Below are 576,716 nucleotides of genomic sequence, written 5' to 3' on the forward strand. Positions count from 1 at the left end.
TCTTTTAGAAAAAGCAATATAACTTATCTCTCTAGGTTACTCTAGCTTTTGATCGATAGCACGCATCGATAGTTATTACCATGTTATTCATTGAGATATACATATGGAGATGACACCGCCTATATCACTTATGTTCCGCTCAACATACGCCATATGGCGTAGGTAACTGCACGCTCATTTTTTATTTGTTATAAATTGAAACGCATCAAATATGCCTTCGTGAGTGTATTGCACAAATAATACGGAAAAGTGCAAAGGAATAACTTTCATCGGTAAGTAACTACTTATAATAATTTTTAAAACTTAGAGCAAAAAAATGGAGCACAGATTTTGTTCGTGGTGTCTCCTCCATACGTAGTAATATTATCTCAATGATGTTATTACGTATTGTTACAATCGCTCTCATACGTTTTAAAAAATAGTCTGTGGTGTATTTCTATATTTAAACATATGCACGCTTAATAAAATATTAATTTTCAACTTAATTGACTTAAAAATGTTTATTATAGTGCCACAAACTTAACTGACCCGGTGGCAAAAACTGGAACTACGTGCCGCCATTTTGAAATGTCACATTTTCATAGACTTTTCCTTGGACTTTTCATACGGAATATTTTGTTTGTATAAAAAAAAATCGACATCAGTGACACCGTCACCGGGTCAGGTATGTTTGTGGCCTGTGTTTGTGGCACTATACAAAGGTCAAATAAAAAAGTTTATTAAAATAGTCAATAGTGAAAAGAGACAATTACTATCACCACAGTATACTTAATAGAGCTTCGTACCATGTTTCTTCCTTTCGAGGTTTATAATATTCACTATTAGGCACAGGAGGTGTTGAGTCAGTTGGATCTTCTTTGAACATGTCGGAGTATGCGTGCGAAAGTCCATACCTCCACATTACAACATATGGCAAATATTTGCCCATGAATATATAGAAATTAAATTGGAAGTTTAAAAGAGCTCTGCCTATGAAAGTCGAGTAAAAGCTCACGACTACGCTCATGAGGGCCAGTTTATATTTCGCCTTGAAGGAAAGTTGTTTGTAGGGTGGGGAATTTTCAACGGTCTCATAGTCCTGCAGGTACAATAGACGAGGGGGTCTTTTTGCCAGTTTTAAAGGACATTTTCCCATTAACTCTTCTGAATCGACACCTGAAAATAAAAAAAATAAAACAAATTTGGTATAATATCGATATGATTCTATGGTGATAGACGTAAATAATTTGCTATCGATTTGAGGTCGATCGGCAAGATTAAATGAAAAGTATCATATTTACCCGTATTAGATGGCTTTCCAGCAAGATGCTTCTTTATTTTTTCTCTGAGTGCAAAGAGGTCTTGCTCAGTATAAACATAGCCGGGAACATCAGAAACATATCGAGCCAAGAATATAAGGGATTCCGCTTCTATAGCTGGGTGCATAGCATACATTCCATCAAGCATGACCCGGGAGGAGTGCTCGAAATATTCTGGAACATTTTCCATGCAAGGTGTGTATACACGCTGCTGGATTATTTCGCACATCTTACGCGTTTCTTCAAAGGTTTTCCGGCAAATGTTGTACCTGTGAAATGATAAATTATGTTTATTAAGAACAAAACAATCTCACCATGCTGACTTTGTTAGATTATGACTTGATTTCATGATTTTGGAGTGGTTTTTAGACTGTTCATACAAAATGTAACTACACTAGTAATTAGTATATTGTCATTATTCAGTCGTACTTATCTTCCAAGCCAATCATCGCCCCAAGGACGCTCCAAAAATGATTAAATGCCTCCCAATCTCCCGGCTTCTGTTGCATTATTCCCAGCTTCTCAGGTTTCAGGATCGTGGCACCAACAAACCCAAATAGAGTTAAGGAGATATCCCGTTGGGATACAGTTCCCTGGCGCTTTAATTTTGCTACTCGGTCAGCGCGGGCATGTCGGCTGCGGACTGTGTGAAGTGATTTCCATGATCTGAAAATATTATAATTTGAGAATTTTTTAAAGAATGTAAATTATTTTCTCTATACAGAGTGTCCCACCGTCGGTATTCTAAGCTTAATGGAGTTTATAGTTTTGCATACGCTGAGTACGTAAAAAATACTTATAAAACTCCAGATGCATTTTTTTTCAAATTGATGAATTCTTAAAACTCTTTGTGTACGCCCCTAACAAGCAACCCGCAGGCCGCGAGAATTTGAATGCTAAAAAAATCAAAGACATGACAAGACATGGATTATTAGAATACCCTCTCAATGTTATTTTGTACTCAGGTAGAGCAAGTTAGCATTTATTTTAAGATATATTTTATTACTTAGGCACAAAAAATCAATAGTACGTATACTTTTTGTGATCAGCATTTTTCCCACCATTTTTGCTTACTACGAAAATAAATAAGTACTAAAATGTCTCCTTATTTGTGGTTCAAGTCTTAAGTTTGTTTTAAAATATTAAGATACTTTTTGCAATATGATGTTAAATTAGATTTATTGTATTTGTAAGGGTTTACTAACTTAGCATTATTGAACAATAAACACGTTCGAATATCTTTATTCCCTATACAAATTAGATATTAAGTAGCAGCAGAATACTCACTTGCTCCCTGGCTTCAGTTCATAATCGAACCAAGTCATAATGTGTAAAAATGTAGACCAATAGCGTCTGTAAGCTGTAACCTCTGAGTTGGATCGGTTTGTGCCCACCAATACTTCCAGAATTGTTGGAATCGAGAATACTGATATAAGTCCCAGAATCATAGATATAGACTGCCCGAACAAGAAGTTTTTGATGAATTGACGTCCTCTGAAAAGTAAATTACATTTTATTTTTGTTTGTTAATGTCGCAAGTGGTACTGGTAAGTGGTAACTGGTACTGTACTGTACTTATATAGTGTTTTATACTGTGGCAAACTCATAAATGTCTGAATGACAAAATATTCCTGTATACCTGGAAATCTATCTTCATCTATATATTTTTATTTTCATTTTGGCACTAATTGCAGTTACATTCCATCATAAATCATAATATTAGCTCAAATTTAAATTCGAGAGCAATAAATCCTTTGAACGCTACTCAGGGACACAAGTTATAAATAAGCTCTCGGCTTATATTTGAAGTTTTATCACACATTTTCATGAATTCAAAATTTGAATTTCAAATCGCACTTACAATGACTCGTGCTAGCTGACATCGAAGGTTTTTTTACGTGAAGTTCTTCGTTAAATTATTCTTTATCCCTCAGTTACATGTAGCCACCACATCTCAGCTCAAATTAAATGTAGTATGTATATAAGTTGATATTAATAGTAGTGTTGCCCAAATGCAAGAACAAGACGAGACTTAGCCAGTCTTGGTCTTGGTCTTGCGCCAGTACACCTGGTCTTGGTCTTGGTCTTGGTCTTGCGCTCCCAGTCTTGGTCTTGGTCTTGGTCTTGCAGCAAGAGTCTTGCAAGTCTTGCAATTACCTATTAGTCTATTACTATTTATTAAAGTTTACTTTAAATCTTAGAAAAACGTATTAGAATTGGAACATTGTGAGCTTGAATTAACATAGCCATAGTAAAGATCAAGCAGATTAATAAATAACTAAAGATTTGATAAGAAATTCGAAAAATCAACTGACCTATATGTCGTTTTCCATGGAATTAACTTTTTCTTAATAAACATTTATGATTTAAACATTTGATTTTTTTTCATTTAAGCTGACATTTGCTAAAACATGTAAAAAACAAATTAATTACAATAACTTGACTGTATTTTAAAGAACAATACTTATCTGTTTAGAAAGAGATTGAACCCTCAACTTATAAGAAATTTAATAAAAGAGTTTTACGATTTATCATTTATTTGAATAAAAACAAAAACATATAAGTAATCAATATTATAATATATACTTACTAGAATGAATTAATATGACATCTACTACCTATCCTTACCATTTTATCCTAATCATAATACTACTTGCGTGATCAGTATAATGTATTCATTTTCATTCTAAGCACTCTGAAACTTATTATTCTATGGAACACCTGTAGGTACTCTTAAAAAAAATCGTGCATGTTTATACCTACGCCCTATGGCGGCAATCAAATAGTGTCAAATGTTATGATTTCGGCGTGGCGGCCACGATTGTTTTAGATTTCAAAAGAAGCCGCCAAGTTTTTCGGAAGTACATGTATCATAACCATGTACTTCCGAAAAGCGGCAAATTTCTTTGAGAAGTAAGTACAAAACCTTTGATGTCGCATTATCAAAGTGCCGATGGTTAAAACATAACTATGCATGCACTCAGTTTGATTTTAATAGATATTTTTTTTATTCGCTATGTTTATGGTAGTAATGCGCATAGGTCCAGTTTTTCATATTCTTTGATACAGTTTTTTGCGTCTCATAGAATTCCTAAGCGTACCTACTAGTTATACACCGAACTGTTACACCTAACTACTCAGTGAAATAGCGCTAGGTCCTAGCTGCAAGACGCAAGAGTCTTGCAGGCTAAGTCTTGTTCTTGCTCAAGTCTTGCACGGTCAGTCTTGGTCTTGGTCTTGCTAAAATTACGCGGTCTTGTTCTTGGTCTTGGTCTTGCAAAAACGCAAGACGCAAGACCAAGACTGCAAGACCAAGACTGAATTTGGGCAACACTAATTAATAGCCATTCAAAATTTGTAAATTAGCTTTACAAAACGAACATCTGATATAACAATAATTATAGATATACGAATGTATAATAAATAATTACCAATGATATCATTTATGGGAAGTAACTGGATCGTATAATTAAAATTAATAAAAACACAATTTTCAAAATATGTATTAAGATAATATTGATGATAACTTTGTGATAGAAGGATTATAAATTATTGTAATTATAATCTTATAGATGTGAGAAGTATCATGAGTTTTTTATTTATTTTGATACCATTTTAAGATCTAATTAGATGAAGAAGGAAGGCTCCTGTCAAAGAGCCTCTGGAGTAGGAAAGATAAAGGAATATATTATTTTTTGCAGCCTTGGCACGAAATAACATCCGTCAAAATCCGAGACATAATCAAAATTTGTATTAAGATAATAATTAATAATAACAAGAAAATTATTATCGACAATGACTCATCAGTTTGTTAAATAAATAATACATATTATAAGTATAGGCGGTTAAATTATTATCTACTTACATGTAGGTATTAAAGAAATATTTTGCTAACGCAAAAAGTTTTAAAGTTAAATGTACATGTTAAGAAAGAATGTTTATGTATTCTTTGTTGATATGTACATTTAATTTTACCCATATTTTACCATTGTACGGTTAACGTAGTTATTAGATGGAGAGAGAGAGAGAGAGTTTTCATCTGTCCATAATTCCACATTATGAAGGATCCTTGCATTCCTTATTAAATTTTCATAGGTCCTAAATTTATACAAAACTAGATTTGAGCCCGCGGCTTCTCCCGCGTTTTCAATCTTCCTTAATTAATAGATTTCCGGGATTAAACCTATCCTTTGTGTTAATCCAAGTTACCCTCTATATGTGTGCTAAATTTCATTATAATCGGTTCAGTAAAATTTACGTGAAAGAGTAACAAACATCCTCACAAAGTTTCGCATTTATAATATTAGTAGGATCAATCTTGGATCAATAATATTAGTAGGTAGTAAAAGAACACTGGAGCAGTGGTGGCTCAGTGGTGAGACCTCGGACTTCGAATCGATAAGTCCGGGGTTCGAGACCAGGCAAGCGCGCACGAATTAAATTGATTTTTCAATAATTTATCTGCGCATGTTGTAACATCACCACTGCTCGAACGGTGAAGGAAAACATCGTGAGGAAACCGACATGTCGAAGAATTAAAAAGTTCGACGACATGTGTCATCCGCCAACACGCACTTGGCCAGCGCGGTGGATTATGGCCTGTACCCTCATAGGAGGCCCGTGTCCCAGCAGTGGGAACGTATATGGGCTGATGATGATGATGATGATTGATGAAAAGAACACTAAAAAAACTCACTGTTCATGTTTCTGTTTATCGAACCAGTCGGGCAGCTTCATCACCAGGTCTTCAGCTTTCACAGAATCCGACGGAGTCTCATACGCCTCGGCGCTGAAGAGATTCTCCGCGACCTCCTCCACTGAAAATAATTATATTAATTTTTAAGCAAGGCGTAATTTTGTAGATATTTATTTTAGGTTAGGTATTTATAACATTTGAAGAAAGGTAACAAAGGGCATTGAAACTTTCTGGCATATCAAACCCGCCGCCATTTTGATTTTTTTTCAAAATCGCGGCGCACGATTAAAGTGATATGTATGGATAGAGGATACATAGACAAACAAAAAATGTCTAATAACATAGTACCCTAAAGCGTCACATTACCGAGATATTTGGAGGTAAATAACGGCTTATTGGAAGAAAGTAGGTAGACTCATTACATAAAAACATACATACATTACATAAAAATGTAAGTAATGTAATGAATACCTATTTTCTTCCTGTAATAATAATAATCTACCTGGGAGTGATTATTTGGAGATAATATTATGCATATAGACACGTATTATGTCTATTTTTAGTGTTTGTCGTACTCATAAGTGAATATTTACCTCCAAATATCTCGGTAATGTGACGCTTTAGGGTACTATGTTATGAGACATTTTTTGTTCGTCTATGTGTCCTCTATCCATACATACCACTTTAATCGTGCGCCGCGATTTTGAAAAAAAATCAAAATGGCGGCGGGTCGATATGCCAACGTCCATACAAAAAGTTTCAAACCCCTTTATAAATCCCACACATCGTCTGTTTTATACAAGTTAATCCATACTAATATTATAAATGCGAAAGTAACTCTGTCTGTCTGTCTGTTACTCAATCACGCCTAAACGACTGAACCAATTTGCATGAAATTTGGTATGGAGATATTTTGATACAAGAGAAAGGACATAGGCTACCTTTTATTGCGAAATATGTACCACGGGCGAAGCCGGGGCGGACCACTAGTAGTACATATATAAATTATAAAACAAAGTCGCTTTTTCTGTCCCTATGTCCTTATGTATGCTTAAATCTACTAACTGTATAATTTGATTTTTTTTAAGGTTTTATATAAAGCAAGCGAAGCCACAGGCGGAAAGCTAGTAAGTAAGTTATCAATACTAAAAAGTATACAAGTTATGAGTGACTGTACTTTGTGTGAACTAACTATAATATTACTAGCGGTCCGCCCCGGCTTCGCCCGTGGTACCTACATGTTTAAACTATCCTATCTCTCAAGTTGGATCGAACTGCACATGGTGTGCGAATTTTATTATAATCGGTTAAGTGGTTTAGGAGTCCATTGAGGACAAACATTGTGACACGAGATTTATATATATTAAAGATAAAGTTTTTATCTGTTTGTGTCTTCCGTTTCAAGGATGTTCTTTCATAATTTTATATTTTCCGGTAAACATATGCAGTAAGTAAATATATATATATATTGTTTAATGATGTCTATCTTGACGTATCTTGATGATAAAGAGTAAAGAAAACGCATCTAGGTACATGCGTTTTCTTTAGTCTTTATTTTAAAAATGCATATAATTAAATTAATTTTAACATTTTTAACTCACATTTAACATACGATATAAAATTAAATTGATTCCCTTTAATTTGTTTAACTTTCAACAATTAAAACTTTGAAATTAATATGGTATTCATGTACATAATTTCCGCATTAAGTTTATTAAACTATTTTCTTATGCAAAAACTTGCAGAAATTGCTCAATTTAGCTATTATCGTTATAATGTCCATTTTACTCCCTTTTAAGTGAAATTAAAAAAAATATTATTACAATACTAAGTAATAGATTATAAATTATTGTAGAAATTATAAGATAGATATATTCAATAAATATACCTGTTATATCTATTATGTTCGCCTGACTTTCCATTTGAGAAAATAACAGGATGCTAACTAAGTAAAAAACAACTTTGAGGAAAATAAAGATTTATTTTCTTCCCTTGCAGAACAATGGTAGCTTTACTCATTGGTTACTTTTTATTAGTGAATTCTAAACATTATTTCAAACAATAACCATTACAAGACCTTCAATCAAAGAATTGATACGTTCGCATTTTGTACAAAAATTATAATTAATATGATTGTATTTCTCTTCATAGTGTTATTTCAACAGGCTCATAGTGATTGGGTAAGTAAATTATTGGGAGAAATCTGTATTATATGCCATCAATATATTTCTTTATTTCAAAGGAAAGGTTTTTTTTCATGTCTTAAAAAATTTAAAAGATATCTCACCTTTGAATATCCTAAGTCTCTACGGTTTGAAAATATTTGATACACATGCATGTTTTTCAGATTTCAGAATGGCTCACACCTATTCAATATTATAATCAAAAGTAAGTGTACCTATCAGTTAAAATTTATTTAATTTTATGCAGCACCACAAGCTTTTTATTTAGGTTTTTGTTTAGGTTTCTTTTCCTTGTATCTATACGTAATTCTTTAAAATTAGTGTTTTACCACTATTCCTCATATTCCTAGAATACTAAAGCGACAGTAATGCATAAACGACAAATATTGCTACTTATAACTAGTATCTAGGTATGGCAATCATAACCCGTACTTATTTAACAGTACAGAAAACCAAGCTATGAAAGCTAAAGAACAAGAACTAGTTGATGTTTTCGAAACAACTTTGAGACAAAGTTTTGAAGATACGCAGACGATAGCATCTCCTAGAAAAGAATTCGCTTTCCAAGAACCTGACTATTCAATGAATACTCTAAAGTTCAGACTGGAATCTACAATACAAAGTGCTAAAGAATTAGCCGATACTTTGAAGAGACAAATAAAGGAAATTGAAGCCAAGGAGAGATTACTAAAAGAAGCTATCGTCCATGGAAAGTTAGTATTTGATTATATATTTGTAAGGAAAATTTTATTGATAATTTTGTGTACACAAGTATTTATTAATAAATTCAATATTTTATGATATAAAAATACACTTATAAAATCAAAGTAGACGAGTTATGTACTCGTCTACTGTGATTTCATAAGAGCTATCTATGCTTATTAAATAACTGCATGACAAGCATTTTATTATATGCCTCCAAAAAATGTTTTTCCTGTATGTGTATAAAATCAAACATTAATTAACCAAGTAGTAAAACATTTATTAGCGCTGATGCTAACGCTAATCATTATGTTCATTCATTTAAATTCAATAAGAATAGAAAAACGTATCTTGAATAATCAGCTCTATCAAGTTATTAGAGTGATAGACATTGTTCAAAGTTTAACTTATGCATATCTATATCTGAATCTTTTGCCAAGCAAATACAATGTACGTGTTTAGATAATTTGAGCATATCAAAACAATTTCCGATAGAAAACCCCCTAACAAAATACATTCTAATTGAGAAATGAGAACCTTCTTCGTTTTTGGGACGTTCAACGTTCGCGTTGTTTAAAATATTCTAGGCACAAATATCATGCCACCATTTTCCTTCTTGTATAATTTATATAAATAGTGTTAGTAGTAGAAGGACACGACAGTAATTTGTAAAATTGTGTTATTATTACTTACGTATAACGTAGTTTTTATAGGGAATGACTTTGCTTAATAGCATAGTATAAACGAGGCTTTATAATTTAATTTCTAAACAAGAGCTTATTTTCTAAATTGTCATACAATTTTAGTAATAGCAGTATTTTTCAGAACGTATTTTTTTTTCAATTAACACTATATTTAAAGGTTACATGCAAAATTATAATAGGTACGCACAACCTATAAAATTTGTTGAAATTTACATGAAGGTACTTATTATCTTTTCTTGACTTTGTTTCCGTAGATCTGGTGTAACAACCCTTACAATAACGAGCTTAGACAAAATGCCCCGATCCTATATCATTCGGGATGGATTTTGGACAATCTGTAGTGGCATGATACAAAGCCCAATTTCGGCGCCTACACCAAACATTTTTAATGAGATTTTCTCAACACCACGCTGCATCGGACAAGAGGTAAACTTCTATATGTATTTTAATTAATTCTGGACATTTAGTTTTTGCTTCATATTCATACCAGTTTGATTTAATTTATGGACAAAAACCTGGGATGAAGAAAATCACTCACAAGATTAAAAACCACGTAAAGTAATACTTAGTATTCCAGTGTCTGTTTAGATAAAATAATAGATCGAGACTGCTGCAACATACAAAATATATTGTGACGATATAAGTAAAATAACGCATCATCCATCCATATCTATTATACTACAGATTCGGTCCATCAAAGATCCTTGTGCCTTCAACTCTATCATTAAATATGAAACAATACCCACGATGCGACGATCGACGTATGAAGAAGACGACTATTTGTGCTTAAAGACAAACTTTAATAGCACCTTGGAACATTACGCATCAGTGCCGAAACAAATGGTTAATGAGACATGCAAAAGAGGTACTTAAATAATTTATTCTTAATTTATTGTATCTTACTGGAATAACCTACCTTTCAATGAAATAAATGAGATGACTCGACAATCAGAAATTGTATCAAGAGTAAGCAAAATCCTGCAAAATCGCGAGCGCTCTTTTGAAAGTGAAAAGTGCTCTACGGTCTACGGCGCGGCCGCGGCGTAGCAAATCTGAAATTATTTCGGAATACCGAATAGACTCACCGTAGCAGGATATCATCAATCATGTGAGATTAGGGGTACATAATAATTACTCTGGTGCACCGTGCACCTTATTTTTTTAGCGTATTGTTATTTTTTATTTTATTTGTTTATATTAATATTCTGCTCCATATATAAATCTGTATCTGTATATTTTCTTGTCACATCATCTTATAAATTGTTCACTCGTTTTATATATGTAGTAAAAAAGAATAAAGGCGATACCATGGAATTATATATTAAAATAGCATAACACTTTTATATTTGTTACAGGATTGGTCAAAAGTTTAGCCGATAACATATCCAACTGTGGCGTACGAATTCTTCTAGAATATACATATTACCCAAATGGAAACTATTTGGGAAATTTACCTCTAGATTACTGCACAGAAGACGATGGATCCTGTAAACTGATAGTCGCATGGCACCTTTCAAATACAACTATAGAGAATTTCGATATTTTAAATAATGATAAACTATTTAAGAAAACTTTTATGAAGACTGGCTCATTTGCTGAATCTATTATTTAATAGACCGTATATAGATACCTATTTTGTACCTCAATTTTTTTTTAAAGTGAAACTTTTATTACATCGTCTCAAACTTTTTGGTCTGTGTAGCGCATGTCGCGTGACGCACGATACGTACGATAAAAAATACGATAATTTTTAGTTAAATGTCTATAATGTAAAAAAAAGTTTCACTTTTTCCGTGGTTTCATAAAACCACACAACATTTTTATTGTATACCTACTCATGGAAAAATAGAAGAATTACCGTAGCAATTGCTTTTATTTTTATTTTAATGGCCATCAACATACTGATGACCATTATGTATACAAACAACACGTATACGTGTTGAATATATTTATAGCATATAATTATTTAAACAAGTGATAACTGCGTTAAAAACAACCGACTTCAAACTTGCACTTGCAACATTTACAAATACAGACAAAAATGCTCATAAAATAAAAACTACCTATCCGAATAAAATTTTTATGGGACCAATTCGACACCATCCCGCATCGAACAAAAAAAAGAATCACGTAAATCGGTTGGGAAACCTCGGAGTAATCGGTGTACATACATATAAAAAAAAACATACCGGCCGAATTGATAATCTCCTCCTTTTTTTGAAGTCGGTTAATTAGTCCTTGATCAAAATATGAAACCCCGCACTCCACTAATAAAGAAGTTAAAGTTTGTATATCTGGTTGGTGAAAAAATACAAAATACAATCTATACAAGGAAATAAAAGCATTATTTAGAGAGCTTGATGGTCAGAAGGGTGCCGGGTCTGATGGAATACCTGCAATTTTTGTCAAAAAATGTCAGTCTAGTTTAGTTATACCCTTACGTTTACTCTTCCAGCGTTCCTTAAACGAAGGAGTCTTTCCTAAATGCTGGAAGGAAGCTTTAATCATACCTATACACAAAAAAGAATCTAAAAATGAAATAACGAATTATAGAGGTATATCTTTACTTAACATATTTGCGAAAATGTTAGAAAAAATTGTACATAAACACCTATATAGCTCAACGATTAATTGCATCCCTTCCAACCAACATGGTTTTGTTAAGTCACGTAATGTCACAACGAATTTATTAGAGTTAACACAATTTGTGAATCGTAGCATGAATGAAGGTGTGCAGGTGGACGTGCTTTATACGGATTTTGAGAAGGCGTTCGATAGAGTCAGTTATAATATATTAATTCGCAAGCTATACGCGGTTGGCATCAGAGGGAATCTCCTTAGGTGGTTAGAGTCGTACATTCGAAATCGTAGTCAGTCTGTTATCTTGGGAGGCTATAGATCTGACTTTGTTGATGTTACTTCCGGAGTCCCCCAAGGCTCGCACCTCGGTCCCTTATTGTACAATATTTATTTATTTGATATCGATACTTGTTTCAAAAATTCAAATTTTCTGCTTTATGCAGATGACAAGAAAATTTTTAGAAAAATCTCAACCCCTCAGGACTGCCTCTTGCTTCAGGACGATCTTAATAGGCTTACCAATTATTATAAATTAAACAAAATATCAGTAAACACAAATAAATGCCAAAAAATAACTTTTTCTCGAAATAAGGCCAATAAAATTATATGTTTTGACTATAAAATTAGCAACGAAATTATTCCATCCGTTACGTCAGTAAGGGACCTAGGTGTGATCCTCGATGACAAGCTTAGTTACCGCATGCACATTGAATTAATATCTCAAAAAGCCTATAAAAATTTAGGATTTGTTTTGAGGCAGGCGGAACCCTTTGATGATTCGGCATGTTTGAAAGTTTTGTACTACGCATATGTACGTAGTATTCTAGAGTTCGCCAGCGTCATTTGGCGTCCAAGTTATAAATGTCATTTAACTAAATTGGAAAAGCTTCAAAAATTATTTGTGAATAGAATGAAATATAAAAATAAACAATATGATTTAACCTATTCACAAGCTTGCTCTTACTATAAAATCAATACCTTGGAGGATCGTAGAGACGTAATCGACCTTATGTTATTGTATGATATTGTCAATAATAACTTTGATTTTCCTGTTGCTTTAGAATACTTACAATATCGTGTGCCATCACAACGTACTCGTCATACGCCTCTCTTTAGTGTGCCAGCAACCTCTACCAATTATCTCAAACATTCACCCTTTCTGAGAATTCCGAATAATTATAATAATAAATTCTCCTTTGCAGATCCCTTTCAATTATCTCGCTCTAAGTTTAAAAAAGTAATACTGCAGCTTATTTGACCAAAAATTGTAAAGAAAATAACAAACAACACGCACACACTCACGCACACTTGTACTCATATATTGTTACCAATTGTTACCTTTTTATTTAGCTATAATTATAGATATAATATAGGGTTTGTAATCGTTAATATATATTTCTTTACTTTGCTCACTCACAGTATTATGATTGTTATTGGTGTACCTTTTAATTGGCGTATTGAAATGTTAATGTTATATCTAGTGTAAGATTAGCTGTAAGGTACCTGTACATAAATAAATAAATAAATAAATAAATATACAAAATATAATATCGAAAAATTTTTAAACTATTTGTTATGGTAATGAACAGGAAAACACAATTATTTGAAAACAAATCGTATTCAAAGTTTCTGCACCCAAATTGATTGGTGAATGTGATTTTTAACCTATTTAAAAAAAAAGGAGGAGGTTATTCATATTATCATGTAGATACCTAATTTATGATTGAAGATAACATCACTCATTATTTGTTAAAATCTTGTTTATATACTATTCATATAAACTTATACATATTGATTAAAGTAATACTGGATTCGACCAGTGTTTTTTACACGCTTTATATTAGCTTCACCTGTATGTTTGTAACTGACTTCTTTGGGCGCGATTTTGACCCACTTTAAACGGCCAGATTTCGTTCAAACTTTGTAGATTTATTGAGGACCGATGACAATACACTAATTTGATAAAATTTTCTATTTTTTAGTTCGGTTTTCTATAAAAAGCGTGTTTTTTAGTTTTTTTTAAACTATTATTATTTTATAACCAAGCTCTACATTTTCTCTCTAGGCAATCATAGCAATGCTTTATTAATAATAGCGTAGTTATGTACAAAATTAAAATATCGAAAGACCATTATTATAACCATATATGTAATTATAACCATTATGTATTATGTAAGTATGAAGGATTTGCTTGGATATCATATTTTAGATACACCTTTCCGTGATCCTTGTTATGAATATTACTTATATAGAGTTGTGGATATAATCTTTTTTAATATTATAAAGCTGAAGAGTTTGTTTGTTTGTTTGTTTGACCGCGCTAATCTCGGAAACTACTGGTCCGATTTGTAAATTCTTTCGGTGTTAGATAGCCCATTTATCGAGGAAGGCTATAGGCTATATACCTATCATCACGCTAAGAACAACGGAGCGGAGCAATGCGGATGAAACCGCGGGGAACAGCTAGTCAAAGATAAAAGAACTCTTTGGGAATTTTGGTTCTACATTGATCCAATATCACATAGATAGTAGGTACCAATGCTTAAGTTTTTTAAGTGTCACAAAACGACATTAATGTATTCACGCGACTCTAAATATTCGACAAACACCATTAAGATTGTATCATACTTTACCTTATTTAACCCTGTGCAACATAGTTAATCTGCCATATTAAATATCGCAAGCAGTTATAGTGGCCTCAACAACTACTTACGTAAAACAGGATTTTAAAGAAAAGTAAAAAAACAAGTACATAAATAAATACCTATAACTATATATTCAAGGAGGATTCAGTTTTTTTAATAGTTCAAAAAACCGCATCAAAATTATTTGAGTAGTTTTAAAGATCTAACTAATTCTAAGCATACACAACGTGAAGCTTAAGGCCAAGAGACTATAAGGGACAATCCACGTCCCTTTAAACCACCTTAAACTGTTAAATATTAAACTATGAATGGTTTGGTTTTATAATATACTTCGTGTGTTGAAGCAAGAAGAGTTTATGAATTTTACGTCATAAAAACTTTAAATGTTAAAAAAGGTCACGTACAAAAATGTATACCTACAAATTTTTACACAGGTTTATTAGTGGAAGTTTATAGTATCAATAAATAAAAATAAAACCGGTTGGCTAACTTTGTGTTTAATAAATTCGTAGTTAACATAAAATTTGACACCAACATTAATTATTTTATTAGCAAACATTCCGAATTTTTTCAAACCTATTTTCATTTTGACTTTTCGACATTCCCGTATTTTCGTACTAAATATTGTAAAAATAAAATATGTGTGTTACAATTCCTTTTTTTAGACCCTAGAAGTCTAGAGTACCTAAGCCTTCCATTCTAAGAAAATATACGTACCTACTTCTCATTATTAATACTCTTTCAATGATTGTCAGGTTCACGTATAATTATGTATTAGAAACTAGGTTTCCGCCTGCGGCTTCGCCCGCGCAGTCAAAGAAAAACCCACATAGTTCCCGTTCCCGTGGGATTACCGGGTTTACATAATTTTCCCGGGATAAAAAGTGGCCTTTCTCGGGTATCAAAATATCTCCATACCAAATTTCATGAAAATTTAGTAGTTTAGGCGTGATTGAGTAACAAACAGACAGACAGAGTTACTTTCGCATTTATAATACCTATTATTAGTATATTAGTATGGATTATTACTAGTTTTTCATAGTCTAACATTATAATGTTATTATCAATAGAAACCGTAATTATACTATGTACTTACTAGAATATTACCTTTTTATGTGTTCATAAACATGCAATATAAAGTTACAAAGGTGATAGATATTTATTATTTATGTTCGAATATTACCTAAGAAACGAACGTAATTTATTTGGGAAATATAAGGTATATATGTATAAGTATAAATATATATATGTATAAGGTCATGTATTTTTATCTGTAGTCATATTGTGATTTTAGAGTTAATTTTTATGACCTAAAATTAATAAAACAAATGTGTACCTAGGTACTTATAGGCACCAGGGCACCAAACAAACCTTCTTTTGATTTTTAGTGTGATTTTGGTATTTAGTATTTATTGTAATGAATACAATTTATTTAAACTAAATATTAATAATAAATGTAGTTATGTAGAGATTAGTTAGGTTCATATATCAGACGAATAAACAATTTAACCTGGTGATGTAATATTTAGATAATGGACATAAGTACCATAATAGATAATATAATATACTAAAAAATATACAGGTATGGGTATTCACATTATTCCATCACATCAATCATCCATTAATCATCAATTCATTATTCAGCATAAGAAGAAAGCGCTCATTTTCTCGCAGTTTTTCCAATTAAATCCAATCCTTGGTGATCACGATTGAGTTTCGACTTGTATAATATTTTTAATTGAAAACCAGAATTTAACAATAGCGGTTTAATCCAGTAAAGTGAAAAATATCGATAAAATTTTAATTTTTAAAAATAAATACTTACCACTCAAATCCATTGTTGTAACCAACAAACTTTTTCACTTAGATTTTAAGGTCGGTTCTAAAGTACGTTCAGACACGTTTGCTTCCGTAAATAAATAAATACTGTATGGATTTGTCCTAATAGCAAGTATGTCAAGATTTGAACATTATCAAGGTGAACGCGTACCTAGGTACGACTCGCAGCTCGCACCGCCGCGATTCTGCACGATACAATGAGTTGTGCGATTACATTAAGATATTCTATTAATTATTGATAAAAAAACTGATAATAGTTTGATAGGCATTATATAATCCTATAATGAAAAGAAACTCACTAAGAGATCATTTTAAGAATACTTGTATCCTTACTGTACCATCACAGTATAATATATTTAATAATATTTTGCATGTACACAAAAGCTCCGACTTACACACAAGAGTAGGAGATAGACACGATTATGGCACAAGGAACAGGAATAGAATAATTGAAATGCCATTTTTCCGATTGGCTAAAGTTAAAAATTCATTTATGGGTCAAGGTGCTTTTACAGTAGAATTCCTCACAATATTAAAGAGTTTAGTAGGTAGTTCTAAATTTAAAACTTATATAAAAAATGTACTAGTTCAGAGAGCGTACTACAGTATTCAGGAATATATGGACGATAAAAACCCATGGAGGGTTATCGCGTAAAAACCACAAGACAGTTCATTGGCATATTATGATATATTATGTAGTTAGATATAAGTTTCATATATTGTAATATTTACATGATGTTAAAAGAGCAACTATGGAGTTTCTTGCCGATTCTTCTCCATAGATACTGCTTTCCGAATCGGTGGTAAATGTTAAAAATACTTACCTAAGTAATGACGATTCGAAAGTGCTACTAAATAGTAGTCTAATTGAATAAATGAATGTTTGAGTTGAGTTTGAGTTTGAGTTAATGCTCTATTATAACATTTATAGACATTATAGCAAATACGGCTTTAAAATGTAATTAATTGCATGCAATATAATAGATATTTGAAAACAGTGAAGTTTGTATCAATGTGAATCGTTGTTATTGTTTCATTATGTTATTATCATGTTATAATCAAAATTAATCGTTAAATCGATGCCCCCCGCGAATAATCCGGTAATCGTAAAAGTGTAAATGTCCAGGAAAAATAAAAAACCATTTTTCCTTAAGAGGCCTACACCACCGAAACTAGCGCCACCGAACATTTTATTTTTTTACTCCTTAACCAGATCAAATTTAAAAAATCTAGCTGGGTACTTTGCTAGTATATTACTTGTAGTATTTTTGGTATTACTTTTCACTATTCTAACTGTTCATTATTCTAGAGAACTTTTGATTACCGCCAAAAGTGGCCACTTTTGGCGGTAATCAAAAGTTCTCCTAATTTACCGAATGCAAAATAATGAAAAGTAATACCAAAAATACTACAAGTAATATACTAGCAAAGTACCGAGCTAGATTTTTTAAATTTGATCTGGTTTAGGAGTAAAAAAATAAAATGTTGGGGGGGCGCTAGTTTCGGTGGTGTAGTCGCCTTAAACCTAATTCCGCGATCTTGACCAGCATCCACTTGTTGTTTAATGGAGTTATGAATTGTTATATGTGTGTACTGTGTATGTTATTGTAATATGCCTCAACAGGGCGATGTTATCGCAAAGCGATAAAGCCCTTTAAAAAAAATTAAAAAAAAAAAAAAAAAAAAAAGTATCAGAGACTTTTAATATCGCATATGGAAGCTAATTTTTTCAGCTATCTGGTTATTTCAACAAAATTTAAGTAGTCCCAAGGGTTTCGTTATAATTTAGCTGGATGCATTTTACTATACTAGTGTAGGTCAAGCTCTGGTCAGTAATGTCACTTACGATATTGTTCGTGTAAATTTATATTTTCGACGGCAACAGTAAAATCTTGTTGCGCTAATATTCGTGTTATTTGTTTTGTATACTGAACATTTGTAAAAATCTATTATTAGGTTATTCGATTGTTTAACAGTAACGTACATTTTATTGTTATAACTATTACTGTTTATTCGAATAGTTTACTTAAGTATTATTTGATGATTATTATAGTATATTTTATGAAATACAGGACATTTTAGTAAATGAAACAACTTTGGATTGTTTCTCAAAACACGATAGTTATTATTATCATAAAAAATAGACACTGCACTGAAGACACGACTATTACACATGATTACACAATCATGAAAATTATACTATGGTCCTATTACAGTTAAAAATTTAATCAGAATCTCACAGAAGGCGAATCCGCCGTGACCAGTCAGTACTTGTGTGGTGTGGTGTGTGATGTCTATTTTCCCGACTACCTTGTATGCAGCAGCAGTGCTTGGAAAAAAGAGCTTCGTGACTCCGGCCGTTCCTCCTGCATCGTATCTCCTATCCCATTCGCTGATCGTATCCAGTCTCAAAATACGCTTGACGAATGAAATAGGACACAGATCGTAATCCGGTTTCCTCCTCAACCCCAGAGCGGCCTCCTTGGCTAACTCGTTTGCCCTTTTGTTCCTCTTAAGCCCTGCGTGCGCCTTAATCCAAAACAGGGAGACCTCCCGCCTCTGCAATGCAGCTTTTCGGAGGGCCGCCCGTGTTTGCATAGCCAGGGGATGAGGGGAACTCAGGATAACCGCCTGGAGCGCCGATCTGAGTCGCTGAGGACACTGACCTTTGCCGCTCTACTCTTGCAGGCTATGTCTACTGCTCTCCTGAGCGCTAGGAGCTCAGCCTGATAGACGGTACAATACGGAGGCAACGCAAGCTAAATGGCCTTTGTCTCGGCCTCACCTTTCCATACGGAAAGAGCGGCTCCGACTCGACCCTAAATCTTGCTGCCGTCCGTATAGAGTTAGAGTATAGACCCTGTGGACGTGGCTGTTAACCACGTTGGCATAGGTGTCCTCATCTATCAAGCCGAACCCCAGCTCTACCTGCTCTGCCGGATGTGGGTGCTCAATCGCGGGTGCCATTCGTTCCACCTCCCTGTCCCTCAACACCGCCGGGTGCGACACACCCCTCTTGATTTCATAAAGCCTCGAAGCTTCGAGTATCCTGAGATCAAGAGGGAGAATCCCAGCCAACAGCATCGCAGAGTTCAGGGAGACAGTCCGATATGCTCTGCAGATCTTCTGGGCAAAACCCCGTTGAACGGTGTTAAGCCTCTTTTGTACCCCCATCTTTTCCGCTGTGGGTGCCCACGCTGCTGATGCATATAATATAGTTGGTTCTATAACTGCGATATATAGAGTCTTAACTACTTGGGGGTTAAGCCCCCAACTTACTCTAGCTGCTCTTGCTAATAGCTTATAACGGGCGATTGCCTTTTTGCAAACGCTTCCGACATGGGTGTTGAATGTCAGGCCGCCATCAATAGTAAGGCCCAGTATCTTAATACTTTCGAAATATTGGATGTCCCCATTACAAGTCGTGGCCTGTCAAATTTTAATTTTCGTGTCGAGAACAGGTCTTGTGTGGCGCGAATTTTAGTTTATTTCTGACACCCTATTCGTCAATTTTCCTCAATGTGCAGTTTGCCTTCGTCTCTACTTCTAAAGCAGTATCTCCATCAAACACTAGCACAATGTCGTAGGCAAAAGCCTGACAAAACACATCCATCTCCTCTAACATCCATAGCAGAGGATCCAGCAAGAGGTCCCACAGGAGCAGCCCACCTATGGAACCCTGCACGCACCCCTTAAAAAACGTGGAAAGATTATTGGGTCCAGGAAACCCCACGTAGTGCAGGACGTAACTTTTATCCACGTGGTTCACGGAGGGTTAAACTGACCGGAACGTGGTGGTGATAGTGCAAAAAAATCAAACAAAATTGACTTTAAACCCATTAGGTAATTATTATTTTATGCAAAATAGATTTGTCACATTAAGTAGGTGCTTCCCGTTCGATGTTGGAATCAAGCAAGGAATCAAGATTCAAGTCTAACTTTTTTTCTGACTTCTCTATTCGAATCTCGCTTAGGAGTATCCTAAGTGAGATTCGAATAGCAATATGTAGATAATATAAATAATAACAATATTATGTATCTATGGAAATTTATAGGTAAAGGCATGGTAAAGGCAAGTTGGTTGTCAAATTATTTGTCTTCTTTGCAATTATTATTGATGAATAATTTTTAGGTAAAGTTTTTAGGATTTTGTCTAAAAAATCTTCGAAAATGTCGAAAAAGCCGCAGCGATCACAAGCAAGAGGTGTTGTTTATAATGTGTATAGAAATTAGAAAAACATTCGATGAAGAAGGGTCAAACACATCACAATTTTAAATTTTGAATATTATATTGGTAAATTGGATCTACCCGTTTTGATACTTAAAAGTTAAAACTAAAAATATTATAAGTAGGTAACTATAATATTGTTCGTTGATTACAATATAATTTTATGTAAACTTATTACAGAAGTTTCCAATACGGCTATTCGTCAAGTCCAAGCTGTCCAAGTCAATTTTATAATGTGTGTATCTGTTAATACTTACGAAAATAAACATAGTTTTGTTTTATTTTTATTTTATTTTATAAAAAATTATTAGCTATCTAGTTTTGATCTGCATTATCATTACATCCATATTTTTACATGGCATAATGATAAATTGATAATGAATATACAAATATAGGTATGTGTAAATAATAATATGTATTACATAGATAAAAGTTATAAGTATGTATGTATATTATACATGTAAATATGTACCTACATAATATAAAGTGGATATCTCATTATTAAGTACAGTATTGTTCACTTATGTAATGTGACTAATGATGTTGAGGACAAAATAAAAAATAAGCAGTATCAAGATCGTTCGATCCATTGCACATCCAGGTTGCACACTCAAAATTTTGATTTCCCTAATAGGCATGACGAAAGATTTTGAAATCCTCTTCCATAATGTGTGTATACGTTTACTATACAAGAAAAACCCTATATTTCGCTAATATACTTAAATTTAACGAAGATAAAAGCCATTTTTCAAAAAATATTTATAAACTGTGCCAAAACAGCTCGCAGGTGTCATGGCGTAGGTGTGACGTCACTCTATAATAAATACGTAATTATTTGTACGCATTGCGAAGAAAATTAAATAAATATTTATTTAATATGTGTTATAGAAACGAATTTCAAAGTTTATAAGTGGTGTGCAGTATTGCAGTGTGAATCCACATAAAAATAATGCTCAAAAATGTGTTAGTAATTATTTCAAGCGAGACAATAATAAGAAATGATTGTATAAAGTGGGCGCGGAGAACCCCGAAAGCACGTATTGTGAATTCGCAATTATATTTCTGTTCTGAGTCGATAAAGCATACGTGAAACAAAAGAAAATATATAAAAATGCGTATTCTCAACATATTCATAACAACAAAATACATCTGACGTGAGTTGTTTATTTAAACGTGACGTCACGCGTGTTTTAGTCAAAATGGCCAACTGCAGAATTTCAATGTTTTATTTTATTGATAATCTCATTAATCTTAATGTTTTTTAGATTTTTAAGTCACTATATTTAATTTATTTAGTATATATTTTCCCTTGAAAACACTAATATGATCATTTATGGATACTGTCGTCATGCCTCTACCTATACCACAGACTAATAATAATATACTACGTATACAACCTATACCTATTATTATATTCACATGTTCTAAATGACTGCTATTTTTTACCGCGTTTTGTTGTGATTGAAGCAATCAAATTCAAGCGGAAATGCAGTTTATGTCTCGTAAAATTGAAAAACGCGGATTGTTACAATAATGCTCAAAGTTAAACCATTCACACAACATTCTTTAATCGCAGTGTGTCTATCTAACGCGATTTTGCGATTTACCGCACTCAGGATAAAACAGTAGTGCGGCTACAGCCTTAAAACTTCGTGTGTGCATCTCAGGCGGTTGTGGTTTCGGTTTAGTGTTCAGCCATTTAGTTAATTCTCTCTCTACGGTTTTACTGGGTTTTACCCTCAGAGGTTTTACCCCATAGAAAGCTTGCAACTAAGGCTTGCAAGAATAAAATTAAAAAAAAATCGGAATAATTGTCAATGTCAATTATTGTCAGATGAAATCAAGATGAAATTGACACTTGACATATAAACAAATTTTATAGATTTGGAAATTGAAATTTGTGAATAATAATTATTGTGGTTTGCAGTTTGCACTTTGCTTATTGCTATAGTAATGTTTCAATTTCTAACCCTTTATTTTTCACTTTTAAGATAAATTTATGATTTATCAAAATAATTTATTACAGTTACAATGAAATGCCATATACCTGGACCGAATGTTAAAGGTAAATAAAAATTACATTGAATTTTATGGTGTTGTGAAACATTTTAGGTACTCAAATATTTTTATTTTTAAGTTTTAGGGAGAACAATTCACGCTTTAGCAAGATTTGGAGATGAATTATACTTGGAGTCATTATCAGATTCTATACTCCTAAGGACTCTAAACGCGGCAGAGTCCGCTTATGCGATGGTAAAATTTAACAAAACCTTTTTTTCATACTTCAATTATAATTATTATTCCACGGAGGACAAGGAAGGATTAAAATGTAAAATATCAATGAAGAGTGCTTTAAACACTTTTAAGTCTCCAACGCATATGGACAAACAAGTAGAAAATTTAGAAATAAAACTAGACCCGGAGTCTTGTAAATTAATATTCATAGTGAAATGCAAACATGGCATTGTAAAAACACATTTTGTATCTATATTAGACTGTAAGGCAATGCAAGCTGTTTATACTAAAGATCTGGTACCCAACAGGTAATAAAAGATTTCAGTTATACAATTTACTTGTTTATGTTGTATTATAATTATGATCTAATATGAATACATATTTTCCAGAATAACATCCTCTCATAAAATACTTTCAGAAGCTCTGAGTAATTTTCAGTCATCTGATGACCAAATGACTATAGAGGCGAACTCAAATTCAATGATTCTACGAAATTATGTGGATAGCAACATGGACTTAACTAAAATTATTAGAACTCAAATAAATATAAAATCTCAAGAATTTGAAAGTTATGTTATAGGCACGGATACTACTATAACATTTACAATGAAAGAATTCAAGGCACTACTGGCATTTGCAGAAGCATTAACTCTACCTTTACAACTGCATTTTGAAGTTACAGGAAAACCAGCTGTATTTATAGTTCACAATGGGTCTACATTTGAAGCAAATTTTGTTTTAGCTACATCCAAACCTGATATGCAAACGCAAACATCATCAACACAAAACACAACTACTGTTGAAAGAAAAAGAAAAGACATAAATGGTGATGTCCAAAATTCAGTTAGAAAGAAACCACATCTTGGTGTAGATACTTCAAGTCTTAATGAAGATTCTCATCTCTTTAACTATATAGAAATGCCAGAAGACAAAGATTTGGTAGATAATGGGAAAATTGATAGTCATATACATAATCAAATAAATATATCTCAAAATGTAAATATGTGTGAAAAAATGGACTATGACAACATTCCTCCCTCACCTACTTCAAAATTAAAAATCAAAACAATATTTAAAAGGTGTTTTGAAAGCACTTTTGATCCTAGAAGCATACAAGGTTCAGTATTAGCAGAAAACTCTGACAGTGAATAAAGAATAGACTGTACACCAGTGATTTGTCAAAAAGTGAATATGTTAATACATTTAATGACTTCATATTATAGTTTTTACATTTGTAAGAGAATTTAAAGTGTATTTCCCAAACTTTTAAATGTATACTATAAGCTTATTTTCTAAATGTACAATCCAAGGTATCTAACTTATTGATGAGACAATGTTTCATTAAAAAAACATCATAGCTATCAATTAACCCATTGAGCCCCAAGCGACCCGATCGGTCCACGATACAATAGATTTTCTATTGTGTCTATGATTCCGGGGCCTGAGTTATTAAATTACAATCTTAGAACTTTGAAACTTAATTCAAACAGTTTATGTGAAGTTCATTAAAAAAATGGTTTTCACAATATTTTTAATCTTACACTACTACTAATAGTCTAAAATAAAAATAATCTTCTGTAGTCTGTACTTTTCCTCATCAACAAAAAAAGCGAATTTTACGATAAAATAAAATAACATTTCACTGCATTATGATTTTATATTAAAAAAATATACATACAGATAAAATATTGTACACACCTTACAAATCAAAATTTCAGTGTGTTATAATATGATTTGTAGTCATACTAACATAAATTTACTAATAGTATTGCTATATATTTTGATCATTGTCACAGGAACCAGGATTAAAAAATTACATTCAAAATATTACCAATGCAAAAGAAATAAATATTTGCCACCGTACATGAAAAAAATAATACATTATTAGATTATTCTTACCATTTGCACTTACAATTTTGTTCTAAACTTTAAGAAGCAAGTGTTATGCCTGTAATACAATCTTAATTAAATTTATAAACAGTTTTTATATATATACTACATGAATTCCATTGTTCTATGAACAAGTGCAATATATGGGCAAGGTGCAAATCGATTAGATCTGAATTATTGAAATCATATTACAGTAACGATTTACTAAAAAATTAATACTAGGTTAAAAAACTAAACGAATCAGTTGTTAGCAATCAATATAAACCGATCACTTTAAGGTAACTCAAAATTAACAGATAAATGAATTATTTTATTCAGCATTTGCAATATTGTCAGTTTGGAGTCATTCATCACTATACATTCGCGACAAAAATAAATTATTTATTATTATTTTTGATTTGGTTTTAACTACAAAGAGATCACATTTGAATTTTAAATTTTAAGTGAAAGAACAAATGCAGAGTCGTTTTCTATAAAAAAAGTTATACACATTTTATTTATATAACAATAGCTAGCTATCATGCCTTAAAAAAGATGAAAAAGACCTTGATTTCTACTTTAAATTTATTATTACAATACGGCAGCGATACCATTTTATTACAATAAGTATTTGTTAAAATTCAATTTCAATATTGTCTCTGGCCCAGATGTTGGGGCATGCACTTTATAAGTGGCTGTTCGTGACTGCGAGTCACCGGACGCCCATTGCATCACCAAACACTCACTATCCAAACAAACCAATGAAAAAGGGCACTGTTATTTAGGAACAATCCTCTTGACTCTTTCTCACACACTGTGCTACTTTTCGTTTAAACTCCGAATATGACTCTCGCCATTCCTTCTGTAAAAAAAATCATAATAAGCACACATCAACAACTGATTGTAGTTTGTGTTGTGCCAGTTGGAGTGTGTGACCTAAAGTGATATTATTATGCTGTTTTGTTTGTTTTATTGTATGTCACGTGTCCCTTTTTCTGTGCCTTTTACAAAATTTCATTCTCTCCTAAAAGCAATCTTCTTGACTTTTCCTAACACATCTGGCAACTTTCTTTTTGAAATCCGAATATCTTTCTCTCCATTCTTTCTGTGAATACAAGAACATGAAACATATATAAGTTAATGATGCATGAATGTATTATTTACAATGCTACAAATATTATGAAATGTGTCATTGACAAGCAACAACACATTCTATACTAACAATAATAATTTAAACAATGACTATGAATCTACTATTAAATTAATGATTTTCATAGTACATATTAAATGTTAATAATTATTAACACCAACTAATTACCATGCAATTGACGTCACTAAATTCACAATCAATACAACAACTTTGAGCATAATTAAACAAGAACTACAATACTAATATCCATAATCTTATTTTCAGTTTATTATTATAGCTCAATATAATTCTTACCGCAGCATCTACATTAGCAGGGCTCTCATCATTAGGGTCCGCTAGCATTGATATAACGCTAATCAGGATTGTCTCCACTGTGTGTACGGGCAACCATCGCTCCGATGCTTTCTCATAGCCCCATTTGTCATCACCCGGTTCATGCAATATTGAAATGCAAACATCACCATTCTTTTCAACTGAAGATATAAATTAAAATGATTATATATCTAATATATTATTTTACTTATAGTGTAGAGATACAGTTGTAAAAGGATAGTTTTCCATAGAATCAGTTCTTTATTTTATATATTTAGATAAATATTATACAAAAGGTTGATATTACAGATTGTGTATTATTTTAATGTGTTTTACTTATTTTCAATTGATTACCCACTCAATATCTTTGAAAATAATAACATTATATGATTGAAACAAAAAAATCAACATTATTTACTTCAGAAAATAAATTTTATTTTATCCACTATTACAAAACTATGTATTTTATAAAGTATGAATGCAGATGCACTCACAGCTCACAAGGTGTGCTTTGAATAGTTTCTCTAAATGTTTAACCTTAGCCTATTTTAAATAATTTAAATTATAATTACCGTCAAATAAAACTTACTATTCGGATGCCAAATTTCAGTCACAAATTTCATCCGTGGTGGCCTCAAAGGATACTCTTTTGGAAAATATAAATGTGCCTTAAAAAATCCACCCTCACTGGAAAGAAAGGTTGTTGTTAACAAAACTTATTAATACTATATGTTACTTGTGTTGTTTTTTTTTAAGTAAATAACAATTTATTATCTAAAATACAAGGGTTTTTAAAAATGACTGGAAAATACAATGGAACTATAATGAGATCCCATAACTTGATTAAGATTACTGATGTCCATATAAGTTATAGTAAACTAGCGGTCCGCCTCGGCTTCGCCCGTGGTACATATTAACGTTTTCTCTACATAAGAACCATCCTCGTACTTCAAGGAATATAATAAAAAAAGAATTATCGAAATCGGTTCAGCCGTTCTCGAGTTATGGAATTACAACGAAAAGTGGCATTGATTTTTATATATTAGATAATAAGTGTTTTGATGATTCACAAGATAAATTACTAAATTTAACTCAACTTATAAATAGAATATATATTATGTCGTACTCACTATAATGTGTCCGGTGGCCCAATAATAAGAACTTCCCATCTGTATATGTCATTGTCGTCTATCAACCCAGCAGAAAACCCTTCTACTGGATTTTTGTTCAGTTCTGAAAATTGAAAATCAACTTACGACTAACCACAAAATTCACTACTTAGGTATACTCATGTCATATGAAACTGTGCCAAAAGAACACGAGAAATAATTTATTATCGTTTCTTCTTGTCTTGCGACAAACGATTGTCATTGCTTGGATATTGATTTTACGACAAACTTTATACCAAGTAATATTTAAAACATTATTCTCGTGCGACAAAATCATAAAAACAGATTAAGTCAACTTTTTCAAAACCTATCCCGAACCCTAAAATACCATCCGCTAAGGTCAATGATTGCACGAATACCTGTGTTCGCTTAACGCTTGTGCAGTAATTATTTACGATATTTATATAAATATGACAGTAATATGTTATTACCTGCTAATTGCTTTTTTAACAAAAGCGAAGACTGTGGCTCTGACATTAATTACAATTATGAAATTTACCCTGACGACACGAATAAAACTATTTTTCACAAAAGATGGCTGGCTGAGTTTTGGGCAGGTTGTGAAACATATGAGCTGTGCTTGTTTCCGGTACAGACAACAGAAAATGTCGCCATACTTATTGATACAGATAATTAATTTTGATTTAAAGAAGTTTTTCATTTTGCTAGTTTTTAAAAAACGTCTTGTAAAATATTTCCTATTTATATTATATTCTATCATATTTTTAATATTGTATATCGTTTAATAAATTAAATTAAATAAGAAACATTCGCCCACTGACCATATCCCTTTTTTATTAGTTTCCGGTAATTGATAAAAAAGGGATAAGATTTTCGGATCATTACAATATTATACCTACATGAAAAAAAAATACTCTCTATATATATATGCATTACACACATTGATAAAATTAGCAAAATTAATTAGCTTTGTATCCGCTGATTTCATAGATCTTTATCTAAGAAATTGTTAAAAATGCATATTTGGCATTTGCCTTGCCAATTTTAATGTCTTTTTTTTAAATAAACGATGTTTCTAATTAAAGCTATTTAAAATTTAATCAAATTAATAAACCTAAAAAGTATGGATGGACTTTTGTTGATAGCAAAAAAAATGTAAAATTTCATTAGCAGTTAGGAGGGTACTTTTAGATACCGTCTACCCTCTTTATTTGAAAGGTATAGAGTGGGATACTATTATATTGAAGAAAGGCAAAAGAAAAGATTGAATTTATCCTCTGAAACATAAACTAAAATGGTGGGTAAATGAAACATTTTTTGTAAAAATATTACTTTGTATTTCATAATCAAAGAAAATTACAATTCAGGTGTTGCATTCTGTACTTTCTTTTTTGATTTCTTCATTTCTGGTTCAATGTCGCCATTACTTTGCGAGTTCTTACGTTTTTTCTTTTTCTTCTTCTGAATCTTCTTACCGCTTTGTTGATTTTGTACATTGTTTTCATTTGATTTTGCCGCACACTTTATTCCAGACACGATGCTTTGTAAACTCTGGAAGTCCAACTTTGATTCAATGTGACAACTCTCATGTACAGATTTTATGACATTGATTAATTTTTTCAATAATGTAATAAAATTATTTTTTACAATATATTCACTGTCATCCTTAATTGCCATTAATTGATTCTCAAAATCCTTTTCTATGTCCATAATTTTACCGCTAACTTCATTAACTGAAGGTTTATTTCTGTTCAATGATCTATAAAACCCTATTAACAATTCAAGGCCCTCATTTCTGCGGAATTGTCTCACATTTTTATCAAATACATTCTTTGTTATAACTGGTACTATCTCGTAAATACCTTTCCAGTCTGTCTGTAATATGCTATGGAAAAATATGATAGGCAACATACAGCTACGATTAGTAAAGAAACTATTTACGGTCTCTTTAAGAATTCCTGTAAGTGGGCAAGGTTTTATTTTTTTAAGTGATTTTTTATTAGGGCTGCCAATTTTTTGAGAACAATGCACGATAAAGGTTGCAAAATTGGTGATAACGTCACCAAGTGCTTGATACAGAAAATGCGACCTTGCACCTTTGTCAATTGTTGCTTTGAAATAGTCACATAAAATGTCTAATGTTATGTCCTCAACTGATGCGAACTTCCTAACCTTCGAAAGTGTTTTGATGGTTTTTCTTAATCTATTTTCAAGTTCACTAAATTGATTATCTTGCATACAAAATTCAAGACATCTGGTAAGAGGGGCTATCATACTTAAGCATATATCCATTGAAGGATCTTTTTCTAGATAAATATCAATCAAATCTAGTACCCTGATTCTGAAATCAGATAAAGATTTCTTATTTTTACGTTCTTTTTTCGTTTTCTTGTTTTTCCCCTGATGGAATTGTTTAAATGCTTCTGCCAATGCTTCATCTAGCTTTTTACCTTCTTCTTCATCAATATCATCTGCATTGATACTTTCTGCATCATCATCTGCTGCTGCGGCAGTTCCGAGTGCTTTTTGCACTGCAATTCTAAGTTGATCAGGATTTTTCAAATCATTTTCGTCATCATCGTCACCTTCATCATTGTCGTCGTCATCTTCACTGTCATCACTGCCTTCACTATCACTATTGTTATCTCCATTTTCTTTCACTTCATCTGTTTCCATATTTTCAACCTCACTTTTCTCATCTTCATCCTTTTCATCCTCAGAATCGCTGTCTTGTGTTAGTGGATTTTCAGCACTGTCAGGGTCTAATACAGAGACAATTTGACCTATTGATGATGGTGTTAGATATTCCCATAAAAGACGAAAAACACATTGTACTACTGATCGTAGCACACTTGATTCAATAGACAGAATTGATAACAAGATTTCTACCATTACTTCAACCCATTCTGGTTCAGAATCTTCCAAATCACCATTTACTTTCTTAGATTCATTAACTTTACCCATTGTGTAATGGTTGAAACAATCTCTCAATTCTTTAATAGAGCTGCGAGCCACTTTTACGTGGGTAGGCTCTGAGAATAAGAACAAACCAAGTTGATAAAGCAAGATGAGGAAAACTTTATCAACTTTAGATTTTGATTCAATTTTTTCAATTTTCTCACAAGTTTCCATGAGCATTTCCCAACAGCCCATGTTTTCTTTAGTAAACTGTTTTTCAAGTTTCTCACGAACCTGATCTTTTTCCATAATTTTAGTTATGAAATGACATAATGATGTCAGTACCATTACGAGATTGTCGACATTAGTGAATCTTGACGTAAAACATCGGTAAAAGCATGTTTTAATTGACCCTGTAAAATAAAATATCATAGCATAAGTAATGTAAACTAAATCAATTGCAAAATATATTTTTAACTATTTTTAAGTAAGTCATAGTACCTGCTAAATCACTGCCTACTGCAACATTATCATCTCCACTGATTTTAAAGAATCCAAAACACATCAATATTTGCATATATGAAATTTTAAATTCAGTGTCATCTTTAACAGCTTCATGGCTGACTAGATAAGATATCATCTCAGCAGCCTTAACTCTTTCATTATTATACCAATTCCTTTCAACACCTTCCTTTACAAACTTCTTTGATGTATTGAGAAGAACTTTTTTAAACAATTTTGCCATTTTCTTTACGCCATCTGTATCTAAATCAGTGAATATTAGCTTAACAATGTTGGTTCCTGTTATTTCTGTTAAATTAATCTCACCAGGATTAAACAAAAGCTTCTTTAGTATTTCAACTCTTAAAGAACTTGTTACAGATTTTGATTTTAATGCCTTAATGAGAGAATTGAGTAATTCTTTTTCTTTCTTGATCATTATTCTGTGGTCATCTTCATCATCTTTTTTATTCCTTATTTTGCTAGCTGTCTGTAGTCCTTTGAACCAATCCAAGAATAATTTAAAGAATTTATTACTTATCAAATCTGGTATAACTTCTACATTGTCTTCTAAATTTTGTAATACATTGTTCAGTATATTAATGGCAACAAGTTCCCTGTTCCGATTATGTTTTACAAGCTGACTATCAATTTTATTCCAAAATGTTAAAAGGTGTGGTGTTTTAGCTATCTGTTTGCCAATTTCTTGATAAATTGGATGATTAACAGAATTGTAGTCTATTCCCTCCTAAAAAATACAAATTACATTGTTAACAATATTTCATTAATAACACACCAGTAAAAATTTAAAGAACTAAGACTTACCAAAAGCTTTTCACTAATATCCGCTATGTGATCTTCATGTAATATTTCTGGAACTCCAAATAACTTCCTTACTTTAACTTTATTTGGAAATTTCGAACTTACAACCAAGAGAAAGTGTAATGAATCCAAAGTGTGTTCTTTGATTGCTTTTTTATAATTTGCTTTTATGTTTGACCAAACAATGTTGGAAAATTTATCTTCATCTATCTGAAAATTAAGAAATAAACACTCAGATTTCTTTTGTAAGTACTTTATATTTGAAAAAAATGTTGATAAAAAGTTAAAGTCAATATAAGGTTTTTTTATTATTTTTCATAAATATTAATTGTATGAACCAATGGACATCTTAAACAATAATATGTAATTTATCTTTGATAAATAAATACATACTCTTGCATCATATTTTGTTTAATAACCAAGTAAATATGTTTTATATGGCCACTTTTTTTATCTTCTTACCTCTTTAACAAAATCCAAGAGAATCAGAGATGCTACTGTACCCAAGTATGATTTCTTGGTGCTTGCAGCTATTAACATTTGTATAGTCTGCTTTTGTTCTTCTTCTGTACATTTAAGCATCAATCCGGATCGGAATATTGCCCCGCACACCAAAATTTGTCCAAGAGAGACATCACCTACTTCCTGTCATATGAAATAAAAATTATTACCTATTTATAATACTAATATTCCCTCTGAAGTTAAATACCACATGTTGTATCTGCCAGTACACCAAAAATTATAATGAAATGGTAGAATTGAGCAACAATTCGCGATTTTATCTGAGGATTGTAAAGTTATTTGTGAATAGTTTGTCACACTTACACTCTTAGATGAGCCACTGGCATGTAATTCTTTTTTTATCAACTCCAGCAATTGGGACACAGTTATTTCTGGAAATTTCGTCAACAGGCTCACAAGTGTGGCAAAGTAGCCAGTTCGAGTTTCTGGGGTATTAGCACCCAGACTTCTTATTATCCTTTTCAAGGAATACTGTAAATCCTTGTCATTCTGTAATAATAATCAAGGTTGATTAAATGTATTATCAGAGACGCACATCATGTCTATTTACAAAAAACTAACCTCATTTGATTGTAACCGCGAAATTATTCTTGCTCCTCCAGTAATTTTCACATCGTGTTTATCTGATTTCAATGAATCAAAAGCTTCTAATAGCGAAGTAGTAACCTCCTTACGAGGTTTTTCAATAACTGTTTCGTCTTTCATTTTAATACATAGTTCTTCAATTTAAATTATAGCACTCTGAATATAAAATAAACCAAAAAATTGTGGCGAAACCCACATGGACATGGACAATGGACATATGAACAAGTGACACATGACAGTCCTTGACAGACAGTTCTTGTGCATAGACTACAAAAGTTTTTTTCAGATTAGAGGATCACAGATTAATTGTGCGCTTAATAATTCAAATACAATAAAATAAATTAAAATAGGCAATCGATTTAGATTTTCGTCGAAAATGAATGATTTATGTTTTTCTTTTTATTATATGTTCAGTAATATGAAACAAAATCAATACGTATTTGGATTACGTAGTGTTTAGAGCGTCTTCACATTATCCGATCCGATATCGGATATCGGGAGCCGATAGCCGATATCCGATATCGGGGTTAAGTAAAATGTTTGATTTATGTAGTACCTGACTTTCCCCCCAACGGTACCCCAACGTTCCTCCCCAACGGCCCAGGCCTTGTCGCGGCGGAGGGGCTCAGTAGCTCAGAGTTATGGCCCTCTGAGTGAAGCGAAATTGGACCAGCGAGGGGCTGAAGCTGTGATGGGGTCGGGGGTTCGGGGGAACACGGATGATGGAGTGGGGAAAGATCCATTGTCTGCGCGTTGGTGGCGTAAGCCTTCGTTCCAGCATCCGCCAGCGAGGGGGGGGTTCTACTGGTGGGCCTGGAAACGGGCATCTACTGGGCGGGACACGCGGTAGAGTCGTAACCGTTCCCGCAGTTCCGTCCAAAGCAGCGCGATGGAACAGAGTGGGGTTTTAGTCGGTAGAAATCCGACATAACCACGGCTCCATCCCCGGGAGCCGGGGGTATCTAAGAAGATTTCCCCACTATAAAAAAAAAGTACCTGACTTCCACATTGTCTGATCCGATATCGGATATCGGAGCCGACACCGATATGCCCGTGTGCACATGCTGTCCTTGTGCTGTCGGACGATAATGTTCAGTGTTACCAATTCAATTTTCGAAAAGGCATTATACCAACAGCAAAAAAACACTATAGGTAATATAGTTTGTATACACGGTTTGTGTATTTTCATTCATAAAGGGCGCTAAATGTAAAAAAAAATCCTTTAATTTACTTTAAACCTTTTTATTAAGAAAACATTCATTTAAGTCTGGATAGAGGCATTAAAAATACGATTTATACGGGAGCTATTTTAATACTGTCCTATATTATACCGCAATTGGCTGAACTGAAGTAAACATATTGCGAAAAATATATTGCGTTCTTATATTCAACCGTATATTCAAGACATAAGTGTCTATCATCTTTATTTACTCATTCTGCCTCACTCCTCCTCCTTCCCGGTTGTTGTGCTGTTTATTGTATTGTTGTCATTGATTCACTGATTTAGTGTTTTGTTTTCACCGACTTCAAAAAAAGGAGGAGGTTCGGTACCGATATCAAAATTGTGCAGTAATTAATAATATCAAATCTTTTTTATATTTTACTTTTCCGTTTTTGAATTCGTTTATGTAATAATGTAGTTATTTTCTACTATATGTACAATTACGATCTATCAGTTGAATTTTTTTAATCATACATTTTTATATAAAAAAATATACAATATGGCAATTTTGTTTAGTTTTCTCAAAATTTCTGGAAACACTCGATGATATCGTTCCGATATTCCGTAATGAGTGAGCCGATACGGCTATCAATAGAAAACCCCTTCCAGACGACACAATTTAATCAGCCGATTTGATTGCCGATTGAATCGGGCCCAATTTGATCCTCTATCCACACGTACACAATTAAATCGCCAATTTTAGTTCTGCTCCGTTGCCGTTACAGACTGGACTTTTATTTTGCAACATGCCTATTAGTAAAAAACAAAAATTGGGTCTGATTTTGGCTGTAACTACAAATTTAGAAGAAAGAAAAAGAAAAAGGATATGGAGCAAAGAATGGTTGCTTAAAAGAAATCGCCTAAGTCATATAAATATTGTTAGAGAACTGGACAGTGTCGATTTCATAAATTTTATGCGAATGGACCATGACACTTTTAATGAATTATTATCTCAAGTAAGCCCATACATTACTAAACAAGACACTGTTATGAGAGAAGCCGTTAGTCCTGAGGAGAGATTAATAGTAACGCTTAAATATCTAGCATCAGGAAGAGATTACAAGTAAAAATTGCCCAATTAGCATCCACACCACCCAATTTGATCGGGCAATCCCAAGGCAATCGCAAATCGGCCGATCCCGACCACCCAATGACCTTCAATTTCATATTTCCGTCTAGACGACCCAATTTGATTGCCAATCTAGTCAAATTGGACGAAAAATTGTGTCGTCTGGAAGGGGTTTAACGAAAAATATATTGATAGCCGCTGTGGATAGCCGTATCGGCGTCCGATATCCGATAACGGATCGGATAATGTGAATTGTGAAAACGCTCCAGATTATTAAAAAATAAAAACGTTCCTTTTCACAATTATAAGATGTGTAAAATGTGTAAATAATAATTAATTAATTAATAACACAATATAAATTGTTAAAGAAAGGACGACAAAAATGTCTCAAATAAAATAAATACAATTTATTTCCTCCTTACCCACTTTCTTTTGAGAAATTTTAATTTTGTACTATATTGTAGTAGTAAAATATTGTTTTTCTTAAACTAATTTAAATCCTCGAATAATAAATAGTAATTAGCACTTTAATAATAACTAAATATTTTTGAATTATTTTTAGAAAATAAGATTTTGTGCTGAAAGGGATCACTTCTAGAAAATGATGCGCGCGCATTTAGTATTCCGTGTTTCTAAACATGGCAGGTCGTAGTGGTTTTGACGATGGAAATCCGAGGTATTTATTATTTAAATCCGTAATTAGCTTAGTTTGATCCGAAAAGCAGTGTTAATTAAAAAATAATATGAAATAAAATCGATTTATTGTGTGACATCCATCGACATCCGCATGCATTTCTTTTTCTTGACGGCGCGATAACATTGAAAGAAAATGGTTTTTTTAACAAAAAGTGCGTCTACCTACGAATATATTAAATTTATCGGCTCCGCGAAAAATGTATTAACATAATCCTTGATGTGCAATGTGCGTGTATAAATATTATAGGTTATAATATACCACGGTTATCGTGATTGTGTGCAGGGATTATGGAGGCAGCAGGAGGACGGCGGGCGGTCGCCCGTTGCCGACGGAGCCTCCTTACAAAGCCTATGTTGGAAATCTACCCTCTGGAATCATACAAGGAGACATAAACAGAATCTTTCCAGTGAGTAAAATTAATTATTAATTTTTATGCAGTTTCAATGTTGGTTCCATATTTTTAATACTTATATTATTGTTTATATGTGGCACATAAGCGAAATTGATGTATAATGTGTTATAGTTTCAATTCGGAAAATAAACCAAATAGGTAAGAAAAAATAATATTTGCCGCTCATCATGCGTTAATTATTTCCTTATCTTGTATGTTTAGCTAACTTTCAATGTCTTGAACAGTGATTATGTCACTGTCTAGGTCAATTTACATCTTGTTAGTGCTACCGTTGCTTTTTCTGTTGCAATACAAAGATTATTGATATTGCTTTGATGAATTCAGTCTTGTCTTGTTGGAATATCTATATAGAATAGTCAATAGCTTATGATTAACTCTATGGTATCAAGTATGAAAATACTAAATATATGTATACTAAGCCATTTGTTACTTGATGAACTTCTGTTTTTTTTTTTGTTAGATTAACTTGTGTATGTCTCTTTTCATTTGTTATAGCATGTTCTAGGACTTAATGTGTGTAAAGGAGAGGTCTTCATAAATAGTAAATTCTTATAATATCTAAGTATTTGTTGAAAATAAGATCACTGTTTTTGATAATATTTTATAGGTTTCCTGTTAGAATCACGACATAATATGCGTAGATGTGTGTTGGATTTTTAATTATATATTTTATTAGAATGATTATCCTGATCCTGGTTAAAAGCTTTTGCTTGGTAGTGGAAGCGGAGCGCTTCCATGGCTGGAAGATAAAAATCTACGGATTGTATCCTAATTACTCATAAATTTACAAAAATTTGACAGATTAGCCGTAAAAATGTTGTAGTGACAGTTGATAAAAAATAGGTTTTATGTTTTAAATAGATGATATGATTAGCCTGTATACCAAGCTATTGCTTATGAATTATACACAGGATGTGATGACTAATATACATTGTACGAAACACTTTCGGGAACATTACATATATTGATTATTCTCTTTATCATTTTATGTAAAAAGTGACTGCAGAATGAGGATAAATTGTTCCGTATGAGCTAGAAGAAAATCTATTGAAATGAATGGTCAAATATTTCTCCTAAACAAGGCTTTTTTGTTGATCGATGAGAGGCCCTATTTTGTAAATTGAACTTAGTTACCTTGCTATGCCACTGGACTCAGAGCATGTTATGACAAAGATTATTGCCTAAAATATAAGTAATAATATAAGTTATCTAATAGATAAAAGTTAATTATGAATGTATTGCAGTGCCATCATATCATAAATATGTATAACATACCAATTCTAATGACTTCTCTTCTATAACAACATTTCAGGACCTAAACATAAAAAATGTGAGATTGGTTATGGATAAAGAAACTGATAGATTCAAAGGCTTCTGCTATGTGGAATTTGAATATTTAGAAGATTTGATCAAAGCAATCGAGATGAATGGTGCCCTAAATGTAGATGGTAACTATATCAAAATTGATGTGGCTGAAGAGAAAAGAAACGACAGGTGAGTTTAGTACTAGAATCCTACTATAATATTATGCAAAAGTTTGTGAAAATGTGGAGAATGGATATTTGTTACTCTTTCACGCAAATACTACTGAACCAATTACAATGAAATTTAGCTCACATATAGAGGGTAACTTGGATTAACACATAGGATAGGTCCCGAAATCATCCGAGATCCCGGAAATCACACGGAAATGGGAACTATGCAGGTTTTTCTTTGAAAATGTGAACGTTTATATCTAATAGAGAAAAGTTTCTAATTGGAATCATGGTACAGAATTTCTAATTGGAGTAGTTTGGGCTGGGATATAGTGCTATATCATTTGAAAAATATGGTTAGAAATCCTTTTTGTGTTTCAATAACTGTTTAATTTATTTTACCTTAGTCTTACATCAAGTTTATATGCAATTGATGATCCTGTTCTAAGTAATTATAATTCTTAGTACAGTTGACTGTTTACAACGGCTAATCTACAATGATTGTTGAAGAGTGATATCAGAATCAATTAGAATCATGCCAACTGAAGTCAGTTCTGAGTTCTGACTAATTAGCCACATATTAACATGAGCTCTTTTAGCTAGTCTACACTTTTCGACGTATATCATTACCAGTCTAGTGTAGATGGTTGATAGTCAATTTCTACTGGTATTTGAGCCGGTTAATTTCCGTGTGTGGAATTATTAAAAAAAAATATTTTTATTAAGAAGTGAAACTGTTGAGGTTAAAATTTCAAAATTGCGTCATGGCAAAACCATCACGTCATAGAGTAAGGCGATTATTTTGTATTATTTTAGTTTTACTTCTGACACGTCTGCTCGGCGCACAAGCTCCTTTTTTTCTTTACATAAGAGCAAATGAATGTTCCCACAGAGGAGGCGGTTTCGACCGCGGGCGGCGGGATGGCCGCGACGGCGGCGGCCGTGACGGCGGTCGCGACGGCGGCGGGCGCGGCGGGTTCCGGCGGGACGGCGGGCGTGGTACGTACGACCACTTCGAGGCCGCCGACCGACGCGGCCCGCCGCGCCACCAGGGTGGAGGGTTCACACATGGTAACATCACTAACGCGGGATGGGAGGACTTGTCTGTGATAGGTTTTTTTTTTTAAATTTGATATCTGTGCCAGGGATGTTTTTATGATGTTGGTAGTTAGAATGGAAACTTTTTTTATGTTGGTAATGGTTTTTATTTTTGAATTTTTGACATTTCGAATAATCGTGGTTTTAACATTGAGATAATATTAATATGGAGACGATACCGCCTACATCACTTATGTTCCACTCAACATACGTCATGTGGCGTAACTGCACTCAGTCGCTTGCTCGCTCATTGGCGCGAACGTCACGCTCATTTTTTATTTGTTTTAAAGTGAAACGCATCAAATATGCCTACGTGTGTGTTACGATATTGCACAAATAATACAAAGAATACGGAAAAGTGCAAAGGAATAACTTTTCATCAGTAAGTAACTAGATAATAATTTTTAAAACTTAGTTAGAGCAAAATTTTTGGCGGGCGACATTTTGTCATAGATTAAAAATTTAAGATATGACATTGGGCATGAAATAAGTGTTGTTAGTAATATTTGCTGGCGTATATTTTTATAGTATAAAATAATAATTTTACATATTTAGAAAAGCATAGACTGGTTGTTAATTGAAAAAAGGTGAAATCATGAAATATGAAAATCAATTACTCAATCACCAATTTTTTTTGTTAATTGATTTTAATCAAGTTTTTAATTGATATTGTATAAGCTACTGACTTGAACGTATACTTGAATTATTATTTATTTATCTGCACTAATATTATAAAGAGGAAAACTTTGTTTGTTTGTTTGATTGTAATTAATAGGCTCATAAACTACTGGACCGATTTTGATGAAAGGAGAATGCCCATTTTTGGTACTGGTTTTTCTCATGCATCAAGACAATAATACTATTAAAAAAAATCTCGGCAATTTAGAGACCTTCTTACCATCGGAAAATATATTTTGAACAGGGAATGTTTTGTAAAATCTAATAAGACATGTAATTGTTTAGATCCGTTATTATAGATTTAGTGTCCATTACCGGTTACCACGGTAACCAAGCGGTAACTTATTACATTTACTATGGTAAATAGCTAAATGTATTAATATCGATTATTGTTTTCATTGAATTACAAAAAAATCAATTAACATAAAATCACTCTTTTATACACTGTAGGTTGTTTTAACAAAGATAGTGAAGTAAAATAATATAAATATGTATATATAAAAAAAATATTATTATGACATAGCTTGGTAGGTAACCAGTTATTTCTTATTTGTTTCTTTCTTCGAATATGTAGTGAAAAAATGATTCAAACAACAACAACAACAACATGTAAACCGAATAAAAACTCAATTGGCATTTTTTAAGTATATATTTAGGTTTTCTTACCTACACTACCTACCTACCTACCTACCTACTTACCTACACTAGCCGATGAACAGATAGATTACCTAAATCACACATAAACCTAACTAAATCGGGGTTATTTAAGTTTTGAGGTTATTTCACATTTTTCTCAATAACTTGAAAACCCCTGTTTTTATCACAAAAAAATCAATTGGTAAAAATCTTTTGAATATCGAAGAACCCTCCAAAACCACTCTGGCATTGACGCAACACTGTACTGTGGTCCATACTTTCATGGGCATTCTCCTTTGGCACAGACAATCTTAAGACCCTGAGAAAGAACATAGGCTACTTTTTATTGCGAAATATGTGCCACGGGCGAAGCCGGGGCGGACCGCTAGTTCAGAGATAAGTAATTAATATTTTTTCTATTCAAGGTTTCCATGTCTGGGCCGTGAAGAAAGGGAAAAATTATTTTTTTTTCTAAAAAAGGCTCAATTTGTAAGGAATAAAACTTCCCATAGCCCTGACTGAACCTAAAACACGAAAAAAATTAAATTATTCCATATGACGTCACTATTTACATCATCCTATATTATATGCCAGATATTGTTAGCCCCGCGTAGTAAAGTCAGTTTATACCTAAAATAAATATTAAGTAAGTACAAAGAAAATTTCAAGTCAACGTGCATGTAGGAGTGGCACCCAATAAAATAGACAGAATGAAACAAAGTGTCGCCTCTATAGCGGTGAGTCAGTGACATCGCATAATCTATGACTGTCTAGCCGTCATTCGCGCGCCCCGCGCCGCCGCGCTTGGCGCACAGATTTTGTTCGTGGTGTCTGCTCCATATTAATATTATCTCAATGGGTTTTAATGGTTTTTTAACTTTTTAGGCGCCTATTACATTTATTTTTTAATTTAGGTTTTTGTTCATGTAATTTTTGTATAGTGTTGTACTAATTTGTGTATAGTAAACAAATGAAAATGATTTTGCAATATTACATAAATACCAACAAGTAACAACCATCCTGTTATTGATAAGGAGTTGTAATACTTTACAGGCATTTAAAAATATACTTATTTAATTTTACTTTTGCTTTACAAACACAAGAGAAAACTATAATAGTAGGTTATTTTTCTTAATGTGTTTTATTTTAATTTGTAGATAAGCAGACAAGTCTTCATTCATAATCATTGTTCATATTCAATGGTAGCTTTGATTGCATTAACAACTAACATACATGAGTGAATAATTATGTATATTGTTATATTATCAAATAAATGCTTAAGGTTTTATATCAAATCATCTGTCTGATATTACTCATATACTTTAAAACATTTTCATTTTTTTATTCATGAATTGCCATTGGTTTGAAAATTTGTTAAATTGTGTTTTTGTTTTTTCGTGTTCACTCACAAATAATAATTAATCATTCATCTGTAAACATTTTTTCCATTGAATTTACACTCTGGGTACATTTAATCATTTATTTAGTTATTTAGGGGTTAATTAGAAAAAATCTAATTACTTAACACTTTTAGTAAAATCATGTCATAGTGCTCTGTTGTGGCTTCATGAAAGTAATAAAATTATTTCATGTACATATACTATAAAAACAAAAGTACCTATTTCATATTTAAGAAAATATTAGCACAACAAAAATTCACTTCTCTAAATATGTAGAAGTTATATCAAAGTTAACACCACAACTTTTGCATTGTGCTTTGATTTTTGTGGCCTTAATACATTTGTTGGCTTAATTAGTTTTTATTTTGTTTCCTCCCCTTAAGTATTAAGGTAATTAAATTACGTTTTTATTATTTCTATAATTCTTTTAACAAAATACACAAGTACAGATCCAATACGCAAAACACTTTAGAAATACAACCAAGAAGCACACAAAATTTTAAAATTTTTCTCAATAACAAAAAACAAAAATATACTTAATTACTAAAAAAAAGAAAAACATAACCATAACGAACGTATAATTCAGACCGCGAACGCGCGCCGCCCGGCGGTGCGGGCGAGCGGTGGAGCGAGCGGGGGTCGCGCGGGTCGAGCGAGGAGCCGCGCGGGCCGGGCGAGTGGGGCCGCATGGGCCGCGCCGGCGGGGCCGCCAACCCGCCGCCCGCGCGCCCGCGCCGCAACTTTGATGACATGCCGCCCTCGCGACCAGGTCAGTGACACCGTTGGGTCGGTACATACTGTTGGAGCAAGCCGGAGAGCCGGAGGAGCAGTGGTGGCTCAGTGGTGAGACCTCGGACTTCGAATCGATAAGTCCGTGGTTCGAGGCCAGGCGAGCGCGCAGGAAATAAATTGATTTTTCAATTTATCTGCGCATGTTGTAACATCACCACTGCTCGAACGGTGAAGGAAAACATCGTGAGGAAACCGACATGTCGAAGAATTAAAAAGTTCGACGACATGTGTCATCCGCCAACACGCACTTGGCCAGCGTGGTGGATTATGGCCTGTACCTTCATAGGAGGCCCGTGTCCCAGCAGTGGGAACGTATATGGGCTGATGATGATGATGATGATACTGTTGGAGACAGTATGAGCATGCTATCCGCGCCGCAACTTTGATGAAATGCATCCTCGCGACCAGGTCAGTGACGCCGTTGGGTCGGTACGTGCTGTTGGAGACAGTATGAGCATGCCGTCCGCGCCGCAACTTCGACGATATGCCGCCCTCGCGATCAGGTTAGTGACGCCGTTGGGTCGGTACATACTGTGGAGCCAGCCGTCTGCGCAGTGACAGCGATTATTTGCCGCCTTCGCGATCAGGTTTGTGACGCCGTTGAGTAGCTTTATTGGTTTTATCATGAGGGACGTAACAAGTACGACGAATTCGAAATACAATTTCAATTTTTTTAGAATTTAGAAAAAATCGTTTTGCAAATTAAAGGTTTTGTAATTTGTTTATGCAGCATAAGTAACAATATATATTGAAATACAATATGTAAATCGGTTATGAGATCTATCAAATTTACATTTTAATTTTTTCAATCAATACACTATACAGTATTCATTTATAAAAAAAAGAGTGTTTCCAACTTTAATACGTGAAACTTAAAAATTGCAGACACATCCGGCAGGCCGAAGCTAGTGCTGGAGCCGCGGACGGTGAAGGAGCCGGTGAACTCGCTCGCGGCGACGAGCCAGGCGTCGTCGATATTCGGCGGCGCGCGGCCGCGGGAGGAGCGGCTCAAGGAGCTCAAGAGCGAGTAGGCCCCACACATCGTCTAATGTAAGCCGACTCACCGACTGCCCTCGCGCGTTAATAGTACAGAGATAAAGCTTCATACATCCCCACGAGTCAATAAGCTTCATACAAACATATGAGTGGATTAATAGTACAGATGCAAAGCTTCATACAACATGAGTGGATTAATAGTACAGAGACAAAGTTTCATACAAACTCGATACACGAGTCAATAGTAGCTTTATACAACATGAGTGGATAAATGTATGTACATTTTGTATGTACAAAGCTTTGTACAACCACATGACTGGATAAATAGTACTACAGTAGTAGTAGCAGTAGTATACAGAAGCATTATACATCCAGAGAATTGCCCCCCGCCCCCAAATGGTACTCTTCTAATAAAAAACATCATAAACTTTACAAAATAACAAAAAATCAACTTGTTGATGTTTCAGTTGCAAGCTTGTATATATTTACGGGAAAACGTGTTATTTTATTATCAACTAGCTTTTCGCCTGCTTTGTCTAAAACCTAATAAATTTTATACAAAAACCTTCCGCGGCAATTACACTGTCTATTAACCCATTGAGCCCCAAGCGGGGCCTGAGTTATTAAAAAAACCCTCCAAATCCCTTTTGTAGTTTTAAGAGACTAAGACACTAAGACATACTTCGGAAGTGACTTTGCTTCATACTATGTAGTGATAAGCATTGTTTATTGCACTGTTTATAATACTTTAAAAAATATATCATCATGCGATCATTAAAAGGATTAAAATAGTAAATAAAATTATATTTAATATGTAACAACCCTACCAAAATATGAAAAATAATTTAGCATGTTGTTTAGAAGCTTTGTCTCTGTACAGTTACTTATGTCCTCTCGGTGCGTGTGTACTACCCTCATATGTACTACACACATAATATGTCATTTTTCAACCCTCATATTGTGAACCATTAGGCTGGTTTCAGAGCTTGACCGACCATCAGTGCGTACGTCAGTCGCGCTTGTCATATGTATGGAAATTCATAAAACCGTTCATAGCTAGACCGACCATACGCACGCGTATTGTCATGCGTATTAGTGTCATAGTCATACAATTGTTGATGCGTATCGTCAGGACCGACGGTACGCACTGACGGTCGGTCAAGCTCTGCAACCAGCCTTAGTGTTGGTGTAATATGAATGTCTACCACTACCCTACCTAGGTACCCACTACCTTAGTAAGATGTGAGCTTACGAAATTCGAACCTTGTGATTTTAGGAATTTCAATTTCGGAAAATTAAAAAAAAAAATGAACAAATTTTAGTTTTTAATACGATATAATCTCTCTAGAGGTTGTAGTAATTTAAATTGATACCGTGATTGGCAAATTAAAAATTTTTCAATAACTTACTTTTCACCGTCTGTTACAAAGTAACAACGGCAGCTACTTATTATTGTGTATGATGTAATTATAGTGTAACGCTTCATCTACATTTCATTAAAATTCTTTTTCAATCGTGATCTATGTGAATCTATAAAACAACTCAAAAACATATTTTTTATGATTTTTTTTCCAAATAATACTTATTTTTATGGAATAATTTAGATGCATATAGTTTATTTTCGTACATGTTTACACGTCTTTTCCTCGTTTCCAAAGTTACTAGTAATCAAAATAGTCGAAATAGACACATGTAAGATTGAAGAAGAATTAATAGAAGATGCCAAAAAGGTAGTAATTTTTTAAGTAATCTAATGTAATGTTAAATAATCGAGGGCTTTTGTATAAATGGTCGCGTTACTCGGCTTAACTTAGATGTACTTTCATTCAGTGTACATGTATCGTCCTATCTCGCCCGCTATACTCTATGTATGTTCCATTATTTAATTAAAAATGTGCAGAAAAACATTGTAAATGTACTGGAAGGATTTTGTTAGGTTGTGAGGTTGTAAATCATTTTTATCATATATGTATTTTGTTAGCTTTGTTATAATATTATGTATTGATGCGTTTTATCGTGCGTCACTTTCGCTAATTTATGAGCGGAATCAACGGCGTTATTGGTAATGCTAGCTTTTGGCCTCGAAAATCCTCAGTTTGTGTGTAAGATGTTTTGTTTGCATAATATCGACTTATTTCCATAATTATTGTCTCAAATATATTGTGTCTTATTCTTATTTGCATATTGTTGTTTAATTTGTGAAAAAATCTTTTCATTTTCAATAGTGATAAACCATTGACACGGTTTTTTAATACTCTGTTGCGACGGTTTATAAATTTTTGTTCAATTGTTTAAGTTGTTAGATCTAAAAAAAATATGTAATTGTAAAACATAATTTAAGAAAACAATGTCATGGGTGATTTATGATTCATTAATAAACTTCCACGTACATGGATTTCTACTTTATCTAGGTATGTGTGTAATTTCATGAAAAATGTGGCAGAAAAAAAAATCGCAAAATTGTAACAGGTTATAGAAAAATAATAAAAAATAAATTCTTTGTATTCAGTGTTTTATTTCAAGTTATTTTCAACCTATCCTTTTTCTATAATCCCTACCAATAATATAATTATGTGAAAGTAACTCTGTCTGTTTGTCTCTACCACAGAACCAATTTGCCTTTACTTATGCCATTATCAATATATCAAAATTAATCAGTACATAATACATACATAACTATGAAATATAAATGTCTAAATATTCGAGTTACCATTTCAAGGTTATTAAAATTTTAGAGAAATATTTTCCTGTTTGGAGCATATTGCATACTAACATTGAATCGTATGTGCCGACAGCAGAGCACACGAGTCAAGTGAAACTTCTTTAGCAAGATTCAAAGATACAAAAATCATTGCTCTACTCCATGACGTGACGGTATTGCGATGACGCGACTTGAAATTTTACTCTAATTCACTTCAAAGTTATTAATGGTAAAAACTTAAGCGTACGGTATAATTTTATAAATTAATATCACCTTTATCATACATGACATAAACAAAATGATGAGAATAATAATTTTGGATATAATTTTATTATATAACAACAAGGGCTGGAATGAGTGGTATAAAGAAATGAAAAAAAAAAAACATATTAATATTATAAACAATTTATTAAATATCCAAATCATCGTCAGGATCCTCATCATCCCAGTCATCCACTGCATCTGGTTCATAGAATACTCTACCCTGACCTTCATTGATTTTACTCATGTATGGTAGTTGCAATTTATTCTTCTCCAACTGTGATATTTGATCCGTCTCTATCTTAAATGTTGTGAGACTTCCAGGTGTAACCTTCTCTACTTCATCTTTCTTACTTAATTTAACTATAGGTGATAATTTAAAGTAACAAGTCCTAGAATCATAAGACATAATTTCTTCGCTTCTCAACAGTTTGCCTGCCTTTTTTATTTGTATGTACAATTTGTCATTTTTCTTTCCATCAAAGGTAACTATTGCATGGGCTATGTGATTCAAGTGTATTTGCAATTTTGAATTTAGTAATATACAATCTTTGTGTAATATTATTATAACCTTTGAAACATTCGAATCATGCTGAAAATTTTTGATAATCTTTAAACAATTGTTCCATCCTAACAAGAGGCTCATTTGATTTACAGAATCAATGATTATTGTTGTTTTTTCTTTTGGTTTATCCAATGCTTCTCGACATATTTCATCAAAGAATTGGCATCGTTTTTCCTTAAATATACCTTGCCATAAGGCTACTGGCTGTTCAAGACAGAAAATATTCAACATGTAATCATCTTGGACAAGGTTTTGAAGAAGAGGTAAAGCATTTTTATTATAGTCTTCTTCGATAAGAATTGTTGTCGTCGCTTTAAGCTTAAACAGTGTCATTGCTTATGTGTATAGTAATAATTAAGGTTGCAGGTACACTTAAATACAGCAGTGATAGCTTTACGTAATGATTAAATCTAAATAAGCAATTTCAGTACTATTTACATTAATGTTTCCTGTGAAAAATAAATACCACACCGTAGACAGAGAAACTACTCTGTCTACGTACCACACATACATTCACAGAGTACTTTTGTATATTTTGACATTATCCAAAAACCAAAAACTCCAAAAAGCATGCTCAATAGTGCTCAGTGCTCAACAATGAATAAGGAATCACATGGAAGTGACATACCTACAAAAAAAGTGTGGCCGGCGCCATATTGCTTGTAACAATTACTAAAAAACATGGCGGTGTTTAGTGCCGAGAATATATCGATAAACATTATTATGTTTATCGATATAAAAATAATATTAATATATTTTTTTTGAAGTTATACTTCTTTTGGCGCGTAACTTGTAACGCGTGTACATAAACACAAACTCTTTTTTATTTATTTTAACTTTATTGTACAAAACATAGAAGTAAAATTACAAATGGAAAAAATGACAATGCCAATTAATAAAATTAAGTATGACGATGGCTGCTTGTGACGGTAACACCTATACAGGGTTACTTGTAAAACACCAGCAACCTCGCCGGACAAGATAGCTAACCCTGTATAATTTGATAAATCCAGTTCAATTTTGACTTCGATATAAGGATTACGGTAGACTTACAATTTGGTAATTTCAGTTTTGAGGAATGTAATATAATGAAACAACATAATATATACTAATATAGGTATATAATAGTATTTTATTACGATGAACAACACAATATACAGTAATTGTATTTATTTATTTATAAATAATAGACAAAAAAAACAATAATATATAATAATAGAGAAAATTATAGAGCTAAACTATTTTGTGTAGCCTGGAATGCACTCAGATACACTCTGTTCATTTTTGAGTTCGGGATTTGAGGCTCAACTGGTACCTGGAAATGAAATGTCACAGTTTACATTAACTAGCATTGTTCACTTTACATTTAAACTAAAATGCAATACATTTTAATTAAAAGGGCAATGCTGATGGTTTGAAATTAATATCAACATTAGGGCTTACAATAGCGGAACTTGAATTTATATTTTTGGTTTTATGGCATTGAAATGCTTTATAAATATAAATTTATAAAGAATAGAAAAATAACTTAAAACACCCCATGTATTTAAAGTAAATTGCACTTTCCCTCAGTCAATAACATTTCAACAACCAAATATCACCCAAGTTTGTACTCAAAAAAATCATATAAAACCATCTCAGTTTGTTCACAGGCCTCCTTCAAAATAGGAGAAACGTTAGATTATAAATGACAGCCCTAAATCTAAATAAAAAGACCAAAAGTAAATTGGAAGACATCACGTGTCTACAGATAAAAACCTCACCCTGTGTGAATGCAGCGGCAGACATACTGGTATAGCATCATCGTGCAGACTAATCACATCCATTGTTCTATTGAAAGCACTTTCGGGGAAATGTAGGGAACATACTATGATATTATATCCTTTACATTTGGCTTGATATTTTCAGTTTCAATTGCTTCTAACCATTCTCCTTTTCTATTTACACTTCTTGGTAACCTTCAAAAAATGAATTTTTAGGTTATTATAATTTTAGTCCTGACCTGACTTATTTATAAATACATTTTTAAAGTACCTACTATAAAAGCGATTAATCTTACTTAAGTTAAAATTCATATTAGGTAAATTTAAGTGTTTTATTTTTCCTTCTGCTGCTCTTGGCAAAATTAATTTGTTATTTTGGAAGTGTATTCACCAAAGCAACTATTCTTAAGATTAATGACACAGCCTTGGGAGACGCACGTCTTCATCGAACATTTTGCTGATGTCGATATTATAAGTCATCACTAGCACCCAAATTCATTATTTTACTAGAACGAAAATATACAAAATAAAGCTATATTTGGTAACAATTTTACACTGAACATAGTCTGTGAATACTCCTCAATTCAATATACATGAAAATAAGTAAATCAGCAAAGTAATAACTAATATTTCAGTCAAAACGTATACATACCGGTGCAAAGACAAACTTTTCTAGTTTTCATTCTTTCCGGAGCCACATCCCACAATACTGCGCTTTGGTATTATGCCACTATTTGTCCTTGACCACTCTATATGTTTTAGACACAAATGTTTGTCACAATCACAAAAATATTCAATATTTTTCAATGTTTACTACGGAGCAATGACAGAGCATGTACATGATACATCATAATAACGAGAACATAAAATGGCGCCCGGCCACAGTAGGTATTTGAGCTAACTTCAAATGTCAAACGGTATAGAATTAGCACTGACTGACGTATAGTCATATATTTTCACTTAGCAGAATATTCATTAGTTAGAAAGAGACAGTATTCGTTTTATTATTTCGGTATCGAAATGCATGATATTTGTATAATCAGTTGTTTGTATAGAACATTATGCCCTGTCCATAGGATTCCTTAGTCATTGGTGCTCAATAGTCAATATGTCTCTGTCAAGTGTCAATGATGTGTCAACTGTCAAATACCTAGACAAAACCAATGACTAAGGAATCCTATGGACAGGGCATAATGTTCTATAGAAACAACTGATTATACAAATATCATGCATTTCGATACCGAAATAATAAAACGAATACTGTCTCTTTCTAACTAATGAATATTCTGCTAAGTGAAAATATATGACTATACGTCAGTCAGTGCTAATTCTATACCGTTTGACATTTGAAGTTAGCTCAAATACCTACTGTGGCCGGGCGCCATTTTATGTTCTCGTTATTATGATGTATCATGTACATGCTCTGTCATTGCTCCGTAGTAAACATTGAAAAATATTGAATATTTTTGTGATTGTGACAAACATTTGTGTCTAAAACATATAGAGTGGTCAAGGACAAATAGTGGCATAATACCAAAGCGCATTATTGTGGGATGTGGCTCCGGAAAGAATGAAAACTAGCAAAGTTTGTCTTTGCACCGGTATGTATACGTTTTGACTGAAATATTAGTTATTACTTTGCTGATTTACTTATTTTCATGTATATTGAATTGAGAAGTATTCACAGACTATGTTCAGTGTAAAATTGTTACCAAATATAGCTTTATTTTGTATATTTTCATTCTAGTAAAATAATGAATTTGGGTGCTAGTGATGACTTATAATATCGACATCAGCAAAATGTTCGATGAAGACGTGCGTCTCCCAAGGCTGTGTCATTAATCTTAAGAATAGTTACTTTGGTGAATACACTTCCAAAATAACAAATTAATTTTGCCAAGAGCAGCAGAAGGAAAAATAAAACACTTAAATTTACCTAATATGAATTTTAACTTAAGTAAGATTAATCGCTTTTATAGTAGGTACTTTAAAAATGTATTTATAAATAAGTCAGGTCAGGACTAAAATTATAATAACCTAAAAATTCATTTTTTGAAGGTTACCAAGAAGTGTAAATAGAAAAGGAGAATGGTTAGAAGCAATTGAAACTGAAAATATCAAGCCAAATGTAAAGGATATAATATCATAGTATGTTCCCTACATTTCCCCGAAAGTGCTTTCAATAGAACAATGGATGTGATTAGTCTGCACGATGATGCTATACCAGTATGTCTGCCGCTGCATTCACACAGGGTGAGGTTTTTATCTGTAGACACGTGATGTCTTCCAATTTACTTTTGGTCTTTTTATTTAGATTTAGGGCTGTCATTTATAATTTAACGTTTCTCCTATTTTGAAGGAGGCCTGTGAACAAACTGAGATGGTTTTATATGATTTTTTGAGTACAAACTTGGGTGATATTTGGTTGTTGAAATGTTATTGACTGAGGGAAAGTGCAATTTACTTTAAATACATGGGGTGTTTTAAGTTATTTTTCTATTCTTTATAAATTTATATTTATAAAGCATTTCAATGCCATAAAACCAAAAATATAAATTCAAGTTCCGCTATTGTAAGCCCTAATGTTGATATTAATTTCAAACCATCAGCATTGCCCTTTTAATTAAAATGTATTGCATTTTAGTTTAAATGTAAAGTGAACAATGCTAGTTAATGTAAACTGTGACATTTCATTTCCAGGTACCAGTTGAGCCTCAAATCCCGTACTCAAAAATGAACAGAGTGTATCCGAGTGCATTCCAGGCTGCACAAAATAGTTTAGCTCTATAATTTTCTCTATTATTATATATTATTGTTTTTTTGTCTATTATTTATAAATAAATAAATACAATTACTGTATATTTTGTTGTTCATCGTAATAAAATACTATTATATACCTATATTAGTATATATTATGTTGTTTCATTATATTACATTCCTCAAAACTGAAATTACCAAATTGTAAGTCTACCGTAATCCTTATATCGAAGTCAAAATTGAACTGGATTTATCAAATTATACAGGGTTAGCTATCTTGTCCGGCGAGGTTGCTGGTGTTTTACAAGTAACCCTGTATAGGTGTTACCGTCACGAGCAGCCATCGTCATACTTAATTTTATTAATTGGCATTGTCATTTTTTCCATTTGTAATTTTACTACTATGTTTTGTACAATAAAGTTAAAATAAATAAAAAAGAGTGTGTGTTTATGTACACGCGTTAGAAGTTACGCGCCAAAAGAAGTATAACTTCAAAAAAAAATATTAATATTATTTTTATATCGATAAACATAATAATGTTTATCGATATATTCTCGGCACTAAACACCGCCATGTTTTGTTACAAGCAATATGGCGCCGGCCACACTTTTTTTGTAGGTATGTCACTTCCATGTCTAAGCTTCCATGTGATTCCTTATTCATTGGACAAAACCACAGATCTCCCAGCACCCAGACAATATAGTCACAGAGCAAATAATGTGTTAAGGGGCTGAGAAGCTGTGCTGAGAAGACACAATTTTGTTTGACCCAACAGTGATTGCGCTCTCGTTTACTCCCATACAATTGGACAGTGTGCGCAAACGAGAGCGCAATCACTGTTACTGGGCGGGGCCAGGTCGTAGAAGAAAATAATAAGAAAATATATAAAATGTTGTGTGGTTTTATGAAACTTTTTTTCACATTATAGACATTTAACTAAAAATTATCGTATTTGTACGATAATTATCGTACGTATCGTGCGTCACGCGACATGCGCTACACAGACCTAAAAGTTTGAGACGATGTAATAAAAGTTTCACTTTAATATGTGTTTTTAGGAAAAGTGTGAGTCATATGCAAAATAAGACTCGATAGAGGTTCAGGTATGAATATATTGACTTCGTGTTTTAAATTACAGACCCGTAGTCTGTAATTTAAAACAGACCCGTAGTCTGTAATTTAAAACACGAAGTCAATATATTCATACCTGAACCTCTATCGAGTCTTATTTTGCATATGACTCACACTTTTCCTAAAAACACATATTAAAGTGAAACTTTTATTACATCGTCTCAAACTTTTAGGTCTGTGTAGCGCATGTCGCGTGACGCACGATACGTACGATAATTATCGTACAAATACGATAATTTTTAGTTAAATGTCTATAATGTGAAAAAAAGTTTCATAAAACCACACAACATTTTATAACACATATAACACAAAAAAGTAAAAAAAAAAGAGTATAGAATCGCTTAATGATGATTAGGACCAATCTTTGCAACTATTTTCTATCGAGCCGATTTCGTCCAATTACGTATCGAGTCCGTCCACGGTCTTCAAAATGTGATGAATATATCTAAGGAATATATTAACATATTATATTATTTCTTTTATGGGCTAGATTATATATCTTTTCTTAAAAAACTGTTCAAATAACATTGAGATAATATTACTACGTATGGAGGAGACACCACGAACAAAATTTGTGCGCCATTTTTTTGCTCTAAGTTTTAAAAATTATTATCTAGTTAGGTGCTTACCGATGAAAGTTATTCCTTTACACTTTTCCGTATTATTTGTGCAATATCGTAACACACACGAAGGCATATTTGATGAGTTTCACTTTAAAACGAAAAACATTTATTTTAGTATTATTATTTTACAAAGTCAGTTAAACTTTAAGTAATACAAATACAATCAGTACCTAATCAAAGTTTACTATTGGTAGAGTTTTTTCAGAAAACAAAGTGCCCGCGCGCGGGCGACCTTCGGCATCGTTCATTGGGCGCGGTTTTTTGAATTGTTTGATTTCGATATCGATTGTTTTATAATCGGCGATACCGATATATCGGCTTGCCGATTATATCGACCGATATATCGGTATCGGTATCGTTACATCTCTAATCTATATACATATTATATAAAACTCAAAGGTGACTGATATTATATAGTGATCTATCAACGCACAGCCCAAACCACTGGACGTATCGGGCTGAAATTTGGCATGCAGGTAGATGTTAGGACGTAGGCATCCGCTAAGAAAAGATTTCCCGAAAGTCTTGCGGGAACGGGGAAAAACGGGGATGCACGTACAAAGTCGTGGGCGGAAGCTACTTTTAACTATAATCTACCACCAGATCGGCCCTCGTGAAGCCAGTGACCGTAAACGTTGGAAGAGCCGGTGCAGCATCACTGAACGTGCGCCAGGAGCTCGAGCTGGTGAAAGCCGAAGCCAGGACTGTTCACTTGCTGCACTGCCTTCAGAAGACCGCGCCACCTGTACTGGTCTTCGCGGAGAGGAAGCAGCACGTGGACGCTATACACGAGTATCTGCTGCTGAAGGGTGAGTGGTCTTCTCGGTGAAGGTGCGGTCTACTTGGTCTACTCGAAAATTGATGTAGTCTACTCGGAAATTGGTGTGGTCTACTTGGTCTACTCGGTGAAGGTGCGGTCTACTTGGTCTACTCGGTAATAGGTTTGGTCTACTCGAAGGTGCGGTCTACTTGGTCTACTCGGTAATAGGTATGGTCTACTCGAAGGTGCGGTCTAATTGGTCTACTCGGTAATAGGTTTGGTCTACTCGAAGGAGCGGTCTACTTGGTCTACTCGGTAATAGGTATGGTCTACTCAAAGGAGCGGTCTAATTGGTCTACTCGGTAATAGGTTTGGTCTATTCGAATGTGCGGTCTATTTGGTCTACTCGGAAATTGATGTAGTCTACTCGGAAATTGGTGTGGTCTACCTACTTGGCCTACTCGGTGAAGGTGAGGTCATGGCGACATATCCAAGGGTGTGGTTTTATGAAACCACGGTAAAAGTGAAACTGTTCAAACGGTTCCGAACACTGCTTTGTGTAGCGCATGTCGCGTGCCGAGTAGGTATACCTACTCGGCAGCTGCGATACACGTGACATGCGCTACACAGACCAAAAAGTTTGAGACGAAAGTTTCACTTTAAAATGAGCGTGCAGTTACGCCATATGGCGTATGTTGAGCGGAACATAAGTGATGTAGGCGGTGTCGTCTCCATATGTATATCAAATATGTCAATGTCAAATAACTTCATTTTTAACAAAATTGGGTCTTGTCAGCCCCATAAATACCACAGATTAAGTATTAGTTACTACGTAAATAAATACTCAAATATCAATGTCAGTCGTGACCACAGAGCAAGTATGTAATATAGTCGTGACATGGTCATAGGATAAAAGTTTCAATTCAATTTTAATTATTTTCAATATGAATTGATGTTTTGAAGGTGTTGTGGTTGACAAAAATAAAAACGACGTGTGGCACTCGGGGACTGCCGCGGTAAAGCTATTGCATGCTATGCCTTCAAGCCACACCTCCGCCCGTCAGAGTGCGGAGCGTGAGGTTTTTTCGTTACGGAATTTCTTGATTCGGTCCCCGCGCTCAAGGCCCGCGATAGAAGCTATGCAATAGCATAAAAAAAAAAATAATTCTTGACCAAAGGCCATGTCTTGTGTTTCAATTCAATTTTGTGGTTATAGCAAGGTTACAGCTGTGGTTACAGCATAGCCATAGAGGAAGGATGTTCTGAGACCGAGAACCAATGACTAAGGAATCCTATGGACAGGGCATAATGTTCTATACAAACAACTGATTATACAAATATCATGCATTTCGATACCGAAATAATAAAACGAATACTGTCTCTTTCTAACTAATGAATATTCTGCTAAGTGAAAATATATGACTATACGTCAGTCAGTGCTAATTCTATACCGTTTGACATTTGAAGTTAGCTCAAATACCTACTGTGGCCGGGCGCCATTTTATGTTCTCGTTATTATGATGTATCATGTACATGCTCTGTCATTGCTCCGTAGTAAACATTGAAAAATATTGAATATTTTTGTGATTGTGACAAACATTTGTGTCTAAAACATATAGAGTGGTCAAGGACAAATAGTGGCATAATACCAAAGCGCAGTATTGTGGGATGTGGCTCCGGAAAGAATGAAAACTAGAAAAGTTTGTCTTTGCACCGGTATGTATACGTTTTGACTGAAATATTAGTTATTACTTTGCTGATTTACTTATTTTCATGTATATTGAATTGAGGAGTATTCACAGACTATGTTCAGTGTAAAATTGTTACCAAATATAGCTTTATTTTGTATATTTTCGTTCTAGTAAAATAATGAATTTGGGTGCTAGTGATGACTTATAATATCGACATCAGCAAAATGTTCGATGAAGACGTGCGTCTCCCAAGGCTGTGTCATTAATCTTAAGAATAGTTGCTTTGGTGAATACACTTCCAAAATAACAAATTAATTTTGCCAAGAGCAGCAGAAGGAAAAATAAAACACTTAAATTTACCTAATATGAATTTTAACTTAAGTAAGATTAATCGCTTTTATAGTAGGTACTTTAAAAATGTATTTATAAATAAGTCAGGTCAGGACTAAAATTATAATAACCTAAAAATTCATTTTTTGAAGGTTACCAAGAAGTGAAAATAGAAAAGGAGAATGGTTAGAAGCAATTGAAAATGAAAATATCAAGCCAAATGTAAAGGATATAATATCATAGTATGTTCCCTACATTTCCCCGAAAGTGCTTTCAATAGAACAATGGATGTGATTAGTCTGCACGATGATGCTATACCAGTATGTCTGCCGCTGCATTCACACAGGGTGAGGTTTTTATCTGTAGACACGTGATGTCTTCCAATTTACTTTTGGTCTTTTTATTTAGATTTAGGGCTGTCATTTATAATCTAACGTTTCTCCTATTTTGAAGGAGGCCTGTGAACAAACTGAGATGGTTTTATATGATTTTTTTGAGTACAAACTTGGGTGATATTTGGTTGTTGAAATGTTATTGACTGAGGGAAAGTGCAATTTACTTTAAATACATGGGGTGTTTTAAGTTATTTTTCTATTCTTTATAAATTTATATTTATAAAGCATTTCAATGCCATAAAACCAAAAATATAAATTCAAGTTCCGCTATTGTAAGCCCTAATGTTGATATTAATTTCAAACCATCAGCATTGCCCTTTTAATTAAAATGTATTGCATTTTAGTTTAAATGTAAAGTGAACAATGCTAGTTAATGTAAACTGTGACATTTCATTTCCAGGTACCAGTTGAGCCTCAAATCCCGAACTCAAAAATGAACAGAGTGTATCTGAGTGCATTCCAGGCTACACAAAATAGTTTAGCTCTATAATTTTCTCTATTATTATATATTATTGTTTTTTTTGTCTATTATTTATAAATAAATAAATACAATTACTGTATATTGTGTTGTTCATCGTAATAAAATACTATTATATACCTATATTAGTATATATTATGTTGTTTCATTATATTACATTCCTCAAAACTGAAATTACCAAATTGTAAGTCTACCGTAATCCTTATATCGAAGTCAAAATTGAACTGGATTTATCAAATTATACAGGGTTAGCTATCTTGTCCGGCGAGGTTGCTGGTGTTTTACAAGTAACCCTGTATAGGTGTTACCGTCACGAGCAGCCATCGTCATACTTAATTTTATTAATTGGCATTGTCATTTTTTCCATTTGTAATTTTACTTCTATGTTTTGTACAATAAAGTTAAAATAAATAAAAAAGAGTGTGTGTTTATGTACACGCGTTACAAGTTACGCGCCAAAAGAAGTATAACTTCAAAAAAAATATATTAATATTATTTTTATATCGATAAACATAATAATGTTTATCGATATATTCTCGGCACTAAACACCGCCATGTTTTGTTACAAGCAATATGGCGCCGGCCACACTTTTTTTGTAGGTATGTCACTTCCATGTGATTCCTTATTCATTGCCGAGAACTGACAATAATAGACATTGTTCGGTTCTCAGACTCCATCATTGGACTCCATTCAGACTTGATTCAGACTGATTCAGACCAATGATTCAGACTCTCAGTTCTTTGGACTTTGACATTGACATTTGTCAAATGTAAGGATGGAATGTTATTGCGCTGCACTTAGATTTTAATAAAATTATTAATGATTGATTTTTGCAAATGTAAATATATTGTTATAAGATTCTCTAATTAAAGTACCAAAAATGCAATTGACTTACAGAAAATTATTTCAGAGCAGCTTAATTTTAAGGCAAATTGTTTATGTTCCTTCTTACAAACCACCAAATGAGAAAGATTTCAATAATCTTTTAAATTTTTTATACCAACATAATAAAATTTTAATTCTGACGGGAGCTGGTATATCCACAGAATCTGGTAAGATAGTATTTTATAATAATTCAGTGTTTACTTTGAAAAATCATGAAGAAATTTTTTAAATTTAATTATTTTTATTGGAAATATTAATCAAACGTTCAAAGGCATACCTGACTATAGATCTGAAGAGGTGGGCTTGTACGCGCGAACTAATCACAAACCAATACAATATCAGGAGTTTGTTAAATATCCAAAGGTGAGGCAGAGATACTGGGCTAGGAATTTTATTGGATGGCCAAGATTTAGTTCTATACAACCAAATTCTACACATTTTGCCATCAGGGATTTGCAAAAGGTAAATTTAGTAAACCTTATTTTATTAAATAGTATTCAACTTAAAAAGAGAAATTTATGTATGTTACTAAAGATGGTTTATATTTTAGGCAGACAAAGTAACATCAGTTGTAACACAAAATGTGGACCGGTTGCATCATAAAGCAGGCTCAGATAATGTAATAGAGCTGCATGGTACAGGGTATATTGTGAAATGTCTTAATTGCCCATATGAAATAGATAGATTTAAACTGCAAGAGGAATTGTTAAGGAACAACCCAGCTATGGAGAGCAACTTTGGCATGATTAGACCTGATGGAGATGTTGAACTTTCTAAGGTTTGTTAAAATTTTAATAGATAATTTATCAATTCTGGTTTATATGGGCTCTTGCTTGGTCTCAAAGCAAGAGCTCAGTAATTCTTGAGTAATGTGTAAAGTCCTATTGCTAATTATTGTAATATAAAAATATTTTGTGTCATGTCTTTACAAGTTTATGTTGAACTATCTATAGAGTACAATATACCACAATATCCATTTATTGTTATTAAACAAAATAAATGATCAGCATTTTCTTTCAGGATCAAGTAGATAACTTCCAGACACCTCTATGCCCTAAATGTGAAGGGCCACTAAAACCAGATATAGTGTTCTTTGGAGACAATGTGCCAAAAGCAAGAGTGGAAAAAGTTAAAAGTGAAGTAACAAACAGCGATGCTATATTTGTACTCGGTTCTAGTTTGACTGTGTACTCTAGTTATAGAATTATACTACAAGCCAAGGAGGAAGGAAAGAAGATAGCTGTTCTCAACATAGGACCTACACGTGCTGACGATATTGTTGATATCAAGGTCTCTACTAAGTGTGGAGAAATATTAACAGAGCTTTGTAATAATGTATGCACTTGACATCTATTATAATGGAATAATAGGATAATATTTATCAGGACATTGATGCAATATTACCTCTTATAGGATAAGAATATGTTGAATAAAAAAGTAATGGCATTTCTTTTTTTTATTTTTATAAAAAGAAGAAAGAATAGATTACAAAATTCTTATTTTAAATAAAAAAGTTACGAATTAAGGATCAACTAAAATTAATAATTTACAAAGTATGCAAGTTACAGATACAGAAATCAGAATAGCTTAAAAGATTAATCAAATAATTAGACTTCTCATAAAAAGCGAAATCAAATATTCAGGCTTTTGTATGAATCATTATAACACATTTTTATATTATATTGTACTTGTAAATTTAACTCTTTCTATGACTAAACTGATATTACTTTTGTCAATATCGCGCTTTTCTGAGAAGTTTCTTTTTTATAAAGAAAAATAATGTATTTTGGAGATCATATAAAAACATGATTCTAATGCAGTATTGTTATTTATACAAGGCTGCGTTCACAATATTATTAATTACATAGAATTAATGATTTTACAGTAGGTAGATATTAACTAAAACTTATGTAATTCCTTGTTGTAGGCCAAATTCAATGGATAATTAATTATGATTTTTTTCGACAATTAAAAGCATACTTTTACTAAGGCCTTATTGCCCACCCAATAATGCTTTCATCAATTGACTATTGCAAGACGAATGCTTGCAACTTGCATAGGAACAATCAAAAGTGTTACTGCTTGTGGAAATAATTACTACGTGGACAATAGGCCAGACGCCCTCATTCTCATATGAATTTATGAAATACTGCATCACCAATTCAATATTCAGAACTATATGATATTGAATCTTTGAAAATAGACCAAAAATTAAAATAGCCATGGCTGAGTGAGATAGCTAGATTTATATTCCTATTTCATTCATGAATCAAGTAAAACATAGTTATTCCAAATACTTTTCTAGTCACATCCCTTTCAAATAATATTAATTTATTGAGAAAGTCTTAAATATTATTAACGCTTATCCAAACAACTACTACGCTTCCTAAAAACAATGACACGACTTAATTCAGAAAAGTTTACTCTATCAAGTTTCGAGAGATAGAAAACTAATTGTTACATTTTAAATTAATGAAAAGGTAACCTTAACCTACAAAGTCATTTGAACTATATTTACTAGTGCTTAAATCTCAAATTTCAACAGCAATCGAAGTAACCTATATTTGGATTGATTGGTCTCGTAGTAGTTAAATTCTAATTAAGAGTTGCAAGTTGAAATGTAAATGTGGTATATTTAAAAATCTATTTCGCATATTATTATATGTGGGTTGCTAATAATAATTAGGCACAGTTTAATCGCCATGTCAAAAAATTCTTACAAAAAAATCATTTTTCAAATCAATGCAGTTAATTTAAAATTTACGATTATATTCACAAACTTGACAATCAAGTGATTTATTATTTATGTTAATGTCAGCGATTACTACATACATACATAGATATATGTATGATATTTTACATCAATGAATTTGTTCGATACAGTAAATAATGAAGAAAAATATATGAAATGAATAGCTTCAAGTTTTCTCGATTAAATCTAAATATTCACCCACAATACACAACATACACTAGGAACTAGACATTACCAACTATTTTAGTTTACGGAGCATCTGGCAGTGTTTTATCACATACTGCATTTTTATGCTAAATATTTGCAAGTTCAGTGTTAGTATGGTGTTAGTACGGAATTTTCGATTTGTATTAAACATATTTCACATTTCAATAAGTTAGAACTTGGTTATAATTAAATCGATTACAGTCAAGTTCTAACAGAATAAACAAATTAGTATTTTTTTTTCGTAAAATAATGAGATACCTAGCAAATTATTTATATAGTTGTAAGGTAATTGAAATAAATTAATACAATAATCAGAAAAGTTGAACGATAGAAGTGTTTTATGGTTATAAAAATTATACAGTAATCCTCTGTTCTTTTAAAAATGGTTTTTTATTCTATAAAATAACACATAAATCACAGCATAGAATAACATATTCGGAAAGAAATATGAATGATCAGATGTAATAATATAATGACTGAAGAAAACAAGGTTAATTAATTAGAAAGGGGATCCGAAAAGATTTTATGTAGCAAAATTATAAATATAGGAAGTTGTTATGACAGGATTAACGATAATTCTTACTAGTTAAGTACCATTATCCTACTTTTTATAGTGATTCCTCTTTCTAAATAACCTTGTTTCGTTTTACATTCAACAATTCAAAAACCTGCCAACATTTTCCCACTAATGCAAAAAACTGATTAGCTTGAACTACATATGAACAAAACCATACAATTTTCTATAAACCACATCATATTACTATAGCTTGACCGCAGTGGCTGTAGGGCTGTATAGATACTTGCGCGGCGAGGCGGGGGAGAATACCGGACATTCCGTTTCTTTCTAACTCATAACTCGTGCTCTTTCTTACCCCCTCCCCGCCTCACCGCACATACACACCCACCCTACAGCCACTGCGGTCAAGCTATAGTAAACTAATTTTAAGTTTCGTCACTTATTCTATCATTCAACTTTCGTCATTACGATACACACTGAATATATAAAACCTAGTACGATAACTCGCACACAAACAATTTGCTAACAAAAGGGTCACGCAATGTACTTTAGTCACTCATAGCTTAAACTGTTACACTTGGCAGTCTTAACATCACAAAACAATTCCACATTAAAATGTTTTGTCACTAACACAAAGACAATCAGAAAGTTAATACATACTTACAAATGTATAGCTGAAGATTGTAATAACAATTATTATTCTTCAATCACTTTAATAAGAAAGAGATGAGCTTCTAAATATAAAAAAATGAAGAATTACATAAATATAATAATAATTTGCCTGCAAAGTTATTAATACTATAAAGCTTCAACTAAACTCCTTCCTTTTATCATTTAAAAGTGTTCCTATATAATAAAACTGAAGAGTTTAATTTGCTTTGAGAATGTCAGGAACTATGGGCCCGATTTAAAAAATTATCTCACTGTTAGATAGTACATTTATCAAGGAATGCTATATTATATCATTGCTAATACAGAGGAACAGAGTAATGCGGGTAAAACCGCGGTACCCAGCTAGTAAAACATTAATCAACAACAATTACTTACATCTCCAGCTATACATTTGAAGTACCAGCATTACTTAAACGTTCACTATTACAATGTTACTGTAGGAGACATTATAAGAAGTAGTCCGGTTGCGGCTTCTTGGAGGGCACGCCTCGGGACTCTTGGGGTGCCGCTTCGAATATCGTGAACTCGCGTTGGAGATTCTCGTTCAGTTCTAAGATTGCTGCTACGTTACCACATCTGGAATACAAATTAAAAATATTTCAATAAATTAAAAATACATATTTACCTTGGCATCACGCGTGAACAGCTCAACCGATTTTACTTATTCATTTTTTTGTTGCGTTCTTTATTTTAAGGAGGAGAATTTTATGAGAGAAAACCTTTATAAAAATTGACCAAAAATTGGGATAATTAAGTAACTTAACAGTCAATAAACCATTTGCGAAAGCAACAGTGTTTATTTGTTGCAATTAAAAATATTTTTTCATAATAAATGAAAATTTACTTCCGTTTTTATAATAAATAATATACAATCGGCAATTACATTATTCAGATCAAAAAAATAAAATTCAGTTTCACTGTAAACTAACAACTTCTAGAGTTTAGAGCTAAACTTCTAGAGCTTTGGCAAACACAAACAAAAATATTATATGAAAATTCAGATAAAAAGTATCTCCAAACTGACCTATAACAATAATTAGGCGCAGACCACACGGTGAGCACCGTCTCGTTAAAGTGCCACTTATACCCCTCCATGACAAGTTGATGCGCGCGGCATATCATGTCGATGTCGTTGGATACGTTGAATTGGGCTACCACGTCTGAGCCGAAGAGGTAACCCGCGCCTCGTGGTGATACACCCCAGCCTTGGGTATCTGATGATAGATAAATCAATGGTATAGACTATAGAGTAATCTATAGACAAACATTTGTAAAAAAAAAATGGTAGAGATGTTTCTTAATTTTGGATTTTATCTTTATCTGTACAAATTCATAGATGTAAGAATTTCTAAAAAGAATGTTATGAAGAGGAAAGTTTTTATTAGCTACAATTATTAACAAAAATGAATTGATTTTTTGACGTGACAACGTCTTATAAATTGGTTTGCCGGGTAACACTTCAAGAAACTGCGTTACGCTCCGCTCACGTTATGCGCTCACAATGAGAGCGAGTGAGAGGCACGCGTCCCTTCCACTCGGGCATGGTTAGTCCGCCTAAGAGCGAGAGAGACAGACATAAAAAGTCGTTGTCACGTAAAACTTTCGCCCGTATACCGACTTTACAGGCAACCCAATTTTTTTAAAAATCAGAAAGCTACATTTGTACCAATAAACATACACAGTGCAGTAAGCAAACACAAATAATAGAGAAATACATCTGCCAACTGCCACATCACTACATAGTATAAAACAAAGTCGCTTTCTCTGTCTCTATGTCCCTTTGTACGCTTAAATCTTTAAAGCTACGCAACATATTTGATGCAGTTTTTTTTAATACATAGAGTGATTCATGAGGAAGGTTTTAGTATATAATTATTAGGTTTTTGACAAAGCGGGCGAAGCCGGGGGCGGTAAGCTAGTAATAAATAAGTGAGAAATACATCATCCCAATATAAAACTTAAAAAAACCTTACTTCAAAATTAATAACCTAACACTACAAGACAATAGTTAAAATACCTTCAGGGTCACTCCACAACAGATCGCACATAGGTCCATCATGTGGCACCTCCTGCTTGCGGTCGATAGTGCGAATCTGGTCCAACGTCTGTATGGATGGACTCAGACCGCCGTGCACGCAGAATATCCTGCCGTCTATTATAGCTGACAATGACAGGTAGTCGAATATTTCTGTGCAGTACCTGTGAATTGGTTTGAATGTAGAAAATATGTAGAAATCGCACAAATTGTAAGTGGAAGGTACTTAAAACAAATTGACAGCTGCATTGCTGCCGGTATTATCTGTATTAATTCAGGAAAAGTTGGACTGAAAAGTTCTGTGAAATCTGTAGATATGTATCAAATTGTGTTGTAAAGAGCTAATCAATAGTTCTTGGTTACTAATATTTGTGGGCCTAACAACATACACATGATGAGTTACATATACATAATTTTTTCACGAAAACGTTTTTAATATAAACCAAGCACCACTGTATAAAAATTATTATTATTTATTTTATTAGTTTGTCTGGAATTAAATATGTAAGAAAGCTCAGATAGAAAAATTGCTATGAATCTAATTAATAATTATTAATTAGACATGCATTTCAGATTTACTTACTAAAGAAAATATCCAATTAACAATATGTATCAATTTATAGAAATGATGAACAATTAGTAGATATCAAATATAAATGTTTTATTAATTAGGCATGTGGCAATATGTTGTTTTAATACATAAATAATACTTTCTTTGATAATCTATAAATACATTTAAGCTCACAATCAACAAGTGATTGGATTTTAATTTGTTGTCACTATTTAAAGTGAAGGTAAAACATTTGACCATCAATAAGGTTAAATAGCGGCATCATTATAATTTGAAGAGGTTGCCAAAACTATGATCAACTATTAATTATCCTACTATAATAATATTCATGCAAAAGTTTGTGAGGAATACTAGTGAACCAATTACAATGAAATTTAGCACACATACAGAGGGTAATTTGAATTAACATGGATCGGGGACTATGCAGGTTATTCTTTGAAAATGCGGCTGCAGGCAGAAAGCTAGTAACTAAATAATGCACCATACATTCTCTTTTCTATGGTTTTCTACGGTTTCTATGGTTTTCAAACCAGATAAATTTATTTTGTTTCTTTTTCCTACCTTATCATTTTATAAGAACAGTTTTTTTATGTTATAACATAATAAAAAATCTGTTACTGTACTGTAACTGTGTATGAATACATATAAGCTGACATGGCATTTATTCTTCTAGGTCGGACATAGTACAAAACATAATATAAAACTTGTCCTAAATATTCCTCGAACATATGCACAAAAATATTAGTAAAGATATTGGAAAGATTTGGTTACAAATATCATCACTTGAGAATGTAAGATATAGATATTATTATTATGCTGTTACTTGCAGTGTTCATGACCTTATTATAAAAATACAATTAGTATGAGTCATATATTCATATATCACTCACCTCCAAACAGTAATGGAACCATATTTTCTTAAGCATTCATCATAAAACCCATACACTTGTGTGATCTGTCTTGACTCATGGTTACCTCTAATTAATGTAATGCGATCTGGGTATCGAACCTGTAATATTGAACTTTGTAAAACAGTCTCAATAGATGTTAATATCAAGTATAATGTCTATGGAAGAACATCTTTTTTCATAAGTTATGAAAAAAGATGTCCTTATGAATCATAACAACTCTATCCAAAACATTATCACAAAAATACCTAAATAGATTCAAGAATTTTTATTTTTTGCATTATCTTCATTGAAAATACATAGTATTTATTTCTCATTTTTTTTCTCCACATATGATTGAAAAAATATAGATCCATTCATATTAATTCAGAAATGCAAATATATCTTTCATATTTCAATATAAATAAACAAATGATCCATACCTTCAATGCGAGAAGTAATAAAAATGTCTCTACAGAATAGAATCCTCTGTCAACAAAATCTCCCATAAATAAATAATTTGTCTCAGGTACATCACCGCCAACTTTGAATAATTCCTTCAGGTCATAGAATTGACCGTGAATATCACCACACACCTAAAAAATTTCAAATATTAAAGTGTTGACTTATTTTTGTTATGTATCAAGTAAATAATTAAATAATGTAGCAGTAAATAAACTATAAGTATATTTTTTTGATGTGTTATCATTTAGTATACAAATGTTACTTTACAAAATGAAAATGCCATGTTGTAGACGCAAAAAAGTTCCAAACAAAAACATTTCTCGATAGGTAAATACCTAGTGAAAGTGTATGTTATTTCATTAATCCACCTTTATAGTAATTATGTAATACGAATGAATTATAAAAATATAAATTGAGATACCGTGACTGGAGAATCTACTCGTTGAACATTGCTTTCTTCTACAAGTATTTCGCGGGCCTTCGCACACAGTGCTTTAACCTCGCCCTCCATTATTATTTCACATCTTTTCAATTGCTCAATTTGTCGATCGAGATCACTTGTATCAGACATTTTGTATTCTTGAATGCTTCTGAATCTAAAACCAAACAATGGGTAGAAAAAAAGAGGGTAAAGTATTGAAAAAAATGTTCTCTTCACTTCACAACGTTGTCATTATGCCAACGAACAATGTTATTCTAAATAAATTATAGTTGAGGTTATAGCATTTTACTTACAAAATAAAATAATTTTATAATATTAAAATCAAAACATCTAATGTCTTATGTAAAAATGTTTATTTTCTATGCTTAATTTAAACTTAGTCCAATACTATTATTTTAATTACAAAGTACAAACAATCACAATTCATATTCACGAAACGTCTATATTTTTGGGTATAGACTATAGAGTAGAGTGCCGATAGTTTTGTTACAAGCATCAAGCCAAAAATCAAGTTCCCAGATCGCTATTTTCTTTCTATTTATTTTAAGAATACCTACTAGAAAATATTTTTTTTTGTAAACTAACAACGACGTGGAATAACCTTTTTATTTTTATAATTTATAATACCTATTTATCTAAAGCTTTTTCTAGTCGGATTTGAAGAGTCCCATAAAGACGTCAATTATTACCACACACATTCTAACACTTTGACAGTGACACATGTCATATTTAGCGTTAAATTTTTATTAAATTTGTGTGAGTGTTGTTTTTGATGTGTTATTGTTAATTTTGTGTGAATGTGTGATACGACGCTTTTTCTGTTTTTTTAATTACAATTGAGTTAAAATACTAGTTTTTCCTGTGTAAGAAGCAAATAAGACAATGGGCAATATACACACCGTAGGACCTAACGAGGCGCTGATTGTATCAGGTATTGTAAAATTATATTTTCCTCCATAACAATTTTGGATGTCGCCGCATTTGAAATGCAAATGTATAGTTGATAATTTTCTGAATGACTGGTATTTGTAATTTAAAGATAAGTTTATATTTAGACCTATTAAATACACATACAAGTAGTAAAGGTTCTTATCACAGCAAACACGAAAGTATGTTGATGGAATGATAAGAGCTATTTTATAAAATATACATGACTACCGAATGCTGTCGGTATAAATAGAAGAAGTTTTAATGTAAATACCTATAATTTTTGGAAAAGACTCGCGTAAAGGGCTTCACATCACATTTGACAAGAATGATTGTGATTCATAGTTTCTATCAATGAATATCATGTTACGTACTCTAACATTTGCCTACTGGAATTTCGAAGGAAAATGATGGGAGTAATTTATTTTTAGTAATTTAATAGGTACATTACCTATTACAATATTACGAAAAATGAATATACAAAAAATGACGATTTATTATATTATATTTTAATTAGTTAGTTGTGTTGTGGATATGCACGACGCACGTGATTATTATTATTAATTTTACCATAGTCCTCAGTGACAGTGAAATACATAGGTAGGTAGGTAATAGGTTTTTGTCTGTGGTTCGTTACAGTCGTCATTTATTGTTTCAGGTATGGATGATATTTACAACGTGTGGTAACTTACACGTAACGTATGTAAATAGGTAACTAAGTAATTATAGGAAAAATGAGAATAAAACACTTTGAAACTTAAATTAAATCATTTATTTCCTTGTTGCCATCGCAATTCGCAATATTAGTACGTAGATAGAGATAAAAGACATTGTGCAGCAGAAACAGTAGGATTTAGGAATGACATTTCGTATACAATTTTGGTCTTATAACTTACTAGTGATCCGCCCCGGCTTCGCCCGTGGTACATACTTCGCAATAAAAAGTATCCTATGTCCTTTCTCGGGTATCAAAATATCTCCATACCAAATTTCATGCAAATTGGTTCAGTAGTTTAGGCGTGATTGAGTAACAGACAGACAAACAGAGTTACTTTCGCATTTATAATACCTATTAGTATGGATTGGCTATAAAATGCTCCATAGATCGCTAAATTCGAAATCAAAAACTGGTTGGCCATGACCAGAACTAGTAGGTAACATAAAGGTCCCAAAAAATCGTCTAACATACAAAAAACCTAATCGCTTTAATACATTTGTATCCTTACAATGTACATACATAATATTAACTAGGTATTAGGGTCATTGCGCCTGTTCGCGTCCACATGCCTATTCGCGTCCATTTTGCGGATATCTTTTAGAAAATTCACGAAAATAAGTATACTTTAAGTAAAATTGTACTAAAAAAAATTTCCGATAATACCTCAATGTATAAGAGACATGCACACATATTCAAAAAAAGCCTGCGCACCGCCTATCCTATTTAAAAAAATATTTAATTTTGGGCTATTAAACGAAAGAGCTAAAACGCGCGGGATTTAGAGAAAAAAATAGTGCGCAGCGTCGCGTTCGACGGTAAGTATCTTATTGTTAAATGTGAATTTTTGAATATGTAACTGTTTCTTTGCTTTGCTAACAAAACATGGAATAGTATGGATTATAAATCAGCTTATTTCTTTTACAATTAATAGGTAAAATAAGGTGGACGCGAATTACTACACCGAATTTGTACAACTTCCATTTTGCGTCCACGGTGGACGCAAACTACACCTATAGGGCATAACAATAGAACATATTGCGTCCACATTGCTTTTCATTACGTAGCAATGAATTGTTTGTTAAAATATGTAATTTAAAATAGATTGTAAATTTTTGACTAAGACTACAAGTTGATAATTTAAATTTTCATTCAAATTAGCAAATTTTTATGCTATTTTTTCATTTTAAAATGGGTATTCTAAGAATGAGACTAGTATCTTTGAGAATGAGAGTCAATAAGTCTGTGGTTAAGAAATTAAAAAAAGAGATTTAATTCATTAGAAACTAAAAAATAGGGTAGGTAGGTAAGCTTAATAGAACTGATTATTATTTATTTACATAACGTAACTTTGTTTTTTGTTAATTTTTAATTCTATTAATGATGAGAAGATAAATATAAATAAATGTTGATTTTAGGGTTCCGAACCTCAAAAGGAAAAACCGGAATCCTTGTAGGATCACTTTGATATCCGTCCGTCTGTATGTCCGTCTGCCGGTCTGTCTTTCTGTCAAGACCCTTTTTCTCAGTACCGCGTGGAGGTATAAAGCTGAAATTTATATTGAATACTTAAGTCTACGGTCCCTTGAAGCAGTGAAAAAATCAAACTTACAAGCCAAAGTAATCAAAAGATACAGCCGTTTATGCTGCAAATTTTCGCAAATTTCGACATTCGCAAGGGAATCAAAACCTACAGGGTACTTTACGTAAACACAGACACTTGAAGTTTGGTACGAAGCAATGTCTTATAGCACAAATAAGGGAAACAATGAAAAAATAATCATTTGCAGTTAAAACATGAAAAAAAAAACAGGTTAATACGGAACCCTCGGTGTGCGAGTCTCACTCACATTTGACCGGTTTTTATTAAATAACTATATTCGTAAATGGATAACTTATTAAAATCTAATTTTTATTTGCATTTATCTGATAAAAAATCACCCAATACACTCTTAATTCCTTTTCTAAGCTGGTGGACGCGAACTGGTCCACAGGTGGACGCAAACTGGAATTTTTGGACGCGAACTGGGTAAAACGCCTAATTCTGCTATTTGTCTAGATAAATAAAAACCACATGATATTTCCAAGACAATTGAAAGTAAATCTTAAAATAGACTATGTAATGAACACGTTACATAAATTTTGCGTTGAAATTGGTTCTGGAACATTTTTATTTTCTCCTTTAAACTTTCCAACTGCACTAAGTGGACGCGAACTGGCGCAATGACCCTATGTTAACGACGATTTCATGGTCAAGTATAAATACCTATATCGATTTTATCGGTCAATCGTTTTCATAAACGACCTACGATAACGTGAGAAAGTATGATTGAGCTCTTATCGATACATGATCGTAACAAATCGACGCGATGACGTCATAAAGATAGATACATTGTGAAAAAATTTAACAATTTTATGATAGACAAAGCATAGAAATTGTTTATCAGATAATATGTAGGCGTCCTTGCTGAATGCTTTTATTTGTTAATTGAATGAGATGACCTCATGCTCACAACTAGGATAATCAACCTAAATTGTAATACATTTTAGCTTACAACTACGATAAAATGTCGTAAATCTAGTCTCTAGCTACTCTACATAATTGTATGTAGAGTCGAATTTATAAATGCAAGATATCATTTATTTGAGCAATTATTATTTTAATATAAATAAGCTCCAAAGATTCATTCATAAATAACAATTAAATTAACATAACACTCTTAAAATGTAGGTATATTTAAAATTATATCAATACTAGGTTTCCGCCCGCGGCTTCGCCCGCGCAGTCAAATAAAAACCCGCATAGTTCCCGTTCCCGTGGGATTTCCGGGATTGCGTCATTTTCCCGGGATAAAAAGTAGCCTATGTCCTTTCTCGGGTATCAAAATATATCCATACCAAATTTCATGAAAATCGGTTCAGTAGTTTAGGCGTGATTGAGTAACAGACAGACAGACAGAGTTACTTTCGCATTTATAATATTAGTATGGATTGCTGCAATCGTATACTGAATACGTAGCTTCAATATTGTAGCATTACATTTAATATTAACTCTACAATTTAATATAAATGGAGGTGCTAAAGGATACATATTTGGTTATTTACACGAAAAAACATTTACACAAATCATATTATACACATTACACACACTTGTCTCGCATTCTTAAATATATACTGATCACATTAGCATCATCAATGCTTACAATAAAATTTAACGATCTATTTAACATAGTTATCTAATAAGCCCCATCGTGCTTTTATTAGGTCCGCTCCTTTTTCGCCAATCATAATAGCTGGTGCATTCGTATGGGCCGCTATTGTTTCTGGTATTATACTACTGTCTATTACTCGTAAATTTCCGATACCATACACCCTTAACTCTGGATCAACCACAGCCATGGGATCAGTAGATGGACCCATCTTACATGTTGCTATTTGATGATGGAGTGTAGCTGTTATCGTCCGAACTGCGCATTCCCAATACTGATCACTATCGTAATCAAACTGCACACAGGTTGGGTATTTCTTATTATATAAAGTTGATCCATATTTAAGGAACGGTGGTGTATCAACTAGTTTAATTATATATCTTATGGCAGCCACCATAGTCGCTACATCTTTCGGGTGGGTTAGATAATTTCCATAGAGCTTTGGTTGTTCAAACGGATTCTTAGATCCTAGCTTCAAATGGCCTACCGACTTAGGATGTAACAACATAAATAGAACTGTGAAAGATTCTAGATATTCGACGGGCTTGTAATAATTGTTGTAAAGCCTGTTAGAAAGACGCAATCCTTTGGCTACGATGTTACCCTCATCTGATGCGAGAGAAGCACACGTTCCAATTAGTTCTATATCAGGAACATCGCCGAATTCATTTGATTCCTGGGTCTTAATATATCCAATTGTTTCAACACCCGCTAGTGATGACATAGGTCCATCACCATACTGAGTATATTGTACTGTATTTTGTAATGTGGCTATTTTCCTTTCAGCTAAAGTTAACTGAGTAGCATTCAATAGAAACGTAAGACCAGGGAAAGAAATATGGTCGTATAACGTTTCACCTACCGGAAGATTTTGTATAACGTTAATTCCAAATGATTCTAAATGTTGTCGTGGACCCACACCGGACAGCATGAGCAAATGCGGGGATTCAATAGGTCCAGCTGATAATATAACTTCTTTTGCAGCGTGGATTGTATATTTTTGGCCAAGCCTTTGAAATTCGACTCCATAAGCGTTCTTTGTGAGCGGATCAATTAGGATTTTAGTGGCTCGACTGTTTGTCAATATGTGTAGGTTCTTTCGTTTTTTAATATCATGAAGGAAGGCTGTGGCACTGCTTGCTCGTTTCCCTTTGTTTGTCGTAGCTTGAATGAAACTGAAGCCGAATCCGTCAGGGCTATTGTAGTCTACTCTTCGATTACCAAATAGTTGACCAGCGTCTAAAAATGCTTTCGACAATTTGGACCTGCGAACAGAATGAATACATCAATAATAATGTTAAAGATAATTCGCATAACTACTTTATTGATTTTTATATTACCTAAATGGAATATCTTCTACGCTAAGTTCGCCATCTTTACCGTGATATGGAGAGTTTTTTAAGCCACGCAAATTCGCTCGTTCTGATTTAATGTAGTACGGCAACACTTCATCGTATGACCTGAAAATATGGAATTTGTTTTGTTATTATCTTCCTAACTTTTTGCTGAATGCATTTGCGTTGCATGCGTTGTAGAATGACGTCAGTCGCTCACCCCTGTTCTCTTCTATTCATCTCGTCCCCTAACTATAATTGGGAAGGGTGACGACACTCATAGAGTACAGGGTATATGGTGACTTATTTTAAAACTGTTCAAATCCATTCCATATAAACGTTAATATATTCTTCTTAAAAATAATATCTAAATTAATGTAATGCACCTATTAGTAAGAAAAATGTATTGTAAATTATACCGCATATCGCATTGGGTAAACTGTAATAGTTGGAATGCTTGAATATATATTAATAAGAAATTATCTCACTCTTTCGCATACACTATTTACTTACTACTACTACTACTTTGAGGATATTAAATTATTACACATGGCATGTTCTAACCACATTGACATATGAGAATATGGGATCGGATTACATCTAGCTAGTAACTACATTGCAGGACCGAACATCCCATTTGAGTATGCTTGTCCTTGTTGTAATAAAATTACTAGATTTCCACCTGCGGTTTTGCCCGCGTGATTAAAAGAAAATCCTATGTAATGACTAAACCGCGGTAAAGTAACCAATTATAAGTTTCCTAATTATCGAGACACAGAAACCATACTAAAAATCGCTCCTAGACTTAAAGAAAGACACACTAACAAAGTTAATTTCACATTAATATTATCCAGTAGTAACTGCCCCGGAACCACAGACACAATAGAAAATCTATTATGTCTGGGATCGATCGGGCCGCTTGGGGCTCAATGCGTTAATAAAGCTTAGGTAAAGAAGTATAATAACAAAATACATAATTTAAAAATTGTATTTTTGACAAAGTATTGACTGATATAATCTTGCGTATTAGGTACGTACCATCCGTAGTTTCCCTTAGCAGCTATCCTATTCCAATCTACAGGCATACCACGGGTGTAAATCATATAGTTGACAGCACTCGACCCTCCCACAGCTCTACCACGTGGCCAGAAACATCTTTCGTTTTCCATCCCTGAAGTAATTAAAAAAAAAATGTATTTTGATATAATCTATAGACATGAAGGTTGTCATCTTAATTTCGTAAGTCACACAATTTGCAAGAAAGATTTAAAAAGCTGAAATATTTTATTTAATTGTATACGACCTCAATGTGAGGTTCATTGTCAAAGCTCTGCGCATGTGCCTAGAAGCTTATATCCATACTAATATTATAAATGCGAAAGTAACTCTGTCTGTCTCTCAATCACGCCTAAACTACTGAACCAATTTTTATGAAATTCTGTATGGAGATATTTTAACACCCGAGAAAGAACATGGGCTACTTTTCATCCCGGGAAAATGAAGCAATCCCGGAAATCCCACGGGAATGGGAACGGGTTTTTCTTTGACTGCGCGGGCGAAGACGCGGGCGGACCTAGTATATTATATACGTATATATATGTATTAGATAGGTTTAAGCTTCTTGGCATGTACTATAATAAAAAAATCAGTGTCTCAAACTTCAGACACAAACGAGTTTGTTTTTATACAAGTTATTACCGGAATTATATCAGACCGGAAGCTACCTTGATTTAATAATTGTGTGAATAAAATAATTTTTTTGAACGTATTATGTATTAAAGATAAAATGCAACTATTCAGTGATTACATAATACATATTGTAGGTCTTCTATAAATAGCGAAAGGCTCATTGAAAAACGAAATTCAGTATTTGACATTTTTATTTTTACATGCATTGAATTGAAATAATACTACGCACAGTTTTTGTGGTTTTATGTAGCTAATAAAACGGTTTCGGCTTTGTTCGATAATCTCAATTCTAGAGCTTGCTAAAATGTCAAAGATTTTCACTTATAATACCACAAGAGCTGAAGCTCGATATTTGGGTCGGAAAAATAATCATTATAATTGGGTGTAACAAAATGTGTCAAATTTTTTAATATACAATTTTGATTTTAATAATTTGACGGTAAAAAAAATTATAGCGTAGCTGTAGGGGTCTATATTTTTTTTCGCGGTATAAAAAAATAACAAGAGTTTTGACGAATTTTAGCAGTAACATTCAAAAAGTGGTATCAAAGTATTTTTTTCGGATATCCTTGTATTTAATAAACACGTAGCTTTTGTTATTTTTGTATTCTGTAGAGATAACAATCAGGTTAGTCCAACTTTACAATTACATATTATAAATATGTATTTACAATGAAGGCTTAATTAATTATTATTTAATAAATGTTGTCTCTATAATTATGACGTTTGTGTTTTCTATATAGTATTTTATAGGGAAGTGACATGACATTATTTATTACAGTCATGCAAGTGCAACAGTCATGTAACCTGTTTATTTTTAAATGACTTTATAAGTACAAACCTAGTCAAATACAAACACCATAGCGCACATAATATGTTCGGAGCTGTGAACAAGCAGTGTGCATAATCTTTATGATAAATACAAGTACCATATATAAGGTGCTTTATTTATAAATAAAAGAAAGTGAGTTTTTTTAATGCTTTTTAGAAAAAAAGCATTTAAAAAGGCGCTGTACGTATAAAGATAAAATGTGCTAAAAAGTTAAATTGTAGTTAAGCTTAGAACAGTTATTATTTAAAATACTACAACAATTTGTACCTTTTCGTTCGATTTTAACACAAGATATACCTTTTTTTAAATAATAAAGGCGAAGGTAATTCTGTAGTCTTTATAACATTAAGTCTTAATAACTTTATTCGTGTTACTAACGTGTTCAGGAAGTATCTAGGTATTTGTAAGATTAATATTTCAATGTCGAATAATTTGTTCAACATTTGTTCCTCGTGTATGGTTAATGGTTCATAATTTGAATATTTTTTAATTAACATAAGAATAAATCGCCGGAAAGTTTCAGTTCGAGAGCTTTAAAAAAAGTACGTGTTAACTTAATAAGTACTTATAATACATTGTTAATTTGCGATTTGATGTTAGCTCCGCATAGATGCATTAGCCTTTTTATTTATTAGTCCAGAAAGTATATTTTTTGGTTACCTACGTTGGCTTACAAAGTATATAAAACTCACTCTCTCACTCCGCCCGCGGCTTCGTCCGCGTTTTCAAATGAAAACCCGTTCCCGTAGGATTTCCGGGATAAAACCTATCCTGTCCTTTCCCGGGTATCAAAATATCTCTATACCAAATTTCATGCAAATTAGTTCAGTAGTTAAGGCGTGATTGAGTAACAGACAGACAGACAGAGTTACTTTCGCATTTATAATATTAGTATGGATTAAGCTTTTCGGAAAGCATTTGGCAAAATTCGTATAGACGGACATAGACGCTGAATTCCTTGTGTACTATGCATATTGCATAGATTATATTTATTTACGCGAATGCTACAAAATATTTTAATTTCGTTTATCCTTATTAATCAATATTTCGTAAACAAATATAAATTAGCATTCGTCACCACATAAGCTTTTAACTGTAAAACTTTAAAAAGTGTTTCTTCGTTCCATATGACAAAGGCTTTTCCAAAATATTGATGGCTTTACATTTAATAAGATTTATCGATTTGTGATGTTAAATATAACATTTTATTTAAACAAAAAACTAAGCTACTTTATAACGCTTTTCGCCAATATTTGCCTTCGTCCCGCAATCCAGCGAATAGCAGTTATATGTTGTTAAGTGTAAACTAACTTGAAATCAGCATTTTGTGCTCACACAAAAGCAGTAAATTAAATTTTCCCAATACCAATTGAATATCTTACCCAAACAAACCCCGGGTTGAGGTTCCATAAGGTAAGGCCATACATAATCCGTTTGCTGCAGCAAAGGCGCGAGTATAGGAACACTTCCTATAATGGACTCGCCAACACCAGCCTCCAATAATAATACTGATGCCTTCTTCCCCTCGCTCAGTCTATTAGCCAGGACGCTACCAGCAGAACCAGCCCCGATAATGATAAAATCGTATGTCTTTAACGGTCCTTTGAAACCTGAAATGCAAGAGCTCTTTATATACCTATATAGGTATAGCTATATGTATGTATACCGTTTATAGCGGAATGGTTTTTTCTTTTTTGTAACTAATAAGCTTGAAGCAGTTATTTTGAATGGTTAAGTGAATGTGTGTTAATAGCACAGATATTTTCGGATTAATTTTTGCCGTTTTTTACCAATAAGACTATTAATAAAACGGAAGATAGATTTGAATAAACACGGTAAGAATCGAAATAGGGGTGTTTACTGTTTACATTATATAGGGTACTAGCTTACCGCCCGCGGCTTCGCCCGCTTTGTCTAAAACCTAATAAATTATATACTAAAACCTTCCTCTTGAATCACTCTATCTATTAAAAAAAACCGCATCAAAATCCGTTGCGTAGTTTTAAAGATTTAAGCATACAAAGGGACATAGGGACAGAGAAAGTGACTTTGTTTTATATTATGTAGTGATCAACAAAAATGAAGATTACAACAATGGGAAATGGCCCATCAAGACTTCATTAAGTCAGTATTTAGTAGTAGAGATGCATTGTTTGAAATATTACCTGCATTCAAACTACGTACGATGAATATATAAAGAGATTCAACCAAATGCAGCTCTTGTGAGCTTTATCTAACGTAACTTACAATAAAATTCTAAGTTTATAAGGAGGGTTAGATCGTGAAGATATTTATATGCATAAACATTTGTTAGATAAAGTAATGGGCACAGATATGTACTGAATATATAAAGGACATCAAAGTAATAGCAACAATGAAAATACCCTACATGGACTAGAAATTTTTTAAGCCATATAGTCAAAATGCATCACTTACCTTTCGGCAGTTCGTAGTGATCTCTAAACGCTGCAAATACATCATTTTCTGATGTATTCAAGTGGTACATAGGAGTTTTTAGCATAGCGTCCAGAACTCTGCTTTTGTAATAAGCAGACGTATGTCTCTTCTGTTTTTTACCAAATTCGTATCCATAGTAATCGCTTGGTTCTGGCACTGCATAGTCTTCGTCGGATACCGTCACTAAGTCCTCAAAATCATCATTACTCGATGTTGAAGTTAATGAAATAATTAATATAAAATATAATGTGTATATTTTCATGCTCATTTCTGCAATGCGTCAAGCCGCGTGCGACTATGCTTCGCGAATCGCGTACTGTTATTTTTCAAATCTTGACCATGCCTTTTACCATTGCCAAGTTTAGACGGAATGAACCGGTTTTTATATAAAACATTATATTTAATTATGTAGCTTTTTTTTGGATATTTTCATTGTTCGTCGTAACGGGGTTGCAAATTTTGGCTTAAATTAATGAGAAGATTTTTCTATCCTGATAACGGTTTGTACGTCTAAACGTTATAATATTATACTTATAAAAACTATAAATTAATAGTATTAACATACGTTTTTGATATCATCTAAAATGAAAAGCCATTCACAGGTTGATATTTTTCTTTATTTTGTTAATCCTATCTTATGAACTGAATATTAAGCTAATGAGTAAGACAAAGTGTAACTTAACCATTAATTGAAACTAAAATTACAATTAACTTCCTTACGTCATTGTTTATTTATTTACGTCATTGTATATCTGGGGGCACGGTAGTGCCCCCGCCAAGACGAGACAAGCGAACAACCGAAGCGCACGGGCACTACCTACCTTTTCTCGAAGCGCTTCGACGTTTTTTTGAATTATTTTTTATCAATATATTAAAAATGTGATGAATTTTATGTTTAATTATTAGGTACTTACTGTTATAATTTAGAGTATAATAGATAGATATATATATGTAATTATTTCATGACCATGCGAAAATAAATATTTACAGCCCCTATGCATTCAAAGTACAGATTGTAATAATCTTAATCTTATCTTAATCTTAATCTTAATCTTAATACATATATATAAATCTCGTGTCACAATGTTTGTCCTCAATAGACTCCTAAACCACTTAACCGATTATAATAAAATTCACACACCATGTGCAGTTCGATCCAACTTGAGAGATAGGATAGTTTAAATCTTAAATAGTTTTAGAGAAAGCGGGCGAAGCCGCGGGCGGTAAGCTAGTATTTATATAAATAGTGGATTTGTAAAATAAACTGGCACGTATATGTACAATTAATATATATATAGAGCCTTTACAAATTATCGATTAATTTTTTTACATGCATGAATACGTTTCTTTTCAACATTGCTTGTATGAACATTTAAGGCGTTTTTTTTTGTTCAACTTAATGCAATGAACCTAAAACAATCATTTAATATTAAACCATATTACATACATATTATATTTTATTTTTGAATTAAATACAGTATACAATTGATTCTTCAGCCTTTTATTGCTAAGAATACTAATTATTTTCTCTCCTTTCGATTAAACTTTAATATATATGTTACCGGAAATGTATGTAATCCGTCATTGTATACAATTCCTAGGAAATGTATACAATTCCTAAAATCGTACGGAAATGTGTGAAATAAATTATTTTATACACATTTCCTAGGAAATCTATACATTTCCTAAATATCTATCGGAAATGTAAAACATTTAAGATATTGATACGTCGTCGGCAAGTTGTATATAATATGGCCGTTTAGAAACGGTCGGCATTTTGTAGTAACTATGCCGATAATCCGTAATCAGAAATTTTTGGTTTGGATAAGGGGGTGGGTTAGGTTAGGTTCGTGTTTTTTAAAACTACACAGAAATAGGAGCCCCACGAAGTGGGGCCCGTCGGCTCGCGACCGTCTTTTTGTAGAATTTTGGAAAAAGACGAATTTTCGGCATATTAAAACAGCTAGCCGTAATGTAAAACGGCGGATTGTACAATCCGACTGCGCCAAATATACGCGAGGACAGCGGGACGAGGGGACTGATTACTTGCAAAATGAAAATTTGATTTTATAAGAATAAATATAAGTTGATTTTGTGATATTTACGTTTAAAGTTAGATAGTTGATTTTTAAAATGTTAATTAGTAAGATAATAATATGAACATAATATTATTACAATTTTACGGTATGACTGTTACCCGATTGTATCAATAAGAGCTATAATAAAAAAATAACAACGTGTTTTATTACAGAAAGCATTTACTTTACACATTTCCTAATACGATATAGGAATTGTATACAATTCCTAGGAAGATTATACATTTCCTAGGATATGCATGCATTAAATAGTTTTTTAAACAATATTTTATACATTTCCTAAATGGTATCGGAATTGTACACATTTCCTAGGAATTGTATACAATTCCTTGATTTCATACATTTCCGGTAACATATATACCACTTTGGCTTCAGCATAAAATATGAAATCTGCCTTAAATATTCCAATCTTTCTTTATCATATCGCCGGCTTTCAAACCAATCATCATACCAGGTCCGCTAGTGTGCGCTGAAATTGTTCTAGGAATAACGCTCGTATCAACTACACGTAAATTACTGATTCCTTTTACACGTAATTCTGGATCCGTTACTGCCAGAGGGTCACTGTCCGGGCCCATACGGCATGTTGATATCTGATGATGCAGGGTGGCCGTGAGAGTTCGCAAAGCACACTCCCAATATTCATCTGTGTCAAAAACAAAGTTCCTACACGTTCTGTAAGATGCAGGATGTATTTTTGCGCCAAACTTTTGAAACGGAGCCGTAGCTGCTATTTTTTGAATGTGTCGTATTGCAGCTACAAATGTGGCAACATCATTCGAATCTGTTAAATAGTTACCATACATTTTTGGATGGCTGAATGGGTTGGTGTCTCTTAATTCGACACGACCAACAGATTTGGGATGCAAAAGCATTGGGAATGCTGACCACGTATCGGTGCTGTCAATTGAACCAAATGCTTCGTCCATTACACTATCTACTATTCTCATTCCTCTACGAACTGCTTTACTTCCGCCTGGACCACCGTCTGATAGAATGGATCCGCCAATACTAATCAGTTCAATATCTGGCACCGTAGGTTCAGGGTCGGTAGAGACTGGGGTTTTAATGTAACCAATTCCCTCCACTGCACCAGGTGATGCAAATTCGTTATCGCCATTTTTAAACCATTGGGTTATTCCGTGAAGACTTATAGCTCGCCTTTCTAAGAATGATACATTGGTTTCGTTTAACGTAAATATAAGGCCGGGAAAACATATATGGTCGTAAAGAACTTTACCTACTGGAAGATCTTGAAGAACAGGTATACCAAGTGTACTTAAATGTTCGCGAGGGCCTATTCCAGATAACATAAGAAGTTGAGGTGACGCTATAGGTCCAGCAGACAAAATTACTTCTTTGCGAGCATAAACAGTATGCAGTAGTTTATTACGAACATACTCGATACCGTAAGCCTTTTTCGTGTTTGGGTCGATTAAGATTTTAGTGGCTCTAGTTTCCGGTAGTATATGAAGGTTACGCCTATTTTTGTGTTTATGAAGGAATGCTTTAGCGGAGCTCGTTCGATGACCGCCGCTTATTGTGACTTGGACGCGCCCGAATCCGAATTCGTGTGGGGCATTGTAATCGACAGTTGGATGACCGAGAATGGTGCCCGCCTCCAAAAATGCGTTGAGAAGCTTTGTTCTGAAATAACAGGATACAATCAAATTAATTGAGGTAAACGAACTTTAAGTAACTAGCACACAACATAGAAACGTAAACAATAATTACTGATTGAGATGGTAATGCTTGAAAATTATTTATTTTATTTGGAAAAATATCAATGGAATTAATCTTTAAATTATTATTAGTTATTTTAACAACAAATAAACTTACTTTATAGGAACAAATTCCACGGGAAGAGCACCATCTTGACCTCTATATGGATTTTTCTCAAATCCTTTTAAGGATGCCTTTTCAAGTTCGATGAAATATTTCAATACGTCATTGTACGCCCTAAAAAGGTGATGGTAATAAATATAGTAATTTTTCATATCGTTTTTAAGACTGCAATTAAAGCGTGGCTTTAATTTCAAGTTTCCGCTATAAATACAGATATCTTACAGCGTATTTTAAAGGACTGAGATTCTGCTCACATACTCTATCGATTTTTTGAGAGGTTATCTATCATTCAAGGTCTAATCGAATAAGGAATGGTGCCTAACTGATAATAAACAATGTCATGTCTTGAATTTCAATTATGTTAAGTTATATTTTTGAGGTGGTGGGACCTGTATGTCATTGATGAGCAGTTTCTTGAATGAAAACCTTAAATTCGTATAATTTAGGGCTTATGGCATTATTTTTCTTAATTGTAGCTACGAGGTGCAGTGACTATCTCTATAGAAAACATATCACATTAAAAACGTGATCATAATTAAAATGTTGGATAAGGGAAAAATGGATTTTATTCTCGTTATGAAAAAAAGTCCCTCCCTGATAGTGCATAGAAGAGTGCTCACATATTTGCTGCTAAAGATAATGATTTACATGGGAAAAGCACCTGCCTTATTCAGAGTTACAAGATTTAACATTTAAAATGAAAAAGTTTATACCATCCGTAATTCCCATCAGCTGCTATTCGATCCCAATCCTGTGGTCTGCCTCGGGTGAAGATCATATAATTGATGACAGACGTCCCTCCAACTGCTTTGCCTCGTGGCCAAAAGCACCGACCGTTTGACATGCCTGAAGAAATTAAACAAAACTGTTAACGAGAGTTCATACATGTGTGTTTATTGGGGAATATAACGAGTGTATTCTAAGGAGCTTAGATATTAAAGGAACATTTAATAAAAAAAAAGTCTGTTAGAAAAGTAAAATGGTTTAAAATGTATCAACATTTTTTAGTCACAGTAGAGACCTTACCCATACAGACGCCGGGTTGGTGCTCCATATAATATTGCCACGCGTAATCCGTCGATTGAAATACTGGTGCCAAAACTGGCATGTCAGTCAATATCATTTCTGGTTTGCCAGCCTCCAACAGCAGAACTGTGATGTTTCGGTTTTTAGACAGTTTATTAGCTAGAGCACACCCAGCTGATCCAGCTCCAATTATGATGAAGTCATATTCGGAGTATGGTTCGTTGAGACCTGGAAGAATGGTATTGCAATTATTATCGTTTCATCTTCATTATTAGCATACAGTTGTCCACTTATGGACATAGGCCTATGGGACGCCACTGAGCCCGGTGGTTCGCTCGTAGTCGCCAATTGTGACCAACCATTAATTATGAATATACCAGGATTGCGTCAACAGGTATTAAGAGACATCTTAACAAGTCATAGGTATTTATGCAAAATGGAATTTCGTATCAACATTAGAGTAGGTTAGGACCGCAGCTCTTTAATTCATAACGTGAAACACGATAAATAACTGTTAATTAATTAGTCTTTATCGATGAGATGACAGGAAACGTCGCTCCTCCTATGTGTTTCTATACTCAACAAGTAACTAATAAATTGAATTATAATATAAAAAGCTTAAAAACGAGAACATAGGCATATATATTATATTAATAGCGCGATAAGAAGTTCAAAACTAGGCTCACCATTATGTTGAATAGGTTTGTTTATCTTGTTATAAATCGTGAAGAATAATTACCATACAATTAATCCAAATTTTGTTTGAATACAGATCTAGAATGATCTCTAATTCTCTAATAAACGATACAACTGTTTTGCCCAAAACAAAATACTGTTACAAGTTTTTGCACGTAAATCTAACTGTATATTTAAATATGGCCTGTTTTGTATATAATTCCAGTTTCGATTTCATCTTGTTTATTTTTTTGTTGAAATATTCAAGTTTTTAACCGTTAATTTTATCTAGGGCTTTGTGTATCTTATGGGCTATAACCTAGTTTTTAAATTCGATACCACATCAATAGTATATAAAAATTAACTGGTTTACGGTCTTTTTTTAATATTTTTTTGTATTTGGGTGTAGTTCGGAGATCGCCAATATTTCAAGAAGCCTTTGTTATGAATAACGTTGATAATAATCGACAGAATTTTTAACTGCATTTTAAGTAGTTCACTACAACTAGATATTTTATCAACTCAATACTCTATACTTGACTCAAATACATCGTTCTCCTCAAGCTTTCCGCACATAGTATAGTAAATTTTTATTATTAATATAATATTAAGATTATACATCTTCATATTCATCATATTCATAGCTTACTCATTGAATAATTGTAGGAATTCGCAATTAATATGGAAATTATAAATACCTTGTTGTTGTAGCAAAGCTCGTATGGTATTTTTTCCTGACCTTATGGATTCTGATGTGAAGACGATGTTTCATTCTTCTTATAAAAGGTGTTAATTATTACTAGGTTAATGATAAAAGCCAGGATTCCATTCTAATTTGCAATGTCCGTATCAATGCATAGTTATAAATCCTCGGTTTCTATATCACTACATAGATAGTTTTTAATAGATAGAGTGATTCAGGAGGAAGATTTTGGTATATGATTTATTAGGTAGGATAAAGCGGGTGAACCCGCGGGCGGTAAGCTAGTGAAGTAATAAGAAAATGTTTGTTCATTACGGTTTTAAGACAAACCACAACTTCGGCTAAATTTGAATGAAAATAGTCTACTAGACCCCTGAGTCAAACATAGAATGCTTTTCTTTCAAGAAAACAATTTTCCTGTATAAGTAGGTAGGTACATAAAAATCTATCTCTACTGATATTATAAAAATGTAGAGTTTGTTCGAATGCGTTTATGTTAGGAACTGCTGGTTCGAATTGAAAAATTTTTTTGTGTTGGATAGTCCTAACTCCTAAATCGACGAGAACGGTTATAAGTGTAACACCATGACAAATAGAGAAAGAGCAGACCTAAAAAATGTTAGAAACAAGTGATAACTGCGTTAAAAACAACCGACTTCAAACTTGCACTTGCAAAATTTACAAATACCTACAGACAAAAATGCTCATAAAATAAAAACTACTGGGCCTATCCGAATAAAATTTTTATGGGACCAATTCGACACCATCCCGCATCGAACAAAAAAAGAATCACGTAAATCGGTTCAGAAACCTCGGAGTAATCGGTGTACATACATAAAAAAAAAAAAAAATATACCGGCCGAATTGATAACCTCCTCCTTTTTTTTGAAGTCGGTTAAAAAGGCTTTAAGAGTTGCGTGGGTCAGTTAATTTTTTTGACACATCGCCTAGATCATCAGAATGTTCCGAGGAGGTGACGATATTTTCATATAGTTTGTTGCCCAGAACTAAGGAATAACACGGAGTTTTTCTGCTTGCTATTGAAGGATTGAGCTTACCTCCAATAATTCAATTCTTGGAAATACTTAATTCAATAATTATGTAATTCCATTTAAAAATTACCGAATTAAAACTGAAAAATACCTTTGTTGAAAAAATATTCTAGTATATATTAATTATTTAATGAATATTTATTTTTATCTACACATTTTCTTATGTTTGACGAGCGTTAATTAATTATTTATACAGCAACTGCATACTGTTTAGATTCTTGAAATTGAATTACATGTACGAATATTTTTGATTAATATTAAATCGATTAAGTTTGTCCTTTTGCAATGATTATTGTACAACAAAATTTCACATTAAATAAAAAAATCAACTTACCTCCTGGCAAAGGAAAGGAGTCCCGTAGGAAATCAAAGAAATCTCCATCAGCATGGGCACCATACATCGACGAAGCAACTTCCGTGACCATATCATACAAGTGGCTTTGGGACCCCGGCCAGAATAACTTGCCACTCCTTGCACTAGCATTATGCACACTATCACCCTCTTCACCTATGGATGAAGAGCCGATGAACAAAATGAATAGAACTATGAAGCGGGTTAACATTTTATGGTAGAGTTTTTATTAAGTGTATGCTCGGTGCGTTTTGTGTCTGTTCTGAATGACAGGCGCGGATGGTCTGCGATGTGTGCAGGGATACAGCTTTACTCTGATTTTGTGATCTGATTTATTGTATGTGAAATTGGTGATACTTTCTCTATGGGAGATTTTTTAGCTATTCAATTTAATGACATATGTGAAGTCCTGCCAATGTTGAAAGGCTAGGTCGTTTGTTGAAAGTAGATGTAGGTTGTGGTAAATTGTGTCTCGAACTTTGTAGTGCAATTTATAAATATCTTTAAAAATAAAATTATAGAACTTGACCAAGTAATGCAACTTTAGTATTATTATTACAAGTTCAAAGCTTTCCATTATTCATATCAGTAGATATAGTATGGGAAGTCTTTATTATTAATTATAATATTATTAGCCTGTTGGACATAAGAGAACGTATTCATTTGGGAATTTACAGTATTAAATTTTTTTAACCTAGAACGGAAATCTTTTTGTTTATGCCGCTCACTATTAATTCCTTAATTTCAAGGACAATTCATATTTTCAGTGAATTCAACACGATAAATAAATTATAATACCTACTATATATCATTTTGTACCTACAGGTACTTACATTTGATTTTATGTATGATAAGGTGGTAAAATTAAACTTGGAACAAAATATATTCGCAGCTATTTTCTGATGAGATCGTAATGTGAGATATCTTTTAAAGTAATCGTTCGTCATTCTGTTCATATTTTGCTTGAAAGTGTTGTGTATTTTTAATTTCGACTATCGATAACTAACGTTCATTATGAATATAAATCATAGTTTAGTCTAGTCTATTAGCGGTCTAATCATATTTAGTTATTTGAGCTTTGACAAAAAAAAAACGAGACTATGCTGATTAACTCATATTATTTATTTGCAATGTATTTTTAGTTGGCGTTTGCTGGTCTAAATTTAGACATAGCCAATTTAAAATGTTAATCATGTGATATTTAAAATAGTAAAAGTATTGAATTTTTTACACAAAATGTATTGCGTGTGTATTCTTGGAACTTATAATTAAATTGATCGTTAACAAGAAATTGGTACAGGGTTAAGGTTAAGGTACTGAGTCAAGTTCTACGCATCGAGTTATGAGAAAATGTTACTAGGATATCCTTTCAAATATGATTGACCATTTATAAATCATTTTTTGCGTTTATTGTTTCCTGGTAAAAAAAGATATATTCATGAAGAAAATATATGATACATGTTTCCTTAATATTTGGGAAATAAAGGCAAGCGGATCGTTTCTTAACAACAATATGATCAAGAATATTTTGATTTTCATTGCCTTGCAAGTTCTTGTGATCGTACAAAGCATAATAAGGATATAATATAGAATACAAAATAGAACTTTAGTCTTCAATATTTTTAAAAGTATTTATCTGTATCATTACCGGGTTTTTCTTGTTATAGGGTTTTGCAAATGTCATATATGTACTAGTTTTGTCTCGTCATTTATTTTATAGCGGTTAATGACCTTTCAATTTATTTTTGTTATTTACACTTCACTGCACCATATAAAAAATATATTTATTGGTATTGTATTGGTTTGGTTGTCATGTAAAGTTATGTGATTGTGAATTGTGAGGAGAAAAAAATGATAATATATTTCAGTGTGAAATCGATATAACTGAACTTTTTCAAATGATTTAAAGAAATTAACGCAGAACTCTTTAAACCTAAATAAAAATCTTTGATAACTTTGTCATATATTATAATATTATTAAAAAAAATGAAAAATATAATATAAAATAAAAATATACATTATATTGCAAATTGTATGCCAAGGATTTAAAGAATTGATAATTTACACGTAACTTACATGACCGCTTTTTTTTTTTCCTGTGTGGCAAGACATTAAAATAAATGTATTTTCTTCTTTCTTCTTCTTCTAATATAGAAGGTAGTATTACTGTTTTTCCTCGAAATTATAAAATTATTATGATTTCAAAATTAGAAATTTGAGACCTCAGACCACTTTTCTACATATAGAAAATATGAGTATAAATCGAGTTATATCTATCCTAACATATTGTGATAGTTTTGGTTGTAGAGATTAAGCGAATCTCCTGAAAATTGCATGAAAATAGAACTTAAGTAAGCGTTTGCTTCCCATGGCTGTTGACCAATCACATACAACAAGTACCCATACATTTGCTTTAATTTAACAGTACAGGTGCTTAAAAGGCTTAAACACTTCGCAAAAAAATCTTAAATCACAAGAGTCAATGTCCGATGATAATGTATGGAAATAACCGTTGTAATACATTTATACAACGTGTTCTCTTAAAACTTGGAAATTTAATACTTTTTATTTAAATTACACACTTTATGACAATATTTGTTTCCTTGAATACATTACTAACTATGAATGACCCACCGAGTATACTTGTTTCTTATTATATTTCCTATGTTATTAGGATAAGGTATAATACTGGTAACAGTAGTTATTTATTAATTATATTTTCAAGTTCTAGTCAGTACAATGATTATTATAATATGTAAAAACTAGCTTCCCGCCCGCGGCTTCGCCCGCTTTATACTTCTTGTTAAATCACTCTATCTATTAAAAAAACACCGCATCAAAATCCGTTGCGTAGTTTTAAAGATTCAAGCATACAAAGGGACATAGGGGCAGAAAAAGTGACTTTGCTTTATACTATGTAGTGATAGTGATATCAATAGGTATCACTATCACTATACAAACATATAGATATAGGTGTCTAGTAGATGATCAAAGGATAAGTAAATAAAGTAGGCTGTGTTCTCATCGAACCTGTAATCTAGAGATACATTCTAATTCTTATTTAGATTTTATAAGTAAGATAGATTTAAAGAACACTATGTATAAAATTTCCTTATCAAAATTCCGTTAAGAGCATCGACCTGATGAAAACAGAAAACATAAACCTTTATATGCGTGTGTTTTTCATACTTTTTGTGCAAAGGTCAATGATGCGATTTATTTTATAAAAGAAACAGGGCTAACTTGTATTTTTCATATAAATATAAATGTGTGTTATTTACGTTTTATTTTCTTACTAGTTGTTGCCTGCGGTTTTGTATTTGTAATGCCCAGGTAATTTGATGTAAATAGGATTTGTCTAAACTTAATTGTAACTCAAAGTAAAAGGGTACCGTTAGGAGATTATTGGTGAAGTCTATAAAGTAACATCAGCTATCTTCTATTAAAAGTCCTTATAAAAACAGTCCGACCGTTAAAGAGATAAGCCGGAATAACTATGTAGATATTCAGAGAAGCTATACTACTTTAATATGTATAGATTAAACAAGCAATTATTTTGAATAACTTGTAGTATTTATCCCTATAAGCTAAAATGTAAATTTTATCTTAACATCGTATCTGCCTTTACCCGCGGGCGAATCAGCAAAGCATGTAGGCATAGTACATACTATAATTTGTGTTGTTCTGGTACATAAGCTACATCGCTGCTAACTATCATCAGAATAAGTTCAGTGGTTTTCACATGAAAGAGAAACATACATACAATTTTATTCGTAACAAGGGGTTAGTTTCCACAAATCCTATAAAAGAAAAAAGAAGAAACGTAAAGAAACACAGTTTTCTTTGAGTACCGATGTTAACCTATGAAATATAATTATTTATGCCTTTATGGGAGTGCATTTAATACCTTACTATTAAACTCTTTTAAACTTTTTATAAAATATTTTATTGGTACGTGTTCTAGTCGTAAAAACAAAACGAGAAATTAATAATATTAATTTCTCGTTTTGTTAATATTATTATTACAAAATGGTTGAGAGCAACGCGCGCGTTGAAGCTTTTTGTAGTACAATACTATATTTCTGGTTTATATAGGAAAACGTTTTGTTTTAAGTTTTATCAATAGAAATAAGCATAGACGATAAATTTAAAGTATAATATAGTATAAATATATGATTTCATAATTTGTACATTTTATATTTAATAAACAAAATATAATTGGGTTAAAAATATTTACCACAAATTTGCTCACTAAGATTTAGTAGGAGTTTTATTTTAGGATGCAAGGTGATTTATGAATTATTTTAATTTTTACTGTTGAACATAATAAAGAACGTACCTAAAAAGAGAGACAAAATGTATATAGATCTTAATATGCTTTCTCTTGCTGCACTTCCAGAAACTGACAAAGATATTATGAATTCACAAATTTATTTGATTTTTCCCCTTGCTTATTTAAGGGTCGACTCTAGCAATCGTTGTAAGATGTAGTTAGAGAATTTTAGTGTAGAATTTTAATACCTCGCTTAAGGTAAATGACGTGAAATATAAAAGTATGATAAATAGGTTATTCCGAAACAAGCTCAAGCGTGACAAAAAAAGTCGACGCCTTCATGTTTATGATGGCTAATGTTTTTGCACTTAATATTAAATATAATGTAGCGGACTAAACATATTTTACCTAAAAATATGTACATATTATATAATTTGAAGGACTCGCACTCCTCATTTTTCTTTCTTAATTTTCGGCATAAATTTTATTTTCAATCCCTGAATTTCGTCGATTATGACATAAAGCACTCAAAGCGAAAAAGTTGATCTAGTTTACAATTCAAGTAATTTTGGTGTTCCTGCTGCGATGTGAAAAAAAAATCTCCTACCATTTTTAAACTAACAAATTTTGTTATGTTATATTGGCTATTGTTTATTACTTTTTCCGTTTATTTTGGTACTTTATAAAATCATAATTCATAAACATAGCCCCGGACTGTTTTACTTACATTACTTTTAATCTAGGACGTTATTTGTTTTACATTATTTATCGTGTTTAAAAGTAAAATTTTGTAAAATACGTTCGTCAATGTTATATTAATGAAATATTTACTATATTTGAGATATTACATCATCTTTTTTGTGAAGAAAGAAAAGTAAAGAAATATTTTTTTTTAATCCTATTGTTTTCAACAAAATTATTAAAATGTTAATGTACAGGGGAAGAGCAAGATACTCTTGCCGAGTGCCCCGCGTGGGCCGAGCCTTGTGCTCGCTTGGTCGCGGTCGTTGGGTCGGATCTCTCTCTGCCCTCCATTGTTCGCGCAATGGTGGGTAGCGACAGATCCTGGCGCGCGGTGATCACGTTCTCTGAGGACGTGATCTCGCGGAAAGAGGAGGCGGAGCGGGTTCGCGAGAGGGATCCTCACGCGGACCCGATCCGGCGCCGACGTCCTATTGGGCGTCGTCGTCGCGCTGCGGCTGATTTACGCAGCCGCAACCAGCCTCCTTGACGATGGGAGCCGGGCAATGGAGCGGGGATTTAGTCCATTGTCCGGTGGGATGAGGCGGCGTGAGACGTGTTCCGCTCACGCCACTCCATGAGGGTAGAGCTGGCAGGCTCTTAGCTTGTTTGGGCCCGGCGACGGGCTGCCGCTGATGGGGTCACGGATGAATTCTACACATACCCGTGGCCCTGTCGCTGATGTGGCTTGACGGAACACAGTGGGGTTTTGGTCGGTAGGAATCCGACATAACCCACGGCCTCTTCCCCGGAGGCCGTGGGTATCTATGCAAGATTTCCCCACTAAAAAAAAAAAAAAAAAAAAAGTATGACGGAACATTAAAAGGTTAATTTATAAATAAACTTAAATAATTCATAATCAACGTAACGAATAAGCTTTTTCATTCTTAAAAACTATATTAGAAATTTAAATTCTATTAAAATAATACAATTATATTATTACTTGAATAATTCCCTTGTTATTTATATTTCAAGTTTATTGTTTTAAATATTCATTCACTAATGCGTATAGGTAATTTAAATTTTAATGAAGTCTATTCGTAATGAAGCGGATATTGTTTTAGAAAATACCGATTATTAATTAATAATAGATTTGTCCGAATGCGTATTTTTATAGGTTTATAATGTTATTGACAAAATAGATGCTGGTGTTAATTTTCCGTTACAAATTAATGTTTTGACAAATAAATCGTCGTATTTATGTTGTTTGACAGGTCGAATAATCCTATACTAGCTGCGCCCCGCGGCTCCACACCTGTTGGTCTTAGCGTGATGATATTATATAGCCTTCCTCGATGAATGGGCTATCTAACACCGAAATAATTTTTTATTAGTTCCTGAGATTAGCGCGTTCAAATAAACAAACTCTTAAATCGAATTAAAATCTGACAAGAAAAAAAGGAAACAAAAAATTTATATTTTAAAAATTTATTAAATCTAAATAAATTATCAAGAAACAGTCTTTACATAATATTTATACATGTTTTCACATAAAATAATCAAAATTTACATATTTAAAGTAGTAAGTACATTAGAAACAGCTTAGGTATTTAAAATTAAATAATTTTTAACAACGAAATCATTGGAAACATTGTTGAGGTGGATAATGGATATCCTACAATTTCGTTGTAGTAAAAAATGCTTATACACGTGATACAATTCCATATATAAAGAAAAATGGATTTGTCGTATTGCATGAGATTTTTAGAGGTTCCTTTCATTAAATATTTTTCAAATACATCTTCATACTAAGCAAACTTTGTTCTCCAAAGGTTCACTAATAATACATATAACATTAAACGAGATTAAAGCTATTTTTAATTACATTAAATGCCCAATAACAATTTCATTGTTATTGCTTGCTCTATTGCCATCGCCATCGTTCGTTTTTCTTTAAAAATAAGTTGACGAACGGTATCTACCTTGATAATTTATCACGAAGAATATACATAGTAATTATCAACTTATTGTACTACTACCTATTCCATCGATAATTCTACCATAATTTACTACTCATACAAAACCATAGGTACTAAAATTACATTAAAATCACAGTTTAAAAAGTAATCAAGTAAATAATAATAATCATAATTATTAAATTTATTTGTAGCGTCCCCAGTCCTGTTTGATAAAGTCTGAACCTCTTTCTGCTATCATGTATACTGGAGCATTCGTATGACTTGATACTATTTCAGGCATTACACTAGCATCTATAACTCTTAATCCCTCAATCCCATGTACCCGTAATCTGTTATCTACAACAGACGATGGATCACTCTCCACACCCATTTTGCATGTTCCACTTTGATGGTATATAGTAAATGTAAACATCTGAGCTTGACAAGCGAAGTAAGCATCACTACCAAAAGGACCGTACTTAAGACATTCTTCAATTGGAACGTCGTACATTTTTGTTCCAAGCTTACGCATAGCTGGCTGTCTAGAAATTTCTATAGCAACTTTTATTCCTTCAACTATTTTTTGCAAGTCCTCTGGATATTCAAAATAATTTGGTACTAATGTTGGATGGACTTTAGGATTTCTACTTTGCAACAGTACTCTTCCCTTCGATTTTGGTCGCATTAACATGGGAAATATCATGAAGATATCATCTTTTCCTAATGGGCTATATGTTTCTGCGTATATTTTTTCATCAAAATTAAAGTTTCTCGGTAGTAATGGATCAGAGTTCAGACCACCACCAATGAAAAGTAATTCAAGATCTGGCCACGAGGTTTTGTTGTACTTGTCTTTTAAGTCCATGAATATTAAAGCTTCACACCCACCAGGTATTGATAAAGGTCCTTTGTGTGTTTTCATCCATTTGAATACTAATTCTAAATGGTTTAGGATATATTCTGTGGATAAAGTAAAGTTTTGCTGGTTCACCATAAATTGTACTCCCCCGGCAGCAATATGGTCCATCAAGTTGTATCCAACAGGCAAGTCTTTCACGACTGGTATTTTAAGCGATTCCAAGTGATCTCTTGGCCCTATACCAGAAAGCATCAAAAGTTGGGGTGAATTAATAGCGCCTGCAGAAACGATAACTTCTCTCTTAGCTAGGATTTTAAATCGCTTTCCACGTTTTTCGAGTTCAACTCCGAAAACTCTCTTTTTATCTGAATCGAAAATAAGTTTTGTCACCATGCTACCTTTTGACAGGTAAAGATTATTTCTTTTATTAATTGGATGCAAGTATGCTCTACTTGAACTGTGACGGGTTCCATTTTTCATCGACAATTGCAAGAAAGACACTCCGCCTGGATTGGCGCCGTTGTAATCACTGTATTTGAACCCTAATTCTTGAGCGCCTTTTACCCATTGTTTAGCTTTCGTTGTTCGAAATGGCGCATGCTCGACATTGAGGAAGCCTTCGTGTCCGTGATATTTAGGATTGTCAAATGCTGGTATATTAAAGTTTTCAACTTTTTTAAAGTATGGTAATACCTCATCCCAATTCCATCCCTTATTACCCATTGCTTCCCAATTGTTATAGTCCTGTGGTGCGCCCCTTGTATAAATCATATAATTTATAACACTCGAACCTCCAACGACTTTTCCTCGAGGCCAATTACATTGTTGGTTTTCGAAACCGGCACAATATTTATCTGAAGGTTTCGTTTTATACTTCCAATTCGCTGCCGTAAATTGGAGATAGTTAGCTAGTATAGGGATGTCCATGAGGTAGTTCTCGTTGACTCCTGCTTCCACCAATAGAACTTTCCAGTCTGGTATTTCAGTTAAACGATTAGCGATAACACACCCTGCCGTTCCAGCGCCGACTATAATGAAATCGTACTCTGAAAGAAGATTGACTTGATCAGGCGGCTCGGTGTCGAGTTGATGTGAGCCTTCTTGGAGGAAGTTCATGAAAGATGAAACTGGATTCATATTTTGTGTTCTCGTTGGGTGTAATATTGTTAGCAGTATCCATAGCGCAGATAGCAGCGCTGGTTGCTGTTGCACCATCTGTATAAAAAATAATCCTTTAATACAATGTCTTATTTAAATTATTTTGTATTCTTACCAAGTTATTTTTCTACACTTTAAATTTAAATACATTAAAATTATTGCTCTACGATTAATGGCTGATAAAACACAAACTGAATAAGAGTATTAAGGTATTAAACCTTAATACTCTTATTCAGTTTGTGTTTTAATTGAATTATCACTGTGTCAAATGGTCCGTCTAAAGTGCAATGTGTAGTTTTTTTTGATTCTTGCAATAAACTTTTATATGATTACATAATGAGCTAATCTTACATTGAAATAATGATGATAGATTAACAAGATAACTAGAATACGGAAGCGACTTGTTGTGTTTAAAGAAGTAGATTGTTTCATCGCAATAGTTAGATATAAGTAATTGGAATGCATGGGACATTATTTTCCTCAACAGTGGTTTGCGATATCGTAATATTAGCATTAAATAAATACGGCTTTAATAAAGTAATTTTCTTTATAATGCTCGTCTATAGTCGGTTATGCAATGTCAAGTTCATCAACAAAATTGATCTATAATTAATCAATAGATTGGGAATAAAGAAAAGAGGTGGTTTGTGCAAGTAAAAAGTTAATTTGTTTAACGACTGATGTCTGATATCCTTGTTTATACTATCGAAAACATTATAAATTAAGCGGTAATAATGAATGCTTATGAATTTAGCATTAGATGGATAGTACTATTTTCTAGTGTTGGATAGTAGTAGTATAAGTTCTGGTGTCTTTGTAATTTCTCAATGGCTTTATAAGAAAATGTTACTCGTTGAATCGTATGGGATTTTACAAGTTAATTGTAGTTTATTTGCGAATACCGGATGTGCGTCTTTGTGCATTTAGTACTTGCCTCATCTAATAATACCTTGATTTAATTTTGGGTTTCCTTACTAGGTAGCAATTGTCAGATAATATTATCACGCGATGTGATCGTTTAGGTGACTATTTATGTTCATTCGTCATTTATGTGGGCATTGTATACTTTATAGTATTTAGGTGCAAATACATAATGTTATGCATTTATATACATAACTTTTATCTGAAAATGGGCTATCTAATACAGAAATAATTTTTCAAATCGGACCAGTAGTTCTTGAGATTAGCGCGTTCAAACAAACAAACAAATTCTTCAGCTTTATAATATTATAGTATAGATGAAAGGTCAATTAGTTATTAGGTATTGTAACATAAGGGAAGACAATTGAAATTGAGATCCGTGGGAAAATTAATTGAATGAATATTCCTCAATAAGAGAATTGATGAATAATTCACATTAGAGGTATTATATTTATACGCCCATATTTGTCACAATAAAAAGTTTAAGCCATAACCCACCGCTGGCATAGTGCCAGTTGTATATTATATGTATATTACATTATATCCTTAACGTAATATTTTGCACAAATGCTGATGCTTATAGCCGTAAATATAGCCTATATGTTTATCAGGGATAATGTAGGATCCTAATGATAAAAATATTTTTTTAAATGAGTCCAGTAGTTACGGAGCCTACAAATCAAACAATCAAATCTTTCCTCTTCATAATATTAGATTTCTGGTGGCTCGATCTTATTATAGAACTTATTCTCCTAGGAGGTTTTATAAGGGGTAATGTACGAAGCAATAGCAGAATGAAATGTTGGGTTGTGGAATAAAACGCCTTCGTCACAATTGATATTTTATTCCTTGTTACATTCGCTATTCACTATAATATTCACAATCTTAAATAATAGATTTAAATAGTTTGGAAAATCCAAAAGTGCACGCCTCATAATCTCATCCTTTACAATAAAATTGATTATTTATAAAGAGTACGTGACTATAAATATAAAAATGAAATAAAATAAAACATTTGGAAAAGTAAAGAAAGCGGTACCGTAATAATTGAGCTATTTTTCTTGTGGCCCCACCTAGATGTGAAACTGCGCAAGTTTAAGGGACTGACTACCAACTTATTTTTTTAAACCTTGGCTTATAGTATAAAGAATCGAGTTTATAATGGTGAATTTTGAGTACACTATATAAAAAAAAAAAAAGTCGATATTTTTTTTGTTTATTTAATAACAATTAAACCACATCGAATCAGACCCTGAAAAATGAAAGGGTTCTATTCCTGAGCATACTCAAGCGTAAGAGAAAAAAAAAAGACTCGATTAGTAAAGTATTTCGGTCGCTATCGTGTTAACAAGAAAAAGGATCCGCACATACAGACACACGGACGCCAAGACAGAACTTTTTTAAACTGTTTTTTAACTAGTTTAAATAACAAAAATGACATCAAAAATATCATGAACGTTAAAAATAGTGTTTTTTCTTAATATGTGTGTGTATGTATTATCTTACAAGTGCAATGTATGATACATAAAGACATTTTAAGTTTGAAAAATCAGATGTTTTGCGCGAAGTGACAGTAGTACCCACCTCAACGCTTCGCTTATGAGGCGTGCAATAACCTTGAAGCAAGAGCAACGAGGCACGGCTAAGGCACTTGTTGACCGCACTGGTCGGCTGTTCAAGATCAAGTGCTAGCTGATCGTCTCTTCAAAAAAAACCGGCCAAGTGCGAGTCGGGCTCGCGCACAAAGGGTTCCGTAGCAGCAAATATAATAAATTACAGTTAAATCAACCTATCTCAAAAACTATAAGAGATACTTTGATCAAACCAAAAATCGTTGAAAGAGTTAATTAGCATGCATCACCTCTATTTTTTTTAGAATTTTATACCCCGTAGTTATAAAAATAGAGGGGGGGGACATACTTTTTACGACTTTGAGAGCTGATATCTCAAAAACCGTTCACTTTAAGAAAAATGTTTTTTAGAAAACTTTATATCATTTTAAAAGACCTTTCCATTGATACCCCACACGGGTATGTACATCGAAAAAAAAAATTTCATCCCTCAGTTACATGTATGGGGGGCCCCACCCCCAATTCTTTTTTTTACTATTTAGTGTCATATTTTTGTAGCGGTTCATACAACACATATTCCCATCAAATTTCATCACTGTAGTACTTATAGTTTCCGAGTAAATCGGCTGTGACAGACGGACAGACGGACAGACGGACAGACGGACATGACGAAACTATAAGGGTTCCGTTTTTGCCATTTTGGCTACGGAACCCTAAAAATGTGAGCGGTCAACTGACAACTAACCGACTGGAGGGGAGGTTAAGTTGTCAGGCGGTAGATTATAAATAACGGAAAACCTTGTCTATGGAAATGTACTATGTATGATTTTAAAATTTGTAACAGAAAATACTTTAAAGACGGAGAGTAATAACTAATAAAGTCTGGGATTAACCGCAAAGTTTTTAACATAGAGCCAAACAAGTTATTGGAATAATGAGGCCAAAATGAGGAAATAATTACTGATAAAGACGAGTAATACGAGACTGGTGTCGTTTCTAAAACGTCATCAATGTTGCACTATTTATTATAACATTGTAACGTTAAGCGTGGAATCTATTGCTTTTTTGACGAAATAATGTGATAAATAATACATTTTTCTTGGGAAAATGTAAATAATTACAATTATTGAATTAGTATAGAGTTTCTTAGGCACACTATAATGACGACGTTAAATTTAAATATTTAATCAAAGGATTTTCGAAATTAATGTATGTAATCTATTTAACTGTTAGGAATTTAAATCCATATCATATATTAACTATTAAGCCTGCTTTGCTCTGTGTTAAAACCTGTGTCATAAATTAGCAAGTTAAATATAGTTTTTAACCCAGATCAATAATACTGACGATTTATTTAAATAAATCGAATATAAAAAATATCTACAACCTTAATATGTATATACTGCTAAATATATCTATTATCTCGTATAATGAATTTAAATTATAAGATTTTCATAAAAATATGTTGTTTTTCTCACGTTAAAATAATACGTCATATCTTAATAAACTTAATTTTAATCCTCTAATGAGGACAATAAGAAACACTCATGAAATTTTTGGATTGTCAACGATTCTTGATATCATGATATGTGTAGGAAGCTAGAATTAAATCTGTCCGTTTAAAGACCGTCAAAATCGACTCTAAAAGAGTACAAAACAGTGAAGCCAAAACATATTATAATGTTGTTTAATACATGGACATACACAACTAACCATTTGTGAAACAAAATGAAAGGTTCCTTACAAAGTGGAATTTTCTAGACTAGGATCAATTTGTATTGTTATGTTTTATTTAGAATACAATGAGGTCTTTCGTATCATACGGTATCAGGTCAGATTAATAGGCACCAGTTACATACAATATTTAATTCAATAGTAGACGTAGTTTTCGTCATTTTACTTAAGAACAGTTTAATAATGACTTGACAGATGATTTAGTACTTTTTCATCATTCACTATCGAAAACTTTAAATAATCGACACTTTTTAAATGATCATTTAGTAGATGTAGATAGTTGCATTTCTTATCAGTCCCATAAGAAAAGTCCGCATGTTTCCTAATGATTTTAATTGTTTTTTTTATTTATAGACTTTGTTTATTATGTTCTTCATTGCAATCTGTTATTTTTCTATATATTTGATATCTAAAATAAACATTCTGACTCGAAAGTCGTGACACCACACGCTTATAAGATAAAACTTATATGTCAAAAGAAATTATTGTATTGACGTCATGGTTTTTTGATGCCATCCCTTTTAACTGACTTCATAAAAAAAGGAGGAGGTTATTAATTCAGCCGGTATATTTTTTATATAATATAATTCGGCCGTAATATTTTTTTATATTTTGTAAAATAGGTTTGAAGTCGGTGCCAAGCACTAAAAAGTTTTTAGTAAATAGCACATCTAAATAATATGTAGTAATTAATAATATCAAATCTTTTTTATTTTTTACTTTTCCGTTTTTGAAGTCGGTTGTTTTTAACGTAGTTATTTTTATAAATATTAATGAATAGCACGCAGACTCTGGCTCTGTGCTGAATAAAAAATTCTAGTGTTTTTCTTATTTTAATTTATGTATTTAAGATTTAAAATTATTAATAAATAAATATAGGTCACCTGTGTAAGTACTTGGCAAGAATTTAAATATCCAGTTATAAATAGTTGTATAAAAGAATATAATTTATATTACTATTAAATATAATTTGAGTATATACACGTGGAACGAATCCTTCAAAGACCGTGACAGAGCCATTGTAGGTCAACAAACGTTAAATAAAAAAATAATTCATAATAAAAAATTCATTAAATATTTTTTCTTTTTGAATAATAAACCTTCTACATATTAATATGTACAATGTCATTAAGTGCGCGTGCCGTTTAAAGATGTATAAAAACAAATTGTTTTATTTAACGTTTCGTTAATTTATTTATTCAATTAATTCCTTTTGGTTGTGAATGGTTTGTGAAATGGTAAATATTCGATATATTACGTGCATCTTTAAATGTATTTATAATTGAAATTATAATTTTAATTACATAATTTTTAATTTCATTAATTTTGTTTGGAAGATTTTTTGTTGTGATAACTAATGTTTTGATGTTAATTGTAATTTAATTTTTCATGAGTTTTTAACTTTTGTGAGCGCATTTATAATTGGTTATCCATTCCTACATCTTTGATCTTATCTAGTGTTTTATTGTATGTTCAATTTCACGGAAAACCCATATAAAAGGTTTAATTTGGTATTATTTGATGAGTAAATCTGCATTACTACATTATTTGAAGGATATGTATGCGGAAACGAGGTCATATTTTTGTGTTATTTCCGTAGTGTTTTACATTGAAATTGTTGTAATGTAATTGTAATGTAATGTAATGTAATAATGTAATTCTCAGTAGGTAGCTTTAGTTTCATTTCAAATTGATTTATTATCTTTTTAAATCTTTCAAAAAAAAAAAAACACTTCAATTATTTGTACATTTCACTTTTTTATATAATTGAATAATTACCAAACAAAGAACATTAGTAAAGTAGCAGACTATAAATTATTATTAGTAAAAAATACTAATTTACGCAACTATTAGAAAATATTGAGCAATTTCATTAATGAACGATATAATTAAAAAAGTATTTGGTATACGTCAACATCTTTATATTGTAGTTACTCTAGTTTTAAGTTGCACAATTTATTTAAATATCTGGATATTATATCTGTGCCTTATTGTGTGTTCTATATTTTCAGTATAAAGATGCACTAGCCTATATTACTTTATCTTTATGTTATTATCAGCGAAAATTTAGTAAACAATTAGAGAATAATTAATAAAACGAACTTACGTGTTTCGATGTATACTGGCATGTCTGACTAATGATTGCAAGGTCGCGATTTATATCTCGATATATTGCATTAGACGTCTCTGTATGTTTGTATGATATCGCGTGTGCGTTTTATCTACTCTATAGATGTTATGTAAATGTAATCACTTGCGTAATATGTGACACTATGCAATATATGTTGACAATGTGTGTGTTTAATGTTAATGGTGGTTATTTTAGAATTAGGGTGCTTTTCCACCAGAGATGTACGAGGATGTGTAGCGAGATTAAAGCAGAGTGTAAAGAACTAGTATCGCTTCAAACGCTAAATGAAGCGATATGATTGATTTTTTACAAACACGTCCCTCGTTACGAATCCTCGCACATCTCTGGTGGAAAAGCACCCTTAGGTTGTAGGACGTAGCTGTAGGTATAATGAAATTATGATATTTTAGAAATTGGAAAATCCGTACATCGGGCGCTCCCTGCACGTAGCGCGTCTGTAAATTTTTAAATTATCGAACGTTTTAAAAAAAATTCTTGGTATCGTATCTGATCATTTAATACTGTTAAAACTGTTAAAGAAAGTTAATTGATTTTGAAAGAACATTTTATAAATATTCGCTGTTTGATGCAGGCATTGATTTATTAACATATTACTATCTAAACACATTACCGTTGTGGATCGTTAAACACACTGATAGATTGAATGTTGATAGATTTAGTATTACATGGCAACATCTTTCACTAATGAGTCACGTTCACATTTTTTTTGCTGTTAATGTTTTTTTCGCATTTTTCGTCAATATAATAATTAGTATTATATAAAACTAGGTTTCCGCCCGCGGCTTCGCCCGCGCAGTCAACGAAAAACCCGCATAGTTCCCGTTCCCGTGGGATTTCTGGGATTGCGTAATTTTCCGGGGATAAAAAGTAGCCTATGTCCTTTCTCGGGTATCAAAATATCTCCATACCAAATTTGAAATACAAAATTGAGTAACAGACAGACAGACAGAGTTACTTTCGCTTTTATAATATTAGTATGGATAGCAGATATTACAATTAACGATTAATTACGTATCTGCCCCCCTAGCCAAGTGGCTTTCGTTTAGCGTAACGTTTGATAGAATAGATTATGAATGTATGAGATTGACATAAGCTGTAGATAAATGTATCGACAGCTTACGTCAATCTCATACATTCATAATCTATTCTATCAAAAGTTACGCTAATAGAAAGCCACTTGTCTAGGGGGGCAGTTATTCCCTTTTTTCACGTCACGCGTGACTTCAAAATTTTGCACAAAAAAAAATGGAAAAAAAATTATGGCTACCTGAACTTCAACCGTACAGTTCGCCAGAAGATAGAAAACGTCTGTCGCTCAGCGAGTCATATTTTATAACAATTATTTCTTTCATTTAAATATTATGTAACTTATTTATCTCCTACATTCAAGGTCTAGGTTTCAATATAAAGTTTGTTGACTTCGGATCTTCTAGACTAAGTTTGTCGTTGAAAATGAATTCATAAATAAATGAATAAATTAATTATCATGCCCGATTAGGACGAAACTAATGTTTTATGTAATGTGTGATGTTATATAAGACCAGATAATAAAATAACAAGGCTTTTTAGTTCCGTTTTGGATATAAATAGTTAACATGTGAATTATTTAATCGATTTTACTTGACCTTTTTCTAATGAATCTTTGTGCTTTTGGCCACAATATAAAGAGAAAATAACGGTATTTTTAATAGGGATTATGTGGTAAAGACATATCATCATCATAGTTCTCACATAGGAATTCAAGCAAACTGCGACTTATGAACTATAACTTGCGAATTATGTTTTTGCCTTTCTACAACTACTGATATAAATTGCATGTGTTGGAATCTAAAGGGTCTGCAAGTAGGTCTATTATCCTTACAACCTTTGTCGTACATCCTATTTGCGGCTGCTCATGGAACAAGGAAAAGTTACTTTACATGTTCTTATTTGTTCGTTCGCTACACAATAAATGTCTTCGATAATTGAACACGGACGCGTTTCTTACGAAGGCCGGCTTCTAGGACTGCTCCAAGGAACAAGTCGAACGGTCAAGGCTGTTCACCAGAAATGTGTAAATGCTTATTGAGTTATCACTTTGTCTGTTATAATTTGGGAATTATTTGCTCGTTCTATTGTTGTGTCTGGTAACTAGTGTGCAATGACCTTTTTTGACGACTCACCGTCTTATTAAGACACGGACTAACTTAAAACCGGGTAAAAGGTATTAAAAAAATTCTACTACCTTGTAAAAGTCTAATTACAAACCACGTTTAGCTTTAAAAAATAGACAATGACAATATACATATAAGGAGAAATTTAAACCTCTGTCCTAAAGTTAATCCATGACTATTGTCAGGGTTTAAACTAGGTTTATCTAAGGTTTTGTAATCAGACGGTCAGAGTTAAAAGTTACAACTCTATATCTGGTTCTGAAAGTATTATAGTTAAGCTTTTCATGAAAATAATGAAATAGATTGCTTAGAATATTATTGTTAGCTCAGTTTTAAAATGGAACATTTATTTGTTTCTTTTATAAATGTGTGGTGGTCAGATTAATTCTACATATTGATCTAATGTGAAATTAATTAGTTATCATAGATACATTTCACATTCCTGCTGAACTGGATCGTCCACTAATCTTGTTTAAATAACACCACTGTTTTCAATGTCGCGGTCGTAATGAATGACATAATATTATATAATTTATTTAAAAGTATATAAGTTTTATATTGTTTAAAGATAATATTAACAGTCTGCTATGTCTGACTGACGATGATGATTCATAAAAATGTGACTTGAATAAAGTCTTGTCGATTTACGGACTATTTTAATGATATTTGTATCTTTAGAAAAATACATGATGTTATAATATGTAATGTAAATTTATTATGCTCGACTTTTGGCTTTTGCACTTTTGCAATTGAAAAATTGTCGCAAGTGTAGTGATTGATCGATTGAAGTATTTTACTGTTATGTAAAACTTGAAAAGAAAAAAACAGGAGAGTAAACAAGCAAAAACTATAATGCAGTATGCATTATTCGGAAGAAATTTATAAATATAATAATCCATTGGTATTTTTAATATTTTTTTTTTTGGCGCGATTTTTAATTTTGACGAGAAGTTATAGGTCTCAAAAAAATTGGTTATAGATAATTGATAATGTTGATAATTGATGCAAAAAATTAATCCGTATGTATTATATTCGTTAACTCATTTATATTTTCCAACTTCAATTGCGACATGACATTTAAATAGATTTTATGATTGAAGACGATTTTACGATACTGACATATTAGTTCAGGATACATCGCCCATTTTTGCAAGTGACTACTATCAAGCTAATTTTCCGTTTGTAGCTTTATTTTGATGAGACGCCCAATAATTTCGTGTACGAAAGTCTCGATTGTGGTAGCTAACAGAGATAACAAGGATAAAAAATTTTGATTTGATGGTTCTCAAATATTTATTACTAACTGAACTTTTTTTTTGTTCAAATTCAAGATAATTACCTAAATTATTCGAAAAAATATTTGCCCTACAAAATCTATGGTTGGTTCAGAGAGTCCCCCTTTCCAAAGTGTATCGATAACGAGGTCATCATAAATGATTACTAACAAGCTGATTTTTTTGTTTTCACTTAGTTAATGTTTATATAATTCAACAGACATATTGTCCTACAAATTACGTAATAAATATTTGAGAACTATCAAATCAAAAAATTTTATCCTTGTTATCTCTGTTAGCTACCACAATCGAGAGTTTCGTACACGAAATTATTCGGTGTCTCATCAAAATAAAGCTACAAACGGAAAATCAGCTTGATAGTAGTCACTTGCAAAAATGGGCGATGTATCCTGAACTATATCGTTTTGTGTTTAAAAATTTAATCTACTCTTTATAGGTGAAATAAGGAAATAATCGAAGGTGTATTAATATATATATCTATAAAATAACAAAGAAATTTCGGAATATAAAATTAGTTTTTTCTTTTTGTCAGAACTTCGAAATGTGGCTGATTTTTAAAGCGATCTTACTAGCATCGCCTGTATGTTTGTATGTAACCGACTCCTTTGGCCTCCATTTAGATTCACAACGGACATATTGAATTTAAACTTTGTACACTTAACGATGATCGGTGACAAGACCAATGACCTATTATACTAGTAGACGCGGCATACGCCAACATCATTGCACTAAAAAACAGCGTAATTAATACATACCTACTTACTAACGCATTATCACCAATACAGTTGTTCTCTCTTTCACTCTCACGCACGAGACATAATACATGTCTCACTCATGTACTTCGTAATAACAACTGCCGATTAAAATATAAAAAGAACGTCCAGCCACGACGCTGAATGGTGCGTGACTAAGTGAAACTCGGGCACTTACCTGAGTTTTTTCTTGCCAAAATAGAGAGCGGGTAACGTATCTAGCTCTTTTATATATCATAGGACAAGACAGTTATTTCAGTTTTTCTTTAATTATTACATTTTATAAGTACTGGGTTTAATTTAAACATTTTGCGAAGGCTTCATTAGCGCCTTTAAATGATAATGTGTTCGCAAGATTTAGCATATTATACCTACTTTAATATATGTATATGCGAGACAATAGATAATACAATACATTGGCAAAAAAAAAACACCAATATGTGATATGCGTGGGCGATCAGGAACAAATTGAATATATATATATATATATATATATATATATTTTGCGACTTTATATATTTACTAGACTTTTATATTTTCCCGCCCGCGGCTTCGCCCGCTTTGTCTAAGCCTAATAAATTGTATACCTTCTTCTTGAATCACTCTATCTATTAAAAAAACCGCATAATAATCCGTTGCGTAGTTTTAAAGAATTAAGCATACATAAGAACATAGGGATGGAGAAAGCGACTTTGTTTTATACTATGTAGTGTATACCATATAAGTAATCTACATAAAAAAAATGAATCGCCAAATTTGTTGCTTAGCGTAAAACTAGAAATCAGCTCGTGTATATTCGGCTTAAATTTTACGATTACGTTAAGACCAAAGGAAGATGTTCTTAGTGATAGAAAACACGGTAAAGAGGCAATAGGGCAGAACAGCATTTGCCGGGGCAATTAGTAAGCGTCAGGCAAGAGGGCAGTTTGTATAATCATATTTATTTGTGTTTGCGTATATTAAGTTCGATGTATTTTAAATATTAAAATGAACGATAAATTAATAAATAATAAGATACAGGAAATATTTGTATAGGTTTGGAATGCAATAGTTTATTGTTTGTGTATGGGACTAATGAAGTGATAGATTCTTTGTACATATTTTATTATTTATCATTATCGTTAATTCGATTAATATATTCTCAATAATATTTCATTGCTAGATATGATTAAGTTACGGTTGGCTTTTTATTAAAATTTATTTCAAAGTGTTAGAAGTTCGAGTACATGAAAAAATAAAATATAATACTTAATTCGAATTTTCATTTATGGCAATGTATCCGTAATTAATTCCGACGTGCTTAGAAGTTTAAACACACAAAAACAGTTTATTACATTTTAATAAAAAACAGTGCATTGTTAATTTTAAAATAATTGTTAGACTCTTGCAAAAACATTGCATTAAATTGTTTTTTAAAAGCACAAGAAAACGACCTTGCAACTACATCACCATTATGCTATTTTTAGTTAGTTTAGTTAGTTGCCGGAATATATATTTTCGTTTTAACTCAAATCCATTTTAGCTAAAACTCAACTCGAGTCTCCTCCTTATAACTACAGAGAGGAACTACATTGACTACAACCAATGATTTAAAAATAAACTACTCATAATTTTTTAATATACGTACACGATTAAAACAGGTTCTAATTAAAATAAATAGGTAATAGACATTAGACATGTATGTGACAGAATTGGAATAAAAAAAAAGCTATCCTTGACCTCAACGCATTAGAACAATGGTTTTCTAATCGTCAGAATGTACGGAGCCCGTAAGCACGTAGACGAAGTTAGTCAAAGGAACGCAAATTGTATGGTTTTTCTTTCAAATACCTGCATGTGCAAACTGCAAAGAACAATGAATATTTTGAAGAGAAACTTCGTTAGCAGCGTTGAGATTGAAATTTCAAGGTCGCGTCATGGCAATATAGTCACGTCATGGAGTAAGGCGATTATTTTGGTATCTATGAATCGTGCCAAAGAAGTTTCACTTCTGACACGTGTGCTCGGCAGTCTCGGCACACACGCTCTTTTTTCTTTAATTGATTACCTCGTCCTTGACTTTGTCCGCTTTTTTAAATAATTCAAAATATTTTTTTCGTTCTCCAATGCTACATGCAAATGATTTGGAATTATTAGTAGTGCTTATATAATTAGTAAGTACATTTATAATATTATTATAATTAGCTGTAAAGGTCGAATTGTGTAACTATAATGCTTCAAGTTCAAACGTATGATCATGAGGGTTAGTTCCGTACGACATGCTGGGTGTTCGACCACATAAATAAAACGTATGTCAAAGAATCGCACACTCATTTTTTATGATATTCCAATGTCTTATATTTATAAGAGAAATTCTAATTCTTAAAAATAATTTGTATGATGAGAAACATCAAATGGCGAATTTGTTGAGGTGGAGTCAATTACTAGTAGTTGTTAAATCTTTGATAGGGTCCGATAGTAGTCTTTCAACAGGAAGTTGAAGAGAGATTGATCAATATCACAGTTTCATGTTTTTTGTGTCTGGTAATAACTCAGGCCCCGGAACCACAGACACAATAGAAAATCTATTGTGTCTTGGACCGATCGGGCCGCTGGGGGCTCAATGGGTAAACATAGGTACACATAAAAGTTTATTATTTAAATTCGTTAATTAATTATTAATTATATTCGACGCATATTTCTTTCCATTTTTAAATAATTAATTATTAATGACCATTTAGTACCCCATTTAATTGTTTTTGCTGGAGGTCCGACTTTTTTTTCTTATTACGCCTACTACATATATTATATTTTAATTATAATATATTGTAATTATATTTGAAATAGTTAAGATTGCTGATATCATAATTTAGATATAAATTATTCAATATTATGTCGAATAAGTCACGTTCGCAAATAAAGTATCATTGTTATATCATCACTTCGCTGTGTTTTATATATTTAGGTATATGTACTTACAAAAATCTAATAAATAATGAGTAGGTAGAGCATTGCATCTTATTTTTAAAATGTATTATTAAGAATTAAATTTATTTTTCAATTTATTTTAAGATGTCATGATAACTAAAAATGACTAATAGATTCATTTTTATTTTAGCGTTAATTAAATATGTTATTTTATTATAGCAAACAATAACAATAATGTATTATATTATACAATAATGTATGTAAGCTAGTGCTTAATAAAAATTATTTTTTTTCGTTTGCTATCGCGTCAGTTAAAACCTGTTAGAAAAATAATGATAAAAATGTCTTGAAGTTTTTAGTGATCGAATTCACAGAAATGTATTTTAATAGAAACTTTGTAAGTTTATTTTATTTATTTAACAATTTTAATTTCTAAATTATTAACATACATCTCAACGCTTATCTTCTGCATTAGAAAATATTTATCGTAATCAATATTGTTAAAAATTGCAAAGAAATTAAATAAACTATAACTCAAGAGTTTATTTAATTTAATTAAAGTGTGTAAAATATATATTTTTCTATCTTTTATCATAATCTCTACCTGGAAACATATCAATTAGCACTGTGGATCTTTATGGTGTTATGTGAATGTGAAATAATTAAGTAAATAGGTATCAGTAAAAATCTTATATTTTAGTTCTATATTATTAACTTGTATATTGTATATAATTGGTATAGATTTGTTTAGTAAGTTAAGTATGGTTAGTTGCTATTACCAATTGCCAATTTTTTTTAATATTAAATAAAAATTAACAGATGAGAGATAATTTAAATTAGGAGGAAGTGACTTATCCCTTAATTCGTGTCTAAGATTTTGGTAAGATAATAACTTTTTAAGAGGCAAGTACATACAAACCTTGATGCTTTTCACGTGGTTATTTCTTAAAGAAGGTTTTTTTTCAAATAAGTTTTTAAGGTTTTTTTTTATACTTATATAGGTAAACAAAATTAAATAAATATGAAGAAATCGACATCGATTGGAAGTTCGACAAAATATAGATTATTGATATTTTGTTTATCTAAAAATGTAAGCAGACCATTCAACTTTAATTATTTATATATATTTCTATAATATATATAATTAATTAATTAATTAATCAATTCTAGTAATATATTTTATGTGATACTTGTACGTTTATTTTAATCAATGTAGAAAATATTAAATGTTTCTGTATTAGATATAGTTTTATGCCTATTGAAATTAAATTAGAACAGCCGCATCATTTTTATCCTAGAATATACCTACAACATGTGTTCCCGTTTGCGTTTGTGAATTGTTCTTTACCTTAAAATTAATTACAAAAATGGTGAAAATTTCCGAATTATGCACCAATAAATGAATGTATTCACTCACTTTAAATGAAATCCCTATGTACACAATGCAAATTCTTTCACTGCACTTAGCACAAACTGACTTGGCACAACAGTCTCACGTCAATGGGGACGAGCTGCCGATACCACATGTTTTATTCCGACGAGCAAACGCCGGTAGACACCCTGACCCTCTGTCACGATCAAGTTCACAACTTTACTAGTGTGTTTTGTGCGGCAAGCTGAGAGAGTGCGGTGGTAACGCGCGACGCGATCGAATTAAGGTGATGTCAGATAGATAGCGTTCGTAGCGCGATAGTACGGTGCTATACAGGATGTTATTTATATAGCTAGCGAAGAGAATGCGACGGACGTAGCGCGGCGCGATTGAATTAAGGTGGACTGCCACATAGATAGCGTGCATAGCGCTATAGTACCACAATAGTACGGTACATCCTGTATATCAACAGGATGTGAAAAAAAGGAGGAGGTTATCAATTCGGCCGGTATATTTTTTTATGTATGTAAACCGATTACGCCGAGGTTTCTGTACCAATTTATATGATTCTTTTTTTGGATATGCGGAATGGTTTCGAATTGGTTTCATAAAAATTTCATTCGGGTAGGCCCAATAGTTTTTATTTTATGATCATTTAGCTGAAATTTTGTATGCATATGTAAATTGGATAGCGATGAAAAATTATCATAACATAGAGCTGCAGATTTGATGATGGAATCGGAAGGTGGCCATAGGAACTCAGTAATTAATTGACTCAACTTTATCGGGTTTGGGCTCGTTTGATTCGTGTTGAAAAAAAATACGCGGTGGTTCATCTCAACCCGAAACAAGAATGGTGCGAACTATTGGCCGATCTGATATGGAGCACCCGGCAGCAAGTGAACAATGTGGCTAGAATCAACAGCTGTAATTACGTCAGCCTTAAATCAAATTTAATTATAATATATGGCAATAAATATTTATTGTTCTTATTTCTATCTAAAATGACTTAAGTCAAATAAAATTAAATGTAATTGTATGCCATGTAATAGGTATTAAGCCAGTAAAACTTACCGGTTTACACGGGCTTGGTGCTTAGTGCTTGTCACCGACTTCAAACCTATTTTATAAAAAGCACATCTAAATAACATTTAGTAAATTTTAATAATATCAAGTCTTTTTATTTTTTACTTTTCCGTTTTTGAAGTCGGTTTTTTAACGTATAATTAGTTATTGTTGCGACAGCAATGAAGTTATGATTGCGTATTACAGATTTATATAGATAGTAAATAAAATAGGATAAGTAAAATAATTGTAAATAGGGGAAAAAAATTGTAAGATGTATAAACATTACAAGAAGTAATCTATAATATAAAAATTAATCCCAAAATGTGTTGGTAAGCGCATAACTTTAGAATAGCTGAACCGATTTCTTTAATTCTTTTTTTATTATATTCCTTGAAGTACGAGGATGGTTCTTATATAGAGAAAACGTGAATATGTACCACGGGTGAAGCCGGGGCAGACCGCTAGTATATAATAATAATAGGTAGCATTACAGTTAATATTATTAGACGATATTGTGCGCATTCTCTTTGACATTAGACGAATCGAAATATTGTATGGAATGTGATGTTGATAACTTTTAATAGCGTGGACACGTTCGGAGAAATGTTTTATTCATTTACGATCAAACGAGTTTATTGTTTGCCAGGGAAGTAACTGTGATAGGTTTTCTGTTTTATAGAGATTATTCCGCTTAATTTGGAATTGCTTTTTTGAAATGTTATTGATCATTTATAAGGATGATTTATTGTGTTCTGTAACGAATATCACATAATATGAGCATCACTTGAATTTTTTGCCAAATATCAAGCTTTCAAATAATTTATTTAAAGCTGTTTTATTTTATTGTTTGTATACAAATGTATGATTCATTAAATGGTGTGTTTATTATTCAATAAATGCCATTCAGAAGTTATGGTTATTGATTTATAAATTCATAAACTTTTGTTATACCTAAGCAAACTATACTTTACTGTGTTAGCTAATTTCGTTTATCGTGGAATACATTTTATTGATAATGATATATGACCTATCAATTATTGTTCAAAATTATACGTTAATACTATTTCCTCACAAATACAAAACAAACTTAATCGTTTCAATTTCTGGGCTATTTCTTAGTTCTCATTTATTGTACTTGTACATTCATACATCATTAAGTAGAGTCTTTTTATTATCTCGAGGGGACGCTTTTTTTGTTTCTTAGTTTTTTGGATAGCACTTAGGCGGGAAAAACCGCATCTTTTCGCCTCCCACGCCGCGGAAGTCGCGGTCGCACCTAACGCAAAATATATATATATATTTCATTTTATTATTGACAAAACAAACTTATACTCCCTTTGCACTGCTGTATAAATATTATGATCTTTAAAATGTCTTCTTCATTATTGATGATCAAGATCATAGAGTGACTAGAAACGAATGTACGAATAAAATGTCTCGGTCAAGACACAGAAGGCACCTTCTAGTCCCTAAAGAAAATGGATCAGTGAAACAGATGTATACCTACATAATGCATCTGCCCCTTACCCCACAAGGGGACAAGGGACTTCCTTTACATAGTCTACTATTAGTACGGGACTTCCTTTACATAGTCTACTATTAATTTAGTTGATAATGCCGTTATTATTACCATAACGTGGTATAAATTACTTATCAAGTTTGCACTTTAAAATTCTCCACTGCACTTCAATAAAGTGGACAGTGGAAGTTTCCTAAAAAATCGACGAGGTGAATAAAATACTAAACTGTAAATGTGGTAGTGGTGATGTGGTGTGTAGGCGTTTTTATTTTATTTTCCTCTTTTGTTACGAGTTCTGTTACTTACACAAAAGTAGTAGGACATCGTTAATACATTTTAGTTCATTTTAATATGAACTTAGCTACTAAATACATATATAGCACATACTTCATACATTATCAATATTTATTTGGGATATATGCATCTACAAACTAGAAGGGGAACGTCTATCTTCATTGTCGATATAATGTCTAAAAAATAATTTTAAAATCGCCCATATTCATTTATATAGGTACGTATATTTTCACGAATATCGTAATAGGAATTAATTGTGTTTGGTTTTGGTGTGTAAAAGTTAATATGAAATTAATTGACCGAATCACGAAGGAAAAACAAAAATGTAATTATAAACCAATTAGACATACTTGTCTAAGCAAAATTGGGCTTTGATAATAATTAATTAATAGGTGTGTTGAAATATTATGACGCCCTTTGATTTTTGTATCGTAAGAAATGGGTAATTCCAATACCTATATGAATACTCTTGATAGATTCATTTTCTTAAAGATTAATTATGTATAATGAAATGACTGACAAGGTAGTGTTAAATGTGTTGTTGAAAATATTAAGAAATAATAAGTGGACAAGTGCGAATTGCTATCAACTGGTTCTGTAGGTATAGGTTTTCTGTAAACATAATTTCTAAGTAGTTAAATATTTTCTTTTGACTAGTTTCAGTGGTATCGGAGATTAACATTTGTGTTAACTTCTTCTGTCTAGGATAACTTAACGATTTTTTGTACTTTTGTGTGGAACGCTTAAAATTATTTAAGTTTATTTTATGCCATTAACTGTATGTACTTTTAGCCTCTTAAAATCCTAATGTAAATTATTTACTATAAATTGTATTTTGTGGTACTTATAATTTATTTGAAAATTATTCAAAAAATATTATATACATACGAATTAATAAAATACCTTAAAACTTAACACCTTATATTATACATGTATTATGTTAGGTAATTCAAATAAGTCATAAACGTTATTAAAAATAGGTAATAAAAATAACTTTTTGACACCAAAAGCGGTATATTTTGATCATTCTTTATATAACTACCTGTTCTAAATAAAAATGACTCACAGTTTCTATTGTTTTGTTGTTATATTGTTGACACCAGTAGAATTAATATTAATTTGGAAAATAAAAAAGTTCTCAGTTAATAAATTAAATGATATTAAAAAAAGCGTTAAGCCATTTATGCTCATATTGATTTATTTTAAATTTATGTTGTATAGTTGTCTTAATATCTATACATATATAGAATCTTTCGTTTTTTTGGGAATCCCTTGGCGTCATAAACGCAGGCATAGGTACCAGTTAGAAAATTCACTATGACGTAAATAATGCTGTTATTATTATCTTATGTGATAAATATCTTATTTATGTTAAACCTTTCCTACCTTTGACGTTAGTTTTATTTTCATTTCGTTAAATTAAATGTTTATATTTTTATAATGAAAGTTACTTTGCATATAGGAATAAAAATACGATTTACGTCTTTATAACATGGATGTGATGGTTAAAAGAGATTTAGCTTTTATCTCAATATTTTTGAATTCATACATATTAAAGACTAACTGTACCGCGCGGTTTCACCCGCGTGGCACTCCTGTTGGTCTTAGCGTGATGATATATAGCCTATAGACTTCCTCGATAACTGGGCTATCTAACACCGAAAGAATTTTTCAAATCGGACTAGTAGTTACCAAGATTAACGCGTTCAAACAAACAAACAAACTTCAACTTTATAATATTAGTATATAGAAGTTAAACTCGAATTAATTTTGAAGGGTGAGCGATTTAGTTTAATGTACGACTGCGGAAGTTCATTGTAGTTTATGCGGTCGGGTTTTACGCGAGTAAATAAAAGATAACTGATGGAAAATATGTTAAAAGGCAAACGTTTAAGTAGGTTATTTATTTATTTTATACATACTACAAAAAGAACCTCATTCAATAAATTAATAATACAACTGCTGTATAATCCACGGATCTAGTTTTGATTTTTCATCCGATATCGAAGAAGATTATCGTTGTAACTTGCAGTACATATGAAAATATATAATCATAAATATAGGATAATATTGACTAATATATTAGCGCTCAGCCTAGGCTCAGGTTCTTGAACACGATTTTTGGAAATTATTCTCTCAAAAAAATAAATTTTAGAATTAATGTTCTAATTCCCGTAGACGAAGTCGTAGACAGAAAGCGATTTACATATTTTTTTTTATTTGATACTCATTTGGTTGAATTTTGATTTATATTGCATCATATTTATTTTAAACAAATGCTTTTCTTTTCCAGGTAAGGTGTTGGTTTTATAATGTGGGTAAGATGAGTTATTTATTACCTAGTTCTATATAAATGTATATTTATTTGCGGTTTACTTCTCTTATAATGTGCAATGAAATTCTAATATTATATCAACATAGCAATATCAACGAATGAACATTATTAGTGTATGTTTTATAATGTTATTAATAAAATAATTGGCTGTAACTAGTAAAAAATGTAACAATGTTTTAATATCACTATCAGGTAATATAATTCAAGGTCATCAAATGTTATCTCAGTAATGTATTTGCTAGAAATCATCATTAAAATGGATATGTCTATATTTTCTAATTACATCTTTTGTTAATAATGTCATAGGTAGATAATTGATAAAAAAATCTGTTTTATTGTAATCTCCAAAAAAGAATTTTTTTCTGTATAAATCATTAAAAAAGACGTTTACTGTATGTGTACAAAAAGTTTTTAATAAATAAATAAATAAATAAATTATCTTATAGATATTATGATAACTGCGAAAAGGAAAAAATAACTATTTAATAAGCCGTGGCTAGAGCGTTAGCTATAATATGTATATGCTACTTTTTAATACGGTGAAACATTTCGTTCGCATGGGAATTTCCTATGACTACGCCTACGCGGGTGAAGCTACTGGCAAGAAGCTAGTAAGATACAGATTTATATACAAGACGAGATTTATGATAGTTCCGTCATTTATGAAACTTTAAACAGAAATTATGATTTAAAATTCTGTGGGTTTTAGTGACTCATATATATTTTTGTATCCATATTTCTATTGCATACGGTTGACTCTTACATTTACGGTTACAGCTGCAGCAGTATTATACAGCTAATTAAAAGCTCTTTTTTGCTCATCGTTCTTTCTTGTCAAGCCCGGTTGAGCCCAAAGTTGTGTAGGTACCTATAGGCCTTTTTAAGTGAATTTTCGCGAAATATAATAAATTTCTATGACGTGTTTGTACATTAAATAGGTATTATATAGTAAAGCCAGTCATGATTGAATTTAATATTTTATCTAAATTACGCTATGCGTTCTAAATAAGACGTTAATGCACTTCCTCGTTATATTAATTTAGTTGATTATCTTATAACATACTCCTAGACATTTTTTATTACAGTCTGGACTCTAGAGTATGTATCATAAATACTTGTTCAGAGCTTAATGTATGAATTGGTGTAAGATAATCATGTATTGTTGATTCCGATTACTATATGACTCATTGAAAGATACTTTCGTTTACAGGTAAAATATTTTTATTCACTACTTCAAATATGATCAGAAATTCAAAACACGTTTGCACTCAGAAATGCATTCCTTCGATCTTAAATTTTAAATTGACGGGCATATGCGTATAATAAATTGTTCAAAATTCAAATGCTAAAAGTAATTCACAATTTATGGTCAAAAAATGCGTATCTTTATGTTAATTTAAATATGCGTATTTAATTTCAATTTTCAAATTATTTTATGCAATAAATAATAATTTTGAATGCAAAATAACATGAAAGTATTTATTAATATTTATACATAAAATGTATATTTTTGTGAAGTCATGAAGGAAGGATGGATGTTCAGAATGATGAGTAAAACTACATTTTTACAAGTAGTAATTATTTACTCCTGATACTCCTATTATATTTTTCCTTATTTACTTCGCTATAAAGCATATAGTTTATGATAATTTCTTTCCTTTACATTGTTTCAATCATGCAAGACATCGTCAATTATGACGCGAGAATATGAAACAGACTTTGAAATTTTATTATTAAATTGATTAAATTTCCTATGTATTAGGCTTCCCTATCATTGATTACAATGATTAGTCGGATATAGTAATTTTCCCATGCGTGCTTATTATCCTAATGTAGTTATGGATTACTCATGGGTTTTCATCCACGCGACCAATTTCCCAATTAAATTCTGGGAAAAATATTCATTTAGGGATTTCTTTATTCTTATTTAATTGTTCTTAACTTACACGTGTACGGGTTGTTGACGTTGTTGTCTTCTCCATCATTCAATCCACAATCCAATTGTTTACACCATCATTATAATGTAGATAGTTTTACGCCTAATTAAGGAAATGTTAAAAAATTGCTGTAATCAACATAATTATAGTATGATTTACTTTTTTATTCTTAAAAGCAGCTTATTTGTTTTTATACGTATTCTATTGTCTTTTCTAACCTTTGCGAGTATGTACAATTTATTATGCTCTCCTGCGTCATTATCATTGTATATTTTATTATGAACAATAGCAGATCAAGAGGTGAACTCTTGTTTACAAAAGTAAATATTCTTTCTTTGCTTAGTTTGGTTATTTAAAATTTGGTGGATCCAAGAGTTTAAAAAAACATGCATTTGTACACAGTATTATAATTTTACTAGAGGTCCGCCCCGGCTTCGCCAGTGGTACATATTTCGCAATAAAAGGTAGCCTATGTCCTTTCTCGGGTATCAAAATATCTCCATACCAAATTTCATGCAAATTGGTTCAGTAGTTTAGGCGTGATTGAGTAACAGACAGACAGACAGACAGAGTTACTTTCGCATTTATAATATTAGTATGATGATAACATTGTGAAAAGAATTGATAATACGTAGGAGAAAGAAATATGTATCTATTCTTTTTTTTATGAATATCAAATAATTTATTGCAATAAATTAGGTTTATTTAAAACAAAAGAAAATTAAGACATCTCAAATGCAATATTTTTTGCATTTGAGATGTCTTAATTTTCTTTTGTTCATCTCAATTGAATATTTCGGTGTAAAAATCTGTAAGATGATCAGTATAAACGTATAACTATCGACTTATGTATATCATTATATAAATTATAAAGCTTTTTCTTCATGACATTGTATCAACTATACTGGTATTCCCCAGTCCTCTTTGATCATATCGGCCGCTTTTTCAGCTATCATTAGCGTTGGTGCATTAGTATGTGCGGCCGGTATTTTTGGTATGATGCTAGCGTCCACAACTCTTAGCTTATCTATACCATGAACTCTTAAACGAGAGTCCACTACAGAACTCGGATCCGTCGCTGGACCCATTTTATTTGTACCACAGTGATGATATATAGTATATGTCAACGTTTTCATTGCACATTTCCAATACGCATCCGAATCGAATTTATAACGAGCGCAAGGAGGTAAAGGTATATCATGTAGCGTGCTATTAAACCTTTGCATCGCTTTAGTACGTGATAGCTGAATTATTTTTCGTATACCTTTTAAAACTACATTTGCGTCGTGTCCCCCATCCGAAAAATAGTTGGCATAAATCAACGGTTTAACATGAGGATCTTTATCTTGTAGCATGATTCGTCCTCTTGATTTTGGAAGTAGAATCATCGGAAATACCATCCATGTGTCCCTATCAGCTATTGGACCGTAAACAATATCATTTACTTTACTGTCTACATTAAAAGCCTTTTGATAATAATTAGAGGATACTGTCGAGCCAGCAGTAAATAACAGCTCTAAATCTGGATGTCCATCGTCTTTATTATCTGGATCCTTTGTGTCTATAAATGCGAGAGCTTCAGTTCCAGTTGGTGCAGATAAAGGACCAGAATGTGTTGTGTAGTATTCCATAACACTTTCCGGGCTTAAAGCCCTCTCGCTTCGAAAAGAGTCGGTTGTGTTGATCACAAATGTTACCCCGCCAGACGCCCAATGATCTTGAAGATTATATCCTACAGGCAAATCCTGGATTGTTGTAATATTTTTTTCTGTTAGATGTTCTCTTGGACCAATGCCACTTATCATCAAAAGTTGCGGAGAATTTATAGCTCCAGCGGACAAGATGACTTCTCTTCTTGCTTTGATTCTATGTTTTTCTCCAGCCCTCTCAAATTCGACACCTAAAACCTTTTTGGTCCATTTGTCGATAAGGATTTTCGTCACCATTGCAAATTTCACCAAATGAAAGTTCTTGCGTTTTTTTATTGGGTGCAAATAACCTCTACTTGCACTGAATCTTGAACCATTTTTTAAAGTGAACTGAATCATGGAATACCCGATTTGTGTTTTACCATTATAGTCGACAATTTTTCCACCTATTTCTGTTCCAGCTTGTACGAATGCATCTGCAAGACGAGTTCTATACCTAGGGTATTGAATTGTCATTGCACCATTAGAAGAATGATATTTTTTATCTTTAGCGATCTCAGGAATTTGCATATTTTCCAATTTCTTAAAATATTTCAAAACACTTTTGTAGTCCCATCCTGGAATTGAATTAAAAATAATATGATGTCAGTTTTTATTTTTTAAAGAAATGAAAAAGGAAATTATTTTTTTCGCAGTATGAACTTTTTAATCTGAGTTTAAAACTGCCTTTAAAAATGACTTAAAACAGACTGTTACGGTTTCACTTATTTCTATTTTAATGTATCTATTACCTAGTATAATTCTGATTAAGAACATTTTTAATTTATCCTATTTAATATTTATATACAGATTTTATACCTGGATTACCAGCGGCTGCCCAGCCATCATAGTCTTTTCTATTCCCTCTCGTATATATCATGGAGTGTAGAACGGATGATCCTCCGACGACTTTTCCTCTAGGCCAGTGGCAGCGTCCGCCCTCCATGCCCTTGCAACCGGCCGCCTGTAATTGGTGAGGTCAATATTAATGACAATAAACTTTGCATAATGTTATAGGGTCCATACGCGGATGTCACATTGATTGGCTTCAGCCAATTCAGATCAATGTGACACGTATTTGCTGATGAGTAACGCAACATTTATAATGACAAAACCCGTGGCTCTCGGAAGTTCGCAATTAACGTGCTGTTTGGCTATAGTGGGAAATACTATGCGTTGATGTTTGGTGACTCTTACTAGCAAGGTTAACAGATTCGCAAGGTTTTATTAGTCTATTGAGATTACCGGAAAATCTTAAATGGTATTAAGATCTACGCGTATTCGTAGAATATTTAATTTGTTTTGGTTATTAATCGATTATTAATAGGGATGTCATCCGTCCACTATAACTGCACGTGGCTTCGCCGGCTTTGTAAAGAACTTAACAAATTATATACTAAAACTTTCCTCAAGAACCATTCTATCTAGTAAAAAAATCTCATCAAAATTAGTTGCTTAATTTTAAAGATTTAATTTACATATGGACGGACAGACAGCGACAGCGACTTTGTTTTATACTATGCAGTGATATTGACCCCAGCATGTTTGCTGCATAAAAGATATTGAACCAATTCGAATTTTATTCAGTTGGAATGCTTTCTTTGTAATACAAGTTCCGCTCACCTTTAAGTGGTCGTCGTATAAAATATCACTAGCCGGTTAATTCCTTCCTTATTCTTGCATATTGCCATATTGTAGCGGAAAAGGGACTGCCCTCTTGGCTCATCTTTTGTTTCAATTGTTCATTTCCTTGTGCGCTTTTATAATATCATCGATTGAATTTTATTGAAGTGCAACTTCTTTAGGCTCGTTGAGACTTGCTAGTAAAATTTCACAGTCACGTCATGGAGTAAGACGACGATTTTGGTATGTTTGAATATTGCCAAAGAAGTTTCACTTGTGAAACGTGTGTTCGGCACCTACGTCCTACACTCCTTTTTTATAGGTCGATTTTGTTTTTATGATTTCAAAATAAAATACGGAAGAAAGGAATAGAACATAAATAATTATTAATTACTTTTTTAACAGAATTTGAGCATTTCATTGTAGTGAATGAATGTTAAAAAAAAATTTGATAATGAAATATGGATCTGTGTAAGTAGTTAATAAATATTAGCTTGGATTTTATAGTTATGCAGTAATGAAAGCACAAAATCTTGTGTTTGCCATAATATATCGAATGAAAATGAAAAAATTAAAAAAAAGTAATGATGAAAAAAAGTATGTGTAATATCAAATTCAAACATGAACTGCAATGATTTGCTAAATACATATTATATTTGACATGAATCAATAATTTTTTCCCATGTGTTTATTTAATATTACTCAACAAGAAAAACCTATTCTTCACTATTTCGTACTCGTAGTATTGTAACAGAATGATTTTGGCATTTCCTTCATAGAATTTATTTTATATTTGCTCTTGAAATTTGCGTGATCATCTTACACAACTAAATATAATAGATATCCCCATAAATCGAACTTACTGGAAATCGCATACGAATTGGCACGCATTGACGTCACGAATATGCTAATGTGACGTTTTGTGTCACTCTGACGTCACAATTGTGAATTTTTCCATTATTCATAGTATGATTAATTTTAAAAATAAACAGAGCTTTAGAAGTTTATCTAAGCTTTCCACTTGGACGAAGTCTAACAATGGATTACGTAGGTATGTTATATCTTATCGATGTTATGTTGATATTACATGTGTTTAGTTGACCGCCTCCTTGGTACAGTGGTTGACGCGTGAGCACCGAGGGGTCCTGCCTGGGTTCGATTCCCGGTGGAGACGAAGAAAAAAAAATGGCTCGGTCTGGTAGGACACAGAACCTATCACCTACTTGTCCCTAAAAAAAATCGATCAGTGAAACAGACGTATAATGCATCTGCCCCTTACCCCACTAGGGGACACGGGACTTCACTTATTACATTAGAGGTATGTTGATGAATACTTACTAAAATACACACGTTTGCTTGTCTGTTACCATTTCACAGGTAAGCCACAGCTCCGAATTTTTCTAGTGGTTTTGTCAGCGTGCTGTATTATCATGTAAATATTTTCTCAATTGCAATTGTGACTTATTGCATTTCATTCAAGATGTTGGCTTAAATAAGTTTTCGTTTAAGTATCGAAAAAGCTCCAACTCTATGAATGTGACCTTTTTACCGTTTGTGACATTTGACTGTTAAGGTCAATAAAAAAACTATCATTGAATTACTTCTTGCATTAAGCTCCACGTGCCTTGAATAGTTTAATGTTAATAAGCAATGACATAAGTACTTGTTTTTGTTAACCATTATTCTAAATAAGTTGTATAGAATTGCATGTCAATTCTCTATTAGCAGAGATCAAGGTTAGTAATACTCACATAAGAATTTTTTAAAGCAAAAAAAACCTATCCATTGTTCAGAATTTAATAATTTATTTATATACCTACTAGCTGTGCCCGCGACTTCGTCCGCGTGGAATAGTGACTGCATAGTAGTTACTACTTAACTTTTATTGAATAAACACGTACTACCATAAATAATTAAAAGAAACTGTTATAATAGTAAAATTTATTACTAAACTGAGCTAAAAAATAAAAAAAAATAAATGCCTAGTTAATTTTCTACGTAAAATTTTTAGGCACCATGGGGGAAGGGAGCAAATTTATTTTTCTTCCTTCTACTCCAGTCAGTCAAGACAATCAATTCACAATAATTCCAAAAGTTTTCAAACTTCGGTCAAGGAAATGTACTTTGGGACGACAATAAATGTAATTTTGCAACCTTTTCGCAGTACGGAACATTGTTAAAATTGCAATTAAATAATTTTTTGCTGTGTGGTCGTGAAAAAAATTCCAAAAGTTCTGCAAACTTGGGGAAGCTTTCGATATAATATTTCATATCACGTATTAAATTTGCAACCAATATCAGTGTATGTCGTCCCAATGTATCACTTGGCCGAAGTTTGAAAACTTTTGGAATTATTGTTCCTGTCGTTCTGGTGATTGGAATTTTTATTTTTGAGATCAACGAATGAAAAAATAGATTTTTCGTAGAAACGGTAGCTCCAAGAAAAAAATCTATTTAAAGTTTTTTATAGATAATTTTATGATCTACAATTTTGGTAAAAGGTGAATATAATATGATTAACTTACCGTCTCGCCGACAATCGCAAAAAACCTATTTTTATATTAATTGTACTTGAATTTTTTTCTTTCCGAATACCAGTATGACGGGAATTTTTAATAAGTATTTTATTTTGAACCAATTTTGTCTGGAGGACAATTTTGGTCGTAGTCGTCGTCCTACATGCAGTAATAATGAAGAATATTTAAACGTCTATACTACTACCTACTATAGTAGAGCCATTTTAATAGGCAACATTTGACAGTTCAACAAAATTCAACAACGTAACCTAGTAACGACGACATAGAATAACATGATATTTCGTTTTGTTAGAACTGCACATTTGCTTAACTTTTTTCAATTACGATTACATATTTATTATAATAATGTCCGATACAAGTAATTTTAAGATTCTTTTTACAGATAAACCATTCTAAACATAATAAACAATCTCTGAATTAAAGAACTGACGTCGCTACAATTTTGTGTCAATAAACTTTTTTTCTTTTTAAATACCAGAGACGTTACTCTAAAAATCGAAATCTGACATCTAGAATCGAATACATTGATTACTTGTGAATAAAAATCATCATAAATTAATAAATGAGTTTCAAGTTCGATTGACAAATGTTTCAAGTCCGTATCGATTAATTCACTGTAATCGATGTTTTTAAGCAGGTTACCTCTCTTCGAATATAAAATTGATAGACTTCAAATGTTGCCTATTAAATTGGCTCGACTATAACTACTAAAATTGTGTATTATAGAAAACTAGAGGTCCGCCCCGGCTTCGCCCGTGGTACATATTCACGTTTTCTCTACATAAGAACCATCCTCGTACTTCAAGGAATATAATAAAAAAAGAATTAAAGAAATCGGTTCAGCCGTTCTCGAGTTATGCGCTTACCAACACATTTTGCGATTCATTTTTATATAATAAGACTAGAAGTATTCCCTCATTAAGTTATAAGGTAAAGTATGTGGGTTATAATAAAATACACATTTTAATACGCACAAAGACATGGGTAATAAACATTACTTTTAATTCAAATAAATAAATAAATTAATTAATTAATTAAACATCAAAAAGTTCAACATTGACTTTGAAACCAGTATGAAGAGTCAGCGAACTTTCCCTTGGTGTCCGAAAGAAATGCAAATAAGTATTGTAAATGTAACACAACAAGCCTTATATAAAGATCGAAAAACGAGCCTTCATCTTTTATTCGTTTATAAATAACTAGCTGCGCCCTTCGGTTTCACTCGCGTGGCTTTACTCCTGTTGGTCTTAGCGTGATGACTTATAGCTTATAGCCTTCCTCGATAAATGGGCTATCTATCACCGAAATAATTTTTCAAATCGGACCAGTAGTTCCTGAGATTAGCGCGTTCAAACAATCAAACTCTTCAGTTTTATAATTATAGTATGGATTTAAAAACTTAGCAACGGCTAAACTCCTATCGTCTATGTTTAATGATGTTTACGGATGTATATATCTTTTTAATTCAGCAAGACTTAATTCGAACAAAACAAACCAAAATTCGATGGTAACATTTTTTCAGACCTTGAAATTAATAATAATGAGAGATCAACATCGTGATGCTATTAGGGTTCCGTAGCCAAATGGCAAAAAACTGCAGAATGAATACTGAATACTTACTATACTATACTATACCTATAGAATGGTTTACGCGAGAGACATTTCCAAAATGCTGAAATGCGTCCCCATGTAACTATCTTCCCATATCCTCAACTTCTCATTTAATCAACACAAATATAAAAATAAGAAATTAAAGTAACGACATAATATCATAAAAACAGGATTGTACGGAACCCTCGGTGCGCGAGTCCGACCCGCACTTGCCCTGTTTTTATATCTAAAAAGTAAAAAGTACCTAAGCACCGTTACTATGGATAAACCAAAACACTTAATCTCTTTAGAAGTACGGTGCACAGAAAAAACCCACACAAAATAAGGTACCTACGTCAAATACTCAAATTAGACCCCTTTTTTCTGCGTTTTCTTTCATTACATTGATTTGTATGGATGATTGATGGCTGAAATTCATTATTTAGTTCTTTAGCAGTATGACGTAAACAAAAAATACTTATTATTATTAGTCTTAGTTGTTTTCATTTTGTTGTTGTATAAATTTATAATTATTTAATTAATATAATGTTGTTGTATATCTTATCAAAATTGGATATAAAATGTACGTGAAAGGATGTGTTTTGAATTCTTGTATATTCTTCTTTTTTTCTTAAGTTGCGTGCTCCGGTAAAACCAGAAAAAAAATACAAAAAACAGGGTTCAGTACCACCATGAAATTATGCACCTTTTTTAAACTCTACTGTACACTTTATCAGATACGTAAATTATGTATCGTTAATATTTCTTGAAAATTTTTGAATTCATACTTTCTTGAACTATTTGTTTCTTTAAGATACAATTTTATAGATTCTCACAAAACGCGCGTAGATGATACTTTATCGTTATCATCGATAGCTCAAAATACGTAAAAGGAAATATTGTGTCGGTTTTATAAATCGTCAGCCTCGTGATAAATATTTGTGTTATATGAATACAAGTGCAATATGTTTGTTACAAACATATAGACACACGTTTTGAACTTTTTTAGGGGCCCCGTTGGCGGAGTACAGCCAGATTGTAATATCTAGATATTGTAATATGTATCTATAATGTAGCTATTGGTTATGTTTGCTGCAAATCTAAAAGAATACAATAAAATGTTATTTCGCTTATATTATTATAAAATCGTTTAGTGTATCATGAGGTAAATCTTAGTGATTTATATTGAAGATCGGGTCACGGCGTTGTGGTAGCCGTGATGGCATCTTTCGTGTATTGTATGTTAGGACTAATTTATCTCCTTGACTTGGTGTAAGCTTGTATTTTAAGAGTATTCTATCGATTTCAAAGATTTTATACCATTAGGAAAACTCTAAACAAGATTCAGTCGGATACTATAGGTATTGTGAATTTGACTCTACGAATTATTATTTATCAATTATTTAACTATCATACAATCATCATACATATCAACATACTTATACAAGGTGGAAAAACAATTGCAAAGAAGGAAACATACATGCTTAAATAACTTTAGTTTTAAGTTAGTTAATAATTGCACTTTTAAATAATATTTGAAAGTTACGTTATAGGTACGCGTTTACCTAGGTTGTAAAAATAATATAAAGGATATTATAGAGGATATAAAGATGTATGAGGGAATAGATGATCCTTTACCTATCACATAATATTATAATCTGTGCCTCCAGTGAATAAGGGAGTAAGACGAGTTATTCCCTTTGGTTTTTATTGCACCATTGGATTCAGCTCGTCAAAATACACAACATATCAAAAGGACATATCTCTAGCTGCATCCTAACCCATTTTTTCGAATGACCCAAACGGTATAAGTAGGGTGTGATTAACGGTATAAGTTACCTTATCCATCATTTTAGGCAATCGCAAAGGAACTATTCGTCTCGAGTCAAAATAACCCACGAACACAAGGACGTATGTGTAGTTATACTTTTTGAATAAAGACATAATTCATTTTGTTCCATCCGTGCTAACACTATTTTAGTATATAAACGCATTTGTGTCATTTTTCTAACATGAGCATAAAGGAACAACTCTTAGTGTCATTGGTTCAAGTGACGACATGAGACAGTTTCGCATTAATGCCGTGTTGTAATTGGTCTATTTGAATACTGCACGGAAACAACAGACACTATTTCTTTTTGCTTAATAATATTTTTCAATCGTTTTTTCAATAAATATGCAACAATAAATCTTTATATTTAAAAAAAAAGGTATTTATCAATCAACTTGGAATACTAATAATATTTCTATGGAAATTAACTATTTTTTGCAATAGATAAAAATACAGTTTTAATTAACACATTAAGTGCATTTAATGATTTATACTCTTTGTTTATATAAATACAGAACGATAATTGAATTATCTAAAAAAGCCAACAAAAATGTTAAACTTATATTTTCTTCTTTTAATTGGGTAAGTTTTCTAAAAAATAACTAGTTTTTAATCTTTTTTTTAATTTAATCTAACCAATAATACTATAATTATAGACGCATAGAAAAAAAAATTATAACCAGTCTTGTAGAGTCTCTTCAAGTCGTATTTGCATCCAAGGCACCTTCAAATCTGTGCTTAATTTTTTCATAAAATCTCTGCGGCTCATTGTTTTTTCTTTATTTATCTATATTATTTTGATATTATAAGATATAGAAATTGTTAAAATTTCATATCATGCCGTAAAATATCGCCACAGACCACCTATAACTTTCCCTGTAAGGTAACTGAACATACAGGAATATGGTTTTCGAGCTTCTCTTAACTCTTTATAGTGCTTGTATCCTCAATGTATAACACATATTCGTTTATAACCACCAGACAACATCTCAGCCACCCAATCCTCTTTCTTGGAGTCCAAATCCAGCGGAGGACAACAGTCATTTACTAAAATTGAAGGTTTTTCGTCCTAGTGTTAAAGTTTTCTGGATCCTATTTTATACTCAATATATAGTATATAATACCTACTATATCATGTAAAACGTGACTTGGAAAAAAAAATATTCACATAAATCACAAAATAATTTTGCCCAAAAGCCCAATTATACGTCAAAATGACGTACAACATCCACTTTACTACAAAATGGCGGAATTTACCGGGAAGAGCCAACTATGTACTGCTAGGTCTCGACGGCTAATGAGTTGTTTCTGGATTTCGAAGTGATTCGATGGTAAAATTAGAAAAGACAAAGATATTTCGCCGCGGTGTACATCAAATTTACGTAGATTGGACTTCAAGGGTTAAATGCATAAACACCTAAATGTTGTTTTGTTTTTATTATATCTAATAACGTTAAAAAATCCGTTGATTTCACTCGTTTTTCAAGCTACATGCATGGTTGTTCCACTAAAAGACTTCAATTGAGTCATAAAGTACACAAATTTCAAGCATGATAAGTCGCATTATTTCTATAAAACCAAAACTGGCAATAATATAAGTCGTGTTATGCGACTATGAACATAGTGCTTTAGGGCATAAGTCGTTATATTGCAAAGAGCAAAAAAAAAATTATGTGAATACATTGAGTTATTCCATGAAGTACTCGTTCATAAGGCCACAACTACAAAAAAACACGAAAAAAGTATATTTATGGGGTTGTTACAATATCTGTCTATATGTAAAACTAAAGTCTAACATCATATCTTACCCACACAAGCTTAAAAATTTGAAGTTATAAAGATTTAGTGTTGTTAAATAGTTTTTTGTCTCTCCTGAAAAGTGCTGTTTTTGAGTTATTCCCTTATTCACTGGAGGCACAGTATTGATACATAAAAAACGAAAATTTGTCTGTGCGTTCTTTATAGAATCGTAAACTATGCATTTGATCATGTGACGCAAATGCCGTCGGCCGTGCCGCCGGCATTTGCGGTGGCATTTGCGATGGCATTCGCGATGGCATTCGTGATGGCATTCCCGATGGCATTCGCGATGGCATTCGATACACACGAAAAAAGAAAATAGCTGAGGCTTCTATGTTACATGAACTGTAAGAAAAATGACCACCCAATATCTTATTACACTTTTGTTTTACGTTACACGTTCTGTAGATTTACGTGTCACGGCCATATTTTTTTGAGTTGTAACTCAAAAAAATATTGAGGAGTGCACAGCTAGTTTAATCAATAAAGAATGAACAGTTAAAGATTACTTCATTTGATTTAAATTAAAATCCTCTTAGCTAATAGAATGATTGCTATTACGACTGCATTTGTTTGACTTTTCCTCGATATAATAAGCTACTCGAGCGGAATTTTAATAGGAATCGAGATACTGACCCTAAGGTTGCCTTGAACGGTGGCACGTCCTGAATCCTAATGCACCATCATGGTTATAGTATTTGATAATATAGGTGATAATACATGTGTCTTTCCTTTCTAAAGTATAGAATGATTTGACGCGATATGTGACTCATTTTTGGGAAGCACTACTTATTAAAAACAAGGTTTGTATTTTCATATTAAATATACATATATTTGAAAATACGTAGCTCTATTAATATCAAAGCTCTATGTTTGTTCTCTTTAATAAATATGAATGTTAGATAATGAAATTTACGCGCTCCTTGCGTTTCGACGTAGCAAATGTTGTTGAATAGATGTTAGAGAATCACATTTAGACCCGATTTCACCAATATTTTCTAAATCAGAGATTTATTAATCGAGCTTCAAAATAAACATGTATTTTAACATCGTTGTCAACTCTTCAGGTCCCAAGAAGGAAATCTAACAGCCGTTTATCAAATCGACCTTTAACTGAGCGACTCACGAATCATTCATTCGTATTTTAAACCGCCCGAAACAAAATGTCATAGTTGACAATGCCATAGTTTCGCACATTAGGGCTATTTGTTCTAGTTGTATAATAACTGTCATGTTCGGTAATTCGACTAAATCGAGATGTTCTGATACAGTACAAAATTTAATAATCATGTAGTAACTTTTACGTTTACTGGTTTATATGTCAAACGATTTGGTCGTTACCATGGTTACAAATGTTTGATGTTATTTGGAGATTGTTTTGTTGTGATTTTTCTTGTGTTATTTTAATTTTATTTTGAGTTGAATAAATACAATAATGTTGAAGAAAAATCGCGGTTCAATTTCACTTGGTAGAAGGTAAACTGGATCTGGTTGAAATTACGAAAAAAAATTCGGAGTCCGAAGGAAAGTGGAGAGATATCTCATACTAGAAGAGCAATTAACAAGAAAAATAAAGACAAAGATAAAAGAAAGCAGTAAATTAATAGTAAATTCTTGTTCGTAATAACCTAGTATCTAGTTGTTATAACCAATTTATTGAATGATGTTGATAGGTACAATCTAAGGGTACAATAAAAATGTTTTATAAAAACACAAGTTTTATTTATTTAGGTAACTAACATGAAAAATTACATATTTCTATAAAAATATCACATTTAAATTAAATTAGGATCATCATCATCGTCAGCCCATATACATTCTCACTGCTGGGACATGGGATTGGTAGTGCTAACTTAAACTTAAACACGGTAAGGGATCAGGTTATTATCCACCACGCTATCTTATGATATGTCGGTTTCCTCACAATGTTTTTCACCACTGAGCCATCACTGCACTGCACTACAATAAGCAGTTGGTCTGTAGGTGAAACTGATTGATTCCTAAAACAGAATTTAAAATTAAGATAAGTAGGTACATTTCATAATCATGAGGAGGCCTGAGCCTTACCTGAGTAGTGGTGAAGTTTACATTTGAAGTACCTATATTGGTATTCAATACTAGATTTGACATGACTCACAGGATTATTATGGTTTAATTGAAAATATATCAGTATGTAGGAAGGAACCTTATATGCACATAAATATAAATATTACCTCACGAGATAGTTTTACTTACAGATCCGACGGTTATTCGAGTTTATCTTCAATTAATTGCAATACTTCCAAAACCGATTGTTTTGATAAACGAAATCTTGTACTAAAATCAACATCATCATATTCCACGAAACAATGACGACCTCTTTATAAATTCTGGGCCGTCGCGTTCGCACTATATAATCCAAATTATACAAATCATCCAACTCATCTTCATTTTCAAAAATAAAATAGTATGCAGAGTCCATCTTGACAGAAAGAAAACATCAAATCATTTTTTCTAATCGCTTGTTTAAAATTTAAAGAGCCTCTATGCCAGTAATTAAATATGATGCCGTGTTAAGGAAACTAAGCCTCGATTAGGTCATGGTGGGACACTCTCTTACATTGATGTCCCGTTAAAAGAGTTAACAACGTGTTAAACTAACTAACAGAGCTTGGTGAAACTGGGCCTTAGAAAATGGAATTGACAAGACTCTTACGTTATAGAAAAAGATAAATATTATAATATGTCAATTCTAATTATATAATTTAGAATTTGAAAAAAAAACAGATTTATCGCTGGTGAAGTTTTATTTTCGTCGATATTCCCAAGTGTTAAGTGATTAGTGACCTCTTCAGTTCTGAAATATGTTCCATATATTATAATCATTATCGTTATTACCATGTATTAATTAAAATATTTTTTCCCTTATTTTTAACGAAATGTCTGCTTTCAGTAGATATTATATAGAATCTGTGAGTGACATATGACAGTGTTTAACCTTTTCTAGATTTTCTATTATCCAGTATTATTTGAAGAGAATAATTGTGTAAACATTCAAATGTAGTAATATGTATAGTATTATGTTATCTGTGGTAATATGATGCTAATTGTTAAATCAAGAAAGTGGTTTTGATGTAACGCTCATATTGTGTTAATTTAAATCGCAGACATGACTATAAAAACCGGCACAATAGGCGATAATTCAAATGTTTATTTAATATCTTGAATAAAGAAAAATGCATATTATTTGTGGTTTGTGTTGAGTAAACATTACATATAAGTAAGTATTATTTTAAAGTTCTGGTGGATGATTTGTTTATCTTATATGTCAATCATATTTTAAATAGGATCGGAATTAGGAAATATTTCGGCTGCTTAGATAAACAAAAGTTTAAATGAACTTTTAAACTAATATAATAGAGTGGAAACATTTCATTTCATAAATAAAAGCGCCTTCTTATAATTTCTTGTTTTTAATTTCTTAAAAAATATTGTTTTTATACGCAGGAGGAAGTATTTGCTACTTAAAGTAAAATTGTACAGTTTTATAATATTTGCACAATTTTTACAGTGTGAAGGTCAATGACATACAATTAGATAGCTAAGGTCCATCTGATTATGAGAAAACGCGTTAATTCATAAAAAAAAATCACATATATTGTAACAAAAATAGTACAGTGATAATAATAATTATATAATAATATACCTAATTTGATTTTTTAGTGTGCAGCTTATATGGATAGATATATGTACACATATATGTACGTATTTACAACAAAACTTGACTTCAATAATATTATTGAAGTCAAGTTTTGTTGTAAATAAATTTATATCGGAAAATATTGTAGCAGGATTTTGGTTATTTTCCGATACAACTTCTCTATTATATATCCAGGTCGAGGGTTCGATTCCCACCCGGGGCAAATATTTGTGTGATGAACATAAAATAGATGTTTCCTCTGTGTCTGGGTGTTAATTATGTTTATCAGCCATCGTCATAATAATATCATCATCATAATATCAGGGGTTCCATAACACAAGCGAAAGCTAAGTATGGGATCAGCCCCCCTAGCCAAGTGGCTTTCTGTTAGCGTAGCGTTCAATAGAATAGACTACGAATGTATGAGATTGACGTAAGCTAAGTAAGATAAACGTATCTACAGCTTACGTCAATCTCATACATTCGTAGTCTATTCTATTGAACGCTACGCTAACAGAAAGCCACTTGGCTAGGGGGGCAGATTGTGCCGTGTGTGAAAATTGTCCTGAAATATTTATTTATTTAGTTTTATAAATACATGAACACAGTATATCATCAAATACAATAACGCTAGATGAAAATAATATTACTATAAACACATTGATCGGTAGATTTATATGTCGCTCTATCTCGAAGAAAGTATTATATCGAAGTATTTTTAATTTTTTACTATCTTTTTTTTTGCTTTATGATAATAATTTGTATACACTGAATACTATTAAAAAAAAAAATTCTATTTTTAAGGCCAAATAAACGACATTGTGTTGTGTAACTAAAAAGTTGGGAAAATGAATACAATAGGATATAAATTTAATATTTAACCTATACATATTTAATTTAACACAATAAGAAGCCAATTTTAATTGAAGACAAAACGATTTAGATACGTCAAACAAATTACAGGAACCTTTAATGTGTATGTGTGTGTTCAATTTTATGTTGAATCATGCTAGATTTGCGTTATATTTACTTGCATTAAAAGTGTTGTTTTGTCTTCGTTAAGGTCTATAGACACTGCCTGTTTTTATTTATTTTTTTATCTATTTTATAGTTCTCGTGAAATGGTTAACTTTTTCATTCGTTTTTCAAACCTTCAACGTCCGGGTCAATCACGTATAGTCACCTACTGGCAATCTGTTGGATGTTTTTATTTTTAATAGCTGTTGGTATTTCTTAGTACCTAGTGGTATTTAAGTGTATCTACGATAACTGTTTTAACTTCTTTGTTTCTTAGTTGCACCATGTATATTGAAGTTATGTTAAATTTGTACTTCTTAGCTCTTCTTTTTGTACTCCAAAATAAACAAGGTTATCCGTTAGTAGTTACATTTTATAGACAACATTTTGTAGAAAATACGAGGTGTAAGACCTATTTTTTTATCTTTGTTTGTTTGGATTGGAATGTTTTTAATTTTTAGTAAGTTCGAGTGCCGGTCAGTGAAAAATGGATCTTTCATCTTCGAAAATCTTTAAATGCAGTACTATTTCTTTAAAAAATGAAGGATTGTTTCATTTCAGAAAAATATGCCATCTCCATTATTTCAAGTAGATTTCCCTCCAGGGATAAAATTTCCTCTCTGTACATGTTTAAGGAAGACGAGTTTCATATTATTATATAATATAAGGCCGTATGTTATACTATGTAACAAATCAAATCAAGAGCTCGCATATTAATGAGTATATACAAAAAGACACGTACACTATAACCTTTTTCGGACACACCCAATGAACCTCGTCGATCGAAACATGCTGGACATGATGGGCATCACGTAGACATAATATGTCTAATTTCACCTTTGATATTGATTAGGACAAGAAAGATAGGAGCAATTTGTGTATTCTAATACTTATTATAATACCCATACCGTTAATATTTTTAGTTTTTACTAACGTTTTAGGTACTGTCTACTTTTTGTTATTGAAGAAGTTGTTGTAAGTATATGAAAACATATGTGTGAATTTTTTTTTTTTTACAATTTTGTTAAATGTGACCGTAAATTTTGGCAAAAATGGACGTATTGAAGTTTGTTATGTTTGTTCTTTAACGTGAAAACGGCTGAAAGGATATGGATGAAATTTAGACTATTTTTTAATTTTAATCGGAGTCCGATGTGAGTGAAGCAGTGGGATTAGGTTGATGATGGTACAACAGTATTTAGTTCCGTATTTGTTTACATAAAAATTAAAGCATGAAAATCGCATAAAATCCAATGCAAATTATCTCGTGAAGCAATAAATAATGATTTGAGTTTTGTGGTCAAGTGTTCCGCGTATCTAGCCTTATTTAAACAACTCATGCTAAGAAGTTTGGGTTTCAAATCAAATATATTATTAAAAAAATGCGCGATCTGTCCCATAAATTTGATAGCTTTGCGGTCTAATACCGGAACTGTTTTTGTAAAATGTAGATATAAATGACTGGGTATAAATTTAATAAATTATATTTTTAAAAGGTTAACGTCGCGGTACCTTATTGAAAGAAAAAAACGTATTAAAAAAAACAACTTTTCAATTCGATTAAAGTATCTAATTGAAATATTTGGGTTCAGACTACAATACAAAGACTATTTCCTTAAAAATGGGATTTTTTTCATCAATACGTACATACACGTGAAATAAACAGTTTAAACAAACGGAAAAGCCTTAATTTTCAAATTTTTGAACATTAATAGTAGCATGTTCGCAATTAAAATATCATCATCATAGAAGGAAAAAAGATTTTATAAGAGATCCGTTGTTTTCTTAAGAATACACTTAAAATGTAATCTACATACAATTTGATAGATTTGTAAAATAATTTCAATTTTAAATACTTTATTAAACGTAACATTTAGCTGTGAAAATTTTATTATATCTGTTTAAATTGTCATTCGATTTTTAATACGAAACTAATAGAAGCATTCATACCGAAAAATAAAATTTACTCATTTTCTTTATTATTTTCTGTTTTATTTTTGTGTAGTTATAGCACAGATTAGATACTAGGTTATAGGTAGTCTATGATATCAAGTTCCATATTTATAGCTTTGGTATAGGTCGATTTGTCAACGTCGATTTCTGTTGTCCTTATGTATAGAACACTTGATAGAACACAATTATGGCTGAAGATCTGGATCTCTTTTCATAGTTATTATGTACGGAAGTTTTTACAAAAAACTAGATACAGATTAAGATTTACACGATATATAATAATATGAATAGTTTGAACATAAATATCAACATAATAAATAATATTTTACTTCTATTTTTACATAATAAAATGTTGTAGTATTTATTGTGTATATTATAAAAAGATGTAACTACTGTTTTTTTTTAAGTGGTTTTATTTTTTGTGTAAAAAAAATGCTGTGTCATCTACGTAACAACGTAAGGTATAAAGATAATGGTTTGAATAAAAGTTTGTTAAGTAATTAGAATTACTTATAACATTTCTTCCCAATTTTTTATATTTGTCACACTATATTTATGAACATGCACAAAAATAATACAAAAATAAAGAACACAAGCGCACGCAAATTATTATTATTAAAATCTTAAATTGTTGCATATTATGAATGAGATTAAATACGAAAATAAACCCAAAGTTATTTTTAATTTCGTTAAGAATAAATATAAGTTTACAATCGATATAAATAGACCTACAATGTTTCTTGATACCTACTATTTTTATGCAAATATACAGTTTTCGTTCAAGACTCGTCGAGAAATATGAATATAATCTGTATTCATTAATAATAACTTAATTTATTCGAACAAGTTATTTCTATATGACAAACATATTTTTTTAAATACGGTTTAACAGTTTCACCCACTCGAGATTAATTGATCCTGACAGTAAATGATTTAATAAGTTCGTTATTATTAATCACTAGCTTTCCACCCGCGGCTTCTCCCGCGCAGTCAAGGATAAACCTGCATAATTCCCGTTCCCGTGGGATTTCCAGGATAAAACCTATCCTACGTCCCGGAGTAAAAAGTAGCCTATGTCCTTTCTCGGGTATCAAAATATCTCCATACCAAATTTCATGCAAATTGGTTCAGTAGTTTAGGCGTGATTGAGTACCAGACAGACAGACAGAGTTACTTTCGCATTTATAATATTAGTATGGATTTATTAAAATAATTATAGCAAATAATAAGATTTCCTCTTAATTCTCAGATTTTCTATGTAATACGATCATTCAATTGTAATGCGTTCTCAATATTAAATTCTTTGCGTACGTATACTTTCCGAGTTTTATTCAATTATTTATTTTTTAGGTTTTCGAGTATTTTGTAGAGATTCATATAATAATTATTAAATGAATAAACATTAAGGATTTTAATATTTTATACTCCATTGTATCTACTTTGTACGTTCATGAAGCTACACTGATGTGATTGATGAAATTTGGTAATAAAAATAACTAGGTACGTTGAAAAAAAACCGACTTCAAAGACGGAAAAGTAAAAAATAAAAAGAGATTATTAAGATTTGATATTATTAATTACTACATATTATTTAGATGTGCTGTTTATTAAATGATTGATGGTTAGATGTCGGTGCCAAGCCAATGTAAAACTTACCGGCTTACACGGGCTTAATACTTAGTGCTTAGTGCTTGTCATGTTAACTGCAGGGACACCTGCCTGCTATGAGAGCATAGTCTAATACATGTATTTAAAAAATATGTGTTAAACTATGCTCTCTGACTAAGCTAATAATACCTTTAATTTAAAACAATTACCTGTGGCTCAGTACGATAGTTCCAGTTCGCTTCAGTGAACTGAATCAAGGTAGCAAGTAAAGGGATGTCCATGAAGGAGAGCTCTGGTCCTCCAGCCTCGATCAGCAATACCTGTAATGTTATACTATTATAGATTACCTACAAAATGTAATGCTTTATGTAGGTACTTCGTACCTACTGAGAAACACAAGTCTAAGGCTGTTTATCCACCAATAATGTGCGAGGATGTGTGACATTATTTGGTGGAAAAACACCCTTAAACTTATTATTCTATGCTAAAGGCTTCGTAGAGGAACATGCTGTTCATTAGTGCAAACAGATTGAAAATCGGTGCAGTAGTTTGACTTTGTTTTACTTCTCCGTATATGAAGATCAGGGTCAATGAGTAGAATTAATATTTTTATAGAAAATGTGATAAATTATATTTCATACGCTATAATAATAAACATATCAAAACGTTTACAGTTCGTGAAGCACGGAAAAATCGTAAAAATAAAACGACTCAGTTTTCAAACGGCGTTTTTGTCTCTGATTCTAATCTTACTATTATATACACACTTGTTTTCAAAGTTAACGATATTCTTATGTAATATAATGTAATTAATATTTTTGTTAAAGCTAACAATAGAACAGATTTGTATTTTAGAATCCTCAGACTACGTGCTTGGATTTTTACTGGGATATATTTTGCGTGTTTAAATGAACTATTACAATAAATTATTATGTCATTTATTAGTGCGAATTTTATCAAGGAGTTCCAAAATGATGGACTGAAATAGATATACACTCACAGTATACACTAAATAGAAAAAAATTACTAATGTCTAAAATTGATTTGTTTTGCATTCTAACCATAAAATAACACAGTCTGTGAAGGCCTTTTTATTTTTTATTTTTTTTATAGTGGGGAAATCTTCCAAAGATACCCACGGCCCCCGGGGAAGGAGCCGTGGGTTATGTCGGATTCTTACCGACAGTCTGTGAATTGTCTGTGTTTCATATTATTAAAATATATGTTGCAATAGAGTTCAAAAACATATCATAAAATATAACAACCTTGTCTTCAATAGTTAGTTATTTATATCCGAGGCCAATACGAAAACAAGGGGTTTTCTGATGTTGTAAAATAGGGACATTGGACTACCGAAGGACATTATAAATGTAATGTGAAGTTCATTGTCACATAGTTAATGAAAATAAACTATAATAAACATTCTTATAATACGGGTGACCTTTAAAGACAAGTAATGTGTGGCTTTAGATCCTGGTTAAGGGATTAATTTAGTTCGAATAGTTGCTATAGTCACAACAAGGCGCCTTAGGTATATTTTGGTCTGGTCTATATTTGCATACACGTTCATTCCTTGATAATAATTATTACTTCTACTGGTTTCTCTTGGTCAAAGCAAATTAACAATGAATTTTTATCAATCACTAATTTATATTGCACTGTTAATTATAAATGCAGGCATTTTAGAGTTAAAGCGACGAAACACAGCTTTTAGTAGAGATTTGAATGTGAATAATGGGAATAACATTATATCACGGTAAATAATAGCCTATTCTACTCTATAGGTATACTCTTATCTCTAGGTATACTATTTCGAAGAAAAGACAAACAAGAAGATAAAAAAGCCCTTACTTTTCTAAATATATCATCGAAGTATCTAACTCTTGTGTAGAATTACACGAGAACACTTTACAAGTAAAGTAAACAATATCAAACAATTACCTTAAACTTTTTGACTTCTGTCAATCGATTGGCCAGCACGCAACCGGCGGAGCCTGCGCCGATGATGATGAAGTCATATTCTTCGTTCAGAACCTTGGCATCGGGCGGTTCACTGGACAGAGAATCTGATACGTCATGGATTAAACCGGTGAAAGCGCTCAGTATATCGCCTCCTGTTCCCTTAGATAGCAGGAGACTGAGGACACTGCAAAAGTTTTATTAGATTTTATTACCTGCACCTGTATGTTTGTAAGCTTATTTATTGTGTCCGATTCATATAAGTCAAATTTTGTTTATCAAGGATCGGTGATGATGCAATGGTTGCATGATTTACCTTATTAAAGCGTGTTTGTTAGTTTTTTTTAAATAATTTTATTTATTTTATGTGTCTTATAAAATTGCATGATATTTTGTAAAGATGCAGTGTTGATTATTGTTTTTTTTGCTTAGAATAAAAACACCGATATATACACAAGAAAGATCTATGTGAAAAACCTTTGTATTTTGACTGTCTAATCCGTAGTCGAGAAATAATTATTCTTTCGTGTTAAATTAAAGGAAGGAACAATGATTTATAAAGAAGACTTGTTTTGTGGAGATTTTTTTTGTAACTCCATATTTCTAATCATATGGCAACCTACATAGGAATTGATTATAAGTCTGGTCAATAAAGTTACGTTAAGTATTACTCTTGTTTTTTTGGTTAAATTTATCTGCGTATTTCTGATTTACTAAAACACATGATCAATGAATGTGTTAGAACTATGTTAGACACTGTTTTGTTATTTACTAAATATATTTTCTGTATGTGTATGACGGCGCCACCGTCGAGGTTTTAAAAAATAACGAACGGCGATCCGATATAAAGCAGCGCGTACATCTACATGTGCAATAGATAATATACATTATATAAATAATGGAAATATAGACTTAACTCGAAACACTTTTATATTAATAACACTTTAATCATGCCTATTGTTTTCAATGTAAGATCCCACCAAGCATGAAGCTTGCTTCGAGAAAATTCCATCTGGGTTCGTTTACGTGTTCGTTTATGTATGTACTTTTATACTTTTTTTAACTTTTTTAATACTCACTTTACGTAAAATTTTCCGAATAAAAATCGCTATGATTTCTAAAAGATATTAAAAAATAAAAGTTTGAAAAAATCTAATCGTGGTGCGGGATTATTTAGGCCCGCGCTTTTGTATTAAAAAAAAAATAAAAATAAATACGTATTAAAAATATTCATACTCATCAGAATATAAAACTATTCCTCGTATAAAAATAATAGGAAATAAGTTAATACCTTTCCACTAAGACGTTAAAAATTGATAAAAACGATAGAATTGATATGCTGTAGCCATAAGTTTAATTAGCATTCCTATTTTATCCAGAAAGAATATTATTATTGTTTAAATTATATACCTTATCGTTAGGAAGTGGTTGTACCGCATTTCAATGTGTAATTTATATTTTAACAAAATTAAAACTAATTAAACACAATGTTCACTCAATAAATAATAATCGTGGACTGAACTCTTTGCTATAAATTTCTATCATTGTGTATGAAGACTCATAAAAAAGGATTAATTGAAATAAATACAAACACACACTGTTTCATTTTTTTCCCAAATATTATGTAAAATACTTTGTGTAAGAAAAAACATTTTTACTAGAAGATCATGTTTTTACACGATCGTTTGATGCTTATCACATCTGTGGTCACGAACTTGTTCATAATATGGTTGGATAAAGGATGTGTTGTTTAATCTATTGTTTTTATAATTCATTAATTTGGTGTATGTGTGTAAAAATAATAAAACAATGGAGATTTTAAGCAACGGTTAGCACGGTCGTCGGTCACAAGATGGGTTGGGTGACGAATTTTTATTTCTGCAGTTGCTTTTTACGGAAATCTTAGTGTCGCGAGTCAGACTAGGACCAGAACATTGTTTATGCAAATAATCTTCATGAAAACTGTTTTGTTGAATATCTCTTGTGGGCTGAGCATTTGTATTTGCTAAGTAATTTTATAAAGAAAAATTTTAAATGTTTAGAATAGATTTGACAACGCCTATTTGAAGTCTACTTAATACAGATACCGTGAGGTTAAAAATAACTCTACTTTTGTGAGGAAATATCTATTAATATTTCAGAGTTTAGAAACGTTAAATAAAAAATATTTTAAAGGATTAACTTCATTACATTCTTGACTTCATTATAATAGTTAATAGGCTATTAATATACTATATGCTGCAGACAATAATCATATTTTACTGGATTACATATTTTACTGTAAAAAGAATATTGTAAGAGCACATAAATATGTAAAAAATAACAGACGATATACTTATGAGATAATCTATAATTAATGTTTTTTTATGATTTAAAGAAATCTAGAAAGAATTTGCAGAACTTTAGTAATTTGTTTTGCATAACTTTCTATACATAAACCTCTAATGTACTCAGGTACTCCTCTGAAACGTAACTCTCATGTAATTTTGCATGCTTATTGAGTAGAATTTGCCATCTATTTATCATGTCTCTTACATATTCCTATGTGATAAAAGTAAGGCAAAACAACGAGATTTTATTTTAATTCATTCGCTTAGTAGCTATATATCTATGATATATAAAAAAGCTAGATACGTTACCCGCTCTCTATTTTGGCAAGAAAAAACTCAGCTAAGTACCCGAGTTTCACTTAGTCACGCACCATTCAGCGTCGTGGCTGGACGTTCTTTTTATATTTTAATCGGCAGTTGTTATTACGTAGTACATGAGTGAGACATGTATTATGTTTCGGGCGTGAGAGTGAATGAGAGAACAACTGTATTGGTGATAATGCGTTAGTAAGTAGGTATGTATTAATTACGCTGTTTTTAGGGTTCCGTACCTCAAAAGGAAAAAACGGAACCCTTATAGGATCACTTTGTTGTCCGTCTGTCCGTCCGTCCGTCCGTCTGTCAAGACCCTTTTTCTCAGGAACGCGTGGAGGTATGAAGCTGAAATTTATATCAATTACTCAAGTCTACTGTCCCTTAAAGCTGTGAAACAATCAAACTTCTAAGCCAACGCAATCAAAATATACAGCCATTTATGCCGCAAATTTTCGAAACTTGCAAGGGAATCAAAACCTACAGGGTGCTTCCCGTGAACTCAGAATCTTGAAATTTGGTACGAAGCAACGTCTTATAGCATAGATAAAGGAAAAATTACGAAAACCATAAATTTTTAGTTACATCACATAATATATTTTTTTTTAATAATTTTAAACTTACTACCCATTTCCTCATAAACGCGTAGAGGTATTAAATTGAAATTCATACCAAATTATGGTATTAAATACGTAAGTAGTAAACAGGTATATTTAATACCGTATTTAACGGAACCCTGGGTGCGCGAGTCCGACTCGCACTTGGCCGGTTTTATTTAATGCAATGATGTTGGTGTATGCCGCGTCTACTAGTATAATAGGTCATTGGCTATATATAGTATTTATTTACATTTTACTAGGTACTTAGATTTCTTCACAATACGATTTTACATTTTAATTTACTCATCGTAGTCATCGTTCGTTAGTGAATCAGAATAGACGTGTATTACTTTTTACTATCAAGTGCTTTGCGATTTTAATAATTATTTACATGATAATAAGAATTCAAGTTGCATAATTAGTGTTTGGTATTTATATCATTTCAATTTACGTTCGAAACACAGCGAGTGTTTCAAGCGGGAGCAAGACAATTGCAATTTTTTGTCCTGCACGCACCGTAGAACGACTCATATTCGTGCACAAATTATCCATTGCGGAGTAAATATGAGTGAACGCCGATCGCCAACACGTTTAACCAGCAGTGGTGCAGTGGGTACTGCCGGTGGATCGCATCCCGATCTATCGAAGCTAAGTTCGTTTTCAACGAGTTCTACGCCAACTGATACTCAAATCACTTACAGAAAACGGAAACAACCGCTAGAACAAGATTGCAGATGTAGTGATGATATGAAGGATATTCGCTCGGAGTTGAGCCGTATTAGTACATTACTTGAAAAATATGTTTGCTCAAACGAACAAATAATAAACAAAATTCATGAAAACATTTCTGAGGTAAAAACACAAATTACCGAAATTAAATCGTCCAACGAACAATCCTTGAATTTAATTCGCCAAAATACGAATCAAATCAATGAAATTAAGTCATCAGCATGTATGATAATTACTGAACAAAACATATTGAAGAGTACTATTTCTCAATTAGAATCCCAGATCAACCAGGGTGAGAGTAAAATAAAATCACTGGAGTTAAATCTTCAATCAATAAATCAGTCATCCAATCCATCGGGTTTTACGTCTAAAAATCAACTACATATAAATGAACACTTAATCAAGGAACTACGAGACAGAAAAAGCCGCGAAAAAAATGTAATTTTTGCTGGTTTCCCAGAATCGACATCTTATAACTCAGAGGAGAGGATATCTAAAGACAACTACGAAATTTTAAAAATTACCTCGCTAATAAGTTCAGACCTACCGAAGCCAGTAAAGATATATAGAATTGGCAAGTATTCACCGGGGAAAAATCGTAGAATAAAGGTTTGCTATGACACAATTGAATCTGCTAAAATAATCCTACGTAACAAAAATAAACTACCCAACAATATTAAAGCTTTTAGTGATCAAACGCCAGCTCAGGAAAAATATCTTAAAAGTTTACAGGATGAACTAAACCGTCGCATTGGTGAAGGAGAAACAGATCTCACAATAAAATACGTTAACGGAATGCCTACTATAAAGAAAATTGTGTCAAAAAACTAGAAATAAATTTAAAGACAAACAACCAAAATATCAACTCCTATGAAATACTAGACAGCTATGAAAATTTGCAACTCTCCCGATCCAGGCTTAGATTTATATACTTCAATGCGCGAAGCATAAGAAAAAAAGGTAAACTAGATGAAGTAAAATGTATCCTGAGCTCATTAATAAAACCTATCCACGTAATTCTAATTACTGAAACTTGGATAAATTCTGATGCGCAAGCTTCAGAATTAAATATTGATAATTACACACATTATTTTAACTACCGGACTGACGCAAGAGGAGGTGGAGTCTCAGCATACATCCACAACGATTTAAAACACAATCTTATTGAATCACGATACGAGGAAGGGAACAATTACTTATGGATAAGTTTAGAACGATGTAAAATTGATGTAGGCGTTATCTATAAACCGGGCTATACTAACTGTCAAAAATTCCTTGAAATGTATGAATCGCAATTACAACAAAGGCACAGAGCTATTATTTTTGGAGATTTTAATATCGACTTGTTAACAAAAGATAAAAATACCAAACTATACAAATATACTCTTAAGTGTAATGGACATATATTACTCAATAAACTAACTAAAAAATACAGCACAAGAGACTCTTCAAAAAAATCTATCATGGACCATGTAAGTACGAACCTTCAAAATGATAATTTTCATTTCGCAATAATAAACTCATGTATTTCCGACCATAAGCACATATACGTAGAATTAAAAAAATATTTACCCCCAAAAAGTGTTAAAACTCAATATAAAGCAATTAATTACGAAAGATTATCATCCCTGTCTGACTCCATAGTTGATACTGAAATAAACAAAGATTATACAATATTAGAAAATAAAATTAAATCTATTATAGATAAAAGTAAGATTACTAAAACTAAATTTCTAAATCTGCCCCGAAAAGACTGGATAAACAAAGCAATTTTAACAGAAATTAACGAAAGAAATTTATTATGGTCTCAACTAAAAAACAACCCTAAAAATAAAAACCTTCAAATAAAATTTAACACTCAAAAAATAAAGGTAAAAAAATTTATTCAAGACACAAAAGATTCTTACTATTACCAAGAATTTACAAGGAATATAAATAAACCCAAGAAATTATGGACTTTAGTAAATAAATTAGCTAATAACAAAACTGTAAAATGTACTTTACCTACTAAATTACTTATAAATTCTGAATATATTACCGAGCCAAATGAAATATGCCAGATATTTAATCAATATTTTTCTACAATAGGATCTCGTCTAGCAAATTTAATACCCCTACAATATCAAACCAACTCTTCCTCAACCTTACCTAAATCACCATCAAAAAAGTACGAATTATCCACTTTTGATCCGTGTACACCTAATGAAATTTTAAAAATTATAAATAACCTTAATTCAAACTGTAGTACAGGTCTTGATGGTATTACCACAAAAGCAATTAAATGCATTAAAGAAAAATTGAATCATACCTTAAGCGATTGTTTCAACCAAGCTATAAGTCAAGGACGTTTTCCGGATTCGTTAAAAATAGCGAAGGTAACTCCTATCTATAAGAGTGGTTCAAAATTTGAACCTGGTAACTATAGGCCAATTTCGGTGTTGCCAGTGTTGTCAAAAATATTAGAGAAAATTTTACACACGAGATTAGAAAAATATTTAGACTCATTTAATTTTATTTCAGTGCGTCAATACGGTTTTAAGCCAAAAAGTAACACTCTGTCAGCGACTATAGACCTGACTACTAAAATAAAACAGAACATTGACGCAAAAAATTTAGTTTTGGGAGTATTTATTGACCTACAAAGGCCTTCGATACCGTTTCTCACGAACTTTTAATAAAGAAATTAGCATCCATTAACATTACTGGTAAAGCACTAGACATGCTGAAATCATATTTAAAAAATCGATCACAAATCGTTAAAATAGATAACTACAATAGCATTCCCTTACCAATTACGTGTGGCATACCACAAGGTTCGATTTTAGGCCCATTGCTTTTTTTAATTTATATTAATAATTTACAAGATTTAAAACTAAATGGTCATCTAACACTTTATGCGGATGACACCTGTCTGTTTTATTTTGGTCCCTCTATACATGACATGATAAAGCAAGCACAAAACGATTTAAATAAATTAAATAAATGGTTTCAATACAATCTACTAACAATAAATATATCTAAAACGTGTTATATTAAATTCAAAGCTCAGAACAAAATTATTCCACCACACGCTCCACTTAAAATTAACGGTGTTGTATTAGAACATAAAACCCACGAGAAATACCTAGGTTTGCGAATCGACAGCTCTCTAAAATGGAATTATCACATCGACCACCTAAAAAATAAATTATCAGCACTTCTTAGATCTCTGCGTAATATCACTTCTTGCATTCCTCATAAATTACGCCACACCATCTACAACACGTTAGTCAAACCTCACCTAATGTATTTAATAGAAGTATGGGGTAGCGCTTACAAAAATAAATTAGCGCCACTACAAATTTTACAAAATAAAATTATTAAAACCATTTTTAAATATCCTTTTTTAACTTCTACAAATAAAATCTACGACGATACTAAAATAATGAATTTAAAACAATTATACTTTTATAATACGTGTATGTTCATCCACAAAGCGCTACATAAAAACATAAATACAAATATAATATTCTCAACATCAAATCGCCACTATCCTAATAGACGAGCTAGCTATCTTGCCCTCCCGAAGATCCGAACGAATTATGGAAGGCGAACGGCAACATACGAGGGAGCACGTTTCTATAACGGATTGCCAAGCAAATTAAAAAGTGTAAACTCATTCATTGTATTCAAAAAACAATTAGCGAAACACATCCTGGAAGACCACACGCTCAAACTTTGAATGCAATGAATGAGTACCTAACCTAAACTTATGTTTATAGTATGTAACTTACTCTAAATTTTTAACTAACGAATGATATTTTTTATAAATACCTATGTTTAAAATTTAAGTTTCTCATGTAAGTGACTTAATGTCTTAATGGTAATAAATGTCTTTAAACCTTTTTTACTAACTATGTGATACAATGCCTTTTTAATTATCTATTTTAGTATAACTTCTTACCATTTCAGTATGCGTTTCAATGTGGCTTAATATTTTAATGTTGTAGTTATGATGATATTTTAAAGTGAAACTTTTATTACATCGTCTCAAACTTTTTGTTCTGTGTAGCGCATGTCGCGTGACGCACGATACGTACGATAATTATCGTACAAATACGATAATTTTTAGTTAAATGTCTATAGTGTGAAAAAAAGTTTCACTTTTACCGTGGTTTCATAAAACCACACAACATTTTTTATCTTTTGTATGAAGCTATAAGATACAGGAATATCTTTAAGATTACAATTTCAGTATATTCCTGTTTTTGATAAAAAGTTTTAATGTTTCAAAGTGGATTTGTCAACGCCTATTGATATTTTATTGTACGTAGAAGCCGTTTAGTTTTAAACTAGATTTCTGCCCGCGGCTTCGCCCGCGTTTGCAAAGGATAACCCGCATAGTTCCCGTTCCCGTGGGATTTCCGGGATAAAAACTATCCTATGTGTTAATCCAAGTTACCCTCTATATGTGTGCTAAATTTCATATTAATCAGTTCAGTAGTTTTTACGTGAAAGAGTAACAAACATCCATACATCCATACTTACAAACTTTCGCCTTTATAATATTATATATTAGAATATTAGATTACTTCTATGTTAGGATCTATTAACACATCAGAGTAGTTTTATCAGACTTAATAATTTTTATTTTCATGACAAATCAACCTTGAGTAGCCAAATCACGATAGTTATTATGCTATTAAAATATAATTTTCTATAGTAAGCTCATATTTTACTGGATTACATATTTTACTATAATATAAATTAAAATATAGAGCACATAAAAATATAAGTATAATTTATATTAAATTATGCTTTTATGGTAGCAGGTAATAATAGGCAAAAAAATCACAGACAGTATAATTACGAGAAAATCTAAAATTTATTTTATTCAAGATAAAAACATGTCTATAAAAATATTCACATAATATGTATGGATTTTAATATCTGTTAGAAATATATTTTATACGTCTTTAATATAAATTTAGTTAGGTACCTATTACATATAATAAATCTGTAGAAGGGTCAATTCTGTACATTGAAAATATTGAAAAAATAAATAGCAGGGGGTGTTACTGGATCGATACCAAACCCAAATATGTGATTAAAAAAAATTTTGTCTGTCTGTCTGTCTGTCTGTATGTTCAGGCATCACGTGAAAACTAACGGTTCGATTTCGATGAAACTTGGTATAATTAAACCTTATTATCCTGAGCATAAAATAGGATACTTTTATCCCGGAAAAATACGAAGAAAAAAAATAAATCTTAATTTTTCCGCGCGGATGGAGTCGCGGGCGGAAGCTAGTGTATAATAAAAGTTAAGGGGAGACCTTTCAGCGAAGAGGAGTAAAATTGGTTTGCAAGATCAAATTTTTCATGTATTTTCAATTATACGCTTTACGCTTTAGAAAAAATAATCAATACACTTCAAGATATTGCCTAAAAAGTGTGCTAATTTGTTACACAACCACGTGTATTTTGCTCGATCATATAAAATCATAAAAATAAATAAAATAAATATCGAAAACGAATTATTTAATAATGAAATTTCTGATTTTGCAAATGATTTTTATATAAAGATATTTATTTTGATGTACTGCAGTAAACGTGTTATAATTTGGTTTTCAACTGAAGCCCTGTAATTATTAAATACGTATTATATCTCAGAAATTAACGTTGCCACGCGTTTTCTTGACAAGCCGACGGCTGGCAGAACATCATATTTTGCCTAGTTGAGGCATATCAACTCTCGGCGAGGTATTTCAACGCGCCGTTTGCGCGAGTTCCTAGCGTTCCTAGCGTCTGCAGCGCAGCTTGGTTATCCCTTCCGCGTCCGTTGCTGTGGTCGTGGAAGATTTCACAGTTTGGCACACATTATGTTGTGTGTGTACTGTGTATGAAACCACGTGTGTATATGTGTTCCTTATGACAAAGCGTTGAATAAATAAGACACATTGTAAAATAATTCATTAACATAATATGCAGCTAAAATTTGTACTTAATTAACATTCAGATAAACGTGAATATATCGAGATTGTGGTTAACTGATTTTGTAATAGTTTGTGGAAATTCACTTATTTACTTACATTTGCAACTGGGAATAACCGTAAGCTGACAAAGAAAATAAAACCCAAAGAAATACTGATATGTGAAGGTATTGGTAGGTATATACTTATAATATTATCCGGTCAATATCAAGGTTTAATTTGTTTACTAAGAAGTACACTTTTATTTTATTATTTACTAGCTGCTCCGCGCGGTTTCACCCCCGTGGCTCCACTCATGGTTGTCGTAGAGTGACGTAGAGTGATGATATTATACCCTATAGCCTTCCTCGATAAATGAGCTATCTAACACCGAAAGATTTTTTCAAATCGGACCAGTAGTTCCCGAGATTAGTGCGTTCAAACAAACAAACAAACAAACTCTTCACCTTTAGGCTGGTTGCAGAGCTTGACCGACCGTCAGTGCGTACGTCAGTCGCGCTTGTCATATGTATGGAAATTCATAAAACCGTGACGACGATTTCTTGGTGTGGCGCCACAAATAACGAACGTGTTCGATCTTGAATTCGTGTAGCGCGGACAACGTCTCGCCACAAAGTGCGCCCGCTACAAATGTTTCCTCGGTGTGCGTGCTCGCGTACAAATATATGGGGGCGATAAATGTGTCGCGTTTCAAATGTGGCGCCACAATTATCGAGATACAAATGTATGCCTGGTGTGCGGCGCGCCTTAGTGTCTTATTCATACAATGGGGAATATTCATGTTTTTCTTTTTTGTCTTAAATTAATAGTTTACTATTTTATAACGTAGAAAAAAATATTAATGGGCTTCAAAATACTCTAGATATTTTTAAAAATGAAATTTAAAACTTTTAAAAAATGTAAGCAGTTCAAACGCCGCCATTGTGCGCGCGCTTTGCGTGACGTCACATGACACGTCCAGTGGGTGTTTAGTGTTTACCTTGTGTTTACTATGGAGTATGGAGTGATGATTCATACAATGTCGTGTCAAATGACGTCACATTTCGTTCGACTAGTGGTGGCGCGTTCTGGCAGTTTGAATTTCGCTCACTTATTTTGCACTTTTGAATATTATTTTAGGGGCTTAAATAAAAAGTAAATAAAAAAAAATCCTTTTCATTATAATATTACGATAATAAGTATTCGAGAAAAAAATATTTTAGGCCATTTAAAATTTTATGCATATTCCCTATTGTTGAAGCGTATCGTCAGGACCGACGGTACGCACTGACGGTCGGTCAAGCTCTGCAACCAGCCTTATAGTATTAGTATAGATGAAAACTTGTTTTGATAAATTTATAAACTAACTGCCTTGTTTGGTTTCTCAGACTATAAATCAAATATTTTCTGTAAGAGCCGATAAGTTTAAATAATGAAATATATCCTAATTTTCACTTTGGCTTCAGAATATATAAGATCAGTAAATATAGAATGTAACTTATGTACTGAAGTTCGTGTACGTATTTATGTTTATATGACGAAGTGGGTAAATAAAGATAGGATGCTTGGATTTAAAGCGTTTTTTTTTTCAAAGTTATCACCAATGTTAGAGCAAATTTGCTTACTTTTATATGAATATGTTGTGGTTGAAGCTTTTAGTAGCGTTAGCTTCTGTTAAGTAGGTATTCTGTGCTTTTAGAATAATAAAAAATGATGGAAGGATCTTCTAATTGTATAGACATATATCAGAATATTCAATTTTGCTACCGAATAAAATTATATTATACATCCGTATATTCGTAGATATTGACCTAGCAGTATCGAGAGTAGTAGTAGTAGTATTGAAATTTTTGCGCCTTCGGTAAATTAATATGTATCAATTTTGCATTAACAGTTTGTTAAATGTTTAGTCACAGGCAAAGATTTTTTACAGTTTGTTTTTGTGTTGCGTTGTAGTATACTTTATAATACATTATAATGTGTAAGATTTTTTATTAGTGAAATCTCAATTAAAAAAATAAATATCAATTCATATGGTATTTATTATTTTTTTGTATTTTTGGTACCGGTGAAAAACATAAATAATTAAGTAAATTACTGGTTCTTTTATTAAAGATATAAGATATAATTATTTTAGTATTTATTACTTTTAATAATTAATATTCAATTAAATAAATTAAAAATTTACACAACAAGCAATTGAGTCATTATAATCTCCTAGTTCAAACGACCCCAATCTTCTTTAATAAAGTCCGAACCTCTTTCTGCTATCATGTATACTGGAGCATTCGTATGACTAGACACTATTTCAGGCATTACACTAGCATCTATAACTCTAAGACCCTCAATACCATGTACTCGTAATCTATTGTCTACAACAGCAGATGGATCACTTTCAACGCCCATTTTGCAAGTTCCACTTTGATGGTATATGGTAAAAGTGAACATCTGGGCTTGACAAGCAAAGTAAGCGTCACTTCCAAAAGGCCCATGCTTGAGACACTCTTCAATCGGAACGTCATACATTTTTGCTCCAAGCTTTTGCATGGCTGGCTGTTTAGAAATTTCTACAGCAACTTTTATTCCTTCAACTATTTTTTGTAAATCTTCTGGATAATCAAAATAATTTGGTATCAAAATTGGATAGTCTTTTGGATTTGAACTTTGTAGCATTACTCTACCTTTCGATTTTGGTCGCATTAACATTGGGAATATCATGAAGGCATGTTTTCCTAACGGACTATACGTGTCTGAGAATATTTTCTTATCAAAATTAAAATTTTTCGCTAGTAACGGATCGGAATTCAGTCCACCACCAATGAAAAGTAACTCCAAATCAGGCCAAGCTGTTACGTTAAATTTATCCTGTAAGTTCATGAAGATTAAAGCTTCACAACCCCCTGGTAAAGATAATGGTCCATTGTGTGTTTTCATCCACCTGAACACCAAATCTAAGTGTTTAATTATATAGTTTGTAGATAAGATAAAGTGTTGCTGATGCACTACAAACTGTACTCCCCCAGCAGCAATATGGTCCATCAAGTTATATCCGACTGGCAAGTCCTTTACTACTGGTATGTTCAGTGACTCCAAGTGATCTTTTGGTCCTATTCCTGACAGCATCAAAAGTTGTGGTGAATTAATTGCACCCGCGGAAACAATAACTTCTTTTTTAGCTAAAATTTTAAATAGCTTTCCCCGTTTTTCAACTTCTATTCCGATAACCTTCTTATTATTTGAGTCGAAAATCAATTTTGTTACCAAACTACGTTTTGACAGGTGAATATTATTTCTTTTATTTATAGGATGTAAGTAAGCTCTACTGGAGCTGTGTCAGGTTCCATTTTTCATTGACAATTGCAAGAAAGAAACTCCAGCTGGATTGGCACCATTGTAATCAGTATACTTGAAACCTAATTCTTGAGCGCCTTCAACCCAAGCTCTTGAGTTTGCTGTTTGAAATGGGGCATGCTCCACATTTAAGAAGCCTCTATATCCATGGTACTTGGGATCGTCATGAGCTGGGATATTAAACTTTTCAATTTTCTTGAAGTATGGTAACACCTCGTCCCAGCTCCAGCCCTTGTTACCAATTGCTTCCCAATTATTGTAGTCTTGCGGGGCACCCCGTGTGTAAATCATATAGTTTAGTACGCTTGAACCTCCTACAACTTTACCTCGAGGCCAATGGCATTGATGGTTCGCAAATCCTGTGCAATATTTATCAGAAGGTTTCGTCTTATACTTCCAATTAGCAGACGTAAATTGGAGATAGTTCGCTAGTATAGGGATGTCCATGAGAAAGTTCTCGCTGACTCCTGCCTCTACTAATAGTACTTTCCAGTCTGATATTTCAGTTAAACGATTAGCGATAACGCAGCCCGCTGTACCAGCACCTACTACAATGAAATCGTATTCTGCTAGGAAATTATCTTGGTCCGGCGGTTCGTTGTCGTATTGGTCTATGCCATCTTCAACAAAGTGAATGAACGACAGAAATGGATTCATTACTTGTGATATCATCGCGAGTAAAGCCATTATCAGGGCCCCTAGCCCCGATATCAAAATTGGGTATGGTAATAACATCTGTAAAAGGAAAATGGTATTGTTCTTATACTTCAATTAATCATCTTTTTAGATAAAGTATTTTTAATTTGTTAACCTGCTGTCTATTTTGGTCACCCTGGTAAGTGTAATGAGGAAAAAAATATGCACAGAAATGTAATATCTAGAATCGAGTACTCTGACCTATGAAGACAACTACATAATGGAGATGAACGTATTTTGATGATTTTGGCTGTGTCGGTTTAAATAATAAATTTTTTAATAAAAAATGTAATACTAGGTTATATTTAAAGTATCTTACGAAGTAACAGATTTAGGTGAAATAAATAAATTCACTTACTGTGATTAGTTATATCCAGATCATCCACAAAGAAAATTTTATCAGTTTTTGTAAATATCACATGTATTGGTATATACTTGTATATTTATAACTTTATAGTATGTGAGATTATTAATTATTAAATAATAAACGTGGTACGTGTAATACAGGACAATGTATGCGACTGATCGCAGTACAAAACGCCAATAGTGCTACCACAAAAGCTTATCACATACTCTGAATCATGTTAAAGTTCATTAGAAGATACTTCACTTATTACTTCTATGGCCAGTAGAAGTACAAAGTTCAAATTGTCAGTAGACAGTAGTCACTATTGGAACATACCTATTACATACATATTGAATTTTACTCATAGTAGATTCTTTATTATTTTTGCATGTTATGAAATTGAAGAGCAACGCATTATTAACTATAGAAATATCATTTATTAAAAACTATTTTATCAAATTCGCAATGAGCTGCTAATTATTATTTTGCTCCTTTCTTAAAAAATATGGCTACAGAGCGAGTATTTGTACGAATAGAACGGTTAAAAATCGATTTCATTTTCTAAAATTCTATAACTTTAGGCAATTTTAGTTACCCAGCCTCAAATTTATTTTTTCGAAAGTTATTAGTTTTCCAAGGTACAAGGATTTTCATTTCTATTTTTAGAAATGTAACAATATGAGAATATTAAATTTTATAAATGTCATTCGAGTAATTGTTTATTGATGATAAATAAAATATTATAATTAGTAACAGGGAAAATATGTATGCACTGCTTGAGGAAATTTTGGTTAACATGATAGAACCTATAATAAAACATATTAACAAGATGCTGAATATTTTTCATGTGCATATTGCAAATTATGTACCAAGTATGAAAAATATTATATAACAGATTAAAAAACAGTGTTACTAAAAACCTACAGATTTAATAATTAAAGTGAGTTATTTTTACAAGCCCTTGAAGAAATGTATGTGTTATAAATACTGGTGATAGCAAATTTTGATGATAAGAAACATTCCTTTATTTTTAAAAAGAAATAGATCTGCATTTAAAGATTTTCGAAAATTCACTTACTACGTTCGGGAATTTAATATATTATTACTTATACTTTATTAGGAAGAATAAGACACACGAAAATTTTAACAAATTTATTGATAACAATAACAAAACATATTTACAATTTAATTTATAACGTCAATTAGGCAATTAAATTCCATATACGCTGTTGATTGAATTCCGTCTTCTGCAAGCTCTTATATGACAATATACAATCTTAAAAATGTAATTCGTCAAATACGTCTTTGTATTTTCAATCATTATCATTATCTTATGTAACATGGATGAATTCATCCGAATTACATACAAATATTCATTATTGATTTGTTTTCTAATGGCAAATCGAGTCAATAAAGATGCTGTTAAAGATTTGAATGATTACAGTTACAGTTTAGTTATAAATTTCACATGTTTTTACAGCAAATTTCAAAGCATCTGACATAAAGAAAAAAAATCTATAATTTTTTATAAAATATTTAGGTACTGTTATTATGGCACATACATACAAATATTTAATATGCAGATTTCATCATGGAATAAAAAAGTTTAAATTGTTTGCTTTTTCTTTCTGCCAAAAATGAAAAGAGATATTCTATTTATTTCAATAATAAAAATCTAGCATTTAACACTTTAGAACAAGATTTTTATAACATGTACAATTGTATAACATTCTTAGTACATAAATAATAACATCAAAGGTATAGGCTTGATAAAAAAGATCTTAATATTAATTTAAATAAAGATATTTTGACTATAACTCACATAGTATTTCTTCACTATGTATAAATATCTAGTTACTTTGGCTAATATCTGGTAACAATAAGTTTTATGTATATTATACTTAATTAATATTAAAGCATGTTTACCTAGGCTTTAACTAAAAATAGACTAAAGTCTGAAATCATTCGTAAAATATATTTCAGACCATTATTAAGTCTTTGGTATTGTTGATTACTGCCAAATAAAAGCTAGGTTTTATTCATTTTCATTGTCTCGCATAATATACATAAAACTCACTGTCACCGATTTAACCAGTCTTGTTTTATCATATCCGCGCCTTTTTCTCCTATCATTATGACTGCAGCATTGGTATTACCACTTACAATAGTAGGCATTATACTAGCATCTATAACTCTAAGTCCTTCTATACCATGAACCCTTAATCGTGGGTCGACCACAGCACCAGGGTCCCACGAAGGGCCCATTTTCGCAGTTCCAGACTGATGATAAATCGTCATACTGATCGTCCTCACTTGACACTCTATGTACTCGTCTGACATAAAGCTGTATTGCTTACAATTCGGTAAAGGTTTTGTGTACAACCTCGAACCAAATTGTTTAAAGGGCGTACCGTTAGCTACTTGTAAAGCTATTTTGATACCTTCAACAAGCCTGTTCACGTCCAAGCGATCTTCATGATACCGTGGATTCATTATTGGATAGTCGAAGGGGTTTGAACTCTTTAGTCTTACGTATCCTCTGGTATTTGGTCGTAGTAGAAGAGGCATAATCGTCCAGGCGTCCTTATTTGCTATTGGCTTAAATACATCATCATATAGCTCATCAGTCAAACCAAGAATTTTTCTAACGATTTGACCGTTATCTGATGAAAAAGATGCAGGTGCCATATGAAATTGAATATCTGGCCATAAACCAGAACTATTTGCGTATTTCGTATTAACAAATGCAATACCTTCTAAACCACCTAGTACTGTCATTGGTCCTCTTTCATTAACTACGTAATTCATCGTCACAGGGAAAGCTTGGAACCGATTTTGAACTATTGACACAGGTTTGTCGACTAAAAATGTGAGCCCTCCAACACCAACGTGATCCTGTAAGTTCTCACCGACTGGTAAATCTTTTAATACCCGTATCCCAACATTTCGCAGATGATCCTTGGGTCCTATACCTGACAACATTAAAAGTTGTGGACTGTTGATAGCCCCAGAAGACAAAATTACTTCTTTCCTCGCATATACAACTCTCTTTATTCCGTGTTTAACGTATTCAACTCCATATGCTTTTAAAGTAATAGGATTTATAAGAACTCTTGTAGCTTGTGAATTCAATGAGATATCTAGATTTCTGCGCGTTCTCACTGGTCTTAAGAATGCTTTGGCGGTACTGCATCTAGAGCCGCGTCTTATAGTACCTTGGGCTATCATGAATCCAGTTTGAATTTCTCCATTGATATCTCTATTATCGTAACCCAATTCAACTCCAGATTCTACAAAGGCTGCTACTAGTGGAGTTCTCCACGGCGCTTCTTGCACTGTCAGGTATCCACCTGTACCGTGATATCTGCTGTTGGCAAGATAGGGATTTCGGTTGTCTTCAGATTTAATAAAATAAGGCAACACGTCTTTGTATGACCAGCCTGGATTCCCGAACGACTCCCATTGGTCGAAATCATTTCTATTTCCTCTCACGTAGATCATGTAGTTAAGAACACTGGATCCGCCAAGCACCTGAAAATGAAATGAAGTTTAATCAATAAAATATTTTATTTATTGTCTGAATCCGTGACTTAAGTCATCATAACAAACAGCTATATTATGTTCTTATTGATAACACTATCAATAGAACTTGAAGGTGGACGAAGCTAGTTCTCAATTATTTGACTTTATAGTAATCTAATGATCATACAATACTTTTAATTAGGTCATACTGAGTATATAAATCGGATTAGAGATCGAACCTAAGTTTTAGAGTTTTAATCTCTGTTAAAAATAAATAGAAATAGGTCAATTTAATTTATTTAGTTAAAGTTTTTCAATGTCGATTGAATTAATGATCTTACCTTGCCTCTCGGCCAACTACACCTGTGTTGTTTAAATCCCAAGCATGCGTACGAGGTTGGTTCCGTCTTGTACTGCCAATCGAGTTTTGTCAGTTGTAGGTAGCCGGCTAATGAAGGTACATCTGTTATTTCGTTTTCATCTGGTCCTGAAATATATGTATATTCTTGTTTAATTATTAAGCTATTGCATAGCTTCTATCGCGGGCCTTGAGCGTCGCCGAGTGCCACACGTCTTTTTTTTAAATAAATAAAGATATATTTACGAATGAAAAATTAGAAGAATTTGTTGTCTCGAGAAAAAATAAGAAAAAATAGCCTATTTAACGATGTAGCAGTTTTAATTATTAAGATCAGCTCCTTCCAGCAAATAATTTATAGTTACAGTGTTAGTTATCTTGGCGCTAATTTATGATTTAGGTACTTTAAAAGTTAACCTTGATTTGCACTTCGCTCTACACCAGTACATTTAGGTCTACAATGCAGAAATCAACATAAACATACAATACGTACCACTTTCTAACAAAAGCACGTTCCAATTGCTGACTTCAGTCAACCTGTTCGCCACGACAGCGCCCGCGGACCCGCCCCCCACGACTATAAAGTCGTACTCTCTTCCCGGCTCCTTATCGTGCACTTTAGCCTCCGGGTCATAAGAGTTATAATTGTGATATGTAAATGCTCCCAAAAGCAACGGTATCAGCCACAGGCCAGTCACGCTGACGGTCTTCAAAGCAGTCGAAGCGAGGAGCACGTGGATACCCATTTTTGATTTATGTATGAAAGTGAGGGTAGTTATTCAGTTGCGTTATACGATTCTGTCAGGTGGTTTGCTCTTGCGCATCGCTTTCTTGGTCGGAAGTGATGGCTGAAGCAACGTTATCATGTTAACAATGAGGCTGTGTGAAATGCCTTCCGCGTATCTGAAATGAGAAATAGTAATGTTTTTATAAAGGAAAAATAATCTAGAATACTTAGCGCCTAGCGGTAATAAAATCAATTCATACATCGTATACAAAATGAAAAAATTATAAAATAAGGTCACTACAGTAAATGCTGCAAATAAATATGTAATTAGAAAGGCCTTAGGACTATGTGACGTGTTAAATTTATATATTATGTAGTTGGTTAATACACTATAATATACAATAGAATTAAGGAATAAGGGATTATTGTAACGTTATATATTTTTGTTTCAGGTAATATTTTGATAGCATATTTTCTCTGCAAGGATTCAAACCTTCAACGAGTGTAGTGGTATGTATTAAAATGCACAGACGAAACTAAAATTACAGTAAAAACTATTTGAAATTATATTCACGTCGTTTTCAATTCGGTCAGAGTCGATGGACTTGAAAATATTTACTTCATACATGGAAAAGATGTTATAAACTTCTCGAATTAATTAAAAAAACTTTGACCTAATGACACAGATTTGCAAATGGTCATTGACCCTACACTATATGAGGAAGAAAAACTAATGTAATCGAAATTGAAAAATATCTTATTTAATATTAAATGGATAATAATCAATATGTGGATAATAATAATTTAATATAATCTTATTTAATATTTAATAACTATGTAGGATTATTGTGTAAAGGAAATAATAAATAATAACAAGTAGGTATGGGTCATTATACAAAAATGGGGTAACTCAATGTCACCAGCCAATTTATAAAAAGTCTTATTATATTTTAATCAAATAACAATCTATTTTAAAACAATAAAGCGTCCTTTATTTGGTCACTCACTTTCACTTCTTTATTTAAAATACAAATTGATAAAAAAACAAAATTAATACTTAAATAATCAGTACTTTGGCATGTCACAACTCCGAAAACCAACAATCAAGTGACTATTTTATAAACATTATCATTGATTAGAGAAAACTTACTAATTCAGGACAATCTTTGATATACATAGTATTATATAGTATAACTTTCATAACGAAATGTTTAACATTTTATTTAAAAAATAAAAATAAACTTTGTCATCGTTTTTATTGGTCAGTCCGTTGTGTGTTTTTTAAATTTGAAATTCTCGCTAAATATCACCAAGTCGAGGTCATATCCCTGTCTAAATATTAATGTTGGTAATGAAGTTACTTGTGCATCCTATATTTTGACGGCCGTCATAACTGTACCAGCGCTAGGTTTGTGTTTGTCCTCTGAATTCGTGCTGCGCCAGTCAACATTTCAGTCCTATGGTGAGTCATTATTTTATTGTTAATCAGATTTTTATTTTCATTCATACATGGTTAACTATGATTTGTAAAAATACAGTTTGTTGATATTAGAAATAAGGCAAAAAAACATAATTTGTGATTATAATCTCATATTAAGTCCCTTTTTATCAATCCGCTGGCATCAGTCCTATGTCAGATATCGCGCCAGTGGACTGACGTGACCTCCATAGTACTGATGATTCTATAGTTTTTGAGAACTTTTATCTTGATTGCTATTGGTATAAGCATTTCTATTTGATATTTCAGTTTAAAACATCATGCGCCACGCTAAAAGAAACTGAATTTGACTAGGGAAGAAACATTTAAAAAAAGTAGCAAAGAAAAGAGCTATTGAAACAAACTACTAATAATTTTATTTAAAAGATCTTATTTTATTTTAATTATTGATTTTGATGCTTTCAGGGCATAGCTTGTTATATTTATTAGATAAATACGTATACGTATAATATTTTGAAGTAAAATTACCTCAAAATAACATAAAAGCTAATTAATATAATAACATTATAAAAATGTCAAAAGGCTCTTATGAAAACTCAGATGAGACTTCCATTCAGGCCTTTGGTTTTTAATGTTATGAAAATAAGTACTTTTAACATAAATAATGTTAGATTTTAGGGCTCTGAACCTCAAAAGGAAAAAACAGAACCCTTATAGGATCACTTTGTTGTCCGTTTGTCTGTTAAGACGTTTTTTTGAAGCTCGTGGAGGTATCAATTTGAAATTTATATTGAATACTCAACATTAAGAATCCTCGGGGCTGTAAAAAAATGAAACTTATAACGCAACGCAATTAAAAGATACCTACATCCGTTAATACTGCAAATTTCCGCAAAATTAAATATTCGCAAGGTAATAAAAAAATACACAGGATGCTTGCCGTGTATACAGTCTTAAAATATGGTAAAAAGCAACGTCTTATAACACAGATAAAGGAAAAATTGCTAAAAGTGTAAATTTTAAGTTACAAACATAATAAAAAATAGGTTTGTTAGGAGTCCAACTCGCACTTGGCCGTTTTTTTTGTTTCTATTGTTTGTGAATTACTTGAAATATTAAGTAAAACTAAGTCAAAGTAGTAAGTTAAGTAAGAGAGTAAGAATATTCACGTTGCGTTAAATGTCAGAAGGCTGTTTTGAAAATTGAGACATTGTTTTTTCCCAGTATCACAATATATTATCAATTATCATTTTTAAATGTAACTAAGTGATTTTAATACTTAAAAGACATGTGCCATTATTAAAACTAAGAGATTTGTAGTAATTTTCATTGAATTTCTTTAAGAATATTACAAAATTGTGTTTTTTATCAGTACTATGTTAGCCTTGTCAGTCCCCTGGAGGCCAAATCCAGAAAATTTAAAATATCTCACAATCTACTTAAAAAAGTGGCTGGCCCGATTTGGAACAATATATTCATTAGATTAGCTATCATATACACCCTAATTTGTAATAATCTGATATAAAAAATATAGTAAACAAAATATCCTTAAAAGTTACCCCATTTTTGTATAATCACCCGTATATATCTTTTAAGGCAACGTTTCCTTATATTTACCGGAAGAATTAATCATTTCAATTTATATTAAAACAGTTTTTTATGACTTATTCTTTTTATACTAATCAAGGTTATATCATATACATATCAGCAATTATAGATAACACAAACACTGAAAAATGTTAAACGTCTATCTCGCATAACCAAAAAAAAAAAAAGCGCAGACATACAGACAGTTTAATCTTATGTAGCACACTTTTAGATAAACAATGTTTACACAATTGTGTGATTACAATGTATTATGTGCTAGCGTAATCAGAGCGTAGCATATTTTGGTAATTCATTGTGAGCCGTGGGCCCACCTGACCATAGCACTGCGTGACTGCCTGCATGACTTATCTGCATGCGTTGTGAACATGGCTGTAGAACAATGACGGTTTTAGGGTCGAGTGGTCAAGAATAAGTCATGATACTTCGTGTTTATAATTATTGTGGTGTATAGAGTTTTTTGTACGGTATATATTTATATGATTTTTGTTTTCGAATTAAACAATATTTAATTGCATCGAATTGTATCAAGCGAGCATCAATTCGAGCTTTTTCTACTTAACTGATCCGAAACTTTATAAATATACGATAAAAAAAGATCTGATCAACAAACAATTAATGGTGTTATATTATTTAATAACTAGCTTCCGCCCGCGACTCCGTCCGCGCGGATGTCGGTCTTCGCGTGGATGGTTATTTCTCCATTTTGAGTACCTCTGTCAATAACATCTTATAAATATCTATTGGGCCCAATTACCAAATACGGCTAGGCCTATAATAATACGCAACGTGTGTTCGCGGTTCTACGGAACAACGTCTATGGATAAAACTGAAAAATTAAGATTAATTTTTTTCTACGTATTTTTCCAGTATAAAAAGTATCCTATTTTACGCCCAGGATAATAAGGTATAATTATACGAAGTTTCATCGAAATCGAACCGCTAGTTTTCACGTGATGCCTTCACATACAGACAGACAGACAGACAGACAGACAGACAGACAGACAAAAAATTTTTTAATTACATATTTGGGTTTGGTATCGATCCAGTAACACCCCCTGCTATTTATTTTTTCAAAATTTTCAATGTACAGAATTGACCCTTCTACAGATTTATTATATGTATAGATTATATTTAATAATTATATGACATAAATATGCTACAACTAAAATACATATGGGATTATTAATAATATTGACGATAAACAATAGACAGCATGTTTTTATTATTAATTTTCCAATATTAGGAGCATAAATTAATAGATTTATATAAAACTATTAATCATAATATATTGGCACTGGCGCATAGTAATTTTGAATATTGCAAAGGCTAAAAGTTTGTAAACAAACCTTATATAATAACCCGTTTATAAAAAGTGTGGTATTAGGTGAAGGTCTTGTACATTCGAAACCATTTTTCGATATAACTGGTTCGTTTCTGTGTAACGAAATATGAATAAATTAAAATGCGACACACATTCTAGAGTTCATAACCATATTTCATATATTTGGTAAAATTATTTTCAACAATAATTTTAAACGTATAAATATTGACTTTTTGCATTGTTGATCGATAAAAAAAATAAATTGATGGCCATTATTTTAAGTAAACAGGAGCCAGAAGTTTATTGAAAGGAACTGTATTCACAGTTCGTTTCATTAATGGAGGTTTACCAAAAAAAGGGGGAGCTTTTCTTAAGAGATTAAGAGGTTTAGATAACCTATATAATTAGTTACTGACCTTTTTAATTAAATAATGACATTGTACTCATTTTAACCATTGCTTTTTAGTTCCCAATACGTCACATCCTTTGGTGCTGCAGTCAACACTTTGTAAACACATTTCTCTTGGTACACCAAGAGAAATGAGTTTACAAAGTTTAACCCAATTTGACCAAGGTCAGACGGTGCGTTACTTTCACCGTTTCGTGAGAACCTGTATATCTTGCATAACCTGATGTCACATGTGACATTATGTGACCTTCACTGCAATGTGACGTAAGTGTGATAGGTCCTTATCAACTATGTAATTGGTTGACTTGCAAAATTTGATTGCTATATGGTCGTCCTAGATTGTGTGCATTTTGATTTTGAATTAAGAGCTGTTGCATAATAATAAAGTCAGTGTTATGTTATCTGTGGTTTTGTGGTGTTACGTAAAGAATTTATTTATAGAAGTCTAGTTTAATATAGTTTAGTATTTAGGAAATTTTAAGCCTTTACGTAATATTAGATATGTATTGTTGACTCACTTTTAAATTAGTAACAAAACTATGCATGTTTATTATAGCTTGATTTAGAAGTTAAGTCCAATAATATTTTGAAACACTAAATTCTCTTTGGTCTTTAACCTATAAAAGGTAACCTGTAAGGTACCTTTTATGAATAAAATAAATAAATAAATAAAATAAAAATAAATAGATAGAGCCGCTGTATTATGTACTTGAAATGTCGTAATATTATGCAAAGTGCACGCCATAATATAGGAAGTGGGTAATAAACAGCTGTTAGCTTCAAAATTACTAGCAATTGAATTAGCACTTTCTCATCTGAATAGGAAGTAAATATGTTAGTATATTTCTGCGATTATGATCTACTGAAATTGCGTTCTAAATGAATTATACGTGTATACTCAATACTGTATAGTCAATAGGCGTATATAAAACATGCATTTATTTAACGTAAGTTTATAAAATACACGACAAATTGTTTCATTTTAATTTTTAACTTGTGTTTGGATTTGCAAAAACTTAAAGATATAAGTAACTAGCTTACCGCCCGCGGCTTCGCCCGCTTTCTCTAAAACGATTTGAGATTTAAACTATCCTATCTCTCAAGTTGGATCGAACTGTACATGGTGTGCGAATTTTATTATAATCGGTTATGTGGTTTAAGAGTCCATTGAGGACAAACATTGTGACACGAGATTTATATATATATTAAGAAGATATGTTAAAATCGTCTGTAAAATTTTTAAACATAAGCTTTTAATCGTTAAGGTTAACCAACTAACAGAAGGTCGGAACATATACGGAAATAAAATAAAAAGTCGACTATTCTAATTAAAATTTTCGTTGCCATATCCTATTTCCTAGTACTATGTAATCATTAAGAAAATCAGTCTCGTTTGCATTTATGTGAATAAAAATTAATTTAAATTTAACCTTGCTTAACCAACGTGAGACACACTTTTGCAAGCGATTATATAAGTATAGTTTTGCAACCAAGGTATGCTTATGGTATTTACGTGATTATTTGGTTTAAGTATATTATTATTGGATACTAGAGCGTGCTTGCGACATTGATTGCATTGTAACGGGATAATTATATGGGCAATATTGGGTCAGTATTAACGTATTCTTTGGTAATAAGTATGTAGGTAAGTGATATCGGAGTTAAATGTGCTTTTCTAAACGTGTTTAGAAAATTTATTGTCCCTTAATTGTTTATAGGAGTGCGCTACGTACACGGTATGTTTCGGTATTGCGTTTTATGTTTATAAATGTTATTTTTTTTTGGAGATTTTAATTATATAACAGTAATAATGAGGAAAAAATATAACAATCTTATAATGTATTGTTCCGCTGCGGAATACAAGAAATATACAAAATAATTTAATAAAATTAAAACAATTTAGAATGGTAAATGATCCTGCTTTCAGGAGTCTGTTCGAATGATTAAATTATGTCAATCGCCTAACAACAATAACATGACTAATTGACTAATCTCTTTATGCAGTAATTAATAGTATTGACCAAAAACCGGTATTCCGGTTAAATGCAACCTCGTTCGCGACATTGCTTTCCAAAGCGCTGGCGCCGCAAGGACTCGAACCGGTGACCCACTTCCGTGGTGGCATGTTATGTAACTTGTGGTCTGTTAGTCTATCGCGTGATGAAGGTGTGTGGTAGATGGCTGTGTGACGTCATATGACTACTGATGGTATAGTATAGTATGCTTCAAAATTAATGGCGGCTCGGAACATCGTACGATCCGATGCGCAGAAAACAATTTTAGGTATTAGCGGGACGTTTAGGGACCTGTGCGCACTCGCACCTGCACCTAACTTCCGAGCTGCCAATCTGAAATCTGAATGCTATAGTGCAGTGCTATGCAGGCTGAATCGTACTTGTACTGGTAGATCGGTTCAAATTTTGCATAAAGAGGTGTTTGTGGTTTACATTGAAAGGACTGAAACGTGTATATTTTCGCTTCTTCTACTTCTGTTGTGTCTATTCTTATTTGTTTGTTGATTAGTACTGGTACTTATTAACGCTACTCTACAAGACCTGGGTTTGTACCTCTGCTATTTGATCAAAAGCCAAAATATTTCTAGATATGATTAAAAAAAACTAAGCTTCTCCTATTTACTTGCCGGTTTTCGTTATTTACGGAGCATCGTGTTAATTATGTACCAAATTGTATAGGCCTGTGATGGTTATACATAATGACTGGCGTTTTATAATGTAGCTTTAAATTATTAACCGACTTCAAAAAAAGGAGGAGGTTATCAATTCGGGCGGTATGTTTTTTTTTATGTATGTACACCGATTTCTCCGAGGTTTCTGAACCGATTTACGTGATTCTTTTTTTGTTCGAACCGGGATGGTGTCGAATTGGTCCTATAAAATTTTTATTCGGATAGACCCAGTGGTTTTTATTTTATGAGCATTTTTGCCTAGATTTGTAGTTTTTGCAAGTGCAAGTTTGAAGTCGGTTGTTTTTAACGCAGTTATCACTTGTTTGTTGATTGCTCGTAGCGGTTATTAAACTGTCGTTAGATAGGCATGCAGAAGTTTTCTAACATAGTTTGTAGAGATCAAGGCAAAAACTAAAAGTACGAATTTTTGAAGTGAAAATTCTTTAGGCGCGTTAAGAGTAAAATTTCAAGGTCGTGTCATGTGCAATACCGTCACGTCATGGAGTAAGGCGACGATTTTGGTATCTATGAGTCTTGCCCACTCACTTCTGACACGTGCTCGGTACACACGCTCTGTTATCACAATTTTATTCAGAACAATCGATTGATAAATACTTCTAGTGAGTGCATCCTCAGCATTATGAAATCTCGAAATAGGTTTTTTGATTTCGAGATTATAATGATGTTTTAAAAGTTCAATTTCTCGCCTCATAAATTAGCACTTCTATATTAGCTGTTATAGGTATCATTTCTTACACCTATGCGATATCGCATCCTCCATACAAATATCACCTACTTCTACGTGCATCTATGACTCTATAAAGATATCTAATGCAAACTATAGAGATCATACTAATCCATAGATAAATACCTATTGTATCCCCGGTATATACAACTCGATTATCGGTTTCTAATATTTCCTCTTACAAAATTAAATTGTTTTCATTTATTAAGAGTACTTCATCTCATTACACGTTTGCACAGCCGTGTTTGCTTCCGTTAAGTATTATTTAATGGTGCAGAAAGTTACGTAACACAGAAATGTCGAACTAAGCATTTATAATTCTGTTTGTTTAACACTATTTGTTGGACTTGGACGCGGATGTTTTTGAAATATGTTATGGTTATTACTAGGTCTATAGTGTGTTGAATTTTGTTATGAAATTGGGAGATTGTTTGTAGCTAGTTTCGTTAGCTACGTTTTATAGGAAAACTAACGTTTGGTACACAATTAACGTATCTTAAATATAGAATAAAATAAACATCTCACACGGATAGGGTAACGAAGGAAGAAGTGTATGTAAAACCTAACACAACAACACACTTTACTAGGTCGGCTCTTCATAAGAATGTTTTAATTTTCCTGAATTTTGTAATATGGATAGGTATGACGTAACTAAATCAGAAATGCTGTAACATACATTATAGCCTCATGCTATTCATATAATAATCATAAGCAAATCTAAATATAATGTACAGAATGTAGTATGATATAATGTTTCGCTAGCTAATACTATAATTTTCTCATTTGATGAATGAATGTTAATCTATAGTGAGTGTAAAGCATTATGTTGTATAAGTAAATCGGTCACGATTAATCGCATCTTTAATATTTTCTCTGAGCAGAACGAACTTCCGCGACGAATCGAGCTTTACTTTGCAATCGACGATGGTTATGCTGTTTCTATTATAGTATTATTAATACTTTTTCAATCTTTATCTTTGTTAAATGGTTATTAATTTTTTTTTAATGTTCTAAAATTGATTTGATTATGAAATTTGAATTTTTACTTACAGTAGTTATTACTTAAGTTGCGATTGAAAAAGAGATTGTAAAGGTTTTTTCCCCATAAGCAGATGGAACTACTTAGTATGTTAGCAGGCTGTTCTACAATTAGAGGTTATGGCACAGAATAATAAAGCCTTTTATAGCCTATATTTATAACCAAACAATTCATGTTACAATAGTTCTATAGATTTACGAACATAGGATGTCAAGTGAGAATCTTGTTCGGGTCATTAAAAGTAAATTACATAGTCATAACAACATTTTGACATTTCTTATTGAGGTCATTGACCTGGGTCATCGCGACTAATATGCTTAGATTCAATATTATTATTCATTAACATATTGCAATGACTAGTTAAGTCAATTTATAATTTCCAATGTGAACTTTAACTTTTAAAGTTTCAATAAATCGCATCGGAGTGAGTTTTTATATGATTTTTGTATCTGAAGATAGTTGGACGGTTCGAGAGTGATATAGACTACCTACTTGTTACTGGGTAAAACTCCTAATTCCTGTAGAATTTTCCTTAGACTACGAAGACTAAGCTGCGGGTAAACAGTAAGCGTCATTACATACATAGTAAACAAGACCATCAAAGTCGCGCTGTATATCCCGTAGTAACCGACTCTCCCTAAGCATGCTTAATGCTTATCTTTAAAACTTCGCAATGGATTTTATTAGGTGAAGTAATTTTCGAGGAAGGTTTTAGCATATAATTTGTTAAGTTTTAAACAAAACGGGCGAAGTTGCTGGTGGTATACTTGCATCGATTTCATACAATATACAGTGATCGTACGTGTCAATGAGCATGTAATACATATATGTGAGAGTTCCAGAAAGATCCCGCTGCATATAATATGTTATATAACCAATGGGGAAGTGGGTTTGAGTAATATCTTGCGCAATGCGTGTGACATTAGCGACGCACAATACTGAGGTAAACTTTCAATCAAGTACAAAGTGGTTAGGTTGTGGTAGGTTGAAGAGATGCGGAATTTGAAGCCCAAAAGGGATTACCTATTAAATGACTTTTCGTTACCCTCAAGGAATATTTTAAAGCTCGTCGCGTAATAAGAGTATCTAAACGAGAAACTTCTAGTTTTTGTAGTCTAACCCTTTTGAAGATAATTGTCCCTATTTTTTTTAGTTTGTTGTAATTTTTAGTTATTCTGTTATTTTATCTCTATTAAATTGTAATAATCACCGAACTAAAAAAACACATCGAAAATTTTCAATATATACAAACTGTTTATTTTTACTTTACGGCTCACCAACAAACCTAAAGTCATTAAAATCCGTTCAGCCGTTCTTAGTTATAAGTGGTGTAACTATCACGACTTTCTTTTATATATAGATTACTTGGGTAATCACGCTAAGGTTTCAAAGCGCTTGGGGCACGAATTTTGTCAATTCATTCATACCTTTTCATTTTATGATCCAAATTAAAAAAATAAGGTCTTATGACGTGTATTGTGTATATTGTTTAGTTTTACTAAGGTTTTACTTATAAAAAATGATAAAGTTTCAAACCAATCATAAATTTTACGAGCATACGTGATTTTACGTAAAGTATACCTCTATCGAATTATGACACGCGCAACGAACATAAATAAAAAAGCATTCGTGATATATATCAATGATGTAATATGTATATCTAAATATGTGTATTCTCGACAGAATGCAACGAATCTGGTTTATGTACAACTGTGTTACACCAACAGTTGATGCAACTACAAATTTAGTTTACATAACCATTCTAACCTTTTTGTGTCTCAATTAGAGATTCATTACCCCACTTGGGATCTTTGTAAACAAATCTAGACTTTAAATTACTTTTATTTTAGTTTTGTTATTTAGTTAGGTAAGGTATACGAAAGATAAAAAGGTATTAACAAGACCTGTTTAAGTGTATTTCATTAACAATCACTGTCTAGATCAAAAGCATATATTATAAGCAATCTTATCTTAAAAGTATATTTTAAACGCTCTTGAACCTTTCAGTTTTATTATCTATGCCTGCTATCATTGGTAATATGGAAAGCTTCGCTATTTAAAAAAACTCTATTATAGTCGAGCCAATTTAATAGGCAACATTTGTCGTCTATCAATTTTATCTTCGAAGAGATGTAACTTGTATAAAAACATCGATTAAAGTGAATTAATCGATACGGATTTGAACCATTTGTCAATCGAATTTATTAATTTATGATGATTTTTATTCACAAGTAATCAATGCATTCGATTCTAGATGTCAGATTTCGATTTTTAGAGTAACATCTCTGGTATTTAAAAAGAAAAAAGGTTTATTGACACAAAATTGTAGCGACGTCAGTTCTTCAATTCAGAAATTGTTTATTATGTTTAGAATGGTTTATCAGTAAAATGAAATCTTAAAATTACTTGTATTGGTTATTATTATTATAAATATGTAATCATAATTTAAAAAAGTTAAGCAAATGTGCAGTTCTAACAAAACGAAATATCATGTTATTCTATGTCGTCGTTACTAGGTTACGTTGTTGAATTTTGTTGAACTGTCAAATGTTGCCTATTAAAATGGCTCTACTATAGTTTTAATAAGTGAAACAATCTACTCGTTTTATTGCTTGACACGTTACAAATTTTTAAACATTAACAAATAATAACATTGTAATTAGAATCTGCTCGCATAATAGATTATTACCTACTAGCTTTCCGCCCACGGCTTCGCTCGCTTTGTCTCAAACTTAAAAAAATTATCAACTTAAACCTTCCTCTTGAATCACCCTGTCTATTAAAGAAAACCCCATCAAAATCTATTGCGTAATTTTAAAGATACATAGACGGTGGAAAGCGACTTTGTTTTATACTATGTAATTATTACGAGTACATATTAATCTTATTATTATTCGTTTATAACAATTAGGCGGTGACAGGTGTAAATACTAGCTTGTTTTGCATGTCACGATGTTTGTGTCCGTCTAAGTATTGCTATGACATAGTAATTATAGTTGTTAATAATTGGGTCAATGCTCTGTCATTGTTACTATTTTGTTAATAATAGTATGTAATAGAATGCAGCACTTTTTGTTGTTAATGTATTTATGATATAATAGAGCAGTGGAATAGAAATAACTAGCTTTTAGATAACGTAGTGCGATGGCATTGAATGTAATGTTGTGCGACAGTGCTTTTTATAGATTCTCTATTGATAACAGTTTCATTTTTTATTGAAGGATTTTCCATTTGCTTCAAAGTTCCAACCAATAATACCTTTATTATTTTGAAATAAATGTTTTTTTTTTTCGAATAATAATACTAATAATTAATATTAAATGTTTAATCATCGTCAGAAGAAGCTTTAACTTTAGATGCAAAATTAACATATTTTATAGTGAAACTGAAATTGAAAGAAAATAATCCGTATCCGTGAGGAACCTCATCTGTTATCTTCCCTCATTTTAATTAAAACAAGTATTTAAAACTTTTAGTAGACATGCATCGATAAATATTTGTGACGACTACAATAAACTTTTTAAATTCATTATACGTTTAAAAAATTGATTCAATTCCTTTGCATTATAATTACTATATACACGTCAAAAAGCGCTTAACTTTTTAACACATTAGCACATTAACTAATTAAGGTTACTCACATTCATTGCTGATGTTCACTTGTTCAGTTCACTATTATACAACACTGTATGCACTCACTGTTAGGTCAGATCATCCTTTCTAATCATTCGTCGTAACGACACAGCACATTAGTTGCAGACATTGATATCGAAAGTTCATAAGAGCACGCTTTGTTTTTAACTCCCACGTTTTTCCACGATGCACGTTGAACCTACGACAATATAAGCAATTAAAAACAAATTAAAATATTCTCCATTTGTATTCGTGATCTTTTTATACATTAAACACTAGCTGTTAAATTAAATGTTTGCAGTGAAAAAGACGACACGAAACTTGACTATCAAATGCAATTTTATATTATTAAGAAAAGCTATTTAACACAATGTTGGGAACGACTTATGCAATGCAAATATGCATTAATAACATTAATAACCTAGTCTTGAAATAAGTTAGTAAAACTTTATACATTTTAAAATATAATGAACAAATTATATAACGTTTGTTCCGTAAAATGAATGATTAACTATTACGTTCGCAATTAACGTTTTTAATTTTTGAGAGGCGATTAGGGCCAGTTTGTTTGACGGCCGCAATACTGCTTACCGGAACCGATCCTAGAATTTAGTTAAAATTGTATCCTGGTTATATAACTGTTTGGTTTAAGTTACGTTAGATTAGGTAAGGTACGGTTACAGCATTGTAGTTACAATGGCAAACGTGATAAGATCTTCGAAATTGCATTCGAACATGCCTGAAAGCAACAAGGTATTTGTTATCGATAATGCTTTATACGATACAAATAAATTAAAGTTTAATACAACTTTCGATTGTAAAAATGTATGCAATGAAACTTTTTATGATACGCGTAAGCTTTATTACACTTTAGTTACGTTATATTTAGTTTAATGCTGATTTAGTATGACTTTAAATTTATATAAAAAGTATTGTAAGCACGTTCGATCACTATAAAGGAGCTGCAGTAATTTTTGTGACTTTTGTAAAGTATGATGAAAATTAAAATAAACAAAACACTGTTTCCGTTGTACAAATAAACGAGAATAAAAATTAAATAATACAGTATCATAGATATTAGATACTAACACAGACGTAGTCGTCGCTATGCCGATGTCTACGCGCGGCGCCGCGGTGTTCGCGAGGTGTACTGCCGCCGCGCCGGGCTTCGCCCCGCTATCGCAGGCTGCGTAATACTTACATTGCGCTTATGTGCGCCTGGGCGTATTTGGAAGATGGCTGTTGCAAGCTGTGACGTCACGTGGTTCATTTTAGTGACGTCAGTGTTCCATTTTCAATTCGGATATTGAGTCTGTGGTAGAAATTGGCTTTGCCCTTTTGTGCGGCTGATCTTATTTTGAAGACGGCTGTTGCAACTGTAACCTGTGACGACACAGTTCCATTTTCAATTCGGATGTTCAGTCTGTGGTATAGGAATTGGCTTTTGTTTTATACATTGCGCTTATGTGCTTCTGGTCGTATTTGGAAGATGGCTGTTGCAAGATGTGAAGGATTGGCTTTTGTTTTGTACATTGCGCTTATGTGCGCCTGGGCGTATTTGGAAGATGGCTGTTGTATGCTGTGACGTCACTCGTCAGTGTTCCATTTTCAATTCGGATCTGGAGTCTGTGGTAGGAATCGGCTTTTGTTTTGTACATAGCGTCACAATAGTGCTTATGTGCACCTAGGCGTATCTGGAAGAACTGGCGGCTGTAGCAAGCTTTGACGTCACGTGATACATTTTGAATACGCACGGATCTGTTGAAGGGTTGCTCTGTTTTGTGTTAAAAAGGGATGATTCGGTTTATTGCTTTTGTTTTGACAGCCTTTTTTAGTAATCTTGACGACCTATGAGATTTTTATTTGTATCTAGCTTCAAACACACTTCACATTGCCGTGGGCGGATTTTTTTTCATTTTATATAGGCTTTGTTATTAGCAGCATTAAAATTAAGGTCTGAATTTTGAAATTTAATAATTTGATATTAAAGTCATTTCACTTCCACATTTGATCGCACTTGATTCGGAGTTTAATTTTTTAAAGCTTACCTATTAGACAGCTATTAAACGGATATTTCAAATAATAAACTTTACGAATAACGATAGACATCTGTAATAACACTTAAAATGATGGAATAACTGTTATACAATATAACCAGATAGCAACAAAAATTGTCGAATCTAAATTTCACTCGAAGTCTTAATTGTAGAATGTTCTAGACATAAATTTAGATTATTCCAATTATGTCATTGAGAGGTTCTATAATAACACCCAATTTACATAATATTTAACATGCAAATAGCTCATATGTTTGCATGTTGTGATCCGTAATTCCTGATTGCTTCACAGTAAATACAGATAAATTGTCTTACATCCGCGGATTGTGAAAGATGACCCGGCTGGTTAGTGCTTCATATTATAACATCTTTACCAAATAAAGGAAAATCATCTTTAAATGTTTCGATATTACATCTACAAAGAAAATAAAAAGCCTATTGAGGTTGCGTTTATAAATAAAGGTATTTGTATTTGTTCAATTGAATAAGATGTTTTATTGGCTGAAATATTTAGAGTAAAAGTACAGCAATTTCGCTTGTTGCGAACCATAACATTGTAATTAATACGCTCAAATACTAAGTCAGTTATCGCAAAAATGAATTATGTTTTTATATATTTAGCGGTAAAAATCGATAAAAGAACAAATATAGGAACTAGTTATTGTTAAACATACAAAACTTAACTTAGACCGCGAGCCCGGACTTTTACAGCAAATTCGCACGAACCATAACGCCCTTATTGTTAAACATACCTACAACTCTTAACTTGTACTGGTTCTAGATAAATTATTGTTAACGAAACACTCGTAACTTAGACCGAGCCCGGACTTTTACTCAGCCGTTTGAATAGAGCGTTTAATATTTGTAACGGTAACAAGGAAACAGTTTTGTTTTCATCCAGAAAACGAAAGTGCGACGTAATGGGAACGATTACGTCACCGCACATGCTTTACTATATAGCTGTGTATATAGTGTCTAAAATAATTATAAACGTGATAGTTTGTGAGTATGTACTAGTTGTACAAAGCAGTGGTGGCTCAGTGGTGAGACCTCGGACTTCGAATCGATAAGTCCGTGGTTCGAGACCAGGCGAGCGCGCAGGAAATAAATTGATTTTTCAATTTATCTGCGCATGTTGTAACATCACCACTGCTCGAACGGTGAAGGAAAACATCGTGAGGAAACCGACATGTCGAAGAATTAAAAAAAAAAAAGTTCGACGACATGTGTCATCCGCCAACCCGCACTTGGCCAGCGTGGTGGATTATGGCCTGTACCCTCATAGGAGGCCCATGTCCCAGCAGTGGGAACGTATATGGGCTGATGATGATGATGATGACTAGTTGTACGGTTTTACCCGGATTACATCGCTCTTATAGATCATAGCGTGATGATATAAAGCCTCTGCTAGCCATCTAGACTGAAATAATTTTTCAAAGCGCATCCGTAGTTCCTGAGATTAGCGCGTTCGACCAACCCAACAAGTAAACGCTTCAGCATTATGATTTAATTGTAAAAGATGTGTTTCTTTTTCACGAGAAAACCACAGTACGAATTTTGATGATACTTGGCAGTGGCAGTGATGTAGCTTATTTACCAGAATAACACGTCACTCATAGAAATACTTGTTTTTGCCGGCGGGTTCGTTCGCGAGTGTAACGTTGCGACACTGCTAGTACATAATATATTATAGCTATATAGTTTGGCTTTCACGCACATCTCTTGATGATCAGGTGTTTCATATAGTGCTGATTATCTTCCATTGATATCTGTATCCGTAAGTTTAATGATGTTCCCTGATGATAGTGCGTCGTGAGTGCTGTTAGGTTTATAGCTATTGTAGTGGTTAATGCATAGCTGTGTCGTGACTCGTGAGATGTAAACTCTTTGTAAATTGTGGTGTTATCGTATGTTTGAAGTGAAATTTCTTTATTTTGAAAGTAGGCTTTCAGTACAAGGTCGTTACTCACACACACTAGAATTTGAGTTGGAGTTTTAATGTATTTACCCTTTTTTACTTTGCGATATAGAAACTGTTATTAAATTCCGATATTATACCAAGCTTGTCAGATGCTGAAATCGTATGTGATATCAAGTATTATTTTGTGATGTTCATTTTATCATATCCAATTCAATCATCAAAGTGATTGGAGATATTTAATTCATACTTAACTTTATCAAAATAAGTTTTTTAAAACTGTCCATTATTGTTTTTGAACGAAATATTTTGTTTATAGTTATAATGCAGTGGATGTTCCCATTTCTCCAAATCTTTATCTGAATCTATTGTTAATTTTCCTTACAAGACAAGTAGGTAGAGTACGTGATAAATCTTCTGTGACACAACAACAGTATTGACGTCTTATTAACTGTGTCTCTCTTTAGTCTATTATTTAACATTGAATGAGCTACCTACTTAATCAAAGAACACTGCATACCCTTCACTTTAGAAAATTATTAACTGGCAATCATCGTTCTGTTTATGTACTTTTGTGTACCGGTTACGTAAAGTCTTTAGTGGAGGATATGAAAATTCTTATTGTTATTGGAAAATGTGTAAAAGCCGAAGAAACGGGGTTCTTTTTTTTAGTAGATACCTACCTATAATTTTTTATGGCTCTATTAACTTGGAACGGATTAATAAATGATGAGCTTCCGCTATTTACTCGTATATGCCACCGTTCGTTCCTATAATCTTGAATTTGCTTTGGATGCCTTGATACATGCATTATCTTTATATACCAATGTATTTTGCACTTTGTGTTATATTAGAATAATCTTTTTTCTTTTTCATAATTTCGAATGCAAATCATTCAATTGAACGGATTTCCCCTAATGATATTTAATACATAAAAACCCAACCCACGCTGTACAACAATAACTATCCGGAGAAACCCGGATGGATGGTAGCCCTAACTATGTATAAGCGAACCGTTTCTAGTAAACGAAATAGTCTTTTCTTATGTTTTATTTTATGGGAGTATTCGCGATTTTACATTCAGAAATTAAGGACTTAAAGGATTTTAAATGCGACTTATCTTCTATACTATAAAAATGAATCGCAAAATGTTTTGGTAAGCGCATAACTCGAGAACGGTTGAAGCCATTTCGTTAATTTTTTTAAAAATAATCCTTGAAGTACGAGGATGGTTATTATGGAGAGAAAATGTAAACATGTACCACGGGTGAAGCCCGGGCGGACTACTTGTCATTATATTATTTAACCCGACGTTTAAATCACTGTACAAAGACTTTCATTTCTTAGTGAGAATAGTAACTGCTCCACGTGGTCGAGTTTGTTTGTTTAGTGTAACACAATATTCGGAGTGATAATTATTGCATACAACCAGTTGTTTCTAGTAAGCACGATTTTGCGTAAAATCAGTGTTATATAATGGGCGGCGTACGTGAGCGCCCGCGCATTGTTGGCCCCGATGTGAAACTGTTGTAGGGCTGCTGCGATTTAGAATAGGGTTTGCGAATTCGGAAAATGTAGATATTTTAGTAAAAAAAAACTGACCACAATTTTAAGTACTTTGTGTTAGCGTAGTAGTTTTTGTTGTGTGTTTATGAACAGAAGTTTTATTTAATATTCAAAACAAATCCACTAAAATTGCTTATGTTTTAACTCATTTTAAAAATTATCTTAAAATGCTATTATTCTATCATTTTGCTGCTTATGATACAAAATTACATATATAAAATTAAGATTTTATTCAAAATTTCATCCTAACTATAGTCATAATCATATTACATAGTAAATTATTTTATGAGAATATTCATACAAGTTTTAAGTGACAGCCCTATCGCTCAATGACCACGCAACTTCACAGGTTGGTATTACCAATGCGCCCCATGCTATGGGGCTGAGCCGAATATGATATGCCACTGGGTCAGTATGCGACCCATTATTTATTTAGCATTATGTAATGTGTGACACACTTGTGTGTGTGTGTATGTAATTAAATTGAGAGATGTTCCGTTGTTGCTTTTGATTGTAAGATAACAGTGTTGTGGTTAAATCTAAAGATTTCTTAATTCATCAGTAGATTAGGTTAAGTTTGATAGAATAGTGGAGTAGCCAGTAGGAATATAATATAAGGATTTGTGATGTTGGTAAGTAACTATTTGTTTCGAATCTAGGTATGTTTGAGATACGGAAACATATAAACAAATTGATTATTAAATATCTTTTAAAAACATGATCATCTCGAAGCCTTAGGTACGTTAACTTGGGAACGTAGAGTTTGAGTCCATTTTAATTTAAATCCTATCGATTGAGGAACTATAATGGTGCGGTTGATTTTCGTGAATTATGATTAGATAAACATTCATCCAGCTACGCTATGTATGAAATTTCAAAACGTAACGTAAACTTGTCATTTAATACAGGTTCATCTAATAAATATTGCGTTTGCAATTGTATAATATAGAACAAGGAAACGCATAGCTGGCTGCATCTCAAACCCGTTTGTTGCGTGCTATCGCAGCGGGTGATTACAAATTAATACATTTATACATATTATAATGTGTATCGGTTTTCGACTGTAATTTATAGGGGAAATGTATTTGTATTTGTACAGTTGTGTATGTATGATTTGTTCCGTCGTTGTTAGTTATTGTATGTTTATCGTGATAAGTTTGTTATAATGTAGAGTAGTAATAGTAGAGTCTATTTACTAGAGTTTGATTTTACACGAGTATTGCACATTTAGAAATTTGTGATTTTAACGGATTTTAAACGCGATTTATTAATTATATTATTTTCCCGGTTTTTCGCACATTTTTCAGCGATCGTGGTCACGGGACAAACGCCGTTGAAATCTTTAATTTCTAAATATAGAGTAATAATAAAACATATTTCGTTTATTTCTACGTATGAAAGCATTATCTTTTATCATATATCGTCTCATCATGATTTAATGAGCGGAACAGATTGTTGGGATACTGGTTTTCCTATGCAGGTTTTGGCTATAATAGACTAGCGAATTGCGTGGTTCAGTTACATGGTTTTATATTATCTATCTGTACATGAGTTGGTTTAGGTCGGCAAAATAATCGGGATGCCTCTAAAATTATTCGTTTATGCGGCGGTGAACACGTGAACGGGTATCTAGTGTTATCCGATCTTCGCCAGAAGTGAAGAGAAACTAGTCATATTGTACTACATATTTTTAGCTTAAGTAGGTATATCATATATTTTTTTTATATTATCTGTAATTTGAAGATTTCATTTTCTCAAAAATATTTTCGTTTCTTTCCTTATTGTGCCATAAGAACCAATAGAGATCAATTCGTTTCTGCAACGGTTGCTAAAAATTAGTTTTAACCTCGAAGGCCTAGACGTTTTTAAGCCTTGTTATGTGAATTATCCGAAACAGATACGCTTCAAAAGTACTGAATTATATTATAATAACAAAGATAAAATATATTTTTTGCTTTATTCATAGTTAATTCATACAAGTTTACATACTGTTATAAGTTACCTACTAGCTGTGTCCCGCAGTTTTAAACAAAATAATTGTATTGTTTTTATAACGCTATTTTGTTGTTTAGGGCTGATTTTTCCAATCGTTGGTTGAAACTTATTCATCGAATAACGTTTTAAACTACCATTTCAAAAATGTATTCTAATCACTATTCTAATTGTCCGTATTTGACAGTTTAAGTACAGGTGATATTTTAAAATGTTCGTGTACCTAATACTTTATTGGACGGATAAATATAACCAAGGATTGAAAAATCGGCCCTTATTATAATAGCTAATAATAATAGCTAAAATAAGCTTATTGTTATTTAATTGTAATTAGGTAAGTATTATAGCGAAGATTTTTCCAACTTATTTCTATTGTGACGACATCTAGTGTACAATTAAATAACTATTCTGTTTTCACAGTCAGAAAACTGCGTGGTTGGTAATTTCAAGGGGTTGAACTATCCGACACTAGATGGCGTTTTGTTACATTCATTGATATTTGTGTTAATACTGTACTTTTTGGCCAGATGGCGCATTTACAATAGTTAAGGTTTATCTATTATAAGTTTTTACTATTTTTATAAATAGTAAAAACGATATGATACCAATGTAATTACGAATTATTTATTTGTATGTCTATTAAAACAAATCGTCATCAGATTTTCTCACAGGATTTTCTCGTCTATGTTTTCAGCGTATTACGACGATATTCGAAAATCTCCTAAAAAAGAGTTTTTACTCTACATATAGAGTTTTTTACTATATGTACTTGAATAAATAAACAAAAATTCTGCCAATTATATTTGACTTTTCGATACTATCGGCACTCCTTTTGGTGATGTAGGATTTAATATAATATTATGTACCTTCATACTTATTTAATTGCTTGCAAGTTTGTAGAGCTGATTACATCGTATGAGTAAATGTTACATAAGATTTTGTGTGGGAAATGAAAACCAATGATTTCTATATATTTTTTATTACAACAAATCGAGTATATTATTATGTACATACTTAAAAATAATTGTTTTATAATAAACAACTTAAAGTACTTTGTGACATAAATACTTAATAGTTCATGACTAACTTTGAATTTTGTTTCACTTAACACTGTCATAACACGAGCCAGTCTTCTTTGATCATATCAGATGCTTTTTCAGCGATCATAATCACTGGAGCGTTCGGATTGCCACTAATTATAGTGGGCATTATACTTGCGTCCACTACTCGTAAATTGGCTACACCGTGAACACGTAATCTTGCGTCCACAACTGCGTTTTGGTCATATTTAGGCCCCATTTTACACGTACTAGTCGGATGGTATATTGTAAATGTAAAATGTTTCAAACTGCACTCCCAATACTCGTCGCTGAATAGAGGGTGGTGCTGGCATCCCGGCAAAGGTATCGTGTGTGGCCGCGAGCCGTATCTCTGGAATGCTGTCGTATTCGATAAAGCGAAGGCTATCTTTATTCCTTCGGTTAACACTTGTATGTCTTCTTTGTATGCGAAGTAGTTAGGCTCTATTGATGGCGGTTGGAACGGATTGCGGCTTTTTAACTTTACCCATCCAGTGCTCCTTGGCCGTAAAAGCAGTGGCAGGATTGTCCACGTCTCCGCGCTTTCTATCGGTTTATATACCGTATTGTAAACTCTATCGCGTAAATTAAGGATCTTTCTTATTTGTTCCCCACCATCAGAATTTACTGAACTCGGAGCGAAATGAAACTGTATGTCTGGCCAATTGCCCGATGTAGGAGCATATTTAGTGTTTACAAATGCCAAACCCTCAACGCCTTGTGTGGTCATCGGTCCTTTTTCATATAAAATGTAGTTCATTGCGACAGAAAAAGATTGGAATCTGTCCTTTTTGAACGTAACAGGTTTGTTTACTACAAACGTTAAGCCACCCAATCCTACGTGATCTTGTAGATTGTGACCGACTTTGAGGTTAGCGACCAGCGGAATGCCGTGCTCTCTAAGGTGTTCCGCTGGACCAATTCCACTTAACATAAGCAGTTGTGGACTAGCAAGCGCACCGGCTGACATAATGACTTCTCGCTTTATCCTCACTTTATGACGCTCACCATTTCGGTAAAACTCCACGCCATACGCTTGTTTCTTAACTGGGTTTATAAGGATTTTGGTAACCTGGGATCCCAAAGCTACATGTAGGTTACTTCTATGACGCACAGGTCTAATAAAAGCTTTAGCTGTACTGCATCTACTCCCACGACGCATAGTCGCTTGGGTCAACATAAAACCCGTTTGTTTCGCGCCGTTAATATCGCGAAATTCGTAACCCAGTTCCATGCCACCTTTTAAAAATGTTATCGATAACGGTGTCCGCCAGGGAGCTTCTTGTACAGTTAGATATCCGCCCGTGCCGTGATACGGGTTGTTAGCTAGGTACGGATTACGATTATCCTCTGATTTCAAAAAGTATGGTAAAACTTGATCGTATGACCAACCAGGATTTCCTAGAGCCTCCCAAAGGTCGTAGTCGTTTCTATTTCCTCTAACGTACACCATGGCGTTAAGGACACTACATCCACCGAGTACTTTCCCTCGCGGCCAATTGCAGCGGTCACCGTTCATAGCGAGGCAGTATGAGCGGTTGTGAGACGGCGTCGTTTGGAATTTCCAGTCCATCTCTGATAGCTGTGTATAACCAGCCAGGGCTGGTATGTCGGATATTTCGTTCTCATCTTGTCCAGCTTCTAGTAGCAATACAGTCCAGTTTCCTATTTCGGAGAGCCGCGACGCGACCACCGCACCCGCTGACCCCCCGCCGACTATTACGAAGTCGTAGATCGGTAATATCTGAAAATGAAATAAAATTGAATTAGTTTTAAAATAAGCAATACTATTAACATTTAATGTAACCTAAATATTGAATATTTTGTTATACAATAATATCCATGTAAGAATTTCTACCATTTACATTTTGCATAACATTATGTAATTGGTGAGTTTCACCTTTATAATTTGCGCTTATAAAAGTAAAGTAATAGTAGAACTATGTTTTTAATGTAATAATCGCTAATTAATTTAAGTGGAAGTTACGATAAAACATTTTATGTTATAATGATTGATTCATTGAACGTAATGATTGACTATCTCAATTCAACTGGGTAACTATATCTATATGAACATGTTACACTTACTGTATTTACATCTGTGATGTAAGACTCCGGATCGAATTGCTGATATCTGAAATACGTAATCCCGAGAGCCAGGAGTGGTATCAGACCCAGTACTGTGATTGGTGACGGTGCTAAGCTCGCCAGCGCTCCTGCAGCCTCCATGATTATCTTCCCAATACATTTACTACTCTAAAACTATTTACAACTTAATCTACTAGTCTTTTGTTTATGCCCAATTATCTATCTTTTTTCTCTGCTCTTCTGCAGATATAATCTTAGGCGTATAATTGCGTATGCCAGCCTTTTTAGGAGCCGGCTCGGCTTTCAATGTAACTCTTTCAGTATCACTCAAATAACTCTTTAAACGGGCACTCTTTATTTTTTCAGTGTCGGTGAATAATTGAAGCTTGTACCGTTTGTCTTTCGGTATTTTTACAGGTTTATATAGTTCTTTATTCACTTCTTTGTAACTTTCGTTTTTGTACAAAGGAACACAGTAATAGTCGCTCTTCGATGATCGATCGGAGTGTCTGTCGCAAGCACTAGAACCGCTTCGGTATCCGCTGCTTTCTGTGGAGGAGTTGTCACTTCTGAAGCTGTCAGTGCTCCTTCGTGATTTGTGCGTGTAATCTCTTCTTTCGTAGTCGCAAGATCGCAAGTCTATGGACGACGCCCTCTGTCTGTCGGGGTATTTGTCGCGGTAGTGCCTTAGTGGAGTAGTGTGATCAGCAAGCGACTGCTCTTGACCCATGATGGAGGCAGCGAGGGGCTGGCCCACGGAGTAGTGTGTCTGGAAATAAGAGAAAAATTATGTTATTAAAATGAAATATTATATATAAAAAGGCAATATTTAAAATTAATAACTGATGGTCATCCAATGGCATATAAATGAAAATTCATTTTCTATAAAAGTATTTTTAATTTTTATCAATTGTATTATCAATGTACAACTAAACTTGCATGCATTTTTTATTTATGATTGTATTAATGAAATTTAATAACTTTTTTCAGGTACGCTAATCTTAATATCACTGAAGTATTTGCATTGAAAGCGTAAGTACTGACTATCTCAGTATATCAATTTATATTTTTAATCTAACATAATAATCCAAAAATTGGTTCCACTCAATGAAACAATAAGATTGAGGTTTTGAAGACATCTTCGACATCGGACATACTAGATTTACTCATTCATAACCTACCTAAAAATACCTAAAAGTTGCATTTGTTCTTGTAAAAACATTTTTTTTTTGTAAAATATATAATTAAAGAGATTGTGGGATAAAAACATCAATAATTATTAATGTAAACTGTGAAGTTTTTAATTTTAATTAAAATTAGATTATTATTTATAATTTTATAATATTAATTTATATTTATATGTATATGTAATGCTTTTATTTAAAATGTGGCCAAAAAGCAGCGTCAGTTCTTCACCTGGCAGGTCTGCGATAGTTGACTTGCCAGAGAGCGAGGTGGAATCAAGAAGATTCATCTCCCGAACTCATCATTCGCTGTTCAGTCGAGTCAGTTAAGACCCTCCTGATGGCAAATTGAACAACTGAGCAATTTTATTATACGTCTTTTTAAAATCCCAACGATAGCGCGATCTAAATATACAGTAGCGACATCCATTGGCAAAGAACTGGAACTAACGTTCAGTAACCTTGAGAGATACCGTTACGTGTGTTGTGTATTTTTAGACCTATCGCGTGCCTGTAATATAATAATATGACGTATAATAATTTATAAACTAATTCGCATAGAAAATTATAACAAAAACAAATGAGAGCGTCGCGTCGATCGGTCAGTACTGTTGTAAAAATAGTGACGTGAGAGAAATTTCAAAACCAGTTTTTATAAGGCACTTAAGACGGTTTCAACGTTTCTACAAACAAAAGTCAGTGCGGTGTACGAGATGATTGAAATCGATGCGTTGTTGGGTCTATACTAAGATACTGCGAGTCTGAAACTTTCACTGAATAGTCTAAATTGCTCGATATTTCCACCGTAATTTCTAGAAACATATGATCTCCTGGTAGAATCATTCTCCATTGAAGGTTTCACTTTCAGTACAGCAATAAGTGCTAACAAAATTGTGATAACTATTACCTAGTTCCCGCTGTATTTACGTTTCTAGAACTTTTACTTGTGTAGGTAATGTTTGTTTTTCGATATTTGGTGATAATAATTTTCGATTTGTTACGCATAGGCCGTTTGTCATCAATTTATGCGAATACAAGTAAATTACGTATTACATTATCTTTTGAATAGTCTTTCTAGGTCATACTATTTCTTAAATAAATATATTTATTATGTACCTATGCATAAAAATTATTAAAAAGGTGCTATCATTAAAATTGACACTACTAAATATAGGTCAAGTTTTGATTACTTTTTGTTGCAAGCTTGTTGTTTGTGAGCAGCAGTAACTGAGCTAGTAGGTACGATAACTTATTGATCATAAATAAACATAACACGTAAAATAATAATCGACGAAATGAAAATATTTAATGTCTATTCAACTCTTTAGGTCACAGCCCACGGGTCTTCACTTTTTATGACCTACATTTTTACAAGCATCAAGAAAAGTCTACAAATCATATTTAGTAGTTTAAAAATTTATTTTTTAAAAGTTAAAAGTTTTAAATTATTTAGTTTAAAAGTCGTTTGATTAACATAATACGATAATGTATGAAGGAATAAAAGAAGCTAAACTAAATATTATGTAAATAAAAAGCCATTGTCAATGTTGAAACAAAATCTGTTGCAAATGGAGCTACCTTCACATAAAGTAAAATGTACAACCGTGCAAAACAATTTACTCGCTCCTATTGTTATACAATTTGTATCTTCGTAAAAAGACAAGTTAGATAAACAAATGTCATCTTTATATACATGGTGTTAAGGTTCCTTTTCACATTACTGAATGAGGTGGACAATTGGACATTTTTTTATTCGTTGTAAAGGTCAATATACAATTGGAATATGTAAAAATTATTAAAGCTAATATTGTATTTACTCGGGCTTGAAGATTTTTTTTTGCGTAATTCAATACGACAGATGTCACAAACCATTTAAGTAAGGATTTTTGAAGTCAATATTTAACACCTTAAAATTTAAATACACGTATTACCCGTATTTATTTAGGTAATACGATTCGTTATGAGATAATCGATCAGATTTATTAATTAAACATTATTTTAAAATCAACATTTGAGCGGTTTATGGTGATTTTTTTCTGGTCTAGGTCTTTCGAAAATACATATTGAATATTTTATTTTATTATCACTAAGGATTACTTATGTCATTTGTGTGTTAATACAAAAATTATTGCCTAAAATACACGAAATGTGAATCTACAGTTAACTACATTAGTATTTGGTAATACGCAAAACTGCAATCTTTCTACAATCTTCAAAATAATTGCAGGTATGCAAGTGTTCTTTAATATTTCATAAAGGTATTGCGAAGTATGAAGTAATGTGTAAACTATGGATGCTTCTTGCTCAGTAACTTTACTAGGCAGTAGTAATGTTACTTCCGGTTAAATAAAACCAGCTAACTGTGGTATGAACTTAGCTTGTGTGTGATTTTATTATGATAAATAAAGAGTATAATAATTGAATGGATGTTGTTATGATTGTAATGTTGTATTAAGGATGAAACCGCAAGCCGCAAGGTGGTGATGTTCTGGAGTATTTAAGGTTGTAATTTGATTATCATAGTTAATGTGTAATATATATACAACTTGTATACAACGAACGAACATGTTGCAATAGAACGTTACACAGATTATATGCAGTTAGCCTGTCCTTTCAAACTTTTTTACACCCTCTTCCAATTACGCCAACTAAAAATTATCTGCAAATCTGTTGATTTTTTACGCAATACTTTCTAGGGCTATTATGTCATATTCGTATAAATCTGTAGTTTTGGAGAGTTGACGTAATACATTTTGCAGCGCAACCGGTGGCATTTGGACACCTACTGACCCCGAGTTTTGCAACCGACCTCTTAAAGCAATTCGATAATGCCCTTGAGTAAAGATGCTGTGATTGTATAGAGAATCTTTTCTTGTGTATGTTAGAGCAACCGAGTTGGTGCGTCTCCTGATGGTAAGCGATCACCATATGAACATTTGTAGAGGCTTCTGCAAATTGTATGCAATTATGATGTGGTTTTTAATAGTTATAATGTTGTTGCTTTTAAATTTTTTTATGTTTTTAAACCAGGAAGAGGAATTGTTTTTAAATTAAGTATATGTATATTAGTTATTCGTAGTTAAAGTTCTGTTTAAAAATTTCGGGGAGATTAATGTAGCAACAGTAAAATAAATAGAGCAATTATAAGCGAAGATAATTTTAAAAATAAGTTTTCCGAAATGTTTATAATATAGTCTATGCCTTCCTAGTTAACGGTATTATATACCCATAACCCGTCCCTGTGGAACCACAAACAAACAGGTAAAGGTGATTAAAATGTAGGAAACGTATATGTTTTTATATGCCATCTATAGTCTGTGGTGTCTATGAGTTCTTGTACGTGTTGAGAATAGACAATTTATTGTCCTCGTTTAATTTTTAAATTTATTTACATAGGAAACTTTGAAGTTCTTTCAAAACATGTAAATTTGTTGCATAAATGTATTAGGAAATAAAAAAATTTCTGCACCCAGTTTATTACTCAATATCCTATGATGTAAAGTGAATAATTAATTAATAGCACATTTTTGTCGATTATTATTTTTAAATTGTGAATTACGCCTTTTCCTATTCTATTTATCAATAAAAATTTATAATAATGTAAGGAATAAATATTTTGCAGCATAAAGGCATTGAGAATACGTAAACAATTATACCTTTCGAGCTACTGAAGTCATTCTCATTAAAAACTGTCACGAAGTATGCTTGAACAGATCTACTTACAATAATGTATTGTTGTTTGTTAGGAATTGTGTGCTGGCGTCAATGGAAATTCATTCAATCGATTCGTGTTTACGGACAATTTCCGTTCCTAACTTGTAAGAGAAAAAGAAGCTATATATGTATACTACTTTAAAATACTACTTCTTACTACTTAGTACTTACTAAACTTCTACTTACTTAAAATATTGAGGTTGATTGAGGATGTGCTAATGTCTACATATTATATTAATACATAGCGAACATAGGGAATTCCATAATTCGGAATAATTCCTAACTATGCTTCACCTTTTCTGTCACTGCGAATTTGCGACGTACAGACCAATAAACCACAACGAAAGGATTATAATGAGACGCTTGGTTATGTATGTATATTAATGATATACATATTATATTGGGAAAGAATATATAAATGTATTCAACCACTCAGTTGTAATTGACCCCTTACATATACATAACACACAAAAGCTTTACGTGTCTTGTGACACGTCGCGTCGCTCACATAATTGACTCGATTTAATTCATGACCAACTTTATTCGGTCCGTCCGTACCAAGTGGGTCGGCGGTTTCATTTCGATGCGTCTACGTGTGGAGACCGGTGTCCACTTTCGTTTCAACAAAATAAACTTACTCTCCAAGGTCATAGGGGCTATAACTGCATGCGCTTCCCAACAGGAAATATAGTTTGCAAATACGTCAGCGATCGAATCGCAGTTATTAAGAGTTAGAAAGCAGAAGATACGGGTTATGTTTTGTTGACTCGATGGTAAGTGACCAATGACCAGGGCATATGAATATTGTGTAACCAGTCCAAATTATAGGACACTCTCGGTTTCTATTTACATGTAACAGCGGTTGCATGTGCTCAAAACAAGGAGGTGTTAAATGAGTTATAGGAATAGTGCTCATTCGTTGCTCAAGTCATACATCATAGCTATATTTCAATGTAGCGAATTATATTAACATTGAATACATATTATGTAACAGTCTTGCGTATAAGAAAGAGCCCCTACGAATTGTGGACTTCATCCTTCAAGTAGTCGATCTACGATAGTCAAGGCAGAATTTCAGTATCTTCAAAAGCGTTGGTAATAACTGCACTTGCTCACTGTAATGGTTATCATTACGCCGATTTACCTAATCGCAATTTTGTGAAGTACTAACTAAGTATGTTACGCGAATTTGGTCACGCTAGCGTGAACCTTTCCAGAGAATACTGGTGTTTTTGCTAGTCTATACTGTACGGTTGACAATAGTAAGGTTATGAACGTGGGAAGTAGTGAATCTTTTACTGTTTTCTTTTTTCTATTGTATTGTGGTTTACTTAAGTCCATTGGTAGCGTATACGAACTTTTTATACAGGGAATACAGGCTTAAATTTTTGAAACATCCCGAGGTAATTTTTTGTCCCTTTAACAATTTGCAAGTACATTCCTTTAACTTTTGTTTTATTGTTGTTTGCTTTACTGTTAGTGCAATATTCCTTAAAATGTTGTCTCGATTCTCCATTCAAAAGTTAATTATATTATTTTTCAAGACATGTTAAAATAGCTAACAATTGAATGTATAACTGTTATTGTTCCTAAAATATAAATACTCTTAGTAATCAGCCAGTAAATCTTATGCTATAGTAGACTTCAGAGAATGTTAAAAGGTCCTGCGCAATATTTTAAGTCAATTGGGTTTTAGTTTACATTTTAAAAGCAATCGCAATACAACCTTAGCCTACATAGGGGTTTGTTTATCAGCTTCTGAGCACTGCATTTTACGGTGATTATAATCGGTTTAATTATTACTTAGCCTTTACCAAGGATATATTGAATTATTGGTTTAACTGCACACCTTTTTCGAAAATAAAAGTAACTTCATAACATATTATAATTGCTCAGAACAATTTTGATTTGCAAGTCATTAAAATATAAGTAAAAAATTTGGTTAGATAATAAGCTTGGATAGGAAATATAACGTTTGTCGGATAAAAGTGGATACAAAAAATACACATTACAGGTACATTGGCCACTAATGACGTAGAGGAATCTGGACTGACCAGTGACCGGTGAGGATTTGAACTCCTGGGAAGTGACTTTCTAATTCCCGCTATTATATTTAGTATATTTAGTAGTATTGTTATAATTTTGTATCGCAATACTGTTGTTTGGCTAGACGGTAGAAGAAATTTCAGGAACCATAAAAAAATGATTTGATTCATTAGGCTATGAATTAGTTTGATTAATAGGTTTACTAATTGGCGAATCTTCTATAATATAAAAATGAATCCCAAAATGTGTTGGTAAGCGCATAACTTTAGAACAGCTGAACCGATTTCTTTAATTCTTTTTTATTATATTCCTTGGGGTACGAGGAGGGTTCTTATGTAAAACGTGAATATGTACCACGGGCGAAGCCGGGGCGGACCGCTAGTTAATTATATGCATAACAGTGCGTAATATATTGTTTAATGTTTTTACTCTTCCTTATGCCTCGGAAGGTAAGGTAGAGATATGAGCATTGATTAAAAGTACAATTGATAAACAATTTCCCAAGGCCTTAGTATGGAAACTAAGCCAACAACCATATCTAATGAATCCCATCTCATTTAGAGTATTTAGTTAACTTTCTACACTCGTCTGATATTATATAATGCTGGCTGATAGGGTCAGGTTGAATAAGATATATTTGGGTTAATGCATGTGCTTTCCATTGCAATTAAATTCTGTACAGTGCTTGAGAATGCTTGATTGAATATATTATATTATGTACTGTTGTGTAAGGAGGTTATGTATTTAACGATGCTAGCTAAGATATGGTTTGTTCAGTGATGTTGGATAGGCATAGAAAAGGACAGAACTAAGATTTCTGAATGAAGGACAAACTAGGTATATATTATTATCATGTTATAATCGTAAGCTTTTAAAGCAGTAAAGAGTACTCGAGCTGTTTCCTAATGAGGAACCAAAAGTTTGGTTTGTTTAAGCATAGATTCTTAACTGAACAAAAAACCTTGTCAGTTTAATTATTTTTTTCAAAATTCCGCAATTTTCATACATTTATCTACATAGATCCTTTCATTTAACGCGCAGGCTTCCATTTATATCTATATAACATACATCTAAATCGCATTAACTTTACCTGGTATCCATAGTTATGCGGGAACAAGGGCTATGCCACGGAAGTTCTCACGACCCCAGATTCACAATGGAGATAGACACAGATTAAATTAAACTGCACTTTTCACTTTTACGAGTGTGCACTGCCCATAGACAAAACTAAAAAAAAAGTTATATTCGAGTGTGCACACTGGCCATCGACAAAACTAAAAAAAAAAGTTCTATTCGAATTTTAAAATGAACAACGTCCGCTATAGTTAGAAAGTCAATGTTCCGGTACTTTCTTCGCGCGCGTGCGCTGAGCTGCTTCGATGCGGAGTGAGTGACTCTCTATGGGAGCTGCTTAACCCGTCACTTTTGAGATGTTCTTTGATGTGGAGGCTCATGTTTGGATTTATATGACTTAATAATGTTAGTGTAGCTAGGTCCATTTTTGTAAGTGCGTAACACATGCATTCGTGGCTCAAACTAGAGGCTCTACGTCAATGGGAACACATATTATTATGCCGGTTTATCGCATCATAGATATTGTTATTTTAATAAACAAACACATTATTTATTTCATGAACATGAATCGTAAATATTTATAGGTACTTATATTGTTTCTTCTAGCAGCGCTTTGATTACTTTTTTTATTTAGTTCAATGTACAATGAAGATTATTTGTACCTTTGTAATGTATTGAGAGAAAGTCCGTGCCCATTATGTAGGTATTACGTTTTCAAATTAAATAAAGTATAAGTAACAACGTAAGGGAAAATTTTCGTTTTGATAAACTAAACCTAGTGGATGATTGAAATAACATTAGCATTAGCATCTGCGCGTATTGTGTGTGAATTTTAACGTGAATTGTATCAAATGTTTAAATACTTAGTACTAAAGTTATCGTTAATCGTTAGAGAAAATCACTTATAAATGCTATTTAGTGGCCACTGTGTGTGGTGTTTACCCAGTGACCAATCAATATCATACTCTTCCGTCCGTACAATATTCATAACAAGGTAAACAACGTTTTTGCTTCACGCCTCACGGCCACAAAACGGCTTAAAAAGTCAAAATTACTCATTGTTGTTTTATGTCAAGAAAATTAACCAGACGATATTAAATCCCGTTATTGGTATTGCTTTTATTAAATTAACTTAGCGCTCACGTTTTACCTATTTGTTTACTTTTTTTGAATGGTACCTACTTGAGGACTGACTGTATTAACCCCAAACATTTCTTTAATTTTATTATTTACATTAAAAAAATATGAAGGGTGTTCGTCTATTTCATCAAATAAATTAAAATAAATAAGTCAAATTAAAGAAATGGTCATGTAAATCGCTTGAGGTGATTTCTAGAATATCTAATATCTAATTTCACAAAAAATGAAATCTAGTGGGGCTGTCTCCTTTTTATTAGAAAGTAGCTTAATTAAGAAAAAACCGGCCAAGTGCGAGTCGGACTCGCGCACCAGGGGTTCCGTACAAACCTGCAAGGTTTACAATTAAAAAAAAAATATATTATGTGATGTAACTAAAAATTTATGGTTTTCGTAATTTTTCCTTTATCTATGCTATAAGACGTTGCTTCGTACCAAATTTCAAGATTCTGAGTTCACGGGAAGCACCCTGTAGGTTTTGATTCCCTTGCAAGTGTCGAAAATTTGCGGCATAAACGGCCGTATCTTTTGATTGCGTTGGCTTAGAAGTTTGATTTTTTCACAGCTTCAAGGGACAGTAGACCCGAGTAATTGATATAAATTTCAGCTTCATACCTCCACGCGTTCCTGAGAAAAAGGGTCTTGACAGACGGACGGACGGACAGACGGACAACAAAGTGATCCTATAAGGGTTCCGTTTTTTCCTTTTGAAGTACGGAACCCTAAAAAGGTATTCATACAATGCTATGAGGAGGTCAATTAAAAGTGGAGTTATATTAAAACCATAGAGAGCTATCTTCTGAATCTTATTAAAATAATTTTATGTTGGTACAGTAGCGCCACCTGGTATGTAATACCGTAAGAAACTTTGTTAGCAATGCGCGCCATCTATAGGAACAGATATATAAGTTCGTTTGTGATGTATAGATGGCGCTATTTACAAAAAATAAAGAGACTAGAGCGCCGAGACAACCGTCAAAAAATAGAAGACGCTATCGATGCAAATTGACATATAGGCGTATGATGTTTTGCCTGGATTCGGTCATCCTTTCAACAACGTTAGCAGTTTCTATTCCTTGGCGATAATGACGTTTGTCTTAGCCTAGGTTTGGAAGGAAAAATCGTGGAAAATATATTTTCCTGAAAAATACGAGGATTGAAGTAGTAAGAACGCCGTTATACTTATTTAGTACATAAACATATTTTTTACAATTTGGGATGGATGGCATGATGGCAGGCATATTTTTTTTGATGATCTTTTCATTCTTTCTTTGCCACTGCTGAAAAGTTTTGTAACCTATCATCGTTATAAAGAACAAGGTTAGCGTTAAATTTCTATACGTATAATTAACTAGCATTCCGTCCGTGGCTTCGCCCGCATTGTCCAAATCAACAAATTACATCTAATTAAATCTACACCTTCCTCTTATATACCATTCCATGTATACAGACGGACAGGATAGCGATAGCTTTGTTTTATACTATGTAATGATTAGCAATTAAAAATAATCTTTCATTTCTTACAGGTTTCTCATCTTCTGTGTTTATGGATTAAAATATGTTATATACAACGTTTTATAACATGAATTTTATTAGGTATCAGGAAGTAAATAAAGTGTGCAATAATTTTAGTGTAATGTATAAAGTTCCCAGTAATATTTATTACCTACATGTTTAAAAAATCACTTAACACCATGACATCTAAAATAAATCAACAGAATGTGCAAAATTCGTATAATCAAAAATAAAGGAAATTATTAAAGACTCCTGAAAAACAGTTTACAACTATATTAGGACCCTGGGTCATTAAATTTTTTGTAACATATAATGGTGCAAATAAATGATTTATTTATTTGTTTAATTTGGCGCTAGCATAACTACAATAGTAAGTAATTATGCAATGTTACTTCTGCTACGGTAATGTACTTTATGATGATATTACCGTGTTTGTGCATACTGCATACCAATGGATGTAATAATCTCAAATTACGTATTTGGAAACATAGATTATGAAATCTAACTCATCCTTAGAGACTTGGCTCAATTTTCCCCTATTACTTAAGTATTTTAGGATTTATTGTGAGTAATTAAAAAATAATATACAAATAAATTTTTATATTATAATGAATCCTATCCTACTAATATTATACATGCGAAAGTTTGTGAGGATGTGTGTGTGTTTGTTACTCTTTCACGCAAATACTACTGAACCGATTACAATGAAATATAGAGGGTAACTTGGATTAACACATAGGGTAGGTTTTATCCCGGAAATCCCACGGGAACGGGAACTATGCGGGTTTTTATTTGAAAACGCGGGCGAAGCCGCGGCCGGAAAGCTAGTATTATTATATTCTTAAATATGTCGTAGGCCATGCTCTACTTCTTCGTACAGCGCACATCTATCTCTTTATTATTATTATTTATTTAAAAAAAATATAATTAGTTAAGTTGAATATTAACCTAAAAACTAAGTAAAACGTTTACTAAAGAAATCGTGCAGTGTTCTATCTCATATTATATTGAAACGAAACATCGGAGTCATCAAATCGTAAGAATCAGTGCGGAGATCAACATCAGACAAGAGAGAACGTAATCGTGAAATCTGTAAGAGAAAGATCGATGCTCTCGCTTTACTTTAATTTTGTTGCGTAACGTACGAAACGTTAAGTTTGAGTCTAACTATGTACATGTGTACTTTATGTGCCATATGTACGATATGTAATACATCTATACATATAATAAATCTGTAGAAGGGTCAATTCTGTACATTGAATATATTGAAAAAAATAAATAGCAGGGGGTGTTACTGGATCGATAACAAACCCAAATATGTGATTAAAAAATTTTTTTGTCTGTCTGTCTGTCTGTCTGTATGTGAAGACATCACGTGAAAACTAACGTTTCGATTTCGATGAAACTTGGTATAATTATACCTTATTAGTTATTACCCTGGGCATAAAACAGGATACTTTTTATCCTGGAAAAATACGTAAAAAAATTAATCTTAATTTTTCAGTTTTATCCATAGACGTTGTTCTGTAGAACCGCGAACACACGTTATAGGCCTAGCTGTATTTGGGTCCAATAGATATTTATAAGATGTCATTGTAAGAGTTACTCAAAATGGAGAAATAAACCATCCACGCGAAGACCGACATCCGCGCGGACGGAGTCGCGGGCGGAAGCTAGTTTAGGCAATATAACGTGATTATAATATACGTGTGTCTGTAGGTCTTTATTGCACTTTGTAATTTGGTTTGAGCTATTGATCTGAGTCGTCTTTTAGGTCTACATGGAATAGGAAGACTGTGATTCGTTGACTGACGTTTTTGGGCAATAAGTAGAGGCTGTCACCTGTGATGTAATTAATAAAAATTTAAAACCTATTCATGGATGGATACTCGGAATCCCTGTTGTGACTTTAATGTGCATGCGCAACTAAAGTATTATTGTTTTTTATATTTTTTGTATAATTAAGTTTTCGTTTATGATTTAATTTAAATAAATATAACATATCTCATTCGAATATTTTATTTTAGTAGATTTAATTCAATTGCAATTTATGATTAACATAAAAAATGGACTTAGGTAAAAAATACTATTCATTTAAGAAAACAAAAAATAAAAACTTTAAATAATGCAAGATTTGATTATGCAATGATTTATACTGACTTATAACACCTGTTTCATTTCAATATTAAATTATGTGCCCATCATATATTTTAATAATTCTCAATATTTTCATTCAACCTAAATTCGAGTTCATTGAATAAAATTTGAATAACACTTCATCAAATTTCGTGTTTTATGATTCCGAATCATATTTATAAGGGCGGCTCCACATTAGTGCCGTAGACGGTAGAAGAAGTTCAAGCCGCGAATTCACGTCATGGCCTCCACATTCATACAATGCTCGCAATTGTTAGTGAAACCCACCGGGAAATGGACGTAGATGCCGCTGCCAAAATCACTAATTTACTATGGGTTATTATTGCACGGAAGCGTGAATGGGTGTAAGTGTATGCGTCATATACGTGAATTTCGCCTAAAGGAGGCGCGAATACTTTGTCGCGGGACAAATACCGATTCTGGTTGGCGAACAAACAGTGACGCGCAAACCATCAACATGCACGTTTACTTCTGTTCACGTAGCTACACGGCAACAATGTGGAGCCGCCATTAGAAGAAAATCTGTTTCCACGTTTTAACTAACCTACATATTAGTATGCAAGTTATGTGAAGTATTATATTTTACTCAGTATTATGGCGACATGTCAATATTTAGAGAGACGGATATACATAATAAATCAATAGCATGGTAATATTCGTAGGTCACTGATCATTTCGTAGGCATAATTAAAGCTTTTCAATTTTTATTAATACATTCTTTGTTTATTTGCACGCGCTAATCTCAGGAACTACTGGTCTGATTTGAAAAATTATTTCGGTGATAGCTGATAGCCCATTTATCAAGGAAGGCTATAGGCTATTATATATAATCACGCTAATACCAAAAGGAGCGGAGCAATGCGGGTAAAACCGCAGGGCACAGCTAGTTAAAAATATATGCTTTGTTAGTATACCTAGACTTAACGGTGGATAGACAGCGTCGCGTCGGCTTAATAATATTATAGCTTTTATCTTAATATTAATTATTATTACAAGTTTAAAAACTAATTAGCGATTAAAAATAACGTCTTACATACTTACATTTAGAAATTTAAGACTTACAACAGTTTTTAAACACGATTTATTCATAATTAAATTGACGTTACGAGCACGACGACGCGTGACTACAAGAAACCAGAATTTGTTACAATGTTTGTAATTCGGTACTACCTACTTTTTTACTGAAAACTTGTACGGCACCAGTCATTATGAATTTGCATACCGAATTTTAACGAATCGGTTCTGTAGTTTGCGTGACAATGCAATATCTTTTCATTAATACAAATATTCTAATTTACTAGTTTTTAATAAAAATAGGATGTATTTAGGTTTACTTTTACATAATTTTATATCGAAGAAAATAACATTGATCTTTAAATCTAATCAATCACGAAAATCGATCGGAGATTTTAAAGTAATCACATGAAAGAAAACCTTAGTCATGCGAAACTGCGACATGTAAATGTGACGTTTAATTGTGTAATTAGTGTTCCGTAACATCCAATTAAAGTTGGAGACGCTTCGATACATCATTATTAACACATTTCTCGTAAAATAAAGTTGTATACTTGCATTTTGGAAGACTCTTGCAATAAGTTACGTAAACAATGATTGCATTGTGGGATCATTAACAATACGTCTGTACGGATGAGGGCTCGCTGTAATTGCTCTTATGTTACGGATAAAGGTCTTGTGATATTTTGGAGCTCTTTATATTCGACTGGAAATGAAATATATTAAATACATGTAGATACATTAAACTATTAAAATATAAGCAAAATATCCATACTAATATTATAAATGCGAAAGTAACTCTGTCTGTTACTCAATCACGCCTAAACTACTGAACCAATTTGCATGAAATTTGGTATGGAGATATTTTGATACCCGAGAAAGGACATAGGCTACCTTTTATTGCGAAATATGTACCACGGGCGAAGCCGGCGCGGACAACTAGTAGTAAATAATATACATGTAAAGATTTATTTTAAACTACCTTTCCAAACGCGGCTGTGCCCGCTTTGTCTGAAACCTTATAAATTATATACTAAAACCTTTCAAGAGGAAGATTTATTTCTTTCATCTATCGATTAAAAAAACGCATCAAAATCCGTTGCGTAGTTTTAAAGATTTAAGCATAGACAGCGTCAGCGGACAGAGAAAGCGACTTTGTTTTATACTATGTAGTGATGAACAGTATTAGTTTTATGATTGACCGATCATTTTTAAATTCATTGCTTTCAAAGTAGCAAATATAATAGTAATGGTTAGATACTTTTAAAATATGTGTAGACATATTTTACTCCTTACACACCTTAGAGGCAAATTGAAAAAAAAACGACGTGTGACACTCGGGGACTGCCGCGGTAAAGTTATTGCATGCTATGCCTTCAAGCCACAACTCCGCCCGTCGGTGTGGGGAGCGTGAGGTTTTTCGTTACGGAATTTCTCGATTCGGTCCCCGCGCTCAAGGCCCGCGATAGAAGCTATGCAATAGCTTAAAAATCATAGTGAATCGAATCGAAATATGTAATACCTATCTAAGCAATAAACTAACATAGTACACTTGAATAAATATATCTTTAGATATAAATATATCTTTAGATCAAAATACTTACCTACGATACGATTGCATGTCCATAAGTAATTGGTTGTCATTGAGATATTTTAATTGCAGTGTAAGCAATTATTTAGGTAATGTGCTAATCGTTAAAGACATGAATATAATATGTTATAACATAGCGATATTTTCATAAATTTAAAAAAAAGCTTACCTATAAGAAGGAGTTCAATCCAGTGAATAAAATAAGAATCGCTCTTCCTGTATAATTCTAAAACGTGTTAAGTTCCAGTTGGAACAAATGGTAATTAATAGCTCTACATTAATCGCTTTAAACCTTAGGATTGAACTTTTAAAAAAGAATGAACTTGTATATAAATCTATGATACAAGTTTTTGAACTACCACAATTTTTTAAAGCCGCACAATGTATCCGTAAATATAAGTAGAATATTGACTAGAATATTCACATAGTATACTATTTATTATTTGGTGTCTGCAAAACTTAGGTATTTTTTTATTTTGAAGAGACGTTCAAACCTGTATCTTATCCTTTCATACTAATATTATAAATGCGAAAGTTTGTATGGATGTATGGATGTTTGTTACTCTTTCACGTAAAAACTACTGAACTGATTACAATGAAATTTAGCACACATATAGAGGGTAACTTGGATTAACACATAGGATAGTTTTTATCCCGGAAATCCCACGGGAACGGGAACTATGCGGGTTTTCCTTTGCAAACACGGGCGAAGCCGCGGGCGGAAATCTAGTCTTCTAGATCTAGATGTTTTAAACATTAGGATATCTTTTGGAAAATTTTGGGTTTTTCCCTTTCTCGGACAGAGGATATTTTTAACAAATGACATCGACTTAATTATTAAAAATAAACAATTTTGCAAAATTGGTGGCGCTCGCTGTGTATTATTTATGAGACCAATATTTTCCTCGCATTAAGTAATTTAAACGACTAGAACGAGAGATTAGGATAACTAACAAGTATTATATAAGTTTTGCTTGGTTTTGCCATCATAACTCATATTTGTTTATTAATATTTATGACAGAGAAAGCTATATTTACTATTAGTCTTATAAAATGTTTGTTGGAGTTGCATACATTGACAGTTGATAAATCGATTTATTTAATAGTTATTAGTTATTACTACCCAATACCCATACTATCCTCATCCAAGCTAGAGTGAGCTAGTTGGAAGTTTATCTGATCGGAGACAAATGTTTAATTTTTATACTAAAGTAATATAAAATGACTTAAAAGAAATTGGTGTAACTAAAACCTTTTTTATACAAATATTTAAAGGAATATTTAAAGTTTTTTTTTTAAACGAAATAAAATTTTCAAGTGCATAAGTGGAGAATAAACTAAGATGTAATTACAAACATTAATATTGCGCTTTTATTCTACTAACAAATGGATCTCCGTTATCCGAATATTATGATAAATAAATAAAAAATCATTACATATACCTACCAATTTATTAAATACTAGCTGTGCCCGCGACTTCGTCCGCGTGGAATAGTGACTGCATAGTAGTTACTACTTATCTTAAATTATTGAGTAAACACAGACTACCATAAATAATTAAAAGAACTGTAAGTAAAATTTATTACTAAACTGAGCTAAACAATACAAAAAAAATGCCTTATTAATTTTCTACGTAAAATTTCTTTTAAATTATGTCATAGGTATTATTTTTAGGCACCAGGGGGGAGGGGAGCAAATTTCTTTTCCTTCCTTCCTTGTATCGTGCAGCAACTGATCAGCTTAATCGACACTCAGTTTTTATCAAATCCAGCACAAAATCCAAATCAGATCTTTCCTGAATCCTGTCTCACGCCTGTAGTAACTGAACCGTTTAGACAGTGCAATAAAAATTAAATTAAAAAAAAACAGCGCTACGAAGAAAAGTGCATATAAAAAGGAATAAATAATTTCACAAACTTCCCGAAGATTTTTAAAAATAAATACCATTTTAAATATTTATAAAAAAAAAACAAAGTCGTCGGGGCTGCCATGCCAACATCATCATAATATAACCTCATTATCAAAATATATGGTACCTACTTAATTTTAAAGATCGTCGGGAAGTTTGTAAAATAATTATTTATTCCTTTCGGTTTCTTATTTTCATGTAATATTTTCAAGTGAGCGAGACCTACCTCTACCTCCATATTACATTCCTACATCATATTGATATCTATAAGTTTGTTGCTCCTTGACATCTTTTAAGTTGGGCCGTAACCGTGCACAAATTGTAATGGACCACAGTGGCAAAAGAAGTGGTATAAATAGGAAAAAATATTGCCAAGGGCCAGGCCTATGTAGCTTTGAGTAGAGTTCAAAATTTCCAGGGTGTGGCTATCCTCTCGCTCCCGTATCCCCTCTTCTTTCACAGACTTTCAACCCTTCCCTTTCCATCCCTAGTAAATGGCAGAACCGATTTTGATGTAAACCATATCTAATTGTACCTATATGTACACGTCATATATTAGTTTGATGCTCCATTTGGTTTATTTATCCCCACTGTCACCCCTAAAAAGCCCTAAATGTAATAAACGGATGAACCGATTTCGATAAAATATGACTAATTGTAATTCACACGTTGCCCTTTCATATTTTGATATGCCGCTTGAGTATATTATTTGACCACATTATTCATTCCCACTTTTACCGCTGTAATCTAATAAATGGATAAACCGAATTGGATAAAAATATAACTAAGTGTACTTCACCCGTTATGCACTTTTATTTGATATGTCACTTGGGTATATTTGACAACATTCGTTTTTTTATACATATTTGACAACATTCGATTTTGATAAAATATGTCTAATTAAACTTTACTCGTCATACCCTTTCATTTGATATGTCACTTGAGTATATTTTTGACAAATTCATTTTTTTATTACCACTTTTATACCTATATCAAATTATACCTATATCAAATAAATGGATGAACCGATTTGTTACTGATAGGTCGTTCACTTTCATTTAATATATCACTTAGGAACTTATATTTGACAACTTTCGTTTTTTTCATTCCCACATTTACCCCTATAATAATATACCTAGGTATAATAAATGGGTGAATCGATTTTGATACACTTTATCTAAGAACCAGTGTCGGAAAATATGCTGCCTAACTAAAAAAACCGCATCTAATTCGGATTACCTGTTAGCGAGCTACGGTGGCATAAACAGACACACACACACAGACACACATAGCGGTCAAACACTTATCACCCATCTTTTTGCGTCGGGGGTTAAAAAATATATATGTAATACGACATAATTTAAAGGACATTTTTTATGTATAAAATTTACCTAGAAGTAAGAATAATTCTAATTTGACCAACCAACCCACCCCCCCCCCCCCCACCCTTGGGCACTTTCGATATGATCACTTGGACATTTACAGGAATAATAATTGTAACAGATAACTTACGTTTTATCGTACAGTGTATAGAATGCCTTAGCAAATGTTCGCCGTGAATACTTAAATGGTCATAACTTTTTTATTTACCAACCGATTGACATGAAATAAACACTAAATGTTAAATGAAGATTACCACAATATATAAGTGAAAACCGCATCTTAATCGGATAAGCCGTTTCTGAGATTAGCGTGCACGAACATACAGACAAACAGACAAACCGACAAACAGACAAACAGACAAAAATTTTTTTAACTACAGTTTTGGGTTTGGGATCGATTTAATAATAGCACCTGCTAATTTTTTTTTATATATTATGATTGTACAGACACGACTTTTCTAGAATTTTATTATATGTATTGATGATGATGACTAGTTGTGCCGCGCGGTTTCATTCGCGTGGCTCCGCTCCTGTTGGTCTTAGCGTGATAATATAAAGCCTATATTACTCGTGGATAATGTAGGTTTCAAATGGTGAAAGTATTTTTAAAATCGGTCCAGTAGTTTATGAGCCTATTCATTACAAACAAACAAACAATCAAAGTTTTCCTCTTTATAATATTAGTGTAGATTAGACTCGTCTCGTAATATAATAAGTTTAATAAATGAACGGACACCGAATGGACAAATTTTAATAATGCAAAAAAATTGATTTGAAATTATTACGGTGATGAAATACTTAGTATCATATTATCACATGCAAAAATGCATATTGATATATAGTGTAAAGTAGTATAAATATGTGAAAGAATTATAACAGAGTAGTTGTTATGCGGCTATACCTTCGTATTATAATGTACTCTATGGTGTACAACATAATGTCGATATTGAATTGATATGAAATGCATGGGGTTACGGGCCCTGCTATGGTTTATATTCCTTTAGTCAGTAGCTCGATGATATAGTCTCGGTACTACCATCGACCGCGCGGGGTGTGCGCACTGAGTCATTATTTAATATTATTTCACATAATATCTACCTAATTATAATTAATTATGGAGAGTTATTTAAATTCTCAGACAAGACAAACATACAAATAAGTTATTTCATAAGTTTTTAGCACTAAAAACGCTTTTATAACTTATCTTTGAGTAGTTTTAGATACCCCAAAAGTTTAGAAATAAATTGTATAAAACATACTTCCTGATACTGCTTTCTATTGGAAAAAATGTTTCAAGTCAGTCAGTCAGTTTTAGTGCTTACCTATATTATAAAATTACTATTTAATACTTATATAATAATAAATATACGTAGTATCACAGACTAATAATAATATACTACGTAAACAAGTAGTATTTAGTATGAGTATAATAAAAGTTTGACATGAATAAGCAAAAAGAAAAAAAAAATTGTTTTCCTAAAATATCTTATTTCAGAGGGCTATTGTTACTAATATTTTATTATAGTATCATATAAAGATGAAATCTTAAAAAAGGATCTTATTGTGTATTTTTTCTCTATTTACTAGAACATCCGACCTTAGAATTATGAATGATGAGTCTAATAAAATATTTTATAGGCCTAAATATTACAGATTAAGGACCCCATGCTGTATCAATTTACATGAATATGAATGAATTAGCATAATTATTTATGATAAAGTTATTAATATATGAATAGAATATAGATTATGTGCCAATCTAAAATAGGATTATTTTTGCGTTTTCGCAGTTGCAAAACAACCTAATATTAAATAAGAAAACTAATATTTTATTCTACGTTAGTTTTAACTCTATAGACTTTGGCAGAATTAGAATTTATATTGTTGTTAAAAATCTATAAGATTTCAAAAAATGTGTCGGGAAGAAATCGCTTCAAAGCGATAAGACCGCCAATTGCACGCAGCTATCTTAAGTAATTAAATGTTTGTTTTTTTATCTTTTATAAGTGCAATGAAGAATAAATAAATAAAATACGTACGTACTCTTTTTAAACACCAGAAGACACTTTGTTGAGAACGAGTTTAGATAAGAAGAAACTTTAGTACTGACAGTATTATTAATGATAGAACTATAATTATATCTATAAATTAATGACCTGAAAGACTAAATTAATGACGTGTTCCTGATCCGGAGAAGTTGGAAAATACTAATACATACCTACTTCCGATATTTCTAAATAAAGAAACCAATTCAATAAAAGACAATATTTGTACTCATAAGTCATTCCTTTGAGGTGCGAAATACACAATTCTCACGATACACATGATATTAATACCTGTATAGTTGAACAATTATCGCCTTTACGATCATTTAACATAAGTATATTGACAATGAGCTTTTGTTTACCGTGAAAAGTGAAATCATTGCGCTCCGTTCTTCCGATTACGCAATGCAATAATATTATAACGTTTTTTGCATCATAACTTGAACTCATCGGTTATTATTTTGTATTGGTGACTTGTCGTTTTATGATACGTTTGTACTTCCTCATGGAGATGACGTGACCTTTAGAAGGGTGTACGTGGGCTCAATTTGGGATAATGTAGTTGCAGTATGCAAAGGTTAGAGGCGGTTTACGTGTCGAGTTGTTATAACTATTGTTGTATGCTTTTGTATGTTGAGTGAGTATGGATGACGTTTTCTTATAACAGAGAATATAGTTACATCCATAGATTATTATATACTTAGTTACTATTTACCTATACTACTTTTGAATTGGATTTAACAGTGAAGGATTAATGGGGATTATTGTTTGCATTATCAGTCAGCATATGCATGTAAATTGTTAGGTGTATGATTTTATTTCGACAACTCAAAATTAATTATTATTAATACGTATTTATCATAATAATTTTATGTGCAATATGTTTTTCTAAACTAATTTTATATGAAATCAGAAAGCTTTTTTATCTTAGTGAGTTAAAAAAATTCTTTCTAAAGGCTCTGCAATAGAGTGGTCACTAGTCAGAGTCAATAATAATTAATTACATAACATTCATGTAAGTAAAAAAAAAACAAACAAAAATAAGTTGACTTTTTTGCCAACACCTAATTTACAAAACAAATAGATTTTATGCATGCGCATAATAATCCTATGCTCTAGATTTTATATTTTTATTCATTTAAAAAAAAAACTATATATTCTGTTTATTATTAATAAAAGAGATACCACGAAACAAAATTTGTATATCCTCTTACAAACTTCCTTATATGGAGTCTCATTTTGTTCGTATTTTACACGTCTATAGTAAATTGCTGCAACTTTCAAATATATATGCTATTTATTCATTTGGTTAGTGCTACCAAATAATATATATCAAAATAAATATCTTATTATTTAACACATATTTTAGCTCTTAGCCCTTTGTTAGACTGATTAGAAAATGCATTTTGGGTCCCTTAAGAGCGATTTTATAAATACTGTAGAGTGTAGGTAAGTAACTCTAAAATAAGTTCATTTTTAATTATAATATACTTAATACAGTTTCATAGAATACATCGATGTGTTTTTCACAAGAATCAAAACCTACAGGATAAACACAGTCTTTAAACTTGGTAAAAAACATCGTCTTTTATCACAGATAAATGAAAAATTGTTAAAAGCGTAAATTTTAAGTTACAAAATAATAAACAATAGGTTTGTTTATTAGGTTGTTGTCCTCAGTGCGCGATTCCGACTCACACTTGGCCTGTTCTTTATGTATTTTAATTTATCTTCAGAATCTTTTTAAAGTTGTTACAATAAAAAACGCGAATTTCCTCAATAGTTAACGGTACGTAAATTGCATTGTACTTGTAATTCGTCTTTATTTAGTTTTGTGTGTTAATTTGCACATTTACTTACTTACCTACCTAGTTTAAATTCAGCGTGTTACGTTTTCTGTACGAAAAAGTAGTCAAATGTATGACGAGTGGTCAGTGACTTGGAAAATATGGAGCACTTTTATGGCTTAGAAATTCACTTCGTATTTAATTAAAAATTATAAATTGTTAATACATTTGTGAGAGTGGAAAGAGGCGCTTATTTGGCTCGGTGAATTTTTTAATACGTTTTACAGCTCGAATAGAAACTTGAGAAATGTATTTCTTTTCGTTAGCCGTATATAGAGAGTAAGTAATATAATAATTGGAAATGTTATTGACGCGTTCTTATTTAGACATTGATAAAGATATTCAGGTGGTGGTGGTAGATAGGAATATCTGTAATATTACCTGAAAAGTTTTCCTCTTTGTTTAGAAAACAATCTTCTTTGCATTATTTACACTATTTTCATTATACTTTTAAATAGAAGTTTCTGGGCTTTATTCTTAATGGATTTTATTCAATGATAACATACCTATCTAAGAAAAGTATGTTTTATGGTTTTGAAATGTCATATTGATAATTATAGGGACCTCTGAAATATAATATCTACTATAGGTATGCATAAATTTAGTGTTTAGTTGTGTAAAAGTGTGAAAATTAGTTAAAAACACGAAGGAGAGTACAACACGGTCAATATTCTGTCAACTATCTATATTAAAAAAAACATGTATATTTTCATTTACAGGGTATTATTTTAAAAAATAAATCAAATACTCACCAAATATATATGTCGCGACGTGTGCAAGTATCCAATATAATATATAAAAGTGTCAGAAGCACATGTTTTCATATGTTTTCACTATATGAAAACGAGAGTGTACCGTAGAACGTATGTCGGCGCGCGCGCCTCTGTGCACTGCGCGTGCGTGACTCTGGCACATCATTCCTCCTACTCTTGGCTAACGCTACAGTTTCTACTGCTTTATGGACTAACAGATAAGATACAGGTGGACTGTTGAGTGTAATGAACAGGACTTGGTGCTTGCGTGTTTCAGGTTGATGATGGTGGATGAAAAGTTTTTTCGTTGATAACATGTTTTTTTTAGATATACCTAGTATAGTTATGTTGCCTGTAAAGGTATCTTTACTTTTATGAAGAAGTTATACATTTTATTTTCGTATTTTGCCATGGGTTTAAGGAACATGCAACCTCATAGACTTTAAAATGATGCGCGATTACTATGCTATACTTACCTACGTTATAACTATTCAGTATTTTGTGCCTAAAGCCATAGTAGCCACTGCCTAGAGGTAATTTTATTCGATTCTTACTCGTCAAAGGAAATTAACATTAATTTTCCTAATTTCTTACAATCTTAACTTCAATTTGAAAAAGGATTAAAGACAGTATACTTTCAACATTTATATATTCATAGGTTTACAATCGATTGTTCATCCATACTAATATTATAAATGCGAAAGTAACTCTGTCTGTCTGTCTGTTACTCAATCACGACTAAACTACTGAACCAATTTGCATGAAATTTGGTATGGAGATATTTTGATACCCGAGAAAGGACATAGGCTACCTTTTATTGCGAAATATGTACCACGGGCGAAGCCGGGGCGGACCACTAGTAAAATAATAAATTATAGCTTACTCGGCCAGTGTTATTTCCTCCTAACCTCTCTTCAGGATGTACAGAAAGCACTTCATATACAGATATCGATCGAGTGCAGTTACGGACGTTACAAGATTTGCATCTCAGATGTAATTATTGCGTGAAATGTGTCTATCTGTTGCATTTGGCTTGTAAATTATATTGATGTTTACGTTGTTGAGGAATAGATACACTTTTTTACTGTTTAACGAGTACGTTATATGTTTGTGTATTTAGTTAGAGTTGTAGGAGCAATAAAATATTTGGTAAAATTAACTTCAATTGGCTTAATTGCAATAATTTTCCCAAAGCATTATCTATATTTTTATTTGATTAGATGTCGTATAATTAACTAGCTTTCCACCCGCGGCATCGCCCGTGCAGTCAAAGAAAAACCCGTATAGTTTCCGTTCCCGTGCGATTTCCGGGATAAAACCGGAGTAAAAAATAGCCTATGATGTCCTTTCTCGGGTATCAAAATATCTCTATACCAAATTTCATGCAAATTGGTTCAGTTGTTAAGGCGTGATTGAGTAACAGACAGACAGACAGAGTTACTTTCGCATTTATAATATAAGTATGGATTAGATTTGAGAACATCATATTTTTTATAGCTAGAGAAGATACGAACACACTGATGCTTATCGAAGAGGAAATTCTCGTGTGTCAAACCAAAATTTATTTCCCTTACTTACTAGGTGAAAACCGCGCTCCAATGTCTGTACATATCCAATTAATTCACTAAATACGAATCTGATTCTTAACTCTAGTACATAAAAGGTATATTTGTATGCACAGTGTTTTATAGCTTTGGTTACACCATGTTTAGTGGCGTGCAAAATATATGGCTTCCTCTATTGATTTACCATCATAACTGTCTCTTAGGTAACAGGAAAATGATAGCAATGTGCGTATATCATGATATTATGGTTTCAATGATTTAATCTAATTTAGAGCGGTAATGCTTATGGTGAGAGATTAAAAGGAAAATCTTATATAGGTAGGTTTTTTTATATCGATTTGCAAAGTTTCAGTCAGAAAAGTATTATGTAAAAGTTGATAATTGTTGCATTTTTGATTGAAATGTATTTCAGTAACTAGTTTGTTTATCTATATAAATATTAAAAAGCTGAAGAGTTTGTTTGTTTGAACGCGCTAATCTCAGAAACTCTGGTCCGATTTGAAAAATTCTTTCGGTGTTAGATAGCCCATTTATCGAGGAAGACTATAAGGCTATGTCATCACGCTAAGACCAACATGAGCGGAGCAATGCGGGTGAAGCCGCGAGGAACAGCTAGTTTATAAATAAAAATGTAAAAGAAATTGACGTACCTAATTATTAATTAATATTCTTAAATATATGTAATAGTAACGAGATAAAGGTATAAAGGCGTTACTACGTAGGTAGCTACAAATTATAATTATGTAGGAAATAAAATATCGCAAAGCAATTTTTTTCCCTTTTAAATTGCATAGATCACATTAAATAAAACATATATAACATCGAATGATATGGTCATAAGATTAATAGTACCGTAATAAGACAGTGCGTTTATGCGCAGGCGCAGATTTAGATCCAAGAGAAAGTAAAATTTGTTCTACCGCATTTACAGAAATTCAGTATTTTATATTTTGCAGTTTCAATATTATTAATTAATGAAAACTTCGTCTTTCTAAATTTTGCAATTTGAAACTGAAATACAGTATCGTTAATTAGTGTTCGCATGGATATCGTTATAGGTAAGTTATTATCAAGCAGTTTGTCCGTCTGTCTGTCTCTAAATATGGTTAAATCTTTAAAACTACGCAACAGATTTTGATGCGGTTTTTTAATTTGAGGTTTATTATTTAATTTGCTAAGTTATAGATTACGCGGACAAACCGCGGGCGGAAAGCTATTAAATTATAATTGTGAATGCATTAATAATAATTACTGTATATAATTCGTCCATCAAATGAGTTAAGTAATTTCAAATAACGACTTCGTGTAAAATAATTTCTATCTTGTGTTGATAATGGAAAAAGAAAATATTATTTCCACTGAGATTAAAACTCATACTAGTGTTTTATTAATAACGCAGTATTTTAATTGAAATTGTTGGAAAGAAATAATGTACTTATTATGGAAATGCTGCAGTTTTAATATGTTGTAATATTATAATCATTTTCAATTAGAGCTAGCGCGCAAGAGCAACTTTTGTCTCCGCAACTATTTTGTCTCTCCCTGCATCAACTCTATGGGGAGTTGCGTCGCCACGCGCGCGTACTTTCTTACTAGCCCATAGAGTTGATGGGAGAGACAAAATAGTTGCGGAGACAAAAGTTGCTCTTGCGCGCTAGCTCTTAATTGTTAACTTTGTAGACTTTGTCTTCTGTCATCCAATTCAATATAAATATTAAAGACAAAAGAAAGACAAAACAAAGTGCAAGGCAAAAGAAAGTGCAATAATTATTAACCCTTCTTTTGATGTTTTGAATGAGTAAAAACTAAAGAGTCGTGTAGAAATATTGGACATAATGAATTAGGTAAAATTGCGCACAAAAAAATCTGGTTTGGGGACTTTGCAACTACATATTACGTGAAAAGCGGTTAGTAGTTGAATTTTTCTAGTGTAACGTTCGCGTAACACTTATGTTTTTTTTATTTATATTACAGTGGATTAATATGACAAAAGTTTAATAAACAACTATGTGCAATTGCGGAACGGACTAGTGACCGTCTTTCTAGATTTAAGTATTTTCACTTTACCATTTAATTTTCTCAGTTTTGCGGTTGTGTAGCATTTCATTAAAATAATTTTATTTAAGTAACTTATATAGATATCTACGATCCCTGCTTCGTACGTTGGAGTTTAAGTCTATTAAATATTTAAATATAAAAACTAGGGATGCGCCGAATACCGAATACATATTCGGTATTCGGCATATTCGGCATCTTTTTCACTATTCGTATTCGGCCGAATTATTCGGTTTAGGTGCCGAATATATTCGGTATGAGTGTTTCTACTTTCTTGGCTATAGAACTAAATAAATAACTTCATATTATGAATGATTTATGTCATACTAAACTGCACAAGTCAAAGAAATCCTATGAAGAATGTGTTGAACCTAAGGTATCTACACTAATATTATAAAGAGGAAAACTTTGTTTGTTTGATTGTAATGAATAGGCTCATAAACTACTGGACCGATTTAAAAAATTATTTTACCATTCGAAAGCTACATTATCCACGAGTAATATAGGATAGGTTTTATCCCGGAAATTCCACGGGAACGGGAACTATGCGAGTTTTTCTTTGAAACCGCGGGCGGAGCCGCCGGCGGAAAACTAGTATAAAACAAGTGATAACTGCGTTACAAACAACCGACTTCAAACTTGCACTTGCAAAATTCACATATACCTACAGACAAAAATGCTCATAAAATAAAAACTACTGGGCCTATCCGAATAAAATTTTTATGGGACCAATTCGACACCATCCCGCATCGAACAAAAAAAGAATCACGTAAATCGGTTCAGAAACCTCGGAGTAATCGGTGTACATACATAAAAAAAAAAACATACCGGCCGAATTGATAACCTCCTCCTTTTTTTGAAGTCGGTTAATAAAACAATCATTACATTTCAAATCAACGTTTATTTTGTAAATTTACATCAACATAATTTAATCATGTTTATTATTAGCACTTAGTTAGTATTTAATATTTGTTATACTTTAAATCCTGAAGTCTGAAGACAATGCTTTTAGTCCCAATAGAATATGACACACGAAAAATAACACAATCACACAAATTACACTTAACTTTTGTTTTGTCATCTTGCATTTCATCAAAAAAGTCCCAAACTCGCGATCTTTTACGTCCGCTCATGTTGCAAACACTAACTTAAAGTAAAAATATAAAACTTTTAAACAATATAAAATTTTTAATATTTTTTTTGTTTTAATTTGTAACGTATTCGTGCGATGTTTCAACACAACTGAGACGGCACGGAGCACGGAGTGCGCGGGCGATATACGCGGGTGGCAGACGGTGAGGTAAGGCTCGCTCGCCACCGAGCCAGCAGCTATTTGCGACCCGTTAGAATCCGTTTACGCATCAGAACACATCAAAACATTGAACCGAATAATTCGGCCGAATATTCGGTTCGGTAAGGTTTTAACCGAATAGTATTCGGTATTCGGTTATTCGGTGAAACCACTATTCGGCGCATCTCTAATAAAAACTATATACTATTTTCTAGTGTTTGATTTTACGTGAGTATTATACATTGTTTAACGGATTTTAAACGCGATTTATTCATTATAATATTATTTTCCCGATGTTTCGAACACTTTACAGCGAGTGTGGTCACGGGGAGACTGTCGCCCCGTGACCACGCAATTTCTAAACAAACTATAATCAAGAATTTTAAGGGCTAATTAATTATGCATTAATATGAGTTATTATGTATGAATCGAATTATTTACTTTTATACAAAATCATTTGGTACTTATTAATATTATAAATGTAAAATTCTGTCTGTCTGCCTGACTTTTACGCTTTCACAGTCTACACGACACAGATTTGGATTTAATTTAGAATTAAAATAGTTGGAACTTTGAAGAACCAAGCGGGTGTAACCAAACATTAGTACCTACTAATGTATTTTATATAATTTATTGATTTTGTATTTCAGATCTAAATGATACTTAAATCTAAAAATAAGGCATTCAGTTATAAATAAATAGTTTAACGATACATATGTGATATGGGAAAGGCGGAAGGAAGTTAGTATCCGAAAGGGCGGGAATAATTCGAAATTGGCTTTGATTTTCTCTCCATGAAAGACGTCGTAAAATATGATTATTTGACGTGTAGGTAGGTATTAACTTTATAGGCCTAGGTTATAAGATTTTTATTAAGCTATCTATGTGTTATATAATGTTTTACTGATTCGTTACAATTTGCCTGAATTTCTTTTGAGACTTGGAAAGTTTATTGTTTCATGATATGATTCCAATTACTTATAAGAAGCTATTTTCTTGTTCACACATTAAATTGTAGGTTTAGGGTGCTTTTCCACTAATAATGTGCGAGGATGTGTAGAGGAAAGTGTTTGTAAAGAACCAGCATATCGTAACACTTATCATAAAACTTTGAAGTTTGAAACGTTTAGGCGTTTGAAGCGATACTATGCTGGAAAAGCACCATTGATCTTAGATCTAGATTATTAAATATACTCTTTACTTGTAATATTTTGTTTATCATATATTATTACTAGGTTTCCGCCCGCGGCTTCGCCCGCGCAGTCAAAGAAAAACCCGCATAGTTCCCGTTCCCGAGGGATTTCCGGGATTAGGTCATTTTCCCGGGATAATAAAGTAGCCTATGTCCTTTCTCGGGTATCAAAATATCTCCATACCAAATTTCATGAAAATTGGTTCAGTAGTTTAGGCGTGATTGAGTAACAGACAGACAGACAGAGTTACTTTCGCATTTATAATATTAGTATGGATGTACCTATTCAGTTCAATAGAATGCTTTCTTGTTGCTTTTATTATAATAATCATTACACTATCCTGCGTTATTTTTATTTTTTTTAATAAAACTATACATATACTATACATGGGAAACTTATTGCTAATTTATACAAAACAAAAAAAAAGTATAGTTTATTAGGCGGCCTTATCATATTAGAAGTGATATTAAATAAACGTTATATTAAATTTGCTAGTGATTAATACATTAATTTATTCTTAACACTTAATATGAAGACACCTAAATGACCCACATAATACCTTTAATAATTGCCCCCTGGGGTCAGCACAATACCGCTGACTTGCACTACGTTACGAAATGTTTTGTTGCAATAGGTCTCAGATATGTTACGCCTAGACTTGTGTAATACTTAATTCGACGCATAATTACCGTGGTTGTTTATTTGTTGAGTGGTTTTGGACTTTACAATAAGCCTTAGTGCAATGTAGGTGAAGATGTCGTTCTAAGTACTACTATTACTTAGTATTGGTCGATTATTTAATGTTTAGGATTTATAACTCTCTAGCTGTTTCCCGCGGTTTGATATATAGCCTTTCTCGATAAATGGGCTATCAAACACCGAATTTTTCACACGAAAAAAATTTTCAAATCGGACTAGTAGTTATAGAGATTAGCGCGTTCAAACAAATAAACAAACTCTTCAGCTTTATCCATACTTAATAATAATATTATAAATGCGAAAGTAACTCTGTCTGTGTGTCTGTTACTCAATCACGCCTTAACTACTGAACCAATTTGCATGAAATTTGGTATAGATATATTTTGATACTGGAGAAAGGACATAGGTTACTTTTAACCCGGGAAATCCTACGGGAACGGGAACTATGCGGGTTTTTCTTTGACTGCGCGGGCGAAGCTGCGGTTGGAAAGCTAGTAGATGATAAGGCTATTAGAAATTTCCATATCGAAGCTATCTTTGATCTTTTGAATACATAGTGTGATTCCATTTTTTATTTATGAATGAATTAGGTAAGTGTAAAATGTTCGATTCTAAATTATAGTTATTTTAGTTTTGGTCATAATATAACGGGGATATTTTTGAATATTAAAATGTGTACTTGTATAAGATTAAGATCTATTAAAATGTGTACAATAATTATAGATATAATTCAAGTTTCTTGCAAAAAAGGCTTTCAAATACTTAAATTGATTCTTTAGAATAGCGCCATCTATCAACAACAACAAATAGCACGAAAAAGAAACTTGATTTGTTGAAAGTATGAAGTTGCTATATGTTGTTGTGTACTGTTTCTTGGTTTATTGTAATGTGTGCAAAATGTTTACTAAAATCTTACATAGATGGCGTTATTATCGCTTCTCTTACTTTATATGACCCACTTTAAATAATAACATAGCATGAAACCAATACCTTACCAATAATTGAAACCAATAGTTTGATCAGTCAGAATACCTTTCTAGACTTTGATGAGAATAGCACTTTTGCATTGAATACATGAAATAAAATACACTATCTTCCCAATTATTCGATTGTAAACTTTCTACTTGGAACTGGTTGCTTGGAAGAAATTTCTAGAGAGCAATAATAGCGCTCTTTGCATCTTATGTCCTGCTCTTGTCAAACTGTATATTATGTGTGCAATAGAGAATATAAAAATAAAATAAAATATAATAAAGGGTAATTTTTTTCAATAACACATGTATTATAATATAAGATTTATTTACACTTAATCGTTACTACTTATTACTATAATACCATTTACACAAGATTCTTATCACCAAAGTCTTTCTATTAACCTAACCATTTAGCTTATATCTTTACACCAAAATAACATACAATGAATTTTACTATTGCCTACTATTTTGAGGTTTGGTACCGCTCAGGGGACTAGAGAAAAGAAACCGACTAAAATACACATACAATAACGGATAAAAACGCCTGTAAGAAAGTTCTATTTGGTAACTAAAATTAATTAACAATGGCCTCGTTTAGCTACTTATATGTATTTCAAGAGTGTCACCTTTCTACTGCACATGTCGCAGATTTTTTCCCTAACAAGATTTGTTCTAACCGGGAGCATTTCAATGATCTAGTGCTCCTCCTTTGTCGTTTATTTAACCAAGTCTCCTTTATTAAGTCACTGCCTTTCTCAGCTATCATAATAACAGGAGCATTTATATTTCCATTTGTTACTCGAGGCATTATACTTGCATCTATCACACGCAGACCTTCTATGCCATAAACTCTTAGTTTTGGATCCACAACTGCCATGGGATCCGTGGATGGACCCATTTTAGCAGTACAAGACAAGTGATAAATTGTCATAGTATATTGCCTGATGTAACAATCCCAATACTCGTCTGTGTAAAGAGGTAGATGCTTACAATTAGGCACTGGTTTACTATTGAATCTAGCGCCCAAACGTTTCATAGCTTTAGTTTCAGCAACTGCCAAAGCAGCTTTAACTCCCTCTCGCAATACTCCTACATCATCAGGATGCGTTAAATAGTTATGGTACATAAGAGGATAATCTAATGGATTTTTGGATCGTAGTTTTATAAAACCACGGCTCTTTGGCCGAAGCATCATTGGGAATATACCAAATACATCCTTATTTGTGATATGACCAAACACTTCTTCGTAAAACTCGTCTGTTAAACTATGAGCTTTCTTAACTTGTGTTCCGCCATCTGAAGGTGTGGAAGCAGAGGTCATCATAAATTCTATATCTGGCCAATCCTCTGTTGCGTTCGCATATTTGGTATTAATGAAAGCTACTACTTCTAGCCCTATACTAGAAGTGAGTGGTCCGTCTTCTGACACAGCATAACGTAAAGCGGAGTTTATGTTTACAAGTCTATTCATAACTAAGCTAATAGGATAGTCGACTTGAAATACTATTCCTCCTACGGCAATGTGATCTTGTAAATTTCTTCCAACACCTGGAGAATCATACATGACCTCAACGCCGACTTCTCGTAAATGTTGTGCCGGACCAACTCCAGATAACATTAATAGATGTGGCGAAGCGATTGCACCAGCCGATAGGATGACCTCTCTTTTTGCGTAAACAACTTGTTTCTTATTATCTCTAATAAATTCGACACCATAAGCACGCTTTGAATCTTTGTCGATTAAAACTTTTGTGACGTGAGCGAATAAAGCGATATGCAAGTTTTGACGCAATCTAATTGGTCGAAGGAAAGCCTTTGCTGTTGAACATCTTGTTCCTCTTCTCATGGTGAATTGATACCAGCCATATCCAGTTTGCTGGTTGCCGTTTACATCAATTATATCGTAGCCCATTTCTTCTCCTGCTTGTAGGAACGAAGCTCCAATTGGAGTGTTGTAAGGGGCATCTTGCACTGATAGATATCCACCTGAAATGAAAATATATCTTAATGAATTTCTACATTACATTAAAGACTAATTTAAATAATCAAATTTTATTAAATCAAATTATTTTGTGAATAAAGAAATTCTTATTTAATCTTTGGTTTTAATTATTCAATAATTATTTACATTTCAACAAATTATCTCAAAAATATAACTCACCGATGGAATGGTGTTTAGTATCTTTGGCCAAGTAGGGATTACGTTGATCTTCTGATTTCTTGAAATATGGGAGTACGTCTTTGTAACCCCAGCCAGGGTTGCCAAATGCCTCCCATTGGTCGAAATCGCGTTTATTTCCTCTGATGTAAAGCATAGTATTTAGAACAGACGATCCGCCCAGAACTTTTCCTTTTGTCCAGGAACAACGCTTATCCTTCATAGCTTGACATGCTGAATCTTGTGGTTGGGTTCTGAAATTATATAAATATAATTTGAATGATATGTATTATAAATTGAACTTTTTTGTTTCAGGTAACGTTATCGACCTTGCAGATTCAGAAAAAAATATTAGTTTACAAGAAGGCGATCCTAATGAATGAATAAAGTCTTTTTCTATTATGTAAGTAAATGTGTTTATGTTTTTTAATGGATATTGTTAAAATATTTCAATAGGTATGTTATCAATGGTATTAAACTCATCGTACCTGTATTTCCAATCCAGTTTACTTTTATGCAAATACAAAGAGAGTAGGGGCACGTCGCTTATGTCAGTTTCGTGTCCACCAGCTTCCAGTAACAGTACATTCCAGCCTTCGATTTCTGATAGTCTATTGGCTACAACGGCACCAGCTGAGCCACCTCCAACGACTATGAAGTCGTATTCCTCTCTCAGGTACTTTTGGTTGAATGGTCTGTTCTCTGGGTCGAGGATGTCGTAGTTGAAGTATGCCATCGCGGCGAGCATGGCAGGGATGAAAGTCAGTTTGCTTAGACCTCCGATGGTGAGGGCCGCTTTCGCAGCCGTCGATGCAGCTGTTAGGATTCCCATGCTGATTCAGTTTTTGGGCATTCTGTAATTTGAGAAATAGATACTTTAGTTCTAATTACTTTTTTAATAGATGATGCAATCACAGGTACTTCAGTTAACATAATATGATACAATAGAAATATTTCAAAACATAAGTGACCTTCTATAGATATAGTTATTGTTAAAAATTCTACGGCTGCACTAATGAGGCCTAAGTTGTTTAAAAGTTTTTTTTTTTCATATTACATAATTGTTTCTCAAGGTCGTGTGAGTGTTGCTTAGCGTTTATGTATATATTTTATGAAGACATCTTCTTCATTAGTGTCTTGGAGGGGAACATTAACATCTACCTATATGGCTTTAAATAAATTTAATGATCATTTATTATTTGTAATTGACATTTGTATTTGTACACTAGGATACAACACAGCACAAAGGTTGTGACTTGCGCCAGTGTACCCAAATGTGAAATGTTGAGTAATTTCCGAAGTTCACAGATTTCTATTATAATGGCAATAAACAAAACGTGGTGTGCATTGTATGTGTCTAATCATGTGTAAGTATCGTAAGCTATTGTTACAAATTTCCAACTAACCTCATTTGGATATTATTTTTTAATATAATATTACGAAAAATTGTATTAGAACCTGGGAACTGCAGGGCGTGGGTGCAAAATAATGTTATTTCATATTATTGTTTAATGACAATGTTTTTTTTATGCAGAGGAGATGTTTTGTTAATACAGAAGATTACGTGATTTTAAATGCACTTAGATAAATAATTGATGATTAATAAGTCATCCATATTATATGATTTTTAGTGTAAGAAACTATAGTATATTTAAATAAAAGTAAATTTAATAATTGTAATCGAAAGGATTAGTTTGGACTTCTAATTATGACGAAGGGCACAGATTCGCAAGTAATCTTCAAAAAAAATCTTTAAACAAACTTATATATGACTAGCGGTCCGCCCCGGCTTCGCTCGTGGTACATATTTTGCAATAAAAGGTAGCCTATGTTCTTTCTCAGGGTCTAAAGATTGTCTGTGCCAAATTTCATCAAAATCGGTCCAGTAGTTTATGCGTGAAAACAACAAACACACTAACACTTATCAAGGATCGGTGATAGGTAATATAACTCGTAAAAATTTCACGAGTTAATCTAATTAAAATTATTTATTTATTTCAGGCAACAATGTAGTTACAATTAAAAGATCTTAATATAACTTAAAACTTCGGCCCATATGAATTTAAAACTACTTAACTAATATATTAATATTACAAGCTTTGTCTGCGACGTGTGAACGTTAAGGTATTAAAGGTTTTGATTTTTAAACATTTATTTTGATGGCACATTGGGTAACGATGTATTGCGATGTCCGGTTTTGATGAAGTTTAACATTTGCGGTCAGTTCTAACCACGTGTATCAGGTCACACGCTGACAGTGTCCTTGCGAGTGTGTAATATCGCGGATCGGCTTACACATTACACAACTCTTAGCTTATAGTAGCCGAATATAAGTGAATATTAAGATATTTTTTTTATTTAGTTTTATAGCAAATTAGATTTTTTTAAGAATAGGAAAATCTCGATCACGGGAAGGGATGCGAACAATAACAAGATTTTTTTATTAAAGCACGTTTTTGATGTAGATTTCATGGTGGTGTTTTGATTGTACAGTTATATTTTTTGACACATCTATTCATTTGTTCCTACTTATTTAAGCTTTTTTCATTCAGCTAATATATAAAATACGTTTCATTAATGAAATCATTAAGTTTTTTTTTTAGAAATTATTTATTTATCATTCTATCAATTTATATGCCTATTATAAGGTTGTAATTATACAAAATACGTTCCATTTAACGTTTTGTAATCGAATCGAGCAAGTGATGTATCTGCATTGTAATACGAGATATAAGGATAATAGGTAGGTATCATCGCAAAATGTGAAGGGAACTATCTCTCTAAAACACGTACGAGAAGATAATTCACTGTGTATCAACACTTTTGATCGTTTATGTCTATAATACGTTAGTTAATAAATTAATAGATTCACTCTAGATGGTACATTATAATATTTAAGAGCATCTAAAAAACCCGTGAATATGTTTTTAAACATACATAATATTATATATGATAAAATAAATAAAAAAATTATATTTATTAGGGTTAATTTATTAAGGTATGTAATAGAGTTCAACGGGCTCGATATCTCTTTGAAGTTAAATTATCTAACCAATTTGTATGGCGTATATTCTTAAATAGTTAAGTAGTAAGTAGAGTCAATTTTACCGTCTTTATAAATGATTATTTATTACCAAGTAACTGTTTAAGGAATCTTTTATTATTAATAAATATTAATTAATTAATATTTATTCGAGTTTAAATTTGTGTGGATGAAACATGTACATATATTTCTGGTTAAAAGGCTTAAAAAACGTGGACTGAAGCTAGTAAAATAATTATTTTATTACGATTCAAAGAAAATATTTTTATATGAGCCAATGCCCAATACTTTTTCGTGCAATACACCAAGGTCTGGTCAAGGGTCTGTATTAGATTGCAGATTCGGTCGCCTTAAAAATTGGCCAATTATATTCGATTGCATACGCGTTCCTAATAGTTGTCGCAATGCCGACGTGATTTGAGTTTTAAATATCTAAAAGAACGGCTTTGTCGCAGTAGTTGTGATATGTGTGCTTTATATTAATTAACATGACTTAATTATATGTCGTTTGATACAAGTTATATGAATTAGTACGTTGGGTGAGCCAGATTACACGCTGGGAAATTGTCTAGTTACTGAAATTTTTAATAACACTGATAAACAAAGTAAAGGTTTGATTTTGTTTGATTGTTTGTTGTGATTTACTCAAAAGCTGCTCTATTAACCGATTATCAATATTATTTTATTGTTGATCAACGCGGGCAATGCTCGGACGAGATGTTAGTAACTAAATTTAGAGTATACAATATAATAATATAATGAACTAAAAACGATTAATACCTACTATAAAATTTCGGATTAATAAAAGCCTTTTTATAAGAAGGACTTCTACATGACACTGTCGCAGATGTTTAAACTTTCCGGAATCTTTCCAAAGCAGATGTCATAACCTTTAATTATAAGTTTGTGGGTCACGAACTTTACCACGTATAGGCCCAAGGTGATTTATCGGTGAAATTGTAATATTATCTCTTGTGTAATGTTAAATTTCTTGTTATTGTAATTGTTATTGTAATTACAAAATTGTAGTAACCATGTTTCTACATTGTATGAATAAAGCCTTCGTCGCGTACGAATGAGTGTCGTGTCGGTAACTAGAAGGAATTTTTACAAATAATTATTTATTGATACTGAAGGAATTTGAAAATTGGTGTGTATCACGAAAGGACTATATCAGACGCAATAATTGTTTGTTTTACCAATGAAGTGAGGTTTATGGTCGCTCAGTTATATATGTTATCTGTCCAATCATATATAACTTAAAATACGCTATTTACCAACGATGTTATTGAGTTAGGAACAGGAGAAAAATAATAATAAAAAAAACGACGTGTGGCACTCGGGGACTGCCGCGGTAAAGCTATTGCATCCTATGCATTCAAGCCACACCTCCGAGCCCGTCGGAGTGGGGAGAGTGAGGTTTTTTCGTTACGGAATTTCTCGATTCGGTCCCCGCGCTCAAGGCCCGCGATAGAAGCTATGCAATAGCTTAATAATATTGGAGAAAATTTAAATAAAATTGAATTTAATGAACTTTACGGGATATTTCCTACGATCTATTTGTTTATTTGGTCACTAGTAAAAAAAAAAAACATAATCGAAAAAACCAACCAAACCAAATCGTAAAAAATAAGGTAATCTAAAAAAAGTTAAGGATATATATTATATATTACCTAGAACTGAAAACGAAGCAAGTGCAATTTGTATTATTATTACTAGTATTTAATTTTATCTAGGTCATATCAACAAAAAGAGGATATTTAATTTTATAGCGCTATTATATTATGCCTGCAGAAGGCTACTAAAAATTATCATAAAGATAATAAACGAACATAAAACTTCGTATTGAAGCATTCGTGATTATCATACATCGTATTGTATTGTTTATTGAAATTCTACATAATATTATGTACTTACACTTTTTTGTCTTGTTTAATTATAATCCCAAATATGTGCTACGGCAACCAATTTCGACTGAGACTAGCCAACTGCGCAGGAGATATATTTTAGTACAGAAGTATACGCGAAATAACAAGTGAACACAGATTCTATTAAACAGAAGGAAGACAAGAACTGACGCTAGTAGTAGCACAGATAACTAAATAGTTAGTATGTAGTTGAAAGGATTCAGTTCTGTAGGTAATTGGAGTATATGACCCCCAATTAAGAATATATCGGGTGTTTTTCACTAACGGTAACAATACCACGTTTTGTATATAGAGTAAAAAGTTTGACAATGCACCTGTTTCAATTATATATGCAAGGGAAATAGATTAGTGAGAATTAGGTCTGTGAGAATGTTGTGTGCAAGATAATTGTGCGAAATAATTCATTTAATCGTTCGTATCACGTATATCCGATTTCTCGCATTCGAGGACGCTGGTTTGTTATCAAGACGGTATATAGATGTTAAGTGTTTTCTTAGCATTTATTTTGCATTTGTGATGAATTGAAATATATCGACTGACTGGTTGGCTTGGCTGGTAGTGGCCCCGCCTTCCAAATCAGAGGTTGTGGGTTCGATTCTCACCCGGGGCAAGTATTTGCTCTGTGTCTAGGTGCTAATTATCTACATAATTATTTATTTAAAATTATATATGTATGTTTATCAGCCATCTGCGAAAGCTTAGTATGGGATCGGATCGTGCCGTGTGTGGAAATTGTCCTGTTATTTATTTTATTTATTTATATAGCAATGACCCTTGTAATAAGATAATAAATATAGGTTAATTTTTAAGTACCTAATTGAACATTTTAAAACAACAATTTAAAAAGTCATAATAGTAAATAAGTAGTAACTATATTTTATTTCGTGCGTCACAATATTTCTTTGAAATTTGTATCAACTACAAATATTGCATTATTTGCTTCAAAAACATCGAAACTAAAATCACATTACCATTAAACATAAGAAACCGCTTTGCATCAATAGCCTTTTGGTATTTTCAAAAGGTACGGAGTTGCATAAATAAAGCTTCATGCCAAAGTTCAAAAGAGTTAAAATAATTATATCACGAAATATGGTATTATAGGTTAAGTGATAATTTCGCTGACGACCCACATTGTACAGAAAAGTTCAAATTTTCCTTTAATAAAAACCGATCCAAGTTATGTCATTCAACTCTAGTCATAATTTTTAAATGTAATGGACGTTCATTAATAAATAGTCTAAAGTACGTAACGTAAGTCTTACCGGATCTTAGATGACACAAACACACACTTATCTTGTTCACAGAACTTTTAAAATTTAATAACTTTAACTGCATGTATTAAGAATTATAATCCGGGCTATTTTTGCCGCAGTATAAATCAAATCTTTATATCACACATATACACAAACACCATTCAAAAATGAGCTAACATTTACCGATATTAACTATATATAAATTAATTTAAAAATAGCATTATTATAGGAATTAAGGATAAGTTTAATAGATTAGAAACTATAAATACCTCTAATTTCGATACATCTCTACCAGCATGAAAGACCGGTACACTTACGGTAGAAGTATGCACAAGTCCACCTTGAAACCTTTTAGTGTGAGTCGCAGGTTTTGAAATTATTTCACAAGCCAGGATGGATATTTGTCATGCATCTTGACTTTTTGACCCGCTACTTTGATGGTGTTTAATATTTTGTATTGTTAGTGGGCTTAAGTTTGTAATGATGTGGTATTTAAATTGTTAATTTTCTGGTGTGTAATATTTGGTGCATATTTTAATAGTTGTGAAAAGATTTTTTTCGGTTTTGAAAGGAGGTAATTCTTTAGCATTTATTATTTCTTATACGCGTGATCTTCTAGTTTGTATCCACTATGCTAATGGTAAGGTTTATACGTACTTTATATCGTTACAAATGTTCGCGCGATGTCGTGACAGTGAAGACTTTTATTTTGTATGAAAACTTATATTTTAACACTAGAGATCACTTAATAAATATAATTAACGAACTTAATTGTAATTGGTTAAGCCGTTTCGAAGGAGCTTTTAGATAAAAAAAAATTAATAACACCAATCTAAGTTGAGCAGCTGGGTGTTATATTTTTGAAATTTTTAATATAAATAATTTTAATAACCTGTTTATCGCGACTGATCTAGTTAAAGACAAATATCTATTACATCAGAAGGTCGTTCCCTTTTACTATTTATAATGATTTATACTGAATGAAAACAATTAGTGTTTCAAACGAAGGTATTTAATAAATTGAAGTATGAGTCAATTTATTAATAGTTTGAAAAATTTGCGTTTTTAATTATAATTGATTATTTATAATCATCATTAAATTAGTCGATTATCTAGTGACCAGCGCATGCTTAATTAATTTTTATTAGAAAAAATGCTATATTGAAAATTAATTTAAGAAGAAAGAATACCAATAGTCTTAATTTTAATTGTTTGTAAATTAATTACTTTTATGAGAGCTTTTAGTACCTAATTTTGTTAATTTATCTACCAAATTCACGAAAAGATATTAAGATGCACCCTATAAATATGTTTGAAGAAAGGGATTGCTTTATACACAAATTAAAACAAAATTCACTTGACATTTTATCTGAAAACGGATGTTTCTTTTGATCTTTTGATGATGTTAATTTTTATAAATATATTACAGCTAGCTTTCGATTGTAAAGGATGACATTATATCAGTATAAATAAATATGTATTTTGAAGAGAAAATTGTTAATAACGTATCCATAATTTACAATTCCGCGGCAGTAATTTTGTCATTGCATAAACAACGTATAGAGAAAAAAATAAAACGAGAGTGATATTCCATTCATGAAGATTTGTTGCGCTCGAGAAGGCTATGAGAACTGTATCATGATTCATGTTGTATAATCATTTAAATGTAAATGTTACGGTACACGTAAATGAGATTGTTTGAGAGTGAATTTTAATATTAATTTTTGATGATATACCTTTCGTCATATGGTTTTGTTTTTGAGATAATTAACCCAGTTTTTAAGTTGTCGCAGAATATTGTTCGTTTTGTGTTTTTGTTAAAAATACGCAAAGCGCGCTTTAAAATATTTGCAAAATATTAATTTAAGATACTTCAAAAAAGTATCTCTTTAAAAAATTGTCGTAACTTTTGGGAATAATACAATAAAACAGATTGCAAAAAATAAAAAAATAAATAATTACATATTATCACCACTACATCAAATATCGATCAACACAATATTTACCTATTATCCACAGTGATGCAATTCGCCGAGTAAAAGTAAATCACATCCCACAAAAACACAGTCACAACACTGGCACCTGTTATCCAACACTATCTCATTGTGAGCGAGACGCGCTATCCCCACCGGGGTGTCGCAACCCGGTGAACGGTCAATGTTAACGCAAGGGGTAACATTTGGATAATGTATCTTGTACGTTATACCTGGCGCGGCCTAAGATGATCCCTATGACAGTTCGTCTTAGTGATTGCTCGTATGATGGATCGTGTCGATACTTTACTATTTTATAGGCAAAGGCGTGGTTTGCATTCAGCCACCTCGGTAAACATGTTTTTACAAATATTATAAAATGAATTTTTAACGTCTATTATGTAAACGAAACGGTAAGTAAAACGAAAGTTTTCCAAAACATAAAAATACACCTTATCATTTTCTCGTAATTTTTAACCCATTTAACACAGTGTATATTATTTTATCATGAAAATGGAATCCCCCATTTAATTTTTCTAAAAAACTTATATTATCATAGGTAAGTAAATTAAAGCGAACGGTAATTATTAATTAAGTATGCTGCGATCTTCTGTTCCATTCAATAGTGAATGAACTATAGCTTAAGTATGGAAAAAATGTGAACTCGTTTCCATTATCGAAATTTGTTTATCGATACTTTCCGCACTAGTCGATAAATGCCAACGATGTAAGTTTTGAAGGACGTAAACGTAAAGTCAGATTGATATAATTTCTCGTAAATGATAAGAATTGTTATAATTCCAACGGAATATCATTGTAATAGGATAAAGCTACGTAAAAATTAATAAATGCCATTTTTAGACGCCTCCAATACGTTTCTAATTTAATGGTGACGCCATTACAAGTTTGTCTCTTGAGAATAACTGTCAGTGTCATAGGGATCATCTTAGGCCGCGCCGGGTATAGTTCCTTATTGCATAATGTGGGTACTAATGGCGTGGTCTGATTGGGGTGTAATGATTATACTATGGCGTAGGTGACGTAGGTAGGTACTGACGTGATCAGAGTTGGGGATGCTCTGTTAATCAGGTCTAATTGTTCATTATTTAATGTGAATAACGTCATTATAATTCAGTAATTATAATCAAATTATCGTTATCCGTCGATTAAGGGTACCACAATTCTCGAATGAGTTATATATAGCGAATTAAGTATGCAGTAACAGATTGATGAGTCTTCAGTTGGTAAAAAAGTTCATAAAAAGTAGAGACAGAAATCGTGTTTGTACAAAATTATGAACGGAAAACGCAAAAACAAAATCTGGAGCTGATTTTGAAATCAATTCTCATGTATCTGTCTATATTGTCTTCTTATATGTTCTGTAATTTATCCATCGATACATCCTTTCTTCAAACCTACTCAAATTAAATCGTATAGAAAGTTATGTGCGACTGGCTCATTTTCCACTCCAAAAACCTATTACGGATTACTATCGATCGAAAAATCGCGGCATATTCGCACTTGACTGATCTTTACAAGAGTTAAAAAAAAAATCTCAGCTCATTGTTACCAAACTGCCAAAAATATAATAGAAGTGAGATAGCATTCTTTACGCGCGTTGCCCAAGATAATGTTTGATCCGAACAAACTTGCGCAAAACGACAAACCCAAAAATTATCTTGCAGGAAACCAATTGTGTTGTTTATAAACAAACTAAATGACTAACTACAAGAAATGTCTTAATAGCAAAAGAAATATGTGATGGACCATTTAATATATCGAACAATTACTATGAGAAGCATATAATTATGTTATTTTAAAAAAGGGTATTTTGTAATTTTGAATTGATATTTTCATTCAAAATGTAAAAATTTATGCTTGTTATTAAAATCAAAACGAAATAATTATAAAGATTCATTAAATTCTTAGGCATGAAGGTTATGTTCTTCTTCATAAAGCTTGAAGGCATGATTTGAAAAAAAAAAAAAATGTTCAGAATCAAAAATCCTTGCGCTACAATACCGTGTAGTGCAGTAAGTATTTTAATGTTTTATGTAATGTTTTGAAATATTATTTTTGTATAAAATTAGTTTACTCCATTGCTTAATATAAGGGTTTCCGGCATAAAGTGGGTAAAGCCAACGTTTAGTTGCTGTCATGTGTAATACATAAATTTCATCACGATCTAGGAGTAAAAACTTATACCAGTGTAATTCCTCGATTATGCAGTTATGTAGCTCTTATACAATAATAATTATTGGCGTCCATGATTATTTATTAATGTTTCTTACTTTGCAAAGTTTGCTTGTAACTTGTAGAACCTTAAGAAATACTTTAAATTTTTATATTTATTCAAATGTTCAAAAAACTTAGTCATCAAACGAGCGAATGCTCATTTTAACCCCGCTATGTCAAATTCTTTTAGTTTAAACAGACGTAGAGCATTCTTTCGTTGATCTGAGTGCTTACAAAAAGATTGTATGCAATGTTCTAATACTGAACAACACTGAATACTAGTTTTCGTTTACACTGAAAGATCACCAAATAATGCCCTTGCTTCTAGCTCTAGCTCTGTTCGTCTGATGTAATACACCGTAAGATGACTTTCTTATAAATTACTTACTAATGAATGTCATAAATGAGAAGCAATATACATAACTAGTGCGTACGTGCGGTTTGTAGTGTGCCCACTGCCTTTCCTTTTCAAGATCGTCAATTTGGCAACTCGACCGTGGCTTGTTTGAGGAAAACCCAGGTGACATGAATAGTGTAGCAAATACGATAAGTGTGGTAGCTGTTTGAAGTTTTGTTTACTCATCGGTATATGTTTATGATAATTTGTTTATTTAGATTGTTCGCTTGTGTGTTTAGATTTTTTTATAGCTGGATGATCACGTTGTAGTGCTGAAAATTTAAATAATACTAGCGGTCCGCCCCGGCTTCGCCCGTGGTACATATTAACGTTTTCTCTACATAAGAACCATCCTCGTACTTCAAGGAATATAATAAAAAAAGAATTATCGAAATCGGTTCAGCCGTTCTCGAGTTATGGAATTACAACGAAAAGTGGCATTGATTTTTATATATTAGATTTCTGGACAGTAGTAAGATTCTTTGTAAAGTTTAAAATGGTTTTAAGTTGGATATTTGCAATAAATCAAACAAGAAATGACATTGATGGTTTGGAATTATGTTTAAATTAGCTTTCCGCCGGCGGCTTTTCCCGCAGTGTCTAATGAATTATACAAGCTACAAAACCTAATAAATTATACATATAAACCTTCCTCTTCTATCACTTTATTAATTAAAAAAAAACTGCATCATAATACGTTGCGTAGTTTTAAAGATTTAAGCATACATATTATATAGATAGAGATAGCGTTTTTTTATACTATGTAGTGATAAATAACATTTTTTTTGTAATCTAATATATAAAAATCAATGCCACTTTTCGTTGTAATTCCATAACTCGAGAACGGCTGAACCGATTTCGATAATTCTTTTTTTATTATATTCCTTGAAGTACGAGGATGGTTCTTATGTAGAGAAAACGTAAACATGTACCACGGGCGAAGCCGGGGCGGACCGCTAGTTAATTATAATAATTTTGTAAATACGTCTCCAACAAAACAATGGATGCGCCATAAAATATCTAGGTTACACTGTTGTTGATTGCGTAGCGGAACATAATTAATTATCTTATCTGATGCTGCTTTTGCAGACCATTTATATCAAGTAACGAATCTTCTCCTTACATGGATTTATAAGTACATAACTAGCGGTCCGCCCCGGCTTCGCCCGTAGTACATATTCACGTTTTCTCTACATAATAACCATCCTCGTACTTCAAGAAATGTAATAAAAAAAGAATTAACGAAATCGGTTCAGTTGTTCTCGAGTTATGCGCTTACCAACACATTTTGCGATTCATTTTTATATATAAGATTTACTATCTTTATTAAAAGTAGGTTAAAGAAGGAAAAACTATTATATCAAGGGAAGAAAGGGAAATCAAACACTGATAGTTTTAAAATACATTTATTTGAATCAATAGTAAAAATAGTGCATTATTAAAAATTAAATTTCTAAACAGTTCGGTTCGCAACAGATGATAGTCGTAAAATTAAATTAAATCTCAAGTTTCATCAGAAATTAATCTACAGTTAATTGCTGTGACTCAAAACGTTCATCTATACATATAATAAAATCGTAGGAAAGTCAAAACTGTACATTGAATATTTTTTTAAAAGAATACCTGGGCCGTGATCTATAATCGATATAGAAGCCAAAAACATAGTTTTTAGAATTTTTGTCTGTTTGTCTGTTTGTCTGTTTGTCTGTTTGTCTGTTTGTCTGTATGTTTGTCCGAGCTAATCTCGAAAAGTACTGCATAGATTGACTTCAAATTTTGCATGAATATTACTAACAGGTCGGGTGAGGCTATAGGCTACATATTATCAAGCTATCACCTACGGGGGAGGAGCTGTGAACCTTTATTTTTCTTACGTATTCCGTGTATTACGACAGCGTACAATCTAAAGACTCATATTTAAATGTTGGTTTCGAGTAAGCCATGCTATTATCTAGCTTTACAAAATAAAAACTATGTCATTAACGTAATTTGGGCAGAGAAACAGTTTAATGAATTTAGTAGTATAAAAGACAAATTAGAAACAGCGCCATCTATTAAATGTTATAAAAATCAAATCAATTTACACGTTAACTATTGGAAATTAATAATCAAATGACGCATATATAAATGTTGTTTGACAATATCTAGATTGACACTATAAAAATTATGCCATTTGAGTAACTTGGGAAGAGAAACATAGCTTAAAGAATGTAAGTTGTATAATGTTAATTTTGTAACAGCGCCATCTATGAGATTTCGTAAAAATCAAATCAATTTACATGTTAACACTACTGAACACAATGTTAAAAATTAATAATTTAAATATAATTATGTTATTTATTTATTTAACTCTTTAACCCCTAACTTCCGTTCCCTATAAGATATATTTCGTGTAAATAATAAACTACATTTTTTTTAAAGTGAGGGTACTTATATGTTTATTATTTTAAGTAAAAATAGACACCATTATCTACAGTTAATCTAATGATTGTGTTCCAAAGAGTATAATAATATATTGTTGTGTTCATTAGTTACAATTTTTAAAATCTTCGTGTTTTATAAATTTACTAGCTTACCGCCCGCGGCTTCGTCCGCTTTGTCTAAAACCTAATAAATTATGTACTAAAACCTTCCTCTTGAATCAGTCTATCTATTAAAAAAAACCGCATCAAAATCTGTTGCGAAGTTTTAAAGATTTAAGCATACAAAGGGACATAGGGACATAGGGACACAGAAAGCGACTTTTTTATACTATGTAGTGATATTTATAAAGCGATTGAATGCCATAAAACCAAAAATATCAAATGCAATCTTCGTGTTTTGTGAATTTTCACCATCATGCGTTCCCACAAAAGGTAAGTTGTTACTTACAGGTATTTATTGAAATGAAATGAAATGAATGATTCTTTTATTATTTTGAGGTGCATTGGGAACAGAAGTTTTTGATAAATTTTTATTTGTAAGTAAGTAGCTTTTTTTATAGATATACAGTTAACTTTTGATTTTTTTATTCAATGCTAATAAAATTATATCGCCTTTGGAAGACGATTTCTGCTGATATTTTTACTACACCACTTGAAAATTGATGATTTGATGATAAAGACAGTAGCAGCGAGGATTAAGTGGAAATTAGTAATCATCCGCTTCGTCAATTTTTGACTGAAGTTAATGTCCAACGTCCAATGGTTCAATCATTGGAAGTATCTCGGGAAATTTTGGAGGATATTTTTCAGGAAGGAGGGGCAGCCAACCACATATCAAACTACTACGTTTTAGTACCGAAAAAAATGTTATTGCCAAATGAAACGTAAATTTTGCACTCACAACTTTACAAGTAATGTTTTTATTTTGACTTTGCGGTTATCTGATTATAATATTTATCGTTATGGCTATCGACGTACCGACCGTACTGGGATCAGAGTAGGTACATGATATACAGTTCATCATCCAGGATTGCTTAGAGCATTTTCACACTGAAAAAGATATTTTCTTTGAATCGTAGTTGCTTCATTTATTTATTTTTAATCATTTTACATAATATGTTTTATATTTTATAAATATATCATTTTCATTATTTAAGTAGATAAAATAAATTATGTAACGGTTTTATAAGAAAACACATTATATTTGTTAGGCGACCGCGACGGTGATTTCTTCCAGGCAAAAGAAATCATCTTCAGGATGGAATCATCCTGGATCATCTTCAGAATCATCTTATGAATCATCTTCAGAATCATCTTCTGAATCATCTTCAGGATGGAATCATCATCATGGATCCAGATGGGGGTCAAGTGACGCGGGCCACGTACCACAAACATGCTTAGTTTGTGGTATCGAGCGCGAAAGATAGTCATCGTGTTTTTAGTAAAGTTACTATGTAAACTAACGTAATTTAATACTTAGGTACATATTCTATAATGGTGTGCTCAAACTGTTAATCTACATTTAATTTAGATTATTATTTGATACTAAGTAATGTAGAATTTAAACCACATTCATGTTTTCTTCAGATTTTAAGATTTTCTTATCAGAGTGTTCAATTTTAATGTAGTTAAATTTTATAAGAGACAATAATTAAGAAAATTTTAAAATAAAGTGTCACGTATTTTTTTTAAACAACGAATGACGAAAAACGACCTAATCGCGGACGAAGTCGCGGGCAACAGCTAGTTCAATAGTAAAAATATATGCTTTGAAAGTGTTACTTAATATCACGTCTCGTAAACGCAAGTCAAGGAATTTCTTCACAGTGTCGTCTAACGAAATTCCACAAGGCCAATGCTGCAAGCATGGAATACATTCTGATATATTCAATCTTGAATATATAAATATAGGCTTACAATATTATTGTTAGAAATAACGTTTTTTAATTGCTCAATAACCGTTTGTAAATTACCGAAAATTCATGTTCACGTATCATACAAATTATTTTTGCGTAGTCGTAAAAACGCAGTTTGCTTTATTTAAATTATCGCTAGTAAGATAAAAGTGAATATTTTCTAAATTATAGCTCGTCTCTATGTGTGTTTTGATTTATAATTAAATCGACACCTTTTTGAGCTACTACCAGAGTGGATGCCATAGTATTTCCTCCCGGTATAGTAGGCATAATGCTTGCATCGATAACTCTGAGGTTTTTCATACCATGCACTAATAGATTTTGGTTAACAACTGTTGTTTTGTTCTGTTTTGGTCCCATTTTAGTGGTTCCAACTGGATGATAAATTGTAGTTGCCATATGTCTTACATAACATTTCCAATAATCTTCACTATCGAATGAATACTTTGCACAATATGGTATTTCTACATGCATAATTTCTAATCCAAAAGCCTTGAATGATTCAGTTTTCTCCAGTTTGTGTACAAACTCAATAGCCTTTAAAAAAGAAAACATATCGTCTGCATGATCGAGATAATTGGTATCAATTAAAGGCACTCTAGGTAGTGTTTTAGATAACAAAATTCGACCTCTAGACTTCGGATGTAATAATGTAGGATAAATACCGATTAGATCGTGCTCAGCGTTCAATGCCTCGATCGCTTCAATGATTTCTCTTTTATAACTGATGCCTTCTAAATAGGGTTTTAATGTAAATACATCTTTTTTGGTAAAATATGTATGATGAAACTGAATATCGGGATAATCTGATGCGTTTCTTGTGTCTATGAAACCGGTGAAATCTGTAATGCCAATTTTTGAAAAGGGACCGGTTTTTGTAAGCATGTATTGAATCAATAATGACGTAACCACTTCCATAGGTAATTCAACATTTAAATTTGTTTTTAGAAACAATGGAAGCAGCAAATGATCCTGTAGATTTTCACCGACAGGTAGATCAATGATATTTTGAATGCCCAATGCGTCTAGATGATATTTTGGCCCGATTCCAGACTGCATAAGAATCTGTGGTGACGCAATGGATCCTGCAGCAACAATTATCTCTTTATTAGCCATTATATTCATAACATCTCCATTTTTGTGTTTTATTTCGACACCAATTGCTCGCTGATTCCTCTTGTCTATAATTATTTTGTTGGCCAATGTATTTTTCATAATGTGCAGTTGCTTCTTATCAACTAAAAACACTTTAGCTGTGTTTAAACGTTTACCGTGTCTCGTAACTAATTTTGCTTTTTTAGTACCTATTAAACATTCATCGCCCTCGTAATTATAAGACTTATACCCTAACTCCTTCCACGCGTTATCGAGGACATCGTACCAATGATTTTTATAGCTTTCAGCTTCCACAGAAGATAAATCGAATAAATGCTCTTGTTTCTCGAAATATTTTAACAAGTTCTCATAGCCCCATTCTGGATTTAAGTCTTCCCATTCTTCAAAATCTTTTGGATGGCCTCTAACATAAATCATGGCATTAATGGAGCTAGATCCGCCCATACCGCGACCTTTACTCCAAATACAGCTCTCATTTACGAAGCCTAAGCAACTATTTTTACTGGACAATGTTTTGTAGTACCAATCGATGTCTGAGTTGTGATTTAGAAACAAAAATGCTGGTATCTGTAAATGAAAATTGAGGATTAATGTGATGTCATTTCTCAATAAAAATAACCATAAAATAGACATAATTTCAATAATGTGCTTAGTTATTGTTCAGACTATGCTTATATAATTTAATGGCAGATCATTCTTTAAAATTACAATTTTTGAATAAAAATATTAATTATACCTCACTGTCGATTCCAGGGTCATCCCCTGCTTCTATAAGTAAGACAGAACCAATTTTTGCTTTTGAAAGTTGACTAGCCACTAAAGATCCTGCAGATCCTGCGCCTATTACAATATAATCGTAGGAAGCTTCTGGAAAAAAAAATCTAATTTTAAATTATTCAATTTTGATAAAATATTGTGATAAATATTAAATTCTGGTGTTTGTTGCACGAAGTTGCGCAATTGTTATTATTGCAGTATTTACACATATACAGTTGAAAAACGAAATCTATCATATTATGTAAATATGTTTTTATTACCTGAGTTTTCCAGAATTTTCATAGAATTGTCTGGTGGCCAGCGGTAGTCATTGAAAATCGAGCAATGAGCGGTTATCAGTGTAGTGATGGCATTAAGAAATAAACCACCACTTGTTCCAGCAAATGCTGATGGGCACACTGCTGATATGTTTGCTTGCATTTTAAGCCAATTGTTTTTTTTTTTTTACTTTTTCTTGAATCAAGAAAAAAATGCTCATTAGTTGCCCATACTTCTCAAAGTTCTAAACTATTATATGGTTAAAGGAACCGCTCAGAGCTATAAAATATTATCACTCATGAAACAATATATCACGATCACCTTTAATGCCTCAATACACATGAAACTATATACCTGTTAGGAATCCAATAAAACAATATTTAATATAAATTACTCTATATTTAAATAATTATTTACAAAATGTAAGCATAGAAAAAACAACGACTTATAACCTAAATGTTAAGGCTCTTCGTTAGAGCACAACATTTACTTTTACAAATTTTTACTTTTTTCTATCATAATATGTTTTACATTTCCTACGAGGTTTTGATGGTAAGTTTTTATTTGTATGATGTTTATTTCTTATAAAATTTGGTTTACACGATTGACATTGCTGGTCTTGAAGTAATTCCCAACACGGATAGTCTGGTGGATAAAATAGGTTATAGAACGGCCATGTAAAAGTTTCATAGGTTAAAAGTGGGTAGTATTGATTATATGGTCTATACTGTGTCTGTTGTGGTCTATTGTAAGGAATGTAATAGTAATTTTGAGTATTTAATGAAGCTGGTGATTGCTGATAAGGTGGTGCCGGTTTATGTTTAGGTTTCTTCTTTATTTTTTTACGGGAAGACTCTGTATCACAGTCGTTTCTTGCTTTTGGTGACTGTGGCAATACGTTTGGTTTGGTTTCATTTTGCTTGGACGTTTGATTAACTCGCTTTATGGGATACTGTATAGGCTCATCCATAGATAAGTAAGTAAATAGATTTGCAGTTTCATTAAATACATCTGGAACGCCATTAGCTTTCTGGTTTTTAGTTGTAGATTGGTCATGTGCTGATCTTACGTAATTTTCAGCAGGACAATATAGTTCCTCAATTTTTGTAAACCAGTCCTCTTTTATCATATCAGAAGCTTTCTCGGCAATCATGATTATTGGTGCGTTTGTGTTTCCACTGACAATATTTGGCATTATACTTCCATCCACCACTCTTAGATTCTTGATGCCGTGAACCTGAAATTTTATAAATATAGCTGATCAATATTTATTGCGTATATGTATTATTTTATATGCAGTTTAGCTAAATGCTCATCTGATTATGTGTTCAATGTTTATGGAACAAATTTTTTTCTCATCATAAAGACACTTATCGGAGAGGCACAATTTATAAGAGAAGATTTAATTTTACATTGTATCGAGTAATAAATAGGTATATTTAACCTTTTTACATATTTTTAGGCAACGATTTTTTTTAATATTACAAACTATTTGAAATATTACGTACTTGAATTAGGGTCCCATCGTTTAGATGTAGGTTCTATGAATAATTATTTATAGATTATATATAAGAAAATAATAAAATTACTTACTCGTAGTCTTGCATCTACGACAGCTTGCGGATTGTCCACAGGACCCATAGCGCATGTTCCCACAGGATGGTATATGGTTAAGGAATGATGTCTCGCTTGACACTCCAAATGTTCGTCTGACATTAATTCATGTTCTGCACACCCAGGATTTCGATTAGGATTTGGTCTCGTTTTTAGCTCTTTTAATGCTGGCTGCTGTATTAATTCTTGAACAAAGCGCGCTCCCTCTATCTGAAAACCAATACAATTCAAAATAAAAATTCAAAACAAAATAAAAATTTATAAAAAGAATCATAAAAAATAGACATCAAATCCTTACCAGTCTTGCAACATCTTCAGGTACTGAAAAATAATTAGGATATATACGCGGTGGAGAGTGTGGGTTTGCGTCCTTTAATTTCAAATATCCTCGACTCTTTGGTCTTATTAATAGTGGTACAATAGAAAAGGATGGTTCTAGTAAAATGTCTTCATATAATTCTGCATAAGTTTCGTCAGTAATCCCATTAGCACGTTTTCCAAACAATCCACCGTCCATATTATCTGCAGTAGGCGCTATAAATAATTGAATGTCTGGGTATTCCTCTGCTGGGTCTTGGTATTTAGTATTAATAAATGCCATTGCTTCTGCTTCCATCATACTGTATAGTGGACCTTTTTTATTGTAAACAAAATCTATTAAACTGCCAATAGAAAATATTGTAGCTAGATTGAAACAGTAATCTGTGCCGTTCGTTAATGGATTCTCAAATAAAAATGAATGTCCACCCATTGCTACGTGATCTTGTAAATTTTTTCCAACGCCAGGAAGATGTACTATGGGATAAATGCCTACATCTTTCAATTCTCTACTATCACCAATACCTGACAGCATCAGTAACTGCGGTGATTGAATCGCACCAGCTGACAAAATGACCTCTTTGGATGCTTTTACTATGCGGGTGTGTCCGTGTTTTGTGAATTTGACACCGTAAGCTCTATTATATTCATCAATGAGAATCTTTTCAACTAATGAATGTACACTTACGTGGAGATTTGGCCTTTTTGCTGCTAATCTGAGGTAAGCTTTTGCAGTACTACATCGAAGACCATCACGTACAGTAGCGTGAGATCTAGTAAATCCAGTTTGATATTCACCATTCACATCCACAATATCATAACCAAATTGTTTAGCTGCTTCTAGTATTTTTCCTGTTATTGGTTGTTCGAACCTAAAATATTCTACTGAAAGTGGCCCTCCAACAGCATGATAAGGGCTATTTTGATACTCTGGAATCCTCATGTCTTCGGCTTTTAGGAAATATTGAAGAATTTCATTGTAAGACCATCCTGGATTGCCCATGCTTGCCCAATTATCGTAGTCTCGTTTATTTCCACGAATATATAACATAGCGTTTAAAGCACTGGATCCACCCAAAACTTTTCCCCTCGGCCATTTACATCTATTGTCTATCATGCTTAAGCAGTATTCATTGCTCGGTTCTGTCACGAATTTCCAATCAATAGACGATGTTTGTAGAACTGGGAACATCACTGGCACGTCCGAAAGTACGTTTTCATCTTGTCCGGCTTCTAGTAGTAGAATGTTCCATTCAGGATTTTCCGAAAGGCGATTGGCTAGTACTGAACCAGCAGATCCACCGCCGACGATGATAAAATCATAACAATCATATAATTGTTCTAGAGGTGTGTCACGAACGCGATTTTCAGCATCCTCCATGTCTGGTCTGTAAAGGTGTATGGCCATACGTAAAACTATTAACGAACCGAGTCCAGGTAAAAGGCCAAACATAATCCTTGTACTGGTTATAAGAGGATTTATGGAATTTATTTCATTACTTGCCATGTTATAAACACAAATGAATCACAGTTGAACTCTGACTGATTTGTATTATAAAAATATGTGGATTGAATGATACAGCTGATTAGACAAATTTATTGTTCATTGAGGACATCGTCACTTTGGGTAAATACAGATTAACTTACATGACGTGTAATATACAAATATAAATTGCAAAGAAAAATTATATTTGTATTAAATTTTTATAAATAAGTCCATATTGTTTTGAAATTGAATCAACACAAAATTTAATGTGTTTTTAAGTATGTAACTTTATAAAAATATCTACTACATAATTAATGTGGCTCAATAAATTTGCAATGAATAATAAATTCTTATAATAATAAATTATAACCAATGAAATGAGGTCATTTTAGGAAATAAAAAAAAAATTAAAATGAACTTCATATAAATAACAAAAAAGAAATTATGTTTTCATTATACGTTTTTCATAAAAAATATATCATAAACTAGCGGTCCGCCCCGGCTTCGCCCGTGGTACATGTTAACGTTTTCTAGATATATTTCTATATAAGAACCATCCTCGTACTTCAAGGAATATAATAAAAAAAGAATTATCGAAATAGGTTCAGCCGTTCTCGAGTTATGCGCTTACCAACACATTTTGCGATTCATTTTTATATATAAGACTAGCGGTCCGCCCCGGCTTCGCCCGTGGTACATTTTTACGTTTTCTCTCCATAAGAACCATCCTCGTACTTCAAGAAATGTAATAAAAAAAGAATTAACGAAATCGGTTCAGTTGTTCTCGAGTTATGCGCTTACCAACACATTTTGCGATTCATTTTTATATTATAGATTAATTCATTGTTTTCCTACTCTGTATATTTTCATCGACGAAGGTATTCGGTATCAGCAATCTGTACACTATACCTGTAATGCAGTGTTTATACATTTACTACATTTACTTTTAATTATATGTTATTGCAATATTTGTAAGAATGCATAATGAATAAAGAATTTAAAACACATAAAATGTATGCAACATAACTGACTGATAATATCGGTTCAATTTTGGTGCAGAAATTAAATAATGAGATTATGATCTATATACATATAATAGGAAATAATCATCAATTTTATAGATTGCAAAATGTAATTGCATTGTGGAAAGTACTAATTGCTTTTATGACCTTAGTGTTTATATTACTATATCAGAATGGTAACTATTAAAATTAAAAGACTGGATAATTAAAAATGAATATAAATATTTTTTTTTATTTCATTTATTTTTCTTAATATTAAAATAATAAGTTAGAATAAATTAAATAGTTGAATTATGTACAATTCTAAATTCTAATAATATTTTTCTTATTAATACTGTTTTGTACATTAAATCACAAATAATATCTGGAACGTCTACGCTTCAACCAAAACTCTTTGATCATGTCGCTGCCCTTTTCTCCGATCATAATTATTGGTGCATTAGTATTTCCACTCACTAAATTGGGCATTATACTGCCATCGATTACCCGAAGGTTTTTAACTCCATAAACTTTAAGCTCAGGGTCGACTACCGCTTCTGGATCCCAGAATGGACCCATTTTAGCTGTTCCCACTGGATGGTAGATGGTACATGTGTACTGACGAATCATACATTCCCAGTAGGGGTCAGAATATCTTGGTAGACTTCTACAAGCGGGGAAAAGATGATGATTCAATATTGAACCGTATCTTTGGAAGGCCTTAGTTCTTGATACAGCTACAGCAATTTTCACGCCTTCGACTAAAGTCTTCACGTCCATTTCATCTGTTAAATAGTTTGGATAGATATAAGGATAGTCGTATGGATTAGCACTTCGCAGTTGAATATAACCTTTGCTTCTAGGACGTAATAACATCGGTATTATACTCCAAACGTCCATGTTATTTATAGGTCTGAATACAGCGTCGTAAAACTTTTCAGTTAATCCGTGTACCTTTCGTAATTGCTCTCCTCCGTCAGAATTAGTGGAACCAGATATGAAATGAAATTCTATATCAGGGAAATCGTCTGATGCGTTGACATATTTAGTGTTGACAAATCCTAAACCTTCCACTCCACCCATTATTGTTAAAGGTCCTTCGCCTAATACGGCGTACTGCATGAGAGTGCTCACAGTATGTAATCTGTGTTCAACAATAGACATTGGCTTGTTTATCATGAAAGCCAAACCACCTAAACCGATATGATCTTGAAGGTTCTTTCCCACTTGAAGATTTTGTATTAAAGGTATGCGATGTTTTGCTAATTCTTCAGCTGGACCAATCCCAGACAATTGCAATATTTGAGCAGAGTTGATCGTACCCGCTGACAAAATCACTTCCTTCCTTGCTCGTATACGATAAATCTTTTTATTTCGAATAAACTCTACACCGAAAGCTATTTTTGTTCTTGGATCGATTAGGATCTTTGTAACAAAAGAGTGCATAGCAATGTGTAAGTTTGTACGATCTTTAGCCGGTCGTAAAAAGGCTTTGGACGTCGAGCAACGGCTACCACGACGCAGCGTTCCTTGTGCCACCATAAAACCGGTTTGGTTTTCGCCATTTATATCACGATTTAAATATCCCATTTCTAGACCAGCTTCAATAAAACTGGATACTAGAGGAGTGTGATATGGAGATTCAGCTACGGTCATATATCCTCCTGTACTATGATATGGTGTTTGGGCCAGATAAGGATTTTGATTATCCTCTGATTTCTTGAAATAGTAGAGTACGTCTTTGTATCCCCAGCCCTTATTGCCTTGAGCTTCCCAAATATCATAGTCCTTTTTGTTTCCTCGCAAATATAGCATGTAATTCAAAACGGAACTGCCACCGAGAACTTTACCACGCGGCCAATTACATCGACCACCTTCCATAGCTGAAAAATAAGAACATGTTTTTATTTATTTGTCTAGGTAAATCATCCTGCAGTGACGATGAGGATGATTCATTTCAAGTTGAAAGGATTGAACATGACGTATAGTGTATACTCTCTTACGCAATTTTCTAGTAACTCTATTCGTCAAATTTATGTATGTAGGACAAATGTATATAAGCGATCATGATTTATGTAATCAAGCACGCCTGTCAGTGCTGGTGTAATGTTATATAGAATCAACGGATTATCTAATTCAAAGGGTACATACAAAGTATTCGGATAGCATGCTAATTTGTTAGTTTGCATGTTGTTGATTACGTTACAATACGTATTTGTGTACTGTTATATATTTTGTTGTATCAGTTTCTTGGAATGCATACGATATTATTTCTTAACACGATATTTAGATTGAGTGTATTTAACGATTGAGTTTATAATAATACTTTCATGAATATTCAATATTATTTAAATTAAAAAGTAGGTTTATGACCTTGATAAGAATATTCAAACTTTTAAAGACAATAATAGCCTATATTGTTTCCATAACTACTTGACACAAAAAAAATTATGAGACAATTTGTTGTTTACCCAAGCAACTGGTCCCTTGGGGTTCAGTCTTATACTTCCAATCCAGTTTGCTGAGCTGTAGATAGCCAGCTAGTAAGGGAACGTCAGATATCTCGGTTTCATCTCCACCAGCTTCCAGGAGTAGTACATTCCAATGCCCGATTTCTGATAAGCGGCTTGCTACTACTGCACCTGTAATTTTTAAATAAATAATGTTAACAGAAGGTCATTTTTCTGGTTTATTGTATAAATTTTCTGATTTACTGTTCGATTTAGTCAATAAATTTGTCTTAATAGAGAAATTACTGTAATTGTATATCTGTTAAGTTTCTTTCCTGCATAATGTCCAAGTCAAAAAAAGTAGGCGCGCCATTATTATGTAAAGCGAAGTTCATGAAACTTTTATATAACAATCTTTTTACATTTAATATTTAAGTAAAAGGTAATAACGCAACGTAACGTGTAAAGATAAAGGCAATTTTCTCTAAAGCTTATAATCTGGAATGTCCTAAGTAAATTTTCTCGCAAACATTTTTTAGAGTAAAATTTTAGAATATGAAATCTTTACACTTTTCAGAATTAGTTACGAAAGTAGAGTAGGTACAATACCATATAAATTATGTCTTTAAAATAATTATCAAATGAAGTATCAAATACTCACTGACCAGCAGAACCGGCGCCGATTATGATGAAGTCATATTCTGGTAGTATTCGAGCGTCGCCTATATCGGCTGGTCTTCCTTCAGGGTCGGTTTGGTCAAATTGGTAATACGCTATAGCCGCTACCAACATCGGGATGAACCAGGCTACCTGAAATGGGTAGTTTATCAAAGTCATATGTCTTTAAAGCTGATGATCCATTGTGAGAGATATCATATTAGCAAAATGGACATTGAAAATTGCCACTAGTATTTAATTGGTTGTTTTTCCACCTTTTTCTTGCTATATCCCAATTGAATGTGATATGAATTTAATTTTTTTTATAGTCTTTTATAGATATTCCAGTTAAATAATTCGAAAGAAACTTTAACCAATATTAAATGAGTTGTTTTCGAAGTGGTTGGTACACTTTACAAAGAATTATAATATGGTTGTGAATTCGTAACATGTCATTTAAAATAAGGTATTATTTTGAGAATTTCACCTCGCGATCGTGATACGCTTTTTGATTCGTAAATATTACTTTCATTTAATTGTTAGTTATCATTTAATGTATGGGCTATTCACCAATCAGTATAATCACAAATAAGTGTTTTTATTTGAACCAGTTCACGAGATTCGTGCTTTATCCCATATAAACTCTTCATCTGTGAAATATAAAGTATAGATTTGATTAGTTACCTGCGTGCCTGCAGCGGCGATCGCAGTGCCCGATATCACGTCGGCAGCGGCGTTCACTATAGCACTCATGTTTTCTGAAATTATGAAAATTTATAATCAGTTTTCTGGAAATTGATGATCACTTTTCTAGACTCATGCAAGTTTATGATCTGTTTTCTAAAATCATGCAAATTAATAATCAGTTTTCTGGAAACATGCATAGTTATGATCAGTTTTCTGTAAACATGTCAATTTATATAATCAGTTTTCTGTAATCATGCAAATTTATAACCAATTTTCTGAAATCATGCAAATTTATGATCAGACAGTTAAATAATGTTAATGCTTTGTCATTTAGCATGACGGAAATAGTATTGACTGTTTGACAACGGAACTTGGGAGCAAAAACGGCAATTTATTTAACATGTAGATTTATTGGTTTGTTACATTGTAGGATTCTAACGTGAAGCGAATAGTTGGTTATGTGATATGGCGAAATTGTTTGAACTTATAATTTGCTCAAATAAGTTGTTATCTTACGTGAAGTAATGCTGTTGTTTTCCCAAAGGGCTCTCACATAAATGTACAAATGTCAATAGTGTGGAATATGAACTTACGTGAAATATATGTATGACTTTAAAACCTAATTGAATTGTGAAAGTTTAAAATAAACGAGAATTACCAGAATAACTCTATTCATTTGCAAAAAGAAAATTATACATTCATTTTCTTAAGAACATTCTGGAATCATTGTGTTTTTGAATGCGTATTGACTTGTACCGGTATCTTTGTTGAAAAAGGATGTATGAATGTGTGTCACCAAAAGAGGTGACCGTTACAACACAAAGGTACGTGACGAGGCGACGACGTCGCGTCGGCGACTTTACCGTTCACTCACTTGAGTGTAATGCACGATTCAATAGAACTTCTGGAAGGTTCTGGAGTTTTGAAGTGTTTGAGTAACTATGTGGAGTATAGAATGTTTTGAATTTGTTAATCATTCGTTTTGTTTTTGTCTCATCTTAATTGCTTTATGTAGTTCTATTTACTTAATCACCAAAAGACAAACTGTAGCTTGTTGTTTGATTAAAAAAATTTTAAAAGTAGTAGTATTTTCGTCTGAACCATTTTTGTTTGTTTTGATACAGTTGCGCGAATACTTTAAATTTATATGAACTTTCTTATAATTATATAGATCAGTATTAAACTAATCAACGGAATAACAATAATATAACGATCATTCAACTATCAAAAGCGTTCATAAAGAAAACAGAGCCAATTAAATAAGTTCTTGCACAGAAAACCGACACTTCAATAAAGGTTTCAAAGGTTGTCTGACCCTATCTGTAATCAAATGTAATTAAAGTACATTGCATAACGCTAATTTCACCGGAAGCTCTTAGTATTCTGTAGGTAGTGTATATGTGAGACGCGGCCAGGTTGCGCCCGCACCGGTCCAATGGTCGCGATTCACTTTCTATATCTGGTGCGATTTACTCGTTAGGGTCTATTGGTACTATGTATAGACTTGGTGTTTGTTTATTTAGTTCTGTTAGTCGTAATAATTTAGTAAGATGTAAGGGCGCTAGCAGATGATGAGGACTGTACGTCATGATCTAAATATCTTTAGGAAATATATTTTTTTTTGTAGAGTATTTAAATGTGTTGTAATGTTTTGTTTGCAGTCAGGTTTATTGGCTGTGAAGATAATAACAGTCCTATTAAAAATTCTAATATGCAAAAGTCATAATATAAATATATATCAATATTTTTAATTAATTTACTTAGTGGATACAAAAACGAATTACAATAAAATATAGTTAATTATGACTGAATTTGTCGTAGGAGGTTGTGTCAATCGATAACCATAAAGCATGAGTAAAATTATTCTTAACAATATTTACCAGGACATAATATTATCATTATAGTATATTTTATTGATTTAACGTCCGTGTCTATTGTCACGTCGTTATTTATTAAAGTTATAGACGCTTTCACCAGCCGGGGTGTTCCTAAACGCTGACTCATGGAGAGGCTACTGTATTATCGTGTCTGAGTGAGTGATAATAAGCAATCATTTGCCTATAATTCTATTGTATAATGCCTTTTGTATCTATGATATTAATCGAATGTAAGAAGGGAAGTGTTATGTAAAGATGCTCTTTCTCTGGGGTTGGAGTTCATTCATTGTTTTTGTTTTTGAATTGTTATTAATAGAGAATTGGCTTAGCTCTACATTGCTTTCTGTAGAGATTTGCCCATTATTGTATTAGGTATTAGCTTTCCTCCCGCGGCTTCGCCCACGTTTTCAAAGAAAAAACCGTTCCCGTAGGATTTCCGGGATAAAACTTATCCTATGTCCTTTCTCGGCTATCAAAATATCGCTATTCCAAATTTCATGCAAATTGGTTCAGTAGTTAAGGCGTGATTGAGTAACAGACAGACAGACAGAGTTACTTTCGCATTTATAATATTAGTATGGATTAATCCCGCTCATAAAGTGATGCATAATGAATATTTTCGTATATAAAATTTTATAATACGTCGTAAGGTTTTTGGAGTTTCTATTTAATATTTATTTAATGGTATAATTTTCTATACACAAAACTCGTGTTATTTCTAGCTTAATACCAAAGCAGCTGTGTGTTATAAATAGCAGTTCTTAGTTAAAAAATACTATGTGATAATTATTATTACGAGTACATATGTATTAGTTCTTTAAGATACTTTTTATCACATTTGCAGCGACTAATCAACTGTTAATTCTTTCAGTTAAATGCATTCTTCGCAATGGCTCATTGATAATCATTTACATTGTAATCGTATCAGGAAACTACCGGTGGATGGTCACGTGTACATGGATGTATTGATATTCATAAATAGGAAACACTAGCTTTTTTCCCGTGGCTTTGTACGCGTAGATTCCAATGGGAAGGATATGTTTAACCGAGCTAAAAAGAAGCTTATATGGATAGACTTCTATGTTTTTCCAGACACAAAAACTATCTCATAAAATCCAACAAACAATTTTCGCGTATAATATTTGTGAGGGTTATTTTGTTATATGCCAATCAATATTCTATTGCTCTGCTGTTTAGTTTCATTTTGCAAACAATTTATCAAAGTCAATATTATCTCTATTCAAACCGTTCAACCGTTTATTGAGAGCTTGGACAAGCTTCTTGGCTTGGACGAGCAAACACAAAACACTTTCGGTTTTTCTAATAAGAAATAAGCTGTTCAGATATCTATAAATGGTTAGCAAGATTTTTATAAATAGATGTGTATTATAAGGGTATGGATACATAGATGATTAACTAAGGCATTATTAAATTTTATTTTATTTCTTTTTTTTTCAAATGGACTTTTACTAATTTATATATTTCTCATTTATCCATGTATGAACGTTTCTTACTATTTTATGTTAATTAAAGAAATAATGTTACCACTGAAAATTTAGATTCTAATAAAACTTTTCCTCAACTTACGGAAAAATACCAAACTTCTACCACTGATAGCAGTTACCATAGGGTAATAAACAAAACTCACCTTCAGATAACTACACTTTCACAAAACAGTATCACATATAACATAACACCAATACTCTGTATATTCATTGATAACAGGATAATTCGATTTAGATAGATGATAATATAATGGACACGTTAAAAAAGTCGATTTCTTCGAATTGCGTGAGCGCAAGTTGTTTGTGCGAACGTTGGAACACCTTTGCGTGTTATGTACCGTTGGTGAAAGGGGGGAGAGTTTTGGATGATAATAGAGATGCCAGTTATTTTAAGGTTAAGGCTGGGAATATAGTACGGGCAAGTTTAAGTATTTAAAGGATCTTTTATAGGTACTTTACTTTTGTTACCATTATTTTGGTGCACAATAAAGTATTTTTGTTTGTTTGTGTTTGCTAGGAATTTTGTAGGGGCGAGTTTAAGGATTTGGAATTACTTAATGAGCCTTAGAGCTTAGTCTTAACTTTTTGATAATATGCGGAAAATTTAGCTAGAATCCTTTAGGCTTTAAAAGAAATACGTACAAGATTTACCATGTAAGAAATCTTGTACCATGTAAGAGTTAAGTAATAATATTTGAAATCAAATCAAAAGTATCTTGTACATCGTGGCTGTGTGTTGATTGTATGAGATATTTTCCTTACAAATAAAAGTATTTGTTAAAGTTTAAACTACATATAGCGCATTCAGTGAAGAGGTTGTTTATATCAATATAATATTTATTTCATTTAAAAAACGCGTAAGTAACCTCCTAAATGCTCATGAGTGAATGAATATGCATTCATTCATGAGTCAGGCTAACACGTCAGTTGGAGTTGGGTATATAAAATCTTAGTAATCGTACATTTTTGTATAGATGTGTCATAGTTGAAAAGTTTACGGGTTAAACCGTTCTACCGGTGAAAGTTACCAAATAGGGTAAATAGATGCTAAGAAAGTGAAAAGTCAATTATATTATTATTTCTATATTATCAGTTCGATAATAGTTGTTTGTGTTTTTCTGTGAAGTCGAGTGGAAAATTGTTTTCGGATGAAATAAAAAATGTACAATACAAATATCAATTTGTTTACAGATTAACTATGTTTAAATAATTAATCAACTTTATTTGTATTTCAGTAGTCTTATGAATTGCCGGTACTGACATAAACATCGAAAATCCATTTTACTCTTTCTATTTTACTATTAGTATAATATTGTTGTTAAATGAAAATACATAGAGCTTTATGTACACAGTACAATCACAGAAGACAGAAAAAAATGCACTGTACCTACAACATGTTTGTAAAAAGTGAAAAATTATAATTCCATATTTACTTATAATTAGAAGAGTTTGTTTGTTTGACAGCGCTAATCTCAGGAACTGCTGGTCCGATTTGAAAAATTTTTTCGGTGTTAGATAGCCAATTTATCGAGGAAGGCTATAAGCTATATATCATCACGCTAAGACGAACAGGAGCGGAGCAATGCGGGTGCAAAAAATATACATTCAATTTGCTTACAGGTGGTTGTTTCGGCTCCATGCAGAAGCGCATCGTCGGTGGATGGGCGTGGGCCTGGTGGCTCGTCACGGATGTCCAGCGTATCTCCCTTGAGGTACGGCTTTCGTTTTACTGTATGAGTTGAATTGTTAATGATATTGATATATTATTATGATATAATATAATGAGGGTGTTTTAAAGTGTAAATTGCTCTTACTAATTGAAATAAGTAGTGTAAGTAATGCACATAGAAACAGTAACAATTAAGTTGACTATATTAATTATAATTAAGAACTGAATACATATATTCTTTAATTATTATCAAGCTTATTGTATAAATCTTCTTATTTGTATGTCTTTTATTAATGTAGACGTCAATCTGGATCTTGATAATATGAAATGGCAGTTCTACTTCTGTAGATAAAGTCTTTTTTGTTAAAGGCACAACTTAATTCAACTTATCTATCCAGATTTTTTCTATTTTATATTTCTATTTATCCAGGTTATGACCCTAAACCCCATGTGTGAATACGTGGAAACGGCCCAGGGAGTGCCGCTCACGGTCACCGGAGTGGCCCAATGCAAGATCATGAACGAAGACGAGCTGCTGACAACGGCCTGCGAACAGTTCCTGGGCAAGTCGGTGAAGGAGATCAAGATGACGGTCCTGCAAACGCTGGAAGGCCATTTGAGAGCTATATTGGGTGAGTTTTAAGCTTATTATCTAAATAGCTTTCCGCCTGCGGCTTCGCCCGCGTTTTCAAAGAAAAACCCGCCGTTCCCGTGGGATTTCCGGGATAAAACCTAGCCTATGTTACTCGTGGATAATGTAGCTTTTGAATGGTGAAAGAATTTTTAAAATCGGTCCAGTAGTTTATGAGCCTATTCATTACAATCAAACAAACAAACAAAGTTTTCCTCTTTATAATATTAATGTAGATATAGTAGGAACTGGAAATAGTCCAGAGGCTAACAACACGCTTACTGGAGTGGCACAACGCAAGATCATGAATGTAGATGAGCTGCTGACAACAGCCTGCGAACAATTCCTGGGCAAGTCGGAAGTATTTGGAAACAAGAAATAGTCTAGGGGCAAACCCTACGTCAGCGGAGTGGCGCAGTGCAATATTATGAATGATGTATGATGATTGATGGTGTATAAGAAGGTCTTTTCGTTAAGGATGTCGATGATCTATAAGTATAATATGTAACTTCATGTAAAAATTGATAATAGCCTCATCTCGCGGTATCGGATGAAAGTTTAATAAGCGAAGCATTGGAACAGCAATGAGTTTCTTGATTTATTTATAGATGGCGTTGTAATAAGTAGCAGTGGCAAATTTAAGTTTACCGATTCAAGTAATCCTATTCGCAATATAAATATTTTTATAGAATTTCTTGAGCTTGAACATTGTACGAAAGGATTTCTTTCAGGTTTTAAAAATTTCGTTACCGGTAAATGGGAACTGTAACATCGTAATTAGCATGAAACATATTATTTTCTAATCAACAACGACGTCTCATGTTTTCTCATCACGGTTCTGTTATTACTAACTACTAACCACGTAATAAATATTAAACACCTACTATAACTAATTCTCATAAATAAATTTTTTGAACATTTCTTTAGGTAGTTTATCTCATCAATATTTTAATTTTCTTTGCCATATAAATCTTCTATTGAAGTTAAAGTATATGATTAATGTGTGAACACAGTCCACATGTAGGTATTCAGGTCAGATTCGATCTCAACTTGACTGTGACCCGGAAAGCCGAAATGTTGCTGTACTTGACCGAGATGTCGGTCAATGTTCGGCAATCGGTGGTTTTAGATTATATTGTTAATTGTTATGGTGATATAATTGTATGTTTAATTTCGCGGGAATAATTTGGTGGGACATATATTATGGTTAACACGTTAAAATAACATCGATATATCGGTTATTGGTCGTATTCAATGAAGCTTTTCTATTATGGTATTGGTACTCTAAATTTATTATCATACTTAATTGGGAAATGTTATAATTTATATTTTATTATTTTATATTGTGTTAGGTACATTTGGTCAATAGAGGTCATTATAGTAAAATATAGTGTACTGTTTTTGTATTGATAGTAGGTAATACTTGTTGAAATTATCAATGGCATCTACCAACCGAAAGTTACCAATTTATATTGATCTTAAACGAAATCGGATTTATAATTTAATGCCTAATTTATAATCTATATTGGAAGAATATCCTATATAAAAAGGAAATAAATTTGCATTTAAACAAGTCTAAAACACTTTTGCCTTGATGAAGTCGAAGGGAAGGCTTTACCGTGACTTGAAAGCATTGTCTTCGTTGTAAAGCGAATATAAAGCTTATTACAAGTTCAAATGGTTTAGAATTGATGTAAAGATTGTATTGCACTTTGTCTTTTGAATGCAATGGTAAATAAAGAAGTATTGTTATATTGGCCTTTTACAATCGAAGTTATTATAGAACGTAGAAGGAGGCTAATATTTTAATGAGAAAGAGTAAAAGGTTTTTTTAATAGAAAGACAAAAAAAAATACTTTCGTGTGTGAATTTATGATGAATTAGGTCTAAAGACTTTATTATTCATAAAAAAAATAGATCACTTAGAATGAGTTACATGCTATCTTAAATAAAATTATAATGTCTATTAAATAATTATATCTTAAACATACAATAACAATATTCGACTTTCCGTATATTTTATTTAACGAAATATAATCGTAAATTAAGTATCTGTCAGTGATCTAAATTAAAATCTTGGAGGTTCTCTAAATCAATGTTTAAATTGTTAGCAAACGATTTCTTTAGATTACTACTAAGAATATTATAAAATTAAATGCTTAAACGACAATACGTTTAATAATTCATTTGAACGAAATCCTCCTGAGTAAGGTTTTTGAGTTCCATCAAGTTACGAAGCATTTTTTCAAGTGGTATATTGACACAGGACTTCGGCAGGCAAATATCCTTTTATCTTTGTTGTTTTAGGTCTCTGGCAGACATTTTTTTAAAGAATATCTAATTCCATTTGTGACAATTTTATTTAAACTGTGTGGTGGTCGAAATGATATGATTTAAATTGATATTAAAATGAGATTTATTAACTATTAGAAAATTAGGCTTGTGATTAATTAACTCTTTATAAATGTTGCACATAAATAATAAAATTTACAGAAACGATATGTAACTTAATATAAATGTACAATTATATTATTATTATTTTTATCTATGTATAATGTAATTATAATCTAGATAAATTACTTTTACTTTTAGAACTAGATAGACAGGCAGGCGGCATTGAAAAAGTTGCCTGTGTATTTTAAGTCTGTAAATAAATAACATTTGGGCTATTACTATTATTTAGTATAGAGAAAGAGCGCGAGAATTGTAATTTTGTTTTAAAATGGTGCAATCTAATCTAATATGCTATTTTTTACATACATGTAGATATGTACTTTTAAAATTAAAATGATTTTGGTTATGATTATATGAAGAGTTAACACCACACTTAGAGTTTATAAATTCAATAACAGATGTGGTTTTTAGAAATATTTTGTTACTAGCTATCCGCCCGCGGCTTCGCCCGCGTTTTCAAAGAAAAACCCGCATAGTTCCTGTTCCCGTGGGATTTCCGGGATAAAACCAATTCTATGTGTTAATGCAAGTTACCCTCTATATGTGTGCTAAATTTCATTGTAATCGGTTCAGTTGTATTTCCGTTAAACAGTAACAAACATTTACACACATACACATACAGTATGCACCCATCCTCACAAACTATCGCATTTATAATACTTATTATATTAGTAGGATAGGATTTATTAAACTGATCGATGATAGAGTTAATGAAATTAAAACAATAATTAGTTCCCTGTAAATAAGCAGCTTATTAGAAGCTTTATTAGAATACCACAGAATAAAAGGTGAAAGGCACTTTTTTGTCTGTCTGTACATGGAATGCGTGACCATTTGCACGTAGGCCACCACGAGTGCCTTTTACCGGGGCAAGAAACTCTATTTCAATTGGTTATGCCTTTCTACTGTTATAAGTTTTCAATTTTACACACGATGACTATGAAAAATTTCGTTTGTGTTGTAATACGTCTTAATAGGTGGTCTTCAGAGCTTTAGAGGATACACCAGGGCCAATCCCTTCCAAAATGATAAAAACCTAAAAAAAAATAGTAGTCGGATGAAACCCATTAGAAAAGGAAGGGAATGTGATAAAAATTAAAAGAAAAATAAATTACAGACAGTCTGAGTTCGGGAAGTGGGAGGGGGGGAGCTTTTAAGGCTAAAAAATGCTTTCTCTCGATTTACGACAAAACTACAAGTCCTATGGAAAAAAGTTCAATGGCAAAGTTGTAGGTAATAAAAAGTTCTAATTTGTCTGTAATTTATTTTTTCCTTTATTTTTTATCACATTCCCCTCCTTTTCTAATGGGTTTCAACTTGGTTTCAACCTACTACTATTTTCTTTTGTTTCAAAAATTGTCGACCCCGGTCTAACATATTGAATAAGTAAAACGAAATGACAGTCTTCTTCGGAATAAGTAGAGCAATATCTGTTACTATTATGAAAGTATTATTCTGAATGTTGTTTCGCATATTTAATACAAATTAAATGCGTCAACAAAGGTAGCAGCTTCTGTAGTTAAGGGACAATGGAGCATAAATTACAGTATGTATTATAGAAGAAATTAATACCACAGACAGCTGAGAGATAATAGATAATAATATTATCGTGTCTGTAACTAGTCTCTTTCGGCGTAGGTACCAGATGTTCGAACTAATTAATTAAAATGAAATGTTCTCTTTTGTAGTTAATAGTTATCATTTTATACTTAGTCTGCATTGTAGTTGCCTTGTGTCTGTAAAAACTTGAGCTATCATAAATAAATAAATATTGTATAGATCTACATGAAAGTGCGATGCATTCTTCATCACAAATGCGGTAAATTACCCGCTGCACTTTTTTATTGTCTCTTTTTATTATCTTCTTTTACTCTTTTTTATTATCTTCTTTTACTCTACATTATTATCTTGTATCGCCATGTTTCTGTTTTGAATTATTAAGCCATAGAATTCAAAGAATTTGTCAAAATACGGTAGTACAGAACATTAACACGATTAAAACAAAGTCTACGTTTTTATAGCAATAATGAAGTAACTCGGCAAGTAAAACCTTTGTAAAGTTGAGGGTATTTATATATTGACGTCAACCCATATTACGTAAAGGTTAAAACTGGACTGTCTAAAAGTATTCCACTAATCGTACTTTAATGGTATTTTATCTAAGCCTTAATCTTGTATGATTGGATTGTTTAATCTAGCGATATTGGTTCTATTTTTTTGATGTTCCTCTATACTTTATATTATAAAGCTGAAGAATTTGTTTGTTTGAACCCCCTTATCTCAGGAACTACCTACTGGTCCGATTTGAGAAATTATTTTGGCATTAGATAGGAGATAGCCCATTTATCGAGGAAGGCTATAGGCTGTGTATCGTCACGCTAAGACTAACAGAAGCTGAGCACTGCGGGTAAAACCGCGGGGCACATCTATAGTTCATAATAAGTAGTTTTAGTTTTTTGTAGAAAAAATGTTATTAAGTATTGCTTAGACCTTAGAGCGTTGAATTTAAATAAAGATGAATTGAATTGCATGAAATGAGATTATACTGAAATGAGAAAAGCAATGTTCTCTTTAACTGCAATTAGTTACTATAATGTGAACGACAATGTCTAAGCAATTACATAAGTTTTATGAAAATATTTAATAAAACACATTTATTACTATTAATTAAATTTCAAAATATCTTACTTACAATATTTGTTTGTCATACCCACTATTAATTCGAGCTATTTCTACTAGTAACATTAACAGCTGCATTATCTACATTTGCATCTCATTCACTACCTGTAATAGTTTAAATAAAGGATTAGATAAACCTCATATCAACGTAAAAGTTTTCCTCTATTGCACCATGATTGATGAGCAGGCAAGGTGTTATGAAAGAAGCGGGGGAAATTCCAGTTAAAGCGTTAAGGACCTTACGAATTCAACATTTGGTTGCGATCGTCTGTGCGTATCAGTACTTATCCAAAAGAAAAAGAAAAACACTGGCTGTTTATAAAAAAAAGTAAAAGAGTTTATTTTATATTGGTGTCTATGGTATAGTAAAAATTTGACATTTGTTTTTAAAAATAGTGTTCGAAATTCGAATTGAGTTCTGTTTGAGCGTGGAATGCTTTTTCGATAATTGTCTATGCTCCGTTTCTGTTATTAAACTGTAAATGGGTCCCCAGTGAATAGTGTAAAGTTATTATTTGTGTGACATTGTACTCTACGTTTCGTTCAGTTTGAAACATGTCGCTGATATGGATGAGCGCTTTTAATATTGGATTGACCGTTGGTTGTACATATGCTGTTATTAAGAGGTAAGGTTCTAGTACTTTCTTCAATGATATTGATGAATTATAAATTAAGTTTACTTGATATTAGAGAGGATAGCGTAAAAAAGATTGTTGGTCTAAAGTAGAAGGTAGAGTACGTATAAAAAATAAAAGAAGTATATTACTATATCAAGTGCAATTACATGTTGCAAATGTCATGGTCGTGACTGTTTTGTGCAGAAGTAATTTGAAGATTAAAAACTGCATTTACGTGAGAGATAAAGGTGAGGCCCAATCGAAATATCGGACTCAAATGCCGCTTTCCGAATACTTTTTGTATATTTTTTTGATATAAATATTAATATTTACATACAAAACAAATACTATGAGTTAATTCTTTTTTTATTTCACATAGGCGGTTAACTAAGCTTCCTTCCTAAATAAAATCAAACAATAAAACAATTAATATGGTATAAAACCAAGGCATCTTTCAAATTATTGTTAAAATCGTTAAAACCTTAACTCTCACAAAGCGGCGCTTCAGGCCACACTAATTAAATATGACATTAAAATAATATTTCAGTACATAATAGGACAGTTTAAACGCAAACTTTACAACTGGGATTTACTTAGAATCCCATACATTACGCTTCCAGCTTTGTATTTGACAATACATTCTGGATATACAAAATTCATGAATTTGAAACAAACGGTTCGACTTAAGTTTATTTACATGAATATTTGTCAGCATTTACTTCACAAACCGATGTGTTTAGAAGTTATAATCTACTGCTAGAGTTTCCGTATTTACGGAGAAGTGAGAACTACTTAATACATTTAGTATTTGAAGTGCTCTAAAACAATATTGAAGAAACATTGTATTTTTGACGATTTTATTATTAAAGCTTTCCTAACAATTTTTGGAGTCTTAACAATTTCATTTGTAGATTGGAATCATCAATTTATTCATTGAAGTAAGATTAAAAAAAGCAGTTATTTTCAGTTTAATTAAAACAAGAAACACAGTTCCCACGGTCCATATAATATAATTACAAACTACAGAAGCAATTATTAGTCGTATAATTAAATGCAAGAACGCTTGAATGATTCTAAATATATACAATATAATATTAGTTGCTTCGTTGTATATAAACTTAGTTTGTGCACAATTCCCTGCTGTTCGCTGCAACAATAAACACTTCCGAGTGGTAAATGTAGCTAGGAATATCAGGATTTTGGTGTGGTGTGAGAAACACTGGTAGCGGTTATGAGAGCGACAGCGACTTTCGCATTAAGAATGATTTCTGTAAAATTGTGAAATTCAAAAATATCAATCATTTTACATAATTTTATTGTCCCTTTTCTAAATCTACTTATCTAATATGTGCACATAATATTAAGAAATTTCTATGAATGACATAAATTTGTTCTTATTCTTACTAGGACGGCATTATGGTCATAAACAAATACAACACAACGTTTGAACAGCATTCAAATTTTTTTTAAATAATGTTACTTAATTAAAAAATATAATGTATTTTTGACCGCCTATATAACATTACCTCCTCGATAGTTTAACGTATCAAACATAGGTACAACAATATACATACAACCTTACACCAGTACATAATACATTATGTAACAAGCAATACCTTCATGTTCATAATCCGCTATCTCTATCCATGAACAAGGCCTTACTTCTAACTATTCCACAATCGTTACATTGTTCGACATCTAGCTCAGTATTGACATTTTATAACCTACATACGTACAGTCGGCAAAAGAGATTGCATTTTTTATTCCTGTGAAGTAGGTATGTTTAGTAAGCAAAGTTATATTTACTCGCTTGCTATCCGTACGGTTATGGACTGAAAACGAATTGTTTTATTCATATGAGAATTGGTACAGTCAGCAAAATATGATTGCGTTTATTTTTATGGCATTCGTAATGTAATTTTCACGTAAAGACGATTTCATTTTCAAGTTAAATCGTAGCAATTCCAGAATGTGTTCGCATATTTCCTGATATTATTACGATGCTCTTACGACATGATTTAAGTGAAATATTATAACGATTGGAAGCTAAATATGAATATTAATGAAAAGACAACGACAAATTTAGGATAACTTTGTTTTGTGCAGTTCAAAAATGCAACTTTTCAGCTACATAATAGAGTAGAGAGAACAAAAAGACATCGAAAAAATTCATAAAATATGTTAGTGGAGATAGGATTAACTTCTCATGTTGGTGTTTTTATTAAAGTTTAAATGTGATATTGCATTGTGACAGTTAAGATTTTAATAAGTACCAGACATTTATACAGTAACTAGCGGTCCGCCCCGGCTTCGCCCGTGGTACATATTTACGATTTCTCTACATAAGAACCATCCTCGTACTTCAAGGAATATAATAAAAAAAGAATTATCGAAATCGGTTCAGCCGTTCTCGAGTTATGGAATTACAACGAAAAGTGGCATTGATTTTTATATATTAGATTATATATTAGATTTATACAGTAATATTTTATATTGACAACGATTATTAATAACATCGATTTTCTTTACAAACATTACCGAATATATTTTGTTGATAGATATAAATGGTGACCAGTCTTTAAACCGTGAACTTGACTTATGTCGCTAGTAAATAATGAGTCATGTTATTTGACGATATTATAATATGTGTGCCGTGGTGTTTACTCTATTTTTTAAATTATTTGACCAGACCAGAACCAGAATCCTAAATACGCAAAAATACTACTGTGTTTTTGCGTATTTAAGATTTTAGCATAGAACTTTAGCTCCAGTAAAAAGGACACTTTTGTAAACAAATCCTAAATGTTTTCATTTTGACAGAACTAATATTATTAATTGCTAAACATTTAGCCATAACAATATAGATAGTGAAAGTGGATATACGTTAATAATTTAATTGGCTCAAAGACAATGGCGGGAAATGATGTATGAAAGGGAAATGAGCTCTACCACAGATAACCACAAATGATCATAGATAATTAAGTATCTGTATGGTTAAGCACCTATACATTTACAATATATATATCATTTAGAATTCACGTTGAATAGAATATAGATGTGGATTTCGCAGTCATCTTACAATGGTATTCTTGTGTTTAGATGATGAAAACTTTCATTATAAGTACCTTTATGTGCTTATTACGATTATTAATGAGGTCTTATATTAAAAAGGCGAGATTCACTCATTAAGATTTCAACACATTACGCTTCAATTCTGGAAACTTTTTCTTGGTTAATAGAGCATTTTATAGATTATTAAATAATAGAAACGATCGAAATCGCATTTTAAAATTCTATAGAACCTTTTCAACTTTACGGTTTAAATAATGCCTTGTTCGTTGAGTTAAAAAAAAAAAAACAAATATTGCAACTCTTTGTTTTATAATAAAATATTGGTCGTTTTACCGTAAATTAACTTTATCAAATAAGTTTTGTAGAGGTTCTACGTCGAAGTTATAAAGAATTCAGACAGGCCCTTTTCAATAAAGGGGCTGACTTGACAACTTATGGACACAGATTTATACGGCTTCAACCAACTTGTAAGCAAGGCCTTTCATAGTTTGTAGTATTTTGGAAGTTTGTTGTAAAATTAATTGTTGATGAAAACTAACATAGCAGAAGTTTACGATAAACGTTTAAAAGAATAAGCTAATATATATTTCATAACTAGTGGTCCGCCCCGGCTTCGCCCGTGGTACATATTTCGCAATAAAATGTAGGCTATGTCCTTTCTCGGGTATCAAAATATCTCCATACCAAATTTCATGCAAATCGGTTCAGTAGTTTAGGCGTGTTTGAGTAACAGACAGAAAGACAGAGTTACTTTCGCATTTATAATATTAGTATGGATATATAGTTATTTTGCTTCCTACGTTTTATTTTCGCTACTTTTGTTATTTCGTTATTAAAAATAGTTTGTATTAAAAATTATAATAGAATAGTAAATTCTGTTAAGTTTATTATCTAATTTATATCTATATGTATATCAACAATAAATTGCTGTTATGAGAAAACGTGTTATAAAAATAAATGAAGTATATGAAATGGAGGAAACAGATTTTGACCCTCACGAAAATGAGCCATCAATTCAATGCGAAGCGATTTTTTAAAGGAGGTTTTCGTCTCTATACAAATCACAAATAAGAATTTCCATTACTATAAAGAGCTTTTTGAGCAGTGGAGAAATGCTGTTAAAATAAATTTTATTTTATTAAAAACACACTACATTGGAAATTTTTCATATTGCCAAATGTGCTAGAAGAGAGATTATATTTTAATTGTAATTAGGAGTATATAATAATATATTCTTGTTAATGTGGAAAGAAAAATCACTGATCTTATTACGATGTTCTATAAAATACTAGCGGTCCGCCCCGGCTTCGCCCGTGGTACATATTAACGTTTTCTCTACATAAGAACCATCCTCGTACTTCAAGGAATATAATAAAAAAAGAATTATCGAAATCGGTTCAGCCGTTCTCGAGTTATGGAATTACAACGAAAAGTGGCATTGATTTTTATATATTAGATTAAACGATCTTGTCATACATAAAATTTATATTTATAATAGGTACGTTTAAAAGAAGCAAAATTTCAGGGAGCATGAAGTAAACCATTGTAATTTAATGTCAAAATGAAACGGCTCGTAAATAAATAAAATCTTTGCTGACCATACAATGTTTCTCATTTTATAGATGTTTGGTTTATTACAGTACCTTATCGAAGTTTATAATATTATATTATAGCTGTGCCCCACGGTTTTACCCGCAGTGCTTCTCTCCTGTTGGTCTTAGCGAGATGATATATAGCCTATAGCCTTCCTCGATGATTGGGCTAACACTGAAAGAATTTTTCAAATCGGACTAGTAGTTCCCGAGATTAGTGCGTTCAAACAAACAAACTCTTCAGCTTTATAACATTAAGTATAGATAGCTTTTGGAGGGATTTGTATCTTACCGGGCTTAGGACGATCCTAACATTATGGGGTAATATCTTCTATTATGTAATCGCTTCTAAGGCAGCTTTAAATGGGTCAAGGAGGGAGTCATTTTCCATTGTGTTCTGTTACCTTAATATTGAATGCATTATCCATATTAAAACGTTTCTGTCCTTTAATAGCTATAAGCGGTTGTTTTTACACTTGACTAGATCAATTAATTTGACTATTGAATTGAGGAGGATGAATTTAACATTACTATAAGATTTCGTTCTTCGATAAATTGGCTTATTAGTGAAAGAAATTTTTCCAATAAGTCCCGTAGTTCCAGAGACAAGCGTGTTCAACCAAACAGATGAACAAACTCTTCAGCTTTATAATATTAGTATAGATATAATGACGATAAATTTTGATATAAAGAGTAATATTCCTATCTTAAAGAAGGCTTATTGAACTGAAACTTTAAGTAACGGCTGTCGCGATGTGAAGCGTAAACGAACGAAGTCACAAGTGGAGAGTTGTGTAACATTGACGCTTCTTTACAGCAGTGACATTCCGTGTTTTCCAATTACAGCACTAGAGCGCATTATGCGGCATAATGCTTAGCGTTGAATGTTCCAATTACAGCAATGCTTCGCACAATTGAGCACTCTTAAAAGTAATGCGCGTGAATTGATGCGTGCAATTGATTTATCGTAAGTAATTATTAATTGTTGGAAAAAAATTTAAAGCTTTCGTTTCTTTCGAAATAATCAAAGTTAATTCAAATTGTGTTAAAAAAATCAATATAAGTATGGATGAAGGTAAATCCAAATTACTTAAAATAACCGTAAATAGTTTTCAACCAATTATTATGTATACCACTTTATTTACACATTAATGAGGTTATTGCTAACTCTATGAATATTTTTTTTTCAACACTGAACTTAGCGCAACCTGCTGGTGCGTTTCACGTTCCAATTAAGCATCAGCATAATTCGGCATTGTGCGCCACTGAGTCGCATTATGCTCTGTAATTGGAAAACAGCCAAAATCTTCTTAGTGCAGAGTCTCCTATATACTCTGTTATGATTTTCTACCATTTTCCACATCAGCTTTTATGAACTGCTTTGTAAAATTTACGAGAACCATGTAAAATTTACCCATGCATATATGTACCTATGATTCTATGATTACATTAGTAACCGGAACTCAAATTAAATTGTAGATTAGGTTTGATTACAGTCATTAAACATGAAATTAATTAATAAAAATTAATTCTAATAGTAATAGTGGACATTGTTTGATAGTTTTAGTGGACTGAAGAAATAAATTGTATAATATTATTACATAATGATTGAATGTTTTAGGTATAAATTACCAATTATAAAAATTTCATAGATGCTCGCATCGCATCTATGTACAAGATAAATCTGGGGAATCATTCACGTTCAAACCACAGAGGGGTTTCATGTACGATTTAGTGCTCACATTAGTATGGAAAGTTAGAAATTTCATGAATTATTAAAACATATTGAAACTTGTGGATTGAACTCATGGATGCATGGTTAATGCATCTCGATTTTATGCAATATTAACGCGTATTACTTTGAGCATGAATTATCATGATATCCTACTTATATTATAAATGCGAAAGTTTGTAAGGATGGATGATGTTTTTACTCCTTGACGAAAAAATTGTTGGACGGATTTGAATGATACTTTACTATAATATAGGTTATATGTCAGAATAACCCATGATCTATAGAATTACTTGAATTTTCCCCGGAGTGACCTGGATCGCCCGGGGGCGAAAGCACGCGGCACAGCTAGTATATAATAAATAATAATATCTATCAAGAAATTAACCTTCTGACGCAAGGTAACCTTCTATCTATGGCGCTAACCTTCTATCTATCAAGAAATTAACTTTCTTTTGGGTAAATAGATACAAATTAACGAAATGATTTCGATTTTTGATAGATTTTTATATGGAAAGTACCCGGAGTTGATTCATAATCTATATTTCTTTCCAATAAGATATTCGATTGAAAGGGTTGAACAAAATATTCCAATAACAACTTTACCATTAGAAACTTTTTATGAAAAAGTTGAAAGATATTTGGGTATGCTATCTAGAAACTCTAATTCAAAGTAAATATCAAATATATATATAAAGCATTACACAATTTATTAGTAACCCATCCATCCTACTTTAATTAGGTCACATGCAAGTAGCATGGAATATATTAATAGAGATGGTAATTTATCTTTCATATTTATATTAGCTATGCATATTATAATTATAAATAGAAAATGGGTCGTTCAGTTCAATAATATGAGCACAATCAACTTGCTTTTATATCATGTTCAGGGCTTAAATAAGTACTTTTACTTGCTACATACATAGTACATACTCCACACTATCTACACTTGAAATTAGCTATTCAGTGAATACATAATATATGAATCAAGTAATAAATTAGGTATTAAATACTACTTTCTTTATTAGAGAAATTGGGAAATTACCAAGTTAAAGGAAAATTTTATATTTTATGATTTTTTTTACAGGAAAAAGTGTAACAGTATAACGAAATTTTAAATGCCGAAGATTCTTTTAAAGTGCTTGTGTATAATAAATATGAAATTGTGGTATATTCACGCGTTACGACCACTAAAAGTTTTCATGTAAGACTTAGAGCTTACCGCATAAGTCTATAGAAAGTTATAAATTTCATGAAGTATTTCTGCGTGAATTCCGTATTAACTTATTTCAAATTTTAGCTAAATTTATATTTACAACTAGCGGTCCGCCCCGGCTTCACCCGTGGTACATGTTTACGTTTTCTCTCCATAAGAACCATGCTTGTACTTCAAGGAATATTATAAAAAAAGAATTAACGAAACCGGTTCAGCCGTTTTCGAGTTATAGCAAGTACCCTCAACACACACATAAATCTATACCAATTATTAAATTGGACTGTCTGTTTGCAATATAAAAATAACCGCGTTTTACTAAATGCATGTATACTTACATATATTTACATTTTTAAATAGCGTTTTTTCGCGCTAATTTCTGGAACTGTTTCACTGATTTTGATGCAACTTTTTCTGATAGATAGATGAGGTAATAATGTGTAACTTGGCTACTTTTTATACTTATATTCCCACAGGAGCATGCTGATTTTCGCGGGTGAAACCGCGTGACGCAGCTAGTATTATATTATATGTGTGACGTATGTATGAATTATGATTAATTGATTAATCTGCCATCCCAGTAGCAGGATACAGGTACTTTAAATCAGTCTTTATTAATAAATAATAGATAGGTATTCCGGTACCTAAAGATATAGGTAGTTTTTACTAAGAGTTAACTACGAACTCGGGAAGCTGATCTTAGCATTACATTTTGAACTGTTAACTAGGTCAGGGATAAAATCAGATACTGTGTGCACTCATTGTAAAGTTTTCATTAAACGCAAAGGGAAGACAAATATAAATATTCCATTGAGTTTCAGTTGACACATGAAAGTTGTCGTAGCTTTTATTATATAGCTTCACCTGTATGTTTGTATGTTACCGACTCCTTTAGACTAGTTTTGACCCACTTAACGGACATATTTAATTCAGAATTTGTATGCTTTCCAGGATCCGTGACAATACAATAGTACAGTGAAGAGCAAAGTAAAAGTTTTAGTATGAAACTTATTCTATTATAAGGGAATGTAGTGGAGACTACTAGAACTATATTATGGTCAAAGGTTTTCTATATACAAATACTAGGTTTCCGCCCGCGCGCGGCAAAGAAAAACCCGCATAGTTCCGGGATTGCATCATTATCCTGGGATAAATATGTCCTTTCTCGGGTATCAAAATATCTCCATAAAAATTTCATTTAATTGGTTCAGTAGTTTTGGCGTGATTGAGTAGGTAACAGATATACAGACAGAGTTAATTTCGCATTTATAATAATTAGTATGGATAGTGCAGAATCGAGTTATTGCTATGTATGGATCAATATATCTTTTAAGAAATTAGTAATATTCGTTTACAAAATAACTCATATGATATCAAAGTGTTTTGGAAAATATTGTATTTATTGGAAAAGTAACGCGCATCGGTTTTCAATAAATTTATAGTGAAATTGCAAAGGACACAGTCAGTCCCGCCGCTGCCGTCGCGAGCGGCGGGTCCCGCGTTCCCGCCTGGAATATTATGTACGAAAAGTATCGGAAATATTCGATAATAAAGTATTGTAAATGTATTTTTAATCTGATAAATAGAAGTCATGTTATTATGAAGTATTATGTAAATGTATACATTGATAAAGTGTGCTTATAAGTTAGAAATACCATCGCAAAATTTATTAAGTTTGCGTAACTTATACCTACTTCAATTGTTTTCCTTTTATATTCCTTTCGTTATATTACACAATTTTCCTTTTTATAAGGAGTAAAAAAGCGTAATTATAAAATATTACTTCATACAAAATAGACCAGTAATTTTTATCTGAATTTATTAAAATGACCAGTAATTTATTAAAATGGTGCATTTTTCTAAGGCTGACATTGATCTATGATATTATACATTAAAAATCCATTTTTTACTTTAAATATAAAGTCAGTTAATAAACACTTTTATGTGTAAAGACGGGTGAAAAAGCAAGCCTGTGTTAATGATGATTGATACGTGACAAAAATGGTGTCATTAAACAATACTTCACGGTACATTACATGATTGGAAATTGTCCTGTTATATATCAGATCAATCTTGTTTATAGGTCTTTCTAAGATTATACCAAAGCCTCAATTCCCTCAAGGAATAATGTCTGTAAGGGATTGCTTGGGAAATAAGATCAATAAAGCCCTGGGGATTTTGGAATGTTGTGATATCGATAAATGATGCGTATGGTTAATGATTTTTGACCAATTGTGTAAACGAGAAGACATTTTTTAATGAAATTAGCTTCAAATTATAAAGTTATGTTTTATACTAATGACGTTTAATCAGATTATGCATTCTGAACCTAAAATTTAAATATTCGGTTGAATATTATGTAGCAACACCTTCGATTTGATAATTGTAATAATTTGCAGGTGATTTTAGGTTTATATCATATTTCTCTCTACATGTTTGCGTGTACACACGTAAGAAGTAAAACTTCTTTATGATCTTATTTAAAAAAAAATTACTATATGCAACTTTATAGAAATACGTCGAATCACGCGTGGTAGGGATAAGAAAAAGATGGCGCGTAACGGAAAAATGTCATAAGAAATGTTACACTAAATTTTTTTCCAACCCCGATGAAGAAGTTTCACTTCAAAAATATTTTGTAAGTCCTAATTTTTAACTTAGTTGGCGTTAGTGTGACGACTTAATTTATACCACTAAACTACCAATAAAGGAAAACCACTAAAGGAATAAGAAAGTTTAAATTACCTGTAGGAATATTTATTATTAAATTGTTAAAGGGCTTTTTTCTGTTATCCGTTAGTCTTTATTATCTTGCTGGTAAAGAAATTGACTTTTTGTGTATATTATTAATCATTTTAGAAAGGTTACACAAAGGTGAAAGACTTTCGAAGAATATATTTTAGAATAAAAAATGAATCTTGAAAGATGACCTACTTTTTGAACCAGAATGTATCTACCGTTTATAATATTATAAAAAAATTGGTTGTCTGTAAAGTCGGTTTACTGACGATAGTTGAACGTGACAACGTCCGATTGTGCTTCTTTGTCGCTCGTTCCGCGCTCTCGCTCGCACTTCAAGCCTTACATGGAACGCCTCAGATGAGTCAGAGCGAGGTAACGCCGCATGAGTCATGTTTTTTCGTGCGTGCAGCCGGCTTTATCGAATTATAAGACGTTGTCACGTCAAAAATGTCGCATTATCTGAAATTAAACAATTGAATGAGGAATGAGGTGCTCTTAGAAGACAGTGTAGGTACCTAAAACATTAATTAAACATTTAGAAAATGGTAAATAAAATATCTCTTTGTAATGTCCTTAAATAGTATTTAATTAAACAACGTTCAAGTGTACGTGACTTTTTGGACAAAAACCCGGATGAGTATCTTCACGTTTTTAATATTTTTCAACGACTCATCTCCACCCTAATTCAGAATTATGGCAAAAAGTAAACATAGATAAGTAAAATCATTCGCAAATCGCATAGTAAGAAATATGTTTACCTTCTTAGGAAAAGATGGAGAAAGTAGTAATAATTCATTGGCTAATTATTTTTCCTTCAAACCCTAATAAATGCATTGGATTGTATTGCTTTAAGGATATAAACAATACAAATATATATGTAATCACTACATAAAATAAAATAAAGTCGTTTTCAGCCGTGTTCGCTTAGATCTTTAAAGTTACGCAACCGATTTTGATGGTTTTTGTTTGAATAGATAGAGTGATTCAATAGGAAGGTTTTAGTCTTATCTATAATATTTATATTAGGTTTTAGACATAGCGGGCGAAGCCGCGGGCGGAAAGCTAGTTCAATATAACTTTAACTTAAATTTAATTGATTTCGAAGCTAATGAAAGAAATTTAACGTAATTAATAGAGAAAAACGTCAGGAAGCAAGTTGCAAACGGGAAATAACATCGAGGTCGTTTTGTCAACTCAGACAAATTAGATTCCTTTCAAGATGCGATGAAAAAGCACCTAATGGTTTTCTTTAGCAATCGATGCTCTTTGTTATCTCCTAAAATGCAACGTTGATTGATTTTACTTTTTTTTAAATGTATTTAAAACAATGAAACTCTACGTGTATGTTACCTTTACCGTTACCTGAAAAAGGTTTTAGAAAAGAAAAATTGAAGTTTTCCCTTGTTCTCTAAAAATGAGTAACGTTGGAAAATTCGCGAAAAACTGAAAATGAATTCTCCAATTCGTTGATAACTTTTGGTATTGAGAAATTTTCAGTTTTGTTTTTAGTTACCTCAGCTTAAGAGTATCGGGCTTTTTCGAAATAAAGGGAAAATTTGTGGGATAGAAGATGAAACTTCATAAACTTCGAATATTTATTACCAATCTCGATCGTTTACAAGAATTTCATTAATTTCGTAATATTCCATTGTTATAATCTAACGCTTGAATTCCTCTCTAAAATGTTACACGTATAATTCTTTTGATAAAACGATTTTCAGCCTATTTTAATAATTTGTTTGAAATAGTGTATCTCGTTCTATTTCTGATTTCAAAGGGAAAAATTGTTGAAAGTAGTTACGAAACTAAAATTACATGAACGCTTTTAATTTTAAACTCAAAGGCAAGTAATTTAGAAGAATAATTAATATGAAAATAGTTAATTCAAAATGTGCCGGGAAAAAAATTCTTATAAATAACTTAGCATTTTCCATTTATTTTATTTTAAAAACGGTTTTTTAATCTTTATACAATAATACTTTATATATAATAATTTAGTATAATAACTTAGTAGGTACTTATATTTACAAAAACATAAAAGTAAACACTAAAATTTTAAAAGGTTTTTTTGTAGATATGTCTCTTCAATATAAAGTAATTACCGTATGCGTATAATATATAGTATGCGCACTTATATCCAGACGAAATCGCATAATACTAACTAATATTATATCGAGGGATATTTCATACCATTTATGACCACAGCTATAAATGTATAGATGTTTAAGCCCTTTAGCTTGATTTCTCGAACACTTGTGAAGCAGAAATGGCTTGAATGTAGGCGGATACTAACCAATTATCACGGACGCACTTACCACTACACATTGTAAAACAATGTTGCTTCCCACTGTCTGTCTGTTCTCATTTATATACTTAGGTCTTTAAAACTACGCGACTGGTTTTGTAATATTGTTATGGATAGAGTATGTAACAGCATCCAAGCAAAACCGTAGTCGCTAGTAGTTTATATTATGTAGACTGGTAGCTGTTGCGATGTCTGAGCTTAATCCTAGAGGCCGTCGTTAGTTTTTATTGCTGTAACATTGCATTACATAAAAAAAATCGTATAAAACTGCATAGGTATGCATTTTAAGGCAGTGGAAAATAAAAACAAAATGTAGTTGCTATAAAATGATTGTAGGTACGTGATAAGATAACAATTTTCCTTTATCCAAGATATTATCGCCCTATCATACATCGTTATTAGTGCGGCCCTGTACTGTGCTACTTAAGAATTATCTTTTTAAGGAAGTCCCGAGGTCGAGTCAAGGACGCTAAATTACGATAAGGCTAATTGCAAACGAGTCACCGCTATATCCATCACTATCTTCACTATATAGTAGTAGTAGTAGTTGCTTCTGTTTATCCCTATGTAATTGTATGCTTAATTCTTTAAATCATAAAATAATCTAAACTACACAATGGATGTTGATGCGGTTCCTTTAATAGATAGAATGGAGCTCGATAGTTTTAGTGTATTATTTTTTTTAAGTTTTAGATAAAACGAGTGAAGCCGCGGAGCGGAGAGCTAGTATAGACGTATATTAATGGTCCTTTTGTATGAAGTAAATCTTGGGACATTGATAGATTGTTGGATAGGTCGTGAGATGAATTTGAAAACGTGGAAATGCAAGAATTTTAATATAAATTTTATACTTGCATTAGGGTATTAAGCTATAACGAGGGGCGCCGGGCGATGGAGCGGGGATTTAGTCCATCGTCCGGTGAGATGAGGCGGCGCGAGACGTGTTCCGCTCACGCCGCCCCATGAGGTCAGAGCTGGCGGGCTCATAGTTTGTGTTGGCCTGGAGTCGGGCGGCTGCTGATGGGGTCACGGACGAATTCTACTTATACCCGTGGCCCCGTCGTTGATGTGGCTTGACGGAACACAGTGGGGTTTTGGTCGGTAGGAATCCGACATAACCCACGGCCCTTTCCCCGGACGCCGTGGGTATCTATGCAAGATTTCCCCACTTAAAAAAAAAACAAAAAAAAAAAAAAAAAAAAAAAAAAGGGTATTAAGCTATTTTGATATTAGAGATTATGTATTATTATGTATAGGTTAAGCTGCATCAAAAGATAACAATTTACGTTATGGCCTTATCTTCACGGATGATTAAAGTTTACGATTATGCATTTAATTGATAAATGGCTTTTGGAAATTAAATTATTAGCTATTTTCTTATGTTACATTTAAAGTACATTTTTATTCGATGTAATTAACTGACTGAATTATTATGTCATTATATGCAATTGACATTAAAAAAATCTGGTTAAGTTTAGATATTATGGTGCTTAGATTACAAAATAAAAGACAGATGGAGCGTTGCCGAACTAAACCGAATGATTTATTGTCATTTTCAATAAAGCTATGTGTGCTGTCATTTCGCCGCGCGCTGCACTGTACGTACACGGTGCTTCTGGGTGCGTGTAATGTTACCGGATATTGAAAAATTTCCCAAATTTTTCCCCGACTACGGAAAAAAGAGGGTTATGTTTTTCGAGTTTATGTATGTATGTACTATGTATAATATTTCTTTGACACGCCCTGCAGTATAAACCGTTGGACCAATTTTGAGACGTGAGGTTTCATTGCAATCATCTGAATTATTATGTTAGTGGCGGTAGTGACGTAGGCTATATACATAAATTAGCAGTCAAGTTTTAATTTTTATTTTAATATAATTTCGGGTGTATGATTTTTTTTTGTAATATTGTAAAAATTCTTTTATTATATAAAGTCCTGCCTACTAAAGTTATATATGGACAAAATAATTATATTCAATTTTTAATTAAATAAATCACATAAAAAAAGTTTCAATATTAACTATAATAATTATATTATTTTTTATTTTTCAAAATATATGAATGCGAATAGCGGTACCTAGTTTTTAGTCGAGAATACGGGACATTTTATTTTCATCATGGAGTTCACATAAATTAAATCGCTAGCGAAAACGACTATGACGTTTTTAAGCTTTATAAAAGTAACAAAATAATGTATTATGCTTATTAAAATAATCTAATAATGATCATGAACCTTTAGTGCACTATACAAATAATCACATTCACGATCGAAAAATCCAACAGCATTACCCTGATGATATTTTAACCAATTTACCGTTTTACCAATAAAAATGGCAAATTCATTTTCAAAATACTGGCAACATACGTTGAAGTTTTTGTATTCCTTCATATCTGTAAAATTATTATTCGTATAAAGAAATAAATCAGCCAAATAATCTACAGAAAACCTGTGAAACGATGTTTCATCTTTTTTTTTGTTTTCGGGAACAAATTTTACAGCGTTTTATTATCACAAGACAGCATTTTTTTACTAAAATTGCAAACCCTTTTTGACGTATATGCGCTATAGCACTGGTGCAGCGACGTATTTGCTTTTGATTTCGTATTTTCTTTGACAAGGGCGACGGGCGGTTGTCATGCTCCATCTGTACTTTATTTTGTAATCTAAGTTATGGTGTATAAGTTTGTATGGAAATTGAAGCGCTTCTATCTATAGTCAAAACAGTCGATTTAATTATCACTACAAAAGGAAAATACTTCGCTTTGTATAAATGAATACACGTGTACGTTTTAATTCTTGTGGGCGTAACCTTTACTAATAGAGCAAAATCTTTTAAGTAACAATTTATTTAATTATATAATATTATGTAACAATCAGCGTGCCATGGGTGAGACCTACGTCCAACAGTGGACGAACACAGGTTGAAAGAGAGAGAGAGAGAGATGTAACAATCATATATCTATATTCTATACTAATTATAAAGCTGAAGAGTTTGTTTGTTTGTTTGAACGCGCTAATATATTATTATTACTAGCTAACCTTGTAAAGGTTATTTTGTCGTATAACTTATGGTTAGAAAAATAACTAACAACCCTTTCTAAGAACTATTGAATTTATATTCAACCACTATGAATTTTTATAAAATTTGTCTTACCATGGTGGTATTATAAAATATATAAACATACACACTATCGAACGATCCAATTAATATAATTTATCATAAGAAATAATATGCGTAATCATAGCACATATTGCGATTATCTTACCGCATTTTTATCATAAACATATTTATATCACTTGCTATGTAAATACGTGATAAATGTACCTAATCAGATTTTATGCAAATATGGATCTTAGTACATTGTATTAGGGATGTAGGAAGGACGGAGGGTTTTTATATGCGTGATGCGTACAAATGTGGTTTAGTTATGATTTCGCACTGATATCTGTTCGACTTGTGGATTCGTCCTTAGACGTGTACTAGACAACCGTAAATTGATATGTGTAAAATTGTTCATAGTTGTTGGTATTTTTGAAACATAAATACAGTTCGCAGTAGCTTATAAAAGGGACGTACATATTTAAAGGCTCATTACTAGTAGATAGTAACAGTTCATGTTTATATAAGTTGAAATTCTTACTTCGTATCTGCGTTAAAAGTTTTGTATTTATAATACAAAAAACAAAACAATAGATATAATAAAAAAAACATATAGGTAGTGAAAATCTGAAGAAAAGGACAATTCTGAAACGGGACACAAATAACAAAATAAATATCGCAAGTACCTATTTATCGTTTCCGCGTTTACCAACTTTGTATCTAGATCTGCTCTACAATAATAAATAAATTATCTTCATAACTCGTTATCGGAAAATTTTATATGATTGCAGTGTTTAGTTGTTTTCCATATTATCTCACTTAAAGCAATATTATAGTATCCACAAGTCTTCCAAAATGCGTGCATAAGTAACGTGTCTGTAACGGTGTGATATATGTTATCAAACATAACCAAATATGGATTTAATTCGATTCGCGTTGATACCCATCGGTCTCACTGTTGGACTCACATATTTGAATGTTAAGAAGTAAGTGTTTTGTGTTGTCTAGTGATATCTTAATTTTAAGATGATTTGTTTAATCATGTTTTGTGTAAGATTCTGAATTAATAAAAATGTATGATAGGGTATGTAGAGTTTTTATTTGCGAAGGGTTGACATCGTAAACCATTATAATATAATAAATTGTCAATTTAAAGTATGCTGTGCTTGCTGTGTTAATTAATACGCTCTTATTCTATTCTCGGTTTATATTTAATGTAAATAATCCTTGAAAATCCGCAGACCACTTCACCCTTTACGTATCATATATTTTCCATGCATAGACTTTATAAAACTGTATCAGTACCCTCTTATAGACCTGTAATTCGGAACCAAGTAGGTACTTCAACTTGGTACTTTGTATTTAAAAGTTACCTTAAATTAAACGGCAATGCTTGTTCCAGGAACGCTTACAGTAGAAGAGGTGTACAAAGACCGAGATCAGTTCGCGGGTCTTGTGCGCGAGGTTGCGGCGCCGGACGTCGGACGGATGGGCATCGAGATCCTCTCGTTCACGATCAAGGACGTATACGATGACGTGCAGTACCTAGCCAGCTTGGGGAAGGCGCAGACGGCGGCCGTGAAGCGAGATGCCGATGTGGGTGTGGCGCAGGCCAATAGAGACGCTGGTATACGGGTAAGTGGAGATGAAGAAGACTTTTAAAGTGATTTTTAGGAGTAGATGACAGGTTGAGGAAGACATAGGCGACGGCCGTGAAACGAGATGTTGATGAGGGTTTTGCGCAGACCAATAGGGACGCTGCACTATGTGTTTTTAGGCCCGAAAAAGTTTCAGTCTTGTTTTATTGGAAATATCTAAAGAGCTTCTCTTTTTAAATGCACGAGTAGAACACCCAGAGTTTTATTTCAAAAACACGATTTTTAAAAAAATATTTAAAATATTGGAATTTTCGCGGCCGACTGAGCTAAATAAATTCGTATAAAAAAAAATAGATACACTAGATAATTTATTATGTTGCTAATATATGTAGTGATTACAGGCGCAAATTATCCCTTTTTGAAATTTTCGACATTGTCGATAGAGGCGAAAGTATTGTAATTTTTAGTGATTTTCGTTTTTATTTTTTTATATTATATGCAGGCGTTAGTAGAATCTCTGTTTAGTACCAAAAGAAGCCTTGAACTGAGGTCTACATGTGACAAAAATACCACATTCTAACCACGAAGTTATTACGAGATATCGATTTTCAAAGAATTCAATGTCAGGGTTGTCCCTAATAAAAAAAAAGTCAAAGCTGTTTTTTAACAATTATATAAATCGTCTATCTATTACCAAGTTTTTGTTTATGGTTTAAGTCGTTAGTTATAGTCGATATTTTAATATTATTCAATAAATTATTTAAAAAAAAAAATTCAATAAATTATTTATAAAAAAAAAAATTAAACAATAAAGTCGACGTCTTAACAGCATTTTGCCGTAAATCCGGTAAATATCCCCTTTAACTTTTAATGCGACAGTAGAACCTATTATCAATTCTGGAGATATTGAAAAAATTGATTTTTAAGACAATTCAATAATATCAAATTAATACAAATTAATCTCCTTTTTTGTCAATATTTCGAGCATTGATCATAGTAATCTCATTAAAAGTCAAACGGAATTAACGGTAAAAATAGTGACTTTGAATTCTTTGAAAATCGATATCTCATAATAACTTCGTGGTTAGAATGTGGTATTTTTGTCACATGTAGACCTCAGTTAAAGACTTCTTTTGGTACTAAACAGAGCTTCTACTAACGCCTGCATATAATATAAAAAAATAAAAACGAAAATCAGTAAAAATTACAATACTTTCGCCTCTATCGACAATATCGAAAATTTCAAAAAGGGATAATTTGCGCCTGTAATCACTACATATATTAGCAACATAATAAATTATCTAGTGTGTCTATTTTTTTTATACGAATTTATTTATCTCAGTCGGCCGCGAAAATTCCAATTTTTTTAATATTTTATTAAAAATCGTTGAATAATATTAAAATATCGACTATAACTATAACGACTTAAACCATAAACAAAAACTTGGTAAAAGATAGACGATTTATATAATTGTTAAAAAACAGCTTTGACTTTTTTTTATTAGGGACAACCCTGACATTGAATTCTTTGAAAATCGATATCTCGTAATAACTTCGTGGTTAGAATGTGGTATTTTTGTCACATGTAGACCTCAGTTCAAGGCTTCTTTTGGTACTAAACAGAGATTCTACTAACGCCTGCATATAATATAAAAAAATAAAAACGAAAATCAGTAAAAATTACAATACTTTCGCCTCTATCGACAATATCGAAAATTTCAAAAAGGGATAATTTGCGCCTGTAATCACTACATATATTAGCAACATAATAAATTATCTAGTGTATCTATTTTTTTTATACGAATTTATTTAGCTCAGTCGGACGCGAAAATTCCAATATTTTAAATATTTTTTTAAAAATCGTGTTTTTGAAATAAAACTCTGGGTGTTCTACTCGTGCATTTAAAAAGAGAAGCTCCTTAGATATTTCCAATAAAACAAGACTGAAACTTTTTCGGGCCTAAAAACACATAGTGCGCTGGTATACATACGGGTAAGTTTCGTACTCTCTGAAGATGTTTAGGGGGTAATGAACATGCAACATGTCGCCAGACCTTGGGAAAGGAGCAGATTGCTGATCTTTAATCAGCAGTTTATTAACATAGTTATCCTAAAAATTTTTAGTCCAGTTTGATCAAGAGTACATATTTTCGTACCTTATGTGGTCTTCTATACATACATACCTTGTTAATTTGCAACGACGCTGTGAGGACTGTATAATGACGTATGCCAAATTTATAATAAGCAAAGCCTTTAGAATGAAGTACACACTACAATACGACACACTTATCCTACTAACGAGCTTAATTAAAAATGTTTGAGCTACATAAGGGCATCTCTCAACAACACTCTGGCGTCACAAATTCTACACTGTTTCAAGGTATAATCTAAAAAAACCGGTATTTTTGGTCTGTCAACTTTTGGTCAGTCTGGCAACATATCCCAAAGGAATAGGCATTGATTTGTGCCCAGTTCTATTTATAGACACAAGGAATATAGCTCTTGTTAAATTCTCTTTTAATAAGCGAAAAGTTTGTATGGATATTACTTTAAAAGATGATTTTTAAACACAACCGCTAATGAACAGACGTGGCAGAAATTTGGTATGCCGGATACATCATGGTCCAAAATAAATTCCATTAATTTCAGATTACATTTGAAATATAGATAAAGATAATCAATATCAGTTCTAATTTCGTCCCTAATTCAAAGCATCGTATTAAGTGCTGCTTCCTTAAGAGCTTTAATGTAATATAATGCATACGTTAATAATAATATTATCAAAGAAAACTATGAAGTAAGGAAGCCTTTAAGAAAGTTCTTCTTTATACCCATATGTCATGTAAATGAAGCTGATAAAACAGGTCTTATGCGATTTTCGAAGACACGTTCTTATATTCCTTTGGAATTTTAATAACCCTATCGTTTGCAGTTTTCTTTGAAGGAGAAAATATGAAAGAACATTTATCTTACAAACAACCTGGACACATATGTCGTATAGGTATAGGTAGTTAGCATAGTAGTTATAAGTATAGGTTCGTTCGTTAGTTGTAGATCAAAATTGAGGCAAATTCTTTCGTAGTTTATTTATTGGATAATCTTACTCCTACTTGTTCTTAGTCTTCTTTTTGGACTGCAGTAAATAATTCACAATATCTTATATATAATTAGATATTTTTATGGTTTAAAAAATAATATAATATACCGGCTGAATTGATAACCCCCTCCTTTTTTTGAAGTCGGTTAAAAAAATATTTTTCTCAACTTAAGGATTAATGATTGTCAGTCTTAAGAACTATAATATAGGTAGCAATCTATTCCATATTTTGAAATACCAAAACGCAATGTTTATGAAAACCTAAATTGTGCTCAAATGCGGAAATACAATGATACGTTTGATCAGAGTACTACGGAATGTACTACTATAATTATAGTAAGTACCTACTTATAACAGACGGCGTTGTTTTGAAACAGTGACTCATCTTAATCTCACATATGTGGCAGATACTTATATATAAATTAACATAAAATAACTTTTTGGTTGGTACTCATTTGACTAATTCCGGAAAATATTTCAGATTTCATTGTTCAAATGAAAAATAATAATTTCCAATATTACCTATGTTTTACGAATATATGTTACTGGTAATTTGTATAATCCAGGTATTATATATACAATATCTAGGCGAAGTATAGAATACCTGGGGCGTTCAGGCGATGTATGAAATATTATGATTAATATTTTACATTACATACTTCAAGTACCTAAATTATAAATAACCGGATGAGTCTTCTGCCAAGGTATTGTATAGAATACCTGATTATATAGATTTCCGATAACATATACACAAAACTTAATATTTTAAATATTGCTAATTAACATTATATTTGTAAAGGACAAAGTGTAGTTCAAGGTCAATATAATTAACCGCTCTTGTATTGGCCCCTGCTCCAATTAGGGACAAACAATGTAGTAGTTGCGCTCTATGTGATTTTGATAGCTATCCTAACTAATATAATTAGGCTATACTAGTTGTTTGCCTCGGATTTGCTTGGGATGAAGGCATATAAAATGTATGTGTTCATCCAGATTTACACTTCCATTTTTAATATGTGAATTTGTTATAATTAATTGAAACGTACTTTTTAATTAACAAAATTTTATCAAAACTGATTGTGATAATTTATAATGATACGTTTGTATTTATCACATAGGTACGTTTTTTGTTAATACTTATTCAAAAAAATATAGGACAATTCTTTATAAGTACCTAAGTATTAAACTGACAATATAGACTACTAGCTTTCCACCCGCGGCATCGCCCGCGCAGTCAAAGAAAAACCCGCATAGTTCCCGTTCCCGTGAGATTTCCGGAATAAAACCTATCCTATGTCCTTTCTCGGGTATCAAAATATCTCTATAGGTACCAAATTTTATGCAAATTTGTTCAGTAGTTAGGGCTGGGGGGTTGAGGCGTGATTGAGTAACAGACAGACAGACAGACAGAGTTACTTTCGCATTTATAATATTAGCACAGAATACATAATAGTAGCTAAACGCTACAGAACGGACACTCTCCGCCTCCCGCCAAAATTAAACACTTACCTCACCCCGCACGATCAGACATGTTATGGTACCCATTTCCCCGCAAGGACGATACCAACGACGTCTTAGACGAAACGCAACGAAGATTGACAACATTAATCAAATTGACATAAAGTAATTTTATTATTTTGGATTTGTGATTATCGTTTTTCGTAGAAAATGGTTAAATATTGTGCTGTTTACGGATGTATTTCATCAGAAAAACGCGAATTTTTTTTTACGCTAGTCTTCTTCTTCTCTTAATTAATGGCTCCACCCAATAAAAAGGGACTTCGCCAATGTTTTACGCTAGTCACAAATGTGCCAACCATAAAGCGTTAACACACACATTTGCAGTCTCTACAGTGTGACTGTCAAAACAATCATTTTGTATGGAGTGTCCGGGGTGTGATATTAGTATGGATATCTAACCTTTGACATGTTTTATGTAATTAAATTAAACTCATGTAATATAATGTTAACGAAAACGCGAGTGCTAGCTTATCACGTATCACGTTTGGAAGCTCTCTAACTTGAAATCCTATTACTGTACCGAATATCGATACTAATAATAAACCTTCACAACAAAATATTGGATTATCCACTGAGTTGGTTGACCTACATTGCTTCTCAAAGAAATGTGGGTGACATTTGTTGTTCGCAGGAGTGACTAAAGCAAAAACCCGCTACATTATTCATCATAAAACACGAAAAATTAAGTTTATTTTGATAACTTATAAACTTGTTATAACTGTCACTTTAGAGTTTTGAGACTGGTATAAGTGTTCTCAAAAACTTTGAAATTAAAGTTTGCCGAAATTCGAAGTAACTGATTACAAATAACATTTTTATATTTCTTGGGCGTAAATATTGACTTCAATTTTCACATAGAGTAACCTTAACTTTTTTATATGGATGATACCTACTCAGAAGTCTATGAAATAAACTTTCTGTTTCATAATGTAAATTATTATCCTATTAGTATCTAGTAGAACTAGAGTATTAGAAATAATGTTGTTGGTGTTAAAGACAATAAAAATACACCAACAATATTATCATTCAACCCCTTCATGACTGTTCTTTTTTGGATATACTGTATCTAAATATTCCACACTTTAGTCTACTAAATTCTATAATTGATTCTCGAGAAGTTGTAACAGAACAAAGACATTAAATTTAGGTCAATATCGATGACAAATATGTAGGTATACGTCACCTACAGAATTGGGCAATCTGCTATAATGGGCCTTTGGAAGCGCCTCCGTATTTCCCTGTGATAATTTATGATTGCTCAGTGTTTGCAAATGACTCGGGGTTTTCACTTTTGTAATTTATACTTATATTAGAGGATAATACTAAAGGGGATGAATTTGTATTTTTTAAATGTTTGTAACGAATAAACTCGGAAATTATTTAATCAGCGGAAAGACATTATGGATATATTATTTATTTGTGTTTTTCCTGTTTGACCCGGGCAGGGCCGGAAATAGCGGTCAGCAGACGGTAGTTAAATTTCCTAAGTAAATAATCCAGACGTAACATACTTTCTCATGTACCTATGCGAAGGTAACAAGATAACCTACAATATTTTGTGGCTAGGGGAATCAAACATAAGTTCAATAAAGTCCACTACTTTTCCCTGAGGACGTAGTGTCCGGATTGAGTTAATAGATTTACTCCGTATTCGATTTGACCACAAATATATGTTTTAAATTATATACGACAGAGCTGATCCCTCAGCGAATAAGCTGTATAGCAAACAAAAGAATAAAGCTGGTTAACCATCAACTTATTAAAGTTAACTTATTAAAGATATTAAAGTTAACTTATTAAAGACTAGCTGCTCTGCGCGGTTTCACCCCCGTGGCTCCACTCCTGTAAGTCGCAGGGTGATGATATAGCCTATAGGTAGCCTTCCTCGATAAATGAGCTATCTAACACCGAAAGAATTTTTCAAATCGGACCAGTAGTTCCCGAGATTAGCGCGTTCAAACAAACAAACAAACTCTTCAGCTTTATAATATTAGTATAGATTATTATAACTATAATTATAAACTTTTTGTGGTTATGATCGGGTAAATAGATAACGGAATAAAAAATTATGAATTATGAATAAACCTAAAAATATGAAAAATTGCTCTAGAAAAGTTCTCCTCATTAAACAAGAGCATTATTTACAAATGGATGCAATTTATTCAGACACAAACATTTGCAAACTCTGATAAATGGCGTCTAATTTATCCTGTACAAATCTGCATGTCACAGACAGCTCGGAAAGTTTTGTGATAGACTGGTGATAAACGATGACAGTCAATCTGCATTCGACTCACTTTTTGACTCCTATGTGGTCTAATATGAGTATCATGTCGTTTAGATTCCTTTGTAATTGTAAATTTATTATATAGTAACACGATTTTATTGGTTTACTAGCTTACTGCCCGCGGCTTCGCCCGCTTTGTCTAAAACCTAATAAATTATATTTAATCTTCGTCTTGAATCACCCTATCTATTAAAAAAAACCGCATCAAAATCCGTTTCGTAGTTTTAAAGATTTAAGCATACAAAGGGACATAGGGACAGAGAAAGCGACTTTGTTTTATACTATGTAGTGATATAGTGAAGTCTAACCGACTCCTTTAGACTCGATTTTGACCAACTAAACGGACAGATTCAATTCAAACTTCTTATACTAATGAAGGATCGACAATACAAAAATAATTTCATGAGGATATAATAAGCAATTTCATTTAATTTAATTTTAAGTTTATCTTATTGAAACGTGTGTATTATTTTACTATACTTATTATACACTATAACATGAGAAAAATATTTCAGAATCGGTCTTAATTTTCCGAGTAAAAAATACATATACAGTGCCTAAAGACCCTGATGAGGATAAAAAAATGCTACTAAAAGGTTTATGAGGTTACGATGCGAAACAGATAAGTATAAAATATGAGTAGATCGTTTTAAGATCTAATACTATCGCAAGTATTGTTTGATTACAAGCTGTTCCTAAACTTGTATTTTAAGAGGGAAAAAGGAAAAAAGTTTGGTAAACTTTCAGGGTTACATTTCCCCGATTCCTATGCTTACACATAAATATAGGTATACTAGATAATTAGTATGAATTGTTTTATATACCGTTTAATGAAATAAATGTTGCGCAGCCTGAAACTCGTATTATTGAATAAGTGTAATGGAGTATAGTGTTCCGTAAGCAGATGGTATCTTCCACTTTTGTTATAAGTGTTTCCGTAACATTTTCTATTGTCATAATCCAGTATATAATATATAGGGCTTATAATAAAATATTTTTTATTGTTATAGGAAGCTGAATGTGAAAAGAACTCGATGGACGTGAAATACGCGATGGACACGAGGATTGAAGACAACGCGCGGATGTTCAAGCTGCAGAAGGCACATTTCGACCAAGAAGTCAATACTGCTGTAAGTACACACTCATAGCATATATGTTGGATATATAGTATATTATAGTTATACTTACCAAAGACTCTTTTTTCAAATAAATCGTGAAAATAGTATGAAATGCGGAATTTTTAATGGTTTTGGGTGTTTCATTTCAAGTTCGTATTTTATTATTTACTAGTGGTCCGCCCCGGCTTCGCCCGTGGTACATATTTCGCAATAAAAGGTAGCCTATGTCCTTTCTCGGGTATCAAAGTATCTCCATACCAAATTTCATGCAAATTGGTTTAGTAGTTTAGGCGTGATTGAGTAACAGACAGACATACAGACAGAGTTACTTTCGCATTTATAATATTATTATGGATTATGGATTATAGGTGTGTATAATTATAAGAGAAATGCACAATATTTTTCTGATCACGATTGGGTATTTGTTTTATCTCATTATCAAAGTTTACGCAAACTGAACCCTGATACTATATAGGTTTTCGATATCAATTTTAAAATCCGCAATAACGTATGAACTATGAATGGGTTCAAAAATGAACTATCGCATGAAATCGTGTATTTTTCACACATCATGACGTCGAATATGTAAGCTGATAAGATTTACAGGCATTGCAGTAAAACGAAATGTCATTTTGAATGTGGGGCGTCAAGGCGAGATATTGTATAATAATTGTCTTATTACTGATAATAAGACTATTATTATAGTATATCTCGCCTTGATAAAGATAGTGATAATATTCGTTTTACATAATTTAAATGCATTGTTCGACAGTTTTTGAGATTAAACTTATGTAATCTTAATTTTAATTTATTATTTAACATTTCTGAGATAATTAGGGAGTTATAATTCTCAAGAAAGGAATACAATTTTAAAGAAAAACTTAATGAAAAATTGTAATGTTATACACATACACTGTACATAATATAGCGAACCATAGAAAAATTAGCATTTGAAAAGGAATTATTCCTTTATAATACAATTTTAAATCCAATTTTCATAGAAATTAAGTTATTTTTGCCAAAATTAATTTGACTCACGAGGTTATGAGTACAATGATTTAAAAATAAATTTCAAATTTTCAGAAACAAACTAAGACAAAAAAAAATTCAAGGTCATACTTATTGTCTCTACAATAACGAGATATGTATTGTTTCCAGAAAGCCGAAGCTGCGCTAGCCTATGAGTTGCAAGCCGCGAAAATTAAACAGAAAATACGAAACGAAGAAATACAGATCGAGGTTGTGGAGCGTAGGAAACAGATTGAGGTATTAAAAACTGCATCTTTTATTTTGTTTGTTGCTTGAAACTCTTTGTTACTCTGGGCAGATTTCAGTGATTTTTTAACTAGCTTTCGACTGGCATAAATTCCCGTGAGATTTCCGGGATGAAACCTTTCCAAATATATGTCCCCTATTATAGGTCACAAACTATCAGTGTAGTATAGTTCTTAATTGTTTTATGTCTAAATCGGTTCAGTAGCTTAGGTGAAGGAGAAACAGAGGGACATACAAATATTTTGACAGATTTCCAGTAAAATATTTTAGTTAAGAAAATTCGAAATTGGGGCTGGATTTTTTGTTCTTAAAATTGCAACTTACATATACCTAATTTTTGTAAATCTCTTTGCAAAATTAGCCTTTTAATAATCACAAACTATTTAAACAGTTTGTAGTGATAACACTATATTGCATTACAGGTAGAACAACAGGAGATTATGCGTCGTGAGGAAGAACTGAAATCAACGGTTCGTCTGCCTGCTGAGGCTGAGGCCTACCGTCTGCAAGCTATTGCTGAGGGCAAACGGTAAGAAGTTAGCTTAAAAATAGACTGATTGATAATATTTAATATTGACTTATATTGGTACATAAAAATTAGAAAAATAAAACAGATACACATACGCATCTAAACATGTACACATCTAAATTTATGCATTTAAAACTTATAAGATGGCTAAGGCTTTTTCGTACACATAACGTACATTACATTTCCAGAACTTAAACAGTGAGTAGATTACATCTAAATTATTGGGTATTGTAGAGACGAGGCAACTGCGTATTTACTTCAGCGAATTTTTTTTTTGGTGAATATAGAATACTTAGACTAGTATTCAAATTTCAGCACAGCTTTTTAAGCACACAAGCTACGATAAACTTTCAAGAGTAACATAGAAAACACAGAAAAAATTGGCATTATAGGGACAAAGAGCTGGCTTTATTAGCAGCTCACACAAAATATAATAATTCTATTGGTGTGAATTTAGTAGTACACAGTAAAATTTCCTTCTAGTACGCAAACAGTGGAAGCGGCCAAAGCAGACGCGGGAGAATCAAAGTGCTCGGTCTGGCCAAGACATATTTTCTAAATCTTGTTCTCCATATATTTGTCCTTAAAAGACAAAGCATAAATAACACTACTAGTATTACAAGTGTTTATGGGCGGTGGTGACCACTTAACAATCTGCCCCTTTGCTTGCTCTGACATAAAAAAATATGACAGTAAAATTTCCTTCCAGTACACAAACGGTAGAAGCAGCCAAAGCAGACGCGGAGAGGATCAAAGTGCTCGGTCTGGCCGAAGCCGCGGCTATCGGCGATGTGGGCAAGGCGGACGCGGAGCGCATGCTCGCTAAGGCGAAGGTGTACAAGCAGTATGGGGAGGCAGCTATCATGGCACTGGTGTTGGAGGCTTTGCCTAAGGTAAGGTTTTGAGTGATTTTTGATATGTCTGTTTTCTGTAATTGTATTCTGTGCTCATTTCTATAGGATTGTAAGAAGATGTATGAGAAATGTAAGATGTAGGATTGTTAGAAGATGATGAAGAGGATGACAACTCTTTTTACTTTTAATTTCCGAATGTATTATTCGATATTCGAAAACAATCCGCATGGGAAATTTTATTTTTCGACCACAATGAAGTAGTATACCAATTTCTGAAATACAATCCTAACCTTATTTCTGTGATAAAAGATATACGTCGCAAATCACGCCGAAGTACCAAAGCTTTCTAAACTTTAATCTTTTACCTACGTCTAATACTTTCCAAATGTTTCCAGATCGCAGCAGAAGTATCCGCGCCCCTAGCCAAAACGGACGAGATAGTGCTAGTGGGGGATAACGGTGCGACGGGCGAAGTGGCCCGGCTGGCCGGCGGCATCCCGCCCGCCGTGCGCTCGCTCACCGGCCTCGACCTCAACCAGGTGCTGCAGCGCCTGCACCCGCGCACAGGTGAGCTCTCACTGAGCAGCTGGTCACATAGCACACGGTATATATAGTGCGCTCGCTCACCGGCCTCGACCTCAACCAGGTGCTGCAGCGCCTGCACCCGCGCACAGGTGAGCTCTCACTGAGCAGCTGGTCACATAGCACACGGTATATATAGTGCGCTCGCTCACCGGCCTCGACCTCAACCAGGTGCTGCAGCGCCTGCACCCGCGCACAGGTGAGCTCTCACTGAGCAGCTGGTCACATAGCACACGGTATATATAGTGCGCTCGCTCACCGGCCTCGACCTCAACCAGGTGCTGCAGCGCCTGCACCCGCGCACAGGTGAGCTCTCACTGAGCAGCTGGTCACATAGCACACGGTATATATAGTGCGCTCGCTCACCGGCCTCGACCTCAACCAGGTGCTGCAGCGCCTGCACCCGCGCACAGGTGAGCTCTCACTGAGCAGCTGGTCACATAGCACACGGTATATATAGTGCGCTCGCTCACCGGCCTCGACCTCAACCAGGTGCTGCAGCGCCTGCACCCGCGCACAGGTGAGCTCTCACTGAGCAGCTGGTCACATAGCACACGGTATATATAGTGCGCTCGCTCACCGGCCTCGACCTCAACCAGGTGCTGCAGCGCCTGCACCCGCGCACAGGTGAGCTCTCACTGAGCAGCTGGTCACATAGCACACGGTATATATAGTGCGCTCGCTCACCGGCCTCGACCTCAACCAGGTGCTGCAGCGCCTGCACCCGCGCACAGGTGAGCTCTCACTGAGCAGCTGGTCACATAGCACACGGTATATATAGTGCGCTCGCTCACCGGCCTCGACCTCAACCAGGTGCTGCAGCGCCTGCACCCGCGCACAGGTGAGCTCTCACTGAGCAGCTGGTCACATAGCACACGGTATATATAGTGCGCTCGCTCACCGGCCTCGACCTCAACCAGGTGCTGCAGCGCCTGCACCCGCGCACAGGTGAGCTCTCACTGAGCAGCTGGTCACATAGCACACGGTATATATAGTGCGCTCGCTCACCGGCCTCGACCTCAACCAGGTGCTGCAGCGCCTGCACCCGCGCACAGGTGAGCTCTCACTGAGCAGCTGGTCACATAGCACACGGTATATACATATAGTGCGCTCGCTCACCGGCCTGGACCTCAACCAGGTGCTGCAGCGCCTGCACCCGCGCACAGGTGAGCCCTAAACAGGTAACTGCTACAAAACAGGCGACCACGGGGGTATTAAGCTCTTACCAAACAGGTTACCGCTCCAAAATAGTTCATCGATCAGGTGGCGGACACTACGACGGTAGCTCCCCGTAGCAATTTTGAACGCGACTGGGCTAAATGGCAATCATGGTATGGAACAAGGATGAGGTAACATGATGAGAGAACATTCCATGCAAATAGTTGACAAATTTCATATCATACGCAAAAATCACACCGCGAAGGTGTGATTTTGTGACCGCCTCCTTGGTACAATGGTTGACGCGTGAGCGTAGAACCGATGGGTCCTGGGTTCGATTCCCGGTAGAGACGAAGAAAAAAAATGGCTCGGTCTGGCAGGACACAGAAGGCTGATCACCTACTTGTCCCTAAAGAAAATCGATCAGAGAATCAGATGTATAATGCATCTGCCCCTTACCCCACTAGGGGACATTGAATCAGGTAGCAGTAGGATGGTGGAAGATCGCTTACCAACAGGTAACCCACGTATTTTTTTGGTGGGAAAATCTTGCCATGCCCCCCAGGGAAGGAGTTTTGTCGGATTCTTACCGACTAAAACCTCACTGTGTTCCGACGAGCCGCTTAAATGATGGGACCACATGTATTGGTTGGAATTCTTCCGCAAACCAGTTCCTTTGATACATGAACAAAATAATCAGCACCCCAACACAAGTGCTGCACGTGACGTGGCATTTTTGGTAAGATGAAGAAGAGGAAAGCAGGCGAAGGCACATCTAGCACTCCTTAAAATTCGACAGCTATAAAATTTATGCTGTAAATAAACACCGCTCAGATGTATGTGTAAGTTGCGTACGGTTTGAAGTCTTTTTGTACAAATCCTATATTATTTTTATTTTCAGTAAAATAAGCTCTAAGATTAGTTAGTTATCAGTTTATCGCGGGTACTCAGACATACCTTTTTGTTACAGAAGAGTCTCCACTCTCTGCTGCCAGTAAGAAGAAAGAAGTGACAGCTTGCTAAATTATTAATTTTAATAATTTATTACACTCGAATGTAATGCAATGCACAATATTGTTTATTATTTTATGTTTACGATGTGTTTATTTTATTTTATTCAGAGGTATATTCGAGTACAAAATACTCCAGCACAATATAATTAATATATTTTTTAATTGTAACACGTATCCACCGATATTTTATTTAGTGACTATAAATAGGTTTGACCAAAGTTTAACTTTGCAGTATTTGATTGCCCCATTCGTTCAGAAATATAAGGTTTTCATAGAAAATCCAATGCTTACGTCTCGGAGACTTGATATTTTGGCATAATATTTTATTTTTATTTAATAAAGTAAGACATGCGTTACCACACTAAGAAGTATTTTTATACGAACAAAGTATAGATAGAGTGTACCACTAAGATTATATCTCATTTTTCTATTTATATTTGTCGGAATTTCTAGATGTAGTCACGTAAATGTAGATTTTGTACTTGTATCAAATGGTGTTCTACGCAAAACACTGCCTTTTAGGTGTAACTCGTAACATTAGTTACGGAATTCGATTTCAAAATTGTGTTCAATATAACGTGGTTGGGGATAACACATTTTTCAAAAATTATAAAAAGAATCTCAAATATTGTTCAGGCGTTAATAATAAAATGTGTATTTTCTTTTTTTTTCGGTTTTTATGATCCACTATTTTAGTCAATAGGTGTCTTTTATATAGGTACCATTTTTCCTGCTCAATATATCTTTTTCATTAGGTTTTTGAATTTAATTACATAAGTATTCTGATTTTTTTAACTTTTAATTAATGAGATTCATAATTCATTAAAGTTTTGTTCTAATTTCGTGTTATTTCTTTACCACGTTATATTTGTAAATCACTTGTCGACATGATTGTATTTTGATGTTGTGTGATTTTTAATATTAATGAATAATTATTCATTATTTAATTAGTTTCGTGTGTAAATTCGTGACTTTTATATTTATCTTGTGTATTGAAATGTATAATTTGAAATAAATTGAGTGTCAATTTATTTTGTTGTTTTATTTTAATACCTTACCCGTTGCCTTATAAATTCTTATGCACTAGGTAATCTTAGAAGATATGAAAAGGTTACTTCAGAAATAAATTTCTACATTAATTCTAAATATTTTATTATTATAAAATCTTTTATTAAATTTACAATATCAATATTAATTTATATTATTAATAAATACATTTTATTTAAGTCCCAAATGAGGATTGTGTAACTCGCCTCGTATGTTCGTCTTCATAAGCTGTAATTACAAAAAATATATATATGCATTACCTTTGCATTACATACAAGTTACTATAATAATGAATTAAATATAAGCTAATAATACATATTTTTATTTTTATAATAAACTAGCTTACCGCCCGCGGCTTCGCCCGCTTTGTCTAAGTTCGTTGAGTAGTTTTAATGATTTAAGCATACAAAGGGACAAAGGGACCGAGAAAGTGACTTTATTTTATACTATGTAGTGAAAAGGCATACACACACAAATGCTCACACACACACACACACACACCGACGCACTCACTATTATATACACAAATAATATACAATAAAGTACTTGCCTATTATTCAAAATTATTAAAAAAAAAATTTTAATACTTTATTCAACTAACCTCGATTTTTTCTGCATAAGAAAGTTCTGTCTTACTAAGAACATAAGAAAGTTTAGCTTGCGCTGCCTCTGACGTCATGTCATAGGCGGGTACTACGCCGCACTCAATTAGTAACTGAAAATCATTAAAAATTGTATGTAAACTATTGTTAAACAATAATTTAACTAAATTAATGTCTCTCTCTAAAGAAGTTATTTAAGAAGAAACTATTGCAGATTTTTAGTAAATACATTATACAATAGAGGTATACACATTAGGTAACTTACCAGACCAGTTTCATACAGCGGTTTTCCATGCACCATACCATTAACACACTGCGTCACATTTACTACGAGGACGTTGTTCTTCACCGCTCTCTCTATTTCTGCATAGATCTCTTTGCGTTTTATCGGAATGTTTCCATTACCGTATGTTTCCAGAACAATACCTATAAATAGGGGTTTAATTTAAAATTGTGATATCAATTCCTTATAAACATAATAGAAAAAAGCTGCTAAATTATATTATATTAGCATACTTAGATACTTAAATAGATATTATAAAAGCATAATATATTAAGTAGAGAAAAACAAAGATCTTTGCACGTTCTTAATTTCTAGAAGGTAGTCTTTGTTGAGTTGTGATATAGTTCATTTTCCTATTATAGCGATCAAATTATTCGCAATAAGAACTTTTGTACCATATCATATACTTCTGTGACAACTAAAGTTATAGCAATTTAATTAATGAAAAATTGTAAACTTAAATCTTAGAATTTACTGGCAATAAAAGTAATATCAGATCATTACATGCAGAGGCAACTACGTAATCCTAAATTTCTTGTTTAAATTGACTTAACCAACCGAATTCAAAATACATAAAATATTTACCTTCCATGCCTTCAAAAACAGCTCTTATAATAGCCGGTGTTATAGTAGGTGTGACTTTCAACAAATAAATCTTAGTGCACAACTTGTCATGCAGTATACATTCATTTGGCACAGATTGGTGTATCAGCATCTTAGGATCGATATCTATTGTTGTTTTAGCTTCTAGTAATGGCGGGAAATTGGGAGAGTCGAAAGCGTAGATCCGTGTGTTTGATACCTTTTTTACTCTGAAAAAAAATAGGTTATTAAAATACTAGTAAATAAGAAACTGTACCTACCATTAAAAACGGCGTTGCAAAACATAACTATCTAAAAATAAACATTGAAAAAAGTTTTCTCTTAAAAAAAGGCAATATACTTAATGTTACCTTCGGTTTTTGCTCAAGTGAAGTTATTTTAAAACATATCATTAGGAAGTATTTGCTAATAAAATGCTTATCAAATATTTATGAAAAAAAAAATTAAACAATAGAGCTTAAGTGACAGTGAACATTTTTTCTTTTCATTAAATAGTTAAATTTAAATATTCACACCTCGTTCCTCTGAAGAGCTTACAACCAAAGAATACAGTTATTTCTGGTATATACTGTGTGGCTGCGATCAGGAGTGCGCATAAGATGTTGTTGTTACCGTCACTACGGGGTTGGAAAATTGGAACCTGAAATTATAAGAAAAAAGGAATAAAAATAATTCCACCTGCTACAAAGTATTGAAAAAATCTACTGCACCACTGTTTCGACACGTTTATGATTATAACCGTGGTTTCAATGTATTTACTATTATGTTATTAAATTAATAATTAATCGATTGCTTAAATAATTCACTCAAGTTACTGGTGTGTATTTTAATTATTACTATGATTATTACACAAATCACGTCTTCTATTGTTATGCTTAGCGTATAATACTGTACCTAGGTACCATACAGTAAACTCAAAGATAACTATTCATACTAATTTACATAATGGTGACCTTTAAATTCTAAATATTAGATTAAAAGAGTAGGTAGGTAGATTCTACGTTTCGAAAGTCCTATACTTAAAGACAGGTCGTTTGGATTTTCTTAAATACAATTTCATATCTCACAAAAACAATTTGTATTTTAAATCCTTTATCTATAGCAAATTTCCGAGTCTACAAATTACTATTAAAGTCAATATCGTTATTATGCAGCAATATTTAAGGGGCCGTTCAAAAAATACGTCACAAAAAAATTAACTTTTTTTGACCCCCTGGTTGTCACGCTGTGTCACACATTCTGTGACCTTCCTGGAAATATTTCGTCACAAAAACTAAGACGCCTCCCCCTAAACATGATAAATTTTGATTGATAATACACAAATTAATTAATCAAGTTACAATTTATTGTAATAAATATATGTATATTTATTAATACGAAATAAATGACGGTATCGTTACAAAATTGAAAAAAAAAGTCGAGAGTCACGCTGCCGTAGACCCCCTGTCCCCACTTGTCACATCTTGTCACACTCGCGAATACCCCTCCCCCCTTGTATGCGAACGTATTTTATGAACGGCCCCTAATAGCTAGTATGACAACGTATGTAAATAATTTATTTAAAATAAATATGGTAGACGTCAGACGGATGATGAAATAATCAATACAAATGTGTCAACCATATTAATCTTATCGATTAGGATAACAAACAGTACATTGTAATTATAACATTTAAATATGTCAGTAATGATCTATTATCTAATTTAAAAATAGATTTCGTTTTTTCGATGAACACTGATGAATTACATTAATTAATTATCATCTCTGCCTGTGTGTAATATATTATGTAGTTTAGCTTTAATTAAACAATAATTTTTACTTCTTCTTTGTATCTAATGAAGAAATTTTAGTGACACCTAGGTACTTGATCTATATGAGTACTAGAGCATATAGAGGAAATAGTTCTTTCTAAGTAATTGTTACACTTGATACGTTAAATTGTATTTTTCCATTTATGCCATATATAGTGTAAACAATTGTTGGCTATCCTTTGTAAATAAATAAATAAATAAATATTTTTTTAAAGTAGTGGAAAGTACTTAACGTAAACATTCATGAATAGTAGAATAAAATACAATCTCATAATATTTTTATATATGTGGCGGTGCTGCCTTGTTTTATAAGTGCTGTGCCGTTCGCACGGGAACGGAATGTGGGAGAAGCTTCTCTCAGTTAGCATTTAAGTTATCGTTATTATTTTCGAAGTGAAACTTCTTTATCGGGGTAGGAAAAAAATTTAGTGTAACATTTTTTCGTTACGCGTGACATTTTTCCGTTTCTACGCACCATCTTTTTCTTATCCCTACCACTCGTGATTCGACGTATTTATGTAAAGTTGCATGTAGTAAATTATTTTTTTGAAAAAATAAGGTCATAAAGAAGTTTCACTTCTTACGTGTGTACACTAGTACCTACACGCACACATTTTTTTTCTATAGGTGCTATAAGAAATGATAAATTTTTTAAATTAAACTGTTTTAAAAGTAAATTTGTTTGTTTTTTGGGCCTCCAAACATGTAACATAATTAAAATATAATATATAAATTCCCAAACCTGAGCTCCAGTAAGGACTACAGTCTTGCCGACTGTTTCCAGCATAAAGGACAATATGGACGCTCCATACGCCATCGTGTCCGTGCCATGAAGTACCACGAAGCCATCATAGTCGTGGTAATATTTCTGGAAACAAGAAAATTAATTAAATATAATAGATATATAGTAGATAATTATGTCTGGGTATGAATAAAATGATAAATTCTTTAATGATTCTAATCGATAGATAATTTTAAGATTTCCACCATTATTATCTACAAATAAACAATACCTACGTATTTTCTCTAAAAAAAACATTGTTTTTACATTTAAGTCGTACCTATTATGATTTATTTGAAAGATAGAAAAATAATATAAGTAATTAGCATGATATATAATAGGTAGATACGAGTAATAAGCCTAAGCATACATACACCTCTTCCGAAAGTTATCTATAATCGCATGAATGAATTATCATGATAAGTTTATTATTTTATTAATATGTATTATCATAACTCTATTAGAGGAGAATATTAGAATATTATCGTTTTTTATAGCATTTATCGAATAAATATTATATTTTATGAAGCTTAAAAAAGATAAACGCAACAAAACTTAAAGACATGGTAAATGACGTAAAATAAGCAGAATTCATATTTTGGAAACTTGGATGTCTTAGTCCAATTTTAGATAAAACAATTTATATAAGTTCCGCCCGCGGCTTCGCCCGCGCAGTCGAAGAAAAACCCGCATAGTTCCCGTTCCCGTGTAATTTCCGGGATTGCGTCATTTCCCCGGGATAAAAAGTAGCTTATGTCCTATCTCGGGTATCAAATTATCTCCATACCAAATTTCATGTTAATTGGTTCAGTAGTTTAGGCGTGATTGAGTAACAGACAGACAGACAGAGTTACTTTCGCATTTATAACATTAAGTATGGATTATGTGAAAATAATTTTTATTTTGTGTAAAATATTATTAAAACTAATGTGATATGCCTACGTATAGAGACAATAAATATACTACCTTAATATCCCTCGCTATTTTGAGCCAATCGTCTGTCATAAAATCTGACGAATCTTTCAGTTCATCATATTCTAGGATCTTGTAAAGCACTTTTATGTCTGTGTCTTTGCCATCTAAGGTAAAAAATGTAGATTATTATTTATTAATAATGTTAATCAATTGGAAACAGGAATCTAGAAAAAATAATCAAAGCAGGAATTTCTTGATTGTAAGTTAGAACTAATTACGATAAATCATCAAGAAGCGTAAAGCTATCGTAAACAATTTCTAGAATTTATACAAAATATTATTTAAAAAAGATTTAATTACAAAACGAACTGTATTTACTGTTTTGTTTTATAAAATATACCAACAAATAAGTATTACTAATAAATTAAGCAAGATAAAAAAATTACAATAAAAAATATTTAGATGTAAGTAGGTGAGTATTTTCTACGAGATATGAGAGTGTGAACACTGTTATCTGTATTTGTTTATCCTAATTCCTTATTCCGTTCTAAGATGAAAATGTAAAAGTTATTGTAATAATAATTGTGTAGGTATCTTGCAAAATTATTGTTCTTATAGAGATCTCTTACTACATATAAACATACAATCAAAATTTTTTGACGTTATTTTTTTGTGACTTATTTTTATATCCTTTCCAACAGGAATAAATTATAAATACCTAATGAAAGTCTGAAAATAAGTTTAATATGTAAAAAAATCCCAATATTTCTAATTACCTGGTAGAACAAGGTATTCCTGTCTGTCTGTCTTAGCCAGACGCTTTTCCCAATATTCATTGTCATGTAGTTGTGACAGTTTTCTGATGACTCGGTGCTCAATATTCTTTTGTGGTACCAACACTGAAACCAAAGATGTTATACATAGATACAATACTATATTTGTAGGTAACTAAAACCGATAAGGTATATCAAATATTTATTTAATAACTTTTTGTACCTCCTATAGCAATTATAGACTTAAAGTTTAAGTCTTAAACAAAACAGTTAATAAGCTAATATAATAGGTATCTAGTAAAAAGGTGACCTTAATGCCCATAAGCGGTTTAAGGTAAAGGATAAAAATATATAAAACAAAAATGTTACGCTTTTTTTGTACAGTAGCCTGTATACACAGCTTCACACACGTGGACCTTGTTACTTGGCCGTTCTAAATTCTTATTCTTAAATTGAATTTTTTGAAATAATTTTTATTCAAAATCATTTTTATTTCGTTTCATTCAATAGTTTTTGCCTATAAAAGTAAGAAACATCCGTGCAATCATACATTTTTGTACCTAATTAATTTTTGGAAGATATCTGTTGCTACCATGTTGCTACTAAATATTGTTTAGTCTAGTAATTTTATCTCTAAACACAATAAAATATAACATTGCAAGTGTTATATACCTACCTAACATTTAAAATTATCTCTATACAAATCAGAAAATCAAATATATATTATATAAATAATATTATATTAACACTATTTACCTCCTTTCTCATTTTTCAACATTCCAAAGGTACCACCAGTGTATATAACCAAAATTCTTTTTTCAACCATTTTTATTTATAATTATTTTTACTGTCACAAAACACGCACTCAGTCGCACAGCTCAATACAATATGTTGTAGGTAATTAAATATTTGTCTCTATATATATCATATACATACAGATACGTTATCTTTACTCTTACAAGCGTTATTATGTGGTTATTATGTAATATTAGTTTAATTTACTCATCCTTTGCATTCTAATAACCCAACCAAACTATTAGCGTAGTTTTCGTATAAATTTTATATGGAAAACTGTAAATTGGTGTTTTTTGTGTTGTTAATAGTTTTTATATGTTAACGAAATTAATATGGAATGAATGGATATTTGAATTATTCTTTCTCAAAATATATTTGGCTCTACATAATAGAGAAAGGTAGAAAATTATATTCAAATTACTTACAACATCATATTCCACTATCTTATAGTATGGAAAAATGACCTAAATTATCATTTTAGTTATAAATTGTTGTATTATACTATAAAAACGACTTGAATAACTGAAAGATATATTCTTAGAATGATAATAATGATAATATTGATAGGTAATTAATAAATCTTTGAAAAACATATTTTCAAATGTAGGTCATTTTATTGTAAGTATCTAATACGGATATTATTATTTTAATTATTAATAAAGGAAATAAAAAAACATGGTTATAAATGTTAGATAAAATTTATGATTAATTATATTGATTATATATAGATATAGCTATAATTTAATTAGTACTTTTCCATTAATGTTCTAATATAGGTATTCTATATCTTAATATATATAAATCTCGTGTCACAATGTTTGTCCTCAATGGACTCCTAAACCACTGAACTGATTATAATAAAATTCGCACACCATGTGCAGTTCAATGGAGTTCAATTTATTCGAAATTATTCAGGACAATGAGGCACATACAATTGAATTAGATATGTTTTTTCTGTTTAATAAATCAGAAATGTAGAGTAGGTAGGTAGTATCATTGTTCTAAAACAATGGTGATACAAGAAATGTAAAAGTTAAAACAATCTTAGAGAAATGACAATAATAACAATTTGGAAACACGCCACAGAACAATTACACAGTTCAATAATATAAACTGGTATTGACTGAGATATTATAGGCGATTGATCCTATTGTGGATTCCTAACGTGGTCAAGGAAGAAATGCAGTTAAATAAATCAAATGTTGTGTTGATTTTCCTTTCATGTCAAAGAGTTTCAATACCTCATTTGCAAACAAATACATAATAATAAGATCACATCCCATTTTGTCCAAATTAAATAGCAACACATCAAACCATTCTCTTATGAACTCTACATTTCTTTTTTAGATTTACCACCTTTATTAAAATATAAAAGACTAGCTTTCCGCCGGTGGCTCCGCCCGCGGTTTTAAAGAAAAAGTCGCATAGTTCCCGTTCCCGTGGAATTTCCGGGATAAAACCTATCCTATATTACTCGTGGATATGTGAATATAGCTTTCGAATGGTGAAAGAATTTTTAAAACCGGTCCAGTAGTTTATGAGCTTATTCAGTACACACAAACAAAGTTTTCCTCTTTATAATATTATAGTGTAGATACAGCTAGGTACATATATTTTGTTTGTAGTGTAGTAAGAAGGAACGCACTTCCCTATGGAAGGTACCTCGTCGAATCTTCTCTTAAAAACGTTTTCGGAGAACATTCAGGAATCATGTTACGGTCCCTCATCTTCAAATGAAGAATGTGGAATAGAACCGCTTTGTCCGAGTATCGTCCAAACTTTTATTTCTTGTCTTTTTGTTGAATAGACAATTAATCACAAATTTGTACTAGTGAAAAGGAGATCCACATAATCAAAGAAACACTACGTTATCAATATTTAAAATATTGTGCCTTTCAAGTCTCGATCTAAGAACGCACACGAAAACCGTGTATAAAATTAGTATTTCATTATGCCAGGGGTCAAGTGATTGGCACAATGGTCTGGTCTTGAGCCATCTTGATCAGAGAGATCATTTACTGGATCGAACCGGTGTATCTCGAAAATTATTTGTCACGTATGTAGATTGGATGTATAGCTAAACTAATTTCAATGCCAATCCATACTAATTTTCTAATTTAATATTATAAATACAAAAGTAGGTAAATCTGTCTGTCTGGTACTCAATGACATAGGATAAACGAATACCAAAAGGACAAAAGAAAGGACATAGGATAGGTTTTATCCCGGAAATCCCACGGGAACGGGAACTATGCGGATTTTTCTTTCACTACCCGAGCGATGCCGCGGGTGGAAAGCTAGTTGTTCTATAAATTTCTTAATAGCGGCAATGTTGTTCAGAGTCAGCGATGTGGAAATACTCTTTCTTGTGGTATTGAATTACGAATTTCATCATCGTTATTATGAGAGTCTAATTTGAGGGTTGATGTTTGAGTACCAACTTAGTTGGTAGATACTAATTGAAATAAAATAAATTCAAATTCAAAATTTATTTATTTTTATAAAGAGATTATTAGAGAGAGTATATTTTCATGCTTTTGATTCACCCTTCGCATCTACTGCTGCAAAAATTTTCAGACAAAAAAATATGCGAACCAAACCATGAGAATATCTTTATTATAAATGCACAAGTTACAAAAAAGTTTTTTGCGTAGGAATATTTTCTGACTTTAAATTTCAAGGTCCCATCAAATGGAAATACTACATATAATTTATATCCTGAAAATCTGGAACATTAATTCCTAATTATTAATTCTTAAGTAAACAATGTATCTCTCCCTATATTTAGGTATTTAATACATTATTTTATCAACTATTATTTTATCAATTTTCTTATATTTATTGATCAATGTTTAGATATTCGATTCCAGGAATTTGGTTAAAATCTCAATAGTGTTATCACTTGTTTTTATAATAGTATTAAGTGCTTCGTCATCTTGTAATAAGATGTTTTTATTATTTTTATCCTAATTAATTAAGTATATGAGATTTATGTGATCATTGAATTTATATTTTTCAGTTATTTATATGGACCTACCTATTATATTTTAATGTTATTATGTTATCGATAGATTCCTGTTAATAATAATATTATTTTCCTAATCATTACCTAGCTATGATAAGAATTTTTTTTTTTTTTTTGTATAGAATTAGAAGTTATTGTAATATGTAGTTTTATAAATGCAATATCTAGGTATTACTCGATCACGCAAACCAAATTTCACCAATCTTTCATTGTAAGTACACAAAAAATACTATACACTTAATTCACATAATCTTTTTTATCTATTTTTTTTTGTGAAAATATAAATACTAACGTATTACTAAGTAAAATAATTAAACATTACGAGAGCTCTACAAAGTTTCATGTTAAAAAATTCATATTTATGATAAATAATTGGGTCCTGTATTTCAATGGCATCTCAAATAGTAGAAAATTGGGAAACTTTATGAGAATTCAATTTTAGGGTCTGAAGAGTAAAAACTGATATTTTCCCGCTCAAAATAAATACCAAAATACTACTAGTCTTGTAAAGCTGTCACTATATTAACTAGGTACCATCCTTTCCTGCATGCCAATTTTTTGTTTCAAAAGTGTAAAACTCATCATTTCTCTGCACTGGTATTTGCCGCTTACGTTCCACAAAATACTAACCTAGGTCTACTTTTACTTACATACTATATTTTACTAATTATATGTACGCAAGAATATAAGATATTGGCCTGTAATCTATGTATATTATTACGTGGTCGGTAAATAAAGTCCCAACATAATATTGTTATGACGGCTTTTTTGAACGTATCAACAAATAACCGCTCATAACTGGTTACAAGTCGCCATTTTAATACGATAAGCATTAAATACGTGAATGTAAAGTCTGTTTGAATATTCGTTATTTCATCATAGCTGTGAGCCAAAACTAGCCAAAACAAAGTGACGTCATCAGTTGACAGATATTGAGTTTTTGAATATTTAGTGGTATGCAGTTAATTTAATTATTGTATTATAGGGATAATTAATAAAAAAATGAAGAGGATAACATTTATTTAACTCACCTTCACAAAAAAGGCAAAAAATACTTAGAGTAAAACCTATTTCAGAAATATAAAAACTGGAAAAATGAAATAAAATAATTTAAGCACCTAGTTACCTAGGGTTCACATCAGCTACAGCTACATTTCAGCTACAGTAACAGCTCTAAGATTTCGTTTTAGTTAGATAATATCTATAAGTACATTTAAGTTTTCTATCAAAAAGTATTCAAACTCAAACTCAAACATTTATTTATTCAATTAGACTACTTTTAGTAGCACTTTCGAATCGTCATTACATAAGTATTTTTAACATTTACCACCGATTCGGAAAGCAGTATCTATGGAGAAGAAGCGGCAAGAAACTCCATAGTTGCTCTTTTAAAATCATGTCGATATTACATAATCAGTAACTTATATTTAACTACTTAATACATCATAATATGCCAAAGAACTGTCCTGTGCAGGGCCGGCGTTAGGGGGGGGGGGCTAGAGGGGGCGATATATTTAACCCTATCGTATAAAATTGATTCACATACATTTAATATCACGTAAGTACACATTACACATATTACTGTCGTGGCCATATCGTAGACTTGCTCAATAATTGAACAAAAGAAATGATTAATAATTTCACGAAATGGTCGCGTTTCATGGTGAGGCCAGTAGTAGTTTGACCAGATCGTTAAATCGTCAATGTTTCACGATTTTGTCATCCACATTTGCTGAATTGCTGAATTCGTAGAAAAAAAATTTGGACTTTGTATGGAAATCTGTCAGCTGATTAGCGATGTTTCCTTACAAAGTCCAATTTTTACGAATTCAGCAAAGTTGTAGACCAAAAGTTGTTCAGTTTCATGAGTAGAAGCTCCTGTCTAAATTTGTCAAACGTCTTACCTTTCACCTTGTAGAGAATCTATAAACTATTTTAAAAATTCTGAATATTTTAAGAACTTGTTTTATTTTTTTGTCACTTAAGTTAGTGCCACGGCAGCAGCCGAGTACCAGAAGCGAATCGTTATTTGTAGATATACTTAATAGGAAACAGAAAGGTTAGGTTAGACTTTGATAAACAACAAGAATTTTAAGAAAACAAACAAATATAATAATATATTTAGGATATAATATAAATACAGTTATAGGATTTTAGACGCATTTTTTCTTCAATATAAATATCCGCAGTTTCCGTAGTACTCAAACCTCTTGTCATCATCAATAACCCAAGTCTGCGTATTCTTCCACTTCTCATATTATATCGTGAATTGAACTAAGTACAAATTTGACTGAATAATTAAAAATAACTAGCGGTCCGCCCCGGCTTCGCCCGTGGTACATATTAACGTTTTCTCTACATAAGAACCATCCTCGTACTTCAAGGAATATAATAAAAAAAGAATTATCGAAATCGGTTCAGCCGTTCTCGAGTTATGGAATTACAACGAAAAGTGGCATTGATTTTTATATATTAGAAGATTACTTTTGAATCAACTAAAAAACGACGCTACGGCCATAGCAGTCATTAACAAGAACAAATTAAGATATATCGCTGCAGATGAACCCGGGGAACAGCACTCAGGAGAAGCTGTTGTTATCATCGTAGAGTTTTCATTATCATCAACCAAAGGTGGAGTCGGGTCCTGACCATCTCTATCGAAAACCCGTCCAAATATGCCAAAGTTATACAATTCTGCGCTCTTATTCACTAAGCTATAGCTATACACATCAGTGTTGAGTAAAGTTGTGGAAGTATATGTGAATTCATCAGCTTCTAGCGGTAGTATCGATGGTTTGAGAGAAACGGGGAAATATACTACGTCATCTGCCGCTAATTCTTGGACAGTTTGTGGTGTAGTGAAGGTCGCTTGAATTGTCAGCTCTTCAAACGTCGGGAAGGTGTTTGGACTGAATTGTGGGAACCTGAGAAATTTAAAAAAATTGATTTATGTATAGTGTTACTAGATTTCCGCCCGCGGCTTCGCCCGCGTTTGCAAAGGAAAACCCGAATAGTTCCCGTTCCCGTGGGATTTCCGGGATAAAAACTAACCTATGTGTTAATCCAAGTTACCCTCTATATGTGTGCTAAATTTCATTGTAATCGGTTCAGTAATTTTTACGTGAAAGAGTAACAAACATCCATACATCCATACATCCATACAAACTTTCGCATTTATAATATTAGTAGGATACATACACAGGTATACATCACATATAACGTGTCCATTAGTGAATTTATTACCAATTATATTATATAGAAACATTGTTACTTTTGATTATATGTATATCTTTTAAAGCATTAGCTTTCTTATATTCAGTAACCGTAAATAAAAAAATGAATTAGTAACTATTAATAACAAATTAGTGCAATTTTCTTGATAAATATTCCAGTTTAATAGTATACCTTTTCCCACACGATTCCCTGGTATCATCGGTACACGCATACACGGCACATATTCTGACTCCACCGGTAGCCACGCCATCATACGTACGAACTCCATCAAATGCACCAGCTCTATATTTGTAGAGCTATAGGAAAGATCATATGGTTATGAAGAGAATACTTAATATTGATTAATTATTATATTTACATAAATTATACAGGGTTACTTGTAAAACACCAGCAACCTCGCAGGACAAGATAGCTAACATCTTAAGTAACAATATTTGTTCTACGACTTTTGGCATAACGCAATAAATTATTTTTAAATGATTTTTGAAGCCTTTATTGTACACTCCTAACATTTGTAAGTCTATGTTCTATTAATTATCGAAAGGGCGACGCGACGCCCCCTTTCCCCTCTCCTTCGCTTATAGTTTACGTAATTTTTGGGATGCGCGTAGAGTTTATAATAATCAAACGGAAAATTAAATTAATATTTATTTTTGTATGAAAATAAAATCTAACAAAATATCAAACAGAGTCGTAGAACAATTAATGTTGTTACTTATGATGTTAGCTATCATGTCCTGCGAGGTTGCTGGTGTTTTACAAGTAACCCTGTAGATGTTACGAAGAGTTATAGGTAGGTACCTAAACATTGTAATGTGACGAGGATATAGAATTAGGTCAGCTTGGAGTTCGGAAGATAACAATTTACAATACTGATATACATTTTTGAAAAGACACGTTAAGCTATTGATCCTCACGTATTTTCGTATGTCTGTTTTCGATTCTGTTGGAGCATGGCTGATGGAATAGGAACTGAAAAAAAATCTTAGGGCGCGTTTGCACTTATGCCTTATTTATACCTAACTTATTGGCTTTCTTATGAGATAATTTATACCATCAATAAAATAGGTACTAGAGGTAATAATAATAATTGTTCCGAACTGGTAGTACTGGTTTCGTTGGGAATTTGAAATTCTCTCTGGCTTGTATAGGGATCCTCCCTAGAGTACATTACTCAATAACTAATGTCTATTGTATAATTAGCGTCTAAACCCTTGTGAGAGATTTGTGGCCCTCCAGCGAGAAAAATACATTTAACCTAATAATGACAATTTTACTTCTTAAAATTTTGTACATATTCAGTTCCTATATAAAGAGAAACAAATGAAAATAAAGAAATTTTAAATATAATAATAAAACATATGTATTGTTTTTATTTATAATAATAAATGAATTAAATAATTGCAATCAATAATAACATAATAACACATAGGAAATAAAACAAACAGTTAATTAGTCAGTTTTTGTTTTAATTTTATTAAAATAATATATCTGTACACTTAAAGTAGTTCAACTGCAAGAATACACAATTTTAGTAGGTATATATTTTTGTAAGTAGTAAGGTTATTTTACGTTAATTAATGCAGAAGGTATTTTAAATTTATTCACTTTTTATACGTTATATATGTGTACTTATTTTCCTTTAATATCGCAGATCATAATATGCTAAACATGAACGAATTATTTTAATTCTTTTTTTTATTCACAGATCAGTCTTTTCAGTAGTCAAACCATAAACAACATTTTCGATTTCATAATAACTATTGAGATCATCAGTTGTAAAATCAACTTCTGGCTTGTTGTCTTCACTATACACACGACCCCATATTCCAAATGAAACTAAATCATTTTGGGGTTCTTTTAGTTTATATAGCAAGGTAATTTTGTCGCCATTTTGTGTATCACTTCCGCCATCTTGTTTTACTTGAATCGTATAGTTGCTAGGATTTAGGGGGAATTTATTATTTCTGAACGATACTGCGTAATATTCTACATCATTGCATTTTAGAGTGGAATTGTAATTGAATGAGTGTGATGACATTTCAATTTCTATTTCTTGAATGTCCATCTTCCTGTCCTTATGGTACCTGAAATAAAATTCATGATTAGAATATAGTATTTTCTTAACATTTTTCCTTTACATTATGTACTTAGATATGAAATCAACAAACCAAACAAAACATATCTAAAATTATAATTAACTCTACTGGTGAAAATAGAGATCGCTACGTGTTCGCTATAAGACCGTCTTCTATAAGACCATCTTTTGGTCAATCTATTTTATGTTAGATATTGTTTTTATATCATGATAGTGTTAACATTGCAATAGATGTATAAAAATAAAAAAACAACGATTTATTCCGCCCTTGTGGAATTCCATTATTTAAGATTTCAAACGCACTCGCATCTAAAGAATTAATATGACATTTCTATTAAAATATCTTAATATACTACCTATAAGGACACGTAGTAGGGTCATCAGATTCGCAAGCAGTCACAACACACCCAATCACTCCTAAATGACGTTTTGCATACACTTGGACGTGATCTTGGACGAACGCTCTGTACCTCAGGTTCTAGAAAAATCCAGAAGAAAAAAAATATATTTTTGTCATAAGATGATTTCAGAATATGAAACAGTGTGGTGAATGAATATATCTCAATAATAGCAAAACTTATGCTTTGTTCATTGATGTGAATAAAAAATAGAAAAGAATTCAAGCTATTTTTTACAGGAAGCTTAAATAAAGGTTAGTCGAAATAGCACAAATCATAACAATGTACATAGACAAAATAGTATATAATATAGCTACTTACCATAAGATATTACTTGAAAAAGAATCATGCGAATCGAATGACGCACTAGCGAACATGCAGTTAGTAACATGCAGGGGTTTAAATTTTTTTGACAATGTATTATGAACTAGCCGCTCCGCGCGGTTTCACCCCCGTGGCTCCTCTCCTGTTGGTCGTAGCGTGATGATATATAGCCTATAGCCTTCCTCGATAAATGAGCTATCCAACACCGAAAGAATTTTTAAAATCAGACCAGTAGTTCTCGAGATTAGCGCGTTCAAACAAACAAACAAACAAACTCTTCAGCTTTATTATATTAGATATTTGTATATAGAGCTGAATGTTCTAAATATAATTATCCTCCTTAACATCGTGTTAAAGATTTCGTTAAATATTAATTGTTGCTTATGTTACGTCAAATCAATTTGATTAATTACCTCCTCTTTTTCTAATATTATCAACTGTCACTAGATACTAATACTAGATAACAATCTCCTTGCTCTAGCAATGATAATTGATAAGTTTGGGTTTGAATTTTTAGCAACATATAACAAATTTATAAATAAAAAAAGCACTCAAAACTCATGCAAACAAACACATGCTGTTTCCACAAAAGAACTTACCGTAGCAGCAGATTCAGATAAATTGACTTTAAATCTGCACATAGTGGCGCCATCTACTAGCACAAAGTCTTGGGAGCCAGCTTCCAGTAGCTGGCTCTTGTGGGATTCGAGAGAGGGGTCCACTTTTAGAAGGAGGTAGTCGTGGTCAGCCGGGTTGTCGTATATCGGCCCAGGGTACGCATCTTTTACCTGTAATTAAGATTTTACTATGGGTAATCTATACTAATATTATAAAGTTTGTTTGTTTGAACGCGCTAATCTCGGTAACTACTGGTCCAATTTGAAAAATTATTTCGGTGTTAGATAGCAATTATCAAGGAAGGCTATAGGTATATGCCATATAATATCATCACGTTAAGACCAACAGAATATATTCCGCTAATAATAATACTCCGCGTATTGCGGGTAAAACCGCGGAGCACAGCTAGTCTTTAATATATTAAGGACACATCAACAAAGTCTAGGGATATTTTGTATTCTTCAATCACGTAAAAATAATTAAAGTTTTTTTTTCTTAATTTTTGTTGTATTATTATACTAACCTCGCCAGGGACCTTTGGCACTTTGGCAACAAGGAGTCGTGTGGTGGGCAATCCGGGCATGATACTAACGAGTGCTCCAGCTTTGCCTGAATATATTCCAGAGCCTGCAAACAAATAATAGCATCATATACAGAGTGTCCCACTATTGGTATACTAAGCGCGAAGGGATTTGTAGTTTTGCATACACTGATCACGTAAAAATACTTAAATAACAAAATTACGTCAAAAATTGTATGCTAAATTTTTCCTGAAATCCTTCTTTTCTTCTCTAGCTTCGCGCAGCCAGCATATACCGCTTCGCTAATGTGAGCATTTTGTCTATGAAAACATAATCTTAAACGATAGCTCACGTGCTAGTGGCAAAGTTGGGCGGGTTGCTTGTTATGGGAGTACACGTAGAGTTTTAAGAATTCATCTATTTGAAAAAAAAAAATCGTCTGGAATTTTATAAGTATTTTTTTTACGTACACAGCGTATGCAAAACTATAACCTCCTTTGAGCTTAGTATACCAACAGTGGGACACCCTGTAAAACGTGGGCACTATCTTACTTGCAATAAAATAATAAAATAATATGTACTTATTGATAATTATACATCATATTTGATTTTAAAAATTTAAACCGACTTAAAAAAAGAAATACCTACTAGGTCCGTCAATAATTAATCAATTCGACCGGAACATTTTTTTATGTATGTCCATTGTCCATCGATTATAATTACAAACTATCGACTAACAAATAGAGCCACTTTTTATACATATTATTTTGTATAAGTAATTTATTAGATTTATATTGTATAGACTTTACGCCTTACCAGCACTTCCAATGCGCACATTGTTCGCTCCAGCAGCAAGGAAGTTGACGTTCATAGCATGGGCGTAACCTTCTTGTATCTGAACGGCTGAAATTAGTAAATAAACAAATTATAATTATTAAGCAACTAAATATAGATGCCCATTTAAATGGAATTTTTGAAGTGAAACTTCTTTATCGGGGTTGGAAAAAAATTTAGTGTAAGATTTTCTTGTTACGCGTGACATTTTTCCGTTACGCGCCATCTTTTTCTTATCCCTACCACGCATGATTCGACGTATTTCTGTAAAGTTGCATATAGTAAATTATTTTTTGAAAAATAAGGTTCGTAATATCTGCTCGTCAAGATTGCTAGTCAAGTATAACCTTCAATGTGTCTAGTAGAAGGAATTTGAATAAGTACTTACCTATTTTTTTTTTCAAATATGTATATAACAAAAATTCCTGATTTGTTTGTTTCATGACAGTTATTATTTTAGAAATATCCTATGACCGTGTACTATATTTACACTATGCCAAATTATTTTAGGGTACCTAAGCAGGCGTAGAGCATTCTTTCATTATCTTAGTGCGTTTGAAAGATGCAATGTTCTCATACTGAACAACACTGAATACGAGATTTCGTTTACACTAAAAGATCACGAAAGAATGCTCTTGCTCTATCTCTATCTCTATGTTCGTTTTATGTATATGCGCCGTTAGAAGAATGTTGTATTTACCTGTTAAATACGGCAATTCCGAGAACCACATGGTGGGGAAAATAACATCTGTTATATTGTACTTCTGCACTACTTGTACAGCGGGGACCTGGAACAGCAGGTCGAAGCAGATGAAGTGACCGAACGTGACACCGAAGTCTGTCGTGAATATACCCAGTTCTGGTTTGAGTGCTGGTGTCCGTGAGTATTCGCCGAAGAGATTAATCTTGCGGTATCTGGAAATTGATGATTTTGAAAAGTTATAGTGGTTACGTGATAAAAAGCAATAAAAATAATAATTGAATTAATACTGTATTAATAAGGAATATATGAGTAATTTAACAAGTTAATTACTTATTTGATACAAACACACAATCTTTATAATATTGAGATGGCTTGCGGTCAAATTCACGTCAAATGTTCACTGGCAACCTAGTCGATATATATTATAAATATACGTACATAAAATTTTGGTTTTAGCAAAAAAACGATGAACTAGCCTACTTACTATCCTGCTGTGGGATCTCGCACTACAACTTACAAGTACGTAATAGAAGAATTTTCGATATTGTAAAAACAAAAAATGTGATCTGTAAGACTCGACCTATTTATAAATTATTTTTACCATTCCCTTACCTATCGATAATAGCTCCATTTCTATCAAAAACTACATTAGTATTGAAATGATATAGTTTTTTCTCAGGACAATTTTCACCAGGCGCATCTGCACAGTCCATTTTCTCTTGAATATTAATGACTACGTATATACTATTGTTTCTGGCAGCTGATGATATAGATACAAGAACCTGAAATGATGTGAAGGTGTGTTTTAAAAAAAATATCGATATATCCAGCATTGTCTTATTACGGTCAATTTTTGGATGCAAAGCGGTTGCTGAATAAAGGGCAAGACATTTGGGATTTATTTAATTTGCGAGTTATTTAATAAACTATAAAATATATTACCAAACTCTTCCAAAATGGTTTGACCGCTTTAATTTATTTATTTATTATTAATAATTTTTATGTGTATACTGTATAGGTTATAGGGTAAACTTAGAGCATTAATTAATGCTCTAAGAGGGTAAAGGATATATAGGTATGCCTGAGAATAGGCTTCATACAACATTTGCCGATTTAGGTACTTGTTGTATTATAAAATCGTATTTCTTACCGAATCATAGAGGTCTGCATGTAGGGCTGGTACTGGATATTCCTTTAGCTTGCCATATATCGGCACTTCTGCCTGTCGGCTGCCAAGGTTTAATGTCAATTCTGGGAACACCACGATATCAGCATTCTGAAATAGAGCAAGCAAATCAATTAGTTTAACTGTGGAAGACTACACAAGTACAATAACTATATACATATTTATAGTAGTCACTTGGCCAGGTGACTTAGCCAGGGTCTATCCTATGTTACTTGGTAGCTTTCTACAGGTAAAATATTTTTATTCGACTGTTGAGTTTAATCGTAACATAAGTAGATAATTAATATCTTACCCCCAGAGTTTAGCAAACGTAAACGGTCAAGAACTCATTCTTTCATCGTGCATTTTATTCTTTTAATCTATACTAATATTATAAAGCTGAAGAGTTTGTTTATTTGTTTGAACGCGCTAATCTAAGGAACTACTGGTCCGATTTGAAAAATTCTTTCGGTGTTATATAGCCCATTTATCGAGGAAGGCTATAGGCTATATATCATCACGCTAAGACCAACAGGAGCGGAGCAATGCGGGTGAAACCGCGGATCACAGCTAGTAGATAATTAATATTTACCTGCTCTGCAGCCTCTTTTATTAAACGGACATAATTGTCTACATTTGTATCTGTGTTTGCTAAAACTCGATATTCCACCACCGCTGCTACATAACTATCGTCGGATGGCGTCGAAATCTGGAATGAAACAATGATAAAGTGACATTGGGATGATAAGTAGTACTGTGTCCCTTGTGGGGTATGGAGCAGACGCATTATGCATTAAACACCAGTTTTGCTGGGCGATTTTCTTTACGGGCAAATAGGTCATCTGACTTTTGTGTCCTAAGAATGAGATTTTTTTATTGCTTCACCACCCACCAGCAATCGAACCTAGTTCCACGCCCCGAGTAGAGAAATATTTTTTTTTCTTTACTGTCCGAATACTTTTGCAAAACCATTTCAAAAATGAACTTATTAGAATCGCTAGGTAGAGCTAAATTTTACTTCTTATTTTGTCGAAATCGATTTTATCGCATATTTAACCAGCTAATTTCCTAAATTCCTTTTAATTTTACCCTAAATCTTCTGTAGGTACCTATTTATGATTAACAAAAATTTATAACCAATTTGCCTCTTGGTTGATCTTATTTCACTTTACGAATCCATGATAATATTCTGCCTTTCCGGATTATGTTGTTTTTATTGTTATTTTATATTTATTTTTACAACATCTTAATATTATTAGTTTTCAATCGGTTGGATAAATCGTGTTTAAAATCGGTTAAAATCTTTAATTTCTACAACTAATATTATTAATCGTACTTACTCTTGTACTAAAGCAAACTTTTCGCATAAAATATATCTATCTATCGATTATTATCTAGATATGCATAACGTAGCTGTATAAAGAGCAACATTATATTTATTGATAATAGATAAAAAAATTAAAATCACGAATAAACATATTATATGGTAGTTATCTAAATTAAATTGTTACCATATCGATATTATCACGACAAGCAGAAATATATTGTAATAAAAAAAAAATATCTTTTGCGTCTAATTCCAACCAAATACATAATTAATTAATTAATACAATTAAAATGTATCTAAACTATATTTCCATATTGAATTAAGTACCTACCACCTAAATTATACTTCAATAAAATATATTTTTATTTAAATTGCTAATGTGTTTGATTAATGTAATAATAATAATCTCTTCACTATATAGTATAAAACAAAGTCGCTTTCTCTGTACCTATGTCCCATTATTTGTACGCTTAAATCTTTAAAACTACGCAACGGATTTTGATGCGGTTTTTTAATAGATAGAGTTATTCAAGAGGAAGGTTTTAGTATATAATTTATTATATAATTTATTATTTAAAGACGAAGCTAGTACATAAATAAAGGAACTAATGATAATGATAATGACTAATGATAGAGCCTCTATCATAATATGTTTGATCATATTATGTGATAAGATGTGTCTTAAAGTCAGGGGCGTAGCAACCGCCGTATCTACCGTATCAATTATACGGGGCCCCCGCGCCAAGGGGGCCCCCCAACATGCGCTTTTGTGAGAAATCTTTCTCTTTCTAAGGGCCCCCAAACAAATTTTTATACGGGGCACGGGCCAAGACACGCTATGCTTCTGCTTAAAGTTATGTTAATTTGTTGCTACATCATCTAGATAAATAATACAGTATAGTATTGTATTATCTGTGATTATACTAAATTATTTATTTAAAAATTTCAAGTATTCGTTTTTAAATTTACATTTTGTTATGCCGGCTATAACTCACGTATCTGCAGCAAGGGCAATATCGTTTGGTCGGCGGTCGGAGCAATTTCACGTGTTCTCTAAATTGCCCCTGATGCCTATACACATCACAATTATTAAGGGCCCAATAATTTCAAAATTGCCCCTACGGCAGGTACGCGAATTGCCAGTTTAATACCTAATTGACAGCGAATTTAATACCTAATTGACCTTACATATTTATTTCATGCTATCTATAATATGATTTTTAGTAACATAAATAATGATCTAAAGGAAGTACCAGGCTGTAAAATGTATAACAAATATGAATATTATGAAGGATAAATTATGAACATACAATGACTCATTCGTTTATTTTTATTATTTTATTTTCTCACTAGTAATGTTCCTACACTCTACTTATTTTTCAACTAATCAATTTTAACAGAAAACTGAAATTATTTACATAAATCAACAAGATGAACATATCTTAAAACAATAAAAATAAAGTCTGTTTAGTACATTGAGTTACTATGTACTACATACGTATAATAGTTTAGTATAAAATGTTGTCACCTGTTCTGATCCGAATAATAAGCAAAATAATCCGAGCAGTATAAGGGATTTCATTATCACACACAAAAACAATCAAACACAATATACGAATTTAGTTCTAAACCTCATTTACATAGAGCTGTTTATCAAATAACGTAAATACAGTCTTGTTTTATTGAAGTCTCGTTGTATACTAAAGCGACGCAAGTCGCAATGCTGTCTCCGCTTAACCTATGTACTTTGGCAAGCATCCAATATCCATTATTCTAATCATCCGATATTTTTTAATACGTTTATCATTAACTACGTAAAGTGTGAGAAATGTTAATGATTTTACTGTTGCCTGGCAGAGTTCGCTTATAGCGATAAGGCCGCCTATTTGACATATTAGGTACCTAGTTATGTTTATTTGATTTTTTTCTGTTTATTTTTTTCTCTTGTGTATGTGTTTGTGTTATCTAGAGGATTTTGTATTGTATTGTAATTTGGACATATCTAATTACTTATTAGGTACATAGTTATTAGATTTATCTAAAAGCTCTACCGAGATAAATCATCATATCACATGATGAATTATGATAATAATTAATTAAATAATACGATCATTATCATAATTTAAAGTAAAGACAAGCGGATTAAAATACACCTGGACATTAAAAAGATTTTTGAAATTTTCTCTACATATGTATAAAATTAAATTAAAATGACAATGTTATAAATAAAATTAATTAATTGCATTTTAAACTCGATTGTTTATGTACCCTCAAGAATATATTTATTGATATTGTTTGTTGATAATAGATACCTAATTATTATTACTACACGTACAATTGACATAATTTCACATTTACAGTAGTGACACCTCCACAAATTCATGTTATGTTCTCATTGTAAAAGCCCTTGAAATTGCATTAAATATGAATGTAGTTTATTATTTCTCCGCGATTTTCTTATAAACATGTTTTATCTAAATTATGCTTAATCAGTATCAAGAGCATAACATAAATAAAACAATCTGTTTTACAGATAACATACAAATCCCCATGTCTATCTGCTCTATATATCTAATGGTGTATCTATAAATCTAATGGTGAACAAAAAACTTTAAACCAAAATATTTACCTGAAACGAAAGCTGTAACAGAGACGCGAATATCATTAATATTAAACGCATTGTTATAGCAATTTACCACTACACTTTGAGTAAAACTGATAACGTGATTTTCCTATCCCACTTTATATAAATTGCGAGTGTGAGCCAACCTTTGTTCGTTGTCTCCATCGATAAGAGAAATTTACGGATTAGTTATCTTTATTTTTAATATGACAAGGTTCGAAAATCATGCGGTAAGATTCAATGTACTAAACGTTGTTTGTAACAAGTGATTCTATTAAAATAATACATTTTACCTCAGATACTCAAAAATATATTAAGTACACGATATTAATTGTGCATTTAAATAATAAAAATATTGACATTATGATTCACAATACATATAATTTACACTGATTACACTAGAGCGTTTAATACACTTACCTAATTTAAATTTAATATTCTGTGAGTCTTTAACGGAAATAAGAGATCATGGATCATGGGTCATCAATATGTAAATACATACAAGACATACTGTCCACTGACATACATACAATACTTACAACCATTTAATAAATTCGAAGAACTCACCTCATTTTTTGGTGTTACACGGGGTTCATACTTAGGTCCTACGATATATTTTTAACAAACCTACGAATAGTCAAAATTGCTTTTATTTATTTTTAAAATTAATTAGATTATTGTTCGGTCACAAAATAAATAATTAAATCGTAGTACAATGGAAACTTGTTACAATCTTGGTTGCAGGGGAGGTCCCGTCTGGAAATAAATATTAGTAATGTGCATGTAGGACTCTACGTTACAAGGTAAATTAAACCTTATTGAGACAGCTCACAGTTAAATTTACGTTTCTCATAAGTTTCAGTGTTGAATAATTTTTGCATTCATTGACATGGTCTGCTACTATAAGCGTGTTGATTTGTTTTTGTTTATTAATAATTTTCCTCATAATAAGTTATGGCGGCAAAGTATTTGTTTTAAGTTGTATTTGACCGCAACTTTCTTATGATTTATTTGTTTGTTCCATTTTTAATTTTCAATTCTTCAATTGGTATGGCAATTATATTTGTATACAAAGAGGGTACCGGAATTTTAACAAAATCGAAATGATAAATACCTATTCAGCGCTCAAAATAATTTGTTGAAACAATGAAACTAGCACGTATGCATGCATACATACATAATTTTCTATATGTAATAAACATGAATCGTCAAAATATGTGTCGTTCAGCGTAAAACTTGAGAACAACTTGTCGATTCGGCTTTTTTACGTGTTTTAGGATACAAAGAAGGTTGTTATGGAAATACAGAGAAAACACGAAGAGCAGCAATAGGGCAGAACAACGTTTCAAGATACTTGTCACAAAATTAATTTCGGGTAAAAACAAAAATCTAAGAGGCAATTGATAATTGCTGTATACTTATATTCAACCAAAGCGATTTACTCGAGACTTGAAATGATTTTCCACAGAAAAGCTACTTTATACTTATGGCTCTGAATACTGCACGCCTCATATATATAAGCGGAGCGTTTCGGAGTGCAGTAAGTACTCTACTCTCACCTTAGAGAAATTATAAAAACTCATATTACTTAAAATTAAAATATTATATATCAAGTTGCGAGCAAACAAAATAGGTTTTACTAGAGTAAAATATTAATTACTTTCTTTAAAGCATGTGCAAAGTCAAATAAACAGCAAATGAAAAGCAAAACTCCTATTAAATATATTAGCACCGTTTGTCGAACGCGTGATATGTCGTACTTTTTAAATGTTTAAAACGTATATTATAATAATAAACTTACTTAATAAGTATGTAGGCATTAAATAATTACTTTAGCTGTTTCAAAAGCAGGTTTGAATGTCTTCACTAAAAAGGGGAAAGATTATATTTTGATATACTTGCTATGGTTATCCAATAGAAAGATATTACTGCAATATTTACAACAAAAAAAAATATTTATCAATGAAAATTCATTCATTTAGCCATTTTTATTCATCAAAATGTTTACAGGAGAACCAAACAATTATGACTTACCATAAATAACAATTATAAATTATAATAACTGCGACTACTGCCTACTATGTAATATAAAACGACTACACCAATTAATCATAATTTTCTACTTCGAGCGTTTTAAATAAATTTTCTGACGTAGGTACCTTTCTTCCTATCTACACATAAAGCCCAAATTGCAACCCGATAGCTGAATGATGAACTAAAATGATGAGAATAATTACTAGTCCATTCGTTCCCACATTTCGATAAACTCGCTTCGGAGTTCGGTTTCAGTTCTCTCAGATGAACGAATTATAAATAATTTGAGACTCCTACAAAAAATCTAGGCCAATTTGTTATAACATGCTCAATAAAAAACAAAATACATACGAAAGTTTTAATATCCAATATTCTTATACTCTATAATGATTATTCTTCAAAATCAGATTGCCTGGAATGTTGTAAATGACTCCTCAGGCTCTGGCTATTAAGTTTTTGTCGTCGAATAGTTTGCGAGCGCGCTCGTCTTTTTATAGCTGGCGAGCGCATAACAGAACGCCGGCGATCTGAGGCACCTAGAAGAAAATAATTGTATTATACACACTAGTCCATCAATTTAAACAACTTTTATATGAATGGAATAATTTTTTTATAGAATTATCCCAAATGAATTTAATAATGGTAACCATTGTACAGTGCGTACTATTTATTATTCTGCTAACCTTTTTAAGGTGACATTATTTTATGTAAAACATCAAATTTGCCTTTTTTCATCCCAGGAATTGTTAAATTAATTAATGCATCTGTTCTTATCCCGTTTATTCTATTAAACGTTAGCAAACATTGACGTTGTAACTTCATAAATTGAGTGGAAAGGGGAAAGTAGAAGGAAGGAGGAGGACATTTTTAAAGTCGAATAAGAATAGTTGAAACTAACATTAATTAACGAAATAACGACTCACTTTTAAGCCTTGTTAGATCAGTATGCGAAACATACGCATCTAAATCTTCAGTTTTATCAACTTCTTCGCTTCCTTTCATCATATCCTGGTAGAGTTCTTTAAACTCCTTTTCTAAATGTACATCTTCAAGCGTTCTGCCAGGTCTCTTCCCTATTGATATTCCTAATGATTTGTATAATGGAAACTCGTCCATACTGAAATCTGCTTCAGGAAGCTCGGGTTTAATAGGCTGTGATTAACATATTTTAAAAGTTTATTAAATAGATTTATTAGAAAAGGCAGTAGTTAGCCACTTTTACGTTAGGTAGGTCACTTTAATGGTGAATTTTTAGTACTTTGTGACCATTATAAATTAATATACTTAAAAATCCAAAAATCTTTCAATAAAAGATATTTTTGTGAAGAAAATTATTCAGGGCAATGCGGCACATACAATCGAATTACATTGCTTGCTTCTCTCTGATAATAAATCAGAAATGTTGTAAGTACCTATTATCGATTATTATCAAACATATTCAACTGTTAGCAGTTAGAAGTGAAGTATGTAGCATATTCGACAAATGCGATTTGTGATTGAATACTTCGTGATTCTCTCGTTATCACTTACAATTTAGACTACGAAATAATCATGATTTCATAAACATTGACATACAAATCATATCAGACAAACAACTAATACCGAATAAAGATATAGAGAGAAATATTGGACACACGTTAGCACTTACAGAAAAGTCAGGAGAAGTCAAAATTGAGATTAAAATTGAAAGTGCACTTATTAAAACTGAATGTACACCACATTGGAAACCGTATTGTAAAATTATATGCTGATACCTCAATAACTGACAGAGCTAGGAGTAAAAATGTCCAAACGTACATTACTCTTCACTGTCTCCAAATGACTGAGTTCTTGTGGTTCCTTCGAATGACAGTATCATTGTTCTAAAACAATGGTGATACAAGAGATGTAAAACAATCTTATAGCAGAGAAATGACAATAATAACAATTTCGGAAACACGACACTGAACAATTACACAGTTTTTAATAATAGGTACAAATAAATTGACCGAGATGTTAACGGCAATTGAATATTGATCATGGATGGATTTTGAACATGTTCCTATCGTGTTCAAGGAAGAAATGCAGCCTTTGCTGTTAAATAAATCAAAATAATGTTGTGTCGATTTTCCTTTCATGGCAAGGAGTTTCAAAACATCATGTGCACACAAATACATAATGGGACCTACTAAACCTATTTAAAATACATAATAAGTGGTGTTTTTGTCCAATTTTAATAGCAACACATAAAACCATAATCTTATTTTGCAATCCTTTTAGTAGGTATGTTTATGGGCCTGCCGCGTTACTGTAGTGCTTCCTTGATGTTTACATTATATACTTAGAGTAAATGACTTTTATGCGATAATGAGAAAAAAAGATTTTTTCTATTAGAGACCGTATACCTACGTAAAAATTCAAATATTGTGTTAGTAAGCATTGGATTTGTAAATAAAGCTGTAGTAATAGATGTAATAGTAATTAATGTAGAAGTAAGGTTTTACTAACACTATATGAGCTATGTGGCCTGAATTAAATGAATTTTATTTATTTATTTATTATTTATGTACTCTACATTTCCTTTTTCGATTCGCCACCATTATTAAAATATAACAATGTGTTTGTTTTTGCAAGATGTGGCATAAGATGGAACGAGCTGCCATAGAAGGTACCTGTTCACTATCATCTTGAAGATTACTGCAGATTGTACATGTCGGAGAACATTATGTTGCAGTCCGTTGCTGATCGAATGAAGAATTTAGAGTCGAACCGCTTGGTCCGAACACATGGCCCGTTCAAACTTTTATTTCTTGGCTATTCTGTATAGTAGTACATGTATTTGAATCGACAATTAATCACCCACTTGTAAATATCTACTAGTGAAAAGGAGATCCACATAATGAAACAAACACTACGTTATCAACATTTAAATATTGTAGGTACGTTTAAAATTCACGATCTAAGAACACACACGATAACCGTGTACTTATATAAAATAAACAGTATTTCATTATGTCAGGGGTCAAGTGATTGGCACAATGGTCTGGTCTTGATGAGAGCCATCTTAACCGGATTGAGCCGGTGAGTCTCGAAAATTATTTGTCACGTATGTAGATTGTTTGGCAATATTGAAGCTTGCAGGCAGAGTCAGCGATGCGGAAATACTCTTTCTGGTGGTTTTGATATACGATTTCACCGTTCGTCGTTCATATTATGAGACTAATTTGGGTTGATGTTTGAGTAACACCACTTAACCCTTACGGACCGCTCTAATACAATTGTGCGGGTCACAAAGTAGAGTTTATCTCAGCAGTTTTTCGTTAGGAGTGGACGGGCCTAGTATGGCACGATTGTGCGGGAAGCAATTTTGACCTTGAAATGAAATTTTGGTACGACACTCAGTCGGCGAGCAGGTTTCAACCTGTTCAGTTCGTGTCTGTTTGCGCTCCCCGACTTTGCGAAGGTATGTACCTACTGTTGCTTTATTTTGAAAGTTCAGTTATATATGTGTTATTAATTAGATAAATAGTTAAACATACAATGTTTTTGCGATGACAGTGACTAGCGGCATGCAAAGGCTTTGTCGTAATGGCTTAACGAACTATTCTGACACAATTGTGTCGACGTGGGCCCTACCCTACCTCATGAGTTTTTGAGTTCCTAATGATTATTCGTTTTTTTTTCAGTTTCCTTACGATGTCTGTGATTTTGAATGATGCTGCTATTGAAGAGATGCTCAATGACTCTGGGGATGAGGGCGATGATGGTGACGAACTGGACGCGGACTACTTTATTCAAGAAAATCCCGACTGTGAAGGTTCCTCTTCATCTGATGACGATGAAGACAGTGCTGAAGATAACTTGCCTCTGAGTGCGCAAGCATCATGGCAGAAGAAGCCCTTTAATAGTAAAACTCTTCCAGAAGGTGCCATTCGTGAACCAGTTGAAATTCTTACCCCATACGAATATTTCGAGCGCTATTTCAATGTCGAGCTCATGGAAGAGATGGCTTTGACCACCAATCAGTATTATATGGCCAATACTGGTATACAAATGAAACCTCCTTGTTCTTTACTGGATATAAAGAAGTTTTTCGGAATACATGCCATAGCCACTGGCCAGTCTTCGACACTCTGACGCAGCCTCGTTGCTGTCGTGCTCCTGGTTGCACTAGTCGTAGTCGCTGTCGCTGCTCAAAGTGTGACATTTACTTGTGCCTTAACAAAGGCCGAAACTGATTCTTTGATTTTCACAACAAAGACTGAATTTAGATAATAATTATTATTAAACTAAGAGAAAATTGATCTCATTTCATGTAACAGTTGATTCCAAAGCCTTTGTTGATTATTAATAATGTAAAAGTAGAACAATGTTGTGTTTGTAACTTTAATAAAAATTCTAACTTTTATTATTTTTTCATTTACTGTCGATTTGATTCAGAAAAACGTAAAAATTAGAGCGTTAACTCTAATATCATGATGCAACTGTAAATTGAACGCAGGAGAGGTAGGGCCCAGTATGATACAATTGTGACCCTCACAATTGTACGTGTGATATGATGGGCCCAGCTTGATACAATTGTTGGTATATGAATTTTCCAAGATGGCGCCGGAAAATCCGGAAAATTATTCCAGATTCGTGATCAGCGGCCCCAAATTACCCAAAATTCGAGTTCAACATTATAAATTTCAATGTAGTTTAATCGCCGGTCCGAAAGGGTTAAAACTAGGTAGTTATTCGAATAAAATAAATTCAAAAATTAATTATTTTTAGGTAGAGATAGCTCATAGAGTGTATTTTTAATGCTTTTGATTCACCCTTCGCATCTGCTGCTGCAAAAAATTTCAGACAAAAAATATGCGAACCAAACCATGATATTATATAATTATTAGAAATACACAAGTTACACAACATTGCGTAATTCATAAAATTGTGTTATATTTTATTTACTATAACACTTCACAAATTCATAATAGTTATTAGTTATCTACTTAAAGTATACAAAATATTACATAATTAAGTTTTTTTCGTAGGATTATTTTCTGAATATAAATAAACAAATTTCAAGGTCCCATCCAATGGACATAGGTACTACGTGTACCTAATTATTTATATCCTGAAAATCCTATTTATTAATTCCTAAGTAAAAATCTATCTTTTCCCTTTAATTAGATACCTAGTATATACCTACATATTACATACTATTGTTTTATCAGGTTATATTTATTAATCAATGTTTAAATATTCTATTCCAGGAATTTGGTTCAATCTCAACACATTGCCGTCTTTTTTTAGTATGATGTTTTAATTATTTCTTATCCTCGTTAATAAAGTATGTACTTATATGTGATTTAAGTGATCTTTGATTTTTTCTGTTATTTATACCTATGGACATTTTATATTCTAATGTTATCGATAGATTCCTTATTAATTCTAATATTATTTTCCCATGATTTTCCCTAATCATTGAATATCTACCTACCGAGGTATGTTATGAAAATATTTTTTTTGTATAGAATTAGAAGTTATTGTAATAAATAAAATGTGTGCGTGTACACACGTAAGAAGTGAAACTTCATTATGACCTTATTTTTCAAAAAATAATTTACTAATGCAACTTTACAGAAATACGTCGAATCACGCGTGGTAGGGATAAGAAAAAGATGGCGCGTAACGGAAAAATGTCACGCGTAACCAAAAAATTTTACACTAAATTTTTTCCAACCCCGATAAAGAAGTTTCATTTAAAAAAGATACGAAGGTTGTAATAAAAAGTTATTGTAATAAAAAAGATTTTGTAAGTACGAATATGTACGAAATCCACAATTTTGTGTTACCTAATTTTCAATTACTTTCTTAAAGGAGGATGTTTTGAAGGATTCAATGATATGTATCTCCTTCTAGTGTTATAAATGCAATATCTATTACCTACTCGATCACTCAAATCCAATTTCACCAATCTTTCATTGTATGGACACAAACAACTTTAGATTTCATATATTACCGGTTTATTTGTGAAAATATAAATACGTTAAGTAAAATCATGGACCATTAAAATTAACCTTTACAAGAGCGTTACAAACTTTCAAGTTAATAAATTCGTATTTATGATAAATAATAGGGCCCTGTATTTCAATGGCATCTTAAATAGTACAAAATTGGGAAACTTTGGTGTAGAGACTTCAATTTTAGGACGGAAAAGTAAAAACTAATAACATTCTGATATTTTCCCGCTCAAAATAAATACCAAAATAATACTAGTACTGTAAACTGTACGTACTACCTATATTAACTAGGTACCTACCATCATTTCCTGCATGCCAATTTTTTGTTTCAATAGTGAAAATTTTCCTGCACATATTATGCCGCTTACTTTCCACAAACTAACCTAGGTCTACTTTTACTAACATACTATGTACTTATTATATTATGTACGCAAGAACATAAGACATTGGCCTGTAATCTATGTATATTACGTGGTCGGTAAATTAAGTCCCGATGTAATGATAGGACGGCTTTCTTGAACCTATCGACAAATAACCGCTTATAACTGGTTACAAGTCGCCATTTTAATACGATGAAAGTAAAGTCTGTTTGAATGTTCGTTACTTCATCATAGCTGTGAGCCAATACATCTAGTGGAGATAATTAAAAACAAAGTGACGTCATCAGTTGATACTTAAATGGAGAGTTTTTGGAATATTTAGTGGATTGCAGTTAATTTAATGATTTTGGTGTAGGGATAACTAAAAAAGGAAGGAAGTAACAATTATTTGACTCACCATAATAAAAAAGGCATAATAATATATAGTATTTAGATAAGAAATATTTCAGAATTAACAAACTGAAAAAACTAATCAAAAAAAATTTGAGTACCTAACTAAGTATCTGGTCCTAGAAAAGAAAAAATAGGTAAATTGTGACCGACACACACTCACACATACACACACACACACACACATACTGTAATTATAAACAATGACAGGACAGTATTTAAGATTCGTTTTAGTACTTGCCTTTTAGGTATCTATATATTTAGGTTTTCCATCATAATTAAGTATTTCAACCTTATCGTATAAAATTTAATTCACATAAAATACATTTTAGGTATATCACGCATTACACACATTGCCATAAAGCAGTCACATGGTTATAAGAAATAAATATTATTATCATTTACAACGAATCATATCACAGTTAATTTGCCCTCTGCCGTTGAGACATAAAACATTAATGTGATTAAGTTTAATGTTATAGCGAAACTATTTAATTTTTTGATATAAATTATTTCGGCTGTTTCGATAATACACTTAAGTCTTACATAGTAAGTACTTACTAACTGAAGCACTCGTCTTCACTCACTTTGCGCTCGAATATATTAAAAATCGAATTGAAAAGAGCTGCAAAATCTTGTAGATATAGAGGTTTCACGACTCTATTTCTGCAAGATTTGCACGTAATTTTCCATACTTGTAGTTTATTTTAGTTTAATATGATTTATTAACACTCTTTGTAAACGTTTAAATCAATCAGATAATATGAATGGAAAAACCTATGAAAATGTAGTCCTAATATTAGTTCAGGATACATCGCCCATTTTTGCAAGTGACTACTATCTAGCTAATTTTCCGTTTGTAGCTTTATTTTGATGAGACGCCCAATAATTTCGTGTACGAAAGTCTCGATTGTGGTAGCTAACAGAGATAACAAGGATAAAAAATTTTGATTTGATGGTTCTCAAATATTTATTACTAATTGAATTTTTTTTTGGTTCAATCTCAAGATAATTACCTAAATTATTCGAAAAAATATTTGTCCTACAAAATCTATGGTTTGTTCAAAGAGTCCCCCTTCCCAAAGTGTATCGATAACGAGGTCATCATAAATGATTACTAACAAGCTGATTTTTTTGTTTTCACTTAGTTAATGTTTATTTAATTCAACAGACATATTGTCCTACAAATTTCGTAATAAATATTTGAGAACCATCAAATCAAAAAATTTTATCCTTGTTATCTCTGTTATCTACCACAATCGAGAGTTTCGTACACGAAATTATTCGGTGTCTCATCAAAATAAAGCTACAAACGGAAAATCAGCTTGATAGTATAGTCACTTGCAAAAATGGGCGATGTATCCTGAACTATATATGCAATGGAATATTGAGATGAATGTGACATGAATGCGGTTTAATAAATATCTAAGAAGACAATAATTGAAGTTATAAGATTCGGGGTCGATGACCAATCGCAACGCCTGTATCGATCAAATTCTTCTCAAATTATCTCATAAAATAATAGAAAACTAGACTCGGCGTATAACATAATTTTAAATACGCCACAAAATAATAATTATAAAAGTATTTTAACGAACCGATGTAAGTATTATAATTTACGCGGAAAATATATCCAAAAAAAACAATTGAAAAACACTAATGTCGCTCTACGACTCTACTGTATAGTTCATTGAAATGTTACATTTTTTTGGCTTAACCTTGCATTTTTAGAGGACGCAATTTTATTTTGTGTAGGGGGGTTCAATGTGAAGCTAAAACCAAGATTGTGGGGTCGCCACCCTTGTCCCACGGCCGCCATCTTGAAAATAGTGGTTGAAATGGTTTTTACGAAATATCTCTTAAACTATTTATCTGATAAAAAAAGTTTGTTGACATTATTTGTTGCAAATTAAATTTTCTACAATTTTGATCCAGTAACTTTTTGTCGTAGAACTATAAATAAAAAATTTATAAGCGAAAATGTTCAGAAATTAGAGCTATTTAAATGTTTCGATAAAATTGTTTTTTATCATTTTACGAAGAAATGATATCAGACCACTTTTGTAGATTGTTTTTCGAGGAACAACTTTTACATACAACATTTTTTCATTACGTCAATAGCTAAGGTTTTACAGCGCTCTGAAGTGAGTACTATTTTTCAGTACTCTTAACTATACATATATTGGCTATTGGCTCTTTTCCCATGCAGCACTGCAAGAACAGAACTTTTCAGCCCTGCTTTTCAACGTAAAAAAAACGTGCTTCCAGACTCTACCTCCTGGATGGTGGGGAAAAGAGTCAATAATTAATTATTAATAATATTGCAAAATTAATTATTAAAAATATTATAATAACAAAAAAAAACAATTACTGATGACAAATAATTATTAGTAAGTACACACATAATATATGTATAACGTATAGCTAAGAGTACTGAAAAATAGTACTAATTTCGGAGCGCCTTAAAACCTTAGCTATTGACTTTATGAAAAAATGTTGTATGTAAAAGTTGTTCCTCGAAAAAAAATTACAAAAATGGTCTGATATCTTTTCTTCGTAAAATGATAAAAAAAAGTTTTATTGAAAAATATAAATATCTCTATTATCTGAACATTTTCACTTATAACTTTTTATTTATAGTTCTACGACAAAAAGTTGCTGGACCAAAATTGTAGAAAATTTAATTTGCAATAAATAATGTCAACAAATTTTTTTTATCAGATAAACAGTTTAAGAGATATATCGTATAAACCATATCTTCCGCTATTTTCAAGATGGCGGCCGTGGGACAAGGGTGGCGACCCCACAAACTTGGTGATAGCTTCACACTAATCCCCTCTACACATCAAAAAAATAAAATTGCGTCCTCTAAGAAATGCAACCCCAAATGTAACTTTTCAATGGACTAGTACTGTCTGATTGTTTGAGAAAATATTGTTCAAAAGAATGAATAGTTCCTAATAAATTACGAGACATATAGATAACAGATAGAGATCAGATAAATACTAATTGAGGCGACATTTTGTAAAAGACAACAGAAAAATAACTAAAATTATGCTCTACATCTAACTGCACACATTTACAATTTTTATAACAATAACAAATAAACCCATTAAATTGGTTTATAGCAAAAAACACTAGCTATCAGCTGTTCGTACATGACAGTTCGCACATTTTCAAAAACAATGGTAAAATTTCATATCTTATAGATAAGCAATGTCAGGGTTGAGGTGAATAAGTGGCATCTTTATATAGGAAACAATCGCTTGCCTTCTTGTTAGTCGGTTCTCAGACATAGTGCCGACTGGACGGAATATAAAAAAAATATATTAAAAACAGTGAAAATGCCGCCAATAGCTGTGCCTAACGAGGTAATTCGAAATTCAAATTTATTTTTAATTTTTTTACGTGCTAATGGCATGTCAAAGACAATAGTTATAATGGTTTTTTTTTTAATAAAGTGGTTTTGCCTTTTTTTCGGGGCTTTTTAGACGCAATTTAAATTATTATTTTTTATTTCTTCATGTGCTAATTAACTACATGTCAAAGACAACAGTTTTAGTGTTTTCGATTTTTTTTAAATTAGTGGTGTTCATTTTTTTCGGGAATTTTAGGCGCCAAAGAAATCCCTTCGTGTTGCTCTCATAGGGCAGAGTACTTTTGCTGCGGAGGTTTTCAAACTCCTACAAAAAGATGGCCATCAAGTGGTTGGTGTTTTCACAGTGTTGGATAAAGGCAACAGAGAAGACCCTTTGGGTAAGTTTAACATTAGTTTACTGACCAAAAATTATAATATTGATGAATTGAAGTGAAATTTATTTGAAAAAGATTTCAAGAGAGAAGATTTAAATAAATAATTAATTATTGTGAGAGTTTGAAGTCAAAATATGTTTGATAATATTTTTGTAAGTTTTATATAAAGGATTTTAAGCTGTAAAATCAGCATTCACACTTTTAGCTATGAAGTTTAACACTAGACTAAACATCAAATTACATCAATGGAACTTTATTAAACTTATAACTTGTATTATGGTCATTTATTACGTTACAGTATGTAGTTATAATTGATTTATTGTAACGCTGTCGTTAAGGAGAGTAGATTGCATTATAATGAGACGAATATAACATTGAAGCATTTATAAATTGCAATGTTGAGTATATTTTTTAACTTTTTTTCTAGCTACGATTGCCGCCAAAAATAACGTCCCACTGTTCAAATATAAAACATGGAGAATAAAAGGAAAAGTCATTCCGGAAATTCTTGAAGAATACAAATCGGTATGTTACGCAGTACTCTTAAATTATATAAATCTCGCCAATATTGTTTAATCTCCAATAATAATCAATTTAAAAAAAGATTTAATTCGGTCATACCTAAGAACTATAATCAGCTGTTACTAACAGCTGTAACGGACAGCTGTAAAAACGTTATAACCGTGGAATAAAACACGTTTTTTACCTATTCATTGCCATAAAAGAGCTGCATAAAAGGGTTGGAAACTTTCTTATTCATTATTATTTACACCAAAAGATTACACAATATTATAAATCGTGACGAAGACAGCACATAGTTTATTTTAATCTCATATAAACAGAATGTTAATCAAATCGGAAATAATAAAAATGTACCAAGAACAGAAATAATTTATCACAAGAACTTCTGTACACTAGAATTAATTTAAAATTGTATTGCATGTGTATTCTGAGAATTTCATGCAAATTGCGTGGTTGATGCAGATTATATTATGAGAGGGCGATTCCGCAATCCATGTACATTCTAGAATGATTTATGACCTGGTGCAGACAATTTATTTTATTAAGGCTGTGTTAACAAAATGTGGATAGGAAATTATGACAGGAAATGCACTTGCATAGAGGGCTTGCACTATGTGTTGGGAGCTGTCAAAATGACATTTCACGCATATAATATTAGGAATAATATATTATAAAAATATTTCCTCAGATCTTGGAGACTAGTATTTGTTTTCCAAAAATAAATACCTCTAAATTATTATGTAGGTAGTGCATCTAATCAATACATTATAATACTTAATAGGTTTTCGATGCAACTTCCTACTTACTTAGTTAATTGTAAAATTTTTGTTTCTATAGAATACCTACTGAGTACATTTAAATGGATAACAAAATATACTTCTATCGTTCTAATCTTTATAAAACAAATCATTAGCTACATAAATGATGTGTCTCGTGTACTACAAACCTTATCAATACCTTGCTTTAGTAATAGCACGAAAACAGTCAGTGACTCTTAATGATACTATACATGAACTCATTTTCAAACAATATCTATGAGGAAGCAGTTAATTTATATATTGATACCGGGGTCGTTTTATAGCAACAATTTCTAGTTTATCTCAGCTATTGCGAAAATTATTAGACAAATATGTATTGGGACAATATGATTTATATGCTTTAAGTATTATTTTTATTTATGCTTCTGTTACATAGTAAGCACATAAATTACAAATCACGAAATGACTATGTGCGAATTCTTTTAAATTGGATTACGTCGTATTTTTATTAACTTTATTGTCTTAATTGGCTAATAAGTAAGTAATAAATAAAAAATTCCCAAAACATACCAAATAGGCATAGCGATTATGACAATACTTACCTTAAATTGTCAGTTTTTGAATATAGTATTTGAATAGTTAATTCAAGAGTTAATTACTTGGAATTTCCTTTGAGATTTTTAAACGACATAATTGACACGTCATACCACAGTCACACGTTGTTAGGATTTCAATTATAACTGAACTAGCTGCGATTCGCGGTTCCACCCGCGTGGCTCCGCACCTGTTAGCATAGTGATAATATTATATGTATAATGTATGTCCCACTATTGGTATACTAAGTGCGAAGGGACTTGTAATTTTGAATACCCTGATCACGTAAAAAATACTTAAACCACAAAATTAAGTCTAAATTTTTTTGCTAAATTTTTCCTGAAAATCCATGTTTTCTTCTCTAGCTTCGCGCAGCCTGCATGTACGTACCGCTTCTCTAATGTGAGCATTTTGTCTATATGAAAATTGAAAACATAATCTTAAACGACAAGCTCACGTGTTGGTGGCAAGGTTGGGCGGGTTGCTTGTTAGGGGTGTACACATAGATTTTTAAGAATTCATCTATTTGTATTTGAATTTTCTAAGTATTGTACTCAGCTTATGCAACTAACTAAACTATAACCTCCTTTGAGCTTAGTATACCTACAGTGGGACATCCTGTATAGCCTTCCTCGCTAATGGGCTATCTAACTGCTAACACCGAACTTTAAATGCATTTTCATGCGTGCAATCATAAAGACAAAATATACAGGGTCTCCATAATCAATATACAGAAAAATAGCATTTAAATAATATGAATCTTTAAAAAAGTATATAAATCATACGCTATTAAAATCACGTATTCCACTTTTTACACGCAATAATCAGTTTTATGGTGATAACCATGGGTGATGGGTTATCACGGGACCATAAAGATAGCCATAGTTAGGTACATAACTTTAATAAACACCAGCCGTATCTCAATTTTAAGGTGTGCAGATTTTTTTGAAACCACTACTAGGAGATACCTATTAATATTTATTGTACTTGATTTCATTTCACATTTCCTAAAAAAATGATTTTTTTATTGGAATAAAACATTGTTTATATTTGCAAGTATATTTTTACCCGTACCTAGTTAATGTAAAGAAATAAGAACTTTAAATAACCGCTTCTTTCTAATATTTTTTACCAGACTTATGTGGAAACGCCGAAAAAATTTCTCAAGACATTGCTCAAAAGCACTTGATCATAATTCACAACATAATTGGAATATGATTGGTTAGGTTAAGTTTGATTGAATAAACGAATTTGAATTTGAATTTGAATTGAATTGAATTATTAATCTCTAATAATAATAATTAAAACTTACGCTTAGATACAAATGCATACAATAGGTAAGTATTTAAATTTTCTAGAACGTATATCTATATGTCTAGATCACAGTCCAGATTTAAATCTATACTAATATTATAAAGCTGAAGAGTTTGTTTGTTTGATTGTTTTTTTGTTTGAACGCGCTTATCTCGGGAACTACTGGTCCGATTTGAAAAATTATTTCTGTGTTAGATATGTCATTTATCGAGGAAGGCTTATAGGCTATATTATATCATTACGCTAAGACCAACATCAGCGGAGCACTGCGGGTAAAACCGCGCAGCACACACGAACGAAGAAATTTGGACGACTGCATAAATATTTAGAACTAGCCTAAATAATTATGCAGTCGTCCAAATTTCTTGCTAATCCATTCATATAACACACTTATCTATTGCTAATCTTATATAGCAAACATATTTGTGTTGTTCTGTTATTCATAAGTATTTCTTTAGACTGTATAATTCAAAGATTTCGACTCTATGAGACGTCGTATCAACCGTCTCATTAGCATATTGATAACTGATAACAAAACAAAACACTTCTTATATAATTTTATCGAAGAGCGATAAATGGCACGCGTTTGTAAATATTGAAAAATGTATGTACTTAAACGGTAAGATTAAATTAAGGAAAATTTACGGGCCAAATAGGTCGAACTATACATTAGGAAATTCTGATTGTTTTTTAACGTATCCAAGAATAAATATAAGCTGAAAGAGGTGGTAAATGTTAAAAATATTATGGCGATTCAATAGTGCTTCTAGAGGAATTTTAATTGAATAAATAAATATTTGAGTTTGAGTTAACTAAGCGAACTAAGCAAATTGTATTATCATTCTTAATTAGTTTTGATTAGGAACCTAGGTAGATTTTAATATTCGCCTTCTATGTGAAAGAAAGAATGGAAAATATATCTATATTCTAGTTAATTATGTAATTAAAAAAAGGGTGTGTGTGTGTACAGTACTTATGTAGGTACACGCGTTAGATGTTATACTTCATTGGCGTAGGTATGGAAAAAAATACTAGAATATACAACTTGAACATAGTTATCAATTTTCATACCACCTAGAACTAACTTCATGCCTCAAATTTAGGTGTCGGTGTGCGCGCGCATCGTAAAAATTCACTCTCATCATTTTTCTCCATCGCGCCAAAAGAAGTACCTATCTATAACTTCAAAAAATCATAACATAACTCTACATATTATTTTTTGTTCCAGGTTAACGCAGAGCTAAACGTCCTCCCATTCTGCACTCAGTTCATACCAATGGAAGTTATTTTATTCCCCAAATACCAGAGCATCTGCTACCATCCGAGTATCTTGCCTAGACATCGTGGAGCTTCTTCTGTTAACTGGTTGGTTTCTAGATGTTCATATGCTTTTTATTGATGCAATGAGCAGTATTTTTAGCCAATGATTATTACTTATTAGTAAATATTAAAAAAACTGATGTATGGTAAATAGATTTCAAAATGTAAAGGATTTTAACATTTTAAGAATAGTTTCTTAAATTTTAATTAAAAAAGTTCCAAATGACAATTCAGAAATGCTTAATTACTTACTAATATTTTTATAATAACATCGACAATATTATTTTAAAGATCTAGGGCGAAAGTTAGGACCCATAAAAATGGACGTTTTTTTCAAACATGTGTGTATTTTCAGGACTCTTATCGAAGGTGACACGACATGCGGTCTATCTATATTCTGGGCTGATGATGGTTTGGACACTGGACCTATTTTGCTTCAGAAATCTTTTCCCTGTACCATCGATGACACAGTAGATACGATTTACAACAGATATTTGTATCCAGAAGGTACGGAGATTACTTTATACGAAAAATCAACAAATTGTCTTTATAATGCTGCTGTAATGGGACAATTAAGCCATCGACATATGAAAATAAATTTTATTATCTTTTATAGGTATAAAGGCATTAGGAGAATCAGTAAATATGGTCGCTAATGGAACGGCACCAAAAATTACACAAACTGAAGAAGGAGCTACATACGATCCAGCTCTATTCAAGCCGGAAACACATCAGGTAAAATTTACTCTTGAATCCCTCTTAAATATTTTCAGTAGATTCGATTAAATCATAAAACAAAAGACGTGTGGCACTGTGGGACTGCCGCGGTTAAGCTATTGCATGCTATGCCTTCAAGCCACACCTCCGCCCGCCGGAGTGGGGAGCGTGAGGTTTTTTCGTTACGGAATTTCTGGATTCGGTCCCCGCGCTCAAGGCCCGCAATAGAAGCTATGCAATAGCTTAACACAGAAAAATTAACCAATTGATGAAAGTAAAACTATGGTTAATAATACATATAGAAGTATAAGTTATTAGATTTTTTTTTACTTTTTCAGATCGACTGGAGTAAAGGTGGTGTAGCCTTACACAATTTCATCAGAGGATTAGATTCATCACCAGGTGCGACTACTTTCATCAATCCACAAACCAAAGATGGAGTTAATGAAGAGAGTGAAGCCAATGTTGAAATTAAATTCTTCGGTTCGTCTCTTTGGGAAGGCGAATATGAAACAGAAGGAGATAAAATCTACATTCCTGGTCTAAAGAAACCAGCTGTTATTCACGAAGCAGGATTATTGATCACAGCCAACGATGGAATCAAGGTAAGTTCCCAATGACAAAATTACGCTGTGAAGTTACTCTTTCTAAAATGTAACAATTTTATGAACGTTATTTTTTATTTTCAGTTAAACATCCAAAGATTAAAAGTGAACGGAAAAATGATTGGAGCACAAAACTTCTTCAAGGCTAGTGAGAGCAAAGTATCTTTAGAATTGACAGATGAAGAAAAACAATTCGTTGAAAACGCAAGAAACATTTGGAAGGCTATCCTTAGAATCGACATTGAAAATGATACCGACTTTTTCGAATCTGGTGCTGGATCTATGGATGTAGTAAGATTAGTGGAGGAAGTTAAAGATATAGTCAATGTAGAATTACAAAATGAAGACATTTACATGAATACGACCTTCGAAGAATTCTACACAGTCGCGATACTAAAAGCAAGAGGAGAATCTGGAAATCAAGAAATCGTATATGATGGAGTTGAACTCGAAGTAAATAAAATGAAAATCAAATTCCCCACACAATTATTCATAAATGGTGAATTTGTTAACTCTGATAGTGGAAAGAAATTAACATTAATCAATCCCAGTGATGAAACTGTTATTTGTACAGTGGAGAGTGCATCGAAAAACGATGTAGACAAGGCTGTTAAGGCAGCACACAAAGCTTTTGAAGAGGGTGAATGGTCGAAAATAAGTGCTAGGGAACGAGGACAAATATTATTTAGGTAAGTATTTAAAAATAATTCTTATAACGCATATTCCTTACTAAACATTGTTTATTCCTATAACATTATACTGGCAATACTATTTCTGCAGAATTGATATATAGCAATTTATATTTTTTAAGTTCCTTTAGAGTAAAATTTCAAGGTCGCGTCATGGCAGACAAGTCATGGAGTAAGGCGACGATTTTGTATCTTTGAGTCAAACCATAGAAGTTTCACTTCTGACACGTGTGCTCGGCACACGCTCTTTTTAGTATCATAATTATCTTCATAAGTCACTAAAAATAACGTATAAATAAAATATCAACAGACTAGCAGATTTAATGGAACAGCACAAAGAAGAACTAGCAACAATCGAGTCAATCGACTCCGGTGCAGTCTACACATTAGCTTTAAAGACCCACATAGGAATGTCAATAGAAACATGGAGGTATTTCGCTGGATGGTGCGATAAGATCCAAGGGTCTACTATACCTATTAATCATGCAAGACCAAATAGAAACTTGACGATGACAAAGAAAGAGCCTATTGGTGTCTGTGCTCTGATCACACCATGGAATTATCCCTTGATGATGTTGTCGTGGAAAATGGCGGCTTGTTTGGCAGCTGGAAACACCGTTGTTATGAAGCCTGCTGCTGTAAGTTAAAATTTTATATTTTCTTTGCTGCCATCTCTGTAATTAAAAACGTAAAATATCACACTACATTGTACTTACAGTAATTATGAACTCTACAAAAAATATTACGAAACTTGAAAAAGATAAAAATTTTAAAGATTATGTTTTAATTTAAATATTAGTGTAATAAACCAATATACTTACCGTTACAATCTATTAAGACCTTTTTTGCTCGTAGCACAATGCCATTTTCTATCGACATTGAATATTAACACATACTAAAGATTCAGTAACTTGTACCAGTAAAATTTCGTAACATCAGATTTTCGCAGACCTATTTCTGCCTCTATCAATTACTTACCCCACTTCAAATTTTCCATTTAAGCTTATAGCAGAACTTAAATCTTGCTTTTCAAAGTTTTCCCCCTTTTTTCTACAAATTAATAACAAATTTTAATTAAATTTTCCATATTTCTCCCTCTTAACAACTGCTTTTCCATTTTTCTTCATAACTATAAACATCTGATTTTCCATTTTCCACTTTTCTACATATTATCTAATTTTCCATCAGGTATGTCCGTTAACAGCCCTCAAGTTCGCGGAACTATGTGTCCGTGCGGGAGTTCCCCCGGGAGTAGTTAACATTCTTCCTGGAAGTGGTACAGTTTGTGGACAGGCATTGGCTGACCATCCGTTGGTCAGGAAACTTGGCTTCACTGGCAGTACTGAGATTGGTAACTATAATTATAATATTCTTATTTTATGAAAATTGTTCGTATGTTTGTTTTTCTCGTCGCAATGGAGGGATTTTTTTTTGTATCTGGTGATTGAAATAATTAAAAGATAAATATCGAAGGAATAAAGTTACATTTGGGGATATTTATCTGTACCTGGGTAATTAGAAACCGGATGGATATCATTTGGGAAAATTAGGAAAAAGCTTCTCATATTGTTTTACTCTGAATGTTTATAATTATTTTTCACACAATTCTTCTTTCAGAATCTATATGATAATGTCAAAAAAAATACTAATACTTTCAGGTCAAACTATAATGAAGTCTTGCGCCGTTTCTAACATGAAAAAGGTATCACTAGAGTTGGGCGGTAAATCCCCACTTGTCATCTTTGAAGACTGTGATCTCGACAAAGCTGTGAGAAATGTAAGTGAATCTTTATTTTACCGTCTTTATCAATTTATTGTATAATTTATTAATAAATCAAGTTTTTTTGTCTTTTATCGTTTCTCTTATTATTTACTAGCCGCCCGCCCCGGCTTTGCTGTGGTACTTAGTAACGTTTATTTCGCGGGTAGCCTATGTTCCTTCTCAGGGTTTAAAGATTGTCTGTGCCAAATATCATCAAAATCGGTTGAGATGTTTAAGCGGGAAAGCGTAACAGACAGACAGACATAGTTACTTTCACATTTATAATCTTAGTAGGGATATTCAGTCAAAATTAAAAGAAGTTTCGTTCAAAAAATTTGTGTTTGTTAAAAATATGACGTAATGACGATTCAAAAGTGCTTCTAGAAGAAGTCTAATTGAATAAATAAATGTTTGAGTTCAAGAAAGTAACTTACGTAAAATTTCCAGGGCATGGGTTCCGTGTTCTTCAACAAAGGTGAAAACTGCATCGCTGCTGGTCGACTCTTTGTAGAGGAATCGATTCACGATGAATTTGTAAGACGAGTTATTGAGGAGACCAAGAAAATGAGTATCGGCGACCCCTTGAACAGAGGAACAGCGCATGGACCACAGAACCATAAAGCACATATGGATAAATTGATTGAGGTGAGTTTAAATTATTATTTTTAAAAACTATATACAGAAATAATAATATTCTATAGAAAAGGCCAATCACAGATACATTTATATAAATATATAATCTAAATACAAATTCTAATATGTACTTACACAAAATGAATTTAGGATGATCGCATTTTGTAACATTTTTGTTTTTAAAGATTTAATATTTATTTAAATGTAAATAAAACTTATCAATTTTATCAATGTTTTAAATTAGATCTTTAAAATTCTTTTATCATTTCAGAGAAAGTAAAATTCTCTATTCAGACTTTCGTTATTTTATCAATCCGAAACAACTATTCATACCAGATTATTGTATACTAGCTGCTCCGCGCGGTTTCACCCCCGTAGCTCCTCTCCTGGTGGTCGTAGCGTGATGATATATAGCCTTCCTCGATAAATGAGATATCTAACACTGAAAGAATTTTTCAAATCGGAACAGTAGTTCCCGAGATTAGCGCGTACAAACAAACTCTTCTTCTCTTTATAATATTAGTATAAATAATATATTGTGAGACATGAAATTTACCTTAGATTACTATCCTGCTAATATTATAAATGCGAAAGTTTGTATGGATGTATGGATGTTTGTTACTCTTTCACGTAAAAACTACTGAACCGATTACAATGAAATTTAGCACACATATAGAGGGTAACTTGGATTAACACATAGGATAGTTTTTATCCCGGAAATCCCACGGGAACGGGAACTATGCGGGTTTTCCTTTGCAAACGCGGGCGAAGCCGCGGGCGGAAATCTAGTAGCTTATAATGTTCTACAGAGTTCACATTAAATCTATTTATCCCATATTTGTCCACAGTTCGTAGAGCGAGGCATTCAAGATGGCGCCAAGCTAGTGTATGGCGGGAAACGCGTTGACAGACCGGGCTACTTCATGGAGCCGACCATTTTTGTTGACGTCACAGATGACATGTGGATCGCTAAGGAAGAGTCTTTTGGCCCTATTATGATTATTAGCAAGTTTAGCAGCAAGTGAGTTTTTGGAAATATATCTTTAATCTATGTAGAATTACAACAGAGTAGTTGTTATGTACCTTTGTATTACAATGTTCTCTATGGTGTACAATATAATGTCGATATTGAATTGATATGGAATGCATAGGGTTTACGGGCCATGCTATGATTTATATTCCTTGAGTCAGTAGCTCGGTGGGAGTCTCGGTACTACCATCGACCGCGCAAAGTGTGCGCACTGAGTCATTATTTAATATTTCACATACCTACCTAATTATAATCAATGATGGAGAGTTATTTAAATTCTCCGATGTAAAGAATAATTTTTTTTTAATGAACAATTAGGGGTAGGGTAGTTAATGTGCAGTTGTGACTATTATTAATTAATATTGTTTAAAAAAATGTATTATATTTGTTGTTATTAAACACATTAGAGCCAGTTTCACGATTGTCTGATAAAATCTATATAACTGATCTAACACTCATTCATGTAAATTTTTGTAAATATTTGCCATTTTAACTGACAGATAAACCAAATAGGCCATATACATACCCAGAAACTGTGAAACCGGCCAATAAAATTTTAATTCTTATTATTATCAAGTATCTAATAAAAATAATTTCTCAGGTGCATCGATGACGTGATTCGTCGCGCAAACAACACAGAATACGGTCTAGCGAGCGGTGTGTTCACAAAGGATGTATCCAGAGCGATGCAGTTCGCCGAAAAGATAGAAGCAGGAACCGTGTTCGTCAACACGTATAACAAGACAGATGTAGCAGCGCCTTTTGGAGGCTTCAAGCAGTCTGGTTTTGGAAAAGATTTAGGTAAGTTTAAAATTATTATTATTATATGTATGACCAATTTATATTTCATTTTCAATATTGTTAACAAAACTCTATTTTGTTTTTAAACGTTAAAGTTATTTTAATAATATCTAAGATTTTCTTATTTTGTCATAATGTTGGGTCATATTCTTCAGGAAATAATATTTGAACTGATAACAATATGTATATATCAATATGTACATCACAATTTTTATAACTATTTCAACTAATATTTAACTCATCCAATTTTTATCGCATTTTTAATGCCTATTTCATTGTTTACAGGTCAAGATGCTCTCAACGAATACCTCAAAACGAAAACAATTACAATAGAATATTAACAAACAAATTAATGTACAATAAATATATCGGTATTTAAGTTTTATTATAGTTTATATTTTTAATAAATGATCTTTTAATTATATTGAATTTATTTTTATTCCTATTCCAATGAATAATTAAATCTTACTAGAACAATGAATCCACAGTTCAAAATATTTATTTTTAAACTACCGAAACTTTGAAACAAAAAAGATTGAAATTATTATTTTAATAACAATGATTATAATATTGCCTTGTCCTTTACCGGTGATAGACAAAATAAAGAATTCTGTTTTCGTCTGCGAGTCATCACTTCTACGAAAAATTTTCCATCTTGAACTAATTAACATTAAACTAATAATAGCAGCCAGACAGTGAGTTGCATAAAAAAAACGAAAAACCATATTTTAAAAATATAATATTGAACAAACATAACATACTGTTTCACTTCTTAAACATAAAAATTAAAAATATGCGTAAGCTCCATAAAGTACATTATAAGTTAAAGCTACCATTTTATTTTATTATTTTAATAATAAAATTGGAATCGAACATTACTGTAAAATTAAGGTACATGTATTTGTAAACATTTATTAAAACTAACCAATGTTAACATTTTGATTTACGATTACAACCTCTTTGCCTAGATCTCCCGAACCTATTTTACAATTATCTGCTATGTGAAGCCCTTCCGTGCTGAAATAGAAAAATAATAAAATAAATAAATAAGCTACTGAACAATCATTGAAGAAGAACAGACGAAGAGATTAAATATAGACTAACTGACACACAAATCAATAGCAACAAAACTGAAGATATTTTTCACAGAAACGTGCAGCGTAATGGCTTCATTCTCTAAATTGAGCTGTGTTGATATATCAGTAAGCCAATAAATCAGTTTTTCCTCTGATAGCATCATCTCTAGAAACCTTTATGAACAACTACACTCACAATCAATACGCATCTATTAGCCAAAGTCTTCTAATAAACACATACAATTGATATTTGATTGACTTTGAACATTACTGGGTCGAAATAAGGTATAAATTTCCGCTCACTTGTCATTCGGACATTTTTCCTGATATTTAAATAAGCTAGTGAGTCTAATTACTAATAATATATTTATAATATTTATATAAATTTTACTCACTTCTCATGGTACAAGAGATCGTCCATTTCACAGCGTATGCTCTGTTCAGAGCAGTCCTGTATGACGGTGTCCGTTAGCTTCACTTCAGAGCCTAGATACATTTGTATGCCGACACCGCACTTCTTTATCACGCAGTTCCTTAATTCAACCTGAATAATTCGATATTATAGATAATTAGCGAAAATTAAGTATAAAGTGAATTATTCTTATAAAAAACTAGCTTACCGCCCGCGGCTTCGCCCGCTTTCTCTAAAACGATTTGAGATTTAAACTATCCTATCTCTCAAGTTGGATCGAACTGCACATGGTGTGCGAATTTTATTATAATCGGTTTAGTGGTCTAGGAGTCCATTGAGGACAAACATTGTGACACGAGATTTATATATATTAAGATGTATTATTTACAATTAATTTTGGTTTCCATTAGTTAATCTCACTTTAGTCTATGTTACTTTCAAATAATGTTACTTTACATTAGTGAAAGAATCGTTAATATTGGTTCCAGTACTTTTGGAGCATGTTCAATCATTAAAAATCTTCACTTTTTTAATATTGTATAGTGTAGTTATTGTAAATGTTTAAGTTATATAGATCGATAGGTGTTTGGATGGATGTTTGTTACTGTTTCATACATTTTAATGAAAAAGGGAAAATACGAAACTTGTGATGAGAATAACGCCGTTAGTACACCGACGCATTCGCGTGCGGCAGCTAATCTCTGCGAAACTACTACGTAGCGAAATATCTGCGGAACTTTAGTAAACAGCAATGTTTTCGCAACTTTTTCAAAATGCGTCTGTGTAATGGCCATTTCGTTCGTTGCGAAACAATACTGACAAGGACGCAACTATTTCATCTATCTATGAGCTAGAGTGGGACATATCATATGCGAAAACCTGCCATACTTCTGACAGATTTTTCGTTGTTTCGCTGCCGCTCGCGAATGCGTCGGTGTACTAACGGCGTAACTTAACAACAACAAACAAAATCATATTTCAATTGAATTAAATAATGATTTTGTGAAATGGCTACTTACTTGAGCTCCTTTATGAACGACGATTCCGGAATAAAAGTTTTCAAACAAGCAGTGCTCCAGCAGTATTTTAGCGCCCGCCTGAGCGACAATACCTTGCGCACAATCACTCTATAGGAGAAAAAATATTTTGAGTATTTACAAATTATTTCTTTACTTCTTTACCCATCTTCCTTAGACTCTGTCAATTTAATTACTAAGCAAATTTCAGTCAATTTAATTCTACCACTTTCATCTTTTCATCTTTTATATAAGTTTATGTTTTAACAAGTTATAACTGCGTTAAAAACAACCGACTTCAAACTTGCACTTGCAACATTTACAAATACAGACAAAAATGCTCATAAAATAAAAACTACTGGGCCTATCCGAATAAAATTTTTATGGGACCAATTCGACACCATCCCGCATCGAACAAAAAAAGAATCACGTAAATCGATTCAGAAACCTCGGAGTAATCGGTGTACATACATTAAAAAAAAATCATACCGGCCGAATTGATAACCTCCTCCTTTTTTTTGAAGTTAAAATGAAGTTAAAAATAAAAATCAATTTGTGAAGTAAAATAACAGATTTTCAATAACTGCTTCAGTTTGAACCCATATTATCTCGCTTAAATGCTGAGTTTAATCAAAAAATAGATTAGTTCGCCTGCTAAACATTCTCATTTGACAGTTGGAATCCAATGAGGGTCTTTATGTAATTTTCTTATAACTTTGTTTTATTAAGAACCAAAAGAAAATAAGAACTTACCTGACTGCTCATAGTATCGTCGAGAAGCTCACACTTTCTCATATGAAGACTCCCAGATTTCATAACAACAATCGTGTTAACTTGTTCACAGTGTAGGGTTAAGTCTTGAAGCCTGCATTCCTCGTTCAGCATTAGGAGACATGAACGCATGTCTGGCGCTTTTAATGTTGCTCCTGTGAAATTAAAATATAGTACTACTAAGAGATATTGTCAAGAAATAAAAAATTATTTTTAGCTACTTAAATAATATGTGACGCTATAATATCCTAAAAAACTTTTAATGGAATAGAAAAACGTTAGTATCGCTACATTTCATAAAACAAAGCCACTTCCCGATGACTATATACTAATATAACATATGCGAAGATCTTTAAAACTTGGCGCTTTTTGACTACATAACATACGTAACTATGTAGATTTAAGGGAATGGTTTTAAGACGAAATTTGTTAAGTTTTCAGACAATGCGGGCGAAGTCATATCCAGAAGCAAAAGCTAGCAAAGATAGAATAATTATATTCACACAATCAAAATTAATTACCTTTCAAGCTGCATATAGACACACAGGACAACGGTATCTCCGGTATTTCATAAGTGTTACTACATATAACGACTTCATCGGGCTCCAAAGCAAAACCATCTTCCACAGACGCTGTTATAGTTAGTGTGTGATCGTTTGTAAGATGAGTTTGGAGAAATTTCGATAGTTCCGTGAAATCTGATATTGAACCGCCTTGCCATAGCGCTACAACCTAGAAAAAAATATCATGCAAAATTAAATTGAAAGTGTAATTTTTTTAACAATTCATAGGTTTAAAGAAGAGAGTAAAATTTCGTGGCGTCGTCGTAATGTCATGGAGTAAGGCGACGATTTTGGATTTGAATCTTGTCAAAAAAGTTTCACTTCTGACACGTGTGCTCGGCATACACGCTCTGTTTTTTGTAATTAACTTATTCATTCAGAACATAGGATTTGTATTTTCGCATGTTATATTTTACATCGTTAGTCTGTTTGTTGTATTATTATTAATTTTTCTTATTTCTAAAATTTAATATGTAAGAACCTAAATAAAAAAAAACTTACATTCTTTTTACTTTTATTCTTCTGCCACAAGTTTTTGGCTTTGGCAATGTATCGCTCCCTAATTAATGGATCTTCATATAAATTCCATTTGGACATTATCCCATCTAGCCTTGTGTTTATTTCTGCATATGCGAGTATATCATTTGCTGGTAACATGGAGTCTATGAAAAAGGAAATCTATACATATAATAAATCTGTAGAAGGGTCAATTCTGTACATTGAAAATATTGAAAAAATAAATACCAGGGGCTGTTACTGGATCGACACCAAACCCAAATATGTGATTAAATAAATTTTTGTCTGTCTGTCTGTCTTTCTGTCTGTCTGTCTGTCTGTCTGTATGTGAAGGCATCACGTAAAAACTAACGGTTCGATTTCGATGAAACTTGGTATAATTATACCTTATTATCCTGGGCATAAAATAGGATACTTTTTATCCCGGAAAAATACGTAGAAAAAAAAAATCTTAATTTTTCCGCGCGGACGGAGTCGCGGGCGGAAGCTAGTAGTACATAATGTTAAAGAAATTATATTAAAGTTTATGTTACATTGATCATGTCAAATGCTGTGGACTCTCGCATACAATTAAAACAAATTGCAATCCATACTAATATTATAAATGCGAAAGTAACTCTGTCTGTCTGTCTGTTACTCAATCACGCCTAAACTACTGAACCAATTTGCGTGAAATTTGGTATGGAGATATTTTGATACCCGAGAAAGGACATAGGCTACCTTTTATTGCGAAATATGTACCACGGGCGAAGCCGGGGCGGACCACTAGTTAACTATAAGAATCCACAAATATAGCATTTCACTTAAAAATATTCACAATCAATATCATTTAAATATTTTTTGATAGATTCACAAGATTTAGAAAATCATAAACCTAATCATAGCTAAAGGGAATGTTGATAAACAATATTAATATTATGTAGTAGCAAACAAGTCTGATTAATACATGCAACTTCCTTTCATAATTAGTTATACAAAAGTAAATTCACTACCATCTTCATCAACAAGATCGTCATCACACATTGACAATTCAAAGTCCTTTAATTTCTCATGAGCGTTTATTGCACTATTACGCAGCAGTGTGATGGAGCGAGCCACACACCCTGGTATTTTGCCGTTGTGTAGATCAGACCATAGCACCATGCGGTCTTCTATATTTTTGGGTAGGAGTATTTTACTGTCTTGGTCGTCCCATGGCATCCAAATGTTATCATAGTAAAATCTAAAAAAACAATGGGGTAAAAATTTTATGTTTTTATTTCTATAACAAGATTAACTTGACATATTGCACACTTATATGATATGGAAGAATTTTATTGTTTATCTATAAAAAGAATAAAACAAATAGGTACTAATAAAAGAAACCTAGAATTTACTATACTAAATAGAGAACTTGAGAATAAATTTACAAGCATCAAAATTATTTTTTTAAGCACTTTTTGCTACGATCTATCTCCACCATGCTGTCTTGTAATGTATTGTAAAAAAATATGTTAAATTTAGAAAAAAAGCTTTACCTTAACAAATCGATAAACTCCGCAGTGCTAGCCGCATTCACGCATTCCTCTCTCTGCTTGATCGTCGGTCTCAATTCTATCAATGGTACATCGGTAACTGTTTCCGGTAGTGATACACCTTCATGCTGCACACTCAGCACTTCAATGTTCGCTGTTAGTTCCTCAAAGTTCACTGATGTTACTGACACATACGCTACGCAGGGAAATCTCACCTCTGGAAGAAAATACATTTACTTTCAGTGAGAGTGATAATGAGATCTTAATAATGATAATATTAGAATACTGGATTTTCTTGATATTTATTTGTTTTGCAAATAAGCTTACTTTGCGATGAAAACATTATTTCAGTAGGATGAAGCAGTTTTTTTAATCTAACCTACAGATATATTAAAAGGGCAAGACAACTTGTTTGCATTGTTTCCAGTAAATTCATAATTTCCAATCTAATGTTAATAAATAAGCAATGCATTCGGAAATTGAAGAATCTACACACTAAGAAAATTAACTTTAAGCTGTGTTACAAAAATTCTTACCAAACTTTTTGCAGAACTCTTTGGAAAGTTTCCACAATGCATCCCAGCCTACAGGCTCTACTAACGCCTCGGCGTGGATACACCATTGTTCTCTCGTGTTCCCTCTGCCAGAACTGAATACTCTGAGTAGTTCTTGGAGAATTTCATTGTCACTTCGCACAAATGTGTACACTGCTGGCATCTGAAAACAAACATTTCATATTTATTTCAACTGTTAGGGTCCTTACAAAAATCAAATAGGCTTGCTCCTCATACCATGGTTAATTTACGAATATGATCCCATCTCTATAGAAGTAAAGTTTATCTAAATTAGGGAATGACAGTGTACATTACATAAATTAATGACCGACGTAAAATACTGCATATAATAGCGGGTTCAAGTAATAGATGCATCCTTAATATAAGATCTAGGTTAAAATAATGAAAGGGTTTACAGAAGACCGGTAAATCTGAGTCATACGTAAACTGAACGATTGAACGATTAGTTATATTTGTTGTTATCCTTTTACGTACCGTTATTCCTTTAGTGTTACTTTAATAATTGTAATTAAAATCACAGTCAGTTCATTACCAACGAAACTTATTTCATAACTTTATTGTTTTACAGTTTCAAAACATAAAATCCGTTTCAAAATTGAATATTTGATTTGATTGTTGTCAGTTGACAGTTTTTATTCGAATTGGTAAGATGATTGGATGCTAGGCAATTGGACATTTTATGTGCTGATCTTTACACACTCTTTGATAACCAAATTAATACAATTTGTTCAATAATAACAACTTAACCCTTATTAAAACGCTGGAAGCTATACTTCCCGCGTCTCAGATTGAATTAAATCGTGTTTTATTATTAGATGCTTAAACTTAATGCAGTGAAATATTTATCTACGCAATCTTAATATTTCAGAGAAGTTTTTCATGGAAACACTTTTCAGAGAATTATTACATGTCATGGTAAACACACGTCAAAGTCAGGGGACGTGATTTTGCCGCCGAAAACGACCGTTATTTTTAAGTTTTTTGTGTAGTGCTGAAAAAAAATTAGATAAGTAGATTTGAGTTTTAGCTACCTATGTAAACTATACGGTTGCGTGAAACGTAAAAATATGCCCAGAATCTTTCGCAAAGAGTAAAGATCTTTCGTTTATACCTACCTTGGTAGAGTCGATTGAAATTAAGTCTATAAGTGGGAAGATAATAATATCATCCCAGTGTTCTTCACTGCACACGACATTCGGAAATTCTATATAATATAAAATCCGTGTGTCTAAAAAATCTTTTTTAGTAGGTATAAGCAACTTATTTACCTATTATTATTCACTATTTCCTGATCAGATAATTAGATATCTTAACTCAATACTTTTTGTCTTGTTTATGTTGAAGTCATTCATTTTTCAATTCCCGAATTCTTCCCTTAGTAAAAGAAACTTGCATTGATGAGTAATTTCACCTGCTTTATAAAAAAATATGATCTATATAATTTTTTACGATATAATTTAATTCACAAGTGGAGTCAGGGCAACTAGCTAGTGTTTGAAAATATTGTTGTCTTACTGAACACTGGGAGCTATAGTTCCCACCTTTCCAACCTTTTTACAAGAGAGAACAGATGACGGGATATATACTTCCCACCAAAAAAGGTTACTTCCCCCCCACTAGCCCCTCTTTTGTGTGTATTTTTGAAATCTACGACCCAAAATTACCTAGGAACGTATCTTACTTTTTTGTTAACTCCTCCACAGGCTCGCGTTTGAATAAGGGTTAACTCATAATGATTTTCCAGCTTTTCAATACCTTAATATTTAAAATAGCTTTTTGGTAGTAAAATAGATACATATGTGGATACATGAGACATGTAACTTGATGTCTAATGTATTGTCCAGTATTGTCACACTCGGCCAGTACATACATAATATTATTAAGTTAAAGAAATATAAATATCAAGATAAATATATTTACTTACGCACGAGGTACCATGACCTTCTTAATATCCTTGACACTTAATTTTCTTTTTTTATTGCCGAATACCCTAAACTGGTTTTTATATTATGTATTAGAACTAGATACATAATATTTATATCGCATTTTTTTAAGCTATTGCATAGCTTCTATTGCGGGCCTTGAGCGCGGGGACCGAATCCAGAAATTGCGTAACGAAAAACCTCACGCTCCCCACTCCGACAGGCACGGAGGTGTGGCTTGAAGGCATGCTACGCAATAGCTTTACCCATAGAGGCTTTACCGCGGCAGTCCCCGAGTGCCACACGTATTTTTTTTTTGTACTTACCACGCTTTTATAAGCTTCACTTGAATGTTTGTATGTAACCGAATAGTTTCGACTCAATTTTTAACGTAATAACTACATACTAGTCTAACGTACTACTAGTAACGATGCTAGTCAGCTCTCGTAACATCATTTGTTTGAATTTTATATTTTACAATGCCTATCAAATCGAAGATACCTACCCTCTAAGATACGCTATATGGATCCGTCACCCGGGAATATATTGTGTAATATACATAATTATTATGTTAATCGAGACTTATCTTTTTCTGTACAAATATCAATATCATGTACATATCATATCAATATCATCATGTTATTCGATCATTGCTTTTTGGGTGAAATAGCAGCAAAGATCTCAAAAGTTTAACTTTTGATCCAAGTGCGTTTGTGTGTGTTTTATCATATAGACATGTACCTAATTATGTGGTATCGTGGTTCCCGGCCGGGTGAACCTATTTAGATTATTTTGAAAGATGAATTATTCAGGAGTGTTCTTGTATACTGATAATAATCGGTCAATGATAAACACCGCACCAGTGCAGCCCACAGACTGGCGGATTTAATATTATTTTACACCTTCTTAATATGGGTATCAAATGAAAGGGATTCACTAGAACACATTGATTAAATTAAAACATTAGAAAAACGTTATCTCACATAAGGATTTACAAAAAACAAATTTATATGGACCTCACGTGTTCGCCTTGGGGTCAAGGATTGTTCCAGTTGTTTCCACAACATTAAACTACCTATAACATGAATGGTAGAGTAATTACGCTAGTCATATCTAAGCAAAATGTATCTAAATTGTTGTCATAATGTATATTATTATTGTTGGTTTTATGTCCTTTTGCGCAAACGCAGATCAGTTTTCCCGTCATGGTTCATACGCTGGCCTCTATGTTAATCGCATAGTGAAACGTATCAAGTGAGAATATAGTTTAGTATATTGTGGTTAATACAAAAAAAAAAAAACAAAAATTGCAATTTTCAGTGCCATGCCTAAATATTTCTTACACAAAAACAAAATTTAATTACTTAATTCGAAAAATCATATTTCTACCACTTATTTTTAGGTGAGTGACTACGACTAGGTACGTACTTTAAGTTTTTGAGCTTTCAATGAAATAATCAAATAAAATATTGATTTATGATAGGTACCTAAGTAGGCTAAGTGGTACCTAAGTATTAATAGGTACCTATTATGCTGCAGTCGTATTTTTGGACAAACCTTACCGACTTTCCTTTTACTAAAAAGTAAAAATCAACATTAATTGTCTTTTTTTACCGCTTCAGTTAAATTTAAATTAGGTAAACTAGCTAGGTACCTACTTATTTAATTTTTAAATAGTTACTCACTCCTAATTTACCATTTATTCAAATTGAAATTGTACGATACGAGATTTGTATGTTTTTTGTATGTACTTAGTTATGTGATTAATAACAATTTTCCGCGAAATAATACTAGATAGATAATTTTATTATTGAATTTTTACGCCTCACTAACTCAATTAACGATTCGTATGAAGTGATGATGATAATCTATTTCTTTTAAATTTTATAAATTGAAGAACTTTGGTAGGTATTGGTGTTATATGTAAAGTAGTTTAAGGGAAATCTAGTCTTCAAATAGCTCAAATTTATTCCAGGATAAATGATTCCTATGTACATTATCGTTACTTTACCGTGTATCGGTTTAATATACTGGTTGTATTGGAGATGGACTCACAGACAATTGTTAGACTTGGCATCTCAACTTCCTGGGCCGAAAGCTTTACCGATACTTGGCAATGCCTTGTTATTCATGACGAAACCAGAAGGTAAGGATTATTAACCTGATTTCATGATAGTTAAATAAAAGAATATGATAAAATAATGCTAATGTATAGTTGTATGGCCATTGGTCCTACATAATAGCACAATAATTATAATAGTGAATGCAAAACACTACACTAGAAAAAATGCATTCGCGAATGCCTTCGCGAATGCCTTCGCAAATGCCTTCGCGAATGACATCGCGAATGCCTTCGCGAATGCCATCGCGAATGCCTTCGCAAATGCCTTCGCGAATGCCTTCGCAAATGCCTTCGCGAATGCCTTCGCAAATGCCTTCGCGAATACCATCGCGAATGCCTAAGCAAATGCCTTCGCGAATGCCATCGCGCATGCCTTCGCGAATACCTTCACGAATGCCTTCGCAAATGCCTTCGCGAATGCCATCGCGAATGCCTTCGCAAATGCCTTCGCGAATGCCTTCGCAAATGCCTTCGCGAATGCCTTTGCCAATGCCTTCGCAAATGCCTTCGCGAATGCCTTCGCGAATGCCATCGCGAATGCCTTCACAAATGCCTTCGCGAATGCCTTCGCAAATGCCTTCGCGAATGCCTTCGCCAATGCCTTCGCAAATGCCTTCGCGAATGCCATCGCGAATGCCTTCGCAAATGCCTTCGCGAATGCCATCGCGAATGCCTTCGCAAATGCCATCGCAAATGCCTTCGCAAATGCGAATTTGAAGACCTGGATATAACTTTGGGTACATACTTGGTACATACAGTTCCTAGTTACATATTATTTTTTATTGTTGCCCCTTGAGCCCATGGCTAGCTACGCCCATGTTACTTAATACAAGTTATACAATCAACTTAAACAACAATACAAATAAGTAGAAATCTTGTGTCACGGTGTTTGTGGTGGATCTCATACGCAAGGGTTCTATCGATTTTTCGATTTTTATGAAGTTTTAAGTAGTTTGCATAATTTAGATTTTAGTAACTACTTTGATAGGTATGGTACGAACAACGTCGGTCGGCATTTAAATAAAAGAAAAGTTCGATATTTTTAGAGGTTTAGAAAGATGTAGTTATTGTTTAATTTTTTTCAGAGCAATTAAATAAAATCGCAGAACTTCTAGAGAAATATGGTGATTATGTCCGATTCTGGCTTGGACCAGATCTCATCGTCGGAGTAAAGGACCCAGCTGATATAAGGGTTAGTAAATAGTATAAAAAAAATGTAATTCTTATAGTCAAATGATTAAAATATCTCGTAGGTCTCTATTTTCTATTTTTTTCTTGAAATAAACAACATCCCCTGACGATTTCATTCAGTTTGAGTTATGTATTCTGAGTTTACAATTTTTCTCGTGAAAAACAATTATTTTGCACCCGTTTAATATTCTGTGACGAGAAATAAAACACGAAACAATTATAACAACGTCGGCGTCAACCTTAAATAATAATTGGTATTTGAATTGAATAAACAGTTTTATGGTCAATGAATATTTTTATTGCCTGAATACATTTTATGAGCAAAGTTTGTAATTATCATCATCATCATCATCAGCCCATATACGTTCCCACTGCTGGGACACGGGCCTCCTATGAGGGTACAGGCCATAATCCACCACGCTGGCCAAGTGCGGGTTGGCGGATGACACATGTCGTCGAACTTTTTAATTCTTCGACATGTCGGTTTCCTCACGATGTTTTCCTTCACCGTTCGAGCAGTGGTGATGTTACAACATGCGCAGATAAATTGAAAAATCAATTTATTTCCTGCGCGCACGCCTGGTCTCGAACCAGTAACCACGGACTTATCGATTCGAAGTCCGAGGTCTCACCTTAAATGATTATAAAATAATGGAGGATAGGTTCATAATGTGACATAATACTATATTTTTTTCTACTTTAAAACGTTGTTTTGTTAATTTATTCTTGTTATTGTTACTGAGAGATTAATTAGAGTTTCTTCAAAATATGTTTACAAAATACCTTCTTCGACTGTCACGAAATTTTCACCTATTAATTATTATTAAAATATATTATACCTATCACCTATTAAAATACATATATTATTGTTTTACAGTATCTTTTAACGAGCAATAAAGTGAATCAGAAAGGTCCAGCATATGACTTTATGGTGCCATTTATTGGCAAAGGAATCCTTACTGGAGGTAATAATAACAATATTCAATAACAACAGAATTTTTTTTTATACTAAACTAGGTAGTTAATCATTTCAATAAAATTGAATTTGATATAATTTTCAGTAATAGAAAGATGTTTTTTTATTATCCTTTCGTATAAAATTTATTTCTATTTCAAATATTTCTTAATGCTTTAAGGTACAAGTCCGAGACGGGCCGCAGACCGCAAACTGCAACAGCAAACTGCAAGCGACACCACTTGTTTCTATGAACATCTATGAAATTGATTCTAAGCGCGGTGGCAGTGCTGCCTGCAGACGCGACGCGCAGCGATTCATAGATTTTCATAGAAACAAGTGTTGTCGCTTGCAGTTTGCTGTTGCAGTTTGCGGTATGCGGCCCGTCTCGGAATTGTACCTTTAACGTATTTTATTCTACAGGACCTAAATGGCGCACGTATCGAAAAATAGCTAATCCTTCATACAATAAAAAATCCATTGAAATATATCAAACCGCTTTCAACGAGGAAGCTGGAATATTAGCCAATATTTTGCGGAGTAAAGACAATAAATCGTTTAACGTGTATTTTGATGTTTTGCAATGTACCACCCAGGCTGTATGTCGTAAGTAATGTTAATTTGTTAAAGAAAAATGCATTTATTATTTAACTAGCGGTCAGCCCCGGCTACTCCCGTGGTGCATATTTCGCAATAAAAGGTAGCCTATGTTCTTTCTCAGGGTCTAAAGATTGTCTGTGCCAAATTTCATCAAAACCGGTCTATGCGTGAAAACCATACATACATACATACATAATTACAAACCGTTCCTCTTTATAATATTACCTAGTTTAGATTACCAGCAGTATACATTACACATAATATTAGGTACCCAAGGTTTATAATTTGTTTTTTTAGGAACTCTAATGGGCCTGACAAAGGAGGATATAAACAAAATAAGGAATTTACAGGAAGTTATATTAGAAACGCAAAAGTAAGTTGTTTGAAATGGACCAATGTTAATTTAAATAAATTAAAATGCATCGTAATTTTTATATATTATCTCTCTTTCACTCTTTCTCTCTCTGTTACAAATACTTAATGTTTTTTTTTAATATAAATCATATCCAAGTTTTTCGTGGTTCCTGTTAACATTACCTAATATCCAAAACATCCGGAAATACATACTTACACACAACTTACACATTTATGGTACCTACGTTTATGGCAGGAGTAGAATGAATTAATTTAGCGATGACCTAAAAAATGATTTTTTTACAGTATGTATGAAATGATGTTCATGAAAATGACTCGTTGGTGGCTACAGATACCTATAATATACTGGCTGAGTGGGAAATTAAAAATACAAAAGCATTATTTGAAAATTATTGATGAAATGATATCAGACATAGTTGAGATAAGGCGAAAAGCAATAAACGAAGGAAAGTTCCACGAAGACGGCATGGGAATTGTCGACCGTTTTATTTTGAGTTGTAAACCAATACATGAAATTAAATATGAAACATTTGCATTGTTTACGACGGTAAGTATTTGTTAACTGTGTTATTAAGAGGAGGCTCCCTTTCTCATTTCTGGCACTGAGAGACCGGTTACGGTACTAGACGCTAATACATCCGTAAGTAATTACAGTTGAATATCGCGTGCGCTCTTTGATCGCGTTCGAGCTCGAAAAGTAATTCTCAATTCTTATTTCGTTTATAACTAAAGTAAGTAATAATAATTGATCTAGAGAAAAAATATCTTGGGATTCGATAGTAAACTCTATATTCTTACTGTTAACATTTATTTTAGACATAAAGTCCAAGTAAATCTTTAAAAAAATGTAATAATCCCATAATTTTTGAATAAAAAATGAATCGAGCGAAAATGTTACAATTACGTAACTGTCTTGTACATCGAAAGAAAAAGACCCAATAAATCTTATACTACTTAAAGTTCCATTTTGATTGTATGTGTGCCTGTTTCAAAATATTAATGCAAATTCACTTTAGTCGCATTGTTAGATTACAGGTTTTATTCTGTCGTTATCTGTTAATAGATTCGTTTTTCTAGTGTTTTATTTTACGCGAGTATTATACATTTAGAAATTAAAGACTTTTTAACGGATTTTAAACGCGATTTATTCATTATATTTTTTCCCGACGTTTCGAACACTTTACAGCGAGCGCTGGTCACGGGGAGACAGTCTCTCTAGATTCGTTTTTATTCTCATGTGTTGCTTTTTTACATCACAAAATCTTTTTAATACCTAGCAAAAAAGATTCGAGATGAACTCGATAATGTGTCGATAATGTGGAAAAATAGCCTTGGCAACAAATACCTAACTACCTACGATTGAGTTTTTGTTTTAACTCAAAATTGTCAAGGAACAAATATTTTAGAATAAAAAACATCGAAGTACCTACCTAGGTACCTAATGAATATGTAAAATGAGTTATACAAATTATTCTAGGCACTCAGATATTATTCTCTGACTACCTAGTTCTTTACGTTTTCCTATTCGCTGCTAATTATAATTCTCCTTATAATAAAATAGAAGAACTATTTATTATAACAAACGTGTTTCTTTATGAGATAAACAAATACCGAGGCATTAATAACCAAGATAATTTAGGGGATAGCCATGATGATATGTATCTCGATGTTGTAGGTACCTATGTTATTTTTCAGAGTCAAGAGGCGTCTGCCAAAATAGCATCTGGTGTTTTGCTGTTCTTGGCTCATCTTCCAGAATGGCAGGTACCCTATTAGGAATAACCTACAAAAGGCGAAAGGACAGACAAGGATTCCATCATCAAGAAATCTCATAAAACTAAAAAATACTGATAACGCTGCCGAGCGAACTTAAAACAAACAAACAACATTAAGTTGTTACCGTCGAACTAGTCGACCTTTTTAAAAACTATAATAATAATTAAAATGTACAGGAAAATCAAAAATTTTTATGTTTGGAATTATTCAGATTAATAAACTAATTTCTGGGTTGGTTTTGATTTATGTTGAACATTATAAAAAATTAAAATTAACAATTAAATCTAAGAATTAAATGAACTAATTTTATTTAAATTTTTATTATACAGAACTCTTGCAAATGTTCTAATTGAAATAAATTATAGTATTTAGTATTTATATACACATCGCGTGTCTGATTCTTCAGGAGTTTGCAAAAAATGGCATTAGGTAATTCATCATTAATTACGACCTCATTAATGTCCATATATTAAAATGACAATAGATGTACATTAATCAAGTGTAAATAATCGTAATTATTTGTTATATAACAAAAGTCACGCGTTATTTATTTATAAAACATTTTTCTCCACGAAAAGAAGCTTAAATTTTACTTTATGTAGCACTAGCTGTTCCCCGCGGTTTCACTCGCATTGCTCCGCTCCTGTTGGTCTTAGCACAGCGTGATGATAACACCGAAAGAATTTTTTCAAATCGAACCAGTAGTTCCTGAGGTTAGCGCGTTCAAACAAACAAATAAACTCTTCACCTTTATAATACCTATTAGTATAGATTAGCTACCATCAATTTTATCTGCTTTAGGTACTATTACTAGGTACCTACTTTATTATTTACAGTAATACAGTATGGATAAAAATATATGCTAGGAAAGTTAGGGTCAAAAGTAAAACGGCATTTTAAATCAGCGAATAACTCATAAAATATTATTATTTAGCACACAGTGTTTATAATTTAACTGATTCCTATGATAATCTAACCTGTATTTTCCAAGAAACTGGTCTACGAAGAGATAGTTCAAGTTTTGGGACCTGATGAAGATGTTTCTGAAGAACAGCTGAAGAAATTGCAACACCTGGACATGGTGTACAAAGAGGTACTACGGTACCTGTCTATTGCCGCTCTTATACAACGGACTGTTGAAGAAACTATTACAATTAAGAAAGGTTAATTTTATTTCTATTGAAGCTGAAACTTACATAAAAAACTGGTTAATTGGACCAGATAATGTAAAATAACTACGGATAAATGGCGCTTTGCTTTCAACACGTCATATCTTATAGGTTCTTCTGTTTTACTTTTCTTGTCTCTAGACGAGTCATTTAAATACACGCTTAGTTAAAAAAAAAACTTTCAAAAATAAAATCCTATATTCCAGGTACGATAACATTACCTCCTGGTACTGTAGTGGTGATACCAATACATGATCTCCACCGGGATACGAGATTTTGGGATGAACCCCACAAGGTCAAACCAGAAAGATTCCTGCCTGAAAACATGAAAAACAGAGACCCAAACGCTTTCGTGCCTTTTAGTTTGGGTGCCATGGATTGTTTAGGTAATATGTGCATATTTTAAATAAGGAAATTATGCAACAAAGGTTCTAATAGAATTCTTATAATTTACATGTTAAATAATTATTAAGGAAACACATAGAATAGGTTGATACTTGATACCTATTATTTTCGTGATTTTGTTATAAATATTAAATGTAATAAATAGATAGAACAGTGGACTGGGAGCGGGTTACTTTTTTCCTGTTTTATATTATGTAAATAAACATAACTTTAAAAACTAAAAAACACGCTCTAATTGGATAAAAACATAAAAATTAATATGATTGTACCGAAACCGATCCTTGATTTAAGTGTAAAAATTTTGAATTAAATCTGTTCGTTTTAAGTGGGTTAAATCGATTCGAAAGAAGTCGGTTACATAGAAACATACAGGCACTCAGGCATATAAAACAGGTGAAGTGAAGATCTTATCCATCCATACTAATATTATAAATGCGAAAGTAACTCTGTCTGTTTGTCTGTCTGTTACTCAATCACGCCTAAACTACTGAATCATGAAATTTGGTATGCAGATATTTTGATACCCGAGAAAGGACATAGGCTACCTTTTATTGCGAAATATGTACCACGGGCGAAACCGGGGCGGACCACCAGTATTATATAAAATTCCCGTGTCACAATGTTAGTTACCATACTCCTCCAAAACGGCTGGACCGATTATCATGAAATTTTCTGTGCATATCGGGTAAGTCTGAGAATGGGCCAACATCTATTTTTCGTACCTACCACGGGCGAAGCCAGGGCGGACTGCTAATAATAAAATATAAAAGCGCGTTAAAAACTAAACCCTTTAATTATGTAATGTTCAGAACTTGAACAATGGGACCAACGTGTTAATGAAAGAAGAATCGACTAAACTTCTGCGATAACCTAAAAAAATACAGTCGAATTGAGTTCCTTGTTTTTGAAGTCGCTTGATATAATACTTAATACTAATCAATTATTTTTTCACTTGATCACAGGAAGGGTTTATGCAACGACGCTCATAAAAACAATAATTGTTCGAGTCCTGAGGCACGTGGAATTAACAGCTGAAGGGAATCTGGAAGATCTGGACTTGCATGTGGCTATATCTGTGAAGTTCGCTAAAGGATACAATCTACGCGTAAAACCTAGATCTTAGGACTTAGGACATATTGAGATGGCAGGATGTACAATTATTACAGTATTTTGTATAATATTATAGATGTAATTTGTAAATATAATGTTGCGAGTCTCTAGATTTGTTTTATTCTTTTCACTCAGCTTCTGTTAAAAAGTTAAATACTCTACTATCAGGATAGATCTACTGACCTAAATTTTGACTGGCCTCAGTCCAAAATACATATATTATAGGAAAATCAGGTTTTATGACACACTAGTTGTGCCCCGCGGTTTTGCCCGCAGTTCTCTATTGTTGTTCTTAGCGTGATGATATAATATTATGATAACCTATCTATAAGCCTTCCTCGATAACTGGGCTAAAATGTCGACAGTGAATCTTCCCTTAAATCTGAATTTGCTGGACTTTTCAGGGTGTACAGGAAGTTTCTATTTTTAAAACTTCACACACGTACCTGCCTGCCTAAGCAAAAAATCGATTTAGAAAGTTTTATTTTATTTAATGATTTTCTAATGACACTTCATTTAAATTTTAGGGTAAAAGCCGGATAGTTGCGCCACTTTTCAAAAAAGCTATATTATGAAAAATTATGTACTTTACAAGAATAATTCAACATGTATATCAAAACATAGGTCTTTGAACCATCATATTTTAATATTTTATTAAACATAATTATTAAAGGTTTTGAGTAAATCCTGTTTTATTTGACCTCTCAAAAAAAGGATAGTTGCCTAACCTAGCGGATAGTTGCCTATCGTAAATAATACTTCAGAGGATACTTGCCTCGTGAGGGGATAGACGCCTCATAATATTTTTTTTAAATAAAAACAAATTTATATAAATTCACTTAATCAGTCTTTATTATTTGTTTTGCTTTTTAATTAAGAACTAATCAACTTTATACATTTTTTTGCTATAAAACTATAACAATATAACAAAAATAGCATCTAAATTAGTTATAATCACATATTAGTAAAATTATTGATATTTATCTTAAAGATTGAAGAAGAATAATCAAATCTGGCAATCAACTTTGGCATTAATCATCAGAAGCGAGGGATTTCATCTTTCCACATCGCATGCAATAATTTGCAAATTTTGTACAAGTTTCATGTAACCACATTAATTGACACATCTCACATTGAATCCAATCTGATTTCGATTTAGTAAAATTATAATTATTCTCAAAACATTCTACGCAATAATCATTAATAGAAACACTTTTATTTTTAATTTTTGAATTAGCATTTTTAACTTCTAATATAATATTTTCAGTATATTTTGTCGATTTTATTGGTAGTCCTTCAGTGGCTTTTCCTTTGAATGCTTTCGGACTTACATACCTACCTATATATTGTCTTCCTTTCACTGTCTGAACTGTAATATTGTATTCTTCTCTTTCTTAAAGGGAATTGACCAAAGGCCTTTGGTCAATTTAATATAATCTGTGTCGGATTCTTGATTAACGGTTCTTGCACCTTTCTTGGCCAATACTTTACCAGGTTTATTATTGAGTTGGACCCCAGTTTCATCCATATTAAATATTCTTCCTAAGCTTTCTTCTGTCCAGCTTATGTGGCGTGGTACCACGCCTGCTTTACGTTGATATTTGCGAGGCATTTTGCTCACCTAAAACCGTTAACAATTTATTTGATTTTACATGGATGAGATGGATCTATAATCAGAATACTTATTTTATTCAAGCTAAGTTATAGCTAAAATGAGTAAAAACAACACTAACAAAAAATATCTGCCTTTGCTAGTGAAAGAATTTATAGTTGTGGATAGTTGCCCCGAGAGCAACTATCCGCACAAGTTTCTAAGGCGACTATCCTTTTTGATACGGATACTTGCCGTTTTTATTTGCGAAATAAATCAACAATATTTTACAATAAAATGTAATTAACAGTATAATTTAAAGTCTAATGCACGCAAAGAAACATAAACTATATTGAAATCACAATTAGTAACAAAAATATTCAATACAAATGACTTACCAATATAGTTTCAACGCCTATCGAAGTTTCACCGCGGAACAATTTCGCTCGCAGGAATGAAACGCTTGCGTCTACACTAACGATTGACGTGGCACTAAGGTCTGCAGGAAGGGTACTTACAATTATAGTAAGGCGTTATTGCCACTAATGTCCGTAACATAGTGTATTCGAAACTGCGGCAAGTATCCCACTGGCGCAACTATCCGGCTTTTACCCTAATCCATACTAATATTATAAATGCGAAAGTAACTCTGTCTGTCTGTCTGTTACTCAATCACGCCTTAATTAATAATTACTGAACCAATTTGCATAGATTGGTATAGAGATATTTTGATACCCGAGAAAGGACATAGGATAGAGATAGATGGAATAGATTTTATCCGGGAACGGGAACTACGCGGGTTTTTCTTTGACTGCGCGGGCGATGCCGCTGGTGGAAAGCTAGTTATAATATATTTTATCCCTCGGTTTACAGCTAACGGTCTTGAAATGTTTTTTTTTTTCCTTCAAATTATAGTAGCCTTCACCGCGACAGCCCAAGCCGAGGTTCGAGATCCCCGTCAAGGGGGGACGCCCTTGCGCATGTCGCTACCAGGATGAACCTTCAGTTCACCCCCGCGTCCGCGTTAAAATGTAGAAGCCCTTCTGGCTAATATTGAGAGACAACACACAAAAAAAAAATTGTTAAAATCCGCCCAGACATTCATATAGCTTAGCCTTACCAATTAGTCCTTTTAAAAATATTATAATTACAGAGATGGCTTAGTTGCAGTTTATGTGCCTGCATTAATTTTAACGTATTAAAATGTACATGGCATGGCATTTTATTATATTATAAACCTACATCATTCAGTTTTCACATAAGTATTTTAATCGATACAGAACCCGAGCGATGAGCCAGGGTCGTTCTTAGCTGCTGTAGTTAAATACAAATAAGCATTTGTAGTAATTATTATAGAATATAACATTTAAACGTGTCTCAAGTTCTATTTAGTATTCGTCCTGACAGCAATCAAGTCTCCTATACGAAGCGTATAATTTTTGTTAATATAATATCCTCGCCATTTTTATTACGTTGGTTTATGGTTACTGTGTTGTGATCTTTCAGGAAGGTGAGATCTATTTTTGTTATCATGAGAATTACCTTCGTATTTTACAAGTGATAACTGCGTTAAAAACAACCGACTTCAAACTTGCACTTGCAACATTTACAAATACAGACAAAAATGCTCATAAAATAAAAACTACTGGGCCTATTCGAATAAAATTTTTATGGGACCAATACGACACCATCCCGCATCGAACAAAAAAAGAATCACGTAAATCGGTTCAGAAACCTCGGAGTAATCGGTGTACATACATAAAAAAAACATACCGGCCGAATTGATAACCTACTCCTTTTTTTTGGAGTCGGTTAAAAACAGATTTAAACTATAAGTATGTGATAACTGATAAACATTTAACTTGAAATTGAAAATTTCCATGGATAAAGAATTAAGAAAGAAGCTTATATTGAAAAATTCAATTTATTAAAATTCGTAATGATGAAGTATTGACCGATAGTTTGATTTTAAATCCGATCTTGTTCCGAATTTTAATTTGTAACGTATGAATCACAAATCGAAGAAAATGAAAAAGTCATATAACTAATTAGAACAAATGCATTGCGAGTTTATTCTCACTCATCATATCTGCGATATTTAATATTTTTACATAAATGATGAACCATTATTTTTCATTATGTGTTCATCAATCCATAGTAGCTTATATGTTTCATTATTTTCGCTCTACATTTTGCCTGAAAATCTCCTATTATTACGTGGAGGAAGAAGAATCTTCTGTTAAAAGTTATTTTATATTTTACCTAAGTAACTAATACTTTTACATAATAATATAAGGGACGCCTTTTTTCTTTACAGATAATTTAAAAACATGTTCGCGCTTCTATCCCTAACAGTAGGTATTATTGTGTTATCTCTTTGGCTGCGTTGGAGGTATATGAATAGTAGATTGTTGGAAATTGCTGAGAAAATACCGGGACCTCCTGTGGTGCCACTATTAGGAAATGCTCTAATATTTATGGCGCGATCAGAAGGTAACCTTTATTATGTTGGATACTATTTATAAAAGTGGATTATATTAGTAAATTTATTCTTTGAAATTTGTCTATCATATTTTAAAAACTATTTATTTTTATTAAGAACTTTTCAATTATGATAATATAAGTTTATCACATAGAAAGCCACGGTACACAATTATTTTTTTAACAAACAAAGATTTTCTCTGTTCATCACCGCTCTGTAACTCATAATTTAAAATATGTAGGTAGGTATAACTAAATCAGGAAATTTCTTCATGTACCAACATTATTTACTTTCACACTGTAGTGGCAAAAATACTAATTTTGAGGAAGGTCATCCATATCAAATCTCAACACAATGAAACAATAATAATTATTTTATTTTATATTATTATTTTAATTGCCGTCCTCAATCATTTCAAAAGACTAGTCTCAGTTAATATGACTATAAAATATGTATATTTCTTTAATAATATAAAACCTTTAACCCGGAAAATCGCATAAATACCACAGACAACATAATTATATGTTTGTTATATTAATGTTCATCTGGGTAGGTATATTATATATACTGATCACAGAACAATTATTATTTTATATCCCTATACTAATTATTGTACTGTTTATCCAGAACATACCACGAAAACTTAAATATTGTTAATTAGAATTAACACTTTTTTTAATTAATTAAAGCCTTGCTTTGTAGAGATTTATACCTAACTACATAGTATTTCATGTTTTAATCTCTACAGACAAAAAACAACCCGACTACTTTAATTAAACTGATAGGTCTACCTAATTTTAACATGTCATATGATTACTTAGTTGTTGTTGGAGAACTTTAAAAAATCGAACGAACGCGTTAAAAAAAATTAAAGTAGGTTAGGTAAATAAATAAGTATCACAGATATTTTATTTTCGTTATACAGGTGTCCCACTGTTAGTATACTAAGCTGAAAGGAGTTTATAGTTTTGCATACGCTGAGTGCGTAAAAAATACTTAAAATTCCAGACGCAGTTTTTTTTTCAAATAGATGAATTCTTAAAACTCTAAGTGTACACCCATAACAAGAAACCCGCCCAACTTTGCCAACAGCACGTGAGATTATGTTTTCATAGACAAAATGCTCACATTAGAGAAGCGCTATATGCCGGCTGCGCGAAGCTAGAGAAGAAAACATGGATTTTCAGGAAAAAATTAGCAAAAATTTTTTGACGTACTTACCTAATTTTGTTGTTTAAGTATTCTTTACGTAATCAGTGTATGTAAAACTACAAGTCCCTTCGCGCTTAGCATACCAATACTGTGACACCCTGTATAAAAAGATCGCCGTTGCTTTAGCAGCTCTTTCAAATATGTAGACTCAAATAATTTGAGTCTTATGCATTGATAATTAATAAAGTCTACAGTCTAAGTACAACAGTGATTATTTTTTGCAGATATTCTCAATGTAATGAAACAAATAATTACGGATCATGGCGAAATTATACGAATCTGGTTAGGCGCGGAACTGAACATTGTGGTCATCAATCCAGATGATGTAAAGGTAATTTTTTGTCTCATTTGAATGACTATTTGTTACCATTTTCAAATGCTCTGCTAGAAGGATAGTTACTTAAATAACATTGCTCTTTTCCATTACCACAGAACTTGCTGTTAAACTTAAAGTTTTAACATAATAATTATTAACTATTATTAGTCTATTAAGTATGTGTAAGTAATCCGTATATAAATATTGTTTCTCTACGCAAACCTACTATTCTTTGCTGATATATAATAATATAATACGCAAACTGAAATAAAGTTGATTGATTTCTTTTAAAGACGATAGCGTTAAAGTCCGTAGGATAATATTATATCCCATCACCTTCATACAAATACAGGGCATATTTTTGGCAAATTTTTTGACAGTCTCTCTACAATCACACGTTAAGCTCAAGTATTCCACTGAGACTACTTAGTTTCTAATACGAGAAGACGGTAAACTAAGTAAATAATTATTACACAACATTTTTATTTCAGACACTTTTAACCAGTTCTAAGACGAGCGTGAAAGGTCCACTGTATAAATACATGGCGGATGTATTAGGGAGTGGCATATTAAGTGGTTCAGGTAATATTTTACTCATGACAAGAAAATCAATAATTATGTACTTAAATGTTCTTAATAACATAACTACAAGTACCTACCTATACTATATCAAAATAAAAATCACTCTACTATCTTTTTTTAAAAAGAGAGAAAAATCTAAGTGATCACACTTCCATTTTACCATGGTAAAAATAATACTTTACGACACTTTACGAAACTCTTTTAGGTCGTCGTCGCATATTACTTACTTTTGTAATTGATGTCCTGTGAACTAGAGACTGAAACATTATTTTCATTTTTACATGTCTATATAACCTATCATTAATTAATATGCCACTATAAAATAATTATTTTAAAATTACACAAAACAATACATTTTAACAGGAGCCAAATGGAGAAGACACCGCAAGATAGCTTCTCCGAATTACGGTAAAAAGGCTATTGATGGATATACAGCAATATTCACACAAGAAGCCAATTTTTTACTCCATAACTTGAACTCAATACCAAGAGGAAAACAGATTAATATTTACAATGAAGTTGTTAAATGCACCACATATACCGTATGCCGTAAGTACTTACCTATAGGCAATATTAAAAATTTCTATATGGTACGTACCTATTTATATGGATATGGATTATTAATTTTTATTATTACTTGAGACTTCGGAAATCATATACATCAGATAAATATATTAAAATGGATTATTTGAACTATTTTTATAAAAACTTATTTAATTTATACTGTGGTTTTTACTTTTCAGAAACATTACTAGGCTTGACCAGAGAGGAAACATTACAAGTTTCCCATCTTCAGCAAATAATTGATTTATCTCCAAGGTAGTTAGGCTATTTATTATAGGTATTTTATCTTGTATAATCTTTATATATAAAAAATGAATCGCAAAATGTGTTGGTAAGCGCATAACTCGATAACGGCTGAACCGATTTCGATAATTCTTTTTTTATTATATTCCTTGAAGTACGAGGATGGTTCTTATGTAGAGAAAACGTAAATATGTACCACGGGCGAAGCCGGGGCGGACCGCTAGTTAATTATATAACTCCACATGCGTGTACTTCAAATTTTTACGTGACAACCATCTTTTATGTCACGACCATAGATAAAGTTATGTTTCTAAAAAAAAGTGGACTAGGGTCATTGAGGTATTATTACTACGTAAAGGTAGAGATGGTATAGAGAGGACACCACGAACAAAATCTGTGCGACAAGTCCGGCAGTGCGGGACGCGCGTGGGGCGGATCATATGTAAGAAGATTATTCCTTTGCATTTTGCTGTATTATTTGAATTATTAGTACAATATCTCAACACACACGAAGGCATTTTGCACGAAGGCACATTTCAGAGTAATAGCACGTGTTGACGCGGCAAGCGGGGGGCACAGCTCGGCACAGACTAAATGAGTTTGTGACATTTGCCTCTAACTCGTGTTAAGTTGCCTCAATGACTATAGGGCACACAAAAATTACATCTTTGGTTTAACCAAAGAAACCGTAAGATGCAGAGATACATTCATGCTCCGTAAAACAAAAGGCTTTTTTAAATGAACATTTGCTTTTATCAAACCACAAGGATATTTATTTACGAAACATCTTTTCTAAAATAGACTAAGTATCAATAATTAAAGTTATAGTTAAAGCTTGTTCGTTTATATTTTTACAGAATGTACGACATTATATATAAAAGAATGACGCAATGGTATCTACAGATAGATCCTGTATTTTGGCTGACAGAATTACACCGTTCTCAAAAGAACTTCATCAAATTAATGTTTGAGTTTGGAAATGATATTATCGACTTCCAGAACAAGAAGCTAAAGGCATTTAAAAACAATAATATTGAAGTACCTTATTCGGAAGATGATAATGTGAATAACGAGGGATTAAGTATTGTAGATCGTTTGATACTGTCCGATGAACTTACAAATGAAGAGTTAGTACAAGAAATACTCACTGTCTTCACTTCGGTAAGTTAAATAGGAAATTAAAAAATCATATTGCCTTATTTACCTGTCCCTTTTATGCTTAGTTTCAGAGAACAATCTCAATTTTAAAATCAATCTATCATATTTTAAAAATAAACGTAACGTTACGACGCTAGATTTATGAAACATTTAAACTAGGTAATCTAATTTTTTCACAGAGTCAGGAAGCTTCTGGAAAAATATGTTCGTATTTGCTGTTAATGATGGCATTTCATCCAGAATGTCAGGTAGGTACATAATAATATGATTACCCCGAATATCTTTAATTTAATAATATTATGTTAATGAATGATAAGTGATTCTGATAAAATAAAATAAAATATATAACGGCATTAATTCCAATGATTTATTATATAACATTGAAAAAAATAGTAAATACATTTGCAGGACACTCTATACAAAGAAATAAAAGAAGTTATTGGTGATGAAGACAGAGATATAACTGAAGAAGATTTCAAAATAATGCCATACTTAGACATGGTTTATAAGGAGGTGATCAGATTGTTCCCAATTGGAGCAATAATACAACGAACAGTTCAAGAGGATATTACCATAAGTAAAATCATTCTCTTATCATTATAAATTATAATAATCATTATACGTATAGTACTGGCTCGACAGACCCGTTTTCGCGCAATTGTCAAACCCGTGAAGTTAAAAAGCCGCTTTATTTTCTATTTTTTTATTATTTTTAGATGCCAATTTCTTGAGGTTTTATTTCAATAAGATCCTTCTACTGTCGATAACGAATACATCAAAATAAGAATTATTGAAAGCGGTCTAGCCATTCACGCGTGATGCCGTTACCAAGGGAAAAGGGATTCATTTTCATATTATACTAGCGGTCCGCCCCGGCTTCGCCCGTGGTACATTTTTACGTTTTCTCTCCATAAGAACCATCCTCGTACTTCAAGAAATGTAGGTAATAAAAAAAAATTAACGAAATCGGTTCAGTTGTTCTCGAGTTATGCGCGTTTACCAACACATTTTGCGATTCATTTTCTTTAATATATATAAATCTCGTGTCACAATGTTTGTCCTCAATGGACTCCTAAACCACTTAACCGATTATAATAAAATTTGCACACCATGTGCAGTTCGATCCAACTTGACAGATAGGATAGTTTAAACATGTAGGTACCACGGGCGAAGCCGGGGCGGACCACTAGTTATATTATAAGATAGAGAATATTATAGAAGATTTTCAGACTAGCGGTATATTTTTAACTAAGTGGTTCATGTTTACGTTTTCTCTTCATAAGAAGCATGCTCTGAATATTATAAAAAAAGAATAAACGGTTCATTTATTTTTATTTTAGAGAAGATAATTTAGACAAGAATAATATGAATTTAGACAAGAATAATATGAATGTGTCTTGTTTTTATATTATCATTAGATGCAAAAATATTTATATAAGGTGAGTTGGGGTAAGACCGGACGGATTTTAGACGTATTGAAATAATCTAGCAAAAGCCCGATTTTATCAGCACTATAGGTCTACCAGAATCTGATGGCATATTTATATATAAGAAATAAAAGATTTTCATGTGGCAACTTATTTGACAACTATCAAATTGGTTGTCAAATTATTTGTCTTTTTTGCAGTTGATAAATAATTTTTAGGATTTTGTCTAAAAAATCTTCGAAAATGTCGAAAAAGACGCTGTGATCACAAGCAAGAGGTGTTGTTTATAATGTGTATAGAAAAATATTTGATGAAGAAGGGTCAAACACATCACAATTTTCAATTTAGAAGATTTTATTGGTAAATTGGACTTACCCGCTTTGATACTTTTAATTAAAAAATATTATATGTAGGTAACTATAATATTGTTTGTTGATTGGAATATAAATTTATGAAAACTTATTACAGGAGTTTCCAATACGGCTATTCGTCAAGTCCAAGCTGTCCAAGTCAATTTTATAATGTTTGTATCTGTTAATACTTACGAAAATAAACATAGTTTTATTTTACTTTTATTTTATTTTATAAAAAATTATAAGCAGTCTAGTTTTCTATCGATATAACATCGATATTTTCACATGGCATAATGATAATGAACATACAAATATAGGTATGTGTAAATAATAATATATATATTACCTGTGTAAAACTAATATGTATATTATACATGTAAGTATGTACCTACATAATATTAAGTGGATATCTCATTATTAAGTACAGTATTGTCCACTTATGTAATGTGACTAATGATATTGAGAACAAACTAAAAAATAAGCAGTATCAAGATCGTTCAGTCCATTTTCCCTAGGGTTGCACACTCAAAATTTTGATTTCCCTAATTGCCATCAGATTCTGGTTTACCTAGTTCAAGATTTACTAAGTAGGTACTTAAAACTGATATAAATGACAATTCATTTAGCATCGCTTTGCTCTACAATAAGTTTATTCTTACTCAACAGTTTCTGATTTTAAGGCGTTTAAAAACAACACTTACTTTTTTATGACTATGGTAAAAAGTACTCTTCGGGGTAAGTTCGGACATGCTTTTAAATGCACTTCTATTGAATATAGCATAAGGTCGATAAAAAAATATATCCGATCTTTTACGCTCTAAAATGATTTTTGACGATATTTTTGAAATCCACTTTACAGGCGCGCTGCTCGTCGGAGCGACGCCCAGAACCTGAAGGTCGATGCAAAACAAAATGAAGTCGTACAGAATTTTGCCCCCGTAAATAAATATGCTCATATTCGCCGAATTTTTGATGTTTACGTTCTTATCCCATGTCCGGACTTACCCGAACTCACTATACAAATGAATGTCGTATAATATAACCGCAATGGTATTATAGCCTTGGTAGAGCGAATGAACTGGGTTTAAATTCCACCTCGTATTTTTGTTATAATATTATTATGATGATGATAGGATGCCGCTAATTGACCACAATCAAATATATGAACATAATGTTCATCTTCTATGTTTCTAAAAGTCAAAAAATTAAACCTTAGATTCTGTAATTATTTATGCAGCAAAATAAACCTGGTAACTAGGTACCTAATTTATAAATGGCGGCCTTTTGTACATACTTGTCTCTGTTTGTCTTTTTCTGTGTTTTATGTAAATCTTGTGTGTGTGCAATAAAGAATTATCTACCTATCTATCTAATTTATTTGATTGGTTTAGAGGAATTTTTCTTTACAGGTTCGTGTACAATCCCTGCAGGCACTTCCTTAGCTATACCAATTTACCACATTCAACGCCATGAGCGGTTCTGGAAAAATCCAGAAGCTTTTGACCCAGATAGATTCAACCCTGAGAATTGTAAATTGCGGCATCCCTATTGCTATTTACCATTCAGTTTGGGCCCTATGGATTGTATAGGTAATTAATAAAAACTGTATTAAAACTGTTTTTAAATATAACTAATATTATAAAAAAAACAATTATTTTAACTTTATTTACAGGAAGACATTTTGGTACAAAATTAATAAAAACTACAGCTATTCGAGTACTTCAAAAGTTTGCATTATCTTCCAAAAGCAGTTATAAGGATCTGCGATTGACAATTGCTATATCTGTATACTCACTTGATGGATATCCAGTTATTTTGACTCCAAGAAATGAATGAAGAAAATATTCTATAAAGATAACACATATAAAATTTGGAAGTACCTACAAAAGAGGGACTATAATTGACGACTTGTCGGGAATGAAAACAATATTTTAAAATTAAAATAAAGATTTAACTTTTATGTAACTTTATTTATTCAACCTTGAACCCACAGAACAGTAAAAAAATTGTACCTTTATTTATATATTTTATCACCATATTACCTACATAACTAGCCATAATAAAACAGGGGAAGCCCCGATAGTATCGATCTCCTAACTAAACGATTTGATTTGAATACGGAATTGGTACTAAACTATTGAAAACTAAAGCACACTTATAGCACAATCGAGCTGTGGTACTCTACGAATTTAATCTCGATCTACTTTGATAATACCTACCATTAGATCTGGGTATAAAACTCAATTTGGTTACAAAGAATTCAAAATTTAGGTCGAATAAATAATTATAAGTATCGAATTATAATTTAAAAAAATCATTATCGATCGAATCAATTTTGTTGGTCTAACGCAGTTCATTAAAGAAACGAATCTTCAATGGCGGCGCTAATCATTCCCTCTCGCTTACACACGGCCGTACGGCATGCAAAAAAAAAGGAAAAAATAAAATCACTTACAGTAATCCAAAATTAATAATGCACATGCAAATCTTCGCTAATTGTCGTATTTCCGAAGACACTCGAATCATTGAATCGTAAGAGCCCTAAACAACGAACTTGCATTTTACACCGTGTTCAAAAGAAATAGAAGTCAATTCATGGTCATACACAATCAAAAACAAATCGGGCGGTAGGTGACGGTAGCCTGTCAGTCAAAAAACTCAAAAATCCGTCAGTTGTCTTTAAATATTGGTGGTGACTGCACGTGTTCTCTCTGTGTGGAATTATATAGAGCTGCTATTGCGTACCCTTCTTGGTTTTGTTTTTAAAGGTGAATTGAATTAATCGATGAAATGATTTACACAGGTGATGGCAGTAGGGAAAGTGAAAATGAAGAAGAGTTCCGATGTATCTAAAATGTCGGAAATAAAGATAATCCCTGATTTTGGTTGTTTTTATTTTTTTTTGTAATTGTCATAATATTGAAGAATGATCAGTACTGTAAATACTTTTGAACTGAGATTTTAATGATAATATTTACATATATGGTTTAAATATAAACCTGTGTTTGAAAACCATACTTTATCTACACTAATATTATAAAGAGGAAAACTTTGTTTGTTTGTTTGATAGTGATGAATAGGCTCATAAACTACTGGACTGATTTTAAAAATTCTTTCACCATTCGAAAGCTACATTATGCACGAGTAACATAGGCTAGGTTTTATCCCGGAAATCCCACGGGAACGGGAACTATGCGGGTTTTTCTTTGAAAACGCGGGCGAAGCCGCAGGCGGAAAGCAGTACGTACAATATAAATTTGTTTTTATTTTTATTAATTAAGTAATCTTCTTTTCTTTTCTTCCATCATTACACCAGCTTCAGTAGTACACTTTAAAAGTACTATTATAAATTTTCCAAGTAAATCAATCCAACAAAGATAATATATTCGCAATCGTGGGGTTATACTCGCTATTTACTTACAAGGAATTATCGAAACAAAATCGTTACTTACCTACAAATACATATTTATCTTTTTTAGCACAAAACATATAATTTGACTAAATTATGCATGAAGAAAATGCATTTAACCGCTCTATATAGATATCATCTTCGGACTCTCCGAGAATATGACAGTTGCCGAACAGTGACGAAGATTTCTATGCGCATTATTACTTTTGGATTACTGTAAATGTATTTGATTTTCCATATAGGTAATAGTTTTTATCATAAATTTACAATGACAATCATGCACTTGCGAAAGTAAATAATGTTTTATTTGAATTTGACAAAATATGTTCTTTGGGAAAAGTTGTTCAGTTTTATGGGCTCATTATAAGTATTATGGGGATTTTGTTACATTCTGTATACGTAAATATGATAATTCATATAAATACACAAATACAATAACAAAAAAGTTCGTCAACAAACAATTTAAAATAATTAATAAAATAATTATCCATTTACGTTATTTTTTTCTTTTCTTTTTTGCTTACCCTACTATACGTCAGAGTCAGCTTTGGCCGCCATTGAAGATTCGTTTGTGGTTTCTTTAATGAAGCGCAATAGGTACCTATATATATATGGTTCCTGCTAACGTACCATGTTTTAAATCAGAATTATTTCCAGTGTGGGAAACAGATGGCGTTAGACGGAATAGCCTTGGAATAGCCCTTTCGTTTTTCCCACAGGTTCTTCCACACCGGAAATAATAATGATTTGAGACATCGCATCGTGATAACCAAGTGATATTACCCATGAGATTACTAATAATTGTGTGCCTTTTAAGTAGTATAAAGAGGCTTTTCCACAATACAATCATTATTTAGGGTGAAAAAATTGTTAAAAAATTAGAAGACTTTTTATTAGTTATCTGTGTGTTGCTTAAACCGTCCTGTAACCGTCTGTCGGTTTTGAGGTTATGTTTATCTGTCAACATGCTGTCAACTGTCAATGTGTGTCCTTGTGTCACATATCATACAGTGTCGTTGACCTAAATAATCCAAAATAATTGCCTTTATTTTTTTAGCATACTTTCAAATACGTAAATGAGTTCGAATAGAATCTAAGACTAACAATTTACAATCGGTAAAAATGGCTACGTTCTCTAGGCTTCATAAAATTGCGTTAATAAGTTTAGGTGCAGTTGGTGGAGGCCTCGCTTATTATAGTACTATCGGCAAAAATGAACAGAAGTTCGATGTTAAGAACTCTTGGACTACGAACTATACACCGAGTGTTAAGTGGGAAAAGAATTGGGACCAGTAAGTATACACGATTCATAAATATTCTCATGCCTATTTTCCTTTCATAGAACTGTAAAGTTTGCTGTTCCATTCAAACTTTTATTTATTTGCCTCGTTCGTCATAGGTAAGTAACCCGCTTCGGAAGTATGTTTGAATTTTTAAGTTTTTGTTAGAGCAGGTTTCAGTGATTTTATCAGTTTTTCATTAATTTACAATTATTATAATAATAAAAGCCTTTATATATTCCTTTTCTTATATCTAATTACATAATTTATTTTTGTTAGTATGTTTAGTATTTACATTATTCTAATTTCTATTACAATTCTATTTTTTAAATATTAAATGAAGTGTTAGTCATTTTAAACAGTATGCAATTAAATATATTAATACAATCTCACTACCACAATACATGAGCGAATTCTCCATCAGAAATCCTATCAAAAATATTTATCTTATAGTCGCGAACCCGAGTCCATAGTCAAGCCAGCGAAAGCAAATAAACCAGAAGACGAAAACAGATTCAATGAACAAGTTGAAAAGGCGAGGAGCAAAGCTGTGAGGCATTTGTTTTTAATAAGACACGGACAATACCACGTTGAGGGCACTACTGATAGTGAACGGACTTTAACTGAGTTAGGTAAGTAATAAAATACTTAAGCCCCTACCAAATTTCGAACTAGTTTTTTAGGTACAGTGTTCACTAGTAAAAACAATACAGTTATTAATTAGCCTGTACTTGCCTCGTACTCTGGCATAGCTGATTTTAATTCAATTTGATAATTATCGAAGGAATTGTCATTGTAAGATAGGGATTAATAATAAATGATAAAATTTTACGATTTGTGTGGCCTAATTTTTTATCAAAACTAAAATACAAAACCAACAATAAGTTGTTTCTAACTTGACATACAGTTACACTTAGTTGTCCCCTTGTATTTAGACAACAATTCACAGTTTATATATAAAATTCTTTATTAATTTCAGGCAGACAGCAGGCAGATATAACAGGCAAGCGTCTAGCGGAACTTGACATAAAATGGGACCTTCTAGTCAGATCAACAATGACTCGAGCTCAGGAGACAGCTAAGATCATAGCCAAGCATTTACCAAAAGATATTGAGATAAAAGACTGTCAGTTATTAGAGGAAGGTGCTCCGATTCCTCCTGAACCACCTGTGGGACACTGGAGACCAGAACCCAGAGTAAGTAGATATTAATTTCAGTATTTACCTAGAGGTAAATTCATCTAGCTTTCTATGCCATTTTGGGCGACTTTTGTACAGTTTTTTCTCGAGTTTGATTTTACTACATTTAGAAATTTTAGACTTTTTAATGGATTTTTAATGTTGTGTTACTTTATTGAAGGTTTTCTGATAGGCAACACCCATAAACTCTTTTATAGTTGTCTATTGCCGATGCAATTTGATTACCACCGGGCAGTGCGTCTGTATGTTTGCCTCCCTATAACATAAAAAATATATTAGAAAAATAAAAACACATTTTAGAATCCATTAACAATAGTCTTTAATTTCTTTTGTACAGTCACTTATGAATATAGTATGTAAAATTCATTTATATTTGCTTGTGTTGTTATGCTCATTTTGAGGGTTTTGCTATTCAAGGGACATAAATCATAACATATCTACATATGTTTGGTTTTCAGTATGGAAAACATATTACTGTCTCTCAATTGTTATCTTTAAAACAATTAACTATTTACTAAGTAATCATACACTGCTAGCAAGCTATTGTCTTATTTTCACAATAGAATAAGATGTTTATTTGTTTATTTATTTATTTGAAAACTACACAGCTTTATACAGTTTGACTTAATCTACTTATATCTATGATACAATACGCCAATTACGAGTTTTACAATCATTATCAATTATGTATAATGTATATTTAAAACAGTAACTTATTAAAGAGTGGTGAGTTGTGTATGTGGGTGAGTGCGTGCGTGCGTTTCGGTGTGTTTGTGTGTATGTATATATGTTCAATACTTACATAATATAAAATATATATTTTTTTGATGAAAAGAGACAGGAATATGTTTTTCATTATTTGTATCAACTCTGTTTATACTCATATTCCATCATTACTGACCAGTCTTGCATATACTCATTAATGTCCATTCATCATACTAATAAATTAGTTATCCAAGTAGTTTGTACATAACTAGTTTCCTTTCTAATATACAACCTTTTTATTAAAAATTGCCATTAATTTAATTATTTGAAATGGTTGCATTATGTAAAATAATTATAAAATTAATTGTTTACATAAAAACATGAAGTACAATAACTACAGTAATTTTCATTAAACTAATAATGACCAAACTCAATTTCAATTACATTTTCATTAAAAAAATCATGGCCGCTTGTGAAGTCATTTTCATTTGCATCAAAAAAAAAAGTTAAAGTATTGATTATCTGTATTTCAAATGTCAAAAAGTAATTTATAATCTGTACCGTCGCGTATAGCAACACTGGGCAGTATAATAATGCAGTATGGTATCGCATGTGTAGCAGTTCTTCCAGGATAGCGCGAGGATAGAGGCGGCGTTCAGGCGCTACTTCTATAGAGCCCCTCCGGAGCAGACCAATGATACGTACACGTTGCTCGTGTGTCATGCAAACGTGATACGGTTCTTTGTTTGCAAGTAAGTTTTATTTATTTCATCTAATCTTTATACCTATATACTATAAACATTTCTGAGGATATCCATCAATCCTCGTGAAAAATGTATTATAGTATGTTTTGTAATTTGCATGATAATTGGTAGTGATGTAGCTTATATACCAGAATAACACATAAGCTAGAGAAATACTTGATTTTATCTGCGGTTTCGTCTACAAATAAAACCGCGTGGTATATCTAGTTTTATTATATTTGTGGGTAAGGTGATATATTTTTTACCCATGAGGTCCATAAACAAAGGGAATTTTGGAATTACCTTATTTACTCAGTATATCATTTTAGGGCCGATTTTTCAATGCCCAGATAAACAGCTAGATAGACTTTATTCTTCAGTTAACAAAATATTCAATTTTTCAATAGACGAATAAGACTTATCTATCGAATAACTAACTACTCGAATAACTACTATCGAATAACTACTATACTACGTTATTTGACGAATAAATCTATCTGCCGCTCCAACGGCCAGATAGCGTGCTATTCGACGAATAGGCGTTTGATTTGACAACTGACGCGTCAAATTTGGGATATTTTCGTTTGTAATAACATAGAGAATAGAATTATTAACAATTAAGCCTCTTTCTATATAATTATTATCAATTAAAATCATATTGAAATTGATGTTTTTGGTAGTATTGATGACCATGCCATTGAAAATTTGGCGAACGCTGGCTTTATGTCGTTTCCATCGTAAAATATATTTAAATTTAAAGACAAATTTAATCAAAACTCTTTACTCGAATCAAAAATCATAGAACACAAGCAAACTTAAAATGCACTCCTGACGTGTGTCATAATGACGATTGTTGACTAATTGCAAGAGTTGACTCTATCCCGCTCTAACCTGACTTATTTAATATGTTTGTTTAGCAGAGCTGCCAATATGGAAATATTTGGTCAGATAGTTATTCATCAAATAAATCACGATTGAAAAATAGGCGAGCCGTTATGAGTTAGATAAACAATTGAATAAATCTATTCGAGGGGTAGTTATTAGACTGTTTATCTCGGGTTTGAAAAATCGGCCCTTAGAAAGATCTAAGTGTAGTAGTAAATAAATAAATAAATCTTCCAGAGCGCTCCAGTTCCCGCCAGAAGGCTGGCTCAGGATATCGTTAAACCACGCGTCAATAACCTGGCTATCGATACTACCAAACGGTAACGTAGTGCTGCGCTCTCTCAGCGATACCGGACACATGGAGCCGAAGTACATCACTAGCCGGTAAACTTCCGGTGCTATATAGTTGTATATGCGGTCACATTCAAAGTGATTGAAAATGGCGGCTCTCATGCCTTAATTAAAAGCGAATCATCTCATCAGTGATTTTTCCGCAGCACAGAGTACGCTTAACACGAGCATTAACTTAAACGATGGCTAAGTGACTATCTGACTATCTGTTAAAAACTTGACATTGGCTGAATCTGCTCTCACTGGGATCCTTGCCACCTAGAAAGAAAAGAAGAAAAAATGGTGGCTCACCTATTTGCCTATCGCTCACTCCATGTTACCGTTTATAGTCACACGTCGGCTGGAAAACAGTTTGACAGCTGAGCGACGCCATTTTGAATCACTTTATTTGACTGTACTATTGTTAGTTACATTGTGGTTTTTCGTTAAGTAGTCCCATTTGAAAGTGAAATGAAAAAATAAAGCATTGTATTCATGGTAAACATAAGTTGAGCAATTTTGTTAATGTTGAGCAAGAATGTTGCTTGACGCTTTAAATGTTGTTGCTCCTCAGTTGTTGTGGCATGTTGCAACACGTTAACAACATGCGGGTTGATTCAATTTTGTTGCGAAATAAATTTTTACCATGAATACCATACTTAAGCTTTTGTTTAAGTAGTCTTGTTGAGAATAAGTAATTGAAAAATGGTTTAGGATGCACTTATAGCCGATTTTCTGTGAAATTGGTGTATATTATGTGGATTTACTCTTGATTGAATCAGTGATTTTATCATTCATTCATACATATTTAGTAATTACGAAATGTTATCAACACTAGATGCATTACCAGTGTGTATATAAAAAGAGTAAATGGCAATCAAATACTTCAATTACTTAATAAGAAGTAAGAAGTTCCTCAGTAATTGATAATAATTAATTAGACAGAACTGATTAAGTATAAAAAATTAAGCTGAAAAACATTTATTATTATTAAATATAGAAAGTCGTAAATGTTTTCAAAACAATGTTACCAGTTCGCTACTGCAAGTTCCTTGAATTACAGAGAGTATTTAAAAATAAATATCGCAGTGATGTGAATATTTACCTTGTGTTTTGTGTGGCAAAATTCCATTTTCAAACATGCGTAGTTTATTAGCTATAATAAATATTAATTATTATAAATTTCAACAGGAATTATGAGCCGATAAGAGACTTATTTGTAAAGGAAAAATGCAATTAAACGGAGTACAACTGTTTTGTATCTTTTTTATTTAAATTATATATGTTTACCATTGAGATAATATTACTTCGTGTGGAGGAGACACCACGAACAAATTCTGTGCGCCATTTTTTTGCTCTAACTAAGTTTTAAAAATTATTATCTAGTTAGGTACTTACCAATGAAAGTAATTCCTTTGCACTTTTCCGTATTATTTGTATTATTTGTGCAATATCGTAACACACACGAAGGCATATTTGATGCGTTTCACTTTAAAACAAATAAAAAATGAGCGTGCAGTTGCGCCATATGGCGTATGTTGAGCGGAACATAAGTGATGTAGGCGGTGTCGTCTCCATATGTCTATCTCAATGATGTTTACTTAATATTTTAGATAACGTAGCAAAGAACAACATACATACGTAGGTATATTTGTTTCTGAAAGTAGGTACCTATAGTATACATACTTTATACGGCCAAAATGGCGCTTATTCGAAAAATTAATGGAATTTTTATTAAAAACCATTTATGCATAAAATATTGATTTATGTATAAATTATAATATCACAAATTGAATTCATATTCAATAGAACTTAATATAAAATGATCATATTATGTTAATATTGATTGACTATCACTGCCAACTGTAGTTTTAATATTATGATTGTGTCATATTTTATTAGATAAAAAATAATAACTGAGACTTTATACTACTTATATGTAAAAAAATAAAGCTTTAGGACTGGCTCACCAGGATTGGATTTTCTATAGTAATTCAGTTACTTCATATACAGTACTAGGCATGAATAACATTGTGGAAAATTATAGTTTTAATGCATTTGTATTTTATGATACTTGCATTTATTCTTAAAAGTGAAGTCCCGTGTTTCCAAGTGGGGTATTAAGGGGTAGATGCATTATCTATACATCTGTTTCACTGCATTTATTCTTAGGCAGCTATAATTATTATTTGATGTTTATATTTGTAAACTCGTATCTTAATTCTAAATATCGAGTCGAAATAATAATTTACCTTCACGGAATCGTTGTACATACTAAAAATGTTTAAAATTAACCTTTACTTGAGGAATAAGGAAATTAAGTAGAACCTAGAATGTTTTTTTTTTTTACCTTGAATGATTATGTTCTTATCGTTGACACCTGATCCTGGCCAGTATTGTCTATTACCAACGCATATATGTAGTTTTATTCACAGACAGTGTTTTTTCTAGTGTTCAATTATCGTTTACGAAATATACTGAAAAAGTCACGTAATCGTTTACCAGAATACCTCAAACTATATCCTTACTGTTAAGTAGTGACACGAATCTGTATTTCATGTTTGTATATAAGTGTAAATACAATTTTTGATAATGTATTAAAATTGTAAAAGATTCTCTGTTGTGTTATTTATAACCGTCATTATATGAATAAATATAAGTCATGAGTATTTAGTACCTACTAGTTTTTTTTTCTGTATTATTTTAAGTAGGTAGGTAAATAATATAATATCCTAGTAATATAACAGGATTACACAGTATTGTACAGTAAAAAAAATGTTTCAATGATAACTATGACATGAACCGACTTTCAAATCAGATCAATATGTTTCATGAAAGAAAGGATAAAGGAAATTATACCAAACACCAAGCTGCAATTAATTTACCAATAACTAATTAATTTGGTTCAATATTATGTTCTAGGGTATATCCATGGACCTATAAAAAAAGACGGACGGAATATCGCCTAAACATTGAGAGAAGCCTAGTAATGGCGGCGACACATCTATGTGTGTGTGCCAAATTGATTGCCAGATGCAGAAAAATTCCACCACAGTCGGTTGCTCACGATAATATAATGGCGGCCGACTAGCTTACTATGGTGAAAGTGTGTGCGTGTTCATTGTATTTACACGATGGCTAGCTTACTTTGGTGGCTTAACTTTGTTCGTAAAACGGCGTCCGTCTTTTTTTATAGGTCCATGGGTATATCAATAAATAAAACACGTTGTAGTCTTGGTCGCGATTTATTTATAAGTTTTAAAGCGAGAGGGTTTAACGCTATAATAAAACCACCTTAATTTCTAACACAATTCGTTGTTTTACAATTTAATTACTACAGGTAAAGAGCAACGACATGTGTTATGGGACTATACAGCAACTCCAAAATTCGAGATCGTAATTTAATAAAGATTTTATATGCCTTTTATATTATGTCGTTTTATGCGACTTTTAGTAAGTAATTGGTTAGAGGTAATTGATTATGTAGCTGTATGTTTTTATTTTTTTGATATAGTAACTCGATAATTTATAATGGTTAGCACAATGAAAGTACGTCATTTTGCGGTAGTACAATTTTAAAGTGTTGCCAGATGTTAGTGTTCGACATAGTGTGCGGTAGTTAGCTATAAAGTTCATAGGAAGATTTAAAATTACATAATATGATATTTAATTGTACGTTATATTATATTCTATGTATATAAAATTTCTGTAGATAGGTTGTGGTCACAACCATTTCACAACTATACTTTTAGCAACAACTAGGTATAGTTTTAAAGTGTAGAAATGTAGAGAGATATCGATTGACTAGAAAAATACAGATAATAAATATATTTTAGAATTTTTCAGTGATAGATATTATTTTAAAAACTTATATTTGATTAGCTAACAATAAGGACCTTTTTATAAGGAGAAATAGGATAACCGTAATAGATTTAAGAAGGTTAGGTCCTATTTCGTTATATTTAATTTGAGAAAAAATCCGACATTACTACGTTTTTGTAAGCATTATTATTTTTAATAAAAAGCTACATATTCCAATTATATTAAATTACATAAGTAATTATAGGCCAATATCTTGAAAGAGTATATAAAAATACACGTTTTAATTGATTTGGAAAAATATGTGCACTTGAATCGAAGAAATTTTGACATTAGTATACTTACATTGAAGATACATTGATAGTAATTCTGTGAAGATTATGAAATATTGGTCAAATATTCGATATTGAGCATCTGTGTGCCTAGTGCGAGTTTTCATCGAGTACGAAACGTTACTATCGCGTCTGCGTCACAGCGAAATTTGTATGGGGAATCAAAGCTTCCCCATACGTCCGCGCGGGGCGCTGTTCGATTTCCCATACTAATTCGGCTGTGACGCAAACGCGATAGTAACGTTTCGTACTCGATGAAAACTCGCACTAGGCACACTGTAAAATAGACATAGAGTAGAAATTTACAGAGCCAACACAGATCTCTGTTGGGAAATGTCAGCGTCGATGAGATCATCGTCTTCCTCGTCATCACACGCGTCTTCTGGTTCACCAAGTGCTCGGACGAATTCTACAAATGTTATCATATTTAATTATTTTTTTTTAGTTTTGAGGTTATAATTAAATCGACAAAGATATACTCACCCAAGAAGTCAATACGGCCGTCTCCGTCAGAATCAACTTCCTTGATCATGTCTTCGACTGAAACAAGTTTGAAAAATTTTAAACATGTCATTTTTAATGTTCTTGGTATTAAATAAATCCTGGTTTTCCATTCGCAGATAACCTAACACTTTAATTTTTAAACTAGCTGCTCCGCGCGGTTTCACCCCCGTGGCTCCACTCCTGCTGCCCGTAGCGTGATGAAATATAGCCTATAACCTTCCTCGATAAATGGGCTATCGAACACGAAAGAATTTTTCAAATCGCACCAGTAGTTCCCGAGATTAGTGCGTTCAAACAAACAAACAAACAAACTCTTCAGCTTTATAATATTAGTATAGATATATTGATTACATATATTAAGCTAATCAGACCCAACCCAGAAGTGGTTCCACTGTATGAGATATACTCACTTTCTTCTTCCGACAGATCCTCTCCCAAGCACTGCAGTACAGCTCTCAAGTCAGACGCACAAATGTAGCCTCTGTTGTGCTTATCGAATACTCTGAAAGCATCTCTCAGTTCCCGTTCCTCTTGTTCCGCTGAACTCGTGTTTCCTCCAGAACCGGACATTGATTTGGACAGAATATTCACGAACTCTTCGAAACTTACGTTGCCGTCACCTGGAATTAGTTTGGTTGAAATAATCTCGAAACTTTGTATTGATGTTGAAGTTCCTCGGCGAGAACATTTCAACAACTCGCCGTATGCCAGCAACATACCTACGTACTTAGTACCATTTACGTCATTCCTTCCATTTTTGAGGTTATTTACTTTAGTATAATATATTAATTTCACTTGGAATATAATAGATAGGGAGGCGAGGTAGCTAAATGGCGTAATTAAACGGCGCCGTCGAGACTTATCAAAATCGATAGATAAAATAATTTCGAAAAGAAAAGCTTCTATGGTAAAAACCATTTTACCGGTGGGTTTGGCGTGTACGGATTTTCAAAAATGTAAAAAAAAATATTTACTTGGGCATTCTCGAGCGCGTCAGATATTCATACTACGTATGCCCCAAGTGCCTCTGATAACAACGGTATACTAATCTGCCGGTTTGCGTGGTGGGGCTAGGCATATTAATTCGTCAAAAATGCACAAAAAAAAAATTTACTCGAGCGCGTCAGATTTTCGGAAGGGGTGTTAAGTAGGCCCCAAGGAAGCTCCCCTTAAAAAAACTGACGATTTCGGCGTGACGATAAGTTACGATGAATTTTTGAAAATGCAGAAAAAAAAAGTCCTTTTGAAATACTCGAGCGCGTCAGATTTTCATAGGGGAGGTTTATCTCGGTCTCCTGAAAGCATATTTTCTTAATCTGACAAAAATGTTGGTGGGTTCTCTTAATCTGACCGAAAAAGGTTTGAGAGTTTCTTTTTTTTAATCATCGTTATTTCATATCAATTTTTCTTAACACCCTCAGTTTTCGAGATATACTCAAAAAACCGGGAGTTTGAGTTTTTATGATGCTTCAAGTCAAAAAGTTTTAACTTTGGACAAAAATGTAAAGAGACCTTTTTTGTGTAAAATAAAATTACCTTTTTTGTTTATTCAAACTTTTTTTTTTTTGTAAAATGTATCGTTCGCGACTAATATACTGCAACGCGTTTTTCGGAAGACGAAATGGCTCCTCCAGACTTCCGGTCACGCGGAAACCGGCAGATTTTGTATTTTTAGTAAGTTTTAGATTATATTCTTCAAAATAAAAATAAAAACAATCGCGCTCGAGAATGCCGGATTAACGTTTTTTTTTTACAAGTTCGCGACCCTATAACTTGGCGGCGTCAAGGACTTATCGTCAGATTAGTTAAATTTAGTCTTAAAACACTAAAATCAACCCCCAATATCTTAATCTGACGCGCTCGAGTATTTCAGACTATCGATTTTTTTTTACTAATCTGATCGTCTATCCTGGGCGCGCGTCACTACTTAAAGAGCTAAATAGTTAACAAGGTTGTTCTATTAGGTCTAAGGTATCTCTCATATCTTAAACTGCCACGCTCGAGTATTGCAGAAAATTCCCCTCTTCGCCTCCCTATCTATAATATCTACGCTCAATTCTCAAACGCTACCTTGTAGCGTTCACAGCACTCTTTGTATAAGAGTAACAATCTCTCACTAAATCAATCTCATCGACATTTAAAAAATCCCTTACCATCACTATCCACTTCTTGCAACATGTCCTGCAATTCCTCAACTCTGGCAAACTGGCCCAAGCTTCTCATCACACGACCCAGCTCTTCCTTAGTTATCGTCCCATCACCGTCCTTGTCGAATAGGCGGAATGCTTCGCGGAATTCTGATTGGAAAAGTATTTATGTAAAGAAAATGTATTAAGCTATTGCATAGCTTCTATCGCGGGCCTTGAGCGCGGGGACCGAATCGAGGAATTCCGTAACGAAAAAACCACACGCTCCCCACTCCGACGGGCGGAGGTGTGGCTTGAAGGCATAGGAAGCAATAGCTTTACCGCCTACCTACCTTTCATTTGCGTGCGAGTAATGCCAGTAGTCTCATCAATAATAGATGCCTTTCTATCCAGTGTAGTATTGGCTGCCGGCTTCAGGAAGTTCACTTGCCGCTGGCGTGACGGGGACAGCGATCGTACTGATGATTGACTGGTGAAATATCAATATATATTATAAAGCTATAAATCATGCGTAATTGCTGGATGAATTTGACGATTAAAACTATAATTTTTTGGCAGTTTAGTAAGAATGTACCCAGTGCCGACTTTGTGGAAGGGTGAGATTGGTCCAGATGCCAAAAACCGTTTGAGTGAAAGATGCTTCTTTACCACAAAATAAAAGAATAGAATATATGAAATTGAAATCACTAATGTGTGCTCTACCAAAAAGTGCTATTAGAACCTCGTACTGCCGAACCTGAACTTTCGGCTCTATCCTCAATGTTAGCTACGGGCGGCGCTGAAAGAACCTTGTCAAGAACAATAAATAGAAAGTTGGTAGTTTTCATTTCATTGTCACAGTGTCACAGAATACATAATAGTAGGTAAACGCTAACAGTGTCACATAAAGTTCGTCCTTAGGCCGGCCCAACTGCATATCGTCAGAACTCAGAATGTTCCTGTCAAAATATTTCTGATTTCCGCCGATACCATACCGCACACTTGTCAGAAATTTCCTTTCGGCATAAATTTCATTCTTGGGTTTACAAAAGTAAGAAAATTGATGACGAACTGTCGATTTCGTACAATACGATATCAAGTCACGACTCACGTCCAACATTTTTTTTTTTTACTTTGGGCTACATAATATTTTCATAGAACTATTATTCCTCTGCCGCAAACCCGCTAATTGAAATAGCAAAATATGATTTTTTTTCAAACAGAAATTGTTTGAAAGTTGTTGTATTTCCGCTCTAATTCTCATACTGTAAGTATATTGAGTCATGAGTGTAATGTTTTCATACCAACAATATTTTACCTTTCTGAAGGACTGACTGCGAGATTCACAGTTGGAGGTCCGCGATTTTCTTGGTTTTCGTCTGGTGGTCCCGGCTCGGTGTTGCTCGCTTGCCGAGTCTAATATGATAAAAATAAAGGAGTAATAATTCATAAGCACACAATAACATCCTATAACAATAACTGCTAATAATAAAAAACGAAGTTAGGTATTTATGTATTTTCTGACTAGCATAAAAGTATCCTAAGTTGCTCATTCCAAGTAAGCACGTAGGTATACGAGGATTAGGTACTCGTATACGTACTTGGAATAAAAGAGTTTGTTAATTTCTCATGATGATTCGTGAACACAGAGTGTGAACAAACTTACAGGATATAATAGTAGGTACCTAAAGTAGGATATGCAATATGCATATTTTAATGCCCTTACGGCGACACACAGCCGTTATAAGCTGACACAAACGCATTAGGAACTTATAGAAAATTTTATATAAGAATAACTGGAAAACATGCATCTTGCGAGGGGTGGCCGTAAAATACTTGAAACAACTACCTACCTACTACCCATGCTACTACAAAGCTACTATGTACATAAAATATATTGTGAAGCAGCTATATTAATATTAGAATTAATTATTATCAGGAATTCATTTTTTTTACAAAAAATAAATTCTGCCGATTTCAAATGTATTTTTAATAGCTACCTACTTAAATGTATATCTCTCACATGTAAACGTACAATAACAACACATTATATTATATAATAAACACATAACTAATATTATTTTTATGTGTTTTTTTGCAGTTAGCAAAGCATTAGGTATAATAAAATATTTAAAATGAAATATATCTTACTTTTCTTACCATAATGCCTTTTAGCTGATTCACCAGAGGTGAATCAGCGAAAAAGTTGTTCACCGCGGAGAATATTTTTGCTTGTTTGTTTGTCTTGTTACGGCAGGCTGTTCCGCCCGCCCAAAGAGGTCTGACGGAGGAGGTGCTATAAACGATATTAAATATAATGCAGATCATTCAGAAAAAAGTAGGCCGATAAATTTTGTATAATTAAAAACAAACAGCTAACTACTTAACTAACTAAGAAGTAAGAACTTTCTCACTTTTCCAGTAAATTTTATTTTTATTTGTTGTTAAACTAAGTAATAAACCGTGACCTATGAAGTTTATGCGATTAAAACTGTTTCTTATTTTTATTAGATGACTATCTACCTATTAAAACTTTAGCGTGCATTCTCAGTAAGAACAATAAAAAAGTTTTAACGGCAAGCACATGAGTTATAAAGTTACTAAGTAGGTAGGTAGGCCTTAGAGCAATAATGCTCTTTAAAGTTCGTACGTCTATCGCAGGTTTAAGAAGTAGTAGACAGCTGTTGCCTACCTGCCTATGACTGGTGAGAGAGAAACTTATAATATCTGGTACGAAGCATCTACTTGCATTATTTTACGATTCATGATTTACGAAATAACAAGAACAATTATTTACAAACGAAAAAGAATGAAGTAGTTAGTTAGGTAGTAAAATTACTCTTGACCTACATTAATTTCCATCCAGTATACAAACAATAGATATAAACTTTTACATTAAAAGCTTTATAATTGATCCAGAAGACAATACAACAGTAATTAAAATTAAGTCATTACGCTTTAAAGTAATGAGCTAGTCGCATCGCTATACGGGACTACAAAGGAAATACGTTTTGAATTTATTACTACAATTAAACATAACTTTGGGTAATATAAATTATCTGTAACATTAATCTATAGACTTACAATATGTTTGCCAAAATAAAAAGATTTATTAAACCCGTGTTTTTCTTTATTTTTATTACCTGTTGGTATATTGCAATTCGCTTGCACCAGCTACACGCTGTAAGCAGCAGAGCTGGTCGCGGACTACTGGCCTGGTCGTGGAATTGTGGATGCTGCGTCTCTGCGCGGTTCGGCCTGCCATGACACAAAGCACGCATGCGTAACAACGATCCGTGGTCTTCAAGAAACGATTCTTATTCCTGTCGTTTAGTTTATATATACCTACGTAGGATTTAAAATGATTTACTACTTGATTGTTTCATTTAATGTTTTTGAGATAAATGGGTCTTAGCTATTTCAAATACGCGACACGTTCTCAACCTTACTTAATTTACATTAAAACGAATTTAAATTAATTAACAATTAATTGAATTTTTATTGGTTTCATTACAGTTAGGTATATAATATTTAAATATATTTACAATATGAAAGGTACACCTACATTTAGATGTGCACTCAGGTACCTACTCAAGTAGATTTACCTATAGGTAATATTTTATAGGTCGGTACATAATATAGTACAAGACATACAAGACATAGTACATAGTACCTATGTACTAGAAAGAAGTAGTTAGGTATAAAAAAAATATGTGCCAATCAATTCCATTCACCGTGAAGAATGTGTAGGTAATTTGTTATTAGTTAAAGTTATGGAATATCTAGGATTTAATTGATAGAAATACTTTATCTAGGTATATCGATATCGATTCATGGCATTATTGCAGCTATTATAAAAAATAGAATTAAGACGAAGAAGAGTCATTGTGATTGATGTGTAGTAAAAAAAATTAGGTACCTACTTATGTACCTATTTTTTTTTTTCAAGTAGTTACGCAGCTTTTTTATCCAAAATCAGCGTAGGTAACCCTATCTACACATACTAAAATTATTAAGCTGAAAACATTGAGTTAATATGTACTACGTACGTAGGGGAAGTACGGACAAAATGACAGGGTGTTTTGTTTTCCAATCATATTTATTTATTTAATGGCATTATAATCAGTCTCAATCGTTTATACTCATCTTAGGTTCATTGACTATCAGTAACACAGTCTATTAATTAAGTAGGATCTATAATAAAATATATAATAATAAAAATTATAACTAATAACAAAAACCATTTTGTCCATATAGTATGGACAAAATGACATATAAGATAAGGACATAATGACATACAAATTTTTAAGAGCAAAGTTCACAAATAAATCCTTTGGTCTTCTTTGGGACACCAGCACATGACGCATGAGCCCAACGGTAACAAGTTATACATCGTAACCAACCTTCGCCGGGCTTAGAATTGGAAAAGAGGTCATTGCAATAAATACAAGCGCAGTCACTATCGTCGTCATTGGCCTCGCATGAGATTAAATCTTCGCTTCCTGAGCCATCATATTTCGGAGCAGTTCTACGCTGCCTCGATGCTCTCAATTTCTTCCCTGATTCTTTTCTCTGAGCGTTTTTAGAAGCAGAAATATTTATTTCATCCTCATTACACATTTTTCTTTTAACCTGTCTCCTTTTTTCTGCCAGTGGATCCTTTGGTCTATTTTTAGCAATAATTACCACCAATAATCACCTAAAAAATTATAAATAAATCAATACTAGGTACACCCAAAAAATAAATCATCAAAATTATGTTAACAGAAACACTATGGACAAAATGGCATACTATGTCGTTTTGTCCAATTTGCATGTATGTCATTTTGTCCCAATTCACCGAAAAACAAATAAAAATCATAATTCCATAAAATAACTAATGATTTCAATAAACTTAATCGAAATCACTGGATACTAGCGTAGTTTATCGATTTAAATACAAATAATTACAAATAACAACAAATAACTCACCAGAAAATAGGAAAAAAACACCTGTAAAATAAACTTTTGAAGGCGAGATACAAGTTTGAACTGGTAACTCCGGCGCAACTGTCAGAATGATGCTCAACGTCTGACAGGATTGTAAATATGGCTGCCGTCACGTGATACAGTCACGGAGACGTAGCTAAAACCCGCCAATTTTGAAATAAGGGGACTATGTCATTTTGTCCATACATGTCGTTTTGTACGTATTTCCCCTACCTAGTACATAATTATTAACTCAATTGCTGAAGAGTATTTTTTTTTGAACGCGCTACTAGGTAGTCTGATTTGAAAAATTCTTTCGGTGTTGGATAGCCCATTTATCGAGGAAGACTTTAATATCATCACGCTAAGACCAACAGAAGCGGAGTCTATACTCTATACGATGGTGAAACCGCGGAGGCGGCGGAGCGCAGTTAGTTATAAACTTATAACTATCACAGTATACCTATTTAGAAGTATGACGGCCGAATACTGAAACGCCACTCAAATATTTAAGGGCTGCTTAAACGTTTGAGCAGCTCTTGAACTTCGTTTTCGTATTCTCAAAAGTCAATTTTAAGTATCTCTCAAATTTAAATGCACCTTAAATTAAGTTGTGCTCAAAGTCCACTTAGTTTAAAAGTCGTATACAGAAACGCTACTCAACACTATTTAACTGTCAAATGAACTGTCAAACTGATTTGAGCAGCCCTTAGATTTGAGAACGGTCGCAAGGTCCCTCAAATCAAAACAAATCTATTAAAACTTGGATTCCTCGTGTAGAAAAGTGATAAAATGTCTTTATCGTCATTATCTTCGCTTTCGGATCACGAAAGACCAAGCGCAAGCCGTCGGAATGAAGAAAAGTTAAACGCTTTTGAAAAGTACCACGACATGGAGTTTGTTTCACGGTTTCGCCTCTCGAAAGAAACAGTTTTATATTTGGACTCTGTTTTCGGTAGTAGCATTAAGCCGTTGACGAAAAGAAACCGAGCCATACAGCCAGTGGACCAAATTCTCATAGCTCTCCGTTATTATGCAACAGGTAGCTATCAACGCGTAATAGGCGATATTTTTGAGGTTGAACAACCAACCGTGCATAGAATAGTGCATAGAGTGACGGCCAAAATAGCCAGCTTGAAGTCAAGATTTATAAATATGCCAACACAAGAAGAATTTCCAGTAGTGGCCAATGAGTTCTTTGCAATAGCAGGATTTCCACGAGTTGTGGGAACTGTTGACTGCACTCATATCAAAATTAATTCTCCAGGTATGTGCTTGCCAACTTCACTGTTAATCATATCCCCAAATTTTATGTTTGATTAATAATGCTAATATTACACAGCAGATAAGTCTGTGTAACATTACCATTAACAGTACTATACATAGAAAAAATTAGCTTTATTGTCACATAATACAACTATAATTTATTTTCAGGAGGGGCCCAATCTGAAATTTATCGGAACAGAAAAGGCTATTTTTCTTTAAATGTGCAAATGGTGTGCGATGCAAGACTGCGCATTAGGAATATTATTGCTAGATGGCCAGGTTCTGTGCATGACAGTACCATATTTAACGATTCACCACTGTGTGCCCAATTAGAGCGTGGGGACTTTGGGACAGGTATTATTCTTGGGGACAGTGGTTATCCATGTCGTCCTTATTTACTTACCCCATTAATAAATACAAGGACAGCTGCTGAAGAAGCTTACAATCGGTCCCAAATAAGCACCAGAAATCCTGTGGAGAGGCTCTTCGGTGTTCTGAAAAGAAGATTTCCTTGCCTTCAAAAAGGCATGGGCCTAAAAATAAAAAATATCCCACCGGTCATTGTAGCATGTGCAGTGCTTCATAACATTGCCCTATCACGATCGGATGAACTTTGGGACGAGGATATTTCCTTACCCTATGTTGAGGAGGAATTTATGGTACAACAACCTATAGGGCTTGAAACCAATCAAAACTTCATAGTAAGGACCAATTTAATAAATACACATTTTTCCACTTAAATATAGGTTTATTAAGATTTAGATTTTAGTTTCTGTAGTCTCAATTTCCAAAACTGCATTTTTATTTTGTACAGATTCATTTTCATTTTGCTCTTGTTCATGAGGTGTTTGGTTTCTAATTTGGCATTTCTAAGTTTTGTCCGAAAATATTGCTGTTTCACTGTAGTATGTGTAGGTTTCAATGTCTTCAATTGTCCTGAAAAATGTAATTAGTGCAAAATTATTGAAAATCTTATAATAATAGCAAAGAACAATTAATTAGATAATTACCAGCTGAGGATGATGTTGGATGCATGCTTTTTTCTTGGGGTATGATGATTGTTGCAGCTTGTTGGTCATCTATCAAAATAATTACAAGTTAATGAACTGCGTTCACATAGCTAAAATTATACTTAGTTTCAATATTACATCAAATTTAACATTTAACTTATACAATAACAAAAAAAATAATATTACCAGCTGTATTTATTGATGTAACTGTACAAGGTTTGTTATTTTCTGCTGTATTCTTGTTTGCCATGGCTATGTATTGGTCATCTAAAATAAAGTAATATTTACTTATAGTACTTATACAATTCATAAAAAAGAATTAAAAATTTAATGAAAATGAAAAAATATATATTTGGACCCACATTAATAGAAACTACATTTACCCAAGATTTGGATTATTTCTACTTCAGAAGAGGATTTAATTCCGCTATCAGTTTTTTTCGTATAACTGTCTATTGTTACTTCTGGTTCTGTATCTCCTATAAATTAAAAAGGAACATAATTATAATTTTGCATAAACAAAATTTATTTCAATAATGCCAATTCCTTTGATTTTAAAGCATATATTACACAAACCAAAATATGCTGCAGCATCATCATAGGGATTAGGTAATGGTTGAATTTGAGGAGCAACCATGGCTAGAATTTGTGCATCTTGTTCTGTCAATACACTTTTGTATGCTCCACCACCAGTACGATTAATTTCTTTCTATAAAAATAAAGAAAATATTATGAGGAAATATTCAGTAAGGTCCTACTTCTTTACAAATATTTAATTTAAACAAACCTTATCTAATGATGCCTTTGTTTTCACATCTCTCATGCTGTCAGTGGTCTCATAGTACTGAAGCCGCTTAAAAAATATAATAAAAATAAATTAATATTTAGGTATGTTATATGATAAAATAGATACCTTATAAAATCAAGCCTACATTTGCCTTAGCTATGTTCTTTTTAGACCTCTGTTTGAGGTTCTCATAGAGGTGACGTAGCTGTTGCCAGGTTCTGGAGCCACTCACAGCAACAGTATTATACTGCTGGCATACTGTTTCCCAAGCCTCTCGCTTCTTCAGTATCATGTGAGCGTTGGTCTCTTTGTTCTCAATAATATTTTGATATCTGAAAGAAAATTGATATAATTATTTACATGGAGAGTGAAAAATTAAACTTGGTATCTGTAATTTATTTTTTTTTGTATTTTTGACATTATTTATATATTGTGTTTGTCTGATGTTGTTTGTGTATTAATTTGTATTTAATTAAATGTTTAATTTCTATGTTTTATTTCATTTTAATTTTAATTCTGCTATAATGTACCTATGGACTATGTTTGAAATAAATGAATTGATTGATTGATTGATTGTAAATTATTGAGTATGTGTGAATGCTCATTGTATTGGTCCTTGTAGAAAAAAAAACTGCCCGGTTTTTTTCTAGCATCTACAAAAACAAGCAAAATATCATGTTTGTTGTATAGGAGCCCCCTTAAATAATTATTTTATTCTGGTGTTTAGTATTTGTTGTTATAGCGGCAACAGAAATACATAATCTCTGAAAATTTCAACTATCTAGCTATTACGGTTCATGAGATACAGCCTGGTGACAGACGAACGAACGGACGGACAGACAGCGAAGTCTCATGAATAGGGTTCCGTTTTACCTTTTAGGCAAGGTCCCCTAAAAAGTACTTGTAATAAACTATTTATAAGTTGAGATTTTCAGATGATAAGTGGTCACAAGGGTTACACATTCATTATCACTAGTTACAGACAACAGTTGCCCTGGCTCTGTATGTTATAGGGGTGCATATGAGCAAAGTATTTCATGCTACGTAAAGTATAATATAGTATTTTATTGTTCATGTGGGTAAGTACTTACTTTTTTATCACTTCCAAGAGCATATCTTTCTCAGCAGGTGTATAATTAGATCCACGTTTCTTCTTATCCTCCATCGTGAATCAGTTATTAGGATTTTAATAATAAAATAATGGTCAACTGAAATTCACTCCACTAATGAAATGTTTAAATTATCGCGCGTAACAATGTCATTTCACTTGACGATGAAATGACACTTGACGTTCCAATCTACGTCAAACGTATCCAGAAAATTTTCTTTTTTTAAGACGTCTTAAATAAATATTTAACTTATTTTTACGTAAAAAGACATATAATTTCAATAGTAATTCAAACCATAATTACATTATGCTGATACATTTCAAATAATTTATAGATATATTCATATTCATTCAAACAAGACTGCGTAAAACGAATACAAGACGTGACCTAAATTATTTTGTAATAGAGAACATGCTGATTACAATTTTTCTAGCAGGATGTTGCCATTATGTAAACATTTGAGGACTGCTTGCCTAATCACGGTTTCAAATTGCTTGAGTGGCGTTTGTGTATAGCAGTTAAATTTACGGGATGCTTATCTTTAAGTTGCAATTAGATGAGTTTGAGATTTGAGTGGCGTTTCAGTATTCGGCCGTGAGAGTCGTAACGGAATAAAAACAATATTAAATTGATTATTGAATTTTACGATAATAGTTAATCACAATAATTATTAACATCCCTTCTCATATTCGTTACAAATTCTAGTAAGAAAAAAGTTTACATCTGTGCGCACTATTTAAATTTTTTCAATTCATTAATCTATAATCTTTGAACACGTCAGTGTCCCCGAAAGATTGCCATTAGTTAAAATATTTTACTTAAAATATTTAGAAAGATTGCCATTAGGTATTGGAAGAGTCAATTATTAGCAATGCATTGTTAAATTAGCTGCTGCATTCTATTTTTAAATTATCCTTAATTTTCAATATTTACATATTATGTTGAGTATATTTCATGTCGTAAATACCTATCATTTTATAAATTAAAAACGATTAGCCCGGTTCAATGAGGTAGGTAACTTGTAACTAGCTAGTGGCAACATTATGTTTAGTTTTCCGTGGTTATTGATGAGGAGTGACAGTGTTTTACAAAAAAAGTAATTTATGTATAATATTGTGCGTTTTCATTCATAAAATATTTTAAAAACTAAATAATAAAAATTATTATTTAATTCGTGGGTTAATTTGTTAATGTAAGTATATTTTGTTGTTCAATTTTATTTTTGTTAGGTTAGAAATTGCATCAAATTTCTGCTGACTGTCCCGAATGAAATTACTAATTTATTATGCTTAATTTATTAGGGGCTGACAGTGGCTTTTTATAGTAAATGCTGATTAATGATGAACTCGTATACGCAATCAATATTACTGTTCAAACAACATTGAAGATACACTTCAATGAACATCGTTTAAAATCGATATTCCGACGAAGTTTAAAAGGTTAAACTTATAACAGCAGTTTAAAAATATATACGAGTATTCCCTGTAGCCCTATTTATTATTTTTGTTTACGTTCCAATGTGTTTATATTATAATTTTTTATACTTTAATTTTTACATGTTTAAAAAAAAACTAACAAATTAATTGAATTGTTGCTTATGTGATATTTGTGCAAACCAAGACTGGGAGATAGAGCTTACCGGGATGTTAGAATGAAGATATATAAATAGCTTAAGCTTAGCAGAACGGTCAAAGGAATAATGACAAAGCTAGCTAGCAATCGTCGTGTTCGTAACCAAGCTGCATCACTAGCTATACCGCGCCAAAACTCTGTGTCTGATAATGGCAAAGTACGCCAGAACCTTAGTCCAGAAGCTCTGGCGTCAATGAATAAGGAACAGCTAAGAGCGGAATGCAGGAAAAGAGGCCAGCGGACGTCGGGCAACAAAAATGAGCTGGTATATTGCTAGTTGTATGTTGATGTGTGATTTGATTTTTCAAAGCCAGTCAGTTTTGCATCACGCTTGTTTTTGTTTCAGTTTTGGTATTTTTTTTTGTTTTTGCAGAGTTTTCGCTATAGTTGTAGTTATAGGTAATTTCCTGATGATGCATGTGTTCTTTAATTTTATCATTGTCGTTATTTTGTTTTAGGCTTGTCTACATTTGTGACTGCTAATGAGTTAATAGAGATGAAATGTAAACAGTAATAAATAGTCCTTAGTTGTTAGCCAATTCTAGTGTGTTAATCACAATAATAATATCATGATAATCATTTTAATTTTTAACGCTCGGATAGTCCGTAGGTTCCTCACTCAGTCGGCCTAGACTCCGGCCGTCTGGACACTCAGCCGGAGTTCATTTCAACACCGCCTCGAGGCGAGATACTTGCCCCCCCATTTTAATTTGATTTATGATTTTTGAGATACTTGCCCCCCCGTTTTAATTTTTATGTGAATATTAAAGTTCAGTAAATAAGCTGATAATCAGTATTCTAAATATGATTCATGTACATAGAGAGACTATTAAAATCTATACAAATATTGCACAATAATTTCAAGATAAAACAACTTTATGAAGTAAAACATTATCTTATCTATACAGAGTTTGCTATGATTTGCCGCTAGGTTATGCTGATTGTTCATAGATATTAGAATTAAAGTATTTTCAGTTAAAACGTTTTTGTGTGAGTTAAATTAAGCTTGATTATTTGAAGGCATGAAGTAAAGTAGGCTATGTATTATATTTCATATTAATACATATGTATTAACAATGGATAATTAAAATATATTTTTTAATTGAATAAACTGAACCTGAGCCAAATCTAGAAGGAATATTTAAACCACCAATGGGAAATATGAAGTTTATTTAAGAACTAGCTTACCGCCCGCAGCTTCGCCTGCTTTGTCTAAAACCTAATAAATTATATACTAAAACCTTCATCTTGAATCACTCTATCTATTAAAAAAACCGCATCAAAATCCGTTACGTACTTTTAAAGATTTAAGCATACAAAGGGACATAGGGACAGAGAAAGCGAATTTGTTTTATACTATGTAGTGATTCTTAGAAAGAAAGAGAGCAAAAATTAACAAAAAAAAACTATATATATTATTCTATTTTCAGATATTGCCTGGTCATTTCAAGGTCTATGTTTTTGCAATATATATTTTATCAGTACAGGTTTTGTAATATATTTTGCTCATATTGAACCTTGCATATTGAATTAAAATTATTATTCCTGTCGCCATTTCAAGCAATCCAACAGGAAAACAAACTTAGATTTTGTATGATATAGCTATTGGTTATTTTTCCATTATTTAACTAAATATTGTTTTTTAATATACTTACTGATAACTTGGTATAAATTTTTTATTATTGGTATGTGTGCAATTATATCAGTATTGAGTTATTTACATTTGAATTTACATCTGTTATACGTGAGATTGATTATTTATTAACTGTAACTAATTGATTGTTTACTGTTATAACTATCAAACATTAAGAAACTTTCTGATTAGTTTTAACACACATTTCTCTTTTTTTTTCTAAACCAAATAGGTACTGAGTTGAGCTACACAAAAAAGTTAATTCATTGAACCAATTTTGGTTTCTTGTCGTATCAACTATAGATAATTTATTCAAAACGATATCAAAATATAATCGTATTGCGTATTTTAATGATACTTTTCAGAACATTTTACTCAAACTCAAACATTTATTTATCCAACTTCGTTTAAAAGCGCTTTTGAATCGTCAAAATACAGAAAAATAATTCACCATTAACATTTAACGCGTTGCCATGTCAATTGTCATACGTAATTGAATCTCGATGCAAATCGATCTTGTAACTTGTAACGTAACATGCAGGTAACTATGCATTTTACATACATTATAAGTATAACGCTAAGAGCAAATATTTGAACGATGCAAACTTTCCTGTCTACGCCTATTATAGGCTCTCGATTATACGGGCATACACCCGACTGGCATACTTTAGTGTCACTAGATATTGTCCGTGACTTCTATGTTTATATTTTTAATCAAGCATTTTATTTTCATGAGTTTTTATTACCTTATATAATCTTAAGTAGGTAACAATTATTTTGACCGCAAAAGCGTAACAGCAGTCATCCTTACTTATTTGTGCTTCGTGGACTTTTTATAGCTATTTATAAAATAGGATATTAAGAGCTAAGAAGAATTAATTGTCTCTCCAAGTTGAATCAAGATGTTTTGAAACTTCAGAATAATAGTTTCCTTTATAGGTACTTTCATTAGAACTCTTTAAGAGAAGAGACCTTCCGCAGCAGCAAAAATAGCTTGCGTTCGTGTCTTATGAGTAAATTAAACTTTTCAATTAGATTTAAATCGACAAGCAGGAAATTCTAAATAATTGCCTAATGGTCTGATTCTTATGAAGTTTAATAATTTGTACCTTCGATTTTAAGCCATTCTTTCAGTCACACAAATATCAGGGAAATAAAACTATAAAATCGCCGTGATGATGTCTACTAATCGTCCGAGCAAAACTGCGTAACTAATTTAGGTGAAATGTAGCAATTTAGTAATCTACCTTAATATTATAAATGCGAAAGTATGTCTGTCTGTCTGTGTGGTTGGTACACTTTCACATTAAACCACACCATTGAATTCAAAATACCTAGTCAATGACGGTAAAACGAATTACATATAAAATTTACATATAAGGTAAATGTACGTAATTCCGGAGTACTAAGGCATTCTTAACTTTCCTAGCAATTTCCAGTAAAGCAGGAAAAAATTGCGAATTGAAGTTCGTTTAGTCGTAAAAAGAGGTTTTCAGATAAGATATTTATATGTAACACTACTGTATTTAAACTATTTTATAATAGTAAATGTAGTTTTTCTGGACCTCGTAAATGTCCGTTATTACGGTATAAAATTTGACTCTCGAGGTAATTCCGTAAATGGGTGCTTGTAATTCCGGCATAGGCAGAAAAATGCCGTTTATCTGCAGGATTACATGAAATATTAAACATAAATTTAATGTGACGTGTTCTAAATAAAACAACTTTTTTTATTGTAGGAAAACAGTTTATTAAAATTTTTAGGTACATATAGTAACATTAAACTTTCATGAGATCAAATTGAACTTACATCTAACACGGTTTAGTAAACAATATTATATTTATTTAAATATGAAATAATTCGTATTAAAGTCTAAAATTTAATCATCAGTCTATATTTATATTTAAGTAGGTACTCATAGTAACTTTGTACTTTCATGAAATCAAAATGAACTTACATCGATTTAAATTAGAAGGGTTTAGCGAACTATTATATTCGTTTATTTATTTATATATTAAATAAAGTTAAAGTCTATAATTTAATCATCACAGTCTAAACTTTGAATAGAAAATACGCCTCTTTTATTAACCGCCATAGGAGCCTTAATTTTTTTAAGAACTTCTTTAGCGTCGTAGATTAAAATGTCATCTTTTTCAGGCCAGCGCCAGTTCACTCGCCCACTTGGCTCAAAACCGCTCATGGTCATAGTTTTTATTTTATATTTTATTTCAGATGCTTCATGTATAACTTCCATTACTATACCCGGAAAATTTTCTCCTTCATAAATAATTACAACATAATCTCCTGGAGTTATTTTCGACGAGTTACAATCAATCCTTTCATCTGAAACTATGGCTAGTGTTTCACTTTCTCTATTTTTTGTTGTTGTTCTCGAAGGCCCAGGTTCATTAATTTGATCTGGAACTTTGGATGACTTCTTTTTGTTTCTTTTGTCTATGTTCGTCGCCTTTATTTTTTCTTTGGCTTTATTTTCACGGTCTTGTTTTCTTATTTCTTTTTGCTTTAGCTTGTCTTCTTTTTCTTCTTTAAGCTTCCTTTCATATGCGATGTATTCATCAGCAGTTCCTATAATGGGAGCAAGTTTTTTTTTAATAAGTTTTTTACCTTTACTGTTCGACGGAGTTTCTGGCCACAACAAAGCATTTTTGAAGGGTGTGGGAAATGCGGATTTCTTGCAATTTTGAGAATTTTCGCTTTGATCTTGAGTAGGGGAATTTGGTTCAGTAACAGAATTCTGAATATTGGTTGAACTATCTTCATATTTTTTATTATTCTGGGACGTCGAAATCGAAGACGACTCCAATGTATCCTCAGCAGATCTAGTAAGTATCTTTTTTTTAGTCTGATTGTTTGGGGTTACGCATTTTTCGTGTTTATCAGCAGCTATATTTATATTATTTTGTATCACAGATGCTGTTTGAGAAGTTAGTGCTTCTTTGGAAATGATAGGTTTGATATTTTGTACTTTTCTATCCGTTTCATTAGGTGGTGAGAATCTTTCTTGAGGAACTGGTGAGGTCACAGAAAAAGTTGAATTGTTGGTTGGTAATGATCCTGATGGCTTAAATAATTTATCGTTGTCTCTATTTGCGACTTTTTCTTTGAGAGGTATGATTGTAGGAACATCACCAGGGTCATTTTGTTGTATGACAACTGACGATTCTTCCAGAATAGCTTCTTGTGTGAGATGTATTGTTTCGGGGGGCGGTACTATTATTAGGGGAACATTACTTACGTTGTCCTGCCTGGAAATTTTCGATATATTACCGATTATATTGCTGGAACCATCTAGCAAATCACCTGCCGCTTTAGAATTTGTTACTAACTCTTGTTGCGTCTCTTGAAAAGTAATGGTCTCAATACAACTTGGACTTTTAGGAGTAGAACAGGGCAAAGAACTAATCAAAGTTATCTCGTTAAGAAGAGCCGATTCAACTATCGTGTCATCATTGATCCAATTAAGGTCAAGATCGGCTAACGTACAGTCATTTTCCTCAAGAGTGGTGTTGCCTAGAGTCATTGAATCTGGTGTTGGTGTATGACTCGTGCAGGTCTGCTTCCAGAAATAGTACAGACTGTCGTCCTTTACATTGCCTGTCCATTCTCCAGAACATTGCCGGAACTCATTTAATTTATGAGCATCTAAATTAATCTCGAACCACTTAATAAAATCTTTAGATTGTAACTGCTTGCTGCTTTCTAAAGAGCTCAAACTTGTAGGTGTACTTGTGCCAGAACTTGACGCAATTGCCGCAGAAGATTTAGGAATTTTTTCATAATTAACTGCATTTTCATCGAAGGGATACAGGCCGGCCTTTCGAAAGCCATTTTGAATAATTTCTGCTCGCAGAGTCGTTTTGATGGCTTTTTCAAGCACGGGACCAAAATCTTCTCGCTTCAAGCGTGTACCATTGTTCTCCATCCTCCAAGTATGTACAGCTTTACTCCAAGCGTTTTTGAGGCTGTGAAATACTGCAACGTCCATAGGTTGTAAAGCATGTGTGGCGCTAGGCAACAGAGCTATCAATATGATGTTTTTTTCTTTACAAAATTCGCATACTGGGAGCGACAGATGAGAGACGTGTCCATCCAGGAACAAAGCTACAGGTCTTGTGATATTTTCTTTCGTCAAAAATGGCTCAAATTGATTGGCCACGTACTCATAAAATCCCTCTGATGTCATCCATCCCGAGTCAGTACGTCCGATGGCCCAATCCTTAGGATATTTCATCAATATATTTTGTGGTATCCTTTTATATGGAAATAATGCTAATACTGGCATTAGTTTCCCGTCAGCTGACGCGCCGAGACAGAGCGTTAGATTTTCTTTATCGTCATTACCAGATCGGCAGTGAACATTTTTCACCCCCTTTCTGGCAAGGACTGGTTGACCTTTCGGACACAAAAAAAAGGCAGACTCATCGCAGTTGAACACGCGTGCGGGGTCTTCCAACACAGCCATGAGATTGTTCTCTTCGAAATATTTTCGGACTCGTTGAAACCAGCCCCTTATTTTTTCTTCAGTAGCGTTTACACGGGCAGTAGTCAATGCTTGACATACTCTCTTGCTTATCATTGGGTTTCTTTTCAGAAAGGCCTCGTACCAATGTCTGCCAGGAACTCCGTCCTTAAATGGATTTTGACGCTTCAATGCTATCAGTAATTTAGCTACCGAGTGTAGCAGTTGGTCTTTTGTAACTGGGAAACCAATTTCCGCCATATGCAATATCCATTTTACTAATAAATCTTCTTCTGCGGATGACAGGACTGTTGGAGCTCCTGCTGACTCTTGTTTTTTATATTTTTTTTTAATTTTATCATGCAAGGTCTGATTGGGTATGTTATATACCTTAGATGCACGATATATTGTCATGGTGCCATTTTTTATTTCCTCTAAAGCGTTGGCGAGGTCCTCGTTGGAGTACTTTTTGTTTGACATTTCGACCTGAAAAAAAAATTTAAAATGCAATAGCTCACTCAGGTACTTTTATATCTACCGTAATAAGAGACACAGCCAAAAACAGTGTAGGTAATTGCGGTAGTCACATTAACATACATTTCTAACGAGTAACTCTTCTTATCAACATAAAATAACTTGAATTGTATAGGAATGCAATCATATTAGTAATAGTTACCAAAAAATATATTGGAAGATACAAGTAAATTAAACAAATTAATGATTTTGTACCGATGTTATTTGTGACGAATCTGTTGAAAGTAAAAAAAATGTTTTCTCTTTACACACGTATTTCATAACACAGAGAAATAAACACGTAATACGTAATTTGATTCCAAGAAACTCTGTTATATATTAGACCTGTAACAGCTTTTTTCGTTTACTTATCTCATCTCGTTCCTGACAAATTACAAAAAACAAAATCACCTTCCTTTCCTCTATTCCGTAATTATTACGTAATAAGGGACACGGTTGGTTTTTGGGGTAGGTAATTGCGGCAATCAGAAAATTTAAATTTACTCGCTAAATACTAAATGAAGTAACTTGAAACGGTAATCAATCAGTTTGTTTTAAAACCTTTAAAAATAATTACATTACTGAGTTATGAAAATATCTACATATCACTCGCAATATCCTTATGAAAATCCGCGCGGTAGCTTACGCGTACGCAACAAACACACTAGCTTTATGGCGGTTTGGCGCAGACTGACCAAGGGAGACGTGACAACTGAGCCGACGATGGTTACTGTTCTTTTTAACGCGTGTAAAAGACGCTCTACTATACACACATAATAGATAATTTTATAACATTTTGATACAATTAGAAGTTTTCTTATTTTTAGGCCTAAACAGAAAACTTACGGAATTTCGTACACTTACGTAATATGGTACATCTACCTTAAAGGGTTTTTTATCCGATAGTGAAACTGCGGAGCACAGCCAGTTAGTCCTATAATAACATAACTTTTAGAAATTTGCGAAAAACAACCCAAACAAATGTTAGCATTAACATTTAAAATCCTTTAGGGAAATGGGAAAGAGTTTTTATCCGGACAACTCTAATTTAACCTACTCTACTTGCAGAATACTTTTTTTTATAACTAGGACGTTTTTATAAATATCTTATATCAGAAACATTGGGCGAACTTATTGTCATTCACTGTCACTGATTTGGCACACACGCTTGGCTGATTAGGTCAATGTTTCATGTGTATCAAGAATGTGTATAATTTATTTTTATCCCCACTTGATTATAGTGCTGATAAATCATTGCTAACATTGTGAGCCATAAATGTTATCGTGTAGACAGATTTGTTTAGACAAGTGGGATAGTATGTTTGCCGAAAGATAGCAAGGCAATAAATAAGAAAATATTAATATTTTAGATTTAAAGATCCAAGCACAGTACTTTCTCAGCAAATGATATCTGCCCATATCTGATATTTTATTTTTATTAAGTACCTACTAGCTGTGCTCCGCGGTTTCACCCGCATTGCTGTTGTTGTTGGTCTTAGTGTGATGTTATATATAGCCTCCGTCGATAAACGGGCTATCTAACAACGAAATAATTTTTCAAATTGTAGATACCAGTAGTTCTTGAGATTAGCCCGTTCAAACAAACAAACAAACTCTTCAGCTTTAGGTATAATATTAGAATAGATATGTATAATGTATATTGTATAAGTTTATAGACGTAAAATAATAATCTTAACAAATTTAAATAAGGCTGAGATTACATCATTAATACTAATTAATTTGTGATCAACGCAGAATACAGCACTCAATTTTTCCAACAAATTTTATTTCGTCGCCACTCAACAGTGCTGACCTAAAAAGCTTTGTGGTCGTTTTTCATAGAGATAATGGGAAAACAAATTGACATGTGGGTACATCTAACATGTGTCTTCTGTTTTTCACTGTGAATAAATTGAATGAGAGTACCCTTTGATGTTCACTTTTGGGATCTAAGAGAAGTCATGTCTCAAAGCATTTTAACGCCAATTAACTAATCGGGAGAGTAATGAAAGATCAATAGTGAGTGATAACGAATGAAATATTTAAACAGATATAAAGGAAGCAACTATAATTGTATAGTGTATCACATAAGAGACAATTAAAAAGCAATAAACTCAGAGAATTATAGGGTAAAGGTTGAATTGAGGGATCATTAAAACTAGAGAAGTGTGTTTCTAAGATTAGGAAGTTATTTCACACTCGCAGTAAATTGGTTTGAAAGTAAATGTGAAAGTGCTAAAGTCATGCGACTTTCAAAGCGTGCACGGTTCGTTAGGATATTTAGTTTGCAATATATGAAAATACAAACAACTATAGCGAACTGCATTGCTGAATTTACTTTCATATTAAAGTTACGCTAGTTCTTGCAAGCGACTTCGTTAACGTTAAATTGGTTTAACATAACCTACCTATATGTAATTTTTAATCAGTTCACTAGCTTCTTATAACAAGTGATAACTGCGTTAAAAACAACCGACTTCAAATGTGCACTTGCAAAATTTACAAATACCTACAGACAAAAATGCTCATAAAATAAAAACTACTGGGCCTATCCGAATAAAATTTTTATGGGACCAATTCGACACCATCCCGCATCGAACAAAGAGTAATTGAGAACAATTACACCTCGGAGTAATCGGTGTACATACATAAAAAAAAATATACCGGCCGAATTGATAACCTCCTCCTTTTTTTTGAAGTCGGTTAAAAAGAGTAACAGCCTGACTGAAGTTTTCATAATAATTTACCACGAGACTGATATATTATATAGCTGATAAATATGACTCTTTCTAGATACAATAAATATCCCTTAATAGGTATAGAGACGAAGTGCTTATCATAAGTCAGTTATGATTTATAATTGAAAAATTTGCAAATTTGCAACGCTGACGTCGTGGACAAGGACGCAACATTGAATAGAACATTTTCTCAAACGAAAACATCAAGCCAATTAACCCAGTTGTTACTATCGTTCTTTTAAAAGGACGCAGCATAAATAAAATTATTATAAACAATGAGGGCATTATTGAAAAAAATGTTTATATTCATTCGACACCTCACGGTTGTAGGAAGTGGACAATTAAAGTATTGTGTCGTTTCATAACAGTGGTATATTTTTAAATTAATTTCGAATTTCTGTTATTTTCCATGGATAATTCAAGGTAAGTGTATTATCACTAAAATTATAACAAATTAGTAAATGATTCTAAATACACCTAATTCGAAACGTGTTTTATCAGAAATATATATCACCTAGTATAAGATTACATTTTATGTGTGATATTTATGCAGTTTTAATTGCCGTTCTTTTAAACGACCAGTAGTAATATGTACTACTACAGAGTATTGTTTTGTATTTTAGGGCGAAAGCGAAACGGTCACGTCCTTTGAGACTGCATGAGATTATTACCGAGTTAGAAGAGGACGAAGAAAGCGAAGTACCCGATTCTATAATCATCTTGCCACCTGAAAATTGTAACGATGATGTTACTGACGAGGATTCAGGAGATGAAAACCATGTAGCTTTGAGTAATTTACCAGGAAGCCAGTTACGAGCACAGGCTGAAATAAGTGACACATTGGCAGGTAACTGTAGTGATGACGATGAAGACAACATACCCCTCATACAGTTATCAAAGCGCAGACGTGTAGGGCCGGAAGAAGAGACCCATACACTTCAGATTCAAATGAGGTGAATCAGAGGACACGGTCAATTTCAGATTCAAATGAGGAGACGACGATTAGCGTGACTATTCAAAAAAACAAAACTTATAAATGGGTTTCACGAGACATTCAACCTTCTTTTGAGCAATGGCAGGAATTGAAGACAGCGGCTACACATTTGAATCCATTGGAGTATTTTGAATTGCTCTTTGGAGATAATATTATAAACATGCTTGTAAAATACACCAATCTATACGCAGCTCAAAAAAATTCCAACAAGCCTGTCAGCGTTAGCACCGATGATATGCGTTGTTTTATTGGAGTTTTACTTTATAGCGGATACGTCGTTTTGCCTAGAAGGTATATGTACTGGGAAAATTCTTCAGATTGCGGCATGCCAATAGTATACAACGCAATATCTAGGGATAAATTCACTTACATTATGAAAAATCTGCATTGTTGTGACAACACAACCCTGAAGACTAATGATAAGTTTGCTAAGGTACGAGAACTGTTTGATTTGCTCAACAAAAACTTTTCTGCGCATGCACTCTTTGAAGAGCATCACAGCATCGACGAAGCTATGGTTCCCTACTATGGAGGCCATCCATGCAAGCAATTTATAAGAGGGAAACCGATAAGATGGGGGTATAAATTTTGGGTCGGAGCGACACGGCTAGGTTACATAGTTTGGTTTGATCCATACCAAGGACAATCGAATGATGTTGGTAGTCAAAACAAATACCAAAAGCCTCTGGGATTGGGTGCAAGCGTTGTATTACAGTATGCCGATGTACTGCGACAAATATATGGCAAAGCTGCATTCCATTTGTTTTTTGACAACTTTTTTACATCCATTCATCTCATCGATGAACTTCGAGTACGAGGAATAAAGGCTACTGGCACAGTACGTGAAAATCGCGTCGCGAAATGTCCTTTGCCTGCTAACAAAGCATTGAAAAAGACACCACGAGGTACAATCAACCAAGCATCAATCAACCAGGGCAGAACAAATTTTAGTTTGCAAATGGAATGATAACAGTGTTGTGACTGTTGCATCAAACTCTGATACGATTCAGCCTGTGTCTAAGGTAAAGAGATTTTCACAACAACAGAAGAAACATATTCTTGTAGATCAGCCTGCTGTCGTAAAAAAGTGTAACGAGAACATGGGAGGGGTGGACAGATCCGACCAAAACATCGGTTTGTACAGGACATCTATCAGAGGCAAGAAGTGGTATTTTTCTTTGATTTGTCATGGACTAGATATGGCAATACATAATTCTTGGCAAATATATAAGAAAAACGGGGGCGAGTATGACTATCTCCACTTTCGCAGAAGTGTTGGAACTGCTCTGCTCGAAACATATAAAAAGAATATGGAACGTAAAGGTGCTAGGGTATCCCAAAGTTTCCGCGAAACCTCTCGATTTGATGGAAAAGAACATATCATTCGGTACAGAGAAAAGCAACTTCGGTGTTTAGAATGCCACAAAAAAGCCAATTTCTATTGTCCTAAATGTAATGTAACCTTGCATCCTAAATTATGTTTTGAAAACTTTCATATTGCTAAATAAATATATGAGAAATGTATGTTATCATTTTAATATCACAGTCTACCTACTTAGTAGTACATATTACTACCGTCCTTTTAAAAGTACACCATTTTCCGGGATTTCCACAACAGATAAAATTTTTATATTATTTTTCCAGTGAAACTTTATGCTATATGGACACAATATGTAAATTTCACCTTAATATGATAACAAAAATTGTTTCAGTAACATCTGGGTTAAGTACGGCTCAGTTACATTTACGACATCCTGAAGCTTATAGACATGATGAAGAATACTATTACTACGCACTACTACTTACCTATTACTACTTAGCAACAAGCAGTAATTGAATTAAATAACGGAAGCAATATACTTCCGTATCAACGCATAATCACTGCATACGTAGCACGGAGTACCCTATGCAGGTCACTAGCTCTGTCCGCACAACCACGCCTCAACAGCGCGCACGCGACGATCACGCCACTATTTTTATGCTAACAAAAAACTCGCCATTAACATTGAAGTATTAAGGTTAGTTTTATCAAATCAATCCTACATAATCGATACTAGTATGCTCATTATAATTATCTGATTAGAGTTCAAATTCGAATGCAAATAGAATTGACGGAAGAGAAAGAAAGACGTGTTGGAGTAGCGCCACGTCAATCAGCTGTTGTCGATAAATTACGCGTCTGGTACTTACATTGTTTTACGTGTCTAGGAGACAATGTTAAAGTCCAATGCGACCAATAGAGCTAGAAATATTGTTTACAATAAATCGATTGAGATAATATAAATTAGGAACTTCACGTCCATTGTGCCATATAATATACAGTACTTAGATATATTTGTTACAAACTAAGAGACCACAGAAAAAAGAACATTTCATAGAACTTAATATTTTTGAACACAAAAATTATTTCAAAGGTTAATAATTAAAATTATATGATTAAAGTGATTAGAAAGCGTTATCTGGGTCATTGTCAAATTTTGCGCAGGTAAACGTAACTGCAGATTTCAAAAAAGTGAAAAAGAAAATATTTTAAAATTGAACTTTTCTTCAGCCCGTGCCTGTTAAAATAACTGAAGTTATTAACTAATTCAAGTTGGCCGAGATGTTTAGCTAATAATTTAAGATTTATTTCAGATTTAGTGCGTCAGGGTGGAGAAAAAATACAACTCTGTTATTATTACACTTTACCTTTTATCATTAAACTAAATAAGCCAGTCGCACATATTTTGGTTTTTATATTAATTACAGTCTTATATCTTATAATCACCATTAGAAGCACAAGCTTTTTTAAAGTTTAACAGTAATTTATTTACAATTTTAGTCAACTCTGTTACTTTATGAATAATAACAAACCTTAAATTCTACACTACTCCATGAAATATCTGTAAATTAACAGCTAATTACAACATGTAACCTCTTCATTAACTGACAAATTAACCTATTGTAATTTAGCAGTATTATATTGAATAGCTTTTCCTAAATTTCGTAACTAAGTTCTTTAATCTTCGGGACACGAAAGTAACAGAGTTGTAACACAGTAACTTAGTTGTTCTTTTTGTACTATAAGTGAATAAATTGCATACTCTTGATATGTCGTCACGTTCGAAAAGATTGATTTTGGTTCTAAAAACATTTTTCTTACATGTGGGCTGATTTTTTTCATATGAAACTTTGATCCACAACAAGACACTCTTGTATAATTTATATTTCCTGCCTACACATTTTAACGGCCTTCTTGTCGAATATTTTATCAATAGCATACTTTACCTTCAGATTCTTAACTTTTTCATGGCCATTTTTAATAGCATTTACTGGATTTTCTGGATTGCCGTCCTTACTTTTAGACTTCTTTCGTTTTTCTCTGTTGCATTGTTTTTTTATACGTCTCCTATCTCTTGTTAACTGTTTCTAATTGTAACTTAAATTTTATATAATCTGTAAATAACTTCGATCTGTTTCTATTAACTTGCTTGCTTCTCAGCTGGCGTGAGAGGCATTTTAAGGGCGTTAATAACGGCAGAATAGCCTGTAACAATATCTTCAAGGTTACATTTAATTAAATATGATTTATTTACATATAACAACTCAAAATTACTTTGGGAAACCGATTCTTAAGAAAAAAAATTATTACAAATATAACATTTCAAACAAAAGGTACAGAATACATGCTTACTCAACTCTGTTACCATGAACTAAGTAACAGAATGATGATAACAGAGTTGTAAATTTTACATTCTAAAAGACATAAATCATAGAATAATGCATTTAGTTATTTTTTTATTTCAAATTGAGCATAATTACCTTTTATACAATAAAGTGAACGTAAGTTAATAGAAAAAAACGGTTTTCCTTACTTTAATAGGTAGGTAACAATGTTGATGCGGAATAAAAACACGCGGCACGTTCAGCGCCACGCGGTCGACTGAGATTCAATGTACCCCTCCCCCAGACCTAACGAACGACCACAATGGCTGCAGAAACCTCGCTCAAGCTAATAGAAAGTCGAAAACAGCGCCACCTCTATTTTGAGTAATGATTTATTTAGTAACATAGTAGTGCACACGTTTCCAAACACTACGTGGGACAAAGTTAAAAAAAATTTTATAAAATAAATTTTAGCACTGATCGGTTTTAAAATGTACTTTTAGAAATATTCACAATATTCTGTTTATATTAATATTTTAATTGATGTGGGTTGGTATATTGGAAATTGTAGTTATTTTATATTTTCTGTAACGAAGTGCTACTTGGGACAGGTCAAATTTGTATGGAAAACCCTTCTGTTACCAGAAAAAACCAAAATGTTACTTTAAAAAATAAAATAAAAAATGAAAACTAAGTCTTTATTTTATTAAAATATGTTTATTAATGCGATTAAGTTTGTATTTGCTGTAAGTTTTTAGTGACAGTTGACTTTTTAATGGAAAAGAAGTAAAAAAGTTTTGAGGGACAAGTTAACCTGCGCAAAATTTGACAATGACCCATCTGCAGTCTGCACATGCACATTATATTAATTCTTAAACTGCCGAGTCATTTCGAGGCAAATCTTCTTTGTGCGTTTATTTATTTTTAATGTATGTACTGTGGTCAATAACCTGTGCATATTTATAAGTCTACCACTTATAAATATACATTATTTATTCCTTTGTCTAATAACACAATTTCAAGAAGACATAATGTGACCTAATTACATTCTTGAAATTGTGATGTTTACGTGACTATACAGATAGCATAGTTTCCTCTGTACACTTTGCATTAAAAAGCAACAAGGTACATAATTACTTATCGCATAATTTTAAATTCAGTATCATTTAAAATATTCTAAGAAAACGAAGCGTCAGCGTCGGTCGGCGTCCGTCGTTCTTATCTAATAAATGATTTCTTGAAAAATCATGAATAAACACGATTAGGTGACCTCAAACGAAAGTGAACTGAGAGTTATAGGAAGCTATAGATAGATGGTTGATTTTTTGAAAGTGAAATGTTTTGTGATGTCACAGTCTTCAGAACAGTTTCACTTGCGCTTTGGTGGAAACGTGTTTCTTTGACGCGGAATAAGTCGCTCGTAGTGTGGTGATTGACGTAGTTTTTTATTACGTAGTACTACGTATTTTATTATCTATGGTTATTTACTAATCTGTGGTTTAAAGTGGAGAGATAAGTGTAAGCATATTTAACTGGGTTTCTATTTGTTCGTGTGTAGTGTTACAATCAATAGCTCCCCATTATCGGCGCGAGAGTCACGCCTCATTAATTTCATAACGATGTATTGGAGCTTAATGACCGACTATGTACATAGTGGACGCGATAAATAGCTTGGTTTTAATTAATTTATAATATCGTATTAATGCATGGTTTTCCTACTTACTAGTAAATTGACAACATTTCAAAATTTTAAGCTACTTATTTTTTTATTTTAATGAAAACTAGATCAAAAATTATGATACACGTATTTTTTGCTTTTTCTAAATATCGAAGTTTTCATTCATCTTTTTGAGTTTTAAAATCATCTCATTCTAAAATGTCGTAAGCGCCAAATGACGTCATACATACGGAGGAATACATTTTTTCCTTTGCCACATACCTAAAGAAATCTTGACAGTTGACATTTTGGCACATTTGTCACTTTGATTCGTCAAGTTTTGTAAATATTGTTATTTGTTATTTGCTGATCCAAATTTTAAACAAAAGAAACTTATTCACAAGTACTGATGATGATCACTTTATGCAGGATTTGTTAAGGGGCGCTGGAAATTTCTGGGAAGCAAATATACTATTCCAAAAACGTTGGAAAGTGTTAAATAAATACAACTTTTAGTAAGTAAACATCTAAGAAGTAAACAAAGTCTTTTATTTCAAGAAAATTATGAACACTATAGGCACTATTTGTATAATATAAATAAATTGGTCCAACTCCAATCAAACAAACATCTCGGTAATGAGATTAAATTAGAAAACCAAAACACAATAACACGATTTAAAAGTTTGTTGACATGATTAATTCACAAAAATGACATTAATATGAAATTTGACACATGCCATATCCTGTAAATGTCACTGATAGTTTTTTTTTTTAACTTTTTTAAATTAGGCTAAGGCTCATTTTTATTCCTCCGTATGTATGACGTCATCATCACATTTATCGTTTTTATTTAATTTCTCTTAAAATATGCGATTAAAAAATGAAATAATTTTTTTTCTGTAATCGCAAGAGCAAAATAAAGAAACGGTATTTTTCTTTTATGGCCTTATAAAAAATGAAATGTTGTCAATTGCAAATCGTAAAAATTATATCAAAGTAGGTATCTCTACATTATGTATGTGTTATGGGCTATGGCTAAAAATATAAATATTTTATTGATTCACTTAACTAGCTGATTTATATTTGAAATTTCTACTATCCACAAATTTTCTCTCCGGTTTTCAAAAATGTGATAGGATTCAAAAATCAGAGATGCTAGGTATATTGAATGTCTCGTTTAATGGGTATTTTATTACCATTACATTTATTGATTAAAAAACAGTATCCTTCTATTATTTCGTTTCAGAAAGTATAGAAAAACATGCAGAAGATAACCATTTCTATTTGAGAAAATTTTCTTTTTCAATTTTTTCAAAATTGCAATTTTTCAACCTTAGTTAAGGAGCGTTTTACATCTATCTAGAATAAAGTATTGCTTATAAAATTATAAGTTATATTTTAATTCGGAAGACACAATTATCTATACTAATATTATAAAGCTGAAGAGTTTATTGTTTGAACGCGCTAATCTCGGGAACTAGTCCGATTTGAAAAATTCTTTCGGTGTTAGATAGCCCATTCATCGAGGAAGGCTATAGGCTACATAATATCATCTCGCTAAGACCAACAGTTGCGTAGCACTGCGGGTAAAACCGCGGAGCACAGCTAGTACAATATGAACTAACAAAATGAACTAAAAACTTTTGTCCTTCGTGCATGTTTTCGTCACGAAAATTTTTATTTTATGAAAATACATTTCTATATTCCCGTTTCGTTTTACTTTTATATAAATTTTACTATAAATAAAGCACTATCTGAGGAAATCTCCGAGATTCATTAACCTTTTCTTTATTAATATTTCCTGATAACTGCTGATAAGAATATCTTATCATTTCTCGTAACCTTCTTATGGATAATTTTACGTTCTAAGGGTTTTTTTTTTTAATATAACTATAAAACTCACACACAGATATTAGATAATAGACAGACCTCATAAAATTTACTAATAAAAATATTAAAAAAAAAATCCAATTTTCAAAGTACCGTCTATAAATACATGGGCCATTATGTCTCCGAAATACCTAGGAAATATAAAGCATCGCTTAAGTTTTAAACATAGATCTACAATCCATGCATTTTATTATAATTATTTCATTACAAGCTTTCATAAAACTGAATACTTTTTGGTTATTCCAATCTTAATCCAATAAAATACAGGCTATACCTCATTTGATACTTAAATTATGAAAGTAAAAACTTTTTAATTAATCTCAATTAAGCGTAGTCATTTGATCATAATATGAAATTAATTAATGATCCTTATTTACTCTTGTTTAATTATGTTTGTTTATTCGCCGAATTCATTAAGTTGTGATTTTCTTTCAATGAGTCAAGAGATACATAATTATATACATATATTGATATAGTGGTAAGGGCATTGTTTATATTATATTAGAAGGCTCTTTGATTTTAATGTGTGTTTGCGTGTGAATTTTTACTAGAGTTGTAACAGCATTAAACTTTTATTTATTATGCCAGTATTCTCTATTATTAAAAAAGAAATTGCCTAACGTATCCGAATACGTGTGCTTAACTTTTTTATCAGTAGTAATATGAGGTACCTACCTATACCTAGATTTCATTGGACAATTTCTAATTTTCTAGAATCTAGATCATTCGTCAATCTATCTTCACTCCACTATATCATTATTCAACTAGAAATAACACACATAGTAGTATTTGATTGCACCTTCATAACTTAGCCTTGAATAATAATTTTTAATTCACATCAAACACGAATAGAATAATAATTTCTTATCCGGAACTGATCTTTATTTTTTTATCACATAGATTGACATTTTAATATTATTATGTATACCTATTACAATAGTTACATGTGTATTGCTCTAACGATGTTCTTATTTTTGCAATCCGCTCGAATTGTTCTTATTCTGATCAATAATAATTAATCATTGAATATAAAAAATAATTGAATTTATCGTTTATTACATATAGGTACCAATCTGGTGTAAAATCTTCACGTCGCGTCATGATTTATAAATTTTATGAAATTGCAATACGATATTGCAAATAATTCGTATCTACTTTAAAAATGTAAATAATTCTTCTGATAAACAATATATTTGTATGTATTTAAAGCTAATATGGCTAGTATTTACTACACCCGTTTATGTGCTAATTCGATATCACTAGATATTATTAGCACCCGTGAAACCCATTTCAACCCTCAATCACAAATGAACTATGAAATATATATACATCTCTTTTTCCAACCAGTGCATAACGTATACGGCTATTTCAGCTCGCCCGCTTAGGGTACTACAAGCTGGCGGTTGCGGTGCAAGTGGACACGGAGCAGCGCACGCGCAACGGTCTGCACCATACACATCCTAAGGAGATAAAGTAAGTTTTGAGTTGAACCTGTGTTCTATTTCTTGGGTAATAAGGTTTAAAATCTAGTGTACTGGCATAGAGGTAATTTTTGTATGATAAATTTCCATTATGAGGCTTTAATGCTGTAAAAATAAGGTTCAGAATTACGTGCACTGGCATGAGAGACATTTTGTAGGATAAATTCCTATTATGAGATTTAAAAGGAAATTGAGATGAAGATTTTAAAGAACATTGAGATGACCATTGTAATATTTTTGGAGACGTGGTTTATAGTTGATGTACGTAAAAATTGGATGAGCATTATTTAGAAACCAGAGCACTCACTTAAATTAAACTCCGAAGTACCTATACGTTGTACTGCGTAACTTATTACAAAACCGCCTAACTTAAATTCTTTGTAAGACCTTAGTACCTACGCAGTAAGTTATTACGAAGAATATCAAGATTTATGTATGTATAAAGACTATAAAAGTAAACTCATTGTTTGCGTTCGGAAATTGAGATCGTGTCTCAATTTATTCTTCCCTAACAAGGTACATAATGATGTAACAAAAGCACGCAGTTCGGTTTATGTTTTGGTAATAGGACATATCTGTGCCTCCAGTGAATAAGGGAATAACTCAAAAACATCACTTTTCAGGAGAGACAAAAAACTATATATCAACACTAAATCTTTATAACTTCAAATTTTTAAGCTTGTATGGGTAAGATATGATGTTAGACTTTAGTTTTACATATAAACAGATATTTTAACAACCCCATAAATATACTTTTTTCGTGTTTTTTTGTAGTTGTGGCCTTATGAACGAGTACTTCATGGAATAACTCAATGTATTCACATAATTTTTTTTTGCTCTTTGCAATATAACGACTTATGCCCTAAAGCACTATGTTCATAGTCGCATAACACGACTTATATTATTGCCAGTTTTGGTTTTATAGAAATAATGCGACTTATCATGCTTGAAATTTGTGTACTTTATGACTCAATTGAAGCCTTTTAGTGGAACAACCATGCATGTAGCTTGAAAAACGAGTGAAATCAACGGATTTTTTAACGTTATTAGATATAATAAAAACAAAACAACATTTAGGTGTTTATGCATTTAACCCTAGAAGTCCAATCTACGTAAATTTGATGTACACCGCGGCGAAATATCTTTGTCTTTTCTATATTTACCATCGAATCACTTCGAAATCCAGAAACAACTCATTAGCCGTCGAGACCTAGCAGTACATAGTTGGCTCTTCCCGGTAAATTCCGCCATTTTGTAGTAAAGAGGATGTTGTACGTCATTTTGACGTATAATTGGGCTTTTCGTAACTTTAACGATTGTTTAAAAAAATTATTTTGTGATTTATTTGAATATTTTTTTTCCAAGTCACGTTTTACATGATATAGTATTATATACTATATATTGAGTATAAAATAGGATCCAGAAAACTTTAACACTAGGACGAAAAACCTTCAATTTTAGTAAATGACTGTTGTCCTCTGCTGGATTTGGACTCCAAGAAAGAGGATTGGGTGGCTGAGATGTTGTCTGGTGGTTATAAACGAATATGTGTTATACATTGAGGATACAAGCACTATAAAGAGTTAAGAGAAGCTCGAAAACCATATTCCTGTATGTTAAGTTACCTTACAGGGAAAGTTATAGGTGGTCTGTGGCGATATTTTACGGCATGATATGAAATCTTAACAATTTCTATATCTTATAATATCAAAATAATATAGATAAATAAAGAAAAAACAATGAGCCACAGAGATTTTATGAAAAAATTAAGCACAGATTTGAAGGTGCCTTGGATGCAAATACGACTTGAAGAGACTCTACAAGACTGGTTATAATTTTTTTTTCTATGCGTCTATAATTATAGTATTATTGGTTAGATTAAATTAAAAAAAAAAAGATTAAAAACTAGTTATTTTTTATAAAACTTACCCAAATATAAGAAGAAAATATAAGTTTAACATTATTGTTGGCTTTTTTAGATAATTCAATAATTATCGTTCTGTATTTATATAAACAAAGAGTATAATATCATTAAATGCACTTAATGTGTTAATTAAAACTGTATTTTTATCTATTGCAAAAAATAGTTAATTTCCATAGAAATATTATTAGTATTCCAAGTTGATTGATAAATACCTTTTTTTTAAATATAAAGATTTATTGTTGCATATTTATTGAAAAAACGATTGAAAAATATTATTAAGCAAAAAGAAATAGTGTCTGTTGTTTCCGTGCAGTATTCAAATAGACCAATTACAACACGGCATTAATGCGAAACTATCTCATGTCGTCACTTGAACCAATGACACTAAGGCCAAGATTCATAGATCGCACTTTAACTTTACTTTGATGGAAAGATCTACTTTCAACCAAAAATATATTTCTTAGTCGTGTCAAGCTCATCTTTACTTTCCAGAAACTATACTTTACTTAGTAAAGGCTAAGGAGCCGATAATCATGACTTTGGTCTCAAAGTAAACTTTACATGACTATGCGTATAAATTATGTAGGCCTTCATTTTAAACCAATTTCCTAGAACAGAAACACATTTTAATATGGTTGGGTTATAGATCGAAACGTCATGTCGAGTAACATTTTTTTGTTGATGTGTTGATCGTTGCATTGTTTCGTTTGTCTTTTAACATTATTATAATATTTTTCTGACGAATTTTGCGGTGTCTACCGGTTTTTGATATTTCTACTATAATCTTCCTACATAATGGTTTTTTTTGTAAACATTTCATTTTTCATATAAAATAATAATGTTATTATTATATAATATGTTTTTTTATGGAAATATAACTTAATTTAATAATAATAAAAACATAAATTATGCGTATAAAGTAACAGTTACACGTCTTACCCTGTACTTTACTTTGGGACCGTACTTTTCTAAGGAAAGTCAAGCAATTCTCTCTGAAATTAAATATGTTGAAAGTAAACTTCGGTCATACAAAGTTTACTTTGTGAAGACTCTTTTGCTCTAAAGTAAAGTCACGACTGTGAATCTGGGCCTAAGAGTTGTTCCTTTATGCTCATGTTAGAAAAATGACACAAATGCGTTTATATACTAAAATAGTGTTAGCACGGATGGAACAAAATGAATTATGTCTTTATTCAAAAAGTATAACTACACATACGTCCTCGTGTTCGTGGGTTATTTTGACTCGAGATGAATAGTTCCTTTGCGATTGCCTAAAATGATGGATAAGGTAACTTATACCGTTAATCACACCCTACTTATACCGTTTGGGTCATTCGAAAAAATGGGTTAGGATGCAGCTAGAGATATGTCCTTTTGATATGTTGTGTATTTTGACGAGCTGAATCCAATGGTGCAATAAAAACCAAAGGGAATAACTCGTCTTACTCCCTTATTCACTGGAGGCACAGATATTTTATTAGCCATGAAATCTTACGTGTCTCAATCAACAGATCCTTCCAATGTTATTTTAAAGAAATATTTTTGGGAACATGAATTAAGACAACTTTTATGTTCGGAAGGTCATTTATTGAAATATCACCTGCAGATGTTATTTTTAGGCTACAGAAGTATTGAGAATTGAGAAGTGATTCTTTTGGGCCGCAACACGGTTATGTGTTTCGGCCCTTTATCATTTCAGTGCTGATTTTATAAAAATACCTACTACAGTACTAGATGTAAATTCCATTATAAATGGGCCATTAACTCAATAATTCATTGAAAGAGTAATAAACTATAGATGATCACGTTTCAAGAGAAATGTTCGATTCGAAGAAATATAAATTGTTACACTATTTTTCTCGAATATTCAACTATTCAATTGATATATTTTGCATAAAACATTTAAAATATCTACACTTTTAAAGCTTTAGTCGAGATTTGGGTCATTTTTTCGTATATGACGGATGTAATTCTTTATTGTTCCTTTTAATTAATTGAATTTGAATTAATAACACTTATTATTGATGATATTTAATGAATAATGATTGATTTTCAGAATAAAAGCAACTCCAATGGATACAGACAGTCTAGTGCTATGGAGGCGACCGTTCACCACACTTGAATATTTCTTCCGGGAATTATTTATATTATGCTCAACTGGGTTACGAAGGTATTTAATTAAATAATTTGTAAGACTAGATATAATTATTAATTAGTATGCAAAATTTAGGTTTGTGTTAAAAGATAATCTTTTACAGGCATCTAATTCTTTGTCTGCAATAAAAACGAAATCAAAGTTAGAATTTTGTCATGACTGTGCCATCATTGCAGATACTTATTGTTTTATAATATTACATACCATAAGATAATTACATACATATGTTAAAATACCCAGTAATTTAGAATACAAGAGTCATCAGTTATATGTAATTAGTTACTATAGCTATGGGCTTATACATATATAATTTTTTGTTACATACCTATTTCCTGTATCAAGTGTATCAAGAGATTTAATGTTAAAATGATATCAAAGAAAAGAATAATATAAGTGTTGGTATTATTATTCCCATTTTATTAAAAAAATATTAAAATTTTTCAGACTGTTAGCGTACAAGGGCTTAGCGGCGTCTATAGTTGTTCTAGTCAGCGGTATCGCCGTCTCTTTCTATATTAATGGACCACATCAGAGTTATGTACAGGTATGTACTTTTTAGTAATTACAAAAAAATACACTCAAAAAAGTGCTTTTAATATAAGCTTTTAATATTGAAAATCACATCACCCCTAGTTGGGTTACATGACACGCATATCAAGTCTGTTACACTAATCCAACTATTCGTTCATATATCCGCGTTTCTTGCACAAAAAGTGTTTTCTTTTTACAAAAAATGTTTTCTTTTTCTTACAAAAAATGATTTTTCTGCATTCTTTTTTTATAAAAAATGTTTGTTTTCCAGGAAGCAGTGTTAACACTAGCATGGTGGGGCTGGTGGGTGATACTGGGCGTGTGCTCGTCGGTCGGTCTCGGCACGGGGCTGCACACGTTCCTGCTGTACCTGGGCCCGCACATAGCGCGCGTGACGCTCGCCGCGTACGAGTGCGGCGGCCTCAACTTCCCCGAGCCGCCGTATCCCAACGAGTGAGTGCTGTGTAGTTTTGTATGGGATTGTAAGGGGAAAGTTAGGTTTGAACGAGTTTTGGGAGAAATAAATAGATTTTTTGTGTTTTTACTACATGCCTGTGTGCGGAAAAGTTGGTTAAGATCACGTTTTGAGGAAAAATTTTAAGTTTTTTTTTGTCATTTTTTTGTGATTTTTTAATATGACTGTTTATAAGTTGGCTTTCTCCTGGCGGGTTATCTAAGTATTATCTAAGTAAGTGAGGTTGGTGGGTTGGGTATCACTAGGCGTGTGTTTTATTCCGTCTCGGCACGGGGCTGCACGTGTTCCCATAGTACATACAGCTTAACATAGTTTCAAAAGATGACCTCGTGTGACGTGTCGTGTAAAATGTACTGAAATCATTTTTTTTTTCATTGCCCTTCGTCGTGGAAATTTCTTCGGATATAATGGTATAACTGCAAATGAATACTATTATGAAAATTTATGACAAAATATGTTTGTTCTAAATAGTTTCACGTATGTGTTAATAACCTATGTTTACAAAATTATTCCGTTGTGTAAATCCAAGCGACGTGTTTCATCACAATTTTTATTGAACTAAGCACTACGTTTTGTAAACTTTTTAAATTATTTTGTCGATAGAGCAAGTATTAATTTGTGAGTTTTTTATGCACAAGATGCTCGTATAGTTGAAATATTATTTGCATTCAACATAGTGCAATTGTAATCTTACATTGACCATTCGTAATGTATACTAATATTATAAGCTGAAGAGTTAGTTTGTTTGTTTGAACGTGCTAATCTCAGGATCTACTGGTCCAATTTGAAAAATTCTTTCGGTGTTAGATAGCATCACGCAAAGACCAACAGAATGGAATAATGCGGGTAAAACCGCGGGGCACAGCTAGTGGTACATAAATTCCATGATATCCACTTTCCCTACTTTATGAAATACCTATACTTTAACAAAAAAAACTATTCTTTCAGTATAATTTGTCCCGCGTCGGTTGACCCTACGCAGCCTGTAACAATATGGAATATTATGGCCAAAGTGCGCATAGAATCTATGATGTGGGGTATGGGAACGGCATTGGGGGAACTACCCCCATACTTTATGGCTCGAGCTGCGAGATTGTCTGGAGGGGGAGTGGCTGAATTGAACACGAATGATGATTCGAGGACTGGCAGGTCAGTTGCGTGTAATAAATTTTTTTTTGTTAAGTAATTTTGAGGTCTTATTAAAAAAATATAAAATAATATCTTGTTCTTCTCCTTTCTGTTATAGTTGTATACTTTTTTTTTTAAAAAAGTAAAAAATCGATCAAGATCTGTATAATTTATCAGATTTACTGAATTAACACGGTAAAAATTAATGTACATAATTTTATTTGAGAATTAATGTTCAAAAAAAGTTAACTAGGTATAGGGTTTAATGTGGAAAACAGATTAGTTTTGGTTTGAAATTAGGGATATATTCGTGTAATTAACATAAATTTCTAATTAACATAACTATAAAATATCCGTATTTTCAGAGCAAAACAAATGGTGCAAAAGCTAGTACAGCGCGTGGGATTCGCCGGTATATTAGCTTGTGCGTCCATTCCCAACCCCCTCTTTGATCTCGCCGGACTAACTTGTGGCCATTTCCTTGTACCGTTTTGGACGTTTTTCGGAGCGACGCTGTTGGGCAAAGCGGTCATAAAGATGCATATACAGAAGATGTTCGTTATTATCGCGTTTAATGAAACGCTTGTTGGGTAAGTTGGGATTTTTATGTATTGAATTGTGATTAAAATGGGAGTAAATACTTTGTTTCTGACGTTCATAATATATTATGAGTAAGATTCGTCATATGGTTCGAAGTCTTTAAACGTATCATAACACTTATGTATTTGAATACTTTTTATTATGTTATTTGAATTTTAATCTCCATAATATTATACGAAAGAAATTATATTTAGTTAAATCGGAACTGAAAATAATAACTGTTATCATTTCCTTGGTTTTATTAAAAGCTCACCTACTTTATTATTTAAAAACTTAAATGTAAGTAATGCAGCTGTTAAAACATGTGATATTCATTTTAGAAATGTGTATTTATAACTACATAGTGCAATTAAGTAATTTCTGTGTTCTGAATATCCTATATTAAGAAATCATATTAAAATAAAATTCAATTTTCAGGCAAGTCCTCCAATGGGTCGAACGGATACCGTACATTGGTCCAAAACTAGAGGCGCCCCTTCTAGAGTTCCTTCGCAACCAAAAGACCAAACTTCACAAGAACAACGCGTCTCTGCCAGAAAACAACGGTTCAGTTTTATCGAGTATTCTAGAAAAATTCGTATTGGCGATGGTTCTATACTTTGTGGTGTCGATAGTGAATGCGCTAGCGCAGAACTACAGCAAGCGGTCCGGCAAGAAAAAGGGCAAGAAGAAGGAATAGGGCATGAGGACGCCGGGCGATTCGGTTGTTGGTGTCGGTAAGTGTTGCTGAATTTTATTTTCAGTTTTAGTAGCATTCGAATTCTAGAAATCTATACTAATATTATAAAGCTGAAAAGTTTGTTTGTTTGTTTGAACGCGCTAATATCGGGAACTACTGGTCCGATTTGAAAAATTCTTTCGATGTTAGATAGCCCATTTATCGAGGAAGGTTATAGGCTATATATCATCACGCTACGACCAACAGGGGTGGAGCCACGGGGGTGAAACCGCGCGGAGCAGCTAGTAATATAATAAGAATTAAATATAGAAAAGATAATATTATAAAGAATAGAAAAAAATCTTCTTTAAATATTTATAAATATTTTGTATTTTTTTTATAGATTGATAAGCAGTAGGCTATAGAGTTGATAAGCAGTTATACATAGGTAGTTGTTATTTAATTTACCTTTAGATCTAATTTTGCTGTCCAAATAGTTGATTTATTAAATAGTTTATATTAATAGTTTTTATTTATATCTTTATAGCCAGTTTGTATTAATTGTATCTATAATATAAAAATGAATCCCAAAATGTGTTGGTAAGCGCATAACTTTAGAACAGCTGAACCGATTTCTTTAATTCTTTTTTTATTATATTCCTTGAAGTACGAGGATGGTTCTTATGTAGAGAAAACGTGAATATGTACCACGGGCGAAGCCGGGGCGGACCGCTGGTTAAATATAATAATAGTGGTATACTAAATTATATTATTTTAGTCAATAATTTTATATGTAATTATTTGTAAATATTGTTTTTCAGCGCGGCGGCGACTGGATAAAATTCGTCAGCATCGGTAGTACGAGTTTTACTTGTCGCTCATAAAAACTCTTGCGACGCAAGATTTATGATCTATGGCCAGCGTTCGGACCATAGACACACCGAGCATAGACTATACAAGCTATTTATAACACACGGACATGCTTACAAAACGATAAACATAGTATATAGAGAACAAGTAGGCCTACTCACGAGGCGCAGGGTTGTCACTTGTCTCGTTGATATTTAAAATAATTGTATAAACAAACACTGACCGCTCACAGCATTGGCGCGGCCCTAACGAAAACGGTCCATGAGAATGAACCGAGCGTTGTGTGCGTGCGACAAGCTTGCGTACGTGCGTGCGTACATGTCCGTACATGAACGTACGTGGACAAGCGCTCGGCGTACATACAAACGGCGCCAAGTACCTTTGTTCGAAGATAACTTTCTTGCTCTCTTTATACTATGCGATAAAGATATATTGTTGCAATTCTAAAATATTTCCTATAAAAACGTAAGCATTTACAGTTGTAAGCTGTCCACTTAGTCATAGTGTTACTGTGAGGATGTTGAGTCAATATATTATTTATGAAATGTTTGCTTTCGTACCAAATAGTTACCCTGTATTCGTAAGACAATTATTGTTTTAATTAAATAATTTTTCGTAAATATTGTCTTTGTTATTAGGGTTGCACAATTATGGTTATCCGAGACAGGTAAAAATCGAAAACGATATAAGAAAATTTTTCTTTAGATAATGTTTAATATAATAGTAAAATTTTAATATAGAAGCGTCAAGCTTATTTTAATATAAATTTAAACGTATAATATATTCGTGTTAAGGATGCGTGATTCGTAAATACGGAACTATCTCGCTCTAACGTATCGGAGTTATACAAGTGCGAAAGAGATAGTTATATGCTAAACCATTTTACATTGACATTGTGTATGTTACGCGTCTTTAAAATAAAATATCTATAATGAATGAAAAATATACATATAAAAGAATATTCCTTCTATAAAAAGGAATCAAATTTAGTATCAAAAAATCTATATACTTATATAGATTTCATTTATTATAATTAGAAATGCATTTGAAATCTATTTTATTTTAAAGGCGCGTAATTAAGCTGTCCAATAAGAAACAGCTATTGCACGACAATTGATATCTTGCCCAGTTAGTTGGTACTAACAAACTTATTATATTAAGTTTTAAGAAGCGGAAGGATCGAATTTATGGATAGAATAATGTTAATCCATCGTGTCCATTATTTCTCGAAAGTTCTAAAGAAAATATTTAACGAAAAAAAAAACTGTACGCAAAAATGGTCAGTTTTTATCATTGAGTTACTAATGTACTACGTACTAGAGTGACTATTCCAAACAAAAACATCGCGCACGGCCGCGCCGGTGTGGTGGGTGAACTTACTGGTGAAATGTCTCTCCTCGGGCTTTGTTTGTAGGGAACTGTTAAAACAATATCTCAGCACACACGCAGGCATTTTGAACAGAGAAAAAACACGTGTTGACGCGGCAAGCGGGGGGCACAATCCGGCACAGACTAAATGAGTTTGTGACGTTTGCCTCTAACTCGTGTTACAAAGAGTGTAGTAGCGATGTCCTCTCTAGTGCGTAGTACATGGTAACTCAATGGCTTTGATATAAATTTGTTTGAGAATAGCTATTGAATTATAGCTTTATCATTAATATCAATTCCCATTGATAGAAATTTAACATTATTCTTGAATTAACTCGTAAAGACGTTTAGAATATTTGAAATCTTATCCATGGAAACGGTAATTGATAAGAAATGGAGAGAAAATTTATTAAGGATAATTGAATATTATGATTCTTACATCTATCGTAATAAGGACTAAAACTTGATTTAAAAAGACATTGATCATATTGTTGTGATTTCTAAATTAATAAATATACTTAGAATTCGCTGTATTAGTATAAAAAATACATATTTACAGACTTATAAATTCGTTTTATTCATAAAATCTCAGGTATATTTTACTGTTTAAAAGTCACCTCCGTACTTAGGATTTTACGATGCAAAGATTAACAGTAGAACCCGTGTGTAAGTTTAAGTTTCATCTCCTCATTATATAATATAATTGATTCTTAATAATAACTGCACAGCAATAAGACAACATTATGTACGGGAACTATATTATTATCTATCACCAAAATTTATATTTGTCATCAAATTGTATCACCTAATAAATAGATCTATCACCACGAAATATTTTCGTTCTCAGATAAACAAAAATTGTTCCCAGGTATGAATTATCAAATTAATGTAAATATATGTGTAAAATAAGAGATCGATAACCAATAAAATTATATTGCATTACATGAATATAAACTTCGTTCTTATAATAACAGTTTTGTTACTTGAATAATAGCTTTGTGCTCAGAATGGTAGATCTGTCACCAAATAAATCGATTATCGATCCCTGACTGCGACTCCTTTTTATTTAATATTTTGTCACCAATACAGTAGTAACATTTTATTTCGTTCAGATATTAAATTAATAGTATTCGTTATCAATTTAATACATCAATTTATAATTTTAATGAAAAAATGATCAAAGGGGCGGAGACAAATTGGTGCGCTTTAAAAATTGACATGTACAAACATATTATCGGATTAGCCATACGCTTAAAGCTGGCCAACCCCCCACCAGAAGCAAAAAATGTGCTTATCGGCCAGAAAAGAAAAAGGGGGCGCCCTTCGAAATCCAAACCAGCGCTGATTATTCAGTGATTATTGTTTTTTAACAATAAATATTGATTATTTTAACTTTAATTAAGTGTTTTATCTACAATTATGCTAACCATTAGCCAGCTATTAAACCAGAGCTGATTATTCAGTGGTTATTATTTTTAAGAATAAATATTGATTATTTTAAATTTTAGTAACATAATATGATTTATTGGTGATCTCTTTAAATTAGTTTGCTTAAATACTTATTAGGACACACCTATTATAATACATACAAAAACATTTATTTGGTACTAGACCTTATATCTCAGGATTTTAGGTGATTTATTGTGGAACTGATTTTGCATTGTTTGGTGACTACATTTTGGTGACAGATCTACTAACTATTTTGAGGACAAAACCTATTATTTAAGAAACAAAAAACTAATTAAATTGGTGATAGCTTAAATGATATTCATTATGTACTAGAATGGTGCCTATGTTTTCACATTAAAAACTTATAGGTGTCAAAACACCAAAAAAATTCAACAATTTGGTACTCAATGTGCTTTTTACACGTAAAAACAGTAATTTAAGATTTTTCTCCGAAAAACGAGACCGTCATGCAATACGCATTTATCATTGGTTGGTGCTAGATCGACTTAAATACACTACAATGAGAATATGACGTCATTTTGTATTGAGTATTGTAATACGTTAGACAAGGACGTAGAAGTAAGATTCTTTATTTCTGTCTCACTTACATAGCGTTTTTGTGCAAAGAAATACATTGCAATATAATATCGTGATTCTTTATAGTTATCTATTATAAACCGATAGCAGTTGTATTAGCGACGCAAATAGACTAACTAGCGTATGAGTATGAACGTGAAATACTATCTCTACTTTCATGAAATACTTGCGCCTGGGCAATACTAGCGCCATAACGGATTTTAAAGACACTAAAATAAGGCTAGATAGCTAGTAAGAATTTCGTAGTTAGTCTGATATGTTACCATTACATAATGTAACAGTCAAATGGATATAATTCTAAAGTAGCGTAAGGGTGTGAATTTGCATGTTAGCAATTTAAAACTACACTAACTACTGATATTTTATTTAAGTAATTTACCTTCCAACAAGTTTCTAATAGTGTGCCAAACATTTCAAAACATTTTACACAGATCAATAATGTAATAGAATTCAAAATAAAAAGATATATAGGTACACGGTTTATTCATAGCTCAAGCACATATTCAAAATTTTCTTTTATTAGAAAACTACGCGCTATAGATTTTAGAATATTTTTAATTCATTATACACCACTAAATAAGAGTAGACTTTCCGTGTTTTCCAATTACAGCACTAGAGCGCATTATGCGGCATAATGCTTAGCGTTGAATGTTCCAATTACAGCAATGCTTCGCACAATTGAGCACTCTTAAAAGTAATGCGCGTGAATTGATGCGTGCAATCGATTTATCGTAAATAATTATTAATTGTTGGAAAAAAATTTAAAGCTTTCGTTTCTTTCGAAATAATCAAAGTTAATTCAAATTGTGTTAAAAAAATCAATATAAGTATGGATGAAGGTAAATCCAAATTACTTAAAATAACCGTAAATAGTTTTCAACCAATTATTTATGTATACCACTTTATTTACACATTAATGAGGTTATTGCTAACTCTATGAATATTTTTTTTTTTCAACACTGAACTTAGCGCAACCTGCTGGTGCGTTTCACGTTCCAATTAAGCATCAGCATAATTCGGCATTGTGCGCCACTGAGTCGCATTATGCTCTGTAATTGGAAAACAGCCTTTAATACCCCAATATAAAAGAGACCATATTAAAAGTTATAGAGTTCACCAATTTTGAGCTTCAAAATCTGGATCAATTAGAAAGTATGAATTCTAATATCATTAGAATCTAGTTTTATCCAGTATTAGTTTACTTTATGAAATGTTTCAAGGTTAGCATTCCTTTTTACTTAAGCATTCTGCGGATGATAGCTTTCCGCTTAGTCTTCGCAGATTACACTGGTCTGCAAAAAATTTTTTTTTCGCGCTCCTTCTTATTTTTGCACAAGATTATTATAGAAGTGATACTTCTGAACAGAAATTAAGTTTTAAAAAATTTGTATCACGTCTAGATTTTTTGTGGTTTAATTTGAAAGAAACCCCTTTTTTGTTCTAAGAATACATCGTTATTTTGATAATTAGGTTTAAATATTACAAATAATGTCAAGAAAACTATTAAAAACTATAAGATAATATAATTACACATTATTTATATTGTTTCAATTAGTAGTTTTCTCTTCTTTTAATATTTTATAAGGAGTTTCGCGACGAATCGATCAAGTAAAATCAGCAAGCTTTGCTGTCAACTTATTATCTATATTTTACTATATTTTCAGTTAGCTTTTCCGTATCTCCTCTCAAACTTCTGGTGAAATGTTTCATAGTGGTCACCAGATACTCTTTTGACAGCTTTAGTCTGCTTAATTTCATAATTTAATTCTTATCTAAGCTCCCGCATTTGTAGTCCCTAGAGACCACACTAAAGACTAGCGCTTTCGATGTTGCGTCGTTTAAAAATTCATAACACGTGATTCAATTTTGCTTTATGGTTGAAATTATATACAAATTTTCATCAATATATCAGTACAATATAAAAATTTTACCAAATTATTAGGATAAAATCATCAACCTTCACCTTAAAACTTTACTTTGAACTGAGCGCAGCGGAGTCGTGATAAGAACTACGGAAGCCCATAAATTCCCTACAAATTAGTGTAAAAATAATGTCTTCAGTAGATATCGTTCTAGTTTTATAAATTCAAGTCGTTTTTGTGATGAAAAATATAATAAAGACCGAATAAAATAGCATTATTGCAAGAGAGACTACCAAACAATACAGAATTTTGAGGTATTTAAAAACAGCAATAAAAAAAATTTTTGACGTGATACAAAAAAACTGAAAGCAGATCTAGATTCAGCATGTGGAGATCTCCACGTTTATCATATTTTTATTCAAAGGAGGATTTCTTTGCAGACCAGTGTTATTAAGGCTGGTTGCAGAGCTTGACCGACCATCAGTGCGTACGTCAGTCGCACTTGTCATATGTATGGAAATTCATAAAACCGTTCATAGCTAGACCGACCATACGCACGCGTATTGTCATACAATTGTTGATGCGTATCGTCAGGACCGACGGTACGCACTGACGGTCGGTCAAGCTCTGCAACCAGCGTTATAATTATCTTACTATATTCTATGTATTACGTTTTTCATAAATAGCCGTTTTCAAGACCTGTAGTATAGATTCATTTCAAATTACCATATTCGTATCCTACCTTACTTTGTTTCTACATTCCACGAAACATTGCACACAACTTTGATAATTTTAGGGTACGATATTGATAAGATTCACGTATTTATAGTATGTCAAGGAATCGCACATTCATTATACATAAATTGTGATTGTATTTTTACAGTTTGTTAGTTTTAAGGAGCGTCCAATCAATGTAACTTTATTTAAGAAAGTTGTTTATTTCGTAACGTAGATTTGTCTAAAATTTTAATTTGCACATCTTAAATTGAAAGTATTTCTTTAAAATTATGTTGAATATTTAATGCCACTGATAATATTTAATTATAGGCAAATTTAATTTGCTTTATGTTAACCTAAAATTTAAAAATTGTTTTATGGTCCTGCATGTAAAGGTGACCTATGGAATGTTTTATTTTTATTTAATTTTATTTACATACATTTCATTATATGAATTATTTTCTATTGCGATAAAGTAGATGTATTCTTTATTAAAATATGAGTGGTACATTAGTACAAAATCGGCTAAGTAATGTAAGTTTGTGGCTGTATAATCTAAAGCAATAAAGGAGTGGTTACAAATGTTGTTTTCTTATTTATAATAAAAAATTTTGTGTGGTTTTATGAAACCACGGTAAAAGTGAAACTTACGATAATTATCGTATTTGTACGATAATTATCGTACGTCACGCGACATGCGCTACACAGACCAAAAAGTTTGAGACGATGTAATAAAAGTTTCACTTTAATAATTAACATCACTGATACTATCCTATCAGCCTATTAAAATGTACCTAATTTCGTCATGCCATTTTTATGATTAATGTTGAATGAAAACGAAGACTGACACCAATTTTAATGACTTGCTCTATTAGATTTATATATCCTTGGATTAGAACAATAACTGTCCTACTGAGTCTACTGTATTTCTAGGGTTAACATTGGATGAGAAACTACAGTGGGGAGCCCATGTAAACACCGCTGCAGGTAAGCTCAGTTCAGCTGCATATGCAGTCCGAAAAATAAGGCATCTCACCGATGAAGATACGGCTAGATTGGTTTATTTCAGCTACTTTCATAGCATTATGTCCTATGGAATTCTACTGTGGGGCAAGGCTGCAGATATAGAAACTATATTTATCTTACAGAAAAGAGCCATTCGCTCTATATATAATTTACGTGCTCGGGACTCACTAAGAGATCATTTTAAGAATACTGGTATCCTTACTGTACCATCACAGTATATATTTAATAATATTTTGCATGTTCACAAAAACGCCGACTTACACACAAGAGTAGGAGATAGACACGATTATGGCACAAGGAACAGGAATAGAATTGAAATGCCATTTTTCCGATTAGCTAAAGTTAAAAATTCATTTATGGGTCAAGGTATACGCTTATACAATAGAATTCCTCTCAATATTAAAGAGTTTAGTAGTTCTAAATTTAAAACTTATATAAAAAATGTACTAGTTCAGAGAGCGTACTACAGTATTCAGGAATATATGGACGATAAAGACCCATGGAGGGTTGTCGCGTAAAAACCACAGGACAGTTCTTTGGCATATTATGATATATTATGTATAAGTTAGATATAAGTTACATATAGTGCGACATAAAAGAGATGAAATTAATTAATTTGGAACTAATTTTTTTTCATTATCTGGCAACCCTGAATTTTCAATGCAGCTGTCAAGTTGAATAAAAATTTGTTGTTTTTTTGGTGAAGTTGAGAATTCATAAGATAAAATTGTAATTTTGAACAAGAAATTTACTCAAAAAAGGAGAAATCATGAAAAAGGTTAAACGTAGCGGTGTCCGTGATGCCATATATAATGTTTTCATTCGGTGTTTCTCATAATTTCAAGCTGAAAAACGAGAAAAATATTTGGAAAACGTTTACAAACGTACAGCAGATTATACCGGTGAGATTCCATTTATTTTTGTTCAGTACTACGTAAAATAGAATATTCCATTAGTGACGAGTGTTTAATGTACGTATCTATGGCGATTATTACGTTTTTGAAATTTAATTTGAGGTTATTTGTATGAAAACAAAAACTAGTTTTTATAGTGCGACCAGCACAATTTGAGCCAAGAAGTTATATCCAATCCAACCAGCCTTAAATAGTATAGTGATAACTATTTTCATACAGCTATCTATGAATCCTTACTTGCTACTTACTAGAGTGGACGCAGGGACCCAAAGTGAGTCTTGGCCTCCGACATAAAAAAAAATAGTTTTAAGCTACTAAATAAATATGTTAAATGTACTATTTGATTTTATTCATCTTAATTCTTTTGTTATAGGGGTTTCTGAAAGCACAGTACGCAGGATAGTGGAGCAAGGGAGTAAAAATGAAGGAGAATATCTACAAAAAATAAATAAAAATATGTAGTTTTCAAATCACCTTGTTTTTTTTTACCTGACGGACCCAGAAGGAGCGTAATGTGTTTGAGCCTTAGGTTTGAGCTGTATGTATGTATGTTTGTTTGTTCGTATGTTTGATTCTATGTGCGCCTCTGCAGTCTAAATGGCTTGACCGATTTCTATAAACTAATTCCAAATACATATAAGTAAAATTTGAGCTAGGTAGGTCATTTAAAATACTAATGTATTTTTGTCTTAAATTTACACGATCATGAATGAAACAACTTTAAATCGCGGTATTTATTACTTTTTATTTTTTGATTTTTATTCTATATTATCAAGATTGCTTGCGTCGCAGTATCAGTGTTGCTATATGAGCGACGGTGGCGCCCTCATTTTTTGTCATCTCTTTTGTGTCGCACTGTATTATGTAATATTGACATGATTTTAAAAGAGCAACTATGGAGTTTCTTGCCGATTCTTCTCCATAGATACTGCTTTCCGAATCGGTGGTAAATGTTAAAAATACTTATGTAATGACGATTCGAAAGTGCTACTAAATAGTAGTCTAATTGAATAAATAAATGTTTGAGTTTGAGTTTGAGAAACTGTTGCAGTTGTTGTATTATGTAAACACTTTGAGGTTTGCAATTGCATGTTTGTGATTAAACATGAAACGATAAATAGTCCGTTTACTCCATTCTCCTGTGAATGAAAAAGAAAATATGGAACATAATATATTATTTAAATAGATATCATATTTTATCTGTCCATTTGTCACTGTCAACTGTCAAGTTTCAATCCATCAGACCAACGCAGACCATCAAATTTGACATTCAAATTCAATCCTATATATTAATAATTGCTCTGTGGTCGTAACCTGAATGATTATTTTGATTAAATCTTTATTAGAAAATTAAGTTCTATTTATTAACATAACTTATTGGAACAATGTTAAAACGCTTAACATCATTGGTCATTCAACAGCGAGGAATAAAGCAGCAAGTTAATGTGAAATGGGTACGACCAGAGTATGTACCATCATACAAACCTGAAAAATCTGGGGATTTAGAAGCCCTTCCTACTAATGTAGGATCGTCATGTGGTATTGATTATGCTGTATGCGAAGAAATTAAAGAGTAGGTCCAACTTCATAGTACCTATTTCGCAAAACTTTATGTTTTCGAGGTTATGATTTCATCCAAAAGTTCATTTTTCTTGCTCTATGATATTTTACACCTTATTTCAGTGCTCCGGAAGCTGTAAAAAAGATATTTTCCATTGCACATCTTGGCCGGAAGGAGTATAAAGAGTTTATGAAGAAAGATCTTATAGATAGGGTCAGAAGACATAAATATGATGAATTCACAACTGAAACGAGAAGTATGTAATATATCTTTTTAGTTTTATATACTCAATCCTGAAAACAAAGGAAAATTTATTAATTTTATGAGTATTTTATTTTGTTGTGTGTGTTTATTTATTATTTATTTAACAGTTTTATGTACCATTACAAATTTTACAATCATATAATATTAAAAATTTATATACGTAAATACTAAATAACAATGTATAATTGTTAACTAAACAATTTTCAGTTGCTAGAATGACTGGTCACATCAGATGTTTACAAGAGACTATGGAAGAACATCCTCGAAATGTTAAAGTTAAGGTATTTATAAGATATACATTATACAAACAAATAATATGTAACATAAACATATTTTATAATGAAAGTGCTCTTTTTAGCAAACACTTCAAGAAATGATTGACAAACGCAAAAAGCTTCTGAAATTTTTGAGGCAATATGACTACAAGAAATTTGAATGGCTGCTTGAAAAACTAAATATTGAATATAAGGGACATCCTGAGTGAGTTAATTTAAGTTTTACTATACCATGCATTTTAGTTTTTTAATTAATTTATAATTACCTTGTTTTCCGAAAATAATGTCACTATAAAATATATTTTATTGTAAGATTTGTTAAGACAAAAGGAAAAATAAAATGTTTTAAGTAGTTCCTATGACAATATTTAATAATAAAATTTCTATCATAATAAGCACTGGTAAATATGTGTGGCGCATACATACACAAGTGTGTAACTCCTCACTGTTCTTTAAATGAAGAAATAAGTTTTTATTTCCTTTCAGATCGTTCAATAAGTTGTCTCGCAAAGAATCAATCAGAAAATTAACTGAAATGCATTGTGATGAAATTCGAAACAGCAAGCTTTCCGACTACAGAAATCTACTTGAAAGTCAGCAAGGTCCTTTCTTACAAGAGAAATTAAATGCTCTTAAATTCATTAGAAGTGAACAAATTGAATTACAACTACCAGTGACTGTTACGGAACAAGATATTAGCAAAGTTCAGGCTCAATATGATGAATGGAAGATTAAAGACGAACAGAAACAACAGGCTAGGAAAAAGAAAAAGAATCTTTTGTTGGATTAAATTACATTGTGTTATTTAGTGTAATAAAGAGTTTTAACATGTATTTTGTGTTTTATTGTACCCATTTCCTTTTAACTATGAATGAACGGGAAGTTTAAATAATTTAGGAATGATAATAGGTAGGTAGGGAAGTAAGGAATGGTAATTCTTTACCAATACAAGCAGGAATAGAAAGCTTCATAAACAGGGTTTCGCAGTAATGCTGGTTAATCGGGTATGTGTGTGTGTGGGATCACCTCCCCTCACCAAGAAACTTCTATCCGAAACAACTCACGATCTACACCATTTTTTTAAAAATCATGTAAAATTTAGAAAAATCCCAGTCTATTTACTAGTTATTACTTCCTAAAAAATCGCAATTTCTGCAATAAGTAAATTACAAAACGTAAACTATAAGCATTTTCTAAGATTAGAAAGTGGTATAAAAAAATGTATGGTACAAAAAAATATATGATGGACAACCATTTAAAAAATTGGTCTACAATATTATGAACATCTAAAACAGTAGCATAATAATATTATGTGCCTACGTTGTTGAAGTGAAACTTCTTTATTGGGGTTGGAAAAACATTTAGTGTAGGTAACACTTTTTCGTTACGCGCCATCAAAAGATGGCAAATCTTATCCTTACCACGCGTGATTCGACGTATTTCTGTAAAGTTGCATATAGTAAATTATTTTTTGAAAAATAAGGTCTTAAAGAAGTTTCACTTCTTACGTGTGTACACTAGAACACGCACACATTTTTTTTTATTATCTAAGCCTTTCCTCCTTTAAACGAGGAAAATAGGGATCGGGTTTGGAATATAATCTATTCCTACGCCTTGAACTCATAGGTACCAAATTCATAATAAAACCGGCCAAGTGTGAGTCGAACTCGCGCATCCGGACAAACCTACTTTTTATTATTTTGGAAATTTGTATGTTTTAGCAATTTTTCCTTAAACTTTAGGATCCTATAGGGGTTCTGTTCTTTCCTTTTGAGGTTCGGAACCCTAATATAAAATAAATCATATTAATGGCTTCGTGTGCACACCCTTATGATACCTAAATAATAGGACTACCCATTATAATGCTACGAGCAGTTAGTTAGTTGTTGATGATTGTAATTATAGGACATTATGGAAGTATGGCAAGTATATTTGAGAGTAATTTGAGTCTTGAGATATAGGTACTAGACAAAATAAAACAAAGAAATATAAAAAATTGTTTATTAAAACTAAACCTTATGTATAAAAATAGAAAATATAAAGCGCAGTCAAATTTGGACGGAAAATATATTACATAAATGCAAAATTTTATAAACACGAACCTTACAGGTATAAACAACTCTAAGGAAGACTAAAAATATGTATGATACAATTTAAATTATATGGCCTTCATCATATTAAGCTAAGATTTACGCAGATAGTGTGTCTTAAAAGAGAAAAATATAACAAGATCACTTAACACTATGATTACATTCTAAATAAAGTATTAAAATTTATCAATGGCAAGAATCGTTTTTGATGCATTTTTTATACCATTTCAACATCTGGATTTAAAGCTAAATACAAGGAAATTGATACATAAGAATTCCTTGGCATATTTCTTAATTAATTAAAAACATACGGAAATACGAAAAATGAAATACATTACAAATTATAAAACTTGTTAGCACTTTATAGATAATGAATCGCCAAATTTGAACATTAGTGTAGAGATTTTCTTAAAGCTCATCAGATTGCTTTGTTCAAACATTCTCGTGTCACAATGTTAGTTACCATACCGTAACCGGTGAACCTATTATCATGAAATTTCTGTTCCTATGTGTGGGTACATCTGAAAATAGGCCAACATCTATATTCCATACCCCTAAATGACATGATTACGGTAGAACAACTAGTATTACTATAAATTTCACAGATGTTGGGATCAAATAAATCTATTATTAAACTTATAGCGACGTAGTATGTGGTGCTCTAGCATACGCGGTGGGGATAAAGCCGGACCTTCGTGACTTGGGGGCGTGGGCCCACAGCCAGCCCTCTACCGTTTGCTGAGTGAGGTCTGCGTACACCCACTCACCTCGTTTCACTGATAAATCGTCTGGTGCTTGCGCCTAGAAATATAAAATAATATAATTAATGTGTACGCTCAAATAAGTTGCTTTATTTAAATGTTCTGTATTGTACTGAAAAACTTAAAAAAAAAACAAGCTTAACACAGTAATTAAAAACATCAACAGAAAAATATCAATAATCTGTAGATGCTAATATTATCCTACTAACTATAATATTATAAATGCGAAACTTGGATTAACACATAGGATAGGTTTTATCTCGGAAATCCCACGGGAACGGGAACTATGTAGGTTTGTAGTTCTTTATAACTAAAGATTGAGCAAAATAACAATTATGTGACAAAAATGCAGATAAATATTGCAAAAAATAAATATACAAACCTTATAATCATACAACATAACCAGCTCAGTGCCGTGGTATCGACCATCATTGTCCTGTTGTGTTGTGTTGTTAATGTTGTTGTTCGACAACATTGTGTTGTTCGGGTTTGCTTGCGGTGAATGCATGTTTTGGTTGTTTTCTTGTTGCGCGGCTGCAAATTGAGTCAAAAGATTTATTTATTTTAAACATAAGTTTAATAAATAAGAATTTAAAGCTGTTTCAGATATTACATTTTTAATTTATTTTTCATAGATTATTTTTTTATGGATAGCATCTTTGCATAGATCTGCAATGAATATGATCTAATTGAATGTATGTACTAAAATAAACTTAAAACGCTCCTTCTGAGTTAATTTATATAAAATTGTGAATAATAAGTCCTTTCTAGGAACACAGACTTTATGAATCTGGAATTGTGTTAATATGTAATTGTACCCTTATGATTACCAATTAAAAATAATTATATTCATACCTTGTACAACAGCAGGATACACAAAGCCAGATGGAATGAATCCTTCCTGGCCATCACTTCGCACAATCCAGTACCAGTCTGGATCTTCTCTATTTAAAACTGGAAAATATAATACATTGTATATTTCAATAGAATAAAATTAATATATATCTAGTGTCATTACAGAGGCAGAAGTCGGGGAATTCCTGCAGATCTTCTTTATCTATATCTATTAATATATGCCTATAAATATATTATTATTTACTAGCTTCCACCCGCGACTCCGCCCGCGCGGAAAAATTAAGAAAAATTTAGATTTATTTTTTTTCTACGTATTTTTCGGGATAAAAAGTATCCTATTTTATGCCCAGGATAATAAGGTATACCAAGTTTCATCGAAATCGAACCAGTATTTATGTGATGCCTTCACATACAGACAGACAGACAGAAAGACAGACAAAATTTTTTTTAATCACATATTTGGGTTTGGTTATCAGTAACACCCCTGCTTTTTATTTTTTCATTATTTTCAATGTAGTAAGTAGACTCACCAATACTAGAACATTTTATTAATGTGTTGGTGAGACGTGAAGTTTTTTAAATTGTATACCGAATAACTATTTGTATTTTTAGATTAATTATTTTTGTGCGTACTCTAATTTTAATTTTTGCTTAATTTTTCTGTGACTTTATGTATGCTTCTGATTATTTGTGACATGTCAATTTTATAATTTGTATTTCTAGATTTAATTTTATTGCGTATTTTAATTTTAATTGTTATTTCTATTTAATTTTGGGTCTTTGTTACTCTGAAATAAAGAATTTATTATTATTATTATAATGTACAGAATTGACCTATCTACAGATTTATTATATATGTATAGATTATAAATTCCGCATCATAATCAACTAACTAGGTACATACTTTATTTCTAATTTTAAGAAAACGAATTATGATTACGAGATATCGAAAGTGCAAAACTAAAATAAAATTTTGACCATCAAATTTCTCTATGAAGTCTTTGATATGTTATTAGCCTTCAACATGTAATATTCAATAAACAATGAAGATATTTATTACCTGTAACAAATTCGCCCCTCTCCACATCAACGTCATTCTCGTCTCTAGCAGTAAATGTGTAGAGCACAACATATCTTCCGGAGGGATCTTTGCTGAACGGACACGCATCACCCTCGCTACCTAACTCTGAGTGACCATCGTTTGTTGCTCCATCTGATAGTGATAATCTAAAATAGAAAGATTTAATATTTTTTTGGCGCTTAAAATGTGTTAGTATAAAGAAGGATACAACATATATCTATTGTATGGACTCACGCTGAAAGGTAATGGTTATCAGTTGAATATTGTTCTTATCAAAAGTCTATTTTACTTCCAATTAATTGGATTGTAAGAATTATATCTTTCTATTCAGAAGGATTCAATTTTATTGCAATAATTTAAAAATTGTATTAGTGAATTATTTAAGATTATTAATGTCCCCCAAACAAATACAACTGTAACTACTATGTATATAAAAAAATACAATGATTTTATACCCTGTTTAAATTTATTTAGTGGGATTTACTTACTGTGATACATCTCTATGTGCTAAGTCAGTAGGCGATCTGCTTCTCGGCAGCTTCTTCTTCAAATCATGATGTTCGCACGGAGCACAGTATGAGTGTGGTATAAAGCCTTCCCTACGAGACTCTGCTACTATCACATACACCCAGTCATTCTCTCTGTATAGAACATTTACTATCTGACCTCGTTTTACCTGAAAATAATTGATTAAAGTTAAAATATGAACAGGTTGCTCCCTCTCTTTATGATTAACTTTTCTTTAAAAAATACGAAAAAAATGCTAAAATTTATGAATAACACAACATTGTCTTGTTACCAATCCCGGATAAGTGTACAAAGTTTGAATGAAATCTGTCCATTCAAAATGGGTCAAAATTTAGTTTAAAGGAGTCAGTTATATAAAAACATACACATGAAGCTAATAAAATAAATGTCAATATAAATAAAGACACAAACCTCAAGTTCATCATCAACACATGGTGCAAAATCGTGCAAGACTACCATTTTAGAATCAGGGCTGAGGCCATGTTCTTTTTCAATTCCCACTCGCACCAGTGTTTCTATACTTGCCGATCCTGTTATACGACCCATGCCAGGGCTTAACCCAGATCCTGGTCGCGATAGATCCTTGTCGGAATCGCCACTGCTGGCTGAAGAATTCAGGATAAGTATGTATAGTTAAGAAAAGAAGATATTTATATAAATAATATTCATTGAATAAATCTGTGGAATGCTTTATCTCCCATTTTAACCCTCGATGTAAAACTAGGTCAGTGAAAATATATATTATCAAATACATTATATATATGAATTTATTAGATATAACTTGCGAATTTAGAAACTTTATTCAATGATTAATAGAGAAAATATAAGTTGTAATAGTTGAAATCGCCCATATTCCAAGGACTTTAATAATATGAATAAATGTTTATATTAAGATTTATTACACAGACTTAGTTTGGAAACAGGTCCTATTTTTTATTTGTATAAAATATATAGAAAGTTTGAGGTCATTGACTTGCAGTTTTCCCACAGAAAGCTCGTGCCGTAAAGTTACTTACATTTTTTCTTTTTTCCCCTTCTGATTCGCACTGGACAAAGGAATGCCATATTTGTTTTGATTTTATATCATGCTTTATTAAAAGATGAGTGATGAGTTTGATATTTTAATTTACAAACATCGTAAATCGGGTGCAAATCAACTTTTTTTCACGATGTTTCTGTCACAGATTAAGTATTAGTTACTACGGTTTCTGTCACAAAGTTCACAAAACACAAATGAAACTTTTGGCTGGTGTTACCATATCGTATATTTGCTAAATCGATACTTGCCAATAAAATAAATAATTATTGACAATAAAAACCTAAGAGCAATAAACCTCAGAGTTAAAAACAAAGAGCGTTGTTCATTTTTAAATGATAGATTAATAAAATGCTCATCTTTCTGTATATTCAGCAATATTTTTAATACACGCAGTCATTAACCAAGGATATATTTTATTTCGTGAAACTTGGTTATGGTGCATTTACATCATAGAAATATATTATATACTTTTGCTTTTGACATATTCGTGTGTATACGTATTCGCTTATTTAAAAAGGTTTACGTAGGTATTCGCGTACCTAAATAATATTATTATGAATGCGGTACCTCCAAACTGTGGCTCGAGACGACACCTATGCTTCGTCGTACGGCCGCGATGCGATGGGAACACGAATACATAATATAGAAATGCACCATAAGATTTTAAGGGTAAATAAATAAAACAATCTTAAATTATTTAAATTTAACTTTAATAAATTTATCATACACTAAACATTTAATTCAATAAATTTAACAGCAACAAAATAAACCAACATTATTTGGCACAGTTTTATATTTCTTTTATACATATATCTTATATTATTTATAATTATGTATATTATCATAATTTCGTATAAAAATATGTACGCTTCACGAAGTAAGCTTACTAAATGGAATTTATTTTGGCACATTCATACTTAAATTGCGGCGGTAATAAAATGCCACCATAAAATAAAAATAAAATAATTACATTAAATATCTACAATAAGAACGGAAGAAACTTGAAAACATTTGAGTAGCACAAAGGTGGTTATAGCTTAAAAGTATAGGTAGGACAGGACATACCTAATACGTTGAAGATAAATTATTACGAAAATAATATAATCTTGCGTATACATATAATAAATGACTTCTTTTTGATTCATTTTCTAGGAATGATAACCATTAAATTATACGTTGGTTTATAATTGAAGCATTGATATATTTTTAAAATGCCAATAAACATAATGATCTAAGTTAAAGTACATTTCATTTGAAAACCGTCGTTATTTTTTATCTGTACGCATTTATATGTGTTGTGTATCCGTTAAAGAATGCCACTGTTCGTGTCTATGGTCCGGGAATTTTATGCAATCCATCCAATGTTTTAAACGTCTTCCTTTACTGCTCGAACCCAAAACTAGACTTCCTAGAAAATCGTTCGGTTTTCCATAGTCTTTATCCCAAACTGTCAGTGTCAAGTTTTGGCGCGAAAGTTCTGTCAAACGCGTCTCGAAGAAGAAACCTTCGTTCCAAACGGGGTTCAAGTTTCGCCATTTGATCGATGTTTTGTGCTTTTTGTGGTATGGGTCTGGGTCGAGGTGTCTGTGAAAAGTGACGAATAATTTAAGTACAATTTAGTTTGTAATAAGTTTGTGAGAATTATATCTGTAATAGCGCTGATTAAATGATAAGGATGTTGACATCTTATTTATTGATAAATGATGTATTATTGATAATAAAGCCGCCGTTTGGATTTTAATCCAATACCAAAATGTAAGATTTGAATTGTTACAATAATTTTATATCATTAATTTTAACAGCAAAATTATAAGGAATGGCGCGGGCGCCACATGCGGACGAAAGTTATCGATAAGTGATCTTATATTATTATGTTTTACAATTTTGTTCAATTTATATGCAAAAATTAGTACCTAATTATTATAAATATAAGGTTGTTTTCCAGAGTACGAGTGATGTCTCAAGCCTATTGCGCTACTTGCTCACTATCATCTACCAAGAAATAACTCAAACAAAACATTCAGTTATCCAACTAGACAAACTCTTTGAACACATACAAATTTCAACCCCTAGAAATACTTACAATTTCACGAACGGATCCGAGTACCCATTGCTATCTTGCGGCGGCAGTTCCATAGCCCTACATACGGTCACAGCTAGAGCCCTTCGTTTAGTACTATAGCATAACGCTAGAAGGAGTCTAGGGCCTGTAGGTTCAGTGTTAGTAGCTCCGGAAAGGGCTAAGCGGAGTTGAGCTGGCGATTTGATACATTCGCGAAGGGATACGGTCGCTGAACCCATTTCGTCGCAGCCGTATCTAGGGAGATAAATATATTGTAAGTGAAAATGGTAGGTGGTGTTATGATGTGTTCTGGATTGATGAAATTGGAACATTGGAAACGAAATTAGACTAAATTTGTGGAAACAGGAAAAGATGGAAACAATAATATCACAATATATTAATTGAAGGTCTCTATTTATCTCTGTACCTACCTACTATAAACGAAGACAAATTCAAAAGATCTATAAAGGAAAGACGGTAGAATTTTTTATGAGACTTTGATTTTTGATACAATGCATTATTAATTAAGGATTAACAAAACGCGGAAAAATCAATTTCAAGCATTGTCACATAAATTTTAGGAACCATAGACAATAGACATCGCTATGTTCTCACAAACATAGCATAAAAGCTGGCTATAAAATAATCGTAATAAATGTTCAAGATTACCTGTCATCATCAAAAACGACGATTTCCAGCGACTTCGTGCCCAAATCCGACTCAGTGAGCCCGAAAAAGTGAAGAGTTTCGTTGAACTCCGGATGTTTTGTTTTATGGACTGTTTTTGTTCGCAATCTGTTTGAATACGTCCCTTCTGGAAAGAGGAATGGCTTGAGGCAGTTGTGAAATTTTAAGCTGATAAATATTATTACAGGAAGGTGACCCTTCTGGGAAACTATGAAACGTATAATAAGTTATGATAGTACAAAACAGTTTCGAGTTAACAATAATATAATGAATACTGAGTAAGTTGGAAATCGCAATGGAGAATTTCACAGAAAATTAATATTAAAATATGTATAATTAACATGTGTATGAAAAATATTGATTTTTAATTGTATGATATTGATGTCCCTCACAAGCTTTTCTCAACCCTTTGTACCCAGCATAAGCATAAGTTAATTAATACTTTAAAGTTTTAAACAGAATTGATTGACAACAAATACCTACCCACCATTAATTTACGCAACACAAAGCAAAACCAAGTAACGTTATTATCGTTATAAATACAACAAAATCCTTACCAATCGGCAAAATTTCCAATCTACAGAACGGATCAGACAGGCCTGTCATGTCCATGCCAATGAGGCCTCTAGCGCGTAACACCGTAACAGCCAACGACGAAGTCCCATTATCATAAGCTAATTTTATCTCTAAAGTTCCAAAACCAGCATCTGGAATCACTGGAGGCTTTTCCACCTGATTTGTGGGTTTGGAATCCTTTCTAATACTTCTGAGACTGTATGCACTGCCTTTACTGCCTGTGCGTTTTAGACCCATTGATCTTTGGGTAATACTGTCTGTTCTATGTAGACTGAGACCACTTACACCGTGTGTAAGGATCTCCGTTTCGCTCCAGTCGTGGTGACTGTCCTGTGTGAAAAGTTTATTTATTGTTAATGGACAAGTCGAATTTAAACGTTCTGCTCTTGGTGTGTTTATTTTTGAGAGTGATTTGATGGGAAATTTGTTAAAAATTTGAGAGTAAAAGTGTGATGCGGAAGAAAGAAAAATTATACAATGACAGAAAAAGAGAAAATTAACAAAAATTTGAACGAAATTTAATTTCAAAATTTTAACATTAATTGCCAAATATCCCAGAACCCAGGATTTACAAGCATTAATTAACTTACATAATTTATAATTTAGATATTATAATCATACTAAAATTTTAAAGCCAAGCAATCAAACTTTGAAAATTACATACGTCCCTTAGCGGAAACGTTAATTAGTTTACGTGAAAATTAGGTATTGATTCGAGCTTTATTTTAACAAAAACATCCCAGTTAAGTACTGGATACTATAATCCTTATTTGTTTCGGATAGAAACAGCGACGTGTGTGGAGTCTACTGGAAGAGATTATAAGTTAATTAATTATCCAATAAACGATACAAAATGTGCTAGCGAGGGAGAGCAATTTTATCATCTCAACAACATATTGACGTCACGTATTACTTCATAGACCACCCTCAATTAAGCGCAGATAAATCAATATAACTTGGTCTCAAGTAGTTTATTGTTTGTTGATTGTTACTAGTTGCTAAGTAAAAAAGTTATAAGAAAAATACATTTAGACTGACACGAAAAAACTAATACTTTTCTGAATGTCCAATCCGGTTTGAAAGCTTTCATTTGAAGTAAATTGAATATTAAGTGAGTTTTTAATGCCTTTGCCAAAATAAATTTGCTTTCCGCGCAAATTACCTACTTTTCCGACGACAAATTGAGTTGATTATAGGTAGTGTACTTTGTAATCACGTTAGTTTAAAAGCACGATTATAGTAGGTAGCAATTGAGTATTATCTGTGTTTCTTCTGACTAAGAACAATAAAGTGGGTATAATTATTATCACCAACCACCTTCCCATATGTACATACATATATGTATAGAAAATGATCCAGAAAGTGTAATTATTTTAATACATTTTACATAATATAGCGTATCTTTTTGTTTTTTATTTGTTAAATTATTTAGGAGAGTATAAAACCGCTTCAAGTTACAAAAGGAAAATAAAACAAAGATAAACATTAAACAAGCTGCTGAGCTTGCGCTTAGTTTATATATCCGCACGTGGAGGGCGTTCTAACCGCAGAACATATTATAAAGACTAACTATGGTTATAATAATGTAGTTGAACCATCATATCATGACAATAAAATCCATAAATTATTTCTGAGCTGCAAAAATGTGAAATACTAAATAGGGAATAGGTATACATACTTATTATACATTTTAAATATCTTAACATACATTATTAAACGATTCTTATTTAAATATTTTTCCAATATATCTGAAATAGGACGTTTTGTATTCGTCATAGTATCCCCACAATATAACATCTTATTTGCAATCTGAACAAAGCCCTCAATTCAATGTCACGCTGTAAAGGAGACGTTTCCGAGAATAAGAATGTAAATATACTTTAGTTATTGAAGGTATGAGGGTTTTATCGGCCCTTTGAAGTTGTATGAAGTTTAAAAATATATTTTAGTACTAGCGGTCCGCCCAGGCTTCGCTCGTAGTACATTTATTTATTTATTTATTTATTGACACAGAATCATTCTTTGTACTTACAGTAATAATACCAAAGCATACATAGAATTTATAAACAATATGTTAACAAAAATACAAACAAAATGGAGTTACATTCAATGTGCATCCAAGTACCTGATACAGAGGTCTAGGACAGTATTTATACTACTAGCAAAAATGTCAATTGTGGCATCGGAGGCCAGATGAAGGGCCGAGTGTGTCGGAGCGGTGCCGGCCGCCTGCGTCCGCACACAGGCCTCCGCGAACAGCGGCCGGCGGCGCAGCGACACGCCGGGAGGCGGCGCCCACAACCCGCACATAGTGTGCGTTACCCAGGCAAAATGTTTTGCTTTAGAGAGATGAGACTTAAACAAATAATTAGTGTATCATGAGGAGCAATTTGTTTACTAATAGCAAAATTTGTTTGAATTGTAGTTTTTAAGTTATTTAAGAAAAACAAATTTTGCTGGAGTAACGTTTGAAACGTTACCCAGGCAAAATCGTCTTTCAAAAATTAGTTTCAGCACGGAACCAAATACATGAATAGATAGCTTTTGTTGCGTAGTAAATGTTTATAAATAGCAAAATTTGTGTGTGGTATAGTTCTTTAGTTATTTAAGATTTTGCTGCGGTAACGTTTTGGGATTTCCCAGATCTCGAAAACGGCTCAACGCAGAAGTTTGAAAAAAATACCAATAAAAGACCTTAATTTGTTTAAATTTGTTTAATCATTAGTTTTTGATTTGGTTGACGTAAACCAATGTAATTAAATGGTTTCAAAAATCAGAAGAAGCGGGTTTACATGTAAACCAATACACTTATAACCAAATAAACAGCTGTAAAAAATACCCGTGGTTCGACGCTTGTTTACAGCAGACATTTTAGATTTCATACTTTACACGTTAAGAAGATAAAAACAAATTTGATTTATTTTAGACTGGTCGTACTTTAGCGATCGAATACGCAGTTCCCATAACATTAAGAAACATGGCATACTTTAAACAAATTAAAATGATTCATGAAAATTCTTTCCTGTTAATTTCAGCCTTGAATTACGGCTCTAATGAAAGTTATCTCAAAAACAAGAATATGTCAGCAATTCTCTAATAAGCCGACCAAATTGAAAAGGTCACGTAAAAGCGACTGCACCGTACGTACGGGTAATCTTCGCAAATTAGCAGCTTGGTAACCGATGTTTTGTACAGTTAAGCAGAAAAACGTTATTCGTGAAGCCGATTTTTTAATATTTTTTAAGTGCAGTACCATATTACACAATTTTTACTAGTTAATAAAAGTGTAATATCATAGTGTATAATTTATAGTGTGATTTAAAACAATACAAACATATATACATGTAGCTATATTTTTAGTACTTAATTTGTTGTTTCTGTTAAACCAAATGTTTTATTTTGATACCACAACGCAAAGCCACGCTAAAAACGTTTTAACGTTCTTGATGCTAGTCAGAGCAGCGCGCATCGCTGTGTGCAATGCAACGCAACAGCTATATGCCTTGTCTTACTTACTCTTTAGCTGTGAGCAAAAATGTTGATGCTAAGGCAAAGCAATACATATAATTTGTATGAGACTGATTTTTTAAATAAAAATAATGAATCTTAACCATTTTATTATTTTAACTAACCTGACCAGAAAACTTTTGTATTCAACTGTACTAACAAAACATCTATATTATCCTGTTCATTTCAGATGGTTGCGCTTATGTATGGTGCGGTCGCTTTTATGTGACCTTTTCAATTTGGTCGGCTCATTAGAGAATTGCTGACATAATCTTGTTTTTGAGATAACTTTCATTAGAGCCGTAATTCAAAGCTGCAATTAACAGGAAGGAATTTTCAGGAATCATTTTAATTTGTTTAAAGTATGCCATGTTTCTTAATGTTATGGGAACTGCGTATTTGATCGCTAAAGTACGACCAGTCTAAAATAAATCAAATTTGTTTTTATCTTCTTAATGTGTAAAGTATGAAATCTAATATTTCTGATGTAAACAAGCGTCGAACCACGGGTATTTTTTACAGCTGTTTATTTGGTTATAAGTGTATTGGTTTACATGTAAACCCGCTTCTTCTGATTTTTGAAACCATTTAATTACATTGGTTTACGTCAACCAAATCAAAAACTAATGATTAAACAAATTTAAACAAATTGAGGTCTTTTATTGGTATTTTTTTCAAACTTCTGCGTTGAGCCGTTTTCGAGATCTGGGAAATCCCAAAACGTTACCGCAGCAAAATCTTAAATAACTAAAGAACTATACCACACACAAATTTTGCTATTTATAAACATTTACTACGCAACAAAAGCTATCTATTCATGTATTTGGTTCCGTGCTGAAACTAATTTTTGAAAGACGATTTTGCCTGGGTAACGTTTCAAACGTTACTCCAGCAAAATTTGTTTTTCTTAAATAACTTAAAAACTACAATTCAAACAAATTTTGCTATTAGTAAACAAATTGCTCCTCATGATACACTAATTATTTGTTTAAGTCTCATCTCTCTAAAGCAAAACATTTTGCCTGGGTAACGCACACCCGCACATACCCAAAGCGACAGGATTGTCGACGCGATTATTTAATAATAAGTAAGTAATAGTGAATTATGAGAGCAAGTTTTCGTCTCAATTCAAGTGTATTTAAGCCAACCATGCCTATTACAAAAAGAGATGGATACATGTAAGGATAATATCCGTAAAGTTTTAAATACAAATAACGAGCAAACTTTCTTTGAACCCTCTCGAGCAGTAGTGTGTATTTCTTTTCGTGAGGGCTCCATATTATTGCGTTGTATTCCAATATACTGCGTACGTAGGCCGAGTACAATACGACGACAGTTTTTCTATCCTGAAACCTCGCCGATTGCCGTACGATAAAGCCGAGGGATTTGTACGCTTTTTGACACAGAGCCTCAATATGTTCATTAAACGTTAAAGTTTTATCAAAAAGTATTCCTAAATCGCGGATGTGGTCGACTCTGCGCAGCGTTGTGCCTTCTAAGCTGTAGGGGAAGGAGGCCTAAAGTGGGCACAGAGCCTAAAGCGGGCACTCAGTATAGTATCGGAATTTTAAATAATGGCGCGCGCGCGACGTGTGAGCACGATCCCCACACCCCTAGCCCACCTCGCGGCAGTCGTTCGATTCGCTTGCGAGCACGCATTTACAAGCTGCAACAAATAAATGTTTTTCGATGATTTTTGAAAAATATTGCGAGGTATGTAATATGTGTTCTTTTTATTTTGGTCTTTACAATCCTTTAACCAAAATTTGTTAGTTATTAAGTGGCTATCTGGCCGTATTTTGGTTCCATAAAAATCCACATGTCTAAAAATCTTGAGGCTAGAATTTCGTCTGAACCTTTCAAATGTCGAAAAAGGCAAAGCGGGCAGGGTAAAGCGGGCACGCGCCCGCTTTGCCCCGTCCGCTAAAATGTTACATTCTTTTGTTAATTTTTTGCTTTAGAATTTGCTTTTTCCTTTCAGATGGTTAGTAAATATAAGCGTAAAACTTCACAAGCCTCATGGCAATGCTCAACTATGCAGCAAGCAATGCGAGAAGTGCAAGAGTTAGGAAAACCTGTCAAAAAAGTAGCAACTAAATATGGGATTCCAAGAACGACATTGCAAAGACATCTTTAATCGGGTTCGTGTAATGAGCTAATTGTTAGGTTTACTACTGTCTTTTCTACGGAACAAGGTATGGAGCTTTTGGAATACGTATGGACTCTTTATTTTACGGGCTGTCTAAACAAGAATTTATGGAACTTGTATACCTACCTATTAAACACTTGACCGTAATTTGAAGCTTACTTATTGAGAAGGTACCTAGCTTTTTCCGCCTATTTTCCCTCTCTTTCTCGTTGTATATATGCTATCTCTCTCGCACACGGCACACCTCCCACCAGGTGGCGCGGCCGGCGCACGATAATGTGCAGGCGCTAGATCTTTTTCATTGGCGTCTAGCTTCCGCCGCGAGAAGGTTGTCTACAAGACTACAACCTTGGTGCTATTAAGTATTAAGTATTGCATATTGCAAGTGCTAAAAGTGTGAAAAAGTGTATCCCGTCGGATCGGTACAGTGAGTTATTTTTACATCTATTGTAATGACATTTTACTTAAAAATGAGCAAAAATCTTTTAAATCGACGGTATATCCGTTGGACTTTATTTAAAATGCTGAGGTCTTTTAGTGAATCCTTCAGCAATAGTTTATTTTTCAATATGCTTTAAATACTTAATAGCATGTTAGATATTTAAAATTAACGATACAACCGTTACATTTTACGTGAAATAGTAACTTTTCTTTTGAAATATTTTATAAGTAATGCAATATATCGCACGCTGAGAATGAAAGTGACCTAAAACGAAATTCTTGTTTTTTGGGAATCATCAAAAAAGTGTTCGTAATTTACAGAACTATTTACAAATCATGTCATAATTTGTTCGCATGCAAAGTTATATAGGATATTAAAGTCTGATATCATTTTAGAGGATATTGTCCAAACATACAACCCATAAAAAATAAATAAAATTAAATTTAAATATTTTTTATCTTTTTTTAAAAATTACCATTAGATATTGCGTCACTTTAGTACTGAAAACTTGTAAATCGTCTTTGACTAGTTTGGGAATGAGTCACTTTAGTATTTTTTTACTATGCATGCATTTGGACGTAACCTGAATTATGTCAACTTAGTATTAAAATATTAATGAGAAGTAGTCTAATGAAACCAAATGTTAACTAAGAAATTATATTTATTGTTTGTTTCAAGACTTATTTTTACTATTTACTTAATACGTATGGGGCAAAAAACTCTAATATTGGTATTATTAGTTTAGTTTTTTTGTTTTTTTTTTGTTTAATTTAATTGAAGTACTAAGTCAAATTCTTCTAACAGCTGCGAGTGAAGATCTAGGTAATGAGATACGATGCAGCAACAAGTGGTTTTACGACGAATGCCAAAAGGTTACTAACGAAAAGAATGAAGCATACCTATCGTTACAGCAGACCTACACTTGCAGACGAGAGAGAGCATAAAGCGCGACGAAGGAAAAAAAATAACTACATAAGAGAAAGAAGAAGAAATGTTTTGATGTCAACCAGCTTGAAGAGATTGCAAAAAGTTACTCAAGGAAGGACTCGAGAAACTTAGCTCTATCCAAACTAATAGAGGTAGGAAAGATTTCAAACCTAGAACCTCAGCTTGTAAAAGTAAAGATGGCGAGCTACTAAATATGTAGTAAGAACGATATTATTAAAAGATGGAATTAGTACTTCCAAGAACTGCTAAATAGCACAGAAACTGCTGAAACATCATCTTCCATACAAAATTATACTAACATCCCAGATATCTCTCTGCCTACAAATAGACCAAGTTAAATTGGCCATTAGGAAACTCAAAAATCATAAGCCACCAGGAACTGATAACATCTCTGTGGAATTGCTAAAATATGCTGAAACTTGCTTTAAGGAGAAATTTTACGAGCTGATAGTCCAGGTGTAGAAGTCTGAAACGACGCCCTGTTAAGTTATGGGTTTTAATGATAACAACGATTATGTAGCACAATTTTCTTTATTCTTTCTAAAAGGACATTGCTTTACACATTGCATAGGTACAAGAACCATCAGACTAAGTACAGGGTTGCCACAGTGACATAAGAAAAATTAAAGTTAAATTTTTCTAATATAATCTAATACGCCCGATGAGAGGAACACCGCTGTAATATAGGGTATATACAGCGGCGTGTACTGCACAAGAAAGGTGACATATTTGATTGCAGAATTATCACGGTTTATCTCTTTTAAACACGGCATATAAAATCTTCGCTTATGTCCTTTTCAATAGAATATCTCCATACACAGAAGACAAACTAGGCGACTAACAGCGCGCTTGGGGCCCTAACCGGTCGACTACTGATCAGATTTTCGCCTTGCGACAGATTCTTGAAAAAAACACTTGTGTTCAATGTCATATTATTTTCGTGGATTTCAAGGCTGCATACAACAATGTTCACCGAAATTTCCTGTACCAAGCGTTGACTGAGATCGGCATTCCACCACAATTGGTGTTACTTACAGCAATGATGTTAAAAAAAATAACAAAGCGTCGTTCGGATCCATTCAGTATCTCGGAACCTTTTAGGGCAATGGAAGGCCTTAGGCAGGGTGATGCGCTCTCCAGCCTTCTGATTAACATAGCCTTAGAAAAATTCATCCAAGATTCCATTCTATTTTTCGAATAGATACAAATACTGGGATACGCGGATGACATAGACCTGGATCGCGAGGACGCTACCAGCAGTGATCCTCTACTGCTGTTAACGCATATATTGCTATAGAACGAACTGCCCAAAAGCCCGGTCTACAAGTCAACACTGCCAAAACAGAATACCTGAAAGCTACTTACGAAACTTGGTAGGATATTGTCATCGGCGACAAGGCATTCGTGGCTGTACGTGACTTTGTGTACCTGGCATAATTAATAACAAACCAGAACGAAATATCTGCAGAAATATGTAAACGAATTGTGGCTGCTTCGGCCTTCTAAGATATTTTCGTTCGAAACTGATATCCCGAAACATAAAGGTTCTGCTATAAAAGACCCTACTAAGAACATACGGGTCCGAAAGTTGGGTCCTGAGCAAAAAAATGAGGATTGCCTGCTGGTGTTCGAGCGAAAAATCCTTAGACGGATTTTCGGTGCTGTGCTGGAAAATAGACATTGGAGAACGCGGTATAACCATGAGCTTTATGAAATGTACCAGGAGCCGAATGTCATAAAGACCATAAAACTAAGCCGTTTACGCTGGGCCGGACACGAGGCACGTATGGACGACAACAAGGCACCTCTGCGTCTTCTCTATGGAAAACCAGATGGGCCGAAACTCCGATGGTTGGATGGGATCGAACGATTGGTGTGAAAAGCTGGAGAACTCGTACAAAGGACCGAGAGATCTGGAAGAAAATACTGGACCAGGCCAAGGCCCACTAGCAGCTGTAGAGCCTCAGATGATGATGATCACTCAGCGAGGAAACTCTTGTATTTCATGATAACTTTTTGGGTATGAATTTTTCGTTTTCTTTTTCATTTTCTTGAACCATTTGTAATATAAAATCATCTTTAATCTCTTCATATAATAAACATAAATATTTATAAATAAATAAACAAATTATTAATGAAACAACGACATAAACTTTAATACGCCATAAAATTAACTTATCAAAATATTATTAAAACGGCCTAATTATACATAATACACTTACACAAAGAAAGCATTTAATAAAGTACAGGCATAACGTGAAATATGTCGTTACCTTTAGAATAGTTGATAATACAAAAATGACATAATATGATTTAAGTCACAATTCAAAAACTGCATTTTAGTAAGAAGGTGACCTAATACGAAAAACGGTCTTTTTAAGATTAGAACATTGACAAAATATTTACTTACCTTTCGGTAAAAAAACGCCGCAATCAGGATTGAATCACTTTAAAACTAAGAAATGTAAGCACTGTGCCGACATAATACTAAAACGGTCACTATTTTAGCGGAGGGACGTATAAAATACGCAAATTATAAAGAGACGCAACATACGTGTTTTTCTCTTTCTAGGTGACATAGGATAGTTTTTGATTTATTAAATGATAGAATACCTTATTTTGAGTCATTTTATGAGTATAACTCATTTTTGCAAAATTTTGAATTAGGTCACTTTCGTTCTCAGCGTGCGATATACTAATGAATATTTGAATTTCTAATACTGTGAGTAAAGCAGATTTTAACGGATTTACCGTTCGGCTTTACTCGTATCGTTAATATTACTTTTGTGATTATTTGATATTGACTAAATATATCAAATACCCTCTCTTTTATATAGATATTTTTATTTTATTTCATTTTTAATGTGTTTTTATTACAAGGTTACAAGTGAATATTAATAGTATGTATGGATAAATCCAAGGCTAATCCTATGAGCCAACTCAAAGCTTAACAGGCATGCAATCCATTGCTACGACTTTATTACATTGTCGTTATCACTAGGAACGGTTCGGAGTATAGTTTATAACTAAAAATTATCGAACGAGATGAGTCAGCTCAAAGAACAAATTATATAGGTATTACCTATAACAGGAACAAATTATTGATGTTAGCGTAATTGCACGAATCACAACGTGTCCGAACATGTCGAGATATGTTATAAATCGTCCGGGAGTTAGCCGCTCATCTGAATAATGATGGAATACGCACAATGCACATGTTCAGTAGGTACCATGAACGTACCACACATTCAAAAGTATCCGTAGTCTATACGTGTCCTTTTATGAGTATTAATCTGATCCGTATATAAGCGAAAATAGACATAGGTATTACACACAGCAATTTTGGTTTGAAAATTACTTTTATTTATATTACGTTTCCTATGTTTCAAATGATGCAACTTTTTGGTTAAAACGAGTAAGTGCCAAAATTTTACATTTAAATTTTCTAGTTTGGAAAGAGACGTTATCGTATAGTTATCGAGATACCTTAATTAGAAATTAAATTTAGAGACATTTCAAAGGATTTACTATTCACATATTCTAACGTTTTAGAATAATATTATAAACTTGTACACCTTGACAAAAAGTAAAAAATTGCGGGTGAGCGGAGATTATTTTGTGCAATAAAACTGTCCTACGATGGTATGGCCACGTATGGCTGCGTTCGTAAGGAATGTTAACGGATATAAAGCAACTGAATGTGACATCGATTGTATGAACTAAATTAAATATGAATCGAAGTTCATTTTAAAATTTTGTGTAAATGATTTGAATTTTGACTTTATTAAATAGTTAAAGCCTTCTTTTTATATATACATAACAATTAATTACCATTGTCAAATCAATTCTTATTTCATCCTGGACAGCTGTTGCTAGCATTGGAAAATAAGTTAAAGTACCTTGTTACTATATTATTATTTTAAATGATTATTAACTTCTAATTTTATATTAGCACCTTAAATCTTGCTCGAAGCAGATTACATAAATGTGGCCGCTAGGTTTAACCGCTACTCCTCGCAGGTTAGGTTCGTTAGCCAGGTTAAACCCACCCTCGCAGGGTGACTATTAAGTATTTTTGGGAAGGCCCTACTTATTTCAAATTACAAACATCCCTCGCGCAGCTGTCGCTCGCAGGGAAATAGGTGCAAATATATCAGCCCTCGCGGGGCTTTGATTACAACCGCCCTCAAGGAGAAATGGTGGAAATATATATCAGCCCTCGCGGGGCTTTGATTACGACCGTCCCTCACGGGGAAATGGTGCAAATATATATCGGCCCTCGCGGGGCTTTGATTGCGGTTGGTGCAAATATACAAAGGATTGATCATTAAAATGATCATAGATATTTGCTTTCGTCAACGAGGACCCACGAAAATGTTAGAGATGACAGTAACGGATCTTCACTCTTCTAAGGTAGGTAGAAAAAGGTTTTGAAATCTAATTCACAGTGGGCCATCTATACAATATAAGTATAGTAATATAACCTAATAAATACAATAAAATAGGTAAGAGACGTTAAATAATGGACGCATGAAATGAATACTTTGTATCGTAAAAGGTTAGCTTACGCTTATTTAATCAGGAAACCACCATTGGTTTATCAATTATGGAAATTGCGACTTGAACAAATTGTATTTACCAATGCAGAGCCTCACAATGCAGAGAATCACAACAAAGGGAGGCGAGTCGGATCAAATATCATCTCGCAGATGATTTGTGGCGGTGGTTTCCAGGATTGTCACCAAGCCTTGTGTCAATGGTATATTTGTTATCGTAATTCCATGGCACTAGCCGACCAATTTTCACATAAAATCACCTGAAGAGATTTTTTAATCGCAAAGCGATTGAATGTAACAAATTACGATTGGTTATGTATAGTTGACCTCTCATAGGCCTACTTTAGTTGCCCGATCTTGTAGGCAATTTATTCGACTCGTTTATCAACCCGTTTGGCCTCATTATGGCACCCATGAGTTTTTCTTCAGGGCTCAAACAATAAATCGCTGAGGGATTAGGATAATCATTTGCTTAGACAAGTTTCTTGTCATCCCACCAGGATTATTATATTATATAATAAACTTATATGCAACTATTAACGTAAAACGTTTAAGGACTCAACGAGTGCTGTGAATTCTGACTATTGAGTTACTTAGGATAGAGTATAATTAATAACGGAAGGTCAATCCTTCCAAACAAAAGCCTCGTATTATTAGATATTACTTGGAACCCCTACCCTTCACGAGAAAGCTCTGCCAGATGACTTCACATTTCTTTGATTTGAAGGGGGGGGGGGGGGCAATAAATGCAATGCAATACAGACTATACGGCTTTTGAAACATTATAAATATACCAGATAAGCGAACTAAACCTTTCTGGTTTAGTTCTTGCTATATCGATATCCGTGCCTGCTTCTCGTGGTTGCGGTTGAATTAAGTTTATCAATGGTCATAAATGCAATTCTATACAGATGATATACTGCATTTTAAACATGACAAAGTCTAGTAAGCCAACTAAACTTTGCTAGTTTAGTTCTTACTATATCACTGTCCATGGCTGCCTCTCGTGGTGGTTACAGATGACTAAAGTAACGTCCTGTCTTCGCATCCACAACCAACTGTCCTTTCATAATCTTAAAACAGATTCATTCGACATAGATCCCCACGAGTTCAGTTCTTCATTTATGCACTCGAAAAACTGTGGACAACCCACGAGCAGTGCCTCCATTGGTAGCAGTTACAATCAAGGGGTAACTAAGGTAAGCTAGCCATATTAGGGATGTTGGAACAACCGACCATATTCAGGGCAACTTTCTTTGTCCAGTTTAACGTTTAGGCAGTCGTAGCATTCCTACGGAACAAAAATGGGATCAGATCTGCACCCTTAATGCAGTTAATCGAAAGGAGATACCTTCAGACGACGATAGTATTCAGAACGCACCATATTCCTGAACATAATAATGCATATTAATCTGTTGCCATTGTCCTGCAGCAGAATTCCTTAGCGATAATTTGTTCTCGTTAGAGCGAGCGAGGGTTGTAACGATAATATGAGAAATCCTAGTCAGTTCGAGGCCTGAACGACGTGTAAGAGTACTGCTATTTCAGTAGTAGTAGCACCGAGAAGGGCGAAGGTATTCTGGAAAGCAGAACTGAAGGCCCGGTCAGCAGCACCATTCACCTAATAGACAGTGTTTAGTGCTGCACCACTAGAATCTGACTCTGAAGGTATACAGAAATGTATACATTTTCCAAATATCAAATGTTATAGTCGGAAGAAAAATCCTATTTGCCTCCGTCTACCCAAAAGACATACGGAGTAGCTAGTAGAAGTTGGTTGAATTAGAATAAGTATAATTAAAAACCTTTGTTACTTACTGGATAAATTTGGCTCATTTCCTATCTGACGTTCATATAGCTGTTGATGGCCTAGATGTTATGCACAAACACTTTCATTATAAATAAGTCACGTTATGTAGTCCCGAGACTTTTGGTATATAAGTTCTGATGTAAACCATAACTATACCTTAAAATTAATTTGATTAAAACTTAACGTACTTAGCTGTAGTAATTGCAGGTTTGGGACACAGATAAGCTCTTATCATTTTAGTCTCTAACTTCTTGAGTTCATTATATGTTTCCAGTACAGAGTTTAAAACCTATCAGTTTTAAATAAATAATTCATGCATTGCACTGAAAGTACCAGCCATGTTTATATTATGATCGGTGGCGTTGGCTCTAAACATTAATAGACACCGCACGCTTTGGTTGGATGTTACATATTATCTGTATTATAATTTAAACCGCTTACCTGGTTTATTTTATTACCTTATCCAAGGGATGACCTTTTAATTTATTTGACCCTAAAAGTAAAGACCAAGGTCTCTACTTGTCCGCTAGTAGCAGGTTGGGTTAGAACTGTGTGAGTTGAGACAGCTGGTAAATCTATGTTATGAGGATTCAATGGTGCTTCTACAGAAGTCTAATTGAATAAATAAAGGTTTGAGTTTGAGGTATTCTTGCCTCGTCGGTGATGAGCTGTTGCTTAATTTTGTAAGTAACATCTAAATGCGTAATTAAAAGTCGTTACTTGCTCTTTCGCAGATTTACGCTAAAGATAGTGGAAATTGTAGTAACTTTAACTTTTCAAGCGCAAAAGGTTAACTAAGGTACGCTTGAACCAATCTCATAAGTTCTAATACTTTTAATCATTATGATTTACTTTTTGGTTCTTATTTGATTAACTTTTTATTGTTAATATAAATAATATAAAAAATTTAAAAATTTGTGTGATTTATTGGTATACTATCTGCACACCTTACTCTTTCAAATAAAGAAATAAGTAATTACTTATGTACCTTTTCAAATTCACATTGGCGTCCATATATTGTACACCAGGTGGGTAACAAACAGGGGCCTTAGACAAACGTACGTAACGCCATGGAATAGAAACTGCTAACGCTAATTATTGACATAAGCTCATGACATTTTGGTAATGGTTCGATCACACTACCAACGACGCAGACGACCACGACCAAAGTTCCAATCTTGCCGAAATTTGTTCAAAATCAATATTAAAATCTCCCGTCATTCTGGTACTCAGGAATAAAAAAATTCGAGGTCCATTAATAAAAAGAAATAGGGTTTTTTGCGATTTTCGCCGAGACGGTAAGTTTATCATACAATCACCTGAACCAAAATTGTATATAATCTAATTATCTATAAAAAAGGTTAAATACATTTTTTTCTAGGAGCCACCGTTTCTATGAAAAACCTGTTTGTTTATCCATTGATCTCAAAATTTTTTTTTTCCAAACACCAATACGACAGGAAATTCTTAAATTTCATTTTTAATTGTGTTTTGCACAATTTTATTTAATTGCGACTGGATGAAAATTTTGTTCGTGGTCGTCGTTGTCGTTGGTAGGGTGACCGAATCCTTATGCAAAACATCATACGCTTATGTCAATTTCTATCGATAGCGTATTCTATTCCTTGGCGTTTTGCCGTTTGGCTAAGGCCCCTGGTCTCAATAAGTAAGCTTCAAATTACGGTCAAGTGTTTAATAGCTGTGTTTTACCTGAAATAAAACACATATTAAATACTTACCTATATTTGAAGCTTACACTTAACGTCCACCTGTTGAGTATTTCGACTCAATGAAAAAGATCTAGCGCCTGCACATTATCGTGCGCCGGCCGCGCCACCTGGTGGGAGGTGTGCCGTGTGCGAGAGAGATAGCATATATACAACGAGAAAGAGAGGGAAAATAGGCGGAAAAAGCTAGGTACCTTCTCAATAAGTAAGCTTCAAATATAGGTAAGTATTTAATATGTGTTTTATTTCAGGTAAAACACAGCTATTACATTATTTTAGGATTTATTTTGTTTAAATACTTGTCGTTCACATGTTATGCCGACCTTTATAATATGTTTCATCATTAATGACAATTATAAATTTATTTTTAATTTTGTTATGAGACTTTATGAGACTTTTATTTTTTTAAGTTCCTTTGTTTCATATTTAAATTTAAAAATAATTGTGTGACTGTTTGAAATACATAACTTATAAAATATTTTTGTCTTTTACTCTATTTATTATATATATATTTTGTGGCTGTATATTTTGAAATCTGCTGTTTAAATCCAGGCCTGCCCGCTTTACCCAACTACTGCCCGTTTTGCCCTAAACGAAAGCCCGCTTTAGGCCTCCCCTTCGGGCAAAGCAGGCAATCGTAGGCTTTTAGTAAACTGTTAATAATTATTATATACTTTAACTTTTGACAAATTTAACCACTTAGAATTCAAAAGTATTTATTAATGGAACTTTTTGCAAAAAAATAAATGGTTTAACTTCTTTTCAAACTTCATTTTTTTTAATTTTCCGGTAAGGTGCCCCCTTTGGGCCCACTTCCCCTATGGATATACAATAGGTGAACGCGAGCGAGTGTATGTCATTATGTTGCATTTTGAAATATTAAATTCTAATTGATTTTCGTGGCACCAAGAAGTCAAATTTATTATGTCATTTTGTAAAGATAAGCAATCGGAATGAGATTCGATAGTTAAGAATAGTTTTAAGTCATCGGCGAACATGAGACATTGGGCTGATCTTAGTACATTAGGAAGGTCATTTACCATGACCAAGAAATGAGTAGGTCCTAAAGTGCTGCCCTGACTTACGCCAGAATGCACGGAATAAGGATCGGAACGTAGACGTCCGAGTTGGACGTATTGGACGCGACCGTCAAAATAGTTAGCGAAGTATTTTATCAACTTGGGTGTAAAACCAAATTTAGAAAATTTCGATAAAAGAACATCATTATTTACGCGATCGAAAGCCTTTTTAAAATCAAAATAAGCTACGTCAACCTGTCTTTTTTTATCGAGTGCTTTTGCAGTATAATCGACAAAATTGATGAGATTTGTTGTCGTAGAACGTTTCGACCGGAATCCATGCTGAGGATCGCACAAGAGTGATCGAATCTGATTCGTCAAATTATTATTTAAAATTATCTCTAATAATTTTCCAAAACAAGAAGCTACAGCTATAGGGCGATAGTTATTAATTTGAGACTTACAGCCACTTTTGGGTATTGGTGTAATGCGCGACTTTTTCCATTCATTGGGATATGTGTCGGACAAAAGCGACATGTTGAATAAGAAGTGAAGTGGCTGTAAAAAAACAGATATGCAGTCCTTAATGAGATAAGGAGGAATGCCATCGGGTCCTGCAGATGAGCGTGGTTTAAGACGTCGAACAGCATTTTGTATTTCAGACTTGGAGATGTAGCTAATAGATACACGCGAGGAATCATTATCGGGATGTGGGCAGATGTTATTCGGACTAAGTTGTGGTTTATCTTTCAAAAAGACCGACTGAAAGTAAGTAGCAAAAGCATTAGCAGCGTCGACACCTGAGACAAGGTTCCCGTTATATTCATATTCAGTACGCTGAGAGTGGGACGAGCGCTGTTGTTTAATAAAATTCCAAAAATTTGATGGATCATTCTTTATGTTAAATTCTAATTGATTCGTGTAGGTAGAATAAGCAATATGTATTAAGTTTTTAACCTTTATTCTATAATATCTAAACATTTCCCTATTAAATTGTGTACCATTTTCTTTATACTTTTTTAGATGAAAATGTTTAGTTTTAATGTTACTAATTACGTCTGATGTAAACCATACTGGGTAGTTAAATCTTGAATTAAATGTGGGGTTACGTTTTGTGGGAACACATTCATTAATACACTCGTAAATTTTTTTATAAAATAAATCAATCGCATCATCTACATTACCATATTCATAAATATCACGCCAATCTAATAATTCGAGACGCGAATATAGTTTGTTCAAATCCGCCTTACGAAAATTCCACTCATTAGACTGCAAGATAAATTGACTACACACAGACGGAGTTTTGTATTTCTGTGGTTGGCTCAGATAACGTAATTTTACTAAAAGCGGGGGGGTGATAATTATCCTTGGGTACAAGCGGTAGCGGGTCATCGATCAATTGTAAATCAGTATTAAAATTACACAATATTAAATCTAGCATACTACCGGTTACATTAGGAACAGTATTAATTTGACTAAACTTGCACAAAGCTAACATGTTTTTATAGTGAGTAAGTACGTTTCTACTTGCAGAGTTTAAGTTAAAATCGCCAAAAATAATGATTTTATGCTGCGAAAATCGAATACACAAGTCTTCTAAAATTTCAAAATATTTACAGTAGATTTCATCACTGGAACTAGGTCGTATGTACAAAACACAAAAAACAAAATTCGTAAACTTAATTTTAACGGATAAAGCTAAAATCTCTAAACAATTTATACCACCGCTATTTATTCTAATGTTTTTGACGTTGTAGCAGTCACGAAAGGCTAATAAAACTCCACCCCATCCAGAATCGTCAGCTCTGTCTTTTCTAAACAAGGAGTATCCGGCGGGAAATACTTCCGAATCACTAACACCACTGTTAAGAAAAGTTTCAGTCAAAGCGTATACATCAAAACGTTCACTTAATACCGATATTTTACATTTGTCTAACTTTGAACGTAAACCTCTTACGTTTTGGTAGAACATAGTGAGAGATTTAAATTTACGGCTTTTGGGTGTCCTTTTCTTTGCGAAATCCACTACGCCATGGCTTTATATGCACATCCTCGGCCCAGTGAGATGGTGACAAATAAATATCTACATGTTTAGTCGGGACAGTTAACTTGAAGGAAGCGTAGTCTCCACGGGGTTTTAACTGTTCGACGAAGCAGCTATCATTGGGGCAGATAACGAGCAGATGATTGATAACTTGTTCAACAGTTGTACCAGATTTTAAATAATAAACGTGCAGATAGCTTTTACGTTCCGCAGCCTCGAGTGAAGTCGTCCCAGGCGCGGCCGTACCACGAGCTACATTCTTCGACGAATTAGAAACTCGCTTGCGTCTCACTGTTACCCATTCACTGTTAGTACCGATGCTTGCATTTGTATCGGAGGCATCGGTCGCTTGCGAGACGAGGTTCGAGTCGTACGCCGTACCTGTAGTAGGGGCTGGCTCGACGTCACTCGGTATCGCATGCAGTGGCGGTGGGGCAGGCGCTGAGATGGGCGACATGTTCCTCGCTGTTCGCACCTTAGGCTTGCTTGCGGGGACAGAAGAAACAGCACGAAGTCTCGTCTGACGCACTGGACGCTGCTTCGTTGTACCCGCATCGGGCTCGCACATTTGACCAACTGATCCGAGAAGTACCTTCGTATTGACATCTTGATGAGTTTGAAGGAGATTTTTCAATAAGTTATTTTGTTCGAATATCAGCAATTCCAATGAGTTCACTTTGTTCTGTAGAAGAATTACAGTGTTATTCAACTCGCGAACACAGATTTCTAAGCTTTTGTGAGACATATTCGCAGATATCGAATTTAGAATACGGAGTGCAAAGGTACACGGTTGCGCGCGCGGGGCATATATACCTATTTCGCAATAAAAGGTATGTCCTTTCTCGGGTATCAAAACATCTCCATACCAAATTTCATGCAAATTGGTTCAGTAGTTTAGGCGTGATTGAGTAACAGACAGACAGACAGAGTTACTTTCGCATTTATATTAGTAGGGATTGCTTGTTGAGGTGTGAGATTTAAATTGTAATTATTTATAAATGAACCAGGATGGTAACAGTGATAAACTCAAACTCAAACTCAAACATTTATTTATTCAATTAGACTACTATTTAGTAGCACTTTCGAATCGTCATTACATAAGTATTTTTAACATTTACCACCGATTCGGAAAGCAGTATCTATGGAGAAGAATCGGCAAGAAACTCCATAGTTGCTCTTTTAAAATCATGTCAATATTACATAATATGTAACTTATATCTAACTTATACATAATATATCATAATATGCCAAAGAACTGTCCTGTGGTTTTTACGCGACAACCCTCCATGGGTCTTTATCGTCCATATATTCCTGAATACTGTAGTATACTCTCTGAACTAGTACATTTTTTATATAAGTTTTAAATTTAGAACTACTAAACTCTTTAATATTGAGAGGAATTCTATTGTATAAGCGTATACCTTGACCCATAAATGAATTTTTAACTTTAGCTAATCGGAAAAATGGCATTTCAATTCTATTCCTGTTCCTTGTGCCATAATCGTGTCTATCTCCTACTCTTGTGTGTAAGTCGGCGTTTTTGTGAACATGCAAAATATTATTAAATATATACTGTGATGGTACAGTAAGGATACCAGTATTCTTAAAATGATCTCTTAGTGAGTCCCGAGCACGTAAATTATATATAGAGCGAATGGCTCTTTTCTGTAAGATAAATATAGTTTCTATATCTGCAGCCTTGCCCCACAGTAGAATTCCATAGGACATAATGCTATGAAAGTAGCTGAAATAAACCAATCTAGCCGTATCTTCATCCGTGAGATGCCTTATTTTTCGGACTGCATATGCAGCTGAACTGAGCTTACCTGCAGCGGTGTTGACATGGGCTCCCCACTGTAGTTTCTCATCCAATGTTAACCCTAGAAATACAGTAGACTCAGTAGGATGCAATACCTCCCCGTTCAAGGTAATATCTCTGTTCAACTTTTTTACATTAGGAAGTAAAAATTCAACACAAGTGGTTTTTTTGGCATTTAATAATAAATTATTGGCAGTAAACCATTCAGATATGTGTAAAAGAGCACTGTTCACTTCGTCAACATTTGGGTCATGCCTATCCACATTAAAAATTAATGAGGTATCATCTGCAAACAGAACTATTTCACACCTATCCTGCAAATAATAGGGAAGATCATTGATATATACCAAGAACAAGAAGGGACCTAAAATGGACCCCTGTGGAACACCAATGTTAATTGACGCACCGCTAGAACGTTCTCCATTAACAACTACAGTCTGTATCCTATCATGCAGGTATGACGCTATGAGGTTCTGGGCTTTTCCTGTAATTCCATAGTGATTAAGTTTACGTAACAAAGTACAATGTTCAACGCAGTCAAATGCCTTGGAGAGGTCACAAAATATCCCCAGAGCATTTTTTGAGTTTTCCCATGCTTTATAAATATGTGTTAGAAGTGCAACTCCAGCATCTGTGGTTGAGCGCCCCTTTGTGAAACCAAACTGTTTGGTGTGCAGTAAATTATTAGATGCAAAATGACTACTCAATTGGTTTAATATCAACCTCTCGAATACCTTACTTAATGTTGGTAAAATAGAGATAGGTCTATAATTGTTACAGTCTTCTTGATCGCCCTTCTTAAATAGAGGTATAACTTTACTAAGCTTTAGTAAATTAGGAAATGTACCATAGTCACAACACTTATTAAATATGAAAGCTAAATTTTTCGCAATATTTTCTATTATATTATTAACTAAATTTACGGACATTCCCCAAAGATCACAAGTATTTTTTAGATTAAGCGTCTTAAAGGCAGTAACAATATCACTAGCAGTTACGTGTCGTAATTCAAATAATGTACTGCACCCCGCAACATGGTCCCTCAAAAAGGTTTCTGCAAGTGCTGAAGACGAATTTAAACTATTAGTAATAGTAGCAGGGACACTACTGAAGAATTCTTCAAAAGCAAGCGCAACATCAGCACTTTTGTCAATAACCCTGTCATTATTTACAAGTTTTATGGTATTACTTGATTTGCTTTTACCCATTTCACCATTAATAATAGACCAGACTGTTTTAACTTTATTATCAGAGTCGCGTATTTTTTCTTTGATATACAAACGCTTTGCAGTAAAACAAACTTTTTTAAAAATTTTTGAGTAATTTCTAACATAACTAAGAAAAGATGGGTCTTTATTATATTGCTTCATACCATATAACTCATAAAGAACGATCCTACACTTATGTATGCTAGGTGTCGCCCATTTACTAAATGGTAAATCCTTGGTAATATTTAAAGATTTAACTTTAAATATTTTTTCAAATTCATTATGAACTAAATTGAAAAGATTTTTAAACATTTCACAAGGATTATTATTACAGGATAGGATAAAATGGAAATAAGTTTATTAAACTACGTGTTTATAAATGACCAAATTGTAGTCTATGAGATTTTGTTTATTGTAGGTAAGTTAGGTGTAAGAAATCAAAGCGGCACTTTCCAATGTTGTTGGTGTGGATATAGATTATACCTACCTCTGTGTGATATAAGCACATGCTTCAAAAAAGCTGCTTTTTTATGGCACAATCTGTACTAAAACCTCATTCAACTGCCACTTTTTAAAGATTGAAGTCATTATATTTTAAGTATTGTTGTATCAAGATCTGTGGTATAGAAATGTATCATGTAGGTCATCACGTTTCACGACATTTTAATAAAAAGTACAATTTGAACTATTCCAAATTTTGAAATCAAAGCTGAATGCGCCATTTAAGCCAATTCAAAAGTTCTTTCAATAGCATTTTCTAAATACACGCGAGTCGAAGTTATGCTGAAGCGTTCGGAAAACAGTGGAATAGCCAGATGCTACAAAGTTGAACGTATTTAAATTTCAAAGAGTAACTTTAGATAGAATGTTTTTGAACGTCAAGGGATTTCGCTTTGATATATTTCACGTCTAGAACGTAGGATGGTTATTAAAAGGGACATTTTTATGAAGTGACCCAAGATTTATTATGAATTAAAGGTGAAAGAGTCAACTCTACTGTACTTAGCGAAAAATTTTGAAAATTAATTCAAGTTTAATCTTAATTAGATAATTAATATCCTGTGTTCATTAATAAACAATAACTATTTAATCACATTCTTTATCTATGGGTTTCATAAAGGGCGAACGAAATTTTGAATATAAAAGTGTGTCAAAAACCTAACAGAGGCTTTTGATATTGTAATAACTAATAATACCAAGAAGCTTATATCTAATACACTGGAGATTGCACTATGACCATTGACTTGTCACAAGAAAATATAACCTTGAATGACGTCAGTGTTGTTTTTTGTCTCTTTCTGTGGGTGACCACACTGGTTTGTATATTCAGGATTTTTCGAAATAGAAAAAACTAAAAATCATGGTCTATAAATAATAAGGACATATATTTTTAACAGTATTAATTATATTATAATATTACTGGCCATACTTTATAGGTACATACAATTTTAATTGGTATAGAATGATAATTTTAAATAACTCTTGGCTACAAAGCCTGGATATGAACCGATATATAGCATTAACATCCTTTGTAAATAGAGGAAAGTTGTGTTTTGCATCAGATGCTGTTTACCAAATTGTAAGCTACTCAGATCTTCTTTTTAAACGCGTTGCTTCGACGGGTCAATTTCAAGCCAAAATCGTCAAAGAAAAACTGTTTATAATAAACGCCTTGCACAAATTTCAGCTAACTTTACAAAGTTTATTTTTCAAAAGGTATTTTTTTCTGGGTCGTAATCCTCAGTAATTTTACCCTTGATGGGCACATATTTTACTTTTTATTTTACTTTTTGGAAAGCTGAAATACCTAAAACAAAAAATATGAGGTAAGTTAAAAAAGTATAAATTTCAATGTAAAAACGAACAATCTTATATCTACATGTGAGTGCAATACCGATGTCGAGTGTTGTTTCATTACTAGTAAAAATCTTGAAAATGGTGTTCTAAATTTCATCATAATATTGTTATTACTTATTACAATATATTCTCTTCACTATCCATAAAAACTCGTCATCATGGTTACCTTACCTGTTAATTTTGTTTATTGAAAACTTGTTGAAAAATGATAAAGTATTAGGAAAATAACAAATTTAACATGACTGCTTTCTAAAATGATGCAAAATTTTACAATTTTTGCCATTGAAATGATTCTAAACAGGTAAATGCAGGAGTATTGAGGAATATTGTAAATAACGTAAATATACACTTGCCTGTGAAATTCTATGCCAGAATGTGGTGTCCAAACACTTCTGCAATTTTTCACAATGCAATACATTATTTATATTCGGAAAATATTTATTAAATACGCAACAATATTAACTTAAATATTCGAAGCGACGCAATTTTTTTGACACTTATGCCATATTGTCAAAGTGAGAGTTGCTACAATTTTATTATGGTAACTACCCATAATCAGGGAGTATCGCTTTTTAATAATTGGTCCAGATACTTATTTTATTTAGCATAAATAATAATTGTCTCATCCAACAATGCTTCTGAATGACGTTGTTGGCAATTTATCAACAAACTCATGTACAAAAACTAATCTTTTGCACAGAATATTACGGCATACATAGTAGCCTTGGGAAAACTTCGTATTAACAGTGGCAATACCAAGTTAGGTGTGAAAGTGATAAAACACAACAATTTTCTTGTTACACGTCAAATGTTCATACCGAAATCTCCAGTGTATAAGATATAAAGCCTGATTCCCACGACATGTTTGCTTCACAAACCCGACCGCGCCACACCATACCACATGCCATGGGAATCGGCGCGCTTGTGGTCGTTTGACGATGTTTGCCGACGCATGTGCTATCCATCGGAAGTCGGTAAGATCAAAGGTGCGCGCTTGGCGCGGTGCGACGGCGTTGGTCGACGTCCGTCGGGGCTTGCCGTCTGTAGCGCGTCATTGTTCGGAACCGTACGATAATTATTATTATCGTACAAATACGTCATCTCTTCAACGAGCTGTAATATTTTTATTTATACATAGTTATGTATTATGTATTATGTATGATATGTATGTATGTGTATTTATAGCATGTATTTATAGATATTGTTTTTACTTATTTATTTATTATTAGGTATCTATTTTTATATATATACGTATATATGTATATGTACATATTTTTTTTTCTCCTTTTAAATCAAACACCACCCATCTAATTTTAATTAACTTAACGTATCACTTAACATCTTGTAATGACCCACAGATTAGGTATTAGTAGGAATGACCGTCCACCGTGCTCGCCAGTGCTTGCCATACGCAGACATGCCGTGGGAACGCTCAGTTCAAATCGCGACGGACGGCGACATGCGCTTGTCGTCTGCCGATGCTTGTGAAGCAGACATGCCGTGGGAACCCACCTTTAGCTTCTTGAATAATACAATCACATTCGTATAAATAGCATTGACATTTGGCAATAATCATTAAAAGGTCATCGACTGAATGAAACGCTGAATCTCAGAGTTGAACAATTGTAATTATGTACATATTATGTAAAACAAACTACGTCATACATTGACGTAGCGACGCGACGGGATCTAATAATTCCATTCATTTACTTACTTTATTCGTCTTTTCAACATTCGTATAATAGGTACATTGAAATTGAGTTTTGGAATATCAAAGAGATATTTTCAAGTTTGTTAGAGTTCATTTATTACCCTAACGTATGAAAAAAGGTTTAAGTTATAGATATTTTTTTAATTATTTTAGACTTTTATTCAATTAGGTTAGTCGCAAGCACAAGATTGAGATACTTTTTATAAGTAACAAGTCTAACGTAAGTACTAAGAACGGAAAACAGTTTGATTATTACAATGCTTCTAAAAAAGAAAATCTGTCCAACTTTTGTTGATATTTACTCGCAAAATATTTAATTTATCTATAGGTACTTCTATACTAATATTATAAAGAGGAAAAGTTTGTATGGTTTTCACGCATAGGGTAGACTGGGTACGATTGAAACAAAGGACGGTTGAAACAACACGAATATCTCGCAAACCGTTGGTGGGGGGGTTAGGGGTCCAAGGGGAAAATGAAGCGCACAACTGTTCTAAACACGAACCACAATGTTGCGTCGATCTCCGCGCGCATCAGCTGATTTTATAAGACCCTATTGTGTTTTTATGACCAAAAGTAAGTATTTTTGCTTGGAGATTTTTCCAATTATTGGCGTTTCTATTTTAGTGACAGTATTAAGTGTGCGTTTTTGTTTGAAGTGAATCTTGTGGAATATGACATTGTGACTAGTTTTTGTGTATCATTGTTGTTACAATTACTATAACTGTATTTTACCTAAAGTAGGAGTTGGGGACGGTTGAAAAATTTTTTTTGGGTACGGTTGAAACATTGTTTTATGTATTTTTTGTATTTTTAAATGCCGATAGTACGTGTAAGAGAGATTTCGGGAAGATAAATAGACTTATCAAAGTACAAAGACGCATATGAGGAAGTGAAAACCGGAGATCATTGCGAAAAGTGGCAGAGAAGCACAATTATTCGCTTCTAAGGTAAATTCGAATGCGAGATGACTCTGGCGAGCAAGAAAATAAAAAAATAGGATATAATAGAGGATATAACAATAGAAGGTACAATAATAGAGGATGAAAACTTAGGAAATCTACTATTTACACTGACACACAAGTTAAGGAAGAGATAAGAAAAAAGCAAGAATTAATATTGAAACGAACTAGAGCTAAGCAAGTGAAGAAGCGATCGGATAGAGGAAAAAGAAAGAAATTTGATGGAGGAAAATGTAAAAGTAACACCGAAGAAGCAAAAAATAAATAAAATACAAGAAGAGATATCATCAGAAGATGAGGAGTAGTTACTTACGTCTTGTTTCTATGTAACCATATTTAGAGAGCAGACCTTATTGTAAAAGAGTTACTTAATTATTGTTAGATTTAAAATAAACAATCAATAAAACATATTTTAATGCTATATTTTGTATTATTCGCATATTTTTCAACTGACCCCAATCACTGTTTCAACCGCCCCTGGTATGGGGACGGTTGAAACAAATCGGATTCATTTTTTTAATTTGATCTATTTTAAAAAATAATACACATGGAACTAAAATCATAGCGCCTATTAGTAGACAGATACATGCTCTTTTATTTAACGTATATTTTTCATCGCTCGGGTTATAAACAGCAAAGTTATGGTCGTTTTAAGTGAAATTGTTTCAACCGTACCCAGTCTACCCTAAACTAGGTACTTAACCGATTATAATGAAATTTAGCACACACTTAGAGGATTGGAGGAGGACACACTTGGATTAACTAACACATAGGATAGGTTTTATCCCGAAAATCCCACGGGAACGTGAACTATGCGGGTTTTCCTTTGAAAACGCGGGCGATGACGCGGGCGAAAAGCTAGTTAATAATAATTTCGATTCACCTGAATTGAAACAGAACCAAGTGAAAACATAATGCGTAAATAAACAGCATTGTAAACGCGTGGGACCTACACTGGAACCTAGAATAAACGTTGGGACCTAGATCAACGGACAAACAGCATACGGAATAATATTGTCAGTATGCTGACGGTACTTGTATGGACTTGAGGTCATTAATTTTGAATGGATGATTAGAAACAGTTTTAAAATTTCCCAGTATATTTTTATTACATCTATTCTAAAGAATATTGAACTGAAACTCGTGAATAAAGAAAGAATAGGAACGTAATAGACAGATAATGCTAGGAGGGATTGTCAGGTAATTACACATTTAAATGCTAACTGAACCCTGAAGGCATACTGAAGTGGGTATAAAGATCTGCATGTTTCTTAACGTACATTTTTGAAGGTTGTTGTAATTTTTAACCGACTTCAAAAAAAAGGTTATCAATTCGGCCGGTATTTTTTTTTTTTTTAATGTAGGTTTCTGAACCGATTTACGTGATTCTTTTTTTGTTCGATGCGGGATGGTGTCGAATTGGTCCCATAAAAATTTTATTCGGATAGGCCCAGTAGTTTTTATTTTATGAGCATTTTTGTCTGTAGGTATTTGTAAATTTTGCAAGTGCAAGTTTGAAGTCGGTTGTTTTTAACGCAGTTATCACTTGTATACGATCGAAGTTGTGCGATTGAAAGAAAATAGAGCTTGTTATTCTAATGGATAGGGATAATATGAATTTATTTTAGTGAAAAATATTATGTACCTATATTATAAGTTCAAAAGATCCAAACAAAAATACGAATACTAATAACGTATTTTTATATGTGTTATAATATTTGTGGGTGAATATATTTATTTTGTATTTATTAGATACGTCATATATCTAATGTATTTATTACTGATGATTATATGACTGAAGAAATTCTAAATTTTCTTGTTCAATAAGCTTATTACAAGAATATGATAACATAATATCAAAGCTACTGAAATGAGAAATAATATAGGGAAATGTTATAATTATCTTTTTATGAAAGAAAAAGTACTTGTCGTAAGGAATAAAGAGTTTTACGGGCGGTCCCTTAATGAATTGAGTCAGGGATCACTTAAGAGTCGGAAAATTAAATATCAAGTACATTTCCTTATGGCTTCTAGCAATTACTTGTTAAAAGGTTAACGACTTTGAAGTAATTAAATCTATTCGTGTAAAGGACACGTAACAAAAATTATGAAGTTATGTTTTTAGGGCTTACAAATCTATAATATAAAAATGAATCGCAAAATGTGTTGGTAAGCGCATAACTCGAGAACAACTGAACCGATTTCGTTAATTCTTTTTTTATTATATTCCTTGAAGTATGAGGACCGGACGGTTCTTATGTAGAGAAAACGTAAATATGTACCACGGGCGAAGCCGGGGCGGACCGCTAGTTTATTTTAGAACAACCAGCATAATAATATCTAACAATATATAAACATTGATTATAAATTAATAGAAAATAAGGAGGTAAGTACTAAATACTAAATTTACGATATAACTGCCTGTAACTTTCCATTTGCCTATTCCGTAAACAACGAGAGACACTTCCCTCGAAATTTTAGAAACACAGTTTCAAAACGTACATATATTATTTGTAAAAATTCAGCACTAAAATACAGAAACTGTTTGATCTAAATTCTGGATGATCAAATGAAAGTAACTACCATTTGAGACAAGCTACGCCTACAAATATAAAGACCTTCGCCCGAAGGTTCATCTGATGTTATTTTTACTGACATCACAAGGACTCGTTGACTTGTACGATAAATAACACTGGCATTTGGTATGTCCCCTTGATGTTCCTTTGGTTTTGCTTATGTCACAGATATTTTTATTCGTTGGTTCAAACATCTAGAAATTATTTATTTACCTTGCCAAAAACGCCAGTTATAATAATGAATATTTGTAGATCACTTGTAGAGCAATAGTAACTATCAAATATGTGGCTATAATGCTTTTAAAATTTTATAAAAATGTCTCAGAAAAATAAGGGCGATTTATTAATTTGCTTATCATCACACGAAGAAAGGCAGTGTAATAACATGTCCTAGGACCATAGTTTTTACATGTGATATCTAACTTACCACACTGTTCTATACTATGCCATCGTAGAGTATAATTGTAGGCCTTCGTCAATAAAGTGGAAACAATTCGCAAAATACCATATTATGTAGATAACTCAATACTCTGGCAGTTTGACAAAATAGGATAAGAATGATATGGGTTGGCTCTCTCAAGTACCGAAATAGGATATGCACATCCCACTACGTCATCGATATTTTGTAAACCACCCGAAAACGTGACCTTAATTCGTGTGTATACAGGATGTCCCACCGTCAGTGGGACTTATAAGTCCCTAGTTACATAATCAGCGTATGCAGAACTATAATATTTCAGTATTTACTTAGTAAACAATGCTCATAAATTTTTAAGTCGTTTTGTTGTTTAAGTATTTTATTCAATGTAGGTTTGCAAAAAAGTTCCATTACGCTAAGTACACCGACAGCGGGACAGCTTTTATAATTTATGCTCGATTTTTTTCCAATAATGGGAAATTCAAAGTTTCAGCTTACTGACACGTGTTTACCTATCGTGCTTCTGATTTTCCTTTTGTGATTCATTTGCGTTTGTTACTGAATTTCTCAAGTCGCAAATTGTTATGGATAAATAATAAATAATATTGTTTTATTAGTACCTATTATTTGTTTTTGGTTTGAAAAAAGAATCTTTAAGAAAAATTAATGGTTTGAGTTATAAAATTTTTTGAGAAAAATTAATGGATTGAGTTATAAAACCTAGAGATCGATCGGTCTTCTAAGAAAATTTTATTAAAATTCCTTTTCAATAGTAGGTATCAATTATATTTATGAAAGTCTTTCAAAGGTTTTCCAAGAATCTAAATATGGTAGCCAAAATGTACGATATCTTTATCGTGTTATCGTAAGTAAATAATATTATAATAATATCGCAGTACATTCTCATTTCTACGTGTATTAATGTTTTCGTTTCAAAACTGACAGAATTAAATTATTGTACTGTTTAATATTTGGATAAGCTATTAGTTTTCATAAATACATATTCATTTATGTTAAACAGTGGAATGAGTAATGATCAAAATGCATAGGGTACAAACTCCAAATGTAGATTATATCACATTATATAGAAATTACTACCTATTTCTATATAAATCTATTTCTATAGTAATCTACATTCGTACTAGATTTTAACGATTTAAAAATAAATAAAGGCAAAGTTCGTAGATACAGAGTACCTAGGTAGGTAACCTATAGACAGTTTGGTTTGATTATTATCTACTAGCGGTCTGCCCCGGCTTTGCCCGTGGTACCTTCCTACATGTTTATGTTTTTTTTTCTATCCTCGTACTTCAAGGAATAGATTCCGCAGCGCACGCTATGTTAGAATTTTTTTACACCTTGGGTTACATTATTTCATTTTTGGTAAGGATCTCTATTTTTTTTGTAAATGCAATACTTATAGCCTATGTTGCTCAGTGAAGATGCAGCTTTCTAATGGTGAAATAATTTTTGAAATCGGTCCAGTAGTGTATGCGTGAAAACCATGCATACGTGTATGTATGCATGATTTTGTTGGTTGTATGGTGTGTATGGTTATGTATGTAAATACAAACCTTTCCTCTTAATAATATTAGTATAGAAGTATAGATAGTATAGATAATGCCATGTTATTTGATCAACAACAGAGTATAATGAAAGAGGTTTATGATATAGGAACCTTGCACTTATTTTTATATCATTTTATTATTACAACGTCGAGCGTGCTACAAATGAATTGAGTTACCCTCACGGAGGAGTTGATATTTCTTTATAGTATAGCGGTAAAGTGTCTTGAGACTTTATTAAATGATTTTAAAATTGAATGAATATAATATCTGAAAATATTTATATTTTATATTATATACCTAGGTACGTTATATTTTATTTCATTAAGACTTAACGGTAATTAAAGATTCGAATGGTTCAATGTTTATAAAATTTATTCTGTAGGTACTTACTCCACAGCTACCAAATATTGTGTACCTACTGTGTAGACATAAATAGTTAATACCAATTTAATTTAATTTTTAGCTTTATAGCAGATAAATGCATTTTTTTTTTCAAATTATATATTCTTAAGAAATAAAAACATTCGATTTTGAGGCGGGATCCGAGTTTTTTATAGCACAATTTTGGGTCAGTGCTTGGCCACGATCTCGCCTGATGGTAAGCACCTTAATAGAGTAGATACAGTAGTAAACACAGATAGCGACCTTAGAAGAAGCGCTTCATAAATATATAAAAAATCATATCCAATTTTTATCCACTTAAAAAAATATCACGTTCCCCTTAAAACATAAACCCAAGAGATATAACCCGGCTAAATGGAACGTCACTCACCTGCGAAATGCTGACAGATTTCCGACTATCCGTGTTGCTTGGCTGCCTGGAGAAAGATGGCGCGTGTAAGCTTAGCGGGGAACTCGGCTCGGAATCTGTTTTTTCGTTGCTGCTGTTTCCAGCTTCCTGTTTTTGTAATGGCCGAAATATATATAAATAAAGGATAAAAAAAAAATCGATCACGAGGCGGGATTGGAAGCCGCGTCTTTCGCCTTTCCGTGGCAATACTTGACCTCTCCTGCGATTCCGCCAGAGCAATCGAATTTTTTCTAGTACATATTTATGTGTCTTACGGTGCATTTACATCAAACGAGCGAATGCTCATTCTAACCCCTGCCACTATGTCAAATTCTTTTAGGTAGTGTAAACAGGCATTAGAGCATTCTTTCAGAATCTCTCTTAAAAGAATCTATGCAATGTTCTAATACCACTTACCACATTCTTTCATTGTTCTTAGTGCGTTCAAAAAGAATTTTTGCAATGTTCTAATACCAGTTTTGGTTTGCACTAAAAGATCACGAAAGAATGCTCTTGCTCTAGCTCTATGTTTGTTTGACGGTGCATTTACAGCATATAGTGCACTTACAGCATATTTTATTTATATTATTTTATTAATAAAATAAAATAAATAAAATATAGCAATACAATAGGATACAATCCATTAACGTATTCCCCATAATATTATGAAAAATGAATGATTCAATTCATTCGGTGAATGATCGAGAATGATGTATTATTAGTAAACGACACCTTTGAATAACAACACTGGGTTCTTTTCGATACCTGCTTCCTTCTTTATAAATCATAATTTTATATTTATTTTTTACGTAAAATAGGTACATCCCATTTTAGGTATTTTACCAATTTTTTATGAAATTCTATAAAAAATATTTGATTGCAATAAATGATATTGAAGACTATTAGTTATATTATGATAGTGCGTCTACATAAAACATATGTATTTTGATTTCAGATACTATATTGTTATCTTTATTATTGTTTTCTAAGTCTGACAATGTAGGGTCGAATTTAGCGTATCGTAGATTGCGAAAACTGTATATATGAATATGGAATATTATGCAAAGTCATAGGAAAAGGGGATCGAAATACATATATGTATTTATTATGTCAAATATAACGTGGGTTTGGAAAATTTAACAAATGAGCTACCTATTCAAATATCATGCCCTTCTCAGAATTGGGCATAACATGATTTACGTATAAAAATGCTGAAATAATACAAAATGAATTCACTTTTTAGCTTTATACTTACGTCTTGTAAGTTTCAAATAGTGACGTTATGTATAATGTAGTGGTTTGATTATAGACTATAGTTTTTTTTTTTTATGCTATTGGACAGCAAACGAGCAGACGCGTCGCCTGGTGTTAAGCGATACACGCCGCCCATAAGCATCCACTCCACTGGGAAGTGGATGTGTTGCTGTCCACAAAGGGATTTGGAAGAAGTTAGGTAGAAGGGGCGAGGATGGGAGGGAATGAGGATGGGGTAGGAGAGGATGGGTAGGGGATGGGAAGGGATGTGGGCCTCCGGACCCCTCACTCACCGTACGGAACGCGACAGTAAACTGTCACTATGGCGCCGATATTCTGTGAGGGTGTGGTACCTTCCCCGGTGCGAGCGTGGCCCAATTCGTGCCGAAGCATGCTCGACTCCCACTCCAGTTATAAAATTTTTATTGTACTACATATTCTAATATTTTTGCATCATTAAATATTTAATACGAGTGTCCGTCCGTCCGTACAAAACATGGATGTAACTCAATTAGCATATTAAAAAGCGAAAAGGTCCGTAGATAGAAAATAAATGGGTAAAGTTGTAATTTACAATGACATGTTTTACAAAATGTCAATGTATTTTAACGACTAAAAAGTAATATCAACGATGACTTAATTAATTACGAAAGTTTATGCGGAAACGAAAATACATATTTTGCACAGTACCTTTTTTAAGTTAAAGTAAGAAATTTTTTAAATATTTTAAATTTTAAAGGCATAATTTAATTATAATGAGGCGTTGGAAAACTATGTATTAAATTGTATCTTATGTCGTATTTTTAGGTCTGTACTTAATTTATATTCATTGTTCAAAAAAATTAAACAAATGCTTAACTTACTATTTAATCTTAAAAAACTCAAAATTTCAATTAATTTTTAATTGATTTTGCTTTCTCACCTGCAAAGACCTCGAGAACTCCGTATCATTATATTTCGTCTTCCTCTCAGGTAGAATATACTTAGGCAAGGATTTGAAGAACCAAGCCCCAGATTTCTTCCACATTTCCCGCGTTTCAGCGCACAGATTGCACATGTATTGCTCTCGGGAGTATATTGGTGATCTGTGGCTGTGGAAATAGTAACATTTGGCTTTTTTATCAGTGGAAATAAAATTAATCGTCGATTGACGATTCGCATACGCATCTTTGATCTTCGTGCTAAGATGAAAAAAGAAATGGCACGCACGGCAATATAAAAGTTCAACACATGTAGAGCCAGCTGCCTATCGTAGAAAATCCTCCATTTTCTTCGACAAGTATAGATATTATTAAAAAAATATTATGATTAAGCGCGTTATCCTTAATAATGTAAATTTACAGCTTAGTTTTGTACAGATAATTTTGTAAAGCTTAAATTTTAATAAAATGCATCTTTCCATCCATCTTTTTTTTCATAATTGCAAACTGCATACATAAGCTCTTGGGTAATTAATTAACTTCAGGCGCTTTTTACTTTGCGCTTGACTTGAAAAACTTGTTATGAATTTTTTTATTATCTACGTAAAAAGTGTTCAAATTCTGAGTTTTGTTAGAATTTGGAAAATATCCCAATTCTCCCTTTATTTATTTATTTATTTATTTATTTAATTTAGACATACCAACAGAGTACACATGAAAATTATCACAATTAAAACTAAACAACTATCGAATATTAATATGATGTATACACCAATTACAGGTATCCACAAGAAAACTTATAATATAATAACGTTACTGTTGTTTTAAGTGCTTAAATAAATTTAATTACAAGAATAGAAAAAATTAATCGTTCAACATAATTTCTTCTACTGAATTTTTGTGCCAAACAAGAAATTTGTAATTTTTTTGAGAAAAACTTTAATTGATACAAAATTTATGTCTATTATACCACTCAGCGACTTACATAGGTCATTAAAAGTACTACATATGCGAGTTACTGGAGAGTTTCTACCAACATTATTACGACAATTTGGAAGGTCAAAAACTTTGAAAACAGGATAACGTGGTAATTTATTTGGAACAGCAAACCTAACTAGACTTAAGATTTGTGGGCTATGATTTATATTTCTGATTTATTTATATTTCTTTAACAAACAATAATAATCTTTTTGAAGGAAATAAAAATTTATACGAATAATAATATAATTATTATATTCTATTATTTTTGTATGTTAATTATCAATACCAGACTCTTGTAATAATAACCAGTAAGCACTCAATAAATTTCACTCTAAATATTGTTTGGCCAAAATTCTATGTACACTTTTGTAAATTATTTACTTTTGACATATACCTGAGCATTGAATTGATTGTAACCTTATTGTAACTCACCCGTTATAATAGGCGCCACGTGCAACTGTGACCGAATATTCGTACTGTAAATAATGGAATCGCTTAAAATATGAGAAAATTTAATCATATTTTTTATACTCACTTATGAGGTGGCGTGTCGATAACACACTTCGGACAAGCTGCGTTCCTACACATGAAGCAAATTCGTAGAGGCGCCAAAAGTCTTGGGGTCTCGCCGCAAAGAACGCAGCTTCTGGGCGCCGGACCTTGTGCTGAGCGGCGCATACCTGGATGTAATAATTAATGTACTTACTTAGTTAAAAAAACTACATTAAAACAGGCCAAGTGCGAGTTGGACTCGCGTTTCGAGGGTTCCGTTTAAAGCGGGTCAAAATCACTATATACACACAATCACATAGCATTGGTTTCCATACGAACATGTTGGTCTCATACAATCTTAAACATTATACAATATATAGGTATAAAAGTAATAAAATATTAATGTAGATATGCAGACAATTTGTTTGAAAATATTGTCAAGAATTTCTGATTGATCCTAAAGGACTTGGAATATACGACATGTAATTTATTTCGTTGCCAGTATTATCGTCTTCCAATATTCATAGAAAACTCACGCAAAATAATAATATTAATATGATTTTTCTTTCTTAAAAGAAGCTACTTCGTTATAGGTTATCTACGTAATGTTATTTCTAAATTTTGATACTTATTGCTTTCCGCCCGCGGCTTCGCCTTCACTCTACATGAACCGAACAGTCATCCCTACTAACTTTACCCTTGGTCGACGCCTAATAAATTTAGTATCATTTTCGCAACAAACGAATCTTGGCTCCAAGCTTCCATCATTCTAAAAATATATAAAATCCATTTAGGGCGTTAAGGGAAGGGAAGGGGGGTCTAGATGGCGTTAAGGGATTTGTATTGATTTTGATTTATAGGTGTTACAAACTGGCATTACTTTCCTATTTATAATTCTAGTCTGGATTCAATTTAACTAGTCTGCGCAGAAGAAATACTTCAAACCAGATAGTGATAGCTTTTCTTTTAAATGGTTGTGATAATAAAGGATGCCTTCACCCTCATTACTCAAAATCATAAAGGATAGGATATCAACAATACGATATACGCCTCGTATTGAGTAGGAGGCACAAATTTGTATAGCGTCCCCTTTTATAATCAGTTCACTTCATTCTCAGGGCCGGATTATCCCTGAGGCAAAAGTTCTAGAGGCACTCATTAAAAGGAAAACAAGTTCTGAAGTCATTTCTGTAAAATAGTGTAGGCTGTAGAGGAATTTTAAAATTAAGAGCTATAATATAATAATTATATAAGTAAGCTACTGATTTACTTTTATGAGAGCGAAAATAACACAATTAATACTACCGAAAGTGAAACTAATCAATAATTTACTTTTTACGTTTACATTTCAGTTCTATTCCAATGACCTATTATACTAGTAGACGCGGCATACGGCAACATCATTGCACTAAAAAACAGCGTAATTAATACATACCTACTTACTAACGCATTATCACCAATACAGTTGTTCTCTCTTTCACTCTCACGCACGAGACATAATACATGTCTCACTCATGTACTTCGTAATAACAACTGCCGATTAAAATATAAAAAGAACGTCCAGCCACGACGCTGAATGGTGCGTGACTAAGGGAAACTCGGGCACTTAGCTGAGTTTTTTCTTGCCAAAATAGAGAGCGGGTAACGTATCTAGCTTTTTTATATATCATAGTTCTATTCAATTTCATTTTCGAATACACTTACACGAAGTAAACGTAAGCAACAACACATAAACAAAAACAAAGATTAAAATATAATCCAGAAGGTAAGTATTTTCAAAAGGTCAACTGAGCCAAGACGTGCATAGCCTAAAGGCTACATTCAAAGTTATTTCAGTCTTGTCCATCCTTTACCTTAGTACCAATCTTTCAGATAAGAAAACAAACACAAGGTTTAATGTATATATTGTAGGTACTGTGGCTGCAGATAGCGCGAGATGTAATTACCAAAGTTAATTAAGTATGGCTGCACCCGACTCGCTTACAAAGGAATACTGGGTTACACATGCATTTGCGTAAGCAAGACTTCAATCTCATCGCTATGTAGGTCATGGAATTACAGAAAATTATGCAAATTAATCTCAAGAAAAGTAGGATAAAAACGGGAATATCAACTCCCGCTTTCAAAACTGTAAATAATAATTTGCTACCTACTAAAGTATCGATTGCTGATATCGTAGCTTCCGATAATCTGTAATTATTACCTGGGTTTTCCCGGTACAGGGAAATTGGTGGTTTCGTTGCTTGCTTATTAGAATATCTCGATTTTATAGATGCAAGGTGGTTAATTAATATTTAAATTTATGGGTTGAAATTCTATTAGAATGCTTGCTGCCTGCTCTTGCAGAAGTTACGTATAATAAAAACTAGCTTACCGCCCGCGGCTTCGCCCGCTTTGTCTAAAACCTAATAAATTATATACTAAAACCTTCCTCTTGAATCACTCTATCTATATAAAACAACCGCATCAAAATCCGTTGCGTAGTTTTAAAGTAGCAGGGATATAGGGACATAGGAACAGAGAAAGCGACTCTGTTTTATACTATTTAGTGATGATATGAATCAGATTCTAGGAAAATATTAGTTGATTTCATTTCAATTTAAGTGTAAACAATTCAACAGTATCCAGGAAATTTTAAATGAAATTTAGAATTTAATCATTTAATTTTAACTCTGTTGATCTGAGTCTAATTAAACGAATTAAAACTCGCATCTTTCTCCGAACGAGTAAAATAACAAACAGAAAATTTAATATTTAGATTGTTTTGGGAATTATTAGTCGTTTAGAAAATAAATATACAACGAATGGAGAGCCTTTGTAAATGTAGATTCTCATACTGTTTCTATGTACATTATTCATGTTCCATGAATCCATAAATCAATGTCAGGTGATATCGGTTTCCTTGCCTTGGAAAAAGATAGTAGGTAAAAACTCTACTAATTAGAGTACAAAGAAACTGTTTTCCAATACGCTCCCTGTTGTATAATGTAACGGTTCAAAAGCGCTTTTGAAAGAGGTTTAGGTAAGTTGAATGAATAAATGTTTGAGTTCAACTTGTTTGGGAGTACCTACAAGCTCCAATAGTTTGAATACAAAGTCCGTAGCTTTGGTGCTATTATATTGTGTTACATAAAACTGTTTGGAGCAACTCCACTGTTGCAACTCCTGTATCCGCTTACAATCTATTTGTTTTCTAAACAAGAATGAGATTATAAGTTTTAAGCTTTATGTTTTGCCAATGTCCCGAGAGCCAGTGTTCTGGAAACTTCCTCTAGTTTGTGTTGACATGACATATGTTGTTGTGGACATCAGTTTTAATTAAATGGACCTTATTTAACAAAGAGAAAGAGAAGATTTTAACTATTGGTGAACGAAAATAGCATAATATATTTATAGCACTTTGTACAAGGAATAAAATACATGTACCTACATAAAATCTGTTTACAAGTAAAGTGGCTTAAACAAACAAGCAATTTTTAATTAAGTGTTCTGTCGTATAGCCAAATAAAAAAAAACAAATAAGGTCGTTTATAACAGAGCTGATGTGTACACAAAAATCGGGACGCAAAAGCTTTTTCCTGTGACTTAATTAAAAGATTTTTTATTTTGTGAAAAATATTATGAATCTCATATCATACGGTATGCAAATATGCGTAATTAAATACCTTTAATATTAATAACATAATGATAATATTACATTAAATATTTCAAAAATGCAAATGAAAATTACGCCCATGCCGAAAATTCAAGCATACTTGACATTGAAAATATTTCATCATAAAAGGAAAATTAAATTAAATAATAATTAATCCTCGTATAATGGAAAGTCTCCTACGGAATATTATAACTGTTTACGTAATTACAAGCCACTTAAATTAATACAGATTAACTTCAACGTTAATAATTGCTATTATTAGGCTGCGAAACGCGATCCAAGTAAAGAGGCTACTTACAAAATATATAGCTCAACTTTCATATAATCTAAACTAATATTATAAAGCTGAAGAGTTTGTTTGTTTATTTGAACGCGCTAATCTCGGGAACTACTGGTACGATTTGAAAAATTCTTTCGGTGTTAGATAGCTCATTTATCGAGGAAGGCGATAGGCTATATATTATCATCACGCTACGACCAACAGGAGTGGAGCCACGGGGGTGAAAGTGAAACCGCGCGGAGCAGCTAGTTTTCTTATATATTGTTAAAAATCAATTTTATCAAATAAAATTTTTATTATACGCAAATAAATCGCGATTTTATGACTGAATGAACGTGATTAGGGCGACTCTATTATATGCCTTGGAAAAGTTATTTTCCAGACATGTTTTTCTCTAACGACGTTTATTAGAAATTCGAATCAATTTATTTAAATATAGGTATAAATAATCTTACCGTCTTTTTTATGTAGGTAATTGTTTGGTAATAATGTGAAATTAACGATTTCACTTATGTTGGATTGTATAAGGGTTCTATTAAATCCTATAAAAATAGATAGATTCTCGTAATCAGAATAGTTTTGTTTACTGACAAACGTTAGTCATTACTGTTAGTTAGTCATTATGAAATAATAGTAGTAAAAGTGTAGTTACAGACATTTCTTTATTACAGTAGTAAGTTCATGGACATTACTTAACAATTCTGCAAAACGATAAATAAATAATACTTAAACAATAATCAAATCAATAGCTAACTTACCTTCAAGCCTCGCCACAAGTCTGCCAATCCGTTTCGCCTCGTTCTCCTCCACCTTCTCAGCGCGCCTGACAACCTCCGCGATGGCCTCCCGCTCCGCCGTGGTCAGCGGGGGCTCGCTGCGGGCAGCACTCCAGCCGGTGCGCAGTCTGGACCAATATTATTTTATATTTGGTAGTAATAAGACTTTGTCGATGTTCATTTTTAGTTAGGTTTGCTTTCTATTGTACACTTAAATGTGCTAAGTAACTAGGTGAAGCAATTTCGTTTGGTAAAATTAATATTCTTGTACATTATTGCAACATGCAAAGTCTAAGTCCTTTTCTATTGGTCGTGGCGTGATTGTTTAAATAGTATACAATATACATAAAGTTGATAGTATATAGTATAAACCCACCCAGCATACCTTTAACTGTTCTCGATAAATAAAATCAAACACAAAAATTATTCCATTCGAGATTGTACTTGATTAGCGCATTCAAACAACAATCAAACTATATCATCAGCTGTAATATTAGAACGGATAATAATCCATATAGCTGTAGATAATATTATTCCAAGAAATATATTTCATTCGCATAGAAATGCATAGTAGATCGCAAACGTGTTGGATTGGCAGGAGTGGAACCATGCTTACAACGCTCTACACTACGGGATCAAGTAAGCTTTGTCGTGTAGAATCTGAAATGTTATTCTTAAGATTCGATTAAATATGTCTTTGTGGGTAAAATCTTAATATATATAAATCTCGTGTCACAATGTTTGTCCTCAATGGACTCCTAAACCACTTAACCGATTACAATAAAATTCGCACACCATGTGCAGTTCGATCCAACTTGAGAGATAGGATAGTTTAAAGCACAAAGCGGGCGAAGCCGCGAGCGGAAAGCTAGTTCTTTATAAATTATATGGGCGATTTCTTGAAAAAAATTTGTGGTATCATTTATGATTTCTCCTTCGACATAAAATTGTTTTTCATCATAATAATATTTCGTATTATATAGTGTTAGCATTGCATTATGAGAGTTTAAGGTTAGATTATTATTTATTATCTATCTTATCTTTATAGGTATATATAAAAATGAAACCCGTTTCGCGTTGTCACGGCATCACGCGTGAACGGGTGGACTGATTTCGATAATTCTCTTTTTATTATATTCCTTGAAGTACGAGGATGGTTCTTATGTAGACAAAACGTAAATATGTACCACGGGCGAAGCCGGGGCGGACCGCTAGTACACAATAAGTATATCTACACTGTCGAATAGTAAAGTTATTTTTCATGATCACTTTCACAGAACGTAGTGTGGTGTTATATTATGTAGTAAATAAAGTTCCTTCTATTCACAATAAGAACCTTTACTCGATATCTTGACAAAGGGTAAATATTTCATTCATGTAAAGGTTTCCATTGAATCAATGTTACTGGAAACTTCATAAAGCATTTTGCAGGCAACGGATTTCATTGAAAGCACTAATAGGACTAAAAATATACCAGTTTCCTGGAAAGTCCTTTGTTCTAGTATTATCAAAAAGCGTTGGAAATTGAAACCTTAAAACTGCGCTTTGTTAGTTCGTTAGTTCCTTTGAAAGAGGAAGAAATATACACCCATCCGTACATTCAATTTAAAAATAGCCGCCCGTATTACAATGCCTTTTCTATATTAAACCCAATTGGATTGGGAATTACTACGTTGTGAGTGCCTATTGGTTTTTTACAGGAAAATGTAGCGATGTTTAATCATATTATTTGTTTTTTTTTTTTTCATGTTATATTTTCGTAAGCATCTACTTAATAGTAATTGATATTGGCCAATGGCCATATTATCCAATAGTAGCTGTATAATATAATCAATCAAAATCATTGTTTAATATTATAATATATGCTATAAAATACTTGCCTAATCATGCTTTTCATAAACACATAAGCCTATACACCTAACGTATATTTAAAGCTCTGTTAACCCAAATAATAACAATGACACATAAAATAATGAAAGCGCTATAGTTTATTCCACTTATATTTTTATCACTCTTTCGGCGATATCAATAGGGCTAATTTTGTGAACATACACGTGTTACTTGATACTTTTGGATGCTAAAATGTCTGTTTGATAAGCGCTTGCTAATTTTTTTATAACTAGCGGTCCCGGCAGACGTTGTTCTGCCCAGTTGCCCCTTTTTCGAGTATTCTCTCCATAAGAACCTTGCTTGTGCCTTAAAAAAACCCTTAAAAAATTGCCGAATTAGGGATCTGTAAAATTTATGACGTTTATGAGATAAAAAAAAACACACGAAATTAGAAGGTAAACTTAACTATGGACCAGTTTTTTAAATAGATGTTTCCAAAAAGCAGTCAAGGTTCCCAATGCATTACTTATTTGCTAAAAATCCTACGTCCGAGTACGAATTACGTCAGTGACAATAAAATAAAGCCAACGTGATTAAGGAATGACTACATAATAGTACCTATTCATACTGTTATTATATTAGTTAGCTTTTACACGTGCTCTCATGACCAAATGCTCGTCATAAAGAAGAAAGCTGATAAAGATATATTACTAAGATTAGCCCCGTGTCATGATACTAATAACACTAATAATAACAAGTTATGCTGATTTTTTATTTTCAGCTTAAAAAGTTTTCACTTCAAAGAATGTTTTTCTTAATTTATACTAATATTATAAAGCTGAAGAGTTTGTTTGAACGCGCTAATCTCAAGAGCTACTGGTCCGATTTGAAAAATTCTTTCGGTGTTCCATTTAATATCATCACGCTAAGACCATCAGAAGCGGAGCCACGCGGGTGAAACCACGGAGCGCATCTAGTGGAAAATACTTTTATATTTTTACATTTTTCCTTATTAACGTTATTATTCTCTGTGATCGTTCGTAGGTACTTTCGTAGCCTTTCAATATAATTGCTACGAGCCTACGTAGCAGTGCCAGAAATATTGAATTTATTTTTGTTACTAGCTTTCCACCCGCAGCTTCGCCCGCGCCCGTAGTTCCCGTTCCCGTGGGATTTCCGGGATAAAACCTATCCTATTTGCCGGGATAAAAAGTAGCCTATGTCCTTTCTCGGGTATCAAAATATCTCTATACCAAATTTCATGCAAATTGGTTCAGTAGTTAAGGCGTGATTGAGTAACAGACAGAGTTACTTACGCATTTATAATATTAGTATGGATTCCATGTACAAATAAGATACTCAAAGTTAAAAGTTACAACAGAAGACATAAGAGAAATATGGTACAACTAGGTTTCCGCCCGCGGCTTCGCCCGCGTCAAAGAAAAACCCGCATAGTTCCCGTTCCCGTGGGATTTCCGGGATTGCGTCATTTTCCCGGGATAAAAAGTAGCCTATGTCCTTTCTCGGGTATCAAAATATCTCCATACCAAATTTCATGCAAATTGGTTCAGTAGTTTAAGCGTGATTGAGTAACAGACAGACAGACAGACAGAGTTACTTTCGCATTTATAATATTAGTATGGATTTGATATCATTATTCTCTATTTTCTTTTTTAGGTATCAGATTTCAGGAGATCATATCTTGTTAATAGAAAAATATGTGAAATACACCTACACGAATAATTCCTATATTGCTATTGTAATGTTACTATTTTTAACAGTATAATACATCAGTCAGTCTTTATCAAAGGCAACAGGATAAAATACTCGTATTACGTGAGAATTGAAATGCAGTCAACTCCAGGAGTCAACAAAGCTTATTAGCTTTTGTTTAGAAGCTAATTCGGTATTCGTTTATAAGTTTTCTCAATAATTAAATCTACACGAATAATTCCTATATTGCTATTGTAATGTTACTATTTTTAACAGTATAATACATCAGTCAGTCTTTATCAAAGGCAACAGGATAAAATACTCGTATTACGTGAGAATTGAAATGCAGTCAACTCCAGGAGTCAACAAAGCTTATTAGCTTTTGTTTAGAAGCTAATTCGGTATTCGTTTATAAGTTTTCTCAATAATTAAATCTCTTTCGCCTTTTATTATTTTGAATGTTAACGATCTTGTTAAATACAAGTTACGATATATTTATAGCATCATTTCCCTACTTTATCTACCCTTCCCTTTAAACGCATTATCGAGTAGCAATCAATAATCGCGGTCGGCTACGTAATTAGTTTTTTTTACCCGTCGATGCGTGTAGCTACGAAGTAGTTAACAAGAAATTGACGTTTTATTTTTTTTTAAGTGGTGTACTTATATACTTTTTAACACATATTTTTTTTAAACTCAAGCGTTAGTGGGTACCAATTAGTAGCGTACTCATTTATTTTTAGACGCAAACTTTATTTTAATTTATTTTTTAATACACTTCTCAAGCGTTGAGTGTAGGTAGATATTCAATTTTATACTAGAAATAAACCTACGTAATACCTACTTCAAAATTATTTCTACGTAAGAAAACATAATTATTTCTTCAATCTGCTCCATCATGTATTCACAAACATTGTCTGTTATAACAATCCACTTGAATTCATCCTCGCAGTAAATTAACAAATCATCCAGCTTTATTTTTCGTCGAGACTTTTTCTTATAAGTCTATATTATAACTGCGTTAAAAACAACCGACTTCAAACTTGCACTTGCAACATTTACAAATACAGACAAAAATGCTCATAAAATAAAAACTACTGGGCCTATCCGAATAAAATTTTTATGGGACCAATTCGACACCATCCCGCATCGAACAAAAAAGAATCACGTAAATCGGTTCAGAAACCTCGGAGTAATCGGTGTACATACATAAAAAAACATACTGACCGAATTGATAACCTCCTCCTTTTTTTGAAGTCGGTTAAAAAAGTATACATATAATGAATAGTTAACAAAATGGTTCTAGGATGATAAATCTATTTCTTATATAACTTTAACATAGGTACAATCAACGACCTGCGGTTTCACACGCGTCCTATTGGTCGTAGCGTGGTAGCTAAGTGCCTATAGGTACATAATACAACACGGAAATCATTTTTCATTTTAAACCAATAGTTATAACTAACAAAACTATTCAGCCTTATATATTATATTATCAATATAATATATTATGTTACGTATCAACGTAATAGTTCTATTAGTAATCTGTGGTACCTATAGGTATGTGTGTAGGATTATAATAGCTGTGCCCGGCGGTTTTGCCCGCATTGCACCGCTCTTGTTGGCATTAGCGTGATAATGTGCCTATAAGCCTTCCTAGTTAAATGGGCTATCTACCTCCGAAATAATCTTTCAAATCGATCCAATCCTTCCTAAGATTAGCGTGTTCAAACAAACAAACAAACAAACTCTTCAGCTTTATAATATTAAGTATTGATAACGATAGTTACTAGTTATTATTTTGTGGTATTGATAAAATATGGACCAAACAACATCTTGTGTGAAGCTATCCTCCTTTGATTGGGTATCGGATGTCCCGATTGATATTACAATATAATATGGCCTTCGAAAAATTCCTCCACATTGATATTATGGCGAATATGGAATCTATGTTCATTTTGCGAATTTTTGTAATCAGATAATATGTATTATTACACACATATTTAAAATACATAGATAAGAGATATAAACGCTTTTTTCTGTTTGTAAATTTATTGATAAAAATTTCGTATTTTAATTTAAATTGCATTTTAACGTTTTCTACAAAAGTAGAGATCATTATAATTCTGTTTTTCTTGAACCATAATTCTTTTGAAACTCGACAAACAGATCTGTATGCTATGGAAGATTGCCGCAAGTACGAAATGGCTGAGTACCTTTTATAACTTTCTCCATTATAACTGTTTTAACTTGAAAAGGTTTAAATTACAGTTTTATTGCTTAGTTGGCTTTTGGTTGTTTATTTATTTAAAGTACTGAGTATTTATTTACGTTATCTTCGAAGACTTTTAGTGTATATTTTATTAAGCATGGTTGATTGTCCTGAAATTGTGGGATTAAACCTTGTTAAGGTTTGAACTAGCTTTTATCTTTTAGTCTTGTAGCCCTTAGGCCTTAATAGGCACAGTTCTCTTATAACGTGTTATGATTAAATTTTGGACGAATAAATAGGTAGGTATTACAATTGATTATCTATGTGATTTATATGCAAATAGGCGATCGCACGAGTAATTAATATCAAGTATCAACCATTAATCGATGACGTCATATTAATACTTAGTGAGAAAAAAATGTTTATTTGACTTAAATTATTTTAAAATACATAAATAAAATATGTTATTGGAACGAAATTGTTTATTAACAAAACAGGATTTTATTAATGATATCAAAAGAACCATTAAATTATATCTATTTCTAATTTTTTGTAGATGTAAAATCCTACACACAATACTCAGTAGTCAATAGTAGGTATAACTTCAAAATAAACAATGCATGTTATGCAACCATCCACAACCCTATGAATACTAAGAGTTCAAAATTTTAAAACTTTTTAAATCTATATGAATGAGTTATCAACATAAAACTAAGGATGATTATGTACTGAAAACAAAACAAATAGGAAGCGGATGTAAACCGGAGATAGTGATGCGCGGTGCAAGGTCCTTTGCATATTAACTGGCAACCTTGCTTTTATTTTTAGAAAATCAAATTAACACAACGAACCTTTTTTTTATTTACATCACGCCCACTTACCACCTACGGATGTCACTTTGATAAAAATTGAATGCGAACTGCTTTCCGGTGACATGATTGTGGGATAAAATATCTGAGCAAATAACATAGTTTTATTTATTAATTAATTAGCTTTCCGCCCGCGGCTTCACCCGCGTTTTCAAAGAAAAATCCGCATATTCCCGTGGGATTTCCGGGATAAAACCTACCCTATGTGTTAATCCAAGTTAGTAGTTATACCCTCTATATGTGTGCTAAATTTCGTTGTAATCGGTTCAGTAGTATTTGCGTGAAAGAGTAACAAACACACACACATCCTCACAAACTTTCCCTTATACAATACAATATATAATATTAGTAGGATAGTAAGTAGGATAGGATAGAATTTGTTACCGAGTTGGCTGTTGGGCACAGTCAAGGCACAGTATAGCTGTTATTGTTATTCTTATAGTAACTTTAAAATCAAAACTAAATCTCACGACTCACAATGACTTCAAAAATCAATCTGAACTATTTTACGATTTAATTCAAAAGCTACTGGATCGATTATAAAAATTATTGTTATTACTTAATACTTGTTGAAACCTATTTGTCGGTTATGTATTTTTATTCCTTCGGTAGTTAAATTATTTTAATATCTACCTACAAATTATGTATAACACATTTTCTATTAGTCTCGTGAAAAGTGAAAATTACAAATACCTAAGTATAAAATAATTATTATAACCACTCTCGCGTTATTTGTTACAACAGAACAATAATAATTCTAATACCTACCTACATGTAGCCTACATGTAGGTACCTACTACTAAAACGTTTTTTATTTTTATTTTTAATCATTTATGTTTCACTTAACTAAGATTACCTATCTGTTAATAACCGACTTTTTAAGTTGAGATTATCTTAATATTATGTATATAATTTTGTAATTTTAGTATTGATGACATTTAAATTTACTCTAGGTACTTTAATTAACTATACCACTTACCAATAACATGATATTATTTTTTAAACGTCAGTTATGTAACTATCTACAGCTAAATATAACTTCTTATTACTAATCATTAGATATAATATTTTTTACGCAAAATCAAAAATAAAAGAACACGAAAAATATTCCCGATCAAGTAACCAACTGATAAGTTATCAAGATTATCAAAATGAATGTCAACAACTAAACAATAACAAACTTACTGAACTTTATTTTCACACAATACTTACTTTGCTCGTAAGGAAAGTTGCCGGTCGTTCGGACACACATATTTATTGCCTTTACTTTGATAATTCATTGTTCGGAAATTATAAAAATGTTTTAAAAAATAATTTCCCGGGTACACCGGACGGGAACAGTCGCGCCACGCACTCCCGCCTGTTGATAATATCCAACTGTTGCTTCGCGCGTGACGAACGCCAAATAATCGATAATATGTATAACAAAGCTTTCAAAAACAGCTGACAAGCAACAACACTTATCTAGTAATGATATCGTTAAATTGTTATTTTGAAATGTGTTCTTTGTAATGCGATGATATATATCCCAAACAAAGATTAATTATTTGAATATTTAAAAATTATTTTTTGCAATATACCTTCGTTTGACGCTCTGTTCATTGCGATGTGTTTTTAATGGTTTTTATTTTATTCAAAATAAAATATTGTTCTTGTTTATATTAAGTTTAATCCGTTTTATCAGGTTTTATCAAAATAGTTACGTAAGTATTCAGTTAGAACCTTAGAACATGGAACCAAAATTTGATATTGATTTAAAAAATCGCGCCATTGTGAGGTCGATTATGAATGTTACTAGAAGTAAAAAATATGCACTGAACATTATGAACGTATTTAATATTATTATATACGATATATTTTTCAGTGACCTAGTAATTTTTCCAGTGTTATTTTATTTCTTAAAGATATATTTTTATTTCTATTACAAGATAGATTTCTTATTAAAAAAAATGGTAGGATCTTTCTTTGATATAATCAAATTTATGTTGTTAATAATTAAAGTAGATACTAACAACTTTCTGAATAAATATTATTTGAATATTTTAATTATATTTATTTATTTATTTAGAAAGCGAAGATTCTAAATTAAATATTTATGATTTCATTATGATAGCAACCCCTATAGATAGCCAAAAGACAGGTATTTGAAGCTGTCTATGATATTTAAAAACGTAACATATGTCAAATTACGAAGTGACGGATGTGCATTGACACTTCAATTTTTTTTAGTTATGATGGCGCACTTGCGAAAGGTGGATAGGTTTCTATAATAAAGTTTGTTTTGTGCGGTGAAGTGTAAAGGTGGTTATCTTGATGCCGTACCGCAGGCGTTGCTCCGTCAAAATGCCGGATTTCGATGACGATGTGACCGTCGTTGATGTGTACGATTTGGCTTCGGACATTGGAAAGGAATGTGAAATAATTATCGAGAAGTACGGCCCTGAGGCTGTGACTGCACTTCTACCGAAGGTGATAAATGCTCTAGAACTTCTGGAGAACTTGGCAGTACGCAACGAAAAAGAGAACCAGGCGTTACACGAATTGACAGCGAAAATATCCCAGTTAGAAAACGACAAGATCGAAAAGGCAGAATACAGACAACGATTCGAAAAGGTAAGCGGTAGAGGTCATTGTTATTTGGTGATTGAATTTATACGTACTTCGACACGAAATACTGGCCACAGTTTCGACATCTGCTCATGTATTGGGTGCACTTGTAGTCTTGCAAATAATTTACACCTGCCGAGTCTATTGCGCGACATTGTTATCGTTCTGAACATTGATACAATAATTACAATCAATTTAATTGTTTGAAGTTTCATATTCTAGTACCTACAGTATTTGTTTAAGTGTTACATGCATGAAAGCAAAATCTATTATCTAATTTATCTACAGATTTGGTATGTATGTTTTTGTGTATTATTTTCTTATCCTTATCTGTGGTAGATTTTTTTCTATTTTACTAAGTTCTAGATATTATGTTATTATTTTGGTAATTTGAACAACATTAAATATCTGTGATTCTGTGGTAAAATCTATTAATGGCCATAGCTGATTACCTACATTCATTCCATAATTGCTTATTATAGTTTACAGTCTATACAGTATTGTACATCAACAAATGATGATTAATGCACTAAGTGATTAAAGCATAACTAATGAAGTAAGAAGAAGTAAACACTGTGTATATTGCTAAATAGATACTACTAAAGACATTTAACACCATGGTTAATGTTGCAAATTGACATACTTTTTCAGGATATCACTATCATTACATAGTACATATAAAACAAAGTCGCTTTTTCTGTCCCTATGTCCCTTTGTATGCTTAAATCTTTAAAACTATGCAACGGATTTTGATGCAGTTTTTTTTTTAATAGATAGGAGTGATTCAAGAGTAAGGTTTTAGTAATGTATTAGGTTTAAGGCAAAGCAGGAGAAGTTGCAGACGGAAAGCTAGTTTAGTATAAAACAATGCAGATGGAAAACAATTACACAATTTAAATTCTTTATAAAATAATGCATTATTTCCTGAGTAACGATAATGACACAGAATAGTTCAGAATGACTCTTAGACTGATGTAATTTGTAACATGCATTAAGAATATATTATTTGCCTACTTTTTGGTTTAGAATCTAGAAAGTTAAAATGATAATCATTTGTTCTGTGATTAAAGTATATGTGGTGAATGGCTTTTAGATGTATGTATATTTGTTAATCTTTGACGCAAATACTAATAAACCAATTACAATGAAATTTAGCACACATATAGAGAGTAACTACAACTAGGATAAACAGATAGGATAGGTTTTATCCCCGAAATCCCACAGGAACGGGAACTAACTATGCCAGTTTTTCATTGTAAACATGGATGAAGCTAGCTAGTAATAAACTCATAGTCTGTGGTGGCTGCATCTGGTGAAAGAACTTTTGTAAGTGGTCCAGTAGATTAGCGTCTTCAGATCTTGGCTGGATTAAACTTCTAGTGAACTGTTATATTATAATTGATATACAGTTTAACCCCAGTGGAGACAAAGAAAAAAATGTCTCCGTATTGCAGGGTACGGTCTACTTGTCCCTAAAAAGAAAAATAAATTAGTGAAACAGTAACAGATGTATGAATAATGCATCTGCCCCTTACTCCACTGGGGGACATAGGACATAGTTTATGCAATGTGAACAGCATAATTAAATTTTTTTTTTTTTAATTTGTACATGTCCTTCAAAATCTTTAAACATATAAATTATGCAATATGACCTCAACATAAATTTTAGATAAAGATTTATTAATTGGGTACTTTCCGCCCGCGGCTTCGCCCGCGTTTTCAAAGAAAAACCCGCATAGTTCCTGCTCCTGTGGGATTTTACAAGATAAAACCTATCCTATGGGTTAATCCAAGTTACCATCTATATGTGTGCTAAATTTCATAGTAATCGGTTCGGTAGTATTCACGTGAAAGAGTAAAAAACACACATACACATACACTCATCCCCACAAACTTTCGCATTTATAATAACTATTAGTAGGATAGGATAGGATTAATAAGCTAATTTGAGATAGCCATTAATGTTTTCTTTCTTTCCCTTATGGTGCTTCTAAACGGGCTATATTTTCCTGCAATATGTGGCTGCAACACAGTGGCCGGAAACATTGCGAGCAATTCCAGACACACTACGCAATATTGCAGCAATGTCCCGGACACATGTTTGATATTGCAGGCATTGCAGCGAATGGCCGATATTGTTTTGATAGGTTGCTGGACGATCGCTGAGCTGTCGATTTAACTGCAATGTTGCCCAGCCAGTTTTATTGTTGTTTCAGTCGCTCTCTATTGTTATGATATAGTGCATCCTTTTCTATACGACGTGAAGTTATCTGTGAGTGCGGCTGTGCCGTGCCGTGACTAATTGCTATATTCTGTGCAGTCATCTCGTTTTCTGGACTGTTGATATTTTTTAAATTATCGGATTTTCGATATATCGATATTTTAAAATATATCAATATCGGAGTTCGATATAAAATTCGAAAAAAATATCGATATTTCGATACATCGGCTTGACTTAAAAAAAATCGTCACAAAAAAATCGTCAAAAAAAAATCACGCCTATTGAAGTAAGGTCGAATCCACATTCTCTGCTTTTTCCTTTTTGATTTTTCTCGTAAAACAATATAGGCTGCTGCGACGAGTGTGATTTCGTCAGCCATTGTTGTCGGTTTGTGTGGCCCGTTTAGGAGTCTGCATCATGCGCCATACTATTGCAGACATATTGCAACACATGGCTCGGCCATAGATTGCTCGGCCATCGTGGCAATAAAATTTTTTTTGTGATGGCCGGGCAATAAGTTGCCAATAGTGCAGCTACAAATTGCAGAAAAATGTTGCCCGTTTAGACGCACCTTTAGTTATAATACAAATGAATGATAATTAATTAATAGTCATTTGTTTTGTAACAAGCATTGCTTCATTGACTTATAGTAACTAATTAAATATTTAAAAAGTTTTCATGATCTTGAGATAAATATAAATACTCTTATTTGTATAAAATTGATATTTAAAATCATTATGAAGTGAATGTTTTTATTATTAACATTTAAAAACAATTTTTAACATAAAATGAAATTAATATCATTGTTTATTATTTATCAAAGAAATCAATCAATTAAGATTATGTCAAACCACTTAATAATTGAGTTACATAATTACAAGTGGCAATTATGAAGTCATTACATCTTGATTGTGGTATTATAATATGATGAACTGTTGACTCATTATATTAAAATATTGGTAATTATTTATTTTCTTTCACTTTCAGTATACTCTTTAAAAAGCTAATATAGTAAAACAAATGGAAAATTAAGCATTTTTTAAACTTGATGCATTTTAATTTATAGATATTCAATTGAGATTAACCTTTAAGATTTAATTTTTATGTTTAAACTTACAAAAATATTGTACCGTAAAACTACTTAATTAAGTGTAATAGCGATTTCTTTCACTGTTTGTAATAGTGACATCATTTTGAGAAATTAAATAGGTTCTACCTCGCACTTACATAATGAGTTACTTCTTGATAACATACATATCGTAATGAATAACACATTTCACAGGAAATAGAGGCAATCGAGGAGCAATGGAGGACGGAATCGGCCGAGCTGGTCACGGCCGTCGCGCGGCTACAGGACGAGAACAAGCGGCTGCGGCGCACGGTCAACTCGCCCGCGGACGGTGAGTTCGGAAAATGTATGAGCCGCTTCTTTTTTTTTTTTCTTTTTTCGTTTTTTTTTGTGCATGACACTGGTTGGTTTTTTTCATAATGTATTGTCTGTTTTTTTTTTAAATTTAAAATGCTTAATGTGAATGTAACACTGATTGGTTTTGTTACTATGGTTACGTCTTTTTTTGGCGCGTTGTTTTACTTTTTTATTTTTTCGAATTTGTTATAACACGAATACAAGGGACGCTTTTAATGAACATGTCGTGTATTGCGATGAATTGTACCATTTATTTGAATGAATTCAGTATTCGCACAGTTGACAGGTATTTGATCCAATTTATTTCACTAAATTATTGCTCTGAAGAGGGCACTTTCGCTGATACTATGCTGATACAATTGACATTTTGAGTGACTAAATACCATTACTCTAGAATCTAGATTCGTTCGCAAAAGCACTGTCATCAGACAATTATTATTCATATTTTATTATAAGAGATGTTGAAATGTTGATAAAGCTAGGGCGATAATCAGACAATCTCTGTAAGTAATTATTTTATTGTTCTGAATATGTAGTTCCGAATTTCGCAATTCTATTATCAAGTGATTAACCTTAGTGTGTAGGTATTCGATGCCTTGAAACTCAGTAGGTATGTGGGTTTCTTATCTGGTAGCCTAAATTGTGTTTTCAAACTATTTGAAACAATACCTTAAAGTACCTGTTTTCATGTAGGTACGAAAGAAAAAAAATTAGGATATTTCTACTATATTCATTTGCGGGCAGATTTAGTTGTTTCATGTACAGTTTGATTTGTCTTGTAGGATTAGTACTACTAACCTACTAATTTAGTAGGTAGGTACTAATAATAATATAATAGGACACAGACACCGACATGTCTTCGTCAATTACAGCGTTTTTAGTAATTGATTATACCATATTGAGAAACCTTCCACATTCTTATACCTATATCACATATAAGTACAACTGAATTATCACCTTCATACTTATATGGATAAGATTTCCGTTGAAGGCTAAAACTAGATAGAGAAAGTCGATTGCTAACACGAGAAATGAAAAATCGAGAAAGAGATAAAATTATTATCTGTCTTGTAGTGGATAAGATGGCTTGATATATCTCATTGTTGTAGGTGGAATAAAGTAGGGAAGTATTTTGACGCGCCATTTTTGACTTTCGGCACACCCCGGACACTCCATACAAAATTATCGTTTTGACAGTCACACTGTAGAGACTGCAAATGTGTGTGTTAACGCTTTATGGTTGGCACATTTGTGACTAGCGTAAAAAAAAATTCGCGTTTTTCTGATGAAATCTGAAATACATCCGTAAACAGCACAATATCTAACCATTTTCTACGAAAAACGATAATCACAAATCCAAAATAATAAAATTACTTTAAGTCAATTTGATTGATGTTGTCAACTTGTCAATCTTCGTTGCGTATCGTCCTTGCTGAAAAATGCGGACCATTTTTAGGCTGATCGTGCGGGGTGAGGTAAGTGTTTAATTTTGGCGGGAGGCGGAGAGTGTCCGTTCTGTAGCGTTTAGCTACTATTATGTATTCAGTGGTTTCGGTTTGTTAAATGCTCTGCTTATATTTTAAATATTATAAATTATCCTATGCCTTTAGTAAATTAGTACAATAGTTAGCGTTAGGTTCGAATCCAGGTCTAATCCAAGTAAAATATTTAGTTGAAAACGGGTTACGAATTACAATTTGATTCATTAAAACAAAAATAAAATGGCGTCTATTCCAAATCTTGTTACAGGAGACGAGACTATATTTCATTTACGTAATAATAGAACAGACTATAATCCCAAACGTATACACTATACAGCGTTATATATTTGTTTAAAAAACATAACAATGATAACTTTTTTCTCTGAATGAAACATTATTATCTTGACACGGGTTTTAGGTTTCAGTCTCATGTAATATTCATGCGTAATTTAAATAACTACACATTTAGTTTTTCATTCATTTTAATACAGATAAGAGGTCTGAAAAAAGGCCCTTTTTAGAACAATTTTTTTAACTAGAAATTTCTAGAAAGAAAATTAAACATCATTGTTTAAAACGCCACAATTTTGAATACAGCATGAATTTAATATTATCTCACATGCCATACATCACTTTCCAGGCTACTTTCTTATCAGTACCTAGATTTTAGAATTGAGTGCTAACAATATCAGCTGTGTTACGTATTTAACGTATTCCTACCAGAAGAATATCAAAGTCCTACAAATCAGTTATAAATATAATATTTTAAAAATTCCCTTTTCTGAATGTTTTAGCTTGTTGTTAGGTAGGTTGCAATCGCGAATCATATTTAAAATCAAATAAAAAAGTGCTTATTTACCTACCTACTGTAAACTGTAATTAATAAGGCAAAATACTTCTTAACTTCATCTTCATATTATATTAATAGTAAGTATGTATTCACAAATTCAAGAATGTCTTATAAATGCTTAAATAAATTTGATCAGCCGGTAAGTGCAGCGGTTACTGACCCTGCCCATTCCACCAGTGAATCTGGTTTCGATACTCACGCCTGCAAATTGTATCAATAAAAAGCATTTTTAATTGTTATTTTGTTCAATACTAATTACCAAATATATATTTACATTAAAACAGAATTAAATTGCGTCTATTCCAAATCTAATTAGAGATGACGAGACTATATTACGTAATAATAGAAAAAAACTATCACCTCAAACGTATACAGTATACGTATTTGTTTAAAAACATAACAATGATAACTTTTTCTCTGAATGAAACTATTTTAAAATATTTAAAAAATTTCTGAGGCTTTGCTCATACAAAGACGCTTTTTTCTTTTCTGAATGTTTTAGCTAGTTGTTAGGAAGGTTGCAATCGCATTGCGGCAGTAATGTTAAAAACTCCGACTGAGTGACCAGACGGCCGAAGCCTTCGGTGACTGCGTTGTCCAGGACTGCCCGTTGTATCTTAATATTATTAAGCGTAGTTTCTTTTCTTTCCCATTACTATAATCAAATACTATAACCCAGGTACAAGCGCACCGCCATCACCAGCCAGAGAGCACGACCAAGAAGTGCTATCCCGGCTTAGTAGCACGGCGGAGAAACAGCGCGCCACGCTCCGCCACCAAGAGCTGCAACTGCAAGAGAAACAGCAGCTTATTGATAGTGTGAGTGCTTTTGTATTTTATTCTTTTTGGGTTTGTTTTGAACGTGTTCTATTTAGTGATGGAGGTGGAAGGAATAAAGCGATTAATTTATTAGTAATAATTAATTAATTATATTGTTGAGTGTGGACAGGCTGAGTAAGTCGCGTTTAGTAGTATGTTAAATTAATGAAAAATGATAATGGTTATCATTGCGCATCATTTTTTCATTCAGATTTTTTTAAATCGTTTTGTTTATCCACCTACTAGCCAGCTACGATGTTGATAGGTGGTTAATATCTAGGAAATTCATGTCTTTTGTATTGATTACTGATCGATAGGACTTATAATAATTATGACTATGAAACAGATTATTCTGTACCTTTCTATAATAACATTAATACATGTAAATCATGTGAACACGCTGCACGGAGCGCTAAATAGTGCATAATTGCTAAACCATGTATGTGGCTTCACTAAATAAAAACCAATAATTTTCATAATAATTATCAGTAGATAATATTTAAACTTGGCAGACTAATGCATGACATTTAATCTAGACACGAAGAGTTGGATTAACTTTAATATGAATATTTTTAAAATAAAGATAAACAATGCTTTCTCTTAAATTCAATTAATATATTAAAAATCGGTTTCAAAAGTACCCTCAAAACTAACATGCAAATTCTAAAGAGAGAGCTTAACAAGTTGATTAACTGCTTTGATGTTTACTGTACGTAATTAACTAAATACGACCTTCTGATTATGTAATTAAATTTCATTTTAAGTTGTAGAGCATTATTCAATGTGCATATATTTTTCATACAACACACACGATCTGCGTTAGTTTTAAAAATATATGTTTTATCTCGATTGGTCTTTATTATGCGTTTACTATAAGCTTCCCGCCCGCGGCTTTGCCCGCTTTGTCCAAAACCTAATAAGTTATATACTAAAACCTTCCTCTTGAATCCCTCTACCTATCTCTTAAAAAAACCGCATCAAAATCCGTTGCGTAGTTTGAAAGATTTTAGCATACAAAGGGAGATAAGGACAGAGACAGCGACAGCGACTTTAGTGATACTTTGGATATTAAAAAGATGGTTCTTAACTGTCAATAACATTGCAAGTAATTAAATAGATTTACGCACACTCAGTTGAATATTGCATAACGTTATAAGTGTGAATTAAAAAACGAAATCATCCATTATTAACCGACAGTATAGATATCTTAAAGCGATTATTTAGGAGGCGTTTTCCAATTTATCTCTAAAATAAATAAAGGATTAATTTTTTCGTCCCACTTTACTACATAGTTCAAAAACAAATTCGCTTCTCGTATGTCCCTGTATATGCTTAGATCTTTTAAACTGTGCAACCCATTTTGATGTGAGTTTTATTAATAGATAGAGGAATTTTTACCTATGTATTCGAAACCAGAGTAAGCTAGTACAATATAAATACCAAAGTGTATTTGAGAATTGTATACCGGAACATATTCATTTCAAAGTGTATTAAGGTATCAGAACCAAACGCCCTTTAATTACAAGTTGCCTACGTAATTTTAATTAGAATGATCGTTAAATCCTTCTCGTTAAATTTTACAATAACCACACGGAGAAAATGTAGCTTGGTAAAGGACATGTTTGGCAAGGTTTGAATTCTTCGGCGTACAACGACTTACTCAATACCTAATTCAAATTTCATTCTAGAATGGTGTGCGTAAATAAATGTATACAGTTTAGTTTAGTTTATTTGTCTTTATATTTTATGGTATGAGTAAAATAGGTACATGTTATTGCGCGTTTTAGTATGAACATAATATTAAATGTTAGATACCTAATTGCCCCGGATTTTCCCTGGTTGATACGGTATACAAAGAATACACATTAAACAATAAATGATTTTGTACTAAAGAAATAATGTTATTTAGTAGGTACCTTACTTAGTACAAACAATTTTATTTTGTTGTATTAGATATAACAAGTTTCACAAAATCATCAAGAAAAAAAATGTAAAATCAATTTGAAAGCAATTACAACTGTCTAACGCTCGCGTCGCGTTTGTAACCATACCGTGGCAGCACTGAATGTAGTAAGAATTACGATTTCCTGCTATCAATAACGATTGACTCTAATTAGGTATACTAATAAATTTTTAAATAAATATTTCAGGACATTTTTCACACGCGGCAAGATCTGTTCACATACTAAGCTTTTCGCTTGTTTTATGATAACCAAATGGCTGAAATACAGCATATATAATTTTAAATATATTCTAAAATAGATAGTTAACACCCAGACATATTTGACCTGAGTGGAAATCGAACCCACGACCTCTGGCTTCGAGGCCAGGGTAGCTACCAACCAACCGGTCAGTCAAAATGGTCTTTACAATGTTTTACGTGAGGTTCGCTCAAGATAATCTTGATGCTATCGTAAGAAAGTAGACTGAGGCTAATGATACAGTGCTATAGATTGTATTGTTTATTTCATTTTGTATGAAATTGCGCAGTGCAATTTGGCAAACGGCGATGAACAAGTTTATTACAGTGTGTCTTTGAGGAAAGTACGGTTTAACGTTTGATGCGGTAATTGCAGAGTTACGCAAGTGATGATCGTGAAGTTCCTTTACAGGGTTTTGGAGTATTATTGCGTATGAAAACAATTATTTCTGTAGCTTATTCTGATACATAAGGCCAAGTATTATCAAAATTCGTTCAGTGGTTTTCCCGTGAACAACAAGAATCAACCCTCACAAACTTTCGCATTTATTTAGTAGGATATTTAATGTTGGTAGGATTTAGTCTTCAGAACATGTTTTGGCACGCGGTAGTGGTCGCAATGCGGTATACAGTAAAGTAGAACTTAATGCTAGAGAGTACTTTAAAGTATTCCGTCGAGAGTGGTTGGAGAAAGGCATCCATTCTACCTAACTTATAATTAAACCGATTCATATAGGAACAATTATTATACATCTCTACACCAATGCATTTTCACGTTTACCCTCTTATTACCACTAACAATGTATACGATTGACTGCAGACTGCAACTAAAGAACTTTCCTCAGTGACGAAGACAATCTGTACAACGAATCTATTTTTACATTCTACAAACATTGCTTTACAATAATAGCTGATATTTACTAAGCGCAAAATGGAATTAAACTGTAATCTCTGATGTATTAAATGGATTACGTCACGCAACTTGCCGTCCGCGTCGTCACATGCTCAAGCCTTTCACTCGGTATCATCGGTTATCTATTTTAACTGGAGTAAGTTATCGAAAGGTGGTAGCCACAGATTCTGCTTTTCGTTAGAGCCAGCGCGCACGAGCAACATTGTCTCCGCAACTATTTTGTCTCTCCCATCAATTTGTATGGGGAGTTGCGTCGCTACGTGCGCGCACTTTCATACTAGCCCATGGGCGGGAGAGACAAAATAGTTGCGGAGACAAAGTTGCTCGTGCGCGCTGGCTCTTAAGGTACAATTGGGACAATAATCATGAAAGCCTTTTATTGGATCATTATACCCCAAAAGGAAATTTAAAATTTACTTTTTTTTTGTCAAATCTTGGTAGACTGGAAAGTCATTTCAAATGAAGTCATTCATATAATGCCAATTGCCTGGATGAAATCGCTTCAAAGCGATAAGGCCGCCAATTTGTACGGTGAAGATTCCTTTTGTAAGATACTGTATTTTATATCTGTGCATTGTACAATAAAGTGTTTTTATTTATTTATTATTTATTTATAATGAAACATTTATCAACGAATTTCTCTATGCGTGTACATAATCGTGATATTTACTCAGCGAAAAATACTGCGTAGGTAGTACCCATTATAAAAGGTGTCTTGTTATCTCTCGTAAGGTTAGCAAAATGGGAATCGGTGAAGAAGGTATTCATATGCATTCATTGCTCAAAAGTTTATTTATAACTCTACTTTCTTATTTATGTGAATTTGCGTAATTTCCAAGGCTATTTAAGCGTTCGTTTTTTTGGGATTTTAATGGTGATATTATTAAAAGCAAAATATATTTCATAATGTTATTACAACTTACGTGTTTAATGCACTTGAGAATAATTGTAGATAAATATTGTGAAATGTTTTGTCATTAAACATGAAATTATGTTAATTTTCGAATGGAGCAAAAAAAATATGTCAGTGAAATGGAAACGTTTCTCTTTAGAATAAAGTTTTATATGAAGTAAGCATCGTCAGTTTAATCTATAATTACATACGAATTAACTGAATGCAATAGGATATCATCCAATTATAGGTAAGTAAATAGATAGGTAAGTATTAGGTACAACGTTGTAAGTATGTAGTAACACTTTATGAGTAGGTATAATATCAATACTTTAAAATATTTGCTACTATTGTTTTATATTTGAAATCTAATAACAATGAAGTTTGTAGATAAATTATTTCAAACAGAAACTGATCAATCAAAATGGTAGACTATTTACTGGTGCCTCAATTCCGACTGGTATTCCCAAATTACATAAATAGAATACAATGTCGTGCTTTAAACTTGCAGAGATTTCCTCAGATTTCAATTGAGATATATGCAGATATATTATGAGCAATTTATGCAGATAAATTATGATTCGACGGCGAAAATATTTCGCCTCATAGGTAATTTAAGATATCATTATTCTACGTTGGTTCATAGTAAATTATGTTGGAACAATCTAATAATTTGAAGAATTTCGCAAATAACTTGGAAATGTCGGTGTCAAAGTTGACTTTATTGATTCTGTCTGGGATTACCGCAATAATTGCCGAAGGGTTGCGACTTGCGGCTATCGAGCGAAAATTAATAAGCGTGCGAATGCGTGAATGCGACAAAATCAAACTAAATTAGACGATGTTTGTGTTTATCGTCGACCTTGTGTGTTTATATGTTGTGGTACAAGTAAGAGATGGGGTATTTTTCATAGGTCGAAATTAGTCTGTAGTATATAATATTATGTAGTATCTTATACCGTTACGCGACCTAAATAGCGTATAAATTATTTTTGATATGCTTTTTATTTTTTCTTATTAAAAAAATGTGCATATTTATTACTCGATACAGTTGCTATGAATGGATCTAATGAAACCAATTAAATGATCATGTTGCATTAATTCATAAAACGAGTCCGCTTATTTTTTAATGTATTCAAAATGAACCGAAACATATATTTTCTCTTTATAAAAGTAGTTAATGTAACAACAATTAATCATTAATTTGGTATTCAAATAATCTTTCACATTTCTATCGCTATCTATATTTAAAAGACGAAAAAGAACAGATACAGTTACATATATTATCTACTGAAATCAATATATAATATTTCTCAACTCCGCTCTACATTACAGTTTATTTAACATCGCTACAAATAAGTCGAAATATAATTCAATTGTCTTTGGCTTTGAAACAAAGGCATTTTATTCGGCGTGGGAAACAAATTTGGCGACCCGGAAATATAATTACGTCAATTGTAAATTCATCTGCTTTCATATTTTATGTTTTATTTAAATTTTAAACTTATAATGAAATCTAACATATTAGAATAATGAAAATCATATAGAGTTAACATTAGACGTTCGTTCTTGTGTTTGATCCCGGATAAATTTGCCGGGTTTACTTACTGCAGCTTTCAAACAGATTTAATCAATCATGTTTGTCTGGTCTGGCCTGTCTAAAAATTAATGAAAAGAAGGCTCTTCAAGATAAACAATAAGTGATAATTTTGCGTTATGCCTTTGCCATAAACCTACATGGTGGCTTGATATAATATTTTTACTTCAGTAGTTTACTTCTTAAAATTGCATATGCTTTTGCCAAAAAAATAACATCCGACAAAGCAAAGCCAAAACGCGTAATTACGTTCCGTTTGATTTAGTACAGTACAGATTGTAATAAACTATCATTATAGATAGTAGGTGCCTTAGAATTTGACACAAGCAATTACTCACTTCAAAATGTTACGTAACTTTCAAAATTAAAGTTTAAGCGATGAAAGTAATGTTACACAACTAGTTGAGTCGATAACGCGTGAGGTAAAAAGTTAACTATAGAACCCGCTTGGCTAATTATTTTTTGCGGAAGTGATCAATTTATTTTTATTTTTTTCCTTGTTTTATGGGAGAGTTTATCTGTATGTAATATGCAACGGTATGCGAAATGGACAGGTTTTTCATAAATACTCAAACTTAAACTCAAAACTCAAACATTTATCTATTCAATTAGACTTCTAGAATATGTATATATTTTATGTATGGAGAAGAATCGGCAAGAAACTCCATAGTTGCTCTTTTAAATCATTTCAGTATAACAATTTAATTTTACAAAATATGTAAGTAACTGTACGTATATATTATCATAATAATATGCCAAAGAAAAACCACAGGACAGCCTGTGGTTTTTACGCGACAACCCTCCATGGGTTTTTCTTTTTATCTAATATTAATAACTTGTATAGGTAAATTTTTGTCAAAGATAATCACAAGAATCTGTGTGTATCTAGGTTCAAATAATTTGCTTAATCGAATACTCTCTCATTGTTATTTCAATCGTATGTAAATCGTGTTTGTGAAGATATCAAAGTAATGGGTGTAAATCGATATAAAATCTGCGTGAGGAATGAGCGTGCTGTACTCGCCTGGCTTCGGCTTAGATGACATGATATGCGTCATACCGCTGGCAAATCCTTGTTGATGTAATTGATAGTACAACAATGGGAGATAAAAAAATAAAATATAGTAATAAATAAAGTAATAGTTTCTGGGATTTGGACTTCGCTACCCCGTTATACGCGAATTTGGAGTTATCCATGACCGCAGCGCATGCGGGGGGTTGGGCGACGCGATAGATAATTACGAGAGCAACTTGAAAATGTGATTTGTTGTTTGTTAAGATATCTTAACGATCTTGGTGTCAAATGAAAGGTCTAGGTCTAAAACCATTTCACAAATCCACACGACTGTACCGTGGAGCGGTCAGTATCGGATGTTTTCGTTGGCGCTGATGATCAGCGCGCTAAGCTACTGACGGTACGCGACCGACGTCAGCGCCAGAGGAATCCGAGCCGAAATGGAAAATAACGAATCAAATGACATTAAAAAATCTATAGATATTTGTAATGTAAAGAAAATATTATGAAAGATTTTGAATGATAAATATAGATTCGTGAAACTTTAAATGAAAAGTTGGGCCCCGATTTACGTGAATCGCGTAAGTCCTGTTACGCGTTACTGTATAATTACTTCCATGAAGCTGATGAAGTTTGAGCACTATAGGTACGGTGTTCCCGAACAATAACGATGTTTTGGCCTACAAGAAAGCATATATTATGACCGTAAAAGGTCACCATATGCACCTGCATCAACGACAGTGACAGACACTAACTAACAAGTTTTTGTGGACGGTGGTGACTATTTAACATAAGCCCACCTGCTCCTTTGCTTCATATTCCATAAAAAGGCCATGATTGTTGAAAGAAGTATTTTTTTTCTAGTACGGAAATGGCAAATCTTTATAGATCGTCTATCGCCATCACTTTGGAATTTATACTACTATACGACATATAGCATAGTAATTATACTGCTATGAGACATCATAGTAATCCCCCTGTTAGCCAATTGCGTGAAGGCAAGGCAGTTGAATACAGGGTAATGTTGATCCGTTCTGATATGCTATGCAGGAGGTCTATTTCCAACCATGCATCATACGTCTAACGCTTTTATGGTATGGCTAGTTGATTTGGAATTATATGCAATAATATTAGCATTGGCATTTTAATATTTCAAATGCTAATATTATTCTTTTGTCATATGCTCTATAGGTAGGTACTATAAGTAATATTATCTAAATATAAACCTGAAGAGTTTGTTTGTTTGAACGCGCTAATCTCAAGAACTACTGGTCCGATATGAAAAAAATCTTTCGGTGTTAGACAATGATATTATATATAGAAACAAGAGGTAGATACGTTACCAACGCACCAAAACGTAAACCGTGAATTGGTCCTAATTGGGACCAGTGGAATCAGTCAGATTGTGACTTGTGACAGCGAACGCACATGCTGATCTAAACGTTAAAATTATCAATAATGCCTTCTTGTGTGTTCAGAAAGTGCACAAATTACGATAGTAAATTAAAGAAAGATAGAGGAATATCATATCACAGGTAAATGTATTAAAATATTATAATTTTAGAGCAAAAATAACAATTTGCAATTATTAATGAATGACACTTGCTTGACACTTGTATTGAAATAATGAAAGGGATAAAACATTGCTTCAATCACTAGTGTGACAAAGCTAGCGCACACTGTGTTCAAAGATTATCATGTAGATACGATTATTGAAAATAGAACGGTTATTTTATTAATTTCCATTTGGGTAAATACTTGATTATTTTTATATTTAAATCCACACAGTGCATGTAATTACAGTGCGACACAAAAGAGATGACAAAAAATGAGGGCGCCACCGTCGCTCATATAGCAACACTGATACTGCGACGCAAGCAATCTTGATACTATAGAATAAAAATCAAAAAAATAAAAAGTAATAAATACCGCGATTTAAAGTTGTTTCATTCATCATCGTGTAAATTTAAGACAAAAATACATTAGTATTTTAAATGACCTACCTAGGTCAAATTTTACTTAAATGTATTTGGAATTAGTTTATAGAAATCGGTCAAGCCATTTAGACAGCAGAGGCGCACATAGAATCAAACATACAAACAAACAAACATATATACATACAGCTCAAACCTAAGGCTCAAACACATTACGCTCCTTCTGGGTCCGTCAGGTAAAAAAAACAAGGTGATTTGAAAAACTACATATTTTTATTTATTTTTTGTAGATATTCTCCTTCATTTTTACTCCCTTGCTCCACTATCCTGCGTACTGTGCTTTGTCAGAAACCCCTATAACAAACGAATTAAGATGAATAAAATCAAATAGTACATTTAACATATTTATTTAGTAGCTTAAAACTATTTTTTTTTATGTCGGAGGCCAAGACTCACTTTGGATCCCTGCGTCCACTCTAGTAAGTAGCAAGTAAGGATTCATAGATAGCTGTATGAAAATAGTTATCACTATACTATTTTAAGGCTGGTTTGATTGGATATAACTTCTTGACTCAAATTGTGCTGGTCGCACTATAAAAACTAGTTTTTGTTTACATACAAATAACCTCAAATTAAATTTCAAAAACGTAATAATCGCCATAGATACGTACATTAAACACTCGTCACTAATGGAATATTCTATTTTACGTAGTACTGAGCAAAAATAAATGGAATCTCACCGGTATAATCTGCTGTACGTCTGTAAACGTTTTCCAAATATTTTTCTCGTTTTTCAGCTTGAAATTATGAGAAACACCGAATGAAAACTTTATATATGGCATCACGGACACCGCTACGTTTAACCTTTTTCATGATTTCTCCTTTTTTGAGTAAATTTCTTGTTTAAAATAAGAATTTTATCTCAACTTCACCAAATAAACAACAAATTTTTATTCAACTTGACAGCTGCATTGATAATTCAGGGTTGCCAGATAATGAAAAAAAAATTAGTTCCAAATTAATTAATTTCATCTCTTTTATGTCGCACTGTAACAAATATATCTATTTATTATATACAATGAAATCGTGATGGCAAAAATGTTTGTTTGCAAAAATGATGTTGAATATACGTAGAGATTATCGCTACTGACGAAAAATGCTATTTGCTTTTCTGTAAATAGCTATTGAACATAAATTTTATTTGTGTTTTAGATAAAAAAGGCTTATACTTCATCCTTTCTTTTATTTCATACTTTTTTTCATCTAGGCACCACTATTATTATATCCTACAAGTTGGAGTGATGACCTTGTACGGGTTCCGGGAACTGCCTTGAAACGAATAGCGTAAGATCGGTCCGTATGGAGTTCTATAAGGAGGACTATGCTCAGCAGTGGGTGTTTATCGGGTGAAATGATGATGACCGAAAACGAACACCACAGCTAGTAATAAATGCTTAATACAGTTATATCTCCAAAAAAGTTTTTTTCATTTTAATACAACTATAATAATTAAATAGTAAATGAAATTGTCACATTTGTTTACGTGTGCAGGAAACGTAACATCTATAACATTGAACCTTCTGTGTCGTTAGTCTATGCCAATTGCCATGGCAACTATTTGTTTATTTATATTTAATTGGTGAATTCTTATGACTTTTGCTTACACCTGCGCGGAAGTGACAAACTATCTTTGTCTTTTTTGTTTATATCATTTTATTAGAGCCATCTCTCTTATACAGTCTGTCAATGTAATAAATTAAGTAAAATGAAACTTGTATTTGTGTGTGCCTGACACTGCATATGAAGCATTTTTTTTGGATATATTGTGAGTATATAACGTATCTATACATAAAATATCATTGGTGTTAGATAGCCCATTTATCGAGGAAGGCTATAGGCTATATATCATCACGCTAAGACCAACATGAGCGGAGCAACGCGGGTAAAACCGTGGGGCACAGCTAGTAGATATAAAGTAATAGAGGATGCTGTAATAAATTTCGCTTGGGCTCTGAATTATTAAACTAAATTCTGAATCAATTTCTTCTGTAAATAGAAGCGTAGGTTTCTAGCTTTTCAATTGGTTAGACAAACTTTCTGTTACAAAAATAAAAGTTGCTCGTGTACTCCGAAATAGAGCTTTGATCGATAAAGGTCTAAATGTTAAGATAACGAAGCATTTGGATTATTAAAATGATACCAATACAAAAATAGTAACATCTTCTTGTAAACGGCTATACGAAGTTAGGAAACGTGTAATCAATCATACCGCTGCTTTTGTGAGTGGATAATTTTCGGGAAATCATAAACGAATCTAAAAACGTTTAGCCCTGTTATAGGTATAATGGCAAATGCATGGTTAGTAATTATGTCACTAACAAATGATGTTTTCTTTCGTCTACGAGTAGATATTAATTAGAAACAAAAGGTGTCGACTTTTTCTATCATTAATTGATAAATGGTTAAAAATATGCAACATGTAGTAGTAAACATATTATTATATTCAAATTTTAATTTCCTCAATAATTTCCCTTTTTCAATGAGTTTAAAAAAAACACGAATCAAAATCATATGCATATTTTATAAAAATATAATTATGATATATACTACTATAATTCATTAGAACAGGCTTTATTTATACTAGTGGTCCGCCCCGGCTTCGCCCGTGGTACATATTTCGCAATAAAAGGTAGCCTATGTCCTTTCTCGGGTATCAAAATATCTCCATACTAAATATCATGAAAATTGGTTCAGTAGTTTAGGCGTGATTGAGTAACAGACAAACAGACAGAGTTACTTTCGCATTTATAATATTAAGTATGGATTCACGTTTCTTTTTTCTATTGTCATTACTCTTTTTCCATTACTATTCCGTATAAGTCCAGCATAACAAAAATATAAATAGATTCAGATGTGTGTCGCTTCACACATTCGTTTCCAAAATATCAATACTTGTTCTATTGTTGGCATTTCTACTTAGCAATGGTGAAAAGGATTTTTCCATTTATAGAGCCGTGAAATAAAAGAAAACAAATAGGACCGAAGTAATTTGATCAGACATCAAATGAGATGGGATGTGTTGGGTGTTTTCCCTTAGGCCTATCATCCACTGGAGATGTAGAGAGAAGAAATCTGATGCGTCATAATCAAACTTATCTATTTTAGGCGTAGCTTAAATAGGTTGACCAAGGTCCTGAATGAGAATTTAAAAATATCATGTTATTTTAAGGGTTAATAATGTATAAGTTTCAGGATTTTGTTGCTTAGTAAGGATAATAAGCTACACTTTACAATTTTGATATTAAAATCGGTTCCTACCAACTCATGAATGCTTCGATTTTCATGATGATTAATGAACTTCCCTTATACTTAATAAATTATACAGATTCTTTTGTGTTTCGTTTCGAACACTGATTTCTCAATTTTATTCTTTGTACATGAACCTGTGATAGTGCACACGCACCCTTTTATCAATTTAAGTACATATTTAGCCGTGTTCTGTTAGTGCACACTAACCCTAAACAGGCGATGATCTCAACGGGCCATGCGAACTTTATGTCACGCCTTCGCCCATTCTAAAGCTTTATTACTCCCAAATGCCCCTTTATTAGCCCGGCTAAATGTCAATTTGTCTGTTACACACAACACTGGGCTATAAAAGGTTGAATTTATAGGTTAGGTCGTGCTCTAGTGTACTGGATTGTTTGACGCCTGGATAAGTGTTAATGAAGGAACATTCCTATTGTGATTGGAATTGTTTCAAATTCGAATATTTAGTCAAAATGTTTTTAGTAGGATAAGACGTGTCTGATATTGTTTTGGTAACTTGGTTGGTCAATTAAAATAGAGTAAGGATTGGGTTAGTATAAGCAAACCCTTACTATTTTTACCTTTGCATATTATAAACGCAAAAGTCTTCTTCTTGGCTTTTACGGCTAAACCAGAGTATACCTATATATACATATATATAACTAGCGGTGCCGCGCGGTTTCACCCGCGTGGCTCCGCTCCTGTTGGTCTTAGCGTGATAATATATATTACTCGTGGATAATGTAACTTTCGAATGGTGAAAGAATTTTTAAAATCGGTCCCGTAGTTTATGAGCCTATTCATTACAATCAAACAAACAAACCAAGTTTTCCTCCTTATAATATTAGTGTAGACAAACGTGCAAAATGTGTTAAGTGAAAAAAACATTTTCTTCCATCATTCACGAATCCTAAATTAAACCATATTTCTTAAATTTTAAAGCGAAATAACATGAACTTGTAAAGCTTTATCTAGATTGAATTTTCAATCTTCATTGTGTTGGCTATTTATAAAGAGAATGAAGTGGGCTCTTAACAGTTTCTCCGGAAGGTTTTATCTGTGCAAAACATCTATTTAAGTTTTAATTAAGTCATTATTTATATTAAGTTAATTTGAAAACAGTTTTTATATAAGATACATGGACAGACATGGATAATTGTGCATAAAACAAAATAGTAATATTTTAGTTCTAAACGCCCATTATTTATTGTTGTTATCTCATTCACAGCTGCAGAAGGTTATAATTTCTGAATTAACTGAAAATTGTTTTTCAAAATGAACCATAATAAACAATTATCTATCGAGTTCCTTCCAATTAAGGTGTTTAGTTCTTGCGAAAGGAGCGGTTTTGTTATTGAATTACCTACTTTAAAGAATCACGTTCCATTCAAGAACTTTTCCCTTCTGCTATGTGTCTAAATCTTTTATATTAAAATTTTTAGTTTTACATTAACATGATTTATATTTATAATTCATTTTATATATTTGAATTATTTTAGTTAGTTTCAGATAGGACACCCAAACTTTAGTATTAACTATTCAATTATGTTTGTTAAATTACACTGCACTGCAATTTGAAAAATAACCAAAATTTTAAGCGAAAAAAAATGCAGTCAATGTTAAAATCATTGCGTCATTTTACACTTAACAAACATTTTTTCCGGTTATAGGTATTTTATTATAAAAAAAATATCTTAAACGAAATTATTCAATGACGATATTTTATTAAAATTTAAAGCTGACATTTAATTAAAGTGAAATGTAAACAAGCTTTTACTTCGCGTAAAAATTTTATTGCGTTAATCTTTACAGAGCTTTTCTAGGTCAGGGAATATTAAATTTTTTAGGTGGCTAAATACCTTTTAGGATTATTCTTCATTTTTCGGGATTTGAGCGTTATTACGTTTAGTAAAATTCGTTCCCCTTCAGTTGGATTAAAGAAGCTTGACTTTGTTTTGAGTTTGGATTAATTTTTATGATTGTTAAACCAGCCAACAAAACAAGCTTAAAAGTACTTAGTTTAGTTTGTAATTAGCATAAGAAGTGTTTAATTAAAACTCGATATATTAATGGGTTATTTCTTTCTATGGAGGAACTTAATAGTTATTAATTTATTATAAACAAAATAATTCTAATGTTAACAGAGATATATTTAAGCGGTAGGGATTTAGATAAGCATTTTTATAACCCAAGACATGTATATTATCTATTTCATCCATATGATTGTTGAGAAAATTTCCTCTAAGCAGATAAGGCGGTGTTTTTGATCTTCCTTGATAAGGTATCAATAGCCAATATTATTGTTGAATGACGTACAAACAATTTCATAGACCACTGCTAGATATGTATGATAATATATAATAATAGATCATCTTTTTTTGATAAAAGCATCACTTGGAAACGGATTGACGTAATTACAAATCTATTAAAATGTGCAAGAGTTTTTAGTGTGTTTAGCTCATTCACACAACTGGCTCATTCGATTTGTATAAAAAATTCCTAACGTCATATGGTTTTTTAACTTCACTCAGTAGGTACCTAATTAAAAATTTTGTGATAATCCTGACAAAAAAAATGTTTTTGAGAGTCAAAATTACGTAGTTCACCTAACGAATACCTACTACTTACTTCTTACTTACTACTACTTACGTAATTTACTTTTCATTATGATTATATTTTTTTGCAATATAGGTAATAGCTATATATTTTGCAGCATTTTAAAATCAATGTTTTTAATCTTTATCTTATCTGATTAGTACGATACATTTATGATTTAGGGAGATTATCAAAAAAGTAGCTGTTCTTTGTAAAACGTCTCATGTAATACAAATAATCTTTTTAAAACTGAATGGTCAAAAAATATGAATGGGCAAAGGAAAAATACAGAGAATATTTTATTTAGAATAACGCATTAATAGCCTATCCGCCGCGAAACGGCTCTACCGCCTACTGCTTTTTTTTTTCATTCTCTGCAAATTTCCTCTTTATGTTCGAATTAATATGTAAATCCGGGCCGCAGCATAGCGATATACCGATTAAGCTTTCTGTCCGCGGTTTTGCCTCCGTGTAATTAATACAAAATTTCAATTTTCAACCCCTATATTTCATAATATAATCAATAATTTTTTGCATGTTTATCGTAACATTATTAAAATAAATCAAAAGTGTTAAAATAACAAAAGTACTTACATGCAATGACACCTAAAAGGTTTGTGTTTCAAATGATCTTGGTGTAGATGAGATCACATTTCCATAACTGTATGCATGAGTAAGTTCCAATATTACGTGACAAAATCTGATATGCACGAACGTTATTGCCTATTGTAGTGTTTTGAATAGAAGATTTAAATAGAAAAGGGAATGTAGAGAAGGGTTGTAGCTTTCAATCGTGGAAGAAAAAAAACATTTACAGATATCCTATCCTATCCTATCCTTCCTACTAATATTATAAATGCGAAAGTTTGTGAGGAGGTGTGTGTGTTTGTTACTCTTTCACGTATATACTACTGAACTGATAACAATAAAATTTAGCACACATATAGAGGGTAACTTGGATTAACACATAGGATAGGTTTTATCCCGGTAATCCCTCGGGAACGGGAACTATGCGAGTTTTCCTTTGAAAACGCGGGCGAAGCCGCGGGCGGAAATCTAGTACGTTATACTTATTTGTATAATAATTTATAATTAATTATCTTCTAATCAACATATTAAGAATTCATTTTAATATTTAGAATTCAGTAAATAAATAAATAAATAAAAATTAAATAAATATTATAGGACATTATTACACAAATCGACCTAGTCCCACAGTAAGCTCAATTAAGGCTTGTGTTGTGGGTACTAGGCGACGATAAATATAATATTTAATAAATACCTACATATATAGATAATAACACCCAGACCCAAGAACAAATAATTGAGTTCATCACACAAATATTTGCCCTGACCGGGGATCGAACCCGGGAACGTCGGCTCAGTAGGCAGTTACTTTACCACTGCGCCAACCGCGTCGTCAATTATTCAGTAATTTGGTACTGTAAAAATATCTTATATATCTACAGAAAAAACTACAGTAGATTTAGTCACGATATTTTACGGCATTGTAACATTCCATGTAGAAGCTTGTTTATTTGGTCACTGTTTGTAACATAGATAATAATCCAATTTAATTAACGAATTATGCGAATGGTTAATAATTATAATTGTAATCAATATCAACGTGGTATTGCCATTGACTGACGTCACTTTGTGCCTAACCAGAAAGTAATATAGGTCACAATAACAGATGTAACAAACAAAACCTTTCTTCATACAAGTGCAGCTTCAAGCCATTAATTGGCTCACTCCAGTCCAGTACCTGTATTACCATTAGTTTACGTGACGTAAGTATTCGTAGCTATACAGGGAAACGGGTTAAGTGGAAACCGCACTTTTGACATGCAAAAATATTTCGCGAACGACCTGAAGCTTAAATGCTAAATATTTCTTTGACTTATACACCCGCAAGAGTTTACCGAAAGTTTTTCAAAGTAACAGAAATGTTGGTAAAGGATGTTCTATTTTAATATTTTTGTCTAATGTTTCTGAAGTAATGATAAATATAGTAGGTAGGTATGCGAATATTCTTTACGTATATGCAGTGTGAAATTAAAAACATAAAGTTATATTCAAATGCTAACAGTACCAATTAACATTTGTGCAATCAAAATATTACTTAAGAAATTTATAAATATTTATTGTTAAATTTACATGGTGTTCTTTATAATTAAAAGAGCTACTGAAGGGATTTTTATTATAAACTACATTTAACCTTCTCAAAAGAAGGGAAAATTTATGAAAACCATACCCTGTCATATGTTGCAATTATCCTTCGTTCTACCGAATCTCTTTAAACTCTTATAAAAAGTAAAATATATATTATTTAGAATGGTAGTAGTTGAAGACTAGGTATATAGAGAAATTTAACGAGAAACTGTTAATTGCAGCTGTTATTCAGTATAGAATGTAACGTCTTTACCAAACGCTATTTTGCATTTCGCAATTCACTGCTTCCAACGTGCACGGTGCATCCAATGGTTCATGCATATTAATGTTCCAACACATATGATTTTATATACGTATACGTGAGCAGTGAGCACGCATAATGCCTCGCAAGGGAATATTTGCTCTCCATGAATCTGCATATAAACTATGGTTAAATATAGAGAAATTGCACGTTTTATATCCACGTCCAGTTGAGTTACAATTTATTTTCTTGTATGAATGGTGGAAGGAATATTTGTTGAGGAACTTTATATGGGTGTACTCGTTTATACCTTCGTTTTGATGTTAAGTTTATTCACCTGTTTAAGTATTTTGTTAAACGATTAAAATTAAGAGTTATATTAAACGTTTGTTTCACTAGACATTATTAAAAAAGCGCCCCTTGGAAGCGGCTATAATAATAATAGATTAAGGTTATTGAATTTTAAGCTTTCAGATTAGTTGTACATACCTATTAATTATGTATTGAGTAAATATTTTTGATTTTGATTCATAAATTTAGAAAAAGATTTTTTTCTTCATCGCCAATTGAGTATTTGAATAAAAAAAAATTATTGATTTTTTTCATGTATTTTAAAACTTTATTATTAATAATATTGATATTTAATGCAAAAAACTCCAAAAAAAATTTTTTTAAATTAATTATAAGCAATTAAAAATTGATGAAATTTAAATTAAAATCACGTGACTATAAACGCGCCATGGCTGGTCACCATAGATGTGACGTCAAAATGTTATAGTTGTATACGTTTTTGTATCAACTGCAATGTGTGAAAACTAACATTATGACGTCACACGCGTCCGGGTGACGCTTCGGGAGTTCTCGGTGTGTTTTCGGTACTGGATTCCAAGACTAATTTTTATTTTGAAATAACTTTTGAATTATTGCAAAAAAAAATTTAAAAAAATAGTTTTGTTATAAAACTAATATATAATCTTTCCATTTAGCACAAAAAATTTTTTTATTCAAATACTCAATTATATGTAAATTGAATTGTTTCGTAGTTTAAAGTTGAAATAAATTATAATTTCATTATATTACGATGAACATAATACATAAATTAAATGCAAAACATTGTTTGAGCACCAGTCGCCTATCCAGAGGCTTTCAACAACAGATGTCATAAACACTGAACTCGTTGGTAAATTATTATATTTCTAGAAGTTTCTGTGTCAACAGTAATACAGCACTTGCGATATTTATGTTGCAAATGAAAAATAGACTCAAAATATCGACATTTTTATCTCTCTGCTAGAGTACCTCATTATTTTTAATAAAGGCTATTTTGATGTTGAAGGTTTTTACAGCTTTTATATTTTAATTATCAAGCTTGAGATGAGCAAATATGACTTTATATTTAACATTGCATAGAAAGACAGTTAACACTTTGAAGTTTTCAAAATTTTTACTTAAACTAGTCAAGATCAATAATAACGTAGAAAAGCAACTATTTAAATTATTGTATTTTAGATACTATTGTATTTTTCATGAATACAAATAAAATAAAAAAATGTGTGTGTGTACTAGTGTACACACGTAGGAATTGAAACTTCTTTACGACCTTATTTTTCAAAAATAATTTACTATATGCAACTTTACAGAAATCATGCGTGGTAGGGATAAGAAAAAGATGGCGCGTAACGGAAAAATGTAACACTAAATTTTTTTCCAACCCCGATAAAGAAGTTTCACTTCAATAAATATTTCAGGACAATTTTCACACACCGCACGATCTGATCCAACACTAAGCAAAATACAGATTTTAAAATTTAGTAATTTTTTTTGTACAGGGTATAAAAAGATCATTAGACGATACAATGAAATGATTTTTGAGTAATTTACTACAACATAAAATTGTTTGGCTCAAGCAACAGCAATTAAATTGTTATATAAGTAACAAAAGAATGTTTATAAAACACTATTACAAATTATTTAATCGACGCACGTTGACGAAACTATGACATAGTGTAATGTTCTAGAAACAGAGCGAAACAACATCGTAATTAACAGTGATGGGCAGATGTAGTTCTGTGACCTTCGTTTATGTAATTGTTGTAAGACATTTGTAATTATCGTCATGTAGTTTACTAATGTATTCAGAAATTGATACACTTTTGACGGCTCAATGTGCCAAGTTTTAGGATGAAGATAAGACAACACATTTTGTGTTTACCTCTTTTTTGTATACGCTTTTTATATCTCTTCCAGTTTTAACGGTCTGGCACTCCATTTACTTACTCCATTTAATATCTACGTATTATCAACCTTACATAGGCATGAAAATTAAACATATTATTATGGAAAACTTCAATGCATTGTTAGCTATTTTCCAAACCGATACTATAATTTACAGCAAATGAACTTTCGCATAAAAATGGACGACAAATTAAACTGTAAAACATTTTTATACCTGCACATTGAAATGCTGGATCGTCCATACAAAGTAGTGTTTTGAAACACAAACACCTTTTCAAGTGATCGCGTAAAGAAATGCTGAATACAAAATAATTTCACCTTTGATCTCCCACGCGTGACCTACATATGCATTTACGTGTGCTATTTAAAGTCTACATTTAGTGTAAAGTTTAGAAATTAAAAGTGAAGCCTGTGGAACTATATAATATACACATAAGTACTGAAATTATAAAGGGGAAAGATTTGTATGTTTGTAACGAAATAGCTCAAAATGTACTGGACGGATTTGGATGAAACTTTACAGTAATGTAGGTTATAAATAAGAATAACACATGAGCTATGAAATTACTTAATTTTGCCAGGAGATTCGTCCGCGGCTGAAACCGCGCAGAACACCTCGTAATTTACTCTTTTCTAGCTCTCAACGACCTTGATCAAATTTACTTACCAAAAGTTCGACTTTCTAATACACGATCATATTACACTTGCATAAATGGAATGTAGAAATATCAAAATTTGCAATATTACTAAGCAAGATTAGTAACTCGACACAATCTAATCTGGTTGCAGTGAGGATATCATACGATTTTATCTAAACTCTTGTGATACACTGTTTTTTCTTTGACGCCTTATATGATATATGTGTTATGTATAGAACATACTTCTTTTACTAACATGGCAATTTTGGATACGTTACAGTTGACGAATCAAGTAGAAAAGTTGGCGCAGGTCAGCCGAGATCTCCGTAGGAAGCATAAGCAGCTACAAAATCAGGTAAGATTTATTGATTATTATTTAATATAATGTATTTTTTATGTGGGTAGTTTTGTGTTACATGCTTTTATAGTGACACCTCGCTCTGAATCGCGCAAGCGAAATGTTTTCTCTAGAGAGCATATATTATACAACTTTCCGACATCAGCCATCATCGCCAGTCGAGTAGACTGGTCGAGGATCCTCCCTTTTTCGATGGAGGAATTCCATCTTCCTTCCTCCACACTTTTATAGATAAACTTTAGACAGTCATTTTTGAAGTGAAACTTCTTTATCGGGGTTGGAAAAAAATTTAGTGTAACATTTTTCCGTTACGCGTGACATTTTTCCCTTACGCGCCATCCTTTTCTTATCTCTACCACGCGTGATTCGACGTATTTCTGTAAAGTTGCATATAGTAAATTATTTTTTGAAAAAAAAAAAGGTCATAAAGAAGTTTCACTTCTTACGTGTGCATACTAGTACACGCACACATTTTTTTTATAGTAACATTTATGTTTCGAAATTTGAACCAATGATATATGAGTGATTTATAGTTGCTATTTATGTTTTAATTTAGGTAATGACATATGACTCGTTTCAAGTCGTAAATCAAAAAGATTTGCGACAGAGCGAGGTTTGAATGTATGATGTAAACATTATGGCAATTTTTTTTTTTAATTTTTGAATAGTAGGTATCGTGAAATCACGTCAAGAATAAGTATCATTAGAGAGTGATTAGCACAAAAAATCTTATCATCATATTTTATCATGATTGTTAATCGTACATGTAGTAGTAAATATTTTTTACACACAATGTTAACATGGTCAACAATTTACATCTATACTAATATTATAAAGCTGAGATCCACTGAGCATCTGTTGTTTTACAGAAATTGTACGTGTTTCAACAGATAATTAGATATCTATTGAAAGTTCAGCTGGTATCGAGCATATTCATTCATCAAAAATAAGACTAAGAGGTGTTATTTCAAAGTTTTATTTATATTGATCTTAATAAATTTCAGATGCGCTTAGTATGTGAAGAACGTACGGAGCTATCGGCCATCGTCCAATCGCAACAGAGAGATATCGCCGCGTTACAGCAAGCGGACGCACAGAACAAGGTAATGTATTTCTTACTCGATATAATATAAAATAAACCTTAATATTATAGACATAGAACTCTTTTTTTAATGATTATAAACTCTTATCTTTGTGTGCAATTATTTATTAGTCGTAGGAGACACATAGGATATAAATCAAATGCGTTTTTTTATTTAACAACTGATCTTTCGACAAATTATTGTACTTTGTTTTACTTTGATGATTTTCTATGTGCGAATAAATTTTAAATTTAAATGTAACTTTCCTCGATTACATTAATACAAATACTACTACTACTACAACTGATTTATTACTTCAAGCAAATTTCTAGGAAAAGTTTGGTTATTACCAAACTACCCGCAAATTCTTTTCTAAACTATCCCTAACCGCCAGAAGTGCGCGTCATGCGGCGTCGCATTCGAGGGCACGGACGACGAGGACCAATCGTCGAAGCCGACGTTCAGCGTGCGGGAGTTGCGCGCTATACTACACGAGCGGAATGAGCTCAAGCTGAAGCTGAACCGTGCTGAAGAGCAGCTGCAAGCGCTTCAAGCGGAGCCGCAACCCGACAGGTAATATATAAGTGTTGCTGAACAGCGCTGTAGAGCAGCTGCAAGCGCTGCAGGCGGTCATATAAGGCACGAGCGCGCCACTTTGTAACGTGAATCTTCCTTTATGCAGAAATTCCTACATAATAAAAAAAAAATCAAATAATTAAGTCATCCGACGTGAGAAAAAACTGGGATACGCTCTTTTTAAGTGGATCGAAACGTCGAGTTGTTAATATATACATTGAATAAATCGCGTTAAAAACACTTTAAACTTCTTATGATTGCATATTTTTCAACCCTCACCCCAAGATAGAATGTTCTATTCAAATTTTTACAAATATACAAATTTTCACGCTTCAAAAGTAATAAAAAAACATTCTTACCATATTAGTTTTAATCGCATAATAAATTTTAATTGATTTTATTTAAATTGTCACTGATATCTTCGTGTCCGTTGAAATGGAAGACACCGGCTCCTGAAAAACAGTACTATCTTAGGAGCCTGGGTCACATTGATTTGTAAAATTTTTGTGAAAATAAATGATTTATTTATTTATATTTTGAACGAATTACCACCCAGCGGTTCCGACACATCGCCATCCCTCGGCAGCGTGGTCGCAGACGACGAAGCGCCGGTACAAGGTCCTCTCCCCGCGGAGCCAGACGACGCGCCGTGGAAACGCAATAGTGGGATAAGGAAGTTGTGAGTATACGTGCTTATTACCTAGTGGGTTTTTTTTAAATAAATGGGGGGGTTATAGTAGGGGTTTTTATAAAAAGGGGGGGGGGGGGTTGATAGCAGGGTTTTTTTTTTAAAATGTGGGGGGGTGATAGCAGGGGTTTTTATTTAAAAAAGTGGGGGGTGATAGCAGGGGTTTTTATAAAAGTGGGAGGTATTTCGATTGGTGCGATCGAAATTTTTCTTGAATTTTTTTTTTATTTTTTATTGATTTAAGCTATTAGATATGATAGGAATAGAAGATAAGATTGGTTATGATAGGAAGGTGTTGATGTTGATTTTACTAAGGTTTTTTGATGGTTTGGTAGTGGTTGCCATTTTTTATTTCAATTTCAGTCAAATGAAGCAAGTAAATGATAAGAAGATTGAAATTAAATAATAAATTAAAAATTGTGATTTATTTCACATAGAGGAAGTCACTACATTATTATTATACAATAAAAACCAGTTAACGATCTTAGAACCTTTGTAAAGTAAATATCAACACTTTTAATCAGACTTTTCGATATTATTTTGCATGATACTGCATTTTTTTTAGTTTGTAACTAGATTCACAATCGTTTTACCTTTATAGAAAGCTTTTGGTAGTAAAGTTACCAACAATTTTTGTTTATATTTCTCGTAATTAGTTCTTTCTAATTTCTTTGATATTATTTTCTTTTGTGTATCTAGTTATATATGTCCTGATTATTACATTCAATACATTCTGTTACAATATTGCTTATTTTAATTTTATTAACCGACTTCAAAAAAAAGAGGAGGTTATCAATTCGGCCGGTATGTTTTTTTTTTATGTATGTACACCGATTACTCCGAGGTTTCTGAACCGATTTACGTGATTCTTTTTTTGTTCGATGCGCGCGGGATGGTGTCGAATTGGTCCCATAAAAATTTTATTCGGATAGGCCCAGTAGTTTTTATTTTATGAGCATTTTTGCAAGTGCAAGTTTTAAGTCGGTTGTTTTTAACGCAGTTATCACTTGTTTCAATATTATTAGCTAATTGCCATAAAATATTGGTATATGATTGAATGTAGAAACCAGTCAATCAACTATAACATCACGGGTTAGTTATTAGTTATGTCGAAATATTATTAATGGTTGCTATTCTTTATTTCTTCTATCAAAATTTCTTCTTTAACTTTCAATTTTTGTACGTCTTTTCGTATATTATGAGAAATAGTTGAAGCAACCATTAACAATGATTCGATTATGATTTTGGGATAAGTCGATACTGAATGTTGTATGAGTCTGTTTTTAAATACAGTGGAATTCAATTATAAATATTTGTTCTAATCTATTTCATTAATATGTTTAAAATAACCTCCCTAATAGTTGTAGTTCTATCCACTGACTTCTAAAAGAAGACCCATCCAATCATTTAAAAAAAACCTAATTTTTATTTTATATGGTCCCTTTTCAAACGTTTTGTATCACCAAGTGATTCTTTAGTAAAATAAGTCTTAAATATTTTTACACATTTCATAAATATTGAGTTCCAATATAAAATACTAATTGGTTTGAAAAGGGATTCAATACGAAACATTCAAACATCCATCTTGTGTCTAACTACCCATAGAAATAAGATTGCATGTTGCATGGTGGTTATCATTTCGCCTATTGCTTTCGCTTAGCTTTGATATATTAATTCACAGTACAAAAACTAACTCAAACGCACAAAAAATCAAAATTAATTATATTTAGTTTCATTGAAACACATCCATAAATTATTACACGCAAATTTACAACGTAATACAAGTACATAAAAATTCATTTTCAGTGATATTGTATTTTACAAATGATTGAGAATTATTATTTTATTTATATACTTTGAAACATAAGTTTTTTCTCGATTGAATCGTTTATATGTATTTACTGTGTGTATTAATGTAAATAAATATATTACTATTTCTACTTTCATATCTTTTATATAATGTTTTATATTGAATATGCTATCAAAATTTATGCAACGGCATTGGCGTTAAATTCAAAATTCAGCATTAGATGCTGTGTACTAACAAATCACACATCGCTTCACATAAACTTAATGTTAAAAAACATTCACTCGTACACAAAACAGCTTTTGATTGGTTCTGGTACATTTTTCTCGATATACTGGGTCGTAGTGACGCATGATTACATTAAGAGCTAGCGCGCAAGAGCAACTTTTGTCTCCGCAACTATTTTGTCTCTCCCATCAACTCTATGGGGAGTTGCGTCGCTACGCGCGCGCACTTTCTTACTAGCCCATAGAGTTGATGGGAGAGACAAAATAGTTGCGGAGACAAAAGTTGCTCTTGCGCGCTAGCTCTTAGTTGCCCCATACATATATTTGGCTTGTTCATATCAAAATTGTTTCACTTGTTTTTAGGTGTGTTATTGTTTAATTTGTGGAAAATGAGACCAGGGCCGAAAGAGATCTTTCACGGATACATCGATACACTAGCACGGCCGCACGGAATCGCATGGACGAAGTAAACACTCCGCTTGCTTGACCACAGATTATCCTATCCTTATGTGTTGCTATTAAACAAAATTCGAGCCAGATTCGAGCTTCACTTAACAGCGTCATTCATACATGATGTTAATATCACATTTATCAGACATCGTCTCGTTAATTTTTTCGTCATTTTTTTAACTTTATTTCGTTTATTTGTCCTATATTATTTAGTATTATGTTGGTATATGTTTGACCCCGTCCCGATCCGTAACGCTAGGTTCTGGCTGGCGACTTGGCGCGCGGAAGGCAGACGGTCGCCGCCACCAAGGATCTCTTTCGGCCCATGGTATTAATGCCAATAAGGTACTGCATTGCGCAAACCGGTGCCGAGTTCATTCTTGATGTTTATGGAATCTTGAAAATTTCATAGTTTTATTAGGAATATTGAAGTTTACTAACCCTTTTCTATTTTTGACAAAATCTTTCGCTCTTTGAGCTATGTATTCTATTTCGTTCGCAAATAATGGTAAAGTAAGAGAAAGTCATCAGAAAATGGCGTGTGATAATTATGAATAAAAAAAATTGGATTTAATATAGTTAATTGTTTTTTCGTATTATTTATAAACGTTGTAATTTTAATTAGAATTGACAAGAATTAAGTCGGTACTGTGAAAGTTTTATATTTTTGTAGTCACGTAAATTCGATCTCATGTAGCGCATAGTAGTTATTTAAGAGTGAATGTTTGCCTGTATTAGATTTAGAAAGTTTATAGAACGTTTTTAAAACTAGCTACTGCACAATATCTTAATACTTTTTTACTATTAGCTATTACTCCTTCCAGATAATGATATATTTCTATGATATTAATTCTTTTGTTTCTGACGGGCATATTACGGTACAAAATTGAAAATTATGTAACTTTGTGCATATAACTCACTAGCTCTTTCTCATGTCTGAACAATTATTAACAAGTTTCTAAGTATCGTAAGATTATGAGTCGACTAGGTCTGTTTTTAAAAGTATGATCATTAGAGACTATTCTAATTTAAACCAGGATATTGAAAAACAGTTCCAAATATCATATAATTTAACATCGATAATAATGCAATAGACCTGCTTATAAATTTGCCATAATTACCCGTCAGAATAGCGTATCGATAACCATCCAGTAAACGCTATAAAGTACTCCCGCCACGTGTACACGTATTGAGAGAGTTGTATCGTCCCACAGTTTTCGCAAGCTCTTTGCTGAGTCTGATATCGCCGTGGGCCCGTTCCCCCGGCGGCCGTTTGGCGGCAAGCTATCCGCGTCCCCCGGCGCCGCCTCCGCCCCCGCGTAGGCACTCCGACCCCACACGCACAGACAGACAACACCCAATACCGGCCCGCCGACACTCGCAGCTCGGGCCTACAGACCTGCGGCAAGAACTGGCCCGAAACTTGGACAACCGCGAACTCGACTCCTGGCTCGGCGAGCTCGACGAGCGCCACGAACACCCGCCCGACCCGTTCGATCACGACATTCCGCTGCAAAAGTCCATATCGCTAGACCGCGGCCTCGATATCGTCAGTTATCTGCAAACGCTCGGCTCCGATTGGTCGGCCGGCTCGTCGACGTCGTCGCTGTGGTCCCTCCCGTCCGATGGACGATCTGAGTTACGTTTGGAGCAGTACAGGAGTTTCGAAGATATACCCGCTTCTCCGAAGACGAAAAGCAGACACGTATCTTTGGACGTCACCAACTCGATGCAAGGAAACAGTTTCGCTCTGAACGTGCTCAGGGACAGTTACAAAGGCATAGATGTGGAAATGGGCGAGATGAAGGTGTCGCCGCAAGTGAAAAAGCTGCAAAAGACGTTCTCCTTCAAGAGCGTCGATGATTTCAAAGCTTCGGCCAAGAATTCCGTTGAGAATTTAGATAGGAACGTCAATGATGATGATGATGATTTAGATATGACCCTGTTGGTTCCATCTTATAGGCACATATCTGTAAGCACAAGTGAAGGAATCGAAAGAGAAAACAGAACCACCAAACAGAGAAGGTTCGGTGTGACCGTTAATGAATGGCAGAAGCAGAAGTCGAGCCACGATTTGAGAAAGGAACTGCTGATTAAGCAAAATTTGTCACACGTGAAAAGTTACGACGATATCTTTAAGCATAACAAAGGTAATTGCTCTCGACGCAGTTCAGCAGAGATGAAAGTGTCTGATTTTACTCCCTTAAAAGAAAGCTACAAAAAACCAGACCAACGTAGTAATGTATCTAGTGTACGTAAGCGAAAAGTCAATTTTACACCTGTACCATATCTTGAACGGAGAGTTGTGCCCACAATTGTTGTAGAGGAATACTCGTCTAATAACAGTATTGACAGAATTGCAAAGATCGTAACACCCACTCCAAATAATATCATAGAAACAGACATATACTGCGACTGCCGTATATGTTGCGGGAACGACGATAGGAAACCTATCTTTGGAAATAAATTAAGTAGACTATTTGTTAAAATTGTTTCATATATGGATTCCGCTAGGAAATTGACTTGTTGGGACGAAAACAACAATTTGAGTGAAAATGAAATGTACACTTGCATAATGCATCTACTGAAGTTGTTATTCGGGCTATGGTTGAGGCATTTGGATCATAATTAATCGTTTGATGTTGGTAGAATTTAAAATATATGATATTTACTAAATATTCAAGTTGAATTTATGTTAAATTTATAAGAAAAGTAATTATATTAATGGAAAAAACATACAGTATTCGACTGAACGCGGTTTCATACAAAATAAATCAAACATATTTCTTAAATTTCTACACCTACATTCTTTTTCACGATCTCCTGTCTATCAATTTCTTAACGATATCTGAAAATTAATATTTAAATACATACTCTCTTTATAAGGCGTTTATGCATTCACAGTTCACACTAAATATACACGAAAAATACAATATGAAACTTATAACATACTCAAACACTATTTTATTTCAGCGAATCTTATTCTTTCTACAACAGTATTGAGAATTTATAGAAATGATATGAACATACTAATTCTTGTAATATGTTCTTGGCTGTTAGATCCCGTGGCAATTAAGAATTTTAATCTTAAATGACGGTCATACGCATACCATCTCATAAGTGCGAAAGAGATAGAACGTTTGTTAGAACAAATTATACATATTCTACATATTCTCTTATGTTGAAGTGAGATGGCATGCGTCTCGCTATCGTTTAGAAACGTTTCTTTTTTGGCGCGTGGTTATACTAACATCGCATAAGCGCTTATACAGACGATACAATTTTGTCAAATATTGTAAATTCCAGCTGTAATAAAGCTAATTCGCATTTTACGCTAAAAGTAATAAGAACTTTTGCGATTGGTACGAGGAAATGGGTTTTTTCTAAATATTGTAAATCAAATTACTGCGATTTTTTAAACAACGACTGAGTTGGAAATATCCTTTCTTATTCTTCTTTTTAATCTTGGACATTTTTTTTCTAATAAACATCAGTTTATTCGTATGAAATGAAATAAATTGTAATAATGTTTTAAAGGAATTAATTATCGCAGTAGTTTGAAGTTGTAGTTAAGTAGATATCGGTAGGATGATGATGATGGTTTGTACTTTTAGGTATTAATGTGCATGCGATTTTGGGTTATAGTGTTTGTTACGTAAATGCGATAATTGTGTGCACAATCTTTCCAGATGGCATAAATTGCTGAACAACTGTATATTCATGAATCCGTCATGGAATGAGAGCTAATATCTTCGTTTATTTAGCATTTTTCATCCAACGCATAGTAACTATTCGCTTGGGTGACAAATTCAATCAATAATGGACTTAACTCTATTTCAATACATTTGATAGTGTGCCATCTTCGAAGTTTCTGGAATAATTTAATAAAATATCAATACATGCTCATCACACTATAAAATGTTTTAACATATCAACGTTCTCAAGTGCACGAGCTTGCACTCATGTAAACCAAATCTTGAATTCTTTCTTCATATTATATTGTGTACTATATTCTATTCAAAGTTTGCATTGCCACATAGTCGTGAAATGTCAACTTATTACAACCAATATTTATAAGCAGTGTATCGCTAGGCGCTTCAATTTCGTATCATACACACGCAGTCGAATTAATGATAATATGGAATAATTTTATATAATTAATTTTTAATTTATTATGGCCTAATAAATGTGAATTCTTCAAATTTGTTTTTATCATTTGACCATCATAAATTTGTAGCCATTTACTAAGTATTAAGTTACCAAATATAAAATCCGAATGATCATTTCGATATTATTTATTTATACTATTCTCTCTTCGTAACGACAAAGACAATTAGATTATAGACTAGAAAGTTATAGAACAGTTCTTCCATTCATATAGGAGGGTAGTTGTAAAGTGTCACAAAACATTACAATAGAACTCGACTAGACCATGTGCCTCATACAGTCTGTTATCACATTTTATCTTATAGTATTTTGTAGGAAGTTAAAGATAGTGTAAGAATTGTGCGGACCATAATGCCCGCTAGGATAAGTAAATGTAATCATTCCTATGGCTTGTTTTATAAATCTGTTTGTCGTCTGTTTTGCTGTGAACGCGGTATAAACGCTGGCGGTTATAACGTGACGTTGAGAACATCGTGATTAGGTACGTTGTTTTTTAGATAGGTATGTACACCTTTTGAATTTTTTTTTATGTTTGACTTTTTGTTAATAATCCTATCAATGTGAATAAATAAGGGTAGAATGTGGGCTGAATATTTTGATTTGACATTGCAATGAGTCCTATAAAGGCGACGAAGTAAAGGCACGTCTTATGACATCTCTTTTTGCGATTCTATTTTGACAATTTAGAGGCTGTGCGACAAGGATAGATATTGCAAAATATTAATTGCATCTTATTTCCTTGGATGCTATTTATATATTTATTATTATTCTTATAAAGGTGTGCCCTTTAGTGTCAAATATATTTTATCGACGACAGACAGAAGTTTAAAATGAGCAATAATCGTTATTAATATATTTTATAATGGCATAATTCCTTCGATGTCAATAATGCTAGTCACAGTACTACTGGGTACTAGAGTTAAGAAATGTTTTGGCATTATGGCGGTGTGTTAGTGTGTTTGTATGTCAATTACACGGAGATAGGGAACTTTGGGTCTTAGTTTTCTCACATAAACTTATCGCTATTGACGACATACTTAGCATAAGATTATAATATATCAATGCGTAAAGGACTAATTTTGAAGAAGTCAGTCTTTTACGTATAGCTTACATTTTATCACGTATTTTAGTTTCTCACCTATTTCCTAGTGGTGCTGACAAATGTTATCCAAACATTATGTCGTTTTGATTTATGTAAGAAAACTCAAAGATCCGACTGAAGCAAACAGAAACAAACTAACATGTCGCCATTTTAGTTTATCAAATCACAATATTATTGGGTATTTGGGAACATCAACACTAAAATCTATAATTTCATTATTATTTTCAATGTTATGAAACTTCTAGAATAAAACTGAGACAATTTATGGTATCTATTGTGATTAATGTTGACGGTGTCAAAATTAAAATATGTTTATATTATGTATTGTGTTTTATTTCTTTATCCGAAGATTGATTTTAGGTTGCTGATTTATCAAATTGTGTGTAAAAAAAAACTGGAATTATTATTAACTAGCTAGCCGCCCGTGGCTTCGCCCGCTTTGTCTAAAACCTAATAAATTTTCTAAAACCTTCCTCTTGAATCACTCTATCTATTAAAAAAAACCGCATCAAAATCCGTTGCGTAGTTTTAAAGATTTAAGCATACAAAGGGACATAGGGACAGAGAAAGCGACTTTGTTTTATACTATGTAGTGATACTGATGAAATTTGGAAACCGATCTACTTTTGTGATAAACTTTTAAACATTAGCGTTGCCTAGCGATAGGTATATCGTAACGGCGTGTTTTGTAGCTTTGAATTTAAGTTAATCACCAGCATTTTGTCATAGGTCATATTGCAAAATTGGCAAAAATTATGTATCTATTCCAAATTTCAAAACATTGTTATCTGTGGAAAATAACGTCCACTCAGAGCTTTCAACTTCTTTAAAGATAGTTGCATAAATATAATGTTTCTAAAATCTGTTTTGAAGTTTGTAAACCAATATCTAAATTAAGTTTTTGAGAGGGCTTCTTAATCCTGAATTTAGAAGCCAGCAGGCTTAATTATTTTTAATCTATTTCAATAGGTACTAATTATTTATTTTAAGTAGAACTGACTAATTTGAAATTAAATACAGGAAGATTTTTTAAATATCGTATCTAAATGTAATTATAAAAAGCTCTTAAATTCATAAGGTCAGCAATCAAATTCTTTATATCTGGTTGGAATATTCGTATTTTTAAACATTTAATTTATATTGATTAGATGATAAACATTAATCTTTGGTGTCATGACATCGTTATAACAAAAATGTAACTTATGAATAAAACATAACATTTTTGTGGACCGGTTCGAAGATCACGACAGGTTAACCTACATGGGGAAACTTTCTTCATGCTTATAATAATAATTTGTGGCGAAAACCTGTCAAAGATGCTGATTGAACGTTAAATTCCTTTTTGGTGCGGATCTTCCTAACCAGTTATATTATTTCGTAGTAAAGAATGATAGTATTAAATGAAAGGCTTGAATTGAAAATTCGCCTTTTCTATCAGCCTTAAGGCGATCTGCGTACACTCTTATTTACTCCGCAATGGATAATTTGTGCAGGAATATAGATATTTGACATCCTACTATTATGAACAATGTAAAAACTGGGTTTTCTTATAATTTTATTTTTTCGATTTTCAAGCTTTTATTTACGAAAGCTTTTTGCTGCTTATTTTATGAAGCAGCAGTTATCTAGCTTATAGGTTTAAGAGCCATTCATCTGGTGCAATTGATTTAAGTCATGGTTAATAAGTAATTCTGGCTCTTACATGATAATATCAGTCACATTAAACGAAGAACTCCACTACAATAAAATGTAGGTGTGATTGAAATGTCTAGATGCCTACAAGAATCTTGTGGATTGTGACCATCGCAAGGAAGGAGTTCCAGCAGTAGAACGCCGAAAAGTATTCATCACAATTAACCCGTAAATAAGCCCTATAGGTATTTATTTAGCTATATGTACATGATGTATTTCTAAACATGATTTTAAAAGAGCAACTACCGACGGAGTTTCTTTCGCTTTTGGTAATGGTTCGCTGGTAAATGGTAAAACTATGTTTGACGATCCAAGAGAGCTAACAGTTGCACATAATGAAATGCCGAAAAAGACAACGGACTATAACTTTGATCCTATTGATATTCAGTTAGCAAAATGAGTTGGACATAAACACTAAAGCTAAACAGTCGTGACTCGTGACCGGCAAACACGATGAAACCCATGTTTTACCATATGGCGTGATGCCATGATGCTCTTTTGTTAATAGTAATAATAGTATTTGTACGTGTCAACAGATTGTATGATGGAGTAAATATATTGATCGTCTTCTATTAGCAAGAGTACCTAGTAGTTGGTAATCGATTTCAAAGGGACCGATTTATGAATTCTTTCACCGTTGGGTTTGTACGTGATCCCTGAATGCTGCGTTAAGGGTATGTTATTTGTAACAGATAAATTATCATTATTTATGAAACTCAGCTACTACTCGAGCAATTTAAAAAAAAATATTTTAGAAAGCTTCATTCTACCGAATAAAATGGGTTATATTTTTATGGGTTATGTTTTATTATGACGGAAACATTTAAATAAAGTAATAAGGTTTTTACTTTTTGGATAGTCGGAGATTGTTGAATTGCAAGCTTTTCTGTTATCTGTTTAAAAATGGCGCCTTAACGACACGTAATGTTCTGCGTATAATGTCTCAATTTGCCATTCAAGTCGACAATAAGTTGTACGCAACTATTTCAAAACTATTCGTAATATTAATGCTTTATGATTTGAAGTTTCTACTCTTGGAAATAAATTGAATAACGTCTGCGTGATTTGTGATAGAGGTAATTAAACGAAAAATCTAGACATTATTATAAATGCTATTAATTCATAACTTAAACTGCGTGAAATAAGCGCTAATAAAATTTGGTTAACTTTAACTGTTGAGGGTCAATTTTAACGAAGTTAAATTTGGATATTGGAAATGGCATCCGTTTTGAAAACATGGAATATCAGATAAGTTTTTTTTTTCGTTATTTATAAATGTTTGAAATCCACAGTCGCTCTTAGATCAATGAGAATCTTATACATAAGAGAGTTTTTTTATTAAGTAAGTAACTATATTTTTTTTAGGGTTATAATTTTAGGGTTGTAAAGAAATTCCTATGTCTAGGTACCTATTACGTGAAATTGGAAAGCTTATTGTGTTTTAATAGCATGTTCACGGTCACGTTTTTATAATGAATGAACTCATGTTAGTCCAACTTGAAGTGAGGAAACGTGCGTGCCTCACCTAACACATTAGTTTTAGTTAGAAGTGTGATGTAAATTATGTTATCATCATACAAGGAAACATAGGTAGGAATGAATATAAGTAGCTAAACATTTCAATTCAAGTATTTTTAAATAAAATAAAAAAGCTATAGTTAGACAATTCGTTTTCCGTCAATTTTATGAAAACATCGAACCGATGTTTTTATGAATCTTTTCTCAATATTATGATCCGCAAAAGTATCTAAAAGCAAAATGTATATTAAAAATTAGTTGCAAAATGAGATTGTCTTCACAAATTAAATTATGTTTCGAAATTAATAAGTAGTTGGGTATTTTATTTATAGTTTGATCATATTATTGTGCATGGAATTTTTATTATATACCTATTAATATTGTAAATACCAGGAGACCGAGAGAGGAAAAAGGCTAGGTAAGTATTTAATAGTTACCTACTTTGTTTTAAATATTGTTATCCTAGGTAGGATTGAGGATGTAGGTACAGAATTCATTTAAAATTATAAAGCAACATTATGAGAATAATATAAACATTCTGTAAGACGACAGAATATTGATTAAGATTCCAGTAAAAGTAAAATACCACCTGATTGATAGCAAATAACGACTGCTATGAATAAAATTAAAAGTTGCAATTAAATGACATCATTCATAACACAAGACCTTTAACTATCCTGTCTACATAAATAAAACATGGCTAGATCATTCAATAACATGCGGATAAAAACATTTCAAGAAAAAAGTAAAACCAGTTATAGTATGGAGCTTCACAAAAAATCTGTTCAAAGTTCAATATTCAAGTCTCAAGATTATACGTGCCTAATATTTAGATAATTGGATACTTGTGCCAATTGCTGAGTTTTTGCACTCATCTGTCATTGGAGAACAATCCATCGCATGAATGTGGAATAGTTAGATGGAGCGTAGAGGTATCTCTGTGTGTATACGATGCCGAATATCGAGGCCGGGGTCCGTACCGCCATTATACTGCGATGAATGTGATTGGACCGACACAGCTTAATACTTGAGGGTGAGCTTTTGCTTCATAATGTGTAAAATGGTAAAATGTTGCTATCTTTTTTTCTGTTTAATGGAGAAAAATTAAATATAAATTAAACATTAAATAGGTGCAAAAAACACGAGGCTGAATAAACAGCAATACATATTAATCCTTCCTGTCTTATTTCCGTGACTCATATTTAAAATGTTTTATTTAGATCAGAAATAAACAATTGAAGACTAGAACATTATACTTTAATATTCCAGCCACCAAATACCTAGTAAGTGGAAAGATTTTATATGTAATAAATTCTAAACAATATTACTTACAAAGTATCAAAATGTTGAATCGCAGTTTCAAGTAAGTAAAGGTAAGCTCGGCGCGGGCGCAGCGTGTGACGTGTCTCCACTTCTCTTCCTCTAGTAAACCGCGGACAGTCGCGCGAACTTGACGTGTGCTCGGAACATACTACCGATAAAACTAATTACTGCTAATTGGTGTTACATTACGCAGTGTGGAATTGATTTTAAAATTCACGAGATTTACGTCTATCAAACACTCGCCCGAAAGCTCAAAATCGTTTGCGAGGACAGTGAAGTTTCGTTTTCAGTGCACTTTATTACTTTTGGTAAAATTTTGTGAATTTTGGAAGTTCGCGTGCTAACGGACGGATTGGTAAGTGGTTGTTGCGTTATAATTGCCATAACTCAGGAGATTTCGGCTGTCGAATCGGTGTTGCATGTAAACGAGTGAAGTAAATTACTAATAAAAAGTTATTGCGAAATAAAAGTAAGGCGATGTTCACTTTCCTTATGATAACTTGTTTGCGAAAAAGGTTGACAGCTTTGTGTACGTAAGTGAAATTGTATTGGAGTAGAATGAAGCTTAAAGGCTTAAAAGTAAGGTGTAAAAATAGCCCACAGCGCGTTGACCTCTTCACCTCAGATTTTCACAGCAATGGCGGTATATGAGTAACTGTATCGAAGCCTTATCCAACGCCTAAGCGTATTTTGAATAGTAACGCACCTTGCCTTGTAAGGTGTATGAGATTGAACGCTTTATTTATTTTGGATTAATAAATTATACCTAACTGTTTTACTGCTTTATCTTGGATAAACGTTGCGTATAACTACCCGCTAGATGTTAAATTATTTTTATCGTTTGATTTTTGAATCATGAAGGTAAGCAGCGGCTGTCAACTTTTTGTGATATAATATTTTGTTAGGACAATAACAACTTTTCATAAGTTAAAAAAACAATGCATGTACCTTGTTATAGGTAATTTATTTTAGTAAGTAACTATTTAATTTACTTGTTATAAGGATTTAAGCGGCCTAGTAATTATCAGTTTCGCACCTGAATTCACATTGAAATAGGTATACATGTAAGATATCTACTTCAAATGTAAATAAAGAAAGAAAGAAATTTACTGTCATCGTTAAATGACAATAAATTTCTTTCTTTCTTTCTAAATGAAGCAGAGGGTCTGCTTAAAGAAATTATCCACTTGTACATACACATTTTATACATACGTATTTAAACATGTACAATTAGTGGAATTTCCTTTCCCTACATAAAATTTATAAGCACATGCACCTGATTCTGTCAAATAACCAAAGTCAATCTGAGATGCTGAATTGAATTAGGTACCTTATTACCAGTTACATTATAACATCTGAATTATGTGTAATTGTGAAGAAAAATCTTCAATATGTAGGTAGGTAGGTAGGTTCAAACAAAGAAATCACAGTCCGATAAGATCTTATCGCTCTGGAAAATATAAATACCTACATATTATGTTTTGGTAGGCACATAAACTAATATATGTATACCTGATCTAACCTACTTATATGCATTGAAAGATTTATATACCTAATTACTTCGGCAAACTTAAATCTATAGGTACTTAATATTATAAAGCTGAAGAGTTTGTTTATTTGTTTGAACGTGCTAATCTCGGGAACTACCTACTGGTCCGATTTGAATTTGAAATTTGAATGTTTTTGGTGTTAGATAGCTCATTTATCGAGGAAGGCTATAGGCTATAATATATCATCACGCTACGACCAACAGGAGTGGAGCCACGGGGGTGAAACCGCGTAGAGCAGCTAGGTACATACCTATGATGAAATGTCTGCAATATCATGAAAGAGTTTCAGCGATTCAAATTATTATTAATCTTGTAATATAATGGTTTACCTAAGTAGTTACCTAGAATTTAAAATTATTCTTTAACGAAAAAATACGAACCTAGTTAAATCACAAAATTTTGCAAATTTATTCAACCTGTTTTTCAAAGGTTATTATGAACTTGGGTAAAGTTAAGTATTTTTTTAACTCATCGAACGTTTATGTACCTATGTAATTTTTATTGTTTTAATTCTTTAAACTATAAATAAATCAATTTATAAGCATTACCGATAAAGTAAAAGCATTTAATTTATTCATCTACATAACGACAGATTGTCGGTAAGTTTTACTTCGTCTCGTGCTCTCATTTTTAAGGATTTTAATCAAAAGATTGAAAAAAATCAAGCATAAAATATTATACTCCTAAGGCTATAAAAAAAACAAAAAGTAACAGTTAAATCTGGTAAAAATGAAGATTTCTAAATATAATAGAGATCTCTAGATGCATACAATAATAATTTATGATATTAAGCCTCACTTCTGATTCTTTCATTTTCTTATAAAATTTGTTATTTCGTCTGATAACAAAAAAATAGATAGGTAGGAGGGTATAAAATTTATGAATTGTTTTAAATTCCGTCCCGTAGGTCAAATCGATAAAATAGCTCATTTATAATTCAAAAACAACCTTTTAATCTCTTTTATGGTAATGTAGTTACTGAGAACATCAATAAATTATTGCCAGTGGTAAAATGTGACGTCATTCTGATTTTGATATTTTACATAAGAACTTTGTTAGACCGGTAGGTACACAATTCGATTTTATGCATACGTTGTATAATACCTAACAAAACCTATGATTAGTTTCACAGTGAGAATGATTTACGAAGCCAAAGATAATAATTATTGAAGTATTCAATAATGAGGTGTTACGAAAGTATAAATCATCAATATGTTATAACATTGTTCTTTTATTTATAAACAGTAATTGTTTACAAACAATGAAACGTTTTAAAGATGAGACGTAAGGTTATGCAGGTGGAATTTTGTTTTGATATCATAAGGATGCAACAAAATAAAATGTCTTTTACGTATGCACCATTATTGTTAAATATTTATGGAGTATAGCCATTTGATTATGATTTCAAAAAGAATGTAAATTTGTGAAATATCTTCTAAAAATACAGAATTACCTACTCCCGTTATTTTGGCTGGTATATATTTTTTTATGTTTGAGTTCAAGTCTAGTCAATATTTCTATTTTACTTACTAGTATAATTCTACATATTTTGAGAATAAATAAAGGCAAAGCTAGTTAGATTTTACGAGGAATAAAATATGTTCATGTTGTATTTGAAAGTGATATGTATTACGAATGCGCTTGTCGTATACAAAAGACGTCAACGCTTGAATGTAGAAAGTCCATTTCAAAATAAATTAGTTTTCTCATTTCATTGTCATGTTCCTTGAAAATCTTATAATATCGATTAATATTTACAATATTTAAAACTTAAGCTATCTATACCTACTCAATGTTTTCTTTCATGATCAATTGGAAATTTTTGTAATAAAGTTGAAGATTTTTTTTTGCTTGAACGCCCTAATCTTTGATTTGAAAAAAAAAATAACTGTTAGATAGTCTATTTATCTAGTAAGGCTATATGCTATAATATCATACCAATACTCTTATACCGATTGTAGCGGAGCAATTCGGGTAAAACTGCAGACAAAGCTGGTACCTAACATTGCTGATGGAAATTTTCTCCACTATCAGATAGTCAAGTAAGAGTAACTTTAATTCGTCTAACTTGCTTTAAACGTAGCTTTCTCACATTAATATTATAAAACATTACAGCCTGAGGCAAACGTTACTCGATGATTAGTTGATGACTTTCTAAAGTTCGTTAGGCCTATTATTTTTATGATGATATAATTATCTCTGTGGATTGTGATATAATAGTTTTTTTGTAAGCCTCACTCAACATGCGGTTTACTCAGTTTTATTAATAGTTGAACCAAATGTCTGATACAATCTTTCTTCTAAGATTGCACCGAAAATGAACACAATCTTTCAATTGCTGTTGGTTTAGAATAGAAATAAACTTGTCCTCTGAAAAAATCACGAAAAAATGCGTAGATAGTTTTACACAAAATTCAATAACAACAATTTAAATGAGTAAAATATATCTATTAATTTGCTAATTAAACCACGTCTTTCTAAACGAATTTTTATAGATACTTATTCTGTTATCTGTAATAAACATTACATAAAACCAATGAGACCACCCATTCGATTCTGATTTATAAGATGTATTTTGTTTCGTACAACGTTTTTACAAAACAATAACTTACATGTTTAATGTTTATCGTATGATGCTTCATGCTTTCATATCGTCATTTAGTCCTTACGAGTTTACGAATTACGACATATGCCCGATACTGCTAACCCTTTTTATTTTATTATTACAATTTTGGCTTCATAAATAGCATATAACATCAAGATAAAAATTGATTATCGCGAGAGGATATGGGTGCAAGCTGTAAAAATATTATGCCAACGGGTGTATAATATGTAAGCATAAATAATGCGATTAATTACCTACTTTTTCCAGTCGTATTTTTACAATAGACCAAATTTTGGGTGTGTGTGAATATGGGCAATATTTGAACATGTGTCAGAGATTTTATGTAAAAAAATATGCACCGTATATGCCAATTACCTAGGAATTTTAGTTCAGGATACATCGCCCATTTTTGCAAGTGACTACTATCAAGCTGATTTTCCGTTTGTAGCTTTATTTTGATGAGACACCGAATAATTTCGTGTACGAAACTCTCGATTGTGGTAGCTAACAGAGATAACAAGGATAAAATTTTTTGATTTGATGGTTCTCAAATATTTATTACGCAATTTGTAGGACAATATGTCTGTTGAATTATATAAACATTAATTAAGTGAAAACAAAAAAATCAGCTTGTTAGTAATCATTTATGATGACCTCGTTATCGATACACTTTGGAAAGGGGGACTCTTTGAACCAACCATAGATTTTGTAGGACAAATATTTTTTCGAATAATTTAGGTAATTATCTTGAGATTGAACAAAAAAAAATTCAGTTAGTAATAAATATTTGAGAACCATCAAATCAAAAATTTTTATCCTTATTATCTCTGTTAGCTACCACAATCGAGACTTTCGTACACGAAATTATTGGGCGTCTCATCAAAATAAAGCTACAAACGGAAAATTAGCTTGATAGTAGTCACTTTCAAAAATGGGCGATGTATCCTGAACTATTTATATTTATGACAAGTTAAATCAGTTTTAACAAAATAAAATACTGCGTTTCGTTTAGAAATTCAGTCTTGTTGAAATATACTTTTCTATTCAACCACACTGTCGCAATTAATATTACGTTTTGCGGTTGAAAGCTTAGATAAAATGTCATAAGCATGTTGTAATTAAGTAAAAATAGTAAAAGGTAAAATATATCTCACTCGACCTTGGAAAGTTATTATTTTCATCACAATTGTATAGACTATGATTGATGCTTGGCTTTAAATATTTTTCACGATAAGACAAATCTCATCCACTGACCTACTGTAGGAATGTTATCAATATTTCTCTGATAATAAAATATTCGAAGCAAAAATGTCTTATGTTACTTTGTAGGTATCTAGGTAAACATAACGGTAACAGGAAACTTAGGTAAAGATTGAAAAATAAAGGGTCATAAAAAGTAAAGGGAATAAAGGGTATTAAATTTTATATATATTTGCTTTTCAATTTGTGTCAATGCTTTGCAAATAAATAAGCCTCCAAAAGAAACTAAATGAGGACTAAAATATCCGCTTCGCTTACATTGTTTATGTCCCTTGGCATTTGTTTATGGTCTTGATTCAATGGAAGCCAAGTTCAGCCCTCAGGTGACTGCTCTTCATCTCTAAATATAGAAACATTCTTCCATTCTATTATTGTGGTTGGAGGTTTTTACCTACACTAATTTTATATAGAGCAAAGATTTGTATGGAATAAGCTTCAAAACTGCTCAATCGATGTTGAAAATACTTTACCATTAGAAAGGTAGATTTTTGTATAGAGTAACATTTCCTCGTATTTGATAATTTCATATCTATACTAATATTATTAGTGTTGCCCAAATTCAGTCTTGGTCTTGCAGTCTTGGTCTTGCGTCTTGCGTTTTTGCAAGACCAAGACCAAGAACAAGACCGCGTATTTTTAGCAAGACCAAGACCAAGACTGACCGTGCAAGACTTGAGCAAGAACAAGACATAGCCTGCAAGACTCTTGCGTCTTGCAGCTAGGACTTAGCGCTATTTCACTGAGTAGTTAGGTGTAACAGTTCGGTGTATAACTAGGTAGGTACGCTTAGGAATTCTATGAGACGCAAAAAACTGTATCAAAGAATATGAAAAACTGGACCTATGCTAACTAGTTATTTATTAATCTGCTTGATCTTTACTATGGCTATGATAATTCAAGCTCACAATGTTCCAATTCTAATAAGTTTTTCTAAGATTTAAAGTAAACTTTAATAAATAGTAATAGACGAATAGGTAATTGCAAGACTTGCAAGACTTGCAAGACTCTTGCTGCAAGACCAAGACCAAGACCAAGACTGGGAGCGCAAGACCAAGACCAAGACCAAGACCAGGTGTATTGGCGCAAGACCAAGACCAAGACCAAGACCAGATGTATTGGCGCAAGACCAAGACCAAGACTGGCTAAGTCTCGTCTTGTTCTTGCATTTGGGCAACACTAAATATTATAAAGCTGAAGAGTTTGTTTGTTTGTTTGAACGCGCTAATCTCGAAAACTACTGGTCCGATTTGAAAAATTCTTTCAGTGTTAGATAGGTAGTCCATTTCGAAGGAATCGAGGAAGGTTATAAGGGTATATCATCATGCTACGACCAACAGGAGTGGAGCCACGGGGGTGATACCGCGCGGAGCAGCTAGTACTTTATAAAGAACTCAACTTTTTGAAGAAAAAATTATATTGTTCTTTGAGTTGCGTCTTTACCATTTATCATTTACGACATTGCTACGTCGTCTCTAACCTTTTGCCAAAATCTCACAAAAAATTTAGAAGTTAACTGACTTGCGCACTCGCTAAATATGAATTGACTAATGGTTTTCTTGATCCCAAAACCAAGCATTACTAAATTTTTTAAATACCTACTTATAAAAGCAATCGCTTCGTTGAAATTTGTCTTTTGCTAATAATTGCTAAATGAGATTTAAAAGAATTAAAATTTAAAAAATCACTGATGATTCATCATTCATTTATGATCTGTTTATTACACCCAAAATCCCAAATATTATATTCCGTTAACAACTCTATATAATATAAGTATACCTGTATAATTTAAGTAGGTACATACTTATGTATAAATTTATACGTAGGTATACCTTAGACCTTTAATAACATAATTTGAGATTCATCAAATGCGCATCAGATATATTTTAATTAAATACACATCACGGAACATTATAAACCCATTTTCACCTAATCCGGTACTGCGTGCGGATACATGCATGCGTTTTGAATACTAAATCAATAATGATTTCATTTCATTCACCCGGTAAGTATTTTCTAATTTGAAATAAGCAAAATCAGACACAAATTTTACGGTGACTGTATTTAAAATTAATGAAAAATTGATGGTCATTCTGTGTTGTATACCTTACAAGCTGTCCAACCAAATGTTGTTTGACCAAAAGGTTTTTAATTATGGCAAAGTAAGTATAAGATAAGGTTTGATAAGTGACCATTATAAATCCTTGCGTGTAATAAACAGTCTTTAAAAAATCCTAAAATCAACAAACACTACCTAAGTATATTGCTTGCATAATTTTTCATGCATTTTTTTCAATTAGGTAGAAAATGAGCTCATCTCATTTTAATATAAAAAGGTCACTGCTGATACGTTGCAGAAACTCTTTCGAAATCTTTGAACTAAATGCATAAAGCGCACGTAGGTATATTGAATATTCTTATCACAAATAGTTACGTAAATAGGTTAATCCAATAATTTTAATAATTGTTTACCACCTATATTTCGATCAATTTTCCACGAGGAAATAAGGTTGCGCACTTAGAATAAGGATTGGTCGCGGAGACCAATCCTTAATCTAAGGTTGCGCAATAATTTTTAAGTAATGGCAAATATTTTAAATTTTGCATAATTTGTATCTATAAAATCACGAATAATAATATTATGCTAACGGCTGTTTTGGTGACAGAATTAATGGCTATATTTGTTATACTTCATGTTTATTTCATTTTTTAATATCTAAGATGTCATCCTTCTTCGCTCACCTGTTAAAAAATCTTTCAAATGATTAAAGTAAGCCTTTTTTGCATGTTGGCTGCATAGAAAAAAATCAATACAGCACATATTATACTACTCATATAGAACTACATTTTAACTACAAACTAACTTTTTTAGCTTTTTTACAACAATTAGTTTAATTAGCAACATTCACAGCTAATTTTAGGCTAAAATTAAACTTGTTCAGGTGAAATTAAAAAATATAATTAACTGCCATACTACCCACTTATTTTGATTAATTAAACTTGAACATTTCTTTTCATTTGTTTCTCTATAAACATTAATAGTTACATATAATTAGAGAAATATTTATGTATATTTTATGCTCTACATTGTAATAAAAATAAGTTAACGTGTGAGGTCATTTCATTGTCTATTTGGCATCGCGGGCAAACAAGATGGACCTTATCTTCGGCTTAGTGTATCTCTGTAATCCTTTTGAGATAATAGTGTGATTAAACCATGGTTTATACTTTATACGATGTTTGTATCAAGAGAAGGCCATGGAGTATTACACGATACACAAACTGTAAACTGTAAGAATATTACACGGTACACAAACTGCCTTAATTTTATACTTCTCGTTAAACAGTTTTTTTGTAATTAATATATTACTTTATATGTTTAATTTGTTTATCTACCATATTTAAATCAGGACTGAATTATATTATTTAAAGCAATTAAAACCAAAATTTCCTGCCTGTTATAAAAAATCCTACATTCAAGGATAATAAATAACATACCTAATCAACAAAGGCCAACAATTACCTAATATGTCATAAATTATATACCTAATTAAAATTTTGAAATATTACATTTTTAAATATACATAGGTAATAATCCACATTCACTGTTTCAACTTTCAAGTCTAGTTTAAAATAAGTAATAAAAATAAATAGTAAGACGCTGTTTATATTATGTTTTATATATACTTGGTTAATTTTCTCATACACGGATACCTAAATATTGTGAAGTTTACGAAACGAAGTTTTAAATGTATCATATTGGTGCATTTACATCAAACGAACATTGAGCTAGAGATAGAACAAGAGCATTATTTTGTGATCTTTTAGCGTAAACTAAAACTCGTATTCAGTGTTGTTCAGTATAAAAACATAGCATAGAATTATTTCGAACGCACTAAGAACAACGAAAGAATGCTCTACGCCTCTTTACACTAAAATAATTTGACATAGTGGGGTTAGATTGAGCATTCGCTTATTTGATGTAAATGTACCGTTAAAAGCTATACTTTAACTAAAAGGCAAATGTTATCTAAACATTAATTAAAGCTTTATTACTTCACTTTATATGAAATTTACTCAAATATTTGTCTCATTTCAGATCTCCTGTCACGTTATTTGGAATCTTAATTGGTAAGTGCGTCAGCGATGATATTTAAAATATTACATAACTTGGTATTTAGCACACGTATAATTAATTCATTATTAATATATGCGGATGAATCTAGTTTATTTAAAAGATTTCATCAAGATTGATTGCGTTATTGTATTTTGAAGCAGTTCTGATGTTGAACATCTATAAATTAAACTATTTTTATTCGGCCCAGATTGTATCTAAATTTTTGTTTTTATTAATTCATAGGTTTTTTCTAAACCTTTGACATTTTGTAACAAGTGTATACGATCAAGTGCATTTTATTTATTAGTTAAAATAACTTTATTTTCTTTAAATTTGTAGACCTACATTATTTAAAATTCATTTGTGATTCATCTAAAGGTATTTTTAATTCATAACATTATATCTTTGTTCAATAATTAAAATAAGGTTTGTCACATTTAATAAAACCAGATTCAAACGGCCAGAAATTATAATATGTTTTTGTATTATACTGTGTTTATTGCCTTACGTAATGCCCTATTTGCTTCGACAAGTGCAATGGCCAGTTCCCACAATAACACATATTATACAACACCGTTCAAAAAGTTTCAAACGTGTGAAATATAAACATGAGGGAAAGTAGCATGCGTAAGCCAAAATACCTGAATTCTTGATAATAGTTTACAAACGGAACGTAATGTGAACTTTCGATTTCTGAACGTGTATATACACTTTTCTTTCGCATGTTGACAGCACAGATAAGAAAAAAATGCGCGCGAAAATAGATACATAGGTATGTTTTATAAGAACTCTGGAGAAACAGAAATATTTTTATGAAAGTTCCAAAACTTTATTTAATGCCTTAAAGTATAGATTTAAATATTGTGATTATAATAATATCTACAACTCATAATAAAAAAAAGAAACAGAATAATTATTCATTTAGATACGTGCCTAAGATGTTTTATATCTGTTTTCGTAAGATACATTTTAAGAATGTAATAAGATTAAAAGATAATGAGGAAATTTATGAGAGTGTAAAGTACTTTGATTAACATATTTAAATTCACGGTCGTATAAAGTGTTTATTTCGTGTAACTTATACCTATGAGGACATATGATTCGTATCATATTTACCTATTTTTTATATTTAATGTCACGTATCATTAAGGCACAGATAATAATCGCTTCGTAAATTAAGGTTTTGAGGTGACAAGTCAGTTACGTATAAGGATAGACTTCTTGAAGGTAAAATAAAGATTAAATATATTTAATTAACTTACATGTTAGGATATAAACGCAATTAATTACGTGTATCTAATAACTAAATAATATGAATTAAAAACAGATTATAGTAATACTATAACCACATAAATTCTAAAGTGTTTACGTTGCTTTTTCTACAGTCAAACTTTTTGTTTATTGAAAAAATATTTGTGTGTAATATTGCTCTACGAAGATCAATATAAAGATTAAAATAATATGTTGACCGAATAATAACTGTTTCTGACGAAAGCATTTCTATTTATCACCAGATATTATCCACACCATTAGATAAAGGATACGAGAAAGTAGGTAATGTTCTCAAATCAATTGTTTTCACTACATCGCGTGAATGTTAACAGTAAAAGTGAATCCAGTCACGTGTAGCTGTAGGCGTATTAAATCAACTTATACTGATTTGCCTATTAACTTGTTAAGAACACGGTATTCGCGGATTACAGATAAGTAATAATCCGAAAAATTGATAATGATTTTGACATTAATTCTCATAACAATTTGCGTATTTTTGAAGTAGAAAGTATTATTTTCGTTGTCCCAAAATTGTATTTTGACAATGTGTTGTTTATGGTGGGTATTTAAAATATTTGTCTCTTTCAATCCGTCCTAACTCAAATATTTAGGCACTCAAATTGACGTACTTAGTATTTTCTTAACTTATTATTTTTGGGAATACAGGCCAAAGTCTTCTTCACACATCGAATTAACAAATGTAAAGTTTAAAAATGACTTCTTCATCTTTTAAATGTCTATTAGACTTGTATATAATATTTCCTCGTATAAACTAAGCTATAATTTGATTGCAATATTATAAAAGAAATCAAACTTCTCGCTCTTCTCTTTCACATTACTCTTACCGAATAACTAAAGGATTTCACTGAATGTATCAGTAAGATAGAATTGTTTACGCTTCGATATCAACATTATCTAAAGTCTAAAGTAAAGCGTACCCATGGCCAGATATCTCCTATTTCTACGGTATTCGTAAACTTGTTTGGTTCAAAATATTTAGTACAGTCGTGCTCATACAGGGAAAGGGTTATGAATATTTTTTTCTTTATTCACATTTTTTACACAGTTTTATTTACTAGTAAACTTTTGTGGGAGACATAAATAGTCAATCACAGTGGTCATACGAGTACTACTAAAGAGATTTTTATTACTGTAAACTCTAAAAGTATGAATATTTTAGTGACAGAATTCCATGTTTAATGAAGTGAATATAATTTCAAAAATCAAAAACTTTTAAATATAATACTTTAATATTTAAGCATTGTGTATTCGACTGTACACTTACTTTTCACGAAACAGGTAGGTGTGTCTGGCACGTTAATGTTTCAAGTTCGATTCTTGATCGCGTGCCTCAATGTTTTTTGTGTGTTTTTTTACTTTTGAGAGTTGTATAGGGCTCGTTTTTAATAACTTAGAGCGTTGGAATTTGATCATGATTTGAAAAGTGCATGTCATACGATATTTGGTTACATAGTTGGGTTACATGCCTTGTTACTATGGCGATAAATCGTAAAATTTTATTACGGGTTTTTCAATACTTTTGTTAGTTTTTCTTATTACTTACTTTCTTAAATCGGGTAAATTACATGTATAATTATCCGATTTAAGAAAGTAAGAGTAAATCTATTCTTAAACGCATTAAATGGTAAAGCAAGTACATAATACAAAATGCTTAGCAACAGAGAAAAATCGATTTTTTTAAATAACATAACAAAGCCTACAGGGAAGTGACTCCAAGGTTTTAGTGTCGCAACGGTTCAGTGATAGCGACAATCAAGCAAACATTATCACCAAGTGGTAAATATGCCAGCCTATGTCACGTATAATATAACAAGGCTACGAATTCTGATATTAGTGTAATAGTATGTACACGTTTTCAATTACCCATAGTAAATGAAATCATTGTCCGATTTGGCAAGCATTCGGTCGGCTTACGGTACCGAGCGGTCAATTAAAATGAATCGATTCTTCCGTGGAATTGCGTAACTAGTGGTCACTTTTTCGGTCAGTTAGTTACAAATTGTAACATGTATGGTGTCTGGGTTAGTTCAATATTAAAACCGTTTTGATTAACGCCTTTAAATAATGAAGACGGTTCTTTATTATAAGCTCTTTTGATTTTGAGGTTATTTAAAGTGAGCAATGTTTATTTCGAATAAAAAATACTAAGAAAAGAAACTACTGCCTTCAGTATTTATTATTGTTATATGTATTATATATAAAAATGAAGCGCAAAATGTGTTGGTAAGCGCATAACTTTAGAACAGCTGAACCGATTTCTTTAATTCTTTTTTTATTAAGTATATTCCTTGAAGTACGAGGATGGTTCTTATGTAGAGAAAACGTAAACATGTACCACGGGCGAAGCCGGGGCGGACCGCTAGTATGGTTATCTAGACAGGCAAGAAGAGTTAAACGTCGCCTTGCATGCACTTATTCAGTTTCTTTTCTCTGGTTTTCATATTAATCGTATTATATTTTATTATAACTGGTGTTTTCAATTTGCTATCAGTTTTGATTGAAATGGCAATGGCGGACATTATAATTGTAACGCGTAAGAAAGCCATAAAGTATGTTATTAGCATTAGAATGTGAAGTGATCGTATTCTCGTCACGAACAAACCGACCTTCAGTCTGTCGCCTTATGTGTATATAGTGAAACTTGAGAGCGGTATGAAAAATATGATATGTGATGAATAAAAAATATTACTAACAAATTAATCGGGGACAACTTAAAACGACTAGCGAAAAGTTACTGGCCGTTTAAAAATAAAAAGGGGATAAAAGTAAACAAAATGAAAAAGAGAATTAGAGCACAAAGCGGTATTTGGATCCGTTTCTCTGCGACGATAATTCCAAAAAAAAAATTTGGATAAAGTAATATTCAGTGAATTATATATTAAAAAATCGGCTTTTAAATATTCTTTTGCATTGGTCATTTTGTCCTTCCCTACGCAAGCCTGATTTGGTGATGATTTCATACCCAAATATAATTTTATAAGATGTTATTTCCCTCGTTCTTATCTTCTTGTATGACTAATAGAAATATTAATATGAAGTTTATGCAAGCACAGATAAATCCCAAGCCTTTTTCGACATTAAATTTAATGAAAATGTTCATTATTTACAACATTTTTGTCGATAACGCATAATATATTCATAGAATGATCTAGAAGGAATGTAGCTGCTACGTGTAAATGTTCTTGTTTCCAAATAAAACGTTTTGATTTCAAGAAGTATCGATGAATATTTAGTAGTAAGGTACTTACAAAATTTTACAGCTCGACTTAAGGAACAGGTGCAAACTAAGCGGTGGGCGTATACAAAGGCAGTGTTACAAAATCTATAAATTATTCATTAATTTTCGACTTGCTCATAAATTATGTTACCCTGGTATACAATGTTGTAAATTCAAGTGATACATCTATACTATAATAATATTATAAATGTTCGTTTGTTTGTTTGTCAGATTTTAAAAATCCTTTCGGTGTTAGATAGCCCATTTATCGAGGAAGGCTATATATATATCATCACACTAAGATTAACAAGAGCGGAGCAATGCAGGTGAAACGCGGAGCACAGAGTATAAATATAAGCGAAGTTTGTACACAACGGATAAGAAAGTCCATTTATAACCGAATGTCCCTTTAACACATATAATTTAGTTTAAAACTACATATGTTCAAATAAAATACAACTTTCCTTTTCATAATATCGCCACAAAACACGTATTCAAGCGTCAGTGAAATGAAACCTTACATTTTCCCACCTTGAGAGTGACCTGCGTGGCGAAAGCACAAGGCTTTGCAAGATTTTACTGCTGTTTTTGAAAGACTTGATTACTTCGCGGGGAATAAAATACAATGTTCTAGTGTCATTGTGAAGTATACATAGTTGGATATTTATTGCCATTACATATTATTGGTTAACTATGTTTACAGGTGTGTTAAGAGAAAGGAAAATAACAATTTTTTGCACTTTTCATGTTATTATAAACTTGATCACTTTTATCCGGTCAACAATATTCGCTTCCATATAAATGGGTTCTTGTTCATATCTGGGGGCACGGTAGTGCCCCCGCCAAGACGAGCCAAGCGAACAAGCGAAGCGCACGGGCACTACCTACCTTTTCTCGAAGCGCTTCGACGTTTTTTTGAACCCTCATAACTTGGGTTTGGATTATGCTAGATCAACAAAATTTTCGGGATATATTGCCAATAGCGGACTTATTGAAAATATTAAGTCTTAATTACATTAGCTTTTATACTTCAGATTTTATTTATATCTAAAAAACGCTAATTTCGTCACTGACTCACTGATGATCATCAAAATTCTTAAGGTATTTCCTAATATCCTAGAAAGCTGAAATTTTGTATGTAAGCTAGTATTAGCACACAAACAAATAAAAAATTATAAAACTTGTAACTTTCATCCCCCAACCCCTTAAACTAGGGGATGGGAGTTTGTATGAGACCTGTAATTTTAAATTAAATTTTGATGACGCTAGAGGTCTAATCTAATAATCTAAAACTTGGTTCCCCTAGATATATATATGCATAGGTACTCCTTGTTAAAAAAAAAATAAAAAATTTAATCGACATATTAAATTTTGTTACAAACAACTTACAAAAAGAAATGAAATCCCACCAAAAACATTTTCATGTAAAATGTTGCCAAGACGAGCCCATATTATGACTCGCACTGTCAAAAAGTTATCAGATCTCATGTAGAGCCAAGCTTCTAACACTACACGCCCTAACTCTACAAGGCCTAACTTCACAAACTCTACACCTTAGTCAAAATATGTGGCTTGGCCGTTCGTAACTACAAGAACAATTGTATAACACAAAAGTAATGAACAGTGAAATAATTAATTTTTCACCTTACGCCGATGTGAATGTAGCGAAATGGCCAAGCCACATATTTTGACTAAGGTGTAGAGTTTGTGAAGTTAGGCCTTGTAGAGTTAGGGCGTGTAGTGTTAGAAGCTTGGCTCTACATGAGATCTGATAACTTTTTGACAGTGCGAGTCATAATATGGGCTCGTCTTGGCAACATTTTACATGAAAATGTTTTTGGTGGGATACTTTTTACTACTAGGATAATCCAAGATGGAAGATTTGTTTAATTGAAAATCGCACATGTGAAAAAAAATCTATCTACTTACTGCATGATTTTGTCGATGAACTTTAATTGAAAATTTCAAATTCAGGTGAAGTTGAATATCAAAGAATAAAAGTAAATGAAGTTTAATATATAATTCACACCAACATATAATTACACTAATTACTAATTAGTAATTACGAATAAAAAGTTAAAATTTATAGCACTATATTAAAATATAATCTATGCTTAAACTTAATTGCCGTGGGTGTTTTTAAAGTTAACGATCAAGTTATCGCAGTCGTGTCGGTATCGTATCGTGTAAAAAGGAAGAAGATTGCATCCTAACTTTCACTAATGGTTATTGCTTCCACTGCAATTTTCAATTAATACAAGTCGTACGGTTAATAGGTTGTAATAAGTCGTGTTCCGCCCGCCATCTGTTTTGATGTGAAAGGAGACAAACTCGGGGAAAGTGTGACGATTGCGTATTCGCAATGTATTATAGAAATACTTACAAACATGTGTGTTGTTTCTACATGCTATATATGTTCAAATATATTCTATACCACATGTTCGCTATAAATTTTATAGAAATCGTAAATATATCCTTTTGATATCCTAGTTTTTTCGTTAAAATCGGCATGAGTGAAAAACGTAATATTTCAGAAAATTCTATGATATGAATTGTCACACAAAAGAGACTATATTTGATCAAGTTAAAACTGAAATTAAATCAAGTTTAACTAGTAGAAAATGTCACATACCACTGTACATATAAATTAACCTTTGTTTTATTGTTTAAGTCTTGTCTTGATTACATTTTTATCTCAGCCAATCTAGTTTCGGCCAAACGTGATTGCTAGTTTATAGTTTAATGATTGATTTATACGAATAATAATTAGGATTCATTGACCAGGCTCTATTAAGCACGGCATTGCTGGCGAACGGTTGCCTTCCAGTCAAGGTGAGGCGGTCGACATTCCACCAGCCATCGTCTATTTTCGTTTTTCTCGATATGTTTTCATGTTAAAGGTCGGTATATCTCGGTGATGTATTATGCATTGAATTTTAAATGAAACGGGGATAGAATATTCTAGACTGGTTTGTGTATGTTCGTCTTCATCACAGTTGATAAAACAAAATTAGAAACAAATGTTATATCAGTAATGTGAATTTTTACTAAAAAATAATAATTGGTTCAAGTTGTTATTTGTCAATCTTTGGTATGTAAAACTTGGGTTATTATTAAGATTATCAGCCTATTTAATTCCCAGCCCATAGACCACATGAAAAATTATAATTTTACTTGATCAATTAAAAACAATACAATATTGATTTAAGTCAATACTGTTTACTAAAACAACGGTGAAATAAAATAACCTTTAAATCGATAAAACAAATTATTGATTTGTCCAAGAAACCATTAAGTAGGTAGTCAAAACAGAGAAAGCCATAACCAGTATTTATTACCTGATAACACTAAGTACATAATTTATTTACCTGCTTATTTCGCAAGCAAATTTCACTCAAATATCAATATTAACTGATAAAGGAAGCTGTATGTTAATACGGATATGGAAATAACAAGTCTAACAAGTTTATATTAATGTTTTTTTATTTTAAATTGTTAAGCAATTTGCGTTTTAACTAGTTTTAATTTATAATGGAATATTAATTAGATACACTAATGCTTATACATAATCGAACTTGGACATTATATTAAAGGTATAATTTATAAATCGCACTGATAAAAATTTTGGAATATTTAAAATCTTATATTATATGCACATTAAATATTTTCTTGAAGAACAGCAGGCTGACAACAATATCTAATAATACTTATCTTAAATTAAAGAAAAACGATCAGTAAATCAAATAAAAAGTGACCCATGTCATAATCTTAAATGTTTAATAAGAAACTGTCTAAAAGTAATTGTCTGAAGCATTTAATAGCCTAACGGGATATAGTGTTTGCAGATGAAATAAGCGATGAAATGATAAACACGGTTATAGCACACAGGTGCTAATAACTATAGCATGCTCAATTATTTAAAAAGTACGTCTACACGTGCCTCGTATCAACAAACAGTAGATACAATGATTGGTACCCATAATATTACTTTATAATTCTTTAGATTTGACTTACAATATAAATATTTTATAGAACGTATAGTAAATTCGCAATAAAACAGGAAATCGTTTAGATAGAATTAATTTTAATCAAGTTTATTAAAATATTAATAAATCTATTGCGAACTCTTAAATAAAATAATAATTAAGTTGATTTAATTGATGGCCTGGCCTTAAATATTAGGGTTAATAACAAATCTGAACACCTTTTTATATAAAAATTATTATAGACGAAAGACGAGACATTACCTATCGTGGTATTCGATACATTATTGCCAATAGAATATTCCTATATCTAGATATACATGGTAGTATACTAGATATACATACTAGTATGCCTAGGAGTATTTATACAGCTTATTTATACAGTTGCAAATGAATACGAATCCTTAGCGAGAACTTTCAAAAGCTAATAACCAAAGATCAGTGAAGCGTATCCTATTATACTCATACGATCACAATTATTGTCCATGAAAGCCTCAGTCATAACGATTATTACATCTACAATTGAACGCAATTATTTCACCATCTATAACTTTCACATGTTACAATGGTGTTATTGATCTCAAAACGTATTTCGTTTTTGCTATTAATGTTTACCGTTATGGGTCCTTTAGTTTTATTTTGTTTTACATTAAAACTAATTGCCTACTGCGCCTTTAGAAATATTTGATTACAAATATATTATACCTAAAGTTTATCCACTTTTTGCTAGTGCCTCATCTTAACTCGTAAACAGTTTGGCGGAAATATGCCATAAAAACTATGGAATTTTTTTTTATCTCTGCCTCGAGTAATATTTTTGCTAAGTAAGATAGCTAAGTTCAAAGTATACGATATATATTTTTATTGAGTGCATAACATAGGTAAACTAAAGAAAAATAGAATAAAAAACAATCATCTCCACTCATATATTATGACCTCATAATAATGTCCTTAACCTATCATTCCATTTGCACAAAAAGGTTAAATAGAAACAAGCTGTTGTGTGAAATATTCTGCATATTGACAAATTCTCCAAACTGAATTGTCCCGTGAATACCTGTTTCCATTGTGTACCTTTTTACAAACATTCAATCAACAAAATATCGTTTTCTCTCGCATGCCAGCGGTCCGAGGTCACAGCTTGAGCTTAATGCAAATCTTGTATGACATAGCGTGTTAGTTATTCGAACTAACAAGGACAGGCATTTACATATCTTTATAATTTGATTGCTTAATTGCTATTGTAACATGCACTTGTTAAATTGTTTTTATTCATACCACCTTTATCGTATTTACCTTGAGATGATGATACGTAATAGAGTTGTGATTAAAGAACGTATTTATCGTCTTTTTTTTCATCTTATATTTACAATACGAAGCATAAAAAATAATGCCTTTTCTAGACGAATAATGTTGAGGCTGTCATGCATGTAGGTAACTAGGTACCTTAGTGATTTTTTTTAAAGAGATACATTTATTCCAACTATGAAACACTGCCTGCATGTGAATTAATATTTAATTGACCTTTGTTAATGAAACTTTCATAATTAAAAAGACAAAAAACTAAGTGTCGTATGAAGTCCGATAATATTAATGTAACTTTAATTATAACGACAAGTATCTTTCTATTAGTTTTGTTGTTAGGAATTTTATAAACACGAAATCCATTTCAAATACCAAATTCGAAACTATTCTACTTATTTTTCCATCATGAGTAAAAAATATTAGTTAATTATGCTTTTCCGACAAAACACTAAACAGTTGTCATTGTTTCATAACATTGAAGCGCGTAATCCAATAATTCATTTATAATTGTAATTAATTCGTAATATTTCATAATCACTGTTTTAATGTCTTGTACATACATTTACTTTAGCGAAGTGCATAACTGCATAGTGTGTGCGATTTAAAGGAAAAAGTCTGTAAATAAATAGCTTGTAACTTTCAGTGTTCGTTTTCACCTTGTTTTCACAACTACTATGTTTGATTGTGAATATTTTAATATTTTTTTATAAATATTTTGGTAATTTTTCATATCTTCGTTTTAATTACCATAAAAATCAATTAAAATGTGTACATTTGTTAAAAAGGGAAAATAAAAAATTATGACCTACTTTTGTTTACAAATAAAAAAAGGTGTGTCTTTGAGTCACCAGATTCCAACCTGATAATCTCGAGTGACAGTTGCGAAATTTCTAAAGATAGATAAAGAATGTCGATGATGCAGCTCAGTTCTCACGAATTTGATAACAATAAGAAAGTTTACGTATAAACTAACAAAATGTTACGTGGTAGCAGTTTTATTTTTATTAAAAAAACATGTAAAAAATACATAAAATATTATCTTGTTTTGTTTTATTTAGATTCCTAGAATCTAAATAAAACAAAAAATAGAGAGAGCAATGGTGGCTCAGTGGTGAGACCTCGGACTTCGAATCGATAAGTCCGGCGTTCGAGACCAGGCGAGCGCGCAGGAAACAAATTGATTTTTCAATTTATCTGCGCATGTTGTAACATCACCACTGCTCGAACGGTGAAGGAAAACATCGTGAGGAAACCGACATGTCGAAGTATCAAAAGTTCGATGACATGTGACATCTGCCAACCCGCACTTGGCCAGCGTGGTGGATTATGGCCTGTACCCTCATAGGAGGCCCGTGTCCCAGCAGTGGGAACGTATATGGGCTGGTGATGATGATGATGATGAGATTCCTAGAAATATAAGTTGGAATATCTAAGTGAAATAAAACTGTAAAATCTGTCGTAAATAAATAATTATACTAAAAATTGTTAAGGCGAAGCTGTACCTAATAAAAAATATTTTTTGCCGAATATTTAACTTTACTTTAAGACCATAAAACAGTAAAGGTATTCCAGTTCAGAAACCGAAGGTACGGGTTAAATACACATGTACAGCTGGTTCAAGCACATATACTCAACAGCACGAGTACTCTCATCGCACGAGCTTGGCATATTTACAAATAGATTTACATCCGCATACCAAGCGACTTATTGACTCCTTTTGACTTAATTCGTGAATTTCTCTTTACACCTTTAGCATGGATAACTTAATAAGGTGTACCTAACAAGTAACATAAAAATTACACACAAAAATCTCTATCTCTTTTACGAAGACGTACCTAATGTTAAAACATACTTACTAAAACCCCGACATTTACTTACATTTACTACAAAATTAAATTTATATGTAAAATATCTTAGAAAAGTTGGTTGGTAATCAAAATATTACGAATTTACCATACACATTTATAATCAAAAGGGAGCTCATTTAACAAAGGACGTTCAGTTTGTTTTGTAGCACGTTAATATTTACATAGATTGTTTGCGGTGCCCACATCTGTGTAGTGGTACTCGATAACGGTCAGCGATGTCAACTGCTCCTAGCCTTCATCTTGGTGCATACAAATGTTTTTAAAATAACTCTGTATGACCACTCCACGTTTTTTGGGACAAACTATTGTTATATCATATATGTCAGCTTCGAAATGGACGTTGTTTATACTCGAATGTATCCTCTATATTGTAGAAACGTATATAAAACTGAAATTATTAACAAAAAAATATTTTGAAGTTTATGGAATGTAAAAATATTTTACGGACGTAACTTGCCCTTAATTAAATTTTCAAATGTAAACATACTATCATATTATGTTGCTGCATTAGGCAAAGAGTTGTCTTTGGTGAATAGTTTTCCACAGTAGTCTTATAGTTTACCTAGTTTTTATAAAGAAAGTGGAACAAGTAGCCTTACCAAGGATTACCCTACAAACAAATTGATATTCTCCTCAATATTAATATAGATACAGCAGGATACACGTACATCTTAGTAATCAAGTGCAAAAGATCCCGTTATAAGGCCCTAGACCGGTCCGTACAGGCTAGATTTATTAACAGGAAACCTTTGTAGACCTTGAATTAGATAACTCTGTAACAACTGACACTAATTGTAGGTAACTTCTATTTTGAACATGAATTACACTGACAAGGAATATGCGAGTAAAAACTATCTTGATTGTCGTAAACATTATCTCTGTTGAATACGGTTTATCTTTGAAATACTTACATATTATAATGTGGTCTGCATATCAAAGAATTATTATTATCTGATCTGGATAGGTTAGGTATTAAATTTAATACGGGCTAGGGATTTGTGAGTTCAAGAGAATCCGGGAAAACGTAATCTAGATATGTATTTACAACACTTTTATGTATCTACTTATGAAAAATATTTTAAACGTGTTCAAAGTGTATTTTTATCATTTAAATAATAAGCAGCTTTTTTTAGTTTGGATATTAGCTATTGCACAAAAACTTATTTTATCGTACGATTTACCAATCTTAAACTCCCTTTACCTAAATATAAGTACATGAATTTATGATAGCGTTTCTTATTTAACGATCTCTGTCGTGTAAAAGAAAAAGCTTGTATAAATCATGTACATAATATTATTGCAATAAGCATGATTTGTAATCGAAAAGGACCGACCTTATTTTATGTCTTCTTTGCAGTCGTTGGGACTTTAAACCCTCGTCTGTCGGAACACAGATCTGTGCCAAAAATTTTGTACCCGTAGTCTGTCGGGGCACAGATCTGTGCCAAATCACCGCCGGTTGGAAATTGGCTCATTGTAACGCAAATATAGTTCAAATCTGCTTATACGACTATTTAGTTGATAGCTTATGAATTACTGAATATTTAAAGTCCATCCAATAATAATTTGACCGATAAATATTCGAAATATAACAGTAATTATGTCATACTTTAGTCGAGTAACTTTTAACTTTTAAAGTTTTACAAAATGTAAAATTTTGCGGAAAGTTGAAAAACGGTAATTATTTATTGGTCTTTTTATTATTATTGACTATATAACCTAATGTTTATGTGCCGACATAATGAAAATTACCAACAATTATACCATAAATAATGGTTTCAAATATGTATCTATCACTTAACTGTACGTTGCTTAGTTTTTGACCCCTGGTAAATCATATTTTTTTTTACATATTGTATTTGTTCTTTACATCATTTTACGAGAAATTTTATGAAGATTTTAATGATATAATTCAAAATTTGATACTGTGTTCCATTTTAGAGATATTTCGTTTTCAAATCAAAACCGACAATAATTTCCCCGTAAAATCCGCATACAGGATGTTCACAAATTCAACGACACTATTTTTTAAATTTCGTCTTCAATTAAATTTTTCATTTTCATACAAAATAAAATGTACATGATAATATGTTTTGTTTATATTGAAAGGTATCGTTTTTGTGGTATTTATAATTGTCCTCAGGTTAAAAACGATATACATAATCAACTACAAAAATTATAGTCCGTAACCTGCTTACGAAAAAATTCCAGAGACACATTTTCTTTCTTAATTCTTTTAGTTTTAGTATATTATGGTTAAAAGTGTATATATGCTGGAAAAATAGTAAAAAAACCTAGAAACAACAATGAACAAGGGAACAATGGTTTTCACTATGACCTATATATAGGACAAAGTGATACTATGTAATTTGTGTAGGACAAACTCAAAAAGAAATTTAACACTTTAATTGTACAACATATTCTTACCTTCATACAAATACAACATATTATTATTTATTGGGGAACCTTAAGTTTCAGAAAAAATAAAAAGCCGGCCAAGTGCGAGTCGGACTCGCGCACCGAGGGCTTCGTACAAACTTATTTTTTTTATTATGCTGTAGGTATCTTTTAAATTGTAAATCTGAGTTTTAAATGTGAATATCAAGTTAATACACGTAGGCGTTCATATTAGTTGAAAGTTGAAATTATTAAGTACTTTTTTTATTTGTAAATGGCAATTAAAAAATCATGTTCTTTGCAATTATTCTTATATCTGTTTTTATAAAACATTGCTTTTTACCAAATTTAAAGATTTTATGTACTTGGGAAGTACCCTGTCGGTTTTGATTGCCTTGCAAATGTCAAAATTTGCTAAAAATTGCAGTGTTAACGGCTGCATCCCAAAGGGTTTGGTTTTTAAGGGTCCAGGACCCTAATAAGATTACGTCTGTCCATCCCATCTGCCCATCTGTCTGTCTGTCTGTCAAGACCCATTTTATAAGGAGCGCGTAATGTGACATTTAACTGAAAATATTGATTACTTGAGTCGATTGAAGCTGCGAAAAAATCAAACTTATAAACCAACGCAATCAAAAGATACAGCCGTTTATGCTGCAAATTTTCGCAAATTTTGACATTAGCAAGGGAATCGACACCTACAGGGTACTTCCCGTGTACGTAGAGTTTTAAAATTGGGGTAAAATAAGCTCTTATAGCGCAGATTGAGGAATAATTTCGAAAATCATAAAATTTTAGAATTACAACATAATAAAAAATTGGTTTGTTCGGAGCCCTCGGTGTGCGAGTTTTTTATTCTTATGTACTATATGTAGTACATTCGTAGGCAGAACGTTATAGATGTAGATCGCTGTCTGAAGACGATTATTTTTTTGCATTCATGACTTTAAATAGCCTTGGAACATTACAGATTTAATAAAACGAATTAAATGCATCATTTGCAGTACGCGTGAAAATATAAATCTATCCTCTCATTTTGTAAAAGACTAGCGATAACAATTATTGTATTTTTGGTGTCAAAACTGCTTCTATTACCCAGAAGAAGAAAGCAATTTTTTTATTTGAAGATATCACATTGCTGTCTAAAATTACATAATCAATAATTACTTATTTGTTAGGTAACCCTAAATAAACTTCCACCTTGATATTTTAAATTTCATTTGAAGATAAAAATATCTAAGTAGCTATTTGATAGGATTACCTTTTTCCGATTCGTAAGCATTTGAGTATCAATAAAAGAGAATTCAAATGGAACAACGATCCTTGTGGCAATGGAAGACAAGACACTCCAAGGCTTACTTTAACAATAGGACGTAACAGTATTTGAAATCAAGAAAATATAACTCTGTATACTTTGTCAAATGAACAGATAATAATACTTACACGATCAGTGTCTGGGAATTTGCAGCTTTTAATTCCTGATACCAGGATTCTTCATGAAATTCTACACATTACGTTTTATTTTATTCCAATCAAAATATTTTTAAGTTCCATGCCGTTTGTGTACTACGGACTTAGTAGTTAGGACTAAACTACTGAACCGATTTTAATACAATTTTACCGATTAGTTTATATCTTAATTACAATATGCTTGGAAATACTGCATGTATTGAAGTAAAATAAAAACTAGATTGGATAGCTTTCATCACTTTCCTGATCAAATTCAAGTGGAACCTCGTGGTAATAAATCGTCGTCTCAAGGCGGTCGTTGTGTTCGATATATTACAAGAAATAATGAACAGAAGTTCGTTCTGTTCGACGTTATTTGTGCTAAGTTGCAAATATTCCTATTAATTGGCCAATGTTGGCGTCAACATCACACATTACAACTACATGAGTATATAAATAGTACAGACACAAAGCTTCATAACAATTTTTTATAGTGCTATCAGTTAAATAAAATTTATTTAAGTACTTACCTATTATTTCAATCCGTTAGATAATTGATATTTTTTTAAGAATCTCTGTACTATTTATTTACTCATAAGCTAATTTAGCCCACGGACAAAATTATTTGAGTAACGCGTGGCTAAGTTATATGCATAAATAGGATTGGGAGCGTTAATTTTATTAAGGCATAACGTTCATTCTTTTAATAAAACAATAATATGATACGATTCTTTCTTCTATACAACTAGGGACATAATATAATGATTTTCATTTAGTATGTTTTCTGATTCCTATTATTTGTTGATTTTTAGAATGATAAGTATAACATTTAGATTTTTTTTTTTTTTTTTGTAAGGTGTTTCTCAATGTTAGCCAGAAGGGCTACTACATTTTAACGCGGACGTGGGGGTGAACTGAAGGTTCACCCTGGTAGCGACATGCACAAGGGCGCCCCCCCTTGACGGGGACCACGAACCTCGGCTTGAGCTGTCGCTTGAGTGGAGGAGGCCAGAAGGGCCCTAATCGGACGGGCAACATTTAGATGTATAATATCATTTATATGTAATTGTTTATTTATTATGAATCTTTAAGTTTATTGATTTTTATCCTTTACATAAGCTGTATTTTATAAAAAATGTTTCAAACTCAAATTTCCGTAAATTTTTGATTTATAAATTAAATGTAACGGTTTATAATTATTAATTTATGGTATAATTAAATGTAGATTTCACATTTGTACAGCTTAGACATTTTTCTGAATGGATACAGTGCCTTTCGATTTGTAGTTGGACAACATTTCATATTATACGATTACTAGCTTCCGCCCGCGACTCCGTCCGCACGGAAAAAATTAAGATTTTTTTCTACGTATTTTTCCGGGATAAAAAGTATCCTATTTTACGCCCAGGATAATAAGGTATAATTATACCAAGTTTCATCGAAACCGAAACCTTAGTTTTCACGTGATGCCTTCACATACAGACAGACAGACAGACAATAATTTTTTTAATCACATATTTGGGCTTGGTATCGATCCAGTAACACCCCCTGCTATTTATATTTTCAATATTTTCAATGTACAGAATTGACCCTTCTACAGATTTATTATATGTAAAGATAATAATTAAGAGCATGAAAGAAAAAAAAGCATTTCTTCATAATGCTATTGTTACCACAAAAAATATTTTCTTAAATGCAAATTTTAAGAGAAAATAAAATAGACATGTGGAGACGTTATACATACAGACGTTAGAACAAAGCCCACTATAAGAATAACGTCATTTAGGAATAAGACGATTTTTAAACATTAATAAAAACCTAAATATTTCCAAAAAGTAAAAATTACTGTTAGTTTTTATCTAGTTTTGATTAAAATAAAAATAAAAACAAGTAGCAAAAAATTTTGAAATGTTGTCATTTTGGAGCACCCTGTAAAGTCTGTATTTGTATGAACATGATTGGAGATCGCGCCCGCTTATGCTCATGCGTAAGCGATGATATTCATAATCAACTTTCTCGAATTTTTATTAAATAAACCTATGTTTTTGTTATATTCACTCAAAAGATTGTCTATTCTAGTATGAAAATACAAAAATAAAAATCTAAAATACCTTGATATTATTTTTTTATGAGTATTTTTCTTTACAATGTAACATTTATTCAAAATGTGTGGGAAAAAATGCTTCTAATAAGTAAAATAAGCATGCCAGGGAGTAAGTAAGGTAACTAATATAAAGTTTGGTTATCTAGTTAGCATCAAAATTTACAAGAGTCTCACAGGTTAAAGTTTATATCACAAATTTTAATATCGAAAAAAATCGGCAAATCAGCGCCAAAAGCTCGAATTTGCCCGACAGACAGCACCTTTTTGAGGCGGCGCGCCGCGACAGCTGAGGGGTTAATAATAGCGGAGCTTACGACAGTAAATGGGCAATTTCTTCAGAGTTTATAAGAATTTGCTTATTTTAAAGATTTTATTATGAAGGAAAAGGTCAATGATACAACTTTCATCACTGAGAGAATTGTCTTCAAAAATGAAAAATGATAATAGAAAGTACATTAGTAAAAGATACATGGTTTTGTTTAAGATGTAGACTTAATATAAAAATAGGCTTTTTATTACTCTATCATCATGATTATACAAAAGCTTAATATCGTTGTTTATTTGCTAATACTCCAATATTATATTGCGAATTCAACCTGTCAACGTGTACCAGATTTTTATGTTAATACTCAAGTATAGATATAGCCTAGATTTAAACACTTTCACTGAACATAATCGATCGGAAACTACCGTATGCGGTCATCGGTTCGTCGAACAAAAGGCTTCGGGTCATTTTCCTGTCAAATCCAACTGTTGAAATGGAAATTAATAATGTATGAATCTGGTATTGATACTTTCGCTTCTTATCACACGAGAAAGTTGTAATGAGGCTGTAATGGTTCGTCCTGAGGTCAACAATGCAATTTTGTTTGCAATGAGCTTGTATCATTTATCATTCTTTTTGCTATCTAATTATCTATGCTGAAGAGTTTGGTTGAATGCCTTAATCTCAGGATCTACGGGTCCGATTTGCATTTTTTTTTTCAGTCATAGATAGCCTATTTATCGAGGAAGGCTATAGGGTATGTATCATTACTTTAAAACCAATAGGAACGAAGCAATGCGGGTAAAACCGCGGGGCACAGCTGGTGTTTAATAAATTGATAAACAAAGCCTTTATAACTTTTAATATGTCTAGGTATGTAATTTGCTGAAAAATCGTACAATTTTTTGGTAACAGTGTATGACTAACAAAGCGTGATTAGAACCAAAAGTCAATAAGTATTCAAGCAACTTCGTTAGACCCTTATTAGGCTCAGAAGCAGCCACACTGGAAGTCAACTTCCGTCAGTTTACGATGGGCATCCTATGTTTAAATAAGCCCATGATAATCATTGTTTTATGTGACCATAAATGTATAAACGCAAATATAATCCACTTGGCTTGATAATTCGTAAACTATAATAAAATTTATTGCTCAATAAAACATTGTTTTAAACCGTCCATTTGCAAAAGATATTAAGATGAACTTATATAAATGTAACTCTTTTATCTATTATGAAAGAAATTCCACTTCTATTAAGTTTGAAAATGTTTATGTCGAAAAATACATTTGCTAATAATTTTATGCAAAGGAATTTAAATTATTATAATATAGCTAACGCAATGACCTACATACACCGTACTTAATCTAAGCTCTTACTTAGCGCCGTGAGTGTTATCGCGGGGTGATTGACCGATAAGCACAATTAACATACCAAAGGCTGGTTCACACTTTGATTAGTGCGAGTGCAGGTGATTAGTGCGAGTGCAGGTGTGTAGTGCGAGTAGTGTCCAATTCAACTGCGAGTGCAGGTGATTAGTGGGAGTGCAGGTCAATGGTGCAATTCGCGACGCTACACACTACGCTAAACACTAAACACTAAACACTCGTGTCCAGACGTGTTTAGGCAGGCACACTGCGAGTGAGGGGGAAGGGAGGGCGCGCGGGACGTGGCTACTCGCAGTCCACTCGCAAAAAAATAGAACACGCTTCTATTCACTTTACTACACAGCCTACTAAACACTTGCACTAAACAGTCGCTGTCCACACGTAGTTACTAAACACCTGCACTAATCACCTGCACTCGCACTAATCAAAGTGTGAACCAGCCATAAGGTAAGGCGAAGAAAATTAGTTACAATCTGAAGATTAGACGTATTTATAGTAGTTTATAGTAGGTAAGCGTATAATTTGCGACCATTCATTTATAAGGAGTTGATGGCTTATAGCGACCAGTTTATATGTATATTCATGTATAAATTATTGGTTTAATTCATCGCGAACAAGATTTCTAATGATGGGATTAGATGTATCCGGATATCATGAAGAAATATGAACAGGGAACTTTATAAGGGCAGTGAATTAATAGTCAAAAGTTTGCCATAATCTTGAGGGATAGGTTTTTGTAATTATATTGGTAAAGTAGAAGTTTTACCAGCATTGTTCAGCTCGTCTTGATCTTAGCGTGATGATGCTTATAGCCTTCCTCGATAAATTGGCTATCTAACAACGAAATAATCTTTCAAATCGGACCAGTAGTTCCTAAGATAAGCACGTTCAAACAAAAAAAAAATCTTCAGATTTATAATATTAGTATAGATATATATATTATACTTCATTTAAAAACTTACCTATAAATACTTAGCCAAGTTGACGATTGATATAAGTTTGATATTGTTAATTTCAAATTTGTTTGTTACGTTATATGTGTGATAAATATGTAATGCAATTTAAAATGTAGGTATCAATCGAATTTCAAGTTTTTAGCACTCACTAACTAAATGATATAATCTAGCTTTCTCAATCTAGCATTCATTTGCATATCATTTTTAATTCTTGAATACATATAGTACAAAATTGCATAAGTTTCTTTGAATCGTTCTAAACATCTGGGCATAGAACTAAGAAGCATTTAGAGAATTCGATACATTCTCACCCTGTTTGGTCAATTATTAAATCACATTAAACCATTACGTTGGACTCTCTTGCATAATAATTATGTGACCGTATTGGACCATCTATTACATAATTTGCTGTACTTACTAATGAGGTTTTAATCTGGTATTTATTTCAAACTTGTTTAATATTGTATTGAGATGTCAAATGGAATTAAATTAGGTTATAAATTAATCTCCAAAGTCTACATTGTCGCATAATAACTTATATGCATAATTGTTTAGGTTTTTGTGTATTATGTTTTGGAACACATTTTAAATGTTAGGAAATTGATTTTACTTAAACCCACACATTAAAAACGAATGCAATTTAATTAAGAATTTAGAATAGACCACTACAAAACTTACTTACTATGAAAGTAAGTTAACTATTTGGTAGGCACCTATACTTATTGTTAAAATGTAATTAAGTAAACAAAGAATACAATTTTCCTTACCTAGTGATTGACATGTTCTATACAATAAACAATAATGAATATCGCATACTTTGATCACAAACAAGTGATGTCGAACGAGATGAAAGTAAGCCTGCACCTTCAATCGACTTCCGCAATAGGAAGTTACATCACTATTTAGTATGTCGGTCGACTAGCGTACAAAATTCCTTTTATTGATATGGTAAAATCGATAATAGTTTAATAACTTGTTGGTCATTTCATAACATTTTTTAAGAAAACATATTCTATAAATATTGCTTATTTAATTAGCACAATGTTCTTGTTTTACACAAATAGAAATATATTTAGTAAATGGAGAAATAGCTGGTCGGCTTTGTTGCGATTTTGCCGTTATTAAAATATGTCTAAATATCCTGTGGGAAAACTACTAAAGTTACTGCTATGCGAATTATAAACTACTAGCTTGACGCCCGCGGCTTCGCCCGCTTTGTCTAAAACTTAATAAATTATATACTAAAACCTTCCGCAAAAAAAAACCGCATCAAAATCCGTTGCGTAGTTTTAAAGATTTAAGCATACAAAGGGACATAGGGACAGAGAAAGCAACTTTGTTTTATACTATGTAGAGTGATATTCAAACCCAATTTAATATAAATCTATCTAGTTATATAGATGTGTAAGGCTAATGAAATATTACACATGTGCATAATGTAAGTGCAATCAAACATTTTTATCTCATTTTATAATTTAAACTAAACCGAGATTGTGTTATTCAAAATTGCAAAGCATTACAAATAATTCTTATGTAGGTATTACATACATCTACATAATATCATAAATAATATGATATCGTCATACAAAAATATGTAAAAAAATCCATTTGTTTCTTACAATTAACGTACCTACTATGTACGTAATATACGGCCTTATCAATTTTCGCAACTTCTCACCTGCCTCTCGACTCTTGCCTGCATTCCGTGCTTACATAAACTCATTTATACGTTAAACATACGAAGAAATATACTCAGAATCTTCTCAGTAAATTATGCAATGCTTGTTACAAGAACGGATATCGACATTTACCGAAAAGGTGCAACGCAAAGAAAAAAATTGCATGTTGTGCACCTACTGAATAACGACATTTTTTTTCTTTTGCTCACATAAAACTGTCATATATTAAATCATTTTAATCACTCAACCCAATTGTACAAGGTAATAAGTATTATTCGATTTTTTCAATCTAAAAACATTGAAACATACTCATTCGTTACCTGCATAAAAAATTAGGATACATCAAGCAAGTTGCAATATAATATGCAATACATTAAGGTAATACTTAAATTTAGTAACAGTTTTGCGGCAAACGTTTTACTCAAATTACTCAACCATCTTTTCTAAAGATATAATGAGACGAGCATGCAATGCAAATCACACGTAATAAATAATAATGCATTTATGTCATCATTTCAACAGTTTTATGTCACAAAAGAAAAGATTGCCAAAAACAGAACCATAAAAGAAACCATTTGGTTTGACATCCAAACGAAAAAAAAGATTCCAATTTCAAACCAAATCCACAGATACAGAATCTCTTATACTTTTTCTTTTAATAAAACTATTCATTACCTATTAAATGTTATCCAAATGTGTACACAATGTAGAGAAAATGCATAATGAATATGATCGCATGATTTGAAGTTAATTGTCACAAGTTTCCCGCTAGTTTCCTACTTTCATTTAGCGCTAAATCGAACAAAAACGCAACTCGCTCGACTGAGACGAACATAAAATTTGTGAGCAAAAAAATGCACAGAAATATAAATTTCTTCTAGCACCGGGTGATCCGCCTTCGAAAGTTCTCGTAAAATCATGTACTTTTTAATGAAAATATGAAATGGACAGTTACAGGTTCTTTTTGTATTATTCATTGCAGTCGCGACGAAATTTTATCCGGTATTTATATACCTATTGAAATGTTTATGGAAATTGTTTTTTATTGAAATTCGTACTATACGTAGCTATAATTTGAATGTCAATTACGGTAATATTTTATCTGTATCAAATGGCGCCATTTACGGTTCTGAAATTGAAATTAAAACGTCAAAGTTAATCCAATCAGTTAGATAAAGGCCGTTAGATATTTATTAAAATCTAGCTGACATTCCAATATTAAAGAACAGTGATTCTGAACCATTTATAACAGTAAAATTAATACTTACTATGGCTAAAGTAGTTGTTCTTGTGTGTAACTTGTAAATATAAATTGAATTCAAGCAAACATACACAGTTCCGCATCTTATTTTAACCCATCAAATATTTCATAGCATTATGTCCTCTATGGTTATGTGATAAAAACTATAATTGGAGGAGAGGTTTTACCCATGCTCTGTACATACCGTGGTGTTAAAGAACAATGAGCTATTATGCAGTGCGGACGGAAGACAGACGAACCAACTTGGGACTTAACTGACAATAGAAACATCCTATGGTTTTATATTATTCGCTACAATTGAAATATAACCTGTTAACATTTGATTGTTATCAAGGTAATTTGGTTTGTATTGTATGAAAATAATTTTAGTGGTGAATCATCGAAATTGTGTTGGTTTTTTATTTAAATTGTATACAGTATATTAATTGTTTGTATCAGAAAACATTCAAAATGTCTTCACGAAATCGTAATAAGATCATGCGAATATCCACGCAACTAAATTATATTTTCAATTTTACTACCGTAAGTTTATAACAGATTGTTAGTATGTAATAAAATAAAATGTATAAAAAATAATTATGCTGTAAATATTAATCACTTTAATATTTTCAACACTTATCAATATTACGTATAAATAAACCAGCATATAATTGAGTAACTTTAATGATAAAGGTAGGTATATCAAACATCTCCGAGTTTTCCGCTTAACGAAGCGTACGAATTTATCTAATAGAAATCAGCACGAATATTGTAGGTACTTCCTTATCTATGTATTAAATAACAACTAAGAATTAACCAAGGTTGAATACGTGTTATGTAACATTGCGGTAACAGTAACGGTGACAGTTAATCGTTAATTTGCTCAAACGACATGTTCAAGTAACAGGAATTTTCTAGACATTGCAGAGGGCTCTGTTACAAAGCGTATTGTATGAATGTCTGAGTAAAGTAATAACTTTTCAATATAATATGTGTCTTCTTTTATTTCGTTCTCTAAGAAAAGTATTTTGTTCAGAAAGAAGTAACTAGTAGTAATGTTACAATTTAAGTGCTGAAATACGTTTCAGTTGAAATTAAATTAATGAAAAATTCAACTAGAAACTGTTTAATAATCTCATTAGAGAAATAATGGCATCATGAATAACGAATATACTTAGTTCACAATATTTGTCGGGAAACGTATTGTTTTTTGTTTAACAAATCATACATCGTTAGTAATAAACAAACTTATTGTATGAAATGTACATAATTACATTTCAATTACTAATTATCGCCACATAAATAGACAATTGCAAAACGTTGTTAAAAATTTCAAGGCGAATTAAAATCTATAGATGAAGGTTACTAGTAATTATTTTTAATTATTATTTAAATAACGAGTTGGTAGAAAACGACAACTTTCGTGAAGATTGTATGTGAACCTCCTAACCGAGTGGCCTCGATTTTTGACAATCTACCTTTATTATTCATTGTTTAATGAACTTAAATCCACGACTATTGGTTTTAACGACAATGGCTTATTATTCTTTTGAATATTCTTACCAGTATTTTATTTCACAGACATGCGATGAGCACTTTTCCTTTCTTTCTATTTCTTAAAGTTGTTGTCTGAGTTTTGAAGTGATAATTAAGTGTTAATGTACCTAAGGTAAAAGTTTGGTCATTTATCATTTATTTAGTTTCCAAAGCTTGTAGACTTTGACTGAACTAATCAAAGAAATATTTTGCCTATTTTGGCGATGTTCAGTAGAACTTTATAAGTTTAATTTTTAAGCTTAATATTATTGTTCTAATGAAAAAGAGTGTGTGTACCGAGCACACTTGTCAGAAGTGAAACTTCTTTGGCAAGATTTAAAGATAGCAAAATCGTCGCCTTACTCCATGACATGACGGATTGCCATGACGCGACCTTGAAATTTTACTCTCAACGCACCCAAAGAAGACTGAAAACTTTCTCTACAAAAATATTGATCATATTAAATTTAAAAAATTGGTTTCCGTATTCCTGTTTTTGATCAAATGACAATACAGACCATAAAAAGGAAAAATCTATATCTATACATATAATAAATCTGTAGAAGAGTCAATTCTGTACATTGAAAATATTGAAAAAATAAATAGCAGGGGGTGTTACTGGATCGATACCAAACCCAAATATGTGATTAAAAAATTTTTTGTCTGTCTGTCTGTCCGTCTGTCTGTCTGTCTGTCTGTCTGTATGTGAAGGCATCACGTGAAAACTAACGGTTCGATTTCGATGAAACTTGGTATAATTATACCTTATTATCCTGGGCATAAAATAGGATACTTTTTATCCCGGAAAAATACGTAGAAAAAAAATAAATCTTAATTTTTCTTAATTTTTCCGCGCGGACGGAGTCGCGGGCGGAAGCTAGTAAAAAATAAATAGAGATGACAATTTGCTTTGAAGCCGTGTGAAGATATGTATATTATTATACTGATGATAGAATAAAAATAATTGTCCATTGTTTTTCCATAAATAGTGATTGCGCCACAAAAACAATCATATATTGTCATGCGGTTATTAATTAGCATAATATGTTAACATATACTTGTATGGGATTGTTTGGCTGTTTTTTCGGACATCATTAAAATTCCAACGAAATACAATCTTCATGGAAATGACACATCAACACAACTTCGTATCATGAAAATATCAAAAAGGTCGAGAAAAGTTTTATTTTATATTCACAGAAATATATCTAATTTATTTTTATTTATCCTTTATATATTATTTTATCTCTATACTCTATATTTTTTGTTTAATGATACATATCCTCCATTCAAAATCTATATTCATTTGAAATACACATTTACAAGTACTTATAGCGGTTGTAGCAACCAGCAGTGAGTTGTTCTTGTATCTAATATTGTAAGATATGTTAATATTCTTAACATGGAGTTTTTTTCAGTACAGTAACGGCATCGAATTCTTATACCGCTCCCAAAACATCTAACGGTTGTCTAAACCGAATGCCTGCGGTTATATTTTTTAATATTATCAAACAGAGGTTATGATTTGAATTTATATGTAAAAAATCTCCCATGAACCAGTGGCGTGCCTAGGGTGTAAGGACTGGGCAAGCCCAAATTTTTCGAAGTGTTTGCTGGGTACCCTTTTCTTGAATTAGGTATAGGTACACTGTGTTACTAAGTAGGTACCTATGTTCGTTATAAAACTTATAAAAAATGTGAACATACCGAATCAAATCTTCTAAATCTTCACGCGCGCCCGCAAACAGTTGAGTCAAACGTTTACCATTACAATCATATTAAAATCTATATCTATAAATTATATAAAACTGTATGACATTATATTATAAAATTGTACAGATCATTTAGTTAGGTATATTCTAATTCAAAACGCCGAACTTTCTGAAGGAAATATTTTATAACATCAGAATAGAAGTAGGTACCTACTTAGGTGATTGTTTTAATTCAATTAACAGCTCTTTCTCAATGACAGTCATTGTTAATTCAGAAAGGCGTTCTTGGCCTTGTGTATTTCTTAAATACGTATTATACCTACCTACCTATGAATTTGTATATAAAATATGCACAGACGCCCTTATTTTGCAACTGTGGGCAATATTTACAAACGATTTGTATACCGGCCAGCTAGTTAGAGGTAAATTTGATCACAACGCGTGGGCTGGTTGTTAACAACCTAATATGGCATGCAAACATAGATTCAATCAGTATGAACGCAACGTGGAATGTCAATACGGCACATTCTTGTTTTTGATGAAATTCCTCGATGATTAGAAGTTAGAACGAACACTGGCGTTAATTATTGTTTACGGATAAAAGAAAGTTGAAAGTTTTAAAGATTGTATGTGTTATCTAAAAGTTGATATTATAATCTATGAATACAAATCTGCTAACTTTTTCAATTATCTTCTCTTTTACACATGTATTAGAATAGTTTTCGCCGTTTCTTTCCGGTCAATTAAAATACCCACATTCCAACCAGGTAACACCAAATATTAACAAAACATTCTTTTGCAGGTGGCTAACAATGACATAACGGTCAAAATGGCGCTACGACTCAAGAAGGACATAAAGAAAGCGTCGTACTACGTGTGGTTCCTCGGTGCGCAGGAGTCGCGCGGTCTGCGCGGGGAGGAGTTCGCATTACCTGCGATACGCATACTAGAAGAGAGGGCAAGGGATTTGGAACCTTTCAAGGTCACCTTACAGGTAAGTAAGATATTTTTGGAAATAAATTGTGTTTTATTGTGCTGTTCCACCCACCTGATCGCAGGTATTTTATGCACTTTTTGTTATACGTGATTTATGACAATACCGAATAAGCTTTTAATATATCGGGTTTGTTTACTTAAATTATAAGTCGTCGCTTTCTGCCGTTTGTGTATCTGTATGCTTAGATCTTTGAGATTATGCATCACATTTTGATGGGGTTTTTTTTAATAAGTAGAGTGATTCAAAAGGAAGGTTTAATACTTATGTAATTTATTGGGTCGTAGACAAAGCGGGCGAAGCCGCGGGCGGAAAGCTACTGTAGGTAATATAAATTAAAAAAACTTTGAAGTGAAACTTCGTTAGGTGCGTTGAGAGTAAAATGTCAAGGTCGCGTCATGGGAATACCGTCACGTCTTGGAGGAAGGTGACGATTTTGGTATCTTTGAAACTTGTGAAAGAAGTATCACTTCTGACAAGTGTGCTCGGTACACACGCTCTTTTTATCTTCTGTAACAACAAATATTCCCCTACAGGTGTCACACAAAGGTCTGAAGATCATCCAGAATGTGACGAGCAAGGGCAAGCAGCAGACGATCAAGCACTTCATCCCGCACGGCTCGATCACGAGCGCGGTGGTGCAGGGCGACGTGGTGGCGTGCGTGCTGCTGCTGTACAACCCCATCACCGGCTGCCCCGTGCATGTGCATGCTTACAGGTATGTGTGGCTGGAGCTTTAGGGCATAGACAACGTTCGATTTATTTTTAATTAAGAATTGGGTAGGATGTCGGTACGTGTGGCTGGAGCATTAGGGCATAAGACAACGTTCGATCGATTTTGAATAAAGCATGGGGTAGGATTGTGGACACGCGCATTTTACTGCTAGTATGTATGTGGGTTTATGGCTGTTTGACTATTTTTATAAGTAATGCATTGTAGGTTAATTTATCATTTATTTTATGGTTTCTATAAAATACCTATAGGTAAGAATGTGTCATGTGTAAGTACCTACTACAGGTAAGAAATTATAAGTTAGGTTATTAGACCTTTATAATTCGATTTTGTTTCCAAACTGCTCCATATATTTGGTTACGCTGCAACGTCCGTAATTATTACAATTTTTATAATTATCTTTACATATTTCTCACCTACATTGCTAAATGCCATTGCATATTTTTATAGAGCGATGCCGACGCTTTTAAAGCTTGAAACTTAAAGTTTATATATACCTATAAGTACAATAAAATCCATACATTGTTTATATCACAAGAACAACTACGTAATGTCTCACAAGGGGCATTATTCGATATTGCAATAAAACTTCTCCGCAATGCATGTGAATACAAACCCATAGTATACACATAAGCAATTATATTTCCAAGTGAATGGACAGGAAATTGAAAAGACAATAAAAAGTCATCTTGATGATCATTGCTATCCATTTCTGTTTCTATTTACATTACATGAGATTGGCTCTATTAATATCTGTTTTTATTTGCAAATGAAATGAGTTATGTTCTTTTTTATATGAAATAATGCAGTTATAGCTTTATCGTTGGAAATACGATAACATTTGATCTTGAGAAGAAACAACATAGAATTAATCTTGAAAAAGTAGCTAGTATTTACTTTGACATTTATTTGTGTGGAATGTTAAAAAAAAAAAGTTTTAAGGATTATTTCGCAAGCCGTATGTCATTGAGGTGTTAAAAATATTGAGTCAGCATTTGACATTTGTTGTGAACACGACCTTTGTTCAATCTTCAGTAATATGCAAAGAATACAATGGATTATCAATATTGGTAACCTCTAGTTTTGAATATTTTAATATGCGCAAATAGAAATCAATTATTATTTAATACGTGTTATGTTTGTATCTATTCAACTTTAGACTTTTGTTGTTAATCTTGTGTTACAATATTATACGTATACGACATAATAACAATATTTAAATCTATTTATTTTATTATTATTATTATTTCGCTGTTTCTACTATTTCACGAGATGATTTTTAAGCTGTGTTTATTATTATTTCTATATCTGTTTAAATTAATTACATCTCTTTTACATTCAAGTATGACTTTAAACATTCCAAGGATAATATTAACTAAGAATAATAAATACCAATTATTAATCAGTTTTTGACATTTCAACGTTTGTCCTTAACACAAAGGTTATTTTCTACAAAAATATGCCGATATAGGTACTGTTATTTACTTTTAACATAAATAAAAAGATTAATATCGCGTAGTTCTATTTGTTGTTATAGAAGTTGTATGTTATAGAATATATAATTATGATAATGAATCTCTCATATGAAGGTATGATTACATAATTTCAACCTAGAGCAGACCATGTAACATCGGCCTAGGGTCAACAACCTATATTTTATAACTTAAGGCGTTGTATAATCAATGTATTGATTACTAGGTATGATTAAATAACAAACTCGATTGTGACGTAGTATGGTATAAAAAGTAGGTAATTGCCCTCTATTCAATTTTGAGATTGTCCCTTTCTTTGCGAATCTTGTTTGAGATTTAGTTTTTATATAAAAAGTAGGTAAATGTATAATCCCATACTAAAGTAGGTACAAAGTCTTATGTATCCAAAAGGCTATTCTCTAGATGAACATAGAGCTCACTTTTTAAGTTTTCAATTTTTGAATAAAAAGCACTTTTGACTGAATAGAAATTAAAATATGTACAATTGTTACCTTTATAAAAGTTGTTATTTTACTTCTTTCACTCATCCACATACATATATTAGTCGGAAAATCTAATAAGTGATACATATGTCGCAGGCAAATTGTATTATTTCGCCGTTTACAAACGCTCAGCATTTTGTAATATGTCGAGAATTCATAATCAGAAATTTTTGGTTTGTATAAGGGGGTGGGTTAGGGTAGGTTTGTGTTTTTTTAGAATATTGGAAAAAGTAAATCCTCAGCATTTTACAAAATGCCGAGCATTTGTAAACGGCGAAATAATACAATTTGCCTGTGACATTTATAAGATCATCTTTGCCTAAAAACACCCTTAATAAATTCTAATTGCCTCGAAATTCCTTGCCTCCTTAACAATATAATTAGCAAGCAAATGTTACCCAAACACTTGCCCTTTACCTATAAACGTGGAAAAACAATACAAAATGCATTTATCTGACATTTACCGTATTCAATGCGATGGCGCAAGTAGCGGCCCATCTTCACCTCGAAGGACAAAATTATGTTACAGTACATCCGCTCTTAGGTAATTGAGTTTAAAGTTCATTCTCCCGTGGCTATTTCACACCTTACTTACCTGTTGGAATGAGGCACCTTCGCAATCTTGTATGACGTGTGACATTAAACTAAATTGATGAAGACAATTGTATTGAATATAGCGCTAATTTTAAAATAATAAAAGCATGTTGGAGATTCAGTTTCTACAACGTTGACCTTTATTTTTTATGAGTTTGGCACAGATGAAATATTTTTAAGGTGACGTGTCTTCCGAGTTTTTGCTTAAAATAATGTTCCAATTTAAGTTTATTATAGAAAGAACTTATTGATACTTTATTCTATTAAAATAATTATATGTTTCTTAGTATAAAGGACTGCTATGTATATAGTAATTATTCTTTCCTTTCCAACCATAAAAATTATAATCTAAATGATTGCCTTGTTGGCACATAATTAAACACACACATACTCACACAATTAGTATGCAGTATATTTGGAACGAAAGAATATATCAGAAAATATTTTCAGATTTGTTCTTACGCGTATAAAAACAAGAATGAAAAAGAAAAGCTGACCTTTTTACAAATGACAATTTTTATTTCATTTTAGTACATCTAAGCTTAAAAATTCAAGTATTAGTAGTAGTAGTTTCTGAAATACTAAAGAGATTACTTCCTATGTGATTGACACTAGAATTCTTCAGTTATTAACGCTGACCTCGGTGAAACTAGTCGAAGGATCAGATTAGAAGCTAGTTTGAAACTATTGAGATATTACTCCTGCCCATACCTGTTCAGTAGCAACATTTAGGTATACTATGGTAGCAATGACCGCAAGAGTCGGGTAGAAAGCAAAAATTATGTTATGATTGTAAATTGAAAATTGTAATCCTGTCCTTCTGGTTCTATGGTATTTACTGAGAAAATTTCTGAGGAATGAAATGAGGAGAAATATGGAGACATTGAAGGAAAACTCTTTACCCTATGTCTATTTTCGGTAATACAAAAGGAACACGCTATCCATACGCATACAATTAAATACATGGGGTAGAAATAAAAATAAATTAAGAATCTTTTGATCGTCCCATTAACTTTGATAAACCTCATCTTTGTCAGCGAGATTTTACCCAAAAATATTTACACACAAATTTGTAAGATCCAATTAAATGGATGGGCCATTTAATTGGATAAAATGAAATGAAAATAACTACGATGGCGACATGCTTAGTTAGTTTGAAATATTTCCAACACCAGTGTTATAAATTTAAACTTTCTCATCATTTTCAAAAGCAGCAATCTCGTAAATATAGCTCATACTCGTACATGGAGTAAATGAAAATAATTGACCGATTTCTAATTTGTATTGGCTGCGTTTGAATTTGTACAATCTCGCGATCTGATTTCCCTTGCCATCGGAAATTCTGCGCTTATGTGATTATGCTTCATTATACAATACTTACATCTAATAATTGGTTGTATGCCCTGGTTTAGATATGGATGTTTTATGAATAATGTTTCGAATTACTACGTAATAACCTCGTATAGTTTGGATCCGGAAGCAGATAATCACTACATAGTAAACAAAGTCGCTTTCACTGTCCCTATGTCCCTTTGTAAGCTTAAATCTTCAAAACTACGGAGCAGATTTTGATAATTTTTTTTTTTGTAATAGATAGGATGATTCAAGGGGAAGATTTAAGTATATAATTTATTAGGTTTTAGACAAAGCGGGCGAAGCCGCGGACGGAAAGCTAGTGTAAGATCAGAAGTCAACTGATGATTTGAAACTAGAATTTAATAAGCCTTTCACGCGCATTTAGATTTTATGTCTTTACCAGTAATTGAAACGTTCATAAATCTATTCTAATAATATATAATATTAGAAAAGGCATATTTTCGCAATTAAATAAATTTAGTTTAAATACTGCATGAAATTAACTGAATTAAGTTTCCAATATCCATCATAACCATATAAAACGTGTTTATTATGCTAATTGACTGTCAAATATTTTACCGTCTTATAGTTAAACTAGAATTTCGTGTAAAGCGAAGGTTCGATCTGTAACCTAGTTTGACATCGTGATTTAGTCGAGATATCATCTCAGGCCTGTAAAGTTCAAGTGAAAATAGTCCTCAATAAGGTAGGATGGAGGACAAGTAAATCTATTATTGTAAAGATTTTGTTTTGTTACAAAACTGCGAAAAATATATATTTTTTAATTTAATTGTTGTATTATTAAGTTAAAAAAGCATAGGTACATATAAAGCAGTATAAAAATTGCTTTATCATTTTAATTTTCGTTTCAATTAAGAACTTAACCACGTTTTAATTTTTCTTTTTTATTAAATAATCGTGTACGAAAAAATACTGTACCTAAAGCACGCGCAATTATAACATTTTAATACATTACCACAATAATAATACAACAAATATGAAAATTTTAGTTTACTCAAATAATTAACAATTGAAAAGCTCTAAACGAATGACGTTAGCACTTAGTACCTCCATTGCTTAGCTGTCAAGATGGACATTATCTCGCTTATTTATATTGGAAACACAAACTAGTTAGCTTTCTAATTATGAGGTGTGTTTATATAGAAGTTTGTAGCGCAGAGGTGAACGCGGTGACCTCGTGAAAAACGTGTGTTCCTTTAATGGTCGATTGTTGATACTTTAGTTTCCTACATTTTTGTTTTCTTTGCTTATTAAAAATTCTGCGGGAAAATAACAGTTTATTTCTTTTACAATTTTTTTATGTGTGCACTTTGTTCAAGCATTTTGTTCAAATTCTATGTGTGGTAGATAAAAATATACTGTATTTTATATTTGAACATTCTAATGGGAAGACGAAACATTTAATTGTTTGTTGAGCGGTTACTGATCATTGTAACCGCAATTGTTGCTGATTGTTAAATTTATTATCCAACACAAAAATATTTTTTTTTTTTATTTGAACCAATTGTACTCTTGATTATCATATTGGCAAACAAACTCTTTAGCTTTATAATATTAGTATGTATGGAATACATACATTCTATGCATAATATACGCGTGTTGCGTAATACTGATATGAACTTTCCGTCTGTCGTCCTTCCGTCTTGATCTTATTCAATAACCTGTAATATTTCCAAGAGTTGTAAAGAAATAAAAAATGTATTTTAAATATAATAAAAACGTCAATTATTCCAAACATTCAAATCGTCCATAAACCATTACTTTCCTTCCTTGCTAATACTTCGACAAACAAATTGCTTCAACTTTCGCTAATCACTAAAACTAGTCGAGAAATAGAGAAGAATTTACAAATTCCTCAAATCCGTTTCGAGTGCGAAGTATTCTTTATGACAGGTTTATAAAAATGTAAACTTTCACTGATCGCGCCCCGCCGGTTTTTCGATGAAAAAAACTTTACGGCACGAAAATAAGTTGTTGAAAATATCGAAATAGAATGGGTGGTGATGGAGCATGAAGTGAAATGTGTTTTGACACTGGCGATTGTGTTTTGTCAGCATTTTTGCGCAAGGGTACGACTTGGGTTCACTGTGGCAAAATGACATCTTAATTATTATTATTCTAGATCCTTCTGAATCTCTCACTATTTAGTAATAATATTTAGTATAATAACTAGTGTTAAATGTTAAGTTGGTTTGTGTACACTTCGTAAAAATGAAAATAATTCTGCATCGATTGAGGTCAAAATTTTGACACTTTCCTCATTTCTCGTCCATGCAGTAATAACACCGTGACACAGTGAAGTGTGACAGTGACACCCAAGTAGGATACAGTTAAATTTCAACAAAATTAACAACAAATAAAATATTGAAAAGTTCAAATATTCTCCCTCAGACTCAAACAAATAGAAACAAAATAGGATCGATGATCATTAAAACAATAAAATGTTGGGCCATAAAAACATGTTTGGGGCATAAACAATACGTATACGAATAAAATAACAAAACTTGAAATATCATAGTAGACAGATCATCGGTGGAATTTCAATGTCTTTTTTATGTTAGTGGTTTTATATTCGAAAACATATAACACAGACCTTGACATTAGTTTAATGAAACAGGATTTGGTTGCTAAATTATTGTTCACCTAATTGCCAATAATGTTACTATTATCTAAACAAGTTCTGTATCAATTAATAATGCACTTGGTGAATCAAATTTGGTTTTATTATTTATTAATATAGTTGCATATAGAATAGTTGTGTGTGATACAATGGTGAGTTTCATAAATATTTTTTTATTTTTATTTTTCTATTTGTCTTTATTTATTTGTTTTAGGAAAACAAAAGGAAATACACTAAAGAATATTCTAGTACTTGTACATCATGTGTATCTATCTTAACAACGCGTTATTATATTTAAAGCAATAATGAAGCTTTTGTAAGCTTTTTCTTTCGTTTCGCTAGTTTGAGAGAAAATGTTTTATGAAATATTTTTGTCAATTCTCTTGTTAAAAGTATTTGATGTTATTAATTGGTTAGGAATAGTCTTGCTCTATCTACATTCTACATACATTATTAGAAAAAGCTATGTTAACTGAGCAAAGACTCTTTTCGTTTCCATGCATTTTTCTTATATGCCTATTCATCGGTACATGAGTACATACAAGAAACTTACCTTGTACTTTTTTCTGCATTAGTCAAGACGACCTTATCAACACTACTATTAAACTTATATAAAACACCTTGAATAAATGTCGCCATAACAACTTATTTTTTATAAAAATAATAATTCTGACAAGATTTTTCGTGTTATTATAGAGCTCAATTACCAACACGCAAATAATATAAATGTGAGTGCTTAAATTGGTTTTAAAATATAAATTCAATTTATTTCAAAAAGCTTAAATTGAGATTGAACAACATAATTTAGTACAAAATGATACTATATTTTGATAAAATCATCTGATGATGATCATTTTAACTTTATTATAAAGGCCTATTGTTGCACTTATCATACAAATTTAATTACTTAATGGTCCAATAAAGTAAAATATTCAAATGTAGGTATCGTAGGTATACAAACCTAAATGTTTAAATATCTCTTGATATGGTTTCTGATCTTCCACGCTAAAATAACTCTCACATATTAAAACAACAAGAATAGCATGATTAAAAATTATAAATAATCATAAATTATTCGTTTTCCACACCAACACGTTCAATGAACATGTACATAAAACGCGATCATACATTACCCGTACGATTCATGTATTTATCCAATGTATGCGTATTTACGATATTAGCTAATTACCATCGCATGCGAGATAAACACTAGGGAGTTCTCTAATATATGCAAATTATAATTTTAACGTATGGTTATTGTGGATTTAATTTTTATTTGTAAATTAATGTTCTTAATTATGTATTTTTAGAAAATAATTACTGTAGTTTAAATAAAATAATATAATAAGTAATTACTGTTTTAATAACATTTACTTATTCTGCTAAAAAAATTCTTAATATTTTATATAAATCCATACTGATATTATAAATGCGAAAGTAACTCTGTCTGTCTGTCTGTTACTCAATCACGCCTAAACTACTGAACCAATTAGCATGAAATTTGGCATGGAGATATTTTGATACCCGACATAGGCTACCTTTTATTGCGAAATATGTACCACGGGCGAAGCCGGGGCGGACCTCTAGTAATTTAATAAATTTGTGTAACTGCCAAGTAGGATGATAAAATTAATAAAACTAGAGACAGGTATATGCAATGTTTATTTTATGTAGGGATTAGGGAAGTACCATACAACCCTTAATCCAAAACGTATTAAACTAAACTGTTTATACCTATTCTCCATGTAAACAAATAGATACGTCAATTTGAGTACAGAGGCAGTTTCTTATTTCAAAAGGTACACAATATTCAATGCGTATATTTTATCATATTCATTTACCAAGGTATACTTTAATGCGCTGACAATATTACCACATATAAATTTCATAAGTAATAAGCGTAATAATAGGGTCTGTCTAATAATGTATTAGTGGGTGGCCAAGGGCCCAGAAGGAGACTGATTCAGATCTGTATAACAATTGTTACGCATGTTACATTGTTGATTATAATATTACTCAATATACTTGACTGACCGGTTGGCTTGGTTGGTAGTGGCCCTGCCTCCCAAGCTAGAGGTCGTGGGTTCGATTTCCACCCGGGGCAAATATTTGTGTGATGAACATAGATGTTTGCTCTGTATCTGGGTGTTAATTATCGATAAAAGTACTTATTTAAATTTGTATGTTTATCAACCATCTGGTCCCCATAACACAAGCGAAAGCTTAGTATGGGATCAGATCGTTCCGTGTGTGAAAATTGTCCTGAAATATTTATTTATTTATACCTACTGGTAGATATAGTATTTATTATATTATCTGTGCTCAATGTAAGAATGTATTAATGGTATTTCGTATGTGACCCGCCCATGTATACGTTTCTTGGTGTTGCAACATCCTCTTTAAAAGTCACTATACTAATACTTTTATACGGTTCATTGAATTTATTGCGAAATTGTTTTGCTCTGCTTGGAACGTGAATTTAAAAGTTCCAGATAACTAGTTATAGTCATATATCGTACTTATTTGAAGGTTGTCGAAAAATAAGTGCCTCATGCTTTTTTTTTTCTGTAAGTATTATTTGCATCTTTAAATTATGCATTGCATAATAAATTAACAGAATGTACACAATTATTAACTCATTTTAGGGAAAGGAAATTTCAACTTATAAATACAGTCAGTCAAATTGTATTGCAATACACCGGTGATTGAAATGTTTAGGTTTCGACAACCAATCCATTTATGCTTTACTATGATAAATTTGTCTATTTAATTATAACCACATAATTATTTAACACGTGTTTATTCATTCAATGTTCGTTAATTCAGCTGTCGATCAATGAAGTAAGGTGTGATGAATGTTGTGACAAAGCAGGCCTTGTAAAGTCAACTTTGACATTACACAGCTATTTGACTGCACAATACTTGAGCACGCGGTACAAGATACAATTTGATACGGTTTTGGTAATTTGAATTTTATGCGTAGATGCAAATTAATTATTATGGGTTAAGAAAATGTGGCCCGCAATTAATGCCTAGGCTAATTATTGGTATGGACATAATTGGTTTGAACATTAATCTTCGAGTCGAAATTATGATTGATTGAATATAGTTACTTTCCTAAAAATATGAGATATAGGTACAAACTATTTAATGTTATTAGGAAGTAAATGTTCATGTTTATGGTATTGTTGACTTTTTACATCTGCGTTATATACTACCGTTCTTGGAAGAGCTTTCGGTTTCGTTTAAATTTTTTTTTTGTTCCTCATAATCACTTCTAACCACAATATGAAAATGTTTATTCTCTGCATTGTCGTCTAGCATTTCAAGAACTCACTTCACGACTTCATTAAACTAAATTATACATAATTTACAAATTGTGTGCGTAACGATGGTCAACGGCCATTAATGTTAGATTAAGGAATGTTTTTGCTAACTGATTGACATCATAATTATGGTAGCCAAAATATTGTAATGTAGAAACGTGTTGACGTAAATGTGTTAAGGAAAGTCATAGGTTTTAATAAGGAATGAAGTAATGCATATTTAATTTTATAACATTACTTTTAATATAAAAGGTATACTTTCTTTTGATCGCAACCGTAAGGAACAATCAAAAAAGTTTTAAGCTTCCAAACAATCTAGAGGCAAACTTATGAACTTTCCCATAAAAGAGCAATGATAAGATATTCTACACTAACAGTCCGCCCCGGCTTCACTCGTTGTTCATATATAGCCTATAGCCTTCTTCAATAAATGGGCTATCTAACACTGAAAGAATTTTCCAAATCGGACCAGTAGGTACCTAATTCCTGAGATTAGTGCGTTCAAACAAACAAACATCACAATCTCTTCAGCTTCATAGTATTAGTATTAAGTATAGATATACAAGCACAATCTGAATACAGGAATTAGTTTCTTGATTATAATTTAACAGTTCACCATTATGTCCATGTGACACGTTTTCATAAAACGGTTAGAACTGATTGAGCCGGATTTAGTAAGGAATCTTGCAAGTGGCTCGGTCACTCGTGTGACGGTGCGTCCTTATATGGTGCAGTAATAACCTAATTTGCAAGGGCCTTAGAACATGTGTAACTGGGGATTGTGATTGCAGTTTTTAGTGCGCGCTTCGGTAGAGCGTCGGGGTAATGGGATCGTAGGAATTTTGAATGATATTTTTCGTTGATTATAGAAAAGTAAGTTATGCTATTAGCGATGAAGGAAAACGTGAGGAAACCGACATTTCGAAGAATAAAAAGTTTGACGACATGTTACATCCGCCAGCCTGCACTTGGCCAGCAACCGTTGCGTTGTGGATTATGACCTGATCCCTAACATATGAATTTTATAGGAGAAATCATTAATGTAATGAACCAATAATCATATAATTAGAATTATGCACAAATATGCTCGAAAAACAGCTTTCCATATACCAATTATTTTTACACATCCTGTCCGTGACCACCATTAGCGTTTATAGTAACTTTATGCACAAATTAATCTATTCATTTCCTTTCAGATGCGACTCTGACCATACCGCGGAAATGCTATACACCCATTTACTGGCATTAATCGAGCGTCCGGAAAATCAGAAGAAATTTGCAGACATTGAGAGGAAACTTCAAATGAGGGGTGCCTTGCCGAGCAGTAAGAAGCCGCCAGACTCCAGTCTGGGCAGCGAAGTTTCTAGAGAATCGGATTCTGGAAGCAATGAAGACAGAAATGTAGCCAATCTGTACGACAGTTTGGCAGCAGAGTTGAAGCAAAAGTTGTCTACAGGTAAAAAGGGATTAGGTCAGTCAATTTTTTTTATTTTCAGTAGCTTGAGCTTCGTAGAGTGTGCACTTGGTATGTATTTTATTTATGTGTGCTTTTTTGTTGATGTAGTTTACAGTGTGGTTTTTGTGTATGTATTATTATATAGTATTATTGTTTTACAAAACATGCATAATGCACGTATTCACATGCACCTATCAATTAAGTATTGTACCTCAATATATACCTTGATATTTATCTGGTAGGATTATTGGCATTTTAAGCTTTTTTATTCATAACGCGTTGCATTTTTTCACAATTAATTAAATACAGAATTAAATTCACATCAATGTAAAATTAATTAAATTGCCAGTTTATGTATGAACAAAGACACAAATATATGTTTTATGTATCTAAAGTGATGTCTGTAGTTAGTTATTTAATTTACAATGTGGTTAGTGGCTAATATATGCACGGTGCTTGGTGTAGATAATTTTATCGATTTATAATGTGACAGTCTCTTATATGTTATTTAATTGAATACATTATAAACATACATGCTCATATTATCTGCTGAGATCTTAGCGGCATACCAGTTATGTTTGTTAATATATTCAATTGCAAATTAATATTAACGTAGGTACCATTCAAACAATTTCTACCTTTGATATTACCATCAATAATGTTAGTTATTTTGCCTACAGCCTACATCATAAACTTTTCCATAACCAAAATACCCGTAAACAACCCCAAAGAACATTTAGTGCTGCCATATACCGGCAAATCTCTAAAGACCATTGCCTTGAATGCAATTTTATTAACGAACATATTATAAGCAAAAGTCCAATTTTCCATCAACCTCTGGATTAAAATTAACAATATAAGATGAAGACAAATTCCGTTAAGATTATTTTAAAGTTGCCATATAATAACGTAATATTCCCCTCTTATAGGTAAAAGCCCGATCCTCCTACCACCACGGGACTACGACACAGTCCACAGACAGAAGGGAAACCTAAACAACATCGACACCCGACGTTGCTTGAACCAGAACATAGTTGGAGTAAACGCGAGACGCAAGCTGGAGTCTTCTGGTGGTAGTTCTGGTATTGGAAGCGATCTGGCCCCATCGCCAGAGCGGAATGAATATAGACCACACGACAATCATAGTACTAGTGGTAAGTTCCTTCTGAATATAAGTTCTAGCACTTCTGAACAAAATAGTTGTGTTGTACCATGCGAAATAGTATGAAGGAAATAATTTAAAGATATCCCACGTGCCGACTACTCCAAGAAACATATAGGTATACAAGCAGAATAGGTACTTTAGGAAGAAAACTTCGTCATTAACTAGAATTAGTAAAGATTTTGAACATTCGATAGTACATTTGAAATATAATTCATACATACATTACCTTTTTAAAGAGATAGGCAGGAATTTAGTACTTACTACTCTTTTTCTTACTCTATAGTCATTGTCAAGCTTTTCAACTTTATGGTTGGCAAATAATAATAATAAATATTTCGGGACAATTTTCACACAGGGCACGATCTGATCCCATACTAAACTTTCGCTTGTGTTATGGAAACCAGATGGCTGATAGACATACATATATAATTTTAAATAAATACTTATATAGATAATTAACACCCAGACACAGAGCAAACATCTATGTTCATCACACAAATATTTGTCTCGGGTGGGAATCGAACCCACGACCAGTGGCTTGGAAGGCAGGGTCACTACCAACCAAGCCAACATGTTACATTTCATCTATTCAGTTGTTATATGATAGAAAAACGAACTTTTACACATATATAACTAAGATAATCTGAACATCAATGCTTACAACACAATAAAAAGATACAATACAAAGTCCGTGTACAAATCTACAGAATCTGATGATAGCATTCTGCAGGAAATATTTTTAGCCATCGCTATAACGTCATCATTCGTGACCAGTCGATGTTTACGTTTCCACTTACGTTGTACAAGTAAATGTGTGTAATTAGTTTAAATATCATGATTTACATAAACACAGTTGTTTTTAATGTTTTTTTACTGCGCATGGATATTTTCGACTGTTGTTTTAATTTTTTTTTGTATCGATTTATTTTAAAGTTTTTTAAAATGACGCAGTTAATAACATTATTTTGTTTTTTAACTGTGACGAGGTTTTCATGAATTATCAAACTACTATTTTTTACGCAATAGTTCGTAATATCAAGTTTACTTCTAATAATAATATGTAACTTTGCTTCTCAAAGATGAATAGAAAATCAGCATCTTAATACATAGATTGCTCAACGTTATCACGACTCTACAAGGTTCACCTTCCAATCATACATCTATGAATACCAATATATAACTCTGACCATCCTTTTCTTATGTTTTTATGCTTAATTTCCATTATTTTTTTATATAACCAACTTTAAACGGTTACTAGATGTAAACATAGAAGAAGGACTTAGGCTATTTTCTAGGTATTTTTCAGGTTAAATAAGTAAAAAAGAAATGCGTATGCGGGAAGTCTAATGTAAAGTTAACTAGATAGAAAAAAATACTTAATTATTGCTATTATTTTGACACTTTCTGCATAGGAATATTGCTTGCAATGTCTTGAACCCAGGGCTTCAATTGTTCGAGCGTCGTATATAATTAAGTTATCACGTTTCAATAGGGTATTACAGAACGGTTGCATTATGCTATGAAATTTAGTACACGATGTTATTTTGCCACTTTATAGAAAGTACCTATATTGTTATTATCACACCAGCAAGCGCTCATGTCTGCGATACTGAAATAAAATCAAAATATTATTCGTTTAAAATCTGTCTCTATAAGTTTTGATTTGATATCGAAAGTACAATAATTATTTCAATAAAACCATACAAATATTAGATAACTTGTACTGAATAGCGTATAGTTTTTATGCGCAGAAAGAGTATTAAAAGTTTACGGAAATACATTATTTCTTCTGGAAATTACATTTTCTCTATCGATACTAGGAAACAATTTTGTACCCTTTGGAGCCTCTAAACATTTACACCTGCTCGCATTTTGCGATACATAAAATTAAATTAAGTGCTCTCTTGTAAAAAATAACAAGTTTAATACTCGATTTCTTCATATTCAATCGTAGTCGAGATCTTGTAGCTCAAAAGTATTATAAAATACTCACGTGAATTCCAATACCAAATACTTCTTACTTACTTCATTAAAAATAGCCTTATATAAAAACTATCTATACGTTTAATTAGACTACATGCACATGAAAATTCTGATTACTATATAACTAAATATGTACCTATAGCAGTACTTTACTGAAATATATTTATATATAACATGTTTGTTGTCATGTGCAGTAGGACATTAGTGTCGATAACGATTAAAAACATATAAGGAGTTATTGTAGAATAGTTGTTATAGAAATAAATACAAAGTCTTTAACATAATACATCACAATCTCTCACTTCTCAAATGGTTCAAGAACACCAGCTTACCTTCATTCCGTCTCGCTGAACATTGCACGCATAAATTCCTCATTCTTTCAAAATGTACTTATAAATTGTATAATTCGTTTACACTCACGATTCTGTGTCGAATTGTAAGTCAGGAAAAGATATACATATTTACATCATACTACATAGTTCAAAATTACTTTGTACATAAGAAATTTCGACTATATTTGCCAAAGTTCAATGTTTTCATACCGTCATAAACATAGGTGTAACTTTATAGTATATCATAAGTCTTAAAAGTATATCCGTATACCATGTTACTTTTTATTTCAATTAGCCCATTGGTTTGTCCATAATAAACATAAAGACAGAATTCGTTTCACTTTTGCAACATAAAAAAATATAACGGCGCGTGTTGGCAGATTATAGTATATAGTAAATGACGTCACCACTCGTATGGAATAATTATTTATCTGTGATATGAACAAAGACGAGGCAAACAAGTGTATAACTATACTTTCTAAACATTTATAATTAATACGAAGGTTTCTCGACGTGTGTGGTGCTAATCAATCAATTAGAACCAAGTATTTATCAATCAAACCAAAAGTTTAACATACTTCGAATGACTGATTGATGCTATTAGTTTTTACTATTACAGTGATTATCCATGCTTGCTTTTTTTCATGCAGTGTTCTCACTAACACGTGCCCTAAATAACTATCTACTAATATTAATACGTTTCACGTCTACATGAGCACATCAAAAGCACTTGATACCATTTACTCAAAGAGTACGGTAAAAGTAAAATGAGCAAAAATAAACGTGAAACGAACACATTTTTACCTGTACTCCTTCACCCATACTTAAATATAAAACACGACTTACAGTTAAGTTTGGTTAACCTCACGAGTTAATCACGACCGAATTAAGTATGCTATTTAAAGCACCTCTCACGTTGACTAGCGTAAAACATAACACGAGGGAGACAAGCCGGCGGGGTCACTGCTAACGTGAACTGATTTTTAATTTAAAATGCATTATGTGCGCTTAATGCACACTTATTTTTATACGTTCTCATGTAGCAATATAAGAACCAACATCATAGTTTTATTCAACTAAAACAACCTTGAGTTTCTACGAAGTCATCTGTATGGTTAAAGCACTCTACAATAATAGATTAATTAACCCACTGCCAGTAAATCATAAACACCAGCAATAATTAACAATAATTGAGTAAAAAGCAAAAGCTGATTATTCCATTCTCACAAGTTCAACAATGAAAAAAGGAAATTAATAAGTGAAACCTGAATCTCGTATGCTTTAGCCGAGATGCCTGATAATGTCAAAATAGCGGCACGTGGGAGTGCAACAGGTTCTTTCTATGTCAATCCGGATTTTAGAAATGAGTAAAACTTGTTCTGGTCGAAGATGATATTCGGTCCCGTTAGTAAAAGTGACAGACAATGCCGCAGTTTGCAGGTGTCACGCATATATTATACATTACGAAGTAGGCTTCTAGAGCAGAAATTATGCGAAGTCTGTCGATGATAATGGGCAGTTATTATTTGTTCTCGTTCGGCAATAAGGCCAACTTGTGCCTCGTAAGTGGCAGATGCAAATATTATTTTGCGTTTTTATTGAAACCGAATTTGCCACGGTTTATTCTGGTTTCCGTAGTCCGTACAATATTACAATGTCACGGCGAATTTAAGTCGTATTGATATTGCTAATTCACGATCATACATAACGGGTTTAATTGGATAAGGATAATTTGGAACATTCAAACGTAAAATAATCTAAATAAATGCAATATCTTCTTTATAAAATGTCAGCCCCATGACCTTTTCAACAAGGCAGTTCTTTTTTTGCCAATCAAATATTTAAACCATTATATCTAAATTCCTTACTGGCATATAAAGTTTGATGAGTGACAATAATTAAGTTATTTTTTAACCTTTTCAGAGGAAGACTGGGCAGAAAGCACCGCGTACATGATGCACGAAGCGTTCGACGCGTCTCCGCCTCGCCGCGCCCCCTCCCCGCGCCGCGCCTCGCCCCCGCGCCGCACCCTCTCCCCGCGCAACTACGACAGGACTCCCGCTTACAACGACGACTTCGCCGACCAGTTCAGAGACTCGCTAGCCCCCTTCCGGGAAGCCACCTTCGAGCGGCGATTTAGACACGAATCTCTCGAACGTGTCAACAAAGAAAAACCTGACAAATTTGCCGAAGACACACCTAACTACAGACGGCGATACGTCCCAGACACCAAACCTTCAAACAGAAGTATAGACAGAGTCGAAGATCGGCGCTTCGGCAAACTCCAGCGAGGAGCTAGCGAGGGCAGTCTAAAACTAGCAGAAGCGTCACCGAAAGAGAGATTCAACGTCGCCAAGGAGAAATTCAAAAACTTGGAAAGGGAGAGATTCAACAGGGAGCTCGAGGCGCACATGGCCATGAGGCGGAGCATGCTAGAGGCGAGGAACAGTCGCTCGACTTCTTCTCCTGAGGAAGAACGACGGGACGAGCGACAGGAACGTCACAGGGAAGTTAGCTCTCGGCGGGAACCGGAGCGTCCGCACCGCGACGCGGAACGTTCCCACCGAGAGCCCGAGAGACGTAAAGAGGACAGAGTTCGCGATCTCGGCGCTGACTTGGGGCACCGCGAGATTGAACGACTCCCGCGAGTCGGCAGAAAACGCGACGACCTCAAGCGATACGAGTACGGCACGGAAGACTATTTGAACAGAATCGAGCCGAAACCGCTCAGAGAGGACTATGACAGATATCGCGAGCGCGACAGAAGGGAAGTGGACCGCCACGTGGATGAAGATGAAATCATCGAGCCGGTAGTGGAAGAGCGGAGACGGGACTGGAACGACAGGCAGAGAGCCTTCAGCCGTTCCCGTTTGCTGGACGAGCAGAGACAATCCTACGCGGAGGGAGACCGGGATAGGTTTTACGAAAGGGACTACAGAGATTTCCGCGACCTCGCTGAGAGACAGCCGACGAAGTTCCGCCACAGTTACGCGGAACCGATATCCAGGGGTCGCCTCGGAACCGTCAGACCGTATTGAAAATGCCATAATAGATAGTCTGAGCGTTATTGTAAAGATACCTGCTTATAAACTTGGTAATCACAAATTATTATGGGTATATTATATGTATAGAGCGTTATTGTTATTTCTAGTTTGTCATCACATTTTTATAATGAGAGACGTTCATATAGATGTATGTATGAGATTAAACTGTACGTTGTTTAAGATTTCGATCATGTTTATAGCTAGTCTTTTAAAAATTATTCTTTTATGTAACAGACGAAACCATTTATATTATATCATCTCGTTGTTTAATGCACATAAACATGTTGTTAAACTGATTATTCCATTTTTAGTCACATTTAATGCCTCATAAAGATTCTACTATCAGAGAAAAGACCATAAAGGTAATTTAAATTCGCTCTCATTTGCTTAGATCCAATGAAAAGTGAAAAATGTACTAGACCCTATTTTTATTATCAGTAAAAATAGACGTATAATAAATTTTGTTACCAATTTTGTGAACAATCGTTCGTTTTGATCTATTTTTTAGATTTATTGATAACAAAGAAAGGTTTTTTTTTTATTTTTACTTTAGTAACATTGAATAGGAATTATTCTTCCTATTTTTATATATGTATAACAATATCTTAAAAATGGAATAATAAGTCAACAAAATATGTGCTCTTTTATAAATACTCAAAATATGGTCACAGACATACTTGTAAATATAAATTATATACTTAAATATAACATAGATTTAAAGAGAACTGTACCTTTATTAAAATATTTACAAGGGAAGCCCTTTTAGGATCAACATTCATTGTAAAGCATATATTTGTTACAAATATATTATTAAATAAATGGTAAAAAATTACAATATTTTTTTTTATTTACTCCTTTTTAAAACCCTATAATAATAATAAAATGAGTAAAATAGTAGTACCTAGTAAATTATAGTAATGACCTCATTACTATTTACCTACTTGCATAAAGTCTAACATACAACTGCATCGCAGCAACACAGTAAACAAGTAACCTAACCCACCTAACTAAAACAAAAATGTCTGATTCCGATTTATATTACAAAATACCAAA

The 576,716-nt window shown here is 32.4% G+C and overlaps 35 protein-coding genes, 4 long non-coding RNA genes and 1 pseudogene across 65 annotated transcripts; 17 read left to right on the top strand and 23 right to left on the bottom strand.

The window, feature by feature from the left end:
- Positions 1-275: 275 nt before the first annotated feature.
- LOC123700297 lies at positions 276-16,832 on the bottom strand. Its single transcript, XM_045647480.1, has 6 exons — positions 16,634-16,832; positions 5,995-6,115; positions 2,586-2,792; positions 1,728-1,964; positions 1,281-1,567; positions 276-1,155 (listed from the first exon to the last, which is right to left on the bottom strand). Exons 1-6 carry the CDS (start codon positions 16,644-16,646, stop codon positions 755-757), a joined length of 1,266 nt encoding a protein of 421 aa, XP_045503436.1. The 5' UTR covers positions 16,647-16,832; the 3' UTR covers positions 276-754.
- LOC123700298 lies at positions 8,044-11,280 on the top strand. Of its 2 annotated transcripts, none has more exons than XM_045647481.1 (6): positions 8,044-8,174; positions 8,342-8,382; positions 8,621-8,890; positions 9,838-10,009; positions 10,268-10,448; positions 10,939-11,280. In XM_045647481.1, the coding sequence occupies exons 1-6, from the start codon at positions 8,124-8,126 to the stop codon at positions 11,193-11,195; spliced, it is 972 nt and encodes a 323-aa protein (XP_045503437.1). In that variant the 5' UTR covers positions 8,044-8,123; the 3' UTR covers positions 11,196-11,280. The 2 variants fall into 2 exon arrangements, with proteins under 2 accessions (XP_045503437.1, XP_045503438.1); XM_045647482.1 differs by lacking the exon at positions 8,044-8,174 and adding an exon at positions 8,257-8,290 and having other exon boundaries at positions 8,321-8,382.
- A 5,906-nt stretch (positions 16,833-22,738) lies between the features above and the next one.
- Positions 22,739-24,690, top strand: LOC123700092 (cell cycle checkpoint control protein RAD9A). The gene is made up of 3 exons (XM_045647213.1): positions 22,739-22,940; positions 23,013-23,418; positions 23,500-24,690. Exons 1-3 carry the CDS (start codon positions 22,907-22,909, stop codon positions 24,260-24,262), a joined length of 1,203 nt encoding a protein of 400 aa, XP_045503169.1. The 5' UTR covers positions 22,739-22,906; the 3' UTR covers positions 24,263-24,690.
- A 57-nt stretch (positions 24,691-24,747) lies between these two features.
- LOC123700093 (ubiquitin-conjugating enzyme E2 G1) lies at positions 24,748-28,200 on the bottom strand. Of its 2 annotated transcripts, none has more exons than XM_045647215.1 (5): positions 28,042-28,200; positions 27,572-27,674; positions 27,031-27,128; positions 26,424-26,602; positions 24,748-25,841 (listed from the first exon to the last, which is right to left on the bottom strand). In XM_045647215.1, the coding sequence occupies exons 1-5, from the start codon at positions 28,085-28,087 to the stop codon at positions 25,761-25,763; spliced, it is 507 nt and encodes a 168-aa protein (XP_045503171.1). In that variant the 5' UTR covers positions 28,088-28,200; the 3' UTR covers positions 24,748-25,760. The 2 variants fall into 2 exon arrangements, with proteins under 2 accessions (XP_045503171.1, XP_045503170.1); XM_045647214.1 differs by having other exon boundaries at positions 24,748-26,084.
- A 684-nt stretch (positions 28,201-28,884) lies between these two features.
- Positions 28,885-33,130, bottom strand: LOC123700261 (myb-binding protein 1A-like protein). The gene is made up of 6 exons (XM_045647430.1): positions 32,876-33,130; positions 32,618-32,803; positions 32,255-32,437; positions 31,796-32,002; positions 30,971-31,718; positions 28,885-30,882 (listed from the first exon to the last, which is right to left on the bottom strand). The coding sequence occupies exons 1-6, from the start codon at positions 33,017-33,019 to the stop codon at positions 28,928-28,930; spliced, it is 3,423 nt and encodes a 1,140-aa protein (XP_045503386.1). The 5' UTR covers positions 33,020-33,130; the 3' UTR covers positions 28,885-28,927.
- A 2,603-nt stretch (positions 33,131-35,733) lies between these two features.
- Positions 35,734-43,967, top strand: LOC123700070 (eukaryotic translation initiation factor 4H-like). Its single transcript, XM_045647186.1, has 6 exons — positions 35,734-35,866; positions 36,170-36,293; positions 37,612-37,793; positions 38,667-38,845; positions 42,173-42,355; positions 43,264-43,967. Exons 1-6 carry the CDS (start codon positions 35,829-35,831, stop codon positions 43,407-43,409), a joined length of 852 nt encoding a protein of 283 aa, XP_045503142.1. The 5' UTR covers positions 35,734-35,828; the 3' UTR covers positions 43,410-43,967.
- Positions 43,968-46,464: 2,497 nt separating this feature from the next.
- LOC123700071 (elongator complex protein 5) lies at positions 46,465-47,487 on the bottom strand. The gene has a single exon (XM_045647187.1). The coding sequence runs from the start codon at positions 47,232-47,234 to the stop codon at positions 46,485-46,487; it is 750 nt and encodes a 249-aa protein (XP_045503143.1). The 5' UTR covers positions 47,235-47,487; the 3' UTR covers positions 46,465-46,484.
- Positions 47,488-48,056: 569 nt separating this feature from the next.
- On the bottom strand, positions 48,057-49,332 carry LOC123700073. The gene is made up of 3 exons (XR_006752594.1): positions 49,317-49,332; positions 48,665-48,859; positions 48,057-48,216 (listed from the first exon to the last, which is right to left on the bottom strand). It is a non-coding gene; the product is annotated as an uncharacterized LOC123700073 (long non-coding RNA).
- Positions 49,333-50,082: 750 nt separating this feature from the next.
- On the top strand, positions 50,083-51,523 carry LOC123700074. The gene is made up of 3 exons (XR_006752595.1): positions 50,083-50,265; positions 50,723-50,917; positions 51,365-51,523. It is a non-coding gene; the product is annotated as an uncharacterized LOC123700074 (long non-coding RNA).
- A 4,087-nt stretch (positions 51,524-55,610) lies between these two features.
- LOC123700072 lies at positions 55,611-56,912 on the top strand. 2 transcript variants are annotated; one of them, XR_006752593.1, is made up of 3 exons: positions 55,611-55,652; positions 56,110-56,304; positions 56,753-56,912. It is a non-coding gene; the product is annotated as an uncharacterized LOC123700072 (long non-coding RNA). The 2 variants fall into 2 exon arrangements; XR_006752592.1 differs by lacking the exon at positions 55,611-55,652 and adding an exon at positions 55,971-56,008.
- Positions 56,913-57,599: 687 nt separating this feature from the next.
- Positions 57,600-59,162, top strand: LOC123700100 (NAD-dependent protein deacylase Sirt4). The gene is made up of 4 exons (XM_045647222.1): positions 57,600-57,883; positions 57,988-58,178; positions 58,267-58,494; positions 58,737-59,162. Exons 1-4 carry the CDS (start codon positions 57,712-57,714, stop codon positions 59,061-59,063), a joined length of 918 nt encoding a protein of 305 aa, XP_045503178.1. The 5' UTR covers positions 57,600-57,711; the 3' UTR covers positions 59,064-59,162.
- Positions 59,163-59,943: 781 nt separating this feature from the next.
- On the bottom strand, positions 59,944-66,712 carry LOC123700099 (serine/threonine-protein phosphatase 4 catalytic subunit). Its single transcript, XM_045647221.1, has 7 exons — positions 66,558-66,712; positions 66,244-66,418; positions 65,801-65,953; positions 65,361-65,479; positions 63,882-64,063; positions 62,889-63,078; positions 59,944-62,440 (listed from the first exon to the last, which is right to left on the bottom strand). Exons 2-7 carry the CDS (start codon positions 66,391-66,393, stop codon positions 62,311-62,313), a joined length of 924 nt encoding a protein of 307 aa, XP_045503177.1. The 5' UTR covers positions 66,394-66,418; positions 66,558-66,712; the 3' UTR covers positions 59,944-62,310.
- A 293-nt stretch (positions 66,713-67,005) lies between these two features.
- Positions 67,006-281,569, top strand: LOC123700111 (flotillin-2). 3 transcript variants are annotated; one of them, XM_045647238.1, is made up of 10 exons: positions 67,006-67,195; positions 243,739-243,830; positions 244,218-244,419; positions 267,333-267,565; positions 275,444-275,563; positions 276,710-276,817; positions 277,249-277,355; positions 278,065-278,248; positions 278,605-278,776; positions 280,920-281,569. In XM_045647238.1, exons 1-10 carry the CDS (start codon positions 67,147-67,149, stop codon positions 280,970-280,972), a joined length of 1,320 nt encoding a protein of 439 aa, XP_045503194.1. In that variant the 5' UTR covers positions 67,006-67,146; the 3' UTR covers positions 280,973-281,569. The 3 variants fall into 3 exon arrangements, with proteins under 3 accessions (XP_045503194.1, XP_045503195.1, XP_045503196.1); XM_045647239.1 differs by lacking the exons at positions 67,006-67,195; positions 243,739-243,830; positions 244,218-244,419 and adding an exon at positions 249,805-250,177; XM_045647240.1 differs by lacking the exons at positions 67,006-67,195; positions 243,739-243,830; positions 244,218-244,419 and adding an exon at positions 266,618-266,916.
- LOC123700104 (glucose dehydrogenase [FAD, quinone]-like) lies at positions 79,894-85,434 on the bottom strand. Its single transcript, XM_045647229.1, has 5 exons — positions 85,159-85,434; positions 82,395-82,622; positions 82,082-82,214; positions 81,363-81,482; positions 79,894-81,170 (listed from the first exon to the last, which is right to left on the bottom strand). The coding sequence occupies exons 1-5, from the start codon at positions 85,385-85,387 to the stop codon at positions 79,919-79,921; spliced, it is 1,962 nt and encodes a 653-aa protein (XP_045503185.1). The 5' UTR covers positions 85,388-85,434; the 3' UTR covers positions 79,894-79,918.
- On the bottom strand, positions 91,610-109,235 carry LOC123700107 (glucose dehydrogenase [FAD, quinone]-like). Of its 3 annotated transcripts, none has more exons than XM_045647234.1 (2): positions 100,439-100,534; positions 91,610-94,162 (listed from the first exon to the last, which is right to left on the bottom strand). In XM_045647234.1, exon 2 carries the CDS (start codon positions 94,160-94,162, stop codon positions 92,291-92,293), a length of 1,872 nt encoding a protein of 623 aa, XP_045503190.1. In that variant the 5' UTR covers positions 100,439-100,534; the 3' UTR covers positions 91,610-92,290. The 3 variants fall into 3 exon arrangements, with proteins under 3 accessions (XP_045503190.1, XP_045503189.1, XP_045503188.1); XM_045647233.1 differs by lacking the exon at positions 100,439-100,534 and adding an exon at positions 108,939-109,235 and having other exon boundaries at positions 91,611-94,162; XM_045647232.1 differs by lacking the exon at positions 100,439-100,534 and adding an exon at positions 109,008-109,234 and having other exon boundaries at positions 91,611-94,162.
- On the bottom strand, positions 116,909-138,888 carry LOC123700108 (glucose dehydrogenase [FAD, quinone]-like). Its single transcript, XM_045647235.1, has 5 exons — positions 138,811-138,888; positions 137,383-137,587; positions 135,651-135,761; positions 118,623-118,767; positions 116,909-118,381 (listed from the first exon to the last, which is right to left on the bottom strand). The coding sequence occupies exons 1-5, from the start codon at positions 138,837-138,839 to the stop codon at positions 117,015-117,017; spliced, it is 1,857 nt and encodes a 618-aa protein (XP_045503191.1). The 5' UTR covers positions 138,840-138,888; the 3' UTR covers positions 116,909-117,014.
- LOC123700113 lies at positions 149,483-170,372 on the bottom strand (annotated as a pseudogene).
- On the bottom strand, positions 177,769-180,040 carry LOC123700109 (glucose dehydrogenase [FAD, quinone]-like). Its single transcript, XM_045647236.1, has 2 exons — positions 179,900-180,040; positions 177,769-179,555 (listed from the first exon to the last, which is right to left on the bottom strand). Exons 1-2 carry the CDS (start codon positions 180,038-180,040, stop codon positions 177,846-177,848), a joined length of 1,851 nt encoding a protein of 616 aa, XP_045503192.1. The 3' UTR covers positions 177,769-177,845.
- On the bottom strand, positions 180,105-203,391 carry LOC123700112. 2 transcript variants are annotated; one of them, XM_045647241.1, is made up of 2 exons: positions 203,267-203,391; positions 180,105-180,668 (listed from the first exon to the last, which is right to left on the bottom strand). In XM_045647241.1, exons 1-2 carry the CDS (start codon positions 203,336-203,338, stop codon positions 180,105-180,107), a joined length of 636 nt encoding a protein of 211 aa, XP_045503197.1. In that variant the 5' UTR covers positions 203,339-203,391. The 2 variants fall into 2 exon arrangements, with proteins under 2 accessions (XP_045503197.1, XP_045503198.1); XM_045647242.1 differs by lacking the exon at positions 203,267-203,391 and adding an exon at positions 187,934-188,233.
- On the bottom strand, positions 211,352-221,572 carry LOC123700105 (glucose dehydrogenase [FAD, quinone]). Its single transcript, XM_045647230.1, has 4 exons — positions 221,435-221,572; positions 213,690-214,055; positions 213,205-213,455; positions 211,352-213,029 (listed from the first exon to the last, which is right to left on the bottom strand). The coding sequence occupies exons 2-4, from the start codon at positions 214,031-214,033 to the stop codon at positions 211,666-211,668; spliced, it is 1,959 nt and encodes a 652-aa protein (XP_045503186.1). The 5' UTR covers positions 214,034-214,055; positions 221,435-221,572; the 3' UTR covers positions 211,352-211,665.
- Positions 228,207-230,796, bottom strand: LOC123700110 (glucose dehydrogenase [FAD, quinone]-like). Its single transcript, XM_045647237.1, has 3 exons — positions 230,526-230,796; positions 230,225-230,355; positions 228,207-230,055 (listed from the first exon to the last, which is right to left on the bottom strand). The coding sequence occupies exons 1-3, from the start codon at positions 230,683-230,685 to the stop codon at positions 228,538-228,540; spliced, it is 1,809 nt and encodes a 602-aa protein (XP_045503193.1). The 5' UTR covers positions 230,686-230,796; the 3' UTR covers positions 228,207-228,537.
- LOC123700106 (glucose dehydrogenase [FAD, quinone]) lies at positions 235,205-242,433 on the bottom strand. The gene is made up of 5 exons (XM_045647231.1): positions 242,262-242,433; positions 238,734-238,807; positions 238,058-238,202; positions 237,414-237,584; positions 235,205-236,825 (listed from the first exon to the last, which is right to left on the bottom strand). Exons 2-5 carry the CDS (start codon positions 238,800-238,802, stop codon positions 235,315-235,317), a joined length of 1,896 nt encoding a protein of 631 aa, XP_045503187.1. The 5' UTR covers positions 238,803-238,807; positions 242,262-242,433; the 3' UTR covers positions 235,205-235,314.
- A 528-nt stretch (positions 281,570-282,097) lies between the features above and the next one.
- Positions 282,098-288,684, bottom strand: LOC123700141 (L-asparaginase-like). Its single transcript, XM_045647273.1, has 9 exons — positions 288,534-288,684; positions 287,781-287,903; positions 287,056-287,168; positions 286,051-286,176; positions 284,013-284,137; positions 283,480-283,706; positions 282,877-283,037; positions 282,611-282,724; positions 282,098-282,237 (listed from the first exon to the last, which is right to left on the bottom strand). Exons 1-9 carry the CDS (start codon positions 288,601-288,603, stop codon positions 282,181-282,183), a joined length of 1,116 nt encoding a protein of 371 aa, XP_045503229.1. The 5' UTR covers positions 288,604-288,684; the 3' UTR covers positions 282,098-282,180.
- A 5,021-nt stretch (positions 288,685-293,705) lies between these two features.
- Positions 293,706-305,570, bottom strand: LOC123700295 (vanin-like protein 1). Of its 4 annotated transcripts, none has more exons than XM_045647474.1 (11): positions 305,449-305,570; positions 302,085-302,201; positions 301,478-301,603; positions 300,940-301,109; positions 300,325-300,539; positions 299,607-299,693; positions 298,793-298,896; positions 298,251-298,439; positions 295,003-295,127; positions 294,078-294,521; positions 293,706-293,905 (listed from the first exon to the last, which is right to left on the bottom strand). In XM_045647474.1, exons 1-10 carry the CDS (start codon positions 305,497-305,499, stop codon positions 294,089-294,091), a joined length of 1,617 nt encoding a protein of 538 aa, XP_045503430.1. In that variant the 5' UTR covers positions 305,500-305,570; the 3' UTR covers positions 293,706-293,905; positions 294,078-294,088. The 4 variants fall into 4 exon arrangements, with proteins under 4 accessions (XP_045503430.1, XP_045503429.1, XP_045503433.1 ...); XM_045647473.1 differs by lacking the exon at positions 305,449-305,570 and adding an exon at positions 304,348-304,509; XM_045647477.1 differs by lacking the exons at positions 293,706-293,905; positions 294,078-294,521; positions 295,003-295,127 and adding exons at positions 296,280-296,918; positions 297,286-297,407 and having other exon boundaries at positions 305,449-305,569.
- Positions 305,571-307,820: 2,250 nt separating this feature from the next.
- LOC123700296 lies at positions 307,821-309,592 on the bottom strand. Of its 2 annotated transcripts, none has more exons than XM_045647478.1 (3): positions 309,231-309,592; positions 308,400-308,628; positions 307,821-308,012 (listed from the first exon to the last, which is right to left on the bottom strand). In XM_045647478.1, the coding sequence occupies exons 1-3, from the start codon at positions 309,273-309,275 to the stop codon at positions 307,867-307,869; spliced, it is 420 nt and encodes a 139-aa protein (XP_045503434.1). In that variant the 5' UTR covers positions 309,276-309,592; the 3' UTR covers positions 307,821-307,866. The 2 variants fall into 2 exon arrangements, with proteins under 2 accessions (XP_045503434.1, XP_045503435.1); XM_045647479.1 differs by having other exon boundaries at positions 309,125-309,587.
- Positions 309,593-310,711: 1,119 nt separating this feature from the next.
- LOC123700201 lies at positions 310,712-311,863 on the top strand. The gene is made up of 2 exons (XM_045647348.1): positions 310,712-310,918; positions 311,142-311,863. Exon 2 carries the CDS (start codon positions 311,152-311,154, stop codon positions 311,590-311,592), a length of 441 nt encoding a protein of 146 aa, XP_045503304.1. The 5' UTR covers positions 310,712-310,918; positions 311,142-311,151; the 3' UTR covers positions 311,593-311,863.
- Positions 311,864-317,525: 5,662 nt separating this feature from the next.
- On the top strand, positions 317,526-329,152 carry LOC123700338 (cytosolic 10-formyltetrahydrofolate dehydrogenase). The gene is made up of 15 exons (XM_045647522.1): positions 317,526-317,601; positions 317,845-317,986; positions 318,411-318,508; positions 322,400-322,536; positions 322,847-322,998; positions 323,108-323,226; positions 323,547-323,813; positions 323,898-324,502; positions 324,813-325,140; positions 325,691-325,853; positions 326,161-326,279; positions 326,712-326,909; positions 327,746-327,918; positions 328,529-328,728; positions 329,014-329,152. The coding sequence occupies exons 1-15, from the start codon at positions 317,575-317,577 to the stop codon at positions 329,067-329,069; spliced, it is 2,784 nt and encodes a 927-aa protein (XP_045503478.1). The 5' UTR covers positions 317,526-317,574; the 3' UTR covers positions 329,070-329,152.
- A 298-nt stretch (positions 329,153-329,450) lies between these two features.
- On the bottom strand, positions 329,451-335,778 carry LOC123700118 (protein nessun dorma). 2 transcript variants are annotated; one of them, XM_045647248.1, is made up of 10 exons: positions 335,646-335,778; positions 335,133-335,313; positions 334,600-334,813; positions 334,075-334,304; positions 333,068-333,228; positions 332,525-332,735; positions 331,986-332,158; positions 331,236-331,343; positions 330,200-330,348; positions 329,451-329,745 (listed from the first exon to the last, which is right to left on the bottom strand). In XM_045647248.1, the coding sequence occupies exons 2-10, from the start codon at positions 335,311-335,313 to the stop codon at positions 329,649-329,651; spliced, it is 1,524 nt and encodes a 507-aa protein (XP_045503204.1). In that variant the 5' UTR covers positions 335,646-335,778; the 3' UTR covers positions 329,451-329,648. The 2 variants fall into 2 exon arrangements, with proteins under 2 accessions (XP_045503204.1, XP_045503203.1); XM_045647247.1 differs by lacking the exon at positions 335,646-335,778 and adding an exon at positions 335,388-335,553.
- A 2,433-nt stretch (positions 335,779-338,211) lies between these two features.
- On the top strand, positions 338,212-346,903 carry LOC123700026 (cytochrome P450 4g15-like). 3 transcript variants are annotated; one of them, XM_045647125.1, is made up of 11 exons: positions 338,212-338,513; positions 339,069-339,239; positions 340,301-340,407; positions 341,284-341,371; positions 341,785-341,967; positions 342,259-342,334; positions 342,622-342,883; positions 344,032-344,100; positions 345,104-345,275; positions 345,488-345,667; positions 346,649-346,903. In XM_045647125.1, exons 2-11 carry the CDS (start codon positions 339,074-339,076, stop codon positions 346,807-346,809), a joined length of 1,464 nt encoding a protein of 487 aa, XP_045503081.1. In that variant the 5' UTR covers positions 338,212-338,513; positions 339,069-339,073; the 3' UTR covers positions 346,810-346,903. The 3 variants fall into 3 exon arrangements, with proteins under 3 accessions (XP_045503081.1, XP_045503080.1, XP_045503082.1); XM_045647124.1 differs by having other exon boundaries at positions 338,212-338,495; XM_045647126.1 differs by lacking the exon at positions 338,212-338,513 and adding an exon at positions 338,959-338,997.
- A 2,861-nt stretch (positions 346,904-349,764) lies between these two features.
- LOC123700025 (cytochrome P450 4C1-like) lies at positions 349,765-358,684 on the top strand. The gene is made up of 11 exons (XM_045647123.1): positions 349,765-349,897; positions 350,705-350,880; positions 352,306-352,412; positions 352,889-352,979; positions 353,343-353,528; positions 353,723-353,798; positions 354,644-354,947; positions 355,124-355,192; positions 355,353-355,521; positions 358,134-358,313; positions 358,397-358,684. The coding sequence occupies exons 2-11, from the start codon at positions 350,718-350,720 to the stop codon at positions 358,558-358,560; spliced, it is 1,509 nt and encodes a 502-aa protein (XP_045503079.1). The 5' UTR covers positions 349,765-349,897; positions 350,705-350,717; the 3' UTR covers positions 358,561-358,684.
- A 2,444-nt stretch (positions 358,685-361,128) lies between these two features.
- On the top strand, positions 361,129-366,531 carry LOC123700027 (serine/threonine-protein phosphatase Pgam5, mitochondrial). Of its 3 annotated transcripts, none has more exons than XM_045647127.1 (6): positions 361,129-361,425; positions 361,867-362,045; positions 362,393-362,610; positions 363,937-364,070; positions 365,184-365,330; positions 366,468-366,531. In XM_045647127.1, the coding sequence occupies exons 1-6, from the start codon at positions 361,256-361,258 to the stop codon at positions 366,514-366,516; spliced, it is 897 nt and encodes a 298-aa protein (XP_045503083.1). In that variant the 5' UTR covers positions 361,129-361,255; the 3' UTR covers positions 366,517-366,531. The 3 variants fall into 3 exon arrangements, with proteins under 3 accessions (XP_045503083.1, XP_045503084.1, XP_045503085.1); XM_045647128.1 differs by having other exon boundaries at positions 363,940-364,070; XM_045647129.1 differs by having other exon boundaries at positions 363,949-364,070.
- Positions 366,532-369,471: 2,940 nt separating this feature from the next.
- Positions 369,472-375,389, bottom strand: LOC123700029 (calcium-binding protein 2-like). 3 transcript variants are annotated; one of them, XM_045647131.1, is made up of 9 exons: positions 375,201-375,389; positions 374,209-374,353; positions 373,376-373,473; positions 372,411-372,547; positions 372,085-372,228; positions 370,342-370,551; positions 369,911-369,967; positions 369,703-369,836; positions 369,472-369,508 (listed from the first exon to the last, which is right to left on the bottom strand). In XM_045647131.1, the coding sequence occupies exons 1-8, from the start codon at positions 375,320-375,322 to the stop codon at positions 369,730-369,732; spliced, it is 1,020 nt and encodes a 339-aa protein (XP_045503087.1). In that variant the 5' UTR covers positions 375,323-375,389; the 3' UTR covers positions 369,472-369,508; positions 369,703-369,729. The 3 variants fall into 3 exon arrangements, with proteins under 3 accessions (XP_045503087.1, XP_045503086.1, XP_045503089.1); XM_045647130.1 differs by having other exon boundaries at positions 369,472-369,513; positions 369,708-369,836; positions 375,201-375,388; XM_045647133.1 differs by having other exon boundaries at positions 369,472-369,513; positions 369,708-369,836; positions 374,218-374,353; positions 375,201-375,386.
- Positions 375,390-378,986: 3,597 nt separating this feature from the next.
- Positions 378,987-381,345, bottom strand: LOC123700358 (myb/SANT-like DNA-binding domain-containing protein 3). The gene is made up of 8 exons (XM_045647552.1): positions 381,180-381,345; positions 380,234-380,420; positions 380,089-380,154; positions 379,878-380,010; positions 379,685-379,780; positions 379,488-379,568; positions 379,302-379,370; positions 378,987-379,227 (listed from the first exon to the last, which is right to left on the bottom strand). The coding sequence occupies exons 1-8, from the start codon at positions 381,251-381,253 to the stop codon at positions 379,043-379,045; spliced, it is 891 nt and encodes a 296-aa protein (XP_045503508.1). The 5' UTR covers positions 381,254-381,345; the 3' UTR covers positions 378,987-379,042.
- A 1,151-nt stretch (positions 381,346-382,496) lies between these two features.
- Positions 382,497-411,005, top strand: LOC123700038 (vacuole membrane protein 1). The gene is made up of 9 exons (XM_045647143.1): positions 382,497-383,094; positions 401,753-401,853; positions 405,842-405,955; positions 406,385-406,484; positions 406,743-406,924; positions 407,895-408,095; positions 408,440-408,664; positions 409,092-409,390; positions 410,154-411,005. The coding sequence occupies exons 1-8, from the start codon at positions 382,897-382,899 to the stop codon at positions 409,351-409,353; spliced, it is 1,383 nt and encodes a 460-aa protein (XP_045503099.1). The 5' UTR covers positions 382,497-382,896; the 3' UTR covers positions 409,354-409,390; positions 410,154-411,005.
- A 6,872-nt stretch (positions 411,006-417,877) lies between these two features.
- Positions 417,878-418,605, top strand: LOC123700318. Its single transcript, XR_006752610.1, has 2 exons — positions 417,878-418,123; positions 418,509-418,605. It is a non-coding gene; the product is annotated as an uncharacterized LOC123700318 (long non-coding RNA).
- An 834-nt stretch (positions 418,606-419,439) lies between these two features.
- LOC123700158 (28S ribosomal protein S15, mitochondrial) lies at positions 419,440-421,068 on the top strand. The gene is made up of 5 exons (XM_045647293.1): positions 419,440-419,708; positions 419,819-419,952; positions 420,168-420,241; positions 420,319-420,440; positions 420,722-421,068. Exons 1-5 carry the CDS (start codon positions 419,521-419,523, stop codon positions 421,023-421,025), a joined length of 822 nt encoding a protein of 273 aa, XP_045503249.1. The 5' UTR covers positions 419,440-419,520; the 3' UTR covers positions 421,026-421,068.
- Positions 421,069-422,243: 1,175 nt separating this feature from the next.
- LOC123700119 (SH3 domain-containing protein Dlish) lies at positions 422,244-426,736 on the bottom strand. The gene is made up of 7 exons (XM_045647249.1): positions 426,567-426,736; positions 425,962-426,155; positions 425,511-425,698; positions 425,002-425,168; positions 423,942-424,040; positions 423,469-423,620; positions 422,244-423,126 (listed from the first exon to the last, which is right to left on the bottom strand). Exons 1-7 carry the CDS (start codon positions 426,613-426,615, stop codon positions 422,962-422,964), a joined length of 1,014 nt encoding a protein of 337 aa, XP_045503205.1. The 5' UTR covers positions 426,616-426,736; the 3' UTR covers positions 422,244-422,961.
- A 546-nt stretch (positions 426,737-427,282) lies between these two features.
- Positions 427,283-477,365, bottom strand: LOC123700550 (rabphilin-3A). Its single transcript, XM_045647799.1, has 9 exons — positions 477,223-477,365; positions 469,369-469,514; positions 464,719-464,863; positions 463,205-463,373; positions 461,011-461,136; positions 429,896-430,244; positions 429,321-429,465; positions 428,673-428,906; positions 427,283-428,173 (listed from the first exon to the last, which is right to left on the bottom strand). Exons 1-9 carry the CDS (start codon positions 477,288-477,290, stop codon positions 427,876-427,878), a joined length of 1,680 nt encoding a protein of 559 aa, XP_045503755.1. The 5' UTR covers positions 477,291-477,365; the 3' UTR covers positions 427,283-427,875.
- An 880-nt stretch (positions 477,366-478,245) lies between these two features.
- On the top strand, positions 478,246-515,932 carry LOC123700014 (RILP-like protein homolog). Of its 6 annotated transcripts, none has more exons than XM_045647103.1 (9): positions 478,246-478,623; positions 482,121-482,253; positions 485,275-485,414; positions 505,436-505,510; positions 506,518-506,616; positions 506,990-507,168; positions 507,728-507,850; positions 510,603-510,688; positions 514,033-515,932. In XM_045647103.1, the coding sequence occupies exons 1-8, from the start codon at positions 478,324-478,326 to the stop codon at positions 510,676-510,678; spliced, it is 1,125 nt and encodes a 374-aa protein (XP_045503059.1). In that variant the 5' UTR covers positions 478,246-478,323; the 3' UTR covers positions 510,679-510,688; positions 514,033-515,932. The 6 variants fall into 6 exon arrangements, with proteins under 6 accessions (XP_045503059.1, XP_045503058.1, XP_045503060.1 ...); XM_045647102.1 differs by lacking the exon at positions 514,033-515,932 and adding an exon at positions 511,558-511,681; XM_045647104.1 differs by lacking the exon at positions 510,603-510,688.
- Positions 515,933-520,235: 4,303 nt separating this feature from the next.
- Positions 520,236-576,495, top strand: LOC123700030 (trichohyalin). 3 transcript variants are annotated; one of them, XM_045647134.1, is made up of 7 exons: positions 520,236-520,500; positions 529,657-529,688; positions 556,867-557,058; positions 557,595-557,776; positions 568,880-569,154; positions 570,069-570,293; positions 574,543-576,495. In XM_045647134.1, the coding sequence occupies exons 3-7, from the start codon at positions 556,894-556,896 to the stop codon at positions 575,655-575,657; spliced, it is 1,962 nt and encodes a 653-aa protein (XP_045503090.1). In that variant the 5' UTR covers positions 520,236-520,500; positions 529,657-529,688; positions 556,867-556,893; the 3' UTR covers positions 575,658-576,495. The 3 variants fall into 3 exon arrangements, with proteins under 3 accessions (XP_045503090.1, XP_045503091.1, XP_045503092.1); XM_045647135.1 differs by having other exon boundaries at positions 568,880-569,139; XM_045647136.1 differs by lacking the exons at positions 520,236-520,500; positions 529,657-529,688; positions 556,867-557,058; positions 557,595-557,776 and adding an exon at positions 564,473-564,509.
- Positions 576,496-576,716: the final 221 nt, after the last annotated feature.

This window comes from Colias croceus, chromosome 19 (genome assembly GCF_905220415.1).
Source record: "Colias croceus chromosome 19, ilColCroc2.1".
Lineage (NCBI taxonomy): Eukaryota > Metazoa > Arthropoda > Insecta > Lepidoptera > Pieridae > Colias > Colias croceus.

Bases quoted from the DNA above. Each gene is read 5' to 3' on its own strand.
- LOC123700298 (XM_045647481.1), top strand. From the start codon at position 8,124: ATGATTGTATTTCTCTTCATAGTGTTATTTCAACAGGCTCATAGTGAT. The intron at 8,175-8,341 runs GTAAGTAAATTA...CATGTTTTTCAG, and splicing joins AACAGGCTCATAGTGATTGG to ATTTCAGAATGGCTCACACC. The intron at 8,891-9,837 runs GTTAGTATTTGA...TTGTTTCCGTAG, and splicing joins GAAGCTATCGTCCATGGAAA to ATCTGGTGTAACAACCCTTA.
- LOC123700297 (XM_045647480.1), bottom strand. The intron at 1,965-2,585 runs GTGAGTATTCTG...TAATATTTTCAG, and splicing joins GAACTGAAGCCAGGGAGCAA to ATCATGGAAATCACTTCACA. The intron at 1,156-1,280 runs GTAAATATGATA...TTTTATTTTCAG, and splicing joins TGGAAAGCCATCTAATACGG to GTGTCGATTCAGAAGAGTTA.
- LOC123700092 (XM_045647213.1), top strand. From the start codon at position 22,907: ATGAAATGCCATATACCTGGACCGAATGTTAAAG. The intron at 22,941-23,012 runs GTAAATAAAAAT...TTTATTTTTAAG, and splicing joins ACCTGGACCGAATGTTAAAG to TTTTAGGGAGAACAATTCAC. The intron at 23,419-23,499 runs GTAATAAAAGAT...CATATTTTCCAG, and splicing joins AAAGATCTGGTACCCAACAG to AATAACATCCTCTCATAAAA.
- LOC123700093 (XM_045647215.1), bottom strand. From the start codon at position 28,087: ATGTCAGAGCCACAGTCTTCGCTTTTGTTAAAAAAGCAATTAGCAG. The intron at 26,603-27,030 runs GTAAGTTTTATT...TTATATCTTCAG, and splicing joins TGAAATTTGGCATCCGAATA to TTGAAAAGAATGGTGATGTT. The intron at 25,842-26,423 runs GTAAGAATTATA...TTTTTTTTACAG, and splicing joins CTGCTAATGTAGATGCTGCG to AAGGAATGGCGAGAGTCATA.
- LOC123700261 (XM_045647430.1), bottom strand. From the start codon at position 33,019: ATGAAAGACGAAACAGTTATTGAAAAACCTCGTAAGGAGGTTACTACT. The intron at 32,804-32,875 runs GTTAGTTTTTTG...TTATTATTACAG, and splicing joins CGCGGTTACAATCAAATGAG to AATGACAAGGATTTACAGTA. The intron at 30,883-30,970 runs GTACTATGACTT...TTTATTTTACAG, and splicing joins AGTAGGCAGTGATTTAGCAG to GGTCAATTAAAACATGCTTT.
- LOC123700070 (XM_045647186.1), top strand. From the start codon at position 35,829: ATGGCAGGTCGTAGTGGTTTTGACGATGGAAATCCGAG. The intron at 36,294-37,611 runs GTGAGTAAAATT...ACAACATTTCAG, and splicing joins ACATAAACAGAATCTTTCCA to GACCTAAACATAAAAAATGT. The intron at 42,356-43,263 runs GTCAGTGACACC...TAAAAATTGCAG, and splicing joins CATGCCGCCCTCGCGACCAG to ACACATCCGGCAGGCCGAAG.
- LOC123700071 (XM_045647187.1), bottom strand. From the start codon at position 47,234: ATGACACTGTTTAAGCTTAAAGCGACGACAACAATTCTTATCGAAGAA.
- LOC123700100 (XM_045647222.1), top strand. From the start codon at position 57,712: ATGCAATTGACTTACAGAAAATTATTTCAGAGCAGCTTAATTTTAAGG. The intron at 57,884-57,987 runs GTAAGATAGTAT...AAACGTTCAAAG, and splicing joins TGGTATATCCACAGAATCTG to GCATACCTGACTATAGATCT. The intron at 58,179-58,266 runs GTAAATTTAGTA...TTTATATTTTAG, and splicing joins CCATCAGGGATTTGCAAAAG to GCAGACAAAGTAACATCAGT.
- LOC123700099 (XM_045647221.1), bottom strand. From the start codon at position 66,393: ATGTCTGATACAAGTGATCTCGATCGACAAATTGAGCAATTGAAAAGA. The intron at 65,480-65,800 runs GTATGGATCATT...TCAATATTACAG, and splicing joins TATTACTTCTCGCATTGAAG to GTTCGATACCCAGATCGCAT. The intron at 64,064-65,360 runs GTGAGTGATATA...ACCAATTCACAG, and splicing joins GGTTCCATTACTGTTTGGAG to GTACTGCACAGAAATATTCG.
- LOC123700111 (XM_045647238.1), top strand. From the start codon at position 67,147: ATGGGCAATATACACACCGTAGGACCTAACGAGGCGCTGATTGTATCA. The intron at 276,818-277,248 runs GTATTAAAAACT...ATTGCATTACAG, and splicing joins AGCGTAGGAAACAGATTGAG to GTAGAACAACAGGAGATTAT. The intron at 278,777-280,919 runs GTGAGCTCTCAC...TTTTTGTTACAG, and splicing joins GCGCCTGCACCCGCGCACAG to AAGAGTCTCCACTCTCTGCT.
- LOC123700104 (XM_045647229.1), bottom strand. From the start codon at position 85,387: ATGTTAACCCGCTTCATAGTTCTATTCATTTTGTTCATCGGCTCTTCA. The intron at 82,623-85,158 runs GTAAGTTGATTT...CCATTCTTCCAG, and splicing joins CTCCTTTCCTTTGCCAGGAG to GTCTCAACGAACCATACTCC. The intron at 82,215-82,394 runs GTAAGGTCTCTA...TAATTTCTTCAG, and splicing joins CCAACCCGGCGTCTGTATGG to GCATGTCAAACGGTCGGTGC.
- LOC123700107 (XM_045647234.1), bottom strand. From the start codon at position 94,162: ATGGTGCAACAGCAACCAGCGCTGCTATCTGCGCTATGGATACTGCTA.
- LOC123700108 (XM_045647235.1), bottom strand. From the start codon at position 138,839: ATGCGGTACAACCACTTCCTAACGATAAG. The intron at 137,588-138,810 runs GTATATAATTTA...AAACTTTTGCAG, and splicing joins AACCACTTCCTAACGATAAG to TGTCCTCAGTCTCCTGCTAT. The intron at 135,762-137,382 runs GTAATTGTTTGA...ATAACATTACAG, and splicing joins CAGAAGTCAAAAAGTTTAAG to GTATTGCTGATCGAGGCTGG.
- LOC123700109 (XM_045647236.1), bottom strand. From the start codon at position 180,040: ATGGAGGCTGCAGGAGCGCTGGCGAGCTTAGCACCGTCACCAATCACA. The intron at 179,556-179,899 runs GTAAGTGTAACA...TTTCATTTTCAG, and splicing joins ACATCACAGATGTAAATACA to ATATTACCGATCTACGACTT.
- LOC123700112 (XM_045647241.1), bottom strand. From the start codon at position 203,338: ATGAAAACATGTGCTTCTGACACTTTTATATATTATATTGGATACTTG. The intron at 180,669-203,266 runs GTGAGTATTTGA...TCTTATTTCCAG, and splicing joins CGTCGCGACATATATATTTG to ACACACTACTCCGTGGGCCA.
- LOC123700105 (XM_045647230.1), bottom strand. From the start codon at position 214,033: ATGGGAATCCTAACAGCTGCATCGACGGCTGCGAAAGCGGCCCTCACC. The intron at 213,456-213,689 runs GTACGATGAGTT...ATATAATTTCAG, and splicing joins AAACTGGATTGGAAATACAG to AACCCAACCACAAGATTCAG. The intron at 213,030-213,204 runs GTGAGTTATATT...TTTTCATTTCAG, and splicing joins TACTAAACACCATTCCATCG to GTGGATATCTATCAGTGCAA.
- LOC123700110 (XM_045647237.1), bottom strand. From the start codon at position 230,685: ATGCAAGCAAACATATCAGCAGTGTGCCCATCAGCATTTGCTGGAACA. The intron at 230,356-230,525 runs GTAATAAAAACA...TTTTTTTTCCAG, and splicing joins GAAAATTCTGGAAAACTCAG to AAGCTTCCTACGATTATATT. The intron at 230,056-230,224 runs GTATAATTAATA...TTTCATTTACAG, and splicing joins ACCCTGGAATCGACAGTGAG to ATACCAGCATTTTTGTTTCT.
- LOC123700106 (XM_045647231.1), bottom strand. From the start codon at position 238,802: ATGAGTGCTATAGTGAACGCCGCTGCCGACGTGATATCGGGCACTGCG. The intron at 237,585-238,057 runs GTCAGTGAGTAT...TAAAAATTACAG, and splicing joins AATCGGCGCCGGTTCTGCTG to GTGCAGTAGTAGCAAGCCGC. The intron at 236,826-237,413 runs GTAAACAACAAA...CTTATTTTTCAG, and splicing joins CCAAGGGACCAGTTGCTTGG to CTATGGAAGGTGGTCGATGT.
- LOC123700141 (XM_045647273.1), bottom strand. From the start codon at position 288,603: ATGGTTGAAAAAAGAATTTTGGTTATATACACTGGTGGTACCTTTGGA. The intron at 287,169-287,780 runs GTAATTAGAAAT...TTTTTACCTTAG, and splicing joins GGAATACCTTGTTCTACCAG to ATGGCAAAGACACAGACATA. The intron at 283,038-283,479 runs GTAAATATTTTA...CCCTATTTATAG, and splicing joins TGTTTTTGAAGGCATGGAAG to GTATTGTTCTGGAAACATAC.
- LOC123700295 (XM_045647473.1), bottom strand. From the start codon at position 304,401: ATGAAATCCCTTATACTGCTCGGATTATTTTGCTTATTATTCGGATCA. The intron at 300,540-300,939 runs GTAAGGGAATGG...ATCAATTTCCAG, and splicing joins AATGGAGCTATTATCGATAG to ATACCGCAAGATTAATCTCT. The intron at 298,897-299,606 runs GTAAGGCGTAAA...ATTTGTTTGCAG, and splicing joins TGTGCGCATTGGAAGTGCTG to GCTCTGGAATATATTCAGGC.
- LOC123700296 (XM_045647478.1), bottom strand. From the start codon at position 309,275: ATGTACGTTTGGACATTTTTACTCCTAGCTCTGTCAGTTATTGAG. The intron at 308,629-309,230 runs GTATCAGCATAT...TGTTAATCACAG, and splicing joins TAGCTCTGTCAGTTATTGAG to CCTATTAAACCCGAGCTTCC. The intron at 308,013-308,399 runs GTGAGTCGTTAT...ATTTTCTTCTAG, and splicing joins TGATCTAACAAGGCTTAAAA to GTGCCTCAGATCGCCGGCGT.
- LOC123700201 (XM_045647348.1), top strand. From the start codon at position 311,152: ATGTCTGTGATTTTGAATGATGCTGCTATTGAAGAGATGCTCAATGAC.
- LOC123700338 (XM_045647522.1), top strand. From the start codon at position 317,575: ATGCCGCCAATAGCTGTGCCTAACGAG. The intron at 324,503-324,812 runs GTAAGTATTTAA...AAATATCAACAG, and splicing joins CGAGGACAAATATTATTTAG to ACTAGCAGATTTAATGGAAC. The intron at 325,854-326,160 runs GTAACTATAATT...TAATACTTTCAG, and splicing joins CACTGGCAGTACTGAGATTG to GTCAAACTATAATGAAGTCT.
- LOC123700118 (XM_045647247.1), bottom strand. The intron at 330,349-331,235 runs GTAAGTAGCCAT...CGAATTATTCAG, and splicing joins TCGTTCATAAAGGAGCTCAA to GTTGAATTAAGGAACTGCGT. The intron at 329,746-330,199 runs GTGAGTAAAATT...TTTCTATTTCAG, and splicing joins GATCTCTTGTACCATGAGAA to CACGGAAGGGCTTCACATAG.
- LOC123700026 (XM_045647125.1), top strand. From the start codon at position 339,074: ATGATTCCTATGTACATTATCGTTACTTTACCGTGTATCGGTTTAATA. The intron at 340,408-341,283 runs GTTAGTAAATAG...ATTGTTTTACAG, and splicing joins AGGACCCAGCTGATATAAGG to TATCTTTTAACGAGCAATAA. The intron at 345,668-346,648 runs GTAATATGTGCA...ACTTGATCACAG, and splicing joins GGGTGCCATGGATTGTTTAG to GAAGGGTTTATGCAACGACG.
- LOC123700025 (XM_045647123.1), top strand. From the start codon at position 350,718: ATGTTCGCGCTTCTATCCCTAACAGTAGGTATTATTGTGTTATCTCTT. The intron at 350,881-352,305 runs GTAACCTTTATT...TATTTTTTGCAG, and splicing joins ATTTATGGCGCGATCAGAAG to ATATTCTCAATGTAATGAAA. The intron at 352,980-353,342 runs GTAATATTTTAC...ACATTTTAACAG, and splicing joins TGGCATATTAAGTGGTTCAG to GAGCCAAATGGAGAAGACAC.
- LOC123700027 (XM_045647127.1), top strand. From the start codon at position 361,256: ATGGCTACGTTCTCTAGGCTTCATAAAATTGCGTTAATAAGTTTAGGT. The intron at 361,426-361,866 runs GTAAGTATACAC...TTTATCTTATAG, and splicing joins TGGGAAAAGAATTGGGACCA to TCGCGAACCCGAGTCCATAG. The intron at 362,046-362,392 runs GTAAGTAATAAA...TATTAATTTCAG, and splicing joins ACGGACTTTAACTGAGTTAG to GCAGACAGCAGGCAGATATA.
- LOC123700029 (XM_045647131.1), bottom strand. From the start codon at position 375,322: ATGGCAGGCCGAACCGCGCAGAGACGCAGCATCCACAATTCCACGACC. The intron at 373,474-374,208 runs GTAAGATATATT...TTATCATATTAG, and splicing joins AAGGCATTATGGTAAGAAAA to ACTCGGCAAGCGAGCAACAC. The intron at 372,548-373,375 runs GTAAAATATTGT...ATATTTCACCAG, and splicing joins GCAGTCAGTCCTTCAGAAAG to TCAATCATCAGTACGATCGC.
- LOC123700358 (XM_045647552.1), bottom strand. From the start codon at position 381,253: ATGGAGGATAAGAAGAAACGTGGATCTAATTATACACCTGCTGAGAAA. The intron at 380,155-380,233 runs GTAGGCTTGATT...ATATTTTTTAAG, and splicing joins AGAACATAGCTAAGGCAAAT to CGGCTTCAGTACTATGAGAC. The intron at 379,371-379,487 runs GTAATATTATTT...TTATTTTGATAG, and splicing joins TACATCAATAAATACAGCTG to ATGACCAACAAGCTGCAACA.
- LOC123700038 (XM_045647143.1), top strand. From the start codon at position 382,897: ATGACAAAGCTAGCTAGCAATCGTCGTGTTCGTAACCAAGCTGCATCA. The intron at 406,485-406,742 runs GTATGTACTTTT...TTTGTTTTCCAG, and splicing joins CACATCAGAGTTATGTACAG to GAAGCAGTGTTAACACTAGC. The intron at 408,665-409,091 runs GTAAGTTGGGAT...TTCAATTTTCAG, and splicing joins TTTAATGAAACGCTTGTTGG to GCAAGTCCTCCAATGGGTCG.
- LOC123700158 (XM_045647293.1), top strand. From the start codon at position 419,521: ATGTTAAAACGCTTAACATCATTGGTCATTCAACAGCGAGGAATAAAG. The intron at 420,242-420,318 runs GTATTTATAAGA...TGCTCTTTTTAG, and splicing joins CTCGAAATGTTAAAGTTAAG to CAAACACTTCAAGAAATGAT. The intron at 420,441-420,721 runs GTGAGTTAATTT...ATTTCCTTTCAG, and splicing joins GAATATAAGGGACATCCTGA to ATCGTTCAATAAGTTGTCTC.
- LOC123700119 (XM_045647249.1), bottom strand. From the start codon at position 426,615: ATGGCATTCCTTTGTCCAGTGCGAATCAGAAGGGGAAAAAAGAAAAAA. The intron at 425,699-425,961 runs GTTTGTGTCTTT...AATTATTTTCAG, and splicing joins GTGTTGATGATGAACTTGAG to GTAAAACGAGGTCAGATAGT. The intron at 425,169-425,510 runs GTAAGTAAATCC...TTTCTATTTTAG, and splicing joins GCACATAGAGATGTATCACA to ATTATCACTATCAGATGGAG.
- LOC123700550 (XM_045647799.1), bottom strand. From the start codon at position 477,290: ATGAATTATCAAAGTAAAGGCAATAAATATGTGTGTCCGAACGACCGG. The intron at 430,245-461,010 runs GTGAGTGACGTT...CTTTTCACACAG, and splicing joins AATCTGTCAGCATTTCGCAG to GACAGTCACCACGACTGGAG. The intron at 429,466-429,895 runs GTAAGGATTTTG...TCCTCTTTCCAG, and splicing joins ATTGGAAATTTTGCCGATTG to AAGGGACGTATTCAAACAGA.
- LOC123700014 (XM_045647099.1), top strand. From the start codon at position 478,324: ATGCCGTACCGCAGGCGTTGCTCCGTCAAAATGCCGGATTTCGATGAC. The intron at 485,415-505,435 runs GTGAGTGCTTTT...GATACGTTACAG, and splicing joins AACAGCAGCTTATTGATAGT to TTGACGAATCAAGTAGAAAA. The intron at 506,617-506,989 runs GTAATGTATTTC...CCTAACCGCCAG, and splicing joins AAGCGGACGCACAGAACAAG to AAGTGCGCGTCATGCGGCGT.
- LOC123700030 (XM_045647134.1), top strand. From the start codon at position 556,894: ATGGCGCTACGACTCAAGAAGGACATAAAGAAAGCGTCGTACTACGTG. The intron at 557,059-557,594 runs GTAAGTAAGATA...ATTCCCCTACAG, and splicing joins CTTTCAAGGTCACCTTACAG to GTGTCACACAAAGGTCTGAA. The intron at 569,155-570,068 runs GTCAGTCAATTT...CCCCTCTTATAG, and splicing joins TACAGGTAAAAAGGGATTAG to GTAAAAGCCCGATCCTCCTA.